Below are 569,818 nucleotides of genomic sequence, written 5' to 3' on the forward strand. Positions count from 1 at the left end.
CTAAATGATCAGCCCCTTATCCTGACACTGTGCCCCTGTGTTCTTGATTCCCCAGACAGATGAAACCAACTTCTCAGTATCAAACCTGTCAAGTCTCTTCAGAATCTTGAATGTTTCAATGAGATCACCTCTTATTCTTCCAGAAGATATGGGCCCAATTTACTCAGCCTCTCATCATAGGGACCATCTAATAAAACTTTGCTTCTCGTGAGCCTTCAATGCAAGTATATCCTTCCTTACATGTAAAGATTAAAACTGCCCACTGTATTCCAGGTGTGGTCTCACCAAAGCCCTGTACAATTGCAGCAAGACTTCTTTATTCCTGTACCCCAATCTGCACGCCAACTTTATGTGTTCCTTGTATGAGTACACCCAAGACTCTGTGAACATCAACATTCCCAAGTTTCAAGCCTTATATAAAACATTCTGCTTTTCTATTCTCACGCCCAAAGTGAATAACCTCACACTTCTCCACATTATACTTCATTTGCCATCATGTTGCCCACTGACATAATCTGTCTGTAGATCTTTGCAGCCACTTTGTGTCCTTCTCACACCTTGCATTTCCATCTAGTTTTGTATCATTAACAAATTTAGACACATTACTCTCTGTCTCTTCACCTAAATAATTAATATAGATTCAATGCGGGGTTACAATTTTAAACTCTCATCCTTCAGTTCACAACCTTACATGACCTTGCTCCTCCTTTGCTCTGCAACTTCTTGCAGCCCTACATCCCCATGAGAACCCAGGGTACCCCTCAATTCTGGCCTCTTTGTGCATGATGTTAATCATGCAGCCTTCGGTGGCTTGGTCTTCGGTTGTTCATTTACCAGGGTCTGGAATTCCCTCCCTAAACCTCTCCGCATCTCCTTCCTGCTTCAGGATCTTCCTTGAAACCTTTGAACAAGCCTGTCCTATCATCTCTTTGTATGGTTCAGTATCAAATTGTATCTGATAACACTCCTGTGAAGCACCTTGAGAAATTTTGCTCCATAAATTTTGCTTTATAAATGCAAGTTGGTGTTGTTGAACTGACCTTCCTGTGCCTCTTTCAAAATAACTAAAATTAAGCATGCTTCAGCTGTTCACCGCTGCACTTTATACATTTAGGATTGTCCATAGAATTCTCCTCTTTTGTGAAAGGGATAAGAGTGCTTCATTTGCTTGTTCAGAGGCTAATAGATAATTTGTAAAACCGGAAGGAATATCTCACATATCCTTGATCTAACTGAGGTGTTTAAGGCGATTAAAAGGTTTGATAAGGTAGATAGAGTGAAACTATTTCTTCCACTTCTAGTTATCCTACATGACAGCAGTGATTACGCCTCAAAAAGTATTTCATTGGCTGTAAAGCACTTTGAGATGTCTGGTGGTCGTGAAAAATGCTATATAAATGTAAGGCTTTTTTTCTTTCGAGTTGGTTGTCCAGAACAAGGGGACATAACCTTAGACAAACCCTAGGCTATTTGGGGGTGAAATCTGGAAACACTTCTTTACACAACAAGAGCAGTGGAAACCTGGAACTGAAAATTTCAAAACTGAGATTTGTTAAGTTTTTGTTAGCATTATGGAACCAAGGCTGGTCGGTGGAGAAGAGATACATATCAGCTCTGATCTAGCTGAATGGCTGGAGGGGGACTGACTTCCTCCTGTTCCTATCACCAATTCTGCCTGCTGAGATACAAATTTAAGATAGATGTCCTTTGAAGTCTGTTTCTAACTCTTCAGTTGCTTCCAGGACACAGCAGAAATGTGAATCTGAAAACCCAGCCCCCACGCCCAAGTAGACGGCCACCACTGCAAATGGGCTCTCGAAAGATTGGTGCAATAGTGCATGAAATGAACTGCAAAAGTGGGAAGATAAGAGACCCTTTGATCCACCTTAGCTAGTTGTAACCATTTTGCATCTAACACTCATTAAGCTGTTCACCTAGACAGAGGTGACTCATCAGCTCTTTGAAGTGTCAGTTTGCATTCCAGGCAGTGATGTGGATTCTCTCCAATCTTGGGGAACTGAATCAGCAGAACATTGTCGCCAACATGTCTGATCTCAGAAGCCATTTTAAAGTGGCCACAGAGTTGCCACTGTAAAGATTCCGAACAAAATAATAATAAATTTATAAAATAATGAAATGTCAGCTTTCTCAGCGGCAGCAATTTTACCTCTGTGTTAGTAGATTGTAGAATCAATTCTACTTCAAAGTCACAGGTATTAAATGTAGGCAAGACTGAGGAAGCCAGTACTTTGAAAGCCTTTGGCTCTGTCAACTCTCTCAAGTCTCTCCTGGAAATTTGTCACCATCCTTTGCCTTCTCCACATTGACATGCAAGCTGTGATCCTTACCAACGGAACCACCACAGACCCTATCTCAGTGAACACTGGGGTCAAACAAGGCCATGTCATCGCACCAACTCTTTTCTCTATCTTCCTTGCTCAGTACTGCACCTGACCCTCAGCTAACCACCCACACGCATGGAGACAATATGCAGAAAAGACAGGAAACCATTCAACCTACATTGTCTTCAATCCAAAACCAAAGGTACTCCAGCCTCAGTCACTGAGCTTCAGTGTGCAGATGATGTGTGTGTATGCTCACTCAGAAACTGAGCTCCAGGTCATTGTTGACTCCTTCTCTGAAGCAAATGAGAAAATGGGCCTTTTACTTAACACCCAGGAAGCTGAGGTCCTCTTCCAACCATCTATCACAGCACAGCACCTCCCCTCATCGATTAAGATCAACGGCGACACCCTGGAAAATATGCACCATTTTACATATCTTGCGCGCCTCCTCTCGACAAAGGCAGACATAGCTGATGAAATTCATCATCACCTCCAATGTGCCAGCTCAGACTTTGACCGACTAGGAAAAGAGTGTTTGATGTCCATGATCTCAATCCCAAGACCGAGGTCATGGTTTACCAGGCAGCAGCGATCCCCACACACCCATTTGCTTCAGAGGCATGGATAACCTACAGCAGCACGTCAAAGCATTGGGGAAGTAGAACCAGCGGTGTCGTCACAAGGCCCTCCAAATCTGGTGGCAGGAAAAGTGGTCCAGTAGCAGCGTTCTCTCCCAAGGCAACGTGGCCACCATTGAGACGCTAATTACTCAAAATCAGCTCTGCAGGACAGGCTATGCTGTTTGTATGCCTGACACCAGACTTGCGAAGTAACTGCTCTACCAAGAACTTGGTCACTCCAGGAGACTCCTCGGAGGACTGCGGAAATACCTTAGGGATGTAAAGTGTCCCTGATGATGTCAAGTATCCCCACCAACTCATGGGATGCCCTGGTCTGTGACTAACCAAAATGGAGAAGGTTCATTTGGGAAGGCAGCAAACACACAGAGAAACTTTGTTGTGAACGCTCAGAGGCAAAGTCAAGGTGTCAGAGAGAGCGCACAAGCCCCCAAGCAGGCCATCTACCCGAGCCTCCAATCAATACTTGCTCCACATGTGGAAGAGTCTATAGATTGCACATTGGACTTATCAACCATCTCAGAGCCCATCTAATTGGAAAGGAAGAAAGGCATCCTCAATCCGAAGGGATTGCCTAAGATGAAGACTGAGGGAGTGCAGCACTCTCTGGGGTGCCATTTTTTGGATGAGATTGTAAACCTGCCCTCTGAGGTGAACGTAACAGATCCCACAGTACTACTTTGAACAGCAAGGGAGTTCTCCCTGGTGCCCTGGCCAATGTTTATCTGGCAACCAATATGGCTAAAGGGAACAGATTATCTGTTCATTGTCACATTGTTGATCTGGTCTGGGGAGAAGTTGGGACAGGGGCTAAAATAAATGTCTCCCTCCAGAAGAAACTTGTAAGAAAGAAAGATTTGCTTTCCTATTGTGCCTTTCATAACCATAAGGCATCCAAAAGTACATCAGAGCTCATGGAGTATGTGGTGAAGTCACGGTTGGAACACTCCAGTTGACCTCCGCACCATTGAGTCAAAGTTTTCCTTTCTTAAAGCGCTGTCTGGTGATCACTGTTGAGTAAGTGTACACACGTGGGCTTTGGGTGAGTTGGATGTGAGGGGAGTGGGCTGGTGGGAATGGGGTATGTGGTTTCATGCCCTCCATGACTGAATAGCTTGCTCAGCTACTCGCACATGAACAGCAAGAACTTGGGTGAAGCATGTGTAGGAAAGCTCAGGAAACTGAATCCCAACAGGAGTCAGAGTCATGGAAGCAGTGGTGGTGGGGGGGTGGGGGTGGTGGTGGTTGGGGGATGGCAGGGGGTGGAGAGGGGCTGGGGAAGTGGGGTGTGTGGGCTGGGGAGGGGGGACAATTCATTCCCTAGCCTGTTGAAGGAATGAGTGATCATGTTTTGAAGGGCAGTACAGTTAATGTCTCTCACTAAAGAGAAACACCATTAAATAGGACGGAAACAAAATAGCCTCACTCCAAGTTTCCCTTACCACCACCCCCTGTGAAGCCTTTGATATAATTGTCTAACGCAGTTACCTCACACAAGCCGCGCCACCTCCCTGATTTGCCTTGAGGCTAGAAAGCGGCTGCAGTGCTGGAGGTAGGTGACATGAAACAGAGCCAGTCCTGTGCCACACACTCACAGCTGGGATCTCCCACAGCTCTTTTACAAACAAGAACAGAACATAAATCACTTACAAATGTGTCTCTCACAGCCGGGGAATCAGGGATGCAAGGAACAAGCAAAGGGGCACCTCCGTCTGAGGTTTGGTTTTTGTAAAATTACAACGCACAATTTCCTATTAAGCAAATGGGACTCTTCCTCCACAAACTGGAAAGGTCGTAAGATGTTGGTAACCGCATATTTAGAACAATTGCCACAACTGGGGAGAGATGAGAGGTTTATAAAATATGTTTTTGAGCTGGAATGTGCTGTCTGAACAGGTGGTGGAAGCAAATTCAATTGCGGCTTTCAAAAGGGAATTGGATATATGTTGAAAAAAATTGCAGGGCTATGGGGAAAGAGCGGGGTAGTGAGACTAATTGGATAGCTGCTTCAAAGAGCCAACACAGGCATGATGGGCTGACTGGCCTCTTTCTGCACTGAAAGAGTCTGTGTTGGCTGTTTTATTTCAGTGAACTGCTCCCCACTGAAGAGTTTGCTTTGGGAAATGTGATCTTCGTGATGAGGAAACAGCCTGTTTAAGGGCCCTCGCTTGGATTTAAGATAAACCATCTGCAGGCCTTCTGGAGCATCCCAGTTGTAATGCGCTTTGGGTTGATTACCCCAACGTTCATTCCTGGCCAGGCCTCCATAAATCAGGAATGCAGTTTAGGAATTAGGGTTGCCAACCCTTCAAGATTGTCCTGGAGTCCCCAGGAATCGAAGGTTAATCTCCAGGCCACTGCTGTGAGTACAAACCTGCGAGGGCAATCATAGGCTTATTTAAAAAAAAACTGTTTTTATTCTCTGCATGTTTTTGTTAATATTGGAAGTGACAGATAAAGGTGCTTTGACTGACAGTCAAGAATCATTCAATTGGCAAGTGAAGAGGCCATTTTGGCTTTTGCTTGACCTGGAAAGGCGAAGCATCACGAGGATGAACGTACTGGATGCAGCAGGTCATGTGATAAAGCCTCCAGAAATACATCCAGCCAATGTGTGCGGCACAGAGCCCTATCCGCCAGGCATGCAGGTCCAATGGTTGTGCACACACTGTATCCGCCTTCACTAATCCCTTTGTGGCACTGGATGATACAATGGGACTGCAGATGTGGCTCAGTTAGATAAAAATCTTACCTCTGAGAAGTGGTGGACAGAAGTCCCACTCTAAGTACTTGGGCACAAAATCCAGGTTGACACCCCAGTGCAGCACTGAGGGGGTGCTACACTGACAGAGGTGCTGCCTTTCAAATGAGATATAGTAAAACCTTTGTTATCTGGCATGCTTAGGGAATGGGTGGTGGCGGTAAATCAAAAATGCTGGTTAACAGGGAGTTACATTACACCAGACACAAAACAAGGTGCAGCTCTGTCTTTGAAGGAAGAGGGGAAGAACCCGGGCAGACAGGGCATCGCAGCAAAACCACCATTACTGATGGTCAAGCTGACACCACAACCGTCAGACTGGCTTTTAAAAGGAAGTGAGCTGTCAGTTTCACTGACAATTGCTCCAAGTGGAATATATCTTTGTTCGGGTACATTCAGCAAAAGCTAACCCAAAAATTGAATAAATTCAATATAAAATAGGGCAGAATTTTCACCTCGGTGGGCGGGCTCGTGCCTGACCCGCTCAAGTGTCAAAAGACATGCGATGACATCGGGTGAGCGTCCCGACGTCAATGCACAGCTGCGCGTTAGCTCCATTGGCGGGCGCGCATTGGAATCGGCAGCGTGCCCGCCAACAATTAAAAGGCCTAATAAGGCCATTAAAGTGTCAATTAGCTTAAAATTTTCGCTGCCTGTCCAACCTTACAGTTGACAGGCAGGCGAAAAGGCCAACAGGCCTTTGCATTGTTTTTGGAAATCTCATCCACGGGCGGGATGAAGTTTCCAACGTCAAATAAAAATAAAATGGAAATGATAAATTTCATTTATAACATGTCCCGGCTCATGTTTTATAACATTTTTAAAATCTTTATCTCTAATTTTTAGAACTCGTCATCTCCCTGAGGCAGCTCTGTGCCTCGGGGAGGTTTTCAAGCGCTCACTTGTGTGCATGGGCGAAGTTCCCCGCTTGTCCCGCTCGCCCTCCTCCCCCGCCCGCACAGGCAGTGCTGAGCGCTGCCGCTCCCGTTTCACGCTGGGTGGGCTTTAATTGGCCCGTCGGCGTGAAATCAACGTCCGGCCCCCGCCCATCCCACCCGACAGGGGCAAAATGTTGCCCATAAAGTCTAAGAACAACTTCTGCTGGTTTGCGGTCCATTGTTTATATTGTTAGCTTTTTTTAATAAAACTGAAAGTGACCAGATTTAAAAGAAAAATTAAGCTGTCAGAAATTCTGGTTACTAGAGGATTGGTTGGTAGATTGCCAGGAAACACAAAGTTTATTGTGTTCAGCTTTGGTCCTGTCTGCCCTCTCAGCTGAACATAAAGGACCCCGGGGCACAATTTCGAAAAAGAACAGTGAGATGTCCTGGCCAATATTTACCCCTCCGTCAACATCTACAGTAGATTATCTGGCCATTACCACATTGCTGTTTGTGGAAGCTTGCTGTGCATAAATTGGCTGCTGCGTTTTCTACAATGCAACAGTGACCACACTACCGCACATCAAAAGAGCGCTTCATTGGTTGTAAAGTGCTTTGGGATGTCCTGAGGTTGTGAAAGGTGTTACATCAATGCAAGTCTTTCTTTAGTTGAACAGATTGCAGTTAGGACCAACCAGGCCTAGAAACACTGGCTCCCTGGAGGGCAGCATTTAAATGTAGATGTGATGCAAGGAAGGAGATGCTGGGATTTGGTCTGGAACCTGGATCCACTGGGTTACTGGTTCCGCTGTCAGTTATTCCAGAAATTCCAGCCTGCTTTGGGATGGGCTCACCTTCCGTCTGTGCCCTGCAAAGGCACTTTGGCAGCATTCAATGGATGCTGTGGAAATTCCACGGGCTGTGTTCAAGTCCCATTCACCCATCACTTCTATGCTCACTGGCCTACATTGCATCCCAGTCTACCAGCAGCTTAATTTTCAAGTTTTCATTCTCGTGTTTAAATCTCTCCATCGTCTTGTCCCCCACTATCTCTATAATCTCCTCTAGTCTTACAACTCCCTGAGATCTGTGTTTCCTAAAGCTTTGGCCTTTAATGCATCACACGTTTTCCATCATTCCCCTCATTTGTGGTTAGGTCTTAACTTGCCTAGGCCACAAACTCTGAAATTCCTTCCCTAAGCCTCTTTGCCTCTCCTCCTCTCTTACCTTCCTTCAGTTGTGCCTTAAAATCTATCTCTTCAGCTGAGCTTCTAGACACCTGCCCTAACATCCCCTTTTGTGACTCAGTGTCAACTTTACCCTGATAACTCTCCTGTGAAGTGCCTTGGGACATTTTACTGCATTAAAGGCGCTATATAAATGCAAGTTGTGCCTCGATCTTCTCTCTAGATGTTCCACGGAGCTTCCATCACCTGAACTTGTGATTCCAATTGCCCTACCTGTCCAGAAGTCTTTATAACCATCTCTGATTCTTTATGTCCAAAGAATATATAAAAAAACCTACCCGATTCCATCTCCACATGTGTGAATCATCGCCTATGTAATTCCTGGAGACTCCAGGACAATCCTGGAGGATCAGCAACCCCATGGTGAAGCCTATATGATGCCTCACTGACCTTTGCACTCCTTCCCTGCTTCTTAAGGAATTTCAAAATTTCTAAGGCCTTGATATTTATACATGTACCTCATCTAAACCTCAGGGAGAGCCAAAGTACTCACATATGTCGGATTGCTTTAGAAGTACAGTTGCTGTTCTTATAGAGGTGAGAGCAGCAGCCGATTGGCAGACAACCAGCAAATAGGATAAAATGTGACGGTACTTTGTTTTTGGCTGAGAGATACTTGCTGGTCAGGCCACCGACTGAGCTCCCCTGTCCTGAGAATCTTTTACACCCACCTGAGCAGGCAGACGAGGCCCAATTTAATGTTTGATCCTTAAAGATAGCTCCTCCGACAGTGCAGCACTCCCTTGATACTGTACTGGAAGTGTCAGCCTAGGTCATATGGACAGGTCTCTGGAGTCAGACTTGATCCCACAACATACGAACATATGAAATAGGAGTAGAAATAGGCCATTCGGCCCCTCGAGCCTGCTCCGCCATTCAATAAGATCAAGGCTGATCTGTTTGTGCTGCGAATTCCACATTCCCATCTACTCCCGATAACCTTTGAATCCCTTGCCTAACAAAAATTTACCTCCACCTTAAATATATTCAGTGACCCCACATCCACCACCTTCTGAGGCAGAGAGTTCCAAAGTTGCACAAACCTCGGAGAAAAAAAAATTCTCCTCATCTCTGTCCTAAAAGGGCGACCCCTAATTTTAAAACAGTGCCTCCTAGTTCTGGATTCACCCACAAGAGGGAACATCCTTTCTACGTCCGCCTTGTCAAGGCCGTTCAGGATCTTGCATACGTCAATCAAATCACCCCTCGGTCTTCTAAATTGCAGTGGAAACAAGCTCAATGTGTCTAACCTTTCCTCATATGACAACCCATTCATTCCAGGTATCCATTTAGTAAACCTCCTCTGAACCGCCTCCAAAGCATTTACATCCTTCCTTAAAGAAGGAGACCAAAACTGCACACAGATTTCGAGGTGCAGTCTCACCAATGCCCTGTATAACTGAAGCATAACATCCTTACTTTTATGTTCAATTCCTGTCATAATAAAGGACAGCATTCCATTCACCTTCTTAATTACTTCTTGTACCTGCATACTAACTCTTTGCGACTCAAGCATAAAAACATTTAGATCCCTCTGCACCTCGGAATTCTGCAGTCGTTCTCCATTTATGTGACACTCTGCTTTTTTATTCTTCCTGCCAAAGTGAACAACTTCACATTTTCCCACATTATACTCCATTATACTCCCATATTTTTGCCCATTCACTCAACCTATCTATATCCATCTGCAAACTCCTTATGTCCTCTTCACAACATTCTGACCGAGAATGCTACCAATGGAGCCAAGTTGCGGTTCAGCTGGGAGGAGCTGGGGTACAGCTCCACATGTCCTGTAGAAATGCTAATACTCTTCTTAAGTATCAACAATTTCATTCAATCATGAAGGTATCACAGGTGAAATTGACACCAGCCTCGCCTGACATCAACATGTGTGTATTTCCAGCAAGGCTCACTAGGGAGTGATCAGGACTGGGAACCCATGGTTCACTTATACCCCGGTTCACTTATACCCCGGTTTGCTTATATCCCAGTTCACTTATACCCCGGTTCACTTATACCCCGGTTCACTTGTACCCTCAGTAGCTCAAGAAAGCCAAAGTCATTTGTAACAACTAACTGCTGCTATAGCTACAATCAACTTAAGGTAGCAGCCTTGGCTCACTGGTAGCCCCCACCCCTCTGAGATAGAAAGTTTTGGATTTAAGCCCCAATCCAGAGACTTGAGCATGTAATTCAGCTTGACCATTCTCAGTGCAGTATTGAGAGGTGCTGCACTGTCGGAGGTGCCATATTTAGGTTTGACATTAAACCGAGGTCTCATTGGGTCTCCTAGGTGGATGCAAATGATCCCAGAGAACCATTTTGAAGAATAGCAGGGGCATTCTCCTTGGTGACTTTAGTATAAAAGTGTTCGGCAGAGCAAGGGTTAATGTGGGACTTTTGAACAGTACCATCCACTGATGATGTAGAGAGTCACATGTTGGTAGACTGTGTGTAGTAGAGCCTGGAAGGAGCCACATGAAAACAGCACCCATGCTTGGATATGTACTTAGTTATGGGTTACCAATAAATGGTTTATGTTTAACCACACAAGCTTCCAGGCCTCTTAGTGAGACACAAAATAATCTTACAACATGGTGGCAGTGAAGGGTGGACCCTGAAATCCCGGGAAAGTTGGAGAAGGAACCCGGATTCTCAAAGCATGAAACACTAAAGAAGCTGAAGCCTGACCTGAGAGAAGTGCGCCTATATTGAAGACACAGTTGGAGATCGCCTAAAAAGAAATTCAAGACATATTTGGAGACCACCTTAAACAAAGCTCCATTGCACACATGGAGGCTGAAGGGCTTCTCTTGGGCATGTGACGGTCTATTGCCAGACCTGATCGAACGCAGAGTAAAGGGACCTAGTTAGATCAAAAAAGGCCAAGCAAAATTCAAAAAATGAAAATAAGGCTGAAAGGCAGAAGAAGGATCCACTGTTTAGGTGGAAAGGAGAACTTGGATGAACACAGAGCCAAGAAACCTGGCCAAATCACAAGAAGGGTAAGCAAAATACAGTGAAAAAGCTGAAATTAACTTTTAAAAATAGGCAGCAATCAGGTTCAGCAGATCCAGACTGCAGCTGCAAGCAAGCTGCAGCAATGGGTCCACAGCTGGCACCACATCGCATGGTGGCCAAGTTCCATGGAGGGAAAAACAAATTTTAAAACACGGCAGGCAGGGTTGGGGCAGGTGCCTGGCCCAAACAACAGGTTTAGATGTTTCCTGGAGAATTGATTAGTTTGAAATAAATGGCCAATCGGCATGGCGGGAGCCTGCTGAAACCTGACAAACCTTGGGAAGATCAGAGAAAGAAAAGAATGGCAGCTGCGGAGACATAGTGAAGAGAAAAAAAAAGAAAGAGATGCTCACCTGTTATGAAAAATGGGCATGGGTAGTAAATTAAAACTACCAGACCAATTTTGGCTAAAGCAAGGATTAAACCGGATGCAAAATTGGGTGCCTTGGGGAAGGAAATTTTTAGATTGAGGAGCATATAAGTATTAAGTAAGAAATCAGAAAAAGCCCAAGTTAGTACATTTTTATACTTGTTTGGTGTATTTGCCAATGAAATAATCCTAAAACAAGGTCTGGATGAACCCTCAACCATATTTGGTGAGATATTAAAAGTCTTTGACAAATATTTTAAACTCCATGTTGTGGAGAGTGCAGACCTTAAAAGAAGGTTTAAAATACCCCCAATAAAGCACTGAAGAACAAGGAGACACCAGGGCAAGGGAGACAGGAGACCCCAGGCCGAGCGAGACATAAAGCCCCAGACTGAGGGAGACAGGAGGCTCCAGGCCAAGGGAGACAATGCCTAAGCAAACCACTAAATGGTCACAGACCATGTCAACACAATGAATTGCATAAGACAAAGAGTTTAGAGCAGCTAAAAGGCTAAAAAATAGAACATTTTGAAAATGCTGATGTATTACCCAAAATGCAACAGCAGGTGGCAGTAAGGAGCAAGCAGCTGATTGTGAATGAAGGAAAGCTATCTGAGGTAACCCAAAAAAAAAACTTGGAAAAAGAAAATGAAACTATTCCACAGGAAAATGTTCCTTTGAAAAAGTATAGCCAAGCAAAACAGTCGGAAGAATAGGCACTCAAAGAACTTGCTGCCCGAAAGAATTTTTGAAGAATCGACATGTGCACATGGGAAAACATGAGGAGTTAAAAAAATGCTGAATACTACTTCAGAAAAAGCTGCATTGGAACTATCAGTAGCGACAAAGCAATTCATAGAAGTGTAGTGTGAGTTGGCGAGAGGTCAACAAGAAAGTAAACTGTTGAAAGAGCAGTTGATTGCCCTTCAAGACTGAATGCAAAAGGAGTACATAGCCCTTCAGCAACATGAAGAAATGAAGACTGCCTTGAAAAACAGGGTGGGAGAACAGCTGAAGAAACTTAAGGAGACTCTGCTGAATTACAAGAAAAGTCATGATGAGCAATTGAGCTTCGCAAAGAAAAGGAAAGCTCTAAAAAACAGATTGAGGATCCACCAAGTGAATTGAAAGAAACTAAGGACCAGTGACCATGGAATAAAGATTCCGAAGGAACCAAATGCCCAGGTGAAGTTGTTATGCATGTAAGAGGATTTCACAGATAACTCTGAAACAAAGACAACTGAATTCGCCATAGTAGTTGCTGAGCTGAATGAAAAGATTCACAAGCTTCAAAAAGGATTGGAAAATAAGAGAGTAAACAAATATTTGGCTGAAATTGTGGAACAAGTGGAGCTTAGGGTTACATTTTTGAATTGTCAACATCTAGGAAAATCATGGTGGACCCCATGGAAGAATAAAATCCAAGTCCACTCTACGAACGAATGGAGTGAACATTCCCTTTGGAAGGAATGGGACAAACCCCCAATGTCCGAACAAAGCAGGTGGGTTGTCGACATAGAGAAACGTGACCCCAAGGAGTGAAAAAGGTGGATTAAATGGAGACAACCAAGTACCGGAAACACCGAGTGCTACAATTTCAATGCCAAACCAACAAAATCAACCCAAAACAACAGAGACTAACATTCCTCCAAACTTGACAGATCAAGACCTGGAAGAATTGTCAAGCCTCCAGACCGTCTGAATTTATAAAGTCAGAGAATTGAGTGGGGGGAGAAGTGGTAGCAAGTGAGGTAAAGATTGTATTGTAAATATATTTGGGTAAGGACTTGGGGGAGGTGTAGTATAAGGGTGCTCAACAGAGCAAGGTTTAATGTGAGACTGGAGAACAGTGTGGCCCATATGGTGATGTAGAGAATCACAGGATGGTAGACTGGAAGGAGCCAGTAATGGAGACAGCACCCCATGCATGGCAGTACCTTGGATATGTATATAGTTATGGGTTACCAATTAACTGTTTATGTTTAACCCTATAAGCCTCAAGGTCTCTTGATGAGGCAGCAAACAACTTTCCAACAGTGCTAATATTAGCGCTCAACTAACATCATTTAAATAAAATCAATGATCTTTTCTTTTTCCCATTGCTGTTTATGGGATCATGTGTTAGATTAACTGAATAGGGTGATCCAAATTATGTAGGTTTGCACACCAGTGGCAAATCAATTTGTTGGTTTTATTGATAAGACAGAAAATATAGCAAGTTATATTCCTTTTGTCTCTGGCTTTAACTTAAGCTACAATCCAGGCGATTGCTGATGCGCTGAAAGTGAACTGATCTATACCCCTCAATGGACAATGGCAGATGCCTTGCTGTAAAACTATTAATTCTGAGATGATTGTCATGTGATCTTCATTTGTCACTGCACCAGCAGATGGCAATGTCACACCACACGCATGCCATCTTCATTGATAGTTGGGCTCTGTTTATGGAGTTAATGACAATTTTGCACCGTTATAAATATCACTTTAAGCACAATAAGAGCTAAAATGTAGACATGTTGGCCCCACACTGGGAGTAATTCCTACCCAAACCTTTTAGCGCTTCTTAAGTGGCATTTGACCTACTTACTTCACAGATTCCTAATGAGCCAATATAAGCAATTTCTATTGCACGGAATACAAGTTCCTAATATAAAAAAAAAATGCTAATTGTTAAGTTATTTTTTCTATAATGCCTTGTGCAATTGGTTGGCATATTTCCCTGTATTACAACAGTGATTAAACTACAGGAAGTACTTTCTTGGCAGTAAAGCACTTTGCAATGTCCTGAAGTTATGAAAGGTGAAATACAAATGCAAGTCTTTCTTTAACACAGGAACAACACCTGGGAGCATCTTGGTGTGTACGAGCTAATGCCACACCAGGCAGGGCCTTCACACAATTAAAGAGATTCTGTCTTTGACATTTTTGTACAATTTATGGATCTCCCATTGGCATTGCTCAAAAAATAAAGGGGTGAACAGAGCACGTTAAGTGACATTTAGCTGTTAACCTGGTCTATCCTTTTAAGGCTGCTTTTTAAATGAACTTTATGGGATTTTAGGCCATTATAACTGATTGTAATCTCTTCATCTGAATTACAGAAAAGGAAATTATTTGTAAGTATTAGGCTGTGGCTCAGAGATATGTGGTCTTCTTTTTAATTTGCCTGAATGTTGTTTACATCTGTGGGATTTTTGTGGAAGAAGCAGGAAAGTCGAGTCAGGAAACTTCCATGGAGGTGGGGACGGGAGGAAGTAGTTTGGAGACAACCACGGAGATGGGTGAATGCCAAGGTGGCCCTTGGTTGTCAGGGACTTCGGCCCACTTGTGTTAAAGGCTGTGAGGCCCTCTAAACCTCAACCCCTCATAACCCCTCATCCCCCACCTACCCCCATGGCCCCTCCATGCACGCACATATTCCCCATGCCCCCTAATATCTCACAAGTATATAAAAGGAAAGAGAGTTGCTAAAGTGAATGTTGGTCCTTTAGAGGATGAGACTGGGGAGTTTATAGTGGGGAACGCAGAAATGGCAGAGATGCTTAATCAGTATTTTGCCTCAGTTTTCATGTTGGAGGACACTAGTACTACCCCAATAGTAACAGGTAGTGCAGAGGTATAGAGGAGGAACTTAGAACAATCACCATCACTAGAGAAAAAGTACTGAGCAAACTATTGGGATTAAAGGGTGACAAGTCCCCAGGACCTGATGGCCTACATCCCAGGGTCTTAAAGGAAGTGGCAGCAGAGATAGTGGACGCATTGGCTATAATATTCCAAAAGTCCCTGGATCCTGGAAATGTTCCAGTGGATTGTAAAAATGCTAACATAACACCCTTATTCAAAAAGGGGGAGAGGCAGGAAGTAGGAAACTATAGATCAGTTAGTTTAACATCTGTCTTTGGGAAATTGTTGGAATCCATTATTAAGGAAGTGGTAATGGGGCATTTGGAAGGACAAAATGCAATCCATCAGAGTCAGCATGGCTTTATGAAGAGTAAATCGTGTTTGACTAATTTGCTAGAGTTCTTTGAAGATGTGACAAGCAGTGGTTAATGGGGATCCTGTAGGCATAGTATATCTGGACTTCCAGAAGGGCCTTGATAAGGTGCCGCACAAAAGATTCATGCATAAGATAAGATCACACCGAGTTAGAGGTAATTGATTAGCTTGGATAGAGGATTGGCTAACCAACAGAAAGCAGAGATCCAGGATAAATGGGTCTTTTTCTGGAAGGCAAGCTGTAACTAGTGGGGTGCCATAGGATTCAGTCCTTGGGCCCCAACTATTTACAATCTATACTAATGACTTGGATTCAGGGCTAGAAGGGACTATAGTTAAATTTGCAGATGACACCAGAATAGGTGGGAAAGTAAGTTGCCATGAAGAAATAAGAAATTTACAAACGGATCTGGACAGGTTAGGTGAATGGGCCAAAATTTGGCAGATGGAGTTTAACGTGGATAAGTGTGAGGTTATCCATTTTGGTCAGAAGAATAAAAAGGCGACTTATTATTTAAATGGAGAGAAACGTCAGAATGCTTCAGTGCAGAGGGATCTGGGTGTCCTCGTGCATGAATCGCTGAAAGCTAGTATGCAGGTACAGCAGGTAATAAGGAAGGCAAATGGAATTTTGGCATTTATTGCTAAAGGAATAGAGTATAAAAATAGGGAAATGTTGTTCAACTGTACAAGGCATTGGTGAGACCGCACCTTGAGTACTGTGCACAGTTTTGGACCCCTTACTTGAGAAAGTTTGTAGCTGCATTGGAGGCAGTTAGAGGAGATTCACTAGATTGATTCCAGAGATGCTGGGCTTGTCTTATGAGGAGAGATTGAGTAGTTTAGGCCTATACTTGCTAGAGTTTAGAAGGATGAGAGGAGATCTAATTGAGGTATATAAGATGCTAAAGGGGATAGACTAAGTAGATATGGAGTGGATGTTTCCCCTTTGTGGGTCATTCTAGAATGAGAGGCCATAGTTTTAGGCTAAGTGGTGGTAGATTTAAATCAGAGATGAGGAGGAATTACTTCTCTCAAAGGGTTGTGAATCTATGGAATTCACTACCTCAGAGTGCAATGGATGCTGGGACGCTGAGTAAATTTAAGGAGGAGATAGACAGATTTTTAATTAGTAACAGGTTGAAACGTTATGGGGAGAGGGCGGGAAATTGGAGTTGAGGCCAAATTGAGATCAACCATGATCTTATTGAATGGCGGGGCAGGCTCGAGGGGCTGAATTGCCTACTCTTGCTCTTAGTTCTTATGTTCTCATGCTCTCTCCATTCTCCCTTATAGTGCATATAACCTCCATGCCCACTCATTTTCCCATGCCCCCTCCATGCCTCCTCATGCCCCCACTCCCCCTCATGCCACTATGCCACACCCATGTATCCTCCATAGGGACTCACCCAGTATCCACTAAGGCAAAAATCAGGAATTTGGAGATTAAAAAGATAAACCTCTAACAATTTAATAGATCTCTCGCTAAAACAAACTTGATACTGAAAAAAGCTAATTTATGAAATGTATTCAAAATTGTAAAGCCTCTCAAGTGGTCAATTTGTTATAAAAACAAATGAACATCTATTTCACTGACTATGTCAAAAACAGCAAATCCTTTAATAATATCTTAAAACTGACAATCAAAATGTCTGTACAGGCCCTTACTTAGATACGTAGTTCTGGAACTTTTGAAACTCAGCCAAACATTTATAATGGGCTCAGCTATAATAAGAATCCTTGGAAAATCTAAACAATGATGCCTACTGAAATTGCAAAACAGATGGCTCAGGTTTCTTCTAGGCAGCAGTTGTCCTTTTTTGACTTAAGTGAAACATGCCTTCCTGTCTCCTCCTGTTCAAGGTCCGGGGTGGGGATAAGAGTGCAGGATGGCCTTCCCGTCCAGAGAGCAACTGAGGCCCTTAAGTAGATACAAAGAGCTTCATTCCACCGCCACTGGTATTTAGGCAGCAGCAGCTAGGGGACTCACTATCCCTGGAGGTTGCCCAACAAACACTGTCAGGTTTGCCAGCGGCCTACCGGGGGAAGGGAGGGTATTCCTCAGGCAGGAGAGGGCCCATTGAAAGCCACACCCCCTGTCCTTGCTACCAACCCTACATCCCCCCACCTCACACTCCGCCGGTGACCCTCACCCCATAAACCCACCCACCCTCACCTCCATGACTGACCCCGCCTACAGGTTCGAGTGCCCAAGTGTAGTACCGGCAGTGGCCACTGCTCCTGGTGCTGCCGTTGGCATGGGAGAGCTGCTGGTCCTTAATTGGCCGGCAGCTCTCAGCGGCAGGATTTCCGACCTATTGGGGGTTGGATTGCATGGGAGGCCCAATGCTATCCAGGTAAGTGCCTGATTACCTAGTCGGGCTTCCTGGAGAGAAGCAACATAGGGTTCTCCTGGTTCTCCAACCGATGGGCAAGACCCCCATTGCACTCATTAAATTCCACCCAAGGGATCAATTTATTCAGACAGTAATTGCTGGTTGTTGAGGTGGAATATTCTTGACAAGTTTCAGGCAGGAGGTTGGAAGTACAAACCAGTGGCATCAGAATTTGAAATCTTTTGTATCCATGACAATGTATTATATTGGAAACATAATGTCAGGAGCGTGGAGCGCAATATTAGGAACTTGATACCTGAAACATGATATCAGGAGCACAATGCCTGAAATGGATTAGCCCCACGGATATTTCCCCGTTTGCTGGAATAGGGTTAATGATATGCAGGTAAATTTGACTGGGAGAATAGAAAGCAAATTAAAGCCCATCTCATTGGGAAAAACTTTCAGGTGTTTCTTTGACAGCTATTAACCCTTATAAGGTAATATTTCAATTACAGATCTTAGATAAAAGGATATCATTGAACTGATCTACAGATTAATTGTGGCAGTTTTTAATCTCGCCCCTTATACTGATAACAAGCAGAACAAAGGACAAGACACAGGGGTGGAATATTGAATAGAAGCCACGAGCAATACTCTTTGAACTGGCTCATATTTGAGCTCAAAATGTAAAACTATTCATAAAAATTCAATAAGGGTGAATTTAAGTTAGAGCAAGGTTACGTGAAGAATAAACAAGAGGGACAGATTCAAAGCTTGGCTTAAAGCTTTGAAGAAATCTACTGTCCTTCATTTCCATTTATTGATGTCTTTTCTTGCCAAAATGTGCATTGGGTATCCCACAGAAATGGCCAACTTTCTGAAAAGAAGCATGTGCTCAAGTTGTTTATAATAGACCCATCTCCAGCGAAGTCAAATTTTATTGCTCAGCCTTGCCTTTGGAGGGATTAAGATAATCTCACTGCTATTCTTGACCTGGCCTCCATGCACACAGTGTGTAAATAAATATAGAAAATTCAAAGCCCTCCTAATCTACTGTGTTGCTCAAGCTGTTTTTGATTCATTGCCTTGAAGTTTGGCAAAACCCAGATTCATAGCATTAACAGAATCAGACCATTCAGTTCAACTGGCCTGTACTGATGTTTATGCTCCACAGCAGCCTCCTCCCACCCTACTTCATCCAACCCTACTGACATTTCCTTTTATCCCTTTCTCCCTCATAATTAGCTTTCCCTTAAACATATCTGTGGTAATTTCCCCGACTATTCCCTCTGGTAACGAGTTCCACATTCTAATCATTCACAGGATAAAGAAGTTTCTCCTGGATTCCCTATTGGATTCATCAGTGACAATCTTATATTTATGGTCCCTAATTTTGGACTCATTCCATACATGGAATCTTCACTACTCTCAATTTTAAAGACAGCTCTCAGGCCATGCCTCAGGCTGCTCTTTTCTAGAGAAAAGGACTACAGCCTGTCCAGTTTGTCTTGACTGGGATGACCTCTCAGTTCTGGTATCATCCTTGGGTAAAAATGTTTACTCCTGACCAGGACCCACGTTCAAATTAGTGAAGGGCAGGTTTGTGCTCGATGGCAGGAAATTCTCTTTTGCAAAGAAAGATAGGCTTATGGTGGTGGTGGATTTAGCTGCTGTGGATTTGGTCTTTAATGAGTTCTTGTGTTTTCTGATTCCTCCACATGGGTTTAGAGCACTTGGTTGTAACTAGAATATACATTTTGGCGAATATGGCAATGTTAAATAGTGATCATCGTTGGGTGAACGTAGCCTGTCTGTCTGGAGTCTTTGGCACAGTACAGCAAGTGAATGGTTTGGTTTTCCAAGACATTGTAAGTTCAAATCCTAGGATGACCCTAAACTGAATCACTTGTGGCATGAGAAAAGTTCAGCCAAATGGATGGTAGACAGAAGCAAACTACTGCAGATGATGGAAATCTGAAATAAAAACAGAAAATGCTGTAAAAAAATCAGCAGGTCTGGCAGCATCTGTGGAGAGAGAAACAGAGTTAATGTTTCGAGTCCATATGACTCTTCTTCAGAGCTCTTCTTCCATAGTAAATAGTTCCATCCTCATTACTGCTCATAACTCTGGCCACTGAGGCAAGGGACTGGAGGGTGTACATGCATTTCATAAAGTCAGCAGGAGTGAAGTATCTTCAGGGAGGAAGCTGCTAAAAGAAAAGGAAGTTGTCTTACATGTAATGTTCATTTGCTCATGCATTTTGCCAGCTGTGACTCAAGGGTAGCACTCTTTCTGCTAAGTCAGAAGCTCATGGGAGCATATAGGCCAAGACTGATGCTCCTGTACTGAGGGGGTGCCACATTATTCGAGGCGCCATCTTCCAGATGAGACATTAAACCGAGGCTCTGACTGCCTTCTCAGATGGTTGTAAAAGATGCCAGGGCATTATTCACAGGAGAACAGTGGGTGCTCCTGGCCAACAATTATCCCTCAATTAACATCACTAAGCAGCTTCAAAGGGCCAGGTGGTCCGTTTAAAACCCATTCATGGAATGTGGTTGTTGCTGGCTAGGCCAGCATTTAGTACCCATTCCTAATTGCCCTTGAGAAGGTGGTGATGATTTGCCAACTTGAGTCGCTGCAGTCCCTGTGGTGTATGTACAGCCTTGGGTATTAGGAAGGGAGTTCCAGGATTTTCACCTAGCGACAATGAAGGAACAGTGATATATTTCCAAGTCAGGATGGTGAGTGGCTTGGAGGGGAACTTCCAGGTGGTGGTGTTCCCATGTATCTGCTGCCCTTGTCCTTCTAGATGGTGGTGGTTGTGGGTTTGGAAGGTGCTGTCTGAGGAGCCCTGGTGAATTCCTGCAGTGCATCTTGTAGACGGTACACACTGTTGCCACTGTGCGTCAGTGGTGGAGGGAGTGAATGTTTGCAATGGGGTGTCAAGCTTCTTGATTATTGTTGGAGCTGCACTCATCCAGGCAAGTGGGGAGTATTCCATCACACTCCTGACTTGTGTCTTGCAGATGGTGGACAGGCTTTGGGGAGTCAGGAGGTCAGTTACTCGCAGCTGGATTCCTAGCCCCTGACCTGCTGTTGTAGCCACAGTATTTATATGGCTAGTCCAGTTCAGTTTCTGGTCAATGATAACCCCCAGGATGTTGATAGTGGGAATGGTAATGCCATTGAATGTCAAAGGGCGATGGTTAGCTTCTCTTGCTGGAGGTGGTCATTGCCTGGCATGTTGCCTGGCCTACTCCGGCTCCTAAATCCTATGTTCCTACAAAAAACTGAATATCTGGTTAGTAGCAAGGCTTAATTGTGGGAAATTTAGTAGCAAGGGTTAGTTATGGGACATTTCTATGCACAAGTTGGCTGTCATGTTTCGTGCATTACAATTAGATGATTGCATTACAATAATACTTAATTGACTGTAAAATGCTTCAAGACATCTTGAGGTGATGAAAGGCGCTATGAAAATGCAAGTTTTTCTTTTTTTCCCCTTTGTTTTTAATCATGCCATATTTTAAGTAGACAGCAATCTACTTGAATTTTCATTCGATCAACTTGGCATTTCATTTCTTACCTCTGTGCTGGTTGTTTCAATCTCTCCCTTCCAGTCAAGACTAATTTTCCCAGTTTATGCCTGGGAATTCTCCACAGGCATCTTCCGGCAGCTGGGAATCTGGGCCATGATTGTACATTTCCAAAACAGACTCTGCCCCTCTTTGCCCTCCCAAACAATGAAAGACTCAAACATATATAATAGTGGCCAGCAACTCTCAGAAACAGATCACGTATGGGGCACCATAGCTCTTTGAGGATTTTCCTGTGCTCTGTTTGAAGCCCATTGGCTTTCCATAAAGGAAGAATCCCAGACCCCCTTCCCTTGACAAGCCCATGCTCAAGCCCCTGACCTTTTGACCCAGGATGGTATTTTCTGATTGGTTTGATTTAATCTGTAGTTTCTTCCCAGGCCATTTTTCTTCACAGCTGGGGTGAGGGGCCATCTTAAGAGGGTGTGCAAGTTGTTTATTTTCTTTTCCTCATTCATCCACATCTCTTCAATGGTTGACCCCCCATGTCATGGAAGCAAGTTTTGCCTGGCTTCCCAGAAGATGTTTCTGCTTCCTCAGCCACCTTGGAAAGTGGCCAGAGACCCATGCTGAGTGTTTGCACTTATAGATAAAGCTCCTGGGCCACATGCACGCACGGCCTATACAACCAGTTGCTTTTTTTACACATGACTGATGACTGGCTGTTTCTGGTTTGCTTCAGTGTAACTTGCGATGTTATTCTGAAGAAAGAAAGATTTAAATAGATATAGTGTCTTTCATTAAACCAGAATATCCCAAAACACTTTTCTTTTGAAGTGCAGCTGCTGCTGTAATGTAACGTGCATAACAAGAGGCCATATAAGAGCATGAGAGGAGCAGGAGTAGGCCATTCGACCCCACGAGCCTGCTCTGCCATTCAATAAGACCATGGCTGATCTGAATGTGGCCTTAACTCCACTTTCCTGCCTGTCCCCCATAATCCTTGACTCTCTTATTAATCTGTTTAACTCAGCCTTGAAAATATTCAATGACCCAATCTCCACTGCTCACTGGGGTACAGAATTCCAAACACTAATAACCCTCTGAGAAAAGAAATTCCTCCTCATCTCCACTTTAAATGGGAAACCGCTTATTTTGAAACTTTGCCTTCTAGTTCTAGGTACCCCCACGAGAGGAAACATCCTTTCAGTACCTACACTGTCAAGCCTCCTCAGATGTTTCAATATGATTACTTCACATTCTTCTAAACTCCAATGAGCTTAGGCCCAACCTGCACAACCTATCCTTATAAGGCAACCCATTCATCCCAGAAATCAACTTAGTGAATCTTCTCCGAATTGTGTCCAATGTACAAATCATTAGTAATGTGATAATAACCAGATTATTTGTTTTAATGGCGTTGGCTGAGGGATAAATATTGGCCCAAATACCAAGGTGAACTTGCCTGCTTTTTTCCAAAATAGCATTAGGGGACTTTTATGCACACCTACAAGGGCAGATGGGACCTTGATTTAATGATTTATCCGAAAGACAGCACCACTGGCAGTATAGCCCTCATTCAGTATTGCATTGGAGTGTCAGCCTGGGTTATGAAGAGATAAGTTTTAAGTAGCATTGTACAGGAGGAAAGAGAGAGATAGAGAAGTGAGGAGGTTTAGGGAGGGAATTCCAGAGCTTAGGGCCTAGGCAGAAGGCATGATCACCAATGGTGGAGCAATTAAAATCAGGGATACTCATGATACCAGAATTGGAGGATCGCAGAATTCTTGGTGGGTTGTAGTGCTGGAGGAGGTTACAGAGGTTAGGGAATGGGGAAACCATGAAGGTATGTGAACACAAGAATGAGGATTTTGAATTTGAGGCCTTGCTTAATTAACTGGAAGCCAATGTAGGCCGGCAAGCGCAGGGATAATGGATGATTGGGACTTGGTGCACACTATTGTACATGTACATATAACCTCTAATGAGCATGGCTGTTAATGGTGCTACATTCCTGTTTATCTCAGTCTCATCTGGAGGTATATTGGTTACTCCACAGCAGTAATCCAGGAATGGATGAATTAGACCCCAACCCTCTATTATCCGTAACAGGTTGCAAGTGGTTTTTGTAGTACAAAGGGTTAATGTTAAACATGTAAATATGTATAGTCTACATCATCAGTGTTGTAAAATCATAAGATAATAGGGCATGGGGAGAGATCATTCAATGTACTCATGCTGAGTCTGTATTGGACATAGTTAGTGTAATGTTCAATAAAAGGTAATGTTTACCAACAGTCTAGCCTCCAGCCTTATCTGTCAATCCAGATCCACAACTGCCACACCTAAGACTTTTAAAAAATTCATTCACAGTATGTTGGCATCACTGGCTAGGCCAGCATTTATTGCCCATCCCTAATTGCCCTTTTTCAGAGAGCATTTAGGAGTCAACCACATTGATGTGGGTCTGGAGTCACATGTAGGCCAGACCAGGTGTGGGCAGAAGATTTCCTTCCCTAAAGGACATTAGTGAACCAGATGGGTTTTTATGACAATGGTTTCAGGGTTATCATTATGACTTTAAATTTGAACCTCACCCACCTGCCATGGTGGGATTTGAACCTGGGTCCCTAGAGCACTATCCTGGGTTTCTGGAATGCTAGTTGAGTGACAATACCATTATGGCACCACCTCCCCAGTAAAATAAGGCATGGAAAATAGCCTACCTTTACCAGAGTGCTTCAACCACGTGGAAGGCCCAGATAAAACTGAGAAGTGGAAGAGTTGGCATTGCAGGTTTACCAGGTACAGAAACAGCAGAGAAGACTAGCAAGGAGCAGGTCAGCATCTTACTTTACAGCATAGGTACCAGTGCAGACAGCATAGTGGTCAGGCAGTGAATAAAAAAAGACAAGGTGAATTACAAAAAATTTATTGAATCATTTGATACTTATTTTAGCCTTCGGAAAAACACTAGAATAAAGAGAGCAAAATTCAATAGGCGCACCCAAAGATAGGGAGAGAGCTTGGATTCCTTTATTAATGAACTATATTGATTTGCCAAGAATTGTAAGTATGTAGCCCTGAAAGGCGAATTAATTCAGGATTGCATTATTGTGGACGTATTAGAAAGGACATTTTGGATTTTTTGCAGTCAAGGAAACATTTGACCCTTGTGAAATCTTGTGGAGACAAATGGCTGATACAGTCCAGTTTGCAGAACGTAGAAGTTACAGCGTGTCTAACCCCAAACAGAGAAAAAGCAAAGAGGAGTGGTAGCCGCCATTATTCATTGCCCTCACTGTGATGGGTGTGAAGTATGCCCCTCCAAAAATGCAGAGTGCCTTTCCTGCAAGAAGAGAGGCCATTTTAAATCAGTTTGCCACAGAAAACCACCATTAACAAAACAATTAAAGTAGAAGCAGGTAAGATCATGCACTATTCAAGAAGTTATTCAAGAAAAACTACCAGAAGTACCATTCTTGGGAGAAATTACAGGATCAAATGGGAACTATTGGAGAGCAGACATTATGGTTAACGAACGCAAAACAAATTTCAAATTAGACACTGGGCAGGACCTCATTTCTATCAGACACAGAACTGTGGTTAACAGTGGTTAAAATCAGACATAGTCCAGCCATTGACCATAAGGTTCCATGCTTCAGGAGGCATTCAGCTGAAACTCAGTTGACTGCTAAATTCCAGTACAAAAGAAGAGAAATCACAGAATCTTTGTATGTGATCCCCAATCAAGAATGTTCACTACTAAGCCGAAAAGCTTGCACAGATCTACAATTCATCTACAAAAGCCGAGGATTTGGAAAACCAGGCAGATTTCCCTAGAACAGCAGGAGAAGGAATTGGAGAGATATGTACAAGGCAAACAAAAAACAACAGCAGATGCATTATCATACATTCCTGTTGGACAGCCTGAACAGAAGGACATCAATCTTGTTCAGGATGTACAGTCATACAGCTCATTGACCACAGAATTCCTACCAGCAACTACACAGAGGCTGAACAAAATGTGACAAGCAGAGAAAGCAGATGAAGAATGTGCAACAAAGTTGTTCACTTTGGCAGGAAGAATAAAGGAGCAGAGTATTACTTAAACCGAGAATGGCTACAGAATTCCAAGGTGTAGAGGGATCTAGGTGTTCTAGTACATGAGTCACAAAAAGTTAGTATGCAGGTACAGCAAGTAATTAAGAAGGCTAATGGAATACTATCCTTTATGATGAACATAAAAGTAAGGATGTTATGCTTCAGTTATACAGGGCATTTGTGAGACCACATCTTGAATACTGTGTGCAATTTTGGTCTCCTTATTTTAAGAAGGATGTAACTGCATTGGAGGTGGTTCAGAAGACGTTTACTAGATTGATACCTGGAATGAGTGGGTTGTCTTATGAGGAAAGGTTAGACCGACCTGGCCGGTCCACTGGAGTTTAGAAGAGTGAGGGGTCACTTCATTGAAGTATAGAAGATCCTGAATGGTGTTGACAAGGTGGACGTGGAAAGGATGTTTCCTCTTGTGGATGAGTCCAGGACTAGGGGGCACTGTTTTAAAATTAGGGGTCGTCCTTTTAGGACAGAGACAAGGAGAAATTTTTTCTCTCAAAGGGTTCTGAGACTTTGGAATTTTCTGCCTCAGAAGATGGTGGAGGCGGCGACACTGAATATTTTTAAGGTGGAGGTAGATTCTTGTTAGGCGAGGGAATCAAAGGTTATCGGGGGGAAGATGATAATGTGGAATTCAAAACACAAACAGATCAGCCACGATCTTAAAGACTTGCAGAGCAGGTTCCAGGGGCCCAGTGGCCTACTTCTGCTCCTATTTCATACGTTCGTATGTGCTAAACCTAGAGAATACTGCAGAAGTGAATGGCCAGAATGAGGTTCAAACAATTTCATCCTGAAACAGTGCTTCAAGCAACACAGGCATCTCAGCATTGTGGACGGCTTATTAATCTACAGTACGAGGTTGGTCACACCAAGAGTTTTCAGACTTGAGATCCTTCAATGAATACATCAGAGACACTTAGGCAATACGAAAATGTTGTGCTAAGATATGAAATTCTGTTCGGCCAGAAAATTCAAATCACTAGAGTACATAATTTCGAGCTTCATCACTTGTGCCATCCATTGCCAAGAGCAGAAAGAACCTCTAATAGCATCATCATCAGACCACGGGAACATCTCAGAAAGGACCATTTCAAGCTCAATGGGAAGACATTCCTCTTAGTTATTGAATATTACTCCAGATGGATTGAGGTTAAACTTCTTTATGGAACAATCTCAGAAGCAGTCATTAATTCACTGAAAGAAGTTTTTCCTATACATTACATCTCAGATCTTGTCATTTTAGACAATGGTCTGCAGTTTGTGAATGAAGGGTTCAAGAAATTCAGATAAGACTATGGATTTGTTCGCACAACTAGTTTGCCCAGGTATCCACAAGTGAATGGAGAGGCAGTGAGAGATTTGAGAATGGCTAAAGCTTTGTTGAAAAAGAGTGAAGATATAAATTTAGCACAGTTGAACTACTGTTCTACGCCACTTCAGAATGGGTTAGCTCATTCAGAAGTTCTGATGGGAAGAAGACTATGGACTCAACTTCTTGTTCTTTTACAAATGCTCAAGCCATGTTTAAAAACAACTGATATTGGGATAGTAAAGAGAAGGAGAATGAGTATTATACAAGTCAAACTAGAAACTGTGATAGAGTGCAGGATTTACCAGAACTCCAGCCAGGTGAACCAGTCTGATTAGAAACCAGCATAGAGAAGACCAAGCACTGGAAAACACGCAAAGTCTGAAATCTTATCTTGTTGAGACTGAGAATGGAATAGTGCGAAGAAAGAGAAGCGCACTCATATATACGAGAATGTGACCATCAGTGGAATGGACTAATTACCAATACGATCAGGACAGCTTGAAGAGAGAACCAATAATTGCTAAAGATTCACATGCTAGTCCACAGAGTTCCAGAGAAAACATAAAGAACTTGAATCCTAAACATCCTCCAAGAGAAGTGAGAACACAGTTGGGGAGATTAGTGAAACTGCTACAACGCTTATCTCTGTGAAACAAAGATAAAGGCAGAGGTTTTGGGGGGAGGTGTAGGATAATGTAAATATTATTGATTAGAGTCAGAGACTTGGGGGAGATGTAGTATAATGGGATAATGTTAAACATGTAAAAGTCTAGTCCGCATCATCAGTGATGTACGATCACATGACAACAGAGCATGGAGAGAGATAGTTCTATATAGAGCCTCATGCTGAGTCTGTATTGGACGTAGTTAGTATAATGTTCAGTAAAAGGTACAGTTTACCAATAGTCTGGCCTTCACCTTTATTTGTAAATTCAGATCCCCAACTGCCACATCTAAGAATCACAATGATGATAACAGAGTTTTGAAAAGCTTCAGGTCATTGTATTACAGGAGTAAACATTTACAGGGTCCAATTTTCAGAAGCTTTTTGGCAGGGATCTGGGCTTAGCTTTGAGGAAATCCAGTGTAATGAGGCTAAGACCTCACACTCTATATTTTTATAAAATATATAGGTATCCTCCTAGTTAATTTCTAAACCTTAAAAAAAACTGGACAAAGACTTTAAAATGACTGAAGCCATGTCTGGCTGTGACTTTCAAACAAAAGGAACTTTCTGGCAGTATCAGAGAAGCTGACACCTCATTAGCTCTGAAGAGATGCTAATGCCCTATGGGCTGCAAAGACCAAATGCAAAGGGAACAATACAGAGGCCATCTACATTTCAAAAGCCAGGTCTGGACACTGGAGGCTACTAGTCTGTTAGCACAAAGGAACCTGCAACCTCCTTTCAGATTCTTAATAGTTAGGACATTAACCACCTCAGGAACCCTGACATAGGAATATACCCCCTTTGTCAAAGCCAAAGTGGAGGAGTGGAAGTCATATGACATGACCTCCTAGCTGGGAGAACCAGTTATACTGTCATGCTGGGCTGCAAGGTAGTCTGCCATCTTCCATCTACCAAGCAGCAGTGCAGAAAAAGGACTAATTCATCTCTACATACCCATTTCATTGTGGAAGTCATCTCTACTGAGTAAATTACCCAGCAAAAGTGAATTATCCAGCATCAGTTTTCAACCTGCTGACCTCTATGAAAGAATGCACCATGTTGTGCTTTCACAGAGCGATCATCCTTGTTCTACTATTAACACATTCTGCCACTATCAGCATCTTCTTTAGTCATTACTATTATTAACACTCCCTTTATCTCCTGTCCATTACAGCTTTGTCAATCTCTCCTTAGCTCCCGCCTATCCCTGACCTCTTATCTTGCTTCACCTGCTCCACCCCCTCTTAAACAGTATAAAATCCCATCATATTTCTACTTCTCTTTAGCTCTGAAGAACAGTCATATAGACTTGAAACATTACATTTGTTTCTCCACAGATGCTGCCAGACCTGCTGAGTTTTTCCAAGATCTTATGTTTTTATTTCAGATTTCCAGCATCCACGGTACTTTGCTTTCATCTTAATGTTTAATTCACTGCCACTTCTCTTCCAGGAAAGCCTACCTTGAAGAAGTATGGCTCTTCTCTCCGGCAGGATTTCCGTTTGTCTCTTTCATCCTGTGCACCTTCATTGTTTTCCATTTCCTTCCAGGTGTTTGACAAGGTGTTTACAAAATTTGCTTCCACAGACATATTCCCTTCCTCAGTGACTGTCTCCATTTCTGACTTACCTCACGTGGATCCCAACTGAAGTTTTAACCCCATGTTTCAAATCCACCCAGGATTATGGGTACCTCCGGGACATACAATGCTCCTCGGACTGCTGTTCCTGTAGCATCCTGAGATCCACAGTCAGTGCCATGTGCTGCCATATCTGCACACTCGACCTTTCCCTCCAGGAGCACCAACCCACCCTATCTCAAAGCTGTCCTCGTCCCCAGTTTCATTTCATTCTTCGTCTCATCCGAAGCCTTAACAAGAAACTTTATCTCTTCCTTTCAGGTGTTAAGCAACACAAGATTCAATAACTTATTGAGACCAATGCCCATCCAGACCCTCCACCCCTTCCTGTCCCTCTGACCCTATTCTATCTTCTAGTCCCAGCTCTTGCGGTGTATACACCATATCCTCTGACCTTCCCCTCTCTAATGCTGAATGTTCAGCACTCAGCAAAGGACTCAGTTTCATACCCTTAAGCCCTCACCTCAATGAATTCCGGGCTTGGCGCGATGTTGAACTCTTCCTCTGCTGCCTTCATCTCTGTGCTCACTTCTTTGGGCAGGAGTCCTCCCCCCATTCCACAGGTTCTTTCACTTACTTCCAGTGTTCTTCCTCTGCCTGGATCCTTCCCTCTGGCCTCTTACCTGTTCTCGATCTTTTCATCAAGAACTGTCGGCGTGACATCGGCCGACTCAATTTCTCTGCTCCTCTCAGCCATTCCAACCTATCTCCTGCACTCGGTTCCCTTAGTCCAACCCTGAATTTGTTACCAAACCTGCCAACAAAGGTGGTGCTGTTGTTGTCTGGTGTACTGACCTCTATTTGCAGAGGCTGAGCGCCAACTCACAGACGCTTCTTCCTACCTCACCCTGAGCCATAACCCTGCCATCGAACATCAAGCCATTGTTTCTAGGATTGTCACTGGCCTCATCTCCTCTGGAGATCTTCCCTCCACAGCTTTTAACCTCATAGTCTCCCAACGTCAGACAGCCCATTTCTACCTCCTTCCCAAAATCCACAAACAGGACTGTCCCAGTAGACCGACCATGTCAGCCTGTTCCTACCCCACGGAACTCATTGCTTGCTATCTTGCCTCCATTCCCTCTCCCCTTGTCCAATCTCTTCCCACCTACATTCGCGTTTCCTCTGATGCCCTACGTCGCATCAACAAATTCCAGTTTCCTGACCCTAGTCACCTTCTCTTCAGCATGGATATCCAAACCCTCTACACCTCCATCCCCCAACAGGATTGTCTGAGGGCTCTCTGCTTCTTCCTTGAATGGAGGCCAGTCAGTAAAAGGCGCATGGTCACAGAGAGGAGACTTCGTCCTGAGTCATACAGAGACCGAGTGAATATATTTGGGAATTTGGTTCAAAGTGGGAATTCGATGCATAGGGATAAAGAAGTGTTTCAGGTAAGGTTTACTGCAGGAAGTTAAGTGTGCTGAGTGGGGAGTTCAGTGAAGGGTGTGGAGGAGGTGCTTTTTTTCCGTCTATTCTTTTTCAGCCTCCAGTATTTGATTTCTACTTTGGTGCAGCAGAAGGAGCAGGTTAACCAGTAACTGGTATTATTAGCTTTATCAGTATTATGAGTACTATATTGTTTTATCGGTATTGTAAACTTTACTGGCAGTTCCAAAATCTAGTGGGAAGCATAATCTTTATTAATTATAATTAATTACTTAGCAATTAATTAATTAACACATATTGGATATGGCAGGGCAGGTGATATGCTGTGATTGCAGGATGCGAGAGCTTCTGGATACTGGTGTGACGCAGTACAAACACACTGCAGTTAGTGGTTGCGGCTGCAGGAACTTTGGCTCCGAGTTATTGAGCTGGAGGCCGAGCTGCAGACACTGCGGCATATCAGGGAGGGGCAAAAGTTACCTGGACACTTTATTCCAGGAGGTGATCACACCCCTTAGGATGGAGTCTTCTGATTGGTCAATGGTCAGGGACAAGAGGGGTTGACTGCAAGTGAGGCAGGTAAGGGGATCCAGAGGGCAGGAGGGCAGGAGCCTCGGCCTTTGCAATTGTCCAACAGGTTTGAGGTTTTTTTCAGCTTGTTTGGATGAGAGTGAGGGCTGCAGGGTGGATGAGCTAATTGGCCATAGCACCGTGGTACAGGAAGCCATTCATGTGAGGTGAGTAGCAGGGAATGTAGTGGTAGTAGGGGATAGTAGAGTTGGAGGGATTGACACCGTTCTCTGCAGCAAAGAGCAGGAATCCAGACGGCTGTGATATGTGCCTGGTGCCAGGATTTGGGACATCTGCTCAGGGCTGGAGAGGAACTTGTAGTGGGAGGGGGATGACCTAGTTGTCATGGTCCATGTTGGTACCAATGACATAGGCAGGACAAAGAAGAAAGTTCTGCATAGTCAGTATGAGGAGCTTGACACCAAATTAAGAAGCAGGACCTCAAAGGTCATAACCTCTGGATTATTACCTGAGCCATGTACAAATTGGCATAGGACAAATCAGATTGGAGAAATGAATGAATGGCTTAAAGCCTAGTGCGGCAGAAGTTTGTGGGGAAATGGCACTATTACTGGGGAAAGTAGGATCTGTACTGATGGGGCAGTCTACACCTGAGCTCTGCTGGGGCCAGTGTTCTTGCAAACCGCATAACTCGGAAGTAGAGAGAGTTTTAAACTAAGTAGTGGGAGCAAGTGTACAAATTTGGGGAAAAGTAGCAGATCAAAGAGTAGAGACAAGGCAAAAGAGAAAGATATTATTGCAGAAAATGAAAAACAGACCTTGACAGGAAAGGATAGAGAGTACAAATCTAATAGTAAATCAACAGATGAGACTAAAGTATATAAAAGGAATAAAAGGATAAAACTAAAAGGTCTGAATCTGAATGCATGAAGCATTCCAAACAAAACAAATGAACTGAGAGCGCACATAAAAATAAATAAGTATGATTTGATAGCTGTTACAGAGACAGGGCTGCAGGAGGACATGAATTGGAACCTGAATATTGGACATTTAGGAAGGACAGGCAGCGAGGAAAAGGTGGAGGGATGGCCCTATTAGCTAATGATGGTATTAGCAATATAGAGAGGGATGATCCAAGTTCAGGAAACCAGGATGTGGAAATGGTTCGGGTAGAGATGAGAAATGGTGAAGACAAGAAGTCACTAGTGGGAATCATGTACAGGTCCCCTAATAGTAACCACACGGTAGGATGGAGCATAAAGGACGAGATAAAGGGAGCTTGTCAGAAAGGCATGGCGATAATCATGGGAGATTTTAAACTACATATAGACTAGAAAAGTCAGATGGGCTAGGGAAGCCTAGATGAAGAGTTCATAGAATGTTTGTGGGATAGCTTCTTAGAACAGCCTGTTCTGGAGCCAACCAGAGAGCAGGCTATACTAGACCTGGTATTGTGCAATGAGATCAGAGTAATTAATGATCTCATAGTGAAGGCGCCCCTAGGTAGCAGCGACCATAATATGCTTGAATTTTATGTTCAGTTTGAGGGAGAGAGGAGTGTGTCTGAGACTGTGTTTTTAAACTTAAATATGTGCAATTATGAGGGCATGAAAGCGAAGCTGTTTAAAGTGAATTGGCAAATTAGGTTAAGGGATAGGTCAATAGAGATGCAGTGGCAAACATTTAAGGGATATTTCAGAATATATAGAATTGATACGTACCAACGAGTATGAAAAAATCCAAGGGACAGACACACCATCCATAGTTAATTAGAAAGGTTAAAGATAGCATCAAACTTAAAGAAAAAGTATATAATTGTGCAAAGGTAGGTGGAAGGCCAGAAGATTGGGCAGAAGACAGGAACAGCAAAGGATGACTAAAAGATTAATAAGGAAGGAAAAATTAGAGTACGAGAGAAAGCTAGCCAGAAATATAAACACAGATAGGAAGAGTTTCTATAAATATTAAAAAGAAATGAGTTAACAAAGTGAGCATTGGTCTACAGAAAGTGAGTTTGGAGAATTGATAATAGAAGACAAGGAAATGGCAGATGAATTGAACAGGTATTTTGCATCAGTCTGCAACGTAGAGGATACAAGTAACATCCCAGAAGCAGCTATAAATCAGGAATTGGAAGGGAGGGAGGAAATCAAGAAAATTAAAATCACCAGAGAAGTAGTACTGAGTAAATTGTTGGAGCTGCGGGCTGGCAAGTGCTTGGGTCCTGATGGACTTCATCCTAGCATCTTAAAAGAAGTGGCTAGTGCGATAGTTGATACATTGGTTTTAATTTTCCAAAACTCCCAAGATTCAAGAAAGATAGCAAATGTAACTCCAATATTCAAAAAGGGAGGGAGATAGAAAGTGGGAACCTAGAGGTTAGTTAGCTTAACACCTGTCATAGGGAAAATGTTAGAAGCTATTATTAAAGAAGCTATAGCAGGGCATTTGCATAAGTGCAAGGTAATCAGACAGAGCCAACATGGTGTTGTGAAAGGGAAATCATGTTTAACAAACTTATTGGAGTTCTTTGAGGAAGTAACATGTGCTGTGGATAGAGGGGAGTCAGTAGATGTACTGTACTTGGATTTCTGGAAGGCATTTGATAAAGTACCACATCAAAAGTTATTGCAGAAAATAGAAGCTCATGGTATAGGGGGTAACATATTGGCATGGATAGAAGATTGGCTGGCCAACAGGAAGCAGAGAATAGGCATGGATGGGCCTTTTTCAGGTTGGCAAGATGTAACGAGTGGTGTGCCATGAGGATCAGTGCTGGGGTCTCCACTGTTTATAATTTATATAAATGACTTGGATGAAGGGATGGATGGGGCGGTTGCCAAAATTGCTGATGACACAAAGATAGGTAGGAAAGTAATTTGTGGAGCGGACATAAGGAGTCTACGAAAATATATTGTGAATGGGCAAAGATCTGGCAAATGAAGTACAATGTGGGAAAATGTGAACTTGTCCATTTTGGCAGGAAGAATAAAAGAGAGGTTTATTATCTAAATGGTGAAATATTGCAGAGCTCTGAGATGCAGAGGGATCTGGGTGTCCTAGTGCATGAATCGCAAAAGGCTAGAATGCAAGTTCAGCAAGTAATTAGGAAAGCTAATAGAATGTTATCATTTATTGTGAAGGGAATTGAATATAAAAGTAAGGAGGCTATGCTTCAGTTATACAGAGCACTAAGGAAATCACATCTGAAGTATTGTGTACAGTATTGGTCACCTTATTTAAGGAAGGATGTAAATGTGTTGGAAGCAGTTCAAAGAAGGTTTACCAGACTAATACCTGGAATAGCCAAGTTGTCTTATGAGGAAAGGTTGGGCAGATTAGGCTTGTATCCACTGGACATTAGAAGAGTAAGAGGCAACTTGATTGAAGCATATATGATCTTGAGGGGTCTTGACAGGGTGGATGTGGAGAGAACCTCCACATCTTGTGGGAGAACCTAGAACCAGGAGGTCACTGTTTAAAAATAAGGGGTGGCTCATTTAAAACAGAGATGAGGCAAATTTTTTTCTATCATAGAGTCATTGGTCTTTGGAACTCTCTTCCTGAAAAGGCAGTGGAAACAGAGTCTTTGAATACTTTTAAAGCAGAGGGGTGATAGGTTATCGGATGTAGGCGGGATTTCAGGGTTACTGTCAGATCAGCCATGACCTTATTAAATGGCAGAGCAGGCTCGAGAGGCCCAATGGCCTACTCCTGCCCCTTGTTCATATGTTCGTATGGAATAATCCCCATCCACCACCACTCTCCTCTGTCTGGCTGAGCTTGTTCTCTCATTGAACAATTTCACCTTTAACTCATCTCACTTCTTCCAAATAAAAGGTGTGGCTATGGCAGCCCACATGGGCCCCAGTTATGCTTGTCTTTTTGTGAGATATGTGGAACATTCCTTGTTCCAATCCCACTCAGACCCCTTCCCACAACTCTTTCTTCAGTACATTGAAGACTGTATTGGTGCCACTGGACCTGGAAAAATTCATTGATTTTGCTTCCAATTTCCACCCTCTCTCACCTTCGCATGATCCATTTCCAACATTTCCCTTCCCTTCCTTGTCTTCTCTGTCTCCATTTCCAGTGATAGACTGTCTACCAATATTCATTACAAGCTCACCAACTCCCACAGCTACCTCAATTACAGCTCCTCACACCCTGCTTCCTGTAAGGACTCCATCCCATTCTCTCTGTTCCAATGATGCTAACTTGCAAAATGGCATTTCTGATATGTATTCCTTTTTCCTTAATGAAGGGGTCCCCCCCACCATGGTTGACAGGGCCCTCAACCATATCTGACCCATCTCCCACCCTCACCCCTTTGCCTCCTGCGCAGAATCATGATAGCGTATCCCTTGTCCTCACTTTTCACCCCACCATCCTCTGTATTCAAAGGATCATCCTCGACCATTTCTGCCAACTCCAGCATGATGCCACCACCAAGCACATTTTCCCCTCACTCCCCCTGTCAGCATTCCGTAAGGAATGTTTCCTCCATGACATCCTGGTCCACTCCTCCATCACCGCGAACTCCTCATCCTTTTCCCACAGCACCTTCCCATGCAATCGCAGAAGGTGCAGCACCTGCCCCTTTGCCTCCTCCCTCCTCACCATTCAAGGGCCCAAAACACTCCTTTCAGGTGAAGCAGTGCTTCATTTGCACCTCTTTCCATTTGGTCTACTGTATTTGCTGGTCCTAATGAGGTCTCCTCTACATTGGAGAGACCAAATGCAGACTGAGTGACCGCTTTGTGGAATACCTCCAGGTTTGTCCGCAAGCATGATCCAGACCTTCCTGTCACTTGCCATTTCAACACGACATCCTGATCTCATGTCCACATGTCTGTCCTTGGCCTGCTGCAATGTTCCAGTGAAGCCCAGCGCAAACTGGAGGAACATCACCTCATCTTCCGATTAGGCACTTTACAGCTTTCCGGATGTAACATTGAGTTCAACAGCTTCAGGATATGAACTCTTTCCTCCATCTCTACTCCTTTTATAATCCATTTTTAAAAGTTTTAATTTCAAATTTAATTTTAATTTTTATTCACCTTCATTTTCATTTTTTAGTTATTTATTTTTATTTATTCATTCATTTTTTAAATTCTATTTTCCAAAACCCACCCCACTCCACCTCCACAGGGCCATGTGTCATTTGTTTCTATGTTGTGCTTTCACAGAGCGCTCATCCTTACTCTGCTGTTAACACATTCTGCCACTATCAACACCTTCTTTAACCCTTACCACTACCATTAACACTCCCTTTATCTTGTGTCCATGACATCTTTGTCAATCTCTCCTTAGCCTCCACCTATCGCCGACCTTCTATGTTACTCCACCTCCTCTTAAACAGTACAAAATCCATCACACTTCTCTTTAGAACTGAAGAAGAGTCATACAGAGTCAAAACGTTAACTCTGTTTCTCTCTCCACAGATGCTGCCAGACCTGCTGAGTAATTCCAGCATTTTACATTTTTATTTCAGATATCCAGCATCCACAGTATTATGCTTTCATCATCCACCATTTGATTCTGGATTCTGGACTCACGTGGAACAATAATTCTTTACACTGTGGTCTTTGCCCTGTAAATCTTCCTTCCTCTATCCTCTTCTTTATTGTGTGGGTGACAAGGAGGCTAGGCCACGATCCTCGTCTCATGCTTGAGTGTGTGCAAATAAACTAACCCTCTGAGTTTATCTTATCTCGAGTTTGCTGTGGGATTCTTAATAGAAATTGGATCACACCAAAACTGAGGGGTTGGAAAATACGCCACTGCTTATAATGGGGGAAATCAAAATCAAAATACCTTTCTGTTTACAGATAGGTGTTGAGAGGAGAAATCAGGGCAGGTTGAATTAAACCCTCCTCTTGTCCATACCAAAAAGGAACTTCTGCCATCTACAAAGAAATTGGACAAACCAGCTCTGCGAAGAGTGAAGACAATTCAAAACTGAAGTCCAGTTGAGAGTCTCTTTACTGGTGGGCCTCTTGGGAACTTGCAGTTCCGTGTCATTGACAAGAAAGGCTGTCTTGGTGTCTTCTGCTGTTTTAAGGGGGTTAAGGATGGCATTGGCATTTCTGCTCAAGAGAAAAGGATTGGTTTTGGATGACATACATAATTTTGAATATCTGCTTGTCGCCATACTTTAGTGGTTCTAGGATCATGCCTATGACTGGAGGTCAGGTTTCTCCAGGTCCATAGAGTGGTGCGTCTGTCGTTCCTAGCCATATGTCTCCATCTGAGAAGACCACAACACTTACTCCCATGTGTTTGAAGTTGGTGTGATGGCCCTTCACTGAGTTGTCCTCATTCAAAAAGAGAATCCAGAATTCTGGACCTCACCCAAGAAACACAATTGGGTCTCTTCCCAATGTGATGCCTCAATCTCATGGATTGTCTTGGGATCCTCCACCTGTCTGTGTGCCTTAGCTTTGCATAGCTTGCTGAAGCGTCCCAGCTAGTTGCAATTGAAACACTGCACTGAGGTTGCTCTCTCCTGCGAGGTTGTTTGACTCCCCAGCACTGACATGGTCGTCTACCATCTTGTAGTCAGTTTGGATATTGCCTTCATTGCCCTGGAGTCTCTTTGCCCCTTCATTGCTTTATTAGCTGGTCAGTTGCAGTTGCTCTGTACCATGGCTTACTTTCACCATGTAAAATGGATTGGTGCTGTTGGCAGATTTCAGACTATTTGGATGGCCTTTTCTATAGTCAGATCCTCCTTGGTCTGTAATATTCCTGAAAGGGCATCATTAGCCACTCTGACAACAGTTCTATCCCTTATGAGTTCTGGCTTAAATGCACAGCCTTCAAGTGATCTGTATAAACTATTTATAAAAGAGTCAACCAGTTCTCCGGCTGTTGGACACATTTGTTGAATTTCCATCTCTCTAATATGTTGTTGCTTCTTAGATTAAAATATGTATCAAAGGATTTTAGAACTTCAAATTTATCTGAGGATTTGTTTATTCCTTCCCTCACAATAATATCATCAGCTAACAGTCCTAATCAATAAAGTAGTGCTTCAATTGTTCAGCTTCTGCCTTTTTATCTAATCCTGAAGCTTTCACATATCTTAAGAATTTTTTCCGCCAAAGTCCTCAATTTAGTCTGGCCCTTGGACCAGTCCAAATTGGTCTGGTAATGTTGGCTTGTTGCCTATGGTTGCTTTAAAGTTCAGGTGGGTATAGCTTTAAATGCTGTGCGGGTTTTAAAAATGATGCCGCAGTAATCGTTTTCTCAAAGAGTCTTCCTGCGCTTGTCACATTTTGGCAGGCCCCCTTTGGCGATGGCGATCCTGACGTCTTTGTCTTTAGTTTTGTGCAGTGATTTACTCGATCACCTATTCTGGGCCTTCCCTGCAACAATGAAGGATTTTCAAATGTCTTACAGTGGATTCCCGGCTTTCATGGAGGTTTTTAAACCTTCCACTTCTTTATTTTTCTTCTTACAGAATCAGTATTTTTAAGAGAGCATCTCTTCTTACAGTGAAGTTGGCAGCCATGTAGTAAGACACCGATTTTGAACTCAGTCCGGCCGCAGTGATTTCAGAAACAGGCTGCTCTGACTTTTTTTTACAGCATTGAAGCTTTCCAAACTTGTCCTGGCTTAGAGCTGAATATTTTGCTCACCCCTGCTAGGTCTTTTGGCTCTGCACTCTGTGGGCATTCACAACGGATCTCTACCAGAACTTGTGGAGTACTCAGCTGCATAGTGGAGCTCTTTCTTCTACTATTTTGCTTCCAGTTCTGCAATGGAGCTTCTTTAAGATGATCTTGCTCTGTGTCTTCAATTCAGGTGCTTTCATTCAGGTCAGAATACTGCTCCTTTAATTTTCTAGCTTTTGAATTTCTGCTCCAGCTTCTTTGAGGTTCTGAGTTTTCCATTCACTGCAACTATGTTATATGTTGTATGTTCAGTAGGTCTCATAAAGAGGTCTGAGTCTTGTATGGTTGAACATTAAATTTTTATTGATAACACATAGTGATGTACATATATACAGGACCTAGCCCAAGCTATGAGCTAACTCCAGGCTTGTTTCTACACAGGTCTCTGTCCAGTCTGCATCTGTCTCCAGTCTCAGGTCATGTGAAAGGTACTGTTTCCCAGTCCCACATTAACCCTTGCTATGCCAGATACCCTTACATTACAATCCTATGACGAAAGACTCATCAAGTTGGGCCTATAGGAACTTCAAAGAATGAGGAGTGTGTTTATTCAAACATAGAAGATTCTGAAGGGGCTTGACAGGGCAGACACTGAGAGGTTGTTTCTCCTGGCTGGGGAATATGGAACACGGGGGCTCAGTCTCAGGATAAGGGGTCTCATTTAGGACTGAGATGAGGAGAAATTTCTTCACTCAAACGGTTGTGAATCTTTGGAATTCTCTGTTCCAGAGGATTGTGGATGCTCCATCATTGAATATATTTAAGGCTGTGATAGACAGAATTTTGGTCCCTTGGGAAATCAAGGGATATGAGGAGTGGGTGGGAAATTCAAGGCAGAAGATCAGCCATGATCGTATCAAATAGCAGAGCAGGTGCAAGGGGTTGCATGGCCTACTCCAGCTCCGATTTCTTTCAATTTTATTTTCTTATGTTTAGCATTGCTTCCTCGCTTTGTACTCTATGCCTCAGTTTATAAGCCCTGCTGTCCTGTATGCTTTTTAAACAGCCTTATCGACTGTCCTGTCACCTTCATAGATTTGTTTATGTACACCCCAGGTCTTTGTATGCTGTAAGATTCTGTGGTTCGATGAAACAGATGAGGAAAAGGAGCCCTATTTTGGATGAATGTATCCACCCACAACTTAACAGTGGGTTGGTAAAAATCATAATAAGAATACAGTAAACATCTGAGAATAGGACTGGACTAATGGATTATTGTTAAATACCATGGGTTGCGGTTGTGAGATTTGGAAGGGGCCCAGTCACGTTGAACGAAACCTCCAACAAAAAATCCTGATTCGCTCCTGGAAGCTGCCAAGATTGAGTCTAATAATGTTTATTAAGGGATTTGGTGGGACCCAATGATATCATCAGCATATTTAGCAGGTCATATTTAAATAATGCTGAAAAGCTGGATCACTCAAGGGAAAAAGTACCACTTCCAACAAACAGATATTAAAATTCTAAAGTGTATGATGATATACACTGTAAAGCATTCCAGCCTGTTCCCAACACAACAGCACATAGCATCAGTTTCTAAAAGGGCTCAAAATTATTAAGCTTAAACTGCTCAGTACTCTCATGATAGCTCAATATTCCCACTACTGATGGATAAATACTTGAAGAAGATAAAGTTAAAGGATGATGGATAAAGTGCAGCAAATCAGGACTAAGTGGATAACTCTTTCAGAGAGCCAGCACAGGCAAATGCTTAAAGTAGGTATACTGGCACGCACTGGTCTGTCAAACATGAGCTCTTCCAGTGCCGGAATAGTGTCACTTAAAGGTGTTGCTTTCAGATGTAACATTGCAATGTGTAGATCTTGCTTGGTCTATCTACATTTGAGAATTAGGGATGTCACCATGTGAATCATTCAGTCAGCTAGGCTATTACATCTAGGGTAATGAGGAGAAGAAGTAGTGTGATCGATATTCCAATTCTTATAGATATCCTGAAATGGCATACTAATAAATTGTGGACCGTTATCCAAAATGATCTCTTTAAGCACACCAAATAAACTGAAAATAGCACTTAGAGTGCGTGTGACTGTTGTGCTTGATGCATTGTGCAGTTGTCGAATAATGGGGTACTTGGTACAGCAGTCAATGATGATGATAAAGTCAGTGCTATGGACATGAAAAAGGTCGGATATGACTTTAGACCACGGATGGGTAGGAATTCATATGGAGTCAATGATACTTTGTGCTGACTTGGCACATGTTCTTGACATCCCTCGCACTTCTTGATGATGACTTCAAAGTCATTGCTCATACCCGGCCAACAGACCTTTTGTCTTGCATGTCTTCTTATCCAGTCTTTTCCCATGAGTGAGTGTTGTTGATGAATATCAGATTGCAAACATTCCGGTATGATGACCTGCCTGCCTTTAAAAATTGCTCCCAAGAGATGCCTACCTCATCCGGATAAGACCAAAATGCATTCATGCGTTTGTGGACATGCTGAATTGCATTGGGCCATCCTTCAGTTATGGTTTTATGCAGTTTCTGTAATGTAGAATCTTTCACCATTTCTTCTTGTAGCTGCTGGCATTTGCATTGCACAAAATGTACCAGATCAATTGATGCACTTGCATTCATTCTCAAGTGTAATGTTGCAGCTCCCTTGAAACTGCCAATTTCATCGAAACATTCTGGATATTTCGATGTTAGGTCATGAACTGAGGTGATAGGAGTATCTTCTGAGGTTGATCTGCCTTGTAAAGCCTGATTAGTTAGAGGTATTGTAATAGTCTGAGGCCACGTCACACCAGACAGGACCTTTAGTCTCCATGAAGTAGAACATTTGTTATACCCATGAGAATTGATTGTACTTGCTCTCCAGTACTGTTGCTCCTGTACATGGAATTAGTGAACCATTGTATGTTGAGAGTTGTGCAGTAGTAGGTTTCATCATGACCCTCCATGTCTGTGGATAGACGTCTTTTGGAATTTGCAGGGGTAGTATGTTGACACTTGCCTCCGTGTCAATCTTGGCCAATAACAAGGAGTTAACAACTTTCTTAGGACAGATCATTCAAACATTGGCCAACACTTTGGATAGTGGAGTGGCATCTATGTTTTCCACGAAATTGACAGTGTGAAACATACGTTCACTGCTCTCATCATCTTGTCTTACACATCATCGTCATGTTTTGGTTGACAGTTACCTCATGTATCTATTTCTGATGGGATCCCGGATGGTCATTCTGATTACTTGAAGGTACCCGCTGTGTATGGTCTGTTTGGATCAGTGCACGTCTCTTTGTAGCTGCATCAGCCTTTGCTCTAATGCATTGCCGTTGCCAATGGCCCTTTCTCTCACATGCCTTATAGAATTGATAGAAAGCTGGGCATTTCCCTGGTTCATGCAGAAGGCCACACCTTCCACATGTCTTTCTCGATTTGGGGTTGTACTTAGGACCTGTAAACTTCGTCAACCTGTGAGGATCACTTTGTATTTAAGTCCATCCTTGAGTAGCTCCTCAATTCTATGGGCTTGTCTAGAAGATCTTTCTAGAATGCTTCCATAGGAGTGAATGTGATCACCAACTCAACATTTCTGTCTGTTAGCTCTGCGTTTGAAAAATCACAGTACATACCCTTTTTTCTGCATCTGCTGATGAAATGGTCTAAGGGCTCTGTAAGCTGTTGTCGAAATGACATGAACTCTAGTCAATGAATGCGGAAGTTTGACCTGATTCCGAACCGGTCTTCCAATGTAGTCCATATCTTCTGGGGATCCCTTAGCACGTCTTCTGTTAATCCTGACATATTCAGCCTGTGAAGACCATCATTCCCAATTGCTAGGTGAATTTCTATGGCTTGCTTGTCTGGTTCAAACACATATGAATCAAGAAACCATTGCTCTGTACGCTATTGAAACATTTTGAATTTGGACAGTAGCGCAGCTGCGCCCCAATACAAACTAGGGAATTTTGTGGACATTCTGACATGGATAGAAAGCTTGAAGCCATCAGCAGCAGGTGTGTGTGCTCTGCTCAAGCAAGAGCAAAACTAAAACTGGATTGCATGACACACTTCCTTTCTAGTGATGTCATGCTCCTATCCCTTAAAGACATATTAATGTGGTATAAATACTCCTACAATGCTGCTAGGCAGGGAGTTCTAGGATTTTGTCTCAGAGACAGTGAAGGCACAGCAATATATTTCAAAGTCAGGATGGTGTGTAGTTTGAAGGGGAATCTGCAGGTCATGATGTTTCCATTTATCTATTGCCCATGTCCTTCTAGGTGGGAAGGGTCATGGGTGTGAAAGATGCTGTCAAAGGAGCCTTGGCCTGTTGTTGTAGTGCATCTTATAGATGGTACATACTGCTGCCCCTGTGCATTGGTGGTGGAGGGAGTGAATGTTTAAGGTGGTGGATGGGATGCCAATCAAGCGGGCTGCTTTGTCCTGGATGGTGTTGAACTTCTTGAGTGTTGTGGAAGCTGCACCCACCCAGGCGAGTGGAGAGTATTCCATCATACTCCTGACTTGTGCTTTGTAGATGGTGAACAGGCTTTGGGGAGTCAGAAAGTGAGTTGCTCAATGCAGGATTCCTAGCTTCTGACCTGCTCTTGTAGCCACAGTATTTATGTTTCTGGTTAATGGTAACTATTAACACAGAGTTGACCACCATGGCACAAACCATCATCTTACAAGACAGAAGGTTGTCACCCACTAATGGTGATTCCCAAGATGTTGATGGTGGTGGATTTGATGATGGTAATGGTGAAGAATGTCATGAGGAGGTGGTTAGATTCTCTCCTGTGGGTCATTGCCAGGCAAATGTTATTTGCCACTTAACAGCCTAAGCCTGAATGTTATCCGCTGCTGAACACGCTGAGCAGCTTTTTAGGGATTGAAGAGCTAAGGAGCAGTTTATACTCAGGTACCTGGATCAGGACCCAGTAATGGAGGGAACAAAGAAGTTTGCAAAGAAGGGAGTTTCTGTTGTACACTGGTGGTGGCATGTGGCAGTGTTAGCAGTGATAGTTGTAATCAAGAAATACAACACTAGTAGTGTCGGTGGTAATGTTTATAACTTTAGAAATATTGGTAATGATGATAGTTTTGGTAGTTACAGTAGTATTGGTGATTATGGAAATGCTGTGATTATGCCTCAGGTCCATATGCAATTCTCCCATTCTAGACTTGTCCAAGGCTGGTGGCCAGGATGATCTGTACATTGTACACATCCGTGCTGGGGAAGCTGGCTGCACTGAGTGCAATACAAACACTGCCTGAGAAATCATACAAGGTACTCCGAGAATGTGCTGGGTGGGAATCAGATGGCCAAGTGGAGCAGGAAGCTGCAGAGGAAACAGTGGTTTGAGTCAAAGTCCAGAACAGGTTCGTTGGCAATAACACAGCTCCCTGCCTTCAAAAGCAACAGAGCCAAAAAAGACCTCGAAATGCTTTGCGTCCTTTGGTTTGAAAACAGTCTGATATTTGCACTTGCTTTAAAATGGAACATGGTGAATCTAGCAAAGTCTCTGATTATTCATAGGGCACACATGCACACACACTAACTGTCTCTGAAATAGCTTGTAAACAACTCTCGCCCAGACTAGACTTAACCAGAATCGTGCTCTGAATTGCACCACACAGTCAGGTATCAAAAAAAGTAAAAGTTATTTCAGTGTGTTAGTATTGATCAGCAGTAGTCAGAGTCCATACTTCAGCTTAGCAATAATCCCAGGCCCAAACACCAGCCTTACAAAATATAATAATTTTCAGGCCAAGTGGTCACTCATTAATCATGTGACTACCTGCACTATATTGCTGTGCCTTTTTTCGGTTTAATCCTTGTCCGTAGCTGTAGGACTATTGGAACCGAGGAGGCCATTCAGCCCATTAAGCCTGTTCCCGTCATTTAATTAGATCATGACTGATCTGTACTTTAATCCCATTTACCCACCGTGCCTCCACATCCTGTAATACTCTTACCTAGCAACAATCTATCGATCTAAGCCTTGGAAGAGCCAACTGCCTTAGATTTTCGAAGCATTTCAGGTCTTTATTAATCTTTGTGTGAAAAGAATTGCCATGGAGGCAACTCAACACATAGCCCACACTCCTAGGGGTTAAAATTCAACTTCAGTGAGCGTCCTAGATAGGTTTTGTTGTGGGGTGGTTGAGTTAAACTATTAGTAATAGAGTTAATCTGCAGACACTTCTTGGGTGGAAACATTAAGTTTATTTACAATATACTCAGCAGCAACTATCTTGCACTTTCAACTCCAACTCTATTTCTACACTGACTCTGAGGTAGCCCCTACTACTCTCCTATTGGTTACTACAGATCATGTGATCTTCCTTATCATGTATCATTCTTAAAGGTACATAGCACACTAAATAAAACCATAACTACTACAGGTTTCAATAGGAAGGAAGATCAGGTGAGCTATGTAATAGTTGCCACTCTGCTTCCAACCATTAGATAGGCCAATAAGTTAATAATGCAGGGCAAGTTGTCCAATTGTGTAATCTTAGTGTGGAGGAAAGCTGGCTGGTGAGTAGGATTCCACACCATGATCGCACATTGGGAATATAGGTCCTGAGATCAATTATTAAAAGCTTCAGTGCAAGCATAAGGTGTGAATAGAGGAACAGGAGGAGGCCATTCAGCCCCTCAAACCTGTCCTGTCATTCAGTTAGGACATGGCTGGCCTGTATCTTAACTTCATCTACCCCCTTGGTTCCCTTTCCCTTAATACCCTTGCCCAATAAAAATCTATCAACCTCCATTTTAAAATTTTCAGTTGACTCCCAACTTCAACAGCTTTTCGGGGGACAGAGTTCCAGATTTCCACTACATTTTTTGTGTGAGGAAATGCTTCTTGTCATCACTCCTGATCAGTCCACTCTAATTTTAAGGTGGTTCTGGGCTCCCCCAGCAGAGGATATAGTTTCTCTTTATCTATCCTATCAAGTTCTTTAAATATCTTGAACACCACAATTAGATCACTGTTGTCTCTTCTATATACAAGCCTAGACTATGCAGCCGACCCTTATAATACAGACACACTCTCTCAAAATCGACCCTTGGGACCGAGCTCATGCAGGAATTTGGCTTTTGCCAGATTTTGGGTCGGGCACTTTGGGCAATGGGCGGTTTGGACCAATCTGGATCGGGTTGAGTCAGGGTCATTTGGAGTATTGGAATAGACAAGGCGCTATAGCTCTATAGCCGAATTGCCCAGGTTAGTTAATTTTAATTGAGTAAAATAATTTTTAAAAATGATGAATGGCACATTTTAAAAATGTCAGATTTTTGGACAACTCTGGATTTTATACAGCTAGTTTCGAGACAGTATACCTGTATAACAATCAAAGCTCTGCTACTAGCCTGGTGAGTCTGTGTTACTTCCCATCCAAGTTCAATAAATCCTTCCTGAGGTGCGGTGCCCAGAACTTAATGCAATGTTCCAGTTGGGGCCTAACTCTGTCCAGCTGTAGCATGATGTCCACCTCTTTGTATTTCAACCTCTTTGAGATAAAGGCAAACGTTTCACTAGCCTTTTGAATTCTGTTTTGACTTGTCCACTAGCTTTTCCTAGTGCTGAACCACGTAGGGTTCTTGTTTCAATCTCTGGTCCTTATTGTTTCACATCTCCCCCTTAAATCCTGGGACTAAATAATTGGATCTTTGTTCCTCTACCCATAATAATGAATAATGTTGATGCGTTGTTCGTTTCAGCTCCTCCTTGTCAAAGCAAAATGCTGACTCATAATGGAAGACAGTTCCCCAAGCATCAACAGCCATGTCTCATTAAATGGTTCATTTTCCAAGTGTAAGCTCAACACGCACTCCACTCACACTCCCTGAGTAGTGAGCAGGAGCAGGGATTCGGACTGGTTAATTCAGTTCAAAGCCGGGAGTATGAACCCAGAGCCTATGTGATCTCAATCCACTACACACAGGTCACTAAGCCGTAAGGGAAACCCAGCTTGTGGTGTGTTGTGAGTACAGGTACAGATGATATATTATCCTTCCCTTGGAACAGGAGCCGAAGGCTATTCAGCCCCTCAATTCTGTTCCACCATTCAGTTAGATCATGGCTGATCTGGTTAACTCCATCTACCTGTCTTAGTTCCATATCTCTTAATACCCTTGCCTAACAAAAATCGAACAATCTCAGTTCTGAAATATTAAATTGATCCCTGGCCTGAATAGCTATTTTGGGGTCTATCCCATTGATTATTACATATTGCATTTAATAGAGTTTTCTTGTGCTTACTCTATTGCAGGAGTTTTCTGAAGCCATTAGCTATATTGATGGTTCATAGCCAATGTGGAGAAACTGTGGCTAAAGATAACAAGGTATTAGGTTGCATTAATAGAACTACTTGTATTCAGTGTAAATTAAAGGACACCATTTGGACACAGTTCAGGTCACTGGCCAGATTCTATCTAGGTACCGAGCTCAGTTTTGGTCTTGATGCATGGTGCATGATTATAGTGGCCTTGGAAATGGTCAAGCTACAAGATTGATTCTTAGCTTAAAGAACCTCAGCTGCTCAAGGAGCTTGGTCTATTTAATTGAAAGCAGCATAGATTTAGAGGCCAACTGATAAAGTTCTATAAAATAATACAAGGGTTGGGTAACATCTGTAATTATAGATTATTCCAGTTTAACAGACTCGGGAGGCCAGTGTAGTACTGAGCCATACAAACCCGAGCTAAGTTAGTGCAGTGATTGCTGGGCTAGATGAGAGGTGGATGAGGGGAGAGGTGAGTGGGTACAGTTGGCCTAAGTACCTCCAGATATGGAGGGACAGGTGAGAAGTGAGCCAAGTTTCCCCATTCCTGACTGCTATCCAGTAATTCAGACGAGGGTGAGCCTGAGGCTTTATTGTGATAAAAAGTCACAGCTACGTAGCTTCCCAGGGCTCATTGTCTGGCCTCCCCGTAACAGCGATAGGTCAGGTATTATATGCTCTAGTGGAAGCATAACCCAGCATAACCCAGCATAACCCATGGACCAACAAATCTCCCTGAGACCAAATATCTTCTTCAGGATGGACTCTATGAATGAGGTCTCCCAAAACAGAATGTGATACAATGGGAGCTGCAAAATCCAACACAAAAAGATCTGCATTTGTATAGCACCCTTCTTCATAAGCAAAGGACATTACAAAGTGCATTACAGCCAATGAAGTAATTTTGAAGCATAGTGACTGATGTAGTGTGGGAAATGCATAGCCAATTTGTGCACAGCAAGCTCCCATACAGCAAGGTAATAGTGATAAAATCATCATCAATGATGTTGGTAGCACAAGAAATATTGGCCATGATATCAGGGAGAACTTCCGATCTCTTCAAAATATTGCCATGGGATCTTTCACATCCACCTAAGAGGGTAGACAGGGCCTTGGTTTAATGTCTCTTTTGAAATGGATGGAAAGCGGTGTGGCTTTATATTAGACGTGTTCACGTTCCCATTATACACTCCAGCCATGATCAGCAGCATCGTTGGGATTGATAATGAGAGGACCCACACACAAGTAATGCTAATTATATAGTGACTCAGCACAGTGTATGTACACAGAGCATGGTTTGTAAAATTGACTTTCCCCACTCATGCCTTTGGTTTTAACATATTCCCCACTATCTCCCAATGGGTATCACTCTTGCCCCTGAGTCACTAGGTCCTGGATTCTCCTGCACTCTTCATTGAACCAGTGATGATCCTTTGCCTTGGTGGTAATGGTAGGGTGGGCAATATGCCGGGCCATGAGGTTACAGATTGTGGTTGAGTATATTTCTACTGCTGCTGATGGCCCACAGCTCCTTATTTAAAGAAGAATGTAAATGTGTTAGAAGCAGTTCAGAGAAGGTTGACTAGAACAACACCTGGACTGGGTGATAAAAACAAAAAACTGCGGATGCTGGAAATCCAGAACAAAACAAACCTGGAATGGGTGGGTTGTCTTCTGAGGAAAGGTTGGATAGGCTAGGCTTGTATACTCTGGAGTTTAGAAAAGTAAGAGGTGACTTGATTGAAACCTTTAAGATCCTGAGGGGTCTTGACAGGGTGGATGTGGGAGGATGTTTCCTCTTGTGAGAGAAACTAGAACTAGAGTCACTGTTTAAAAATAAGGGGTGGCTCATTTAAGACAGAGAAGGTGAATTTTTTTCTCTCAGTGGGTAGTAAGCCTTTGGAACTCTCTTCCTCAAAAAGTGGTGGAAGCAGGGTCTTTGAATATTTTTAAGGCAGATAAACAAGGGGGTGAAAGGTTATGGTGAGGTAGGTGGGAGGATACAATCAGATCTGCCATGATCCTATTGAATGGCAGAGTAGGCTTGAGGGGCTGAGTGGCCTACGTCTGCTCCTAATTGTATGTCCATATGTAAGAAGCCACCAGAAAGCGTTAAACACCGAATGGGAGATGTCCATCTCACAGGAGTATGGTTCATAGTAGACATCAGCCCAGCAGGACGTCCATTTACTTTTGTCACTGAGTACTTCACCATTTGCCAACTTCAGAAGGGCAATTTTGGTGCTGGTAGGACCAAACATCCTTTCGATTCTTCATGTATAGCCTGTAGATTTCCATTGTCACAGACAGTTTGGGTTTCTTGACATAAGTTTATTTATGTTTATTTGTGCAGTATCTCCCTATCTATTGCATGGCTGCCTTGGCTACTTAGAGGTCATGCAGTGTTTTAGCTGTTGGGTCTATTTCGTTACATCGAAGCTTTAGCAGGTTTATCATGTAGGCTTTGTTTTTTTGCATCAATGACAGATGTTGAGTGGCTCTCAAACCAGCCCTTGTTGCAGGTGCTGCCTTTAACAAATGACGCTTTTTGCTACTCCATATATGGTTGAGTTTAGTGACTTCCAATTTTCATCAATCCCAGCTTCGGCACTTCCTGGCAAACCTTGGTGGGTAGCAGTCATTCTAGCGACAGTGTGAAGTGCTGGTATTTGGCATCATTACATGTGTGAGGGAGGTTGATGTGTGGCACGCTGTCATGTTTGGAGCTGTGAAACCTTTGGGGTAGCACCTTCACTCCACTGCTGACAGAGACTGGCCAGTGTCGCAATCTTTGCTGTGCCAGGTGTGGGTGTCGAGAACACAGGATAAATTACACCTTCTCATGATGACCGGGTCTAGTTGATGTCAAGGTCCAAACCTTGGGTGATGACATGATACCTTGTGGTAATGTCTATCCTGAAAGAAGGAATTGGTGATCCAGAATTCATTCACGGCGCAAAGCTCAAGAAGGTGTTGTCCGTTATCGTTGATCGAACCCACCCCATGGTGGCCGAAGCACATAGACCAAGAATCACAGTCTACCGAGTTGAATGGCCTTCTGTCATTTGGAATGTTCTTCAGGATGTCACCTAGGGAGTGGTGGAAATGCTCTTTGTCTGAGATGTTGGCATATAGAGCTGCTGCATATGCGAGTATGATGTTGATTGAACCTTCATCAGGTGATAGCTCCAGGGAGATGATGCATTCCGAGGTTTCTACTGCTGACTCAGTTGACTGTGCCAACTGGTTGCTCACTGTGAATCCTGTACCATGCTCACAGCAGTCTTCAACACTCTTTCCAGGCCAGTAGAGGTGTAATTAGCCTCACAAATAAGGCCTGTGTTGGCTAATCTGATTTCTTGTAGAGCGGCAAAGTCAACACCAAGCTTGTGTAGCTCACAGTTAATCAGCGCCATCTTGCACTCACTTGCTGTGGAATGTGGGTCGTTGCTCAGGCCTAGGCACAAAGTCCTCACATTCCAGCTTCCAAACTGAAAGGTTACCTTTCTTTCTTTTAATTCCTTCATGGGATGTGGGAGTAACTGGCAAGGCCAACATTTGTTGCCCACCCCTTATCACCCTGGAATTGCGTGGCTTACTAGGTCATTCAGAGGAAAATTAAGAGTCAACCACATTGCCTGGGGACTTGTCAGCACGCAGCTCCAACAATTTTCTCAGTACCACTTCCCTAGTGATAGTAATTTTCCTGAGTTCCTCCCTCCCTTTCATTTCCTGACTTACAGCTATTTCTGGGATGTTACTTGCATACCCTATAGTGAGGGCCAATGCAAAATAGCTGTGCAATCCATCTGCCATCTCCTTAGTTTCCATTATTAATTGCCCAGATTCTACTTTTTATAGGACCAATGCTCACTTTGTTAACTCTTTTCTTATTTAAATATCTACAGAAACTCTTACTGTCCGTCTTTATATTTCTAGCTAGCTTTCTCTCGTACTCTAATTATTCCATCCTTATTAGTCTTTTTATCATTCTTTGCTGTTCTTTATATTCTTTCCAATCTTCTGGCAAGATTGGAACACACATCTTTGCACAGTTATATGCTTTTTCTTTAATTTTGATACTGTCTTTAACTTTTTTAATTAACTACAGATGGTGGGTCCACCTCTTGGAATTTTCCTTTCCCATTGGAATGTATCTATTCTGTACATTCTGAAATGTCCCCTTAAATGTCTGCCACTGAACCTCTATTGACTTATACCTTAACCTCATTTGTCAGTCACTTTAGCTAGCCCTGCTTTCATGCCCTTATAATTGCCCTTTTTTAAGTTTAAAATATTAGTCTTGGGCCCACCCTTCTCCCCTTAAAACTGAATGTAAAATTCAATCATATTATGATCGCTGCTATCTAGGGGTGCCTTCACTATGAGATCATTAATTAAGCCTGCCTCATTGCACAATACCAGGTCTGGTATAGCCTGCTCTTTGGTTGGCTTCTAAGTGTGCTGTTCTATGAAACTATCTGGAAAACATTCGATGAACTCTTCACCTAGGCTACCTTTGCCCATCCGATTTTTCCAGTCTATATGCAGATTAGAATCTCCCATGATTATCGCTGTGCCTTTCTGGCAAGCTCCCATTATTTCTTCCTTTATACTCTGCCCTACCATGTAGTTACTGTTAGGGGGCCTGTACACCACTCCCACATGTGACTTCTTACCTTTATTATTTCTCATCTCTACCCAAACTGCTTCTACATCCTGATTTCCTGAACTTAGGTCATCCCTCTATAATGCGCTAATGCCATCAAAAATTAACAGAGCCACTCCTCCACATTTTCCTAGCTCCCTGTCCTTCCTAAACATCTTGTACCCCTCAATATTCAGGTCCCAATTTATGTCATCCTGCAACCGTCTCTCTCTAATGGCTAACAGATTATACCTATTTCTTTCTGTTTGCGCTCAGATTATTGGTTTTGTTTCGAATGTTACGTGCATTCAGGTACAGAGCCTTTATTATTTTTATAACCTCTAGCCTTACCTACTGATGTACTTTGAGCTTTGCACCCTCTATCCCTTCCTGTCATGGACTATTTATCATTTCCTTTCCCTCTCGCCTTGTCTCTTTGATTTACCACATCTTCCCAAATTTGATACCTTGCCCCTATTATTTAATTTGATGCTCAGCTTCTTAATTTGGTGCTTAGCTCTTCATACTGACTATGCAGAACCTCTCTCCTCATCCTGCCTATTTCATTGGTAGCTACATGGATCACGACTACTGGATCCTCTCCACCCTACTGCAACTTTGTCTCCAGCTCTGAGCAGATGTCCCAAACCCTGGCACCGGGCAGGCAACACACCTGTCTGGACTCTTGCTCTCAGCTTCAGAGAACAGTGTCAATCCCCCTCATTATACTGTCCCCTGGTATTCCTTTTTGCTCTGCTCGCTTGAATGACTTCCAGTACCACAGTGTAACGGTTGATCAGCTCATCCACCCTATAGCCCCTACTCTCATCCAAACAAGCTGAAAGAATCTCATAACCATTGGACAACTGCAAAGGCTGAGGCTCATCCGATCTTGCCCTCTGGGTCCCCTTACCTGCCTCACTTGCAGTCACGCCCTCCAGTCCCTGAACACTGACCAAATCAGAAGACCCTATCCTAAGGATGTGACTGCCTCCTTGTACAAAGCATCCAGGTAACTTACCCCCATCCTGACCTGTCGCAGTGTCTGCAGCTCAGCCTCCACCTCAATGACTCTGAGTCAAAGCTCCTCAAGCCGCAAACACTTAATGCAGATGTGTTTGCCCTGGAGCATACAGATATCCAGGAATGCCCACATGCTGCAGCTGTGACACATCACCTGACTTGCAATCCTTAAATGTGCCTTTATTAACTACTTAAATCATGGATGAGTTAGATGAAGAACCCTCATCACTTCAGCTCGAGAAGCTCATGGTCCACTGAGCAAACAGCTGCACCTTTATGACCTTCTCCTTCTCTGTTGGAAAGTCGGCTCCTTTCCACAGGAGATGTGTGATTGAACAATCATCACACCATACAAAAATAAAGGGGACAGAGGAGGCTGCAACAACTACAAGAGAATGAAGGTGTAGAAAATTTGGATTTATTTTAAAGTGCTAGCCAGGACCAGCAGCTAGTGCACCAAAGCATACACAGACAATCACATCCTTACTTGAAAGCTAAAAAATTGTACAAAGGGCTCAGCTGTAAGTTTGCAATTAAGGAATGGGAGACACACACAGGATAACTCAATCAAGAAATGGGGAAGGCCATTTTGCACCGTCTGATAGCTGTCTCCAAAGGACAATGCTTAGACTCTGCACTGCAATTACTGTACAAGAACACAATTATCAGCCCACTGGGGGGTCATTGTGCTGTGGCCTTTGTCTAACTAATACCATTAAGTTGTAACTGATAATAAAAGGTATATAAACGCTGCTCATTTAAATCTCAGTGGAGAAGTGTCTGGATTGCCCAGCATTTGTTCCCCGCATGCGTAATAAAGGAACCACTTGAATATTGCATCTGGATTCCGAGTGTTGAAACTTTGCACCGGAGTATTTCTTGGACCTTTCAGGCATCTCACTCCTTAGCCTCACAGGGGCGATTGTTGCCAGCATAATATTTAAAAGACCATCTACTTGCAGACCAACTGCGCCCAGAAACACAGTGTGGTTTCCGTGCCGACAGATCTACAATGGACATCATCTTCTCCATATGGCAGCTACATAAGAAGCATAGGGAACAGGGTATACCTCTTTACCTTACTTTCATAGATTTCACTAAAGCATTCGACACTATCAGCAGAGCATTACTCTACAAGATTTTGGGGACAATTGGCTGTTCACCGAAGCTCCTCAGTCCCATCCGTTCCTTCTATGACAACATGTACTGCAATGTACAGTTTGATGGCTCCAGTTCAACAGTGAAACAGGGCTGTGTCCTAGCACTCACTCTGTTTGGTATCTTCTGCTCCATGCTCCTGACCTTTGCCTTCCCTACAGATATGGAATGAGTTTAGTTGTACACTAGGTCAGACGGCAAGTTCTACAATCTATCATGACTGAAAGCGAAGACAAAAACGCATCATGTCCTGATCAGAGCACCTCTCTACACAAATGATGCTATGCTAGTCACTCCGGAAACCCAGCTACAAAGACTCATGGACTCTCTCCCATGCCAGTAACTTGTTCTCTCTGACTATAAGCATCAAGAAAATTGTGGTCATGGGACAAGGTGTTACATCTCAGCCCCCCATCACATTAAACAACACCCCGCTAGACATAATTAGTAAATTCTGCTGCCTCAGATCCACAATCTGTCCCCTGTTGCAGAACTTGATACACATGTAGGCAAAGCAGCTACCACCTTTGGCAACACACAAAACGCACAAGGAATAACATCAAGCTGACCCTGAGGACCAAGCTGATTGTTTATGAGGCCTGTGTTCTTAGCATCTTATTACGTGGCTGTGAAACATGGATGACTTGAAGCAATCAAGAAAAGCTCAACAATTTCCACCTTCGCTATCTGTGATGCATTAAGGGTATATCCTGGCAGGAGAAAATCACGAATGTAGCAGTCCTTTCAAAGGCAGAGCTCCCATGTTTGTTAGCGCTCTTCAAACAGAGGTGGCTTTGCCAGCTTGGACATGTCCACTGGATAGTCTGGCAGTCACGTACCCAAGGACTTGCTACATGTTGAGGTATCTGGAGCCAGACAACCAGTGGGATGCCCAAAACTCTGCATCAAGGATGCTGGCCAGCATGACGCAAAGGTCCTAAACATTGATTATCACAGCTGGGAGTCACTAGACAGAGGAAAATGGCAACACCTCCTGTGGCTGGTGTGCACCACCATGATGACCAGTGGCTACAATGGCTTGGCAACAGGTGCCAAGGCTGAAAACAACAACCCACAATGAGACCTGGTAGCTTCACATGCGGCACTAATGGCAGAACCTGCCTCTCAAGGATTGGCTTCTTCAGCCATCAGAAAAGGTGCACCTTATGAAGACCCCCGCCTCTGGAATGGGTTGTTTACTGTGTGTCTATCATCTTTCATAGATGGAAGGATGTCGACGATTGTTGTTTATAGATTTCTGACATTACAGCACCACTTCAAATGCACTTCATTGACTGTCAAGTGCTTTGGGACATTCTGAAACCTTGAAAGATGCTATAGAAATGCAAGTTCTTTTACTCTTTACTATTAATTTAAGACAAACCACTCCCATCCCTCATAAAAATGTCTCACTGAAAGAAGATTTTGGTTTGCAAAAATGTTGCAGTCATGATTTTTCCCAAAAAATATTCAACCTGCTCTGCTTAATAAATCTTTACGAGTGTTTTTCCTTTCATGAATGGGTCTTGTTACTTTTATCATACCAGTACAGGCTTGAAGATATTAGAAGTGTTTCAAAACTATTCCTTTTAAAATTGACCCTGATGTGAACTTTTAAAATGGTTGCCAAAGGGTCAGGCGATTTGCAATTATCAGCAGGCTAACAAGCCTTCTGGAAAGTTCCAAATTGGATTATAATGGTCGAGTGTGGTGGGGGAGGGGTGGTGGGGGTTGAGGGCAGAGTCAAGGGGTTTTCATTGTGAGTAATTGGGGTGTCAGTTTTATAGTTACCCAGGAGTTAGACCTGGTTTTCTGTCTAACATTTCCTGAGTAATTATCCAGGTACGTAAGTTGGAACTGTCCAAATTAGGAGACTTTTGGGAGGGTCCCAGGGTGCAGGGAATTACAAATTGGAAGTTCAAACTCAGGATTCTTGTGTTGGGACTTCCAAGGGGTCCCATAGTGCATCTTATGGGTAAGACTGGTCTCCAACCATCCAGAGACTGGAAGATTTGGGCCATTGTCTCCAGGTTTGTCATGTAACAAAGGAAGGTTATCGAGACCTGTTATCCACAAGTGAAGTGCTAAAAACGACCATTTACCTGCCAATGAATATCAGTGGCCTTTGCCCATGTGACTGAAAATGCTTATTTCCTACTGAAATACTCCCATTTGCGTTCTATTACGTATCAATGGCCATTAATCATGTGACTGAAACTGTTCTATTTATTCAAAGACCCTGACTGCTCTGGGCAGTCCACAGACCAACATCAACAATACCACAGCTACAGAGAACGGCTGTGCCATCTTGCTTTTCAAGAACTGTGAGGCTTAAGAGTCTGTCAAAAGCCTTTTCCAGCCTTTTACTGAAAAGCTCCGAGTTCACCTGAAAATAAATTAGACCTCCAGCTACAACAGATGCCAGGGCCTGTCTACATGACCTGCTGAACAGTCTTAACTTTGAAGGAAGCCAGTGATTAATCCAGGGCTGACCCCAGCCATTTGAATTTACCTGACCTTCAACTCCAGAGTGGGAAAGCTCCCTTCTTCACTGGGCTCTCAAAGGCATGTGAACTGCTAACTATTCTGTTTGGTTTGAATACTTGTAGAAACACATTGGCTTCCTGAATTGTATTTTTCTTGGGTGTGTGATGTGCGATTGATGTAGCATTAGGCTTTACGGTGGCTTTATGACTAGGCACTTTACAATATTCCGGACTTAATATTGAGTTCAACAATTTCAGATCATGAACTCTCTCCTCCATCCCACCCCCTTTCCGATCCCCCTTTTTGCAATAAATTATAATTTTTTACAACTATATTTTTTTCTTTTTCCTCCTATTTTTAAATTTATTTCGATCTATTGTTTCATCTCCACCTTTTAGCCCATTTCGATCCCTTCCCCCCACCCCACACCCACTAGGGCTATCTGCCACTAGCTTGTCCTGCTTGCTACCCTTAATGTCCTCATTAGCACATCCTTTAGATAATATCACCACCAACAACACCCCTTTGGCCTTTTGTCTGTGACATCTTTGGTAGTCTCTTCTTGGCCCCCACCTATCACTGGACCCATATCGAGCTCTCCTGTCCCACCCCCTTCTACCAGCTCATATTTCATCTCATTTCTATATGTCTTAGTTCTGATGAAGGGTCATATGGACTCGAAACGTCAGCTGTATCCCTCGCCGCAGATGCTGTCAGACCTGCTGAGTTTTACCAGGTATTTTTGTTTTTGTTCTAGATTTCCAGCATCTGCAGTATTTTGCTTTTATCTTTACAGTGTGATTGTATGCATAAACAATTGTCCTTATTTAAATCCATGAATGCCTGCTGCTGAGGACTTTCAGATTGACCATATACTAAATGGGGATTTGGGAATACACGCCTGTTTGCTTTTTCAAACTAAACTGCATTGACTGCAGACAGAAGGGGAGAAGAATAGGGGGTTTAAGTTTATCTGTCTCCCCTATCAGTAACGCTTTAATAAGTTGTTTTTGACAGCTCTGTCTGCAACTGGAAGATTAAGAAAACTTCATTGGTCGTGCAGCCTTGATACCGGTTTTATCTTTACGTCATAGGCCTTATAGCTGCTGAGGCCTGCATGGGAGTAGAGAGGACTTACGCCTTGGAATTAATCTGAGCCAGTCAGAACAGCCGCTAGTTTTGTTCAGCTGCCTTCAGCCTTACCAGAATCATGTATTCAGACCGTCTCAACAGGCCCTAGTCAGTGCTGCTATGGAATGATGGCTGCAGTTTTTGAACTGTACAACACAGAAGGCCTCTTGTCTCATGGAGGCTCCCTGAAAGAGCTATCCAGTTAGCCCCATTCCCCTGCCCTTTCCTCATACAACAACAACTTCACAGGATATTTTAAATCAAAATTTGGCACCGAACCACATAAGGAGATATTAGGACAGGTGATAAAAGCTTAGTCAAAGGAGTAGGTATGAAGGAATGTCTCAAAGGAGAGAAAGTCAGAGAGCGTTAGGGAGGAAGTTCCAGATCACAGGGCTGAGTAACTGGTTGCACGGCTGTCCATGATGGTTCATTTCTTCTGGCTGTTGCTGCAATTCTATGAGGTTGTAGGTAGTTTCCCCTGGCAGCTGAGTTTAGAACCAGGGGACACAGCCTCAGGATAAGGGGTAGGTTATTTAAGACTGAAATTAGGAGGAATTTCTTCGCTCAGAGGGTGGGGAATCTTTAGAATTGAGCATGTTCAAGAGAGAAATCGATAGATTTCTGGAGACGAATGACATCAAAGGTTATGGAGATAGTGTGGGAAAGTGGTATTGAGGTAGATGATCAGCCATGATCTAATTGAATGGTGGAACAGACATGATAGGCCAAATGGCCTATCCTGTTCCTATGTTCTTATGCTCCTATGTTTAGATACTTTTGGTTTTTTGGCTAAAGTTTCAATAGTTTACAGGACAGGTACTGTAGTAATTATGGTTTTGTTTAGTGTCTAATGTATGTTTCATAATAATACTTGTTAAGGAAGATCACATGATCTATAGTAACCAACAGGAGAGTAGTGCGGGCTACCTCAGTAGTCAGTGTAGAGATAGAGTTGGAGTTGAAAGCACAGGTGTAGTTGCTGCTGAGTATATTGTAAATAAACTTAATGCTTCCACCCAAGAAGTGGCTGCAAATCAACTCTATCATTAATAGCACAACTCAGCCACCCCACAACAGATGCTGAAGTACTTTTTTGCTAACCTATAAGTTTCTGCACAGACTAGTTGTTTTCTGACATGGCAAGCCTTCCCCTAGCCATTGAACATGATTGGGAGAATGAAGCTAGTCCACATAGAGCAGAACAAGCTGCTAGGAGAGAGAGAGCGAGAAGAAGGGCAAGTGCAGAAGGACTGTCAGCAAGAGGCTGTATCCCCAGAGAATGTTAAGGGAGCAATTATCCAGCTGAACTTCAGCCACGACCAATATTCGAGACGCTTTCCCTTCTCAAAAGGAGTGATCGCTGAACTCTCCCACCCTGGTGCAGCCAGGATTCTGACCTCAGAGCAGAGCGGGGACCTATGATTCTGGATCCTTCCAAACTGCTGCTGGAGAAAAAAAGCAACAACTGGAAGCTTGCAGAGCACTGCTGCATAAGGGAGGGCATTGAGGCTCTCTATAACAAGAGAGATAACTTCATTTCACCCCCTCTTGCCAGGGACTAGCAGTAGGAGTGAGCACAAGGCCTGCACCCATTGGTATGCATGCACCTCCTATCGAGGATGCCATGTACCTGAAGAGAAAGAGATTGCACTCCCTCAACCTGGCATGTGACCCTCAGCAATGAATCGTGCGGGTCCAATGCCACAACAAAATACAGGGCGGCTACTAGGCGACAACTGAAGATATAACTTAAGACTTTGGTTTGCATCTCATGCAGACGTGGGCAGCAGTTAGAGCCATGCTGCCATAAGAAATGTGATAGAGCAGATTATTAGCACCTTGGACTAATGCTTCCACTGCCTCGACCACCACCCCCCCCACCCCCCACCGCGCACCGCCCCCCCCCCCCCCCCCCACCCCCCCCGCCCGCCGCCGCCCCCCCCCCCCCCCCCCCCCCCCCCGCGCCGAAGGAATCCTACTGTACTCAGCTGAGATTTGTGATGCCAGCAACTATTGGGCAAGAAGATTTTTAAAAATTGTTTCATGGGATGTGGGCATCAGGCAGGCTAGCATTTATTGCTTATCCCTAATTTCCTTTCACAAGAGCCTTATAAATCAAAATTTGGCACTGAGCCACATAGATTGAGGAGTAGGAGCATGGGGAGGTGCAGGCAGACAAGGAGAAAGCAGAGGAGGTGGATGAGGAGCAAGGAAAAGAGAGGCTAGAATCTAAATAGCTCTTTAATGCCTGGGCTCCAAGTGAACAAGTTATGGGCGATACTAGTAACCTCAACCCCAATTCCCCATTCACCAACAATTCCACACTCCTTAGCTTTCATTTGTCATTATCACGTCATCCTACAAAAGCATCACAAACTACACATTCCATCCTAAATTTTTAAATGAAATCATGCCATTGTGCACATAAAAATAATCATTCTAATTCATCCCTCCAGTGCCTCTTCTGGGTGACTTCACCTGACCAAGTGCTCCTATACAGTGCTATCCTAGTGGCTGCAGCTTGACAGGTGTGGGGGCTGCTGACATTCACTGGGCAAACTGCACATGGCCTTGGACGGTGACCTCGAGCAGCTCTGAGCCTAGAAGCCCCTGCTGCCAACTGCACCATCTCGGCCTGGGCTAGCTGGCGCTAGCCTGGGCTGCCTGGCTGACAGGCAGCAGCAAGGGCAGGTTGCAGTTTTGGGTGTCTGAAAGGAAAAAGGCATTATAGAAATAGAATGGTTATCCTGCAAAAGGAAGTGGTTCAGCCCATCGTGTCTGTGCTGGCTCTCTCTGCAAGAGCAATTCAGCTAGTCCCACTCCCCCACCTTTCCCCTGCAGCTCTGCAAATATTTTCTCTTCAAGTAATGATCCAATTCTCTTTTGAAAGCCATGATTGAATCTGTCTCCACCACACTCTCAGGCAGTACATTCCGGATCCTAAGCAACTCGCTGTGTAAAAAAAAAATCCTCATGTCGTTTTTGGTTCTTTTGCCAATCAACTTAAGTTAGTGTCCTCTCTACCTTAATCCTTCCATCAATGGAGATAATTTCTCCCTATCTACTCTGTGCAGACCCCTCATGATTTTGAACACCTCTATCTAATCTTCTCTCAATCTTTTCTTCTCTAATGAGAACAAACCCAGTTTCATCAATCTATCAATTTAACTGAAGTTCCTCATCCCTCACTCTCCTAAATCATTTCTACACTCTCTCAAAAGCCTTTAAATCCTTCCTAAAGTGTAATGTCACAAATTGGGCATAATACTCTAGTTGTGACCAAACCAGTGCTTTATAAAGCTTCAACATAACTTCCTATTTTGTACTCTATGGCTGTGTTTATAAAGTCCAGGATCCTGTTTGCCATATTAACCACTTTCCCAACCTGTCCAGCCACTTTCAATGATTTGTGCACTATTGCCCAGATCCCTCTGATCCCACACCCCGTTTAGAGCGTACCCTTTATTTTATTTGGTGTCTACACAGTCTTCCTACCAAAATGCAGTACTTCAAACTTCTCTGCATTAAATTTCATCTGCCATGTGTCCACCCATTCCTCCAGCCTTTTGGAAGTCCCTGTCCTCTTGCAGTTTATCACTATCTCCTCACAGTTCTCAATTGCAAGTTTTGTGTCATTTATAAATTTTGCAATTGTACCTGTAAACCCAAGTCTAGACCATTAATTTCAATCAACGTGTTCCTGGTACCGACCCCCAGGAACCCTGCTAACTATCTTCCTCCGGCCCCCCAACAAACAACTGTTCACCACTACTCTCTATTTCCTGTCATTCAGCAACATAGGTGGCACATTATCAAATGCCTTTTGGACGTCTATGTACACCACATCACCCACATTACCCTCGTTAATCCTCTCTGTTACCTTACCAAAAAGCTCAATAAGTTAGCTAAACCCGAACTGCCTTCCATGCAGTCTTTCCTTAATTAATCCACATTTGTCAAAGTGGCTGTTAATTTGCCCCAGTTACTGTTTCTTAAAGCTTTCCCACCACCGAGGTTAATCTAAGTGGCCTGTAGTTGCTGGGTTGGTCCTTACACCCGTTGTGTGTTGTGGTGAGGGGAGTGGGGGGAAAATAAGAAGTGCATGCTTACATCATCAATAGCTCCTCAGTCAGAAGAGGTTGTGGGAGCTGGAGAGCAGAATGAGGGAGAAGTGGGATGAGGGAGAATCAGGATAAGGATAAATGGGATGAGGGAGCAGGGATGAGAGAGAAGGGGATGAGGAAGAAGAGGATGAGGGAGAAGGAGATGAGGGAGAAGGAGGTGAGGGAGAAGGGGATGAGGGAGAAGGGGATGAGGGAGAAAGTGGCGACGGAGAAATGGAATGAGAGAAAGACTATTATGGATGTGGATACCTTCATCTTCAATGGCCTCAGCTCCAGTGGAGACAATATCCTCAACAATGTGGCTTTTCTCATGATGGCCAGCACCTTGGAGAGAGGAAAGTGTGTGCAGTGAGTGTTGTGCAACCTGTTTGGCAGATGTGGCTGTCATGGTTGAATAGCTGGCACTGTGTCCAAGCTGTGAGATTTGGGTGTAACCGTGCCAAGTGTGTGAAGATGAGCTGAAGCACATGAATGATAGGTTTGAGCCTTGACTGATAGCGAATGTTGGTGGGTGAGTGATGGGGATGTGGTGAATTAAGCAGAGGTTGAGGCTAATAGTGCAATTGATACATTATGGCCTTATAGATGCATTCATTGACCTTAAAAACTCGTGTGAAATAATTACATTTCTTCCACTGCATCCATGTCCTTGGTTCTATACTCCTGATTTTGATCTTTGCAGCTATCTGTTCCTACTGCTTTCTGAGCAAGTGCCTGGAGATTCTCCTTCCCCTCAAAAGTTACAGAATATCACTAATCCTTTCCACCTCTTCAACCAGACCTCAGTGCAGCACCTGAAAAGCTTGCTGTCTGCTCCCATAGTCAGCCATTCTTCAATCCTTCTCAGGCAACAGCCCCTAGCGCCTATTACAGCCACAGAACCCCTCCAGCCTCCTTAAGAGGCGCAGGTTAACTTTATGTAGTGCCGGGCACTACAGTCCCTTCCACCCACACTTTGTAATGTGCAGTCTTTGCAAAGCATACAAAACAGACAGGATTGAAAAGTGGACTGGTAGATGCAGTAAAGCCAGCACACTTTGATTGGAGCCCTCACTGGCATCATCTGCAGCCCACTTTTGCACTCTAGTTGTTTGGTGCCAGCAGTGGCTCAGCTGACAGCACTGCCACCTAAAAAACAGTGCATGGCACTGAATAGCCACAGCTCGGTCGTTCATTGCCATCCCTGAGCCTGTTTTCAGTGGCTAGCCACTTTAACCCCCTGCATATTTTATCGATCCTCCAAGTCAAAACAATTCTGCTAGCCTCTCCCTCTGTCCTTGTGGGAAAAGATCTTAAATTTATACCGTGCTTTTTGAAATATTCTTTAATTTTACCTTTCCAAAAATCCTTACAAGTTTTGAACATTTCTATCAGACTCCCCTTGAACCAGGACAATAGCCTGAAATTCATGCTTTAGGGTATTGGCACACAAAAGTAGCGGTCAGAAAAAAACACAACTGGTGGACCAAAATGACCCGCACTGTGGTGACTGGAAGGTCACATTTGAAGATATCTTACTGTCTTCTTTCCACTGAGCTTTGGGTCCAGGGCATTCACCTTGATTTGACTATGTTAAAAAAAAAGTTGATCCAATGGGTTAATCATCAGGGCTTTGAACAGTCACAAAAAGGGAAAAGGGCCTCAGGATGTGTCTAGGCCAAGCTGTGAATTGCAGGTTTGAAATATACATCATGTACTGTGCACCAACCACAGCACAGCTGCTGAGAAAGTCATTTTGTCTTTGTTGTTTCCCTTCCCTTTACAGTGGTGCTCTGTGCTTGGCCAAACATCAGGTACTCCGTGTCTGTCCACAGCTCATCTGTGTACTGGTCCCTCCTTTGTTTATTGTCTGTGAGCCAATTGCACAGCAGACTGCAGTCTGACTGGGAACTGCCTTACCCTGTGGAACTTTGAGAATCATTTCCCTGACTCAATGTCTATAACTGATAGTCTAATTGTCTCTTCCGACCACACTTTGCAACTTGCAGCCTTTGCAAAGCAGACATAACAGACAGGATTGCAAAATGGCCTGGTGGATACAGTAAAGCCGGCTGACATTGATCGGAACTCTCACGGCATCATCCGAAGCCTACTTTTCCATTCTGGCTGTTTGGTATCCACCATGGCTCAGTTAGCAGAACTTTCACTTCTGAGTTAAAGGTTATGCGTTTAAGTCCCTCACCAGAGACCTGAGCATAAAATCTAAACTGACCTCCCAGTGCAGTACTGAGGGAGTGCTGCACAGTCAGAAGTGCTGTCTTTCAGATAAGACATTAAACTGTTTGCCCTCTCAGGTGGATGTAAAAGAGCCCATGTTATGATTCACAAAAGAGCTGGGAAGTTCTCCCTGGTGTCCTGTTTTACTTGCCCCTCAACAAACATCAACAAAACAGGTTATCTGGACGTTGTCACCTTGCTGTTTGTGGGGCCAGGCCATGATTGACTTTTTTTCTCTACATTATAACAGTGACTACTTGGGTGTAAAGTACTTTTGGCCGATCCTGAGGTTGTGAAAGGCGCTATATAAATGCAAGTTCTTTCTTCCTTCTCTTGAAGAGACTGTACATTGAAAAATCACTGCTCGATGGGCATATTAGGTTTGATAACAACGGCTTGTTACCAGAGGCAACCACAACAAAAAAACAAAGACTTGCATCTTAGACTACCTGTCTAAAGCGAGCACAGAAGGAAATAGAGAAATCTTTACTAAGATTGTCACTTCAATAAACCTCACTCAGCTGCTGTTGGTTAAACCTGAATTAGAACTGATGGGTACAAAGGATAGACTGTGCCAGTTGAGGAGACTGTTTGGGGAATGTTTTACAGACAGGAGGAATGGCCTGGCCACAAGCAGACAGGTTTTGGAAGGGTACTGAACATTGAGGTGAAGTTCCAGGAGCTTCATGTTCCTTGTATGGACACCAAGTTCTGGTCTAGACTATAACATTTTCTGTTGTGATGGCCCCATCAGTCATTGACAGTCCAAGCCTCACCTCTTCAGTGTTTTCTTTCATTTGAGGACTGATGCTGGTGGGGAACAGGCCTTTCACTTTGGCCCTGCTCCAAACAGGATATTGAGGAGCAAAGAAATTAAGAAACCAGGCAGAATAGCAACTTGTAGTTATTGTAATGCCATTAAAGGAGGTTCACAGGAGCTTTATTAAACCAGACCTGACATCGAGTCACCAAATGCTATACAAGTAGGTTTCAGGAAGCATCTTAAAGGAAGAGAGATAGGGAGGCAGGAAGATTTAGGGAGGAAATTCCAGGCTTGGGGCCTAGATGAAGGCACAGCCACAATGAACGCAGGAATCTTAGAGGGTTGTAGGTCTGAAGTAGGTTACAGAGATAAGGAGAGATGAGGCCATGGAGGGATTAACCAGGAGCATATATAGGTTAGTGAGCATAGGAATAATGGGTGAAAAAGCCTTGGCCTTGAGGTCTTTGGGTGAGTTGAAGTTTACAGAGAATGGAAATAGGGAGGCTGTCTAGCAGAATATTAGAATTTCTGGAGGTACAAAATCTGTTACCATCACTGTGGGTCTTGGAAGAGGTTGTTCATAGTCTGCATTTACAGATACTGCTGGAGGCAAGGCTGTTGGTAAACTTTACCTTTTATTGAACACAATACTAACTATGTCCAATCCTGACTCAACACAAAGCTCTACAAAAAATTATCTCTCTCCATGCTATGTTGTCATGTGATCTTACATCATCGATGATGTGAACAGATATTTACATATTTAACGTTAGCCCTTTACACTACAACAAAAGTATGGATGAGGGTTTCAGCAGTAGTCGAGACTGTGGGTGTAGATGGGTGATATTATGAAGGTGGAAGTTAGCGACTTGGCAACAGAGAGGATAGCTCAGCTCAGAGCCAAATGGCATGCTGAGGTTGCATTTACTGAGCAGAACAGGGGTTAATATCCAACGGTATCCACCCATAAAAACATTAAAGCCAGGGAGCTGAGGCGTTACACTGACTCACTTTGGAGCCTCACGAATCTTAACAAATTGAGCTCCTAACCCTTAGATAGGTACTCGAAGCCATTTTAATGGACTACCAAATAGAACATTTAGCAGAAGATTGTGGAGCTCCCTGTCACCAGGAGAAGCTGAATGAATAGCATGGAGCATTAAAGAACAGTTATGTAAACATGCCAGCACCATCATGAGACAGCACAAGTCCCGCAGCCAGGGCCAAAAATGGGAAGTGACCCCTTTTCGATGGGTGGCGGGACCCAGAGTCACATTTTGATGGCAGCAGCCACTTAATTGTCTGCCGCCAGGGCTGGCATCCTATTAAGAATAAGACTGGCATCATCCAAAGCCTACTTTTCCATTCTGGCTGTTTGGTATCCACCATGGCTCAGTTAGCAGAACTTTCATTTCTGAGTTAAAGGTTATGCGTTTAAGTCCCTCACCAGAGACCTGAGCATAAAATCTAAACTGACCTCCCAGTGCAGTACTGAGGGAGTGCTGCACAGTCAGAAGTGCTGTCTTTCAGATAAGACATTAAACTGTTTGCCCTCTCAGGTGGATGTAAGAGAGCCCATGTTATGATTCACAAAAGAGCTGGGAAGTTCTCCCTGGTGTCCTACCCCCTAACCAACATCACCAAAACAGGTTATCTGGACATTGTCATCTTGCTGGTTGTGGGGCCAGTCTATGGTTGATTTTTTTTTCTCTACATTATAACAGTGACTACTTGGGTGTAAAGTACTTCTGGCCGATCCTGAGGTTGTGAAAGGCGCCATATAAATACAAATTCTTTCTTTCCTCTCTCAAAGAAAGCATACATTGAAAAATCACTGCTCGATGGGCATATTAGGTTTGATAACAACGGCTTGTTACCAGAGGCAACCATAACAAAAAAACAAAGACTTGCATCTTAGACTACCCGTCTAAAGTGAGCACAGAAAGAAATAGAGAAATCTTTACCAAGATTGTCACTTCAATAAACCTCACTCAGCTGCTGTTGGTTAAACCTGAATTTAGAACTGATGGGTACAAAGGATAGACTGTGCCAGTTGAGGAGACTGTTTGGGGAATATTTTACGGACAGGAGGAATGGCCTGGCCTCAAGTAGACAGGTTTTGGAAGGGTACTGAACATTGAGGTGAAGTTCCAGGAGCTTCATGTTCCTTGTATGGACACCAAGTTCTGGTCTAGACTATAACATTTTCTGTTGTGATGGCCCCATCAGTCATTGACAGTCCAAGCCTCACCTCTTCAGTGTTTTCTTTCATTTGAGGACTGATGCTGGTGGGGAACAGGCCTTTCATTTTGGCCCTGCTCCAAGCAGGATATTGAGGAGCAAAGAAATTAAGAAACTAGGCGAAATTGCAACTTATAGTTATTGTAAAGCCTTTAAAGGAGCTTTATCAAACCAGACCTGATGCCGAGCCACTAAATGCTATACAAGTAGGTTTCAGGAAGCATCTTAAAGGAAGAGAGATAGGGAGACAGGAAGATTTAGGGAAGAAATTCCAGGCTTGGGGCCCAGATGAAGGCACAGTCACAATGAACACAGGAATCTTGGAGGGTTGTAGGTTTGAGGTAGGTTACAGAGATAAGGAGGGATTAACCAGGAGCATAGGAATAATGGGTGAAAAAGCCTTGGCCTTGAGGCCTTTGGGTGAGTTGAAGTTTACAGAGAATGGAAATAGGGAGGCCGTCTAGCAGAATATTAGAATTTCTGGAGGCAATAAATCTGTTACCATCGCTGTGGGTCTTGGAAGAGGTTGACATAGTCTGCATTTACAGATACTGCTGGAGGCAAGGCCGTTGGTAAACTTTATCTTTTATTGAACACAATACTAACTATGTCCAATCCAGACTCAACACAAAGCTCTACAAACAACTATCCCTCTCCATGCTATGTTGTCATGTGATCTTACATCATCGATGATGTGAACAGATATTTACATATTTAACGTTAGCCCTTTACACTACAACAAAAGTATGGATGAGGGTTTCAGCAGTAGTCGAGACTGTGGGTGTAGATGGGTGATATTATGAAGGTGGAAGTTAGCGACTTGGCAACAGAGAGGATAGCTCAGCTCAGAGCCAAATGGCATGCTGAGGTTGCATTTACTGAGCAGAACAGGGGTTAATATCCAACGGTATCCACCCATAAAAACATTAAAGCCAGGGAGCTGAGGCGTTACACTGACTCACTTTGGAGTCTCACGAATCTTAACAAATTGAGCTCCTAACCCTTAGATAGGTACTCGAAGCCATTTTAATGGACTACCAAATAGAACATTTAGCAGAAGATTGTGGAGCTCCCTGTCACCAGGAGAAGCTGAATGAATAGCATGGAGCATTAAAGAACAGTTATGTAAACATGCCAGCACCATCATGAGACAGCACAAGTCCCGCAGCCAGGGCCAAAAATGGGAAGTGACCCCTTTTCGATGGGTGGCGGGACCCAGAGTCACATTTTGATGGCAGCAGCCACTTAATTGTCTGCCGCCAGGGCTGGCATCCTATTAAGAATAAGACCCACCCCCCCCCACCCCCTCCCAAGAGCTGCCTGCCCAGATAGAGGGCCAGCACAGCCCAGGCAGTGCTTATCTGGACCCTGCAAGAAACATTTCAGTCCCTGCGACTCTTGGCTTCCTCGCACCTGATACCCTCCTGAACTCTCCCACGTCATCCCCCCATCCCCAACTGCCAACTGGGAAGCCACCTGGGTGTCTGGTGTCGAGGCAGCAGGAATGTGTCAGATACCTGCTGGGCATCAACTTCAGGTTCACTCCCTTAATACTGCACTAGAGTGTCAGCCTAGATTTCCTGCTCAAGGTGTCGGAAGCAGGGCGTGAACCCCTGACCTTCTGACTCAAGAGTGCCATGACTGATAGCTTCATCGAAGGGTTCCTTTCTTTCATGTTTTCCATTCAAAGGTCACGTTGAAACCTGGTGGCAGTGTGATCACAAGAAAAGAGCCTTTTCTACTGTACAAAGTGTTCATTCCCACTTGCCCATCTACTTTTGCTACAATGGGCTGCACTCTCCCATTGAACTCTTCCAGCCTCTTCAATATTTTTTTTCAAAAAATGAGTTCTGACACTAAAGCAGTGTTTTAACTACAGATAAACTGTGACTGGGCCATCCAGAGGGGGGCCCCAGTTTCAGTTGCTGACTTGACCAAAGATAGCTGACCCCAAAAGGTGACAGCTGGAGGGGAACAACAATTCGCCTCCTGCACAGTTGGATTTACAGGTCAAAAATACAGATATTCAGAATGCTTGATTCTGTCCAGTGACTCTCCTGACTACCTCTGCCCAGTAAATGTAACCTCAGCATCCCATGTGGCTCTGAGCTGAGCTATCCTCTCGATCACCAAGTCTGCTAATTTCTTGACTGTTGTCCAGCGACCCTCCCAAGTACCCCTCCCCCACTTAGAAACACGTATATATATGTCAAAAGAGGACAGGATTCAGCTGGGCAGTGATGCCCCACACACTTGGATAGTCCATTGTTGTTTACATGCAAAGAGTGGTCCCCTTAAAGCACTCGCTGCCCGTGGAAATGGTTCCTAACACTTCCAGGAGCATACGTCCTCTTGAAAGCTGTGGAATGTAATTCCAGCAGTCTTCCCTATGCAACTGGGATACAAAGCGGACATCAGGTTTCAGTTAGTGAAAAAGTGACCCGCACGCAATTTAAAGACATGATAAAGTGCAATGGAAATATAAATTCCTTCTTTCTACCCTGTCTAGCCTTGAAACCAGACCTCATTGAATTAACCTGGAGATCCGCAGCAAGCCTCTCCCTGATAGTCTATCTTGGTGCTCCAGCCATTCTCTAGACTGTTACGTGACAGTCAGTGCCTACACATAACACATACACACAAACACACACACACGCGCGCACAAAAGAATCTGATGCCCTCGGTATATTTCCAGTTACTGACACCCCATTCATCCCAGTGTGACAGGGCTGGATATTTACCTGTCATTTTCCATTACTCTATTCCACAAAGATTGGTCTCTTTCGCATGGGAAATGTGTAATACTGAATGCCGGTAACAGAAGCATTGAACAATAATTACAGTGCAGTTTTGCACAAAGTCTTTCTGTTCGCTGCATGCTCTCCCCCTGCCAAGGAAAACTATTTAAATAGATACAATCTGAATCACATTCCCAGTCAGAAGAGGAATTTACAGCTTGAGCTTGAACAGCTGTCTGCAGTCGATGGTATCATTAACCGAGAATACTAAAAGGAATATAGGAACTGGAGAAGGCCATTCAGCCCCTCAAGCCTGTTTCGCCATTCAGTGAGATCATACCTGATCTGTATCTTAACTCCATCTACCTGTCTTGGTTCCATATCTCTTAATGCCTCACTGAACAAAGAATTATCAATCGCAGTTTTGACATTTTCAATTGACCCTTCAGCCTCAACAGCTTTTTGTGGGATAGAGTTCCCAGATTTCCAATGCCCTTTGTGTACAGAAGTGCTTCCTGACATCACTCCTGAACCGCCTGGCTCTATAAGCTTGTTCCTCTTGTTCTGAGCTCCCCCACCAGAGGAAATAGTTACCTCTATCTTACGCATCAAACCCTTTAATCATCTTAAGCACCTCAATTAGATCACCCTTTAAACTTCTAAACTCAAGGGAATACAAGCTTAATCTATGCAATTTGCAGCCTTCATTTAACTCTTTCAGCCCCAGTATCATTCTGGTCAATCTGTGCTGCAGTCCCTCCAAGGCCAATGCGTCCTTCCTGAGGTGTGGAACCCAGAACTGAACGCAGTACTCCAAGTGGAGTCTAACCAGAGCTTCACTAACTATAACCTGATGTCCGCTTTGTATCCCAGTTGCATAGGGAAGGCTGTTGGAATTACATTCCACAGGTGGCATGCTCCTGGAAGTGTTAGGAACTGTTTCCATGGTCAATCATTGCTTCTCTGCGATGCAAGCTATTTAAGGCCCGGATGTGGAAGTGCCTCTAGAGGAACAAGGTGACATGAGCTTGAGCAATTCCTGCCTGGTGCAGAACTCCCCCAGATGTGGCACTGATTGATGTTGCAAGCCCACTGAAAAAGGCCACACAAGATGGCGGACGTGGGAAAGGAGAGCCGTGAGACTGACACAGATGGGAGGACCCTTTCAACAAAGGGGCTAGGAAAGGTTGTTGCAACGGAGCTTTAATCATTAACTGGCAGTGCGATAGGAATGTAGGAACAGGAGAAGGCCATTCAGCCCCCTGTGTTTGTCCCCGCTTTCAATTCAGTAGCACTGTGTGTGTTGCCACCACTGCTGAGATGGCCACTGACATTAAAGATGGCCACTGAGACCACTCTGCGCATGCTCAGGACAATTGCTGATGTCATTCCAAAGCGTTCAGGGTGGAAAACTGCCAGTGTCGATTTGCGCATGCACAGACGACATCATTATGCCCTCTCTGAAGAAGGGTTATAAAGATCCGAACCATTAACTTTGTGTTTTCCTCTCTCCACAGATGCTGTCAGGCCTGCTGATTTTTTTCAGCATTTTCTGTTTTCAGCATCCGCAGTATTTTGCTTGAAATCATTATGCATCATTGGCAAAGCACGAAGTCAGATTCCTTACTCATTGGGCAGCTCAAAAGTGGCTGTGTGCTTTAGTAGCTAAGTTATTTGATTTTGGTGTTATTGGATGATCGCAGGTTTGAGTCCTGCTGCAGTAATTTTACACAGATATCTGGTTCACCTTCATAAAGCCGAACAGAATTCCCACTCATGTGCTGAAGTGCTGATTTTCCTGTCAAACATTGCAGGGCTCTTTAGGATACTGTATTTTTCTTACTGTTTTGCGCATTTATTTCACACTCCTCTTTGCATTTTATTTAGTTTCTAACAAATGAACAAAATCTAATTCATTCTGATAAATTATTAATGATTAGGATGTCAGCCGTGTCACAGTTGGTAGCACTCTCGCCTTCATCACAAAGCTATAGAGTCTTGTGTTAACACAATGCTATTTGTGTTTCTTGAGTGAGCAGCCCCATCTTTCTTACTGGTAGCTGCCTGAATTGTCACCGACAGTGAAATTTCACTTGAACACACAGCATTCTGCATGTGCGAGCAGTGTGCCACCGTTAGTGTCAGACACAGCCGTTACATAATGCCTGATTTGTATCTTAACTCCATTTACCGTCTTGGTTGCATATTCTGTAATATCTTAACCATCAAACATTTATCCATCTTAGTTTTGAAGTTTTCAATTGACTCCCAACCTTCTTTGAGGGAGAGATATCCAGATTTTGTGAAGAAATGCTTCCTGACATCACCCTTGAATGACCCAGTTCTAACTTTAAAGTAAAGCCCCCTTGAAGATGCCTGACTCCAAAGGCCTGGTGTCAACATCAAGTGTTCCATACCCTAGCGCTTTCTCACTTTGAAAAGCACATAATTTCCTTCTGTTTTGACACTCATTCTGTTCTGATTTCCCATTATCGGGTAATGGATTGGGCAAACAGCATCTTCTAAACCCCTCTACCTCTCTCTTTTCCTTTAAGAAGTTCTGGAAATGCTATGTCTTTGGCCGACTTCTGGTCACCTTCCCATATATGTCTTTATAAGACTTGGTGTCAGTTTTTTGTTTGATTATGCACTTGTGAAATGCCGTGGGACGTTTTGCTATTTTAAAGTCACTATATAAATGCAAGTTGTTGCTGTTGCAGTGACTGATCTGTTGACCAAATCTCTCCTACTATCTGTTGCGTTCCATTGATCAGTCTTTGATTACATGATTCTGTTTACCATTGATGTTCATTGTGCTTGATTGGTTAAGCCTGGGTGTGTACTCAGAGAAAGGTAAAATAAAAACTGTAGAAAGAGCTGCAAGCCAGAACTGAAGCATGGAGCAGACATTTTAAAACACTGAAAAAAACCTGTGACACACATAGAAACTAGTGTCAACTCTGCATAAATCCGAGATATAAAATAGACAACACTGCCTACTACTCAGTTGCCATTTTGCTGACAGGAACAGTTCAAATATAGATGGTGGCAATGAACCAGCAGGAGTGACCTCTGCTGACCTTATAGTGACCATTTATATGTTCAGACCACTGACTCCAAGTTATCCCCTTCTTTCACAGCACTTGCTGAATCTTGCTCTCTGTGCTCTTTGGAACTTGCTGAATGGTCAATCTCTACTTGTGAACCCATTTAGTCAGTAAACTATTCAATTGTGAAGCCATTAAAATTGATACTAATCTTGCTGTGCCCACCATCTTCCCCCACCACCACCCCTACCCCCCCAACCCCGCTTCCCTCCACCGCCAAACAAATTTATGCATTATCCAGTGGAAATCATAGGATAGCGCACTGGAGTCAGAAGGCTGGCTAGTTTTCCTACTCCTTCACCCAAGGATGAGTGCAGTGTATTGAAAATTGCATTTTGTGCATTTGAGGCTACCAAGCACACTTGTATCAGCAGAAGGAGGCTGCTATGAAGAGATAATAAAGGATCCATGTTTAATAGCTCATGCTGTTCTAATTCTAAATGTCCCTGGCTGATTATATAATTGTCACTGTCCCAAGAATTTCACATTGATGAACTCCTTTATGATGGCCTAAACACCATCTGACTGAGGTCAGATGACTCTGTGCACATCATAAGTCAAATCTGAGACCAGTTACTTTGTATGGGCTCTGCGCTATACCAGCTGCTTAAACCCAAGAAGAGAAAAAGACTAAAAACAAAAAAACTGCGGATGCTGGAAGTCCAAAACAAAAACAGAATTATCTGGAAAAACTCAGCAGGTCTGGCAGCATCGGCGGACAAGAAAAGAGTTGACGTTTCGAGTCCTCATGACCCTTCGACAGAACTTGAGTTTGAGTCCAAGAAAGAGTTGAAATATAAGCTGGTTTAAGGTGTGTGTGTTGGGGGCGGAGAGATAGAGAGACAGAGAGGTGGAGGTGGGGGGGGGTGTGGTTGTAGGGACAAACAAGCAGTGATAGAAGCAGATCATCAAAAGATGTCAACGACAATAGAACAATAGAACACATAGGTGTTAAAGTTAAAGTTGGTGATATTATCTAAACGAATGTGCTAATTAAGAATGGATGGTAGGGCACTCAAGGTATAGCTCTAGTGGGTTTTTTTTTATAATGGAAATAGGTGGGAAAAGGAAAATCTTTATAATTTATTGGAAAAAAAAAGGAAGGGGGAAACAGAAAGGGGGTGGGGATGGGGGAGGGAGCTGATGACCTAAAGTTGTTGAATTCAATATTCAGTCCGGAAGGCTGTAAAGTCCCTTCCTGTAAGGACTCCATCCCATTCTCTCAGTTCCTTCGCCACCGTCGCATCTGTTCCGATGATGCTACATTCAAAAACAGTTCCTCTGACATGTCCTCCTTCTTCCTTAACCGAGGTTTTCCACCCACGGTCGTTGACAGGGCCCTCAACTGTGGTCCGGCCCATCTCCCGCGCATCCGCCCTCACGCCGTCCCCTCCCTCCCAGAAACATGATAGGGTCCCCCTTGTCCTCACTTATCACCCCACCAGCCTCCGCATTCAAAGGATCATCCTCCACCATTTCCGCCAACTCCAGCATGATGCCACCACCAAACACATCTTCCATTCACCCCCCTTATCGGCATTCCATAGGGATCGCTCCCTCCGGGACACCCTGGTCCACTCCTCCATCACCCCCTACTCCTCAACCCCCTCCTATGGCACCACCCCATGCCCACGCAAAAGATGCAACACCTGCCCCTTCACTTCCTCTCTCCTCACCGTCCAAGGACCCAAACACTCCTTTCAAGTGAAGCAGCATTTCACTTGCATTTCCCCCAACTTAGTCTACTGCATTCGTTGCTCCCAATGTGGTCTCCTCTACATTGGAGAGACCAAACGTAAACTGGGCGACCGCTTTGCAGAACACCTGCGGTCTGTCCGCAAGAATGACCCAAACCTCCCTGTCGCTTGCCATTTTAACACTCCACCCTGCTCTCTTGCCCACATGTCTGTCCTTGGCTTGCTGCATTGTTCCAGTGAAACCCAACGCAAACTGGAGGAACAACACCTCATCTTCCGACTAGGGACTTTACAGCCTTCCGGACTGAATATTGAATTCAACAACTTTAGGTCGTCAGCTCCCTCCCCCATCCCCACCCCCTTTCTGTTTCCCCCTTCCTTTTTTTTTCCAATAAATTATAAAGATTTTCCTTTTCCCACCTATTTCCATTATATAAAAAAAAAACCCACTAGAGCTATACCTTGAGTGCCCTACCATCCATTCTTAATTAGCACATTCGTTTAGATAATATCACCAACTTTAACTTTAACACCTATGTGTTCTATTGTTCTATTGTCGTTGACATCTTTTGATGATCTGCTTCTATCACTGCTTGTTTGTCCCTACAACCACACCGCCCCCCCTCCACCTCTCTGTCTCTCTATCTCTCCGCCCCCCACACACACACCTTAAACCAGCTTATATTTCAACTCTTTCTTGGACTCAAACTCAAGTTCTGTCGAAGGGTCATGAGGACTCGAAACGTCAACTCTTTTCTTCTCCGCCGATGCTGCCAGACCTGCTGAGTTTTTCCAGGTAATTCTGTTTTTGTTTAAGAGAAAAAGACTTACATTTATCCAGCACCTTTTACATAGCACTTTAAAGCCAATGAAGTACTTTTGAAGTATGGTCATTCTGGCCAGGACACCTAGGACAGCTCTCCTGCTCTTTGATGCATCCAGAGATTTGAGTGCATAATCCAAACTGACACTCCCTGTACAGTACTGATTGAGCGCTGCACTCTCAGAGCTGCTGTCTTTTGGGTAAGATATTAAACTGAGGTGCTTTATTCTGTTAATGTAAAAGATCCCATGGCCAATATTTATCCTGCAACCAACATCACCAGAGCAGATGATCTAGTAATTATTACATAGCTGTTTGTGGGATCTTGCCGTGCACAAATTGGCTGCCATCTTACAACAGTGACTACAATTTAAAGAAAAAAAGTACTTAATTGACAGTGAAGTGCCTGGGGATGTCCTGGGGTTGTGTAAAACATGATCTAAATGCAAATCTTTCTTTCATTTCTTACAGGCCAGGCAGTGGCAGCACCACAAAAGGAGAAGAGGAGAAATTGGAAGGGGGTGGGGAGGGAATGTGAGGTATTTGGCTCAAAGCCTCAGACACTTCTGAATGTTGTGTGCTGCTGATCATTGCGAAAGTAAGTATTAGAGTGTGTAGGTACATCATACGCCTAGCCAAATGATTAATGGCTGTGGTCAGACTCACAGATCCATGCAAATTCTTTTGCGAACACATTTATATTTTTTATTTTCAAACAGAAGGATTCAGCAGACAAAAAAAAAATCTCAAAGGGTTTCATCTGAACAGATATCTGGCAGAAACAGCAACAGGCCTCATGTCTCCGCTGGATTAATGTTGGCTTTTCCATTTGCCAATAGTTCCATGTTTTATGGAGCTATTTGCAGCTAACTATACATCCTGCCCTCCCCCGACATTAATTCAGTGTCTTACAAACTGAATCTTTCATTTAACTTGACTTTTAATTTCCACTTTATTTCAATTCACTTCTCAGTCCATTAGGATCCTTCCAGTGTTTCTAATTGGGAGAGTTGTGAGAGATGTCCATGGCGCTGCTGTCCCTGGATGTCTTTCCGTGCGTGGAATTTAATGAGGGTCACTGCTGACCCTAACCCTGGGAGCCTGGAGGGAATTAAGCACCCTGATTGATAATGGGAACCTTGTTGCTGGGGCTCTCGGCGCTCTGGGACACACTTAATTGCAGAACTTCCCCCAGTAGGATGGAAATCTCACCCCTGAGAGCTGCCAGCCAATCAGAAACCTTCAGCTCTCCATTACTGGCAGCGCCATCGGGAAGATTGGCTGCTGCCGATAATACACCTGGGCCTTCACTAGAGTTCATCGTGGGATCCCTGAAGAAAGGTAGGTGACAGCGGGATGGGAGTCATGGGGAGGAGATCGCTGGTGGTGTTGCAGAGGGAGGGTGAGGGGAGGGGTTAAAGGAAAGGGCTGTGGGATGGCTCTCAATAGGCCCCCTCCCTTGCCAACGCGTAGTCCCAGGATTAGGCGCTGAGTTCCTTTAAGTGAGGGACACCTCCAACTGGGACGCAAGCAAGCCCACTTGTTAGACTCCCCGCATGGCGGGTCCCCCATCCACTGGTGGTTGAATACCAGCGGTGGTGGGATGAGGCTCTTAAGTGGGCATCAATTGGACAAGTCTTCCCGCTCTGAACTTAATCAGGAGGAGGTGATGAGGCGGCAGGGTCCCTACCCCACATCCTGCTAACTGATCAAATGGCCCCTCCTGCGCCTTGGAAATCACCACTGGAGGTGGGATGAGGGGGGACAGCATTACATTCTGCTCCATGTGAGGGATGATGGAGGCTGAGAGCTTGGTCAACTGCAGAAAAGGGTTCCGATCGACAAATTTGCACAAATATGACCTCTCTCCTGTGTGAACACCTAGATTTTCAAATTCTTATCCTTGTTTTCAAATTCCTCTATGGCCTCGTCCCTCCCTATCTCTGTAATCTGCTCCAATTTCACAACCCTCTAAGATATCTGCATTTCTCGAATTCTGGCCTCTTGCACATTCCCATCCATAATCGCTCCACCATTGGTGTTGTGCCTACAGTTGCCTCGGCTCCAAGCTCTGGGATTCCCTCCGTACACACGTCCACCTCACTTATTTGCTTTTCTCCTTTAAGCCACTTTTTGAAAACTACCTATTTGACCAAGATTTTGAAGTAATATCTCCTTATCTGGCTCAGTGTCATACCTTGTTTTATAATGCTCTTGTAAAGTGCCTTGGGATGTTTCATCCTGTTAAAATGCTAGATAAATATGAGTTGCTGTTGCTTTTGTGAAACCACATTGCCAGACTTGCGACACTCTTTATTATGTATATCAAAAATACCAAACTGACTGCAACCAAGCCAACACTTGATGCTGCACTTCCTCTCCCCAGCACAGGCGGTGGTGTCTAAAGTGTCTGCCCCTGTCTCAGTCTAGTTCATAGTGTGAACAGCAGGCACTATCTGGCTTGCCAGACTCAGTTACACACTGCCCAATGCTGAATGAAAACCCCTTGCGGCCAAGGTTTCCTTTGCAAGGTTGCCATCCCCTTCACACCCCTTAAGTAACTCCCCACCCCTCTTCATGGGCAAGTAGGCAGTGGTGTAGTGCTGTTGTCACTGGACTAGTACTCCACAGACCCAGGGTAATGTACTGGGGACTGGGGTTCAAATCCTTTCATGGCATTTGGTGAAATTCCCATTCAATAACAATCTTGAATTTAAAGTCTGATGATCATGAAACCATTGTCAGAAATGCACATTAAGTTCATCAATGCCTTTAGGGAAGAAAATCTGCCCTAAATTACCTTGTCCTGCCTGTTATGATGTCTGTTGCTGCTGGAGGGACTGGAAAATCCCAGCCCAGTCACTGTTGCAATTCAGGAAATGTAGTATCTAATTTGTACAAACATTGGCCAGGACACCCAGAACTCCCTGTTCTCCTTCAACATAGCACAATGAGATCTGTTACATTGTTCTGAGAGGTCGGGGGGAGCCTCAAGTTAATGGTGCAGTCCCTCAGTACTGCACTGGTGACGTCCAAAATCCAAGATTTTTTTGGCTCAGAGGCAAGAGTGTGATTGCTGAGCCTTGGCTTGCCCATGTTGTCAGAAATATGAGAGCGAGCAGACAAGTGAAAGCTGTCATATTTTAGGAGAAAGATTTATGGTTTAGAAGAAGGCTATTCTACTCATCATGTTCAAAGAAACCCAACTCTGTATGTCCAAATGGGTACTGAAGAATTCTTGGAACTTTTGAAGTAAAGCAGGGAGTTTGCCTGGTGTCCTGGCCAACATTCATCCCTCAGTCAACGGCACCGATCAGGTCTTTCTTACTTTCTGGGACTTTGATCATGGGAATGGTTGCCACATAACAAATTGCCATCGCACTTCAAAAATTGAATGATGAACTTTGGGACTTGTGACTTCAGAAGCTTTATACATGCATTTATATAGTGCCTCTAATGTAGTGCAAGATTCAAACACTTCACTGGAGTATAAGCGGACAAAAATTGGCACAATTCAAAGAAGGAGACATTAGGACTGGTGACCAAATGTTTGGCCAAAGAGGCTGGTTTTAAGCAATGTCTTAAAGGATAAGGGTGAGGAAGAGATACAGAGAGATTTATGCAGGGAATTCCAGGGCTGTTCCCATTAGCTGATGGTACAAGGGCCTGGGGGCCACAAATTTAAGGTTTTGGGTAAGAGATGCAGTGGGGGGAGGTGTGAGGAAGAACTTATTTTACACAGCATGTCGTAGTGACCTGGAACTCGCTACCTATGAGGGTGGTTGAAGTGGGACAGTTAGGATTGGTTTTAAAATATATACACAGATGAGGAGATGACCAAATGATTTCAAGAGGAAATTGCTTGAGCACTTGAGGGAAGTAACCTTGCAGGGCTATGGGGCTAGAGTGGAGGAATGAGACTGACTGGATTGCTCTTCAGAGAGCTGACATGAGCTTGATGGGCCAAATGGCCTTCTTTTATGTTGCAATGACTCCAAGGGCCTAGACAGTTGAAGGAATGTCCACCGATGATGGAGTGATGGAAATTGGGGATGGACACAAGAGACCATGGAGGTTTGGGGGTGGGGGGTTTACAGAGATCGGAAGGGGTGAGGTGCGGAGATACTGGAACATAACAATGATAACTATAAAATGGAGGCACTGTTAGGCTGATTGTCACTGCACTAGTATCACTATATTAACACTCTGTAGAGCAGTGCTATGATTCAGAAGAGGATGGTGACTGGCAGTGATAGACAGGAGAGCATGGGCGTCTCACAGTACAAGACATGATATCACTGGTGTCCAGTCAGTAACCCACGATTCCTTGCTTGTTCAGACATAATAGTTACACAGATGCAGGAAATGCCTGTCAGAATTCCTACACCGTAAAATCATTATTAAAACCATTTTATGTTTCAACCACTCTTCACATGCTTCCTCAGTGACAACACTACTGCATATTGCTTTTCTGCAGATAGGAACTGCAGGAGGCCATTTAGCCCCCTCGAGCATGTTCCAACATTGAACAGGATCATGATTGACTTATGACGTATCTCTGCACACCTGTACCACCCCGCACCCCCCACCCCCACCACCCCCCCCACCCCCCCCATATTCCTTAAAAACTTTGCTTAACAGGAACCAATCAATTAGAGTTAAAATTAACAATTGGCCTTGCCAATCAACTGCTGTTTGCGGAAAGGAGTTCCAAACTTCTCACCCTTTGTGTGTAGAAGTGTTTCCTAACTTCACTCTTGAATGGTCGAACTCTCATTTTTAGACTATGCCCCCTTGTCTTAGACTCCCCAATCAGTGGAAATAGATCCTCTATTTCTAGCCTATCAGTTCCCCTTAACATTTTGGAAACTTCAATCAAATCACCCCCTAACCTTTGCAATTTCAGGGAATACAAGCCTAGCATGTGTAACCTCTCCTCGTAACTTAATCCTTGTATCCCAGGTATCATTCTCGGAAATCTATGCTGCATTCTTCTCCATGGCCAATAGACACTTCCTAAGATGTGGTGTGCAGAATTGAACATAGAACTCCAGCTGTGGTCTAAGTTGACGCATAAGTGAAACAAATGACTTTATTCGGTGAGGAACCACTGAAATAATTGCCAAGGAAATGTCACTCTAACCTGTATGTCGAGCCATAAAATCAGGATGTTTGGCACTCTGCCTGCATCTGGTGTTAGAAAGGAAGACTTGCATCTTTATAGCACCTTTCACAACCTCAGGACATCCCAAAGTGCTTTACAGCTGATGATGAAACACTTTCAGAAGTGTAGGCACTGTAGAAATGCAGAAGCTAATTAGCACACAGCAAAGCCCCACACTCAGCAATGGGAAAGTGACCAGACAATCTGCTCCTGTGATGTTGGATGAGGGGTAAAGTATTGGCCAGCAGACCAGAGGAGAACTCCCTCATTCTTCTTCAGAACAGTGGTATGAGATCTTTTACATCAGTCTGTGAACACACAGTGCAGTACCTCTAGTGTTGCACTGGAGCGTTAGCCTGGATTATGTGCTTTGGTCTCTGGAGTGGGGCTTGACCCCATAACCTTCTGACTGAGGTGGGAGTGCTGCCAACCGAGCCACAGCTTGATTAGCCAGCAATTTTGATTTTCCGTTGAGGAAGTCTATTATAATGGCACCAAAGCTGTCCCTCTGTCAGTATGACATCAGCTTCCTGTGGACAACGTCCCATGAGTGTTAAGTACACAGAGAGTCCTGTCTTCTTCCCCCTCCCTCTTTAACAAAGTGGCCTGTATTCGACTTAGGAGTCGTAACTTATTGGGAGGAATTTTGCCCTAGGTTGGTGAGTGGGCCCCACCGGCTCGGCGGTGGGTGGACAACCGACCCCCGCTGCTGAAACGGGGCTCGCCGCCATTTTAAGTGGGCGAGCTGCCTGACGGGAAGAGCTATGTGCTTCCTGTGCGGGGATGTGGGGGGGGGGGGCGGTGGTGGAGGGATTCCCCAACTGTCAAAGTGCGTCTTTTCATGCTTGCGCGCAAAAGATCGCACTTCTCCCTGAGGCTAAGTGCTGTCTCAGGGAGATTACTGACAGTTTAAAAAACTTTAAAAATAGAAAAATTAAAAAGTTATTAACATGTCCCCCTCATGTGACAATGTTACACGAGATGGGACATGTTAATAAGAAGCACAGAAACTTTATTAAAGTTTTTAAAAACTGACATGAAACCTCATCCTGCCGGTGGATGAGGTTTCATGTATTATCAGAAGCCTGCTGGGGCTCCTGGTCTGCCCGCCAGCCTTAAGGTTGGACAGGCCCATCTTTAATTATCTTAATTATCCTGTCAATGGCCTCAAATGTCCATTGACAGGTCGGCAGGCGGACAGTTGATTTCGCAGTCCGCCCGCCTTCCTAAAGATTTAAATGGACCGGGATGATGTCAGGGGATCCCCCTAATGTCATCCCGCATCATTTTCGGGTCGGCGAGCGGGCCCCGCCCCCAAATCACCAATGGGAAAATTCAGGCCATTATGTGAAAAACTTGTATTTGTTTGTGGGATTTGCTTCCAGCTTAGCGTGTGGCACTGCAAACATTATGCAGGAACGTCCTACTTCAGGCAAGGCCTCCATGGCTGGCTCAGGTTGCTGGAATGCACTGATAACTGTTTCACAAGCAAAACACCAGGCTTCATTTCAAGATAAATAGAATTGAAAAACAAGGAAGTTATGTGAAGCCTATATAGAACCTTGGATAGACCACACTGTGCATTGTCCTGGCCTCCATTTTATAAAACAAGGATATGGAAGCTCTGGAGAAGGTGCAACAAAGATTTACAAGAATGACACCAGAACTGAGAGATTGGGTTACAGATGAGATATACTAATGTATGACGTAGATGACGATGACTGACTGAGGTCAGTCAGTCATGAGTTAGACACTCTTGAGAGAGAGACAGAGAGGTTGGAACACTGTGCCAAGGAGCAACATGCCTACTCTGTAACCTGCTTAGATGGAGCAAATAAACAAGTGTTAAGCAGATACCAGAGTATGACTGCAGTCTCTCTGCTAACCAAGTACCTTGCCTAGAGTCCATAGACAGAAGGAACATGTCAGAACAATATCTATCAGGAAAGATTGAACAGGCTGAGGCTCTTTTCTCTAGAAAAGGAAAGATCGAGGGTGATCTGATGGAAGTTTTTAAGAATATGAAAGATGAAAGATAGGGTAAATGTGGAGAAGATATTTCCACTTTTAATGGAGTCCAAAACGCGAATATAGTCACTAATAAAATCTACTAGGGAATTCAGGAGAAACTTCTTTGTCCAGAGAGTGAGCTCAGACCATATGAAGCATTCATTCATGAGATGTGAGCATTGGTGGCAAGGCCAACAGTTATTTCCCATCTGCAATTGCCCTTGAGAAGTTTGTGGTGAACTGCCTTCCTGAACCGCTACAGTCCATGTGGTGTGGGTGTTGTTACAGAGGGAGTTGAGGTGAATAATGTAGATCCATACAAGGAGAAGCTAGATAAACACATGAGGGAGAAAGGAACAAGAGATTATGCAGATAAGGTTAGATGGAGTAGAGTAGAAGGAGGCTTGTGCAAAGCATAATCACAATATAGACCTGTGGGCCAAGTGGTCTGTTTCTGAGCTATGATGCAATACTCTGGTTATCTGCTTGTACTAGCCTTTATTTGGTACCCAAGATGATTCTTTTTGCCATGGCTATTCCTGTTTACATGTCTTTCTGACTTTGTTAAATTATTTCCATTGCAGTGTTAAAAAGATTTTGCCATTCCTGCCAGTATTTCATATCAGCTGCAATCTGCAATTTTGAGATGTTCCCTCAGCAACTGACTGTGCATCAATTAAACAACCAGTTTGACCCAGACTGCTCCAATAGAGGCTGGAAGATGAGATTGTACTGCAGATCATGCTGCAATTTTAAACCTTAAGTCAATTATTGCTTTTTACTTCAATCAGGAGTTCAAAGAACCCTTAAAGAGGTTAAGAACAGTCGTAAAACCAACAAAGTATGACAATGTTAGCAGTGGAAATGTTATACCAACACCAACTTGCATTTGTATAGCTCCTTTAACAGGGTGCAATATCTCAGCATCCTTCACAGGGGTGTAATCAAACAAAATTCGACATTGAGCCACATGGAGCCATTAGGATGCATGAATAAAGGATTGATCATGGAGGTAGGTTGTAAGGAGTGTCTTAAAGGAAAAAAAGTGGTGCAGAGGTTTGGGGGGGGAATTCAGGTAGCTGATGGCACAGTTGACAATGTTGGGCAATGAAAATTGGCGATGTCAGAATTGGAAAAACACAGAACTCTACCCCTCCCCACCCCTAGACTCCTCCAAACCAAAGGAATGTCCCTTTAATATCAAAATTTGTCTTCAAAGCTTTATTCTAAAATCCTTACATTTAGGATTACAAGACATTTGTCTGCATGCCCTGAACACAACAGCTGAATTCCCACTGTCACTAGTTGTCAGTGTTGTAACTGTCCTTGTGCCTGTTGTTTTACTTCAGTCAGGTGTCTAAAATATGTATTCTGTCTGAGTGTCAGCCTTGACTCATTAACTGTAGCCCTCTCACCTGCCAGGCAGAAGGATGTCAATTTGAGTTGCTACTTCAAAGTCATGAACATGTAAAATAAAAGCACAATACTGCGGATGCTGGAGATCTGAAATAGAAACAGAAAGTGCTGGAAAAAGTCAGCAGGTTTGGCAGCATCTGTGGAGGGAAAAACAGAATTAACATTTTGAGTCGGTATGTCCCTTCTTCCCTCCTCAAAACATTAACTCTGCTTCCCACTCCACAGATGCTGCCAGACCTGCTTAGTCTTTCCATCATTATCTGTTCTAACCTCGTGAATACATCATCTAAACTGCTGCTTCAGTGCTGCCATGTGTTCAAATTCCTCCATGGTGTAGTAATTATGGTTTTATTTAGCTTGTAATATCCTTTAAGAATAATACATGTTAGGCAGGATCACATGATCTGTAGTAACCAATAGGAGAGTAGCGCAGGCTACCTAAGCAGGCAGTGTTGAGATAGAGTTGGAGTTGAAAGCATACATATAATTGCTGTTGAGTGCCTTGTAAGTAAATTTAATGTTTCCACCCAAGAAGTGTTTGCAGATCAACTCAATCATTAAAAGCATAACTCAGCCACCCTACAGCAAAGTGATGACAAGGATAAAACAGGATTGAACAGAAGAAATCAAGTTAAAAAGAAATCGGCACCGTACCTCACCTAGTGATTGTAAGTAGCAAGCTCCGTTAGAATTGAAGAAGTTATCCCCTCTCAAATTGGCACAATTTGGGAGAATTGATCTCAATACATAGAATACCTCATGTTCTTTTTTCAAGCGAATGAGATTACGGAGGAAGAGAAAAGGCGAGCGATCCTCTTGAGCACTTGTGGGAGTAAAACCTACGGGTTGATTCAAAGTTTGATGGCACCCAGTGCCCCAGATTCAAAGGATTTCGATAAATTGGTGGACCTTGTGAAGGATCACTTTCAACCAAAGCCCCTAGCCATGATGCAGAAGTTCAGCTTTAATTTGCAAAATAGAACCCCGGGTGAGACAATTGCATGCTATGTGGCAAATTTGAAGCAGCTAACGGAACATTGTAAGTTCAGTATGACTCTGAATTATATGCTCAGAGATCATTTAGTGTATGGTATGAAAGAGGACACTGTTCAAAAAAGATTATTGTCCGAAGTGAATCTGGATTTCAAGGAGGCTAGAGATAGCACTGGCCATGGAAAGTGCAGTAAGAGGTTCATAAGCAATACAGGGTGTGCAAAATGGTGCCATCCTCCACATCAGGTGGGAAACCCCAGTCGAACGTGGCGTGAAAAAGCAAGACTGCTGAGAAATGGGAAACAGCCTCTGCTACCCGAAAAATAAAGAAAAATAACTTAGCAGTGAAATCAAAGAATAATTTTAACAGAGGTAGAAACAAGCAGCCTTTTAGAGTTTGGCTAACCTAATGCTACTATTGTCACAGAAATGGACATATACTGAGGCAGTGCAAGGAAAGATTCAAGTTGGCTTGTAAACAACAGAAGAAGCCCAATGAAATGTGCAATGTAGAAGAGCCAGAAACAACAAATTCAGACATTTACTCGTTGTTTAATCTGAAAGTTGGAAAGACAGAACCAATATTTGTCATAGTGAAAGTAAATGGCAAACCTGTTAAAATGGAAGTGGACACAGGAGCTTCCACTAGAGTAAGTTGGGAATATACCTTCAGATACATAAATAATGGTGAACATCAAATAAGCTTAAAATAAACAGTTGCCAAGCTAAAAACATATACAGGTGAAGACATTCAAGTAAAAGGCATAAGCAGAGCAACTGTCCATTATGGAAGCCAATTGGCAAAGCTACCCTTGATGGTGATAGCAGGTGAAGGGGCAAGCCTCCTGGGGTGAAATTGTTAAAGGAGATTAAGTTAGAATCGGCTGAAATTTTCCAGTTGAGAGCAAGTGAGCTACCAGAGCTGCTTAGAAAGTATACCATTGTCTGTAAGCACGAACTGGGGAAAATCCAGGGTCTGTAGGCCAAGGGTTGTGTGGATCCGGAAGCAACCCCTCGCTTCATGAAGGCGAGACCGGTGCCGTATGCCCTGTGAGAGAAAGTCGACACTGAACTGAACAGACTTGAGAAACTGGGCATTATACAACCTGTTCAGTTCTCAGAATGGGCAGCACCCATCGTCCTCGTCCTTAAGCCCGACCAAAGCGTCCGAATTTGTGGAGGCTACAAACTGACGGTTAATAAAGTAGCTAAGCTAGACAGGCACCCCATTCCAAAAAATCGAAGATCTGTATGCCAGGAGGAACAAAGCTTGACATGAGTCGTGCTTATCAACAACTGGAGTTGGATAATGCCCCCTGGGAATTGTCACTATTAATACCCACAAAGGGTTGTAGGAATATGCATGTTTGCCTTTCAGTGTTTCCTCAGCTTGTGCCATCTTTCAGAAAACAATGGAAAGCTTACTGCAGGGACTGCCCCAGGTTATAGTCTATTTAGACGATGTATTGGTGACAGGATTCACTGAAAAAGAGCATTTGGCAAACTCCAGAAGAAGTCTTAAAACGTTTCTTGCAAGCTGGAGTGCGTCCAAAACAAGTGCATGTTCCAAATGAGGGAGGTAATCTATTTGGGTAACCAGGTATATTCACAGGCCCTCCACCCAGTTGAGGAGAAAGTGAAAGCCAGAAGAACGCCTCAGAGTTCAAATCATTCCGAGGAATGATCAGATATTATGGGTGATTCTTACCTAATTTGTCTGCAGTGCTGGCCCCCCTGCATTCACTATTCAAAAAGAACCAGCTTTGGTCTTGGGAGATGCCCCAGAATGAAGCTTTCATAAAGGTGAAACAATTGTTGTGCTCGTCCAATCTATTACTGCATTATAACCAAACGAAATAATTAGTGCTGACATGTGATGCATGTCCCTACGGAGTGGGAGCAGCGCACTCTCATTGGATGGGCGATGGCATGGAACAGCCAATAGGCTACGTATCAAGAACGCTCATCACATTAGAAAAGGGACACTCGCAGATAGAAAAAGAAGGCCTGTCCATCATCTCTGGTGTCAAGAAATTTCACCAGTATGTACACGGTCGCCATTTTACAATCATTTCAGACCACAAACCATTGCTAGGATTGTTTAGTGAGGACAAGGCTATACCACCCATAGCCTCAGCAAGAATACAACGATGGGCTTTAATTCTGGCAGCACATGAATACACTTTCGTTCATAGACCTGGCAATCAAATTGCAAATGCTGAGCCCTTAGTTTACTTTTACAAGAAAATGATAAGCACATCCCAGTTACACAGGAACTTGTTTTACTGTTAAATTTCTTAGATTCCTCACCAGTTTGTGCTCGACAGGTCAGAGACTGGACAAGTCGGGACCCAGTCCTATCTCAAGTACGAGATCAAGTGCTACATGATTGGTCACAGGAGACTGTACCTAATGAAATGAAACTGTACTTCAACCGAAGATATGAAATAACCAGCCAGGATGGCATCTTATTATGGGGAGCATGAGTGATTGTTCCTCCAAAGGGAAGGGAGCCACTTTTAATAGAACTACACAGTGCCCATCCAGGAATTTCCTGAAAGAAGACCACGGCACGCAGCCATCTTTGGTGGCCTGGGATGGGTGGTGAAATAGAGAGCTTAGTAAAGCACTGTGTGCAATGTCAGCAATTGCAAAAGTTGCCAGTGACAGCTCTATTACACCCATTGGTGTGGACATATATGAGGTGAAGTCACCAACATTGGGCGCTATAATTGAGAAACTATGTTATAGTTTTGCCATTCACAGAATACCAGATGTAGTTGTTTCTGATAACGGCACGACATTTAAGAGCACTGAGTTTCAACGGTTTATCAACCTCAATGGTATCATTCATGTGAAAACTGCACCGTACCACCCTTCCTCAAACGGACTGGCCGAAAGGACAGTTCAAATGTTCAAGGCAGGCATGAAAAAGCTAATTGGCAACTCCTTGGCAACCAACTAGCACGCTTTCTTTTTCATTACAGGACCACCCCTCATACAACAATAGGTGTCACACCTGCAGAGTTATGCTGAAACGTTGTCTCAGGATGAGATTGCGCTTAATAATGCTGTATTTAGAGGGAGAGGTGGAAAAGAGTCAGAGAAGCCAGAAAACCAGACACGACTGGCATAGTCATGAGAGGAAATTTACCATGGGAGAGCTGGTATACATGAAAAACTTTGGGGAAGGACCAAAATGGTTACAGGGTCAAATAAGTGCGAAGACTGGACCTCTATCTTACCATGTGGAGATGGAAGGCCAGATCAACACTGGAAAAAGAGTTTCCTGACAAAGAATCTGAAGTTGTGGAGCTGCAACGTTCCACACGTACCAGGAAACCACCTGAAAGACTGAACTTGTAAATTCCTTACCCAGTCGTCTTGAAAAATATATATGTGTAAATATAATATGTATAGCTGGTTAAAGGGGGAGGACTGTAGTTATTATGGTTTCATTTAGTGTAATGTACCTTTAAGAATAATACTTGTTAGTACAGTTCACATGATCTGTAGTAACCAATAGGAGAGTAGCAGTCAGTGTTGTGCTAGAGTTGAAGTTGAAAGCACACTTGTAGTTGCTGCTGAGCATGTTGTAAATAAACTTAATGTTTCCACCCAAGAAGTGTCTGCAGGTCAACTCTATCATTAAAGTACAACTCGGCCATCTTACAACACATGGCATTGGCACTTTCTACCTCTGTAACCTCCTCAAGTCCTGTAACCCTCCAAGACCTCTGCATTCTTCCAGTTGCTCATTCCCAACTTTCTTTTCCCTTAAAGTGATGTCTTCAGCTGCTTAGGCTCTAAGCTCTGGAATTCTGTCCCTAAACCTTTCAAACTCTCAACCATTTTCCCCTCTTTTAAGATGCTCCTTAAAATCTGCTCATCTGTCCTGATAGAGGTGGTGTTGTAATGGTAATGTCACTGGGCTAGTTATCCAGCAGCCTGGGCCAATGCTCTGGGGATACAGATTCCAATCCCACTATGGCAGCTGGTGGCATTTAAATTCAATTAATAAATCTGTGATACAAAGTTAGTCTCAGTAATGGTGACCATGACATTAATTGTCATAAAAACCCATCTGGTTCACTAATGTCCTTTAGGGAAGGAAATCTGCTGTTCTTACCTGGTCTGGTCTACATGTGACCCTCAGCAATAACTCTTAACTGCCCTCTGAGATACCCTAGCAAGCTGCTCAGTTCAAGGGCAATTAGAGATGGGCAACAAATGCTGGCCTAGCCAGTGACACCTACATCCCATGCAAGAATAAAAAAAAAACTCATATGATCTGGTGTTAATTTTTGTCTGATAGCTCGCCTGTGAAGTGCCTTGGAAAAGGTCTTTCTGATTAGTCCCATATTCCTCTGTCTGTTCCCTTTTGCCCTACGAGATTTTCCTTTAGAAGTTTTTATCCAATTCCCTTTTGAAAGTTACTAATGAATCTGTTTCCATCGCCCTTACAGGCAGTAGTATCCCAGATGAAAACAGAATGGTGCATGAAAATAAAAGCTCCCTATCCACTCCCTGAATTATTTTGCCAATTATCATAAATTGGTGCCCTGTCACCGCATTCTGCCCATCCCCTGCCCCCGTAAGTGGAAACAGTGTCTTCCTAACAACTCCATCAAGACCCTTCAAATTCTCTCCTTGTCCTCCCCTGTTCCAAGGAGAACAACCCCATATTCTCCAATCTGTTCTCTCCCTCATTCCTGGTATAATTCCACCAAATCACCTCTGCACACTCTCCATAGACTTGACGTCATTTCTAAAATGTATTTTTAGTGTGTGTGCAACATTACATGAAAGCTAGAAAAATGTCTATATTTAATATGTCGTGAGCCAATTGGAGGCTATTTGCGTTGGCTGCTAAATTTGTAAAGCACACAAAATTGCTCAGTATGACATTTATTTTTTTTAAAACCCCAAAACTAAACAGGAAAAGTGAAAGTTAGATACTTAAAAAACAACGTAACTTAAATTGTATTGCTGTGGCTCTTGCGGCTACCCTTATTTGTAAGATGATCTTTGCTGCAATGCCCCTATGGTCTTTGTGGGAGTTGGCAGGGGAAAGAGACCTGTAAGGGGAAAATACTCTGGTTACCTCTCAGAAACCAGAGTTATACTTCCAGCTGAGTTAGGTATTGCATAGTGAGAAATGGAAGGCAGCCCTGGTTCTTGGTGTCTCATTTCTGGAGCTTCTGGCTGGTTCCCTAAGGGATTTGAATGAGATTGTTTTCACAGAATCACAGAATCTCACAGTGCAGAAGAGGCCCTTCGGCCCATCGAGTCTGCACCAACACGTGAGAAACATCTGACCTACCTACCTAATCCCATTTGCCAGCACTTGGCCCATAGCCTTGAATGTTATGGCATGCCAAGTGCTCATCCAGGTACTTTTTAAGGGATATGAGGCAACCTGCCTCCACCACCCTCCCAGGCAGTACATTCCAGACCGTCACCACCCTCTGGGAAAAAAGTTTTTTCCTCACATTCCCCCTAAACTTCCTGCCCTTCACCTTGAACTTATGCCCCTTGTGACTGACCCTTCAACTAAGGGGAACAGCTGCTCCCTATCCACCCTGTCCATGCCCCTCATAATCTTGTACATTTCAATCAAGTCACCCCTCAGTCTTCTCTGCTCCAATGAAAACAACCCAAGTCTATCCAACCTTTCTTCATAACTTAAATGTTTCATCCCAGGCAACATCCTGGTGAATCTCCTCTGCACACTCTCCAGTGCAATCATATCCTTCCTATAATGTGGGGACCAGAACTGCACACAGTACTCCAGCTGTGGCTTCACCAAGATTCTATACAACTCCAACATGACCTCTCTACTTTTGTAATCTATGCCGCGATTGATAAAGGCAAGTGTCCCATATGCCTTTTTCACCATCCCACTAACATGCCCCTCTGCCTTCAAAGATCTATGGACACACACGCTAATGTCCCTTTGTTCCTCAGAACTTCCTAGTGTCATGCCGTTTATTGAATACTTCCTTGTCAAGTTACTCCTTCCAAAATGTATCACCTCACACTTTTCAGGGTTAAATTCCATCTGCCACTTATCTGCCCATCTGTTTTCCCAGAGATACCCATGCGTTAAGGAAAATCAACTGTGTATTCAACCTTAGAAGGTTTTGCCTGAATTTGGGGGCAGGTCTTGTTCAGCTGGCATCATCTGGGCTTTTCGCAGAGCATTTAGAGGCTCCTTCTTCAGGGGGAGGGGGTGAATAGCCTCCTGGGATAACCCCAGGTAGGAGATGGACCTTAACTGAGTCAACCAATGGGGCAGAAAATGCACAACTGACGGTGAAGACCAACAATGTGTAGACGCTGGAGATAAAGCAAACAACTCAAGCTGGGTGAAAAAGAAAGACTTGCTTTTATGTAGCAACTTCCATGACCAATGAGTGATTCAAAGCACTTTACACTCAATGGGCACTTTTGAAATGTATTCAGTGTTGTAATGTAAGCAATGCGGCAACCAGTCTACACACAGCAAGCTTCCACAATCACCAGTGATCATATCTGCATAATCTGTTTTTTTGTGATGTTTATTGAGGGATAAATATGAATTCCAGGTCACCAGTTCCCCTGCTGTTCTTTGAATAGTGCCATGGGATCTTTTATGTTCACCAGATAGGGCAGACAGGTCCTCGGTTTAACATCTCATCCAAAATACAGCAGCTGCTGGAGGGTCAGCCTTGATTTTTGTGCTCAAGTCCTGGAGTGGGATTTGAACTCCGAGACCCCAGAGGTGAGAGTGCCACAGCTGACTATCATGAACAAGGGTCATATCTGATGAGTCAGCACATTAACCGGCAATCATTTCCACAACAATAACTGTGGGAAGGGCAAAGGCGAAGGGGGAGAAAGGGGTTGTGGAAGGAGAGGAGGAATGCAATGGAGCAATGAAGGATGCAGAGGGAAGGGTTGGAGGAAGAGGAGAGTGGAAAGAGGGAGGGGGAAAGGGAAGGTAACCTCAGACGTGGGTTGGTGTCAGGTTGGGTGATAGAAGGTAAAGTAGGGAAGGTAGCCTGATTGGCTGGAATGGTTTTTCCAAAGGATCTTAACTGGGACTTTTCACCAGGTATATTCATGACTTGGATGAAAGAATAGGTGTTGTATATCCAAGCTTGCAGGTGATATTAAAATAGGAGGCACAGTAAGTTGTGTAGGTGGGAGCAGTAAGCTACTAAAGGGGCAGGAATAAACTACATCAGTAGGCAAAGCTAACATTTGGAATTGTATATGGGGAAGTGTGAGGACATCCACCTTGGATACAGTAAAGTCAGAGTGGAATATGTTCTTTATTCCAAGAGACTAATAATTGAAGAGGAGCAAAGAAATTTGGGTGTCCAAGTACGTAAGTCACTAAAAGTGAGCTATATATAAGTAATCAAAATGGGGTTGAAATTCAAAATTGAGGAAATTATGCTTCAGTTCCAGAGCACAGTTAGAAGGAAAGTACTGGCCTTTGAGTGGGTACGGTGCTAATTCACCCAACCTAGGCACCGACTCCACCCTCTCCCCGGCAACCATCTGAGGCTGAACCAGACTGTTTACAACCTTAGGGTCATATCTGATGTCGACATAAGTTTTTGACCACATACTAAGATCACCTATTTCACTTCCATAACATCGCCTGACTACATCTCTGTCTCAGCTCATCGCTGCTGAAATCCTTATCGATCCCTTTATTATCTCTAGACTTGACTCTTCCAATGAGCTCCTGATTGACCACCTATGTCCTACCCTCCTTGAGGTCATCCAAAACTCTGCTGCCCGTGTCCTTACTTGCACAAAGTCCCACTTACCCATTACCCCTGCCCTCACTGACCTACAATGTCTCCCAGTTAGGCAATGCCTTGCTTTTAAAATTCTCATCCTTGGTTTCAGATCCCTACATGGCCTCACTCCACTCTATATCTGTAATCTCCTCCGGCCCCAGAATCCTCCGAGATATCTGTGCTCCTCTAATTCTGGTCTCATGAGCATTACTAATTTTAATTGCTCCAACATTGGTGTCTGTGCCTTCAGTTACCCAGACCCCAAACTCTGCAATTCCATCCTTAAATTTTGCCGCCTCTCTCATTTGGCTTCATAGCACTTTGGGATGTGAAAGGTGCTGTATAAATGTATAAATGTAAATAAACTACCTTGTGTTCCAATGGCCTCAGAACACCTGCTATCAGCTTGCTAGTGTTGACAAATTAGTTGGCCGTGGCTTAGGGTTGCCAACTGTGATTAAATGTATTCCTGGAAGTTTCATCACATGACTTACCCCCTACTCCAGCTATTATCAACAACAACAACAACTTGTATTTATATAGCACCATTACCATAATAAAACATCCCAAAGCAGGAGCATTACAGAGCCAAATTTAACACTGAGCCACTTAAGGAGATACTAGGATGAATGCGGGATCGGGATGCTTTAGACGATTAAGGGTAAATAGTGAGAAATTATCTCCTCTCTTGAGGGAATCCAGAACAAAGGCCCAATCTAAAAGTTAGAGTTGGGCCATTTAGGAGTGAAACCAGGGTCTACTTTTTCTGTTGAAGGGTCATGAGGACTTGAAACGTCAACTCTATTCTTCTCCGCTGATGCTGCCAGACCTGCTGAGTTTTTCCAGGTAATCCTGTTTTTGTTTTGGATTTCCAGTGTCCGCATTTTTTTGATTTTTATCACTAAAAATCAGATGACCTGGTCATTATCATAGTGCTGATTGTGGGAGCTTGCTGTGTTTTTAAAATTTTTTCTTCCATGGGATGTGGGCATTGCTGGCAAGGCCAGCATTTGTTGCCCATTGCCCTTGAACTGAATGGCTTGCTAGGCCATTTCAGAGGGCAGTTAAGAGTCAACCACATTGATGTGGTCCAGAGCCACATGTAGACCAGACTGGGTAAGGATGGCAGATTTCCATCTCTAAAGGACATTAATGAAGCTGATGGGTTTTTATGACAATTGATGATATGGTCACTATTACTAGCTTTATATTCCATATTTATTATTCAATTTAAATCCCATCAGCCATGATGGGATTTGAACCTGTGTCCCCACGTGTCTGGGTCTCTGGATTACTGGTCCAGTGACATTACTACAAATTAGCTGCTGTGTTTCCTACATCCCAGCAGTTACTACACTTCAAAAACATTTCATTTGGCTTCATAGCACTTTGGGATGTGAAAGGTGCTGTATAAATGTAAATAAACTACCTTGTGTTCCAATGGCCTCAGAACACCTGCTATCAGCTTGCTAGTGTTGACAAATTAGTTGGCCGTGGCTTAGGGTTGCCAACTGTGATTAAATGTATTCCTGGAAGTTTCATCACGTGACTTACCCCCTACTCCAGCTATTAGTCAGCCAACACATCCATCCTGGTGACACACTGCCTTCCTATGCCAGTTGGAAAGCAAAAAGACTCATTAGCCAATTGGATGACGCTTGACTGTCAGCCAAACAACTTTTTTACTCCCATTTTCAATATTTTTTATATCTGGTTCAAGAAAATTTGGAAAAAAAATCAATCGGTCCCATTGATTTTCCTCCAGGATTGCACCCAGCAGTGAGGCCAGTGATCTTCAATTCCTGGAGACTCCAGGCCAATCCTGGAGGGTTGGCAACTGTACCATGGCAATTGCTGTCTAGACGTACATGTATAGCAGGCACGTGGAGGGTGCTTGGTAATGGGTAACTCTACTTCATTAATGGGGCAAATATCTCCAGCAAAGAGCAAAATGAAAGAGGATATTGGAGGAGTAGTAAAGCTATTGGAATGTCTTAATAAATAATGCCATGTGATAACCTGTTATCTTGTTCTCTGCAGTACAAGGCCGAATTCCTAGTCTACTGTCTTAATATGCTGTCACCAAAGTTTGGCTCATTGCATTTGCCAGCAACACTTTGCTTGCATTACTGCATCATTGTCCATTTTGGAAGTAACTGGTCTTGTCTAGACGTGATTAACTGAAAGCGGCCCCTGAAGTGTGTCTGAGGTAGAGACAGCCAAGTCAAGCATTCTGTAGTGAAGTTAAGCTTTTCTTCAGCCAAGGCCTGGCTTGGATCACTGCGTAGCTACCTCAACACAGCCAAGTTAAAGTTTTTGCAAGTCACTGCGGCCTTTTCAATTTTTCAAAAATCTACACTCACCTAAACATTAGCACAATGACGATAGCTAAAAATAAGACCAGATCAGCATGAGTGCAATTCGCCTTCGACGTGCGTTAGGGCTCAAGGCTTTTCAACTTTGAGATATTGTCCCTCCACCTGGAGGCCCAGTTCCATGGATACAGCTGTCAATATCTTACTCGAGTGGCCATTTTAACGAGACATTCAGTGTGACTATAATGAGTGAAGCTACTCGACTGGGGTGCATCGCCATTGAAAATAATCCCATTCTCATTTGATATCCACAGTGCCATGTTTTCCAGTGTTCAGGGTATGCCTATCAGGAGGGGGGAGCCCTGGTTGATGTTTCCATCTCTAGCCAGAGAATCTCGAAGCCAATTGTAGTATCTCCTATGTCACGTCATCTGAGATGAGTTAATTCAGCACTGTGTAGAAATCTAGGTTGAGACTGAGTGTCAGGTTGCACTAAACTTCACAACAAACACCGACCAGCAGAAACCCAAATGAACCCACTTAGAATGTCACTACGGATAGTAATCAGAGCAATTCTATTCCGAACCCCTTAGAGAACTATAGGAGCAGACCAATGTCTCATCACTGCGTGTTGGGAATGAGTCAGAAGATCATGGGTTCAAGACCCACTCCCAACACTTGAACACATAATCAAGGCTGACATTACAGTGCTGTACTGAGTGAGTGAAGCATTGTCAGTAATGCTGCCTTTCAAATAAATCATTGAACCAAGGCTCTGCCTTCCCTCTCCAGTGGATGTAAAATAATCCTGTGCTATTACTGTGATGAGCAAGGGAATTTTCCTCAGTGTCCTGGCCAATATTTATCCCTCAACCAACATCACAGAGACAGATCATTAGCACACTGCTCTTTTTGGGATCTGGCTGTATGCAAATTGGCTATGTTTCCTGCATTACAACAGTGACTACACTTTCAAAGTATTTCATTTGCTGTAAAGTGCTTCAGGATGTCCTGGATCAGGAAAGGTGCTATATAAATGCTAGTTCTTTTTTTTTTGCTGAGAAAGAAAAATATTATATATGGGATTGTGGAATGACTTCATGGAATGGGCCATGAGACCCACTGTCAATCGGAGGCTTGTTGATCTTGAGAAAGCCAGAACTAAATCAGACAACCTTTGCTCTTGTGGTTGCTTTTTCCCCTGACTGGGGAAATAAGGGTTTCAGTGATTTTACAGACTCTGTCTCTGCCTATGCCAGTTGTTTCTGTGAGGGAAATGTCTCCCCTTGGATCTCCAAACCAGCAGACCATGTCCAGCATGCTAACAAGACGTTTCCTTTCAGAGTCAAGAGCTCGGGCTTATTTTCCATTGAACGGAGACTCCAGGGAGCACATTACACGTCTGATGTTCAATTTGCTGAGGCAGGCAGTTCAAATGTTGATGCTACCAGACTCTTGAACATAGAGCTCCTCCTTGTGGTATTTCTGTCTAAAGGACAAGACAGCTTTTAGTCAACATTAAGTTTTGCCGAAGATTAAGGTGTCATCTAATTGAGATGTTTTAGATGATTGAAGGATTTAATTGTGTCAGTGGAGAGAATCTATTTCCTCTTGCGGCAGAACCCAGAACGAGGGTCATTATCTTAAAATTAGGGTCATTCAGGGGTGATATCAGGAAGAACTTCCTCACACAATGGAGAGCTGGAACTCTCTCCCCAGAAAAGCATTGAGGCTGGGGCTCAACTGAAAATTTCAAAACTGACATTGATAGATTTTTGTTAGACAAGCATATTAAGGGACGTGGAACCAAACCAAGTGAATGGGGTTAAGATACAGATTAGCCATGTGGGGCTGAATGGTCTACTCATGTTCTTGGATTCCAAAAGACAAATTTCTTCAGGTTGAATTATTGTTATTTTCCTGCAACCTTTGTCCCCATGGCTCCCTGTTAAAGGTAAAACACAAAGCTATTATCTTTCTAAAATAGCCTTCTAGCTCCTAGGTCTTAAACTTCTGCTCCTATGTCTTATGGTCTTATCAAGGCAGAGATAGACAGATTTTTAATCGGTAAGGGAATCAAGGTTATGGGGAAAAGGCAGGAATGTGGAATTGAGGATTATCAGAGTGGCATGATCTCATTGAATGGTGGAGAAGACTTAATGGGCCGAATGGCCTACTTCTGCTCCTACGCCTTATGGCCTTATAGTCAGGTTGGCTGAGAGTTCTCATTGTGCAGTTCTACAACCCATCGTGTTTGAAATTTAACCCATTGATGATCATTCATTGCATATTTAAAGAAGTAACTTGCAAAACTCTCCTTTCTTGAAATGTACTCATGATTACAGTGTAGGTAACAGTGGCCAGCATTTTGTAACTCATTAACAGTGAAGTGCTTTGGGATATTTTCACCTGACATACCCTCCTAGATCTTTGCACACCATCTCCGACTGTCACCCTCATCATGTTGGGACCTTAATGCACAGGTTCCTAAAGTAAATCCTACCTCAAATCTGTGGTTGTTCTTCCCTCCCTTAGTCTTTCCTTCCTGCCACAGCCTCCAGGCTTTTAAAACATGATCTAATCGGCACTTCCTGACTTTACTTATCTTCTCTCTTTTTTTTTGACCTTGGTGTTACCCTGCACTCACAGGGGGTCTTGGGGTACAGTGTTAACAATCTTACCTCTGGGCCAGAAACTCTGAGTTCAAGTCCCACTTCAGGACTTGATGGCCATGGAAAGAGTGCTCATAACGTAGCCAGACAGGTTAATAATCAGCCTGTAAATCTTTCCAACATGGCATGTGGCAAAAGCGGGAAAGTTTCCTGGTCAGCTGTATTGCAGAAGGCAACGGCAAACCACTGCAGTACTTTGCCAAGAATAATCATGGGCAAATCCAATGGAAGCCCATGATTGCTATCACTCTCTTAGGGCATGATACCTGGAGGAGAAGGTTGTCCTGCACTATGACCTTGAGTGTCTGGTCTAGAAATTCAATGGTTGCTGTACCTGTATTTGCAGTGTAAGATTGGCACTTTAGCATCCAATATAGTGGGCAAGATGCAGTGCTCATTTTGTGCTGGAAGCACAGTATAAAACTGGATCTGCTCTGGTCCTGTCTAGCACAAGGGCCGGGAATAGATCAGGGAAAGATGTCCTTTGATCTATACCAATTTCCTGTTGCCTCCTGTTGGGATACAGTTGCACAGGATAAACAACAATCCTCCAGTGTCATGGCCAAGGAGACGTTCTTCAAGCGAGAGTTGATGGTCTATTTAACACTCAAATCAGGACCGAGTTTAATTCTCTCATCACTCAAATAACTACATGGGAGCACATTCTAGCTATGGATCACGAGGTAGAATTCAGGAGCAGTGACCCTAGCAGATTTTAACACTGCCTAACCCTCGATCAATTACTGCAGCCCAGAGTGAGGATGGAACCTGGGTTTGTTAGATTTGGGCTTACATATGGTGGTGCACTCAGCTGTAGCTCAGTGGGTAGCACTCTCACCCCGAGGGAAAAGATTGTAGGTTCCAATCTCACTGCAGAGATGTGAGCTCAAAATATAGGATGACATTCCAGTGCAGTACTGAGGGAGTGCTGCAATGTCGGAACTGCTGTCATATAGGCAGGCCCTGTCTGCCCTTTCAAATGCATATGAAAGCTCTCTTAGCACAATTCTTAAAGAAAAGCAAAGCATTCTTCCTGGTGTCTTGTCTAACATTTTCCCATCAACCAATACTAAAAAAATAGGTAAAACAAAAACAGAATTACCTGGAAAAACTCAGCAGGTCTGGCAGCATCGGCGGAGAAGAAAAGAGTTGACGTTTCGAGTCCTCATGACCCTTCGACAGAACTAGAACTTATATTTTTCTAAAAAATAGGTGATCTGCCCATTATCACATGACTGTGTGAGCTTGCTGTGTGTCAATTGGCTGCCATGTTTCATGCATTACAACTGCACCAACACTTCAAAGAAGTATTTTATTGGCTATAACATGCTTTGGAATGTCCTGGGAGTTTGGGAGGTACTGTATAAATGCATATCTTTCTTTTTTTGGGAAGCAGTGCAAATACCGATCCCTGAGCAGATTTGAGTGATAACAAGACACTTGTGTGATTATGTGCAATGGCACCCTCATTGTGAACAGAAAAGCATAGATTGAGGACTGGTTTCATTGCTTGAGATCTGAAACTGGATCCCAATTCTTTGCAGCTGGGAGAATTAAAATTCAGCTGCATGTGCACAATTCCTGGGATTCCCAATCCTCCAGGATTATCCTAGAGCCTCGCGGAAAATAGACAACAAAAAATTTCCTGCTGTGATCAAAAACTTGGGAGAAAAATCAATGGGGGCATCACAAAAAATTGTGGTTCGAAAGTGAAATCTGAAATAAAAACAGAAAATGCTCAGCAGCTGAGGCAGCATCTGTGGAGAGAGAAACAAAGTTAACGCTTTAGGGAGGTCTTTCATCAGAAAGGAGAAAAGTTAGAGATGTAATAGATTTTAAGCAAATGAAAGCAGGGAGGGTGGGAAGAAGAACAAAAGGGAAGGACTGCAATAGAGTGGATGGCACGAGAGATTAAATGACAAAATAGTTCATGGCGCATGGTCAAAGGGAGCAGTACTGGGATAGGTAAAGAAACAAAAGTTATGTCCAGAGAAGGTGTGAATGGCAGGAGCCTGATGATCTGCCATCTGAGTGCAAAGTGAAGGAAATAAGAAAGAAATCAGAGAGAAAAATCAGAGAGCAAAATAGACACAAAACAAATTGGGGCAGAGGTTTCAACCAAAAGTTGTTGAACTCAATGTTGAGTCCAGAAGGCTGTAAAGGGCTGAGATGAAAAATGAGGTGCAATTCCTCTGTAGGAGCAGGAATACTGTAGCAGGCCAAGGACAGAAAGGTCAGAGTGGGAGCATGGTGGAGAATTAAAATGACAGACGATTGGAAGCTCAGGGCCATGCTTGCAGACCGATTGGAGGTGTTCCATAAAGCGGTCAGCCAGTCTGCATATGATGTCCTCAGTGTAGAGGGGACCACATTGTGAGCAATGAACGCAGTGTACAGTATTTTCTAGTTTTATTTATTATGTAAAACACTTTGGTGTTATTTTAAGTTTGGGGAATAGGGCAATTGGAGGTGAGAGGTCATGTGATGAAACCTCCAAGAGCATCCCAATCAGGGGTTGGAAACCCAGTGTACGACTACTCTCGGACTTGTGGTCAAATCAAAACCAATGTTACACCATTTATATTCCGCCTTCCCGTGAGTAACCTGTGTGTGTGTGTATTTACACTGTGAGTCAGTGAATACTTTAAAGATATCCTATGTCTAACAGGTGATTTGAGCGTGCATTTAACTTGGCTATACACGACTCTGAAATGATATGTCAGGGGTTGCCAGTGTGAGTCAGAGATGGGGCTACCGTCCAATTATGTTACTGTCCGAATAAACACTTGAATTGCTGTGGTAATTGGTGTGCTTTTATTTCCAGACCCTCTAGATTATTCCGCCTAAGCATAACAAAAGGAATCAACTGAGGCCTTGGAGCACAATTGCTAAAATGTGCTTACACACACTAGAGGGCAGTTCAGTATACAATATGCAAGTACCTTATCTGCCAACCATGCTCCAAACACATGGCACTAACAGTGAAAAGTCCTCAATCTCTGCCCGTGTATTCCATGTGGCGTCCAGCCCAAATGATCTCTGGGATGATCTCGTAACCTGTTTCACTTCTGACGTGGGTTGGTACACATCTGCGGAGTTATACTGTCGCTTCTGTACCTCAGTGAACCTGAAGTCAATTGGCTGTCATCCAAAATTGACAGTATAACTGCGATAAATCTCTCAGTTTGAGGTTCCACCAAGTGTGTTGAAGCAGTTAAATGATTCCCTTAATATAACAGTTTTGAACATATTTTAAGCATGATACCTTGAGGTAATGACTGAAAATATCGTACAGCATCATGCTTGAAATTATTGTTTGACCTCAGGAATTCACGAGGGAAAATAAATGCATAAGATTACTGCAGCTTGAGCTGACAGACACTAAATTTCACTCTGGATTTTCCCTAAAGATTTAACTAGATAAAGACAATTTGCAATTGTTAACCCACGCAGATGAGAAAGTTCCGGAATTGATCCCTAGTCTGTGCTGATGTCATCCTGCAACTGGCCTCATTGTCGCATGGAAAAAATGGACCGGGTAAAGTTTCTACTCGAGTGAGGGTGGATGTTTTAGCTTGAGCATGCAGCCACCTTCAGTAAAATATCCAGGCACCAGATGGTGCCTAGGCTCACACGGTGACCATGAAATTGATTATAATCCTAATCCCTTTTTTGGGACTATTCTGGCTGAGGCATACTCTTCGGATGATCACTCTCACTTAAGGCTGAGAAAGGCAGGCCTCACAGGCACTTAAATGGGTCCGAAGAACTGATCTAACTCTCCTCGAAGGAAAGGAACAGCCAGAGAATGTTACCGTCCTCCAGTTAGACTTTTAAACAAGCTTTAGCTAGATTATAACAACCCAGAAGTTATAAGGGTCAGGGCATCTCTCCTCAACAATGTACCTCTCCACTAAAGAGTGTACAAAGACGGGTTTTTGGGTTTGGATGCAGAAGACTATATGAAACAATATAGTTGCTAAATTATGTAAGAGTTTATTAAAAAACTGAACATGCAATCACTTTTGATGGTAATTCAATCACAACATTAACAGTTCTAGGAAAGGTAAGTACCAATCTTGTTTCTAATAGAGAATCCAGATCTCAATAATGTTACAGAGAGATATTTAAGATACCCATCAATATTTAAAGTAGTATTTACTTTAAATCCCTGAGTTGAAAGCTACCAAATCTAGCAAGATACCTTTATCCCAATTAAGGAGAGAACTATCATCACTACACTACAGCAGCTACGTTTACCTTGAGAGAGGCTGAAGTGAATCTAACAAATCTAAAAATCCTACTGTGTATTTCCAATATTTGTCCCTAAAAGCTAAGCCAGCAGGAAGCCTGCTGAGCACTAATACTGGTCAACATCCTTTCTTCTCATCAATATTCTTCAAACAAACAGGATACTGAGGGGAGCAGACAATGATCACTTCCTTGTTTCCGAGTTTCAAGTCACCAATTTTTCAAAATCCAGTTAACAAGTTTTTGAGGGTCACCCTTAAGGTTATCTATTGTTAAATTGTGGTATCTTACAATCAGTCAATGCCTTGCTGGCTTGATATAAAGGCCCAGGTTCCTGTTTTTCAAAGCTGCCTTGTGTTGAAAGATATGGCACAGGATATTGTTGTACAATTATGCCCACGCATGTTTAGAAACTTTTTAAACCTTTTCCTTTGGTCCAGCAGGTGAAGCCTGCTTTTAATTTTTAATCGCTACTTCATAGGAGAATCACTCTTTTCAATCTTACAGCTCAGTATTTATAGCTGGATTCTATTAAACTTCGTATTTATGGCTGCATTCCTTCACAACCACTCAGGCCAGACACTTGAAAGTGAGAGTCCAGAGCGGAGAGAAAAGGAAGTTGGGAAAATAAAAAAAAACAAACCTTGGGGAAAATACTTGGCTGAAACAAATTAAATTTCCAGTCACAATTGTGACAAACTAACACGGGAAAGCTAACTGTTTCCACACACGAATCATCTTTGGGCGTTCTTTGATTTCCACTGTGCATTCCTAACGGTGATGACTGCTCGGTAACGCTTGCCATTGCACTTAAACACAAAACCACACAACCCATCTGTAGCAACTGTTGGCTAGACAAAGTGCATGATGAGAAGAGGAATGGCCCAGCTACTGGGGAGTTATTTTTGCAATAAACGGCAGCGTCATTTCATTTCCCGTGAAACATCCTCTTCAAAAATAGCACAAAGTAACTGCTGCGCCAGCAGCAAGTCATGGGCTAGGGATTGGGAGTAGGAACACAGGCCATTTTCTTCTCCCCTCTCCTTGGCCCTCCTGTGAAACTCACTACCACAAGCAGCAGTTAAGTCGAATAACACAGTTGCAATTAAGGGGAAGCTGGATAAACGCTTGAAAGGGAGAGGAATAGAAGGGTATGATAAGAGGGCAAGATGAAGAGAGTGAGAGGAGGCTCGTGTGGGGCATAAACACTAATGCAGAGCAGTGGAACCGAATGGACAATTTCTGTGCCATACCTTTTATGTAATTCGATGCAACCTTAGGGATAAAGATATAATTAAATTGGGGATGAAGTGATGGTTGATTCAGCTCTCAATTTGGTAGATGACTAAATGTCTATCATAACATGGCTAAATAGTCTCACTTGAGCTACATAATAATCGAAATGACTTTAGATTCAAGCTAACTAGAAAAAAACAGACTTCCGTCTCTGTGCAAACTTGAAGCAGTGACATGGTGTGAACAAGATAACAGGCTGGAGCTTTCCTCATCTGTCAGGGCGTCAGTGAGAGATCGACATAAACCCTGCAGAAACGGCTTGAATCAGCTGTCTACACTGTTTCACCCTCTGAAGTTACGACGGGAGATCAGGAGGGGATCCAAAGGAAAATGCGGATGCAGCAGAAAAATGTGGATGGGGAGCGAGGGATTTCCATTCAGGTTAGCTCATTCATCCAGAAAATCCCCCAATTCCGATCTCCTGTCCAACTTTTGATTTCCATCACTCTGCTGTTGAGGGCCATGCGTCATCTAGCTGGGCCCTAAGGTCTGGAATTCCTCCTCTAAACCTCTCCGCCTCTCTCTCTCCTTTTCAAAGATGATCCTTAAAACCTAACTCTTTAGCCAAGCTTTTGTCCTGATATCTCTTGATGTGGCTTAGTGTCAAATTCTCTCTGATAACCCTGCTGTGAAACTCCTTGGGATGCCCTGTGATCATTAAAGACGCTATAAAAATCATAAAATCATAGAATAATACAGCATGGAAGGAGGCCATTCAGCCCGTCGTGTCTGTGCTGGCTCTTTGAAAGAGCTATCCAATTAGCCCCACACCCCTGCTCTTTCCTCATAGCAAAGAAAAATTGTTCTTTTTCGAGTAACTGTTCAATTCCCTTCTGAAAATTACATTGAAATCTGCTTCCACTCTTGCAGGCATTGCATTCCAGAGCATTTCGCTGTGTAAAAAACGTTTGTCTTCATGTCGTCTTTGGTGCCAATTATCTTAAATCTGTTTTCCCTGGTTAACGACCCTTCTGCCACTGGAAACGGTTTCTCCTGATCCACTCTATCAAAACCATTCGTGATTTTGAGAAGAACAGGGTCAGTCTTTCTATTTTCTTTCCTGTAAGGTGTGAATGATGTGGATAGCAGGTGAGGACAGAAAGGAAAGTAATGTTAATATTAATCCCCATCCCTACCCAGGCCAACTAACCCACTGACACTTTACTGTCTGTGCTCACACAAAGTTGGCTGGGATAGTGAAGAGCAGCAGAGATCTGTGTTCCTTATTCTTTCTCAGGATGTCGGCATGCCTGGCAAGGCCAGCGTTTATTGTTCATCCCTAATTACCTTGAGAAATTGCTGGCAGGCTTTTGGGAACCAGTGGTAACAGTTTGATACAACTGAGTTGCTTGTTAGGCCACTTAGGACTGGAGTCACATATATGCCAGAAGATTTCCTTCCCTAAAGGACACGAATGAATCAGTTGGACAATCCAGTACCTACATTCAAAGAGTTGCCTTTTATTACTATGTCTAATTGAACTCAAATTCTCAAATTGCCACTCCACAGTGGCATCATGAACCAACCTTCATCTGGATTATTAGTCCAAGCCCTTGTCCAATAACATAACCACTACACCACTGTACCATTAGGTAGGAGATAATTAGAAATAAAGCTGGTTGAGCTGGTGATGGAATGGCCATTGCTGACTATTGTAAACTTTGCTGGTAACGGGGCTCATGGATAATGATTCAGGGCACTGGCATGACACCAATAAAATGGTGGCAACCTTCCTGTTGAGGTTCTTATAAGTGTGCTGACTGACCAGAGTGCAATGGACCTCAAGACCAGTGATTCACTGAGGATTAGTGGGGCTGTCAACTACATTGCTGATGAGCCAGCTCAAGCTGCTGCCTAATATGGTCATACATTCTGTCAGAAGGGCGGTTAGCCTCTCAACATTCAGGGATCTTTGTGTTTTCCTCTCCACCCAATGCAGCCTGGGAGCTGACCATCTCTGCCTATATACACTGAGCTCACCTCACAATTCATTCTTTAAAGGACTTTTCGGCTGAACATAGACACGAAAGTGGGCCTGACTACCATGCTGTGCAAACTCAGCATGAACTATATAAAATGACTTTGAATATATAACACAGAAACATATCTTGGCCTAATCAGACCATGCCAGTATTTAAACTGCACTCACAAGATTAGCATATCCTTCTCATCCTTCCTCCCTCATGTTTATCCAGCTTTGCCTTTAGTGCACCTACACTATTCACCTCAGCCCCGGCCTCTGGCAGCAAGTTCCACATTCTCAACACCCTTTGGATAAAGAGGTTTCTTCTGAATTCCCTATTTCATTTCTTAATGTCTATCTTACGTTGATAGCCTCTAGTTCTGCTCTTCCCCACAAGTGGAAACACTCTGCATCAACTCTACCTAAACCTTTAATAGCTTCTTTATCAGCTCACCCCTTGGCTTCTTTTTTCAAATGAAAAGTGGGTTGGGGGGGGTGGGTTTGGGGGTGGGGGGGCGGACAGGGACGGGGATGCGGAGACGGACGAGAAATCTCAGGGTATCTTCCAGCCCTAACATAATTAATTATCAGATCAAACCAGATGCCTCTTTGAGCCTTCTCTTTACATGTAGAAGGGCTCAGCACTCTGGAGGGAGCTGGCCCACAACCCTTCTGCACAACTTGCAAAGCAGTAATGCCATGGCACACAACAGTGGGCTATCTTAAGTGTGGAAGTACAAAAATTGAATGTCAAATTGCATTGTATGAATGGATGCAATGTTCAGCTCCTCTCAAACCCATCTTTTCACTTGTCTTTGAGCAGAAGATGAGACACAACCTTTGAGAATGAGAGAAGTTGGGAGGGGAATGCCCACATCTGAGGCCTCTTATGGAGTTCGAAGAGAAGGTAGCTCAGTTGGCAGGCGTGGAGCGGGTCCAGGCAATGGGGAGCTTGGACTTCAGCCTCCACCCATTAGGGTCCATCCATGGTATAGAAACCTGAGGGTCAAATGCGCCTCCATATTGGAGGCAACTAATGCTGTCACTTCCTCTCTCCTCTCTCACATACAGGTGCCACCAGGAAAAGGCCAAGGCCCGAGGCTGAGGACTCCCTGTCAGGCCTCAGCAGAAGCCGTAGCTTGGAGAGGAGCCAGGAGAGAGGACAAGAAGAGAGGTGTGCACCTGTAGAGATGTCACAGCAGACACTTACACCCTCCACTGGTCACCGCATGGACACATGTCCTCAGCAGGAGGAGGCAGGGTCAGCTGAGCTCACCGGCACTTGGAGGACTGCTGGGGAAGAGGCATCTGCGAGGTCTAAGTCCGATGACAGGCCTCTGGAATCGGCCTTCCAACTCAAGGTGGAGAGTCAGCGAGAATCGGGGAAATATCAGGGAGGGGTGCTGGAGGCCCTCAACAGAGTGGCACGTGTGTTGAAGGACTCCATCCGCCTGCTCTCTGATGAATGGTGCTGACCTATGCATGCATCAAGGTCTCCATGGAGAGGTTGGCGGACTCCACGGAGATCCTAGTCCAGTAGATCCTGCTGGAGATGCATGCAGACCTGCACTCCACCGCAGTAGCCATGGGTGGGGGGGGGGCTGTTGCAGTTGGCATGTGAGAGGGGTTCAGGGCACCTTGACATCCCTCCAGGTGCCCCTTACCCTCAAGGAGTTAGTCCGGGACATTCAGGCGCACTAAGTGAGGAGGAGCGGCACTACCATGCCATCTCCCCTTGATCACTTTCAATTTAGACAGCCTGGTCTTGATTCAGATTTTCATGGGCTGCCCCATCTTTTCACCTCCCCAATCACCCATTTCCTTTCCCCCATCACTGTTGACCCCACTAGCTGTTTCCATGGTGGGTGGGCTCTCATTCACCCGCCACACCATTACCTAGCCACTTCATCACGTCGGGTGCCATATTTTAAGTGCAGCTGCATGGACACCTCTCAGTGTTCCAGCCCAGGAAAGCTGCACACAAAACAGGATGGCCCTGAAATGTGAAAAGACTGCAACCCCCTGCTTCAGTGAGGTGTCCTATGAGTGCCTTTTGAACTCTGTGAGGCCCGCTGTGATGTCCTCTACCCCTGCTCTGGCCGCAGCATGGGCAGCTGCTTCACTAATCCAGCATGGGAGGTGGTGGTCAGCGCCAACACCCTGCAAAAGAGCACAGCCACCCAGTGCCGCTACAGGATGAATGGTCTCATCCATTCCACCTGCCCTCCGTGACCTATCAACCACAACCCTTTTCCCTCGGGGATGTCCAGGTGAACGTGCACGTTCCCTTCCTCCTGAAAATCCCACCGCCATCCACATTCACCTCCCCAATCTTCTCCTTCCCACCCCCAAGGTCTTTTCTGCCTCAGAGACCCCACCGACCACCCTCGCCGTCCCTTCTACCACTAACATCAAACACTCACCCACCCACCTTACCGCCTCACTTTGCCCTCAGTCATTCCCACCATTCCCTCATACCACGCCCACCCTCAGTTTACTCTCCAGGAGTGGACTCATCAGAGCCCTCCCTTGAACTTGAACGCCCCTTCAGGACCCCTTCACCCATCTGGAACCCTTCTCCCCTCTGGAACCCCTTCCCTTCTCCAGATCCCTTCCTCCTTGGTCCTACCCCCGACCCTGGACTACACCCTTGCTTAGTCCTACTCCCTTCTTGATTCCGTCCTACACCCTTACATCTTCCTCCAGCATTACTGCCTCCCCTCTCTGCCCTCCTTCCCCCCCCGAACTCCTTCCCTTACACCTTCCACCCCCTTACACCAACCTCCGAAGATAGTGTCTACATCGCTGTTACTCCCTCTTCCCCCCTGTACTCCTTTCCCCCCTCCCAACATCCACCTCAACACCTCCATTCCCCCCTCCCCAACCTCCCCCCATCCTGTCACCTTCATTCAACCCCAACCTCTCCCCATCCTGTCACCTTCATTCCCCCCCAAATTCCACCCCATCCTGACACCTTAATTCCCCCCACCTCACCCCATCCTGACACCTTCATTCCCCTCCAACCACACCCCATCCTGACACCTTCATTCCTCCCAACCTCCCCCCATCCTGACACCTTCATTCCCCCCCAACCTCCCCCCATCCTGACATATTCATTCCCCCCAACCTCCCCCCATCCTGACATATTCATTCCCCCCCAACCTCCCCCCATCCTGACATATTCATACCCCCTCAACCTCCCCCCATCCTGACATCTTCATTCCCCACCACCTCACCACATCTTGATACCTTCATTCCCCCCTCCCAACCTCCCCCCATCCTGACACCTTCATTCCCCCCCACCTCACCACATCCTGACATCTTCATTCCCCCCAACCTCACCCCATCCTGAACCTTCATTCCCCCCCAGCTCACCACATCCTGATACCTTCATTTCCCTCTCCCAACTTCACCCCATCCTGACACCTTCATTCCCTCCCAACCTCCCCCCATCCTGACATCTTCATTCCCCCCCACCTCACCCCATCCTGACATCTTCATTCCCCCCAACCTCACCCCATCCTGATACCTTCATTTCCCTCTCCCAACCTCACCCCATCCTGACACCTTCATTCCCCCCCAACCTCCCCCCATCCTGACACCTTCATTCCCCCCCACCTCACCACATCCTGACACCTTCATTCCCCCTTCTCAACCTCCCCCCATCCTGACACCTTCATTCCCCCCAACCTCACCCCATCCTGACACCTTCATTCCCCCCCAGCTCACCACATCCTGATATCTTCATTCCCCCCTCCCAACCTCCCCCCATCCTGACATCTTCATTCCCCCCCACCTCACCACATCCTGACACCTTCATTCCCCCCAACCTCCCCCCATCCTGACACCTTCATTCCCCCCAACCTCACCCCATCCTGACACCTTCATTCCCCCCCAGCTCACCACATCCTGATACCTTCATTCCCCCCTCCCAACCTCACCCCATCCTGACACCTTCATTCCTCCCCACCTCACCACATCCTGATACCTTCATTCCCCCCTCCCAACCTCACCCCATCCTGACACCTTCATTCCTCCCCACCTCACCACATCCTGACACCTTCATTCCCCCCCAGCTCACCACATCCTGATACCTTCATTCCCCCCTCCCAACCTCCCCCCATCCTGACACCTTCATTCCTCCCCACCTCACCACATCCTGATATCTTCATTCCCCCCTCCCAACCTCACCCCACCCTGACACCTTCATTCCCCCCCACCTCACCACATCCTGATACCTTCATTCCCCCCCCACATTACCACATCCTGACACCTTCATTCCCCTCTCCCAACCTCCCCCAATCCTGACACCTTCGTTCCCCCCTGTCACCACATCCTAATACCTTCATTCCCCTCTCCCAACTTCACCCCATCCTGATACCTCTTCCTATCCCAGTCGATCCTAGACCTCCCACTCCCACCCCTCAGGTACATCTTCCTCCCCCAGACACAGCTGGACCTTCCCCTCCACCCCTTCGACCATCGTCTGTTGTGAGCAGATCCTCAACGGTGACTTTCCAACTTCCGTGAGCTGCTTCGCGGCAGTGCCATGTCTATGAGAATCCACCTAGCGTGTTATGAACATTCATCCAGTGTGCTGTTGTTGTAGGGCTCCAGCATCTTCTGTTCCGGCTCCAGCACCTTCTGTCCCTTGGATGTCGGCTTTGTGAGCAAGGCCCTGGCAGTAAGTCCCAGCTTCTACACATCACACTTGTCAGGATATGTTCTGCACCAGTGTGCAATCATGCCGACGTGGGCGGACAATCCAGTGGGGGGTGAGTCCAGCGGGCTGGCCTTATGATGTTAAGCAGATGTATTACAATGAAGTTCCCAATGTCCGATGTGAGAAACGTGGCCTGCTGTTGACGGGCTGAGTGGATGATCCCAAACTGGTTTCACAATGTCATGAAACCAATTTTTGGCCTCCTGCCCATCTTGTCCACTCACACCGCCGAGTATGCTGGATGCCAGCCGGCATGCAAAATTCCGCCCCAGAGGTAAACAATTGTTTTTTTCAGGCTGGAGGGCAGTATACAGTGGTCCCGGGCTGGTACTAGGGCCGCTGCTCCTTCTGATAGCTATTAATGATCTGGATTTGGACATACAGGGCAGAATTTCAAAAATTGCAGGTGGTATGAAATCCAAAAATGTGGTAAGCAATGACAGGATAGTGCCAGACTTCAGGAAGATACAGACAGACTGGTGAAAAGGGCAGACACACGGCACATGGAATTTCATACATTTTGGTTGGAATTTCAAAGGAGATGCAGGAACAGGGAAAGCTGGGCCAGGATTACACAGTCGGCGTGCGGGGCTGGGCCCGACACGTCCATGCGTAAAATGATACGCAATGACCTCGAGTGTGCTGTCTCGCAATGTTTCGTTTGGTGGGTACGCGTTGGAGTCAGCTACGTGCCCACCGATAATTGATAAGCCTACTAAGGCCATTAACAAATTAATTAATGTCAAGTTAATGCTGCCCATCCAGGCAGACAAAAAGGCCAAGCGGCCTTCACTTATTTTAGGAAACCTCATCCACGAGTGGGATGAAGTTTCCTAAAGCTTTTACGAATTAACTAAAAAGTTTTCCTGAAAGATAAAAACATGTCCCATCTCACGTGACACAGTCACATGAGAGGGGACATGTTTCATTACATTTTTTATTGTTTATTATTTTCAAAAGCGCCTCAGGGAGATTGAAGCGCTCTTTTGAGCGCTTGTGCGATAGGGCGCTGGCCCTGACTCTCCCTCCTCCACCACCCACCCCCCTGGCCCACACAGGTGGCCCTGAGCACTACCCGCTCGCGTATTACGCTGGGCGGGCCTTAATTGGGCCGCCCGCATAAAATGGCGGCGCGGAGCCGATTGAGGGCAGCAGTTGGCTCTGCGACCACCCCCACCCCCGCTCCCACCGAGCCTGCCCAACGCAGGAAAAAATTCAGGCCCTGGAGTTGTATCTGTACAAATCTTTGACAAGTTGGGAAAGCCATTAAAAAGGAATATGGGATCCTCAGCTTCATTTATTCATTCACAGGGGTTTGGATTTCACTGGCAAGGACAACAGTTAATGTTTATTTGTAATTACCATTGAGAAGATGGCGGTGAGTCACCTTCTCTAACATCTGCAGTCTATCTGTTGTAGATACACCCACATTGATGTAAGGAAGGGAGTTCCAGGATTTTGACTCAATAGCAATGAAGGAAAGATGATGTATTTTCAAATCAGGATTCTTGTGGTCTGGAGGGAAACATGGATGTGGTGGCATTCTCAAGGACCTGCAGCCCTTGCTCTTCCAGTGGTAGAGGTCAGAGGTTTGAAAGGTGCTGTTGAAGGAGCCTTGGTGAGTTGCTGCAGTGCATCTTGCAGATGGTACACACTGCTGCGACTGTGCATCTGTGGTGGAAGGAGTGAATGTTTAAGATGGTGGATGGGATCTGAATCAAGCGGGTTGCTTTGTCCTGAATGGTGCCAAGTTTCTTGAGTGTTGTTGGAGCTGCACCCATCCAGACAAGTGGAGATTATTCCGTTACACTCCTGACTTGTGCGTTGTAGTTGGTGGACAGACTTTGGGGAGTCAGGAGATGAGTTACTCACTGCAGAATCCCCGGTCTCTGACTGCTCTTGTACCCATCGTATTTATATGGCTGGTGAAGTTCAGTTTCTGGTCAGCGATAACCCCAGGATGTTGATTCTGGGGTTCAACAATGGTAATGCTGATGGATCACTGACTGTGCTGTTTCACCACGAGGCTCTCTCCGAAGTTATGGTGGGAGTTCAGGAGAAGCTCTGAGGGAAAGTCAAAATGGAACAGATAAATGTGGACAAGGAAGGAATGATCTGCATTCCAGTTCGGCTCATTCAGCCAGTAAAACCTTCAATGCTGACTCCTTGTGTATCCCCAATTTCCTTCCCTCCACAATTAGTGGCCGTGCCTTCAGCTGTCTTGGCCCTAAGCTCTGGAATTTTCTGCCTAAATCTCTCTACATCTCTCTCCTTTACAATGCTCTTTAAAACCTTCCTCTTTGGCCAAGCTTTTGGGCACCTGCTCTACTATCTCCTCAAGTGTCTTCATTGGCATTAGATTTTGACTGATAATGTTTCTGTGAAGTACCTTGGGGTGTTTTACTCCTTTAAGGGTGCTGTATAAATGCATGTTATTATTATCACCAACCTGATCATGTGTCCTGTTATCCTATGGTTCAATTTGAACCTTTATTGTAATTTGTCAGCTGTGCTTCAGTGGGTAGTGCTCTTACCTCTGAGTCAGAAAATTGTGAGTTCAAGCCCCACTCCAGAAACTTGAACATGTAACCCAGGCTGACATTGCAGTGCACTGTTGAGGGGGGGCTGCACTGCAGGAATATGCCGCCTGCCTGCTCAGGTGGATGCACAAGTTCTCCATGGCACTTTTTGATGAAGAGCAGGACTATTGTACCTGGTTTGTGTGAGCTTGCTGTGCACAGATTAGCTGCAATGTTTCCTACATTACCATAGCGACTACACTTGATTGGCTGCTTTTGGATACCCTAAGGTACTGACTGACACTATAGGAATGCAAGTCAGTCTTTATTTCTAGACCATGTCCTATCTTGCATACCTCTCTGCAGTTCACCACCACCGCACCCCACCCCCGGCCCCACCTCAGTCACTTTGTATCATCCTGAAGAGGTCATGTGTTTTCACCTTTTCCTGGCTCCATGGATCAGTCTCCAAGAAAAACATCCCACCACTTTCTGAACAGAATTTAAGCTGACGGTGGCTGTAGTCAATGTGTAGAATTAAAACATTATACTGTAAATCAACACACAATCGGTTCCAAAATGATTTAATGGGAATAAAGTGGATATGGATAATTGGCCATTCGCCTTTTTTTGTATGGAATGTTTTCCTTTTTGTCCGGAATAGGTTTTTCAACCGGGAATGAATGTCCCCACATGGTACATACTTTAATAGTACAGTCATCGCACATTTGCTTTCATCTATTTACAGTATAGGCAAATCTTATTCTATAGACCCAGCTACATTTATTGAGTTTGCCCATCTGTATAGCAATAAGACTTTATTGAATTTTGTGTTTTCTGAAATCAAACCTTAAGTTTCACACAGAACAGAAAGAATTTAAATTTATCTAGTGCCTTTCATGTATATCTAATGACCTTCCAAAGTACTTTACACTACTTTTGATTTGTAGTAACCGTTGTAATGTAGGAAACGCAGCAGCCAATTTCTGCACAGCAAGCTCCCACAAAGAGCAATGCGGTAAAGATGAGATAACCCATTTTAGTGATGTTGTTTGAGGGATAAATACTCACCAGGACACCTGAGAGTTCAACTCTTCTCCAAAATAGTGCATCCACCTGCGAGGGCGGACTGGACCCTGGCTTAAAGTCTCATCCATAAAAACAGCACCGCTGATAGAGCTGCACTTCCTCAGTATTGCATTGGGAGTGTTATCCTAGATATTATACCCGAGAATCTGAAGGTTAGCATGCTACTATTGAGTTATGGCTGCTACTGAGTAGAAATAATTTGGAAAAAATGAGAGACTGTTCACTGTAAATCCAATGATGTAAGACAATAAAAGTGAACAAGAGTTGGAGTGGAAGTATAGGGAGCCATTGTTCAATTGGATGGAACATTCTGGTTTGTTGACAGGTTCCTTACCCATTTGGGAGCATCTTTTGCCAGACCTTCAACACAACATTCAGCTAATAAAGTGGAAGGGGATCCACAATCATGTGTCATTGATGTATAGATTGCCAACCAACACTCCCTCCAACCGCCCCCGCCAATCCATTCACATCTACAAACAAGGCTCAAGAGAGCATTAGATCAGAAAAGCATTTCAACAGCCAACGGCTGCAGTGTGTCAAACCATCAAGAAAAACCATCATCTAGAACTCATAGCTCTGAGTTCTGCTGTTTCGAATGGTTGGAATATCCATGGCTATTTTATTAAAGTGGGTGCAGGACAGTATCCTCATGAGGTTAAATTGGGGTCATCTGAAATTGCAGAATTTACCTAGTCCTTTAACTGTCAGTTGTTGATGTTGCCCCTGTTGAGGTTTTAGGTGGAGCCTAGGTAAGTTACTTTCGGCTTAAATGCCCACATAAGCAGGGATGCCTTGACAACAGTTGGTAGCACACTTAGACTTTGAAGTCAAAAGGTTGTAAGTTCAAATCCCACTAGAGATATGCAAGCACATAACCTAGGTGGACTCTCCAGTGCAGCACTAAGGGAGGTGATGTGTTTCAGGTGAGATATTAAACTCTCAGATGGATATAGGTAATTCCACAGCCTTATTCTGAAGAAGAGCAGGGAAGTTCTCCACAGTGTCCTGTCCAATATTAATCCCTCAACTAACATCAGCAAAACAGAATGGATTGGGCTATGCAGAGCCTGTATTTTAGGAGATTCCTGGCTACTAATGCTTGAAAATAGTGTTTGAGTTGCGCACATAATTCTGAAGGGACGTGTGGCAGACACACGCACCTAATAATCAATGGCAGCATGCAGAACAGGCAGCCCGTGGCACAAGTCAGGGTGCAATGCTGATTTTTACAGCACTGCCATTATCCAGCTGTGCACTGTACTGCTGTAACCTCACATATCTGATCAGGACATTCAATGGGATGAGAGACCACCCACCAGCACTATTTACAGGGATCATCAATTACTCACGGATTAATTGTTGGATTATTTTTTCTGGCTGCTGGTTGAATTATTCATGGTTTGGAAGCTTAGCTACACTTGGCTAAAGATTGAACAGTCCACAGGGAGTGGCTGGCTGATGCTAAAATGCTTTTTATTGGTTTAAAAACTTCCGGTGGAGCAGGTTGCTTCCAGGCGTGGGTGGCCTGGTAGGGTTTCCACTGGGAGTGGAACATGACTGGACCGAGCAGAACAAGCCGTTAGAGGATGGAGGAGGGGAAGAAGCTCTCCCTGCAGGAGGCTGTTTTCACCAAACATCTTTAGGAAGCAACTTTTTTTAACTCAACTTCCGTGGGGACCAGTTCATGAAATGTTTTTGCTTCACGAAAGGGATCATGCCAGGAATATGCCAATTGCTGCAACCATAACCACAGCCTCAGAACAGGATCACAGAATCACAGAATCGTAACAGCACAGAAGGAGGCCATTCGGCCCATCATGTCTGCAGCGGCTCTCCAAAAGAGCATTATGACCTCGTGTCATTGCCCTGCCTTTTCCCCATACCCTTACACGTTGTTTCTATTGAAATACTTATCTAATGTCCCTTGACGGTCTCGATTGAACCTGCCTCCACCACACTTCCAGGCAATGCATTCCAAACCTAAATCGCTTGTTGTGTGAAAAAGTTTTTTCTCACATCACAGTTGTTTCTTTTGCAAATCACTTTAAATCTGTGCCTCTCATTCTTGATCCTTTTACAAGTGGGAAAAGCTTCTCCCTTTCTACTCTGCTCAGCCCCCTCATGATTTTGAACATCTCTATCAAATCTCCTCTTAGCCTTCTCTCCAAGGAGAACAGTCCAAACCTCTCCAATCTATACTCATAGCTGAAGTTTCTCATCCCTGGAACACTGGAGGTTCTTGTAAACCTCTTCTGCACTCTCTCCAATGTGTTCACATTCTTCCTATAATATGGCGCCCAGAACTGTACACAATACTCCAGCTGAGGTCTAATGAGTGCCTTATATAAATTCAGCATAATCTCCTTGTTCATGCACTCTATGCCCCTATTAATAAAGCCCAGGATACTATATGCTTTATTAACTGCTCTCTCCACCTGTCCTGCCACTTTCAATGATCTATGCACATATACACCCAAGTCTTTCTACTCCTGCACCCTGTTCAATATTTCACCCCTTATTTTGTATTGTCTATCCATGTTCTCTCCACCAAAATGCATTACCTCACACTTCTCCACATTGAACTTCATCTGCCACCTATCTGCCCACTCCACCAACTTGTCTATGTCCTCTTGAATTTCCATATCATCCTCCTCACAGTTTACAATACTCCCAAGCTTCGTATCATCCGTAAATTTTGAAATTGTCCCCTGCACACCAAGGTCTAGATCATTAATACATATCAAGAAAAGCAAGGGTCTCAATACCGACCCCTGGGGAACTCCATGACAAACCTTCCTACAGCCCAAAAAATATCCATTGACCATTACTCTCTGCTTCCTATTTTTCAGCCAATTTTGTATCCACGTTGCTACTGTCCCTTTTATTTCATCAGCAATAACTTTTCTCACAAGTCTGTTGTGTGGCACTGTGTCAAATGCCTTTTGAAAGTCCATGTACATCACATCAACAGCATTACCCTCATCGACCTTTTCTGTTACCTCTTCAAAAAACTCCAGCAAGTTTGTTAAACACGATTTCCCCTTTAGAAATCCATGCTGGCTGTTGCTTTATCAGCCCATATTTTTCCATGTGACTACTAATTCTATCCCGAATAATTGTTTCTAGAATCCTGCCCACCACTGGAGTTAAACTGACTGGTCTGTAATTGCTGGGCTTATTCTTACAACCTTTTTTGAACAAGGGCATAATGTTTGCAATTCTCCGGTCCTCTGGCACCTTCCCTGAGTCTAGAGAAGACTGAAAAATTATGGCCAGTGCCCCTGCAATTTCTACTCTCAGAACACAGTGGGACAGAATTGCCTGTGGCTGTCAAGCAACCATGGCTCTTAACCTTTAGGTGTCTGGTCCCTTACAGACTGCTGCTAACGGAGATATAAGCATTAAAGAAAGTTTCACATTTATATTGCACTGATAACTGCTATGACCACCAGATGTCTCAAAGCACTTTACAGCCAAAGGAGTACTTTTTGAATTGTAGTCACTGTTGTAAAGTAGGAAACACAGCAGCCAAATTGGACACAGCATAGTCCCACAAACAGCAAAGTGATAAGAGCCAGAGGATCTGTTTTTGTGATGTTGAATGAGGGATAAACTTCAGCAAGATATTTGAGGTCATTCCCCTGCTCTTCATTGAAACAGTGCCATGGGATCTTTCACATTCACTCAGGTAGCCAGATGGGGCCTCAGTTTAATGTCTGCACTGAAAGATAGCAACCCCAACAGTGTAGCACTCGATGGGGACTTGAACCTTGTGACTCAGGGGTAAGAGTGCTACCAACTGAGCCACATTATCTTGCAGTTTATAGTACACTGTTCCATAAGGAATGTAACTGAGGCTGTCTATGCACAGGAAAGCAGTATAATCTCATTCCCCCTTTCCGGAGAGATGCAGGTGGTGTGAGCTCGAGGGTGTGAATGGATTGCAGACTTCCTCATGGTGCAGGGTGCCATTGGACTGCACACTCATTGCTTTGCATAAGTCTCATAAATTAAAAGGGATTCCTCTCCCTCAACATGCAGACAGTGTGTGTCCATCATATAGGTGAATGCCCAGTATCCTGTCCGCTGTCCAAATTCCTTCACTCTACGGCAGTGTCTCTGTACCAACTGTGTTTAACCAACCTTGGCAATCAAAAGGCTCGTTACTGGCAACAGCAAGGGCTATCGACTCATGACATGGCTCACGGCTCTGGTCTGGAACACACACACATGTGCGCAGTAGATTCACAATGAGAGCCAGGCTGCCAGGAGGAACAATATGGAGTACACCATTGGTGTCCTCAAACAACACTTCCACTGCCTGGACCACTCAGGAGGAGCCCTGCAGTACTCAGGCATGTGGGTGTCAGGGTTTATGGTAGTATGCCACACACTGCACAAGCTGGTTATTGTGAGGGAACAGCCCTTGCTGCCAACTATCCAGCAAGAAGCTGAGGTAGGGCAACTTGATGAAGAGGAGTAATCAGCGGAGGAGGAAGATGCTACAATGTGCGCCGCCCCTTTCTACCTGGAATCTATGTGGTTAACTAATTAATGAGTGATACCACTAACATCTACCTCACCTACCTATCCAACACTCCTCACCTTTCTTTTATCACTGACTATCCTGTCTCCAATAATACAAAAATATGCGGCCCAAAAATGTACATTTCAGCCCAATTTAATAAATTTAATCTTGACATAATGCATACCAAGACAAACTAATCACCCCTGTGCATTCACTTGGTGCCTGTGTTCCATGTGCCTCTGACTGCCCTAGTGCTCCAATAAGCTGTGTCCCCACTGGTGCTGGAAAGCTGCTGACTTTCAATGTGGCAGACTGCAGGTGGCAACCTTGAGCAACTCTGGGCCTTGGAAAGGCCCGGCTTTGCACAGCACCACCTTGGCATGGGCATCAGCAGTCAGGGCTGGCAAACTGACTGGCAACAGCAAGGGCACTGGCAGAATGGTAGTCGTGGGTGTGTTGGGGTGGTGAATGCTGTCATCCTGAGGGAGGACAGCAGGTTCATACTGCATGGAATCACTGCCGCTCCCCCAGGGCGATGCCTCTGAAATTTTATGGTAATCTGTTGGAGAGCAGATCTGTGAGAGCCTGAAAGGCTCCTTTGAACAGTGGTCACCAAATCCACAATAGCAGCGGTACGAGCTTCCACATGCAGGACTCAGATCTTTGATGCAAGCTGCATCAAGATGTGATGAAGGAGACGCCTTGTTGGAAAGCATGCGCTCTAAGCCCTGCACAAAGCCCTGTGCCAAGTTGGTGCTGGACTGTTCCATTCTCTTTGACATTAATTTCTGACAGGTTTCCCTAGTGCACCAAGCATTTTGTATTGTAGGCCCATCAGTGTTCTGTAGCCGGTAGCCTCGATCATCAAAGTGCCCACTGGGTTCGCTGTGACAGAAATAGTGTGCGGCCTCTTCCACTGGTGAACTGGCACCTTCGTTGTCCTTTCCTCCTGCCCAGGCTACTGTGCACTTGTAGTCACTGCCTCACCACACGCAGATCCCTCCTTTATCCGAGTCTCTAAGATACATTCAGTGCCAGTCTCTGACATTTGTGATGTTCAGCTCACCTACCTCGATGGAGCTGGAGCAGAGGTCATCTGTTTTTAGAAGCGGAATTTACACCCCACGGGCAAGTCCGCACCCAACCCGGCCGGGCATGAAGTAGCGCGCGACGATGTCAGGCGAGCGCACCGAGCATCAGGGGAGATGCCTGGGTACCTTGCACAGACTTGCAGTATCTGCATCCTGTGGTCACGCACTATCTCCATGCTCAAGGAGCAGAATCCCTTCCTATTGACAAAGGGGCACAGGCACGGCTCCGGAATCCCTTCCTATTGACAAAGGGGCACTGGCACGGCTCCGGAATCCCTTCCTATTGACAAAGGGGCACAGGCACGGCTCCGGAATCCCTTCCCATTGACAAAGGGGCACAGGCACCGCTCCGGAATCCCTTCCTATTGACAAAGGGGCACAGGCACAGCTCCGGAATCCCTTCCTATTGACAAAGGGGCACAGGCACGGCTCCGGAATCCCTTCCGATTGACAAAGGGGCACAGGCACGGCTCCGGAATCCCTTCCTATTGACAAAGGGGCACAGGCACGGCTCCGGAATCCCTTCCTATTGACAAAGGGGCACAGGCACGGCTCCGGAATCCCTTCCCATTGACAAAGGGGCACAGGCACGGCTCCGGAATCCCTTCCCATTCACAAAGGGGCACGGGCACGGCTCCGGAATCCCTTCCTATTGACAAAGGGGCACAGGCACAGCTCCGGAATCCCTTCCTATTGACAAAGGGGCACAGGCACGGCTCCGGAATCCCTTCCCATTGACAAAGGGGCACAGGCACGGCTCCGGAATCCCTTCCTATTGACAAAGGAGCACAGGCACGGCTCCAGCACCCGCTTGCGCAATATTTTGCTCGCTGGGCGTGAGAAGGTGCTGGAGCCGCGCCCGCCATTAATTAACAGGCCACTTACGGTCATTAACAGTCCAACTGACGGTGATTTTTCGTTGCCTGTGCAATTTCATGCTTGTCGCATGGGCAAAACAGACAGGCGGGCAGCCAACATTTTCAAAAACCTCATCCACGGGTGGGGTAAAAAGAGTCAGCAGCATTGCGGGTATGAGTAGTGAGGAGTTTTGGTGATAATTTGCTGCTGGTTGCTTATTGGTACTTGGCAGCCTCATCTCTGTTCGGGGCTTCATTCTTAGCATTTTCAGGCTTCATGTCAGGACTCATTGCTATCTGCAAGGCCCTGGGAGGATTCAGACTATGTGGACCCTTCCAGGTATCAGACATCCTTCCCTTACCCTGGTAGTGGAGACTGTGGTCTCTGCTGGTGGCACCTCCTGTGAGGAGGAAGAGAGGGGCAGAAGGGAGAGGAGGCCAGGTGTCCTAATGCAGCTTCCAGGGGAGGGACCTGTGGGAGGAGAGGTGCAGGCAAAAGGGGCACAGGGCCAGCAGGAGATCCAAGGCAGAAGGGGCTGCAGAAGACGCCACTGTCCTGCTGCCAGGGTTTTCAGGCGGCGATGCAGCTATCTCAATATGTCTGAGGTGCAATGCAGAAGGAGGCTCTGCAGGTCACAGTGGGTGGACACTCCAGGCCAGTGGCTCTGCAGGTCACAGTGGCCCTCAACTTCTATGTCTCTGGCTCTTTCCAGGGGTCAGTGGGGGATCTTTGTGGAGTCTCCCAATCAGCTGTCCACAGTTTTGTCAAGCTGGTGACAGAAGCTCTGTCAGGCGGTTACTGACCTTTATTCTTTACCGTATGGATGAGACCAGCCAGGCTGAGTGAGCCAGAGGCTTTGCAGCGATTGTTGGGTTCCCCTGTGTCCAGGATGCCATCGGCTGCACACACGTGGCCATCAAGGCGCCAGCGGATCAGTCGGGTGCCTTCGTCAACAGGAAGGGATTCCACTCCATGAATGTGCAGATAGTGTGTGACCACAGGATGCAGATCCTGCAAGTCTGTGCAAGGTACCCTGGCAACTCCCATGATGCTTACATCCTGAGACACTCCCAGGTGCCGAGGCTATTCAGTGCTCCAGCCCGACTGGATGGATGGTTTCTGGGTGACAAGGGCTATCTATTGAAGAGGTGGCTTATGACACCTCTCTGCCACCCAAGAACAGAGGCAGAGAAGCGTTACAATATGAGTCTTGTCTCCACAACAGCGGTGGTAGAAAGGACCATAGGCTTTCTCAAGGTGCGCTTCCAAGCCTGGTCCGTTCAGGGGGTGCACTACAATACTCCCCAGAGTGGGTGTCACTGATAGTGGTTGCATGCTGCACTCTCCACAATCTGGCACTGGCAAGGGGGGACCCGCTGGAGGAAGAGGATCTTGACGCACATAAATGTCTCTGGTCTTCATTCCCAGTCCAGTATAGGTAAAGTAAACATAAATGAACATAAAATCACCAGTGACCTGACCCTCTTAAGCTCACAGTGCCTTTAGCTTACGTTTGCGAGTGCTATGTCTTGGTGTCCCCCACGTTGCTGGCACCAGCATTGGAGGCAGCCTGCTGACTGTGCTGTCCTGTTGGCCTTGATGACCTTGGTGGTCGTCCTCTGGCCAATGGAGCCTGGGTGGGAGCGACCAGTGCCATGGCTGGCATCTCCCCAGTCGCCGCAGCCTCATCAGGTACGACGGTCACTGGCAGAGGGGTGGAGAAGCGCCCTGAGAAGTGCCCGCAGAGATGACAAGCAGCTCGTGCGCCAATGTGAGATCGTTCTGGACCTCCCTGCTCACCATGGATGGACGGGCACCTAGAGCTGGGGTACTGGGTGCCTTGTCCAACTCCCACACTGGCACTGACCTTCTGAGGGCTTGCAGGTCAGAGCACAACCTCAGGAATCCCTCATTCTGTCCCCGGAGCTGATCGCTATGAAAGTCGCCACTCTCAATGGAGGAGGCAGTGGGCTCGGCCATAAGGGTCAACGCAGTGCTGATGCTCTACATGGATGCCTCCACAGCAGAGACCAGGACAAGAGACCCTCATGGATCTCTGCCAGGTCTTCCTGCCCTTCTCGCTGGACATCCAGCTTCTGCCGCCTAATGGATAACTCCAGAGGCTCATCATCAGCCTTCAACTGAGCATCATCCTGGTCCCCAGCAGTCCCCTGACTGCCGGCACCCTGGGCAGTGTACCTCTGCTTGCACCTCAAATGAGTGTGAAGTGCCTTCACTAATGTGCACCGAGATACTAGCTGTCAAACTAATGCCCAAGGTGCTGGTATCTACGCTGGTGCCTGCTTCAGAGACCAGGTGTGACACATGTGCAACAGAAGCTCCGTGGTCCTCTGGTGTCAGGGTGAACCTTGGGGTCCAGAGAGCAAGCACCTGCTGGCGAACCTAAAAAGGAGAACAAGGACATGTCATTAGTTAAAGTCATCACACTGTCACTGTGCATTTCAGGCACCCTGGTGAGATCTGCATCATGGTGCCAAAATCTTCCAATGATCAATGGGGACTCCAGGTTCGAGGCTCACATCAGTGAAGAGACTGCACTAGAATGGTTGCACAATTTGAAACTCTCACCTCTGTGCACTGCACTCTTACCTTCATCTGACACCCCCACCTCTCCACGCCCGGTTGCATGGGGAGTGTGTAGGCTCTTGAGTTTGAGGATGTCCTGCTCAAACCTGGTGAGCAGCAGGAGGTTGTTGGGGCCTCTGCCTGTCTGTGACCTCTCTGCTTGGTTATGGCTTGTTTTCTCCTGAAAGGAAAGAGGAGCATTGATTAGTCCACTCTCTACCTGCAGCTCCATTGTATCCTGGCCAACCCCAGCTGAGGAGCACCTCCTGGGGCTCATCCGAGCTGTGGCCCTCAAGCCGCAAGTCATTCAGCCCAAGCATCCAGGGCTCACCCCCGTGGCCAGCTCCAGCATCATTGGCAGTTGGTGCTCAGATTCTAATACCCCTGAGGTCCACGGGGTGTCGGCCACACCTTAACACTTCTGCACACTGATCCAGGCCAACACAGTGCTCACCCTTCTTGAGTGCAGCAGGTCATTGAAGCGCTTCTGGCACTGGACCTAGGAGCATCGCACCACGTTATGGCTGCTCACCATTGCTGCCACCTCCTCCCATACCCTCTTGGTGAGGTGCGATGGCCTCCTCCTCCCATCCCTGGGGTCAAGGGTGTCCCTCCTGGCAGCCACCTCCTCAAGGAGGAAGGGGGAGGCACTCATCAGAAATACAGGGGGGGGAGGAGAGTGTCCACCTGACCTGCTTCCCCCACCTGCCGTGTCCAGCCGCAACCGACTCCATTGGGAACACTGAACACACCTCCTTCTGTGGCACTCTTCCAGGGGCTGCCTGGCTGTTTTGAAACTGGCCGCTGAGTCACCATTGGACCCGGAGGCTGGCAGGCCCCCGTCCCTACCTGCCCCTTCCTGGCCAGTGCGGAGCCACGTTTCACCCTAGGCGGGCCTTACCGGTGTGAAATCGGGGGCAGTCGGGGGCAGATCGGGGGTTGGGGACAGTTTCCTAGCCTCTCCCAGGCCCGCCCACCACGTCCGCCTGATGACCTCAAAATCCTGCCCTAGGTCTTCAGCAATTTTGCTGAGGCTTTGCTTGATGTAGGCGGCTAGGCCGTTTGTCTCATTATCACCACTTGCAATGCGTTGGTGCCCAGTAATGTGGGCTCGATGGCTGGAGTGGTCGGCGAGGTGACCATATTCCTGTCAGAGAATTCTTCTGTGAGGAGCTAATGTTTGGCCCATTAACGCTGAGCTGGTATATCCTTGTTACTGGCCCTGTTTCTCGGTTTTGTTGTCTCTGAGAGAGTCCATTTTCTGGTGGGTTTTTACCAGGTTTCGGTCGCCTCCTCGACAGCATTAGTTCACAGCTTTACAGGTTACTTTAACAGGAGGGCCATGTGAAGGCTGCTGTCTCTCTCCCGGCGAGGTGATGGGTTGCCCTGGAAACAAGGGGCCCTGCGTTGAGTTGCTCCCCTGCACTCTCAACACAACATCAAGAACCCTGTGATTGCAAAAAAAGAAAATGCTCAAAGGGGACCCCGCAGTCCTCCTGGACTTGCACAGGATTTCCAACCCTCGAGGGTTGTCCTGGAGTCCCTAGGAATTAAGATTAATCTCCGGGATGCTGTTGCAAAGAAATGTGATAGGGGCATGTGTTAAAACATTTTTTTTTTCATTATCTTTGAGCTCTTCCGTTGGCTCATTGTAAAAATATTGGGGATGGAGTCTAAGGCTGTTTGACCAGGTGAGATAGTTGGAGGGTGGAGGTCATAAGACAAAATCTCCAGGAATACATCCCACAGAGTTGGCGACCCAAGATATACATGTTGGCGGAGCCAGGGCCTGCCCAGTTCCAGCTGACAATGGTTTTCCTCTGCCACTTGCACACGAAATAGTTTGGAAACTTGTAATCCTCGACCGTTGCAGATTGTGCAATGGATGTGGGTAAATCATTCTGTGGAAACATTCGCTCACTGGCATTTATGTAGCAACAGAGCTGTTGGACAATAAGAGCAGTCAGGGAATGTGACTCAAGCCTCCGCTCATATCAGATTGAAGCCTCTGTTGCACACATTACATGCCTCCTTTGTTCTTTCAGCCCTCCAACGCCAGCCAAATTTATCCCCGTACCCCGCACACAGTCCCCTCCATCTCTTAAATTCATCGTGTGCTAGGCCATTGGGTCCTTTATAAAGAGGCAGGAGGTCATAACAAGCTAATAAATATAAAAATAAAAACAAAAAACTGCGGATGCTGGAAATCCAAAACAAAAACAGAATTACCTGGAAAAACTCAGCAGGTCTGGCAGCATCGGCGGAGAAGAAAAGAGTTGACGTTTCGATTCCTCATGACCCTTCCACAGAACTGAGCGAATAGAAGGAGAGGGGTGAAATATAAGCTGGTTTAAGGTGGTGGGGGTGGGGGAGAAGAGAAGTTGGGGGGGGCGGTTGGTGTGGTTGTAGGGACAAACAAGCAGTGATAGGAGCAGATAATCAAAAGATATCACAGACAAAAGAACAAAAGAACACAGAGGTGTTGAAGGTAGTGATATTATCTTAACAAGCTGTTCCTCAGCTCCTCTTCTCATCATTTTTATACCGGCTGTGCTTAGAGGGCTGGTCACTCGAACACCCTGCGAGCTCAAGCCTGATAAGGGTGTTATTGGGACACTTACCTCTCTGCAGGTTCCTTTTAGCAAAGAGAAGTCGGGGGCTCAGGGCCTAATTTTAACAATGAAATTAATGTGTTTTGAGTGAGTTAAGTTGCAACCTCGATGTCCAAGCTAGGATAGTTTAGTCACCAGCTCACTGCTTCACCTCTCCCCAACTCTCACAATAGATATATAAACCCTATAACTCTATCTTTCTATCCTTTTCTCCTCCGGGTGTTTATCTAGCCTTCCTTTAAATGCATCTGTGCTACTCACATCAATTGCTCCAAGTGGTAGCGAGTTAGGAGCAGTGATTGATGCCAAAGGGAGGGTTTCTCACGTGATAGGTTTTAATGTTGAGATACTAACTGCTTCCTTCACAAAACTTCCAAATCGTACTTTGAAATGTTAAATGCTTTCAGATGTTTCAGCAGCACGAGGAGCCATATAGCAAAATAAAAGTATTTATTTCTGATGTTATTTGGCAATCTAATATCTTCCTCAGCTAACTCTGCCTGCTGGTCATGCCTCCTCAATCCCTCTGCTCTTCTCCTTCTCAAAAGGCAGTTTGGCTTTTCAAACCAATTTGCCAAGAGTTGTCGTTCCTCCGTCACTGACCTGTGAAACTCGGCACCTGCTCACAATACACTCCTCTAAACCATCAGGCTCCCAGTCACATCCTCGTCTGCTGCAAGTTTCAAGGACTGTCTTCTTTTCTATTAGAAAGCAGAGTTCTTCTGGTGGGAGTTGTGACCCTCAGCCCAGGTCACTCTAAGCGGCATTCACCCACAGTGCTTGAAAGGAGTGGGAGAGAAGATGATTTGATCAATCAGGAAATGTAGCACCAAGGTTAGTCTGTGTTTGATGATCAGGTGTCTGGCATGGTTCAGTAAGTAACGTTTTTGCCTCTGAATCAGAAGGTTGTGAGTTCAAGTCCCGCGCCTGAGGGTATAAAATCTAGGCTGACTATTGTACATATTATATCTTAGATCTATGTGGAGATGACACTAGTTTTTATGGGTGAAATTTTCCATTCTCGCCAGCGGTGGGCATCATGGCGGGCAGAATTTCAAAATTTTGAGCGTGACCAAAGGTCTGTTTCCTGCCGGCGTAAAAGTGGCGCGTAATTTTCATGGTGGGTTGGGTAGCCTACCATGTCATGTCAGGAACCATATGTGCATGCATTTGAATTTCATGAATGCCAGTGGTGCAGTGCTGCCAGAGTGCTTCTCCGGCACCTTCTATTTAAAACAGGCTTTCAGTTGGGCATTCAGCTGATTTATATTTGAAAAATGCTGTAAAGCTGTTCTCCCAATCACGGGCTGGGTTTTCTCTGCATCTGCTGCTGTGACCCTATCAGCAGCAAATGCAGATAAGAACCAGCCTGTGACTGGACAGGCAGCAAAGAGTGGGAAGGTGAGTTTTAAAGGTAAGTTCCAGGGTGCGCAGTGCAAGGCAAGCTGGAGCGGAGCCCAGGTGATCCCGAGCGGGATGCGAGGCAGCCATAGCAGGGCCCAGGCAGGCCAGAGCGGGATGCAAGGCGGCCAGAGCAGGGCCAGGGCCAGGCCAGAGCGGGAAACGAGGCAGACAGAGCAGGGCCCAGGCAGGCTGGAGCAGGACATGAGGCAGCCAGAGCAGGTCTCAGGCAGGCCAGAGCGGGACATGAAGCAACTGTAGCAGGGCCCAGGCAGGCCGGATTGGGACATGAGGCAGCCGTGGTGGGGCCCAGGCAGGCCGGAGCAGGATACGAGGCAGCCAGACGAGAGACAGAGAGAGAATGAGGAGGAGTTGCCCTGTAAAACCTTCTCCAGATAATTATCCAGTTCCTTTTTGAAAACTGCAATATATCTGCTTGAAGCCTATCACTATCTTCCTCACAGTTCACAATACTTCCAAGTCTTACATCATCTGCAAAGTCTGGAGTTGTGCCCTGTACACCCAGGACTAGGTTATTAATATAAATCTAGAAAAGCAGTGATCCCTCTATATATCATTCCCCAGTCAGAAATAAGTATTGTTTTCTGTAATTCATATTTGAATGGGCTTGAATTAAATAATTAAACACTTGCATAATGAAACTCTGGCCATGCTAAAGACTAATAAAACTAAATATCATATCATCTGAAATAAATTGCCTACTGGCACTAATATTTTTCATTTAATATTCAAATGATTAATACATAGGAAGACAACATCAGAGTAGTTTCAGAAATGATATGGCCTACACATTTTCTCAGAGCTCCTGCACCTCAAAATTTGTCACTTACACACTGATGAATACTCATTAAAAACCCAGATCACCCAAATTATGACCCCCCCCCCCACCACCCCTCCCAATCAACTGGCATGTCAGCGGCTAATTATTCCGTTGTGAATCACGACCAGATATAACAGATGTGTACCCAGCGTACTGCACTCACGCGTGACCTTGAGATGCGTGTGCGTGTGTTTGCGTGTGCACTGCTTGCCTACCTTTCATTGCAGTGTGTTTGTAGCTACTCCGTGCCAAGGCTGCTCAGGCAAGACCAGCAGGAGGGGGGGTGAGGGGGCTGGAAGGCAATGCCTTTACTCTGGGGAGGTCAGGCAAGACAGGGGAAAGGGAAGGGGCTGGAAGACAAAGTCTTGACAGGGGCAGGAGGCGTGGGGACTGATGCTGGGTCTTGAATGGAGGCCAGGGGGTGGGTAAGGGAAGAACAGATGCACATGACTTGGGGGGAATGATTGGGAAAGGGTGGACAGTGACACATGACTGGGGGAAGAGGGGCAATCATTCAGGGTCAGAAAGGGGATGCAGTCCTGGGCCATTGCGCACCGTGTTGCAAGGCTGTGCTTGGCACGCATGTCCGGGTCCCAGACCATGGAGGGTGAAAGCCTGCCCCTCCCTAGTCTGTTGTGCACAGCACGGTGAACAGGACATCGTCAGCCCCTCAGTCCTGGGGCTGTTAGCTTGGTACTGGGCCGCAGGTGGCACGGACACAGTCAGGGGATGCACCTCCAGCCTGTAGATGGGGATCAGGTAATAAAGTGGGGGGGCACTCAATGGTCCCATGGGGGGTGGGTGGAGGCAGTGGTGTTCTCGGTACGTGACTGTGCATTGGGCTTCAAGGTGGGGAGGAGTCAGGTCGACATGGGGCACCGGGACATCCACAGAACAAGGATATCTACAATAATCAGGATGGGCTCCAGGATTAGAGGGGGTGGAAGGAGAGTAATCTGAAGGAGGGAAGCCTGAGCATGATTCTCCTCCAGCATGACAGGGTGGACTTGGATGGTCACAGGTCCCGGGGTTGGAAGCTGGTCTCATAACAGAAGCAGAGAACCACCATTTTGTTAGTCGATGGAATGACACGGTTGAAAAATAACCTGGGGGAACAAATTTGCCTTGCGAGGGGTCTGAGGGCTTTTGAAGGCCCACCCTAATAACTTCCACTTCAGGACATGGAGAGCAAGGCTCAGCTGAGACATGTTAGGTAGATTCAAATGTCATTTGAACGATTTGGGCATCTTAACTCATGGTGTGCATTCTTGCTAGAATCCATTCCGACTTGGGGTCAAATGTTGACTGGGTTTGAGAGACCATTTGTCCCTCTCAGAGGAATGCACAAAGGTCAGAGAGATCCAAATGTAAAAGGGCAATGGCTAAAGTGCATATGCAAAATCCTCCATAGGCCCCTACACATTGCAGCTGAGAGGTTCAGGCTTTACACACCCAAACCATTATGGTTGTTACATTAGTGCAAGGCTGGACTCTGGTCTACTCCAAAGGAGTCAGCCTGACAGTGCCCCAGACTAAGGCTAAGCAGCTTCTGGAGCATGTGACCATTCTGTAATGGGATAAGAACTCCACCAGCACACATGATGCAGTCTTTTCAAGCATTGCTCTGACATTTCACTGCCAATGGCAGCCTTCAAGAGGCAGGAGCAGCACTCATGGCAGTCTACCCGGAGTTTCGCAAGGTGCCTCAAGGAGGACAATCACCAATCACTGGTTATCCTGTGAATGTCTGAGGACTGATCTGAATCTGGACTGTGGCATGTATCCACAGGCCATCCCTCACTCAAGAATAATGTTCTGGCCACATCCTCATACTGAGTGATCTGTCACCCACAGTCATTCGAACCTGCGAGTTAGGTCACCTCTGTGTGCACAGAGAGAGCTTCAGCAGCACCGTCGTCTGATCATTGACAAGCACTCATGACCAGCACTCCATAAGGAGCTTCTTATGTTCATGTCCAGCTTTTCCTTGGATCCATGGCCCAGAAAATGTCGACACTGCATTTGGGCATTGCTTAGTAACTTTGCTGATAATAAAGAGCACACACTAGTTGCCGTGCAGCTTCACTCTGATCCTCTTTAAAGCCTCCACGTTTAATTTCAGCATTTCAAATAAACACAAGGAAACCTGGCACACTGGTGGTATTGTGACGATCAGATTACCATATCCATCTGAAAGCTGGCTCAGGGATTCTGCCAAGCCATCCGAGCCAGACCTTCAGGTCCACAGCTGCAGCCTCCCATTTAATAGCCCGGCATCTGGGGCCTCGACATACACCTCTGATCTCACAGAGTCATTGCCAGCGAGCAGGCATCCCGGAGCCACCGAGTCCTACCTAGGTCCATAGTTCAGCATCATGCAGGTGGAGATTGGGAACTATAATAGGGGTGATGTCTGGCTGTACACACGGTCACAGCATCACGCTACAGGCGGCCATGAGTGCCAAAGATCCCCGACTATTACTTGAAATGTAACCCACTCTGAAGCCTGACACACATTACATGGAAGCCATTGAAAGATGCACCGAGTTAGATTGACTCCAATGCAGGTCACCATTGAAACCTATAAGTTCCACACAGACCAGTCTTCAGTGCAGCAGCATCAGGAGAATAAATCAGACTGCAAAACCTGCACTCATGAGGCAACATGACATGATCCTCTGACACAAGTCTAAGAAATGCATTGCCCAAACATCATGTCGACAGAGCTACAGGCTTTGCACATGTTGCTGCTGCGGAGAGAAAGGTGACTCACTGTATTGAGATTGTGCGCGGCACCATAGGCCTGAGGCACATGATGGGAGATAAATGAGGAGGGAGAGGGTATCTGTTACACTTTTATGGCCTTGAACATTGCATCAGATAGAAGAGTCATTCACGAGATGAGAATTTCAGATAAGCAAAATATATTAACAGAATTGCAAAGTACAAACAGTGAGTAAAACCTCTGCCACCTTTGTGCTTTCAATATTTCTTAAATTTTCTTACTCTACCGTTACGTCTAAGTGCTTCCCTGACATGCGCAGCAGAGGTGGAGGCAGCCTGCTAACTGCTATGCCCTGTCTGTGATGACCTGGGTGGGTGTCCTCTAGAGGACCGAGGCTGGAGGGCCCCAGCCTGCTTTGGGTGTCCTGCTGTGGAGCAGGTGTGCCTTCCCCGGCTTGAGGAACTGGAGTTGCTGGGGTTACAGGCAGTGGGGGGGAGTTGGTGTGGCTGTATAGCCCTGGAGAATCCTGGGTGGATTATCTGAGGCTGTCCAGCTGATGCTGCTCCTCCCTGTGGGTGACCGAGGGCTCCTCGCTGACTCCTTGAGGAGAAGGGGCTCCTGGAGGGTGAACAAGGTGTCCTGTTCCCCACCTTGCCTGGTCACTGTTGGAAAATTTTCATGGCTATAGTGATGGTGCGCAGGTCCAAACACATAGATGGATCAAACTGCTGGGCCAAGGTCTCCATGGATGTTGTCACCTTTCCAATGGTACCCTCGGTGCGTTGGCATGTTGGTGCCATGACACCAGGCAGAGCACAGACTGACTCCTCCATTCTCTGTTCTAATCTGCTGATGGCTTCTGACAACTCTGCTTTGTGTGTCCCTGCCTGTCTATGGAGCTCCCACATCTCTCTGAGGGCCGATTCCAGAGGCTTATCACCAGATTTGGACTCAGCAGGAGCCTGGCATCCAGCAGTCCTCCGAGTGTCAGTGACCTTGGATGTCACTGCCTCCGCCTGCTGTGGACCCGAATCTGTGCTGCGCTCACCGGATGGTGACACCGAGCCTGCTCTAGAACTAGGTCCCACTGAAGTGCGTGTCTCTGGATGAGCTCAGTGATGGATCGACATCTAGTGGGTCCTCAGGATACTCAGGATATCTGAGGTGGTCTGGGGGCTGGGGCTGGCTGGCACTAATGCCTCCTTCTTTTCTTGCTGGTGCCTGTCTGGGATCTCTCCCTATTGCTGCAGGCGATCTTTCCCCGCGTAAAGACAAGTGAACTGGCTGTGAGCAGAGCAGATACCAGTGCAGATGATAAACATGCTTGCCTTCTGTGTGTGCTGACTGGACCTCTGTAAGGGCTGAGGGCGCAACTTGTGCAGATGTGACAAGAGATGAGGATGTGAAAGCGTGTGTGAGAGAATTAGTGGTGATGTCCCTTGTGTTGGCAGTGTGTGAGATCCCTGTGGACTGTAACCTAGCGAATGTCTGATGGCCTTATGAGATTGTGAATAGAGAGTGAGGAGACTGGCTTGCCCTGGAGGAGCAGTTGAAATCATTCAGCCTTTTTCTGCACTGGATAGCAGTTCTCTTGTGGGGAGCTTTGGCACTGACTGCCTTGGCATCCTCCCAAGCCTTCGTGGACCTCCAGCCCCCATCACGGGGGAATAGTATCAACCACTTGGAGGAATGCTGCCAGTTCATTGTAGCTGAGCTTTGGCGCACAGTACTTGTCTCTTCTCAGGGCCATCCTGGTGTTTGCCACAAGTCCTGAACTGCAGACAGTGAGTGTGTGTGTGAGTGCCGTTTAAATATGGTGATGGGAATAGGAGCCAATGAGGTAAGGGTGGGTGGATGAACCCCAGCCTGCCCGCCACGAGATATATGCATACATAATGAGCTTAAAAAGTGAACGGTCCGGCATGGCAACTCACCACACCGGTCGATGGAAGCCACACTGCCTTTCCCACCTGCCACCACCCTATGTCTGTAACAGGTTTTATTTACAGTGCTTTAAAATATCTGCTCCACGCTTCAGGTTAGACCTCTGTTCTTTCTACAGTTTTGTTTACTTTTCAGAGTCCACACCCAGGTTTAACCAATCAAGCATTGTGAGCATGGATCAATTACCAGAGTCACACAGTCAAACAAAGAACAATTGAACACTACACTGACAGTCCAGTGAAGTACTGCAGGAGAGTTCTCCCTTGTGTCCTGACCAATATTTATCCCTTAATCAATACCACTGAAACAGATTATGTGGTCACTATCACATTGCTCTTTGTAGGAGTTTGCAGAGCACAAGTCAGCTGTCACTTTACTTATGTTACATCAGTGACTACATTTCGTAAGCATTTAATTGACTAAAAACGCCCTGAGGCCATGAAAGGTTCCAAAGAAATGCAAGTCTTTGTTTCTTTTTACTGGACACTTCAGAGTTCTATCGTTCAGGATGAGGTGTTAATCTCAGCCCTGTCTGCCCTCTCAGGTGCATGTGAAATATCCCAGCACATTATTTTGGAGAGGAACACAGGAGACTTCCCCAGCGTCCCAGCCAATATTTATCCCTCAGCTGACACCCCTGAACACGGATTGTCACATTGTTGCAGCTGTACGCAAACAGAGGGGACTGGGGTGGCCACTTGGTCCACAGCAAAATCCCACCAACTCCACCAAAAGTGGATTCAGCGATAATTCGCCCCACTGCTACTTGTGGGTTATCTCGTGCGCAAAATGGCTGCAAAACAACAGAGCAAGCACGCGCAGTTCTAAATAACTAATTGTCTGTGAAGTACTTTGAACAGTTCCTGAGGGCATAGGAGAGGTGCAGAAATGTCAGCTTTTCTTTCCTTTACCACACTTGACTCGACTGTAACAGCAGGGGTATTTGTTAAAAATATAGTGGGTTAACTAACTGGCTCATATCCTCAGGAGGCTTAAAAACAGATGTGTTAATCCCAAGTAGCAACACGTTTGGAATGAAGATGACCACAGCCTTTTGGAAGCTGGAACAGACAAAACATAACGTCCCCATTTGAATCAAGTGGTGTCCAATACTAACAAAAGCCTTTGGCAATTGTTACCCAATTTCTCCTTTTTTTTCAATGAGTTGCCAAATGAACCCACGCAACAAATGGATAGTGTCAGCCCTGGCTCGGTGGGTATCTTGTCACTCTGAGTTGTAGGCTTATGTCCAAGCCTACAGATTTGAGCACAGAATCTAGGCTAACACTGCAGTGCAGCACTGAGGGAGCACTGCACTGTTGGAGATGCCGTTTTTTGGATCAGACTGTTAAACGGAAGGCCTGTCTGGCCTCTCAGGTGGATGTAAAAAAATCCCAGGCACCATTTCAAACAAGAGTAGGGGAGTTCTCCCCAGGATTCTGGCCAATATTTATCCCTCAACCAACAGAATATCTAATTGCTGTTTGTGGGACATTGCTGTGCACAAATTGACTGAAGCATTCCACTACATTACAACAGTAACGAGATTTCAGAAGTACTTGCTTTGCTATGAAGCACTTTGGGACATCCTGAGGTCATTTATGGTTCATATAAACACAAGTTCTTTCTTTTCCTTAATTTGCAGTTGTCTGAAAACGTCACTCAATGTCTAGAAATCCAGATGTAGCTCTCTTGTAAAACAGCATGCCACCACAGCCCAGCTGTCACATAGGGTGTTTGTCAGGATGGATGCCTTGTTAATGCTGTGTCATTAAACTCTGTATTATACCTCATTTGCTTTGCTTCGGATTGAAAAGCTGGCCCCGTGCCAACTGAAAAAGGATTAGAGGGAGGCCATTGATTCCCTTGAGCCTGTTCTGCCATTCAATTAGGTCATGGCTGACCTGTATCTTAACTCTATCTACCTGCCTTGGTTCAGTAACCCTTAAATAGTCTTAACTAATAAAAAAACCTATCCAACTTGGGTTTGAAACGCTCATTGATGCCCCAGCCTCAACAGCTTTTTGGGGAAGAAAGTTCCAGTTTTCCACCATCCTTTGTGTGAGGGAATACTTCCTGACATCATGAGAGGAGGTTGTGAGATGAGGACCCCGAGCAAGGCAGTCAGCAGCACCTAGAGGAGAGTGTGAGAGGAGGACCCCGAGCAAGGCAGCCAGCAGCACCTAGAGGAGAGTTTGAGAGGAGGACCCTGGGACAGGCAGTCAGCAGCACCTAGAGGAGAGTTTGAGAGGAGGACCCTGGGACAGGCAGTCAGCGGCACCCAGAGGAGAGTGTGAGAGGAGGACCCTGCAACAGGCAGTCAGCAGCACCTGAAGGACAGTTCGAGAGGAGGACCCCAAGCTAGGCAGTCCATAGCACCTACAGGAGAGTGTGAGAGGAGGAACCTGGGTCAGGCAGTCAGCAGCACCTAGAGGAGAGCAGAGGAGCTATAACAACAGCGTGAGAAGCGGCGAGAGTTGGAGAGCAGAAGTGACTGAGGGAGTTCGGTGAGGAGAGAAGAGGTACTCCTTTCTTTTTCTACCTTTCCTTAGAAAGAAGAGCGGCGTCCTTGGTAAATATGACCTGGTGAGTAAATTAGAAAAGTGTAGTATTTTTAAACAATTAGCTGTACTTCGGTTTAACTGAGAAGCACCAGGAATAAGCGAAATTTAGGGCCAATATAATGAAGTAATATAAATAATCCATAGCAGAATAAAGTTAACAAAAGGGAAGTAGAGTTAAGACATGGCAGGGCAGCTCAGTTGAGTGGAATGTGTGTTCTGTAATATGTGCAAAGTCATGGATGCTACTGGTGTCCTAGATGACCACATGTGCAGATCCTCCTCTCACACGCTCCTCTAGGTGCCGCTGATTTGCTGTCAGCTGCAAAAACTTGAGCTCCAGGTTTCAGAGCTCGAGTGGCGGCTGGAGTCACTGTGGCACATCCATGAGGCTGAGACCTACATGGAAGAGGTGGTCACACCGCAGATTAAGGGCCTGGAGACAGAGATGGAATGCGTGACCACCAGGCAGTCCAAGAGAAGTAGGCGGGTAGTGCAGGAGACCCCTGGGGTCCCACTCACAAAGCAGTTTCCCGTTTTGGAAGCTAGTGAGGGCGTTGGTTCCTCAGAGCCAAGTTTGTGGCACCACGAGCAGCTCAGCTGTACAGTTGGGGAGGAAGAAGAAAGAAAGAGCAATTGTGATAGGGGATTCATTGTTTAGGGGAGCAGACAGACGCTTTTGTGGCTGTACACGTAACTCCAGGATGGTATGTTGCCTCCCTGGTGCCAGGGTCAAGGATGTCACAGAGTAGCTGCAGGACATTCTTCTGGGGGAGGGCAGACTGGTTGTTAAATATTCCCGGGCACAAGGTGTTCAGAAAAGATAGGAAAGGAGGAGGGGTGGCAGTATTGGTTAAGGAGAGCATTGAAGTGCTGGAGAAAGAGGATGTCCCAGAGAGTTCAAGGACAGAATCAATTTGGCTAGAGCTAAGGAACAGAAAGGGTGCAATTACATTGCTTGGTGTAGTCTATAGATGGCTAACTAGTGAGAAGGATATAGAGGAACAAATCTGCAGGGAAATTACAGAGAGATGCAGATATTATAGAGTAGTTATAATGGTGGACTTTAATTAACTGAATGTAGACTTGGACAGTGGTAGTGTAAAGGGTGGAGAGAGGCAAAAGTTCCAAGATTGTGTTCAGGAAAATTTTCTACAGCAGTATCTGTCCAGTCCAACAAGAAAGAACACACTGGGGGATCTGGCTCTTAGAAATGAGGTGGGCCAAGTAGATCAAGTGTCAGTGGGGGAACATTTAGGAGACAGTAATCATTGTATTGTACGTTTTCGGATGATGATAGAAAAAGGACTCTAGGTAATCCAGAGTAAGAATAATTAACTGGACGAGAGCCGACTTCGATGGGGCAAGAATGGAGCTGGGCCAGATAGACTGGAACAAAAGATTGGCGGGAAAAACTGTAGCTGAACCATGGGCTACTTTCAAAAAAGAATTAGTTTGGGCACAGGCAAGGTATATTCCATTGAAAGGGAAAGATAGGGCAAACAAATCCAGAGCTGCCTGGATGAAATGGGGGGGTTGAAATTAAGGTAAAAAAGTAAAAGTGTGCTTATGACAGGTGTCAGGTAGAAGATACAATTTCAAAATGAATACAGAGGTTCAGAGGGGAGGTGAAAAAGCATATTAGAGAAGCAAAGAGGGATTATGGGCAGCTTTTTCCTATCAGTGAGTGGAGGGCAGGGCCCACTCGCCAATGCATAAAATGACATACAGTGACATCGGACAGGCGTCCTGATGTCACCACATGTCATGGTTGTGCGCCCGCTGAACTGTCAAAGGCCTATTAAGGCCTATTAAAAAGTAATTAAAGTAATTAACTGAGCTGCCCGTCCAACCTTAAGGTTGGGGGCCAGGCGAAGAGCCCAGGCGGCCTTCGCATTTTTCATGAAACCTCATCCATGGGCGGGTTGAGGTTTCATGAAGTGTTTATTATTTAAATAAAATAATGAGGGGACATGTCCTTAAATTTTTTTCCCACCTTTATTCAAATTTCCATAACTTAAACAAACCTCCCTGAGGCACAGAGGTTTCGGGTGCTTGTCTTGATGGGCAGGCCTTTATTGGCCCACCCACGTAAAATGGCGATGTGGACCCGCTTGGGGGTGCCAATCGGGTTCATGCCTGCCTCTACCCACCCCTGCACAACTCCGCCGCCTCGCCCCCCACCCCCTCCCCACCAACCCTGACGGCGGGAAATTTCTGGCCCATTAGAAAAGACTGACAGCCAACATAATGGGGGATCCCAAAGTCTTCTAAATGCATAATAATAGTAAAAGGCTGGTAAAAGGAGGAGTAGGGCCGATTAGAGGCCTAGAAGGGAATTTACACATAGATGAAGGGGTCATGACTGAGGTATTCAATGAATACTTTGCATCTGTCTTTACAAAGGAAGTAGATGCTACCCAGGCCATGGTGACAGACAAAGAAACTAGGACGGTTCAAAATTGATAAGGAGGAAGTGTTGAATAGACTGTTGGTACTTAAAGTTGACAAGGTACCGGGAACAGACAAGATGCATCCAAGAATATTGAAGGAAGTGAGAATAGAAATTGCAGGGGCACTGGCTAAATTTCTTTCCGTCTTCCTAGACTCAGGGAAGGTGCCAGAGGATTGGAGAATTGCACACATTACGCCCTTGTTCAAAAAAGGTTGTAAGGATAAGCCCAGCAAATACAGACCAGTCAGTTTAACTTCAGTGGTGGACAAGGTTCTAGAAACAATTATTTGGGATAGAATTAGTCGTCACATGGAAAAATATGGGTTGATTAGGAAGAAACAGCATGGATTTCTAAAGGGGAAATCGTGTTTAACTAACTTGCTGGAGTCTTTTGAAGAGGTAATAGAAAAGGTTGATGAGGGTAATGCTGTTGACGTGGTGTAAAAGGCATTTGATACAGTGCCACATAACCGACGTGTGAGAAAAGTTATTGCTGATGGAATAAAAGGGACAGATGCATGGATGCAAAATTAGCTGAGTAATAGGAAGCAGAGGGTAATGTTCAATGGATATTTTTTGGGCTGGAGGAAGGTTTGTAGTGGTGTTCCCCAGGGGTCAGAACTAGGACCCTTGCTTTTCCTGATATATATTAATGATCTAGACCTTGATGTGCAGGGCACAATTTCAAAGTTTGCAGATGATATGAAGCTTGGGAGTTTTGTAAACACTCTGAACAGTACAATTCTAATTTTGGGATTATGCCCCCTTGTTCAAGACTCCCCTACCAGAGGAAATAGTTTCTCTCTATCTACCCTATCAAATCCTTTAATCATTTTAAATAATTAGATCACCCCCTTAACTCATAATATTCAAGCTTAGCCTGCGCAACCTGTACTCAAAAACCAACCCTTTTAGCCCCAGTATAATTCTGGTGAATCTGAGCATGAGCCCCACCAGGGCCAATATATTCTTCCCGAGGTGCTGTGCCTTGAACTGAAAGCTCCAGATGAGGCAACTATATCTCCGTCCCTCCCTTATTTCTAGCGAATTGCCTCTGGAGTTTGCTGAAACAGTTCTCAGGGGGTGGCCTTAGGCTGTATATCTCTGTTAGCTGGGCACTGGCTGGATGTGCTAAGCCTGTCTACACAGGCCCATGTCATAGTTTCCCACTGAAGATCTGCTACCGGCAAATGCAGTTGTTTTTTTTTCTAGAAACACCATCCACACCGGAATACAAAAACCTCACAGGCTCAAGATGGCTTATCTCCCCATGATGCCTGGAGCAGCCTTGGAATACGGTCCTTGTCCAAGCACTGCCAGGATTCTACCTAACTTGGACTGGGAGGTCAATCAGTGAATCTTCCAACCACACTCCCCAGCCTTGGAAGGGAGCTTTCTGGGCAGGGTCCGTGAGCTTGCCTGGAAAATTCATCATTTTAGGCCATCAAAAGGGCTGTGTTGAATTCACGCTGGCATAAAATCCCTTCAGACCTTCCATAAGCTGCAGCCCTACACAAGGTGAAGGCAAGGTTGACAACTCAAGTTGGACATAAATCTGGAGGTTATATCACATGACCACCAGCTAAGGCCCAGGAGAGGGGGGTGCACAAGGGGCTCACTGCCAGGTCAACAGCAATCATTGGCCCAGTAGCCTGTCAATTGGGTTGGTGTATGCACCAGGTTGGCTGCTTTGGACACAGCCAGAATAACATCAATCATTGGCCGAGTCGGACGTGCCAGATTTCCCCAGTCCCCCCTTTCTTGATTGTCTCGTGTGAGGAAGAGAGTTCTGTTTTGGGTGTTAGTCGTGAGTTTTTTTGTATTAGAGGTGGAGGGCACTTTCTTCAGGCCTGACGTGCAAGGTAAACGAGGTAAAGAGTTCAGTGAACTGCAACCACAGCCTTTAGGAAACTGCAAGGGATGGTGGTTGTGCTGAAACATCATGTAGCCTTATTTTTAAACATTGTTGGTGAGCTGGTTAACCAAGTGATTGCACAATTGAGTGGCTCAGGCATAGCACACTGAGGATGTAGCTCCTGCAGGGTCCAATTGTGCAACTCTAAGCCTTTCTGAACCACTGATAGCCATATTACATACAAAAAGCTACAAGTGGATCTCGCTGAAGAAAAAACTCAGACACAACTCAAAGGTTACACTGAGCATTTAATCAGCAAGGCATTGTACCGCAAAACCCAGAATGTATTACTAGGGCTAGGGGAAAGCGATTAATGTGGTACAATATCCTGCAATGTTCACCTCAGAATGCAGGTGCTCTGCTATTCAATGTTTTAATATTAATCCATGCTGTTTTAAAATGCTTGTGTTCTTTCTATCTCACTCTTCTTAATCTGCTCGAAACTTCCTTCAATGTTAGGCAAGCCGAGAGGGGCGGAACACAGGCATCTTACAACATGCTGCAAATCAAAGACAAACAGCAAATTAAATGTGTAATTGTATATAGAAGGATAATAACTAATGTTCTTCCCATTGGCAAACCAATTCTTGGTAAAGATACAAGACTCTAATTATAAGAAAGTGGTACAGATAATCTGAACAATTGTGAGTAAAAGTTCAGATATACAGGCATTCCTTTTCAAGCCATGTTCTAAGTATAGATAGTGTTCAAGTTATTTTTCCCAGAATAAATACAGTTGCTCAGTTGAATCCCTTATTGATGTCACTCGGTTTGAAATTGGTACTGTATTTAAATAACCTGTTAGATACTTAGCTTACTTTTGTATCCAAGTGTGTTCTGTAGAAGTTTTAAATAGAAATGACCTTGCATTTATAGAGTGCATGTCACAACTTCACCAAAATACTTTGCAGCTATTGAAGTACTTTTGTAGTCAATGTTGGAATTCTGACGCCCAATATGCACTCAAGATTCACAAAGGGTGGAGGAAGGGGACGGAAATAGGAGAAGCACCAGGGCCCATGATCTCTCTCCCTGGCCCTGCCAACCAGTCTCCAACTGCTCCATACCCACGCTGACAGTTCCATCCTTGCCCAGAACCAAGAGGCTCTTCGTTACCCAATTGGAGATTCTTGACTCTTAGTCAAACAATCTTTCCTCCCCCTTTCCAATATTTTATAACTAACAAATCAAAGTGTTCAAAAAATGGGATGAAATTGACCATCTTTTTTAATAGCCCTATGATTTTTCTCTCTAATTGTTCTGTCCTAGAGATAAGTCCAGGTCAATCCTGATGAGTTGGCAAAGGTATCTGATCTTGGAGAGCATTGATTTCCTTCTACGGTTGGAATGACTGCAGTGGAAGGCCCAAGTCCTCCAAAAGGCTTCAGGAACTATCCACTCCACCTTACAAAGGCCAAACTTAGGGTGATAAAGAGAAGTCCTGGACATTTCCAGAGCTGTGTTGTAAACATGACCCTGTAGATCAGTAACTGGGGGGATCTGATTATACACAAATTTAAGTATTTAAAAATATGTGGGGTCAGAACCGATATGCAGAAGCACCTTCAAGGAAAGAAATATTAGGAAGGATACCTTGATAGACCAGAGAGTGGAAAATGCGAACATACAAACATTTGAATTATGAGCAGAAGTCGGCCATTCAGTCCCTTGAGCCCACTCTACAATTCAATAAGATTATGGCTGACCTGTTTGAATTCCACATTCCCTTCAACTCCCGATAACCTTTGATTCTCTTGCCTAACAAGATCTATCTCCCTCTTGCCTTAAATATATTCAGTAACCTGGCCTCCACCGCTTCTGAGGCAGAGAACTCCAAAGTCGCACAACCTTGAGAGAAAACAATTCTCCTCATCTCTGCCCTAAAAGGGAAACCCCTACTTTAAAACAGTGCCCCCTTGTTCTGGACTCACCCACAAGAGGAAACATCCTTTCCACATTCACCTTGTCAATATCATTCAGGGTATTATATACTTCAATCAAATCGCCTCTCACTCTTCTAAACTCTAAAGTGGAAACAAGCTGAGTGTGTCTAACCTTTCCTCATAAGACAACCCACTCATACCAGATATCTATCTAGTAAACCTTTGAGCTGCCTCCAATGTACTCACATCCTTCCTTAAATAAAGAGAACAAAACTGCACATAATATTTGAGCTGTGGTCTCACCAATGCCCTGTATAACTGAAGGATAACACCCTTACTTTTATGTTCAATTCCTCTTGTAATAAAGGATAGCATTTCATTAGCCTTCTTAATTACTTGCTGTACCTGCATACTAACTTTTTGTGATTCATGTACTAGAACACCTAGATCCCTCTCCACCGTGGAATTCTGCAGCCATTCTCTGTTTAAGTAATACTCTGCTTTTTTTATTCTTCCTGCCAAAGGGAACAATTTCATATTTTCCCACATTATACCCCATCTGCCAGATTTTTGCCCACTCACTCAACCCATCTGTATCCATCTGCAACCTCCTTGTGTCCTCTTCACAACATACCTTCCTACCTATCTTTGTGTTGTCTGCAAATTTAGCTACTATGCCTTCACTCTACTCATCTAAGTCATTGATATAAATTGTATAAGGTTTAATCCCCAGTGCAGACCCCTGCGGGACTCCACATTCAGACAATCGGACAAAGACCCCATTTAGGCATAATCTGTTTTCTGCCAGCCATGCTAATTAATTACTTCTTATACCATGAGCTTTTATTTTCCGCAATAACTTTTGATGTGGCACCTTATCAAATGCTTTCTGGAAATCCAAGTACAGCATGTCTACAGGCTCCCCTTTATCCACAGTGCATGTTACTCCCTCAAAGAACTCCAATAAATTGGTTAAACAGGATTTCCCTTTCACAAAACCATGCTGACTTTTCCCGATTACCTTGTGTTTTTCTAAGTGCCTCCTTAATTATTGATCCTGACACTTACCCCATGACAGACATCAAGCTAACTGGCCTAAAGTTTCCTGTTTTCTGCCTCCATCCTTTCTTGAATAGGCGGGTGATATTTGCTCCTTTCCAGTCTGATTGAACCTTTCCAGAACCTAGAGAATTTTGGAAAATTAACACCAATGCATCCACTACCTCATTAGTCACCTCTTTTAAGACCCTAAGATGAAGTTCACCTGGACCCAGAGACTTTTCAGCCTGTAGCTCCATCAGTTTGCTCAGTACTGCTTCCCTAGTGATTGTAATTTCACCAAGTTCCTCTCTCCCTTCCACCTCCTGATTTGCAGCTATTACTGGAATGTTTTTTGTATCCTCTATAGTGAACACAGAAGCAAAATATTTGTTCATTTCATTCACCATTTCCTTATTATTTACCATTAACTCCCCACTGTCACTCTCTAGAGGAGCAACACTCACTTTACTTACTCTTTTCCTTTTTAAATACCTGTAGAATCTCTTGCTATTTATTTTTACATTTCTAGGTAGCTTTCTCTCATAGTTTAATTTCTTTCTCCTGATAAACCTTTTAGTCGTTCTCTGCTGTTCTTTATATTCTGACCAATTATCTGACCTGCCATTCATCCTTGCGCAGTTATATGCTTTTTCCTTAAGTGTGATGCTTTACTTAACTTCTTTAGTTAGCTACGGATGGTTGGTCTTCCCCTTAGAATTTATCTTTATAATAGGAATATATTTATTCTGAATATTCTGAAATATCCCCTCAAATGCCTGCCACTGTTTCTCTTCTGATCTATCCCCTAGCCTAGTATCCCAGTTCACTTCAGCTATCTCAGCTTATTTGTCCTTAATTAAGTTTAAAATACAAGTCTTAGACCCATTCTTCTTCCTTTCAAACTGGATGTAAAATTCAATCATATTGTAGTCACTGCCACCTAGGCGTGACTTTACTCTGAGGCAATTAATTAATCCTGCCACATTACACAATACCAAGTCTAATATATGCTGCTCTAAGAAACTATCTCAAAAGATTCTATGAACTGCTCATCCAGGCTACTACTGCCAATCTGATTTTTCTAGTTTATATGTAGATTAGAGTCACCCATGATTATTGCTGTCCCTTTATCACAAGCACCCTATATTTCTTCTTGTATACTTTGCCCTGGGAAGACCAGGTCCTGTCTGTCATGGACGTTCTCAATCTTTATAAGGCAAACGCAATAGAAATAAGAAAGATGCATTTATGTACAAGTTACATAACTTCAGGGCACCCTAAAGTACTTTTTTGAACAACTAAGTACTTCTTTAAGTTAACTAATTCTTTATAAGCTGAAAGTGTACATAGTGGGATTCCTGCTGTATTGGCAAAGCCCATCCTCGCTAATATCACAAAAAATCCCTGTCATGGGCAGACCTGGAGTGGTAGGATAGGGGAGTCATTTTTTACCCTTTCTCATGTGGTTGTAACAAAAGTAACGCTGAAAGTGGTACACAATCCTGGGGAATTTTCCCCAAACCTCTGCCCTCCATCCATCATCCAGCCAGGCAATAAAGAAATCAAAATCCTTCACTTCATTTCATTGGGTTTGATACAAAAGATAACCAGGACATTGAGAAGTGAGGTAAGTGAATGTTCATTAAGTGGGACAGAGAGGCTGTGAGTGGGGTGATATTTGTTTCTGTCACAGCAACGAAGGTGTTGCCCTTGAATGGTGGCCCAGTTGAAAGGTCTGGTTGCTTGGGCCTTGACCAGGATTTATGGAGCTTTTCAAATTCACCAGATAAGTCAGCAGACTTCTTTACATCCTTGGAGTCAACTTTCCTGTGGATTCTTCCCATAGCTCATGGTGGACAGACATTACCCACTTGTTGTAAAATATGACAAGACCTATAATTACACAAAATAAGAATAAGCAGCTTGTCCGGAGCCTCACAGTCGGAGAAACATGTTGTAATACAAAATTATGACTCTGGCAAATGCTACTTGGAAATAATAATACTTATTTTCCCTCTTTATCAAAAAATGGTAACAGATGTTGTACATGGATCCCAATTTTGCATTAACTCTGGTGTAAACACTATTTTTTGATATGAAAGGTTACTCGATTAACTGGTGTAGGGTTAACTAGGAAAATCCAGTGCAGTGCAATAGTTGGTGAGTGGATAAGCCTATATAAGTGTTTCGCTCTTTCCATAAATGAGGCTGAATTTGATCCCCTACCTCCTAGCTGGGTGGTGAGGAAGTGAGTGAAATTTTCAATGTAGTGATGCATCCTGTATTTAAACGTAGGAAGGTAGGACGTGGGAGCAGGGGTAGGCCATTCAGCCCGCACTCTGCTTTCCATTCAATAAGATCATGGCTGATCTGACTGTGGTCTCAACTCCATTTTCCTGTCTACCTGCCATAACTCTTGACTATCAAAAATCTGTCTAACTCTGCACTGAATAAATTCAATGACCCAGCCTCCACTAGGGGAAGAGAATTCCACATACTAATGACACTCTGAGAGGAAAATATTCTCCTCATCTCCATCTCCAAAGGGAGACCTCTCATTCTTAAACTGCTACCCCTAGTTCTAGTAATATCATCCCGGTATCTACACTATCAAGCTACCTCAGGATCTTGTGGGCGGAATTTTACATTGACAGGATTTTAAGGTCCCGCCAAAGTCATTGAACATTTGAATGGCTCACTGCAATTTACTGCCCCGCTCCCACCATGACAGGGCCATAAAACCCCATCCCTGCCTGCTAACTTTTTGTGTACCAGGACACCCAGATCCGTCTGTATAGGTTTTGTTCCCTCAGCATAACCCTACCGAGGATCAATCTCCAACAACTCTACATCCATTCCGTATTCCCATCCTCTGTGTTGCTCATAGGGGAGTCCAAAACTATGGGCCATAAATATAAGAGTCATCATGTAGGATAAGGCTCCATCAAAAGCAGTCTATTGTCTTCAGGAGCCGAGGTGACAAACCTCCAGGATCATGTGGATGATTTAATGAAGTGTGGGTACTAAGATTGTTGTGAATGAGATAATGGATAGAAATCCATTTGTTTTACAGGATTCATTCTAGGAACCCATAGCTGAGTTTCAAAGTAAGGGTAATAGTCTCCATGGTTAATACTAGTCATGTCCAGAGCACAGGAGAGGAGCATCCAAATTACAGGTTCAACATCTGTCTTCAGAAACTTTGTAAAATGAAGAAATTGCACTTTGTTGACAATTGGGAAGTATTCACTGGATGAAGTGGGTTGTTGAGAAAGGTTAAGGAGACAGGATAATCAACTGGAGTATCATGTCTAATTGCGGGCATTGCACTTTAGGAAGAATGTGAAGGCTTTAGAGTGGACGCAGAAAAGATTTACTAGAATGGTTCCAGGGATGAGGAATTTCAGTTAAGTGGTTATTTTGGAGATTGGAGAAGCTGGGATTGTTCTCATTAGAGAAGAGAAGCTTGAGAGGAGAGTTGATAGAGGTGTTCAAAATCATGAGTGATCTAGGCAGAATAGATAGGAAGAATCTGTTCCGAATGGAGGAAAGATCGAGAACCAGAGGACACAATGTAAGATGCTTGGCAAAAGAACCAAAAGCAACATGAGGAAACACTTTTTTACACAGCGATTGGACTAATCTGGAATGCACTGGCTGAGATTGTGGGTGAGGCAAATTAAAGTAGCTTTCAAATAAACAAGGGAAAAAGGAATAACAGACTATGAGGAAGGAGCCAAGGAGTGGGGCTAGGTAATAAAAACAATAAATGCTGGGAAAACTCAGCAGGTCTGGCCACATTTGTAGAGATAAACAGAGTTAACATTTTGAGCCTGTAGGACTCTATTTCAGAACTAAAGAGCATTAGAATTGTGATGGATTTTATATTGTTTAAGAGGGTGTGGAGCAAGACAGAAGGTCAGGGACAGGTGGGAGCTAAGGAGAGATTGAAAAAGATGTCATGGAGTCAAGACAAAGGGAATGTTAATGGTAGCATTAAAGATGAAAGAAGGTGCTGATCATGATGTAAAGGTTAGATAGCAGAATGTGTTAATAGCAGAACAAGCGTCAGTGCTGTGTGAAAGCACAACATAAGAACAAGTGGCAGGTGGCCTGGTGGCCTGGTTGGCAGGGGGGCGTTTGGGGAAAAAGAATTAAAAAAATAAATAAATAAATAAAAATAAATAAATCAGTGAATAGTTACACTGGAATTGAAAAAAATACAATTGGATTAAAAAAGGGGTGAGGATGGAGGAGAGAATTCATGGTCTGAAGTTGTTGAACTCAATGTTAAGTCCAGAAGGCTGTAAAGTGCCTAGTCGGAAGATGAGGTGCTGTTCCTCCAGTTTGTGTTGAGCTTCACTGGAACATTGCACCAAGCCAAGGACGGACATGTGGGCATGAGAGCAGGGTGGAGTATTGAAATAGCAAGCGACAGGAAGGTCTGGGTCTTGCTTGCAGACTGAGTAAAGGTGTTCTGCAAAGCGGTCACCCAGTCTGTGTTTAGTCTCCCCAGTGTAGAGGAGACCACATTGGGAGCAGTGAATACAGTAGACTAAATTAAAGGAGGGGGCAAGTGAAATGCTGCTTCACCTGAAAGGAGCGTTTTGGGCCTTGGACGGTGAGGAAGGAGGAGGTAAAAGGGCTGGCATTGCACCTTCTGCGATTGCATGGGAAGGTGCCGTGGGAAGGGGATGAGGTGTTAGGGGTGATGGAGGATAGGACCAGAGTGTCCCGGAGGGAACAGTTCCTATAGAATGCTGACAGTGAGGGATGGGTGAGGAGAATTTGTGTTTGGTGGTGGCATTATGCTGGAGTTGGGGAAAATAGCGGAGGATGATCCTTTGAATATGGAGGCTGGTGGGGTGAAGAGTGAGGACAAGGGGGACCCTATCATGGTTCTGGGAGGGAGGGGAATGGGTGAGGGCAGAGGTGTGAGAAATGGGTCAGATATGGTTGAGGGCCCTGTCAACCACCGTGGAAGGACATCTCGGTTAAGGAAAAAAGAAGACATTTCAGACACACTGTTTTGGAAGGTAGCATCATGTGAACAGATGCGGCGGAGGCGAAGGAACTGAGAGAATGGGATGACATCCTTATAGGAAGCAGGGTGTGAGGAGTTGTAGTCGAGGTAGCTGTGGGAGTCTGTGGAGTTGTAATGAATATTGGTGGACAGTCTATCACTAGAAATTGAGACAGAGAGGTCAAGGAAGGGAAGGGAAGTATCAGAGATGGACCATGTGAAGGTAAGAAAGGGGTAGAAATTGGAAGCAAAATCGATACATTTTTCTAGGTAGAAACAAGAGCATGAAGCATCACCAATACAGTCATCGATGTACTGAAATAAGAGTTGTGGCAGGGGGACTGAGTAGGACTGAAACAAGGAATATTCCACATATCCCACAAAAAGACAGCCATAACTGGGACCCTTGCAGGTACCCATAGCCACACCTTTTATTTGGAGGAAGTGAGAGGAGTTTAAGGAGAAATTGTTCAGTGAGAGAACAAGCTCAGCCAGACGGAGGAGAGCGGTGGTGGATGGGGCTAGTTCAGGCCTCTGTTCAAGGAAGAAGCAGAGAACCCTCAGACCATCCCGGTGGGGGATGGAGGTGTAGAGGGCTTGGACGTCCATGGTGAAGAGGAGGCAGTTGGGGCCAAGGAACTGGAAATTGTTGATATGATGTAGGGCATCAGAGGAATCGCGGATGTAGGTGGGAAGAGACTGGACAAGGGGAGAGAGAATGGAGCAAAGATAGCCAGAAATGAGTTCCGTGGGGCAGGAACAAACTGACATGATCGGTCTACCAGGGAAGTCCTGTTTGTGGATTTTGGGGAGGAGGTAGAAGTCGGTTTGGGGTTGGTAGACCATGTGATTGGAAGCTGTGGCAGGAAGATCTCCAGAAGAGATGAGGTCAGTGACAGTCCTGGAAACAATGGCTTGATGTTCGGTGGTGGGGTCATGGTGCAGGGGGAGGTAGGAGTAAGTGTCTGAGAGTTGGCGCTCAGCCTCTGTGAGGTAGAGGTCAGTACACCAGACAACATCAGCACCACCCTTGTTGGCAGGTTTGATAATAAAGTCTGTGTTGGACCTGAGAGAATGGAGTGCAGCAAGGTCAGAAGGAGACAGATTAGAGTGGGTGAGAGGAGCAGAGAAATTGAGTCGGCCGATGTCACGCCGACAGTTCTCAATGAAAAGATCAAGAGCAGGTACCAGGCCAAAGGGAGGGGTCCAGGTAGAGGGAGAATACTGGAGGCGGATGAAAAGATCCATTGAACATGGGGAGGACTTCTGGCCAAAGCAGTGAGCACAGAGATGAAGGTGGCGGAAGAAGAGTTCAGCATTGTGCCGAGCCCAGAATTCATTGAGGTGAGGGCATAAGGGGAATGAAAGTGAGTCCTTTGCTGTGAATAGAACATTCAGCATCAGAGAGAGGAAGGTCAGAGGATATGGTGAATACACAGCAAGGACTGGCAGTAGAAGATGGGATGGGGTCAGAGAGACAGGAAGGAGTGGAGGGTCCTGGATGAGTGTTGGTATCAATGAGTTGTTGGAGGTTGCGTTCCTTAACACCTGATAGGAAGAGAAAATGTTTCTTGTTAAGGCATCAGACGAGATGAAGAATGAAATGAAACTGGGGACAAGGACAGCTTTAAGCTAGGGTGAGCCAGTGCTGCTGGAGGGAGAGGTCGAGTGTGTACATATGGTGGCGCTTGGCACTGAGTGTGGATCTCAAGATGCGGTAAGAACAGCAATCCAAGGATTGTTGTATGTCCCGGAGATACCTGTAATCCTGGGTGGATTCGAAACATGAGGGATGGAACTTCAGTTGGAATCCATGTGGGGTAAGTCAGAGATGGAGACACTGACATTAAAACAACTAGCAGCAAGAATGAAACCAGGAGATTGTACACCTGTGCCACCAGTATTAATTCAAAACTTCTTAATTTTCCTAACTCTACCACTTCGACTGGGTGCATTCCCGACATCCACAGCAGGGGTGGAGGCAGCCTGCTGGCTACCATGCCATCTTGTCTCTGAATTTTGCAGGCGTCCTCTGGCGTCCCCATCAGCTCCAGCTTCTGAGGCCTCGGAGGGAGGACCTTCCACTAAGCAGTGCAGCCAAAGAAGGCTGGGGCCTTCCAGGCCTTGTACCTCCTGAGGAAGGAAATGTGGCTGTGAAAGTGAGTTTTGGTAAACACCTTGTCAAACACCAGGAGAGCAGTTGAAAGCATTGACCCTTGTTCTGCTATTAACACATTCTGCTCTTACCTTTATGCCACTATCAGCACCTTCTTTAGTTTTTACCACTACCATTAACACTCCCTTTGTCTTGAGTAAAAGCAAAATACTGTGGATGCTGGAAATCTAGAACAAAAACAAAAATAGCTGGAAAAGCTCAGCAGGTCTGACAGCATCTGCGGAGAGGGATACAGTTGACGTTTCAAGTCTGTATGTTCTGATGAAGGATCATACGGACTTGAAACGTCAACTGCATCCCTCTCTGCAGATGCTGTCAGACCTGCTGAGTTTTTCCAGCTATTTTTGTCTTTGTCTTGAGTCCTTGACATCTTTGTCAATCTCTCTTGAGCTCCCACCTATCTCTGGCCTTCCAACTTGCTCCACCTCTTCTTAAACAGAATAAAATCCATCACATTCCTACTTCTCTTTAACTCTGAAGAAGAGTCATACGGACTCAAAACATTAACTCTGTTTCTCTCTCCACAGATGATAGACCTGCTGAGTTTTTCCAGCATTTTTTGTTTTATTTCAGATTCCCAGCATCCGCAGTATTTTGCTTTCATCCTGGTGGGGCAAGGTAGAGAACTGGCACTGACTCGAAGGGTCGAATGGCCTCCTCTGGAGCTGTAACCAGTCTATGATTCAATGAAAATTGATCAAAGGAGGTGGGGCTGTTATCTTTATCAGTGAAAAAATACCTGGAAGAGGGAGACTTGATTTTGCCTCATTCAGTACAGCTGAGGTTAACTGGACCGAATTTATAGCAGCAACTAATTATTGGTAATTGTTTATAAAAGCCCATTCAGATGCCCGAACATGATCAGTTACTATTGAAACGGATTTCTGCCTCTTTTATTTTTTTAAAAATTCTGCCTCTTTTATTTTTTTCCCAGAGATACTGCAATACCAGGTCGATGCGTGGAGTGGACCGAGCAAGCCCCTAGTTCATCTCCCTGCTCCAAAAATCAATTTAATATATGGTCCCCAAATAAGGGACGTATCAGATATTAAACTGATAAGAACAGATACTACACATGATCTTAGCCAACCAATTGAATGTTTCTACTAATAAAAAGATAATTAGCACCACCTTCTTAAAGGGGCACCACTAATAAATTGCAACAAAAAGCACCATAACTTTAAAAAGCAAACTAAACAAACAAAAGCAAACAAATTAAAATGGCATTCCCAGGCATGACATTGCACCCCATTACCCATAGTCACAGGTGGACTCTGCATGCTGGCAGACACCATGTGCTCCTTCAACAAGGACATTCAGGTGCTGATGTAGCCCAGTCCTAAAATGAGTGGGCTGTCTTATGAGGAAAGATTAGTCAGACTGGGCTTGTTTCCATTGGAGTTTAGAAGAGTGTAGGGTGACTTGTTTGAAGTATAGAAGATCTGAATGGTGTTGATAAGGCAGTTGTGGAAAGGATGTATCCCACTGTGGGATACCCACAGACCCTAGTCTGGGACTAGTGTTCACTTTTTAAAATTAGCGGTAGCCCTTTTAGGACAGAGATGAGGAGAAATTATTTCTCAGGATTGTGCCTCAGAAGTCGGTGGAGGTGGGGTTATTGAATATTTTTAAGGCGGAGGGAGATAGATTCTTGTCAGGCAAGGGAAACAAAGGTTATCAGAGGTCAATGGGAATGTGGAAATCGAAACACAAGCAGATCACCCATGATCTTATTGAATGGTGGAGCAGACAAGGGGGCCAAAAAGCCCACTTCTGCTCCTATTTTGTATGTATGTTTACATATTCATTTCATCCCCTCCATCACTCACTGTCTGACCTATGGATGGGCACCTCGGTCTGACCCAAGACCATAAGAACATAAGAAATAGGAACAGGAGTAGACCATTCGGCCCCTCGAGCCTGCTCTACCATTCAATAAGATCATGGCTGATCTTCTTGTGTTTCGACTTCCATGTTTCCATCCAACCCCGATAACCTTTGATTCCCTTGCCTAAGAATCTATCTACCTCTACCTTAAAAATATTCAATGACCCCGCTTCCACCACCTTCTGAGGCAGAGAATTCCAAAGTTCCACAACTCTCTGAGAGAAAAAAAATCTCCTCATCTCTGTCCTAAAAGGGTGACCCCTAATTTTAAAACAGTGGCCCCTAGTTCTGGACTCACCCACAAGAAGAAACATTCTTTCAACGTCCGCCTCATAAGACTGTTCAGGATCTGTATATTTCAGTCAAATCACCCCTCACTCTTCTAAACTCCAGTGGAAACAAGCCCAATCTGTTCAACCTTTCCTCATAAGACAACCCACTCATTCCAGGTATCAATCTAGTAAACCTCCTTTGAACTGCCTCCAATGTATTTACATCCTTCCTTAAATAAGAAGACCAAAACTGCACACAGTATTTGAGGTGCAGTCTCACCAATGCTTTGTATAACTGAAGCATGACATCCTTATTTTTATGTTCAACCCTCTCATTATGAAGGATAGCATTCCATTAGCCTTCTTAATTACTTGCTGTACCTGCATGCTAACTTTTTGTGACTCATGTACTAGAACACCGAGATCCCTCTGCATCTCAGAATTATGCAGCCATTCTCCGTTTAAGTAACACTCTGCTTTTTTATTTTTCCTACCAAAGTGAACAACTTCACATTTTATCACATTAAACTCCATTTGCCAGATCTTTGCCCACTCACTCAACCTATCTAGACCATCTGCAACCTCCTCATGTCCTCTTCACAACATATTTTCCTACTCAATCTTTGTTATCTGCAAATTTAGCTACCATGTCTTCACTCCACTCATCTAAATCATTGATGTAAATCATAAAAAGTTGAGGCCCCAGCACAGACCCCTGTGGGACTCCACTCATCACATTCTGCCAATCAGAAAAAAGACCCATTTATGCATACTCTCTGCTTTCTGCCAGCCAACCAATCTTCTATCCACGCTAATATATTACCCCCTAAACCATACTTTTATTTTCCCTAATAACCTTTGATGTGGCACCTTATCAAATGCTTTCTGGAAATCCAAGTACAATATGTCTACAGTTTCCCTTTATCCACTGCGCATGCTACTCCTCCAAAAGACTCCAATAAATTGATTAAAAATGATTTTCCTTTCTCAAAACTATGCTGATTCTTTCCGATTATCTCGAGCTCTTCTAAGTTCCCAGCTATAAGCTCCTTAATGATCGATTCTAACAACTTCCCCATGACAGGTGTCAAGCTAACTGGCCTGTAGCTTCCTGCTTTCTGCTTCCCTTCTTGAATAGAGAGGTTACATTTGCTATTTTCCAGTCTGATGGAACCTTTCCAGAATCTAGCGAATTTAAGAAAATTAACATCAGCGAATCGACTACCTCATTAGCCACCACTTTTAAGACCCTAGGATGTAGTCATTCGGGACCCAGAGACTTGCCAGCCTGCAACTCCATCAATTTGCTCAGTATTGTTTCCCTAGTGATTTCAATTTCACCAAGTTCCTTTCTCCTTTTCACCTCCTGACTTGCAGCTGTTACTAGAATAGACTCATAGAGTCATAGAGGTCTACAGCACAGAAAAAGGCCCATCGAGTCTGTGCCGGTCAAACAAGTACCTAACTATTCTAATCCCATTTTCCAGCACTAGGCCCATAGCCTTGTATGCCGTGGCATCGCAAGTGCACATCCAAATACTTCTTAAATGTTATGAGGGTTTCTGCCTCTACCACTCTTTCAGGCAGTGAGTTCCAGATTCCCACCACCCTCTGGGTGAAAAAAATTCTTCTTCACATCCCCTCTAAGCCTCCTGCCCCCTACCTTAAACCTATGCCCTGTGGTTATTGATTTCTCCACCAAGGGGAAAAGTTCCTTCCTGTCTAACATATCTATGCCCCTCATAATTATATACACCTCAATCAGGTCCCCCCTCAATCTCCTCTGCTCCAGGGAAAATAACCCCAGTCTATCCAATCGCTCCACATAACTAAAACTCTCCAGCCCAGACAACATCCTGGTAAATCTCCTCTGCACTCTCTCTAGTGCAATCACATCCTTCCTATAATGCGGATTCCAGAACTGCATGTAATACTTTAGCTGCGGCCTAACCAGCGTTTTATACGGTTCCAGCATAACCTCCTTGCTCTTATATTCTATGCCTCGGCTAATAAAGGCGAGTATCCCATATGCCTCCTTAATCACCTTATCTACCTGTCCTGCTACCTTAAGGGACCGGTGGACATGCACACCAAGGTCCCTCTGATCCTCGGTATTTCCCAGGGTCTGACCATTCATTGTGTATTCCCATGCCTTTTTTGTCCTGCCTAAGTGCATCACCTCACACTTATCCAGATTAAACCCTATTTGCCACTGATCAGCCCATCTGATCAGCCTGTCTATATCCTCCTGTAGTCTAAGGCTATCCTCCTTACTATTTATCACCCCAGCAATTTTCGTGTCATCCGCAAACTTACTGATCAACCCTCCTACATTTAAGTCTAAAACGTTTCTATATACCACAAATAGCAAGGGACCCAACACTGATCCCTGTGGAACCCTACTGGACACAGTCATCCAGTCACAAAAACATCCCTCGACCATCACCCTCTGCTTCCTGCCACTCAGCCAATTCTGGATCCAATTTGCCAAATTGCCATGGATCCCTTGGATCCCCTTGGAATATTTTTTGTATCCTCCATAGTGAACACAGAAGCAAAATATTTGTTCATATCTTCCATCATTTCCTTATGATCTACTATTAACTCCCCACTGTCACTCTCTAGAGGACCAACACTCACTTTACTTACTCTTTTCCTTTTTAAATATCTGTGGACACTCTTGCTATCTGTCTTTACATTTCTAGCTAACTTACTCACATACTCTAATTTCTTTCTCCTGGTTAACCCTTCAGTCATTCTCTGCTGTTCTTTATATTCTGTTCAATCATCTGCCCTGCCATTCATCCTGGCAGAGTTGTATGCTTTTTCCTTAAGTTTGATTTCCTTAACATCTTTAATTTACCACAGATGGTGGGTCCTTCCCTTAGATTTTTCTTTATAATAGGAATGTACTTATTCTAAATATTTTTAAATATCCCCTTAAATGTTTGCATTGCAACTCTATTGATCTATCCTCTAGTCTAGTTTCCCAGTTCACTTCAGCTAGCTCAGCTTTCATCCCCACATAGTTGCCCTTATTTAGGTTTAAGATACTAGTCTTAGACCTACTCTTCTCCCTTCAAACTGGATGTAAACCAGTTTGAAAGGGAGAAGTCTAACAAGGAGTTTCTCCAGCTTGGTTGCTAGCCCCCACCACCACACCTCCCCCCACCACCCCGCTGCCCCACCCCTCTCCTCTGCTGTGTGGCCAAAGACCAGGAGCATGCCAGAAATGGAAGAGCAGCTCCATCAAATCATGGAAGAGGGGCTGCAACCCCTTGGATTCTGTGGAGATGTGGAACAAAAACTCAGCCAGGCTGCACAAGTTACAGGAAGTCTGGGAGTCCATAGAAAACAGACTTCTAACACTTCAAACCACCTTTGTTTGCTGGGTGACTTTAATTTTCCAGACATTTGAGTGGCATGATGATTTACTCACTGTCGTGATGCAGCTGGTAAGTTTGTTGAGAATAGACTGTTTCTTGACTCAACACGTCTGTAAAGTCACCAGGAAGAATTATATGTTCAATCTAGTATTTTAGCTGTGAGCCTTACTTCATAGCTGCAGACCTTCATGTGGGGGAGCACCTGGGCAACAGTGACCACAACATTATATGCTTTCAATTAGCTGGCAGAGCTAATGGTACTGAAAGTCTACAACTCATACCAAATTTCAGAAGGGCAAATTTCACTAAAATGGCAGCTGAGCCAACTAAAATGGAACAGGTTAATTAGATAACCTAACTGGATGGTGAATGTGACTGATTTCAAACACAAATGGAAAGTTTTCAAGAACAGGAGAGCAAAAATATATAGAAATCAAATATGTACCCAAGAAGGGAGTGGGCTGAGGGAAAACCAAGGTGGCTGACCAGTTATGTACAAGGTCAAGATATAAACAAAAATGTTTCCATAAATTAAAGGCACCTAATATTCCATTAAATAGAGTTAAGTGCAAGGAATAGCTAAAGAAAATGAAGGCTGCTGTTCGTCTCGCTAAAAGTGTTAGTCGTGGCTCATTTAGTAGCACTATCACCTCTGATTCACAAGGTTCTGGGTTCAAGTCCCGCTTCAGTGCTTGAGCACAAAAATCTATGCTGACATTGCAGTACTGAGGGGTGTTGCATTGTCAGAGGTGCTGTCTTTCAGATGAAACGTTAAATTGAGGCCTCCATCTGCCTTCTTGGGTGGATGTAAAAGGTTCCCTGGCACTATCTGGGAGGAAAATAGTAGAGTTGTCCTCTGTGCCCTGGTTATCAATCAACAAACCAATTGGGCATGATCACATTTCTGTTTGTGGAAGCTTGCTGTGCATAAATTAGCACATAATGCTCTCTACATTACATCACTTCATTGGCTGTAAAATGCTTTGAGAGTTCAGATGGTTGTGAAAAGCACTACATTAGAAAACTGTCTTTAAAAGGATATTCTTCATGAGGGTTTTGGAAGTAATGGGAAAAGCTTTTTCAGTTGTATGAAGAATCGGAAAAATGTCAAAGATTGCATTGGGCCATAGAAGTTCAAAGACAGGTTACAAATACATAAGGAGTATGGTGGGAATGCTAAATGTGTTGTTTGCATCAGTCTTCACTCTTGAAGATAATGCTCGACTGTTAAAATTCAATGATAATTTTAATAATAAAGCTAGTAATATTAATATATTGTTTTTGATAGAACCCTGAACCTGAACATGGATAGAACAGCTGGGCTGGGTGATAGGCGCCTGAGCATCCTCAGGGAGATGGACTACATGCTGTGTGAGCACTTCATCCACATTTTTAATGACTGGCTGCGCTCAGGAACTGTTCCCAAAGACTGCAAGGAGGTTAATGTAGACCCACCTTTAAAAAGGTAACAAGAGGGATCTGGCTGCCTAGAAAGCCATTAGTTTAACATCAGTAATAGGAAATATACATGAAGGAATCATTAGGGATGCTCAACAAGGCTTTGTTAAAAAAAAAGGTCATGTCTTACAAATCTGATTGAGGGAAGCCCAGTAGAGGTTGTCTGCTTAGACTTTCAAGTGATGTTATGTATGTGAGTGGGGCTCACATGCATACACCCTTCAGGGAAAAGCATTAAAGAAGATGGCAAAAGTAAGAGATCTGGAGGCTTTGGTGGACACATCGCTAAAGTGCATGAGCAATGTTGTGAAGATATAACTGGAGTGAGTAGGGTGTTGGGGTGTATTCATAGAACAATTGAGTATAAAACAAGATTTTGTCCCTGTGCAACACTTTGGTCAGGCCTCGTTTGATAGAGTGAAGAGGAGGACTACTGGACTAATTCCATCTTTAAAACATCTTAGTCACCAAGATAGGTTAAAAGAGTTGGGATCCTACACATTACAGAAGCATAGGCTCGGGAGCGATCTGATCAAGGTTTATATGATAATGAAGGGAATTGGTGCTGATCCATTTGATATTTGTTCCAATTAAATAGATTAAGGAGGATCAGGGCCACAATTAAGGTGTATAAGATCAGGTCTAGATTAGATATCAGGAGGTGTTTGACTCATGGAACAGGTTGCCATCTTTTTCAGTGAAGATTCTTGTTCTCTGAATTTCTTCAAGTGAGAGCTGGGCCTCTTTCTATCTGAGTTGGAGTTCACCTATTACAAAAGACCGGCACTGTAAAGGAATTATCAGGGCTGGGATAACCACCTTCTCTAGTTTCTTGATTTTTTCCCTAACTGGATACATATATATATATAATATATATATATATTATATATCTATAGTGAGAGGAAAGGTATCACTGGTGTGTGGGACATGCTGCGTGGACAAAGAATCTTTTCCTGACTCTCATTGTTTGTATGTTTGTAAATTCAAAGGGAGTTCAGGAGCAATTTCTTTATCCAGAGAATGGCGAGAATTTGGAACTCACTGCCAAGTGAATTAGGTGTGAATAACATAGATGCATTTAAGGGAAAGCCCAATGAGAGGAAATTTGATAGCAATGTTCAAATGGATGGTGGAGGTGCGGGGGGGAAAGGATGGTGGGTAGCGGGGGATGGGTTGGGGTTGGTGGGGTCTGGACAGAATAGATAGGGAGGAACTATTCCCGTTGGTGGAAGGATCAAGAACCAGAAGGCACCAATTTAAGGTGATTGGCAAAAGAAGCAATGGCAGCATGAGAAAAAAACTTTGTTATGCAACGAGTGGTTAGGATCTGGAATGAGCTGCCTGAGAGTGTGGAGGAGGCAGATTCAATTGTGGCCTTCAAAAGGGAATAATAATTATCTGAAGAGAAAAGATTTGCAGAGTTACCCAGGAAAAGGTGGGGGCGTGGGACTGACTGAGTTGCTCTTGCAAAGAGCTAGCACAGACATGGCCTCCTCCCATACTATAACAACTCTCTGATTCTAAACATGTGAGAGACAAAGAAATAGAAGGATATGCAGAGGAGGTGAGATGAAGATGGGTGGGTGGAGGCTTGAAGGGAGCATAGATTGTTGGGCTGAATGGCATGTTTTTTGTGCTGTATATTCTGGGTAATCCTAAGTGACGTTTGTTTTGACCAATCCATGGATTAACATTAGAAGCAGTACTGTAGCTTGCTTACACAGGTGCTTAACACACCCAAACTTGGCCACCAACTATACATGTCAGGCAGTTAGACCACAGGTACAAGTGACTCATGTCAGCCCTAAGATTTAGTAACTGCATGGTCTAATAAATAATGCAATCTGTTTGAGACAGGATATTATGTCATTACACTTGGCACTTGGATTACACATGAACAAAGACTTCACTAGTCATCAAGCCAAAAAGTGGTATCAGGCTGTCTCCGAAAGGTTAAGCATAGGGTGGAGGACTGATGAAAGCACTGTTGCTGTTCCAATCAATGTTGCAGAATCTTGGAGGAGGTCCATCATGCCTATTTGAAAGCGTTCTCCAATTTCTCTCACTCGTATTTCCTCAAAGCTCTGCAGCAGTCTCCTTTTTAAGTATATATGCAACTCCCTTTCAGGAGCTACTATTGATGGTGTTGAGGAACTGGACTAAGATCTTTAAGCAAGGCACAAAAAAACCCTTCACAGATTCCTTGGCTAATTATGATTGCATATCCTAAAGCCACAAATGTTACTAGGCCAAATACTTCAGTTGTCCAAGGAAGCTTAGTCATTCAAGTTGAAAGGGTTGCACAAACATTGGGATGAAAACATGTTTCCATTGGCTTTGGGCAAAGTTGGGAGTTAATGTACACTCACAGCTCTGACAGCAGCTCCCTTTCCACACAAACAAGAATTCAGCTGAGGATTTTTTGCTTTGTTCCTTTTTCAATTTTCTCCCCTCCTTGCTGGGGTAGTGTATCAGGTGGCAGCAGCCCTTTAATACAGCAGACATACTTACTGCATCACCCTAGTTAATGGTCAGAATTTTCCGGCCCAGTTGATGTCGGATGTCATGGTGGACAGGGGGGACGACAATTTGGCGAGAAGGCCAAAAATCGGTGTTACACCATTGTGAAACCAGATTGCAATCATCTGCTCCATGCATCAATGCCAGGCCACATTTACCACCATTGAGAACATAATTTTAATTCATTTGCATCTAATTATAAGCCCTGCTCGCCGGAATCATCCCCCCCATATTGGGGCACCTGGGCACATTGGCGTGATTGCACACCGACATGTTCCACAACTGAACACAAGTGACGTGCACTTGGTGAGCTGCACTTTGCTCGGGACTTCAAGGTTTGTTTGCCTACCTTGCTTTACTTTAGCACTCACAGTCATCAGCGCCAGGCTTCACAGACAGCACCACATCACTTTTAGGAGGGGCTCACGGACAGGTCTCTACCTAGCAGACCAGGCGTGAGGTGGGGGTGGCTTTTCAATAGCTGCGGGGCTGGGGCTTGTTTGGGGAAGGGAGAGAAGTGGCCTCAGACAAAGGAAGAGGCTGCAGGGCGAGGGCTGTACTGGAGAAGGAGGGTATCCCAGGGTGTGTGGCAGCACATGTTGAACTGTGTAAGTGGCCTCTACATGGTAAGGGCTGAGGAGGCAGTCTCCAGAGGAGATGAGGCCAGATGGAGAGATGAGAGTGTGTGAGAGAGTGAGTGGTAATGTCCCTTGAGCTGGCAGTGAGTGAGATGCCAATGAATATGTGATGGGCTTGTGAGTGTGTGTTTAGAGTGATAAGATCATTCACCTGTTTTCTGCACTAGATGGCCAATCTCTTGTGTGCAGTGTTGGCATTGACCACCTCTGCCACCGTCTCCCATGCCGGAGTGGTGAGACTGCTGAGCCTCACCTCACCTAACAGCCAACTGGGCCCATCCCCAAAGTTCTTCGCGAGGACTGCATCTCCCACCATGAAAGTTCTTTCGCAACCATGACCATCATACCTGGTCTTCTGAGCTTCTCGTCTTTTTTCCACCCTCCCCCTAAATTCGGCTGGGTAAGGGTCAGGCAGATGGGGAGACATCTCTTCATTAGTAGTTCTGCAGGGGCAATGCCAGTTGTTGTGTGTGGCGTAGAACAAGAACCGGGACAATCTTGTGCTGATGGGGCCCCCTTCCATCTTTTTCATCCCAGATTTAAAGGTTTGGGCTGCTCGCTCAGCCATGCTGTTCGATGCTGGGTGTAGGGCGAGGTTTTGATATGGGTAATGCTGTTAAGGATCGTGAACCTGTGGAACTCCTCACTAGTAAAAATGGTCCCATCGGCAGCCCTTGCACTGCAAAACTCTGCCGCAAACAGTCTATGGTGGCAGCCGACATGGGTGACCGGACTTCATAGACGCCCATCCATTTAGAGTGGGAGTCAATTAGTGAAAGGAACATTGTGCCCAAGAAGGGTCCCATGTGATTGACATGGAGGTGCACCCATGGCCGACCCGGCCATTCCCATGGGTGCAACGGAGCTAAGGTGGGGAGGTTTTGCACCTGCTGGCATTGAGGACAGCTTTTGACCAGGGTTTCTGTATCCAAGTCCATGCCTGGCCACCACAAATAGCTGCATGCAAGCATCTTCATTCTGCTAATGCCTGGGTGAGCGCTATGTAGCTCAGCTAATAACGGTCTTTGCCCCCACAGGGGTACGATAACCCTCGCTCCCCAGTGTAACATGCCATCCTGGCAGGAGAGTTCATAATTGTGATCAAAACAGGACTTCAGCTGCTCAGATTTGCATCCATCTGACCAACCATCCAAGTCCTGCTCCCAGATGTTAGACAATTCTGGGTCCCGGCTTGGCCACTCATGGATTTGTCTGCTCTGAACAAGGGAGGAATCCAGAAAACTTAGCACTAAGACCAGTTCCTGGGGAATCGGAGCCACCCTGTTATTAGTTGGCAGAGAAGGCGGCTTAATGCATCGGCATATGTGATTTGACTACCCGAACAGTGAACAATAGTGTATTCGTAGGCAGGTAATATTAGTGCCCATCTCTGGATGCGAGCTGATGCGATGGGGGGGGGTATCGCTTTATCTTCTCCAAATAATCCCAGTAGGGGTTCTTGACTGGTTATAACATGGAAATGGTGACCGTGGAGATATTGATGGAACTTCTGGACATGGAGCACAATAGATAAGCCCTCTTTTTCAATCTGGGAATATCGTCGCACTGTGTGTGTGAGATGTATAACCAATGGGTCCTTCGGAGCCATCCACCATCCGATGTGAAAGGACAGCCCCTATTCCACAAGGGGGCACAGCACATGTTAAAATTAATTCCTTCTTGGGGTCAAAGTGGACCAACAAGGCCGACGATCTTAACAATTGCTTCACTTTAGGAAGGCATCCTGTTGCAGGGCTTGCCAACTCCATTTCTGGTTCTTAAGCAGGCTGTACAATAGGGCCAGTACAGTTGAGAAACTTTGGAAGAATCGGCCATGGTTGTTTACCATGCCTAAGAAGGCCTTAAGCTCTGTGGTAGTTCTCGGGGCAGGTGCCTCATGAATGGCCTGGTCTTTTTCTTCCTGCAGGCCCTACACATCACCCTTGTGACCCAAATAAACTACCTCCTTAGCTTGGAACAGCCACGTCTCTCATTTTAAACGTATTCCCACTTGTGCGAAGTGTTTGAGCACCTCTTCTAGATTTGCTAAGTGTTCATTGCCTGTCAGTCCCACGATCAATACATCATCCAAGCAAACAATAATATGAGACAATCCTTAGAGCAAGTTTTCCAATGTTCTTTGGAAAATAGCACATGCTGAGGAGACCCCAAAGTGTAGACGTGTGTATTGATACAGTCCTTGGTGTGTATTAATGACGATAAATTCCCTAGAGTCCTTTTCCAACTCTACCTGCTGATAGGCATGGCTCATATCTAATTTCCAATATGTGGTGCCCCCTGCCAACTTCCAATACAATTCGTCAATCTTGGGTATTGGGTGTCTATCAAGTTTGGCCACCTTATTGGCAGTTAGCTTATAGTCACTGCATAAACGCATACTTTGGTCCACCTTCAGTACAGGTACGATGGGTGCTGCCCACTCAGAAAATTGCACTGGTTGTTGGATGCCCAATTTTTCCAGTCTGTCCAGTTCGGTTTCAACTTTGTCCCATAGAGCATAAGGGACTGGTCTGGTTCTTATAAATCTGGGGATTGCATTTGGGTCTACATGGATCCTGGCCTGTAGCCCTGGAATCCTTCCTAACTCATCTTTGAAAACGGAGGCATACTTTTGCAACAATTCCTGTAAGTCTTTCGTGGTAATTTGAAAAATTTTGGCCCGTTTCAATTTAATCTTTTCGAACCAGTTGCAGCCGATTAAGCTGGGGCCCTCTCCAGCTACCACCAACAAGGGCAACCTTTCAGATTAATCTCCATACGTCACCGAGACTTGACATAACCATTTCAGTCTTATTTCTTCACCCGTGAATGTTCTCAGTTTAGTGTCCAAAACTTCCAATCTTAAAGGATGGGTTCCTCTATTCAAATATCTGAACGTATGCTCTCCAATGACAGTCATCAATGCTCCAGTATCAACTTCCAGCTTAATGGGTTGTCCATTGACTATAATGGCTACTTGGATTGGCTCAGTTATTCCCATTTTGAGGTTATATAATGAATGGATGTCTGATTCTATTTCTTTTGGTTCTTCCATGAGACATATGTCACGATTTTTCCCTTTCCCTTTAAAATGCCCCCTCAGCTTATCTCTGCAGTGCCACCTTATGTGACCATAGCGATGGCAGAAAAAGCATTAGACTTGTTTGAATTGTCAATCGCCCATTGGATGCCTGGATGCATTTCTCTCATTCATTTGTGGGTTTTCACTGTAGTACTGCTGTTTTTTTTTTACTGATCTGTACATAGGGGGGCATTTCCTGCCTTTCTGTGGGATCTGATGTTTTTGTGCCTTTGTTGCTGGTCTGTCCCACCCCACCAGATGGACGGCACCATTTTGTGCATCTCTTATAGCTTTTGAACTTCTAACAGCATATTCATGACTGTGGCTAATTCTAATGCCTTATTGAGGTCTAGATTAGCTTTGGTTAGCAAATGCCTTTAAAACAGCCACATAATCAGCTATTGTCTCCCCTGGAAGCCTGTTCCTTGAATTAAACTTGAAGCATTGCATAGTAACTGAGGACTTTGGTCTCAGGTGGCTCTGTACACTTTTTACTAACTCGTCATAAGTCTTCGAGTCGGGGTGTTAGGTGACATGAGGCTGCGGATCAGCTCGTACATTTTGCTCCCACTTGTGGACAAAAGGATCGCCCTCCTCTTCTCTTCCCCCATGATGCCATTCCCGGTAAAAAAGAATGCTAGGCATTCAACATACTGAGACCAGTCATCTGAAATGGGGTCGAATGGATCGACACACCCGAACTGCGGCATCATGAATGACTGCAAGGGGACTGTGCTTCCAATAGGCTTCCCAGTTAATGAATAATTCAGGTCTTTGGCTTACTCTGGCTTTCTTGACTGCTATCAGTCGATTCATGTTTTGCCTCCCGCAGTGTTGCCTTCTCTCTGGGGTCTCTTAAAATTTTCTGTCCATAGTCGTTTTTCTTTCATGTAGCCCTTTAAATGTATGGTCACTTTCAGAGCAGTCACTGTGTCTTTTCAAGTCTGTCTCTCCAGCTGTCAGCTTTATGGTGCTGAGTTTTGTGCTCTTTTTGAGTTTTGGCAGGATCCCCACAATCGCGATTCTGCAGGTTTTTTTCTTTTCTCTTTTTTAAAACTTTAAAACTGCAGCACTGCCTCCTGCTCTGACCACTGTCTATTTTACAACATAAGTACAGATTTTCTTCTGAATGTTTTGCTCACCCATTTTGTGGATCCTCACCTAAGGTGCTATTTTCTGCTTTTTTTTCCTCATCACTGGTTTTATGTCTTGAGTCTATGAGTTCGCTAGATAAGAAAACTCGAATTGCACACCATCATATGCACTTGTTAGTTGATGCTTGCTATCGATAATGGAGAGACACTGACATAAGAATAAACTGTGATTGTTTATTGCAACAGAAGGCAGTGCACTAAACCCTTGCATGCTGCCACAACCACTTCAAGCTCTAGATAACAGTTAACTAGTAGCCCATGCTGTACATTGATAGGTCAGTACTGGTTAGTCCACTTGCATTCTCTTAAAGGTACATAGTACTCCACTTTATCACACACATGATCGAAGTTGACACTCCAGTGCAGTACTGAGGGTGAACTGCAATACCAGATGTGCCACAATTCATGTGAGATGGTAAACAACAGAGGTCCTCCTGTTCTCTCGGTTGATGTGAATGATTCAAATGCACTATTTGGAAGAAGGACAAGAGAATTCTTCTCAGTGTTCTGGCCAATATTTATCATTCAACCAACATCACTAAAAGAGATGATCAGGTCATTTAGCATACTGAATCCAGTGAACTCGAATCATCAGGAGCACATTAGAGAAGAACTGAAAGTTTGTTTTTAAGTGGTGACTTTGTGCCAGATCATGTGCATTATCTTTATTTTGTCCAGATGGCCACTTCCATTAGCATTAACGCTGCTGGCCCTCCGAGGTGCTACCTCCTCTCTTCAGCAAGGCAGTGGCGGGCTTCATCATGGCTGCTGTTTGTTTTTGCTGCTGTCATTCTGCAGGCAGCTCCTTCCCTTGGAGACTCCAATTGGGCGCTGAGCTTATCTCCTGCACAATTAGGGCATTACCTTTTCAAAAGATAGGAAGTGGTGGCATAATGTTGGGACCCAAAAATTATCTAGGCTTTTGATTCCGATCCTGCTTTAAAAATCTGGTCCTGGGCTTCAACCCAAATTGTCATTAGGTTTGGTATTTAACTGTAAATAATATAAAATCAAAAATTATATAAAAATTAGGAAATAATTATGGCTTTAAAATGAGCACTGAACTATGTCCTTACACTCATATCGGATTAATCCTTGGTCTATAACCCAACTTCACCTGAAAACTACACTCGTTTTGACTCACCATGTTTATTGGCAAACCAACTCCATTAGTGGTTCTGTTTCTTTCTTGATTTTGTTTTATTCATTCTCCTTGAGAAATTAAAGGTGAGTTGCCTTCTTGATATCCATATAGTGTAGGCACACCCACTAAGCTGTTAGGTAGGGAGTTTAAGGATTTTGACCCAGTGACATTAAAGGGACGATGAAGGAACAGAGCGCAGCTCAGGAAAATGAATGCAGATTTGGAGTTCGGTGAATGGGGGAGTTTTAAGTGTTAATTTTGTTCTTAGGTTTTGCTCTTAAAATCTAATCTAGTTTGTAATTCGCAGTAATTGGAAAGTACTATGTAAGCAGGCTAAGTTCTTTCTTTCTTGCAGTTTATACAGGATAAACTCACTTTTAGCTGTGGGAGCTGAGTAGCTAATTAGCTAACTGGTTGAACCTGGTTACTGTTGACTGTAAATTCAGGGTTCTTTAGTGCAGCCAAGGCAAACGGAGTGCAGCTGAGGAAACTGAGTGCGGATTTGGAGTTTGGTGAGTGGGGGAGTTCAGTGAAGGGGGAGGGAGGTGTCCATTTCTTTTTTCCATCTTTCTCACCCTGTAGGAATTGGTTCATGCTCTATTACAGGGAAAGGAGGTGGCTGTTTGGTGAGCATCTAGTAAATGGGTAATTTCTATTCTCCGCCTAAGGTATAAAGTAATACCCAAATTGGTGGTAAAATTAATAAAATATATAAAAAAACAACATAAATAAGTAATTAATATAACTAAGTAATTATTTAAAGCAAGTTCAGGATGGCAGGACGGGTGGTGTGTCAAGGCCGCAGGATGTGGGAGCTCCTGGATAACATTGTGATCCAGGGCAAACATGTCTGCAGTAAGTGTTTGTGGCTTGAGGAACTTTGGCTCATTGAGCTGGAGGCTGCGCTGCAGATTCTGCGACAGATCAGGGAGGGGGAAAGTTACCCGTATGCTTTATACCAAGAGGCAGTCACACCACCTTGGATAGGGTTTTCTGATTTGATCAGTGGTCAGGGACAGGAGGATTTGACTGCCAGTAAGACAGGGCCCAGAGGGCTGGAGTATGAGCCTCTGCAATTGTCCAATTGGTTTGAGGTTCTCTCCACTCACTTGGATGAGAGTGGGTGCTGCAGGGTGGATGAACAAACTGACCATGGCACTGTGGCACAAGAAACCATTCAAGTCAGGGAGCAGAAAGGAACATAATGGTAGTAGGGGGCAGTATAGTGAGGGGAAACAAAAACAAAGATACCTGGAAAAACTCAGCAGGTCTGACAGCATTTGCGGAGAGGAACACAGTTAACGTTTCGAGTCCGTATGACTCTTCATCAGAACTAAGGAAATAGAGAAATGAGGTGAAATATAAGCTGGATAGGGGGCCAGTGATAGGTGGAAGCAAAGAGATTGCCAAAGATGTCGTAGACAAAAGGACAAAGGGGTGTCTTTGGCAATCTCCTCTTTGCGTCCATCTATCAGTGGCCCCCTATCCAAATCTACCTGTCCCACCCCCTCTACCAATTTATAACAGATGCTGTCAGACCTGCTGAATTTTTCCAGGTATCTTTGTTTTTGTTTCAGACTTCCAGCATCTGCAGAATTTTGCTTTTAATATAGTGAGGGGGATCGACACTGTTCTCTGCAACAAAGAGCATGAGCCCAGATGGCTGTGTTGCCTGCCTAGTGCCAGGGTTCAAGACATCTGCTCAGGGCTGGATAGGAACTTGTGCTGGGAAGGGAAGGATCCAGTTGTCATGGTCCATATAAGTACCAAAGACATAGGTAGAACCAGGAAAGAGGTTCTGTGTAGAGAATATGAGGAGCTAGGCACTAAATTGAAAAGCAGAACCTCAAAGGTTATAATCTCTGGATTATTACCTGAACCATGTGCAAATTGGCATAGGACAAATCAGATTAGAGAGATGAATACGTGGCTCAAATATTGGTGTGGGAGAAGTGGGTTCTGGTTTAGGGGCACTGGCACCAGTACTGGGAAAAGTGGGAGCTGCACTGTTGACAGCCTGCACCTGAACCGTGCTGGGACCAGTGTGCTTATGAACCACATAACTAAGGAAGTAGAGAGGAGTTCAAACTAAATAGTCACTAGAGGGAGTGGTGTGCAGGTCTCCTAACAGTAACCATGATGTAGAACAAAGTATACAAGAAGAAATATCGGGTGCTTGTGATAAAGGGATGGTAATAATCATGGGTGACTTTAATCAATATATAAACTGGAAAAATCAGATTGGCAGTATTAGCCTGGATGAGCAGTTCAAAGAATGCTTTTGAGATAGCTTCTTAGAGCAGCATGTTCTAGAACCAACCAGAGAGCAGGTTATATTAGACATGATATTGTGCAGTGTGACAGGATTAATTAATGCCCTCAGAGTAAAGGCCTAGATAGCAGCAACCACAATATGATTGAATTTTACGTCCAGTTTGAAAGGGAGAAGAGCGGGACTAAGACTTGTATTTTAAACTTAAGTAAAGGCAACTATGTGGGCATGAAAGCTGAGCTCACTGAAATTAACTGGGATACCAGGTGAGGGGATTGATCAATAGAGAAGCAGTGGCAGACATTTAAGGGGTATTTCAGAATACTCAGAATAAGTATATTCCTACTATACAGAAAAATTCTAAAGATAAGACCCACCATCCATGGTTAACTAAAGAAGTTAGGGGACACATCAAACTTAAGGAAAAAGCATATGACTGCACAAAGATGAGTGGCAGGTCAGATGGTTGCTCAGAATATAAAGAACAGCAAAGAATGATGAAAAGGTTCATCAGGAGAAATAAATTAAAGTGCGAGAGGAAGCTAGCAAGAAATGTAAAAATGGATAGCAAGAGATTCTACAGGTATTTAAACAGGAAAAGAGTAAGTAAAGTGAGTGTTGGTCCTCTAGAGAGTGAGAATAGGGAGTTAATAGTAAATAATAAAGAAATTGCAGATGAAATGAACAAATGTTTTGCTTCTGTCTTCACTATATAGGATAGCAATAGTTGTAAATCAGGAGGTGGAGGGGAGAGAGGAACTTGCTGAAATTACAATAACTAGGGAAACTGAGCAAACTGATGGAGCTGTGGGCTGACAAGTCTCTGGGTCCTGATGGACTTCATCCCAGGGTCTTAAAAGAGGTGGCTAATAAGGTAATAGATGTGTTGGAGTTAATTTTGCAAAATTCGTTAGATTGTGGAAAGGGTCCGTCAGACTGGATAGTAGCAAATACAATTCCTCTATTCAAGAAGGGAGGGAGGCACAAAATAGGAAACTATAAACCATTTAGCTTGACATCTGCCATGGGGAAGGTGTTAAAATTGATCATTAAAGAGGTTAGAGCTGGCACTTAGGAAAACTCAAAGTAATCAGGAAGAGTCAGCATGGTTTTATGAAAGGGAAATCATGTTTAACCAATTTATTAGAGTTCTCTGAAGGAGTAACATGTGCTGTGGATAAAGGGGAGCCTGTAGATGTACCGTACTTGGATTTCCAGAAGGCATTTAATAAGGTACCAAATCAAAAGTTATTACAGAAAATAAAAACTCATGGTGCAGGGGTTAATATATTAGCATAAATAGAAAATTGGCTGGCTGGCAGAAAACAGAGAGTATGCATAAATGGGTCTTTGTCTGATTGGCAGAATGTGATGAGTGGAGTCCCATGGGGGTCTGTGCTGGGACCTCAGCTTTTTACAATTTACATCAAGGAAGCAGCAACACTGGCTGCCACATCCAGGAACTCACTACAACACCTTCAAACACACTCCACAAAACTTCCAGACTCTGTGGAATTGCTGTACTTCTTCAAAATTGCCATACCTGCTTTTTAAATAACATTATTGCTGGGTCCCTCTTGTGGCTGAACCTTTTTATTTTTGACGAGTAATGTGCAATTTCATTGAAGGAAACTACATTGTCCAAATCAGGCAGTTGGAGTGCAATGTCAGGATAGGACCAGGTCAGTTCTTCCCTGTGTTTGTAAGGGATGTGTAGTAATTGAAGGTATAGCCTTTCCTAATGCCTATCAGGGGTCCAGCCATGCCACTCTTCAGCAGAACTGCTCCTTACGATGTGACTATGGAAGACTGGAGCCAGTACGTAGAGCTTCTAGGTTTTTATTTTGTGGTGAATGAAATTACCACAAAGGAGAAGCAAAAAGCAATCCTTTTGAGTACATGTGGGAGCAGGACATACAATCTCACCTGCAGCCTGACAGCCCTGAACGCACCCAATTCTAATTCTTTTAATGAATTATAGACCTCATGAAGACACATTTTCAGCCGAAGTCATCTGTAATAATGCAGAGGTTTAAATTTAACTCTAAAGTAAGGGCTCCAGGAGAGTCCATCTCAGCCTATATAGCGAAGTTGAAGCAGTTGACAAACTTGCAGAAGTCAACATCAGCTTGAAGCCAGCCCTGGAGATAGCACTAACCACGGAAGAGAGACTCACAGGCTTTATAGAACGTACAACATGGCTCTGTTCTTCATGTGGGGAGGGAACCTACTGCTGGGCGTGGTGCAAAAACCAGAGACACAACAGCGATGCGAGAGGCAATGTCCGCTGTTAGAAACACAAAAAGGCCGAGTAGAAACACTTCAGCAGCAACTCCAAGTTTAATCTATTATAGATATGGGGGTGACCATGTACTGGACACCTGCAGATTCAACCAGGCAGAATGCCATTACTGCCATAAGAAAGGTCCTGTAGTAAAGCACTGCAGGACAAAATCGAAACAGCCCATAAAGCTGCAGACCAAAATGATTGAAGTGAATAATATAAGAGAACCTGAAGCTGCCAATGCCGACACCTATTCCCTGTGCAATGTCACAGCTATAAAAGCTGAACCTATCACTGTCACAATCCAAGTTAATGGGAAGCCACTAATAATAGAGGTAGATACATAAGCCTCAACCACAGGGTGGGAGAACACACATCTAAATACCTAAATGAAGGTACCCAGCCATCTGGAGCGAACAATGGCTCAATTGAAGACATAGACTGGAGAATCCATACAGGTAAAGGGCATCACCACAGTTTGTGTCCTATAGGCAACAGATAGCCCAGCTTCCATTGATCATAGTGAAAGGTGAAGCACCTAATCTTCTGGGCTGAGACTGGTTACAAAACATCAACCTTGATTGGTCTGAAATATTTCACTTGAGAATAGGAGTAGTTCTTGAACTGCTAAGAAAACATGACAGTGTATTTCGTGATGAATTAGGAAAGTTAAAAGGCTTGCAAGTAAAAATATATGTGGATCCTCAGGTGATACCACACTTCCTTAAGGCCAGAACTGTGCCTTATGCGTTGAAGAAGAAGCTGGGTGCAGAACTGTGCCAGTTAGAAAAACTGGACATCATCCAACCTGTCCAATTCTCGGAATTGGCAGCACCCATAGTTCCAGTGATGAAACCTGACCAAACTATACACATTTGTGAGGACTATAAATTGACTGTGAACAAGGTAGCCAAGCTAGATAAGTACCCCATCCTGAGGATAGATGACTTTTATGCACAGCTAGCTGGAGGCAAACCCTATACCAAATTGGACATGAGCCATGCTTACCAACAACTAGAGCTGGCCTTATCAATATACTCGCCTACCCTTTGGAGTATTGTCTGCATGTGCCATCTTCCAAAGGACAATAGAGAGTCTTTTGCAAGGACTTCCCTGAGTGGTAGTATACTTAGATGATGTTCTGATCACAGGGTCAACTGAAGCTGAACATTTGGCCAACACGGAAGAGGCGCTAAGAAGATTCTTGGAAACCGGTGTATGATTAAAGAAAGAGAAATGTACATTCCAAGCGCCAGAAGTTACTTACCTGGGTCAGTGGGTCGATGCCATGGGTTTGCATCCAGTAGAAGAGAAAGTTAGGGCAATCAAAGAGGCCAGTATAACTGAGCTCAAGTCCTTTCTGGGCATGATCAATTATTACAGCCACGTCTTGCCAAACTTGTCAACTGAGTTGGCACCATTACACTTGTTAAAAAAGGATCATAGTTGGTCATGAAATTCGCAACAAGAAGAAGCCTTTGTGAAAGTTAAGAAGCTATTACATCCATCATGTTTACTGGTACATTATGACCCTTCGAAAGAATTGGTACTAACATGTGACACGCCTCCTTATGGTGTGGGAGCTGTGTCATCACACAGAAGGGAAGATGAAACAGAAGGCCAATTGGCTATGTCTCCAGAACCCACTCTGCAGCCGAGAAGGGAAGTTATTCTCAACTTAAAAAGGAGTTTTATCAGTAATATTTGGAGTGAAGAAATTTCACCAGCATCTGCATGGAAAATATTTCACCATTGTGTTGGACCATAAACCATTAATGGGTTTATCCAGTGAGGATAATACCATTCCTCCAATAGCATCAGCAGGAATACAACATTGGGCCTTGATATTATCAGCATATTAGTATACCTTTATGCACCATCCTGGCTTACATAATGCAAATGTGGACGTCCTCAGTCATCTCCTATTACCCGATAGCATTGTACATACTCCAGTGCTACAAGAAGTTGTGCTTGTGTTGAATTTCTTGGATTCTTCGGCTGTGTGTCCATAGCAAATTAGGAATTGGACGAACAGAGATCCAATTTTTTTGGAAGTCTGAGACCTTGCATTGCAGGGGTGGTTAAATTCACCAGTGCCTGAAGAGTTGAGACCATTCTATGCCCAAAAATCAGAGTTAAGTTGTCAAGATGGAATCTTGTTGTGGGGATCAAAAGTTCACAATGCGCATCCAGGCATATCAAAGATGAAGATACTTACATGAAGCTATGTCTGGTGGCCAGGCATTGATAGTGACATTGAAAGCATGGTCAAGCAATGTCTCCAGTCTCAGCAATAGCAGAAGTTGCCTGTTTCAGCTCCACTGCACCCTTGGGAGTGGCCTGGTTGACCCTGGATTAGGCTACAAATTTATTACATAAGACCATTTTAGGTACCATGTTTTTATTGATCGTAGATGCGCATTCTAAATGGGTGAAGTCAGATCACCGACATCGAGTGCAACTATTGAGAAGCTGCGTCAATGTTTTAGTATGCATGGCCTACTGGAAGCTATCATTTTGGATAACGGTACAGTCTTTACTAGTACAGAGTTTCAGAGATTAATGAGCTTAAGTGGAATCAAATATACTAGAACAGCACTATATCATCCCTTATCAAATGGCTTATTTGAAAGAGCTGTGCAAACTTTCAAATCTGGAATGAAGAGGTTATGTGAAGGTTATCTAGAAACTCAACTTTCCCACTTTCTTCCCAGTTATTGTACAACTCCTCACTCAACTACAGGTTCAACACCATCTGAATTATTGATGAAACGCTGCCTATGTACAAGGTTAAGTCTGGTGTTTCCAAACTTAGAGGGGAAGGTAGAGAAGAATCAGAGTAATCAAAAATTGTATCGCGATATTCATAGCCAAGCTTGAGGATTTACTGTAGGAGATATAGTTTTCATGTGGAATTGTTGGGTTTCTGGTACAATTGACTCAGAAACTGGTCCCTTGTCCTTGCAGGTGGAAGTGGAAGAGTGAATTGTTCAAAAACATGAGGATCATTTTAGGAATAGAGAGACATTCCAGTAACCAGCTATTCCACCTGTGATTAATGCTGAACCATTAATTCCTGAAATGACAGGTTGACGTAGAATAGACATGCCCAATGTCCCTGTGGAGTTGCTTAACCCTAAACTGCCACTTTCTAATGATGTATCTGATGCTGCAGTTTCTGATCATGTCGATCCAGTGGAAAAACCTCAAGTGGTAGAGCCGAATAAGGGAACCATCTCAGACTTAATTTTAATCATCTGACTTGTATATATGTATATGTTGTGGGTTATTCAAATGTTCTCTGTAAATAGAAACTGTAAAAAATACTAAAGTAAGAGGAAATGTAGTAATTGAAGGTATAGCCTTTCCTATTGCCTATTGGGGTCATGTGATTGTTCTTGGAGACTCTGACCTATGAGCCCTAAGTGTGGATAATTTGGGGGTCATGGCTTTCTAGACATGGACCTGGTTCAAGTATGTAGCTTCTGAAAAGCTCTCTGTAATAAACTTATCTGTTTCATGTAGAAACTTGTCCAGAATGTCAAGTCATCACAGGATGCTTGTGCGATTGCTCTTCTCAAGATGTCACAATGTGCAGGCTATGCTGAAAGTGGGTGTTGACGCAGCACACATTCCCCAGATGGAGATAGGATTCAGTCGGTCTCCAGAGGGGCTATTGACCCAAAATTCAGATCCATGGCCTCTGGAGAAGGCCAATCTCTTTATTGTAATCTAGGTAGAGTACCTCAGATCCAGCAACTTGAGGACAGAGTTCCCTGCCGGATTTCAGAACTTGCCAGTTTTCGGCAATAAAATTGGAACGCCTTCAAATCTAATACTTTTTTGCCTGCATTGTGTATCATTATTGAGACTTCTATTTTCACGGAGCTATCCATTTCATTATCCATTGGGATAGGGTCGGGAGGATCAACCCGAGCTGGGTCAAGGTTCACTGGAGCGCGGGAAAATAATTCCCTGTTTTCGGACACTGCTGCTTTTTGGGTAGCCGGATTTGAGGTACTCTACCTATAATTTATCAAGAGACATGCTATCTAGTCTTTTAATTATTTTATAGCCTTCTATCAGGCCACCTCTATGTCTATGCTGCTCCCACATAAACAGACCAATGTTCTCATTGCTTGATAATCTACTGGAATTTTTCAAGGATGTAACTAGTAGAGTTGATTAGGGGGAGCCAGTGGATGTGATTTATTTGGACTTTCAAAAGGCTTTCGACAAAGTCCCACATAAGAGATTAGCATGTAAAATTAAAGCGCACGGGATTGGGGGTAATGTATTGAGATGGATAGAAAACTGGTTGGCAGACAGGAAACAAAGAGTAGGAATAAATGGGTCATTTTCCGAATGGCAGGCAGTGACTAGCGGGGTCCACAGGGATCGGTGCTGGGACCCCAGTTATTTACAATATATATTAATGATTTAGATGAGGGAATTAAATATATCTCCAAATTTGCAGATGACACAAAGCTGGGTTGCCGGGGGGGTGGGGGGTGTGTCGGTGGTGAGCTGTGAGGGGGATGCAGAGATGCTTCAGTGTGATTTGGACAAGCTGAGTGAGCGGGCAAATGCATGGCAGATCCAGTATAATGTGGATAATTGTGAGGTTATCCACTTTGGTAGCAAAAACAAGAAGGCAGCTTATTATCCGAATGACTATAGATTGAAAGAGGAGAATGTGCAATGAGACCTGGGTGTCCTCGTACACCAGTTGCTCAAGGTAAGCATGCAGGTGCAGCAGGCGGTAAAGAAGGCAAATGGTATGTTGGCCTTCATAGCCAGAGGATTCGAGCACAGGAACGGGGATGTCTTGCTGCAATTGTACAGGGCCGTGGTGGGACCACGCCTGGAATGTTGTGTGCAGTTTTGGTCTCCTTTTCTGAGGAAGGATGTACTTGCTATAGAGGGAGTGCAGCAAAGGTTTACCCGACTGATTCCTGGGATGGCGGGACTGACATATGAGGAGAGATTGAGTCAATTAGGATTATATTTGCTGGAGTTCAAAAGAATGAGGGGGGATCTCATAGAAACCTATAAAATTCTAACAGGACCAGACTGGGTAGATGCAGGAAGGATGTTCCCGATGCTGGGGGAGTCCAGAACCAGGGGTCACAGTCTGAGGATATGGGGTAGACCATTTAGTACTGAGATGAGGAGAAATTTCTTCACCCAGAGAGTGGTGAACCTGTGGAATTCGTTACCACAGAAAGTAGTTGAGACCAAAACATTGTATGTTTTCAAGAAGGAGATAGATATAGCTCATGGGCTGAAAGGCATCAAAGGGTATGGGGAGAAAGAGGGAGCAGGCTATTGAGTTGGATGATCAGCCATGATCATAATGAATGGCAGAGCAGACTCAAAGGGCCGAATGGCCTACTCTTGCTCCTAGTTTCTATGTCTATGTTTCTCAAGACTATCTGAATAGCTGAGGTTCTTTGAGCTATGAATCATTTTTAAGAACTTCAGCAAACGTAGGGGACCAAAACTGGGCCTAGTCCTTTAGGTGCAGTCAACCAGCTGAGCTGTGCTAAAATGGAGTCCCTTGATTTATGCTGAATGGTAATGCAAACCAATACTTTGTTAGCTTTAGCTACTGTTTCTCTATGTTGAATCTTGAGTGATCCGTACACAATAACACTTCAATCTTTTTCTCTCTCAGCCATTTTCAATATTGTTCCCTGAAAATGATATGTGCATTCAGTGCTATCCCGACCAACAAGCCTGTCATCACATTCATCCGAATTACCTACTGTTTACCAGTGTGTGGCCGGATCTCCTTACATATCTAGATCTTTTTGCATTCATGGGAGGTGGTGGCGGCATAGTGATATTGTCATTGGACTGGTAATGCAGAGATCAAGGTTTGAACCCCGCAGCAGTGGAATTTGAATTCAATATATTAAAAAATCTGGAGTTAAAAGTTGAATGATGACCATGAAACCATCGTTGATTGTTTAAAAACCCATCTGGTTCACTTATGGCCTTTAGGAGAGGAAACCTGCTGTCCTTACCTGGTCTGGCCTACCTGTGACTCCAGACCCAGAGCCATTGGTTGACTTTTAAAATGCCCTCTGAACAATGGCAACTAGGGATGGGCAATAAATACTGGCCTAGCCAGCAAAGCCCTCATCCCATGATCAAATTAAAAGAAAATTATTGCATTTGCATTATCACCTGCCCAAACTTACTGACTATACTCCCAACACTGCTGACCTGGTCATTAATAAAGACCACGCAGAACCAATCCTTGGGGACACCGTTGGTAACAGGCTTCTGAGCTGAACCACATCTATTCACTACAGATTGCTGACAGCACATTTGAGCTAATTCCTAACCTACTGTTTCAAATTTCTACTGACACCACCAGATTCCATCTTGAGGTACCTTATCAAAGGCTTTCTGAAAGTCCAGGTAGACAATCTCTACCAGATTATCCTCATCTTTGTGATATCCTCTAAAAGGTTAGGTTAGCTCAGTTGGCTGGGTGGTTACAGTGTGGTGCAGAATGTTGCTAACGAAGTAGGTTCATGGAGACTTGCTTCATGTTTGGTGTGGTATGGTGCCTCTCAACTTGTAGAACCACTTGTCTCCCTCTAACAGCGAGAGATGTCAAAAGTTCCTTGTTACCATTACCATCTATCCTCAAAAAACTTTTGCAAATTTGTCAGGCATGACTTATTCTTTCAGAAGTGCATTACAAAGTTGTATTTGCCCCTTCCTTTCTCCAGTGATGATGGAGGGAATCCCTTATCATGCTTTCTAGCATCTTACTGATGCTATAGGCCGATGTAGTTACTTTGGCTCTGATTTGTCCTTTTTTTTGAAAATAGGAACCAGGTGTGTTAGTTTTTAGTCTAAGGAAACCATCCCTGACTCTATTGAATTATTGAAGATATGGGCAAGGGACTCACAGAGCCCTTGTCCCATCTCACTAACCATCCCTAGATGGTGGCGGGCAGGGGAGGGGGAATGAGGAAATTGGCAGTTGCTTTGTTCAGTTGGTGGCAATTTCACTTCTTAAAAGCTCCTTATGCTCCTCAGTCATCCCCCTTCAATCTGCAGCTCCATGGTTTCAGTTTAACTGGCATCCTGCATGACTGACCCAGACCTCACTTTCTCAAGCAAGACGTACCTTAATCGGATAAGGAACCTTACCATACTTATTATTATGACAGAATTATTCATTAACTTCAAAGGGCAGGGAAGTGAAAAGGGGGACTCTGCCAGTGAAAACATAACTGGTCACTAGAGGCCATTTTGTTTTCATTTAAATAGTGTTGCCTTGGCAACGTTACCTGTACCTCAGGACTGCAAATCATGCTGGAAAGTCATTAATAGTTTGAGGCCCTCTAGAGGCTTGCCTCCACCTGTAAAGAATTTCAGACATAGGGTAAGGAATATGTTGTTGATCTCTGTGCTTTTTTTTTCTTTCTTTCGTTCTCCCTCAGGTCATGGGAGAGCTGCTAGAAGGAGGTGCAGGGAGGGAGAGGGACTGAGCGAGCATAGGCTAGAAGCATAAGCATAAACATAAACAGTTTAGTGGTTGCTAAATTCTAGACAAGACCCAGGCAATGGGTGCAACTTAAAATTTGTTGGTGTAGCAATTAATCAAGGCTTTAATAGTTATTCAAAGGTCAGCTTGGGAGAGTTGATGTTGGGAGTAAAATGATTAAATAAGTTTAATTTTGAAAAAAATCCCACCCCACCCCATAGCTTTCTAACGTCTCTGAGTTTCTTTTGCCCTCTCCGCCCTTCATATTTTTCCTTGTTTTTTTTTCTCAGAGATGCTGAAATGCAAGTTCCATTTTTGGTTATCCTCACAGTTGACATTAAGGCCACAATGTTATGTGGATCAAGTCTACTTTGTGAAATTTGTGATATGCTATAAGCCAAAGTTTAATTAGTTGTTACATTATAAAGTTCGTCATATCCTGGGTACAGAAAGCTGTAACTGTAGTGCCAAGAAAACATACACTGGTGATGAAATCAGCAGTCATGAATCATTGAACTTGAGAGATTTAGAGAGCCCCCTCATTACTAATGGGAAAGTAATCTGTTCTGTTATTTTAAGCAACTGTTGAGATTCAGTACTCAGGAACATAGAATGCTAGACAACAGCTGGCATTGATATAATGGCCTGGAGTTTCCATTGGTTTGCACTGCTTTTATTAGCACAGTCAGTCTGTAATTGTCTGAACCAGTGCAAAATATTGTGGTAACTCAAGTATAAATTGAGTTTTAGTGATCTTTAACGCTGCTTTAAAAACATCGGGCAAAATCTTCCAGTCTCTGCATCATCAGAGATCAGACGTACGACCGAAGATGTACATCAGGGCCTTGTGGAAGCTCTGATACACTGACCTCCATGGGAATTGCCCAGGAAGTTTCAACTTCCGATGGGCAGTTCCCCTGCTCTCCGTGACCTTCCGCGAATGTCTCCGACTCTGGGCTAGAGTCGGAGACTTGGGACAGTTCCAATAATCTTACCTGGATAGTTACCCAGGAAATGTTGGACATATGAAAACCTAGTCTAACATCTGGGTAACGACACAACTGACCCCAATCACCTGCCCCTGACCCCCCAACAACACCCCCGACCCATCTACCCCCACAACCAGTTCCAATCACCCCTCTGACCTGAATACTCCCCCCAACCTGATCACCACACCGATCTGACCCGACTACCCTCCTGACCACCCAACTTCACCCTTGACTAAACCCAACCATCCCCCAATCCAGACCTGACCACCCCCTCAACCCGAATACACCCCTGACCTGACTACCCTTCCTGACTGGACCAGGACTACCCCCTGGCCCTGACCTGATCACTCTCCTGTCCTGAACATCCCCCAACCTGGCCACCCTCCCAACCCGACTAGATCCCCAACCCCGACCAGACCTGACTACCACCCAACTTACCTACTACCTAGCCACCTACCAGCTCACCCCCAAACCCACCTAACTCCTCACCCACCTTCCCCCTCACCCACCTACCACCTCACCCACCTACCCCCTCTCCCACCTACTACCTCACCCACCTACCCCCTCACCCACCTACCCCCTCACCCACCTACTACCTCACCCACCTTCCCCCTCACCCACCTACCCCCTCACCCACCTACCACCTCACCCACCTACCCCCTCTCCCACCTACTACCTCACCCACCTACCCCCTCACCCACCTACCCCCTCACCCACCTACTACCTCACCCACATACCACCTCACCTGCTTGTAATCTTACCTACCTGCCATCTCACTCACCTTACCCACCTACCCATTTCACACACCTACCCCCTCAACCACTTACCACCTCACCCACCTCATCCACCTACCCATTTCACTTACTGACCCACCTCACCCACTTATACACCTACCCAACTACCACACTCCCCTCTCACCCACCTACCCGCCCTACCCACCCTACCCACCTACCTATTCATTCATTCACCCACTGGGTACCATTCATGTCGGACATTTAAACTTAGCAAACGGCAGCTAGTGCCATTCAAACGGAGATTGTCCTGTCTTCCCAACCACCGACCCCACCCCCCCCCAACCCCACCGACTCTATTCGGCTCTGACAGATCTCCCCGAGGAATGTTGCGCTGCGCATTTCTGTGCAAGCCAGGTTTGGAGGAGCCAGTAGAAATGCGCAGCAGGGTGACATCGGCGGACATTTTGACTAAAGTGGCAATCGGACCATCATTGCCGCTGCTTGGAAGACCTGAGAGTGTGGGAAGAGTGCGGGAAGTCGGCCCTGCCCGCAATGCTGGCCCTCTGCCAAGATCAACATTGTTTTCCCAGTACATGGGTACTTGGCGTGTGTTTCAAAAAGATTTTATGTATTAAAAAATATCTAATTTACCAAGGTGCACCAAATAAAACGTGTAAGATGTTCAGTCGTGTTTTCTTTTTGGAGTGATTTTCAGTAAGTTAAAATCAGGTCACACAGGTAATGGACTAGACACTATTATTAAATTTGTGATAAACTTACTTTCAGCTGGATAAATAAAACTGCACCAAGTTACCACCCTTAAATACGTCGAGGAATGTTCTTCAATGGAATTCCAAAAAGCAAGCTCAAGAGTCTGATGAGGTTCCTGTGGCAGAAAGAGAAATGTAAGGCAGTGGGTGGGTGTGGGGAGCAAAGATATTTCACAGATAAGACAGTGTATGGTGAGGCTGGCAGTCAGAATGCTTTAGTTGCTTGTAATCACAGCAATAATATTTTGTCCATTTGAACTAGTCTGTTCGCAACCTAATAAAAACAAAAAAACTGCGAATGCTGGAAATCCAAAACAAAAACAGAATTACCTGGAAAAACTCAGCAGGTCTGGCAGCATCGGCGGAGAAGAAAAGAGTTGACGTTTCGAGTCCTCATGACCCTTCGACAGAACTTGAGTTTGAGTCCAAGAAAGAGCTGAAATATAAGCTGGTTTAAGGTGTGTGTGTGGGGGGCGGAGAGATAGAGAGACAGAGAGGTGGGGGGGGGAGTGTGGTTGTAGGGACAAACAAGCAGTGATAGAAGCAGATCATCAAAAGATGTCAACGACAATAGTACAATAGAACACATAGGTGTTAAAGTTAAAGTTGGTGATATTATCTAAACGAATGTGCTAATTAAGAATGGATGGTAGGGCACTCAAGGTATAGCTCTAGTGGGTTTTTTTTATAATGGAAATAGGTGGGAAAAGGAAAATCTTTATAATTTATTGGAAAAAAAAAGGAAGGGGGAAACAGAAAGGGGGTGGGGATGGGGGAGGGAGATCACGACCTAAAGTTGTTGAATTCAATATTCAGTCCGGAAGGCTGTAAAGTCCCTAGTCGGAAGATGAGGTGTTGTTCCTCCAGTTTGCGTTGGGCTTCACTGGAACAATGCAGCAAGCCAAGGACAGACATGTGGGCAAGAGAGCAGGGTGGAGTGTTAAAATGGCAAGCGACAGGGAGGTTTGGGTCATTCTTGCGGACAGACCGCAGGTGTTCTGCAAAGCGGTCGCCCAGTTTACGTTTGGTCTCTCCAATGTAGAGGAGACCACATTGGGAGCAACGAATGCAGTAGACTAAGTTGGGGGAAATGCAAGTGAAATGCTGCTTCACTTGAAAGGAGTGTTTGGGTCCTTGGACGGTGAGGAGAGAGGAAGTGAAGGGGCAGGTGTTGCATCTTTTGCGTGGGCATGAGGTTGTGCCATAGGAGGGGGTTGAGGAGTAGGGGGTGATGGAGGAGTGGACCAGGGTGTCCCGGAGGGAGCGAGCCCTACGGAATGCCGATAAGGGGGGTGAAGGGAAGATGTGGTTGGTGGTGGCATCATGCTGGAGTTGGCGGAAATGGCGGAGGATGATCCTTTGAATGCGGAGGCTGGTGGGGTGATAAGTGAGGACAAGGGGGACCCTATCATGTTTCTGGGAGGGAGGAGAAGGCGTGAGGGCGGATGCGCGGGAGATGGGCCGGACATGGTTGAGGGCCCTGTCAACGACCGTGGGTGGAAAACCTCGGTTAAGGAAGAAGGAGGACATGTCAGAGGAACTGTTTTTGAATGTAGCATCATCGGAACAGATGCGACGGAGGCGAAGGAACTGAGAGAATGGGATGGAGTCCTTACAGGGAGCGGGGTGTGAGGAGCTGTAGTCGAGATAGCTGTGGGAGTCGGTGGGTTTGTAATGGATATTGGTGGACAGTCTATCACCAGAGATTGAGACAGAGAGGTCAAGGAAGGGAAGGGAAGTGTCAGAGATGGACCATGTGAAAATGATGGAGGGGTGGAGATTGGAAGCAAAATTAATAAATTTTTCCAAGTCCTGACGAGAGCATGAAGCGGCACCGAAGTAATCATCGATGTACCGGAGAAAGAGTTGTGGAAGGGGGCCGGAGTAGGACTGCAACAAGGAATGTTCCACATACCCCATAAAGAGACAGGCATAGCTGGGGCCCATTCGGGTACCCATAGCCACACCTTTTATTTGGAGGAAGTGAGAGGAGTTGAAGGAGAAATTGTTCAGCGTGAGAACAAGTTCAGCCAGACGGAGGAGAGTAGTGGTGGATGGGGATTGTTCGGGCCTTTGTTCGAGGAAGAAGCTAAGGGCCCTCAGACCATCCTGGTGGGGGATGGAGGTGTAGAGGGATTGGACGTCCATGGTGAAGAGGAAGCGGTAGGGGCCAGGGAACTGAAAATTGTTGATGTGACGTAAGGTGTCAGAGGAATCACGGATGTAGGTGGGAAGGGACTGGACAAGGGGAGAGAGAAGGGAGTCAAGATAACGAGAAATGAGTTCTGTGGGGCAGGAGCAAGCTGAGACGATCGGTCTACTGGGGCAGTTCTGTTTGTGGATTTTGGGTAGGAGATAGACATCTGTTCGCAACCTCGTTGTCACATTCGACCTCAAGATGAGCTTCTGACCTCATATTCATGCCATCATTAAGGCTATCAATTCCCACCTCAGTAACATCACCCAACTTCACCCATGTCTCAACTCATTGGCTCCTGAACCCTCATCCATGCTTTCTTTACCTCCAGGCTCCACTATTCTGACACACACCTGGCTGGTCTTCCACACTCTGCCCTAAGTAAACTTGAGGTCATCCAAAATTCTACTCCCTGTGTCTTAACTCACAGTAAAGCCCCATTCCCCTATCCTTGCTGTGCTCACTGTGCTCCTGGTCAAGCAATGTCTTGATCTTAAAATTCTCATCCTTATTTTCAAATCCATCCATGGCCTCCCCCCTCCCCATCTCTGTAATCTCCTTCAGCCCCACAACCCTTCGAGAGATCGGTGCACCTCTAATTCTGATCTCTTCTGCAACTCCAATTTTAATCACTCCACAATTGGCGGCTGCATCTTCAGTTAGGCCCCAAACTCTAGAATTCCCTTCCTACACCTGTCCGCCTCTCTAACTCCTTAAAACCCAACTCTTTGACCAAGCTTTGATTATCTGACTTGCTGGGCAGTATCATCCAAAAATTTGCACTAAGTGCAGTAGCGGGCGGGAAAAGTGATGTTTTACCCACCGGCAGCAATGGCGGCTTCCCACGCTGTATCGTCCTAATCCTGCCACATTAATGATGCATTCCTGGGAAACATGTCATTTCCATGGCAAGCGGGCTCTCACTTGCCTACCACGCCGTTACCTCGCCACTTCATCATGCTGGGTGCCTTATTTAAAGTGCAGCCGTGTGCACACAGCTCTCAGTGCTTCCAGCCCATGACTGCTGCACAGAAGACATGGTCCTGAAAGGCAAGAAGACTGCAGCCCTCCAGTTTAATGGCGCGTCCCTCAAGCGCCCTTTGGACACAGAGGGGGCTCGCAGTTTTGTCCTATACCCCTGTTCTGACTGTAAGATGGGAGGCAGTGGCAGCAGTGGTCAGTGCCAATGCTCTGCAAAAGAGGACAGTCACCCAGTGCCGCTACAGGATGAATGGTCTCATCTGTTCCATCAAGGTAACTCACTCTTCTCATTGCTCTCAGCTCTCACACTCACAAACCCATCACACATCCACAGGGATCTCACATCTCAAGGGACAGCAACACTAACTCACACACACACACTCACATCTCCATCAGGCTCATAGCCTCTCGAGTTCGCGTCCTCAGCCCGTCCATGGCTTCGCTCACCACACATACATTCCATGCAGTGTCATGTGTCCTGCTCACACTCTCTCCATCTGTTTTCATTCAGGAGATGCCTGCTCACATGAGTAGGTCCCGGATTGGAGAGTGGATTGGCCCACATTGCACCCCTCGCTCACTTTGAGGAGCGTGCCATCACGCTGACTGGTGAGGGTGTGGACTGTGCCTGCGGTGATGGTGAGATTGGCAGTGAACACCCACGTGAGGATCCTGCACCACATCATCCTTCTCTCAACGCAACTGTGAGTGCGCTCTCTCCTGCTTTTGACTCTGCTGCGCTGCACTAATTATCTCTAATTTGGTTCACAGTGAGCTCTGCCAAGGGACCAACACCCTCAGTCAACCAGTCCCTCAGCTCCATCCAGGTCCTCACCTCCAGCCAAGAGGAGTCCTCCGTCATTGAAGAGCTGGAAATAAGCAGCCTGGAAGACCCGTCACAGCGCTTACCCATACCCTCCACAGCGCAGAGACACACACCTCGGTGGGACCTAGATCTAGAGCAGGCTCAGGTTTACAATCTGGTGGTCGTCACATGGACACATGTTCACAACAGGAGGATGCAGGATCAGCCGAGCTCCCCGGTACTCGGGGGACTGCTGGGCAAGAGACATCTGTGAGGTCCGAGTCAGACGATGAGACTCTGGATTTGGCCTTCAACTCATCCTAGAATCAGCAGAAGGTGGGGGAACATCATGCAGAGCTGTTGGAAGCCCTCAACAGAGTGGCACATAAGTTGGAGGGGGTGTCTGCCTGCTCTCTGATAGAGTGGCTCATGTATGCGAGTATGGAAGTCTCCATGGGGAGGATGGCGGACGCCATGGAGATCCTCGTCCAGCAAAACGCGGAGATGTGTGCAGACCTGCACTCCATCGCGGGAGCCATGGGTGCTAGAGGGAACCAGGGCACCTCGATGTTCCCTGAGGTGCTCCTCCCCCTCAAGGAGTCAGGCAGGGCCCCCTCTGCCCTCGGCCATTCTCACCATTCCTTCATACCACGCCCACACTAGGAGGCAGTCATGGACCAACCCTTTTACATCTACCTCCCCAGTTGCCATCTTCTCTCCTACTAACCCCTCCTCCCACCATAGTCCCTCCCTCCAACCCGAACCCAACAAGTTTGTGCCCCCGCCAACCTCAATGCCCTGACACCTTTTTTCCCTTCCCCCAAACTCAACCCATTGACACCCTCATTTACCCCTGCGCCCAATCATACCCCATCCTGACACCTCTTCCTCTCCCAGTTGATCCTAGGCCTTCCACTCCCACCCCCCTGGTACATATTCATCTCCCAAACACAGTTGGACCTTCCTCTCCGCCCCTTCGACAATTGTCCATTGTGAACAGATCCTCAACGGTAACTTTCTAACTTCTGTGAGCTGCTTCGCAGCAGAGCCATGTCCATGAGAATCCACCCAGCATGCCATAGCCGTTCCTCCAGTGTGCCATTACTGTCGGTCTCCAGCATCTTCTGCTCCTCGGATGTCTGCGATGTGAGCAAGGCCCTGGCAGGTAAGTCCCGACTTCTACACGTCACACTTGTCAAGACGTGGTCTGCACCGGCGTGTTTTCCCGCTGATGTGGGCGGATTATCCAGCAGGAGGTGTTGAATCCTGCCGGCTGGCCTTATAATGATATGCAGGTGTATTGCATTGAGGCTCCTGATGGTCTGAAGGTGGGAAATGCGGCCGTCATCGATAGGCAGAGCAGATGATCGCAAACTGCTTTCCCAATGTCCTGAAACTGATTTTTGGCCTTCTCGCCATATTGTCCACTCGCGCCACAGAACACGCCCAACACCAGCGGGCACAGAAAATTCCACCCGATACCTCCTTCTGTGGCTTGTTTTCATATTTCAATTTATAATGCTCCTGTGAAGTGTCTTAATGTTTCATTATTGTGAAAGACATATGTAAATATAAGGTGTTGCTATAAAGGTGGTTCCTGAAGATTATAGATAAATCAATAAGTTACAATTTTAGTCAGTGTCTTTTTCTCAATTTTACTGCATTTCAAAATGTTCTTTTTGGCTTTTTATAGTGAGTCTGAATTGGGCGAATAATGTTTTGGGTGACCTGCCAGATCTCAGATCATGAATAACGTGTGAACTTGAGTTTCCTATCCTCATTTTTTTGAACAAAAGCATCCCTCTTCACATCAGTCACTCTCAAAGCTGTTTGAGACCATCCACATCTTAGTTACCATTCCATCGCTACCAGGCTATCACCTGTCTCTGGTCCTTGTCTCAGCTCATTCGCCGCTGAACTACTCACAACCATCTTTGTTAACTTCAGGCTTGACTATTCCAGTCCTCCCTGGCCGACCTCCCATCTCCCCTCATTAGGAAACTTGAGCTCATCCAAAACTCGGCCCAAATCCTGTTTTTCCTATCATCCATGTACATGCTTGTCGGGAAAGAGCCTTGATTTGATTTTTACATTCTGGTCTTTATATTCAAATCCCTCCATGTCCTCACTATTTGAGATCTGTACAATTTTGATCCCTTGGACAACTTTGATTTTAATCACCCCACCACTGGCGGATTTGTCTTCAGCTGCCTAGGCCGTAAACTCTGAAGTACCCTCCCTGCGCCTCTCCAGTTCCCTATCCCTCTTTAAGATGCAGCTTAACACCAACAACAGTGACCACATTTTTGATCACTTGCTCTAATATCTCTTAATATCACTACTGTTCTTTAGGGGAGGAAATCTGCTGTCCTTACCTAGTCTGGCCTACCTATGACTCCAGACCCACAGCAATGTGGTTGACTCTAAAATGCCCTCTGAATAAGGTCAATTGGGGATGGACAATAAATACTGGCCCAGCCAGCGATGCCCACATCCCATGAACAAATAAACCAAAACTTGGCTTGCTGTCAATTTTTGCCTTTTAGGCTCCGGTGAAACACCTGAGGACATTTTTGGTATATTAAAGGCACAGTACAAAATGGCTCTTGTTGTGGCTCTTGGAGCCCTAAGCACTGTTTTGTCTTTCCCCAATCGTCCCCTCATCTCCATAGTAGAATTGGTTTTGAGTTTGAAAGAATTACCAAATAGACCAGATGACTGGTGTTACTCAGTGACTAGTTCCTAGCTGGGCGTGGTTTCCAAGCTACCAGTGTAAGATTAGACATCAACACCTAACAGAATTCTCCAACATTGCAGTCTGCTCAGGAATGAGTGCCAGGATTCTGTCAATGGTAAATCCAATATCTGCTCTTCCTAAGTGTATTTCAAGGCCCTTATAAAACACTTGAGCCTTATTAAAGTGCAAGTCATTAGAGGGTAACTTCTTTAACAATCACTCCTTCTATAACCATGGTGCTTGCAGTGGCTGATTGGACAGCACTCACACTCTGAAGGATGTTGGTGCAAGTCTCAATCCAGAGATTTGGAAATGAAGTCTAGGCCTCATAATCCATGGTATGGAGAGCTGCCATCCTTTCGATGAGATGTCTGCCCCCTCAGGTGGTATTATTTTGAAGAAGAACAGAGGAGGTTTTCCTGGTGTTCTGGCCAATATTTGTCCCTCAGTCAACATTGCTAAAATGTCAATGGTTTGGGCATTACCACACTGCCTTTCATTTGCAAAGTGGCTGCCGAGTTTCCTACACTACATAGGTGACTGCATGTTAAACCTTTGCTGTGAAGCACATCAGTGTGTCTGGCAATTGTGTGTAGAAATGCAAGTCTCTCCCATCAAGTTCTTTCTTTTCACCTTGTCCCACTTTGCAAGAGGTGGATTAGGCTGACTGCCACTCATTGCAGTACAAATTACACCTCCTGATCACTCTTTGAGTCTTTCCCTGTCTCAGCACATTTCTACTTTATCAGTCCCAGCCTTGTTGACTCCTTCATGTCACCACCTAACTGCATGCCCTGCTCTGTCTGCATTCTTTCACCTAATCATTTAGCCACAATATCCTCACACAACTTTTCCTGACAAATATTTTCTTCTACTCTTTGTTTAATGTTATCATTTCCTTTGTTAATGGCATGTTGAAGTCACGATCAGCTCCCTACAGGAGAGGAGTGAAGCAGTTTGCCCAGCATACGTTCCTCTTTCACTTCATTACTGCATATTCCCTTCTCTTTCCTCCCCTCCTCTGTGGCTGGAACCCATCTCCAGGCCTGCTGCAGCACATTGCCTGAGTAAGCTAATCTCCATGTGGGAGCAGCAGCAGAAAGCCATTCACCAGTGGAAGGCATCGCAGTTGAGTGTACTCCTCCTCTCACTCTGCAGAGATAATTCCATGATTCTGTCCCCCAGGTAACTGCAGATTGGAGGTAAGGCGTACAACACTATGGCTCGCATTCTCAAACCCAGGTTGCCTCCCTCTTGCTCTGTAGAATCGCAGGTTTATTCCTATAATGCCACACACACACATACATACACACGTATATGCACACACTAACAAACACCTACAAACACTCACACACACACACAAAACAAGCATACTTGTGCACGTGCACACGCACACACCCCCCTCATTTGGGTGTTATTCAATTGCAGTCAGGAACTGGAACACACCAATTAAATGACAAGGATTGATAAAACAATAATGTGGGTTCTTTATTATGGGATAAGACTATATACAGATAATGTTAACCATTAGAGGCCATGAGGCACATCTGACCTTGAGTACCACTGCTGCATCCTCTGTTCAGGGTCATTGGGCTATTACATCACATCCTGGGTGGAATCGTCCGTGCCCGCTGGTGTCGGGCATGCTTGGCGATGTGAGTGGACAGTATGGCAAGAAGGCCAAAAATCAGTTTTACGATGTTGTGAAACCAGTTTGCAATTGCCCACTCAGCCTGTTGATGCTGGGCCGTGTTCCCCACCATCGGATGTCGGGAACCTCACTGTAATATATCAGCATATCATTATAAGGCCAGCCCGCTGGAATCATCCCCCTTAGCTGGATTGTCTGCCCAGTCACGCTGACGTGTTTCACAACAGCAGATAAGTGAAGTGCACCTGGTGAGCTGCACTTCGCTCAGGACTTCAAGGTTTGTTTGCCTTCCTTGCTTCGGTCAGCACTCGCAGTCATCAGCGCCAGGCTTCACAGACAGCACCACATCACTTTTAGGGGGACTCACAGGTAGGTTTCTACCTACCAGCTTTGTACGGCTATAGGGCTAGGGCTTGCTTGGGGAAGGCAGGGAAGTGGCCCCAGGTAATGGGAGAGGCTGCAGGATGAAAATTTACTGGGGAAGGAGGGTATCCCAGGGTGTGTGTGGGGGCACATGTTGATCTGTGCAAGTAGCGTCAAGATGGTGGTGGCTGAGGAGGCAGCCTCCAGTGGAGATGAGGCCAGATGGATATGTGAGGGTGTGTGTGTGAGAATGGGTGGTGATATCCCTTGAACTGGCAGTAAGTGAGATGCCAGTGAATGTGTGATGGGCTTGAGTGTGTGAGTTTAGAGTGATAAGATGGTTGCCATACCCTAGCTGCATGGATGAGATCATTCATCCTCTATTTGCATTGAATGGCCAACCTCTTCTGTGCAGCATTGGCACTGACCACCACTGCCACCGCCTACCAAGCCAAAGTCTTAATGTTGCTGCCCCTCCTGTGTCCAGAGCAGGGGTAGAGGGGTAGATGCTTCCACAGCATCCAAAAGGCACTCAAGGGACACGTCACTAAACCAGAGGGCTGCAGTCTTCTTGCCTTTCGGGGCCATGTCTTATTTGCAGCAGTCCTGAGCTGGAAGGATTGAGAGCTGTGCACACGGCTGCACTTTAAATGTGGGGGCTGGCGTGATGAAGCAGCGTGGTGTTGGCGTGGCAGGCAAATCGGAGTCCACTCACCATGGAAACGGCATGTTTCCTGGGAATGCATAACTAATGTGACGGCTTTGGGACGATACAGTGTGAGAAGCCCCATTGAGGCTGATGGGTAAAACATTGTTTCACCCGCATACTACCACTAGAGCAAATCTGGGATGATTCCACCCCCTGTCTCAGTGGTAGCGATTGACACCAGTTTAAGCAACACCTTAAAGGTACATGTACATCATATCACAACAGAACCCCGGCTGACATTCCAATTGTTAGCCCCAGCTAACCCACTTGTTTATTTGTCCTGTAAGATTGTCCTCTGGTTCAATGTAATGTTACCAAGACCAGGTTATGACCAGATATTCCATGAAAACTCTCATTCAATGTTTCCTACTATTTTTGGACAAAGTGCATTCTCTCTCCTCGCCAAACCAGTGACTAAAAATCACAGCTGTCTGTGGATTAGTACGTGTGTAGACAGGGTACAAAAGTGGTCATGCCAAGTTCCTCCCAGAGCTAAAGTAAAAGTTGCCTTCCCTGTCACTCAAACCCCGGTCCTTGGATTTTCTCAACCTTTTCTCTCATCCTGTCCCCAGATGAGAATAAAATTTGGCTAGGCTTGAAATACCCTGTCCCCACAGTCAATGACCCTGCCCATACTCACTAGATAAAAACAAAAAACTGGAAATCCAAAACAATAACAGAATTACCTGGAAAAACTCAGCAGGTCTGGCAGCATCGGCGGAGAAGAAAAGAGTTGACGTTTCAAGTCCTCATGACCCTTCGACAGAACTGATTGAATGTTAGAAGAGGGGTGAAATATAAGCTGGTTTAAGGTGGGAGGGGGGTGGGTGGGTGGTGTGGTTGTAGGGACAAGCAAGCAGTGATAGGAGCAGATAATCAAAAGATGTCACAGACAAAAGAACAAAGAGGTGTTGAAGGTGGCGATATTATCTAAACGAATGTGCTAATTAAGAATGGATGGCAGGGCACTCAAGGTACAGCTCTAGTGGGGGTGGGGTGGAAAGACTAGTCCAGCATACAAGATTTAAAAGTAATGGAAGTAGGTGGGAAAAGAAGAATCTATATAAATTATTGGAAAAAACAAAAAGGAGGGGGAAAATCGGAAAGGGGGTGGGGATGGAGGAGAGAGTTCATGATCTAAAATTGTTGAACTCAGTCCAGAAGGCTGTAAAGTTCCTAGTCGGAAGATGAGGTGCTGTTCTTCCAGTTTGCGTTGGGCTTCACTGGAACAATGCAGCAGGCCAAGGACAGATATGTGGGCAAGTGATCAGGGTGGAGTGTTAAAATGGCAGGCGATGGGGAGGTTTGGGTCTTTCTTGCGGACAGACCGCAGGTGTTCTGCAAAGCGGTCGCCCAGTTTATGTATGGTCTCTCCAATGTAGAGGAGACAGCATTGAGAGCAACAAATGCAGTAGACTAAGTTTGGGGGAAATGCAAGTGAAATGCTGCTTCACTTGAAAGGAGTGTTTGGGCCCTTGGATGGTGCGGAGAGAGGAAGTGAAGGGGCAGGTGTTGCATGTTTTGCATGGGTATTGGGAGGTGCCATAGGTAGGGATTGAGGAGTAGGGGGTGATGGAGGAGTGGACCAGGGTGTCCCAGAGGGAATGATCCCTACGGAATGCCGCCGGTGGGGGGGGGGGGGGGGGGGGGGTTGAGGGGAAGATGTGGTTGGTGGTGGCATCATACTGGAGTTGGCGGAAATGGCGGAGGATGATCCTTTGAATGCGGAGGCAGGTGGGGTGATAAGTGAGGACAAGGGGGACCCTATCATGTTTCTGGGAAGGAGGAGAAGGTGTGAGGGTGGATGCACGGGAGATGGGCCGGACATGGTTGAGGGCCCTGTCAACTACCGTGGGTGGAAAACCTCGGTTAAGGAAGAAGGAGGACATGTCAGAGGAACTGTTTTTGAAGGTAGCATCATCAGAACAGATGCAACGGAGGCGAAGGAACTGAGAGAATGGGATGGAGTCCTTACAGGAAGCAGGATGTGAGGAGCTGTAGTCAAGGTAGCTGTGGGAGTCGGTAGGCTTGTAATGGATATTGGTGGACAGTCTACCACCAGAAATTGAGACAGAGAGGTCAAGGAAGGGAAGGGAAGTGTCAGAGATGGACCATGTGAAAATGATGGAGGGGTGGAGATTGGAAGCAAACCTAATAAATTTTTCCAAGTCCCGACAAGAGCATGAAGCGGCACCGAAGTAATCATCGATGTACCGGAGAAAGAGTTCTGGGAGGGGGCCAAAGTAGGACTGGAACAAGGAATGTTCCACATACCCCATAAAGAGACAGGCATAGCTGGGGCCCATGCAGGTACCCATCGCCACACCTTTTATTTGGAGCAAGTGAGAGGAGTTGAAGGAGAAATTGTTCAGTGTGAGAACAAGTTCAGCCAGACGGAGGAGAGTAGTGGTGGATGGGGATTGTTCGGGCCTCTGTTTGAGGAAGAAGCTAAGGGCCCTCAGACCATCCTGGTGGGGGATGGAGGTGTAGAGGGATTGGATGTCCATGGTGAAGAGGAAGCGGTTGGGGCCAGGGAACTGGAAATTGTTGATGTGACGTAAGGTGTCAGAGGAATCACGGATGTAGGTGGGAAGGGACTGGACAAAGGGAGAGAGAAGGGAGTCAAGATAATGAGAAATGAGTTCCGTGGGGCAGGAACAGGCCCATACTCGCTGTCTGGCCTCACACATGAATGGTGATCATCTGAGAGGGTACATCCCAGCATGAGAGCCTCAGAAAGGAAGGGACTCGTCGGGGTCAAGGACTGATTCTGACATGAGCAGAAGCTGTCAAACTCCAGGTAGTAAACAATCGAGTAGAAACTGCTTATCTATGGGTCAGTTTCCTCTACTTTGGAGAGACCAAACGCAGACTGGATGACCGTTTTGCAGAACACCTTCGGTCTGTCCGCAAGCATTACCCAGACCTCCCTGTCGCTTGCCATTTCAACACTCCACCCTGCTCTCATGCCCACATGTCTGTCCTTGGCCTGCTGCATTGTTCCAGTGAAACTCAACGCAAACTGGAGGAACAGCACCTCATCTTCTGACTAGGCATTTTACAGCCTGCCGGACTGAGTTCAACAATTTTAGATCATGAACTCTCTCCTCCATCCCCACCACCTTTCCGATTTTCCCCCTCCTTTTTGTTTTTTCCAATAATTTATATAGATTCTTCTTTTCCCACCTACTTCCATTACTTTTAAGTGTATTTCCATCCATTGTTTTATCTCTACCTTTTAGCCTATTTTGATCCCTTCCTACCCTACCCCCATTAGGGCTATCTATACCTTGCTTGTCCTACTTTCTACCCTTAATTAGCACATTCCTTTAGATAATATCACCACCTTCAACAACTCTTTGTCCTTTTGTCTGTGACATCTTTTGGTTATCTCCACCTATCACTGGCCCTCTATCCAGCTCTTCTTGTCCCACCACTGCCACCAACGCCCCCCCCACCCAACTTAAACCAGATTATATTTCACCTCTCTTCTATTTTTCCTTAGTTCTGTTGAAGGGTCATTCGGACTCGAAACATTAACTGTGTTCCTCTCTGCAGATGCTGCCAGACCTGCTGAGTTTTTCCAGGTATTTTTGTTTTTATTATCTATGGGTCAGTTCTGAATTCGGACCTGTTTCCTGTTGTTACTAGTTCCTTTGTATTAACCAGTTTCTGTTACCAACTTGATCTTAAATTTAATGGGTTTGACTTTTGCATCCTCTGCCTGATGTTAATGAGCTCAAAATGGGATCTGAAACCATACCTTCACCTCCCTTCATCTCGCCCTCTCACCACACACACACTGTTAACACTGGCAGCATGGCCATCACCATTTTCCAAGAGGCCTATCATCTGCTATCCAAAGCTTCTGCTCATTGCCGGAAGGTTCCGTCCTGTTGAGGTATGGCGTGCTTAACCCTGTCTCAATTATTCGTAACATGCTCAAAAGATGCGGAGGGACAGTGTCATGGAAAGGGAATTCTACTTTAACGAAGCGCAGAACAAATGGAGATGTCGGAACAAAGATATACCTTTTAACTGTTACCTTTTAACCTGTGCAGCCCATGAGGTTGCCGATTGCAAACTCAGGGTCAAACAATTGGCCTGGCTCAGAGATCTGGGGTACTCAGCTTGCGAATCCCACCTTTCCGTTCATTTTTAACCGAGAGAAAAAATAACTAAGGAGCTTAATTCATCACCCCCTTTTCTCCATCAAGCCCATTCTAAATTCAGTGGAGGTCAACTGGATTGACTGCACCATGAGATACCCTGTCCCCACAGTCAATGACCCCGCCCATACTCATTGTCTGGCCTCACACGTGAATGATGATCATCTGAGAGGGTACACCCCAGCATGAAAGCCTCAGAAAGGAAGGGACTCGTCAGGGTCAAGGACTGATTCCGACATGAGCAGAAGCTGTCAAACTCGAGGTAGTAAACAATCGAGCAGAAACTGCTTATCTATGGGTCAGTTTCCTGAGGTAGGCCCTCTCTTGCTGAGGAGTTCTGGATATTTTGTAGTCTTGACTGTTTCGCATAACAAGCTATTTGCTCTGCTCCACGTCCTGGCTGACCCTTCAACTTTGCCCTTGATGATCTACATTGGCTCTCAGTCACTGAAGGCCCCAAATTTAAGGCTTTTACCCTTGTGTTCTTGTGTTTAAATCCCTTCATAACCTTGACCTCCCCTGCCCCCTCCACCACCCTTATCCCTGTAGCCTCCTTCAGCCCTGCTATCTCACAGGCTAAAGCAAGTCCTAACCTGACTAATCAAACCTGGGGTTGTCTCCTCATGCAAATCAAGCAGGAACAAGGCTCTATGTTTGGGGAGCTTTAGGAGCAGTGTGTCAATGAGTCAATATTGATGCTTATGTTGCATTATCCATGTCACTCAGCCATGTGGAATGCTCCTCCTATGTGATGTGGGAAGTCAGGGACACTTCCAATGTCCAAGGCGACCGTGTGTAAAGGAAGTGTCTCCAGCTGCAGCTACTCGAAATCCACATTTCAAAGCTGGAGTCACTGTGGAGCTATTTGCAAGGCTGAAGTCTTCGTGGATAGCACGTACAGTGAGGTATTCACTCTGCAGGTAAAGAGTCAACATGCAGAAAGGAAATGGGTGACCATCAGAAAGAGTAAAAGCACCAGGCAGGTAGTGCAGGAGTCCCCTGGGTCCGTCTCCCTCTCCAATAGATTTTCCGTTTTGGATACTGCTGGGGGAGATGGTTTTTCGGGGGAATGCAGCAAGAGCCAAGTCCATGGCACCATGAAGTGGGGGGGGGGGGTGGTCCGGAAATAGTGGGAGAGCAATAGTGATAGGGGGCTCTATCGTAAGGAGAACAGGTAGGCGTTTCTGTGGCTGCAGATGTGATACAGGATGATATGTTGCCTCAAGGGTCAAGGATGTCACTGGGCAGTGCAGGACATGCAGGGGGAGGGTGAACAACCAGAGATAGTGGCCATATTGGTACCAACGACATAGGTAAAAAGAGGGATGAGGTCCTGAAAGCAGACTATAGGGAGCCAGGAAATAAATTAAAAAGCAGGACATCAAAGGTAGTAATCTCAGGATTACTCCCAGTGCCACGTCCTAGCAAGATCAGGAATAGGAGAATAGACCGGGCAAATTTGTGGATGGGGAGACGGTGTAGGGGGAAGGGATATACATTCCTGAGGCATTGAGACCAATTCTGGGGAAGATGGGGCCTGCACAAGCTGGACAGGTTGCACCCCAGCAGGATTGGGACCAATATCCTCACAGGGGTATTTGCTAGTTCTGTGGGAGAGCGTTTAAACCAGAGTGGCAGGGGGATGGGGAGCTGAGCGGGGAGACAAGCAATAAAGGAAAAGGAGATGGCGTGGCATTGTTACGTTAAGGATGAAATCAGTGAGAGGGGATTTTGGCTCAGAAAATCTAGACGTAGAATCTTTCTGGGTGGAGCTAAGAAGCAACAAGGGGTGGAAAACATTAGTGGGAGTTGTCTCTGGGCCTAAGTGCTAAGGTAGGGGGTGGTATTAAACGGGAAATTGGAGGCGCATGTAACAAGGGTGCGACAGTAATAAAAACAAAAATTGCTGGAAAAACTCAGCAGGTCTGACAGCACCTGTGGAGAGAAAGACAGAGCTAACGTTTCGAGTTCGTATGACTCTTCATCAGAGCAGTGCTACAGTAATCATGGGTAACTTTAATCCACATCTAGACTGGGCAAACCAAATTAGCGATAATACTGTGGCAGATTAATTCCCTGGAGAGTGTACGAGATGGGTTTTTTAAGCCAATACATCAAGGAACCAACTAGGCTATCCTAGATTTGGTTTTGTGCAATGAGAAGGTGTTAATTAATAATCTTGTTATGCGGGGTCATTTAGGGAACAATGACCATAACATGATAGAATTCTTCATTTGTGTGGAAAGTGGAGCAGTCCGATCTAAAACTTGGGTCCTAAATCTAAACATAGGAAACTACGAAGGTATGAGGTGTGAGTTGGCTAAGACAGATTGGGGGAGTTCATTAAAAGGCATGATAGTGCACAGGCAATGACTAATATATAAGGAACGAATGCATGCATCGAAACAATTATACATTCCTTTCTGGCACAAAACACAACGGGAAAAGTGGCCCAACCATGGCTAACAAAAGATTAGTGAAGACAAATGTAGGTCCGTTACAGTCCAAAATGGGAGAATTTATAATGGAGAACAAGCAAATGGCCGAGTAATTAAACAACTACTTTATTTCTGTCTTCATGTAGGAAGACACAAGTAACTTCCCAGAAATACTAGAGAACCAAGGGTTTAGTGAGAAGGAGGAATTGAAAGAAATTAGTATTACTAAAAAAAATAGTCCTGGAGAAATTAATGGGACTGAAAGCCAATGAATCGCTAGGGCCTGATAATCTATATCCCAGGCTATTAAAGGAAGTGGTTATGGAAATAGTGGATGTGTTGGTTGTCATCTTCCAAAATCCTGTAGATTCAGGAACAGTCCAGGCAGATTGGAGGCTGGCAAATGTAACCCCACTATTTAAAGAAGGAGGGGAGAAAATGGGGAATTACAGACTGGTTATCCTAACATCAGTGATAGGGAAGATGCTAGAGTCTACTATAAAAGATGTGATAACAGGACACTTCGAAAATATCAATAGGATTAGACAAAGTCAACTTGGATATATGAAAGGGAAATCATGTTTGATAAACCTGGTGGAGTTTTTTTGAGGACGTAACTAGCAGAATAGATAAGTGAGAACCAGTGGATGTGATGTATTTGGATTTTCAGAAAGTTTTTGATAAAGTCCCACATGAGAAGTTAGTGTACAAAATTAAAGCACATGGGACTGGGGACATGGTTTGAGAATTGGTTAGCAGACAGGAAACAGAAAGTAATAATAAATGGGTTTTTTTCAGAGTGGCAGGCGGTGACTAGTTGGGTACCGCAAGGATCAATGCTTGGGCCCCAGCTATTCACGATATATATCAAAGATTTGGATGAGGGAACCAAATGTAATATTTCCAAGTTTGTTGATGATACGAAACTTGGTGGGAATGTGAGTGGGGAGGAGAATGTTAAGAGGCTTCAAGGCAATTTAGGCAAGTTGAGTGAATGGGCAAATACATGGCAGATGCAGTATAACATGGATAAGTGTGAAGTTAGCCACTTTGGTGGGAAACACAGAATGGCGGAGTATTAGTTAAATGGTTATAGATTGGAAAATGTTGATGTACAAGGGGACCTGGGTGTCCTTGTACACCAATCACTGAAAGCAAGCATGCTGGTGCAGCAAGCAGTTAAGAAGGCAAATGGTCTTTTGGCCTTCATAGCAAGAGGACTTGAGTACAGGAGCAAGAATGTCTTACTGTAGCTGCACTGAACCTTGGTGAGACCACACCTGGAGTACTCTGTGTAGTTTTGGTCTCCTTACCTAAGAAAGGATATACTTGCCATAGAGAGTGCAGCGGAGGTTCATCAGACTGATTCCAGGGATGGGAGGATTGTCATATGTGAGGAAAGACTGGGCCAACTAGACCTGTATTCACTGGAGTTTCGAAGAATGAGAAGGGATCTAATTGAAACGTATAAAATTCTGACAGGGCTGGACAGACTGGATGCAGGGATGATGTTCCCTCTGGCTGGGGGGGTGGGGGGGGGGCTCTTGAACAAGGGGTCACAGTCTCCGGATATGGGGTGGGCCATTTAGGACTGAGATGAGGAGAAACTTCTTCACTCGGAAGGTGGTGAACCTGTGGAATTCTCTACCATGGAAGACTGTGGAGGCTAAGTCACTGAATACACTTAAGAAGGAAATAGATAGATTTCTAGACTCTAAAAGTGTCAAGGGATATGTGGAGAGAGTGGGAGAATGACATTGATAGAGGCTCAGCCATGATCATATTGAATGGTGGAGCAGGCTCGAAGAGCTGAATTACCTACTCATGCTCCTATTTTCTATATTCCTATTGATACTAAAATAGGTAGGAAAGTATGTTGTGAAGAGGGTATAAGGAGGTTGCAGATGGATACAGACGGGTTGAGTGAGTGGGCAAAAATCTGGCAGATTGAGTATAATGTAGAAAAATGCGAAGCTGTTCACTTTGGTAGGAAGAATATGAAAGCAGAGCATTACTTAAACAGAGAATGGTTTAGGATTCCGAGGTGCAGAGGGATCTGTGTGTTCCAGTACATGAGTCACAAAAGGTTAGAATGCAGGTGCAGCAAGTAATTAAGAAGGCTAATGGAATGGTAGTCTTTATTATAAGAGAAATTGAACATAAAAGTAAGCATGTTATGCTTCAGTTATATAGGGCATTGGTGAGACCATACCTCGAATACTGTGTGCAGCTTTGGTCTCCTTATTTGAGGAAGGATTGTAAATGCATTGGAGGCAATTCAAGGAGGTTTACTAGATTGATACCTGGAATGAATGGGTTGTCTTATGAGCTTAGGTAGACAGACTGGGCTTGTTTCCACTGGAGTTGAGAAGAGTGAGACATGACTTGATTGATATATACAAGATCCTGAATGGTCTTGACAAAGATGAACATGGAAAGGATGTTTCCTCTTGTCAGTGAGTCCAGAACTAGGGGGCACTCTTTTAAAAGTAGGGGTTTCCCTTTGAGGATAGAGATGAGGAGAATTGTTTCTTTCAGAGATTTGCGCGACTTTGGAATTCTCTACCTCCGAAGGTTGTGGAGGCAGAACCATTGAAAATTTTTAAGGCAGAGGTAGATAAAATCTTGTTAGGCAAGGGAATCAAAGGTTATCGGGGTTAGATGAGAATGTGGAATTTGAAACACAAACAGATCAGCCATGATTTTATTGAATAGCGGGGAACAGGCTCGAGGGGCTGAATGGCCCACTCCCCCTATTTTGTATGTTCATATGTTCATTGTTTGTCATTCCAAGGCTGGTGACTACACCACCTGTTCCCAGGCATGGGGATTATACTTATACTTCCCCTTGAGCTGCAGCGTCAGAGGGCAGTAGAGCAGAGGGAGGAGAAGGATGGGCCTCTCCCACCTAGGGTCCTCAAGGGAACATTCTTAACCCACACCTAGACCCAGAGGAAATGGTCCCAGGACTCTGCCACGTCTAGGAGCCAGAGTTGCAGCCTCAGAGCAGGGTGAGGACAGCACCAGCAGCGCCATGGTAACTGTGGACCTGAGCTTTCTTCACCTGCAATGGCAACATGAAGAAAAACCTCTTTACACAAGTGGTTGGGATCTGGAATGCACTACCTGCGAGTGTGGTGGAGATTTGGATCATTATCTGAAGAGGAAAAATTTCAGGACGATGGAGAAAAGGCCGGAGAGTGGCACGAGGTGAAACTGCCTTGCAGAGAGCCGGCACAGACACGACACTGCACTCTCAGGCAGTCCAGCCCATATCCTCACCACTTGCTGTGTCAAAACATTTTTCCTCATGTCACTATTCCTCCTTTTGCCAATGGCCTTAATTCACTGCCCTCTTGTTCTCAATCTTTCCACCAATGGGAACAGATTCTCCCTATCTACTCTGTCCAGACCCCTCAAGATTTTGAATCCTTCTATCAAATCCCCTCTCAACTTGCTCTTTTCCAAGGAAAACACTCCCAAATTCTCCAATCTATCCACATAACTGAAGTTCCTCAGCCCTGAAACCATTCTCATGAATCTTTTCTGCACCCTCTCTGATGCCTTCACTTCCTTCATAAAGTGTGGTGTACAGAACTAGACACAATACTCCAGCTCAGGCCAGACCAGTGATTTATACAGGCTGGTTTTGTACTCCATGCCACTACTGATAAAGCCCAGGATGGCATGTGCTTTATTAACCATGCTCTCAACTTGTGCTGCCACCTTCAATGATTTACGCACATGTACATCCAGGTCCCTCTGCTCCTGCACCACCAATAGAATTGTACCCTTTATTTTATTGTCTCTCTGCGCTCTTCCAACCAAAATGAATCACTTCACATTTCTGTGCATTAAATTTCATCTGCCACTTGTCCATCCATTCCACCAATCCATGTCCTTTTGAAGTTCTATGTTATAGACCTCTTGTTCTCAATACTTCCAAGTTTCATATTGTCTGTAAATTTTGAAATTGTGTGTAATACACCAAGGTCTAGGTCTTTAATATATATCAAGGAGAGCAGAGGTCCTAGTACTGACCCCTGGGGAACTCCACTAAACCTTCCTCCAACTTGAAAAAGAACTGTTCACTATTGCTCTTTGTTTCCATATCCATATTGCTACTGTCCTTTTTATTCCATGAGCCATAACTTTGCTCACAAGTCTGTTGTGTGGCACTGTGTCAAACGCCTTTTGCAAGTCCATGCACACCACATCAACAACATTGCCCACATTGACCCTCTGTTACTTCTTCAAAAAACTCCAGCAAGTCAGTTAAACACAATTTTCCCTTAACAAATCCATGCTAGTTTTCCTTAATTAGCCTGCAATTGTCCATGTGACTATTTATTAATTTTGTCCTGGACTATCATTTCCAAAAACATCCACATCACTGAGGTTAAACTTATAGTGTTGGGCTGATCTTTACACTTTTCTTGAACAAGGGTGCAACATTTTCAGTTCTCCAGTCCTCTGGTACCATCCCTGAGTCTAAGCAAGATTGGAAAGTTATGGCCAGAGCCTCTGCAATTTTCACTCTCAATTCCCTGAGTATCCTTGGATGCATCTGATCCGGTCCTGGTGCCTTATCTACTTAAAGTACAAACAGTTTATCCAATACTTCCTCCTTATCAATTTTAAACACCTCCAAGTGTCTGAACTATCTCATTTTTCACCACGATCTGCACAGCATCTTCTTTCATGGTAAGGACAGATTCAAAATATTTATTTAATACCTCAGCCATGCCCCCTGCCTCCATTCATAAATCCCCTTTTGGGTTCCAAATCGGCCCCACTTGTCCTCTTACCATCCTTTTACTATTTATGTGCCTATTGTCAGAAATTCATAGTTGAGAGGAACATGTTCTTGGCAATCCAGAGTGTTAAGGCATTAAGCAGTGTGGCAGCAGGCCAAACCTTCTAGTCCGACTGTGCTGAATTAGCTGTTCTCAGTTATGGAAGCTGCCAAGGAGGAAATCAGCCAGTTTTGTCTGCCTATCAATCTCAGCAATTCTTCCTTATTACATAGTGTAGTGATCTCTGAAACAGCAATGCTGGGAGCTGACAGCAAGGCTGGAGGGCTAGTGCACAATGGGGCACCCAAAGAGGGAGGAGGAGACGTACCTTTGTACAGGGTGAAAGTGTGCGTAGGTGGGTGTCTGTGGATTCTGGATGAGAATGGGATCTCTTTCAGCTCTGCCACACTCCACAGGGATAACAAACCAACCCTTCACTCACATGTGAAGATGGACCATTCGGGTGAGGGTGATCCTGAGGGGCTTGACAGGGTGGATGCTGAGAAGATCTTTCCCCTTGTGGGGGAGTCTAGAGCCAGGAGTCATCAGGGCCAGGGAGAGAAATCATGGGCCCCAGTTCTCATCCTGTTTCTAGGTCCCTTATCCCCTCCCCCCCTTTAACTGCCCTCCCCGTCAGTCGCACATTTTCCCCATTCAAGATTCACCAGTCAATTCACCAACCACAGAAAGTTCCGAGTTAAATGATAACTCACGTTGTTGGCACCTGGTTACAAATATCGTCCAATATATATACATATGGGTCATTAGGATTAAGAGCAGTGTCGATATAATGCAGTGTTAGTTTGTGTACACCCTATAGGTGATCACACCGTGGCTATTAAACAGAGCATATAAATCTTAGTTTAACAGCATTGTCCAATATTGTTATTTTGACAGGAAAACGCCCCATTAGTTATTTATAACACTGCAGACAGTAACACTAATTTCATTGACTGCCTCATTAACATGTTATGTACACTGCACTAAGACAATAACAATGACTGTAAATTCAAACTCAGTGGAAAGATTCAATTCTTGCAACCCAAGTTGCAAGAAAACCTCTGAGGTTTTGTTTGACATATTTTGACAACCTGTTCTGTATAGAAAAGAAAGATTGTCTCTATTCCGCAGGTCGCATTATTTCATTGTTTGAGTGTTGTGGAAGGAAAACAGGGAGGGAGTGAATGGGGGGAGAAGGTAAGGGATGGTCCCATTCACTTGCTGCAGTATAAACTCCCTCCTCCCTCCCCAGACAAACTGACACAGCATTCACTCAAGATAACTCAATATCCCTTGAAGCAAAGTTCCAATTCCCTGGGAGTGGCTCGTGCTATGGACGTGGTTGACAGCTGGGTCCAACTTGGCACGAGCCTGAGATTCCCCCGGGCCTGCTCTGGCCTCATTATCAAGACTCCCTGCTGTTCTTAGATTTTTTTTTTCTCTGCTTCTTCTCCTTGGCCTCCTGGAGGATGTCATCACTAATTGTTCAGTGCAGCTGAAAAGCTTCTGCATCGTGGCCTTAACCTTTTAGGCCCATGAATTAGATGCTGCGGAAAATCTTGATGATTTATAATAGTGTACAAACAAATACTTACACCAACAGAAACACCATTCTGCAGATCTCCCCTGGCACTGGTCCCTCAATTTATGTTACTGTATTTTTAAGTTCAAAAATGCAAATATGTATCTGATTCCATTGAAACCATAAACAGACAGGTTTCCATTGAAACTTCAGACTAGTTCTGATGAAGAGTCATACGGACTCAAAACGCAGATGCTGTCAGACCTGCTGAGTTTTTCCAGCTATTTTTGTTTTTGTTTCAGATTTCCAACAACCGCTGTATTTTGCTTTTATCTTCATTTTGATTCCAGCTGTTTTAACACCTTCCTCCCCAAAGGATACTTGCAAAATCTGAGAGCACAAGAAATCTTTGCTGCTTTGCCTCCCATCCCTGCACGCATTTCCATATTAATTTTTATCCACCTCTAGCTTCTCATGTTGATGTGATGATAGACCGAAGCTTTATTCCAATCCTTCCTCTTGCTCTTTCGCTATCCATTCCATCGCGCTCTCCCCTGGCCTTACCATTTTGAAATGCACATCCTTTTATGATCACCCTTGTTTCCTTTTCTCCCATGGGTTAAATTTATAAATCCTGGAGCAATTGATTTAAAAAAAATAAATAATCTATATTCACTGAAGGTTATTGGAAGAATTTTGGAGGCCGGTGCAGGAGTGAGAGAAGTAGGATCTGTCATTGGCTCACTGCTCATCCAATCACTGCTCTGCTGTCAGTTGGACCGTTGGGCAGCTTTGTGGTTGACTGGCTTAAAAAAATATCAGAACCACGAAGCTACCCAAAGCTCAAACTGTCACCAGAGCAGCAACTCATTGAGACAGAGCTGAAAGAGCAGCTTAAAAAAAATCAGAACTGTCAGGATGATGGCTCCGATTTTCTTTTAAAGCCAGTCTTTCAGATCTGCAGCTCTGCCTCTGGCTGCTCAGGGTGGACAAGCTCCTTTTACAACAGCAAGCCTGAGCCCACTTAGCCCCAGGCCCCAGTGTTCTGTACCAGCTGCAGCCCCCTCTCCCGGGCCCTGGGAGACACAGTTTTAAAATAAAAGGCCTCCCTTTTAAGGCAGAGACGAGGAGAAATTATTTCCCTCAAGGGTGTCAGGTGTCTGTAGAATTCTCTCCCCTAGAAAGCAGTGGAGGAGGATGGGTCATTGAATATGTTCAGGGCTGAGTCAGATAGATTTTTGATCAACAAGGGAGTCAAGAGTTACGGGGGCATTGGGAGTGGTAGACAGGGGCGTGGAGGCTATGGTTAGATCAGACATGACCTTATTGAATGTCGGAGCAGGCTCTGGGGACTGAGTGGCCTACTCCTGTTCCTAATTACCGTGTTCTTGTGAAGGACTGGATAGTGATCAGCATAAGCCACAGCAAGAATGAGTAGATAAAAGCCCCACCCCTCCCACCACCACCCACCTCCCCCCCCCCAAAAAAAACAATAGCGTGCTTTAATTGAATGAAACTCAGCCAAATGGTCAGAATAATGTGCTTCTGTGCTTATCCCCAATAGGCCATTGATACGCAGCTTGCTGCCTGCAGGCCTCATTAGTTTTGCTCAGGTCTAGTTCTCCAACGAGAGGAGTCCCAGGTGGAAGGTATTATTTTTTCCCACAATAGCATAATGAGACTCAAGGAAGAAAGGAATTCCTATTCCATCACTACACAACTCAAACCAGTTGGCAGAAAGATTTAAGAGTAAATCAAAAGTTCAAACCGGTCTCATTTCAAAATAATGTCGCGATCCCCTTAACGATTTCCACATTGGTGCTGTAATGCTATCAACTTCAGGCCTTGGCTTTCACATTCTCCTCGGACTGCTGCTCATTCCCACGAGCGTTCTGATAGCCTTCCATTCAGGAATGTGCCCATCCTCTCCAATATCTAATCCTCATATAGAGTAACATGGGGTATACAACCCCACCCCACCGTTCTGTAACCTCAAATTAATATTTTGCCTCTTTGAAGATGAATTTAGGAAAAGTCATATTGGGATGAGGCCAGACATGAATAGTTATGCTGTTTTATTTTATAGACAAGAGGTTTAAAGGCCTGGAGCTTTTCCTCCCTACAGAAATATAGAATCTGGGCATTAACCAATTCCATCGCTCGAAAGATCACAACATTTTGGACGTGAGTTAAATGTCTAATTATAATCCCACCCAAGTCTTCTTCAACATTTATATTCATCCATCAAAACTCTTATTCCCATGCACCTTGAGATGCTTTACTGTGTGAAAGGTGCTTTATAAATGCAAGTTGCTGACATCCTAGGTTATCATGCCAAACCCTAGCCAAAGAGTAATGGATGGGCACTTGGCAAGTCCCAGGCCTCTGGAGCAGGCCAGAAAAGATGGTCGCATTGTTCGGAGCACGTTTCCAGAGCTAGGTTATGTCTTACGGCCTTTAATGCGGAGGTGCATGGAACAAGAACTGAGGAACACCGAGATAGGAATTATCAAGAGACCTTTCCCAGAAAAGAAAACAGATGGCAGCCTGTGTTAGTTCAGAGCCAACAACAATGGTGAGGTTGGGGGGGGTGGGGCAGGGAATGGGAATTCATTCGGCCTCATCATCACTGTGGAGCTGACCGCCAGGAGTTTGCTACAACTAATGCAATGGGCTTCCAAATGCCTTCAATAAGGTCTCATGACTAAGATCAGAACATGTAGAGGTCAGGGGACAGGTAACAGAATAGACAGCAAGCTGGTTACAGGACAGAAAGTGGAGAGTAGAATTTTAAGGTGGTTACTCAGGAAGGCAGAAGGCGGAAAGTAATTTACCGCAAAGGTGGGCATCACAGCTACACAAATCAGCAATCAGAATTCCGTTAACAAAATTTTCAGATGACACCAAATGTAGCTAAGATAGAAGAGGGCTGCATCAAAACACAAGAAGACTATTACGGACAGGAGGGGGGCTTAATTTAAACAGCCCTGGTTTCTCCTCTCACTGCCCATCAGTAAACAAAAAGATGTTTTTGATTTTTAATTTCCCACTTTATGGGCTGAGTTTTGCCGTCAGTGAGCAGGGGGCGGGGCCTGCTCGCCGACGTGTAAAACGACATGGGATGATGTCAGGCAGAACCCCCGACGTTATCCCGCCCCATTTAAATCTTCAGGAAGGCGGTAGCACAGCAAAATCAGCCGTGGGCCCGCCGACCTGTCAATGGCCAATTGAGGCCATTGACAGGATCCTTAAACTAATTAAAGACCCTGCCCGTCTAATCTTAAGGTTGGTGGGCAGGCCAGGAGCCCCGGAAGGGATCAGAAAAAACATGAAACCTCATCCACTGGCAGGGTTTAAAAAAGTATAATAAAGTTTTAGTGAAGTTTATGAACATGTCCCATCTCATGTGTGACATTGTCACATGACGGGGACAAGTTAAGGATTTTTTAATTTTTCTCCCTGAGGCAGCACTTAGCCTCAGGGAGATGTATGCTCTTTCGTGCACCTGCGTGAAAGAGCGCACTCTCGCATTTGGAGATTCCCCTCCCCCCACCGCCTGCACAGGAAGCCCATAGCGCTTTCTGCCGGACGTCACGCTGGGTGGGCCTTAATTGGCCCGCCCACTTAAAATGGCGGCGGGGCCCGCTTCACCGGTGAGGATTGGCTCCCCGCCCGCCGGACATTGGGTTGAGCCCGCCCACCCGGTAGGCAGAAAATTCTGCCCTATATGTCGTGGCACATTTTCCCAACACCTCAGTTTTGGTGTGATCCAATTCTCTACTAATAACCCCCACAGCAAACTCGAGATAGGGTGAACAAAAGGGTTAGTTTGTTTTTACACGCACACTCAAAACACAGGATGGGTGGGGGGGATGTTGCTACGTAGCTTTCATTATATTCATACAATAAAAGAGGGATAAGGGAAAGAAAGATATACAGGTCAAAGACCACAGAGAGAATCATTATTGCACATGAGTGCAGAGTCCAGGATCAAAATCCAACGGTGGGTTCATCCATAGAATCGGTAGGTTGAAGACTGATGCTGGATAATCCACTTTTCCAGTAGAGGTGAATTCCACGATGGGCGAGGCACATAGGGAGATGAATTAGTCTTGTAGCACAGGTACAGAAGTTCAGGAGTTCCAGTAGAAAACAATGTAGGTGGAGAACCAGGTATTCAAAAACCTGACAGAGCCCTTTTCCACTGCTGCCTGCTAGATGGAAAATGGCAGCCTGCCTCTTTCAGCTCCACAAGGCGATATTACAGGTTCTAGCAGCTTTGGAATGGGGGGGGGGGGGCGCGCGGTAGCAGTGTGGTGGAAGGGGGGGTGTCATGTGGCATGACTCCCACTTTTTTACCTTAGTTTGGACAAATGATATATATTCCTTGTTTAGGTTCATGAGGTGGATAAAGTTACAACCATTAATACGTTCAACAGAGGTTTCCAGGTTCTTTTGTCCTTATAGACGGATTATCTCCTTTGGTCAGGGCCTGGCCTTAGTAAGGGGCTTTGTACAATTCCTTGGGATTTAATCACGGGCCGTTAGTGCCTCTTTAGAGATAGCGAGGTTGCTGCTGTCCTGAAGTCCAGAAATTGCTTTGGTGTGAGTCATAGCCAGTCATGGCTTCAGTCAGTTTAAAACCTTTGTCCAGTTTTTAAAAAATGCTTTTATAGATTAACCAGGATGATATATATATATATATATTTTATAAAAATATAGAGTGAGGTCTTAGCCCTCTGACAAGACATTAACAATCTTGCAGAAGGGGCGCATAAATGGCAAATGAATTTCAGTATAGATGAATGAAGCATGTATTTTTTGGCAGCAGGAATATGAAGTACATACTCCGTGACAATTAAGACTGTAAATGGGGTAGAGGGCAAAGGGACTTAGGGGTATAGATTCTGAAATCATGAAATTTAGCAATGCAATTACACAAGGTCATAAAAAGTACAAAGAAAGCACTAGGGGGATAGAATTGAAAAACAGAGAAGTTATGTGAAACTTGTGTTGAAGCTTGGTGAGAACACACTTGGAGCACCAACCAGGGTTTTGGTCTCCATGGGTAGAATATTCAGCTCGGCGAGTGGGCGCCCGGCCCAGGGTAAAGTGACGCACGATGATGTTGGGTAAGCGTCCCAACGTCATTGCAACAGGCCTGTGATATTTTGTCATCGTGTGCCCGCCGACAATTAAAAGGCCTACTAAGGCCTTTAGAAAGGTAATTAAATTCAAATTTATGCTGCCTGTCCAACCTCACGGTCCACAGGCCGGCAGAAAGGCCAAGCGGCCTTAGCACTTTTTAGGAAACCTCACCCACGGACGGGAAGGAGGTTTCCTAAAGCAAATAAAAACCAGATAAACATTTTACACTTGAATTGAAAACATGCTCCCGCTCACACGACAAAGTCACATGAGGGGACATGTTTTTTTTTTACATTTTTCTGTTCTTTATTCATTTTTTTCGATATCTTCTTCGTCTCCGTGGGCCAGCTCCATGCCTCGGGGAGATTATTCAGCGCTCTTTTGCATGCATGCATGAAGTTCAGGTTAGGCCTGCTCGCACTCCAGTACAGGCAGTGCTCAGCGCTCAGCACTGCTGCTCATGTACCATGCTGGCTGGGCCTTCGGGGAATCAAGGTACACTGTGGATCGCGGGCGGGGGTCAGCTTCCCGAGCACCCCCCTGCCCACCCCCACACCCCAAGGGCAAAAATTCTGCCCTATGTGACAAAAAGGATGTAGAAGAACCGGAGGAAGCGTGATAAAGATTTACTAGGATGATACCAGAACTAAAAAAAGTTCAATATGCTAAATGTGGAGAAGACGTTTCCACATTGTGTGGGAATTCCAAAACAAGCGGTCATAAATATAAAATAGTTACCAATAAAACCAAGGAGGAATTGAAGAGAAACTTCTTTACCCGGAGAGCGGTGAGGTGAATTGCAGAGATGCACTTAACGGGAGGCTAGTTAAGTACTCAAATACCTGTTTGAGGCCCTCTCAACCAAGTTGGGTTGTTCTGATGCTGGGTTTATAGCAGTTCTTAAAGGGACAGTTGCAGAGCGCAGTCACAAATTTTTTTAAACAACATTTACTTGAACGTGGAGCAGGGATGTGCTCTATATAGATGTAAGGTCATTATTTCAATTCTCCTCTTGTTCCTTTGGCTGCAGTATCCTGGGCTTCCTTAATACAGGCATAGAGTACAAGAACAAGGAGGTTGTGTTGAACTTGTATAGGACATTAGTTTGGCCTCAGCTGGAGTATTGTGTCCAGCTTGGGGCCCCGCTCTTTAGGAGGGATGTGAAGGCACCAGAGAGAGTGAAGAAAAATTTCACAAGAATGGTTCCAGGGATGAGGAACTTCAGTTATGTAGGCAGATTGGAGAAGTTGGGGCTGTTTTCCTTGGAGAAGAGAAGGCTGAGGGAAGGTCTGATAGAGGTATTCAGAATCATGAGGGTTCTGCTCAGGGTAGATAGGGAGAAACTGTTCCCACTCATGAATGGATTGAGAGCCAGAGGGTACAGGTTTAAAGTAATTAGTCAAAGAAGTGAAGTCGGCAAGAGGAGAAACTTTTCCACACAGCGAGTGGTTAGGGTCTGGATGCACTGCCTGAGAGTGCGGTGGAGACAGGTTCAACTGAAGCATTCAAAAAGGAAATAGGCTGTGACCTGGAAAGGAAGAATGTGCAGGGTTACAGGGAGAAGGCAGGGGAACGATATTGGGTGAGTTACTCATTCGGAAAGCCAGTGCAGACATGATGGGCCAAATGGCCTCCTTCTGCTCCATAACAACGCTGTGATTTTATGATACTATGATACTTTGTGTTGTTGTGTATTGTATTCAGTGTGCAATTGAGAAGTATGCTCATTGTAAATAATTTCCTCTTGTAAGTACTATCTGCCTTCCTTTCAGATGAAGCATCATTGTTCCCTGCTCAAAAACCCATCCTCCAACCCTCTGTTCTCACTAACTACCATCCCATCTCCAACCTTCATTTCTTCCCCAAACTCCTTAAATGTGCAGTGTCATCCTCAGCTCCATGCTTGAATCACTCCAATTAGGTTTCTTCCCCTCCCACGGAAGTAGCCCAATCCAACGTCACTGTGGTGGACTGTCCTCATCGTTCTCCACCTCCTTCTCTCCGACACAGTTAACCACACCATCCTCTTCTTATCCCACTCCTCCACTGGCCAACTTACTGTACCAATGCTTGTTTGCTCTACTTATCCATTCAGTCAGAGCCAGAAAATCTCAAGCACCGGCCTCTTTTCCTGCTCCCACACCGTCACCTCAGGAGTCCCCCAAGGATCTGTCCTTGCCTTACCCCTACCCCAATTCTTAATATTGGCTGCTGACATGGTTGTTAGCTTCTACACATGTAATGAACCCCTCCCAGCTCTACCGCTCTCAACTCTTCAGTTACCTCTGCGGTGTCGTGTTGCTTTTTCAACATTCAGTCTTGGATGAGCCACATTGTCCTCCAGGTAAATCTTCTTCCCTTGCTATTGATCCCATCCCTCTCCCTGGTCTCTGGCTGGCCTCCCACCTCCATAAACATGAGCTCACCCATAACTCTGCTGCCCATACCCAATTTCACCTCAAGACCCATTCAGCCATCGCCCTGGTGCTCACTGACCTACCTTGGGTGCCAGTCCCGCAACCACTTCAATTTTAAAATTCTCAGCCTCGCTTTCAAGTGCCTTCATGACCTACCCCTTCCCTATCTCCGTAATCTCCTCCAATCCTCTGAGATAGCTGCGTTCCTCCAGTCCTGGCCCCTTTAGCATCCCCGATTTTCACTGCTCCCCCATTGATGGCCATGTCTTCAGCTAACTAGGACACAAGCTCTGGAATCCCTTCTCTAAATCCCCCCAACACCAACCCCACTCTCTCCTCCTCTAAGACACTTCTTAAAAACTTAGCTCTTTGACCAAGCTTCTGCTCATCTGTCCTAATTTCTCCTTCCTTGGTTCAGTGTCAGTTTTTTGTCTGACTAGACTCTTGTGAATCACTTTGGGGGATGTTTTACTGAGTTAAATACAGATGCAAGTCGTGGCTGTTCGCTGTTGTACTGTTCAGCAATCGTCAATGGAATGGTCACCTACCGCCACCCTGTGGCTATATGCTGTTATTGCACTTTGAAATAAATGGTTTCTCCAGGGAATCTAATGAAGCTAACTTGTACATTACGAAAATGATGACTTGCATTTATCGGGCATCATTCACAATGTCACAAGTGCTTTGCTGTCAATGAAGGACTTTGGAAGTATAATCACTGATATAATGTGGGGAACACGGCAGGCAATGTTACACAGTAAGATCCCACAAATAGCAATGGGTTAATGACCAGATAACGTGGATCAATGGGGATCATCCCAAAAAATGGCACCTCCAGCCACGTGGTTTCCATTAGTGTCAGCATGGATTACGTGCTCAAGTCTCTGGATTAGGACTTGAACTCGCAACCTTCTGGCTGCAAGGAGAGTGGTCTCCACTGAGCCACAGCTGACGCCGAAGGATCAGGTCAGGATGTCAGTTCTTAAATTGGTGGCAGACTGGGTGGAAGTCCCAGGATATCTGGCCTCATCCCCCCCACTCCTCCCACTCACCCCTCCAAATCAATACTTGGATGTAAGTGGGAGCTGGGGGAGGGGTGGCAACTCAGGCACTAGACTCACTCCTTCTTTTCTATTTGTTCAAAGGATGTGGGCATCTCTGGCTGGGCCAGCATTTATTGCCCATCCCTAATTGCCCTTGAGAAGTTGGTGGTGAGCTGCCTTCTTGAACCGCTGCAGTCCATGTGGTGTAGGTATAGGGAGGGAGTTCCAGGATTTTGACCCAGCGACAGCGAAGGAACGGTGATATATTTCCAAGTCAGGATGGTGAGTGACTTGGGGATGAACTTCCAGGCGGTGGTGTTCCCATCTATCTGCTGCAATTGTCCTTCCCTGTGGAAACGCAGGATGGGTGTGAGTCCAAATTCAAAGGCAAATTCCTCCCAATTTGTACCTGTGACCAAACCTTTAGGTTCAGTAGGGAGGTGGCAGCGGTGAGATCCAGGTCACAGAGAGAGACAAACATTCAAAAGACAGTGGTAAGGATGAGTAAACCAGCGTCATGGTCTGTCACTTTAGAATGGTTTACAAGTTCAAAGCAATGGTCCAGCAGCTGCTGAAAGGTCACTGACTTAAAACGTTAACTCTGTTTCCCTCTTCACAGGGTGCTGCCATACCTGTTGAGTATTCCTAGCATTTTCTGTCTCTGATTCAGATTTCTAGCATTCTGAAGTATTTTAATTTGTATCCAGCCAGTTGATGTTTGTTATGACCTTCCTGTAGAGCACTTGGCCAGGCGGGACCAGGTGTGCCTTAACTCAAGCAGAGAGGTAGCTTCCCTCGAACGAACTTTGGAAAGTCAGACAGTTGTGTGGCCCACAATTCCTGGCGTATCCGCAGGGAGGGTCTATCCATCGTTCTTGGGGTATCTCTGTCTAGCCTTCCTACAGAAATCCTCAGCAGCATCGAGGGCCAGCAGCCGGTCCTGTGAATAGTAACACACTTCATTATTTCCTTGGGTTACATTCACAGTGCAGCAGTCCCGCGGACACTGTGCGACCTCCACTGAGCACCTGCACTTCTGACCTAACCTAACAGAATATAACTTGCCTTTTTAAAAAAATTATTATTTTATATGATGTGGGCATCGCTGGCAAGGCAAACATTTGTTGCTCATCCCTAATTCCCTTGACCTGAGAGGCTCGCTCGGCCATTTCAGAGGGCAGTTAAGAGTCAACCACATTGCTGTGGGTCTGGAGTCACATGTAGGCCAGACCGGGTAAGGAGGGCGGATTTCCTTCCCTAAAGGGGATTAGTGAACCAGATGGGTTTTTATGACAGTCAAGGATAGTTGTCGTGGTCACCATTTCTGAGACTCACTTCCAATTCCAGATTTTTCTTTTATTAATTGAATTTAAAATCCACCAGCTGCCATGGTGGGATTTGAACCCATGTCCCCAGAGGAGTAGTCTGGGCTTCTGGATCACTTGTCCAGTGACACTACCGTCTCCTCCTATAATATATTTATAAAAATATCAATCCCAAAGCACTTTACAGGCAATTAGGTCTGTTTGAAGTGTAGTTGCAACGGTAATGAAGAAACCATGACAGCCAATGTACACACAGAAAGATCCCACACACAGCAATGAAGTAATGATACAGAGAAAATATAATTTTAGTAAGGGCACTGAGCACCTTGCTCTTCTTCAGAATAGCACCGTTAGGTCATTTCTGTTTGTCTGGACCAAGACCAGGTATAACATAATCCCAGAAGGATAAAGACACAAGAGGGCGATTTGCTTGTGGCGCTGTCAAACCTACTTAAGAATCAAAAACAGCTCAATGCTCATAACTTGGCCAAGGCCAACAAGTCCCACCAGAATCAGGGGGCAGATGAGGAGAATTAATTTACTCAGCGAGTTGTCCTGATCTGGTACATGCCGCCTGAAAGAGTGATGGAAGCAGATTCAATAGTAACTTTCAAAAGAGAAAGTTTGAGATATACATATTTGAAAAAAAAGGCCATTTTGCAGGAGTGTAGTATAAAGGGTTAATAACTTATATGCTAATACTAAATAAACATAATCAGATTATACGTCTCTAGAGCTCACAGAGAGAGAGAGAGAGATGGTTCTGGAAGGAGCCACGTGCTTATACCTGTACATAGATGTAAATAGTTAATAAACATTTTGAAAGTTACTGGGTGCCTGGTTTACAGCAGCGTCTGTTAAACACCATTCTCCCCCACCAACCTGGTCCCTTTCTGATGTTACTTCACAGGGAGAAAGAGAAAATAAAATGCTTGCATTTACATACCGCCTTTCATGGCCACAGAGCATCCCAAAGCATTTTTCAGCCCAAAAAATACTTTTGATGAGCAGTCACTGTGGAAATGGAGGGAATATGATAGCCAATTTATGCACAGCAAGTTCCCATTAACAGCAATGTGATAATGACAAGAAAATCAGATTTTACTGATTTAACTTAAGGGATAATCAGTTTTTCCTGATGTAAATTGAGGGACAATCAGTTCTTACTGATCAGATTCAGGGATAATCAGTTTTTACTGAAGTAAATTGAGGGATAATCAGTTATTACTGATGCAGATTGAGGGAAAATCAGTTTTTATTGATAAAAATAGGGGAATAAACAGTTTTCACTGATGTAAATTGAGGGGTAATGAGTTTTTACTGATGTAGATTGAGGTATAATCAGTTTTTACTGATGTAAATTGAGCGATAATCAATTTTTTATTGATGCAAATTGAGGATAATCAGTTTTTATTGATGTAACTTGACAGATATTGAGTTTTTACTGATGTAAATTGAGGGATATTCAGGTTTACTGATGTAAATTGAGGGATAATCAGTTTCTACTGATGTAGATTGAGGGATAATCAGTTTTTACTGATTTACGTTGAGGGATAATCAGTTTCTACTGATGTAAGTTGATAGATATTCAATTTGTAATGATGTAGATTGAGGGATAATCAGTTTATACTGATGTAAATTGAGGGATAATCAGTTTCTATTGATGTAGATTGAGGGATAATCAGATTTTACTGATGTAGATTGAGGGTTAATCAGTTTTTACTGATGTAGATTGAGGGATAATCAGTTTTTACTGATGTAGATTAAGGGATAATCAGTTTCTACTGATGTAGTTTGTGGGATAATCAGTTTTTACGGAGGTAAATTGAGGGATAATCAGTCTTTACTGATGTAGATTGAGGGATAATCAGGTTTTACTGATGTACATTGAGGGATAATCAGTCTTTACTGATGAAGATTGATGTATAATCAGTTTTTACTGATGTAAATTAAGGGATAATCAGTCTTTACTGATGTCGATTGAGGGATAATAAGTTTTTACTGCTGTAGAGTGAGGTATAATCACTTTTTAGTGATGTAAATTGAGGGATAGTCAGATTTTATTGATGAAAATTGAGGATAATCAGTTTATATTGATGTAAATTGACAGATGTTGAGTTTTTACTGATATAAACTGAGGGATATTCAGGTTTACTGATGTAAATTGAGGGATCAACAGTTCTTACTGATGTAGATTGAGGGATAATCAGGTTTTATTGATGTAGATTGAGGGATAATCATTTTTACTGATGTAGATTGAAGTATAATCAGTTTTTACTGATGTAGATTGAGGGATAATCAGATTTTACTGATGTAGATTGAGGGTTAATCAGTTTTTACTGATGTAGATTGAGGGATAATCAGTTTTTACTGATGTAGATTAAGGGATAATCAGTTTCTACTGATGTAGATTGAGGGATAATCAGTTTTTACTGATGTAGTTTGTGGGATAATCAGTTTTTATGGATGTAAATTGAGGGATAATCAGTCTTTACTGATGTACATTGAGGGATAATCAGTCTTTACTGATGAAGATTGATGTATAATCAGTTTTTACTGATGTAAATTAAGGGATAATCAGTCTTTACTGATGTCGATTGAGGGATAATAAGTTTTTACTGCTATAGAGTGAGGTATAATCAGTTTTAGTGATGTAAATTGAGGGATAATCAGATTTTATTGATGAAAATTGAGGATAATCAGTTTATTTTGATGTAAATTGACAGATGTTGAGTTTTTACTGATATAAATTGAGGGATATTCAGGTTTACTGATGTAAATTGAGGGATCAACAGTTCTTACTGATGTAGATTGAGGGATAATCAGTTTTTATTGATGAAAATAGAGGGAAAATCAGTTTTTACTAATGTAAACTGAGGGATAATCAGTTTCTACTGATGCAAACTGAGGGATAATCAGTTTTTACTGATTTAGGTTGAGGGATAATTAGTTCTTACAGATGTAAATTTATATGTAATCAGTGTTTACTGATGTAGATTGAGGGGTAATTAGATTTTACTGGTCTAAATTGAGGGATAATCAATCAGTTTTTACTGATGTAGTTTGAGGCTTAATCAGTTTTTACAGATATAAATTTATGTGTAATCAGTTTTTACTGATGTAGATGGAGAGGTAATCAGATTTTACTGATGTCAATTGAGTATAATCAGATTTTTATGATGTATGTTAAGGGATAATCAATTTTTGCTGTTGTAGATTGAGGGATAATCAGTTTTTCCTGATGTAAATTGAGGTATAATCAGTTTTTACTGATGTAGATTCAGGGATAATAGTTTTTACTGATGTAGATTGAGCAATAATCAGCTTTTACTGATGTAAATCGAGGGATAATTAGTCTTTACTGAAGTAAATGGAGGGATAATCAGTCTTTACTGATGTAGATTGAGGATAATTAGTTTTTACTGATGTCAAATGAGGGATAATCACTTTTTACTGATGTAGAGTGAGGTATAATCAGTTTTTACTGATGTAAATTGAGCGATAATCAATTTTTTATTGATGCAAATTGAGGATCATCAGTTTTTATTGATGTAACTTGACAGATATTGAGTTTGTACTGATATATATTGAGGGATATTCACGTTTACTGATGTAAGTTGAGGGATAATCAGTTGCTACTGATGTAGATTGAGGGATAATCAGTTTTTACTGATTTACGTTGAGGGATAATAAGTTTCTACTGATGTAAGTTGATGGATATTCAATTTGTAATGATGTAGATTGAGGGATAATCAGTTTATACTGATGTAAATTGAGGGATAATCAGTTTCTACTAATGGAGATTGAGGGATAATCAGATTTTACTGATGTAGATTGAGGGATAATCAGATTTTACTGATGTAGATTGAGGGTTAATCAGTTTTTACTGATGTAGATTAAGGGATAATCAGTTTCTACTGATGTAGTTTGTGGGATAATCAGGTTTTACTGATGTAGATTGAGGGATAATCAGTTTCTACTGATGTAGTTTGTTGGATAATCAGTTTTTACGGATGTAAATTGAGGGATAATCAGTCTTTACTGATGTAGATTGAGGGATAATCAGGTTTTACTGATGTACATTGAGGGATAATCAGTCTTTACTGATGAAGATTGATGTATAATCAGTCTTTACTGATGTTGATTGAGGGATAATAAGTTTTTACTGCTGTAGAGTGAGGTATAATCAGTTTTTAGTGATGTAAATTGAGGGATAATCAGATTTTATTGATGAAAATTGAGGATAATCAGTTTATATTGATGTAAATTGACAGATGTTGAGTTTTTACTGATATAATTTGAGGGATATTCAGGTTTACTGATGTAAATTGAGGGATCATCAGTTCTTACGGATGTAGATTGAGGGATAATATGATTTTACTGATGTAGATTGAGGGATAATAAGTTTTTACTGATGTAAACTGAGGGATAATCAGTTTGTACTGATGTAATTTATGATAATAAGTTTTTATAGATGTAAATTGATGGATAATGAGTTTTTACTAATGTAAATGGAGGGATAATTAGTTTTTACTGATGTAGATTGAGGGATATTCTGATTTACTGATGTAAGTTGAGGGATAATAAGTTTTTACTGATGTAGATTAAGGTATAATCAGTTTTTACTGATGTAGATTGAGGTATAATCAATGTTTGCTGATGTAGATTGTAAATTGAGGGATAATTAGTTTTTACTGATGTAGATTGAGGGATATTCTGATTTACTGATGTAAATTGAGGGATAAACCGTTTGAACAGATGTAAATTAAGGGATAATCAGTTTTTACTGATGTAGATTGAGGTATAATCAGCTTTTACTGAGGTAGATTGAGGTATAATCAGTTTTTGCTGATGTAGATTGAGGGATAATCAAATTTTGTGATTTAGATAGGGGGATTATCGGGTTATACTGATGTAGATTGAGGGCTAATCAGTTTTTACTGTGTAGATTGAGGGTTAATCAGTTTTAACTGATGTAATTTATGATAATAAGTTTTTATAGATGTACATTGATGGATAATGAGTTTTTAGTGATGTAAATTGAGGGATCTTTAGATTTACTGATGTAAATGGAGGGATAATTAGTTTTTACTGATGTAGATTAAGGGATATTCTGATTTACTGATGTAAATTGAGGGACAAACCGTTTGAACAGATGTAAATTAAGTGATAATCAGTTTTTACTGATGTAGATTGAGGTATAATCAGTTTCTACTGATGTAAACTGAGGGATAATCAGTTTTTAATGATGTAGATTGAGGGAAAATCATTGTTTACTGATATAGGTTGACGGATAATCAAATTTTCGGACTTAGATTGGGGGATGATCAGGTTATACTGATGTAGATTGAGGGTTAATCAGTTTTTACTGTGTAGATTGAGGGTTAATCAGTTTTTAGTGATGTAAATTATGATAATCAGTTTTTATAAATGTAAATTGATGGATAATCAGTTTTCACTGATGTAAATGGAGGGATATTCAGGTTTACAGAGGCAAATTGAGGGATAATGATATTCTATTCATGTAAATTGAGGGATAATCAGTTTATACTAATGTAGATTGAGGGAGAATCAGTTTTTACTGATGTAGCTTTAGGGATAATCCGTTTATACTGATGTAGATTGAATGATAATCGTTGTTTACTGATGTAGATTGAGGGATAATAAGTTTTTACTGATGTAAACCGAGGGATAATCAGTTTTTACTGATTTAAACTGAGGGATAATCAGTTTCTACTGATGTAAACTGAGGGATAATCAGTTTTTACTGATGTAAACTGAGGGATAATCAGTTTTTACTAATGTAAACTGAGGGATAATCAGTTTTTATTGATGTAAACTGAGGGATAATCAGTTTCTACTGTTGTAAACTGAGGGATAATCAGTTTTTACTGATTTAGGTTGAGGGATAATTAGTTCTTACAGATGTAAATTTATATGTAATCAGTGTTTACTGATGTAGATTGAGGGGTAATTAGATTTTACTGGTCTAAATTGAGGGATAATCAATCAGTTATTACTGATGTAGTTTGAGGCTTAATCAGTTTTTACAGATGTAAATTTATGTGTAATCAGTTTTTACTGATGTAGATTGAGGGGTAATCAGATCTTACTGATGTCAATTGAGTATAATCAGATTTTTTGATGTATATTAAGGGATAATCAGTTTTTACCATTGTAGATTGAGGGATACTCAATTTTTACTGATGTGGATTGAGGGATAATCTGTTTTTCCTGATATAAATTGAGGGATAATCAGTTTTTATTGATGTAAATAGCGGGATAATAGTTTTTACTGATGTAGATTGAGCAATAATCAGTTTTTACTGATGTAAATTGAGGGATAATCAGTCTTTACTGATGTAGATTGAGGATAATCAGTTTTTACTGGTGTCAAATGAGGGATAATCACTTTTTACTGATGTAGAGTGAGGTATAATCAGTTTATACTGATGTAAATTGAGGGATAATCAGTTTTTACTGATGTAGATTGAGGTATAATCAGTTTATACTGATGTAGATTGAGGTATAATCAGTTTTTACTGATGTAGATTGAGGGTTAGTCAGCGTTTACTGATGTAGCTTGAGGGATAATCAGTTTTTGCTGATGTAGATTGAGGGTTAATCAGTGTTTACTGTGTAGATTGATGTATAATCAGTTTTTACTGATGTAAATTGAGGGATATTCAGTTTGTACTGATGTACGTTGAGGGGTAATCACATTTTACTGATGATGATTGAGGGAAGATCAATTTTTACTGATGTAAATTGAGGGATAATCAGTTTTTACTGATGCAGATTGAGGGATAATCAGTTTATGCTGATGTAGATTGAGGGATAATCATTTTTAATGATGTAGCTTGAGTTATAATCAGTTTTTACTCATGTAAATTGAGGGATATTTATTTTTTACTGATGTAAATTGAGGTAGATTGAAGGATAATCAGTGTTTACTGATGTAGATTGATGTATAATCAGTTTTTTCTGATGTAAATTGAGGGATATTCAGTTTTTACTGACGTAGCTTGAGGGATAATCAGTTTTTGCTAATGTAGATTGTGGGATAATCAGTCTTTATTGATGTAGATTGAGGGATAATCAACTTTTCTTGACTTAGATTGGGGGAAAGATCAGGTTATAGTGATGTAGATTGAGGGCTAATCAGTTTTTACTGTGTAGATTGAGGGTTAATCAGTTTTTACTGATGTAAATTATGATAATCAGTCTTTATTGATGTAAATTGAGGGATAATGAGTTTTTACTGATGTAATTTGAGTGATATTCGGATTTACTGATGTAAAGTGAGGGATAATCCGTTTTAAGTGATGTATATTGAGGGATAATTAGTTCTTACTGATGTAGGTTGAGGTATAATCAGTTTTTAATGATGTAAATTGAGGGATAATCAGTTTTTGCTGATGTAGGTTGAGAGGTAATGAATTTTTTCTGATGTAGATTGAGGATCATTAGTTTTTACTGATGTATATTGAGGGATAATCTACTTTTATATCGTAGATTGGGGGATGATCAGGTTATACTGATGCAGATTGAGGGATAATCAGGCTTTACTGATGTAGTTTGAGGGATAATCAGTTTCTACTGATGTAGATTGAGGTATAATCAGTTTTTACTGATGTGAATTGAGGGATAATCAGTTTTAATTATGTACGGTGTGGGATAATGATATTCTATTCATGTAAATTGAGGGCTAATTAGTTTATACTAATGTAGATTGAGGGATAATCAGTTTTTGCTGATGTAAATTGAGGTATAATCAGTCTTTACTGATGTAAATTGAAGGATAATCAAATTTGCTCATGTAAATTGAGGGATAATTAGTTTTTACTGATGTAGAATGAGGGATATTCTGATTTACTGATGTACATTGAGGGATAAACCGTTTGAACAGATGTAAATTGAGGGATAATCAGTTTTTACTGATGTAGATTGAGGTATAATCAGTTTTTACTGAGGTAGATTGAGGGATAATCAAATTTTGTGACTTAGATAGGTGGATTATCAGGTTATACTGATGTAGATTGAGGGCTAATCAGTTTTTACTGTGTAGATTGAGGGTTAATCAGTTTGTACTGATGTAATTTATGATAATAAGTTTTTATAGATGTAAATTGATGGATAATGAGTTTTTACTGATGTAAATTGAGGGATAATCAGATTTGCTCATGTAAATTGAGGGATAATTAGTTTTTACTGATGTAGATTAAGGGATATTCTGATTTACTGATGTAAATTGAGGGACAAACCGTTTGAACAGATGTAAATTAAGTGATAATCAGTTTTTACTGATGTAGTTTGAGGTATAATCAGTTTCTACTGATGTAAACTGAGGGATAATCAGTTTTTAATGATGTAGATTGAGGGAAAATCATTGTTTACTGATATAGGTTGACGGATAATCAAATTTTCGGACTTAGATTGGGGGATGATCAGGTTATACTGATGTAGATTGAGGGTTAATCAGTTTTTACTGTGTAGATTGAGGGTTAATCAGTTTTTAGTGATGTAAATTATGATAATCAGTTTTTATAAATGTAAATTGATGGATAATCAGTTTTCACTGATGTAAATGGTGGGATATTCAGGTTTACAGAGGCAAATTGAGGGATAATGATATTCTATTCATGTAAATTGAGGGATAATCAGTTTATACTAATGTAGATTGAGGGAGAATCAGTTTTTACTGATGTAGCTTTAGGGATAATCCGTTTATACTGATGTAGATTGAATGATAATCGTTGTTTACTGATGTAGATTGAGGGATAATCAGTTTTTACTGATGTAAACTGAGGGATAATCAGTTTTTACTGATGTAAACTGAGGGATAATCAGTTTCTACTGATGTAAACTGAGGGATAATCAGTTTTTACTGATGTAAACTGAGGAATAATCAGTTTTTACTAATGTAAACTGAGGGATAATCAGTTTTTATTGATGTAAACTGAGGGATAATCAGTTTCTACTGTTGTAAACTGAGGGATAATCAGTTTTTACTGATTTAGGTTGAGGGATAATTAGTTCTTACAGATGTAAATTTATATGTAATCAGTGTTTACTGATGTAGATTGAGGGGTAATTAGATTTTACTGGTCTAAATTGAGGGATAATCAATCAGTTTTTACTGATGTAGTTTGAGGCTTAATCAGTTTTTACAGATGTAAATTTATGTGTAATCAGTTTTTACTGATGTAGATTGAGGGGTAATCAGATCTTACTGATGTCAATTGAGTATACTCAGATTTTTTGATGTATATTAAGGGATAATCAGTTTTTACCATTGTAGATTGAGGGATACTCAATTTTTACTGATGTGGATTGAGGGATAATCCGTTTTTCCTGATATAAATTGAGGGATAATCAGTTTTTATTGATGTAAATAGCGGGATAATAGTTTTTACTGATGTAGATTGAGCAATAATCAGTTTTTACTGATGTAAATTGAGGGATAATCAGTCTTTACTGATGTAGATTGAGGATAATCAGTTTTTACTGATGTCAAATGAGGGATAATCGCTTTTTACTGATGTAGAGTGAGGTATAATCAGTTTATACTGATGTAAATTGAGGGATAATCAGTTTTTACTGATGTAGATTGAGGTATAATCAGTTTTTACTGATGTAGATTGAGGTATAATCAGTTTTTACTGATGTAGATTGAGGGTTAGTCAGCGTTTACTGATGTAGCTTGAGGGATAATCAGTTTTTGCTGATGTAGATTGAGGGGAAATTATTGTTTACTGATATAGGTTGACGGATAATCAAATTTTGTGACTTAGATTGGGGGATGATCAGGTTATACTGATGTAGATTGAGGGCTAATCAGTTTTTACTGTGTAGATTGAGGGTTAATCAGTTTTTACTGATGTAAATTATGATAATCAGTTTTTATAAATGTAAATTAATGGATAATCAGTTTTCACTGATGTAAATTGAGGGATAATCAGTTTTTACTGATGTAGATTGAGGGATAATCTGTTTTTACTGATGTAGATTGTGGTATAATCAATTTTTACTGATGTAATTTGAGGGATAATCAGCTTTTATTGATGCAGATTGAGGGATAAACAGTTTTAATGATGTAGAGTGAGGGATAATAAGTTTGTATTCATGTAAATTGAGGGATAATCACTTTATGCTGATGTAAATTGAGGGATAATTAGTTTTTACTGAGGTAGATTGAGGGATATTCAGATTTGCTCATGTAAATTGAGGGCTAATCAGTTTTTACTGTGTAGATTGAGGGTTAATGAGTTTTAACTGATGTAGATTAAGGTATAATCAGTTTTTACTGATGTAGATTGAGGTATAATCAGTTTTAGCTGATGTAGATTGAGGGAAAATCATTGTTTACCGATATAGGTTGACGGATAATCAAATTTTGGCACTTAGATTGGGGGATGATCAGGTTATACTGATGTAGATTGAGGGTTAATCAGTTTTTACTGTGTAGATTGAGGGTTAATCAGTTTTTAGTGATGTAAATTATGATAATCAGTTTTTATAAATGTAAATTGATGGATAATCAGTTTTCACTGATGTAAATGGAGGGATATTCAGGTTTACAGAGGCAAATTGAGGGATAATGATATTCTATTCATTTAAATTGAGGGATAATCAGTTTATACTAATGTAGATTGAGGGAGAATCAGTTTTTACTGATGTAGCTTTAGGGATAATCCGTTTATACTGATGTAGATTGAATGATAATCGTTGTTTACTGATGTAGCTTGAGGGATAATCAGTTTTTACTGATGTAGCTTGAGGAATAATCAGTTTTTGCTGATGTCGATTGAGGGATAATCAGTTTCTACTGATGTAGATTGAGGGATAATCAATTTCTACTGATTTAAATTGAGGGATAATTAATTTTTACTGATGTAATTTATGATAATAAGTTTTTATAGATGTTAATTGATGGATAATGAGTTTTACTGATGTAAATTGAGGGATTTTCAGATTTACTGATGTAAATGGAGGGATAATTAGTTTTTACTGATGTAGATTGAGGTATAATCAGTTTTAGCTGATGTAGATTGAGGGATAATCAGTTTCTACTGATGTAGATTGAGGGATAATCAGATTTTACTGATGTAGATTGAGGGACAATCAGATTTTACTGATGTAGATTGAGGGATAATCAGTTTTTACTGATGTAGATTGAGGGACAATCAGTTTTTACTAATGTAAATTGAGGGATAAACAGTTTTTACTGATGTAGATTGAGGGAACATCATTGTTTACTGATATAGGTTGACGGATAATCAAATTTTGTGACTTAGATTGGGGGATGATCAGGTTATACTGATGTAGATTGAAGGCTAATCAGTTTTACTGTGTAGATTGAGGGTTAATCAGTTTTTACTGATGTAAATTAAGATAATCAGTTTTTATAAATGTAAATTGATGGATAATCAGTTTTCACTGATGTAAATGGAGGGATATTCAGATTTACAGAGGCAAATTGAGGGATAATGCTATTCTATTCATGTAAATTGAGGGATAATCAGTTTATACTAATGTAGTTGAGGGAGAATCAGCTTTTACTGATGTAGCTTTGGGGATAATCCGTTTATACTGATGTAGATTGAATGATAATCGTTTTTTACTGATGTAACTTGAGGGATAATCAGTTTTTACTGATGTAAATTGAGGGATAATCAATTTTTACTAATGTAGATTGAGGGATAATCAGTCTTTACTGATGTAAATTGACGTATAATCAGTCTTTACTGATGTAGATTGAGGGATAATCAGTTTTTGCTGATGTAGATTGAGGGATAATCAGTTTTTACTGATGTAAATTGATGTATAATCAGTCTTTACTGATGTAGATTGAGGGATAATCAGTTTTTGCTGATCTAGATTGAGGGATAATCAGTTTCTACTGCTGTAAATTGTGGGAAAAACAGTTTGTACCAATGTAGATTGACGGATAATCAAATTTTGTGACGTAGATTGGGGGAAGATCAGCTTATAGTGATGGACATTGAGGGCTAATCAGTTTTTACTGTGTACATTGAGGGTTAATCAGTTTTTACTGATGTAGCTTGAGGGGTAATCAGTTTTTACTGATGTAGATTGAGGGATAATCCATTTTTACTGATGTAAATTGAGAGATATTCAGTTTTTGCTGATGTAGATTGAGGGATAATCAGTTTCTACTGATGCAGATTGAGGGATAATCAGTTTTTACTGATGTAAATTGAGGGATAATCAATATTTACTAATGTAGATTGAGGGATAATCAGTTTTTACTGATGTAAATTGAGGTATAATCAGTCTTTACTGATGTAAATTGAAGGATAATCAAATTTGCTCATGTAAATTGAGGGATAATTAGTTTTTACTGATGTAGATTGAGGGATATTCTGATTTACTGATGTACATTGAGGGATAAACCGTTTGAACAGATGTAAATTGAGGGATAATCAGTTTTTACTGATGTAGATTGAGGTATAATCAGTTTTTACTGAGGTAGATTGAGGGATAATCAAATTTTGTGACTTAGTTAGGTGGATTATCAGGTTATACTGATGTAGATTGAGGGCTAATCAGTTTTTACTGTGTTGATTGAGGGTTAATCAGTTTGTACTGATGTAATTTATGATAATAAGTTTTTATAGATGTAAGTTGATGGATAATGAGTTTTTACTAATGTAAATGGAGGGATAATTAGTTTTTACTGATGTAGATTGAGGGATATTCTGATTTACTGATGTAAATTGAGGGATAATAAGTTTTTACTGATGTAGATTAAGGTATAATCAGTTTTTACTGATGTAGATTGAGGTATAATCAGTTTTTACTGATTTACGTCGAGTGATAATCAATTTTTACTGATGTAGGTTGAGGAATAATCAATGTTTGCTGATGTAGATTGTAAATTGAGGGATAATTAGTTTTTACTGATGTAGATTGAGGGATATTCTGATTTACTTATGTGAATTGAGGGATAAACCGTTTGAACAGATGTAAATTAAGGGATAATCAGTTTTTACTGATGTAGATTGAGGTATAATCAGTTTTTACTGAGGTAGATTGAGGTATAATCAGTTTTTGCTGATGTAGATTGAGGGATAATCAAATTTTGTGATTTAGATAGGGGGATTATCAGGTTATACTGATGTAGATTGAGGGCTAATCAGTTTTTACTGTGTAGATTGAGGGTTAATCAGTTTTAACTGATGTAATTTATGATAATAAGTTTTTATAGATGTACATTGATGGATAATGAGTTTTTAGTGATGTAAATTGAGGGATTTTTAGATTTACTGATGTAAATGGAGGGATAATTAGTTCTTACTGATGTAGATTAAGGGATATTCTGATTTACTGATGTAAATTGAGGGACAAACCGTTTGAACAGATGTAAATTAAGTGATAATCAGTTTTTACTGATGTAGATTGAGGTATAATCAGTTTCTACTGATGTAAACTGAGGGATAATCAGTTTGTAATGATGTAGATTGAGAGAAATTTATTGTTTACTGAAATAGGTTGATGGATAATCAAATTTTGGGATTAGATTGGGGATGATCAGGTTATACTGATGTAGATTGAGGGTTAATCAGTTTTTACTGTGTAGATTGAGGGTTAATCAGTTTTTAGTGATGTAAATTATGATAATCAGTTTTTATAAATGTAAATTGATGGATAATCAGTTTTCACTGATGTAAATGGAGGGATATTCAGATTTACAGAGGCAAATTGAGGGATAATGATATTCTATTCATGTAAATTGAGGGATAATCAGTTTATACTAATGTAGATTGAGGGAGAATCAGTTTTTACTGATGTAGCTTTAGGGATAATCCGTTTATACTGATGTAGATTGAATGATAATCGTTGTTTACTGATGTAGCTTGAGGGATAATCAGTTTTTACTGATGTAGCTTGAGGAATAATCAGTTTTTGCTGATGTCGATTGAGGGATAATCAGTTTCTACTGATGTAGATTGAGGGATAATCAATTTCTACTGATTTAAATTGAGGGATAATTAATTTTTACTGATGTAATTTATGATAATAAGTTTTTATAGATGTTAATTGATGGATAATGAGTTTTACTGATGTAAATTGAGGGATTTTCAGATTTACTGATGTAAATGGAGGGATAATTAGTTTTTACTGATGTAGATTGAGGTATAATCAGTTTTAGCTGATGTAGATTGAGGGATAATCAGTTTCTACTGATGTAGATTGAGGGATAATCAGATTTTACTGATGTAGATTGAGGGACAATCAGATTTTACTGATGTAGATTGAGGGATAATCAGTTTTTACTGATGTAGATTGAGGGACAATCAGTTTTTACTAATGTAAATTGAGGGATAAACAGTTTTTACTGATGTAGATTGAGGGAACATCATTGTTTACTGATATAGGTTGATGGATAATCAAATTTTGTGACTTAGATTGGGGGATGATCAGGTTATACTGATGTAGATTGAAGGCTAATCAGTTTTACTGTGTAGATTGAGGGTTAATCAGTTTTTACTGATGTAATTTATGATAATAAGTTTTTATAGATGTACATTGATGGATAATGAGTTTTTAGTGATGTAAATTGAGGGATTTTTAGATTTACTGATGTAAATGGAGGGATAATTAGTTCTTACTAATGTAGATTAAGGGATATTCTGATTTACTGATGTAAATTGAGGGACAAACCGTTTGAACAGATGTAAATTAAGTGATAATCAGTTTTTACTGATGTAGATTGAGGTATAATCAGTTTCTACTGATGTAAACTGAGGGATAATCAGTTTGTAATGATGTAGATTGAGGGAAATTTATTGTTTACTGAAATAGGTTGATGGATAATCAAATTTTGGGATTAGATTGGGGATGATCAGGTTATACTGATGTAGATTGAGGCTTAATCAGTTTTTACTGTGTAGATTGAGGGTTAATCAGTTTTTAGTGATGTAAATTATGATAATCAGTTTTTATAAATGTAAATTGATGGATAATCAGTTTTTACTGATGTAAATTGAGGGATAATCAATTTTTACTAATGTAGATTGAGGGATAATCAGTCTTTACTGATGTAAATTGAGGGATAATCAGTTTTTGCTGATGTAGATTGAGGGATAATCAGTTTTTACTGATGTAAATTGACGTATAATCAGTCTTTACTGATGTAGATTGAGGGATAATCAGTTTTTGCTGATGTAGATTGAGGGATAATCAGTTTTTACTGATGTAAATTGATGTATAATCAGTCTTTACTGATGTAGATTGAGGGATAATCAGTTTTTGCTGATCTAGATTGAGGGATAATCAGTTTCTACTGCTGTAAATTGTGGGAAAAACAGTTTGTACCAATGTAGATTGACGGATAATCAAATTTTGTGACGTAGATTGGGGGAAGATCAGCTTATAGTGATGGACATTGAGGGCTAATCAGTTTTTACTGTGTACATTGAGGGTTAATCAGTTTTTACTGATGCATATTGAGGGGTAATCAGGTTTTACTGATGTAGATTGAGGGATAATCCATTTTTACTGATGTAAATTGAGAGATATTCAGTTTTTGCTGATGTAGATTGAGGGATAATCAGTTTCTACTGATGCAGATTGAGGGATAATCAGTTTTTACTGATGTAAATTGAGGGATAATCAATATTTACTAATGTAGATTGAAGGAAAATCAGTTTTTACTGATGTAAATTGAGGTATAATCAGTCTTTACTGATGTAAATTGAGTGATAATCAGTTTTTACTGATGTAGATTGAGGGATAATCAGTCTTTACTGATGTAAATTGAAGGATAATCAAATTTGCTCATGTAAATTGAGGGATAATTAGTTTTTACTGATGTAGATTGAGGGATATTCTGATTTACTGATGTACATTGAGGGATAAACTGTTTGAACAGATGTAAATTGAGGGATAATCAGTTTTTACTGATGTAGATTGAGGTATAATCAGTTTTTACTGAGGTAGATTGAGGGATAATCAAATTTTGTGACTTAGTTAGGTGGATTATCAGGTTATACTGATGTAGATTGAGGGCTAATCAGTTTTTACTGTGTAGATTGAGGGTTAATCAGTTTGTACTGATGTAATTTATGATAATAAGTTTTTATAGATGTAAGTTGATGGATAATGAGTTTTTACTAATGTAAATGGAGGGATAATTAGTTTTTACTGATGTAGATTGAGGGATATTCTGATTTACTGATGTAAATTGAGGGATAATAAGTTTTTACTGATGTAGATTAAGGTATAATCAGTTTTTACTGATGTAGATTGAGGTATAATCAGTTTTTACTGATTTACGTCGAGTGATAATCAATTTTTACTGATGTAGGTTGAGGAGTAATCAATGTTTGCTGATGTAGATTGTAAATTGAGGGATAATCAGTTTTTGCTGATGTAGATTGAGGGATAATCAGTTTTTACTGATGTAAATTGACGTATAATCAGTCTTTACTGATGTAGATTGAGGGATAATCAGTTTTTACTGATATAGATTGAGGGATAATCAGTTTTTACTGATGTAAATTGAAGGATAATCAAATTTGCTCATGTAAATTGAGGGATAATTAGTTTTTACTGATGTAGATTGAGGGATATTCTGATTTACTGATGTACATTGAGGGATAAACCATTTGAAGAGATGTAAATTGTGGGATAATCAGTTTTTACTGATGTAGATTGAGGTATAATCAGTTTTTACTGAGGTAGATTGAGGGATAATCAAATTTTGTGACTTAGTTAGGTGGCTTATCAGGTTATACTGATGTAGATTGAGGGCTAATCAGTTTTTACTGTGTAGATTGAGGGTTAATCAGTTTGTACTGATGTAATTTATGATAATAAGTTTTTATAGATGTAAGTTGATGGATAATGAGTTTTTACTAATGTAAATGGAGGGATAATTAGTTTTTACTGATGTAGATTGAGGGATATTCTGATTTACTGATGTAAATTGAGGGATAATAAGTTTTTACTGATGTAGATTAAGGTATAATCAGTTTTTACTGATGTAGATTGAGGTATAATCAGTTTTTACTGATTTACGTCGAGTGATAATCAATTTTTACTGATGTAGGTTGAGGAATAATCAATGTTTGCTGATGTAGATTGTAAATTGAGGGATAATTAGTTTTTACTGATGTAGATTGAGGGATATTCTGATTTACTTATGTGAATTGAGGGATAAATCGTTTGAACAGATGTAAATTAAGGGATAATCAGTTTTTACTGATGTAGATTGAGGTATAATCAGTTTTTACTGAGGTAGATTGAGGTATAATCAGTTTTTGCTGATGTAGATTGAGGGATAATCAAATTTTGTGATTTAGATAGGGGGATTATCAGGTTATACTGATGTAGATTGAGGGCTAATCAGTTTTTACTGTGTAGATTGAGGGTTAATCAGTTTTAACTGATGTAATTTATGATAATAAGTTTTTATAGATGTACATTGATGGATAATGAGTTTTTAGTGATGTAAATTGAGGGATTTTTAGATTTACTGATGTAAATGGAGGGATAATTAGTTCTTACTGATGTAGATTGAGGTATAATCAGTTTCTACTGATGTAAACTGAGGGATAATCAGTTTGTAATGATGTAGATTGAGGGAAATTTATTGTTTACTGAAATAGGTTGATGGATAATCAAATTTTGGGATTAGATTGGGGATGATCAGGTTATACTGATGTAGATTGAATGATAATCGTTGTTTACTGATGTAGCTTGAGGGATAATCAGTTTTTACTGATGTAGCTTGAGGAATAATCAGTTTTTGCTGATGTCGATTGAGGGATAATCAGTTTCTACTGATGTAGATTGAGGGATAATCAATTTCTACTGATTTAAATTGAGGGATAATTAATTTTTACTGATGTAATTTATGATAATAAGTTTTTATAGATGTTAATTGATGGATAATGAGTTTTACTGATGTAAATTGAGGGATTTTCAGATTTACTGATGTAAATGGAGGGATAATTAGTTTTTACTGATGTAGATTGAGGTATAATCAGTTTTAGCTGATGTAGATTGAGGGATAATCAGTTTCTACTGATGTAGATTGAGGGATAATCAGATTTTACTGATGTAGATTGAGGGACAATCAGATTTTACTGATGTAGATTGAGGGATAATCAGTTTTTACTGATGTAGATTGAGGGACAATCAGTTTTTACTAATGTAAATTGAGGGATAAACAGTTTTTACTGATGTAGATTGAGGGAACATCATTGTTTACTGATATAGGTTGACGGATAATCAAATTTTGTGACTTAGATTGGGGGATGATCAGGTTATACTGATGTAGATTGAAGGCTAATCAGTTTTACTGTGTAGATTGAGGGTTAATCAGTTTTTACTGATGTAAATTAAGATAATCAGTTTTTATAAATGTAAATTGATGGATAATCAGTTTTCACTGATGTAAATGGAGGGATATTCAGATTTACAGAGGCAAATTGAGGGATAATGCTATTCTATTCATGTAAATTGAGGGATAATCAGTTTATACTAATGTAGTTGAGGGAGAATCAGCTTTTACTGATGTAGCTTTAGGGATAATCCGTTTATACTGATGTAGATTGAATGATAATCGTTTTTTACTGATGTAACTTGAGGGATAATCAGTTTTTACTGATGTAAATTGAGGGATAATCAATTTTTACTAATGTAGATTGAGGGATAATCAGTTTTTACTGATGTAAATTGAAGGATAATCAGTTTTTGCTGATGTAGATTGAGGGATAATCAGTTTTTACTGATGTAAATTGACGTATAATCAGTCTTTACTGATGTAGATTGAGGGATAATCAGTTTTTGCTGATGTAAATTGAGGGATAATCAATATTTACTAATGTAGATTGAGGGATAATCAGTTTTTACTGATGTAAATTGAGGTATAATCAGTCTTTACTGATGTAAATTGAGTGATAATCAGTTTTTACTGATGTAGATTGAGGGATAATCAGTCTTTACTGATGTAAATTGAAGGATAATCAAATTTGCTCATGTAAATTGAGGGATAATTAGTTTTTACTGATGTAGATTGAGGGATATTCTGATTTACTGATGTACATTGAGGGATAAACCGTTTGAACAGATGTAAATTGAGGGATAATCAGTTTTTACTGATGTAAATTGAGGGATAATCAGTTTTTACTGATGTAGATTGAGGGATAATCCGTTTTTACTGATGTAGATTGAGGGACAATCAGTTTTTACTAATGTAAATTGAGGGATAAACAGTTTTTACTGATGTAGATTGAGGGAACATCATTGTTTACTGATATAGGTTGATGGATAATCAAATTTTGTGACTTAGATTGGGGGATGATCAGGTTATACTGATGTAGATTGAAGGCTAATCAGTTTTACTGTGTAGATTGAGGGTTAATCAGTTTGTACTGATGTAATTTATGATAATAAGTTTTTATAGATGTAAGTTGATGGATAATGAGTTTTTACTAATGTAAATGGAGGGATAATTAGTTTTTACTGATGTAGATTGAGGGATATTCTGATTTACTGATGTAAATTGAGGGATAACAAGTTTTTACTGATGTAGATTAAGGTATAATCAGTTTTTACTGATGTAGATTGAGGTATAATCAGTTTTTACTGATGTAGATTGTAAATTGAGGGATAATCAGTTTTTGCTGATGTAGATTGAGGGATAATCAGTTTTTACTGATGTAAATTGACGTATAATCAGTCTTTACTGATGTAGATTGAGGGATAATCAGTTTTTACTGATATAGATTGAGGGATAATCAGTTTTTACTGATGTAAATTGAGGTATAATCAATCTTTACTGATGTAAATTGAAGGATAATCAAATTTGCTCATGTAAATTGAGGGATAATTAGTTTTTACTGATGTAGATTGAGGGATATTCTGATTTACTGATGTACATTGAGGGATAAACCATTTGAAGAGATGTAAATTGTGGGATAATCAGTTTTTACTGATGTAGATTGAGGTATAATCAGTTTTTACTGAGGTAGATTGAGGGATAATCAAATTTTGTGACTTAGTTAGGTGGCTTATCAGGTTATACTGATGTAGATTGAGGGCTAATCAGTTTTTACTGTGTAGATTGAGGGTTAATCAGTTTGTACTGATGTAATTTATGATAATAAGTTTTTATAGATGTAAGTTGATGGATAATGAGTTTTTACTAATGTAAATGGAGGGATAATTAGTTTTTATTGATGTAGATTGAGGGATATTCTGATTTACTGATGTAAATTGAGGGATAATAAGTTTTTACTGATGTAGATTAAGGTATAATCAGTTTTTACTGATGTAGATTGAGGTATAATCAGTTTTTACTGATTTACGTCGAGTGATAATCAATTTTTACTGATGTAGGTTGAGGAATAATCAATGTTTGCTGATGTAGATTGTAAATTGAGGGATAATTAGTTTTTACTGATGTAGATTGAGGGATATTCTGATTTACTTATGTGAATTGAGGGATAAACCGTTTGAACAGATGTAAATTAAGGGATAATCAGTTTTTACTGATGTAGATTGAGGTATAATCAGTTTTTACTGAGGTAGATTGAGGTATAATCAGTTTTTGCTGATGTAGATTGAGGGATAATCAAATTTTGTGATTTAGATAGGGGGATTATCGGGTTATACTGATGTAGATTGAGGGCTAATCAGTTTTTACTGTGTAGATTGAGGGTTAATCAGTTTTAACTGATGTAATTTATGATAATAAGTTTTTATAGATGTACATTGATGGATAATGAGTTTTTAGTGATGTAAATTGAGGGATTTTTAGATTTACTGATGTAAATGGAGGGATAATTAGTTCTTACTGATGTAGATTAAGGGATATTCTGATTTACTGATGTAAATTGAGGGACAAACCGTTTGAACAGATGTAAATTAAGTGATAATCAGTTTTTACTGATGTAGATTGAGGTATAATCAGTTTCTACTGATGTAAACTGAGGGATAATCAGTTTGTAATGATGTAGATTGAGGGAAATTTATTGTTTACTGAAATAGGTTGATGGATAATCAAATTTTGGGATTAGATTGGGGATGATCAGGTTATACTGATGTAGATTGAGGGTTAATCAGTTTTTACTGTGTAGATTGAGGGTTAATCAGTTTTTAGTGATGTAAATTATGATAATCAGTTTTTATAAATGTAAATTGATGGATAATCAGTTTTCACTGATGTAAATGGAGGGATATTCAGATTTACAGAGGCAAATTGAGGGATAATGATATTCTATTCATGTAAATTGAGGGATAATCAGTTTATACTAATGTAGATTGAGGGAGAATCAGTTTTTACTGATGTAGCTTTAGGGATAATCCGTTTATACTGATGTAGATTGAATGATAATCATTGTTTACTGATGTAGTTTGAGGGATAATCAGTCTCTACTGATATAAATTGAGGGATAATCAGTTTTTACTGATGTAGATTGAGGGATAATCCGTTTTTACTGATGTAAATTGAGGTATAATCGGTTTTTACTTCTGTTAATTGAGGGATATTCAGTTTTTACTGATGTAGTTTGAGGGATAATCAGTTTTTGCTCATGTAGAATGAGGGATATTCAGCTAAATGCTGATGTAGATTGAGGGATAATCAGTTTCTACTGATGCAGATTGAGGGATAATCAGTTTTTACTGATGTAAATTGAGGGATAATCAATTTTTACTAATGCAGATTGAGGGATAATCAGTTTTTACTGATGTAGGTTGAGGTATAATCAGTCTTTACTGATGTAAATTGAGGGCTAATCAATTTCTACTGATTTAAATTGAGGGATAATTAATTTTTATTAATGTAGATTGAAGGATAATCAGTTTCTACCGATGTAAATTGAGGGACAATCAGTTTTTACTAATGTAAATTGAGGGATAAACATTTTTTACTGATGTAGATTGAGGGAAAATCATTGTTTAGGTTGACGGATAATCAAATTTTGTGACTTAGATTGGGGGATGATCAGGTTATTCTGATGTAGATTGAGGGCTAATCAGTTTTTACTGTGTAGATTGAGGGTTAATCAGTTTTTACTGATTTAAATTATGATAATCAGTTTTTGTAAATGTAAATTGATGGATGATCAGTTTTCACTGATGTAAATTGAGGGATTTTCAGATTGACTGATGTAAACTGGGGGATAATCCGTTTTAAGTGATGTAAATTGAGGGATAATCAGTTTTTACTGATGTAGATTGAGGGAGAATCAGTTTTTACTGATGTAGCTTTTGGGATAATCCGTTTATACTGATGTAAATTGAATGATAATCATGTTTTACTGCTGCAGCTTGAGGGATAATCAGTTTTTGCTGAACTAGATTGAGGGATAATCAGTTTCTACTGATGTAAATTGAGGGAAAATCAATGTTTACTGATATACATTGACGGATAATCACATTTTGTGACTTAGATAGGGGGATGATCAGGTTATACTGATGTGGATGAGGGCTAATCAATTTTTACTGTGCAGATTGAGGGTTAATCAGTTTTTACTGTGCAGATTGAGGGTTAACCAGTTTATACTGATGTAAATTCTGATAATCAGTTTTTATAAATGTAAATTGATGGACAATCAGTTTTCACTGAGGTAAATTGAGGGATTTTCAGATTTACTGATGTAAACTGGGGGATAATCCGTTTTAAGTGATGTAAATTGAGGGATAATCAGTTTTTACTGATGTAGATTGAGGGATAATCAGTTTTTACTGATGTAGGTTGAGGTATAATCAGTCTTTACTGATGTAAATTGAGGGATAATCAGTTTTGACTGATGTAGATTGAGGGATAATCCGTTTTTACTGATGTAAATTGAGGTATAATCAGTCTTTACTGATGTAAATTGAGGGATAATCAGATTTGCTCATGTAAATTGAGGGATAATTAGTTTTTACTGATGTAGATTGAGGGATATTCTGATTTACTGATCTAAATTGAGGGATAAACCGTTTGAACATGTGTAAATTAAGGGATAATCAGTTTTTAATGATGTAGATTGAGGTATAATCAGTTTGTACTGAGGTAGATTGAGGTATAATCAGTTTTTGCTTATGTAGATTGAGGGATAATCAAATTTTGTGACTTAGGGGGATTATCAGGTTATACTGATGTAGATTGAGGGCTAATCAGTTTTTATTGTGTAGATTGAGGGTTAATCAGTTTTGACTGATGTAATTTATGATAATAAGTTTTTATAGAGGTAAGTTGATGGATAATCAGTTTTTAGTGATGTAAATTGAGGGATTTTTAGATTTACTGATGTAAATGGAGGGATAATTATTGTTTACTGATATAGGTTGACGGATAATCAAATTTTGTGACTTAGATTGGGGGATGATCAGTTTACATCATAATGTAAATGATGATAATCAGTTTTTATAAATGTAAATTGATGGATAATCAGTTTTCACTGACGTAAATTGAGGGATTTTCAGATTTACTGATGTAAACTGGGGGATAATCCGTGTTAAGTGATGTAAATTGAGAGATAATCAGTTTTTACTGATGTAGATTGAGGGATATTCAGATTTGCTCATGTAAATTGAGGGCTAATCAGTTTTTACTGTGTAGATTGAGGGTTAATCAAATTTTGTGACATAGATTGGGGGAAGATCAGGTAATAGTGATGTAGATTGAGGGCTAATCAGTTTTTACTGTGTACATTGAGGGTTAGTCTGTTTTTACTGAGCCAGATTGAGGGGTAATTCGTTTTTACTGATGTAAAATGAGGGATAATCGGTTTTTACTTATGTAAATTGAGGGATATTCAGTTTTTACTGATGTAGCTTGAGGGATAATCAGTTTTTACTGATGCAGATTGAGGGATAAACAGTTTTAATGATGTAGAGTGAGGGATAATAACTTTGTATTCATGTAAATTGCGGGCTAATCACTTTATGCTGATGTAAATTGAGGGATAAACAGTTTTCACTGATGTAAATGGAGGGATATTCAGATTTACTGATGTAAAATGCCGGATAATTAGTTTTTGCTGATCTAGATTGAGGTATATTCAGTCTTTACTGATGTATATTGAGAGATAATCAGTTTTTACTGATGTAAGTTGAGGTATAATCAGTCTTTACTGATGTAAATTGAGGGATAATCAGATTTGCTCATGTAAATTGAGGGATAATTAGTTTTTAATGATGTAGATTGAGGGATATTCTGATTTACTGATGTAAATTGAGGGATAAACCATTTGAACAGATGTAAATTAAGGGATAATCAGTTTTTACTGATATAGATTGAGGTATAATCACTTTTTACTGAGGTAGATTGAGGTATAATCAGTTTTTGCTGATGTAGATTGAGGGATAATCAAATTTTGTGACTTGGATAGGGGGATTATCAGTTTATATTGATGTAGGTTGAGGGCTAATCAGTTTTTATGGTGTAGATTGAGGGTTAATCATCATAAATTACATCAGTAAAAACTGATTAATGTTTTTATACATGTAAATTGATGGAAAATGAGTTATTACTGATGTAAATTGAGGGATTTTCTGATTTACTGATGTAAATTGAGGGATAATAAGTTTTTACTGATGTAGATTAAGGTATAATCAGTTTTTACTGATGTAGATTGAGGTATAATCAGTTTTTACTGATGTAGTTTGAGGGATAATCAGTTTTTACTGATGTAGCTTGAGGAATAATCAGTTTTTGCTGATGTAGATGGAGGGATATTCTGATTTACTAATGCAAATTGAGGGATGATAAGTTTTTACTGATGTAGATTAAGGTATAATCAGTTTTTACTGATGTTGATTGAGGTATAATCAGTTTTACTGATGTAGTTTGAGGGATAATCAGTTTTTACTGATGTAGCTTGAGGAATAATCAGTTTTTGCTGATGTAGATTGAGGGATAATCAATTTCTACTGATGTAGATTGAGGGATAATCAATTTCTACTGATTTAAATTGAGGGATAATTAATTTTTATTAATGTAGATTGAAGGATAATCAGTTTCTACTGATGTAATTTGAGGTATAATCAGTCTTTACTGATGTAAATTGAGGGATAATCAGTTTTTACTAATGTAGATTGAAGGACAATCAGTTTTTACTAATGTAAATTGAGGGATAAACAGTTTTTACTAATGTAGATTGAGGGAAAACCATTGTTTACTGATATAGGTTGACGGATAATCAAATTTTGTGACTTAGATTGGGGGATGATCAGGTTATACTGATGTAGATTGAGGGCTAATCAGTTTTTACTGTGTAGATTGACGGTTAATCAGTTTTTACTGATGTAAATTGATGGATAATCAGTTTTCACTGATGTAAATTGAGGGATTTTCAGATTTACTGATGTAAACTGGGGGATAATCCGTTTTAAGTGATGTAAATTGAGGGATAATCAGTTTTTACTGATGTAGATTGAGGGATAATCAGTTTTTACTGATGTAGCTTGAGGTATAATCAGTTACTACTGATGCAGATTGAGGGATAATCAATTTTTACTGATGTAATTTATGATAATAAGTTTTTATAGATGTAAATTGATGGATAATGAGTTTTTACTGATGTAGTTTGAGGGATTTTCAGATTTACCGATGTAAATGGAGGGATAATTAGTTTTTACTGATGTAGCTTGACGGATATTCTGATTTAATGATGTAAATTGAGGGATAATAAGTTTTTACTGAAGTAGATTAAGGTATAATCAGTTTTTGCTGATGTAGATTGAGGGATAATCAGTTTCTACTGATGTAGATTGAGGGATAATCAATTTCTACTGATTTAAATTGAGGGATAATTAATTTTTACTAACGTAGATTGAAGGATAATCAGTTTCTACTGATGTAAATTGAGGTATAATCAGTCCTTACTTATGTAAATTGAGGGATAATCAGTTTTTACTGATGTAGATTGAGGGACAATCAGTTTTAACTAATGTACATTGAGGGATAAACAGTTTTTACTGATGTAGATTGAGGGCAAATCATTGTTTACTGATATAGGTTGATGGATAATCACATTTTGTGACTTAGATTGGGGGATGATCAGGTTATACTGATGTAGATTGACGGCTAATCAGTTTTTACTGTGTAGATTGAGGGTTAATCAGTTTTTATTGATGTAAATTATGATCATCAGTTTTTATAAATGTAAATTGATGGATAATCTGCTTTCACTGATGTAAATTGAGGGATAATTAGTTTTTACTGATGTAAGTTGAGGGATATTCTGATTTACTGATATAAATTGAGGGATAATCAGTTTTTACTGATGTAGATTGAGGTATAATCAATTTTTACTGATGTAGATTTAGGGATAATCAGTTTTTACTGATTTAGATTGAGAGATAATCAGTTTTTGCTGATGTAGATTGAGGGCTAATCTGTTTATACTAATGTAGATTGAGGGATAATAAGTTCTTACTGATGTAAATTGAGGGATAATAATATTCTATTCATGTAAATTGAGGGCTAATCAGTTTATACTAATGTAGATTGAGGGAGAATCAGTTTTTACTGATGTAGCTTTTGGGATAATCCGTTTATACTGATGTAGATTGAATGATAATCATTTTTTACTGATCAGTTTTTGCTGAACTAGATTGAGGGATAATCAGTTTCAACTGATGTAAATTGAGGGATAAACAGTTTTTACTGATTTAGATTGAGGAGAAATCAATGTTTACTGATATACATTGATAGATAATCAAATTTTGTGACTTAGATAGGGGGATGATCAGGTTATACTGATGTAGATGAGGGCTAATCAGTTTTTACTGTGTAGATTGAGGGTTAATCAGTTTTTACTGATGTAAATTATGATAATCAGTTTTTATAGATGTAAATTGAGGGATAATCAGTTTTCACTGATGTAAATGGAGGGATATTCAGATTTACTGATGTAAATTGAGGGATAATTAGTTTTTGCTGAACTAGATTGAGGTATAATCAGTCCTTACTGATGTAAATTGAGGGATAATCAGTTTTTAACTGATGTAGATTGAGGGAAAATCAATGTTTACTGATATACATTGACGGATAATCAAATTTTGTGATTTAGATGGGAGGATGATCAGGTTATACTGATGTAGATGAGGTCTAATCAGTTTTTACTGTGTAGATTGAGTGTTAATCAGTTTTTACTGATGTAAATTATGATAATCAGTTTTTAGAGATGTAAATTGAGGGATAATCAGTTTTCACTGATGTAAATGGAGGGATATTCAGATTTACTGATGTAAATTGAGGGAAAATTAGTTTTTGCTGAACTAGATTGAGGTATAATCAGTCCTTACTGATGTAAATTGAGGGATAATCAGTTTTTACTGATGTAAATTGAGGTATAATCAGTCTTTACTGATGTAAATTGAGGGATAATCAGATTTGCTCATGTAAATTGAGGGATAATTAGTTTTTACTGATGTAGATTGAGGGAAAATCAATGTTTACTGATATACATTGACGGATAATCAAATTTTGTGACTTAGATAGGGGGATGACCAGGTTATACTGATGTAGATGAGGGCTAATCAGTTTTTACTGTGTACATTGAGGGTTAATCAGTTTTTACTGATGTAAATTATGATAATCAGTTTTTATAGATGTAAATTGCGGGATAATCAGTTTTCACTGATGTAAATGGAGGGATATTCAGATTTACTGATGTAAATTGAGGGATAATTAGTTTTTGCTGAACTAGATTGAGGGATGATCAGTTTTTACTGATGTAAATTGAGGTATAATCAGTCCTTACTGATGTACATTGAGGGATAATCAGTTTTTACTGATGTAAATTGAGGGATAATCAGATTTGCTCATGTAAATTGAGGGATAATTCGTTTTTACTGATGTAGATTGAGGGATATTCTGATTAACTGATGTAAATTGAGGGATAAACCGTTTGAACAGATGTAAATTAAGGGATATTCAGTTTTTACTGATGTAGATTAAGGTATAATCAATTTTACTGAGGTAGATTGAGGTATAATCAGTTTTTGCTGATGTAGATTGAGGGATAATCAAATTTTGTGACTTAGATAGAGGGATTATCAGGTTATACTGATGTAGATTGAGGGCTAATCAGTTTTTACTGGGTAGATTGAGGGTAAATCAGTTTTTGCTGATGTTATTTATGATAATAAGTTTTTACAGTTGTAAATTGATGGAGAATAAGTTTTTACTGAGGTAAATTGAGGGATTTTCAGATTTACAGATGTAAATGGAGGGATAATCAGTTTTTACTGATGTAGCTTGAGGAATAATCAGTTTCTACTGATGTAGATTGAAGGATAATCAGTTTCTACTGATGTAAATTGAGGTATAATCAGTCTTTACTGATGTAAATTGAGGGATAATCAGTTTTTACTGATGTATATTGAGGGACAATCAGTTTTAACTAATGTAAATTGAGGGATAAACAGTTTTTACTGATGTAGATTGAGGGGAAATTATTGTTTACTGATATAGGTTGACGGATAATCAAATTTTGTGACTTAGATTGGGGGATGATCAGGTTATACTGATGTAGATTGAGGGCTAATCAGTTTTTACTGTGTAGATTGAGGGTTAATCAGTTTTTACTGATGTAAATTATGATAATCAGTTTTTATAAATGTAAATTAATGGATAATCAGTTTTCACTGATGTAAATTGAGGGATAATCAGTTTTTACTGATGTAGATTGAGGGATAATCTGTTTTTACTGATGTAGATTGTGGTATAATCAATTTTTACTGATGTAATTTGAGGGATAATCAGTTTTTATTGATGCAGATTGAGGGATAAACAGTTTTAATGATGTAGAGTGAGGGATAATAAGTTTGTATTCATGTAAATTGAGGGATAATCACTTTATGCTGATGTAAATTGAGGGAAAATTAGTTTTTACTGATGTAGGTTGAGGGATATTCAGATTTGCTCATGTAAATTGAGGGCTAATCAGTTTTTACTGTGTAGATTGAGGGTTAATCAGTTTTTACTGATGTAGATTAAGGTATTATCAGTTTTTACTGATGTAGATTGAGGTATAATCACTTTTTACTGATGTAGATTGATGGATAATCAGTCTCTACTGATGTAGATTGAGGGATAATCAGTTTTTACTGATGTAGATTGAGGGAAAATCATTGTTTACTGATATAGGTTGACGGATAATCAAATTTTCGGACTTAGATTGGGGGATGATCAGGTTATACTGATGTAGATTGAGGGTTAATCAGTTTTTACTGTGTAGATTGAGGGTTAATCAGTTTTTAGTGATGTAAATTATGATAATCAGTTTTTATAAATGTAAATTGATGGATAATCAGTTTTCACTGATGTAAATGGAGGGATATTCAGGTTTACAGAGGCAAATTGAGGGATAATGATATTCTATTCATGTAAATTGAGGGATAATCAGTTTTTACTAATGTAGATTGAGGGATAATCAGTTTTTACTGATGTAGATTGAGGTATAATCAGTCTTTACTGATGTAAATTGAGGGATAATCAGTTTTTACTGATGTAGATTGAGGGATAATCAGTTTTTACTGATGTAAATTGAGGTATAATCAGTCTTTACAGATATAAATTGAGGGATAATCAGATTTGCTCATGTAAATTGAGGGATAATTAGCTTTTACTGATGAAAATTGAGGGATAAACCGTTTGAACAGATGTAAATTGAGGGATAATCAATATTTACTAATGTAGATTGAGGGATAATCAATTTTATGTAAATTGAGGTATAATCAGTCTTTACTGATGTAAATTGAAGGATAATAAAATTTGCTCATGTAAATTGAGGGATAATTAGTTTTTACTGATGTAGATTGAGGGATATTCTGATTTACTGATGTTCATTGAGGGATAAACCGTTTGAACAGATGTAAATTGAGGGATAATCAGTTTTTACTGATGTAGATTGAGGTATAATCAGTTTTTACTGAGGTAGATTGAGGGATAATCAATTTTTGTGACTTAGATAGGTGGATTATCAGGTTATACTGATGTAGATTGAGGGCTAATCAGTTTTTACTGTGTAGATTGAGGGTTAATCAGTTTGTACTGATGTAATTTATGATAATAAGTTTTTATAGATGTAAATTGATGGATAATGAGTTTTTACTAATGTAAATGGAGGGATAATCAGTTTTTACTGATGTAGATTGAGGTATAATCAGTTTTTACTGATTTACGTCGAGTGATAATCAATTTTTACTGATGTAGGTTGAGGAATAATCAATGTTTGCTGATGTAGATTGTAAATTCAGGGATAATTAGTTTTTACTGATGTAGATTGAGGGACATTCTGATTTACTGATGTAAATTGAGGATAAAACCGTTTGAAAAGATGTAAATTAAGGGATAATCAGTTGTTACTGATATAGATTGAGGTATAATCAGTTTTTACTGAGGTAGATTGAGGTATAATCAGTTTTTGCTGATGTACATTGAGGGATAATCAAATTTTGTGATTTAGATAGGGGAATTATCAGGTTATACTGATGTAGATTGAGGGCTAATCAGTTTTTACTGTGTAGATTGAGGGTTAATCAATTTTAATGATGTAATTTATGATAATAAGTTTTTATAGATGTACATTGATGGATAATGAGTTTTTAGTGATGTAAATTGAGGGATTTATAGATTTACTGATGTAAATGGAGGGATAATTAGTTCTTACTGATGTAGATTAAGGGATATTCTGATTTACTGATGTAAATTGAGGGACAAACCGTTTGAACAGATGTAAGTTAAGTGATAATCAGTTTTTACTGATGTAGATTGAGGTATAATCAGTTTCTACTGATGTAAACTGAGGGATAATCAGTTTTTAATGATGTAGATTGAGGGAAAATCATTGTTTACTCATATAGGTTGACGGATAATCAAATTTTCGGACTTAGATTGGGGGATGATCAGGTTATACTGATGTAGATTGAGGGTTAATCAGTTTTTACTGTGTAGATTGAGGGTTAATCAGTTTTTAGTGATGTAAATTATGATAATCAGTTTTTATAAATGTAAATTGATGGATAATCAGTTTTCACTGATGTAAATGGAGGGATATTCAGGTTTACAGAGGCAAATTGAGGGATAATGATATTCTATTCATGTAAATTGAGGGATAATCAGTTTTTACTAATGTAGATTGAGGGAGAATCAGTTTTTACTGATGTAGCTTTAGGGATAATCCGTTTATACTGATGTAGGTTGAATGATAATCGTTGTTTACTGATGTAGCTTGAGGGATAATCAGTTTTTGCTGATGTAGATTGAGGGATAATCAGTTTCTACTGATGCAGATTGAGGGATAATCAGTTTTTGATGATGTAAATTGAGGGATAATCAATTTTTACGAATGTAGATTGAAGGATAATCAGTTTCTAATGATGTAAATTGAGGGATAATCATCTTTATTGATGTAAATTGAGGGATAATCAGTTTTTACTGATGTAGTTTGAGGGATAATCTCTTTTTACTGATGTAGCTTGAGGAATAATCAGTTTTTGCTGATGTAGATTGAGGGATAATCAGTTTCTACTGATGTAGATTGAGGGATAATCAATTTCTACTGATTTAAATTGAGGGATAATTAATTTTTACTAATGTAGATTGAAGGATAATCAGTTTCTACTGATGTAAATTGAGGTATAATCCGTCTTTACTGATATAAATTGAGGGATAATCAGTTTTTACGATGTAGATTGAGGGACAATCAGTTTTTACTAATGTAAATTGAGGGATAAACAGTTTTTACTGATATAGGTTGACGGATAATCAAATTTTGTGACTTAGATTGGGGGATGATCAGGTTATACTGATGTAGCTTGAGGGCTAATCAGTTTTTACTGTGTAGATTGAGGGTTAATCAGTTTTTACTGATGTAAATTTGGATAATCAGTTTTTATAAATGTAAATTGATAGATATTCAGTTTTCACTGATGTAAATTGAGGGATTTTCAGATTTACTGATGGAAACTGGGGGATAATCCGTTTTCAGTGATGTAAATTGAGGGATAATTAGTTTTTACTGATGTAGATTGAGGGATAATCAGTTTTTACTGATGTAGATTGAGGTATAATCAGTTTTTACTGATGTAATTTGAGGGATAATCAGTTTTTACTGATGCAGATTGAGGGATAAACAGTTTTAATGATGTAGAGTGAGGGATAATAAGTTTGTATTCATGTAAATTCAGGGCTAATCACTTTATGCTGATGTAAATTGAGGGATAATCAGTTTTCACTGATGTAAATGGAGGGATAATTAGTTTTTACTGATGTAGATTGAGGGATATTCAGATTTGCTCATGTAAATTGAGGGCTAATCAATTTTTACTGTGTAGATTGAGGGTTAATCAAATTTAGTGACATAGATTGGGGGAAGATCAGGTAATAGTGATGTAGATTGAGGGCTAATCAGTTTTTACTGTGTACATTGAGGGTTAATCTGTTTTTACTGAGGCAGATTGAGGGGTAATCCGTTTTTACTGATGTAAATTGAGGGATAATTGGTTTTTACTTATGTAAATTGAAGGATATTCAGTTTTTACTGATGTAGCTTGAGGGATAATCAGTTTCTATGGATGCAGTTTGAGGGATAATCAGTTTTTACTGATACAAATTGAGGGATAAACAGTTTTTACTGATGTAGATTGAGGGAAAATCATTGTTTACTGATATACATTGACGGATAATCAAATTTTGTGACTTAGATAAGGGGATGATCAGGTTATACTGATGTAGATGAGGGCTAATCAGTTTTTACTGTGCAGATTGAGGGTTAATCAGTTTTTACTGATGTAAATTATGATAATCAGTTTTTATAGATGTAATTTGAGGGATAATCAGTTTTCACTGATGTTAATGGAGGGATATTCAGATTTACTGATGTAAATTGAGGGATAATTAGTTTTTGCTGATCCAGTTTGAGGTATAATCAGTTTCTACTGATATAAATTGAGGGATAATCAGTTTTCACTAATGTAGATTGAGGGATAATCAAATTTTGTGACATAGATTGGGGGAAGATCAGGTTATAGTGATGTAGATTGAGGGCTAATCAGTTTTTACTGTGTACATTGAGGGTTAATCAGTTTTTACCGATGCAGATTGAGCGGTAATCAGCTTTTACTGATGTAGATTGAGGGATAATCCGTTTTTACTGATGGCAATTGAGGGATAATCGGTTTTTACTTCTGTTAATTGAGGGATATTCAGTTTTTACTGATGTAGCTTGAGGGATAATCAGTTTTTGCTCATGTAGATTGAGGGATATTCAGCTAAATGCTGATGTAGATTGAGGGATAATCAGTTTCTACTGATGCAGATTGAGGGATAATCAGTTTTTACTGATGTAAATTGAGGGATAATCAATTTTTACTAATGTAGATTGAGGGATAATCAGTTTTTACTAATGTAGATTGAGGTATAATCAGTCTTTACTGATGTAAATTGAGGGATAATCAGTTTTTACTGATGTAGATTGAGGGATAATCAGTTTCAACTGATGTAAATTGAGGTATAATCCGTCTTTACTGATGTAAATTGAGGGATAATCAGTTTTTGCTGATGTAGATTGAGGGATAATCAGTTTCTACTGATGTAGATTGAGGGATAATCAATTTCTACTGATTTAAATTGAGGGATAATTAATTTTTACTAATGTAGATTGAAGGATAATCAGTTTCTACTGATGTAAATTGAGGTATAATCCGTCTTTACTGATATAAATTGAGGGATAATCAGTTTTTACGATGTAGATTGAGGGACAATCAGTTTTTACTAATGTAAATTGAGGGATAAACAGTTTTTACTGATATAGGTTGACGGATAATCAAATTTTGTGACTTAGATTGGGGGATGATCAGGTTATACTGATGTAGCTTGAGGGCTAATCAGTTTTTACTGTGTAGATTGAGGGTTAATCAGTTTTTACTGATGTAAATTTGGATAATCAGTTTTTATAAATGTAAATTGATAGATATTCAGTTTTCACTGATGTAAATTGAGGGATTTTCAGATTTACTGATGGAAACTGGGGGATAATCCGTTTTCAGTGATGTAAATTGAGGGATAATTAGTTTTTACTGATGTAGATTGAGGGATAATCAGTTTTTACTGATGTAGATTGAGGTATAATCAGTTTTTACTGATGTAATTTGAGGGATAATCAGTTTTTACTGATGCAGATTGAGGGATAATCAGTTTTAATGATGTAGAGTGAGGGATAATAAGTTTGTATTCATGTAAATTCAGGGCTAATCACTTTATGCTGATGTAAATTGAGGGATAATCAGTTTTCACTGATGTAAATGGAGGGATAATTAGTTTTTACTGATGTAGATTGAGGGATATTCAGATTTGCTCATGTAAATTGAGGGCTAATCAATTTTTACTGTGTAGATTGAGGGTTAATCAAATTTAGTGACATAGATTGGGGGAAGATCAGGTAATAGTGATGTAGATTGAGGGCTAATCAGTTTTTACTGTGTACATTGAGGGTTAATCTGTTTTTACTGAGGCAGATTGATGGGTAATCCGTTTTTACTGATGTAAATTGAGGGATAATTGGTTTTTACTTATGTAAATTGAAGGATATTCAGTTTTTACTGATGTAGCTTGAGGGATAATCAGTTTTTGCTGATGTAGATTGAGGGATAATCAGTTTCTATGGATGCAGTTTGAGGGATAATCAGTTTTTACTGATACAAATTGAGGGATAAACAGTTTTTACTGATGTAGATTGAGGGAAAATCATTGTTTACTGATATACATTGACGGATAATCAAATTTTGTGACTTAGATAAGGGGATGATCAGGTTATACTGATGTAGATGAGGGCTAATCAGTTTTTACTGTGCAGATTGAGGGTTAATCAGTTTTTACTGATGTAAATTATGATAATCAGTTTTTATAGATGTAATTTGAGGGATAATCAGTTTTCACTGATGTTAATGGAGGGATATTCAGATTTACTGATGTAAATTGAGGGATAATTAGTTTTTGCTGATCCAGTTTGAGGTATAATCAGTTTCTACTGATATAAATTGAGGGATAATCAGTTTTCACTAATGTAGATTGAGGGATAATCAAATTTTTACTGTGTACATTGAGGGTTAATCAGTTTTTACCGATGCAGATTGAGCGGTAATCAGCTTTTACTGATGTAGATTGAGGGATAATCCGTTTTTACTGATGGCAATTGAGGGATAATCGGTTTTTACTTCTGTTAATTGAGGGATATTCAGTTTTTACTGATGTAGCTTGAGGGATAATCAGTTTTTGCTCATGTAGATTGAGGGATATTCAGCTAAATGCTGATGTAGATTGAGGGATAATCAGTTTCTACTGATGCAGATTGAGGGATAATCAGTTTTTACTGATGTAAATTGAGGGATAATCAATTTTTACTAATGTAGATTGAGGGATAATCAGTTTTTACTAATGTAGATTGAGGTATAATCAGTCTTTACTGATGTAAATTGAGGGATAATCAGTTTTTACTGATGTAGATTGAGGGATAATCAGTTTCAACTGATGTAAATTGAGGTATAATCCGTCTTTACTGATGTAAATTGAGGGATAATCAGTTTTTACTGATGTTGATTGAGGGACAATCAGTTTTTACTAATGTAAATTGAGGGATAAACAGTTTTTACTGATATAGGTTGACGGATAATCAAATTTTGTGACTTAGGTTGGGGGATGATCAGGTTATACTGATGTAGATTGAGGGCTAATCAGTTTTTACTGATGTAAATTATGATAATCAGTTTTTATAAATGTAAATTGATGGATAATCAGTTTTCACTGATGTAAATTGAGGGATTTTCAGATTGACTGATGTAAACTGGGGGATAATCCGTTTTAAGTGATGTAAATTGAGGGATAATCAGTTTTTACTGATGTAGATTGAGGGATAATCAGTTTTTACTGATGTAGATTGAGGTATAATCAGTTTTTACTGATGTAATTTGAGGTATAATCAGTCTTTACTGATGTAAATTGAGGGATAATCAGTTTTTACTGATGTAGATTGAGGGATAATCAGTTTTTACTGATGTAAATTGTGGTATAATCAGTCTTTACTGATGTAAATTGGGGGATAATCAGATTTGCTCATGTAAATTGAGGGATAATTAGTTTTTACTGATGTAGATTGAGGGATATTCTGATTTACTGATGTAAATTGAGGGATAAACCGTTTGAACAGATGTAAGCTAAGGGATAATCAGTTTTTACTGATATAGATTGAGGTATAATCAGTTTTTACTGAGTTAGATTGAGGTATAATCAGTTTTTGCTTATGTAGATTGAGGGATAATCAAATTTTGTGATTTAGGGGGATTATCATGTTATACTGATGTAGATTGAGGGCTAATCAGTTTTTATTGTGTAGATTGAGGGTTAATCAGTTTTGACTGATGTAATTTATGATAATAAGTTTTTATAGATGTAAGTTGATGGATAATGAGTTTTTAGTGATGTAAATTGAGGGATTTTTAGATTTACTGATGTAAATGGAGGGATAATTATTGTTTACTGATATAGGTTGACGGATAATCAAATTTTGTGACTTAGATTGGGGGATGATCAGTTTACATCATAATGTAAATTATGATAATCAGTTTTTATAAATGTAAATTGATGGATAATCAGTTTTCACAGATGTAAATTGCGGGATTTTCAGATTTACTGATGTAAACTGGGGGATAATCCGTTTTAAGTGATGTAAATTGAGGGATAATCAGTTTTTACTGATGTAGATTGAGGGATAATCAGTTTTTACTGATGTAAATGGAGGCATAGTTTTTACTGATGTAGATTGAGGGATATTCAGATTTGCTCATGTAAATTGAGGGCTAATCAGTTTTTACTGTGTAGATTGAGGGTTAATCAAATTTTGTGACATAGATTGGGGGAAGATCAGGTAATAGTAATGTAGATTGAGGGCTAATCAGTTTTTACTGTGTACATTGAGGGTTATTCTGTTTTTACTGAGACAGATTGAGGGGTAATTCGTTTTTACTGATGTAAATTGAGGGATAATCGGTTTTTACTTATGTAAATTGAAGGATATTCAGTTTTTACTGATGTAGCTTGAGGGATAATCTGTTTTTGCTGATGTAGATTGAGGGATAATCCGTTTTTGCTGATGTAGATTGAGGGATAATCAAATGTTATGACTTAGATAGGGGGATTATCAGGTTATACTGATGTAGATTGAGGGCTAATCAGTTTTTACTGTGTAGATTGAGGTTTAATCAGTTTTTAGTGAAGTAATTTATGATAATAAGTTTTTATAGATGTAAATTGATGGATAATGAGTTTTTAGTGATGTAAATTGAGGGATTTTTAGATTTACTGATGTAAATGGAGGGATAATTAGTTTTTACTGATGTAGATTGAGGGATATTCTGATTTAGCGTAGATTGAGGGATATTCTGATTTACTGATTTAAATTGAGGGATAATAAGTTTTACTGATGTAGATTAAGGTATAATCAGTTTTTACCGATGTAGCTTGAGGTATAATCAGTTTTTACTCATGTAGTTTGAGGGATAATCAGTTTTTACTGATGTAGCTTGAGGAATAATCAGTTTTTGCTGATGTAGATTGAGGGATAATCAGTTTCTACTGATGTAGATTGAGGGATAATCAGTTTCTACTGATGTAGATTGAGGGATAATCAATTTCTACTGATTTAAATTGAGGGATAATTAATTTTTACTAATGTAGATTGAAGGATAATCAGTTTCTAATGATGTAAATTGAGGCATAATCAGTCTTTATTGATGTAAATTGAGGGATAATCAGTTTTTACTGATGTAGTTTGAGGGATAATCTCTTTTTACTGATGTAGCTTGAGGAATAATCAGTTTTTGCTGATGTAGATTGAGGGATAATCAGTTTCTACTGATGTAGATTGAGGGATAATCAATTTCTACTGATTTAAATTGAGGGATAATTAATTTTTACTAATGTAGATTGAAGGAAAATCAGTTTCAACTGATGTAAATTGAGGTATAATCCGTCTTTACTGATGTAAATTGAGGGATAATCAGTTTTTACTGATGTAGATTGAGGGACAATCAGTTTTTACTAATGTAAATTGAGGGATAAACAGTTTTTACTGATATAGGTTGACGGATAATCAAATTTTGTGACTTAGGTTGGGGGATGATCAGGTTATACTGATGTAGATTGAGGGCTAATCAGTTTTTACTGATGTAAATTATGATAATCAGTTTTTATAAATGTAAATTGATGGATAATCAGTTTTCACTGATGTAAATTGAGGGATTTTCAGATTGACTGATGTAAACTGGGGGATAATCCGTTTTAAGTGATGTAAATTGAGGGATAATCAGTTTTTACTGATGTAATTTGAGGGATAATCAGTTTTTACTGATGCAGATTGAAGGATAAACAGTTTTAATGATGTAGAGTGAGGGATAATAAGTTTGTATTCATGTAAATTCAGGGCTAATCACTTTATGCTGATGTAAATTGAGGGATAATCTGTTTTCACTGAAGTAAATTGAGGGATAATTAGTTTTTGCTGATCTAGATTGAGGTATAATCAGTTTCTACTGATGTAAATTGAGGGATAATCAGTTTTCACTAAGGTAGATTGAGGGATAATCAAATTTTGTGACATAGATTGGGGGAAGATCAGGTTATAGTGATGTAGATTGAGGGCTAATCAGTTTTTACTGTGTACATTGAGGGTTAATCTGTTCTTACTGAGGCAGATTGAGGGGTAATCCGTTTTTACTGATGTAAATTGCGGGATAATTGGTTTTTACTTATGTAAATTGAAGGATATTCAGTTTTTACTGATGTAGCTTGAGGGATAATCAGTTTTTGCTGATGTAGATTGAGGGATAATCAGTTTCTATGGATGCAGTTTGAGGGATAATCAGTTTTTACTGATACAAATTGAGGGATAAACAGTTTTTACTGATGTAGATTGAGGGAAAATCATTGTTTACTGATATACATTGACGGATAATCAAATTTTGTGACTTAGATTGGGGGATGATCAGGTTATACTGATGCAGATTGAGTGCTAATCAGTTTTTACTGTGTAGATTGAGGGTTAATCAGTTTTTACTGATGTAAATTATGATAATCAGTTTTTATAAATGTAAATTGATAGATATTCAGTTTTCACTGATGTAAATTGAGGAATTTTCAGATTTACTGATGTAAACTGGGGGATAATCCGTTTTCAGTGATGTAAATTGAGGGATAATTAGTTTTTACTGATGTAATTTGAGGGATAATCAGTTTTTACTGATGCAGATTGAGGGATAAACAGTTTTAATGATGTAGAGTGAGGGATAATAAGTTTGTATTCATGTAAATTCAGGGCTAATCACTTTATGCTGATGTAAATTGAGGGATAATCAGTTTTCACTGATGTAAATTGAGGGATAATCGGTTTTTCCTTATGTAAATTGAGGGACATTCAGTTTTTACTGATGTAGCTTGAGGAAAAATCAGTTTTTGCTGATGTAGATTGAGGGATAATCAGTTTCTACTGATGCAGATTGAGGGATAATCAGTTTTTGATGATGTAAATTGAGGGATAATCAATTTTTACGAATGTAGATTGAGGGATAATCAGTTTCTACTGATGTAAAGTGAGGTATAATCAGTCTTTACTGATGCAAATTGAGGGATAATCAGTTTTTACTGATGTAGATTGAGGGATAATCAGTTTGTACTAATGCAAATTGAGGGGTAATCAATTTTTACTGATGTAGATTGAGGGAAGATCAATTTTTACTTATGTAAATTGAGGGATAATCAGTTTTTGCTGATGTAAATTGAGGTATAATCAGTCTTTACTGATGTAAATTGAGGGATAATCAGTTTCTACTGATGCAGATTGAGGGATAATCAGTCGTTACTGATGTAGATTGAGGGATAATCAGTTTTTGCTGATCTAGATTGGGGGATAATCAGTTTCTACTGATGTAAATTGTGGGATAATTAGTTTTTACTGATGTAGATTGAGGTATAATCAATTTTTACTGATGTAGATTGAGAGATAATCAGTTTTTGTTGATGTAGATTGAGGGCTAATCAGTTCATACTAATGTAGATTGAGGGATAATAAATTCTTACTGATGTAAATTGAGGGATAATAATATTCTATTCATGTAAATTGAGGGCTAATCAGTTTATACTAATGTAGATTGAGGGATAATCAGTTTTTACTGATGTAGCTTTTGGGATAATCCGTTTATACTGATGTAGTTTGAATGATAATCATTTTTTACTGATGTAGCTTGAGGGATAATCAGTTTTTGCTGATCTAGATCGAGGGATAATCAGTTTCTACTGATGTAAATTGAGGTATAATCAGTCTTTACAGATATAAATTGAGGGATAATCAGATTTGCTCATGTAAATTGAGGGATAATTAGTTTTTACTGATGTAAATTGAGGGATAAACCGTTTGAACAGATGTAAATTAAGGGATAAACAGTTTTTACTGATGTAGTTTGAGGGATAATCAGTTTTTACTGATGTAGCTTGAGGAATAAGCAGTTTTTGCTGATGTAGATTGAGGGATAATCAATTTCTACTGATGTAGATTGAGGGATAATCAATTTCTACTGATTTAAATTGAGGGATAATTAATTTTTACTAATGTAGATTGAGGGATAATCAGTTTTTACTGATGTAGATTGAGGTATAATCAGTCTTTACTGATGTAAATTGAGGGATAATCAGTTTTTACTGATGTAGATTGAGGGATAATCAGTTTTTACTGATGTAAATTGAGGTATAATCAGTCTTTACAGATATAAATTGAGGGATAATCAGATTTGCTCATGTAAATTGAGGGATAATTAGTTTTTACTGATGAAAATTGAGGGATAAACCGTTTGAACAGATGTAAATTGAGGGATAATCAATATTTACTAATGTAGATTGAGGGATAATCAATTTTATGTAAATTGAGGTATAATCAGTCTTTACTGATGTAAATTGAAGGATAATAAAATTTGCTCATGTAAATTGAGGGATAATTAGTTTTTACTGATGTAGATTGAGGGATATTCTGATTTACTGATGTTCATTGAGGGATAAACCGTTTGAACAGATGTAAATTGAGGGATAATCAGTTTTTACTGATGTAGATTGAGGTATAATCAGTTTTTACTGAGGTAGATTGAGGGATAATCAATTTTTGTGACTTAGATAGGTGGATTATCAGGTTATACTGATGTAGATTGAGGGCTAATCAGTTTTTACTGTGTAGATTGAGGGTTAATCAGTTTGTACTGATGTAATTTATGATAATAAGTTTTTATAGATGTAAATTGATGGATAATGAGTTTTTACTAATGTAAATGGAGGGATAATTAGTTTTTACTGATGTAGATTGAGGTATATTCTGATTTACTGATGTAAATTGAGGGATAATAAGTTTTTACTGATGTAGATTAAGGTATAATCAGTTTTTACTGATGTAGATTGAGGTATAATCAGTTTTTACTGATTTACGTCGAGTGATAATCAATTTTTACTGATGTAGGTTGAGGAATAATCAATGTTTGCTGATGTAGATTGTAAATTCAGGGATAATTAGTTTTTACTGATGTAGATTGAGGGACATTCTGATTTACTGATGTAAATTGAGGATAAAACCGTTTGAAAAGATGTAAATTAAGGGATAATCAGTTGTTACTGATATAGATTGAGGTATAATCAGTTTTTACTGAGGTAGATTGAGGTATAATCAGTTTTTGCTGATGTAGATTGAGGGATAATCAAATTTTGTGATTTAGATAGGGGAATTATCAGGTTATACTGATGTAGATTGAGGGCTAATCAGCTTTTACTGTGTAGATTGAGGGTTAATCAATTTTAATGATGTAATTTATGATAATAAGTTTTTATAGATGTACATTGATGGATAATGAGTTTTTAGTGATGTAAATTGAGGGATTTTTAGATTTACTGATGTAAATGGAGGGATAATTAGTTCTTACTGATGTAGATTAAGGGATATTCTGATTTACTGATGTAAATTGAGGGACAAACCGTTTGAACAGATGTAAATTAAGTGATAATCAGTTTTTACTGATGTAGATTGAGGTATAATCAGTTTCTACTGATGTAAACTGAGGGATAATCAGTTTTTAATGATGTAGATTGAGGGAAAATCATTGTTTACTGATATAGGTTGACGGATAATCAAATTTTCGGACTTAGATTGGGGGATGATCAGGTTATACTGATGTAGATTGAGGGTTAATCAGTTTTTACTGTGTAGATTGAGGGTTAATCAGTTTTTAGTGATGTAAATTATGATAATCAGTTTTTATAAATGTAAATTGATGGATAATCAGTTTTCACTGATGTAAATGGAGGGATATTCAGGTTTACAGAGGCAAATTGAGGGATAATGATATTCTATTCATGTAAATTGAGGGATAATCAGTTTTTACTAATGTAGATTGAGGGAGAATCAGTTTTTACTGATGTAGCTTTAGGGATAATCCGTTTATACTGATGTAGATTGAATGATAATCGTTGTTTACTGATGTAGCTTGAGGGATAATCAGTTTTTACTGATGTAGCTTGAGGAATAATCAGTTTTTGCTGATGTAGATTGAGGGATAATCAGTTTCTACTGATGCAGATTGAGGGATAATCAGTTTTTGATGATGTAAATTGAGGGATAATCAATTTTTACGAATGTAGATTGAAGGATAATCAGTTTCTAATGATGTAAATTGAGGGATAATCATCTTTATTGATGTAAATTGAGGGATAATCAGTTTTTACTGATGTAGTTTGAGGGATAATCTCTTTTTACTGATGTAGCTTGAGGAATAATCAGTTTTTGCTGATGTAGATTGAGGGATAATCAGTTTCTACTGATGTAGATTGAGGGATAATCAATTTCTACTGATTTAAATTGAGGGATAATTAATTTTTACTAATGTAGATTGAAGGATAATCAGTTTCTACTGATGTAAATTGAGGTATAATCCGTCTTTACTGATATAAATTGAGGGATAATCAGTTTTTACGATGTAGATTGAGGGACAATCAGTTTTTACTAATGTAAATTGAGGGATAAACAGTTTTTACTGATATAGGTTGACGGATAGTCAAATTTTGTGACTTAGATTGGGGGATGATCAGGTTATACTGATGTAGCTTGAGGGCTAATCAGTTTTTACTGTGTAGATTGAGGGTTAATCAGTTTTTACTGATGTAAATTTGGATAATCAGTTTTTATAAATGTAAATTGATAGATATTCAGTTTTCACTGATGTAAATTGAGGGATTTTCAGATTTACTGATGTAAACTGGGGGATAATCCGTTTTCAGTGATGTAAATTGAGGGATAATAGTTTTTACTGATGTAGATTGAGGGATAATCAGTTTTTACTGATGTAGATTGAGGTATAATCAGTTTTTACTGATGTAATTTGAGGGATAATCAGTTTTTACTGATGCAGATTGAGGGATAAACAGTTTTAATGATGTAGAGTGAGGGATAATAAGTTTGTATTCATGTAAATTCAGGGCTAATCACTTTATGCTGATGTAAATTGAGGGATAATCAGTTTTCACTGATGTAAATGGAGGGATAATTAGTTTTTACTGATGTAGATTGAGGGATATTCAGATTTGCTCATGTAAATTGAGGGCTAATCAATTTTTACTGTGTAGATTGAGGGTTAATCAAATTTAGTGACATAGATTGGGGGAAGATCAGGTAATAGTGATGTAGATTGAGGGCTAATCAGTTTTTACTGTGTACATTGAGGGTTAATCTGTTTTTACTGAGGCAGATTGAGGGGTAATCCGTTTTTACTGATGTAAATTGAGGGATAATTGGTTTTTACTTATGTAAATTGAAGGATATTCAGTTTTTACTGATGTAGCTTGAGGGATAATCAGTTTTTGCTGATGTAGATTGAGGGATAATCAGTTTCTATGGTTGCAGTTTGAGGGATAATCAGTTTTTACTGATACAAATTGAGGGATAAACAGTTTTTACTGATGTAGATTGAGGGAAAATCATTGTTTACTGATATACATTGACGGATAATCAAATTTTGTGACTTAGATAAGGGGATGATCAGGTTATACTGATGTAGATGAGGGCTAATCAGTTTTTACTGTGCAGATTGAGGGTTAATCAGTTTTTACTGATGTAAATTATGATAATCAGTTTTTATAGATGTAAATTGATGGATAATCAGTTTTCACTTATGTAAATGGAGGGATATTCAGATTTACTGATGTAAATTGAGGGATAATTAGTTTTTACTGATGTAAATTGAGGGATAATCCGTTTTTACTGATGTAGATTGAGGTATAATCAGTTTTTACTGATGTAGTTTGAGGGATAATCAGTTTTTACTGATGCAGATTGAGGGATAAACAGTTTTAATGATGTAGAGTGAGGGATAATAAGTTTGTATTCATGTAAATTCAGGGCTAATCACTTTATGCTGATGTAAATTGAGGGATAATCAGTTTTCACTGATGTAAATGGAGGGATAATTAGTTTTTACTGATGTAGATTGAGGGATATTCAGATTTGCTCATGTAAATTGAGGGCTAATCAATTTTTACTGTGTAGATTGAGGGTTAATCAAATTTAGTGACATAGATTGGGGGAAGATCAGGTAATAGTGATGTAGATGAGGGCTAATCAGTTTTTACTGTGTACATTGAGGGTTAATCTGTTTTTACTGAGGCAGATTGAGGGGTAATCCGTTTTTACTGATGTAAATTGAGGGATAATCGGTTTTTACTTATGTAAATTGAGGGATATTCAGTTTTTACTGATGTAGCTTGAGGGATAATCAGTTTTTGCTGATGTAGATTGAGGGATAATCAGTTTCTACTGATGCAGATTGAGGGATAATCAGTTTTTACTGATACAAATTGAGGGATAAACAGTTTTTACTGATGTAGATTGAGGGAAAATCATTGTTTACTGATATACATTGACGGATAATCAAATTTTGTGACTTAGATAAGGGGATGATCAGGTTATACTGATGTAGATGAGGGCTAATCAGTTTTTACTGTGCAGATTGAGGGTTAATCAGTTTTTACTGATGTAAATTATGATAATCAGTTTTTAGAGATGTAAATTGAGGGATAATCAGTTTTCACTGATGTTAATGGAGGGATATTCAGATTTACTGATGTAAATTGAGGGATAATTAGTTTTTGCTGATCTAGATTGAGGTATAATCAGTTTCTACTGATATAAATTGAGGGATAATCAGTTTTCACTAATGTAGATTGAGGGATAATCAAATTTTGTGACATAGATTGGGGGAAGATCAGGTTATAGTGATGTAGATTGGGGCTAATCAGTTTTTTACTGTGTACATTGAGGGTTAATCAGTTTTTACCGATGCAGATTGAGCGGTAATCAGCTTTTACTGATGTAGATTGAGGGATAATCCGTTTTTACTGATGGGCAATTGAGGGATAATCGGTTTTTACTTCTGTTAATTGAGGGATATTCAGTTTTTACTGATGTAGCTTGAGGGATAATCAGTTTTTGCTCATGTAGATTGAGGGATATTCAGCTAAATGCTGATGTAGATTGAGGGATAATCAGTTTCTACTGATGCAGATTGAGGGATAATCAGTTTTTACTGATGTAAATTGAGGGATAATCAATTTTTACTAATGTAGATTGAGGGATAATCAGTTTTTACTAAGGTAGATTGAGGTATAATCAGTCTTTACTGATGTAAATTGAGGGATAATCAGTTTTTACTGATGTAGATTGAGGGATAATCAGTTTCAACTGATGTAAATTGAGGTATAATCCGTCTTTACTGATGTAAATTGAGGGATAATCAGTTTTTACTGATGTTGATTGAGGGACAATCAGTTTTTACTGATGTAAATGGAGGCATAATTAGTTTTTACTGATGTAGATTGAGGGATATTCAGATTTGCTCATGTAAATTGAGGGCTAATCAGTTTTTACTGTGTAGATTGAGGGTTAATCAAATTTTGTGACATAGATTGGGGGAAGATCAGGTAATAGTAATGTAGATTGAGGGCTAATCAGTTTTTACTGTGTACATTGAGGGTTATTCTGTTTTTACTGAGACAGATTGAGGGGTAATTCGTTTTTACTGATGTAAATTGAGGGATAATCGGTTTTTACTTATGTAAATTGAAGGATATTCAGTTTTTACTGATGTAGCTTGAGGGATAATCTGTTTTTGCTGATGTAGATTGAGGGATAATCCGTTTTTGCTGATGTAGATTGAGGGATAATCAAATGTTATGACTTAGATAGGGGGATTATCAGGTTATACTGATGTAGATTGAGGGCTAATCAGTTTTTACTGTGTAGATTGAGGTTTAATCAGTTTTTAGTGAAGTAATTTATGATAATAAGTTTTTATAGATGTAAATTGATGGATAATGAGTTTTTTAGTGATGTAAATTGAGGGATTTTTAGATTTACTGATGTAAATGGAGGGATAATTAGTTTTTACTGATGTAGATTGAGGGATATTCTGATTTACCGATGTAGATTGAGGGATATTCTGATTTACTGATGTAAATTGAGGGATAATAAGTTTTACTGATGTAGATTAAGGTATAATCAGTTTTTACCGATGTAGCTTGAGGTATAATCAGTTTTTACTCATGTAGTTTGAGGGATAATCAGTTTTTACTGATGTAGCTTGAGGAATAATCAGTTTTTGCTGATGTAGATTGAGGGATAATCAGTTTCTACTGATGTAGATTGAGGGATAATCAGTTTCTACTGATGTAGATTGAGGGATAATCAATTTCTACTGATTTAAATTGAGGGATAATTAATTTTTACTAATGTAGATTGAAGGATAATCAGTTTCTAATGATGTAAATTGAGGCATAATCAGTCTTTATTGATGTAAATTGAGGGATAATCAGTTTTTACTGATGTAGTTTGAGGGATAATCTCTTTTTACTGATGTAGCTTGAGGAATAATCAGTTTTTGCTGATGTAGATTGAGGGATAATCAGTTTCTACTGATGTAGATTGAGGGATAATCAATTTCTACTGATTTAAATTGAGGGATAATTAATTTTTACTAATGTAGATTGAAGGAAAATCAGTTTCAACTGATGTAAATTGAGGTATAATCCGTCTTTACTGATGTAAATTGAGGGATAATCAGTTTTTACTGATGTAGATTGAGGGACAATCAGTTTTTACTAATGTAAATTGAGGGATAAACAGTTTTTACTGATATAGGTTGACGGATAATCAAATTTTGTGACTTAGGTTGGGGGATGATCAGGTTATACTGATGTAGATTGAGGGCTAATCAGTTTTTACTGATGTAAATTATGATAATCAGTTTTTATAAATGTAAATTGATGGATAATCAGTTTTCACTGATGTAAATTGAGGGATTTTCAGATTGACTGATGTAAACTGGGGGATAATCCGTTTTAAGTGATGTAAATTGAGGGATAATCAGTTTTTACTGATGTAATTTGAGGGATAATCAGTTTTTACTGATGCAGATTGAAGGATAAACAGTTTTAATGATGTAGAGTGAGGGATAATAAGTTTGTATTCATGTAAATTCAGGGCTAATCACTTTATGCTGATGTAAATTGAGGGATAATCTGTTTTCACTGAAGTAAATTGAGGGATAATTAGTTTCTGCTGATCTAGATTGAGGTATAATCAGTTTCTACTGATGTAAATTGAGGGATAATCAGTTTTCACTAATGTAGATTGAGGGATAATCAAATTTTGTGACATAGATTGGGGGAAGATCAGGTTATAGTGATGTAGATTGAGGGCTAATCAGTTTTTACTGTGTACATTGAGGGTTAATCAGTTTTTACCGATGCAGATTGAGCGGCAATCAGCTTTTACTGATGTAGATTGAGGGATAATCCGTTTTTACTGATTGAAATTGAGGGATAATCGGTTTTTACTTCTGTTAATTGAGGGATATTCAGTTTATACTGATGTAACTTGAGGGATAATCAGTTTATGCTGATGTAGATTGAGGGATAATCAGTTTCTACTGATGCAGATTGAGGGATAATCAGTTTTTACTGATGTAAATTGAGGGATAATCAATTTTTACTAATGTAGATTGAGGGATAATCAGTTGTTACTGATGTAGATTGAGGTATAATCAGTCTTTACTGACGTAAATTGAGGGATAATCAGATTTGCTCATGTAAATTGAGGGATAATTAGTTTTTACTGATGTAGATTGAGGGATATTCTGATTTACTGATGTAAATTGAGGGATAAACCGTTTGAGCAGATGTAAATTAAGGGATAATCAGTTTTTACTGATGTAGATTGATGTATAATCAGTTTTTACTGAGTTAGATTGAGGTATAATCAGTTTTTGCTTATGTAGATTGAGGGATAATCAAATTTTGTGACTTAGATAGGGGGATTATCAGGTTATACTGATGTAGGTTGAGGGCTAATCAGTTTTTAATGTGTAGATTGAGGGCTAATCAGTTTTGACTGATGTAATTTATGATAATAAGTTTTATTGATGTAAGTTGATGGATAATGAGTTTTCACTGATGTAAATTGAGGGATTTTCAGATTTACTGATGTAAACTGGGGGATAATCCATTTTAAGTGATGTAAATTCAGGGATAATCAGTTTTTACTGATGTAGATTGAGGGACAATCAGTTTTTACTGATGTAGTTTAAGGGATAATCAGTTTTATTGATGTAGCTTGAGGAATAATCAGTTTTTGCTGATGTAGATTGAGGGATAATCAGTTTCTACTGATGTAGATTGAGGGATAATCAATTTCTACTGATTTAAATTGAGGGATAATAAATTTTTTACTAATGTAGATTCAAGGATAATCAGTTTCTACTGATGTAAATTGAGGTATAATCAGTCTTTACTGATGTAAATTGAGGGATAATCAGTTTTTACTGATGTAGATTGAGGGATAATCAGTCTTTAATAATGTAAATTGAAGGATAAACTGATGTAGATTGAGGGAAAATCATGTTTACTGATATAGATTGACGGATAATCAAATTTTGTGACTTAGATTGGGGGATGATCAGGTTATACTGATGCAGATTGAGTGCTAATCAGTTTTTACTGTGTAGATTGAGGGTTAATCAGTTTTTACTGATGTAATTTATGATAATCAGTTTTTATAGATGTAAATTGATAGATATTCAGTTTTCACTGATGTAAATTGAGGAATTTTCAGATTTACTGATGTAAACTGGGGGATAATCCGTTTTCAGTGATGTAAATTGAGGGATAATTAGTTTTTACTGATGTAATTTGAGGGATAATCAGTTTTTACTGATGCAGATTGAGGGATAAACAGTTTTAATGATGTAGAGTGAGGGATAATAAGTTTGTATTCATGTAAATTCAGGGCTAATCACTTTATGCTGATGTAAATTGAGGGATAATCAGTTTTCACTGATGTAAATTGAGGGATAATCGGTTTTTCCTTATGTAAATTGAGGGACATTCAGTTTTTACTGATGTAGCTTGAGGTATAATCAGTCTTTACTGATGTAAATTGAGGGATAATCAATTTCTACTGATGCAGATTGATGGATAATCAGTTTTTAATGATGTAGATTGAGGAATAATCAGTTTTTACGAATGTAGATTGAGGTATAATCAGTTTCTACTGATGTAAAGTGAGGTATAATCAGTCTTTACTGATGCAAATTGAGGGGTAATCAATTTTTACTGATGTAGATTGAGGGAAGATCAATTTTTACTTATGTAAATTGAGGGATAATCAGTTTTTGCTGATGTAAATTGAGGTATAATCAGTCTTTACTGATGTAAATTGAGGGATAATCAGTTTCTACTGATGCAGATTGAGGGATAATCAGTCGTTACTGATGTAGATTGAGGGATAATCAGTTTTTGCTGATCTAGATTGGGGGATAATCAGTTTCTACTGATGTAAATTGTGGGATAATTAGTTTTTACTGATGTAGATTGAGGTATAATCAATTTTTACTGATGTAGATTTAGGGATAATCAGTTTTTACTGATGTAGATTGAGAGATAATCAGTTTTTGTTGATGTAGATTGAGGGCTAATCAGTTCATACTAATGTAGATTGAGGGATAATAAATTCTTACTGATGTAAATTGAGGGATAATGATATTCTATTCATGTAAATTGAGGGCTAATCAGTTTATACTAATGTAGATTGAGGGATAATCAGTTTTTACTGATGTAGCTTTTGGGATAATCCGTTTATACTGATGTAGTTTGAATGATAATCATTTTTACTGATGTAGCTTGAGGGATAATCAGTTTTTGCTGATCTAGATTGAGGGATAATCAGTTTCTACTGATGTAAATTGAGGTATAATCAGTCTTTACAGATATAAATTGAGGGATAATCAGATTTGCTCATGTAAATTGAGGGATAATTAGTTTTTACTGATGTAAATTGAGGGATAAACCGTTTGAACAGATGTAAATTAAGGGATAACCAGTTTTTACTGATGTAGTTTGAGGGATAATCAGTTTTTACTGATGTAGCTTGAGGAATAATCAGTTTTTGCTGATGTAGATTGAGGGATAATCAATTTCTACTGATGTAGATTGAGGGATAATCAATTTCTACTGATTTAAATTGAGGGATAATTAATTTTTACTAATGTAGATTGAAGGAAAATCAGTTTCAACTGATGTAAATTGAGGTATAATCCGTCTTTACTGATGTAAATTGAGGGATAATCAGTTTTTACTGATGTAGATTGAGGGACAATCAGTTTTTACTAATGTAAATTGAGGGATAAACAGTTTTTACTGATATAGGTTGACGGATAATCAAATTTTGTGACTTAGGTTGGGGGATGATCAGGTTATACTGATGTAGATTGAGGGCTAATCAGTTTTTACTGATGTAAATTATGATAATCAGTTTTTATAAATGTAAATTGATGGATAATCAGTTTTCACTGATGTAAATTGAGGGATTTTCAGATTGACTGATGTAAACTGGGGGATAATCCGTTTTAAGTGATGTAAATTGAGGGATAATCAGTTTTTACTGATGTAATTTGAGGGATAATCAGTTTTTTACTGATGCAGATTGAAGGATAAACAGTTTTAATGATGTAGAGTGAGGGATAATAAGTTTGTATTCATGTAAATTCAGGGCTAATCACTTATGCTGATGTAAATTGAGGGATAATCTGTTTTCACTGAAGTAAATTGAGGGATAATTAGTTTTTGCTGATCTAGATTGAGGTATAATCAGTTTCTACTGATGTAAATTGAGGGATAATCAGTTTTCACTAATGTAGATTGAGGGATAATCAAATTTTGTGACATAGATTGGGGGAAGATCAGGTTATAGTGATGTACATTGAGGGCTAATCAGCTTTTACTGTGTACATTGAGGGTTAATCAGTTTTTACTGATGCAGATTGAGGGGTAATCAGCTTTTACTGATCTAGATTGAAGGATAAACTGTTTTTACTGATGTAAATTGAGGGATAATCGGTTTTTCCTTATGTAAATTGAGGGACATTCAGTTTTTACTGATGTAACTTGAGGGATAATCAGTTTATGCTGATGTAGATTGAGGGATAATCAGTTTCTACTGATGCAGATTGAGGGATAATCAGTTTTTACTGATGTAAATTGAGGGATAATCAATTTTTACTAATGTAGATTGAGGGATAATCAGTTGTTACTGATGTAGATTGAGGTATAATCAGTCTTTACTGACGTAAATTGAGGGATAATCAGATTTGCTCATGTAAATTGAGGGATAATTAGTTTTTACTGATGTAGATTGAGGGATATTCTGATTTACTGATGTAAATTGAGGGATAAACCGTTTGAGCAGATGTAAATTAAGGGATAATCAGTTTTTACTGATGTAGATTGAGGTATAATCAGTTTTTACTGAGTTAGATTGAGGTATAATCAGTTTTTGCTTATGTAGATTGAGGCATAATCAAATTTTGTGACTTAGATAGGGGGATTATCAGGTTATACTGATGTAGGTTGAGGGCTAATCAGTTTTTAATGTGTAGATTGAGGGCTAATCAGTTTTGACTGATGTAATTTATGATAATAAGTTTTATTGATGTAAGTTGATGGATAATGAGTTTTCACTGATGTAAATTGAGGGATTTTCAGATTTACTGATGTAAACTGGGGGATAATCCATTTTAAGTGATGTAAATTCAGGGATAATCAGTTTTTACTGATGTAGATTGAGGGACAATCAGTTTTTACTGATGTAGTTTAAGGGATAATCAGTTTTATTGATGTAGCTTGAGGAATAATCAGTTTTTGCTGATGTAGATTGAGGGATAATCAGTTTCTACTGATGTAGATTGAGGGACAATCAATTTCTACTGATTTAAATTGAGGGATAATTAATTTTTACTAATGTAGATTCAAGGATAATCAGTTTCTACTGATGTAAATTGAGGCATAATCAGTCTTTACTGATTAAAATTGAGGGATAATCAGTTTTTACTGATGTAGATTGAGGGACAATCAGTTTTTACTAATGTAAATTGAGGGATAAACAGTTTTTACTAATGTAGATTGAGGGAAAATCATTGTTTACTGATATACATTGACGGATAATCAAATCTTGTGACTTAGATTGGGGGATGATCAGGTTATACTGATGCAGATTGAGTGCTAATCAGTTTTTACTGTGTAGATTGAGGGTTAATCAGTTTTTACTGATGTAAATTATGATAATCAGTTTTTATAAATGTAAATTGATAGATATTCAGTTTTCACTGATGTAAATTGAGGAATTTTCAGATTTACTGATGTAAACTGGGGGATAATCCGTTTTCAGTGATGTAAATTGAGGGATAATTAGTTTTTACTGATGTAATTTGAGGGATAATCAGTTTTTACTGATGCAGATTGAGGGATAAACAGTTTTAATGATGTAGAGTGAGGGATAATAAGTTTGTATTCATGTAAATTCAGGGCTAATCACTTTATGCTGATGTAAATTGAGGGATAATCAGTTTTCACTGATGTAAATTGAGGGATAATCGGTTTTTCCTTATGTAAATTGAGGGACATTCAGTTTTTACTGATGTAGCTTGAGGAAAAATCAGTTTTTGCTGATGTAGATTGAGGGATAATCAGTTTCTACTGATGCAGATTGAGGGATAATCAGTTTTTGATGATGTAAATTGAGGGATAATCAATTTTTTACGAATGTAGATTGAGGGATAATCAGTTTCTACTGATGTAAAGTGAGGTATAATCAGTCTTTACTGATGCAAATTGAGGGGTAATCAATTTTTACTGATGTAGATTGAGGGAAGATCAATTTTTACTTATGTAAATTGAGGGATAATCAGTTTTTGCTGATGTAAATTGAGGTATAATCAGTCTTTACTGATGTAAATTGAGGGATAATCAGTTTCTACTGATGCAGATTGAGGGATAATCAGTCGTTACTGATGTAGATTGAGGGATAATCAGTTTTTGCTGATCTAGATTGGGGGATAATCAGTTTCTACTGATGTAAATTGTGGGATAATTAGTTTTTACTGATGTAGATTGAGGTATAATCAATTTTTACTGATGTAGATTTAGGGATAATCAGTTTTTACTGATGTAGATTGAGAGATAATCAGTTTTTGTTGATGTAGATTGAGGGCTAATCAGTTCATACTAATGTAGATTGAGGGATAATAAATTCTTACTGATGTAAATTGAGGGATAATGATATTCTATTCATGTAAATTGAAGGCTAATCAGTTTATACTAATGTAGATTGAGGGATAATCAGTTTTTACTGATGAAGCTTTTGGGATAATCCGTTTATACTGATGTAGTTTGAATGATAATCATTTTTTACTGATGTAGCTTGAGGGATAATCAGTTTTTGCTGATCTAGATTGAGGGATAATCAGTTTCTACTGATGTAAATTGAGGTATAATCAGTCTTTACAGATATAAATTGAGGGATAATCAGATTTGCTCATGTAAATTGAGGGATAATTAGTTTTTACTGATGTAAATTGAGGGATAAACCGTTTGAACAGATGTAAATTAAGGGATAACCAGTTTTTACTGATGTAGCTTGAGGAATAATCAGTTTTTGCTGATGTAGATTGAGGGATAATCAATTTCTACTGATGTAGATTGAGGGATAATCAATTTCTACTGATTTAAATTGAGGGATAATTAATTTTTACTAATGTAGATTGAGGGATAATCAGTTTTTACTGATGTAGATTGAGGTATAATCAGTCTTTACTGATGTAAATTGAGGGATAATCAGTTTTTACTGATGTAGATTGAGGGATAATCAGTTTTTACTGATGTAAATTGAGGTATAATCAGTCTTTACAGATATAAATTGAGGGATAATCAGATTTGCTCATGTAAATTGAGGGATAATTAGTTTTTACTGATGAAAATTGAGGGATAAACCGTTTGAACAGATGTAAATTGAGGGATAATCAATATTTACTAATGTAGATTGAGGGATAATCAATTTTATGTAAATTGAGGTATAATCAGTCTTTACTGATGTAAATTGAAGGATAATAAAATTTGCTCATGTAAATTGAGGGATAATTAGTTTTTACTGATGTAGATTGAGGGATATTCTGATTTACTGATGTTCATTGAGGGATAAACCGTTTGAACAGATGTAAATTGAGGGATAATCAGTTTTTACTGATGTAGATTGAGGTATAATCAGTTTTTACTGAGGTAGATTGAGGGATAATCAATTTTTGTGACTTAGATAGGTGGATTATCAGGTTATACTGATGTAGATTGAGGGCTAATCAGTTTTTACTGTGTAGATTGAGGGTTAATCAGTTAGTACTGATGTAATTTATGATAATAAGTTTTTATAGATGTAAATTGATGGATAATGAGTTTTTACTAATGTAAATGGAGGGATAATTAGTTTTTACTGATGTAGATTGAGGGATATTCTGATTTACTGATGTAAATTGAGGGATAATAAGTTTTTACTGATGTAGATTAAGGTATAATCAGTTTTTACTGATGTAGATTGAGGTATAATCAGTTTTTACTGATTTACGTCGAGTGATAATCAATTTTTACTGATGTAGGTTGAGGAATAATCAATGTTTGCTGATGTAGATTGTAAATTCAGGGATAATTAGTTTTTACTGATGTAGATTGAGGGACATTCTGATTTACTGATGTAAATTGAGGGAAAAACCGTTTGAAAAGATGTAAATTAAGGGATAATCAGTTGTTACTGATATAGATTGAGGTATAATCAGTTTTTACTGAGGTAGATTGAGGTATAATCAGTTTTTGCTGATGTAGATTGAGGGATAATCAAATTTTGTGATTTAGATAGGGGAATTATCAGGTTATACTGATGTAGATTGAGGGCTAATCAGTTTTTACTGTGTAGATTGAGGGTTAATCAATTTTAATGATGTAATTTATGATAATAAGTTTTTATAGATGTACATTGATGGATAATGAGTTTTTAGTGATGTAAATTGAGGGATTTTTAGATTTACTGATGTAAATGGAGGGATAATTAGTTTTTACTGATGTAGATTAAGGGATATTCTGATTTACTGATGTAAATTGAGGGACAAACCGTTTGAACAGATGTAAATTAAGTGATAATCAGTTTTTACTGATGTAAACTGAGGGATAATCAGTTTTTAATGATGTAGATTGAGGGAAAATCATTGTTTACTGATATAGGTTGACGGATAATCAAATTTTCGGACTTAGATTGGGGGATGATCAGGTTATACTGATGTAGATTGAGGGTTAATCAGTTTTTACTGTGTAGATTGAGGGTTAATCAGTTTTTAGTGATGTAAATTATGATAATCAGTTTTTATAAATGTAAATTGATGGATAATCAGTTTTCACTGATGTAAATGGAGGGATATTCAGGTTTACAGAGGCAAATTGAGGGATAATGATATTCTATTCATGTAAATTGAGGGATAATCAGTTTTTACTAATGTAGATTGAGGGAGAATCAGTTTTTACTGATGTAGCTTTAGGGATAATCCGTTTATACTGATGTAGATTGAATGATAATTGTTGTTTACTGATGTAGCTTGAGGGATAATCAGTTTTTACTGATGTAGCTTGAGGAATAATCAGTTTTTGCTGATGTAGATTGAGGGATAATCAGTTTGTACTGATGCAGATTGAGGGATAATCAGTTTTTGATGATGTAAATTGAGGGATAATCAATTTTTACGAATGTAGATTGAAGGATAATCAGTTTCTAATGATGTAAATTGAGGGATAATCATCTTTATTGATGTAAATTGAGGGATAATCAGTTTTTACTGATGTAGTTTGAGGGATAATCTCTTTTTACTGATGTAGCTTGAGGAATAATCAGTTTTTGCTGATGTAGATTGAGGGATAATCAGTTTCTACTGATGTAGATTGAGGGATAATCAATTTCTACTGATTTAAATTGAGGGATAATTAATTTTTACTAATGTAGATTGAAGGATAATCAGTTTCTACTGATGTAAATTGAGGTATAATCCGTCTTTACTGATATAAATTGAGGGATAATCAGTTTTTACGATGTAGATTGAGGGACAATCAGTTTTTACTAATGTAAATTGAGGGATAAACAGTTTTTACTGATATAGGTTGACGGATAGTCAAATTTTGTGACTTAGATTGGGGGATGATCAGGTTATACTGATGTAGCTTGAGGGCTAATCAGTTTTTTACTGTGTAGATTGAGGGTTAATCAGTTTTTACTGATGTAAATTTGGATAATCAGTTTTTATAAATGTAAATTGATAGATATTCAGTTTTCACTGATGTAAATTGAGGGATTTTCAGATTTACTGATGTAAACTGGGGGATAATCCGTTTTCAGTGATGTAAATTGAGGGATAATTAGTTTTTACTGATGTAGATTGAGGGATAATCAGTTTTTACTGATGTAGATTGAGGTATAATCAGTTTTTACTGATGTAATTTGAGGGATAATCAGTTTTTACTGATGCAGATTGAGGGATAAACAGTTTTAATGATGTAGAGTGAGGGATAATAAGTTTGTATTCATGTAAATTCAGGGCTAATCACTTTATGCTGATGTAAATTGAGGGATAATCAGTTTTCACTGATGTAAATTGAGGGATAATCGGTTTTTCCTTATGTAAATTGAGGGACATTCAGTTTTTACTGATGTAGCTTGAGGAAAAATCAGTTTTTGCTGATGTAGATTGAGGGATAATCAGTTTCTACTGATGCAGATTGAGGGATAATCAGTTTTTGATGATGTAAATTGAGGGATAATCAATTTTTACGAATGTAGATTGAGGGATAATCAGTTTCTACTGATGTAAAGTGAGGTATAATCAGTCTTTACTGATGCAAATTGAGGGGTAATCAATTTTTACTGATGTAGATTGAGGGAAGATCAATTTTTACTTATGTAAATTGAGGGATAATCAGTTTTTGCTGATGTAAATTGAGGTATAATCAGTCTTTACTGATGTAAATTGAGGGATAATCAGTTTCTACTGATGCAGATTGAGGGATAATCAGTCGTTACTGATGTAGATTGAGGGATAATCAGTTTTTGCTGATCTAGATTGGGGGATAATCAGTTTCTACTGATGTAAATTGTGGGATAATTAGTTTTTACTGATGTAGATTGAGGTATAATCAATTTTTACTGATGTAGATTTAGGGATAATCAGTTTTTACTGATGTAGATTGAGAGATAATCAGTTTTTGTTGATGTAGATTGAGGGCTAATCAGTTCATACTAATGTAGATTGAGGGATAATAAATTCTTACTGATGTAAATTGAGGGATAATGATATTCTATTCATGTAAATTGAGGGCTAATCAGTTTATACTAATGTAGATTGAGGGATAATCAGTTTTTACTGATGTAGCTTTTGGGATAATCCGTTTATACTGATGTAGTTTGAATGATAATCATTTTTTACTGATGTAGCTTGAGGGATAATCAGTTTTTGCTGATCTAGATTGAGGGATAATCAGTTTCTACTGATGTAAATTGAGGTATAATCAGTCTTTACAGATATAAATTGAGGGATAATCAGATTTGCTCATGTAAATTGAGGGATAATTAGTTTTTACTGATGTAAATTGAGGGATAAACCGTTTGAACAGATGTAAATTAAGGGATAACCAGTTTTTACTGATGTAGCTTGAGGAATAATCAGTTTTTGCTGATGTAGATTGAGGGATAATCAATTTCTACTGATGTAGATTGAGGGATAATCAATTTCTACTGATTTAAATTGAGGGATAATTAATTTTTACTAATGTAGATTGAGGGATAATCAGTTTTTACTGATGTAGATTGAGGTATAATCAGTCTTTACTGATGTAAATTGAGGGATAAACCGTTTGAACAGATGTAAATTAAGGGATAACCAGTTTTTACTGATGTAGCTTGAGGAATAATCAGTTTTTGCTGATGTAGATTGAGGGATAATCAATTTCTACTGATGTAGATTGAGGGATAATCAATTTCTACTGATTTAAATTGAGGGATAATTAATTTTTACTAATGTAGATTGAGGGAGAATCAGTTTTTACTGATGTAGCTTTAGGGATAATCCGTTTATACTGATGTAGATTGAATGATAATTGTTGTTTACTGATGTAGCTTGAGGGATAATCAGTTTTTACTGATGTAGCTTGAGGAATAATCAGTTTTTGCTGATGTAGATTGAGGGATAATCAGTTTGTACTGATGCAGATTGAGGGATAATCAGTTTTTGATGATGTAAATTGAGGGATAATCAATTTTTACGAATGTAGATTGAAGGATAATCAGTTTCTAATGATGTAAATTGAGGGATAATCATCTTTATTGATGTAAATTGAGGGATAATCAGTTTTTACTGATGTAGTTTGAGGGATAATCTCTTTTTACTGATGTAGCTTGAGGAATAATCAGTTTTTGCTGATGTAGATTGAGGGATAATCAGTTTCTACTGATGTAGATTGAGGGATAATCAATTTCTACTGATTTAAATTGAGGGATAATTAATTTTTACTAATGTAGATTGAAGGATAATCAGTTTCTACTGATGTAAATTGAGGTATAATCCGTCTTTACTGATTTAAATTGAGGGATAATCAGTTTTTACGATGTAGATTGAGGGACAATCAGTTTTTACTAATGTAAATTGAGGGATAAACAGTTTTTACTGATATAGGTTGACGGATAGTCAAATTTTGTGACTTAGATTGGGGGATGATCAGGTTATACTGATGTAGCTTGAGGGCTAATCAGTTTTTACTGTGTAGATTGAGGGTTAATCAGTTTTTACTGATGTAAATTTGGATAATCAGTTTTTATAAATGTAAATTGATAGATATTCAGTTTTCACTGATGTAAATTGAGGGATTTTCAGATTTACTGATGTAAACTGGGGGATAATCCGTTTTCAGTGATGTAAATTGAGGGATAATTAGTTTTTACTGATGTAGATTGAGGGATAATCAGTTTTTTACTGATGTAGATTGAGGTATAATCAGTTTTTACTGATGTAATTTGAGGGATAATCAGTTTTTACTGATGCAGATTGAGGGATAAACAGTTTTAATGATGTAGAGTGAGGGATAATAAGTTTGTATTCATGTAAATTCAGGGCTAATCACTTTATGCTGATGTAAATTGAGGGATAATCAGTTTTCACTGATGTAAATTGAGGGATAATCGGTTTTTCCTTATGTAAATTGAGGGACATTCAGTTTTTACTGATGTAGCTTGAGGAAAAATCAGTTTTTGCTGATGTAGATTGAGGGATAATCAGTTTCTACTGATGCAGATTGAGGGATAATCAGTTTTTGATGATGTAAATTGAGGGATAATCAATTTTTACGAATGTAGATTGAGGGATAATCAGTTTCTACTGATGTAAAGTGAGGTATAATCAGTCTTTACTGATGCAAATTGAGGGGTAATCAATTTTTACTGATGTAGATTGAGGGAAGATCAATTTTTACTTATGTAAATTGAGGGATAATCAGTTTTTGCTGATGTAAATTGAGGTATAATCAGTCTTTACTGATGTAAATTGAGGGATAATCAGTTTCTACTGATGCAGATTGAGGGATAATCAGTCGTTACTGATGTAGATTGAGGGATAATCAGTTTTTGCTGATCTAGATTGGGGGATAATCAGTTTCTACTGATGTAAATTGTGGGATAATTAGTTTTTACTGATGTAGATTGAGGTATAATCAATATTTACTGATGTAGATTTAGGGATAATCAGTTTTTACTGATGTAGATTGAGAGATAATCAGTTTTTGCTGATGTAGATTGAGGGCTAATCAGTTTATACTAATGTAGATTGAGGGATAATAAGTTCTTACTGATGTAAATTGAGGGATAATGATATTCTATTCATGTAAATTGAGGGCTAATCAGTTTATACTAATGTAGATTGAGGGATAATCAGTTTTTACTGATGTAGCTTTTGGGATAATCCGTTTATACTGATGTAGTTTGAATGATAATCATTTTTTACTGATGTAGCTTGAGGGATAATCAGTTTTTGCTGATCTAGATTGAGGGATAATCAGTTTCTACTGATGTAAATTGAGGGATAATCAGATTTACTGATGTAAATTGAGGGATAATCAGATTTGCTCATGTAAATTGAGGGATAATTAGTTTTTACTGATGTAAATTGAGGGATAAACCGTTTGAACAGATGTAAATTAAGGGATAACCAGTTTTTACTGATGTAGCTTGAGGAATAATCAGTTTTTGCTGATGTAGATTGAGGGATAATCATTTTCTACTGATGTAGATTGAGGGATAATCAATTTCTACTGATTTAAATTGAGGGATAATCAATTTTTACTAATGTAGATTGAGGGATAATCAGTTTTTACTGATGTAAAGTGAGGTATAATCAGTCTTTACTGATGTAAATTGAGGGATAATCAGTTTTTACTGATGTAGATTGAGGGATAATCAGTTTTTACTGATGTAAATTGAGGTATAATCAGTCTTTACTGATGTAAATTGAGGGATAATCAGATTTGCTCATGTAAATTGAGGGATAATTAGTTTTTACTGATGAAAATTGAGGGATAAACCGTTTGAACAGATGTAAATTGAGGGATAATCAATATTTACTAATGTAGATTGAGGGATAATCAATTTTATGTAAATTGAGGTATAATCAGTCTTTACTGATGTAAATTGAGGGATAATCAAATTTGCTCATGTAAATTGAGAGATAATTAGTTTTTACTGATGTACATTGTGGGATATTCTGATTTACTGATGTACATTGAGGGATAAACCGTTTGAACAGATGTAAATTGAGGGATAATCAGTTTTTACTGATGTAGATTGAGGTATAATCAGTTTTTACTGAGGTAGATTGAGGGATAATCAATTTTTGTGACTTAGATAGGTGGATTATCAGGTTATACTGATGTAGATTGAGGGCTAATCAGTTTTTACTGTGTAGATTGAGGGTTAATCAGTTAGTACTGATGTAATTTATGATAATAAGTTTTTATAGATGTAAATTGATGGATAATGAGTTTTTACTAATGTAAATGGAGGGATAATTAGTTTTTACTGATGTAGATTGAGGGATATTCTGATTTACTGATGTAAATTGAGGGATAATAAGTTTTTACTGATGTAGATTAAGGTATAATCAGTTTTTACTGATGTAGATTGAGGTATAATCAGTTTTTACTGATTTACGTCGAGTGATAATCAATTTTTACTGATGTAGGTTGAGGAATAATCAATGTTTGCTGATGTAGATTGTAAATTCAGGGATAATTAGTTTTTACTGATGTAGATTGAGGGACATTCTGATTTACTGATGTAAATTGAGGGAAAAAACCGTTTGAAAAGATGTAAATTAAGGGATAATCAGTTGTTACTGATATAGATTGAGGTATAATCAGTTTTTACTGAGGTAGATTGAGGTATAATCAGTTTTTGCTGATGTAGATTGAGGGATAATCAAATTTTGTGATTTAGATAGGGGAATTATCAGGTTATACTGATGTAGATTGAGGGCTAATCAGTTTTTACTGTGTAGATTGAGGGTTAATCAATTTTAATGATGTAATTTATGATAATAAGTTTTTATAGATGTACATTGATGGATAATGAGTTTTTAGTGATGTAAATTGAGGGATTTTTAGATTTACTGATGTAAATGGAGGGATAATTAGTTTTTACTGATGTAGATTAAGGGATATTCTGATTTACTGATGTAAATTGAGGGACAAACCGTTTGAACAGATGTAAATTAAGTGATAATCAGTTTTTACTGATGTAAACTGAGGGATAATCAGTTTTTAATGATGTAGATTGAGGGAAAATCATTGTTTACTGATATAGGTTGACGGATAATCAAATTTTCGGACTTAGATTGGGGGATGATCAGGTTATACTGATGTAGATTGAGGGTTAATCAGTTTTTACTGTGTAGATTGAGGGTTAATCAGTTTTTAGTGATGTAAATTATGATAATCAGTTTTTATAAATGTAAATTGATGGATAATCAGTTTTCACTGATGTAAATGGAGGGATATTCAGGTTTACAGAGGCAAATTGAGGGATAATGATATTCTATTCATGTAAATTGAGGGATAATCAGTTTTTACTAATGTAGATTGAGGGAGAATCAGTTTTTACTGATGTAGCTTTAGGGATAATCCGTTTATACTGATGTAGATTGAATGATAATTGTTGTTTACTGATGTAGCTTGAGGGATAATCAGTTTTTACTGATGTAGCTTGAGGAATAATCAGTTTTTGCTGATGTAGATTGAGGGATAATCAGTTTGTACTGATGCAGATTGAGGGATAATCAGTTTTTGATGATGTAAATTGAGGGATAATCAATTTTTACGAATGTAGATTGAAGGATAATCAGTTTCTAATGATGTAAATTGAGGGATAATCATCTTTATTGATGTAAATTGAGGGATAATCAGTTTTTACTGATGTAGTTTGAGGGATAATCTCTTTTTACTGATGTAGCTTGAGGAATAATCAGTTTTTGCTGATGTAGATTGAGGGATAATCAGTTTCTACTGATGTAGATTGAGGGATAATCAATTTCTACTGATTTAAATTGAGGGATAATTAATTTTTACTAATGTAGATTGAAGGATAATCAGTTTCTACTGATGTAAATTGAGGTATAATCCGTCTTTACTGATATAAATTGAGGGATAATCAGTTTTTACGATGTAGATTGAGGGACAATCAGTTTTTACTAATGTAAATTGAGGGATAAACAGTTTTTACTGATATAGGTTGACGGATAGTCAAATTTTGTGACTTAGATTGGGGGATGATCAGGTTATACTGATGTAGCTTGAGGGCTAATCAGTTTTTACTGTGTAGATTGAGGGTTAATCAGTTTTTACTGATGTAAATTTGGATAATCAGTTTTTATAAATGTAAATTGATAGATATTCAGTTTTCACTGATGTAAATTGAGGGATTTTCAGATTTACTGATGTAAACTGGGGGATAATCCGTTTTCAGTGATGTAAATTGAGGGATAATTAGTTTTTACTGATGTAGATTGAGGGATAATCAGTTTTTTACTGATGTAGATTGAGGTATAATCAGTTTTTACTGATGTAATTTGAGGGATAATCAGTTTTTACTGATGCAGATTGAGGGATAAACAGTTTTAATGATGTAGAGTGAGGGATAATAAGTTTGTATTCATGTAAATTCAGGGCTAATCACTTTATGCTGATGTAAATTGAGGGATAATCAGTTTTCACTGATGTAAATGGAGGGATAATTAGTTTTTACTGATGTAGATTGAGGGATATTCAGATTTGCTCATGTAAATTGAGGGCTAATCAATTTTTACTGTGTAGATTGAGGGTTAATCAAATTTAGTGACATAGATTGGGGGAAGATCAGGTAATAGTGATGTAGATTGAGGGCTAATCAGTTTTTACTGTGTACATTGAGGGTTAATCTGTTTTTACTGAGGCAGATTGAGGGGTAATCCGTTTTTACTGATGTAAATTGAGGGATAATTGGTTTTTACTTATGTAAATTGAAGGATATTCAGTTTTTACTGATGTAGCTTGAGGGATAATCAGTTTTTGCTGATGTAGATTGAGGGATAATCAGTTTCTATGGATGCAGTTTGAGGGATAATCAGTTTTTACTGATACAAATTGAGGGATAAACAGTTTTTACTGATGTAGATTGAGGGAAAATCATTGTTTACTGATATACATTGACGGATAATCAAATTTTGTGACTTAGATAAGGGGATGATCAGGTTATACTGATGTAGATGAGGGCTAATCAGTTTTTACTGTGCAGATTGAGGGTTAATCAGTTTTTACTGATGTAAATTATGATAATCAGTTTTTAGAGATGTAAATTGAGGGATAATCAGTTTTCACTGATGTTAATGGAGGGATATTCAGATTTACTGATGTAAATTGAGGGATAATTAGTTTTTGCTGATCTAGATTGAGGTATAATCAGTTTCTACTGATATAAATTGAGGGATAATCAGTTTTCACTAATGTAGATTGAGGGATAATCAAATTTTGTGACATAGATTGGGGGAAGATCAGGTTATAGTGATGTAGATTGAGGGCTAATCAGTTTTTACTGTGTACATTGAGGGTTAATCAGTTTTTACCGATGCAGATTGAGCGGTAATCAGCTTTTACTGATGTAGATTGAGGGATAATCCGTTTTTACTGATGGCAATTGAGGGATAATCGGTTTTTACTTCTGTTAATTGAGGGATATTCAGTTTTTACTGATGTAGCTTGAGGGATAATCAGTTTTTGCTCATGTAGATTGAGGGATATTCAGCTAAATGCTGATGTAGATTGAGGGATAATCAGTTTCTACTGATGCAGATTGAGGGATAATCAGTTTTTACTGATGTAAATTGAGGGATAATTAATTTTTACTAATGTAGATTGAGGGATAATCAGTTTTTACTAATGTAGATTGAGGTATAATCAGTCTTTACTGATGTAAATTGAGGGATAATCAGTTTTTACTGATGTAGATTGAGGGATAATCAGTTTCAACTGATGTAAATTGAGGTATAATCCGTCTTTACTGATGTAAATTGAGGGATAATCAGTTTTTACTGATGTTGATTGAGGGACAATCAGTTTTTACTAATGTAAATTGAGGGATAAACAGTTTTTACTGATATAGGTTGACGGATAATCAAATTTTGTGACTAAGGTTGGGGGATGATCAGGTTATACTGATGTAGATTGAGGGCTAATCAGTTTTTACTGATGTAAATTATGATAATCAGTTTTTATAAATGTAAATTGATGGATAATCAGTTTTCACTGATGTAAATTGAGGGATTTTCAGATTGACTGATGTAAACTGGGGGATAATCCGTTTTAAGTGATGTAAATTGAGGGATAATCAGTTTTTACTGATGTAGATTGAGGGATAATCAGTTTTTACTGATGTAGATTGAGGTATAATCAGTTTTTACTGATGTAATTTGAGGTATAATCAGTCTTTACTGATGTAAATTGAGGGATAATCAGTTTTTACTGATGTAGATTGAGGGATAATCAGTTTTTACTGATGTAAATTGTGGTATAATCAGTCTTTACTGATGTAAATTGGGGGATAATCAGATTTGCTCATGTAAATTGAGGGATAATTAGTTTTTACTGATGTAGATTGAGGGATATTCTGATTTACTGATGTAAATTGAGGGATAAACCGTTTGAACAGATGTAAGCTAAGGGATAATCAGTTTTTACTGATATAGATTGAGGTATAATCAGTTTTTACTGAGTTAGATTGAGGTATAATCAGTTTTTGCTTATGTAGATTGAGGGATAATCAAATTTTGTGATTTAGGGGGATTATCATGTTATACTGATGTAGATTGAGGGCTAATCAGTTTTTATTGTGTAGATTGAGGGTTAATCAGTTTTGACTGATGTAATTTATGATAATAAGTTTTTATAGATGTAAGTTGATGGATAATGAGTTTTTAGTGACGTAAATTGAGGGATTTTTAGATTTACTGATGTAAATGGAGGGATAATTATTGTTTACTGATATAGGTTGACGGATAATCAAATTTTGTGACTTAGATTGGGGGATGATCAGTTTACATCATAATGTAAATTATGATAATCAGTTTTTATAAATGTAAATTGATGGATAATCAGTTTTCACAGATGTAAATTGCGGGATTTTCAGATTTACTGATGTAAACTGGGGGATAATCCGTTTTAAGTGATGTAAATTGAGGGATAATCAGTTTTTACTGATGTAGATTGAGGGATAATCAGTTTTTACTGATGTAAATGGAGGCATAATTAGTTTTTACTGATGTAGATTGAGGGATATTCAGATTTGCTCATGTAAATTGAGGGCTAATCAGTTTTTACTGTGTAGATTGAGGGTTAATCAAATTTTGTGACATAGATTGGGGGAAGATCAGGTAATAGTAATGTAGATTGAGGGCTAATCAGTTTTTACTGTGTACATTGAGGGTTATTCTGTTTTTACTGAGACAGATTGAGGGGTAATTCGTTTTTACTGATGTAAATTGAGGGATAATCGGTTTTTACTTATGTAAATTGAAGGATATTCAGTTTTTACTGATGTAGCTTGAGGGATAATCTGTTTTTGCTGATGTAGATTGAGGGATAATCCGTTTTTGCTGATGTAGATTGAGGGATAATCAAATGTTATGACTTAGATAGGGGGATTATCAGGTTATACTGATGTAGATTGAGGGCTAATCAGTTTTTACTGTGTAGATTGAGGTTTAATCAGTTTTTAGTGAAGTAATTTATGATAATAAGTTTTTATAGATGTAAATTGATGGATAATGAGTTTTTAGTGATGTAAATTGAGGGATTTTTAGATTTACTGATGTAAATGGAGGGATAATTAGTTTTTACTGATGTAGATTGAGGGATATTCTGATTTACCGATGTAGATTGAGGGATATTCTGATTTACTGATGTAAATTGAGGGATAATAAGTTTTACTGATGTAGATTAAGGTATAATCAGTTTTTACCGATGTAGCTTGAGGTATAATCAGTTTTTACTCATGTAGTTTGAGGGATAATCAGTTTTTACTGATGTAGCTTGAGGAATAATCAGTTTTTGCTGATGTAGATTGAGGGATAATCAGTTTCTACTGATGTAGATTGAGGGATAATCAATTTCTACTGATTTAAATTGAGGGATAATTAATTTTTACTAATGTAGATTGAAGGATAATCAGTTTCTAATGATGTAAATTGAGGCATAATCAGTCTTTATTGATGTAAATTGAGGGATAATCAGTTTTTACTGATGTAGTTTGAGGGATAATCTCTTTTTACTGATGTAGCTTGAGGAATAATCAGTTTTTGCTGATGTAGATTGAGGGATAATCAGTTTCTACTGATGTAGATTGAGGGATAATCAATTTCTACTGATTTAAATTGAGGGATAATTAATTTTTACTAATGTAGATTGAAGGAAAATCAGTTTCAACTGATGTAAATTGAGGTATAATCAGTCTTTACTGATGTAAATTGAGGGATAATCAGTTTTTACTGATGTAGATTGAGGAATAATCAGTTTTTGCTGATGTAGATTGAGGGATAATCAGTTTCTACTGATGTAGATTGAGGGATAATCAATTTCTACTGATTTAAATTGAGGGATAATTAATTTTTACTAATGTAGATTGAAGGAAAGTCAGTTTCAACTGATGTAAATTGAGGTATAATCCGTCTTTACTGATGTAAATTGAGGGATAATCAGTTTTTACTGATGTAGATTGAGGGACAATCAGTTTTTACTAATGTAAATTGAGGGATAAACAGTTTTTACTGATATAGGTTGACGGATAATCAAATTTTGTGACTTAGGTTGGGGGATGATCAGGTTATACTGATGTAGATTGAGGGCTAATCAGTTTTTACTGATGTAAATTATGATAATCAGTTTTTATAAATGTAAATTGATGGATAATCAGTTTTCACTGATGTAAATTGAGGGATTTTCAGATTGACTGATGTAAACTGGGGGATAATCCGTTTTAAGTGATGTAAATTGAGGGATAATCAGTTTTTACAGATGTAATTTGAGGGATAATCAGTTTTTACTGATGCAGATTGAAGGATAAACAGTTTTAATGATGTACAGTGAGGGATAATAAGTTTGTATTCATGTAAATTCAGGGCTAATCACTTTATGCTGATGTAAATTGAGGGATAATCTGTTTTCACTGAAGTAAATTGAGGGATAATTAGTTTTTGCTGATCTAGATTGAGGTATAATCAGTTTCTACTGATGCAAATTGAGGGATAATCAGTTTTCACTAATGTAGATTGAGGGATAATCAAATTTTGTGACATAGATTGGGGGAAGATCAGGTTATAGTGATGTAGATTGAGGGCTAATCAGTTTTTACTGTGTACATTGAGGGTTAATCAGTTTTTACCGATGCAGATTGAGCGGCAATCAGCTTTTACTGATGTAGATTGAGGGATAATCCGTTTTTACTGATTGAAATTGAGGGATAATCGGTTTTTACTTCTGTTAATTGAGGGATTGTCAGTTTATACTGATGTAACTTGAGGGATAATCAGTTTATGCTGATGTAGATTGAGGGTTAATCAGATTTTACTGATGTAGATTGAGGGACATTCAGATTTTACTGATGTAGATTGAGGGATAATCAGTTTCAATTGATGTGGATTGAGGGGTAATCGTTATCAAATTGATGGATAATCAGTTTTTACTGATATAGATTGAGGTTTAATTAGTTTTTACTCATGTAGATTGAGGGGTAATTAGATTTTACTGGCCTAAATTCAAGACTGTCAGTTTTTCTGATGTAAATTGAGGGATAATCAGTTTTTACTGATGCAGATTGAAGGATAATCAGTTTTTCCTGATATCAATTGAGGTATAATCAGTTTCTACTGATGTAAATTGAGGGATAATCAGTTTTACTAATGCAGATTGACGGATAATCAGTTTTACAGATGTAGATTTAGAGATAATCAGTTTTTACTGATGCAGATTGAGGGGTAATCAGTTTTTACTGATGCAGATTGAGGAATAATCAGTTTTTCCTGATGTAAATTGAGGGATAATCATTTTTACTGGTGTAGCTTGAGGGATAATCAGTTTCTATTGATGTAAATTGAGGGATAATCAGTTTTTACTGATGCAGATTGAAGGATAATCAGTTTTTCCTGATATCAATTGAGGGATAATCAGTTTCTACTGATGTAAATTGAGGGATAATCAGTTTTACTAATGCAGATTGACGGATAATCAGTTTTACAGATGTAGATTTAGAGATAATCAGTTTTTACTGATGCAGATTGAGGGGTAATCAGTTTTTACTGATGCAGATTGAGGAATAATCAGTTTTTCCTGATGTAAATTGAGGGATAATCATTTTTACTGGTGTAGCTTGAGGGATAATCAGTTTCTATTGATGTAAATTGAGGGATAATCAGTTTTTACTGATGCAGATTGAGGGATAATCGGTTTTTATTGATGTAAATTGATGGATAATCAGATTTTACTGATGCAGATTGAGGGACAATCAGTTTTTACTGATGTAATTGAGGGATAAACAGTTTTTACTGGTGCAGATTGAACGATGATCAATTTTTATTGATGTAGATTGAGGGTTAATCAGTTTTCTGATTTCAATTGAGGGATAATCAGTTTCTACTGATGTAAATGGAGGGATTATCAGTTTCTGTTGATGTCATTTGAGGGATAATCAATTTATCCTGATGCAGATTGAGGGATTATCAGTTTTCATTGATGTATATTGAGTGATAATCAATTTTTACTGATGTAGCTTGAGGGTTAATTAGATATTGCTGGTCAAAATTGAGGATTATCAGTTTTTCCTGATGTAATTTGAGGGATAATCAGTTTCTACTGATGTAGATTGAGGGATAATCACTTTTTACTGATGCAGATTGAGCGGTAATCGGTTTTTACTGATGTAGATTGAGGGATAATCGTCTTTCCTGATGTAAATTGGTGGATAAGCAGTTTTTACTGATGTAGATTGAGGGATAATCAGTTTTTATTGATTTAAGTTGAGGGATAGTCAGTTTCTCCTGATGCTGATTGAGGGATAATCACTTTTTATTGATGTAAATTGAGGGATAATCTGTTTCTCCTGATGCAGATTGAGGGATAATCAGTTTCTACTGATGTGGATTGAGGGGTAATCGTTATCAATGATGTAAATTGATGGATAATGAGTTTTTACTGACGTAAATTGAGGGATAATCAATTTTTACTGATGTAGATTGAGGGATAATCAGTTATTACTGATGTAGATTATGATAATCAGTTTTTACTGATGTAAATTGATGTTTAATCAGTGGTTACTGATGTAGATTGAGGGATAATCAGTTTCTTGTGATGTAAATTGAGGGATAATCAGTTTCTTGTGATGTAAATTGAGGGATAATCAGTTTTTACTGATGCAGATTGAGAAAAAATCCATTTTGAATGATGTAGATTGGGGGATAATCAGCTTTTACTAATTTAGATTGAGGGATAATCAGTTTTTCCTGATGTAAATTGAGGGATCATCAGTTTTTTCTGCTGGAGATTGAGGGATAATCAGTTTTTATTGATGTAAATTGAGGGATAATCAGTTTTAACTGATGCAGATTGAGGGATAATCAGTTTTTATTGATGTAAATTGAGGGATAATCAATTTTTCCTGATGTAAATTGAGGGATAATCAGTTTTTACTGCTGGAGATTGAGGGATAATCAGTTTTTATTGATGTAAATTGAGGGATAATCAGTTTTTACTGATGCAGATTGAGTTATAATCTGATTTTCCGGTTCTGGCGTGAGGGATAATCGGTTTTTATTGATGTAAATTGAAGGATTATCAGTTTCTACTGATGCGATTGAGGAACAATTAGATTTACTGATGCAGTTTTAGGGATAATCAGTTTTTATTGATGTAAATTGAGTGATAATCATTTTTTACTGATGTAGATTGAGGGTTAATTAGATTTTACTGGTCTAAATTTAAGATTATCAGTTTTTCCTGATGTGAATTGAGGGATAATCAGTTTCTACTGATGTAAATTGAGGGATAATCAGTTTTACTGATGCAGATTGACGGATAATCAGTTTTTATTGATGTGAATTGAGGGATAATCTGTATCTCCTGATGCAGATTGAGGGATGATCAGCTTCTACTGATGTGGATCGAGGGGTAATCGATATCAATGATGCAAATTGATGGATAATGAGTTTTTACTGATGTAAATTGAGGAATAATCAATTATTACTGATTTAGATTGAGGGATAATCAGTTTCTACTGATGTAGATTCAGGGATAATCAGTTTTTACTGATTTAGATTGAGGGATTATCAGTTTTTCCTGTTGTTAATTGAGGGATAATCAGTTTTTACTGGTGTAGATTGAGGGATAATCAGTTTTTCCTGATGCAAATTGGTGGGTAAGCAGTTTTTACTGATGTAGATTGAGGGATAATCAGTTTTTATTGATGTAAATTGAGGGACAATCAGTTTTTACTGATGTCAATTGAGGTATAATCAGTTTTTACTGATGTAGATTGAGGGATAATCAGATTTTACTGATGTAGATTGAGGGACAATCAGATTTTACTGATGTAGATTGAGTGATAATCAATTTTTACTGATGTAGATTTAGGGGTAATTAGATTTTACTTTTCTAAATTGAGGGATAATCAGTTTTTACAGCTGTAGATTGAGGGAAAATCAGATTTTACTGATGTAGATTGAGGGATAATCAGTTTTACTAATGCAGATTGATAAATAATCAGTTTTACAGATGTAGATTTAGGGATAATCAGTTTTTACTGATGTAGATTGAGGGATAATTAGATTTTACTGATGTAGATTGAGGGACATTCAGATTTTACTGATGTAGATTGAGGGATAATCAATTTCAATTGATGTGGATTGAGGGGTAATCAGATTTTACTGATGCAGATTGAGGGATAATCAGATATTACTGATGCAGATTGAGGGAAAATCAGTTTCTACTGATGTAAATTGAGGGATGATCAGTTTCTACTGATGTAAATTGGGGGATAATCAGTTTTTTTTTAGTTTAGATTGAGGGATTGTCAGTTTCTACAGATGTAGATTGAGGGGCAATCAGTTTTTACTGATGTAAATTGAGGGACAAACAGCTTTTACTGATGTAGATTGAGGGATAATCAGTTTTTACTGATGTAAATTGAGGGATAATCAGATTTTACTGATGTAGATTGAGGGACATTCAGATTTTACTGATGTAGATTGAGGGATAATCAGTTTCAATTGATGTGGATTGAGGGGTAATCGTTATCAAATTGATGGATAATCAGTTTTTACTGATATAGATTGAGGTTTAATTAGTTTTTACTCATGTAGATTGAGGGGTAATTAGATTTTACTGATGTCAATTGAGGGATAATCAGTTTTTCTGAAGTAGATTGAGGGTTAATCAGTTTTTACTGATGTAGATAAAAGGTTAATTAGATTTTACTGGCCTAAATTCAAGACTATGTTTTTCTGATGTAAATTGAGGGATAATCAGTGTTTACTGATGCAGATTGAGGGATAATCAGTTTTTCCTGATATCAATTGAGGGATAATCAGTGTTTACTGATGTAAATTGAGGGATAATCAGTTTTACTAATGCAGATTGATGGATAATCAGTTTTACAGATGTAGATTTAGGGATAATCAGTTTCAATTGATGTGGATTGAGGGGTAATCGTTATCAAATTGATGGATAATCAGTTTTTACTGATATAGATTGAGGTTTAATTAGTTTTTACTCATGTAGATTGAGGGGTAATTAGATTTTACTGGCCTAAATTCAAGACTATCAGTTTTTCTGATGTAAATTGAGGGATAATCAGTTTTTACTGATGCAGATTGAAGGATAATCAGTTTTTCCTGATATCAATTGAGGTATAATCAGTTTCTACTGATGTAAATTGAGGGATAATCAGTTTTACTAATGCAGATTGACGGATAATCAGTTTAACAGATGTAGATTTAGAGATAATCAGTTTTTACTGATGCAGATTGAGGGGTAATCAGTTTTTACTGATGCAGATTGAGGAATAATCAGTTTTTCCTGATGTAAATTGAGGGATAATCATTTTTACTGGTGTAGCTTGAGGGATAATCAGTTTCTATTGATGTAAATTGAGGGATAATCAGTTTCTACTAATGTAAATTGAGGGATAATCAGTTTTTACTGATGCAGATTGAGGGATAATCGGTTTTTATTGATGTAAATTGAGGGATAATCAGTTTTTACTGATGCAGATTGATGGATAATCAGATTTTACTGATGCAGATTGAGGGACAATCAGTTTTTACTGATGTAATTGAGGGATAAACAGTTTTTACTGGTGCAGATTGAGCGATGATCAATTTTTATTGATGTAGATTGAGGGTTAATCAGTTTTCTGATTTCAATTGAGGGATAATCAGTTTCTACTGATGTAAATGGAGGGATTATCAGTTTCTGTTGATGTCAGTTGAGGGATAATCAATTTATCCTGATGCAGATTGAGGGATTATCAGTTTTCATTGATGTATATTGAGTGGTAATCAATTTTTACTGATGTAGCTTGAGGGTTAATTAGATTTTGCTGGTCTAAATTGAAGATTATGAGTTTTTCCTGATGTAAGTTGAGGGATAATCAGTTTCTACTGATGTAGATTGAGGGATAATCACTTTTTACTGATGCAGATTGAGCGGTAATCGGTTTTTATTGATGTAGATTGAGGGATAATCAGTCTTTCCTGATGTAAATTGGTGGATAAGCAGTTTTTACTGATGTAGATTGAGGGATAATCGGTTTTTATTGATTTAAATTGAGGGATAATCTGTTTCTCCTGATGCAGATTGAGGGATAATCAGTTTCTACTGATGTGGATTGAGGGGTAATCGTTATCAATGATGTATATTGATGGATAATGAGTTTTTACTGATGTAAATTGAGGGATAATCAATTTTTACTGATGTAGATTGAGGGATAATCAGTTATTGCTGATGTAGATTATGATAATCAGCTTTTACTGATGTAAATTGATGTTTAATCAGTGTTTAATGATGTAAATTGAGGGATAATCAGTTTTTACTGATGTAGATTGAAGGTTAATTAGATTTTACTGGCCTAAATTCAAGACTATGTTTTTCTGATGTAAATTGAGGGATAATCAGTGTTTACTGATGCAGATTGAGGGATAATCAGTTTTTCCTGATATCAATTGAGGGATAATCAGTGTTTACTGATGTAAATTGAGGGATAATCAGTTTTACTAATACAGATTGATGGATAATCAGTTTTACAGATGTAGATTTAGGGATAATCAGTTTTTACTGATGTAGATTGAGGGATAATTAGATTTTACTGATGTAGATTGAGGGACATTCAGATTTTACTGATGTAGATTGAGGGATAATCAGTTTCAATTGATGTGGATTGAGGGGTAATCAGATTTTACTGATGCAGATTGAGGGATAATCAGATATTACTGATGCAGATTGAGGGAAAATCAGTTTCTACTGATGTAAATTGAGGGATGATCAGTTTCTACTGATGTAAATTGGGGGATAATCAGTTTTTTTTTTAGTTTAGATTGAGGGATTGTCAGTTTCTACAGATGTAGATTGAGGGACAATCAGTTTTTACTGATGTAAATTGAGGGACAAACAGCTTTTACTGATGTACATTGAGGGATAATCAGTTTTTACTGATGTAGATTGAGGGTTAATCAGATTTTACTGATGTAGATTGAGGGACATTCAGATTTTACTGATGTAGATTGAGGGATAATCAGTTTCAATTGATGTGGATTGAGGGGTAATCGTTATCAAATTGATGGATAATCAGTTTTTACTGATATAGATTGAGGTTTAATTAGTTTTTACTCATGTAGATTGAGGGGTAATTAGATTTTACTGGCCTAAATTCAAGACTATCAGTTTTTCTGATGTAAATTCAGGGATAATCAGTTTTTACTGATGCAGATTGAGGGATAATCAGTTTTTCCTGATATCAATTGAGGGATAATCAGTTTCTACTGATGTAAATTGAGGGATAATCAGTTTTACTAATGCAGATTGACGGATAATCAGTTTTACAGATGTAGATTTAGAGATAATCAGTTTTTACTGATGCAGATTGAGGGGTAATCAGTTTTTACTGATGCAGATTGAGGAATAATCAGTTTTTCCTGATGTAAATTGAGGGATAATCATTTTTACTGGTGTAGCTTGAGGGATAATCAGTTTCTATTGATGTAAATTGAGGGATAATCAGTTTCTACTAATGTAAATTGAGGGATAATCAGTTTTTACTGATGCAGATTGAGGGATAATCGGTTTTTATTGATGTAAATTGAGGGATAATCAGTTTTTACTGATGCAGATTGATGGATAATCAGATTTTACTGATGCAGATTGAGGGACAATCAGTTTTTACTGATGTAATTGAGGGATAAACAGTTTTTACTGGTGCAGATTGAGCGATGATCAATTTTTATTGATGTAGATTGAGGGTTAATCAGTTTTCTGATTTCAATTGAGGGATAATCAGTTTCTACTGATGTAAATGGAGGGATTATCAGTTTCTGTTGATGTCAGTTGAGGGATAATCAATTTATCCGGATGCAGATTGAGGGATTATCAGTTTTCATTGATGTATATTGAGTGGTAATCAATTTTTACTGATGTAGCTTGAGGGTTAATTAGATTTTGCTGGTCTAAATTGAAGATTATGAGTTTTTCCTGATGTAAGTTGAGGGATAATCAGTTTCTACTGATGTAGATTGAGGGATAATCACTTTTTACTGATGCAGATTGAGCGGTAATCGGTTTTTATTGATGTAGATTGAGGGATAATCAGTCTTTCCTGATGTAAATTGGTGGATAAGCAGTTTTTACTGATGTAGATTGAGGGATAATCGGTTTTTATTGATTTAAATTGAGGGATAATCTGTTTCTCCTGATGCAGATTGAGGGATAATCAGTTTCTACTGATGTGGATTGAGGGGTAATCGTTATCAATGATGTAAATTGATGGATAATGAGTTTTTACTGATGTAAATTGAGGGATAATCAATTTTTACTGATGTAGATTGAGGGATAATCAGTTATTGCTGATGTAGATTATGATAATCAGCTTTTACTGATGTAAATTGATGTTTAATCAGTGTTTACTGATGTAAATTGAGGGATAATCAGTTTTTACTGATGTAGATTGAAGGTTAATTAGATTTTACTGGCCTAAATTCAAGACTATGTTTTTCTGATGTAAATTGAGGGATAATCAGTGTTTACTGATGCAGATTGAGGGATAATCAGTTTTTCCTGATATCAGTTGAGGGATAATCAGTGTTTACTGATGTAAATTGAGGGATAATCAGTTTTACTAATACAGATTGATGGATAATCAGTTTTACAGATGTAGATTTAGGGATAATCAGTTTTTACTGATGTAGATTGAGGGATAATTAGATTTTACTGATGTAGATTGAGGGACATTCAGATTTTACTGATGTAGATTGAGGGATAATCAGTTTCAATTGATGTGGATTGAGGGGTAATCAGATTTTACTGATGCAGATTGAGGGATAATCAGATATTACTGATGCAGATTGAGGGAAAATCAGTTTCTACTGATGTAAATTGAGGGATGATCAGTTTCTACTGATGTAAATTGGGGGATAATCAGTTTTTTTTTAGTTTAGATTGAGGGATTGTCAGTTTCTACAGATGTAGATTGAGGGACAATCAGTTTTTACTGATGTAAATTGAGGGACAAACAGCTTTTACTGATGTACATTGAGGGATAATCAGTTTTTACTGATGTAGATTGAGGGTTAATCAGATTTTACTGATGTAGATTGAGGGACATTCAGATTTTACTGATGTAGATTGAGGGATAATCAGTTTCAATTGATGTGGATTGAGGGGTAATCGTTATCAAATTGATGGATAATTAGTTTTTACTGATATAGATTGAGGTTTAATTAGTTTTTACTCATGTAGATTGAGGGGTAATTAGATTTTACTGGCCTAAATTCAAGACTATCAGTTTTTCTGATGTAAATTCAGGGATAATCAGTTTTTACTGATGCAGATTGAGGGATAATCAGTTTTTCCTGATATCAATTGAGGGATAATCAGTTTCTACTGATGTAAATTGAGGGATAATCAGTTTTACTAATGCAGATTGACGGATAATCAGTTTTACAGATGTAGATTTAGAGATAATCAGTTTTTACTGATGCAGATTGAGGGGTAATCAGTTTTTACTGATGCAGATTGAGGAATAATCAGTTTTTCCTGATGTAAATTGAGGGATAATCATTTTTACTGGTGTAGCTTGAGGGATAATCAGTTTCTATTGATGTAAATTGAGGGATAATCAGTTTCTACTAATGTAAATTGAGGGATAATCAGTTTTTACTGATGCAGATTGAGGGATAATCGGTTTTTATTGATGTAAATTGAGGGATAATCAGTTTTTACTGATGCAGATTGATGGATAATCAGATTTTACTGATGCAGATTGAGGGACAATCAGTTTTTACTGATGTAATTGAGGGATAAACAGTTTTTACTGGTGCAGATTGAGCGATGATCAATTTTTATTGATGTAGATTGAGGGTTAATCAGTTTTCTGATTTCAGTTGAGGGATAATCAGTTTCTACTGATGTAAATGGAGGGATTATCAGTTTCTGTTGATGTCAGTTGAGGGATAATCAATTTATCCTGATGCAGATTGAGGGATTATCAGTTTTCATTGATGTATATTGAGTGGTAATCAATTTTACTGATGTAGCTTGAGGGTTAATTAGATTTTGCTGGTCTAAATTGAAGATTATGAGTTTTTCCTGATGTAAGTTGAGGGATAATCAGTTTCTACTGATGTAGATTGAGGGATAATCACTTTTTACTGATGCAGATTGAGCGGTAATCGGTTTTTATTGATGTAGATTGAGGGATAATCAGTCTTTCCTGATGTAAATTGGTGGATAAGCAGTTTTTACTCATGTAGATTGAGGGATAATCGGTTTTTATTGATTTAAATTGAGGGATAATCTGTTTCTCCTGATGCAGATTGAGGGATAATCAGTTTCTACTGATGTGGATTGAGGGGTAATCGTTATCAATGATGTAAATTGATGGATAATGAGTTTTTACTGATGTAAATTGAGGGATAATCAATTTTTACTGATGTAGATTGAGGGATAATCAGTTATTGCTGATGTAGATTATGATAATCAGCTTTTACTGATGTAAATTGATGTTTAATCAGTGTTTACTGATGTAAATTGAGGGATAATCAGTTTTACTAATGCAGATTGATGGATAATCAGTTTTACAGATGTAGATTTAGGGATAATCAGTTTTTACTGATGTAGATTGAGGGATAATCAGATTTTACTGATGTAGATTGAGGGACATTCAGATTTTACTGATGTAGATTGAGGGATAATCAGTTTCAATTGATGTGGATTGAGGGGTAATCAGATTTTGCTGATGCAGATTGAGGGATAATCAGATATTACTGGTGCAGATTGAGGGAAAATCAGTTTCTACTGATGTAAATTGAGGGATGATCAGTTTCTACTGATGTAAATTGGGGATAATCAGTGTTTTTTAGTTTAGATTGAGGGATTGTCAGTTTCTACAGATGTAGATTGAGGGACAATCAGTTTTTACTGATGTAAATTGAGGGACAAACAGCTTTTACTGATGTACATTGAGGGATAATCAGATTTTACTGATGTAGATTGAGGGACATTCAGATTTTACTGACGTACATTGAGGGATAATCAGTTTCAATTGATGTGGATTGAGGGGTAATCAGATTTTACTGATGCAGATTGAGGGATAATCAGATATTACTGGTGCAGATTGAGGGAAAATCAGTTTCTACTGATGTAAATTGAGGGATGATCAGTTTCTACTGATGTAAATTGGGGGATAATCAGTGTTTTTTAGTTTAGATTGAGGGATTGTCAGTTTCTACAGATGTAGATTGAGGGACAATCAGTTTTTACTGATGTAAATTGAGGGACAAACAGCTTTTACTGATGTACATTGAGGGATAATCAGATTTTACTGATGTAGATTGAGGGACATTCAGATTTTACTGATGTAGATTGAGGGATAATCAGTTTCAATTGATGTGGATTGAGGGGTAATCAGATTTTACTGATGCAGATTGAGGGATAATCAGATATTACTGGTGCAGATTGAGGGAAAATCAGTTTCTACTGATGTAAATTGAGGGATGATCAGTTTCTACTGATGTAAATTGGGGGATAATCAGTGTTTTTTAGTTTAGATTGAGGGATTGTCAGTTTCTACAGATGTAGATTGAGGGACAATCAGTTTTTACTGATGTAAATTGAGGGACAAACAGCTTTTACTGATGTACATTGAGGGATAATCAGATTTTACTGATGTAGATTGAGGGACATTCAGATTTTACTGACGTATATTGAGGGATAATCAATTTCAATTGATGTGGATTGAGGGGTAATCGTTATCAAATTGATGGATAATCAGTTTTTACTGATATAGATTGAGGTTTAATTAGTTTTTACTCATGTAGATTGAGGGGTAATTAGATTTTACTGATGTCAATTGAGGGATAATCAGTTTTTACTGAAGTAGATTGAGGGTTAATCAGTTTTTAGTGATGTAGATTGAGGGTTAATTAGATTTTACTGGCCTAAATTCAAGACTATCAGTTTTTCTGATGGAAATTGAGGGATAATCAGTTTTTACTGATGCAGATTGAGGGATAATCAGTTTTTCCTGATGTCAATTGAGGGATAATCAGTTTCTACTGATGTAAATTGAGGGATAATCAGTTTTTCCTGATGTAAATTGAGGGATAATCATTTTTACTGATGTAGCTTGAAGGATAATCAGTTTCTATTGATGTAAATTGAGGGATAATCAGTTTCTACTAATGTAAATTGAGGAATAATCAGTTTTTACTGATGCAGATTGAGGGATAATCGGTTTTTATTGATGTAAATTGAGGGATAATCAGTTTTTACTGATGCAGATTGATGGATAATCAGATTTTACTGATGCAGATTGAGGGACAATCAGTTTTTACTGATGTAATTGAGGGATAAACAGTTTTTACTGGTGCAGATTGAGCGATAATCAATTTTTAAGAATGTAGATTGAAGGTTAATCAGTTTTTTCTGATTTCAATTGAGGGATAATCAGTTTCTACTGATGTAAATAGAGGGATTATCAGTTTCTGTTGATGTCAATTGAGGGATAATCAATTTATCCTGATGCAGATTGAGGGATTATCAGGTTTCATTGATGTATATTGAGTGATAATCAATTTTTACTGATGTAGCTTGAGGGTTAATTAGATATTGCTGGTCTAAATTGAGGATTATCAGTTTTTCCTGATGTAAGTTGAGGGATAATCAGTTTCTACTGATGTAGATTGAGGGATAATCACTTTTTACTGATGCAGATTGAGCGGTAATCGGTTTTTACTGATGTAGATTGAGGGATAATCGTCTTTCCTGATGTAAATTGGTGGATAAGCAGTTTTTACTGATGTAGATTGAGGGATAATCAGTTTTTATTGATTTAAGTTGAGGGATAGTCAGTTTCTCCTGATGCTGATTGAGGGATAATCACTTTTTATTGATGTAAATTGAGGGATAATCTGTTTCTCCTGATGCAGATTGAGGGATAATCAGTTTCTACTGATGTGAATTGAGGGGTAATCGTTATCAATGATGTAAATTGATGGATAATGAGTTTTTACTGACGTAAATTGAGGGATAATCAATTTTTACTGATGTAGATTGAGGGATAATCAGTTATTACTGATGTAGATTATGATAATCAGTTTTTACTGATGTAAATTGATGTTTAATCAGTGTTTACTGATGTAAATTGAGGGATAATCAGTTTCTTGTGATGTAAATTGAGGGATAATCAGTTTTTACTGATGCAGATTGAGAAAAAATCCGTTTTAAATGATGTAGATTGGGGGATAATCAGCTTTTACTAATTTAGATTGAGGGATAATCAGTTTTTCCTGATGTAAATTGAGGGATAATCAGTTTTTTCTGCTGGAGATTGAGGGATAATCAGTTTTTATTCATGTAAATTGAGGGATAATCAGTTTTAACTGAAGCAGATTGAGGGATAATCAGTTTTTAATGATGTAAATTGAGGGATAATCAATTTTTCCTGATGTAAATTGAGGGATAATCAGTTTGTACTGCTGGAGATTGAGGGATAATCAGTTTTTATTGATGTAAATTGAGGGATAATCAGTTTTTACTGATGCAGATTGAGTTATAATCTGATTTTCCGGTTCTGGCGTGAGGTATAATCGGTTTTTATTGATGTAAATTGAAGGATTATCAGTTTCTACTGATGTCGATTGAGGAACAATTAGATTTACTGATGCAGTTTTAGGGATAATCAGTTTTTATTGATGTAAATTGAGTGATAATCATTTTTTACTGATGTAGATTGAGGGTTAATTAGATTTTACTGGTCTAAATTTAAGATTATCAGTTTTTCCTGATGTGAATTGAGGGATAATCAGTTTCTACTGATGTAAATTGAGGGATAATCAGTTTTACTGATGCAGATTGACGGATAATCAATTTTTATTGATGTGAATTGAGGGATAATCTGTATCTCCTGATGCAGATTGAGGGATGATCAGCTTCTACTGATGTGGATCGAGGGGTAATCGTTATCAATGATGCAAATTGATGGATAATGAGTTTTTACTGATGTAAATTGAGGAATAATCAATTATTACTGATTTAGATTGAGGGATAATCAGTTTCTACTGATGTAGATTCAGGGATAATCAGTTTTTACTGATTTAGATTGAGGGATTATCAGTTTTTCCTGTTGTAAATTGAGGGATAATCAGTTTTTACTGATGTAAATGGAGGGATTATCAGTTTCTGTTGATGTCAATTGAGGGATAATCAATTTATCCTGATGCAGATTGAGGGATTATCAGTTTTCATTGATGTATATTGAGTGATAATCAATTTTTACTGATGTAGCTTGAGGGTTAATTAGATATTGCTGGTCTAAATTGAGGATTATCAGTTTTTCCTGATGTAAGTTGAGGGATAATCAGTTTCTACTGATGTAGATTGAGGGATAATCACTTTTTACTGATGCAGATTGAGCGGTAACCGGTTTTTACTGATGTAGATTGAGGGATAATCGTCTTTCCTGATGTAAATTGGTGGATAAGCAGTTTTTACTGATGTAGATTGAGGGATAATCAGTTTTTATTGATTTAAGTTGAGGGATAGTCAGTTTCTCCTGATGCTGATTGAGGGATAATCACTTTTTATTGATGTAAATTGAGGGATAATCTGTTTCTCCTGATGCAGATTGAGGGATAATCAGTTTCTACTGATGTGGATTGAGGGGTAATCGTTATCAATGATGTAAATTGATGGATAATGAGTTTTTACTGACGTAAATTGAGGGATAATCAAATTTTACTGATGTAGATTGGGGGATAATCAGTTATTACTGATGTAGATTATGATAATCAGTTTTTACTGATGTAAATTGATGTTTAATCAGTGTTTACTGATGTAAATTGAGGGATAATCAGTTTCTTGTGATGTAAATTGAGGGATAATCAGTTTCTTGTGATGTAAATTGAGGGATAATCAGTTTTTACTGATGCAGATTGAGAAAAAATCCGTTTTAAATGATGTAGTTTGGGGGATAATCAGCTTTTACTAATTTCGATTGAGGGATAATCAGTTTTTCCTGATGTAAATTGAGGGATAATCAGTTTTTTCTGCTGGAGATTGAGGGATAATCAGTTTTTATTGATGTAAATTGCGGGATAATCAGTTTTAACTGATGCAGATTGAGGGGTAATCAGTTTTTATTGATGTAAATTGAGGGATAATCAGTTTTTCCTGATGTAAATTGAGGGATAATCAGTTTTTACTGCTGGAGATTGAGGGATAATCAGTTTTTATTGATGTAAATTGAGGGATAATCAGTTTTTACTGATGCAGATTGAGTTATAATCTGATTTTCTGGTTCTGGCGTGAGGGATAATCAGTTTTTATTGATGTAAATTGAAGGATTATCAGTTTCTACTGATGTCGATTGAGGAACAATTAGATTTACTGATGCAGTTTTAGGGATAATCAGTTTTTATTGATGTAAATTGAGTGATAATCATTTTTTACTGATGTAGATTGAGGGTTAATTAGATTTTACTGGTCTAAATTTAAGATTATCAGTTTTTCCTGATGTGAATTGAGGGATAATCAGTTTCTACTGATGTAAATTGAGGGATAATCAGTTTTACTGATGCAGATTGACGGATAATCAGTTTTTATTGATGTGAATTGAGGGATAATCTGTATCTCCTGATGCAGATGGAGGGATGATCAGCTTCTACTGATGTGGATCGAGGGGTAATCGTTATCAATGATGCAAATTGATGGATAATGAGTTTTTACTGATGTAAATTGAGGAATAATCAATTATTACTGATTTAGATTGAGGGATAATCAGTTTCTACTGATGTAGATTCAGGGATAATCAGTTTTTACTGATTTAGATTGAGGGATTATCAGTTTTTCCTGTTGTAAATTGAGGGATAATCAGTTTTTACTGGTGTAGATTGAGGGATAATCAGTTTTTCCTGATGCAAATTGGTGGGTAAGCAATTTTTACTGATGTAGATTGAGGGATAATCAGTTTTTATTGATGTAAATTGAGGGACAATCAGTTTTTACTGATGTCAATTGAGGTATAATCAGTTTTTACTGATGTAGATTGAGGGATAATCAGATTTTACTGATGTAGATTGAGGGACAATCAGATTTTACTGATGTAGATTGAGTGATAATCAATTTTTACTGATGTAGATTTAGGGGTAATTAGATTTTACTTTTCTAAATTGAGGGATAATCAGTTTTTACAGCTGTAGATTGAGGGAAAATCAGATTTTACTGATGTAGATTGAGGGATAATCAGTTTTACTAATGCAGATTGATGGATAATCAGTTTTACAGATGTAGATTTAGGGATAATCAGTTTTTACTGATGTAGATTGAGGGATAATTAGATTTTACTGATGTAGATTGAGGGACATTCAGATTTTACTGATGTAGATTGAGGGATAATCAGTTTCAATTGATGTGGATTGAAGGGTAATCAGATTTTACTGATGCAGATTGAGGGATAATCAGATATTACTGATGCAGATTGAGGGAAAATCAGTTTCTACTGATGTAAATTGAGGGATGATCAGTTTCTACTGATGTAAATTGGGGGATAATCAGTTTTTTTTTGTTTAGATTGAGGGATTGTCAGTTTCTACAGATGTAGATTGAGGGACAATCAGTTTTTACTGATGTAAATTGAGGGACAAACAGCTTTTACTGATGTAGATTGAGGGATAATCAGTTTTTACTGATGTAGATTGAGGGATAAACAGATTTTACTGATGTAGATTGAGGGACATTCAGATTTTACTGATGTAGATTGAGGGATATTCAGTTTCAATTGATGTGGATTGAGGGGTAATCGTTATCAAATTGATGGATAATCAGTTTTTACTGATATAGATTGAGGTTTAATTAGTTTTTACTCATGTAGATTGAGGGGTAATTAGATTTTACTGATGTCAATTGAGGGATAATCAGTTTTTACTGAAGTAGATTGAGGGTTAATCAGTTTTTGCTGATGTAGATAGAAGGTTAATTAGATTTTACTGGCCTAAATTCAAGACTATGTTTTTCTGATGTAAACTTAGGGATAATCAGTGTTTACTGATGCAGATTGAGGGATAATCAGTTTTTCCTGATATCAATTGAGGGATAATCAGTGTTTACTGATGTAAATTGAGGGATAATCAGTTTTACTAATGCAGATTGATGGATAATCAGTTTTACAGATGTAGATTTAGGGATAATCAGTTTCAATTGATGTGGATTGAGGGGTAATCGTTATCAAATTGATGGATAATCAGTTTTTACTGATATAGATTGAGGTTTAATTAGTTTTTACTCATGTAGATTGAGGGGTAATTAGATTTTACTGGCCTAAATTCAAGACTATCAGTTTTTCTGATGTAAATTGAGGGATAATCAGTTTTTACTGATGCAGATTGAAGGATAATCAGTTTTTCCTGATATCAATTGAGGGATAATCAGTTTCTACTGATGTAAATTGAGGGATAATCAGTTTTACTAATGCAGATTGACGGATAATCAGTTTTACAGATGTAGATTTAGAGATAATCAGTTTTTACTGATGCAGATTGAGGGGTAATCAGTTTTTACTGATGCAGATTGAGGAATAATCAGTTTTTCCTGATGTAAATTGAGGGATAATCATTTTTACTGGTGTAGCTTGAGGGATAATCAGTTTCTATTGATGTAAATTGAGGGATAATCAGTTTTTACTGATGCAGATTGAGGGATAATCGGTTTTTATTGATGTAAATTGATGGATAATCAGGTTTTACTGATGCAGATTGAGGGACAATCAGTTTTTACTGATGTAATTGAGGGATAAACAGTTTTTACTGGTGCAGATTGAACGATGATCAATTTTTATTGATGTAGATTGAGGGTTAATCAGTTTTCTGATTTCAATTGAGGGATAATCAGTTTCTACTGATGTAAATGGAGGGATTATCAGTTTCTGTTGATGTCAGTTGAGGGATAATCAATTTATCCTGATGCAGATTGAGGGATTATCAGTTTTCATTGATGTATATTGAGTGGTAATCAATTTTTACTGATGTAGCTTGAGGGTTAATTAGATTTTGCTGGTCTAAATTGAAGATTATCAGTTTTTCCTGATGTAAGTTGAGGGATAATCAGTTTCTACTGATGTAGATTGAGGGATAATCACTTTTTACTGATGCAGATTGAGCGGTAATCGGTTTTTATTGATGTAGATTGAGGGATAATCAGTCTTTCCTGATGTAAATTGGTGGATAAGCAGTTTTTACTGATGTAGATTGAGGGATCATCGGTTTTTATTGATTTAAATTGAGGGATAATCTGTTTCTCCTGATGCAGATTGAGGGATAATCAGTTTCTACTGATGTGGATTGAGGGGTAATCGTTATCAATGATGTAAATTGATGGATAATGAGTTTTTACTGATGTAAATTGAGGGATAATCAATTTTTACTGATGTAGATTGAGGGATAATCAGTTATTGCTGATGTAGATTATGATAATCAGCTTTTACTGATGTAAATTGATGTTTAATCAGTGTTTACTGATGTAAATTGAGGGATAATCAGTTTTACTAATGCAGATTGATGGATAATCAGTTTTACAGATGTAGATTTAGGGATAATCAGTTTTTACTGATGTAGATTGAGGGATAATCAGATTTTACTGATGTAGATTGAGGGACATTCAGATTTTACTGATGTAGATTGAAGGATAATCAGTTTCAATTGATGTGGATTGAGGGGTAATCAGATTTTACTGATGCAGATTGAGGGATAATCAGATATTACTGGTGCAGATTGAGGGAAAATCAGTTTCTACTGATGTAAATTGAGGGATGATCAGTTTCTACTGATGTAAATTGGGGGATAATCAGTGTTTTTTAGTTTAGATTGAGGGATTGTCAGTTTCTACAGACGTAGATTGAGGGACAATCAGTTTTTACTGATGTAAATTGAGGGACAAACAGCTTTTACTGATGTAGATTGAGGGATAATCAGATTTTACTGATGTAGATTGAGGGACATTCAGATTTTACTGATGTAGATTGAGGGACATTCAGATTTTACTGATGTAGATTGAGGGATAATCAGTTTCAATTGATGTGGATTGAGGGGTAATCAGATTTTACTGATGCAGATTGAGGGATAATCAGATATTACTGGTGCAGATTGAGGGAAAATCAGTTTCTACTGATGTAAATTGAGGGATGATCAGTTTCTACTGATGTAAATTGGGGGATAATCAGTGTTTTTTTAGTTTAGATTGAGGGATTGTCAGTTTCTACAGATGTAGATTGAGGGACAATCAGTTTTTACTGATGTAAATTGAGGGACAAACAGCTTTTACTGATGTACATTGAGGGATAATCAGATTTTACTGATGTAGATTGAGGGATAATCAGTTTCAATTGATGTGGATTGAGCGGTAATCGTTATCAAATTGATGGATAATCAGTTTTTACTGATATAGATTGAGGTTTAATTAGTTTTTACTCATGTAGATTGAGGGGTAATTAGATTTTACTGATGTCAATTGAGGGATAATCAGTTTTTACTGAAGTAGATTGAGGGTTAATCAGTTTTTAGTGATGTAGATTGAGGGTTAATTAGATTTTACTGGCCTAAATTCAAGACTATCAGTTTTTCTGATGGAAATTGAGGGATAATCAGTTTTTACTGATGCAGATTGAGGGATAATCAGTTTTTCCTGATGTCAATTGAGGGATAATCAGTTTCTACTGATGTAAATTGAGGGATAATCAGTTTTTCCTGATGTAAATTGAGGGATAATCATTTTTACTGATGTAGCTTGAAGGATAATCAGTTTCTATTGATGTAAATTGAGGGATAATCAGTTTCTACTAATGTAAATTGAGGAATAATCAGTTTTTACTGATGCAGATTGAGGGATAATCGGTTTTTATTGATGTAAATTGAGGGATAATCAGTTTTTACTGATGCAGATTGATGGATAATCAGATTTTACTGATGCAGATTGAGGGACAATCAGTTTTTACTGATGTAATTGAGGGATAAACAGTTTTTACTGGTGCAGATTGAGCGATAATCAATTTTTAAGAATGTAGATTGAAGGTTAATCAGTTTTTTCTGATTTCAATTGAGGGATAATCAGTTTCTACTGATGTAAATGGAGGGATTATCAGTTTCTGTTGATGTCAATTGAGGGATAATCAATTTATCCTGATGCAGATTGAGGGATTATCAGTTTTCATTGATGTATATTGAGTGATAATCAATTTTTACTGATGTAGCTTGAGGGTTAATTAGATATTGCTGGTCTAAATTGAGGATTATCAGTTTTTCCTGATGTAAGTTGAGGGATAATCAGTTTCTACTGATGTAGATTGAGGGATGATCAGTTTCTACTGATGTAAATTGGGGGATAATCAGTGTTTTTTAGTTTAGATTGAGGGATTGTCAGTTTCTACAGATGTAGATTGAGGGACAATCAGTTTTTACTGATGTAAATTGAGGGACAAACAGCTTTTACTGATGTACATTGAGGGATAATCAGATTTTACTGATGTAGATTGAGGGACATTCAGATTTTACTGATGTAGATTGAGGGATAATCAGTTTCAATTGATGTGGATTGAGGGGTAATCAGATTTTACTGATGCAGATTGAGGGATAATCAGATATTACTGGTGCAGATTGAGGGAAAATCAGTTTCTACTGATGTAAATTGAGGGATGATCAGTTTCTACTGATGTAAATTGGGGGATAATCAGTGTTTTTTAGTTTAGATTGAGGGATTGTCAGTTTCTACAGATGTAGATTGAGGGACAATCAGTTTTTACTGATGTAAATTGAGGGACAAACAGCTTTTACTGATGTACATTGAGGGATAATCAGATTTTACTGATGTAGATTGAGGGACATTCAGATTTTACTGATGTAGATTGAGGGATAATCAGTTTCAATTGATGTGGATTGAGGGGTAATCGTTATCAAATTGATGGATAATCAGTTTTTACTGATATAGATTGAGGTTTAATTAGTATTTACTCATGTAGATTGAGGGGTAATTAGATTTTACTGATGTCAATTGAGGGATAATCAGTTTTTACTGGAGTAGATTGAGGGTTAATCAGTTTTTAGTGATGTAGATTGAGGGTTAATTAGATTTTACTGGCCTAAATTCAAGACTATCAGTTTTTCTGATGGAAATTGAGGGATAATCAGTTTTTCCTGATGTCAATTGAGGGATAATCAGTTTCTACTGATGTAAATTGAGGGATAATCAGTTTTTCCTGATGTAAATTGAGGGATAATCATTTTTACTGATGTAGCTTGAAGGATAATCAGTTTCTATTGATGTAAATTGAGGGATAATCAGTTTCTACTAATGTAAATTGAGGAATAATCAGTTTTTACTGATGCAGATTGAGGGATAATCGGTTTTTATTGATGTAAATTGAGGGATAATCAGTTTTTACTGATGCAGATTGATGGATAATCAGATTTTACTGATGCAGATTGAGGGACAATCAGTTTTTACTGATGTAATTGAGGGATAAACAGTTTTTACTGGTGCAGATTGAGCGATAATCAATTTTTATGATGTAGATTGAAGGTTAATCAGTTTTTTCTGATTTCAATTGAGGGATAATCAGTTTCTACTGATGTAAATAGGAGGGATTATCAGTTTCTGTTGATGTCAATTGAGGGATAATCAATTTATCCTGATGCAGATTGAGGGATTATCAGTTTTCATTGATGTATATTGAGTGATAATCAATTTTTACTGATGTAGCTTGAGGGTTAATTAGATATTGCTGGTCTAAATTGAGGATTATCAGTTTTTCCTGATGTAAGTTGAGGGATAATCAGTTTCTACTGATGTAGATTGAGGGATAATCACTTTTTACTGATGCAGATTGAGCGGTAATCGGTTTTTACTGATGTAGATTGAGGGATAATCATCTTTCCTGATGTAAATTGGTGGATAAGCAGTTTTTACTGATGTAGATTGAGGGATAATCAGTTTTTATTGATTTAAGTTGAGGGATAGTCAGTTTCTCCTGATGCTGATTGAGGGATAATCACTTTTTATTGATGTAAATTGAGGGATAATCTGTTTCTCCTGATGCAGATTGAGGGATAATCAGTTTCTACTGATGTGGATTGAGGGGTAATCGTTATCAATGATGTAAATTGATGGATAATGAGTTTTTACTGACGTAAATTGAGGGATAATCAATTTTTACTGATGTAGATTGAGGGATAATCAGTTATTACTGATGTAGATTATGATAATCAGTTTTTACTGATGTAAATTGATGTTTAATCAGTGTTTACTGATGTAAATTGAGGGATAATCAGTTTCTTGTGATGTAAATTGAGGGATAATCAGTTTCTTGTGATGTAAATTGAGGGATAATCAGTTTTTACTGATGCAGATTGAGAAAAAATCCGTTTTAAATGATGTAGATTGGGGGATAATCAGCTTTTACTAATTTAGATTGAGGGATAATCAGTTTTTCCTGATGTAAATTGAGGGATAATCAGTTTTTTCTGCTGGAGATTGAGGGATAATCAGTTTTTATTGATGTAAATTGAGGGATAATCAGTTTTAACTGATGCAGATTGAGGGATAATCAGTTTTTATTGATGTAAATTGAGGGATAATCAATTTTTCCTGATGTAAATTGAGGGATAATCAGTTTGTACTGCTGGAGATTGAGGGATAATCAGTTTTTATTGATGTAAATTGAGGGATAATCAGTTTTTACTGATGCAGATTGAGTTATAATCTGATTTTCCGGTTCTGGCGTGAGGGATAATCGGTTTTTATTGATGTAAATTGAAGGATTATCAGTTTCTACTGATGTCGATTGAGGAACAATTAGATTTACTGATGCAGTTTTAGGGATAATCAGTTTTTATTGATGTAAATTGAGTGATAATCATTTTTTACTGATGTAGATTGAGGGTTAATTAGATTTTACTGGTCTAAATTTAAGATTATCAGTTTTTCCTGATGTGAATTGAGGGATAATCAGTTTCTACTGATGTAAATTGAGGGATAATCAGTTTTACTGATGCAGATTGACGGATAATCAATTTTTATTGATGTGAATTGAGGGATAATCTGTATCTCCTGATGCAGATTGAGGGATGATCAGCTTCTACTGATGTGGATCGAGGGGTAATCGTTATCAATGATGCAAATTGATGGATAATGAGTTTTTACTGATGTAAATTGAGGAATAATCAATTATTACTGATTTAGATTGAGGGATAATCAGTTTCTACTGATGTAGATTCAGGGATAATCAGTTTTTACTGATTTAGATTGAGGGATTATCAGTTTTTCCTGTTGTAAATTGAGGGATAATCAGTTTTTACTGATGTAAATGGAGGGATTATCAGTTTCTGTTGATGTCAATTGAGGGATAATCAATTTATCCTGATGCAGATTGAGGGATTATCAGTTTTCATTGATGTATATTGAGTGATAATCAATTTTTACTGATGTAGCTTGAGGGTTAATTAGATATTGCTGGTCTAAATTGAGGATTATCAGTTTTTCCTGATGTAAGTTGAGGGATAATCAGTTTCTACTGATGTAGATTGAGGGATAATCACTTTTTACTGATGCAGATTGAGCGGTAATCGGTTTTTACTGATGTAGATTGAGGGATAATCGTCTTTCCTGATGTAAATTGGTGGATAAGCAGTTTTTACTGATGTAGATTGAGGGATAATCAGTTTTTATTTATTTAAGTTGAGAGATAGTCAGTTTCTCCTGATGCTGATTGAGGGATAATCACTTTTTATTGATGTAAATTGAGGGATAATCTGTTTCTCCTGATGCAGATTGAGGGATAATCAGTTTCTACTGATGTGGATTGAGGGGTAATCGTTATCAATGATGTAAATTGATGGATAATGAGTTTTTACTGACGTAAATTGAGGGATAATCATATTTTACTGATGTAGATTGGGGGATAATCAGTTATTACTGATGTAGATTATGATAATCAGTTTTTACTGATGTAAATTGATGTTTAATCAGTGTTTACTGATGTAAATTGAGGGATAATCAGTTTCTTGTGATGTAAATTGAGGGATAATCAGTTTCTTGTGATGTAAATTGAGGGATAATCAGTTTTTACTGATGCAGATTGAGAAAAAATCCGTTTTAAATGATGTAGTTTGGGGGATAATCAGCTTTTACTAATTTCGATTGAGGGATAATCAGTTTTTCCTGATGTAAATTGAGGGATAATCAGTTTTTTTCTGCTGGAGATTGAGGGATAATCAGTTTTTATTGATGTAAATTGCGGGATAATCAGTTTTAACTGATGCAGATTGAGGGGTAATCAGTTTTTATTGATGTAAATTGAGGGATAATCAGTTTTTCCTGATGTAAATTGAGGGATAATCAGTTTTTACTGCTGGAGATTGAGGGATAATCAGTTTTTATTGATGTAAATTGAGGGATAATCAGTTTTTACTGATGCAGATTGAGTTATAATCTGATTTTCCGGTTCTGGCGTGAGGGATAATCGGTTTTTATTGATGTAAATTGAAGGATTATCAGTTTCTACTGATGTCGATTGAGGAACAATTAGATTTACTGATGCAGTTTTAGGGATAATCAGTTTTTATTGATGTAAATTGAGTGATAATCATTTTTTACTGATGTAGATTGAGGGTTAATTAGATTTTACTGGTCTAAATTTAAGATTATCAGTTTTTCCTGATGTGAATTGAGGGATAATCAGTTTCTACTGATGTAAATTGAGGGATAATCAGTTTTACTGATGCAGATTGACGGATAATCAGTTTTTATTGATGTGAATTGAGGGATAATCTGTATCTCCTGATGCAGATTGAGGGATGATCAGCTTCTACTGATGTGGATCGAGGGGTAATCATTATCAATGATGCAAATTGATGGATAATGAGTTTTTACTGATGTAAATTGAGGAATAATCAATTATTACTGATTTAGATTGAGGGATAATCAGTTTCTACTGATGTAGATTCAGGGATAATCAGTTTTTACTGATTTAGATTGAGGGATTATCAGTTTTTCCTGTTGTAAATTGAGGGATAATCAGTTTTTACTGGTGTAGATTGAGGGATAATCAGTTTTTCCTGATGCAAATTGGTGGGTAAGCAATTTTTACTGATGTAGATTGAGGTATAATCAGTTTTTACTGATGTAGATTGAGGGATAATCAGATTTTAGTGATGTAGATTGAGGGACAATCAGATTTTACTGATGTAGATTGAGTGATAATCAATTTTTACTGATGTAGATTTAGGGGTAATTAGATTTTACTTTTCTAAATTGAGGGATAATCAGTTTTTACAGCTGTAGATTGAGGGAAAATCAAATTTTACTGATGTAGATTGAGGGATAATCAGTTTTACTAATGCAGATTGATGGATAATCAGTTTTACAGATGTAGATTTAGGGATAACCAGTTTTTACTGATGTAGATTGAGGGATAATTAGATTTTACTGATGTAGATTGAGGGACATTCAGATTTTACTGATGTAGATTGAGGGATAATCAATTTCAATTGATGTGGATTGAAGGGTAATCAGATTTTACTGATGCAGATTGAGGGATAATCAGATATTACTGATGCAGATTGAGGGAAAATCAGTTTCTACTGATGTAAATTGAGGGATGATCAGTTTCTACTGATGTAAATTGGGGGATAATCAGTTTTTTTTTGTTTAGATTGAGGGATTGTCAGTTTCTACAGATGTAGATTGAGGGACAATCAGTTTTTACTGATGTAAATTGAGGGACAAACAGCTTTTACTGATGTAGATTGAGGGATAATCAGTTTTTACTGATGTAGATTGAGGGATAATCAGATTTTACTGATGTAGATTGAGGGACATTCAGATTTTACTGATGTAGATTGAGGGATATTCAGTTTCAATTGATGTGGATTGAGGGGTAATCGTTATCAAATTGATGGATAATCAGTTTTTACTGATATGGATTGAGGTTTAATTAGTTTTTACTCATGTAGATTGAGGGGTAATTAGATTTTACTGATGTCATTTGAGGGATAATCAGTTTTTACTGAAGTAGATTGAGGGTTAATCAGTTTTTGCTGATGTAGATAGAAGGTTAATTAGATTTTACTGGCCTAAATTCAAGACTATGTTTTTCTGATGTAAATTGAGGGATAATCAGTGTTTACTGATGCAGATTGAGGGATAATCAGTTTTTCCTGATATCAATTGAGGGATAATCAGTGTTTACTGATGTAAATTGAGGGATAATCAGTTTTACTAATGCAGATTGATGGATAATCAGTTTTACAGATGTAGATTTAGGGATAATCAGTTTCAATTGATGTGGATTGAGGGGTAATCGTTATCAAATTGATGGATAATCAGTTTTTACTGATATAGATTGAGGTTTAATTAGTTTTTACTCATGTAGATTGAGGGGTAATTAGATTTTACTGGCCTAAATTCAAGACTATCAGTTTTTCTGATGTAAATTGAGGGATAATCAGTTTTTACTGATGCAGATTGAAGGATAATCAGTTTTTCCTGATATCAATTGAGGGATAATCAGTTTCTACTGATGTAAATTGAGGGATAATCAGTTTTACTAATGCAGATTGACGGATAATCAGTTTTACAGATGTAGATTTAGAGATAATCAGTTTTTACTGATGCAGATTGAGGGGTAATCAGTTTTTACTGATGCAGATTGAGGAATAATCAGTTTTTCCTGATGTAAATTGAGGGATAATCATTTTTACTGGTGTAGCTTGAGGGATAATCAGTTTCTATTGATGTAAATTGAGGGATAATCAGTTTTTACTGATGCAGATTGAGGGATAATCGGTTTTTATGGATGTAAATTGATGGATAATCAGGTTTTACTGATGCAGATTGAGGGACAATCAGTTTTTACTGATGTAATTGAGGGATAAACAGTTTTTACTGGTGCAGATTGAACGATGATCAATTTTTATTGATGTAGATTGAGGGTTAATCAGTTTTCTGATTTCAATTGAGGGATAATCAGTTTCTACTGATGTAAATGGAGGGATTATCAGTTTCTGTTGATGTCAGTTGAGGGATAATCAATTTATCCTGATGCAGATTGAGGGATTATCAGTTTTCATTGATGTATATTGAGTGGTAATCAATTTTTACTGATGTAGCTTGAGGGTTAATTAGATTTTGCTGGTCTAAATTGAAGATTATCAGTTTTTCCTGATGTAAGTTGAGGGATAATCAGTTTCTACTGATGTAGATTGAGGGATAATCACTTTTTACTGATGCAGATTGAGCGGTAATCGGTTTTTATTGATGTAGATTGAGGGATAATCAGTCTTTCCTGATGTAAATTGGTGGATAAGCAGTTTTTACTGATGTAGATTGAGGGATCATCGGTTTTTTATTGATTTAAATTGAGGGATAATCTGTTTCTCCTGATGCAGATTGAGGGATAATCAGTTTCTACTGATGTGGATTGAGGGGTAATCGTTATCAATGATGTAAATTGATGGATAATGAGTTTTTACTGATGTAAATTGAGGGATAATCAATTTTTACTGATGTAGATTGAGGGATAATCAGTTATTGCTGATGTAGATTATGATAATCAGCTTTTACTGATGTAAATTGATGTTTAATCAGTGTTTACTGATGTAAATTGAGGGATAATCAGTTTTACTAATGCAGATTGATGGATAATCAGTTTTACAGATGTAGATTTAGGGATAATCAGTTTTTACTGATGTAGATTGAGGGATAATCAGATTTTACTGATGTAGATTGAGGGACATTCAGATTTTACTGATGTAGATTGAGGGATAATCAGTTTCAATTGATGTGGATTGAGGGGTAATCAGATTTTACTGATGCAGATTGAGGGATAATCAGATATTACTGGTGCAGATTGAGGGAAAATCAGTTTCTACTGATGTAAATTGAGGGATGATCAGTTTCTACTGATGTAAATTGGGGGATAATCAGTGTTTTTTAGTTTAGATTGAGGGATTGTCAGTTTCTACAGACGTAGATTGAGGGACAATCAGTTTTTACTGATGTAAATTGAGGGACAAACAGCTTTTACTGATGTAGATTGAGGGATAATCAGATTTTACTGATGTAGATTGAGGGACATTCAGATTTTACTGATGTAGATTGAGGGACATTCAGATTTTACTGATGTAGATTGAGGGATAATCAGTTTCAATTGATGTGGATTGAGGGGTAATCAGATTTTACTGATGCAGATTGAGGGATAATCAGATATTACTGGTGCAGATTGAGGGAAAATCAGTTTCTACTGATGTAAATTGAGGGATGATCAGTTTCTACTGATGTAAATTGGGGGATAATCAGTGTTTTTTAGTTTAGATTGAGGGATTGTCAGTTTCTACAGATGTAGATTGAGGGACAATCAGTTTTTACTGATGTAAATTGAGGGACAAACAGCTTTTACTGATGTACATTGAGGGATAATCAGATTTTACTGATGTAGATTGAGGGACATTCAGATTTTACTGATGTAGATTGAGGGATAATCAGTTTCAATTGATGTGGATTGAGGGGTAATCGTTATCAAATTGATGGATAATCAGTTTTTACTGATATAGATTGAGGTTTAATTAGTTTTTACTCATGTAGATTGAGGGGTAATTAGATTTTACTGATGTCAATTGAGGGATAATCAGTTTTTACTGAAGTAGATTGAGGGTTAATCAGTTTTTAGTGATGTAGATTGAGGGTTAATTAGATTTTACTGGCCTAAATTCAAGACTATCAGTTTTTCTGATGGAAATTGAGGGATAATCAGTTTTTACTGATGCAGATTGAGGGATAATCAGTTTTTCCTGATGTCAATTGAGGGATAATCAGTTTCTACTGATGTAAATTGAGGGATAATCAGTTTTTCCTGATGTAAATTGAGGGATAATCATTTTTACTGATGTAGCTTGAAGGATAATCAGTTTCTATTGATGTAAATTGAGGGATAATCAGTTTCTACTAATGTAAATTGAGGAATAATCAGTTTTTACTGATGCAGATTGAGGGATAATCGGTTTTTATTGATGTAAATTGAGGGATAATCAGTTTTTACTGATGCAGATTGATGGATAATCAGATTTTACTGATGCAGATTGAGGGACAATCAGTTTTTACTGATGTAATTGAGGGATAAACAGTTTTTACTGGTGCAGATTGAGCGATAATCAATTTTTAAGAATGTAGATTGAAGGTTAATCAGTTTTTTCTGATTTCAATTGAGGGATAATCAGTTTCTACTGATGTAAATGGAGGGATTATCAGTTTCTGTTGATGTCAATTGAGGGATAATCAATTTATCCTGATGCAGATTGAGGGATTATCAGTTTTCATTGATGTATATTGAGTGATAATCAATTTTTACTGATGTAGCTTGAGGGTTAATTAGATATTGCTGGTCTAAATTGAGGATTATCAGTTTTTCCTGATGTAAGTTGAGGGATAATCAGTTTCTACTGATGTAGATTGAGGGATAATCACTTTTTACTGATGCAGATTGAGCGGTAATCGGTTTTTACTGATGTAGATTGAGGGATAATCATCTTTCCTGATGTAAATTGGTGGATAAGCAGTTTTTACTGATGTAGATTGAGGGATAATCAGTTTTTATTGATTTAAGTTGAGGGATAGTCAGTTTCTCCTGATGCTGATTGAGGGATAATCACTTTTTATTGATGTAAATTGAGGGATAATCTGTTTCTCCTGATGCAGATTGAGGGATAATCAGTTTCTACTGATGTGGATTGAGGGGTAATCGTTATCAATGATGTAAATTGATGGATAATGAGTTTTTACTGACGTAAATTGAGGGATAATCAATTTTTACTGATGTAGATTGAGGGATAATCAGTTATTACTGATGTAGATTATGATAATCAGTTTTTACTGATGTAAATTGATGTTTAATCAGTGTTTACTGATGTAAATTGAGGGATAATCAGTTTCTTGTGATGTAAATTGAGGGATAATCAGTTTCTTGTGATGTAAATTGAGGGATAATCAGTTTTTACTGATGCAGATTGAGAAAAAATCCATTTTAAATGATGTAGATTGGGGGATAATCAGCTTTTACTAATTTAGATTGAGGGATAATCAGTTTTTCCTGATGTAAATTGAGGGATAATCAGTTTTTTCTGCTGGAGATTGAGGGATAATCAGTTTTTATTGATGTAAATTGAGGGATAATCAGTTTTTACTGATGCAGATTGAGTTATAATCTGATTTTCCGGTTCTGGCGTGAGGGATAATCGGTTTTTATTGATGTAAATTGAAGGATTATCAGTTTCTACTGATGTCGATTGAGGAACAATTAGATTTACTGATGCAGTTTTAGGGATAATCAGTTTTTATTGATGTAAATTGAGTGATAATCATTTTTTACTGATGTAGATTGAGGGTTAATTAGATTTTACTGGTCTAAATTTAAGATTATCAGTTTTTCCTGATGTGAATTGAGGGATAATCAGTTTCTACTGATGTAAATTGAGGGATAATCAGTTTTACTGATGCAGATTGACGGATAATCAGTTTTTATTGATGTGAATTGAGGGATAATCTGTATCTCCTGATGCAGATTGAGGGATGATCAGCTTCTACTGATGTGGATCGAGGGGTAATCGTTATCAATGATGCATATTGATGGATAATGAGTTTTTACTGACGTAAATTGAGGAATAATCAATTATTACTGATTTAGATTGAGGGATAATCAGTTTCTACTGATGTAGATTCAGGGATAATCAGTTTTTACTGATTTAGATTGAGGGATTATCAGTTTTTCCTGTTGTAAATTGAGGGATAATCAGTTTTTACTGATGTAAATGGAGGGATTATCAGTTTCTGTTGATGTCAATTGAGGGATAATCAATTTATCCTGATGCAGATTGAGGGATTATCAGTTTTCATTGATGTATATTGAGTGATAATCAATTTTTACTGATGTAGCTTGAAGGTTAATTAGATATTGCTGGTCTAAATTGAGGATTATCAGTTTTTCCTGATGTAAGTTGAGGGATAATCAGTTTCTACTGATGTAGCTTGAGGGATAATCACTTTTTACTGATGCAGATTGAGCGGTAATCGGTTTTTACTGATGTAGATTGAGGGATAATCGTCTTTCCTGATGTAAATTGGTGGATAAGCAGTTTTTACTGATGTAGATTGAGGGATAATCAGTTTTTATTGATTTAAGTTGAGGGATAGTCAGTTTCTCCTGATGCTGATTGAGGGATAATCACTTTTTATTGATGTAAATTGAGGGATAATCTGTTTCTCCTGATGCAGATTGAGGGATAATCAGTTTCTACTGATGTGGATTGAGGGGTAATCGTTATCAATGATGTAAATTGATGGATAATGAGTTTTTACTGACGTAAATTGAGAGATATTCAGTTTTTGCTGATGTAGATTGAGGGATAATCAGTTTCTACTGATGCAGATTGAGGGGTAATCAGTTTTTACTCATGTAAATTGAGGGATAGTCGGTTTTTACTGATTTAGATTGAGGGATAATCAGTTTCTACTGATGTAGATTCAGGGATACTCAGTTTCTACTGATTTAGATTGTGGGATAATCAATTTCTACTGATGTAAGTTCTGGGATAATCAGATTTTACTGATGTACATTGAGGGGTAATTAGATTTTACTGATGTCAATTGAGTGATAATCAGTTTTTACTGATGTAGATTGAGGGTTAATTAGACTTTACTGATGTAAATGGAGGGATAATCAGTTTTACTAATGCAGATTGACGGATAATCAGTTTTACAGATGTAGATTTAGGCATAATCAGTTTTTATTGATGCAGATTGAGGCGTAATCAGTTTTTCCTGATGTAGATTGAGGGATAATCATTTTTACTGATGTAGCTTGAGCGATAATCGGTTTCTATTGATGTAAATTGAGAGATAATCAGTTTCTACTAATGTAAATTGAGGGATAATCAGTTTTTACTGATGCAGATTGAGGGATAATCGGTTTTTATTGATGTAAATTGAGGGATAATCAGTTTCTACTGATGCAGATTGATGGATAATCAGTTTTTGCTGATGTAGATTGAGGGATTATCACTTTTTACTGATGTTGATTGAGGAACAATTGGATTTTACTGATGCAGATTGAGGGATAATCAGTTTTTACTGATGTATCTTGAGGGATAATCGGTTTTTATTGATGTAAATTGAGGGATAATCAGTTTCTACTGATGTAATTAAGGGATAATCAGTTTTTACTGATGCAGATTGAGCAATAGTCGGTTTTTATTGATGTAGATTGAGGGATAATCACTTTTTCCTGATGTAAATTGGTGGATAAGCAGTTTTTACTGATGTAGATTGAGGGATAATCAGTTTTTATTGATTTAAGTTGAGGGATAGTCAGTTTCTCCTGATGCCGATTGAGGGATAATCACTTTTTATTGATGTAAATTGAGGGATAATCTGTTTCTCCTGATGCAGATTGAGGGATAATCAGTTTCTACTGATGTGGATTGAGGGGTAATCGTTATCAATGATGTAAATTGATGGATAATGAGTTTTTACTGACGTAAATTGAGGGATAATCAATTTTTACTGATGTAGATTGAGGGATAATCAGTTATTACTGATGTAGATTAAGATAATCATGTTTTACTGATGTAAATTGATGTTTAATCAGTGTTTACTGATGTAAATTGAGGGATAATCAGTTTCTTGTGATGTAAATTGAGGGATAATCAGTTTTTACTGATGCAGATTGAGAAAAAAATCCGTTTTAAATGATGTAGATTGGGGGATAATCAGCTTTTAGTAATTTAGATTGAGGGATAATCAGTTTTTCCTGATGTAAATTGAGGGATAATCAGTTTTTTCTGCTGGAGATTGAGGGATAATCAGTTTTTATTGATGTAAATTGAGGGATAATCAGTTTTAACTGATGCAGATTGAGGGATAATCAGTTTTTAATGATGTAAATTGAGGGATAATCAATTTTTCCTGATGTAAATTGAGGGATAATCAGTTTGTACTGCTGGAGATTGAGGGATAATCAGTTTTTATTGATGTAAATTGAGGGATAATCAGTTTTTACTGATGCAGATTGAGTTATAATCTGATTTTCTGGTTCTGGCGTGAGGGATAATCGGTTTTTATTGATGTAAATTGAAGGATTATCAGTTTCTACTGATGTCGATTGAGGAACAATTAGATTTACTGATGCAGTTTTAGGGATAATCAGTTTTTATTGATGTAAATTGAGTGATAATCATTTTTTACTGATGTAGATTGAGGGTTAATTAGATTTTACTGGTCTAAATTTAAGATTATCAGTTTTTCCTGATGTGAATTGAGGGATAATCAGTTTCTACTGATGTAAATTGAGGGATAATCAGTTTTACTGATGCAGATTGACGGATAATCAGTTTTTATTGATGTGAATTGAGGGATAATCTGTATCTCCTGATGCAGATTGAGGGATGATCAGCTTCTACTGATGTGGATCGAGGGGTAATCGTTATCAATGATGCAAATTGATGGATAATGAGTTTTTACTGATGTAAATTGAGGAATAATCAATTATTACTGATTTAGATTGAGGGATAATCAGTTTCTACTGATGTAGATTCAGGGATAATCAGTTTTTACTGATTTAGATTGAGGGATTATCAGTTTTTCCTGTTGTAAATTGAGGGATAATCAGTTTTTACTGGTGTAGATTGAGGGATAATCAGTTTTTCCTGATGCAAATTGGTGGGTAAGCAGTTTTTACTGATGTAGATTGAGGGATAATCAGTTTTTATTGATGTAAATTGAGGGACAATCAGTTTTTACTGATGTCAATTGAGGTATAATCAGTTTTTACTGATGTAGATTGAGGGATAATCAGATTTTACTGATGTAGATTGAGGGACAATCAGATTTTACTGATGTAGATTGAGTGATAATCAATTTTTACTGATGTAGATTTAGGGGTAATTAGATTTTACTTTTCTAAATTGAGGGATAATCAGTTTTTACAGCTGTAGATTGAGGGAAAATCAGATTTTACTGATGTAGATTGAGGGATAATCAGTTTTACTAATGCAGATTGATGGATAATCAGTTTTACAGATGTAGATTTAGGGATAATCAGTTTTTACTGATGTAGATTGAGGGATAATTAGATTTTACTGATGTAGATTGAGGGACATTCAGATTTTACTGATGTAGATTGAGGGATAATCAGTTTCAATTGATGTGGATTGAGGGGTAATCAGATTTTACTGATGCAGATTGAGGGATAATCAGATATTACTGATGCAGATTGAGGGAAAATCGGATTTACTGATGCAGTTTTAGGGATAATCAGTTTTTATTGATGTAAATTGAGTGATAATCATTTTTTACTGATGTAGATTGAGGGTTAATTAGATTTTACTGGTCTAAATTTAAGATTATCAGTTTTTCCTGATGTGAATTGAGGGATAATCAGTTTCTACTGATGTAAATTGAGTGATAATCAGTTTTACTGATGCAGATTGACGGATAATCAGTTTTTATTGATGTGAATTGAGGGATAATCTGTATCTCCTGATGCAGATTGAGGGATGATCAGCTTCTACTGATGTGGATCGAGGGGTAATTGTTATCAATGATGCAAATTGATGGATAATGAGTTTTTACTGATGTAAATTGAGGAATAATCAATTATTACTGATTTAGATTGAGGGATAATCAGTTTCTACTGATGTAGATTCAGGGATAATCAGTTTTTACTGATTTAGATTGAGGGATTATCAGTTTTTCCTGTTGTAAATTGGTGGGTAAGCAGTTTTTACTGATGTAGATTGAGGGATAATCAGTTTTTATTGATGTAAATTGAGGGACAATCAGTTTTTACTGATGTCAATTGAGGTATAATCAGTTTTTACTGATGTAGATTGAGGGATAATCAGATTTTACTGATGTAGATTGAGGGACAATCAGATTTTACTGATGTAGATTGAGTGATAATCAATTTTTACTGATGTAGATTTAGGGGTAATTAGATTTTACTTTTCTAAATTGAGGGATAATCAGTTTTTACAGCTGTAGATTGAGGGAAAATCAGATTTTACTGATGTAGATTGAGGGATAATCAGTTTTACTAATGCAGATTGATAGATAATCAGTTTTACTGATGTAGATTGAGGGATAATTAGATTTTACTGATGTAGATTGAGGGACATTCAGATTTTACTGATGTAGATTGAGGGATAATCAATTTCAATTGATGTGGATTGAGGGGTAATCAGATTTTACTGATGCAGATTGAGGGATAATCAGATATTACTGATGCAGATTGAGGGAAAATCAGTTTCTACTGATGTAAATTGAGGGATGATCAGTTTCTACTGATGTAAATTGGGGGATAATCAGTTTTTTTTTTAGTTTAGATTGAGGGATTGTCAGTTTCTACAGATGTAGATTGAGGGACAATCAGTTTTTACTGATGTAAATTGAGGGACAAACAGCTTTTACTGATGTAGATTGAGGGATAATCAGTTTTTACTGATGTAGATTGAGGGATAATCAGATTTTACTGATGTAGATTGAGGGACATTCAGATTTTACTGATGTAGATTGAGGGATAATCAGTTTCAACTGATGTGGATTGAGGGGTAATCAGATTTTACTGATGCAGATTGAGGGATAATCAGATATTACTGGTGCAGATTGAGGGAAAATCAGTTTCTACTGATGTAAATTGAGGGATGATCAGTTTCTACTGATGTAAATTGGGGGATAATCAGTGTTTTTTAGTTTAGATTGAGGGATTGTCAGTTTCTACAGATGTAGATTGAGGGACAATCAGTTTTTACTGATGTAAATTGAGGGACAAACAGCTTTTACTGATGTACATTGAGGGATAATCAGATTTTACTGATGTAGATTGAGGGACATTCAGATTTTACTGATGTAATGAGGGACATTCAGATTACTGTAGATGAGGATAATCAGTTTCAATTGATGTGGATTGAGGGGTAATCAGATTTTACTGATGCAGATTGAGGGATAATCAGATATTACTGGTGCAGATTGAGGGAAAATCAGTTTCTACTGATGTAAATTGAGGGATGATCAGTTTCTACTGATGTAAATTGGGGGATAATCAGTGTTTTTTAGTTTAGATTGAGGGATTGTCAGTTTCTACAGATGTAGATTGAGGGACAATCAGTTTTTACTGATGTAAATTGAGGGACAAACAGCTTTTACTGATGTACATTGAGGGATAATCAGATTTTACTGATGTAGATTGAGGGACATTCAGATTTTACTGATGTAGATTGAGGGATAATCAGTTTCAATTGATGTGGATTGAGGGGTAATCGTTATCAAATTGATGGATAATCAGTTTTTACTGATATAGATTGAGGTTTAATTAGTTTTTACTCATGTAGATTGAGGGGTAATTAGATTTTACTGATGTCAATTGAGGGATAATCAGTTTTTACTGAAGTAGATTGAGGGTTAATCAGTTTTTAGTGATGTAGATTGAGGGTTAATTAGATTTTACTGGCCTAAATTCAAGACTATCAGTTTTTCTGATGGAAATTGAGGGATAATCAGTTTTTACTGATGCAGATTGAGGGATAATCAGTTTTTCCTGATGTCAATTGAGGGATAATCAGTTTCTACTGATGTAAATTGAGGGATAATCAGTTTTTCCTGATGTAAATTGAGGGATAATCATTTTTACTGATGTAGCTTGAAGGATAATCAGTTTCTATTGATGTAAATTGAGGGATAATCAGTTTCTACTAATGTAAATTGAGGAATAATCAGTTTTTACTGATGCAGATTGAGGGATAATCGGTTTTTATTGATGTAAATTGAGGGATAATCAGTTTTTACTGATGCAGATTGATGGATAATCAGATTTTACTGATGCAGATTGAGGGACAATCAGTTTTTACTGATGTAATTGAGGGATAAACAGTTTTTACTGGTGCAGATTGAGCGATAATCAATTTTTATTGATGTAGATTGAAGGTTAATCAGTTTTTTCTGATTTCAATTGAGGGATAATCAGTTTCTACTGATGTAAATGGAGGGATTATCAGTTTCTGTTGATGTCAATTGAGGGATAATCAATTTATCCTGATGCAGATTGAGGGATTATCAGTTTTCATTGATGTATATTGAGTGATAATCAATTTTTACTGATGTAGCTTGAGGGTTAATTAGATATTGCTGGTCTAAATTGAGGATTATCAGTTTTTCCTGATGTAAGTTGAGGGATAATCAGTTTCTACTGATGTAGATTGAGGGATAATCACTTTTTACTGATGCAGATTGAGCGGTAATCGGTTTTTACTGATGTAGATTGAGGGATAATCGTCTTTCCTGATGTAAATTGGTGGATAAGCAGTTTTTACTGATGTAGATTGAGGGATAATCAGTTTTTATTGATTTAAGTTGAGGGATAGTCAGTTTCTCCTGATGCTGATTGAGGGATAATCACTTTTTATTGATGTAAATTGAGGGATAATCTGTTTCTCCTGATGCAGATTGAGGGATAATCAGTTTCTACTGATGTGGATTGAGGGGTAATCGTTATCAATGATGTAAATTGATGGATAATGAGTTTTTACTGACGTAAATTGAGGGATAATCAATTTTTACTGATGTAGATTGAGGGATAATCAGTTATTACTGATGTAGATTATGCTAATCAGTTTTTACTGATGTAAATTGATGTTTAATCAGTGTTTACTGATGTAAATTGAGGGATAATCAGTTTCTTGTGATGTAAATTGAGGGATAATCAGTTTCTTGTGATGTAAATTGAGGGATAATCAGTTTTTACTGATGCAGATTGAGAAAAAATCCATTTTAAATGATGTAGATTGGGGGATAATCAGCTTTTACTAATTTAGATTGAGGGATAATCAGTTTTTCCTGATGTAAATTGAGGGATAATCAGTTTTTTCTGCTGGAGATTGAGGGATAATCAGTTTTTATTGATGTAAATTGAGGGATAATCAGTTTTTCCTGATGTAAATTGAGGGATAATCAGTTTTTACTGCTGGAGATTGAGGGATTATCAGTTTTTATTGATGTAAATTGAGGGATAATCAGTTTTTACTGATGCAGATTGAGTTATAATCTGATTTTCCGGTTCTGGCGTGAGGGATAATCAGTTTTTATTGATGTAAATTGAAGGATTATCAGTTTCTACTGATGTCGATTGAGGAACAATTAGATTTACTGATGCAGTTTTAGGGATAATCAGTTTTTATTGATGTAAATTGAGTGATAATCATTTTTTACTGATGTAGATTGAGGGTTAATTAGATTTTACTGGTCTAAATTTAAGATTATCAGTTTTTCCTGATGTGAATTGAGGGATAATCAGTTTCTACTGATGTAAATTGAGGGATAATCAGTTTTACTGATGCAGATTGACGGATAATCAGTTTTTATTGATGTGAATTGAGGGATAATCTGTATCTCCTGATGCAGATTGAGTGATGATCAGCTTCTACTGATGTGGATCGAGGGGTAATCGTTATCAATGATGCAAATTGATGGATAATGAGTTTTTACTGATGTAAATTGAGGAATAATCAATTATTACTGATTTAGATTGAGGGATAATCAGTTTCTACTGATGTAGATTCAGGGATAATCAGTTTTTACTGATTTAGATTGAGGGATTATCAGTTTTTCCTGTTGTAAATTGAGGGATAATCAGTTTTTACTGATGTAAATGGAGGGATTATCAGTTTCTGTTGATGTCAATTGAGGGATAATCAATTTATCCTGATGCAGATTGAGGGATTATCAGTTTTCATTGATGTATATTGAGTGATAATCAATTTTTACTGATGTAGCTTGAGGGTTAATTAGATATTGCTGGTCTAAATTGAGGATTATCAGTTTTTCCTGATGTAAGTTGAGGGATAATCAGTTTCTACTGATGTAGCTTGAGGGATAATCACTTTTTACTGATGCAGATTGAGCGGTAATCGGTTTTTACTGATGTAGATTGAGGGATAATCGTCTTTCCTGATGTAAATTGGTGGATAAGCAGTTTTTACTGATGTAGATTGAGGGATAATCAGTTTTTATTGATTTAAGTTGAGGGATAGTCAGTTTCTCCTGATGCTGATTGAGGGATAATCACTTTTTATTGATGTAAATTGAGGGATAATCTGTTTCTCCTGATGCAGATTGAGGGATAATCAGTTTCTACTGATGTGGATTGAGGGGTAATCGTTATCAATGATGTAAATTGATGGATAATGAGTTTTTACTGACGTAAATTGAGAGATATTCAGTTTTTGCTGATGTAGATTGAGGGATAATCAGTTTTTACTGATGCAGATTGAGGGGTAATCAGTTTTTACTCATGTAAATTGAGGGATAGTCGGTTTTTACTGATTTAGATTGAGGGATAATCAGTTTCTACTGATGTAGATTCAGGGATACTCAGTTTCTACTGATTTAGATTGTGGGGTAATTAGATTTTACTGATGTCAATTGAGTGATAATCAGTTTTTACTGATGTAGATTGAGGGTTAATTAGACTTTACTGATGTAAATGGAGGGATAATCAGTTTTACTAATGCAGATTGACGGATAATCAGTTTTACAGATGTAGATTTAGGCATAATCAGTTTTTATTGATGCAGATTGAGGCGTAATCAGTTTTTCCTGATGTAGATTGAGGGATAATCATTTTTACTGATGTAGCTTGAGCGATAATCGGTTTCTATTGATGTAAATTGAGAGATAATCAGTTTCTACTAATGTAAATTGAGGGATAATCAGTTTTTACTGATGCAGATTGAGGGATAATCGGTTTTTATTGATGTAAATTGAGGGATAATCAGTTTCTACTGATGCAGATTGATGGATAATCAGTTTTTGCTGATGTAGATTGAGGGATTATCACTTTTTACTGATGTTGATTGAGGAACAATTGGATTTTACTGATGCAGATTGAGGGATAATCAGTTTTTACTGATGTATCTTGAGGGATAATCAGTTTTTATTGATGTAAATTGAGGGATAATCAGTTTCTACTGATGTAATTAAGGGATGATCAGTTTTTACTGATGCAGATTGAGCAATAGTCGGTTTTTATTGATGTAGATTGAGGGATAATCACTTTTTCCTGATGTAAATTGAGGGATAATCAGTTTTTACTCATGTAGATTGAGGGATAATCAGTTTTTATTGATGTAAGTTGAGGGACAATCAGTTTTTCCTGATGCAGATTGAGGGATAATCAGTTTTTATTGATGTAAATTGAGGGATTATCAATTTTTACTGATGTAGATTGAGTGATAATCCATTTTTACTGATGTAGATTTAGGGGTAATTAGATTTTACTTTTCTAAATTGAGAGATAATCAGTTTTTACAGCTATAGTTTGTAGCTTAATCAGATTTTACAGATGTAAATTGATGTTTAATCAGTTTTTACTGATGTAGATTGCGGGATAATCAGTATTTACAGATGCAGATTGAGTGAAAATCAGTTTTTACTGATGTAGATTGAGGGCTAATCAGATTTTACTGATGTAGATTGAGGGATAATCAGATTTTACTGATGTAGATTGAGGGATAATCAGTTTTTACTGAAGTAGATTGAGGGATAATCAGATTTTACTGATGTAGATTGAGGGACACTCAGATTTTACTGATGTAGATTGAGGGATAATCAGTTTCAATTGATGTGGATTGAAGGGTAATCGTTATCAAATTGATGGATAATCAGTTTTTACTGATGTAGGTTGAGGGTTAATTAGTTTTTACTCATGTAGATTGAGGGGTAATTAGATTTTACTGATGTCAATTGAGGGATAATCAGTTTTTACTGAAGTAGATTGAGGGATAATCAGTTTTTACTGATGCAGATTGAGGGGTAATCAGTTTTTACTCATGTAAATTGAGGGATAGTCGGTTTTTACTGATTTAGATTGAGGGATAATCAGTTTCTACTGATGTAGATTCAGGGATACTCAGTTTCTACTGATTTAGATTGTGGGATAATCAGTTTCTACTGATGTAAGTTCTGGGATAATCAAATTTTACTGATGTACATTGAGGGGTAATTATATTTTACTGATGTCAATTGAGTGATAATCAGTTTTTACTGAAGTAGATTGAGGGTTAATCAGTTTTTACTGATGTAGATTGAGGGTTAATTAGACTTTACTGATGTAAATTGAGGGATAATCAGTTTTACTAATGCAGATTGACGGATAATCAGTTTTACAGATGTAGATTTAGGCATAATCAGTTTTTATTGATGCAGATTGAGGCGTAATCAGTTTTTCCTGATGTAGATTGAGGGATAATCATTTTTACTGATGTAGCTTGAGCGATAATCGGTTTCTATTGATGTAAATTGAGAGATAATCAGTTTCTACTAATGTAAATTGAGGGATAATCAGTTTTTACTGATGCAGATTGAGGGATAATCGGTTTTTATTGATGTAAATTGAGGGATAATCAGTTTCTACTGATGTAAATTGAGGGATAATCAGGTTTTACTGATGCAGATTGATGGATAATCAGTTTTTGCTGATGTAGATTGAGGGATTATCACTTTTTACTGATGTCGATTGAGGAACAATTGGATTTTACTGATGCAGATTGAGGGATAATCAGTTTTTACTGATGTATCTTGAGGGATAATCGGTTTTTATTGATGTAAATTGAGGGATAATCAGTTTCTACTGATGTAATTAAGGGATAATCAGTTTTTACTGATGCAGATTGAGCAATAGTCGGTTTTTATTGATGTAGATTGAGGGATAATCACTTTTTCCTGATGTAAATTGAGGGATAATCAGTTTTTACTCATGTAGCTTGAGGGATAATCAGTTTTTATTGATGTAAGTTGAGGGACAATCAGTTTTTCCTGATGCAGATTGAGGGTAATCAGTTTTTATTGATGTAAGTTGAGGGATTATCAATTTTTACTGATGTAGATTGAGTGATAATCCATTTTTACTGATGTAGATTTAGGGGTAATTAGATTTTACTTTTCTAAATTGAGAGATAATCAGTTTTTACAGCTGTAGTTTGTAGCTTAATCAGATTTTACAGATGTAAATTGATGTTTAATCAGTTTTTACTGATGTAGATTGCGGGATAATCAGTATTTACAGATGCAGATTGAGGGAAAATCAGTTTTTACTGATGTAGATTGAGGGCTAATCAGATTTTACTGATGTAGATTGAGGGATAATCAGATTTTACTGATGTAGATTGAGGGATAATCAGATTTTACTGATGTCAATTGAGGGATAATCAGTTTTTACTGAAGTAGATTGAGGGATAATCAGATTTTACTGATGTAGATTGAGGGATAATCAGTTTCAATTGATGTGGATTGAGGGGTAATCGTTATCAAATTGATGGATAATCAGTTTTTACTGATGTAGATTGAGGGTTAATTAGTTTTTACTCATGTAGATTGAGGGGTAATTAGATTTTACTAATGTCAATTGAGGGATAATCAGTTTTACTGAAGTAGATTGGGGGTTAATCAGTTTTTCCTGATGTAGATTGAGGGTTAATTAGACTTTACTGATGTAAATTGAGGGATAATCAGTTTTACTAATGCAGATTGACGGATAATCAGTTTCTTTTGATGTAAATTGAGGGATAATCAATTTCTACTTATGTAAATTGAGGGATAATCAGTTTTACTAATGCAGATTGACGGATAATCAGTTTTTATTGATGTAAATCGAGGGACAATCAGTTTCTACTGATGTAAATTGAGGGATAATCATTTTTTCCTGATGTAGATTGATGGGTAATCAGTTTTTGCTGATGTAGATTGAGGGATTATCACTTTTTACTGATGTCGATTGAGGAACAATTGGATTTTACTGATGCAGATTGAGGGATAATCAGATTTTACTGATGTAGTTTGAGGGATAATCGGTTTTTATTGATGTAAATTGAGGGATAATCAGTTTCCACTGATGTAATTAAGGGATAATTAGTTTTTACTGATGCAGATTGAGCAATAATCGGTTTTTATTGATGTAGATTGAGGGATAATCAGTTTCTACTGATGTAATTGAGGAATAAACAGTTTTTACTGATGCAGATTGAGCGATAAGCAATTTTTATTGATGCAGATTGAGGGTTAATAAGTTTTTTCTGATGTCAATTGAGGGATAATCAGTTTCTACTGATGTAAATGGAGGGATTATTAGTTTCTATTGATGTCAATTGAGGGATAATCAATGTATCCTGATGCAGATTGAGGGATTATCAGTTTTAATTGATGTATATTGATTGATAATTAGATTTTGCTGGTCTAAATTGAAGGTTATCAGTTTTTCCTGATGTAAATTGAGGGATAATCAGTTTCTACTGATGTAAATTGAGGGATAATCAGTTTTACTGCTGCAGATTGACGGATAATCTGTTTTTCTGATGTAGATTGAGGGATAATCAGTTATTACTGAAGCAGATTGAGGGGTAATCAATTTTTCCTGATGTAAATTGATGGATAATCAGTTTTTACTGCTGGAGAATGATGGATAATCAGTTTTTACTGGTGTAGATTGAGGGATAATCAGTTTTTGCTGATGTCAATTGGTGGATAAGCAGTTTTTACTGATGTAGATTGAGGGATAATCAGTTTCTCCTGATGTAAATTGAGGGATAATCAGTTTTTACTGGTGTAGATTGAGGGATAACCAGTTTTTCCTGATGCAAATTGGTGGATAAGCAGTTTTTACTGATGTAGGTTGAGGGATAATCAACTTTTATTGATGTAATTTGAGGGACAATCAGTTTTTCCTGATGCAGATTGAGGGATAATCAGTTTTTATTGATGTAAATTGAGGGATAATCAATTTTTCCTGATGTAAATTGATGGATAATCAGTTTTTACTGCTGGAGAATGATGGATAATCAGTTTTTACTGGTGTAGATTGAGGGACAATCAGTTTTTGCTGATGTCAATTGGTGGATAAGCAGTTTTTACTGATGTAGATTGAGGGATAATCAGTTTCTCCTGATGTAACTTGAGGGATAATCAGTTTTTACTGGTGTAGATTGAGGGATAATCAGTTTTTCCTGATGCAAATTGGTGGATAAGCAGTTTTTACTGATGTAGGTTGAGGGATAATCAGCTTTTATTGATGTAATTTGAGGGACAATCAGTTTTTCCTGATGCAGATTGAGGGATAATCAGATTTTATTGATGTAAATTGAGGGATAATCAATTTTTACTGATGTAGATTGAGCGATAATCAGTTTTTACTGATGTAGATTGAGGGGTAATTAGATTTTACTTTTCTAAATTGAGGGATAATCAGTTTTTTTCAGGTAGAGTTTGTAGCTTAATCAGATTTTACAGATGTAAATTGATGTTTAATCAGTTTTTACTGATGTAGATTGCGGGATAATCAGTATTTACAGATGCAGATTGAGGGAAAATCAGATTTTACTGATGTAGATTGAGGGCTAATCAGATTTTACTGATGCAGATTAAGGGATAATCAGATTTTACTGATGCAGATTGAGGGAAAATCATTTTCTACTGATGTAAATTGAGGGATGATCAGTTTCTACTGATGTAAATTGGGGGATAATCAGTTTTTTCTAGTTTAGATTGAGGGATTGTCAGTTTCTACAGATGTAGATTGAGGGTTAATCAGTTTTTACTGATGTAGATGGAGGTTTAATTAGATTTTACTGGCCTAAATTCAAGACTATCAGTTTTTCCTGATGTAAATTGAGGGATAATCAGTTTTACAGATGTAGATTTAGGGATAATCAGTTTTTACTGATGCAGATTGAGGGGTAATCAGTTTTTATGATGCAGATTGAGGGATAATCAGTTTTTCCTGATGTAAATTGAGGGATAATCATTTTTACTGATGTAGGTTGAGGGAGAATCGGTTTCTATTGATGTAAATTGAGGGATAATGAGTTTCTACTAATGTAAATTGAGGGATAATCAGTTTTTACTGATGCAGATTTAGGGATAATCGGTTTTTATTGATGTAAATTGAGGGATAATCAGTTTCTACTGATGTAAATTGAGGGATAATCAGTTTTTACTGATGCAGATTGATGGATAATCAGTTTTTGCTGATTTAGATTGAGGGATTATCACTTTTTAACTGATGTCGATTGAGGAATAATTGGATTTTAATGATGCAGATTGAGGGATAATCAGTTTTTACTGATGCAGATTGAGTTATAATCAGTTTTTACTGATGCAGCTTGAGGGATAATCGGTTTTTCCTGATGTAAATTGAGGGATAATCAGTTTCTACTGATGTAAATTGAGGGATAATCAGTTTTAGTTATGCAGATTGACGGATAATCAGTTTTACTGATGTAGATTGAGGGATAGTCGGTTTTTACTGATTTAGATTGAGGGATAATCAGTTCCTACTGATGTAGATTCAGGGATAATCAGTTTTTACTGATTTAGATTGAGGGATAATCAGTTTCTACTGATGTAAATTGAGGGATACTCAGTTTCTACTGATTTAGATTGTGGGATAATCAGTTTCTACTGATGTAAGTTCAGGGATAATCAGATCTTACTGATATAGATTGAGTTATATTCAGTTTTTCCTGATTTAGATTGAGGGATAATCATTTTTTACTGATGAATATAGAGCGATAATCAGTTTTTACTGCTGTTTTTTTGAGGGATAATCTGTTTTTACTGATGTAAATTGAGGTATAATCAGTTTTTACTGATGTAGTTTTAGGGATAATCAGTTTTTACTGATGTAGATTTTGGGATAATCAGTTTTTACTGATGTAGTTTGAGGGATAATCAGTTTTTACTGATGTAAATTGAGGGATAATCAGTTTTTTCTAGTTTAGATTGAGGGATTGTCAGTTTCTACAGATGTAGATTGAGGGACAATCAGTTTTTACTGATGTAAATTGAGGGATAAACAGCTTTTACTGATGTACATTGAGGGATAATCAGATTTTACTGATGTAGATTGAGGGACATTCAGATTTTACTGATATGGATTGAGGGGTAATCGTTATCAAATTGATGGATATTCAGTTTTTACTGATGTAGATTGAGGATTAATTAGTTTTTACACATTTAGATTGAGGGGTAATTAGATTTTACTGATGTCAATTGAGGGATAATCAGTTTTTACTGAAGTAGATTGAGGGTTAATCAGTTTTTACTGATGTAGATTGAGGGTTAATTAGATTTTACTGTCCTAAATTCAAGACTATCAGTTTTTCCTGATGTAAATTGAGGGATAATCAGTTTTACTAATGCAGATTGACGGATTATCAGTTTTACAGATGTAGATTTAGGGATAATCAGTTTTTACTGATGCAGATTGAGGGGTAATCAGTTTTTACTGATGCAGATTGAGGGATAATCAGTTTTTCCTGATGTAAATTGAGGGATAATCATTTTTACTGATGTAGCTTGAGGGATAATCGGTTTCTATTGATGTAAATTGAGGGATAATGAGTTTCTACTAATGTAAGTTGAGGGATAATCAGTTTTTACTGATGCAGATTGAGGGATAATCGGATTTTATTGATGTAAATTAAGGGATAATCAGTTTCTACTGATGTAAATTGAGGGATAATCAGTTTTTACTGATGCAGATTGATGGATAATCAGTTTTTGCTGATGTAGATTGAGGGATTATCACTTTTTACTGATGTCGATTGAGGAACAATTGGATTTTACTGATGCAGATTGAGGGATAATCAGTTTTTACTGATGTAGTTTGAGGGATAATCGGTTTTTATTGATGTAAATTGAGGGATAATCAGTTCCTACTGAAGTAAATTGAGGGATAATCAGTTTTTACTGATGCAGATTGAGCAATAATCGGTTTTTATTGATGTAGATTGAGGGATAATCAGTTTCTACTGATGTAATTGAGGGATAAACAGTTTTTACTGATGCAGATTGAGCGATAATCGATTTTTATTGATGTAGATTGAGGGATAATCAGTTTTTTCTGATGTAAATTGATGGATAATCAGTTTTACTAATGCAGATTGACGAATAATCAGTTTTACAGATGTAAATTGAGGGTTGATTAGACTTTACTGATGTAAATTGAGGGATAATCAGTTTTACTAATGCAGATTGGCGGATAATCAGTTTTACAGATGTAGATTTAGGCATAATCAGTTTTTATTGATGCAGATTGAGGCGTAATCAGTTTTTCCTGATGTAGATTGAGGGATAATCATTTTTACTGATGTAGCTTGAGCGATAATCGGTTTCTATTGATGTAAATTGAGGGATAATCAGTTTCTACTAATGTAAATTGAGGGATAATCAGTTTTTACTGATGCAGATTGAGGGATAATCGGTTTTTATTGATGTAAATTGAGGGATAATCAGTTTCTACTGATGTAAATTGAGGGATAACCAGTTTTTACTGATGCAGATTGATGGATAATCAGTTTTTACTGATGCAGATTGAGCAATAATCGGTTTTTATTGAAGTAGATTGACGGATAATCAGTTTTTCATGATGTCAATTGAGGGATAATCAGTTTTTACTGGTGTAGATTGAGGGATAATCACTTTTTCCTGATGCAAATTGGTGGATAAGCAGCTTTTACTGATGTAGATTGAGGGATAATCAGTTTTTATTGATGTAAGTTGAGGGACAATCAGTTTTTCCTGATGCAGATTGAGGGATAATCAGTTTTTATTGATGTAAGTTGAGGGATTATCAATTTTTACTGATGTAGATTTAGGGGTAATTAGATTTTACTTTTCTAATTTGAGAGATAATCAGTTTTTACAGCTGTAGTTTGTAGCTTAATCAGATTTTACAGATGTAAATTGTTGTTTAATCAGTTTTTACTGATGTAGATTGCAGGATAATCAGTATTTACAGATGCAGATTGAGGGAAAATCAGTTTTTACTGATGTAGATTGAGGGCTAATCAGATTTTACTGATGTAGATTGAGGGATAATCAGATTTTACTGATGTCAATTGAGGGATAATCAGTTTTTACTGAAGTAGATTGAGGGATAATCAGATTTTACTGATGTAGATTGAGGGACACTCAGATTTTACTGATGTAGATTGAGGGATAATCAGTTTCAATTGATGTGGATTGAGGGGTAATCGTTATCAAATTGATGGATAATCAGTTTTTACTGATGTAGATTGAGGGTTAATTAGTTTTTACTCATGTAGATTGAGGGGTAATTAGATTTTACTGATGTCAGTTGAGGGATAATCTATTTTTACTGAAGTAGATTGAGAGTTAATCAGTTTTTACTGATGTAGATTGAGGGTTAATTAGACTTTACTGATGTAAATTGAGGGATAATCAGTTTTACTAATGCAGATTGACGAATAATCAGTTTTACAGATGTAGATTGAGGGTTGATTAGACTTTACTGATGTAAATTGTGGGATAATCAGTTTTACTAATGCAGATTGACGGATAATCAGTTTTACAGATGTAGATTTAGGCATAATCAGTTTTTATTGATGCAGATTGAGGCGTAATCAGTTTTTCCTGATGTAGATTGAGGGATAATCATTTTTACTGATGTAGCTTGAGCGATAATCGGTTTCTATTGATGTAAATTGAGGGATAATCAGTTTTTACTGATGCAGATTGGTGGATAATCAGTTTTTGCTGATGTAGATTGAGGGATTATCTCTTCTTACTGATGTCGATTGAGGAACAATTGGATTTTACTGATGTAGCTTGAGCGATAATCGGTTTCTATTGATGTAAATTGAGGGATAATCAGTTTCTACTGATGTAATTAAGGGATAATCAGTTTTTACTGATGCAGATTGAGCAATAATCGGTTTTTATTGATGTAGATTGACGGATAATCAGTTTTTCCTGATGTAAATTGAGGGATAATCAGTTTTTACTGGTGTAGATTGAGGGATAATCAGTTTTTCCTGATGCAAGTTGGTGGATAAGCAGTTTTTACTGATGTAGATTGAGGGATAATCAGTTTTTATTGATGTAAGTTGAGGGACAATCAGTTTTTCCTGATGCAGATTGAGGGATAATCAGTTTTTATTGATGTAAATTGAGGGATTATCAATTTTTACTGATGTAGATTGAGTGATAATCCATTTTTACTGATGTAGATTTAGGGGTAATTAGATTTTACTTTTCTAAATTGAGAGATAATCAGTTTTTACAGCTGTAGTTTGTAGCTTAATCAGATTTTACAGATGTAAATTGATGTTTAATCAGTTTTTACTGATGTAGATTGAGGGCTAATCAGATTTTACTGATGTAGATTGAGGGATAATCAGATTTTACTGATGTCAATTGAGGGATAATTAGTTTTTACTGAAGTAGATTGAGGGATAATCAGATTTTACTGATGTAGATTGAGGGACACTCAGATTTTACTGATGTAGATTGAGGGATAATCAGTTTCAATTGATGTGGATTGAGGGGTAATCGTTATCAAATTGATGGATAATCAGTTTTTACTGATGTTGATTTAGGGTTAATTAGTTTTTATTCATGTAGATTGAGGGGTAATTAGATTTTACTGATGTCAATTGAGGGATAATCAATTTTTACTGAAGTAGATTGAGGGTTAATCAATTTTTCCTGATGTAGATTGAGGGTTATTTAGACTTTACTGATGTACATTGAGGGATAATCAGTTTTACTAATGCAGATCGACGGATTAACAGTTTCTATTGATGTAAATTGAGGGATAATCAGTTTCTACTGATGTAAATTGAGTGTTAATCAGTTTCTACTGATGTAGATTCAGGGATAATCAGTTTTTACTGATTTAGATTGAGGGATAATCAGTTTCTACTGATGTAAATTGAGGGATACTCAGTTTCTACTGGTTTAGATTGTGGGATAATCAGTTTCTACTGATGTAAGTTCAGGAATAATCAGATTTTACTGATATAGATTGAGTTATAATCAGTTTTTCCTGATTTAGATTGAGGGATAATCATTTTTTACTGATGAATATTGAGCAATAATCAGTTTTTACTGCTGTTTTTTGAGGGATAATCTGTTTTTACTGATGTAAATTGAGGTATAATCAGTTTTTACTGATGTAGTTTTAGGGATAATCAGTTTTTACTGATGTAGATTTTGGGATAATCAGTTTTTACTGATGTAGATTGAGGGATGATCTGTTGTTACTGATGTAGATTGAGGTGTAATCAGTTATTACCGATGTAGCTTGAGGAATCATGGACGCCCAGTCAAAGAAAGCAGACTTGGGCGTTTGGTGACCAAAAATGTGGCAGAGAGTTAGATTCGAAGAAGGGGTCCTTAGGGGATAATTCTACTGCTCTTCCTTGACATGTTGTTGTGAGTTGTTCACATGCATTTGAGAGGCTTCCTTGACTGCCGCATGCTCTTACGTGTAAACATATTGGTCAGTAAACTCGAAGGTTCACTCAGGGTTTCATGCCTCATTCAAAATTCAGCTCCTCTGACAGTGCAGCACCCCATGAGTACTGCACTGAATGGTCAGCCTATACTTTGTTCTCAACCCCTTGAGTGGGACTTAAACCCACAAACTTCAGGCTCAGCAGCAACTGTGTTAACTAACTGAGCCAAAGGTGGAAGGTGGGCTGAGTTGAATAGCTCTATCAAAAAGCCAGAGGCACAATGAATTGAATGGCCACCTTCTGTACAAAACAATTCTATGGCGTACATAAACTAACCAGCTTCAGATATTGGAATCAGCACAAACTAGACAGGTCGATATTACTGCATTGAAAAGCCAGAAGTGTCCCACATGATTCTCCATAGCAATTGGATTTGGTGTGTTATTAAGGAACTTGTCCCCTCCATTCGCTACCTCAACATCTTGTTTATCCCCAACCTGAGTTTCTGATGCCATTGCCCCCTCCATCACAAAGAGTAACCACTTTTACCTCTGTAGCTCCCCTCTTCCCCTCTCACACCTTCAACTCTCTCCTCTTCTTTGAACATCTTACTACAAATCTAACTCTTTGCCACATTTTTGGTCACCACACCTCCAAGTTCTCTTTCTTCAACTGGTGGTCTTCCACCTCTCGGAAGTACTTTGGACATTTGAATGTCAGCTGTTTGCTGTTCTGTTATACCAAATAACCAGAGAAGGAATCTTCACTACTAAATGCTTTCACATATAACCATATTTGTCAATAAACCAGAAGGTTTACCCAACTCATTCCTGGGATGAGGGGCTTATCCTATGAGGAAAGGTTGGACAGGATGGTCCCATAGCCATTGGAGTTTAGAAGAATGAGAGGTGATCTTATTGAAACATATAAGATCCTGAGGGGATTTAATAGGGTAGATACCAGGAGGATGTTTCAGCTTATGGGAGAGACTAGAACCAGGAGATACAGTTTAAGAACAAGAGGTCTCCCATTTATGATAGAGAAGAAGAGAAATTCTTTCTCTCAGAGGTTCATTAGTCTGCGGGATTCTCTTTCCCAGAGACCGGTGGAGGCTGGGTCATTGAATATATTCAAGGCTGAGTTAGACAGATTATTGATAGACAAGGGAGTCAATGGTTATGGGGGCAGACAGGAAAGTGGGATTGAGGCCACAATCAGATCAGCCATGATCTTACTGAATGGTGGAGCAGGCTGGATGGACCAAATGGTCTCCTCCTGCTCTTAAGTCCTATGCTCCTATATTTCTATAAACTAAGGGTTAATTGACAACTCTTTGCAAGCAAGAAACATTACCCTGAATCATCATCACATTGTTGTCAGATCAACGATTTCCAAATCAATCTTTCATTTCCCCTTCAGCGAGTGACTTCCAATTATTTAGAGAAAGAGGAATAGAAAGAACAAACTTGCGTTTATATAGCACCCTTAGAGTCACAAGACATCCTAATGCACTTTGCAGCCGATGAAGTACTCAAAGTGCAGTCACTGTCGTAATGTTGGAAACCTGGTGGACAATTTGTACACAGCAAGATCCCACAAACAGCAATGTGATAATGACCAGACCCTGGAGTAGGACTTGAACTCACAAGCTTCTGAGGTGGAGGAAAGGGGTTGACCCATCAAGACATGGCTGATGGCATAGAAACTATAGGTTTGAGTAGCTCTCGGTCTACCTTTTTCAAACAAGTTAACCATAACAAGCACTTACCAGTACAAAGAGATATCTCTCTGGCACTTGACATTCATTGGGGAAAATGCTGGTCTCTTCTGTCAGTCTTTGTAACATCCCTTGGGCTGTGTACAGGTTCTGAGAGTGGATTGTACTCGATTCGGTCACAGAAAGCAAAATATCCACTTCATTCTGAAAACCTGAAGAAACAATTGACTCAAACAGAGAGACAGGAGGACTCCATTTAGGCCCCTGAGTCTGTTAATTCTGCCATTCACTTTGATCATGACTGATCTTTAACATAACTCCATCTACTTGCCTTGGTTCCGAATCCCTTAATAGCCTTACCGAACAAAAATCTATCAGTATAAAAGCAAACTACTGCAGATGCTGAAAATCTGAAATAAAAACAAAAATAGCTGGAAAAACTCAGCAGGTCTGACAACATCTGTAGAGAGAAAGACAGAGTTAACATTTCAAGCCCATATGACTCTTCTTCAGAACTAAAGAGAAGTTAAAATGTGGTGAAATATAAACTGTTTAAGGGGGGGTAGGACGGGTGAAGCTGGATAGAAGGCCAGAGATAGGTGGAGGCAAAGGAGAGATTGTGAAAGATGTCATAAACAAAAGGTCAAAGGGGTGTTGATGGTGGTGACACTGGCTAAAGGAGATGCTGATGGTGACATTAAGGGTAGAAATCAAGATGAGCAAGTGACAGACGGCCCTAGTGGGGGTGGGGTGAGGGAAGGGGATGGTGTGCGAGAAAAGATCGAAATAGGCTAAAAGGTGGGAATGAAACAATGAATGGAAATAAGTTTAAAAAATAATAATAGAAATAGGTGGGGAAAATATATATATATATATATAATATATAAAAATTAAAAAATAAATATTTGGAAAAAGGGGATCATAAAGGGGTGAGGATGGAGGAGAGAGTTCATGGTCTGAACTTGTTGAATTCAATGTTAAGTCTGGAAGGCTGTAAAGTGCCTGGTTGGAAGATGAGGTGCTGTTCCTCCAGTTTGCGTTGAGCTTCACTGGAACATTGCAGCAGGCCAGGGACGGACATGTGGGCATGAGAGGGTTGAAATGGTAAGCGACAGGGAGGTCTGGGTGACCACCACTCTCCTCTGTCTGGCTGAACTTGTTCTCTCACTGAACAATTTCTCCTTAAACTCGTCTCACTTCCTCCAAATAAAAGGTGTGGCTATGGGTACTCGTATGGGCTCCAGTTATGCCCGTCTCTTTATGGGGTATGTGGAACATTCCTTGTTCCTGTCCTACTTAGGCCCCCTCCCACAATTCTTCCTCCGGTACATCGATGACTGTTTTGTCCCCTCCCCTCACCCCACCCCCACTAGGGCCATCTGTCACTTGCTCATCCTGATTTCTACCCTTAATGTCACCATCAGCATCTCCTTTAATCAGTATCACCACCATCAACACCCCTTTGACCTTTTGTTTATGACATCTTTCACAATCTTTCCTTTGCCTCCACCTATCTCTGACCTTCTATCCAGCTTCACCCGTCCTACCCCCCTTAAACAGTTTATATTTCACCACATTTTAACTTTTCTTTAGTTCTGAAGAAGAGTCATGCAGACTCAAAATGTTAACTCTGTCTTTCTCTCCACAGATGCTGTCAGACCTGCTGAGATTTTCCAGCAATTTTTGTTTTTATTTCAGATTTCCAGCATCTGCAGTAATTTTGTCTGGACCTGGAAAAATTTCTTAATTTTGTTTCCAATTTCCACCCCTCCATCAATTTCACATGGTCCATCACTGACACTTCCCTTCCCTTCCTTGACCTCTCTGCCTCAATTTCTGCTGGTCACTGTCCACCAATATTTATTACAACCTCACCGACTCCCACAGCTATCTCGACTACATCTCCTCACATCCTGCTTCCTGTAAGGACTCCATCCCATTCTCTCAGTTCCTTCGCCTCCGTCGCATCTGTTCTGATGATGCCACTTTCCAAAACAGTTCCTCTGACATGTCTTCCTTCTTCCTTAACCAAGGTTTCCCCCACACAGTGGTTGACAGGTCTTTCAACCGCGTCCGCCCATCTCCCACTCCTCTGCCCTCACACCTTCCTCTTCCTCCCAGAATCATGATAGGGTCCCCCTTGTCCTCACTTTCACCTCACCAGCCTCCGCATTCAAAGAATCATCCTCCGACATTTTCGCCAACTCCAGCATGATGCTAGCACAAAACACATCTTCCTTTCACCCCCCTGTTGACATTCCGTTGGGATCGTTCCCTCCGGGACACCCTAGTCCACTCCTCCATCACCCCCAACACCTCAACCCCCTCCCAAGGCACCTTCCCAGCAATCGCAGAAGGTGCAAATCCTGCCCCTTTACTTTCCCCCTCCTCACCGTCCAAGGGCCCAAACACTCCTTTCAAGTGAAACAGTGCTTCACTTGCACTTCCCTCAATTTAGTCTACTGCATTTGCTGCTCCCAATGCGGTCTCCTCTACATTGGAGAGACCAAACGCAGACTGGGTGAACGCTTTGCAGAACACCTTCGGTCTGTCCGCAAGCATGACCCAGACCTTCCTGTCGCTTGCCATTTGAAGACTCCGCCCTGCTCTCATGGCCACATGTCCAAACTTGGCCAGCTGCAATGTTCCAGTGAAGCTCAACGCAAACTGGAGGAACAGCACCTCATCTTCCGACTAGGCACTTTACAGCCTTCTGGACTGAATATTGGGTTCAGCAACTTCAGATCATGAACCCTCTCCTCAATCCTCACTCCCTTTTGATCCCCTTTTATCAAATATTTATTTTTAAATTTTTATATAAATATATATTTTTCCCACCTATTTTTATTATTATTTTTATTTTTAAAATTTATTTCCATTCATTGTTTTATCCCTACATGTTAGCATATTTCGATCTTTTCTCCCACACCATCCCCTCCTCCCCCCACTCCACCCCCACTAGGGCCGTCTGTCACTTGCTCATCCTGCTTTCTACTCTTAATGTCACCATTAGCACCTCCTTTAGCCAGTATCACCACCATCAACACCACTTCAACCTTTTGTTTATGACCATCTTTTGCAATCTCTCCTTTGCCTCCACCTATCTCTGGCCTTATATCCAGCTTCACCTGCCCCACCCCCTTTAAACAGTATATATTTCATCTCATTTTTACTTCTCTTTAGTTCTGAAGAAGAGTCATACGGACTCAAAACATTTGCTCTGTCTTTCTCTGCAGAAATGCTGTGGAGAGCATCCCACTGCTGAGTTTTTCCAGCAATTTTTGTTTTTGTTTCAAAAATCTATCAATCTCAGTTTTGAAAAGTTTAATTGATCTGGCCTAAAAAACATTTTGAGGGAGAGAGATCCAGAGAGTTCTAGATCTCTAAAAGGTTTAGCTCTAATTTTCAGGTAATGCCACATGTTCGTGACTCCCCAGCCAGAAGAATTAGCTTCTCTCGATTTTACATTGAATTGTGAATTTCGGCACCCAGTTTTTCAGTGCTAAGGGTGTCATTTTGTCTTCAAAATGGCCTCAGTGGTGCGGGTGCACACTTCTGGTGTTAGCTGTGCCAGTCACCATTTTGGTGAGAGTATTAGATCACAATACAGGGACTGCCTGTTGGAAAGATGCAGAGTAGAGAGATCGTGACACCTATCAGTGCGTAATGCTGATTTGATGCCAGTGCTTCCATTTTGGAGCTTAACTTAAAGGGTAAGAGAGAGGCAAAAGTGGGCATTGGGGTAAGAGAGAGGCAAAAGTGGGCATTGGGGTAAGAGAGAGGCAAAAGTGGGCATTGGGGTAAGAGAGAGGCAAAAGTGGGCATTGGGGTAAGAGAGAGGCAAAAGTGGGCATTGGGGTAAGAGAGAGGCAAAAGTGGGCATTGGGGTAAGAGAGAGGCAAAAGTGGGCATTGGGGTAAGAGAGAGGCAAAAGTGGGCATTGGGGTAAGAGAGAGGCAAAAGTGGGCATTGGGGTAAGAGAGAGGCAAAAGTGGGCATTGGGGTAAGAGAGAGGCAAAAGTGGGCATTGGGGTAAGAGAGAGGCAAAAGTGGGCATTGGGGTAAGAGAGAGGCAAAAGTGGGCATTGGGGTAAGAGAGAGGCAAAAGTGGGCATTGGGGTAAGAGAGAGGCAAAAGTGGGCATTGGGGTAAGAGAGAGGCAAAAGTGGGCATTGGGGTAAGAGAGAGGCAAAAGTGGGCATTGGGGTAAGAGAGAGGCAAAAGTGGGCATTGGGGTAAGAGAGAGGCAAAAGTGGGCATTGGGGTAAGAGAGAGGCAAAAGTGGGCATTGGGGTAAGAGAGAGGCAAAAGTGGGCATTGGGGTAAGAGAGAGGCAAAAGTGGGCATTGGGGTAAGAGAGAGGCAAAAGTGGGCATTGGGGTAAGAGAGAGGCAAAAGTGGGCATTGGGGTAAGAGAGAGGCAAAAGTGGGCATTGGGCCGCTGGAAAATGACGCTGGAGAAGTAGTAATGGGGAACAAAGAAATGGCGGAGGAACTGAATAGGTACTTTGTGTCAGTCTTCACAGTGGAAGATACAAGTAACATCCCCAAAGTTCAAGAGAGTCAGGGGGCAGAGGTGAGTATGGTGGCCATTACCAAGGAGGAGGTGCTAGGAAAACTGAAACGTCTGAAGGTGGATAAATCACCTGGACCAGATGGATTACACCCCAGAGTTCTGAAGGTGATAGCTGAAGAAATAGTGGAGGCATTAGTGGTGATCTTTCAGGAAACACTGGAGTCAGGGAGGGTCCCAGAGGACTGGAAAATCACTAATGTAACCCCCCTGTTTAAGGAGGGAGTGAGGCAAAAGACGGGAAATTACAGGCCAATTAGCCTGACCTCGGTCATTGGTAAGATTTTAGAGTCCATTATTAAGGATGAGATTTCAGAATACTTGGAAGTGCACGGTATAATCAGGCAAAGTCAGCATGGTTTCATCAAGGGGAGATCATGCCTGACAACTCTGTTAGAATTCTTTGAGGAGGTAATGAGTAGGTTAGACAAAGTAGAGCCAATGGATGTTATCTACTTGGACTTCCAGAAGGCCTTTGACAAAGTGCCGCAGAGGAGGCTGCTCAATAAGATAAGAGCCCATGGTGTTAGAGGCAAGGTACTAGCATGGATAGAAGATTGGCTGTCTGGCAGGAGGCAGAGAGTGGGGATAAGGGGGTCTTTCTCAGGATGGCGGCTGGTGACTAGTGGAGTTCCGCAGGGGTCAATGTTGGGAGCACAACTTTTCACTTTATACATTAATGATCTCGATGAAGGAACTGAGGGCATAAGTTTGCAGATGATACAAAGATAGGTGGAGGGACAGGGAGTATTGAGGAGGTGGGGAGGCTGCAGAAGGATTTGGACAGGTTAGGAGAATGGGCAAAGAAGTGGCTGATGGAATACAACATGGGGAAGTGTGAGGTCATGCACTTTGGTAGGAAGAATAGAGGCATAAGCTATTTTCTAAATGGGGAGAGAATTCAGAAATCTGGAGTGCAAAGGGACTTGGGAGTCCTAGTCCAGGATTCTCTTAAGGTTAACTTGCAGGTTGATGCGGTAGTTAGGAAGGCAAATGCAATGTTGGCTTTTATTTCGAGAGGACTAGAATATAAAAGCAGGGATGTGCTGCTGAGGCTTTATAAGGCTCTGGTCAGACCACATTTAGAATATTGTGAGCAATTTTGGGCCCCATATCTCAGGAAGGATGTGCTGGTCCTGGAGAGGGTCCAGAGGAGGTTCACAAGAACGATCCCAGGAATGAAAGGCTTAACATATGAGGAACGTTTGAGGATTCTGGGTCTATACTCGATGGAGTTTAGAAGGATGAGGGGGGATCTGATTGAAACTTACAGAATACTGAAAGGCCTGGATAGAGTGGACGTAGGGAAGATGTTTCCATTAGTAGGAGAGACTAGGACTTGAGGGCACAGCCTCAGAGTAAAGGGAAGACCTTTTAGAACAGAGATGAGGAGAAACTTCTTTAGCCAAGGAGTGGTGAATCTATGGAATTCATTGCCACAGAAGGCTGTGGAGGCCAGGTCATTAAGTGTATTTAAGACCAAGATAGATAGGTTCTTGACTGGTAAGGGGATCAAAGGTTATGGGGAGAAGGCGGGAGAATGGGGTTGAGAAACTTATCAGCCATGATTGAATGACGGAGCAGACTCGTTGGGCCAAATGGCCTAATTTCTGCTCCTATGTCTTATGGTCTTATGGTCTAACATTTAGGTGACTCCCTTTCCTTACCTCACACAGCTAAACACACCTTCAGCAGCAGGAAGGACCCTCCACCAATCCTTTTTAAAGGGATCATCGACTACTTACAGGCTAGTTGCTGATTGATTTCTACTGCTGGTGCTGAGTTTCTAGAAGTGTTTGATGGTCTTTAGAGTTGTTTCAAGTTGCTAAAATCTCCTGACTACAAGGATTCTGCACAAACCATTTATTCCCATACATGGGTACAGCAGTAAGCATTCCCTTTGGACTACAGCATGACAGGGTGAGTGAGCAGAGGTAACACAGAGCAGGACAAGCTGCTGGAAGAAGGAGGAGGAGGAAGGGGAGAAGGGCTCTTAGCAGGAGGCCACATCCATCTAGACAGTTCAGGGAATAATTCACCTACCTGAACCTCAGTAAGGAACAACGTATGAGATACTTGCACTTCACTAAGGGCATACTTACTGATATCTGCTACCAGTTGCACCCTCAGAGCAGGGCAAGGATGACATCGCCAGTGTCTATGAAAGTGACTGTGGCCATGAACGTTTATGTGTCTGGTCCCACCAGACTGGAGCTGACAATATTTACAACATCTTGCAGTTTGTCATCCATTTACATAAGGGCGGTAGGTCATTGGCACTCTGTGAATACATTTCACCCTCTCTTTCCAAAGAGAAGCAGGTGGCGTGAGCATGTGACTTCATAAGGATAGCAAGAGTTACCATGTTCAGGGTGCTATTGAATGCATACATAATCGCTCTGCATGTCAACTCTAAGAAGTAACCCAACCAAAAGCGAATACACTCCCTCAATGGCCGACTGGTGGGCAGCCATACACAGTGTATCATGCAGGTCAATGACCAACAGCCTGGCAGCAGTCATGATGCCTTCAGTCTGCAGCAGTCCACTGTCCTCAATGTTGGGGGGGGAGGGGGGCTGCTTTTACATTGTGCATATCCACCAGCCTTCTTCTATAGGCTGCCCCATTGAGGGGCTCATCTGAGTCCTCTGCAGCAGAACCCATGTGTGAACTCGCCCTCAGGGGAGCTGGCAGCTGTATCACCCTTATACCCTGTCCTGGCCATCAGTCATTCACGCCTGGTGTGACACCACACCCAGATCCCTTCTCTAAGCTATCCTCTAAAGTATACATAACTAAGCTAGTGGCTGCAAGTATAAGAGAGAGTGACAGTCTTTCTTCATCTTAGTCTCTCCTCCCTCTTGTATCTCTGTCTGGCCAGGTGGTGGTTCTTGGGTATCTGAAAGGAGAAAGGCGCAAGGGACAGGGTTGTGGAGAGGCCAGGGAAGAAAATAAGAAGTGTCTGCTTACACCGTCTGCAGCTTGTAAATCAGAAGAGATTGTGGGATGAGGGGGAAAGTGGGGACTGGAATATGAGAGGAAGGTTGGGTGTGAGGATACCGTCAGCTTTGATGGTTTCACCGTGGCCTCGGGCTACTGCCTCAGCAATGGCCACTCCGAAAACTTCATCAGGATGAGGACATGCAGCCGAGCCTTTCCCCCCGCTGGTTAGCACCCGCTACTTTTGGTGTTGCATCACCTTGTGCTGCAAGAGAGGGAAGTGTATCAGTGAGTACAATGTGTCTGGACGATGTATCTGTCATGGTTGAATAGCTGGCAGTGTACGCTAGTTGTGAGGTATGACTGTGAGTCTTACGGCAGAGGGTGAGATGAAGCTACGAATGTTAGGCACGAGTCCTGATTGATAGTGTGTTGTTAGGTATGTGATGGGTGTGTGGTGCATTGAGGACTGTCTGAGGATCGTGGTGCAGTTAGTGGGATATGGCATTTGAAGATGTATTCACTGACCTTGAGCACTCCTGTGAGGTCATTGAATTTCTTGCGGCACTACAATGGGGGGTTGACTCTTGGCAACGCCTGTCACAACAATCAGTCCCACTCCTTTCACAGTTTGGCTGGAGTGTCTCCTGGCCCCTTGTGGATACTGTATGTCACTCGTCCTCTGCACTTCCATAACCAAGGCTACTAGTGCAGCATCAGAAAATCTTGGAACCCATTTTCTCTTTTGGTTCTGCCTTTCCCAGGCCAGAATCAGTTGCAGAATAACTTCCAGCTCCTGCTCCGGCCACAATGCACCTCCACTTCAAGAGGGACACTGGTTTTAAGCAGCGCAGTCTAGTTTTAACTTGTGCTGGTCTCTCATGATTTTGCATGCCCCTTCTTAGGTGTGCAAGTCAAGAGCACTCTTAGCTCTGGCTAGAATCATCTGAATTAGCAGGCAACATGAAGTTTACCTGCTGCCAACTGTAGTGGTTAATCGCACACCATGAGCCTGCTATCGAATGATGCAGCGAAGAGTTCACTGCACAGAAATCAGCCGTTCAGCCAAGCTGGTCAGTGCCAGTGTCTATGCTCCATATAAGCCCCCTCCCATCCCTCTTGACCTAACCCTATCATACCACCATCTATTCATTTCTCTCCCGTGTTTATCTAGCTTCCTCTTAAATGCATCTATGCAATTGCTCCATCTGGTAGCAACACACACATTCTCATCACTCTGAATAAAGAAGTTTCTCCTGAATTCCCTATTGCATTTATTACTGGCCATCTTCTATTTATGGCCTTTCATTTTTGACTCTCCCCTGACAAGTGGCAATATTTTTTGTAGGTCTACCCTATCTTTCTTTATCTTAAATCGATCAGGTCACCCATCAGTCATCTACTTTTCAGAGAAAAGGATCCCAGCCTGTTCAACCTTTCCAACTAGTTATAACGTCTCTATTCTGGTCTCATCTTTGTGATTGTTTTTTTTTGCATTTTTGCTTGCACCTCTACAGCTTTATCATAATCTAAACACCAGAATTGTTCACATTCCACTTCAAGTGTGGCCTAACCAAGGTTCTATGCAAGTTCAATATAACATCCCTGCTTTACAATTCCATTCCCGTGTTTGGTTTGCTATTTTAAAAATGCACTTGTTAATCTGCCTTGTTATTTTTAGTGACTTGATTGTCTGTACCCCTCCTTTGTCCGAACAATACCTATCAATTTGATGTTGCCTGCAAAGTTTGAAACAGTGCTTCAGATTCCAGAGTCCCACTCATTTAGAAAAATGGTGAACAGCAGTGGTCCCAGCACAGATCCTTGATGAATACCATTTCCTACCTTCAGCCAATCTGAAGGTGGAATCATCCCAGATTTGCACTGAGTGCGGTAGTGGGCAGGAGAAAGAATGTTTTACCCACCGGATGCAATGGCGGCTTTTCACGCTGTATCGTCCCAATCCCACCTCATTAATCATGCATTCCCGGGAAACACACTGTTTCACTGGCAGGTGGACTCTCATTCGCTTGCCACCCCATCACCTCGCCACTACATCATGCCGGGAGCCATGTTTAAAGTGCAGCCATACGCACACTTCTCAGTGCTTCCAGCCCAGGACTGCTGCACAGAAGACATGACCCCGAAAGACGAGAAGACTGCAGCCCCCTGATTCAGTGACACGTCCCTGGAATGCCTTTTGGATGCGGTGGAGGCCCACCATGATGTCCTCTACCCCTGCTCTGGGCGAAGGCCAGCATGCAAGGTGACAAATCCAGCATGGGAGGCGGTGGCAGTGGTGGTCGGCACCACCCAGTACCAAAAGGGGATGAGTGATCTCCATTCTGCCAGGGTAAGTCACTCTTCTCATCACTCTCAACTCATACACTCACAAACCCATCACACTTCCACAGGGGCCACACATCTCAAGGGACAATAGCACTAAATCTCACACACACTCTCACATTTCCATCAGGCTCATATCCTCTGGAGCTCATGTCCTCATCCCGTCCATGGCTCCACACAAACATTCCATGCAGGGTCATGTGTCCTGCTCACACTCTCTCCATCTGTTTTTATGCAGGAGAAGCCTGCTCACATCAGCAGGGAGAGGTCCTAGACCAGGGGTGGAGTGGCCCACATTAGGCCCCTCATTCACTTTGAGAAGTGTGCAATCGTGCTGACTGGTAAGGATGTGGACCGTGCCTGCTGTGACGGTAAGGGTGGTGATGATTACCCACCTAAGGATCCTGCACCACATCATCCCCCTCTCAACACAACTGTGTGCGCTCTCCCTCCTGCTTTTGACTCTGCTGCCCTGCACCAATTATCTCTACTTTGGTTCACAAGGAGCTTTGCAAAGCGACTGACACCCTCAGCCAGCCAGTCCCTCAGCTCCACCCAGGTCCTCACCTCCAGCCAAGAGGCCACCTCCTCCATTGAAGGGCTGGAAATAAGCAGCGTGCAAGACCCATCACAGTGCTTACCCTCACCCTCCACCAGTGCAGAGACACACACCTCGGTGGGACCTAGATCTAGAGCAGGCTCAGGTTCACAATCTGGTGGTCACCACATGGACATATGTCTGCAGTAGGAGGAAGCAGGATCAGCTAAGCTCCCTTCCACTCGGGGGACTGCTGGGCAAAAGGCATCTGTGAGGTCCGAATCAGATGACGAGCTTCTGAATTCGGCCTTCAACTCATCCTGGAGAGTCAGCAGAAGGCAGGAGAACATCACACAGAGCTGTTGGAAGCCCTCAACAGAGTGGCAGGCGAGTCGGAGGAGTGTGTCTGCCTGCTCTCTGATGAAGTGGAACCCACATTTGTACGCATGGAGGTCTCCATCGGATGGGTGGTAGACACAATGGAGACCCTGGTCCAGCAGAACGCCAGGTTGCACACAGAACTGCGCTCCTTCACGGTAACCATGGCTGACTTGTTGCAGTGACAACACAAGGGAAATGGGGCACCTTGACGTTCCTCCCGGTGCCCCTTCCCCTCAAGGAGTCAGGTCAGGGCCCTTGGGCACCAGAAGTGAGGAGGAGCAGCAGCTGGACACTCCTGGAATCTCAGAGCCTCTGCTCCCCCTCTGAGTCCCCTTTGCCCATGACCCTCTCAACCTCATTCTCTGTCACCGTGGAGGGGGCAGCTGGCCCACAGGAGGACAGCCAAAGCAAGTGGGACCCGCAAGGCCTCAGCTCTCCAGAGGACCCACGCCGAAGTCATCAGAGGCAACAGGGCCAACCATGGCATAGACTGTCTCCACCCCTGCTACAGATGTCAGGGCAGCGCCTAAAAGTGTTAGGTCTAGAAAAGTTAAGAAATTTTGATCATCTTTGGTTGCCCAGGTGATCACATTTTGTCACTTTATAATCTGAAAATATTTTCTCTTTCACCGAATAATGTGTAATGGTGTCTTTCAGTTTCATTGACAATCCACCCATTGTATCCGCACCCCCTTCCCCCCTCCACTAGCAGTTCAGCTGCACGCAGCTGGACCATGAATGATTCAGGAAGAGGAAGTTTGTGTGTGGCAGGGTCTTTCCAAGCCTTGTGCAAGCATCTCCCACGGACATGGAGCCTTCCTGTATCACACTTATCTCAATGTCCTGAGCATTTTCAATGCTGCCTGTTGGAGTTCAGTTGTCTATCTGAGCTGACCTGCATCTCCCCCCAACCCACTGATCACATTCCCATGCAGCACCTGTTCCCACCCAACACGAGGCTACTCTCACTTTCAGATTTAGAAGCGTGGTGTGTGCAATTTGTCTTTTGCTCCTCCGTCCTTTCCCCCATCACTGTCAACCCCACTGGTATCACCTTCCACCTCCCCACCGTCACCGACCAGCTACAACCCCTTTCTTTCATGGATGTCCAGGTGGACGTGTACATTCCCTACCTTCCCAAAATGCCCACCCCCATCCACATTCACCTCCCCAACCTCCTCATTCCCAACCCCAGGATCCGTGTCTGCCTCTGGGTTCCCACCAACCACTCCCGCCATTCCTTCTACCAATACCATTGCACCCTCACCCTCCCACCCTACTGCCTTTCTCTGCCCTCTGTCATTCTCACTATTCCCTCCTACCATGCCCACCCTCATCTTGCTCTCCAGGAGACAGTCATCGACTCCACAGGCACCTTCCTTGTACAGTCGCCTGGACATCATGCCCCCGCTTACTCCTTCTGTCCCCAGATTCCTTTCTCCCCCTGGACTCCTTCTTCATTCTCTTACTCCTTCCTCCCCTGCTCCAAACTCCTCCCCCTCTCCGAGCTCCTTCCCTTACACCTTCCTCCCCAGTTGCCGCATTCTCCCATTATACCATCCTCCTCCCGTATTCTCTCCCCCCTCTCAACCTTAACCCCCGACGCCTTCATTCCCCCACAACCTCACCCCCAACACCTTTGTTGCCCCTCTCCCAACCTTATCCCTAACACCTTCATTCCCCCCACTCCTAACTTCACACCCCGACATCTTTGTCCCCCGCCTCCCGGCCTCGACCCCCCGCCCCCCCCCCCCCACCTCCCCACCGCCCCCCACCCCCAACACACCTTTTTCTCCCCATCAGACCTACACCTTCCCCTCCACTCCCTCAGCGATCATCCATAGCAGGCCACAGCCAAGTCCTGAAGCAGACCTTCAGCAGTGACCATCCACCTTCTGTGAGCTGCTTCATGGTGGAGCCACGTCCATATAAACCCACCCAGCATGCCATGTATGTGTTCCTCCAGGGCTCAGTAACTGTAGGGCTCCAGCACCTTCTGCTCCCCAGATGTCCACGATATAAGCATGGCCCTAACGGTAAGTCCTGACTTCTGCACGTCACACTTGTCAAGACGTGTTCTGCAGCGCTGTGCTTTCCTGCCAATGTGGGTGGTAAATTTGACGTGGTGAGGGGGGGGGATGATCCCAGCGAGCTGGGCTTATAATGATATGCAGATGTATTAAAATGAAGCTCATGCGGCAGCAGGGAAGACGGCCCACCACTGAAAGGCGGAGCAGCCGATTGCAAACTGGTTTCACGACAGCGTGAAACCAATTTTTGGCCTTCCTGCCATATTGTCCACTCACACCCACCGTGACGCCCAACGCCAGCGGGCACGGAAAATTCTGCCCTGAGTAACTGGCCTTAAACTCTCCTCTCTGATTGCTGTTGTGTGAGCCCGCTTGCTATCTAATCTGTGACTTTTCCCCTGACTTCATAAGTTCCGACCTTAGTCATGAGTCTATCATGTGGCCTTTCCAAAATACAAATATATGTGCCCTATTGAATCCCATAATCACTGTAAACATCTTAATTAGATCAGCCCTTAATCTTCAGTGCGTGAAGGAATGCAAGTCTCGTCTTTCAACATGACTTCATAATTTAACCTTTTAAGCCCCAGTGTAACGCTGGTGAATATGCACTGCCCCCACTTCCTGAGGTGTAATGCAGAGAGCTCAGTGCGATCCTCCAGATGGGATCTAACCAGCCTTAATATAACTGTAGTGTAACCTTCACCTCCTTTCTGCTTCACCCCTCCAAGCTAAAGTCTAACACTCCCCGAGCAAGGAAATCTAAAAGAGGCTCATAAGACCATCAGCTTTTCCCATCGAAGAGCAAACTCAGTATCACCATGGCAACATGAGGTCACATAAGAACATAAGAAATAGGAACAGGAGTAGACCATTCAGCCCCTCGAGCCTGCTCTGCCATTCACTAAGACCATGGCTGATCATGCGTTTCAATTTCCACATTTCCATCTAACCCCGATAACCCTTGCCGAACAAGAATCTATCTATCTCTGTCTTTAAAATATTCAATGACCCCGTCTCCACCACCTTCTGAGGCAGAGTTCCAAAGTCGCACAACTCTCTGAGAGAGAAAAAATTCTCCTCATCTCTCTGCACCTTAGAATTATTCAGCCAGTCTCCATTGTACCAAAGTGAACAACTTCATATTTCCCACATTAAACTCCATCTGCCAGATCTTTGCCCTCATGTTCTCTTCACAACATACTTTCCTACCTATCATTGTGTCATCTGCAAATTTAGCTACCATGTCTTCACTCCCCTCATCTAAGTAAATTGTAAAAAGTTGAGGCCCTAGTACGGACCTCTGTGGGACTTTACTCATCACATCCTGCCAATCAGAAAAAGACCCATTTATGAATACAATCTGGTTTCTGCCAGCCAGCCAATCTTCTATCCATGCTAATATGTTACCCCCTGTACCATGCGCTTTTATTTTCTGTAATAATCTTTGATGTGGCACCTTAACAAATGCCTTCTGGAAATCCAAGTATAGAACGTCTACAGGCTCCCCTTTATCTACTGCACATGTTACTCCTTCAAAAAACTTCAATAAATTGGTTAAACATGATTTTCCTTTCACAAAACCAAGCTGACTCTTCCCTATTGCCTTGAGCTCTTCTAAGTGCCCAGCTGTAACCTCCTTAATGATCGATCCTGATAACTTCCCCATGACAGATGTCAAGCTAACTGGCCTATAGTTTCCTGTTTACTGCCTCCCTCCTTTCTTGAATAGAGGGGTTATATTTGCTACTTTCCAATCTGACAGAATCTTTCCAGAATCTAGCAAATTTTGGAAAATTAACATCAGCGAATCAACTACCTCATTAGCCACCTCTTTTAAGACCCTAGGATGTAATCCATCTGGACCCAGAGACTTGCCAGCCTGCAACTCCATAAATTTGCTCAGTACCATTTCCCTGGTGATTTCAATTTCACCAAATTCCTTTCTCCCATTCACCTCCTGATTTGCAGCTATTACTGGAATGTTTTTGTATCCTCTGTAGTGAACACAGAAGCAAAATATTTGTTCATTTCTTCCGCCATTTCCTTATTATTTACTATTAACTCCCCACTGTCACTCTCTAGAGGACCAACACTTTTTTTACTTACTCTTTTCCTTTTTAAACACCTGTAGAAATTCTTGCTATCTGTTTTTACATTTCTAGCTAGCTTATTCACATACTCTAATTTCTTTCTCCTGATTAACCTTTCAGTCATTCTCTGCCATTCTTTATATTCTATACATTTATCTGTCCTGCCACTCACCTTTGCAGAGTTGTATGTTTTTTCCTTAAGTTTGATGCTTTCCTTAACATATTTAGTTAACCACAGATGGTGGTCCTCCCCTTAGAATTTTTCTTTGTAGTAGGAATATACCTACTCTGAATACTCTGAAATATCCCCTTAAATGTCTGCCACTGCATCTCTATTGATCTATCCTCTAGCCTAGTTTCCCAGTTACTTCAGCTAGTTCAGCTTCCATTCCCACATAGTTGCCCTTATTTAAGTTTAAGATACTAGTCTTAGTCCCGCTTATCTCCCTTTCAAACTGGATGTAAAATTCAATCATATTGTGGCTGCTGCTGCCTAGGGGTGCCTTCACTCTGAGGTCGTTAATTAATCCTGTCGCGTTACGTAGTACCAAGTCTAATATAACCTGCTGTCTGGTTGGTTCCAGAACATGCTGCTCTAAAAAACTATCTTGAAAATATTCTAAGAACTTTTCATCCAGGCCACTGCTGCCAATCTGATTTTTCCAGTTTGTGTAGATTTAAATCACCCATGATTATTGCCGTCCCTTTATCACAAGCACCCAATATTTTCTCTTGAATACTTTGTCCTGCACTGTGGCTACTGTTAGGGGGCCTGTAGACCTCTCACACTAATGGCTACTATTCCTCATCTCCACCCAAACCGATTCTACATCCTGATCTTCTAATCCAAGGTCATTTCTCTATTCCACCAATGCCCTCTTTGATTAACAGTGCTACCCCTCCACTTTTACCAATCTCCCTATTCTTCTAGAATGTCATGTACCCTTCAATACTAAGGACCCAGCCTTTGTCACCCTGCAGCCAGGTCTCCGTAACTGCTATCAGATCATGCTTATTTACTTCAATGAGGGCCATCAATTCATTTATTTTGTTATGAATGCTATGTGCATTCAGACAGAGAGCCTTTAGTTTTGTCTTTTTGTTACCTTTGTAACAGTTAGTCTTGACTGTTGATGAGTTATAAGGTTTTTTCTCTCTGCCCACTCCTGTCATTCTCTGGCCTTCATTTCTCATATTACTATTTTGCTCTACTGTCTTGACCCTACAACTTGAATTGCTACATCTACCCAAAATTGATCCCTCTTGTTTAGTTTACAGTCCTCTCTACTTTCCTAGTTATGCTACTTTTGAAGACAATCGTCCCAGGATGGTTCAGGTGTAAATCCTCTCAATGGTACAGCCCCCACTTACCCAATACTTATGCCAGTGCCCTACAAACCGAAACCCACTTCTCCAGCCTTTGAGCCATGCATTTGTCTCTCTAATCTTATTTGACCTATGCCAATTTGCACATGGCTCAGGTAATAATCCAGAGATTATTACCTTTGAGGTTCTGCTTCATAGTTTGGTACCTAGCTCCTCATACTGATTTTGCAGAACATCTTTAATAGTTCTACCTATGTCATTGGTACCTATATGGATCATGACAACTGGATCCTCCCCCTCACACTGCAAGCTCATCTCCACTGACAGATAAGGTTATATGCTTCTTAACGATAAAATATATTGTCATGCTCTTTAATCCTGTGTCTCTGCTCTCCTCACACTCTTTAATCCTGTGTCTCCACTCTCCTCATGCTCTTTAATCCTGTGTCTCTGTTCTCCTCATACTCTTTAATCTTGTGTCTCCACTCTCTTCACACTCTTTAATCCTGTGTCTTTGCTCTCCTCACACTCTTTAATCCTGTGTCTTTGCTCTCCTCACACTCTTTAATCCTGTGTCTTTGCTCTCCTCACACTCTTTAATCCTGTGTCTCCACTCTCCTCATGCTCTTCAATCCTGTGTCTCCGATCTCCTCACACCCTTTAATCCTGTGTCTTTGCTCTCCTCACACCCTTTAATCCTGAGTCTCCGCTCTCCTCACACTCTTTAATCCTGTGTCTTTGCTCTCCTCACACCCTTTAATCCTGTGTCTCCACTCTCCTCACACTCTTTTATCCTGTACCATGATGTGAAGCGGCAGATGTGTTTTAAAACGATGAGGCATTCGGCCGGTTGAGTTTCCACTGATTTGTAACCACTGGTCTGAGCGGGTTGGTAACTAAACGGTGTCAATTTAAAATCGCGGAAGGAAGCTGATCCAACAATTCTTTTAAAAGCGGATATGGGGAGATAATTTGAAATCAAAAGTTTAAAAAGCATGATGGGGAAATATCAGGTGAATGGGACCGGGACCCAGTGGAGAGCTCTTTCAGGAAGATGATGGGCTGAATGGTCTCCTGCACTGCCAAATACCAATCCCTGTTTTTATTTGCAGCAGCCAGGAGATATCTGAAGATGATCTTTCTGAAGATGTAGGGTAAGGGCTACTGGAACATCTTGGTCTCCTCATTTCCTCACCACACACTGGACGATCATTCTTTGCCAGTTCTGAAGGATACCAGGAATGGAATGCTGGTGCCACCAGTGCTCACTACTCACGGTGGCACACCTAAAATCATCTTCACGCCAATGAAACTGCTGTTATCACAAGGATGCATGGATTGGTTTTGTAGCGTAATGATACAGGCCATGCTTCCTCTGGGAATGACGTGAATGCAGAAGGCTGAGCTGCAATACCGATCAGGCACTGTATGGGGGAGCAGGATCCGCCAGTGTGGGTCTTTTTGTTTTCTATCTGTGGAAAGTGGAGCTTGGGGGCGGGGGAGGGGGTGTCTGGATGATGAATGCTAATAAGTCGTTCAACCAATGGAGGGATGGGATTATAACAGCTGATCCCAATCTGCGTGCTGGACTCCGGACTGATCCACACTAAATACTACGTTAATTGGATGCAATGTGCTGTACAGGCCAGGAGGGCCTCAGCTTTGATTCTACCAAGAGGTGGCAGTGCCTCTGTTAAATTCACCACCCCAAACCCCCTGGTCATGCCCCAGTTACTCAGTGTTTCCACTCGGCAAGATGAGAATAGGTTTGGGTTGGGTTGGGCTGTGGTGCCCCCCACAACCACCAACACTCACCCCCCCTTCCCCTCCCCCACAATGGTGGACCTACCCACTGAAACCCGCTGTTCAGGCTCCCACATGAAAGGTGGGCTTTGGGGCTCAGGTAAGGTCCAGGGATGGTTTATGGAGGTCACAGAATGAGCTTCAGCGAGGGTCGGCAGAGGAAGAGAGGGAAGGAACGGAAAGCAGAGTGAAGACTAAAGAGAAAGCAGTGGGGTTGGGGTTGGGGACGTGTGGGAACATTGTAATTGAGGAAGAGCCCAGAGGCAGGCCTGAGGTGGGCTTCATTTAGGTCAATGTCTCCATAGCAGGAGTGCAGCACAGTACAAGGTGAATGGGGCTTCAGCAGCCACTTATGGAATAACCCAACCACAGAGACTTATACACAGCACCAAGGGCCTTACCTAAATCTTCCAAGATCTGTTTCCAGTGGTTTCTCAGCTGTCACCGAGACTGCCGTAAAGTGTGTATGTCATAGTTAAGTTTCTGCCACTCCTGGTTAAGAGAAAATGGGAATGGTTAGCAACGACATAGCCATCCGTCCAGTGAATGAACTATCCTCCATTCGCCAGTAAGGAGAGGAATATCACCCCCTATGCTGAACAGACTGTTCTCGTTAGGTCATTGCCCCAGCTCAGAGTCAAATCAACTAAGAAATCACCTCAGAATAGTGCCATCAACCATGGAGAGCAGCATAGTCTCATCCAATCCCCGCACAATACCTAGGCCTGCACCTCCTCACTTCTCCAGTTTTCATGTCTCCCTTCACCTCTTCTGACAGCCACCTCATACCTCATCTGAGTCCAAGTGGCCATTGTCCATTTGTGAGTCTGGATGATGAGCATGGATGAGGCCAATCAACCATGGGTGCCATCACAGCCCAGCAGAATCCTCTCTTTATCCCACATCAAACACTTCCAAGAAGGAGGTGGGAAACGTCACTGGTAACCAGGAGTGGGAACCCTAAACCTCTCTCCACTCGGGGAAGGAGGTTAATCATAACACCCTAAACACTGAGACTGGGGAATGAGCTAAGGCCCACCTGGTCCAGTTAGTGCTCAGTGATACAGCAAGTAGTCAGTAGATGAACCAAGCCACCATTAGATTGAATTTAATATGGATTAGTGCACTATAATATAATTCACAATTGTTTACCAGAGGCATCTAATGGTGGAATTACATTGATGCCTTAGCTTAGATTACCCATGATCTAATTGAATGGCAGAAGAGGTTGGGGTTAAGTGGCCTCCTCCATTGTGACTAACAAAAATGGTGGATGGGGAAGGGGAACAAGATTGTTGGGGTGGAGGAGGGGGGGGGGCAGTGGTGCTTGGTAATCTGAACATCAATTCTAACCTAACGGTTTATTATCATAGATGGGAGAAAATGAGAAAGTGATTAGGGATAAAAGCAGGCAGTTATTTGCGGGTAACTCTTACATGTTATGATATTCCCCACTTTTAGGTGCCACTGAAGTTTAGGTCTAGACTTTGGTGTCAGGTGTGATGCAGTGGGTTGCACTCTTGTTTCTGCCCAGAAGGTTGTGTGTGTTCCAGTTACATGATGGATACTTGAGCATTAAATCTGGGCTGACGTTCCAGTGCAGTACTGAGACGGGAGCTGTATTGTTGTTGGTGCTGCCTTCCTGATGAATTGAAGCCCTACCCTCTCAGATGGATGCGGCACTGTTTGGAGAAGAGCACGAGACATCTCTCTGGTGCCCCTCAATCAATATCCACCTTTGAACCAACATCATTAAAACAGATCATCTGATCATTGTCACATTGCTGCTTGTGGGATCTTGTTATGCACAAATTATCAGCTGTGTTTCCTACAATATAACAGTAGCTATGTGTCAAAAAAATGCTCCATTTGGCTGGATCTGGGGATGTCCAGAAAAGAGCTACATAAATGCAATTTGTTTTTTTCTCTGCTTTTTTAGAGGTGTTTAAGAGGCAGCTTGATAAATACATGAACAGGATGGGAATAGAGGGATACGGACTCCGGAAGTGCAAAATGTTTTAGTTGACAGGCAACATGATCGGCGCAGGCTTGGAGGCCCGAAGGGCCTGTTTCTGTGCTGTACTTTTCTTTGTTCTTTGTTCTTTTAACTTGCCGCTTAGCAGATGGTGAAGGCTGTACACACTCAGCACTTGCCAAATTTATGAAACAGAACTGCACACAGATGCATTTTCTTAGGGACAGTTACATACCCTCGAGAAGCTGCATGTGACCCGTTGCAATGGAAACCAAATTCCTTAGCTCATGATTTCCCACCCGGTAATGGGGAAAAGTACTACACACTGAAACCAGCCTTTAAAAGGGAGTTATCCCTTCCTGTGATGGAAGTAGGAGGTTTGGAGAGAAGATTCCTGCTTTTTCCAGAACTTCTGTGCTTTTATTGCAGATTCCTACCCCCTAAGTGTCCTCCATACTTGTCCTTCTGATGGTTTTACAAATAGCAAACTGAAGACTTCATCTCCCATCTGATGCAGGTGGCTCAGCAGCACTCCTGCCCCAAGGTCAGAGGTTGTGGGTTCAAATCCCACTCCAGCAGCTTGTGCATGTATTCCAGGCTGAGTGCAGTAGTGAGTGAGTGCTGCACTGTCAGTGGTGCCATCTTTTGGATGAAACATTAAACTGAGGTTCTGTCCGCTCTCACAGGTGGATATATAAGATTGAATGGTGCTATTCCAAAGAAGAGCAGGCAAGTTCTCCACAGTATCCTGGGCAACATGTATCCCTCAATCAACATCACTAAAACAAATTACCTAGTCATTAGCACATTGCTGTTAGTGGGATCAGGCTGTGTGCAAACTGGCTGCCGAGTTGCATTAGTGACTATCCTTCAAAAGTACTTCATCCGATGTAAAGCACTTTAGGACGTCCTGGCTATGAACGGTGCTATATAAATGCAAGTGTTACTTTCTTTTTCACCAAGACCACCCATTCCCGTCCATGAAAATTTGCGAGCCCAGGGTCCAACATTCAAATCCTTATCCATAAGGGCGACCAGATTTTCAAAAGTCAAAAATGGGACACATTGAAAAGCCTTCAGAAGGCAGGGCTCTGAGATGATTGACATGTTGGGTGGCCAATGGTAGGAGTCTGTGGGAGGGGAAGTTGAAGGTAGGAAGTCATGTGAGGACATTTCCCGGAGTATGTCCAGCCAGAGTTGGGAATCTGACGAATATATCTGACCTAATTATTGAAGACAACAGTTACAACCTACACACTTTTGTTAGTGACCTTTCTGCCCCATTTTCTTAAAAAATCTGAACCAAGGCTGCATTTGTCACAAGATCTCAGAATCCTCTATTCCACTCAAATTTTTTACTGTGTAACACACAAATAACATGACCAATCTCAGTTAAAACTCTTGTTTATTTTCATTTGCAGATTGGGTTCTAAGAATAGGTATTTCCAGTAAGAAGCTGGATTTTAAAATAGCAAACGTACTTCAAGGGTGGGAGTTTTTGTTTGCACTGAGAGCCGCAAGAAGGAAAACAATCAATCTTTCAATGAGAAGTTCGACTGAATGTGCCACAGTTCAACCAAACTTGCCTGCCACCTTCCTCAGCACTGATTGGTGGTTTACCAATGGGTGCCATCCGACTACCTCATCAAGTAGGGTTTGCGGTTGGTGGACACTGCTGTCAATCTTCTGTCATCACCTTGAGCCTGACTCCCTCCCAGATCCCAGGTGGTCATGGGGTTCATTTATAGGTCATTGGAGCAAATTAACCCCGGTGTCTCCTTTAAATAAGTGCCTCTCCTACTGGCCTCCACCTCTCCCATGTTCTCCCAATCTGGTCTCCACCTCTCCCACGCTCTTCCCCGCTGGTCTCCGCCTCTCCCATGTTCTCTCAATCTGGTCTCCGCCTCTCCCAGACTCGCCCCCGCTGGTCTCCACCTCTCCCACACTCGCCCCCGCTGGTCTCCGCCTCTCCCACACTCGCCCCCGCTGGTCTCCGCCTCTCCCACTTTCGCCCCGGTCTCCGTCTCTCCCAGACTCGCCCCCGCTGGTCTCCGCCTCTCCCACGCTCTCCCCCGCTGGTCTCCGCCTCTCCCACGCTCGCCCCCGCTGGTCTCCGCCTCTCCCAGACTCGCCCCCGCTGGTCTCCGCCTCTCCCAGGCTCTCCCCCGCTGGTCTCCGCCTCTCCCACACTCGCCCCCGCTGGTCTCCGCCTCTCCCACTTTCGCCCCGGTCTCCGTCTCTCCCAGACTCGCCCCCGCTGGTCTCCGCCTCTCCCACGCTCTCCCCCGCTGGTCTCCGCCTCTCCCACGCTCGCCCCCGCTGGTCTCCGCCTCTCCCAGACTCGCCCCCGCTGGTCTCCGCCTCTCCCAGGCTCTCCCCCGCTGGTCTCCGCCTCTCCCACGCTCTCCCCCGCTGGTCTCCGCCTCTCCCAGACTCGCCTCTGCTGGTCTCCGCCTCTCCCACGCTCTCCCCCGCTGGTCTCCGCCTCTCCCACGCTCGCCCCCGCTGGTCTCCGCCTCTCCCACACTCGCCCCCGCTGGTCTCCGCCTCTCCCACACTCGCCCCCGCTGGTCTCCGCCTCTCCCACACTCGCCCCCGCTGGTCTCCGCCTCTCCCAGACTCGCCTCTGCTGGTCTCCGCCTCTCCCAGACTCACCCCTGTTGGTCTCCTCCATGGAATCCCTGTTTGGTCAATTGGAGCATTCTGACAGAGTGACCAATCAGGGCACTGAAAGGTGAAGCAACCAGGGCGGCAAAAAGTTGTTCTATTGAAAACCAGTCCGGTTCTGGCTTTGGATGCCGGTGCGAAGGATTTCCGTGCATTTGGGAGTGTCCCACAGCAGCTGCCTAATGGTCAGCACCCCAATTTGCAGGATGCAACTGGAAGGGTTCTTTCTGGGTTTGTTGACAGTAAATGGAATGTGAGATGAAGAGGGAGTGAAGAGAAGAGACGCTGATGCTGTGTGAAAAGGTGAAGTACTGACGGAGATCTCTGATATGGGTTATGAAAAGAGGGAAAAGCTGCAAACTGGAACATTGAGCAATTTGGAACAAATTGTTGGGACATTGAGACATTTAATGAAAAACTGGTAGTGTCCCGACAAAACTGAGGTGTTTGATCACCATTTCATCCATACCTCTGCCACCTCCCAGATGCCAGTATTCTAATGCCCTCTTTTCTAACCTCCCACTCTGCATTCAGCGCAAACGGCAGCTTTTGCCATATGCAGCCACCTCTATTCTTTCCTGCTCATCCATCACCCCAGCCTGACAGGCCCACAATGGCTCTCATGTCCCCTTCGCACACCGGAAGCCATTTTAGCTTTTGTCCAGCATGTAAAATGGGTTTATACGATATGACTACACATGAAACATCTCTCAATGGGAAGGAGTTACTACAGATCAAGCACACAAAACAGTTCATACTGCACATGAGCCTCCTCCCACTCTGATCAATTAAAATCACGGAAGCTGGTTACCTGGTCATTGTAGTTTGTGGGACCTTGTTGTTTGCAAACTGCTTACCATGTTTCCCAAAAATGACAACAGTGACTGCACTTCAAATGTGCCTGATTGGCTGTAAGGTGCTTCGCGACATCCTGAGGTTGTCAGCGGCGCTATGTAAACATAAGTCTTTCTTTCAGAAATACAACGTCCGTGTCTCTCGTTATTTGTTTCTATGTGTGATGGAGGGGGCATTGCATTTGATGCTGACATCTTTCACATCTTAGCTCCCCTTTCTACTTTCCTTTACACCATCATTCCTTTTGCCATTCAGTCTCCCCTGCCTTCCACACTATCACAGACCTGCCCTTGTGTCCTTTCCACTCCTCCTGTCTTCCCACCGGCCTCTGTAGTTCTTTAAAACCTGTTACGCCTTTAACATTTCCCAGTTCTGATGAAAGATCATCAGCCTGAACTGTTAATTCTGTTTCTCTCTGCACAAATGCATTTCCAATATTTTACGGCCATTTGTCCAATTGCTGGTTGTGGGATCTTGCTGTGCATAAATTGGCGGCTGTATTTCCTACATTACGACAGTGCCTACATTGTAAAAACACCTCATTGGCTGTAAAGCGCTTCAGGATGTTGGGTGTGACAATAACATTCACATACTGAGGTCTGCTAATAATTTATGACTGGCTGTCATTTCCTTTTTTACTCCAGGGTTAGTGTAGCACACGTACCTCTGAATCTTTGTCTGCTAGCTTTCTTTTTGTAAGCAGATTAAACAGTTCCCAATCATCATCTGATTTTGTGTGAGATGAGTCACGTGGAGAACTCCATAAGTTCCTTTCATGGTCGCTGGTACTTGCCAGTGTGTTGTACACTATCTTCTTTCTGTCATACCTGTGTGTAAAAAAAATATGCACCTTGTGAGAGGACTCCGGAAGAACAGCTCTCATCATGTTCTAGTGTACCTTCTGCACATAAGTAACATTAGTGGTGGTGTGTGGAAGGTGTCCTGATGGAGTAACTGCAACATTCTCCAAACCAGATAATAAGGGCTAATATTCCCGAACCCTCCTCCTGTGGGCAGGCACCTCATTTGCCACCAGCTCTATCAGATTATGGGATCACTGCTTGGGATTTTCCCTCCATATAATTCATGACCTGCCTCTTCTTTCTTGTCCGTTACTTGGTCTCTCTCATTGTGCCACATTGAGAGATAGGTTTGCCTTACAACTGGCCCACAGCCCCTTCCATACCCATGACCTCTACCATCTAGGAGGACAAGGGCAGCAGACACATGGGAACACCACCGCCTGCAAGTTCCCCTCCAAGCCACTCATACATCACTGTTCCTTCACTATGACTGGGTCAAAAAACCTGGAATTCATTCCCTAACAGCACTGTGGGTGTACCTACACCACATGGACTGCAATAGTTCAAGAAGGCAGCTCACCACCACCTTCTCAAGAGCAACTAGGGATGGGAAATAAATGCTGGCCTATCCAGCGATGCCCACATCCCGTGAAATAATTTTTTAAAAGCCCATTTGATCTAATTCTCACAAAATACCATCACCTGATGTCTTCCCATTTGGCCAGCTATTTGTTTCTTAAATGAGACACTTGCCCTAGCCTCAACCACCTTCCCAACACCAACTGACCTCCCTTCAGCATGGAGAAACACATCAAAACATCCATTCTAAATCAGACCATTGCTATCCCAAACCTGTCCCCTCTTGTCTTTCTGCCCTGGGACATTTGAATGTATTGCTTCATGCTTATTTGTTCAATCCTGTAAAATATGTACCTTAATAGCCGTTATGAGATATCTCTTTTTTGGGGTTTGAATTATTAACTCTGTGCTTACAGTTTTCCTCTGGTAATTGAAGATCGGCATCATTGTCCTCCTATGTACTAACTCTATGGCCTGGATGGCCCCCTTAATGCACCACAAGTTGAATTGTACCCAGCAACCAAGTTAGAGCCTAAAAACTGTAGTCTCTATATGTCCTCTGGGCGATTGAAACTCAACTGATTTGATAATCTAGCTTCCATTCTGCTTTGTTTAGTGCACCATTATATTGCTCAGACTTGTGGCTCAACTGGCAGACTTTTGCCTCTAAGCCAAAAGGTTTTTGATTCAAGTCCCACTCTAGAAACTTGAATGTATAATCCAAGCTGACACTAGAGTATGGCACTGAGGGAGCATCATAGTGTAGTCTTTTGGAACCTGAGGCCCTGCCTGATCTCTTCGGTAGATGCAAAAGAATCCCTTGGCACTATTTGAAGAAAAGCAGGCGAGTTCTCCTGCTTGTCTTAGTCAATATTCATTCCTCAACCAGCATTGCTGTCCTTGGGATCTGGTGGTAGTTAAATTAGCTGCTGAGATTCCTACATTACAACAATGAATGCACTTCAAAAAGGATTATAAAGCACTTTAGTGCATCCAAAGGTGCTAAAGAAATACAAATTCCTTTCTTTATGTGAATGGATTAGTGAACAAACAGCCATGGGCCTATTTCAACTTTGGTCTTAAGAACCCCCAGTCCCCATCACTTATACCACCCAATGTAATGGGGATGGGGGTAGGTGTAACACTGGCCAACTAGCAGTAGCCATTTGCCATTCCCATAGATGTCATTATAAAGGAACTGCTTAAAATGAGGTAAAAAAACTCCAGTTATTTCAGGAAAACACAGGTCTTCAAGCTGATGTTCAATCAGCTGGTCACACTTCATTAAGGTGCATACTTACATCTGTTAATCAGCCTCAAGAGCAAGATTGCCCTTTACAATAACCGAGACTGAGTACAATATAAAATACTCTGAATGCAATTAGTACACTAAATGGCAGCATCATGCAACCTATTAGTGTTTAAGTGCCCACCTCATATAGCATACAAAACATATTGGCACAAAAGCCCCCAGTATAACTGATAGGGGCTGTTAATAAAGCTACTTATAAGCTTGCAGAATGGGCATGGAATGGGAAAATGAATTTCAATATAGTCAGGAGCAAGATATTACATTTTGGTAGGATCAAGGAGAGAGGAGACTTGTGGAGCATAAACACTGGCACAGACCAATTGGGTCAAATGGCCTGTTTCTGTGCCATGTATTCTATGCAAACCCACTCTTCTACTTTTAATATCACATTTGTACATTTTGAACTATGTTTGCACTGGTCAGCCCAGGTATAAACTCTGTTGAGCTTTCTTTGTGAGATCTTGGCCATCTTTTCCAAGGTTATTGTTACTAACTTGTTAGGTTAGGTTAAGTTAGGTTACTAACTTGGTCCAGCTGCAACTTTAGTAGTAAAATAGGGAGGGATCACAGTTTAGGCCCCAGATGACCCCAATTAATTAACAATTAACAATGCAATAATGCAGTTTAAGCCAAAATCATATAATGAATTGGCTCAGCGCCCAAACTCTAAACCCTATTCCCAATGGATGGCAATAGGAGTAATTAATTTGCAAAGAATCAATCTAGTGCATTGACTTCAATGGAACTTTAGCTGATGCTACAGAAAATTACAAGGCTAAATGAATACAAATTGTTAATCCCACTTGAATTCCTTATTAAGTTTTAAAGTGACGTATTCCAATCCAAACAAAGCCAGTTATATAGGGTGCCACACAAAAGGTTAATATGCAAATAAGGGCTCAGGAATTGGGGGTAATAAATTAGCATGGATGGAGGATTGGTTAGTGAACAGGAAGCAAAGAGTAGGAATACCTTGGGCATTTTCAAGTTGACAGGCTGTGACATGTGGAGTGCCACAAGGATCAGTGCTGTGACCTCAGCTATTGAGAATTTATATTAGTAACTTAGGCAAAGTGACAGACAGTAATGTACCTAAGTTTGCTGATGATACAAAGCTAGATGAGAATGTAAGCCATGAAGAGGATGCAAAGAGGCTGTAAGGTGACATGGACAGGTTAAGTGAGTGGACAGCAAGGTGACAGATGGGGTGTAATGCGCAGAAGTGTGGAGTTATTCACCTTGTTTGTAAGAATAGAAATGCAGAATATTTTACAAAAGGTTTGAAACTTGCAACTGTTGATATTCAGATGGAGTTAGATGCACTTCCACAAGGAACCCAGGAAGTTAGCATACAGATACAGAAAGCAATTAGGAATGCAAATGACATGTTGGCTTTATTGTAAGGCATTGGAGTACAAGAATCAGGAAGCCTTGCTTCAATTGTACAGGACTTTGGGGCGAACATACCTAGGGCAGAATTTTCCACTTGGCATGCGGGCATGCACCTGACCCACTCGAGCGTAAAATAACACGTGATGACAGCACAAGCGTCCCAATGTCATCACACACTCGCACCGATATTTCAGTCGGTGGTCACACGCATGAGTTGGTAGTGCACCCGCTGACAATTAAGAGGCCTATTAAGGCCATTAACGTAGTAACCAACGGTGATTTTTTGTTGCCTGTTCAACATTACAGTTGGCGGGTGGACAAATCGGCCAGACGACCCTTGACTTTTTGAGGAAACCTCATCCAAAGGTGGGATGAGGTTTCCGATATTAATTTAAAAAAAGTTAAAAACATTTGGACAGATTTGCATCATCCATATGTTCAGGTGACTGATCCTGGTGCATGGACATTTTTTTCGGCTTTTGAGAATCTTTATTTGTGGCTTTTGAATTCTTCAGTTCCCTGAGGCAGCTCTCTGCTTTCAGGGAGCTTTCTGTGAGCACTCCCCCACGCCCGCCCTCCTCCCACCCCCACCTCGGCAGCGCTGAGCATTTCAATGCGCCTTTCAAGCCGGCTGGCCTTTAATTGGCCAACCAGTGTAAAATCACGGTCGGGGGCTGATCGCGGGCGGCGGTCTGTTTCCCAGGCACTCCCAGGCCCGCTGACCGCACCCACACGCCGAACTCAAAATCCTGCCCCTGGAGTACAGTGTGCAGGTTTGGACTCTGTATCTAAGGAAGGATACACTTGCCTTGGAGTTTCACTAGATTGGTTCCTTGTTTAACAGGGTTGTCCTAAGATAAGAGGTTGAGTAAATTACTTTCAAGAGGTTAGAAAAAAGAAGGGTGATTTCGTTGAAACACATAAGATGGTGGAGGGGCTTGACAGGGTAGACACAGACATTGTTTGCCTGGCTGGGGAATCCAGATCACAGGGGCACAGTATCAGGATAGGGGGCCTATCATTTAGGACCGGAATGAAGAGAAATTCCTGCTTCATTGTTGAATATATTTAAGGCTGGAATAGACAGATTTATGCTCTCAGGGAATCAAGGGAAAGGGAGAAAGTGGTAAAATGACCTGGGGCCAAAAATCAGTCATGATTGTATTGACTAGCAGAGCAGGCTTAAGGGGCTGTAAGATCTACTCCTGTTCTTATTTCTCACGTTCTGATGCTAACTTAGTACCTCTTACTCCTATTGCAACCATGCTCCTTTTTCACCAATTGCAGCTTAGCCCTTCATTCCCCCCATTGTGACCAATTTACTCTTTCCCCCATTCCCACCTAGTTACCCTTTATCTCACTGTGACCTAGTTACCTAGACCACATAGGCAGCAGTTTGGTTAACATCCCGTCCACCACCTTAAACGTTCACTCCCTCATCAGCAACACACAGTGGTAGCAGTGTGTACTACATATACGATGCGCTCAAACAACTTACTAAGGTTCCCTCGACAGTACCTACCAAACCCTCAACCTCCACCACCTAGCAGGACAAGGGCATCAGACAGATGGGAACACCACCAACTGGAAGTTCCCCTCCAAGTCACTCACCATCCTGACTTGGAAATATATCGCCGTTCCTTCACTGTCGCTGGGTCAAAGTCCTGGAACTCCCTGCCTAACAGCACGATGAGTGTACCTACACCACAAGGACTGCAGCGGTTCACCGGGCAGCACACCACCACCTTCTCAAGAACAATTAGGGATGGGAAATCAATGCTGGCTTAGCCAGCAATGCCCACATCCCAATCAAATTAAAAAAAAACCTAGTTTATCTGTCCCTCATTGTGATGCCATTTCTCTTTCTCTTATTGTGACCAAGTAACTCTTTCCCTCATTTTAACTTTGCTGCTCTTTCCCATATTTCACTCCCCAATGCTTCCTTCCCTTTAGCCAGTCCTCACATCACAGTCTGTAAATCTTCCGAGGACTATATCTTTCAGCAGTGCAACTGGCTTACATCCATGTTCCTCCAGATTCCAACGCCCACAACTGTTCTCCATACATGCCAAATCCAATTGCTAAATTTTCCAAAAATTTCCTCCCCACTGGCATCCATTCACCTGGCATCTCCTGAGGTAACCTGATAATGCTATTCATGGCCTGGAGTGTGTTGAATAGAATTCTGCTCTCAATGACATGGACCTTTTCCAACTGTGGCTAGAGGGCTTGCCACAAACCACAAAAACAGTTAGGCCGAAGGAAAAGCTTTGTAAAAATCATTGATCCTCGCTGACATCGTTGCGAGAACAATGCAATTGAACGCCTAAAGTCAAAATCATATCGTAGGTGGAATTGTTCCAGATTTGCACCAAGTGCGGTAATGGGTGGGAAAAAAGGTCATTTTACCCACCAGCCTCAATAGTGGGTTTTCATGCTGTACTGTCCCCTTCTCGCCTCATATATTATGCAGTCACAGGGAACACGACGGATAGCTTGTGGCAGGCCTCTGATCGGCTGGCCACACCATTACCTCGCCGCTTCGTCACGCCAGGCACCAGGTTTAAAATGCAACCGGGCACATACACTTCTCAACGCTTGCAGCCCAGGACCCACTGAAAACATGGCCCCAAAAACCAGGAAGATTGCAGCCCCCAATTTAGTGACCTCTCTCTGGGATGACTTCTGGTCACTGTGGAGGTCCTCTACCCCCGCTCTGGCCGCAGGAGGCCCATCAGCCTCACCACTCCAGCTTGGGAGGCGATGGCAGAGGTGGTCAGTGCTAACGCTGCACTCAGGAGGTCAGCCATCCAATGCAGAAAACGGATGAATGATCTTATCCATGATGCCACGGTAAGGCGGCCATATCATCACTCTAAACTCACACACTCACAAGGCCATCATACACTCACTGGCATCTCACTCACTGCCAGCTCAAGGGACATCACCACTCACTCTCTCACACAAACCCTCACATCTCCATCTGGCCTCATCTCCTCTGCAGACTGCCTCCTCATCCCATCCATGGCTCCACTCAGTTCACATGCACACACCTGGCATCCTTCCCATTTGGCCTGGCATGTGCCTTGCTCACACTTTCCCCATCTGTCTTTATACAGGACAAGATCGCGCACAATTACCAGGAGAGGTCCCAGATCGGGGGGTGGAGTGCCAGACATCAAGGTCCACGCTCCATTCGAGACAACGTGGACCATTCCTGGGCCGATGGTGTGGTCAGTGACGAACACCATGTGAGGATCCTGCACTATCCTTCTCTCAACACTACTCTGAATCCACTGTTCTGTGTTCAACGCGGCTGCCCAGCACTAATAATCGCCACTTTTTGTCTTATGCACATCTGACACATCACCCTCAGAGAACCTTGACCCCAATCCCAGCGCCAAAAGCACCTCCGATGATAACCCTGAGGGCAGCAGCATTGAAGACCCATCACGTTGCTCACCCACACCCTCCACCAGCACAGCGACACACACAGCTCTGTGGGACCTAGATATACAGCAGCCTCGGGCCCACAATCTGGTGAGCACAGCACACAGTCTGTTCCACAACAGGCAGAGACAGAGACAACAGAGGTCGGCAGCACTCGCAGGACTGCTGAAGACAAGAAATCTGCTGACTCTGAGCCAAATGATGTGCTTCTGGACTCGATCCTCAATCAATTGTTGAAGCTGCAAAGACAATCACAGGAACACCAGGAAGGAAAGTCCGCTGCACTCCTCAGATTGCAAGGCACAATGGAGGAGTCCATTTGACTTCAGTCTGAGGTGATAGCGCCGGCAAGTCAACACACCGAGGTCAACACTGGTCGGATGGCGGCCGCCATGCAGACCTCGGTCTAGGACATCACTCCTGCACTGCTGCACAGGCTCAACTCCATTGCTGATGCCATAGTTGGCCTCCAACAGTGTCAACATGAGAGGGGTGCAGGGTAGCTCGATCTCAATCCAGCATCTCCTTCTCCTCAAGGAGTCAGCCAGAGACCCTCAGGCACCCATAGGGAGGAGGATCAGCAGCTGCACACCCTGGGGCCATCCACCCAGGTGACTGCGGGAGAGTCTGGCCTATTAAACTCCCCTCTTCCTCTGACCACAGCAGCTGCAGCTCCACAGGTGAAGAAGGGTGACACTGCCACACAGCAGACCCCGAAAGCAGGGAGGGACCCTCCAAGTTTCAGCCCTCCAGAGGATGCCTGTCAAGTCATCACAGACAGGGCGTCACAGTAAGCAGACTGCCTCCACCTCCACTGTAGATGTCTGGAGAGCACCAAGATGTAACACCAGGGTTAGGAAAGTTAAGAAGATGCAGTTGCACAGCCTGGGCACGGGTGTTGATCACTTGTACATAATGTTCACTATTGTAAATAAACTCCCAACAATGTCTCCCTGCCTATGGCTCCTTGTTCTGAAGAGCAGTGTTTGTGTCACTCAGATTTGAAATCTTGGTTCCTGCACAAGATAAAGGCAGGTGTCTCAGTCCCGGGCCTCTTCCCTGTTCTCTGTGTAGCCTTCAGACCAAAGTGATGGTCCCAACTTCACACTCACTGGAAACATTACTGATGCCTGAACCTTGGCGGTGCTTGTCATTGCTGCCAGAATGTCATGGGCAGGCATCACAGAGTTCTCTCATTCTCTCTGTGTGCCCTCAGCACCTTTGAGGTGGGGCTGGCCCCATCTCTTCAGCATCTGTGACCAGTGACGCTGTGCTCCTGAAGGGTTCAGGTGCTGAAGGCTGACAAAGGATAAGGTGCATTTAAGGTTTCATGGCTGTGTCTCTATGATATGACCCTGATCACAGAGTATAAGTGAGCTGCCCTTAGCCAGACAGGAGTCAGACATTCACAGGGGCAATGTGAAGATCTAATAGTGTCCTTGCTGCATGTCATCATCACCCCCCTGGAATCGAGCGACTATTAGGGTCTCCGCTGTGTCTCCATGACATGAGCCTGAGCACTGAGGGTATAGGTGCTGCCATCAGCCAGTAGGAGTCAAACATTCACAGATACAAGGTGAGGATGTCAGGACTGTCCTCACTGCATCTCGTCATCATTCTCCATGAATCAGCTATGAGGGGGTCTCGAGTGTGCCTGCCTCGTCTGGCCAGTGCAATGGCTTCATTGCTGCCATCCTCGCCTTCGAGGACCTCATCACAGTCATCGCCTACAATGTCCTCCTCTTCCATCACCTTCTCAGCTAAGTTCTCCCCCTGTTGCTGGGTCAAGTTGTGGAGTGCACAGCAAGTGATGAAGATGGGCGATACCCTCGGCGAACTGTATTGCAGGGCTCCACCTGACCTGTCAACGCAACAGAACCTCACTTTCAAGATGCCTATTATTTGCTCCACCAAAATCTGTGTCGTGGCTGAAACCTCGTTATACTATTGTTCTGCAGTAGTCTGAGGCCATCGCATGGCTCTCATCAGATACGTCCGCTATGGGTAGCCCTTGTCCCCAAGGAGCCAACCCTGCAGCCTCTGTGGACCCTGGAATATGTCAGGGATCTGAGACCTGCTAAGGATGTAGGAGTCATGGACACTCCCTAGGAATCATGCGCAGACCTGTAGAATGTGTTTGTGGTGGTCGCACATCAGCTGAACATTCAGCGAGTAGAAGCCCTTGCGGTTGATGTAGTTGACTGCTTGTTGCCATGGAGATCTAAGCACCATGTGAGTGCAGTCAATAGCACCCTGCACCTGTAGGAAACCTGAGATCTGGGCAAATCCCAGCGCTCTGGCTGTTCTGATTAAGGGCAAAATGCACAAAGTCCTGTGCTTTTTCGAAGATGGTGTCCGTGACCTCCTGGATACACTTGTGCATGGAGGCTTGTGAGATCTCGCAAAGGTTACCTATGGAGCCCCGGAAGGAACACTGGTGTAAAATTTGAGCTTCGTGGTCACTTTGCTTGGCCACTGGCAGTGGATGCCCTCCATGTCCTGTTGGTGCCAAATCCTGCAGTAGCTGGCAGATGTGACCGACCATTCCCTAGATATGCACAGTCTTCGGTGACACTGGTTCTCAGTCACCTGCAGGAATGATGAGCGCTGTCTTTAGACCCGGGATCCAGCAAAGCGCCTATGAGCAACGTCTGTCTGTAGATGTTCAGCTGCATGCACAGCAGGCCCTGCCACCCCTTCATCTTGAGGGAGGTTCTCCTCCCTTTGCCGAGCCAGACGCCTCCAACATACTCTTCTTCTTCTCTGCTCTCTGTAAGCCATGAGACACACTGCTAAATCACCAGACTCCATGATCCTAATGCTGTCCTCCTGCAGGATCAGAGAGGTGTGTAGGTTAGCATATGTATCCTAAGAACCTCTCTTGGTTATGTCTAAAAGCCCCATGCAGGAAAGTGCTGCCCACCACTTGGATGGCCAATATGTAGTACGCTTCATGGCTGTCAGAAACCCCACCCACCTCCGCCCCGCTCCACCTGACCGATTGGTGACAGCTTTGCCCACTGGACTGCATGCTGTGCTCTCAGCTCAGGCACAGACATTCTCCTAACCCGCACTGCAAGGCTGCACTGTTAGCCTGAACCATGATTGATAGTGGTCCATGCTTTAATAAAGACATTGCAAGGGGCTCTGAGCACCTCCACCAGTGACTGTGCCATGGCCACCTTTCGCAAGGGGATTCTACATTGGCCTAGTCGGCCAATTGTTCTGCTGCCCCCAAAAGCACACATTAAGTTGCAGCCTGCGCCAAGAGGTGAAAAGTTTTGGGGCATTTGGTGGCACTTTCAGCTTATGCGTTGCTTGAGTGGACAGAAAAGCTTCAGAAGCCCGACTACAAGCATGTCAGCTGTGGAAGAATGCTCATTTTTGACAAGCGTTTCCAAGTGTGTGGTCACTTCCCTCACCCCTACCCAACCTGGCATGTGCTTGTGTACTTCCTTCAGTCTGTGCTGCCTTGTCCCCCATTCCCCTGGCCTGACCTGCACTGGATCCCTTGCCCCGGCACCACACTGAAAGCCAGTGACTTGCCTGTGTCCCCTGCAAATGTGCATCGCCTCTTCCTTGATGTCACACATGCTTGTGAGCGCTGTGCAACATTGTGTCATGAAGCGTGCTGTTCTGAAGTCACGCCGTTCTGAAGTCACACCATTCTGAAGTCACGCCGTTCTGAAGTCACGCCGTTCTGAAGTCACGCCGTTCTGAAGTCACGCCGTTCTGAAGTCACGCCGTTCTGAAGTCACGCCGTTCTGAAGTCATACCGTTCTGAAGCACACCGTTCTGAAGTCACGCCGTTCTGAAGTCACGCCGTTCTGAAGTCACGCCGTTCTGAAGTCACACCGTTCTGAAGCACACCGTTCTGAAGCACACCGTTCTGAAGTCACGCCGTTCTGAAGTCACGCCGTTCTGAAGTCACACCGTTCTGAAGCACACCGTTCTGAAGCACACCGTTCTGAAGTCACACCGTTCTGACGTCACACCGTTCTGAAGTCACACCGTTCTGAAATCACACCGTTCTGAAATCACACCGTTCTGAAATCACACTGTTCTGAAGTCACACCGTTCTGAAGCACACGGTTCTGATGTCACACCGTTCTGAAGTCACACCGTTCTGAAATCACACCATTCTGAAATCACACTGTTCTGAAGTCACGCCATTCTGAAGCACACGGTTCTGATGTCACACCGTTCTGAAGTCACACCGTTCTGAAATCACACCGTTCTGAAATCACACTGTTCTGAAGTCACGCCATTCTGAAGCACACGGTTCTGATGTCACACCGTTCTGAAGTCACACCGTTCTGAAATCACACCATTCTGAAATCACACTGTTCTGAAGTCACGCCATTCTGAAGCACACGGTTCTGATGTCACACCGTTCTGAAGTCACACCGTTCTGAAATCACACCATTCTGAAATCACACTGTTCTGAAGTCACACCGTTCTGAAGCACACGGTTCTGATGTCACACCGTTCTGAAGTCACACCGTTCTGAAATCACACCGTTCTGAAGTCACGTCATACTGAAGTCACGCCAAACTGAAGTCACACCGTTCCGAAATCACGCCGTTCCGAAATCACGCCGTTCCGAAATCACGCCATTCTGAAATCACGCCATTCTGAAGCACGCCGTTCTGAAGCATGCTGTTCTGAAATCACGCCGTTCTGAAAACATGCCGTTCTGAAATCACGCCATTCTGAAATCATGCCATTCTGAAGCACGCCATTCTGAATCATGCCGATGTGGGCAGTAAATTTGACGTGCCGGGATGATTCCAGTGAGCAGGGCTTATAATGAGATGCTAAAGCATTGAAATTAGGTTCTCGATGTGCAGCAGTGGGAAACAGGGCCTTTGATGGGTGAAGTGGACAATCACAATTTGGTTTCACGATGGCACGAAACCAATTTTTGGCCTTCTTGCCATATTGTTCCCACCACCCCCTCAGCCCACTGTGGCATCCACCAATGGGGCGAGGGATTTCCACCCAATGAGATGGGTCAGTGCCCAAACTCTAAACCCTGTTCCTAATGGATGGCAAGAGGAGTGATTAATTTACAAAGAATCAATCTAGCATAATGACTTCAATGGAATTTTGGCTGATGCTCCAGAAAGTTACAGGGTTACATTAATGCAAAATGCTAATGGCAGACATCAGGCAACCATATAAAGTGTTGTTCCTTGTTTTAAGCAACTGCCCTTGACTTTTATATTAACTAATTTTGAACAGTTCGTCATAGGTTTACCCGTCAAATATTCTTTTTCTGCCCATTTTCTTTCCGCTCCACTCCTCTTCTCCCCTCTCCTGAATGCAGTGCCTCACTGCTGGGTGATGATTCCACTGGTGCTGGGGCGATTTCTGGAATCTCGCTCCAGTGACCATTATTGAACAGTGTGTGAGCATAGACAGTAACTGCAGCTTATCCCATCAGCGAGCTTTTACCCTGATCTGACCCTTATTTCTGTTCATGAGCACTTTCAACATTGGTGCGGCGGTGGAAGGTGTGGTGGGGGAGGGGCACAGGAATCGGAAAACCTCAACCATTGCTGCATTCCCCCCTTTCAAATTTGATGATAATGAGGCCAATTGCAGCGGCTCTTTAACTGCTGCTCTGCCTGATATCAGTTAACTCAACACTGACCAGTGATAGAATGTTAATATGAAGAAGATCAGTGTTGAGGACTGGATAAGATCGTCATTAAGATAGGTGGATTGGGTGAATTATAGAATTAAAATTTAACCTGTTGTTTAATAATCTGTTTGCTGATAGATCTCTGCCACTCAAACCATGACAATAATTGGTATTGGAGATCCGCTTGATTTCAACACTGATAGAAAACCTTACTAAGATCTCAGTTCTAGAGGGAGATGATGGCATAGGGCGGGATTTTAACACCCTGTCACAGCAGGGGTGGGGCCAGAAAATGCAGCGAGACGTTCAAAAGCCCATTGACTGCGAAAGGATTGAAAATTCCTCCGATGGGATGGGTTGTAAAATTCCTCCCATGGCGATAATGTCGCTGGGCTAGTACTCCAGAGGACCAGGTTAATACTCTGGAGACCTGTGTTCAAACCCCACCATGGCAGCTGGTGGAATTTAAATTCAATTAACAAAATATGGAGTTGAAAGCTAGTCTCAGTAACAGTGCCCGCGAAATTACCATGGATTATCGTAAAAACCCATCTGGTTCACTAAAGTCCCTTTAGGGAAGGAAATCTGCCATCCTTACCTGGTCTGGCCCACGTGTGACTCCAGATCCATAGCAATGTGGTTGACTCTTTTAACTGCCTGCTGAAATGGCCTAACATGCTAGTCAGTTCAAGGGCAATTAGGGATGGGCAATAAATACTGACCTTGCCAGTGACGCCCACATCCCATGACAGAATAAATATAACACTCTGCACTATAATGCGGATATCGAAACCTTAGAGGGGCTGCACACAGATTCACTTGGATGTTGCCTGGTTCATGCACGATTTGCCTGCTATACTGAATAGTTGGTATAACGGGGCTAGTGCTGTAATATGGGCAACATGCACCGAGAAACAACTTGAAGTCTCTCTCACATGCTCTCTCCAAGTATCAAGGAGTAGACTGTCTGCCACCAGCAATTCAAGGGCTGGAAATATGGAATGGCCCCCGACTGGGTCTGCCAGCAAAATGCCTTTACAGATGTTTGGAAGCTCTCGTTGCTCAATATTGTCCCTGTTCCTAATCCGTGCGCACTTAATTGTTTGAGGCCTGGTTCCAGGTGACATCTCACTCACTAAAGTAGTAACCTCCTCTCTTTTGACATTGCCCCTTAAAATTTAGTTGGAAGAATGCTAATTGAGAAAATTACCGTTGTGCACTAGCTTTGAGTGGCAGAAATTTCTCAACAAAGGAACAACTGAACAAACTGGTTAACTTTAAAATCTAATTCACTGAATCATTTTAATATATTATGAGTTTAATTGCAATAAAATTATACAGTGATCAGTGTAAAAAAGGAAGACTGCAATTCATTAAAGTGTCAGTGACCCTTAATGCAGCTGTTTCTGCCTGAAATTAATAGAGCACTTAAGACGTGACAACAGGCAACTTTGAAACTGACATTTCTTGGTCGATATAAACAATTGCCCATTTTAAAAGTGGATGTTTTAAGTGCTGGGAACTGGATGTGGAAATATAAATCTAAGAGAGAGACTGGGCAAAGTGGAATTATTTTGTTAGAGCAAATCAGATTCAGGGGAGGTACCATACAAGTGTTTAACATGAAGCAGACTGCTTCCAGTAGTGCAGGTGCCTAGAAAGGGGTTACAATGATACAAAGTTGAGTGTATGAGATTCAGAACAGAGAACATAAGAACATAGGACATAAGAACTAGGAGCAGGAGCAGGCAATTCAGCCCCTCGAGCCTGCCCCACCATTCATTACGATCATGGCTGATCTCATTTTGGCCTCAACTCCAATTTCCCGCCCTCTCCCCATACCCTTTCAACCTATTACTAATTAAAAATCTGTATCTCCTCCTTAAATTTATTCAGCATCCCAGCATACACTGCACTCTGAGGTAGTGAATTCCACAGATTCACGACCCTTTGAGAGAAGTAATTACTCCTCATCTCTGATTTAAATCTACCACCTCTTAGCCTAAAGCTATGGCCTCTCATTCTAAAATGCCCCACAAGGGGAAACATCTGCTCCACATCTACTTAGTCTATCCACTTTAGCATCTTATATACCTCAATTAGATCTCCTCTCATCCTTCTAAACTCTAGCAAGTATAGGCCTAAACTGCTCAATCTCTCCTCATAAGACAAGCCCAGCATCTCTGGAATCAATCTAGTGAACCTCCTCTAACCGTCTCCAATGCAAAGGGACCAAAATTGTGCACAGTACTCTAGGTGCGGTCTCACCAATGCCTTGTATAGTTGCAACAACAATTCCCTATTTTTATACTTTATTCTTTTAGCAATAAATGCCAAAATTCCATTTGCCTTCCTTATTACCTGCAGTACCTGCTTTCAGCGATTCATGCATGAGGACACCCAGATCCCTCTGCACTGAAGCATTCTGAAGTTTCTCTCCATTTAAATAATAAGTTGCCTTTTTATTCTTCTGACCAAAATGGATAACCTCACACTTATCCACGTTAAACTCCATCTGCCAAATTTTGGCCCATTCACCTAACCTGTCCATATCCATTTGTAAATTTCTTATTGCTTCATTGCAACTTATTTTCCCACCTATTTTGGTGTCACCTGCAAATTTAGCTATAGTACCTTCCAGCCCTGAATCCAAGTCATTAATATAGATTGTAAATAGTTGGGGCCCAAGGACTGAACCCTGTGGCACCCCATTAATTATAGCTTGCCTTCCAGAAAAAGACCCATTTATCCTGGATCTCTGCTTTCTGTTGGTTAGCCAATCTTCTATCCAAGCTAATCAATTACCTCTAACTCCGTGTGATATTATCTTGTGCATGAATCTTTTGTGTGGCATCTTATCAAGGGCCTTCTGGAAGTCCAGATATACTATGCCTACAGGATCTCCATTATCCACTTTGCTTGTCACATCTTCAAAGAACTCTAGCAAATTAGTCAAACACCATTTACTCTTCATAAAACCATGCTGACTCTGATGGATTGCATTTTGTCCTTCCAAATGCCCCATTACCACTTCCTTAATAATGGATTCTAACAATTCCCCAGACAGATGTTAAACTAACTGATCTATAGTTTCCTACTTTCTGCTTTCCCCATTTTTAGAATAAGGGCGTTATATTAGCATTTTTCCAATCCATTGGAACCTTTCCCGAATCCAGGGAATTTTGGAATTTTATAGCCAATGCGTCCACTATCTCTGCTGCCACTTCCTTTAAGACCCTGGGATGTAGGCCATCAGGTCCTGGGGAGTTGTCACCCTTTAATCCCAATAGATTGCTCAGTACTTTTTCTCTAGTGATGGTGACTGTTCTAAGCTCCTCCTTCTCTATACCCTATAAGAGGTCAGGAGAAAGCTGAGAGGCTCTAGAATTTAGGATTAGATTCGATATGTGGATGAAGGAAAGAGAGACGAAAGGGATCAAGTAGGGTCAATCTGATTGGGGCTATATGCTGATGAGGAGAGTAAATTCCAATGTGGACTGGTTGGGCAGAATGCCTGTTTTATTGTTATACCGTCTATGTATTTTTATGACACATAAATTATCCATTGATCTCCATGTATGTTCATTTGCTATGAGATGGCAGTCAAATGTGATTGAGAAAAACTTGGCTGAAGATGGGAGAAGCTAATTACTCTGCTCTTGGCACTCAACTAGGCATTTCTGAGATCTTGTACTCCACATTTCAACTCATACCCTCTCTGGCACCTCTGCTGTTTTACGTTACTTCTAATTAATATGGCAACGGACGTTTACAGAAATATTCATTTAACAACTCATGGATGACATGAAACGAAGTGATCAGGTTACTCTGGTTGAGTTACAATAAGTTATTTCACCTATTCCTGCAACAGGCTTGTTCGAAACATTCTTTCATTCCTCTTGCTGCTATCTGCAATATGCATTTCCACTACCCTGTGCCCCTCATAACCCTCCTTGATGACCTCTAAGGAGGAATATAGTACCATTGTAACAATTAAAATTAGATTAGAACATGGAAACCAAACAATAATCCTTCTCAGTTGCCAACTGGGTTGCTACAGCTTAGTTTATCAGAACTAATGTCCTATCATATAGCTTCCCAGGATAATAGGATTAACTGTAAAGCTTTCAATTATGAGATACCCATGCCATTTTATACTGAAGTTTCAATAAAACACAAAACAAACCAAATCAACCTTTCATATTATAAACAGGGGTAGTTGGAAGACAGTTGGATCTTGGCCATATTCCTCCAATCAGTTCAGCTTCTTTTAGTCAGCTCCACAAGAAGCTTAAACTCTAATTCAAATAATAGTGCAACATTCTCATTTATTAATACTCGCAAGTTAAGGTGACATATACAATTCCAATGATCTGCAATGGGCTTACACCCATTAGAGTTTTGAAGCATGGGAGGTGACCTTATTGAAACATGTAAGATCTTGAGACGGCTTTATAGAGTGGATACCCGGAGGATGTTTCCCCTTGTGGGGAGATTAGAACTCATGGACATAGTTTAAGAACAAGAGATTTTTTAAGACAGAGATGAGGATTTTTTTTTTCTCTCAGAGGTTGTTAGTCTGTGAAATTCTCTTCCACAGAAAGTAGTAGAGACTGGGTCTTTAACTTTATTCAAGGCTGAGTCAGGCCAATTGTTGACAGACAAGGGAGTCAGGAAGGATAGATAAGGCAGACAGGAAAGTGGAGCTGAGACCACAATCAGATCTGCCATGATCTTATCAAATGACAGAGCAGGCTCAAAGGGCTGAATGGCCTCCTGCTGCTCCTAAGTCCTATGTTCCTATGTTCCTGCGATACTGCTTCATAGAAAAGGTGTTGGTATTTACAATCTGAATAACTCTTCCAACACTGAGAATCATAGAATCATAAGAGCGCAGAGGAGGCCATTTGGCCCATTATTCTTGTGGTGGCTCTTTGAAAGAACAACCCAATTAGTTCCACTCCCTGCTCTTTCCACATAACTCCACATATGTTTCTTGTCAAGTAAGTATCCAATTTCCCTTTGAAGGTTCCTATTGAATCTACTCCTATTACCCTTTCGGGTAGTGTGTTCCAGATCAGAACAACTCTGCATAAAAAAATTCTCCTCATCCAATGAAAGATCATCAACCTTGAAACATTAACTTTTTCTCCCGTCACAGATGCTGTCCAACTCACTGAGAAATTCCAGCACTTTCTGTTTTTATTTCCATCCCCCTTGTTCTTCCGCCAATTATTGTAAATCTATTGACCATCCTGCCAGTGGAAACAGTTTCTCCCTATCAACTCTATCAAAACCCCTTATAATTTTGAACATCTCAATTAAATCTCCCCTAACCTTCACTGCTCTAAGGAGAATGACCCCTGCTTCTCTAGCCTGCCCACATAACTGAAGTCCCTCATGGATGGTACCCATTCTGGTAAACTCCTCTGCACCCTCTGCAAGGCCTCGAATTCTAAAATGTGGTGCTTGGAACTAAATAAGCTAGCTGAGAACTAACTAATGATTTCTAAGGATTTCAAACAACTTGCTTTTATGAAACTATATCAACACTTACAATAACTGAGGATTTTCATGTCTGACAAGATTATTGGAAAAATCCTGCACATTCCAAATGATGAATGATAAGAAGCAGCACTGGAGATCTCTACCAATATAACAGTCCTTTCAAGTGATGGATGTACTGAATGGCTGAGCATTATGTGCTGGGAAGGTGCCAGCTTCCAATGCCAGTCTGAGCTGGTTAGCTGACCCTGGGCTAGTTTAGGGACCAACATATTTGGTCACTGTGCACCTCAGCTGGGGGAAGAGAAAAGCTAATAAGGTTTGCTACCCTGCCATTTACAACATACGAATTAGGAGCAAGAGTAGGCCATTTGACCCCTTGAGCCTGCTCTGCCATTCAATAAGATCATGGCTGATCTGATTGTGGTCCCAACTCCACATTCCTGCCTATCCCCGATAACATTCGCTGGAATCTTTGCTGGAAGTGGCAGCATGGACTTGGGGTGAGGACAGGACTATGCTTGGGTGTATTCAACAAATGGTTCAATGTCCAAACTCACAAGTATGTAATGACCACTTGATTGTGAGACTGGAGAATAACAATTTCTTGTGGGATCACAGCCCAATGGTTAGGGCCTTGGAGGAAATATGTGCAAAATCAAATAGTTTGTAATAAGCCAGAAACTAAAATATCATCACAGGCTAGAAGTTCAGTTTCAAGATAATGAGCTTTTCCGTTCGGTTCATTCCCCCGAGACATTTTCCTGCTGATTGCTCAGTTACTTTGCTACTCATTTCATATACAAACAAATAAAATTTAAGACAGGGAAAGATCAGGTAGTTTACTGAGCCTGCCCCTCACCGTGATGCCTAGACCATTCTCACTGAACACTTCTTAATTCCTGCTCCACTTCCCCTCACAGCCATGTAATCTCCAGAGAGAGGCAAAAAACAGAGAAACCCAGGACCAATCCCATGACATCTACTGCCTAGAAGGACAAGGGCAGCAGGCACATGGGAACCCCACCACCTGGAAGTTCCCCTCTAAATCACTCACCATCCTGACTTGGAAATATATTGCTGTTCCTTCAATGTTGCTGGATCAAAATCCTGGAACTCCGTCCCTAATAGTACTGTGGATGTACCTACACCACATGGACTGTAGCAGTTCAAGAAGGCAGCTCACCACAACCTTCTCAAGGGATGGATAATAAATTCTAGGCCTTGCCAGTGATGCTCTTTTTTTTCATTAATTCATGGGATGTGGGCATCGCTGGCTAGCCCAGTATTTGTTGCCCATCCCTAACTGCCCTTGAGGAGGTGGTGGCGAGATAGGGTGTGGGATATGATATGAGATAGAGTGTGAGATCAGATGTGAAATTGAGATAACATGAAGTGTGAGAGAGGGTTGAAGCCAGGGGTTAGTTTTCCCCTTCCTCAAGCAACATGAACAACTAGATTTCTCTATAGAGTTGGAATTGGCCTGGCTTTCTGGCCACTGGCAATGCTGAGTAACCTCAGCTGACCGACACAGGCCATGAAGCAATTCTGTACTGCCCTGACATTCCTCCAGCCACAAGGGGAGGTAGAGTGGCCTCAGACAGAGTTACAAACCAGGACTCAAGGTGAACAAATGCATGGTGAAGTTCACACATGCACAGTTATTTTGGCATTGTTCTAGCCGCTGTCCAGTTCACCCTGCAGGGTAAGGAAGGCAGTTTTTACAGGATTCTGGATTTGAGACGGCATGCACCCACTTGCTAAAGGCAGCTTGGCAATGTGAAACTTGCCATTAATGACTACTGTTCACAATACCAAAAAGAAAAGAGAGCCTGTCATTTCTAAAGAGCCTTTCACAACCTCAGGGTGTTCCAAAACTCTATTGTCAATGAAGTACTTTGTAGAAAAGGTGGCAGTCAGCTTGTGCACAGTGAGATCCCACAAACAACAACGTGTCAATGACCAAGGTATAAATATTAGCCATGACATTGGGGAGAACTCCCCTGGTCTGCTTTGAAATAGTGCCATGGAATCTTTATAAAGCCACCTGAGAGGGTAGACAGGGGCTTCAGCTTAATGGCTTATCTAACAGACAGCAGCCCCAACTGTACAGCAGTCCTGGCACTGGGGATGTCAGCCTAGAATACGTACTCAGATTCCCAGAGCAGCAGCTTAAACCCACAGCCTTCTGACTGTGGAGGTAAGAGAGCTACACAAGTAGGCCATGTTGGACAGTTATGTGACACAGTGATATAATTTAGGATGGAGTGATTACAATGACAGTGACCTGGGCTTGCTTTCTGATGTTCCTTGATAGTGACAATATCAATCCCTGTCATCCTGACTGTCCATTGTCAAGGTCCCTCTTTTATCAGAAGCAGAATGTAAATTTAGAACTAAACGTAAAACACACTCAGCAGACAGTGCAATTTAACTGAACCCAATTGAAAAGTCAGCTTTGTATCCAGTAGCACAGCTGATTAATGCAATTAGGAATCTAATGCCGAAATAGCCAGGATTTCAGTGTGCGCTGTTGTCCTGATCTGGAATGCATGGCCTGAATGTTTGGCGGAAGCAGATTCAACAGTAACACTCAGAAGGGAATCTAGAGTCAGCTGTGGCACAGGAGGAGGCCATTTGGCACTTCGAATGCATTCCAGCTCCCTGCAGAGCAATCCAGTCAGCCCCATTCCCCCACTCTATCCCTGTGACCCTCCAAGTTTTTTCCCCCAAGTGCCCATCCCATTTCCTTTTGAAATCATTGTTTATTTCTGCTTCCATCACCCTCATCAGCAGCAAGTTCCACGTCACTAGCACTTGCTGTGTAAAAAAAGTCCTTCCTCACACTGCCCCCCCTTTATAGAGTCTCTTACCCAAAACCTTAAGTCTCTGTCCCTTAATCCTCGTATGAACAGCTAATGGAAGCAGCTTTTCTTTATTTACCTTATCGAAACCTGTCATCACCTTGTACAACTCGATCTAACCTCCCCTCAATCTCCTTCACTCCAAGGAGAACAGCCCCAGCTTCTCCTACCTAACGTTGTAGCTGATGAACCCCGTCCCCAGAGCCATTCTGGTAAATCTCCTCTGCACCCTCACAAGGATCCTCACATCCTTCCTAAAGCTGGGTGTCAGAACTGGACACTTGCTCTCGGATTTGATAAATACTTAAAGCAACATATACAGGGCTAGGAAGAAAAGGCCAGTGGGACTAATGAGGTAGCTCTGTCACAGGGGCTGGCACAGGCACGATGGGCCGAATGGCCACCTTTGGTGCTTTGATTGTATGATATGCATGAAATAAGTTCCTGTTGTCACTTCCATTGTCATTTTGTGAGAAATAGAACTTTAATTTAGACCTTTAAAAGAAAACCACACTCAGCAAATACCCCAGGCAATCTAGCGGAACTCGATTTGAAAATCATCTTCGCACAATCCAACTGCACCACAAGGAGTTTCCAAACAAACACAACTGGGCAAATGAAAGTTATGAATTAAATCAATTTTCCCTGACGGTAAGAGTTATTTTTAATCAGGTGGCGGCACGCAGCGAAACGTTACTGGTCTTAGTGCCAGAGAGGTATGCTGGCCCCCATTAATATCACAGGCTGCTTTCAGACATTGGCTATCCCATGACTTGTACCTGACCAGCGGTTGCTTTGCTTGTGTCTTCACGGCCCCGGAGCACCGGCAGCAGCAAACGGAGCACAGAAACTCTTTGAGTCCCATCGTCGCTACTGAATCCGAAATGCCAATTGTCACCCCACCCCCCCGCCTTTCGAGCTCTGCGCTCGTCAAGCCGGTGCCTCCCAGTAATTTGCCAATGGCTTGTTCAGCTCAGGTCCAGGTTCTCGAGAGGACGGTCCGCCCCTGCCGCGGGAAGTCCAGGACTCTCCCGAAAAATGATTTCCCAGTGTCTTCGGCGTGAAAGTTCCCCCCGCGGTGTCCCCAGCACTGGCGTGTTTACAGTGTGCAATGGTGACCCAGGCTGCTGCTGCTGGCAGAAATGACAAGGGGAAATCAACATGGAAAGTCCAGTTCGTGAAATTAATCTGCTAGTTGCGATTTTATCTGAGAGCGGCCCAAACTTATGGGAGTGGAAATCTGTTGTGGTATCATTTGGAATAGTCCACCTTTATAAATCGCTTCGACCAGTCAGTTTAACCTCGGTGGTGGGAAAGGGATAATCCAGGACAACATTAACAATCAGTCGGACAAATGTGGATTCATTAAGGAAAACCAACACGGATTTGTTAAGTGCAAAGCAAATATGAGGAGAGATTGAGGCGGTTAGGATTATATTCGCTGCAGCCCAAGAGAATGAGGGGGGATCTCATAGAAACCTATAAAATTCTAACAGGACTAGACAGGGTAGATGCAGGAAGGATGTTCCAGATCATGGGGGAGTCCAGAACCAGGGGTCACAGTCTGAGGATACAGGGTAGACCATTTAGGACTGAGATGAGGAGAAATTTCTTCACCCAGAGAGTGGTGAGCCTGTGAAATTTGCTACCACAGAAAGTAGTTGAGGCCAAAACATTGTATGTTTTCAAGAAAGAGTTAGATATAGCTCTTGGGACGAAAGGGATCAAAGGATATGGGGAGAAAGCGGGAGCAGGCTATTGAGTTGGATGATCAGCCATGATCATAATGAATGGCAGAGCAGGCTCGAAGGGCGGAATGGCCTACTCCTGCTCCTAGTTTCAATGTTTAAGCATGCCTAACTAATTTACTTGAACTTTTTGATGAGGTAACAGAGGGGGCTAATGAGGGTAATGCGATTGAAGTGGTGTACATGAAGTCCTCAGTTAAAGTTGTTTCACTTAAAGTCACAATTTTCAGGAACAGGACTACATTTTTAAATGAATCGTAGGTTCCCACAGGAATCAATGTTAATGCCAGTTAGGTTCAAACTTAGGGCACTCCTGGACCTCTCTCTGCCTCTCTCCTGAAGATAAGCGGTCAATGTTGTTGATCTGGTGTACTTGGACTTCCAAAAGGCATTCAAGACAGTGCCGCACATCGGACTTGTGAGCTAGCAAAGTTATAGCTCATGGAATAAAAGGGACAGTAGCAACATGGATATGGAATTGGCTGAGCGACAGGAAGCAGAGAGTTAAGGATAATGGATGTTTTTTGTGCTGGAGGAAGGTTTGTAGTGGAGTTCCACAGGGGTTTTCCTGATATATATTAATGACCTAGACCTTGGTGTATGGGGCACAATTTCAAAGTTTGCAAATGATACAAAACTTGGATGTATTGTGAACTGTGAGGAGGAGAGTGAGGAACTTCAAAAGGACATAGACAAGTTAGTGGAATGGGGGACAGATGGCAGATGAAATTCAATGCAGAGAAATGTGAAGTGATTCACTTTGGTAGGAAGAACATGGAGAGGCAATATAAGATAAAGGGTACAACTCTAAAGGGGGTGCAGGAGGAGAGGACTCTGGGTGTATATGTGCAGAAAGCATTGAAGGTGGCAGGACAGGTTGAGAGAACAGTTAATAAATCATACGGTATCCTGGGCTTTATTAACAAAGGCATAGAGTACAAGAGCAAGGAAGTTATGTTGAATTTGTACAAGTCATTAGTTTGGCCTCAGCTAGAGTATTGCATCCAGTTCTGGGCCCAGCACTTTAGGAAGGATGTGAAGGCATTAGAGAGGGTGCAGAAAAGGTTCATAAGAATGGTTCCAGGGATGAGAAGCTTCAGCTATGAAGATAGATTGGAGAAGTTAGGACTGTTTATCTTGGAGAGAAGAAAGTTGAGAGGAGATTTGATCATGGTATTCAGAATCTTAAGGGTTCTGGACAGAGTAGATAAGGAGAAACTGTTCCCATTGGTGAAATGGTTGAGAATGAGAGGACACATTTAAAATAATTAGTAAAAGAAGAAAAAATGATGCGAGGAGAAACTTTTTCACATAGGGAATGGTTAAGATCTGGATGCACTGCCTGAGAGTGTGGTGGAGGCAGGTTCAACTGAAGCATTTGAAAGGGAATTAGACTGTTACCTGAAAAGGGAGAATGTCAGGAAGATATAATAATTTTCATAATGTTATTGGAATTGATTAGAAAGTAGAGTAATAGTGGGGTCTGTGTCTATGGGTCTAAGTGTGTGTGTCGGGGGAACTTAATTGAATCAAAAGCAACTGGTCTGAAGGCTTTGATATATCAGAAGATAAGCTAGGTTTGAAATGTTAAGTAGATAAAGATGGGGGAAGTTTTAGAATGTGAGGTGTAAAGGGAACATTTACATTTTTAAATAAACCAGATTGGCTTGAATTCAAAAGAAGGGGTGTAATGTTTCACCTGGGCAGGTGAGGTTAAGAAACAGTGTGTTTATTTTTCCCAAAGATTACTGGTAAAATTGGTATTATGACAGATTTTTATTATTAGAGAGGTAAAGTCCAATGATAGTGAAACAATGGGAATTTGTATTCAAAGGGGAAAATACGTATAAAGCAGAGAAAGCAGTCTGCAAGGGAAGGCATTCTAAAATCTAACCAGTGCGAAAAGCATCCAGCACCTAAGCCTCAAGCTGCCGTCTATAGAACTGGAAGTTAAAAAAAATTCACTTTGAATTTGACTGTTCGGTGTATTGTGTTATTTTGCCTGGGTCTTTTAAAATCTATGTGTTTTTACTGTTGCTTTAACGGAGGTGTAACTGGGAGTTAGATTAACTGGGGGAACTAGGAGTTATCATAGTAGTAATTTGTAAACCTATGTATGTGCTTAAAATCATTTTTTATAATTTAATAAAGTTTTAATTTAGATTTTTAAGAGACCTATAAGACTTGGTGGCCTTCTCTTACTGAATTCAAAGCCCCCGTCTCAAAATAAATACAAATTGCAAATAGTTGTAGCAGCTGCTTCAAGTTTCCCTCTGGGATTTGGGTAATTTGGCATTTACCATCCACCTGCCATAACAAAATTGGACACTTATCCAGGATATATTTGAAATTCCTTGATTGGCCTGGAGTTGGTGAATCTTAAGTTTACGAGTACAAGAAGCGCTTTGAATTCAGGATTTGGGGTGAGGTTTTTGTTTGAAGTGGTGAGACTGCAATATGGCTTTGGCAGTTGCTAAGACTTGCTTGGGAGTCGAAGTTATAACTTTGGCTGGCTTACAAAAGGTAATTAAAGTTAAGTTAATGGAATTGGCAGATAAGTTACGATTGGGATTACCTGCAGGGGAGAGAAAATCAGGCATAATTGAAAGTATAGCACAGCATTTGAAATTGGAAGGAATGCCTGAGAGACCGAGTTCTCCAAGGGGTGGTTCATTGGAATGGGTTCAAAGTCAGTTGCAAGCAAAAAAAAAGGAACTAGAGGCAGCAGAAAAAGAAAGGTCAGAAAAAGAAAAAGATAGGGCATTTCAAAGGGAGCAAGCGGAAAGGCAGGAGAGAGAAGGAAAACAGGAAAGGGAATTAAAAATGGCGAGGTTAGAAGAGGAGGAGAGAGAAAAAGAGAGAGACAGAGAATTGCAGCTTAAAATGCAGGCAGCTAAAAAAAGAGACACCAGAGGTGAGGAAGGACTTATTTCCAGATCAGACCCTAGGGGGAGATTTTTAAAATTTGTACAAACTCTTCCAAAGTTTGAGGAAAGAGATGTTGGAGCATTCTTTATTTCATTTGAGAAGATAGCCAAACAGATGAAATGGCCACAGGAAAACTGGACATTGTTGTTACAATCCAGGCTGGTGCGTAGAGAGCGTGAGGTTTATGCTTCAATGTCAGAAGAAATGTCGGTGAACGTGGTAAAAAAGGTTATTTTGAGTGCATTTGAGTTGGTTCCTGAAGCATAAAGGCAGAAATTTAGGAATATGAGAAAACAGCCTGGGCAAGCTTTTATTGAGTTTGAGAGAGTAATATAAAGTAATTTTGACCAGTGGATACGGGTATTATAGATAAAGTCATTACATGCAGCTCTTAGAGAAGTAATTCTTTTGGAAGAATTTAAAGATTCAATTCCTTCGGTAGTGAGAACTCATGTGGAGGAACAGAGGGTTAAAATGGTAAGACAAGCAGCAAAGATAGCTGATGATTATGAGTTAGTTCATAGAGCTAAACCTTTGTTTTCATCACCCTTTTATATCAGAAAAGGATAGAAAGTGGGAAGGTGAAAGGAAGGTGGGTAGTCAGGGAAGAGACAGAGTAGGTGGAAATTCCCAGGAGGTATTTTCTCAGAATAAAAAGGAAGGTGCTGAGGGTAGAGGTGACTTTCGGAAATTGAGGTGTTTTCATTGTAATAAAGTTGGAAACAAAAGTAAATTGCAGGGAAAATCTTTTAGAATTATAGGGGTGCAGAAAAGCACGAGAAGTAAAAGTACTGTGGGTTCTGAGGTTTGGGCACAGGAAAAACCAATGGTTTATGTACAGGTAAAACAGGAAGAATCAGTGATAGGTAATGAAATGGGAATGTGTTCACAATTTAGCCAAGACAGTTCTGAGGAGCAGGTTGCAAAAAGGTTTAAAGATTTTGGCCTGAAATTTTCAGTCAGCATGCAGGAGCGGGCCCAAAACGCCAGCGCGTAAAATGACGCACGATGTTTCGTTCGGCTCCACGACTGCCCCGCCCACTCCCGCCAAGCTCGCCGGCCGACTGAAAAATTCAGCCCTTTGTGTGTGAAGAGAAAGTATTTCCATGTGTATAGGGTGGAGTAGGAAAAGATGTTAAAATTTTAAGAGGCATAGGGGCTAGTCAATCCTTTATGTTGAGTGGATGGTGACAGTTGTTGTTCAGAGGGAGTATTGCAAGAACAGGTGATAATAAGTGGGGTTCATGGAAATGCTATGGAAGGTAAATTTAAAGAGTAAGTGGAAAACAGATGACGTGATTGCTGGAGCAGTGGAAAAATTGCCCATTTTAGGGGTTCCATTTATTTAAGGTAACGATATAGCTGGGTCCCAGATGTGGGTGTTGCCTATGGTAGTTGATCAGCCTGTAGAGATGCTTTCAACAGATGTATTGCAGAGACAGAATCCTGGATTATTTCCAGATTGTGTGATAACAAGATCACAGGCTGACAGGTTGAAAGAAGAAGAACAGGAAGTTTAAAGGCAGAGAGATGGTGTGGAAGTCCAATTAGCTGACACTATGTTTGATAACATTGTTCAGGAAGAAAGACTGGAAGACAATGCAGCTGAAGTATTTAACTCAAGGCAGTTAGTGGAGCTACAGAAAAAGGATTCACATATAAGAGATTATATCAGATAGCTTACTTAGAAACAGAAGCAAAATATATTCCAGAATGTTATTACCTTAATGGTAATGTTTGCTGGAGGGAGGTGCATCAGATTGTAATACCATTTGGATATAGAAATAAGATTCTGAGAATTGCTCATGAAATTCCAATGGGGGGACATTTAGGAATTAAAAAGACACAGGCAAAAGTAGAAAAACATTTTTATTGGCCTGGATTGCATAGGGATGTAGTCAAATTCTGTAGAACATGTCATATATGTCAGGTGATAGGGAAACCACAAGCAGTGATTAAGCTGCCACCTTTAATTCCAATTCCAGCATTTGAAGAACCTTTTTCTAGGGTCATGATGGATTATGTAGGACCCTTCCCTAAAACGAAAAGTGGGAATCAGTGCTAACTGATAATAATGGGTGTGTCTACCAGGTTTCCTGAAGTAATACCTTTGAGAAATATTACAACAAAGAAAATTGTGGAAGAGTTAACTAATTCTTTTACAAGATATGGTTTACATAAATAAATCTAATCAGATCAGGGTTCAATTTTCATGTCACAGCATAAGGAAATAATGAACAGTTTGGGGATAAAACAGTTTAAGCTAACAGCCTACCATCTTGAGTCACAAGGGGCTTTGGAAAGACACCATCAAATTCTGAAAACTACGATGAAGGTGAAAAGTCAGGCTTATCCACAGGATTAGCATAGGGGAATTGCATTCTTGTTATTTGCTATTAGCAGTGCTCCTAATACATCAACTGGATTTAGTGTTTTTGAACTAGTTTATGGTCATGAGGTAAGGGGACCACTGAAATTGATTCATGAGAAATTGGGTCAAAATTCAGAAACTACTCATCTGGATTATGTATCAATTTTCAGAAAGAGATTGGACAGAACATGTGAGTTGGCTAGGGAACATTTAAAGATATCACAGCAAGTAATGAAAGAGAAGGCAGGTAGGAAAGCTACAGCTTGTAGTTTTGCAAAGGAGAAAGTGCTAAGATGAGTTCAAAAAATGAGGTCGTCTTTCTAAATTATGATGGTTCATTTTTTTTAATAAAAAGGGGGATGTCAGGGAGATGTAATAATTTTCGTAATGTTATTGGAATTTATTGTAAAGTAGAATAATAGTGGGGTCTGTGTCTATGTGTGGCTTAATTGAATTAAAGACAGCTGGTCTGAAAGCTTTGCTGTATCAGAAGATAAGCTAAGTTTGAAGTGTTAAGTAGATAAAATGGGGGAAGTTTTAGAATGTGAGGTGTAAAGGGAACATTTACATTTTTAAATAAATCAGCCTAGCTTGAATTCAAAAGGAGGGTTGAAATGTTCCAGGAGAATGTGGCCAGGAGAAGTTAAGAAACAGTTGTTTATTTTCCCCAAAGATTACTGGCAAAATTGGTACTATGATAGATTTTTATTATTAGAGAGGCAAAGTCCAAAGACATAGTGAAACAATGGGAATTTGCATTCAAAGGGGAAAATATGTACCAAGGGGAGAAGGCTGTATGCAAGGAAAGGCATTCTAAGATGCAACAAGCATGAAAAGCTTCCAGTATCTAAGCCTCAAGCTGCTGTCTAAAGAAATTGAAATAAAAAAAACTCACTTTGAATTTGACTGTTCGGTGCATTGTGTTACTTTGCCGGGTCTTTTAAAATCTATGTGTTTTTACTGTTGCCTTAACAGAGATGTAACTGGGAGTTAGATTAACTGGAGGAGCTAGGAGTTATCATAGTAGTATTTGTCAACCTATGTTTGTACTTAAAATCATTTTTTATAATTTAATAAAGTTTTAATTTAGTTTTTAAGAGACCCTTTAAGACTTGGTGGCTTTCCACTTACTGAATTCAAAGCCCCCGTCTCAAAATAAATACAAATTGCAAATATTTGTGGCAGCTGCTTCAAGTTTCCCTCTGGGATCTGGGCAGTTTGGCATTTATCGTAGAATCATAGAATCTTAATGGCAGAAAAGGAGGCCATTCAGCCCATCATGTCTGCACTGGCTCTCCAAATGAGCATTATGACCTATTGCCATTGCCCTGTCTTTTCCCTGTACTCTTGCACATTGAATCATCGGACTGCCATAACAGAGAATGTGCAGGTTTATGGGGGAAGGCAGGGGAATGGTACTACATGAGTTGTTCATGCAGAGAGCCAGTGCAGGCAATAGGCCAAATGGCTTCTTTCTCCACTGTAACAATTCTGTGATTCTGAGGTTCCTTCAGACATTTCTTGCCTGAAGTAAATTAAAGTACTCTCTCTCCCTCCTTTCACACTCGGTCTCTCACTCTCTCTCTCCTTTTCCTAATATTTCCTTATGGGGCTCGGTGTCAGTTTTTGTCTGATTACCCTCCTGTGAAACACCTTCAGCTATTTTGCAATGGTAAAGTCACTCTCAAGTTGTTGTCAGTCTTGTGCTACTTGTGATACCTATCACTAATGACAGTGATAAAGGGCAGCTGTAGTCCTTAAAGGGAACCACTCTACCTGGAGGTGAAATGGCATCTTTGCAATGGAAGCCCATAATGGAATCTTGTTTTGTTCATCAGGTGTGAGTATCACCAGCAAAGCCAGTATTTGTCACCCATCCCTAATTGTCTATAGGATGGTAATGGTGAGCTGCCTTCTTGAACCGCTGCAGTCCATGTGGTGTAGGTACACCTACAGTGCTGTTAGGGAGGGAGTTCCAGGATTTTGACCTAGCGACAGTGAAGGAACGGTGATATATTTCCAAGTCAGGATGGTGTGTGACTTGGAGGGGAACTTCCTAGTGGTGGTGTTCCCATGTATCTCCTGCCCTTGTCCTTGGTGGTAGAGGTTACAGGTTTGGAAGGTGCTGTCGAAGGAGTGCTACACACTGCTGCCACTGTGCATCGGTGGTGGAGCGAATGAATGTTTAATGTGGTGGAAGGGTTGGTAATCATATGGGCTGCTTTGTCCTGGATGCTTTCAGGCTTCTCGAGCATTATTGGAGCTGCACTCATCCGGGCAAATGGGCAGTATTCCATCGCAATCCTGTCTGGCGCCTTGTCGATTGTGAAAAGGCTTTGGGGAGGCGAGTTACTTGCCACTGAATTCCCAGACTCTGGCCCACTGTTGTAACTACAGTATTTATGTGGCTGATCCAGTTATGTTTCTGGTTGATAGAATGTTATTTGCATTGAAAATAATCAAACCCCATTCAATGTCCTTGCGATCCATAGCTGCTACAGCTGCTTTGTGCATCATCTTGCCATTGGTTGGAGTGGCCTTGCTAATATTGCGATCATACTGCTGCCCCTCTTCTAAGTACTGCTTCCAACAAAGACAACAAAGCACTAGTGGCTCTCCCTGTGGCATTGCTTGCAGCAGGTTGGAAGATAAGGTCGAAACAAAAACAAAAACAAAAAAACTGCGGATGCTGGAAATCCAAATCAAAAACAGAATTACCTGGAAAAACTCAGCAGGTCTGGCAGCATCGGTGGAGAAGAAAAGAGTTGATGTTTCGAGTCCTCATGACCCTTCCACAGAAGAGTTCTGTGGAAGGGTCATGAGGACTCGAAACATCAACTCTTTTCTTCTCCACCGATGCTGCCAGAACTGCTGAGCTTTTCCAGGTAATTCTGTTTTTGTTTTGGAAGATAAGGTCTCTCATTTCTACTTGTCTCTGTTGTCTGCATGTGCCATGGTGCCACGCAGCAATCAGAAATGTGCCGCGGAGAGAGGGGCCAACAGATCGTGCACAAATAGCATGGCAGTATTGGTAATCTTAAAGGGACCACGCAGTGCACACACCTGGACCACACACAGCCATGGGAAATTAGAGGGAACATTGCTTAATGGTACATTATGCTCAAAATTTCTCTTCTGAAAAGCAACAATGTGAACCCAAAGAGTTAACTTTGATGTAATGGTATACTGCAGTACTGCTGTGATCTTATAGTGTGGACCCAAAGTGGTGTCAAATAGACTCCTGGCAAGGGTCTCACAGCCCATGGCTTTAGTACGTATGGCAGCCACCCATCCCCCCCCCCCCAATCCCCCAACTACTGCTCTTCACGTATGGATGTGCACCCAAAGCACGTTGGCAAGAGCACTCTTCAAGATGACTGCTTGCTTAAACAGTTTAAACAGTGTTCTCATTTTCTATATGGAATGTACAAAATAGCTTAAGAACAAACAACTTAAAAAGCCCCTTTTGGTCACAGATGTTTCACATTGAGACTTGCATTTCTATAGCACCTTTCATGACCTCTGGACTCCCCAAAATATCTTCTGGCCAATGAAAATACTATTAAAGTGTAGTCGCTGTTGTAATGTAGGAAATGCAGCAGCCAAATTGCTCACAGCAAGATCCCACACACAGTAAGGTGGTAATGACCGAATGATTTGTTTTTTGTGATGTTGGTTGAAATATTGGCTCAGGGAGTGGGGAAAAACTGCCTGAGAGGGGTGGCAGGTTTAACATCACAGCCAATAAATGGCACCCCTGACAATGTAGCACTCCCTCAGGACTGCACTGGAGCTTCCCTTTAAGCTTCAGCCCACATTTACATTTCACCACTTCTGCCAGCATGTTCCTTCCACATGATGCTCACATCAGCAGCTATGAATGAATATTGGATTAATGTTGTATGCAGCCTTTGTTCCTCATTCATTCTTTTAATAGTACTTGCTGTGGTTTTCTATGAACCACCATGGCTATTTTCTTTAGATTTCAACGCCCTATGTAGTTTCATTTCTACGTAGCAAGGATTGCTGTTTTTTTCTATATCAAATACAATGTACATTTGGAACAAAGCTGTTGGAGGGATGAACTGATATAGTTGGTAGGACACCAGCCTTTCAAGCCATGTAACTTTGGTTTCAATCTAAGGCACACTGATAGATTAAAGCTTTCTCCATCTGTTGACTTCAAGCTTTGTGGAATAAGTTTTGCAGACACCAGGGCCAATTTTAAACCACCCCTCTCCTGTCGGCCTGATGCAAGTGGAAGGGTGGTTGCCCAAAAATGACATTGCTCTCTGGCAACCTAGGCTGGTGCCCTGTGATAAAATATAAAATGCAAATAGTGGTCCAATGGCGTAGTTTATCATTCTGAGACAGACGCTTTCAACAATTATCAAAGGCATTCTTAATATACCAAAAGACATTCTTCTGAAAGATAATTGACCCATTATAGACTTTTCTCATTATGAACATATGAATTAGGAGCAGGAGGAAATCATTCAGCCCCTCGAGCCTGCTCCGCCATTTAATAAGACCAAGGCTGATGGGAGCATCTCGGAATGGATCTTTTCAAGCTCAAGAGAAAGATATTCCTCTTTGTTGTTGACTATTACTCCAGATGGATTGAGGTTAAACGTCTTTATGGAACAACTTCAGAAGAAGCAGTCAACAATTCATTAAGAGAAATCTTTGCCACACTTTGTTATAACCAATCCCCGGGCTAGGTTCCCCCAACTTGTTATGATCCCAGATGAGATACCCCAAATTGTTATGCTCCCAGGTAGGGAGGAATAAACTGGCTCCCTTTCCTTATTCAGCCCCCTTGGTTGGTCGTAACAAGGTTCATTTAAAACTGATCCTTTCCCTCATGGATACCTTTTCGCAGTCCAAATGTATTTATGTTTTAAAAAGAGCCAATTTAATCAGGCTGTCTTGTGTCAGAATGAGTTTATAAGCTGCTAAAATGCAAGAGAAAAATAATAAAAATACAACACGCATACACACAGATTGGAAATGAGAAGTGAGTCCAGAAACAAAAGTTATAAATATATATGAATCGGTCTTTGGGCTTGTCCGTGAGGAGTAGATAGTGAAACGTTGTGGCTGTTAAGTTGGGGTGATTCCGGTAGAGCTGACTTTGGTTTGGAGATTCTTGGTTCTGCAGGTTATCTGAAAGGAGTTGTCCTGTTTTCTTTTAGACTGTGGCTTTGCTGACTTATGATTTGCTTCCAACAATCAGACAGAGGGCTCATTTTTTTCCTGAAAGCGCAGGGATACCTAGCTGATGTTCTTCAGCTGTGATCTTCACAGCACACACTGACACAGCAAACACTAGAACAACAGGCTACCACACACAGACCAGTTGGCTTTTAACCCCTTTCCTTGTGTATTCCTGGAGGGGAAAAAACAAACTTGTCTTTTGCACAGAAACTACTTTCTTTTCAACTTAGATCATGTCCACAGTCTGGGATATAACTCAATGGCAGATGGTTTCTACTGAGATGGTAATCAGCCTCCATTATCTCAACACAATCACTGGAGATTACAGTTCAGTTTGCATTGCATCTCTTCCTTTGAAGCGTCTCTGTCTGATGTGGGTTTTGACACCTTTTCGGTGTGCCATTCAAGAGAGAACATGGAGAACTTGAATCCTATACATCCTCTGAGAGAGATGAGAACGAGGTCAGCGAGACTGGTGAAACCACCACAGCCCTTATCTCTGTGAACCAGGAATGAAGGCAGGGACTTCAGGGGAGATGTAAGAGAATGTAAATGGTAGTTATTAAGTCAGAGTCTTGGGGAGTGGTGGGGGGGGGAGGTGGTGTGGTGTGGGGGGGGGGGGGGGGGTGGGTGTGGTGGGGGGGGGGCGGGGTTGGGGCAGATGTAGTATAAAGGGTTGATGTTAAATATGTAAATATATAGACTACATCAACAGTGAAGTAAGATCACATGACAACAGAGCATGGAGAGAGAGAATTCTATGTAGAGCCTCGCTTGGCATCTACCTTGTAAATAGTTGCTTTCTTTTATTAAATAGTATACTGTTTGCTAACAGTATTTCCTCCAGCATTGTTTATAAGTATAGATCCACATCTTCCACTTATCAGACCAAAAACAACAATAACAGAGTCTCATGGACAGGATGAACTCCGAGATGACATAAAAGGATGTAGGAGAGAAACCAGAGAAAGAAGTAAGTTCAGAGTTAGGGTGGTAGGGACCCTTGCGGGTAGCCTGGTCCAGTGGCTAGTGGAATGGGGGCAAGTGGCAGAGGCAGCTGAATCATACTCTTAACCTTCGTAAGAAAGTCTGTGAGCTCCTCTCATTTGTCGTTGGAGGAGACAGGGGAGAGGGGCTTTTAAGAGAAACAGTTTGCAGTGAAAAGAAGCCAGGGGTCATCTTTCTATTCCAGGGTGATCCTGGAGATAATAGTTTTAGCAGTGGGATGCTTAAGTGCTTTATGTGATGCAGCCAGGTCTGCTGATGAATGGCTAAACATGTTGATGTCTGTCTTTCAAATCTAAGTCCCTTGGACTTAAAGTAGAGATGGGGTCTATTGTGAGGAAACAACCAGGGTGAAAGAAAGTACTCATATTAATAGGTACTAGGGTATTAAGACAGGAGGTCTTGTGGTGCAGTTGTAATATCCCTACTTCTGGGAGAGAAGCTCCAGGTTCAAGTCCCACTTCAGGACTTGATGACCACAGAGAGTGCATCCATAACTTGGCCAAACAGGTTAATTATTGAGGGCAGCAGATACCTGGGAACACCACTGCCTGGAAATTCCCTTCCTAGCCACTCACCATCCTGACTTGGAAATATGTCACTGTTCCTTCACTGCCACTGGGTCAAAATCCTGGAACTCCCTTCCTAACAGCACTACAGGTGTACGTACACCACATGGATTGCAGTGATTTAAGAAGGTAGCTCCTTCTCAAGGGAAATTAGGGATGGGCAATAAATGCTGGTCTATCTAGCAATGCCCACATCATGAGTGAACTAAAAAAAAGTCAATGGCAAATCACTACAGTACTTTGCCAAGCATAATCATAGAGCAATCCAATGGAAGGCCATAGTTGTCTATGTTCTCTTAGGACAGGGTGCCAGGATGAGGGTATTAAGGTGGAGTTGAGGATGTGGTTGAGAAGATTGGTAGCTGCAGAAATGGTGAAAGGTGGGGCCTAAGGCTAGGCAGTTGGGAATTCTAAAGTGTAGATGTAAGTGACTTGGGGCTGTCACAGGATGAAGTGGGACAAAAATAGAAAATGCTGGAAAAACTCAGCAGGTCTAGCAGCATCTGGGGAGAGGGAGTCAGAGTTAATGTTTCGAGTCCGTATGACCCTTCTTCAGAATGAAGTGGGCTTTGGGGGGTGGGGGGAGAAGAGCAGTGTGGATGGAGAGTGATGCAACAAGTTGATCAGAGATGGCAACAGCGATATTCTTGACGCACCAATGGGAGTGGAGAGAGACCATGTGAGATGGCAACACTGGTCAAGTGGCCATGATTGTGGGTAGAGGAGTTAATATGGAGGGGAGAGATGAAGGGAGGATAGGCGGCCAATGAACACAGTGGAGAGAAAGCACAATGAGTTGAGATGGAGCGTGAAGTCGCCAGACATGAGAAGTTGCTTAATGCAGAAGTTGGGCACAGAAAACATTGAAGACACCTCAGTGAGAAATGTGGTGTGGTACTTGGGTGGGAGGTGGAGAAGGAAAGAAATAGAAAGAACTTGCATTTGTTTAGGGGTTATGTCTTTGGGGTATACCAAAGCAGACAAATTAATTCTTTGACAAAGCATAAGAAGGGGTAGACAGAGGTAATGTAGTTGATGTAGTATATTTGGATATCAAAAGACCATTGATAGGTACTGCATTGTAGACTCATACCCAAGGTCAGAGTATGTGGAGTCATGGGACAATCAGCAGAATGGATAGCAAGCTAGCTAAAAAACAGAGAGAGTAAGGGTGGTGACTCAGACTGGTCAAAGGTGGGAAATGGTGTTTCACAGGGATCGATGAGGGTCCACAGCTATTAACCACATACATTAACAATTTCAGTGCAGGAAATGGAATTGCAATTTGAAAGCTTGTGGACAACACCAGATTTGGGCCAGTGGGGGTGGGGGGTGGGGGGGGAGGTGGGGGGAGGGTGGTGGTGAATGTACTTAACACAGGAGGGATGTGACAAAATCCAGGAAGACAAATACAGAAACTTGCAGGATGGGCATATCATTGACAAATGAATTTCAGTCTCAAGTGTGAGCTGGCGCATTTTGACTGGGAGGATAAGGATGCCTCACACAGTATAAACAGTGATGGTGGAGCTTTAACCTGGATGTGCGGTGAGCTTGGGTATGGGTGGAGTTGATGAAATCCAGCAAAATGTGAGTGTGCCAGAAAGCTGGGACCAACCCGCTGACTGCCATGTGTAACTTGAGCGAGTGAGAGAGGTTCCATGCAAACCCCCCCCACCATGGGGAGAGGCAGATTGCCCATCAGCTTACTGAAATCAAACAACTGGAGTGAAATCTCAGCACACTTGTGGATTTAAACATCACTGAGGGAGCTGAATCACTCTCAGGGGAATACTCTCATAAACATTTAGTACCCATTTTCCAGTCATGAGAAAGCGTTTGTTCACACTATTTTAGCTGAGATGTTTACTTGCTACATTTAGAAGATTTTGTGGATCAAATCAGGATGGATTTGCCAGCTTGTCAGCCCAGAGGATTCTCGCTTAGAGATTTGCATTGTGCGAGCATGCAAAAGGTCATGGGTTCAAATCCCAGACAAGCCCTTCCGTCTTCTGGAGTTGAGAAGAATGAGGTGCAATCTGATTGAAACCCACAAGGTTCTGAGGGGGTTTCATAGGGTGGACGCTGAGAGATTGTTTCTACTGGTCGGGGAATCTAAAACATGGGGACAGAGTTTCAGGATAAGGGGCCGATCATTTACGACTGAGATGAGAAATTACTTCACTCAAAGGATTGTGAATCTCTGGAATTCTCTACCCCAGAGGGTTATGGATTCTACATTGTTGAATACATTTAAAGCTGGGATAGACAGATTTTTGGTCTCAGGCAATTAAAGGGTATGGGGAGCAGATGGGAAAATGGAGTTGAAGCCCAAGATCAGCCATGATTGTATTGACTGGTGGAGCAGTCTCGATGGGCCGTGTGGTCTACTCCTGCTCCTATTTCTTATGCTCTTGTGATTGTGCTTTGGGGTCTTAGATGGGGCTCAGATGATGAGCAATATGAGCACGAGCAGAGCCTGCTGTTGAAAGCCCTGTAACCGAACATCAGAGAGCAAAGGCAGAGTAGCTCATGGGAACGTTAATACCAAGGCATTGGTGGACCAGTAACAAACGTAGATCAGTGGGTACAGGAGTGATGGATGACCGGGATGGATGGAGGGTTTCAGGTGGAAGATCACCCAAGAGAACATTGGAATAGCCAAGTCTGGAGGTAACAAAAACATGGGTGAGGGTTTCAGCAGAAGAATTGTAGCAGGGGTGGTGATGGGCGATGTTATGGATGTAGGAGTGGCAGTTTTCGGTGATGGGAGAGGGTATGGCGTCAAAAGCCGAGTTCAGGTTGCAGTTTGTCTGAACCTGGACAGTGGCCAGGGAGGGCTGGAGTTGGTGGTGGTGGGGGGGGCGAGGCAGGGCGGAGGAAGCCTGATGTTTAACTGGAGAATGCTGCTCGTGCCTGAGCTCCCTGCACTCGCTGTTTGGAAGGTGAGGGTGGAGGGGACAGGGCTCATGCAGGAACCAAGCTCAGGTCAGTGGGTGATCCTTGGGGAGGGAGGTGAGAAAGGGTTTCAGCAAGGACTAGTTATCAGAGGTGGAGGCAAGAGAGCGGTTGGACAGATGGAAGGCCGCAGAAGGTAGTTGGGGAGCTGTTAAGTGCAATTGTTCGGTGAGTGGGGCACAGCGTGGTGCCACTCACTGGCACAGTCTGGCAGCTGACTGAATAACTAAACAAATAGACCTCATCACAATGAAGAGCTCGAGACAAGGCTGCCTGGCACACTGGGCAGGAATACTCGAAACAATCACCATCCAGCAGGCATTCAGGATGCAGTTCCGTTAATTATGCAAAGTAGATCTGCAGGAATTTTTGGAAAATCCATTTATTGGTTTTTAAATTCAGTACAGACGATTCAAATTTGGATGCAGCAAACCGTATGAAAAAAAACATTTTTTAAGAACAATTGACATGGACTACTTCATTGTATGAACGTTCACTAGAAATATATATTACAAAGCTTTGTGGTTTTCAATACAAGATAGGCACAAATTCACAGGAGCTTGGTGACAAAGTGTGACTGTTTCACCCAAGGAAGGCTGAGGGTCTCAGTGGGATGGCAGGACCTCGCTGAGACCAGTGCCAGGGCAGAGAGCTGGCACTGGTACAGTCACTTCATGTTACAGGGTGGGCGGGCAGGATTGGGAGGGTGGTGAGAAAGCATGAACCAGCGGGTGACAGTTTGATTCAAGAGAACGGTCGTAAGCATTGGCTACAGAGCTCTGGCACTCCGCGCTGGTGATGTAGTTACGGCAGGTCCGCAGCACCAGTGCAGACTCAGTGCCCGATTGAGCACCCAAGCAAGGCTCACTCCGGGCCTGCTACGGGCTCAGTTTTCATTCGGTGAGTACAGGGGCCAATACAAAGTCGCCGTGCACTAAAAGAAAAATGAAACAACTAAGATGCCAGCAGGCCCGTGGAAGATCTGCCAGTGTCTGAAATGGATACTTACTTAGGGGCAATTTTTCAGTGGAACAGCGGCCCTGAGGGGGGAGGTCACAGCTGGAACTTTAACCCCAGAGTTCTCTTTCAGCTGCCGGCTTACTGGATGTGCACTTTCCCTTTCTCACCCTGAGATTTCAAACTTTCACAAGCCGTTTTTCTGAAAAGAAGGAACATTTGTTTGAATCTCTTTTAACTGAGCTTAAAAGTGCAGGTAAGGCAAGCCTCTTGTAACACACTGTGCAACACCACCACCTGCTGGCAAGAGGGGAGCATGTCATGGCAATCTCCCCACAGCCACCCCTCCCCCCCCCAAAAATAACCTATGGCAAAAGAAAATGGCCTCCTTCAAAAGTGTAAACTTGGGGATCTTGGGGGATTCAGATCAATCGCTAAGTTTAGGGATGGGCTTCCATTCTCTCCCCTTTTACTTGTCCAGTCCCACCCCAGTAAACGATTATGTGCACAATTTGCCCACTATACCTGACGGCTGGTGTAATGTGGAAGTGCTGTTACAGTACTCTACTGTACAACATGGATATTGTAGATCATAAATAAACTATACAAGATTGCAAGCTACGTAAATAGCTTTATTAAAACTGCAGTCAATGCTCAGGACAAACCCACACGGGGGTTGGGGAGGGGGGGGGGTTGTTGGGTTAAGAGGGTTTATGTACACAAAGTGTAAGTGCACCTTAATGAGGTGTGATTTGGGTTGTCACATTCAGTGTGAACTGATCAGTAAACCCGGTTGAAACCGATGTTAATGCAAAGTTTAATGGTCATTGCTTTTTGGTTAATCTTAAGTGACTGCCTGTTTTAAACACAAAACGTTTTCAGTCGTGGGGACTCTACCCTCTTTCTCAGGCCAGGCCACATTGCTTTTGAGGCGCACGTGGGCAGCGTTAACGATTAAGAGCCAAATCCCTTTCTTGGTCAGGGATTTGGGGGCGGTGGGGGGGGGTTGCGGTGGTGAGATAAGACACTGGGTTTTGGGGTTGTGTGTTCCACGTGTGTTTTGTAAGGAAGGGGTTAATCAGGAAAAGGAGGAAGGACAACAGTAAGATGCTGAAGCAGGTTAGATAGCACGTGAAGAGCAAAACAGATTTAATGTTTAAGGTCAATGACCTTTTTGTTGGTTATCGGCCTGACACATCAACTCTGTTTCTCCCTCCACGGGCGCTGACCGACCTGTTGAGTATATCCAGCACTTTCTGCCTCGATTTTAGATTTCCAGCATCTGCAGTACTTGGCTTTTGTGGTAAGGTGCCGGGGCCTACCTGGAGCATTAGCCCTTTATCGCAGCCCCCGTTGTTGGCAGGGGAGGGGGAGGGGCAGGAAGTTTTAATCCGAGGTGCTGGCCTCGGTGTCAAGTGATGCTTTTTGGATCTTCTAGAAAACTTCCAGCTCCATGGCTTGCGAAAAAATAAAATGATAAGTGCACACTTCGAAACGATGCCGCTTATAAAATGTTACAAGAAACAAAATGGCTGAGGCAGTGCTAGCCTTAGCACAAGAGAAAGGAAGTGTTTGATCGTCTGGCAAGCTGTCGGGTTGCCAACACTGCGGGATTATCATGAAACTTCCAAGAACTCGAGATTTACATTCCAGTGACCCGGGGAAAAAAATATTCTAGTGGCATTAAAAATAGCTGTTTTTTTTAAAAAAAAATTAAAATGATCTTTGAGCACCTTCCATTTGACTGACAACCGAGTATCAGCCAATCACGTCATGAGTTATCCGCTCATTTTTCCAATTGGCAGGGAGGGCGGTGGCCTACGAGGATGGACATGTTGCCTGCCAATCGGGTTGAGAGTTTGGAAGGAGCGGGTGGGTCCATCTGATGAAGCGGCCAGGGACCCGTCCAAGCAGAGTGTGGGCAACCCGAGCAGGTTTTCTCCTGGGGCCTAGCAAGCTTGAAATGCATAAATGGAAAATAAAAAGACAATGGTAAAAAATAATCGATATATATATTTAAAAAAAGAAGCACCTTGTTTTACCCTTTTCCTGAATAACATAAACTAAGAACAGAAAGATATTCGGGGATCGACTTTATGTGAATCTCTCGGGGGACAGCAGAATGCCGGATTTGAAGTCCTTAACAGATCCACTTGTACAATCTGTTGAAGAAGCTGGTCTGCAGGATGTGGGAGTAGTCTGCAGCTCGATAGATGGCCGCCCTCTCCCCTAACCCTATCTGCAGCAGGATGTCCATGTCTACTTCTGGCCCCACGGCAATCACTGTGGGCACAACGTTGTGCTTGCGCATGGAGTCTACCGCCTCACCGAGGCTCTTGTTGCCACTGGTGCCGTCAGTGATGAAGACAAAGGAGAGCTCGGCCCCTCGCCGGGCAGCCTGGACCAGGTTGCGGATGCCATAGATGATGGCGGAGCCCACGCTGGAGGACGAGTCCAGGTAGCTCATGGCGGCCAGGGGGTCGAGGATGGCGGTCAGGTTGTGGCTGAGTCCAAAGACCAGCTGCTGCTCATCCTCGCTGCCGTACTGCAGGACGGCGATGCGAGCCCGCATGGCATCACTGTTGCTCTGGGCCAGGGGCATTGTGGTCGCCACCTTCTCGACGAATTCCCGCACGTGCCGGAAGTTGGTGGTGCCCATTCTCTCCGAGCCATCGATCATGAAGACCAGTTCCACTGGGCGCTGCATGCACGGGGCCACTGCGAGTTCTGGAAAAGACACCAAGAGTACATTTTATCCGGCTCCGTCTATCTGAGCTCCTCCTCACCCCCCCCTACCCCTGCCTCCCCCCCAACCGGGGGAAAACCATAGAAATCCAACTGAGCTCCCCTAGGCCCTAGTGAGAAGAAAGAAATAACTCACATTTATACATCGCCTTTCACCATATCAGGATATCCCAAAGTGGTTTGCAACCAATGCAGTGCTTTCTTGAATCGTAAAACATGGCAGCCAATTTGTACACAGCAAGCTCCCACAAAGGACAACGACCAGATGATCTGCCTTGGTGTCCTAAGCTCCAACCTTAAGATGATGTTTCCTTGTTTTTAAGCCCCCTCACCAGAGGAAATGGTTTCTCCATATCTAAACGGTCAAGTCCAGCACCGATATAATGTGTGACCCACCGATCCCAAAGCTTCTGCACATTGCCAAAAATAAATTCTGCTCCTCCTGTCAGCTCGCCATGGTCTGGTCTCATTTCCCGGCCTAGCACAAATCTATCACTCTGTTCTTAAATTTTCAATTGACCTTCAACCTCATTGGGTTTTCATGAGGGAGAGCGTTTCAAATTTCTATTACCCTTTGTGTGGAGACGTGCTTCCTGACATCACCCCTGAACGGGTTCATTCTGATTTTCATGTAATGCCTCCTTGTTCTGGACTCCCCAACCAGAGCAAACCCTATTAATTCCTCCCAAAATCCCGATAGGCCTCAAACAAATCACCCCTAAACCTTCTATATTCCAGGGGCTACAAGCCTAGTTTATTGTGATCTCGCCTCATAAACCAATTCTTTGGAGACCTGGTAACATTCTGGTGAATCTGCACTGTACTCCTTCCAAGGTCAATATATCCGAAAATGCAGTGTCCAGAACTGTAGACAATACTCCAGATCTGGTCTAATCAGGGCTTTGTATAGATGGAACAAAACTTCCTCTCCTTTATACTCTACTGCTGCAGTTATAATTACCCTAACATTTCACTTGCCTTTTTAATTTTTGTTGTCTCTGACCACTACTATTTTAGTGATCAGTGTACATGGACCCCTGAATTCCTTTGGACCTCCAATGCTCCTAGCCTTTTACCAATTAAATAATACTTGGATCATTTCATTTTTCATCCAAAACAGATGAACACACACTTACCTGCATCGTTATCCATCTGTCACAGCTTTTGTCCACTCACTTAATCTATCAATGTCTTGTTGTGATGTTATGCTCTGGCCTACACTATTTCCCATGCCACCTCTCTCTGTTTATCAGCAAGCTCAGATATACTGTATGATTCCTTATCATGAATCTAAGTCATTAATAAATATAGTGAATAGCTGAGGCCCCAACTCAGATCCTTGTGAACACTACTAGTCACTTCCTTCTCAATTAGTTCGGAGAGGTGGCATGGTGGGAGCGTCATTGAACTAGTAATCCAGAGGCCCAGGCTAATGTTCAAATCCCACCATGGCAGCTGGTGGAATTTAAATTCAATTAATGAATCTGGAATTAAAAGCTAGTCCCAGGACCACAAAACCATTATCGATTGTCGTAAAAACCCATCTGGTTCACTAATGTCTTTTGCAGGAGGAAATCAGCCATCCTTACCTGGTCTGGCCTCCATGTGACTCCAGACCCACAGCAATGTGGTTGACTCTTAACTAGCAAGGCACTCAGTTGATGGGCAACAAATATTGGCCTTGCCAGTGACACCCACATCTCATGAAAGAATAAAGAAGAAAAAGAATCAAGCTCTTATCCCTCACCTCTGCCTTCTACTGACTCCTAACCAGGGTAATAAGTTGCCATCAATTCCATGAGTTTTAATTATAGCCAACTGTCTCTTTTGTGGAACCTTATCTAATGCCTTCTGGACATCCATATAAACTGCATTCATATTCATTCCCCTGTCTGCTACTTTCACTACTTCCTCAAAAATTTCAATTAGGTTTATTTAAGTGACCTGCCCACTTCAAATCCACCTTGGCTCTCTTGGATCAGCTTAAAATTTTCTGTCAGTTGATCCTTCATTATAGATTCTGAGAACTTCCTCGCATCAGATGTTAAACTAACAGGTCTACAATTTCCTGATTTCTCTTCTTCCCCTTTCTTAAATAACAGAGTCACATTTGCAACTTCCCAATCTAAAGCGAGGCAATTCTTGAATCGAGAGAACCTTAGGAAGATTTTGGCTAACCGAACTGCCATTTGCTCACCTACTTCCTTTAAAATGCTGGTGCTGACCAATAAGGAGAAGCTGCCAGGTTGTAATCTATTCTCCTTTATAACAATGGAGTAATGGGAAGGAAGGTATGAATGTCCACACAGGCCAAACATGAGGTCTAAGGAACATCTGGAAAATAGGCATTGGCTCAATTGGATTGCATTATGAGCAGTCCAGATATTTCTACTTCGCAAACTGAGACACGTCACCTAGGATTCGGAAGAAACAGATGTGCTCTCTCAAGGCATCTATACCATAGTTAACGTAATCCACTCACAATCCAGTCAGTGGCAACAGATTTAATCCTGAACAACACAGGCCATGGAATCGCCCTGTTTAACATTAAATTCGGGAATTTCACTTCCATTGGGAGAGTAGACAAGCCATTCAGTGACTTCCCGACAATGACCACTTTGCTCCACCTCTTCCCCTCATGAGTGAAGGGCACGGAGCAGTGAGAATGTGTTGGAATGCCTCCTCCCCTCAGGTTCACACAGGATGTCCGTGGTTAGGCTCCAGTTGATTGCAGGGTGGTTTAAGAAATAAGGAGGGAGCTTTCTTTGCTCCTGGTTTTTGATCACCTGTTGCTCTCATTATAAAACAGAATGGATGAAAGCAAGAAAGGTTCCAGTTGAATCCATAAACAGGTCCGTGGCCGTAGAAATAATCCCAAACAGGATCATCTCGCCACTCAGCATCTCTAGAATCGTGCCCAGTCTCGAATGGCTCAGAATGTGTCTATTCAATACAACCTAACCCATTTCAGGTCCAAGCTTCTGAGCATCAGGTTTTCTGTTCTTGATTGGGAGCTCGTTCACAGCATTATTGAAATGGAAACCTTTCTCCTCCACTATCCTCCTCCTTTCCGCTCATAGTATGCCAGCTGGAGAACCAAGAAGACCCAAACATGGGTGGCAGGAATGCCATTGGTGGGAAATTCGCCAACTGAACCAACTAATCTGCGATGCTGGAGAGCCGAGGACATCCATGTCACACCAAGCCACCCGCCTCCTCCAGTGACATAGTATTCAGGCTCTTGAAGCCTGAGCAACTTATTGAACGCTGGTTTGTCCTGTCTGAATTTTGTGGCAAGATTTGGGAAGAGGGCTCCTCCTGAGCACCACAGTCTCGCTGCTAGGTCAATCCTAAATCAGAACGCCAACGTCGGTTAATACCAGCAACTTCAGATATATGTACATCAGCAGGAATTTGGATTTAAACCATCTTTGGATCTGAGCCTCTCCCCCAGGTTCCATGTACACTATAGGCCCCAAAAGCCTAGACCACCCCACCCCCACACTCCCCCAAACTCCACTCCTCGATGTACAACAAATGGAGTTGGGGCTGAGTTCAGAACAATATGAATCAAGAAACAAACTCAAAGCCTCTCGGAATACATGGCAGGTTTAACAGCATCACAAAAGGTACAAGAGCGAAGGCAGGTTGACCTGCCTGTGTCAGAAAGGTGCCGATTCATCCTGACAAAACTCTGCATCAATGCCCAGCTGCTCATTCCCAGGGGCTGACTGAACTGCCATGCATTTCCACCACAGTCTGTTTTATGTTTAGACTGTTTCACAGTGCAGATTAACAAACCAATGGTTTCTGTAAACTTCACAATTCCCCTTCCAACACAGAACTGGGATTGCGATATCATCGAGCACCAGTTCTTTGGGGGGGGGGGGGGGGGGGACGTTTGGAGACCCTTGAATGAAAGCGTTTCCAAGCTGTGCAGGTGTGGATGGATTCACTTATGTCCGTGCAGGGCTATAGTCTAAAACCTGTTGCCTGGGTAAATGGGAAGTCTACCAAATGGCCTGCCCCAAAACCATCCTGACTCTTAACCTGTGGCTCAGCGGTAACACCTTTGTCTCCGAGTCACAAGTTGTGAGTTCAAGTCCCTCTTAAGCACATAATTTAGGCTGACACTCAGAGGACCAACCTTCAGAATGAGATTTTAAACGAAAGCGCTATCTGCCCTCTCAGGTGGACATAAAATATCTCATATCATTATTGAGGGGAACAGAGGGGAGTTCCTCCTGATGTTTTGTTCCAATATTTATCCCTCCACTAACCTCACTCGGAACAGATTATCTGGTTGTTACCACATTGCTGTTTGTGGGGTCTTGCTGTGTGCAAAATTGGCTGCTAGGTTTGCTACATTACAACAGTGACCACACTTGAAAAGTACTTCATTGGCTGGGCAGTGCTTTTTGATGTCCTGAGGTTAGGAAAGGTGCTTTATGAATGCAAGTTTGTTCCTTCTTCTTTTCTATTAAAACATCAGCCAGCATCCGAGAATGAAATGAAACTTTTATTAAGTGATACATGTACATGTTTAAAAACGCATTAGAATGGCAGAAGTGCGCGTCACCCAGACAACATAGCAGCAGATGCAGGCTCCTCCTCTTAACAACAGCTGGAGTTGGCGGAGAGATGGGAGGGGCATGGAGAAAGCTGGAAATCTGAAAACAATCAGGAAATGCTGGGAACACAACACGGACCATTGGCATCCAGAGAAGAGGAATGCCAGGGGAACATTCCTGGGAATTTCCCTCGTCCAAACTCAGCATCAACTAGGGTTGCCAAGCCTCCTGCTAAGACTAAAGATTAAACTCCAGGACACTGATGTAAGCCACCAGGGGAAGAGAGTCATATAGAGTCATTACAAAAATTGTGGGGGTTTGTTCTTGTAAACTCTCTTTGAATAGTTATAAAAATATTAGAGGTGAGATGAAAAGGGCTCTTTGCCCGAATGTCAAGCATCATCCAATGGGATACTCAAGAGCCTGCTTCCCAATTGGCTGGGAAGGCAGAGTGCAGGTTGGGAGGATGGACGTCTGGCAACCAATGGCAGGAGCCTGGAGGTGGGGCAGTTGGATGCAGGAGGCCAGATGGACAAAATCTCCAGGAATCCATCCAGAATTGGCAACCCCAATGTCAATTTGGAGGATCGCCAGTCGGCCTCTTCAAATACCGTGAGGTCCACTCAGTACTTCCAGCAATTTCTGCTTTTAGGAACAGGCTTTGCGTCACAGCCAGGCCAAGGCAAGTTTAGATTTCTGTTTCGCTCCTCCACCCCATCTCTCTGATTTAATTGAAATGGACCATTGCTTGCCCTAGATTCCAAGAGATCCATCAGACAGCTCCTGTGGCCTTTAGGCTGCTAAATCTCATTCCCCTATCCCAAGCAGCAGATTCATGGATCCAGGTTTTATCTTTTGTGTGTGGTTTGGATCACACAATTCTATTGCAGGGGCTAAGTGAGCTGGATTAAGGAGTGCAAAAGGCCCGGGGAATATCTCCTGGGACCCAAGATAAGCAAGCGGCAGTCTAAACGCAGCTGCACAAACCTCTGCATCCGAAGGGCCTTTCCCGACCCTTTGACACCCTCTAGCCTGCCCTGTTGACCAGCTGCAAATGGCCCCTGGTGACAGGATTCAAGGCTCAGGACAAGAAGCTGCGAGGCAAGCTGGCTTTTCATCGCCCATCGATAGCATGGGGTTGGTAGGAATCGGTGTGTTCCGTGGAGCATTAACCACCACGGAGGCAGCACTCAGCCTATTCTCCTAACACAACCCCATGGCCTTCTCAACATCCCCCGTTATATCGCTGTAGACCATTTTAAAAGAATCTATGAATAAGTCTGTCCAATTTTTTCGCTCCTCTCCGGTGGAGAATTTGGCCATCCCTGCGGTGTAAGCCATGGTCGCTACCAGTTTGCTGTAGGTGTCTGGGTTCTGAGCAGTTTGCATGGCTGATCTAAATTCCTGGATTGAGTGAAACCAGTTACCAGGGTAGGTCCCAAGCATAGGGAAGGGTGGGATAACTGGGTGTGCATCGTTACTGTTTAAGATATCTGAAAACGATTAAAAAGAAGAGTTTTAGGCTCGCCGACACTGACTGGCAGAGTATACCATTCACTCAGTAACTAGCTAACCGGCCTAGTCTCCCTCAAAATGCTTTGCAGGCAGAACTGCACTTCTACAGCCAAATGAGGCCTTGGACAGCATTGGAGCTTTTATAAATAGGAGCACAGAATACCAGAGAGGATCCCACTGTAGAAAGGACAAGAAAACAAGCAAGCAAACCTTGCACTTATACAACATTTTCCCTCGCCTGAGAATTGCAGTGGCTTAGTGGTAATGTCACTGAATTAGAGATCCAGAGGCCCAGGCTGTTGCTGGTCACTGAGCCACAGCTGACACTGTACTTGTACTGAAGCAGAGAAGGCTAAAAGGAGATTTAATTGAGTATTTGTTTTTTAATTACAAAAGGTTTTAAATAGAGTGAATGGGGAAAACCCATTTCCACTGTCTGGGGAGTCACTGATAGGCCATCAGTTTAAGATTGCCACTAAGGAGATTCAGCAGAGAGGTGAGGGCTAGAGTCAGAATAGAAAAAAAAATGTGATTATGACTTTGCAGTAGCTGTGCATGCACAAGATTCTTTTGAAAACCACACAAGCTGCTTCTGAATAACTTTCCACACTCGGATCTTGTGTATTTGCAGTTACTCCAATGTTGCTACATCCACCCCAGGGTTAATAAATTTGGCCTCACTACAGAGTCATTTCCATTAGAAATGGTTCTATAATATAAATTGGGTGCTCGGCAGGAAAGATCCTTCTGCATAGTTGACTGCATACCTCCCCTCCTACTTCATGTAATGCACACTTTGGCCCAGACATCACCTTCCTTTTACATTGTGCTTGCTCATGTCCACGCAGCATGCTTCTATTGCTGAATGTGTAGTCAGCTCCATGCACTTCCTTTTCACATAAAGCTGAACACATCTTTCCATTCCTACAGTGCTCTCAGCTTGTTAAGTGTTTCTGTTTGCTGAGGGATTTGGCACTGGACTGATTCATCAATGCCACCCCAACTCTGCGCTGGTTAGTCAGGCTAACACATTGTCATGACAACCATTCCCTCTGTGGTCCACGTGTCTAACATCATGGGTTCATCTGTCCATTCCAATAATGCTCCAAAAGCTATGTCTATCCATGGTGTCCAATTCACTGACAGTATGAAAGCCCATATCTATCCTTGATGTCCACTCCACTGAAGGTTCAAGCGGTCATATCAATTCCACTAAAGGGTGTTGAACATCTGCCACCACCACCCCCTCCCTTTTGTGTTTAAAGCAAAACAGCAGTGAGGCCTTTGTGACCCCCATCATCATCTAGCAATTTCCTACAGCCTGTGGCCAATCAACATTCAGAATTTGGACCAAATGAAATATTGGGAAGACCAAAGCCATCATTTCCAGTCCCTGCTACAACGCTCATTCCATAGCCACTGATTCCAGCTCTCTCCCTGGTAAACTGTGTGAACTGAACCAGACTGTTCACAACTTAGTGCCATATTTGACCCCAAGTTGAGCTTCTGACCACATATCCATGCCATCTCTGGGACCGCCTGTTTCCACCTCAGTCACATCGCCTGACCTTCAACTCAGCTGCCACTAAAACCTGCATCCATGCCCTTGTTACAGCCAGATTTGACTGTTCCACCACACATCTGGCCAACCTCCCACTTTCTACCCTCTGTGACCCTGAGGCCATCCAAAATTCCACTGCCTGTCTCCAAACTCGCACCAAGTCCTATTCACTCCAGTGCTCGCTGACATACATTGGCTTCCTGTTAAGCAATGCCTCAATTTTAAAATGTTCATCCTTGTTTTCAAATGCTTCCATGGTTTCACCCATGTAACCTCCTCCAGTCCTACAACCCTCCGAAATATCTATACTCCTCTAATTCTGGTCTCTCGAGCATCCCCGATTTTAATCCACTAGTGGTGGTTGTGCCTTCAGCTGCATACGCCCCAAGCTGCGGAACTTGCTCCATAAACCTCTCTGTCTTTACCTCCCACTCCTTCCTTAACACACTTTTTATAAGCTACTTCTTTGACCAAGTTTTTGGTTACCTATCCTCATATTTCCTTACATAGCTCAGTGTTGTGCTTTGGGATATGTTATTACATTAGAGGTACTGTATGAATGCAAGCAGTTGTTGTTGATCACACTATCCAGTGATAGCTCCCAATTCTACTATGGAAGGGCAAATATCATGTAACAAGGGTTTGGTCTGGACCAGCCAGTATTTCGACAAGTGATGGCTCCTTAACTTTGATCACAGTTGTCTAGCGTTTACAGGCCAATGGCTTCAGAAAAAGTGGTTGGTCTTCGTTCTGCCCGGTTAACACCGGTGATATGGCTGCACCATTTTGAAAGGGGCCTTCCACCATGTGGCAAAAACCCCTACCTCTTTTAATATGGGGTCCAAGAATCTATGATGCAAATCAGACTCGGATTGCTGTATCAGGTTGAAGCTGTTTGAAGCCTGTGCCATTTACACTCTGCTGACCAGTTCCACGGGCAATGGAGGAGAAGAGGCCCAGCAGAGGTAAGAGACTAATTATTTTTCTAGGCCCTTCAGGAGCAGCAGCATTCCCCCAGGGGCCCCAAAAATAACCTGGGCTGCAAACTGATAATTGCGGCCTACTTGAAGGCTTTCCACCTGCCCACAAAGGTGCCTTTAGGAGCTTCTATTCTGCGGGGTTCAGGGGCAGATTGCAGCACCAACCTGGTTTTTTACCGACTCCCACAGCTACCTCGACTACAGCTCCTCACACCCCACTTCCTGTAAGGACTCCATCCCATTCTCTCAGTTCCTTCACCTCCGTCACATCTGTTCTGATGATGCTACCTTCAAAAACAGTTCCTCTGACATGTCCTCCTTCTTCCTTATCCGAGGTTTTCCACCCACGGTCGTTGACAGGGCCCTCAACCGTGTCCGGCCCATCTCCCGCGCATCCGCCCTCACGCCTTCTCCTCCCTCCCAGAAACATGATAGGGTCCCCCTTGTCCTCACTTATCACCCCACCAGCTTCCGCATTCAAACGATCATCCTCCGCCATTTCCACTAACTCCAGCATGATGCCACTACCAAACACATCTTCCCTTCACCCCCCCCGGTGGCATTCCGTAGGGATCGTTCACTCCAGGACACCCTGATCCACTCCTCCATCACCCCCTACTCCTTAACCCCCACCTATGGCACCACCCCATGCAAACGCAGAAGATGTAACACCTGCCCCTTCACTTCCTCTCTCCGCACCATCCAAGGGCCCAAACACTCCTTTCAAGTGAAGCAGCATTTCACTTGCATTTCCCCCAACTTAGTCTACTGCATTCGTTGCTCTCAACGTGGTCTCCTCTACATTGGAGAGACCAAATGTAAACTGGGCAACCGCTTTGCAGAACACCTGCGGTCTGTCCGCAAGAATGACCCAAACCTCCCTGTCGCTTGCCATTTTAACACTCCACCCTGCTCTCTTGCCCACATGTCTGTCCTTGGCTTGCTGCATTGTTCCAGTGAAGCCCAACGCAAACTGGAGGAACAGCACCTCATCTTCCGACTAGGCACTTTACAGCCTTCCGGACTGAATATTGAATTCAACAACTTTAGATCTTGAACTCCCTCCTCCATCCCCACCCCCTTTCTGTTTCTTCCCACTTCCTTTTGTTTTTTCCAATAATTTATAGATTTTTCTTTTCCCACCTATTTCCATTATTTTTAAATCTTTTATGCCCTGCTAGTCTTTCCACCCCACCCCCACTAGAGCTATAACTTGAGTGCCCTACCATCCATTCTTAATTAGCACATTTGTTTAGATAATATCATGACCTTCAACACCTCTTTGTTCTTTTGTCTGTGACATCTTTTGATTATCTGCTCCTATCACTGCTTGCTTGTTCCTACAACCACACCACCCCCCTCCACTTCTCCTCTCCCCCACCCCCACCTTAAACCAGTTTATATTTCACCCCTCTCCTTATATTCACTCAGTTCTGCGGAAGGGTCATGAGGACTCGAAACGTCAACTCTTTTCTTCTCCGCCGATGCTGCTAGACCTGCTGAGTTTTTCGAGATAATTCTGTTTTTGTTTTGGATTTCCAGCATCCATAGTTTTTTTGTTTTTATCTCTGTTTTTTTAATTTCTGGCTGAATCTTGTGATTAGATACCCAGAAACATGGAAGTGGGATCAGAGAAGGCCCCACCCCTACCTCAATCACACGGCTCTGGCGTGTGCCACCCCGAGATCTCGGAAATATCCCCTGCTGGCTGATTGGGATAAATGTTGCTTTACATGAAGGAAGTTGGTGTTTCGGCACAATTGATGGCCCTCCCCCACTGGAATTGGCGTGTTCAACTACTCAGGGCTCCTGTACTTCTGTTCGTGACTCCTTTGTTATGCAGAAAGACACAACTCAGAACGAAAAAAGTGAAAACTGGGAAATAAAAGTACTAATCCAAACTCTTATCTTATTGGGAAACATGACCTCATTTTTATTTTGCTTAAAAAAAAGAATTTCAGTCTAAGCTTCTCTACAATTCCCTATCGGAAAGGGACCTTGATGTTTCTATTCCTAGAGTATTCTATTTTTCCCACCAAAGTGATTTAGAGTAAGTTCGTCAGGACAAGGCACAGCTGTAAAGAGAGAGGCGTGGGGGACAGAAAGGCATTCTGTTATATTTACTTCCAGCAACAGTCTTAAACTTTATGTACAATCTACATCTGGTCTGCAACATATGGTCTAAATACATTCTCTATATGGTCTTAGGTACAGTGTATGCGGTATAAATCTGGTCTGTATAATGTCCATGTATAATGAATCAGCTCTCTGTGTGACTCACCTGTGCAATGCATTTTAGTGTATTTGTAACTTACCTGTTTTACAGGGGAGATCAGGACAGATAATCTCAGGGTCTGAAAAGGAAAAAAGAAGATATAAAAACGTTTCCGATTGTAGTAAGAATCTATAAATAAATTGGAAGAGACAATAACTTATATCCTTAGTTAAGGTCATTTGATCCCTGCTTCTGACTCTCCTCTGAAAACCTGGAATGCACCATTCCCTAACCAGGAAGACACAAAATGATGGCCTGTTCCCACACTCCACACTTTATGAAGGTGTCTAGACAGGAAATTTGAACTGGGACCAAGATAGTTGTCATTTGACAATATGCCCGCCATAGACTTGCACCATGTCCTGCAGTGCAGCTTTAAGATCATTGGGAATGATCCGCCATTTCCCGTTAGTTGTACTTACCGGGGCACAGCAGTTCCTCCATCTGGTCAATGAACTCTTCGGCCACCAGGTCTGCAAAGAGGTTCATCTTTTGCACCCGCCCGTCCTGCTCGCAGGCGATCGACTTCAGCGTTTCGTCGTCCTGTGCCCTGGCAAACATGTCCCCGATGCCAATGGCATTGACTATGACATCGCCCTTGCACAGGGACTTGAGCAATGCGTCATCATCCCGTGGGTCGTGCCGGCCGTCCGTGATCACCACAGCAAAGACCTTCGCCCTATCGCGCTTGTTGGCTTTAATCAGCGTGTCGTACGCAAATTTGAGGGCAGAGGGGGTCCACGTGCCGCCTGCTATCCACTCCAGCTTCTTCACTGCCTCCTTGAAGGACGAGAGCGAGTTTATTTTTGGATCGTTCAGCTGCACAGCTTCAAATGTTCCTTCGTGACTGTACTGGACTACACCAACACGGGCTCCTGCAATTCACAAGTTAAATGCAAACCACAGTCACAACTGGTCATTCCACTGGGAGCTTTACAGAGCAACACATACCACACTTGTAAGACTGGAGATGTACGGAGTACAAGGTAAGAGAGGTATTTATATTCTCCCTGCAGGGGCTGATCAAATCCCTTTTATAGCGTTCACATTTGAGAGGGCGTCACTGAAAGGAAGGTTAGGAGACTAATGAAGGAGACTCAAAAGAAGGGCTGTCATCGGCTGACCAATCACAGAGGGTGGGAGTGTAAGTTGGCCGTGGGGGCATGTGTGAGCATTAACGTGATTGATTAACATGGGGTGGAACTGGGGTGCAAAGATCCACAATGGTTTCAGAGTGAGCTCATAGGAGTGTGCGTGGACGTGTTACTGGCTGTCGAGTGTTGAGCCCCATTGTAGAATCTGAGTGCACATACAACCAAGAGTGAGTTGTTAGGTGCAACTATTGTTTCAGCATGTTTAAGGTGAGGGTCGGTTTATGATAGGCTGTGGTGTGACTGTTAATAGATTCGAGGCTGTACCATGGCCGACATCCCTGCTTGGTGTGGAGAAGGGACAGTCATTCCAAAATCACAAAATAAATTGTTAACATGAGTCACGTCAAAAAAATAAACCCAACTGTGCATAGTGAGCTTCTGTATCTGGTCACCATCTTGAATCTGAGGGTAGTAATGGCTGCTAGTGTCAGACTTAGGGTTGCCAGGCAACTGTTACCTTAGTTACACCTCCTTCAGCTCCAGGCCTCACCAGTTCAAAAGTACATTATTTAAATTTTTGAAAGAAAATGCACCAGCGGCATGCATTCAAGAGTAAACATAAAAAAAGGTGATTAGAAAAGTCCATTTACATCCAAATTTTGGAAAAGACTTTCCTTTTCAAGACATTTTATTAGTGAAGAAAGTTTCCCATAACGCGGAATGTGAAGGAGGGTCATATAAGAGGGGCGACCTTTCCCTTAATTGCTGACCTGTTTTGGATTTGGGATCCTTGGCTAACATGCCCAATCGGCTAACAGTATTGATGACAAAATTCTTTTCCAGGGTAAAGTTGGTCAGCCCAATACTCTCTGAGCTGTCAATCACAAATACAATATCCAGCGGCCCACACTGCTTTTCACAGTCTGAAACAAAGGAGAAAATGAGGAAAAAGGGAAGGGAATGGAAAATAAAGGATGTTAAATTGTACTCATCAACACGGTTCAGTTTTATACATCGCATGAGGAATCCTGTGGAGCAATTTGATGGGCTTCAAGGATGCCAGCTAATACAAAGCCCAGACTGATTCAACATTAATTAGGCCACTTAGTAGAACAACAAAGGAACATAGGTACGTAAAAATTTCTGGATGAAAAAAAATAGGGTTCATCTCATTGGCCTTCTACCATCCTGCTAGTCGTAGGATAAAATAATATTGGAATTGACCAATCATGGCAATCAATCTCTATCAATTAGTTAACAACAGACCCAGATATGAGGAAAATCATCAGTGGTGGAAAGCTTGGTGAATCACAAGTCCAAAGTTACCCGTCCCTCCCAAGCTACACGTACCATATATTGTGACTACCCTTTGGGAGGCAGAGAAGGCTGAAAGGGTAGTCATAATATATGGTACGTGTAGCTTGGGAGGGATGGGTAACTTTGGAGTTGGTAACCTCGGTGTTGTTTCAACTCTAAGCTGACAAACCCAAAGGTTTGAAAAGGTGGGCTGGGGGGGTTGGTGGTGGTGATAATCTGTCACCAGCTCAGTAATCCAATACCAGTTTCCACAGTTCTTGAGGGTGCCATTGATAATTGGCCACCAGATTTCTTCTTTCATGGGATCTGGGAGGCTGTGTCAGCCATTGGCAGCTGGGATTCATCTCAAATGGCTCCAGGAAAAGAAACAAGCCAATGGTCTGAGTTTCAGACAGGAAGCCAACCAGTAATCTATGCTAATGAGGTACGTTCCGTGATGCCTCTAACTAGGAGGTTCCTAACCTATGATGCCAGAATTTAGATGAGTGGGTGTGCTTTTCCTGGAAAAGGATGTGCAAACAGACTGCTGCACAATCCTCGTGATTTACTGATATATGCTCCTATTGGGCATGGTTCCCTGCTGATATTTTTACTTTGTACTCAACAAGACCCCTGAGTGAAGGCCTCTACTTTGACATAAACAAATGAACTTACCACAACATCCACACGTCTCCCTGACATAAGTCATCACATCACAGTCCTATAGAAAATGAAAATCAGGAGAAATTAGAGAGGAGGGAGACATCGCCCTTACCCTGAGGCCTTACCCAGCAATTCAACAAAGAATCAGTGGGAGAGAGCACACCATGAGGACATACTAAGAATTTGGGCATTCAGGATCTAGTTGATGGAGACAGTGAAGATGGCTCATTGACACTTTTTATTGCATCTGCCATCTGCAGCTGAAGGTGCTGACTCCAGGGCTGTCAACTCCAGTTGGCCATATCTCTGGAAGTTCCATCACATGAAACACCACCACCCCTCCCCCCACCACCACCAACCAAACCTTCACCCTTCTTTCAGGCAGACCGTCTTCCCACAGCCAATCAGAAAGGAAAGAGACTCTTTGCTACCCAATTGGATTGGTCTTGATTGTTAGTGAAACAGCACTTCCTCCATCTCTAATATTTTTAATACCCAATAGTTGAAAGGGTTCAAAGAAAATGAAAAAAACACAAGCTTTTTCAATGACTATATGATTTTATGTCCCTGTTGCTCACAGCAATGTCCAGCAGATTTTTTTTTTTTAATTCCTATCCTAGATGGTTGGGAACGTCTTAGATCCTGACCCAGGATAATCCTGATGACTTTTAAGTTAGACATGGCTCTGTATTAACACACTGGCACTACTGAGTTGACCAATTAGTGTCCCGGGATCTTAAGTATGCACTTAAACAGAATGTGGCAACCAATTTCCCCCCTTCCCCACAATTGCCCCATCTTCCCAGCTTGGCTAGTCACTCCTGAACCTGCTTCCAGAGTCTTAGAGGCCTGATCCTCCACCCTGCTCCCCTGGCAAGCTGCCTGCTACCGTCTGCAGTTCCCCCAAGGTAATGGTGTGGTAATAAGGCTGAGCCTCAATATCGGGGGCACCTTGACCCTCATTGTTCAGGTAAGGAGTAGAGTTGCCAACCCTCCTAGAATGTTCCAAAATCTTCAGCAATTAAAGATTGATCTCATGGACACTGCAGCGAGCAAAAAAAAGAACTCCGGGAGAAATATCAGATGGGCATTTAAAAATTAGTATTTTTCTTTCATTTCCTTTGGACAATTTTGTTTTTCACAATGCAGAAATATTGGAGTTGGGGAAAAATGGCAGCTCGACTTGACAGTCAAGAATCATCTAATCAGAGAAGAGGCTGATCGTTATCCAGTATGGGAAGGCGGGATGCTCCAAAGATGGATGTGTTGGATGACCAATGAAGAGAGGATGAGGGGTCACTGGTAGCAGGGGATCAAGGGCTGAATGCTCCTGGAATATGGACACCCAGAGTTGGTGATCCTCGTACGACCTCACCCGCCCTGGGCCAAGAAACAAGCTTGACAGACGATACTTACTGTTAGACCAGCGTCTCCTGGAGGTCCATGAGTACCCTGAAACCAAATAAAAAGAAACATAACGAGTTCAAAATAAAGATAAAAATGATCTGATCCTCATTCGCCATTACTAGATACTCTCCTAAAGATACCATTTGACTGGTCTAACTAGCCTTGAAAAATGCACCCCCAGCCAGCTCACCCCCCAGGTGACTGGAGCAATGACTTGGAGCTATGGGGCTCTTGTGGGAAAGTGATGTTTGGTAGCAAACTCGATTAGACCCTTGCTAAATTTGGTGGTTGAGTACATCTATTTTCGCTCATGCTCAGCAGGGGAGGGGCCTGACCCTCCATATCCTACCTGGTAAATATGGAGAGAAAGCCTGAAGGCCAGAGCCTCCTGGCCAATGGCTGGTTTACTGAATAAGGGCCCCACTGAGCTTAGCCAGTTAGATGTTGAGAACTTTCCTATGTAGCTTCCGTCCATTATGACCCTAATCCTTAGGGATCCAGGCCTGAAGGATCCTGTGAGAACCACCTGGAGGTCTATGTGAGATCTGGATGACTGTTTTCCCTCTATTCCCGGAACTTCTGGATCTACTACACTGAGACTTTGGCCGACTTGCACAAAAGGCCTCTTGTATATTCGGAGTCCAACAATATCCCAACAAATTTGTTACAATTTTCGTTCTCCTACCACACATCTTTGGAGAACTCTTAGCCCCCATTATCCACAGATGGTTAGGAATGTAGCCCAGGTTTTCTCATCTGCAGTTACCCTGCTCAGAGTGAGGACCATGGAACTGACCCTCAGACATCTGCAAATTGTTTTAACTGGTGGAGAGAGCATGATCATATTTCTCGTCACTATGGTTACGATTTCCATTTGCACTGCAGATCTCAGCAGCCGTTTCCTGCAAATATTCAGGATACAATGGTGACATTTTTCTAGGCTGTGGGCCAACCATTTGAGCTACTAAAAGGACCGCGAGAGCAGATGTTACATCTTCAACTCAACAACCCAGAACCCAGCTCTCTTGATGGATGCAGAAGCCTCTTCAGTGAGTGCTAGAGCCTTACACAGTCAGAAAAGTCCCAGGTTTGATCCCTGGCCTGTGCTGAGGCAGCTGACCTCAGCTCATACAGTGATGTGCGGATCATATGTGGCCTTAGTTCTTTTGGGGTAGTGTGAGCCTTTGTTTTAGTGGTAGGATTCCCACCACCTCCGAGTCAGGAGGTGTAAGGTTCACATTTACCCTTGATAGCCCAGATGAGTGGTCTTTGCGAATGCTGAACTGCAACATGACTGATCTATGATGTTCACTCTTAGCTTGCTTTGCAGCCAGTTTGCTGCTTTGAACATCAGTGACACAACAAGCAACGCTCTACAGAATACAGGCTGGAGAACTTTCAGCCCTTAGTTAGGCGTCAGTCAAGCACTTACCTCCCTGCCTGGGTCTCCGGGGGGCCCTCTCTCTCCTGGCTCACCAATTGGTCCAGGATCACCCTAGAGGGAAGGAAAGGAGCAAGGAAAGGTGTAAGGATGGTTGGGTAAGTCAAAACATTGCCTGGAAGGGAATTGTTACAACACTGGTCATCACTTGATTGGATTCTGAGAAATGAGATTAAGTAATGAGAATAAGGAGAATACTTACTGGTTCACCAGGGATGCCCTTAAGACCCTGCTCTCCTTTATATCCCATTTCCCCTTTGACGCCCTGTTGAGAAAAGGACAATGTTAATATTGGACTAATTGAACTTTGCTCTTCATTAAATGGCTATTCTTCATCCCAGCTTCCAACACAAAGGACTCCGGACACTTTCATCAAGCAAAAACGTTCCAACGATTTGGTCGTTAGCACACTGCTGCTCATGGGAGCTCCCTGTGTGCAAATTGGCTGCTGCATTTCCTGCATCACAACAGTGACTACGCTTTAGTTTCATAGACCTGTGCTTGTTTGAATTTCAAAGATGAAGGGGTAATAGTTTTGAGGCATTTAGGATGATTGAAGAATTGATAGTTTTCTCTATCTGCCACAGTTCTTCTGGTGAGGGGGTCTAAAACAAGGGGACATGCCTTACAATGAGAGCTAGGCTATTCAGAGGTGATGTCACAAAGCAAGTGGGAAATCGGGAACTCTCTCCCCATTTAAAACTGTCAAGGCTGTGAATCGATTGCAAATAACAAAGCTGAGACTGATAGATATTTATTGGGGAAAGTATTAAGGGATATGGAGCCAAGGCAGATGGATGGAGTTAAGATGCCGGTCAGCCATAATCTAACTGAATGTCGGAATAGGCTTGATGGGTGAATGGCCTCCTCTGTTCTGAAGTTCCTAACAAGCATGCAAAGTGCTGAGTGGATCGTAGCTCATATCACTGTCCACCCATAGATATCTTTAAGGACAGGGCTGAATGTTGTACTTTCATTAAGTTGCATGGTTCCATTTTAACCTTGAGAGATGACCCATTTTGACATGGACTACTATCTAAATATTCTGCTGCTAACAATCAGTTCTTGCCTTGTTAACCTGAAGGTAATGATGTATTTAGCTTTGCCATCACTGGTACTGGTAATACATAACTCCTCAACAGCTAAAGAAAGAATTTGCATTGTCCTGTACTTTTTATGGGATGGAGACATCCCAAAAAATGTTTGGCTGTCAATTAATTACTTTTGACATGTAGCAATTGGTATATAGGCAAATTCAGGAGCTAACCTGCGCACAGCAAGGCCCCAGCTCCAAAAAGCAATGAAATAAATAGCCAGTTAATCTGTTTTCATGATGTTAGTTGAAAGATAAAGTTTGGCCAGGATTCTGGTCAAACTCTTTTGCTCTCCTTCAGAATAGTGCCATGGGGCCTTTTGCATTCACCCGAGAAGGCAGACATGGCCCTGGTTTAATATGGCTCATCTGAAAGACTCCACCTCCGACAGTGCAGCATTCCCTCAGCACTGCACCAAAGTGTCAGTCTAGATAATGTGCTCAAGAACAACAGCCCCTAGAATTGTACATTAATCAAAACTCTGATGAGAGGTCATTGGTATAAATTGTTAAGTCTGTTTCACGCTCCACAGTTGCTGTCTGACTTCCTGAATACTTATAGCACTTTCCCTTCTCACTCCAGATTTTCACATCTGCAGTATTTTGCCTCTCATATAAGAGCAGTTGTGGGTACAGTAGCATATTGGTTATGTTACTGGACTTGTAACCCAGCGGCCTGGACTAATGATCTGAAGGCTTGGGTTCAATCCCACCACAGTATCTAGGGAAGTTAAATTCAGTTAATGAAATAAATTGTTAGCAGCAAAGCTGACTATGAAACTGCCAGATTGTTGTGAAAATACATCTGGTTCACTGGTGAAAATCTGCTATCTTTCCTCAGTCTGGCTTATGTACAACTCCAGATCCACACCAATATGGTCAACTCCGAAATGGCCTAGCAAGGTGTATAGTGATGGGCAACAAACGCTGGCATTTCCTGCAAAAGCTCACATTCTGTGAGTGAATAAAAAAGGGAGCAAATAAACATCTGTAAGTCCAAATAACTTGCTCCTTTGTCATCGATCAAACCAGCTACTCATCTTCTCAGTATACCCCTTAATCTCCTGCCTCTCACCTGAAAATGTTCTGCTCCTATTCACTCCAAGTCTGGGTGAGGTAGAGGACCAAAGGGAATTCGGAGTAAAACTACATCAATCACTAAAAGTTGCAACTAAGGCTAGCAAGCCCATTTAAAGAAAGTAAACAAAGCACTAGGCTTTGTAGCTAGAGGGATAGAATTGAAAAGTAGGGAAGTTATGCTAAATCTGTACTGAACCTTGGTTAGACCACATTTAAAAAGAGTACTGTGTACAGATCTGATGGCCATATTATAAAAAGGATTTTTTAAAAATGCGTTCATGGGATGTGGGCATCGTTGGTTAGGCCAGCATTTATTGCCCATCTCTCATTGCCCTTGAACTGAGTGACTTGCTATGTCATTTCAGTGGCCACTTAATAGTCAACCACATTATAGAGGCACTGGAGAGGGTTCGGAGAAGACTTACAAGGATGATACAAGAAATATGTGGGTATAAATATCAGCAGATAAATAAGCTCAATCTCTCCCCTCTTCAAAAATGAAGGCTAAGGGTTAACCTAATAGAGGTCTTTAAAATGATGACAGGTTTTGTTAGAGTGGATACAGAGAGAATGTTTCCTCTTGTGGGGAATGAGCATAACTAGAGGCCATCAATATAAGATAATAAGCAGAAAGCTCTTAACCGAGCGGTAAGAACGTGGAACTCGCTACTATAGGGAGTGGTTGAAGTGAATAGATTAGATGCATCTCAGGGGAAACTATACAAATATGTGAAGGAAGGAAACAGATGGTTACAATGATAGATTTAGATGAAAAAAGATGGGAGAAGGCTTGAGTAAAATGTAAACACTGGTATTGACTGGTTGGGTTGATTGGTCTGTTTGATGTAATAATACTATTATTTTAGCTTCTTCCTGAAAAAATTTAATTATGTTCGTTAGGCATGACCTACCCTTTACAAAACCATCTTGAGTCTCTCTGATCAGCTTAAACTGCTCGAAGTATTCCCCACTGCAGTTTTTAAACTAACAGGCTTATAATGCTATTTCTCTCACTTTTCTTAAATAGTAGAGTTGCACTCGAAACTTTCCAATTTAAAAAGTCAATTCCTGAATCAAGAGTGCTTTGGAAGATGAAAAACATTTGTGCCAGACAAGTGCCGGGCAATTACCATCTCCAACAAGAGAGAATCCAACTATCTCCCCTTGGCATTCAATGGCATTATCATCGCTGAATCCTCCACAATCAACCGATGGGTGGAGAGTGGGTGCCACCATTGAGCAGAATCTTAACTGGACCAACCACGTAAATGCTATAATGACAAGACCAGGTCAGAGGCTTGGAATTCTACAGCGAGTAATTCACCTCCTGACTCCCCAAAGCCTGCCCACCATCTACACGGCACAAGTCAGGAGAGTGATGGAATACTCCCCACTTGCCTGGATGAGTGCAGCTCCCACAACACTCAAGAAGCTTGACACTGTCCAGTTCAAAGCAACCCACTTGATCAAGCGCCCCATCCAGCACCTTAAATATTCACTCCCTCCACCACCACCGCTGCACAGTAGCAGCAGTGTGTACCATTGACAAGATGCACTGTAGGAATTCACCAAGGCTCCTTTGACAGTACCTTCCAAACCCAAAGTCTCTACCACCTAGACGGACAAGGGCAGCAGACACATGGGAACACCACCACCTGCAAATTCCCCTCCAAGTCACACACCATCCAGCCTTGGAAATATATCGCCATTCATTCACTGTCACTGGGTCAAAATCCTGGAACTCCCTCCCTAACAGCACTGTGGGTGTACCTACACCATATAGACTGCGATTCGAGAAGGCAGCTCACCACCACCTTCTCAATGGAATCAGGGATGAGAAATAATGCTGGCCCAGCCAGTGATGGAAGCCCATGAATGAACGAACGACAAAACAAAATTCTGGAAACACTCAGCAAGTCTGGCAACATGTTCTTTTATTCATTCATGGGATGGGGGTGTTGCTGGCCAGGCCAGTATTTATTGCTCATCCCTAAAAGCTTTGAGAAAGTGCTGGTGCGCTGTCTTCTTGTTTCAGGTGAATGACCTTTTGTAAGACCTGAAACGTTAACTCTGTTCCTCTTGCCACAGATGCTTCCTGACCTGCGGAGTATTTCCAGCACTTTCTGTTTTTCTTTCAGATTTCCAGCATCCGCAGTATTTTGTTTTTGAGCTTTGGAATATTATGGCTAAAGCAACGGCGACTTCCCTACCTACTTCCTCCAAAACCCTAATATTTCTTGCAGTGCTGAGAGGAGAATGGGGCCGAGAATCGCTGGTGGGGCTGGGTGATGAGTTCAGGGGTTGGGACTATAAAGAACACACCTCCTCCTCGTATCTCAACATTGAGGTAAATTACTTGCTTTCTATCTTGTAGGCTGGCACAGGCAAATCAGTCTTATAAGAAGGGGCCTCAAGCTGGTGTTTAGGGCCAAACATCTGCTTTAGGTGTGGGTAAAAGATGTTTTCCACTTGGCCTTACCCCACATGGTGGGCAGCGCACTTCTGGGTGGAAATATGCACAGGCTTTCTGCCTACCTTACAGAGGCCTCTGTGGAATGAGTTCCACAGCCAAAATTCTAAGTAAAAGTGCTTTAATGGGTGCTAGAATCTTGCAATGTCAATCTGAGTGTGGCAGGTCACAAACTTCTGTCTGATCAAGCTCTTAAGAAAGAATTGAAATCTTCCCTGTCAATGGCTCCAATGAACTTATACTGTAGTTTCAATTTTACCAGATTATAACACCTCTTCCAAAACAAGATCAGCCAGAATGTTCATCATAACAATGGTAACTTCCTGAACTTTTCTCTTACTGTGCTTCACACTGGACTGCACAGCACTAATATATATTAACTCATGCACTGCTTTGAATTAACAGAGGCCTCACTCACCATATATCCATTTGGTCCTTCCACTCCCTCATCCCCCTGAAAAGCAAAGAGACACAGAGGTCACAGAGGTATTCACTGAGTGAAGAAACACATTGGAAGCCAAGGCTAATAGATTCAAATCAACCAAGAACAGAAATGGATTTGATTACTAAGCAGTCACGATGCTCAATCACTAAGAAAATTGATGCAGTGGTCGTTTAGAAGTAAGAAAGCAATGGATTTCATTGGTCAGGAGCAATGGATTCATGACCATTGTAAGAAAAAATTGTAGCATTCTAAAAAGGACAGAAAGTGTAAGGGGAAGGCTGGGATCCAAATCAAATCCTCAGGAAAATTGACGTTAAATGTGTTGAAGTCTTGGGGAAGAATTTTCACCTCGGCAGGCGGGTGGGTGCCCAAGCCGCTCGAGCATGAAATGACACACAACGACATCGGGCAAGCATCCCAGCATCAGTGCGCAGTTGCATGATAGGTCGGTCGGTGGGCATGTGCGGGAATTGGCAGCGCACCCAATGACAATTAGAAGGCCTATTAAGTTCATTAATTAAGTATTAATGAACTCAAGTTTTGCTGCCCATCCAACCTTACAGTTGCATTTTGCCTTTGCATTTTTTAAGAAGACTCATCCACGGGCAGGATGAGGTTTCCAACATCAAATAAAAATGAAATCAAATTTTTAAAATTTCATTTATGACACGCCCCTATTCGTGTGACAGAGTCACATGAGGGGACATGCTTTATATCGTTTTTAAAATCTTTATTTCTGATTTTTAAAACTCTTCATCTCTCCGAGACAGCTCTGTGTCTCAGGGAGATTGTCAAGCGCTCACCTGCGTGCATGTGTGAAATTTGTGTTCGCCCTCCTCCCCCCCACACCACACAGACAGCGCTGAGCATTGCCGCTCATGTTTCACACTGGGCGGGCCTTAATTGTGAAATCACACTCCAGCCCCGAGTGCCCCTGCCCCTGCCAAACCCACCTGACAAGGGCAAAATTCTGCCCTTGGTGTGTGATATTAATATCAAGCAATCAACATAGTTGTATGAAGTTCTGATTTCAATGGAAGTGATCAATGCCTTTGTTAAATTAACAATTTCAACCAGATCAGTCAACATGGTTGTTATTAATATCATAAACCAGATCTGCATCGCATTACTGATGGGCCTAGGTTCACTTGTTGCCTTGTAGGCCATTCTGAAACTGGGTTATTTAACCGTGAATGACTGTCAAAGAGCCTCCATATGGTATGGAAGCAGCTGATGGGTCCAGTTGGTAAACAGCATCTCCTAGTTTTGCACCAACTTTAAATGTGCAAATCAAGTACAAATCCCAGTCCTTGCTGAATTAGTTGATCTCAATCAGTATTCCCTGCCTCCGAAAAACGTAAGGTCAGAGGAGCAGGAGTAATTGGATAGCTCTTTCAAGGAGATATGACATAGGCATGATGGGTTGGATGGCATCCTTCTGTGCTACCTCATTCTATGAAGAAGGAGGGATTGTCAAGAGATAGCCCCATTGGTTTACTGTCGGTTTCGTCATAGCAGAGACATTAATCCATTTGCAATGAAAAGATTAAAAGTTTTCACACTTAGGATGAATGCGACTCGTGTTCACACAGCATAATTAGACAGCGGAATTTCCAACCTTTAAATGTGCATTGCACATGTTGTTAAAAAGCCCTTGGAGCTCCACTGCTTGGTTTGTACTTGGTCCTATTTCAAAGTCAAGGGGCTTTCTGTTAGAAATGATTTTGTTCCATGTGCTTTGAGTGCTCCAGCCCCAGGCTGAATAAGCAGCTTTCAAACATTTTCAAAGTCTTATTTGTGAAAACGGGCAGAATAATATAAATGAGATAGGATGAAAATAAAACAAATGAGGAGTAAGATTGTGTACCTGCTCTCCTCTGGGTCCAGGGAAGCTGAATCCTTGTCTTCCTTTGTCACCCTTAAAATAAATTCAAGAAGGAAGTTACATCGACACCACAAAGCTATACATATAAAATCCAGAAAAACTGGTGTTTATAAAGCACCTTTTTAACCTCAGGACAATGAAATGGTTAAGGAAACATGGAGTACATGAGGTCTAACTATAAAGGGACCGCTGGGAACCACCACCAAAAAGCTATGTTTTAAAACGTTTACTTTTCTGAATGTTGAGCTGGAAGGATCAGGCGTGTATCTTCCAGCTTCCCTGTAGTACTAAACACCAAAAATCAGTCCCACTCGGCCCCCTCCCATCACTCCCCCTGCCTCCTGATCACTTTCTTTGTCTCCTAATTGATCGTCTCTTTCCTAATGACTCCTCTCTCCCAGTATCATCCCCTCCCTTCAGATGCTTCCCCTCCTCTCCTGATCGTACCTCCCCTCCCTCATTACCTCCTCTCTCCTTATCATCTTTACTTTCCTGAATATTTGACCCATCTCCTGAGCTTCCACCCTCAACTGAAGAACCCGCCTACCTCCCCATCTCGACTTGTCCTTCCCAATCACATTCTCTCCTCTCCTGGGACACACCTGAGGGCTACGGTCAAAAATTGAACTCCTCTCCATCAATGAGCAGCCTGCAGAGATCCAGTGCACATTAAAGCTCACCAGTCTCATGCAAATGAGGCCTGCAGCCCAAAACTGGGTGGGCCTTGTTTCTACCTGATCGAGTGCAGGGCCCATTCCTTATCCCCGATGTACATTGGCCTCTTGGTGTGAACCAGTTTCCAGGCAGATGTTATAACAACACGGTGGGGATAGGGCCAATTGGGCTATCATGCTGGCTAACTGATAGATCAGTCTAAACATCCGTCGCCCTTTGAGAAAGGAAATATTTCTGCAATTTGTGATCACCAATTTAATTTGCCTCTTATAGTCTCGCTGGTCTGATATTTTCTTTAATCGTTCCTTTAGCTCATCTTCTTGATTATTGAAGTCATACCTTGCAGAGAGGAAGGTGGTTGTGGTTGTTGGGGCAAATCATCTGCCTCAGAACATCACTGCAGGAGTTCCTCAGGGTAGTGTCCTAGGCTCAACCATCTTTAGCTGCTTCATCAATGGCCTTCCCTCCAACATAAGGTAGGAAGTGGGGATATGCAGTGCCCAGTTTCACTTGCAACTCCTCAGATACTGAAGAAGTCCAAACCCACATGCACAAAGGCCTGAGCTGATAAGTGGCAGGTAACATTCACGCCACACAAATGCCAGGCAACAATCATCTCCAACAAGAGAGAATCGAACCAACTACCCATGACATTCAATGTTTTGCCATTGCTGAATTCCTTGCCATCAACAGGCGGGTTGGGGGTTACCATGGACCAGCCACGTAATTACTGTGGCTACAAGAGTAGGTCAGAGGCTCGATGTTCTTTGACAAACAACTCACCTCCTGACTCCCCCACGTCTTTCCACCATCTACAAGGCACAAGTCAGGAGTGTGGTGGAATACTCTCCACTTTCCTGGATGAGTGCAACCCCGGCACTCAAGAAGCTTGATGCCATCCAGGACAAGGCAGCCCGCTTGATTGGCACACCTTAAACATTTATTCCCTCTACTGCTGGCATAGTGGCATAGTATCATCTACAAGATGCCTGGGGCAACTCGCCAAGACTCCTTCAACAGCATCTTCCAAACCTGCAAAATCTACCACCTGGAAGGTCAAGGGCAGCAGATAGATGGGAACACCACCACCTGCAAGTTCCCCTCCAAGTCACTCATCATCCTGACTTGGAAATATATTGCTGTTCCTTCCCTGTCACTGTCAAAATCCTGGAACTCCCTCCCTAACAGCACCGTGGGTGTATCTACACTGCATGGACTGCAGCGGTACAAGGCGGCAGTTTAGGGATGGGCAATAAATGCTGGCTTAGCCAGTGATACCCACATCCCATGAACAAATATATAAGAAAAGAAATTGGGATCAGTCTGAAGAAGAGTCTTACAGACTCCAAACTCCGTCTCTCTCTCCACAGATGCTGTCAGACCTGCTGAGTTTTTCCAGAATTTTCTATTTTTGTTTCAGATTTCCAGCATCCGCAGTACTTTGCTTTTATCTTGGGATTAGTCTTGCTCTTCTCCTCTCTAATACACACCCAGATGGGAAATGAAACTAATAGATTGATGGGGAGAAATATAACCCCAAAAAAAAATTCCCTGAAAAAGGCTTCTTTGCCTCATGTAATATAAACATTGAGGGCTCCTCTCTTCCTCTTTGTGCTTTTGGCCAAATAAAGCATTGCAAGAGTTGGCCACATGCATAGTCTCTTTTTAGCCATCTTACTTTTCAATCAGTCATGGCTTTGATCATGGTGCCCTGCACCATGTTACAATTCACTCTGCCTTTCTTTAATTAGAGTCCATATCTGTAAATTAACGATAGCAGCTTGCCTACCTTAGGACCTGGCGGCCCAGTATCACCCCTTGGTCCAACCTCACCCGCATCTCCTCGTGATCCCTGAGGAAAAGGAAAAGCAGATTTTAAACAAGTTGGAACTACAGGATGCCCACCTGACACTCATTTGCTGGATGAGTTATCTCACTGGCAGAGGGCAGACGGCAGCCTGGATGAGGTGAGATAATATGTAAAAGGCCGGCTCGGAAAGTTTCCCTTTGTTGTCACTGGCAAGCAGTGTTAGTTAAAGCAGGGCACCAAGGCAGAGTGGATACCTCCTCTGCCTCACTGTGTGCCTCACCCTCAGAAAGAATAACTCGCCACCTTGTCAGTGTAACATTCCCATTTCTCAGTCCATGTGTCGGGTGATTCTTTTAAGTAACAGTTCCACACATGTTATTGTTACTATAGGGTTCATCTGTTCTGTACTTTGTGAATACTGGGTTAATGGGCATGGAAGGCCATGAGTTGGCATGGGGGCTATAAGGGGCCACAGAGGTCGGTGGGGGACATAAGTTGGCATGGCAAGCAGGTGGGTTGGGGGAGGGGTGGGGGGGGCGAGGACTCGAGGTCCTAAAAATGTCACAACTGAGATGAAGTCTCCGAGCTCCAAAGTGGACCTTTTAATCAGCCCGGCTTGGCATTGGCTGCACTGTAGCCGCCAACGCTCAGCTTCGCCTTTATAAGAGGTGGGTGCAGCAAGCCAGGAAATTTCCCAACTCCAGCTACCCGCCTCGATAGCAAAGATATCCGGGCCATGGAGTCAAGACATCCTGACACAGGAACACTTGATCATAGTTCTGTTTAAAACTGAAGTACACCACCAAATGAGCAACCTCCAAATACCATGGCCTCACTGAACTTCAGTTCTGGTGCCATACCACTAAAAGGATTAGGCAATTTGTAAAACAAGTGCTCCCAAACCTTACTTGTAATGGCCAGACTTTGTTTAAACATGACAAAAAGGACACCTGAATTTCCGGCTCTCTGCTAGCCTTGTGCATTAACAAGGTTAGGGTAGCCAACCTTCCAGCATTGTCCTGGAATCTTCAGGAATTCATTTCATGGACTATGGGCTGGATTTTTCGACTCCGCCAGTGTAGGCATTGCCATGGGCGGGGTGAAAAAATTTGGAGAGCCGTTGGCTTTTAACAGCTCTCCATGTGTTTCCGTTCTGCCCGTGATGATGCTGGCTGCTGGTGGGGCCAGAAAATCCCAGCCAATGTTGCGACAACTGAGGGGAAAAATCATAGAAATATTGAAAAATGTAGGAGCCTGTTCCCTGATTTCCTTTGAAATCTTCTGTTTATTAGTTGTAGGAATATTGGAGGTGAGGTAAAGAGCAGAGTGGGGGGGGGGGGGGGGGGGGGTGGAGTTGGGGGGGGCAGGCGGAAGTCATGTGATGAAACCACCGTGAAATGTCCAATCAGAGTTGGCGACCCTAAGTTGGTGCTCACTGCTTGTAGGGTCATAAATGGCAACTTACGTTCAAGCCTGCTCCTCCTGGCAAGCCTGGGCCTCCTCTTGGTCCTGGGAGGCCGATATCTCCCTGTGAACAAAGTGAAGATTTCAATGAGTGAGCAAGAAATGGAAGGGTTTCCTGCACTGACCAACATAAAACTCAGGACTGCCAGTGGAGTGACCACCGGTTCCAGTGTTAGCCAAAAAGAGAGGAAGGAGGCTTCCTTCCTCTTTAGGCCAAGGTCTCTATGATTGATCTTCAGTTTGGCATGGCAACACCATTAATAAAAAAAAACATTAAATTCCAAGATAAACCCCAATTATTATAGTAAAATCAGGAGTAGCTTCCATTCATAGTAACAAGAGGTGGCCATTCAGCCCCTTGAGTCAGTTGCGCCATTCAATTACATCATGGTTGATCTGTAGCTCAACTCTATTTACTCATCTAGGTTCCATATCACTGAATACACTGGACTATAAAAAAAGTAAATCACCCACCCACCCATCCCCCTTGACCCATCCACCTCCTCGCCAACTTCGACAGTTTTTTAGGGCGAGAATTCCAGATTTCCACTGACCTTTGTCAGGAAGAAGTGCTTCCTGACATCAACCCTGAACAGCCTGGCTCTAATGAGATCCCTTGATCTTCTATACTCAAGGGAATACAAGCCCAGTCTACATAACCTGGCCTTATAATTTAACCCTTTTAGCCCTGCTATCATTTTGGTGAATCTGCGCTGCACCCCATCCCCACCCTTAGACCTGAGGTGTGGTGCCCAGAGCTGAATGCAGGACTCCAGATGGGTTCGAACCAAAGCTCTTTATAGCTGTTACTAAACTTATATTCCTGCTGCCTGAGATAAAGGCGAACATTCTATTCACCTTTCAAATTATTTTTTGTACATGTCCCATTTGGTGATTCTGCAATTTGATCCCCTAAATCTCCCTGCTCACCCAGAGCTCCCAACCATTTAGAAAATATTTATGAGATTAGTTATTAAATTATCATTACACTCATTCTCTGACATCATAAGATAGTCCATTACCTTTTCACCTTTTAATCCAGCTTCACCTGGCAATCCTCGCACACCTTCATTTCCAACATCTCCCTTTAAACGGGACAAGAACATGGTTAATAAGTCAAAAGGCATCAGGTTTTGGCAGTGCTTGCCACGATTGTAGTTATACCATCACACATGGGCTACTTCTGAGTCAGACATCTGCAACAGCAAAACCACCCTGTCCAATTCCCTTCCCAAATTCTGTGTTTATGCCCATTCATGTGCCAGGACTGGCAAAACAGATTGGCTTCAACCCCGCTAAGTCTTGCCTTACAACCTTGGGTTGCGAACTCTGGGTGGATATATTCCTGGACGTCTTATCACATGACTGTCTGCCTTCAAATCCAACCCCCAATCCCCCTTCCATCAGCCCCTTCCACCAATCCCCCTTCCACCAGCCCCTTCCACCAATCCATCTTCCACCAGCTCCTTTCCCCTTTATTTCTAGAAGTGACAGAAGCGATCAAAGAAAATGGAAAAGATAATCGGCTTTCATGCCCCTATGACCTTTTCCTCCCTGGTGGCTTGCAGCAATATCAAGGAGAGTCCAAGGCAATATTGGAACATTGGGAGCTCTACAATAACCTTGCCTGGCGCGATGCCCATCAGCTACATTACATCGTAGCACTGGTTCTGAGTTTGTGAGGGTAGCTGCAACATTAGTGGGGAAGAACTGCCTGTGTCTGAGAAATACCACATTAACGGGGGGAACACCATGAGCTGCTAAATATAAAGATTGCTGCCAATGGCAACAATGCCAATTATTCTGGTACAGCCTAGTTAAATCAATCGGTGATTCTGCCAATGGAAGTTTCCATGCTGGAGTTAATAGGGAACGTGGCTGCTGAACTTTCCTCATGCAGGAAAACACCTTGAGATTTTACCTCCTTTAGTTTAAGCTCCTCTGCACGTTTCACTTACGTGTTGACAAGAAAGCTTTAGAAAAAAGTAACTCATGCTCACCTTTTCTCCCAGATTTCCTTTGGGTCCAGGACCGCCTTTGGCTCCAAGGTCACCTCTGCGACCCTAATGTTCAGAACGAAGAAAAAAGTAAAGCAAGCTTAGAGCTTCCCATTGCATGGGACATGATGATACATGTGTCAGCCAAACAAGAAGCCTGACAGTAGTGTGTATATGGGCTAATCCATCTTCCTTTTAATCCCAGTATCTGTGTGTGTGTGTATGTCAATATGGGGCATGATTTTAGCTCGAAGTGAATGGGTTTTGAGTGAGTTAAAATTGGGCCCATGGTATATATCTGCATGAGCCCAGAATCTCTTATTGACACATATAAGACTCATGCACACGTATGTGAGATATTTTATGCATTAGCATCACTGCGGTGCCTCTGTATGAGTAAACAATGTCAAGTGATGCTCTGTAAGCAATTTAGCTTTTAGCTGCATTTCTGGTGGTTTACTGAAAATAAACTACATAAATTTTACAAAGAGAATAAAAATTACCACGTCTCCTTTGGGCCCAGGAGGTCCTTTGCCACCCTGTTGCATAGAGAATAAAGAAGATAACATTAGTGTGTAAGAAGCCAATGAATGACGGATGATCATTATTTATTTTATCCAATCCATTGTATTTTAGCCTCTATTCAGGATACATTTCCTTCTATATTGGGAGAACAAACTGCAGATAGGTTGAGTTAAAAACAAAAAACTGTGGATGCTGGAAATCCAAAACAAAAACAGAATTACCTGGAAAAACTCAGCAGGTCTGGCAGCATCGGCGGAGAAGAAAAGAGTTGATGTTTTGAGTCCTCATGACCCTTCAACAGAACTAGATTCTGTTGAAGGGTCATGAGGACTCGAAATGTCAACTATTTTCTTCTCCGCCGATGCTGCCAGACCTGCTGAATTTTTCCAGGTAATTCTGTTTTTGTTGCAGATAGGTTGAGCCATTTGTCCCATCCTTTCCCATCTGTTGTCTTACTTTTCCATCTTCAACCAAGTTTGACACAAGCTTAAGGAACAGTACCTCACCTTCCTAAGCACTGCGCAGGCCTCTGGTCTAAACACTGGGATTCAAAGTTCAAGGGTCACTGCCAGAACAAGCAGCAGAGTGCCACTCCTGGCCTCCCACAACCATGGATGCCAATCCCAACCCAAATACCGTGGACGGGGTCATTAACCTGTCTGGAGCAGATGCATTTCACACCTTTGGAAGACACATCACCATCAGCCCCCAATTAGCAGGTTAAAGGAGGAATAGCACACAACTTCCACCCTTCTTGAAGCATCTCGACCAGAGAAAAAAATTACTGCAGAGTTCACTGGCTCTGATGGCGCAGTAACCCTGCTACACAGTGAGATGAGAAGCCTTCCACAATTAGTTGCCTTATTTTGACAGGTCTGGGCCTTTTCTGGAGCTTCTGTGAGTCACATTAGCTCTTAGCTAGCCTAAGTTCCACTGAGGGCCTTCTGAAGGCAACAAAGAGAGGAATTCCTGGACTACTTCAGGAAATGTTGGACATCCCTGTGTTGATGTGGTGGGTTCCGGCAGAACACAAGGCAAAATGGCTAGAACACAAAAGAAAATAAAATGGAATGGATTTCCTGGTCCCTCCCAGCTGGACCACTGGCTGGAGGTCTGCCCCAGTTGTGACCTTGCCTGAACTGAAATGCTGGGTCCACTGGGGTAAAATATTCCCCCTGCTTAGATTCAACCCATGAAGAAAGGCAAGCATTTATTGCCCATCCCTAGTTGTCTTTGAGAAGGCGGTGGTGAACTGCCTTCTTGAACTGCTGCAGTGCATGTGGTGTGGGTACACCCACAGTGCTATTAGGGAGGGAGTTCCAGGATTTTGACCCAGCAACAGGGAAGGAACAGGGATATATTTCTAAGTCAGGATGGTGAGTGACTTGGAGGGGAACTTCCAGGTGGTGGTGTTCCCATCTATCTGCTGCCTTTGTCCTTCCAGGTGGTAGTGGGTTTGGAAAGTGCTGTTGAAGGAGCCTTGGTGAATTCCTGCAGTGCATCTTGTAGATGGTACGCACTGCTGCGACAGTGTATCAGTGGTGGAGGGAGTGAATGTTTGTGAATGTGGTGCCACTCAAGCTTTGTCCTGGAAGATGTCAAGCTTCTTCAGTGTTGTAGGAGCTGTACTTATCCAGGCAAGTGGGGATTTTCCATCATACTCCTGACTTGTGCCTTATAGATGGTGGACAGGCTTTTGGGAATCAGGAGGCGAGTTACTTGTCACACGATTCCTAGTCTCTGGCCTGCTCTTGTAGCTACAGTACTTCTATGGCTAGTTCAGTTCAGTTTCTGGTCAATGGTAACCCCCAGGATGTTGATAGTGGGGGATTCAGTGATGGTAATGCCATTGAATGTCAAGGGGCGATGGTTAGATTCTCTCTTGTTGGAGATGGTCATTGCCTGGCACTTGTGTGGCGTGAATATTACTTGCCACTTGTCAGTCCAAGCCTGGATATTGTCCAGTTCTTGCTGCATTTGGACATGGACTGCTTCAGTATCTGAGGAGTCATGAATGGTGCTGAACATTGTGCAATCATCAGTGAACATCCACACTTCTGACCTGAAGTTGGAAGGAAGGTCATTGATGAAGCAGCTGAAGATGGTTGGGCCTAGGACACTACCCTGAACAACTCCTGCAGTGATGTCCTGGAGCTGAGATGACTGACCTCCAATAACCACAGCTAGGTATGACTCCAACCAGCAGAGCGTTTTCCCCCTGATTCCCATTTTCTCCAGTTTTGTTAGGGCTCCTTGATGCCACACTCAGTCAAATGCTGCCTCGATGTCAAGGGCAGTCACACATCTCACCTCGGGAGGTCAGCTCTTTTGTCAATGTTTGAACCAAGGCTGTAATGAGGTCAGGAGCTGAGTGGTCCTGGCGGAACCCAAACTGGGCATTAGTGAGAAGATTATTAGTACTGTTGACGACCCCTTCCATTACTTTACTGATGATGGAGAGTAGACTGATGGGGCTGTAATTGGCTGGGTTGGATTTGTCCTGCTTTTTGTGTACAGGATATACCTGGGCAATTTTCCACATAGCCGGGTAGATGCCAGTGTTGTAGCTGTACTGGGACAGCTTGGCTAGTGGCACAGCAAGTTCTGGAGCACAAGTCTTCAGTACTATTGCCAGAATATTGTCAGGGCCCATAGCCTTTGCAGTACCCAGTGCCTTCAGCCATTTCTTGATATCACATGGAATTAATCGAATTGGCTGAAGACTGGCATCTGCGATGCTGGGGACCTCCAGAGGAGGCTGAGATGGATCAGCCACTCGGCACTTCTGGATGAAGATTGTAGCAAATGCTTCAGCCTTATCTTTTGCACATGTGCTGGGCTCCTCTATCATTGAGGATGGGGATATTTGTGGAGCCTCCTCCTCCAGTGAATTGTTTAATTGTCCTCCGCCTTTTGCGACTGGATATGGCAGGACTGCAGAGTTTAGATCTGATCCATTGGTTGTGGGATCGCTTAGCTCCGCCTGTCACTTGCTGCTTATGCTGTTTGGCATGCAAGTGTTATAGCTTCACCAGGTTTTCACCTCATTTTTAGGTATGCTTGGTAATGCTCCTGGCAATCCCTCCTGTAATCTTCATTGAACCAGGGTTGACCCCCTGGCTTGGCGGTATTGGTGGAGTGGGGGATATGCCGGGCCGTGAGGTTACAGATTGTGGTCGAGTATAATTCAGCTGCTGCTGTTGGCCCACAGCGCCTCATTGATGCCCAGTCTCGAGCTGCTAGATCTGTTCGAACATCTATCCCATTTAGCGCGGTGGTAGTGTCACACAACACGATGGGGGGTATCCTCAATGTGAAGGTGGGACACCGTCTCCAGAATGACTGTGCGGTGGTCACTACTACCGATATTTCATGGACAGATGCATCAGTGACCGGCAGGTTGGTGAGGACGAGGTCAAGTATGTTTTTCCCTCTTGTTGGTTCCGTAAGCGAGTTCTGATGGCCCATCCAGCTTTACAGTTGGCGGACGGATTAATCGGTCAGGCGGGCTTTACATTTTTGATTAAACCTCATCCAGGGGTGGCATGAAATCTCCGTTAGGATTTAAAATAAAAAGAAATATCTGGGGACAGCGTTTTTATGAGGTGTGCTTTCAGATGCTTGATTGTGCTGCATGGACATTTTCTGCAGCATTTTTGTGCTTTCTTTTATTATTTGGAGGTCTGCAGCTCCCTGGGGCAGCCGTCTGCCTTCAGAGAGCACAGTGGAAAGGTTCACCCGCGCCCACCCGATGTCGTCGCCCACCCTCTACCCACCCCCACTGTTAATTGGCCAGCCTGCGTGAAGTTGTGGTCGGAGCCCGAACGCAGTCGAGAGAGGGTTTTCCGTCCACTCCCGGGCCCGACGATCGCACGCGCCCAACTAGCACAAAGTTCAGGCTCTAGTGTTCATCCCATGCCAAAGTTACAGGCCAGGCTCGGAGACTGTAACAGTTAAAGGTAACACATTGTGATGAAACTACTGGTGCCTCCTTTAAGCCATGTTATTGTTAAATGTGCTCATTCCAACGTCTTCGGAGTTGTCATGGAAACAACAAGTTAGAAACAAGGTGCAAAAATAGGTGTTTGTTTTTATTCAGAACTATTTCCTTAAATCAATAGATTCTGAAACTTAACTTGAGGTAACAATTTAAAAATAAATATTTAATGGCAGGAAAAATAAAAGACAAGACATTTTGAAAAGAGAAAGAAAACATAATGACAAATATGGAGGAAGATAGAATGATGTACAAAAAAAGAGTGGAGATAGGGAAAGATGGTAGTGAAGAAATAGAATTGAGGTAGAGAGATAAGAGCAGGAGAGAAGGAGGGAGAGAGAGAGAGAGAAAAAGGGGGGGGGAGAGAGAAAGAGTGTGAGATGGAGGGAGGAAGGGAGGAACGAGATAGAAAGGAAAAGGAAGAAACAATGAAAACAGGAAGACTACAAACTCTCGTCTGGATCTGGAAAAATTTATTAATTTTGCTTCCAATTTCCACCCCTCCATCATTTTCACGTGGTCCATCAATGACACTTCCCTTCCTTGACCCCTCTGTCTCAATTTCTGGTGATAGACTGTCCACCAATATCCATTACAAGCCTACCGACTACCACAGCTACCTCGACTACAGCTCCTCACGCCCTGCTTCCTGTAAGGACTCCATCCCATTCTCTCAGTTCCTTCGCCTCCGTCGCATCTGTTCTGATGATGCTACCTTCAAAAACAGTTCCTCTGACATGTCCTCCTTCTTCCTTAACCGAGGTTTTCCACCCACAGTGGTTGACAGGGCCCTCAATCGTATCCGGCCCATCTCCCGCATATCCGCCCTCACGCCTTCCCCTCCCTCCCAGAAACATGATAGGGTCCCCCTTGTCCTCACTTATCACCCCACCAGCCTCCGCGTTCAAAGGATCATCCTCCGCCATTTCCGCCAACTCCAGCATGATGCCACCACCAAACACATCTTCCCTTCACCACCCTGGTGGCTTTCCATTGGGATCATTCCCTCCGGAACATCCTGGTCCATTCCTCCATCACCCCCTACTCCTCAACCCCCATCTATGGCACCTCCCCATGCCCACACAAAAGATGCAACACCTGCCCCTTCACTTCCACTCTCCTCACCGTCCAAGGGCCCAAACACTCCTTTCAAGTGAAGCAGCATTTCACTTGCACTTCCCCCAACTTAGTCTACTGCATTCGTTGCTCCCAATGCGGTCTCCTCTACATTGGAGAGACCAAACGCAGACTGGGTGACCGCTTTGCGGAACACCTTCGGTCTGTCCGCAAGCATGACCCAGACCTCCCTGTCGCTTGCCATTTCAACACACCACCCTGCTCTCATACCCACATGTCCATCCTCGGCCTGCTGCAATGTTCCAGTGAAGCTCAACGCAAACTGGACAAACAGCACCTCATCTTCCAACTAGGCACTTTACAGCCTTCCGGACTGAATATTGAGTTCAACAATTTCAGATCATGAGCTCTCTCCTCCATCCCCACCCCCTTTCCGATCCCCCTTTTTCCAATAATTTATAATTTTTTTGCAAATATATTTTTCTTTTCCCTCCTATTTTTAAATTTATTTTGATCTATTGTTTCATCTCCACCTTTTAGCCCACTTCGATCCCTTCCCCTGACCCCACACCCACTAGGGCCATCTGCCACTTGCTCGTCCTGCTTTCTACCCTTAATGTTCCCATTAGCACATCCTTTAGATAATATCACCACCGTCAACACCCCTTTGTCCTTTTGTCTATGACATCTTTGGCAGTCTCTTCTTGGCCTCCACCTATCACCGGCCCCCTATCGAGCTCTACTTGTCCCACCCAGCCCCCCTCTACCAGCTTATATTTCATCTCATTTCTATATGTCTTAGTTCTGGTAAAGGGTCATACGGACTCGAAATGTCAACTGTATCCCTCTCCGTAGATGCTGTCAGACCTGCTGAGTTTTTCCAGGTATTTTTGTTTTTGTTCTAGATTTACAGCATCCGCAGTATTTTGCTTTTATATAAGACTACAGACTGAAAGGATCAGAAAGTAAATAAGATAGAAGACAACAGCTATATTCAGTTTTTGAGTGAAGTTCAAAGAGACAGAAACAAGACAATAAAGAGTAGTAAGAGAGAGTCAGGATCAGTTTGTGAGAATAGAAGAGAATCAAGTAATTAATAAATTAGAGTGGAGAGTAAAAAGATCATAAATGTTGTACTACAGAATATCTCCACAAACACTCTAACAGCCTTTATTGTGACAAGGGACAGCTTCCTCCTACCTATCTGGACTGCCCGAACCCAGAGTCTAAGGTTCGACCACCAGTGTTGGAAGATGGTGCATAACCCAGATCCCACTGAACTAGTTTTGGTTTGGAATGTATAAAATTACCTTTGTACCCTTCTGACCCATTAGCCCTGGACGTCCAGCAGGTCCCACTGGCCCCTAAGAAAGAAGAAAAAAATTAATAAAAGCACATGACAGTTCTTCAATGTAATATCTACTGTAGCAATATAAATTATATTTATACATAATTACATGTAACTCCAGTACACAATCTACTCTATCAGGTATCAATCTATCACCCAGGCTGCAAAGCTTAAAATGACCCTCTCTTTAGGGTGATCCTATTGTTTCCTGATTGATTGACACTTAGCTAAACACATTTTGCAACAAAAGAATGACCAATCGTGTTACACCCAGATACTTTACACACAGTAGTCATTAATGCTTTGGCCCTCTGTGATATCCCACCCTGACCTACCAGCAGAGGAGATCAGATAACGCTGTTTCAGGGTGCTCAAATTCAGCAGCTCAGAATGGAAGCTGAAGGGTTGTGGATGTATCACGCAAAACACAATGGATGGACAATGTAAAAGGAACATAGCAATAGGAGGAGGCCATTCAGTTCCACGATCCCATTGCACCATTCAACTGTACCACAGCCGATTTGTACTCCAACTCTATTTAGCTGCCTTTGATCCATCTCCCTTGATACTCGTACCGGACAAAATGTGTGATGAACTAGGTTAATATCAAGTGGTGCAGAAACAACATGAAATAATCAGATTATTTGAAGTCCAATCAGATTATAATGGAGTCCAAACTTGGGTAACAGGGCTTCTTCACGCAGCATTAGACTTCCGACTCTGCTGGATTATAAGAGCTGCATATTACACCCTAAATTATCAGCAGATACCTGCTGTATGCAGCCATTGCCACATTCCCCCTGCCCAGCAGTGGATATATGGAACACTCCACTCTAAGTCAGCCAATTCTATTCCAAACCATTGAAGTGCAACTGGGTGGTCCATCACTTATGAAAGAGACTGAAGGTTTACATAGGGAAAGGGAAGGTCCGCCAAACGCTTTGTGGAATATTATGCATGCCGTTTGTGCAGGACTCCAGGAATATCTTCTTAGCTATGCGATTAACCCTAGACATCAGGAAGAACTTTGAGAGCTGTTCACTTCTGTTTCATGTGATCACTAAATTTATACAGGAGAGTAAAAAGTTTTACAGTTTGAGCCACCAGCGGTGGGAATTTCCTTGCACTGCCTCTGTGTCTCTCTCTCTCTCCCCTAAACCGAACATTGACTGAAGACCCGTTTACAAACAGAAATTAGATTTCTGCCTGAAGTTCTACCAGTCATTCCCAGGTCAGGTCAGGTCAGATCTAGAAATGTTAGATGAAGAGGTGCTGAGTGCCTTTACCTAACCCAAACCCCCTGACTGCAAGGGTGGCAATTTTTACACTTCTCACACAGTAGCTGTGCACCATAGCTTGAGCAAAACTAGCAACTTTAATGTCAATTTGCTCTTTGTACGCCATTAATTCAGAGCCATTAAGAGAGAGGATGAGACTCCTCAAACTCAATTGAGCACAAGATCTAGAGGGAGGAAACCGGCACTCCAAAGTTTTGGGTTGCAGCTGAACCCAGATCCCAAAGGCTGAAAGTCAGCGTTTTATCCCAGACCAACTCATTCCAGGGACTGCTCTTCTTGCAGATTCCTGTGATGGTGTTGATTCTTTCAAGAGATTTGTAACTTACTAGGGAAAATCCACAACCTTGCAAGTGACATCTAATGGGCCAAGTGACCTTTCCTTGCTCCATTTCTTTGTTAGCTAATCCCTGCAGTTCCCCAAAAACAAAGCCTGAATGGGTTAAAGTCAGAACATGAAGCCTCTCCTCTTGTAGTGAGCACTTTAATTCATCAGCCTTTCTTCTGAAAGGGACCAAAAAGCTACCCCAGCACCTCATCCCCTGCATCTTGAGCCAATACTTGTACAATGCTGCCTTCAGCATCTATAATAATCATCTGACATATTATGTTAGGGGAGATATTGCCATAATGGTAACATCACTGGACAGGTAATCCAGAGACACAGGCTAATGTTCTGGAGACAAGGGTTCAAATCCCACCAAAGGCAGATGGTGGAATTTAAATTCACTTAATAATGTGGAATTGAGAAGCTAGTCTCAGTAATGGTGAACATGAAAGCATTGTCGATTGTTGTAAAAAACCAACCCATCTGGTTCACTAATGCCCCTTTAGGGAAGGAAATCTGCTGTCCTTACCTGGTCTGGCCTACACGTGACTCCAGACCCATAGCAATGTGGTTAAGTCTTAACTGCCCTCTGAAATGGCTGGGCAAGCCACTCAGTTCAAGATCAGTTAGGGACGGGCAGCAAATGTTGGCCTTGCTAGTGATGCCCACAGAAAGAATAAAACAAACAACTCTGTCACACTCACTTTAGGACCTTTGTCTCCTTGACTGCCGGGAGGTCCACTTCTTCCTGATCGCCCAACATCTCCCTGAAAGAAAACACAGCATAATTTCAAAATTCTTCCACTGGGAAGATCCAGCTAGGCCTGATGGATCAGCTAGTGTTACATGGCTAGAAGATTGAATTGGCTCAATAGATTCTATTTAAATAGTTCTTCCAGAGTAAAAGGGGCACCAGATTACATTTGTCAGAAACTGAACTGGACTAGCCACTTAAAAACTGTAGCTACAAGAGTAGGTCATAGGCTGGGAATTCTGTCACAGGTAACTCACCCCCTGACTCCCCAAAGCCTGCCCACCATCCACAAGGCAAGTCAGGAGTGTGGTGGAATACTCTCCACTTGCCTGGATGAGTGCAACTTGACATCATGAAAGAGAAAGCAGCCCACTTGATTGGCACCCCATCCATAAACATTCATTTCCTCCACCACCGGCGCACAATAGCAGCAGTGTGTACCATCTACAAGATGCATTGCAGAAACTCACCAAGGCTCCTTCAACAGCACCTTCCAAACCCATGACCATTAGCACCATGAAGGACAAGGGCAGCAGGTAGATGGGAACACGACCACCAGGAAGTTCTCCTCCAAGCCATTCACCATCCTGACTTGGAAATATATCATCGTTCCTTCACTGTCACTGGGTTAAGACCCTGGAACTCCCTTCCTAACAGCACTGTGGGTGTACCTACACCACATGGACTGCAGTGGTCCCAAAAGGCAACTCATTACCACCATCTCAAGGACAATTAGGGATGAGCTACAAATGTTGGTCTTACCAGCAATGCTAATGAGCGAATAAAAAAACATAGAATTACATAGAATTCACAATATAGAAACAGACCATTTGACCAAACTGGTCTATGTATAGTGTTTCTGCTCCACACAAGCCTCCCCCCACTCTGCTTCATTTAACCCTGTCTGTATATCCTTCTAGGGTCTCCCGGTGCAACATGGTGTCTGTGGCTGTAAACACGGTCAGACAAAAGGAACCATAGCTAAACAGTATTGGGCAGGATGCCCAAAGATACCATCAGTAAGCTCAATTTCATTCTTGAGTCTTTGTGGTGCTCAACAAGGTAAAGGGATTGCTTTGCTGAGAAACAATGGGAATCACTTTTATGGGTGAAAAACAGGGTGCAATGAGACCCAATTTTGGGGCATTAAAAAAATCCTCTTACCCAAGAACGGCTGATAAATGTCTGACCTGAAATTGGGTTAAGTTACTTTTCAGGCATATCTGGAGGCTACCTAAAACATACATTTTGGCACCTTCCATACATAAATGCCTAATGCCCATTTCCCTCGCAGAAAGTGGGCATTGACAAGCAGGCTAGACAATGATGCCTTAATCCGCTTGGAATTTTTCAGTGACCATCACAGCTCGAGAAGCAAAAGCATTTCCCAGTCTCCACAATGTTGCGATTGATTCCCCCATCCCTAACCCCCTCACAAATGTATGACCTGTACCAACCCCCTCTTCAGGAATTAACTTCAGTCTGACGCCAGTAAGGTGAACGGTCTGACCTTTGACATTTTCAAGGCGCAGGTTGCCATTGTGAAGACCCAACAAGTAAGTGTTAGAGGCCCAAGGCCCAATTTCATGCTAGCCTCCAACCTCCTATTTGGGGCAAATGATACTTGTGAAGTTTGGGGTCTTAGGCCCAAAACCAGGCCCAGACAACAACGTGGTTTTGCTTTCTAACATCAGCATCAATTTTCTCCTGGTCTAAGAGCAGCTGTGACGTGAGGTCACTGTAGGTTTCGACTGGAGAGTGAACTAAGCAGTTTTCGCCATCTGAGCTTATCTTTGTGAGGTACTTGGAGCATGATTGGACATAGAGTGGAGCTCCAACATTTCCGTATCTTAACTCTAGCCTCAGGAGAGCAATATCTACTGCTAAAATGGGAATTTTTCTATCAGCCATAGCAGCAGGCTTTCAACTTTGATGTTAGAGGGCCAACTAAAACATGAGCCACATGTTCAGCACCTGATGGTGGTGAATCAGGCTCCTCCTCCTGTGTGAATGCTCATTGGATAATTTAAGAATAAAACAGTTTGATTTTAAGCATGCACACACACCAACCTTAGGCCCAGGGTCACCAGAAAATCCTCGCTCACCAGCTTCTCCAGGATAACCAGGGGCTCCCTATGAGCAACAGAATCACAGCCTCATTAAGACACAACATACAGTGTAATGAATTACAAGCAGCAACACTCTCAGTGCTAACTTTTTCGAGCAGCTGGTCAGAAATTCACAGCTGTTTGCTAGATTCTTGGCTACCAGTCAGCTGGGTGACATTTTGAAATGATTGGTGGTCTTCCAGCCATATCTTTTATTAAATATGATTGTTAACCTATTAGACCATGAGGTTCTGAGCCCAGAGCCATTTGTTAGTCATGTGCTGAAAGGCTTCTATTTCAATATCGTCTTTCATGCCCTCAGCATGTCTTAAATCTTCACAGCCGATTACTTTTGAAGCATAGTCACTGTTGTAATATAGGAAATGCAGCAATCAATTTATGCACAGCAAGCTCCCACAAACAGCGTTGAGATACTGACTAGATAATCTGCTTTTTATTGGTGTTAACTGAGGAATAAATATTGGTCAGGATACCAAGAAACCCCTTGCTCTTCTTCAAAATAGTGCTATGGGATCTTGAGAGTGCAGCTGATGTGGTCTTTACTTAACATCCCATCCAAAAGATGGTGCCTTTGACAGTGCAGCACTCCATCACTTGAGGAGTGTCAGCCCAGACATTTGTGCTCCAGTCTCTAGAGGGCAACTTGGAAACACAACCTTCTGACTCAGAGACAAGTGTGCTACCTAGTGAGCCACAAGTGAAAAGGTGTCGCTTGCATCAGAGAGCTCGAGATTTGAGCGACAATAGCTACCGTGTTAAAGATTCTGATCTCCGAGGTGGGTGGGGGGGGGCTGGGGGGGTGGCAGAGCTATGTATGGGAGTCTGCGACCTGCTGTGTAAGAAGCCAGTTGAATGCTGGTGACCAGACCGATGTTAGTGGGCGGGGATTTTGAGCAGGATTTAGAAACTAGAGCACCTGCTCCTGCTGAATGATTGATGGCACCCAGGGGACTTTGGCTGCTGACAGCTAGAGGACTCATGAAGGCCTCCACCAGGTCTCAAATAATAGTTGTACACAATAAACTCCCACAAACAGCATTGAAATAATGACCAGATAATCTGTGTTAGTTGTGTTGGATGAGGGATAAATCATTTGGTTTACTCAAATTTACTCACCTTTCAGAAACATGTTCACAACACACATATTCACACGAGGAACAACAACAACTTGCATTTATATAGTGTCTAACATTTTAAAACACCCAAAATGCTTCACAGGCGGGCAATCAGACAAAATATTGATTCCAAACCAAATGAAACGTTAGAACGGTTGGCTAAAACTTAGTCAAAGAGGTAAATTTTCAAAGTTGGACTAAAAGGAGGATAGAGAAATAGGAGGTGTAGAGAGGTTTGGGAAGGAAATGAGAGAGATTAGGACATGAATGGCTGAAGGAATAGCCACCAATGATGGCAGGAAGAGAGTAGGGGGGTTGTACCAGAAGCCAGAACTGGAGAGGGATACAGGATTTTTACAGGGTCGGAATGCTGGAGGAGGTTACAGAGGTAAGAAGGCATGAGGCAATGGAAGCATTTGGACACAAGGATGAGTATTTTTAACTTGAACAAATTGATAGACTGGGAATCATTGTAGATCAGTGTGCGTGGGGGTGATGGGTGGACAGGGCACAGTGCGTGTTAGGATACAAATGAGTCGAAGGTGAGAGATGGCAGTAGATCCAGGACAGGCCAGGAGAGAAACGGGGTCGATGAATCCGTAGATAAAAAAGCATGGATGAGGATTTCAGCAACAGATGGACTAACACAGGGGTAGAGTTGGAAGATACTACAGAGTTGAAATTCTTGGTGATGGAGAGGACAAGGGGTCAAAAGCTCAGCTCAGGGTCAAATAAGACAATAAGGTTGCAAACAGTTCAGCTGAGACAACAGCCAGGGGAGGGGGGATAGAATCGGTGGTGAGAGAATGGAGACTGTGGCAGGGGCTGAAGACAACGGCTTTGGTTTGGCCAATGTTTAACTGGAGGAAATTGTGTCAGTGGCGTAGATGTGGAACTTGCCATCAGGTCTTCAGATCACATCCTCGAGAGGCAACATACAAATGAGTATGTCAAATGCATTCCAAATCCTTTTGCTTTAGTACCCTACAATTTTACCACGTTAAAGACACTATATAATTGCAAAGTTCAATCAACAATGTTGAAAACAGTAAAAGAGAAGTGGTAAATCAGGAAATAATGATTATAAAGTCAGATAACTGCTTCAAAGGAGAATGCCATGGAAAAGTAAGCTGGAGTGGGAGCTTACTGTGATGAACTGTGATTTCGCCTCAGCAAGGACACATTGGGGAACAAGTTAAACTGCCATTTAGAAGGCAGGAGAGGATAATTTGCAAAGTAGTGGTGCCCAAAGAGGATTTGGCAAGCTTCATTTTCGTCCTACCCTGGAATGTGAGAAAAATGTCAGATATTGAAAAGTGACCTGATGTTGGATAGAGTTGGGCTTTCTAGAAACTGAAGAATTGGTGAGAAGCATTTGGCATGGACAGGGAAACCAAGCAAAAACAAAAATTGCTGGAAAAACTCAGCAAGTCTGACAGTCTGTGGAGAGAGAAACAGAGTTAACGTTTTGAGTCCGTATGACTCTTCTTTAGGACTAAAGAGAAGTAAAAATGTGGTGAAATATATACTGTTCAAAGGAGGTGGGGCAGGTGAAGCTGGATAGAAGGCCAGTGATAGGTGGAGGCAAAGGAGAGATTGCGAAAGATGTCATAAACAAAAGGTCAAAGGGGTGTTGATGGTGGTGATACTGGCTAAAGGAGATGCTGATGGTGACATTAAGAGTAGAAATCAGGATGAGCAAATGACAGACGGCCCTAGTGGGGGTGGGATGGGGGGAGGGGACGGTGTGGGAGAAAAGATCGAAATAGGCTAAAGTGTGGGGATAAAATAATGAATGGAAATAAATTTTAAAAATAATAATAGAAATAGGTGGGAAATAAATATATATATATATAAATTTTAAAAAAATATTTGAAAAACAGGGATCAAAAAGGGGTGAGGATGGAGGAGGGAAGTGTCAGTGATGGACCATATGAAAGTGATGGAGGGGTGGGAATTGGAAGCAAAATTAATAAATTTTTCCAGGTCCAGACAAGAGCATGAAGCGGCACTGAAACAGTCATTGATGCACTGAAGAAAGAGTTGTGGGAGGGGGCCTGAGTAGGACTGGAACAAGGAATGTTCCACATACCCCATAAAGAGACAAACATAACTGGGGCCCATGCGGGTACCCATAACCACACCTTTTATTTGGAGGAAGTGAGACGAGTTTAAGGAGAAATTGTTCAGTGAGAGAACAAGTTCAGCTAGACGGAGGAGAGTAGTGGTGGATGGTGATTGTTCGGGCCTCTGTTCGAGGAAGAAGCTAAGGGCCCTCAGACCATCCTGGTGGGGGATGGAGGCGTAGAGGGATTGGACGTCCATGGTGAAGAGGAGGCAATTGGGGCTAGGGAACTGGAAATTGTTGAAATGATGTAGCGCACCGGAGGAATTGCAGATGTAGGTGGGATGAGACTGGACAAGGGGAGAGAGAACGGAGTCAAGATAGGAAGATATGAGTTCCATGGGGCAGGAACAGGCTGATATGATCGGTCTACTGGGACAGTCCTATTTGTGGATTATGGGGAGGAGGTAGAAGCGGGCTGTCCGAGTTTGGGATGCTATGAGGTTGGAAGCTGTGGACGGAAGATCTCCAGAGGAGATGAGGTCAATGACAGTCCTGGAAACAATGGCTTGATGTTCAGTGGTGGGGTCATGGTCCAGGGTGAGGTAGGAGGAAGTGTCTGAGATTTGGCGGTCAGCCTCTGCAAGGTAGAGGTCAGTGCACCAGACAACATCAGCACCACCCTTGTTGGCATTTGATAATAAAGTCAGTGTTGGATCTGAGAGAACGGAGTGCGGCAAGTTCAGAAAGAGATAGGTTAGAGTGGGTGAGAGGAGCAGAGAAATTGAGACTGCCGATGTCATGCCAACAGTTCTCAATGAAAAGATCAAGATCAGGTATGGGGCCAAAGGACGGGTCTAGGTAGAGGGAGAATAGAGGAGGCAGGTGAAAGGATCCATTGAACAGGGGGAGGTCTCCTGGCCAAAGAAGTGAGTACAGAGACAAAGGTGGCGGAAGAAGAGTTCAGCATCGCGCCGAGCCCGGAATTCATTGAGGTGAGGGTGTAAGGGTATGAAAGTGAGTCCTTTGCTGAGTGCTGAACATTCAGAATTAGAGAGGGGAAGGTCAGGGTGAGTACACAGCTGGGATTAGAAGTCAGGATAGGGCAGGAAGAGGTGGAGGGTCCTGGATAGGCATTGGTATCAATGAGTTGTTGGAGCTTATGTTCCTTAACACCTGAAAGAAAGAGACAAAAAGACGAAACCAAGCATCTGGGCGACAGATTTAGTGATCAAAGACACCTGGGAGTCCCACTTGACATCAGAGCACGTATTTATGCCAAGAACATCAATAGATGAAGAAGGATTAAGGGGAGCGCTCAGAAGGGAAGAGATGATAAAGTTGGTTACATTGGCGAGATATGAAGGGAATGTAATTTGAAGAACTGAAAGATACAAGATCTTCATTATTCCATCAAATTCCATATGCGAATCAAGACGTCATGTCACTGGAATCAGAAGGAAGAAACCTTGGTGTACACTGAAGGTGTATGATCACTGTGAAGTGACTGCATTACAGAAATAAAGACATCACATTCTGAGGAATGGGCCGTTTAAGGAATATGGTCTCAGAGAATTTGATGAATGTAAAGTTGAATCAACAGCAGGGATGGGAAGAACTGGGCAATGAATGAGGTCAGAGACCTGGAACAAAAGAAGTGAAAGGAAGGGTGAACTTGAGAGGCTGTAGATGGTCACCTGCTCAATGATGCTGGGAATAGCCGTAGAGGTAGTGCATAATTTTAGAATCTATTTTTAAAATGGAGGGCCACATTGCATGGTGCTTTTCAATTTCCAAAGCTAATTCCAAACAGGCTGAAAAGAGATCTTCTTGAATGAAGGGCATAAGGTAAAACCTCGATTTTAACACACTGCATTACTGAAGGTGATGAGAATCAGAATGGTTATCCAACCGTACAACTCTCCAAAAAAACAATTAATGATTAAGTTACCATGTCACCAGGGTCTCCTTTGCATCCTGGAGGTCCAATACGTCCAAGTTTTCCCTGAATTCATCAACACAAAAAGATAAATGTTTATTCCGATTCCTCTGAATGATCTAATCTTGCCAGCAGCATTAATGTTCACTGTGCTACTTGATTTAAATTTATACTCGATAAACATTTTGTACTGCATTTTAAAGGTGTAACAACTGAGTATGTTGTATACACCATGCCATATGCTGTGTAGCACAGTTATAATGTATCATATGCACTGGAGATTTTGCATACTGTATAAGAGTTATAATAAGAACAGGAGAACATAAGAATTAGGAGCAGGAGTAGGCCATTTGGCCCTTTAGGCCTGCTCCGCCATTCAATATGATTATGGCTGATCTTCTACAGCTCCACTTCCTGCACTATTCCTTTATCCTTCAATTCCCTTAATACCCAAAAATTTCTTCATCTCAGTCTTGAATATACTCAATGACTGAGCACCCACAGCCTTCTTGAACAGAGAATTCCAAAGATTCACAACTCTTTGAATGGAGAAATTTCTCCTCAGCTCAGTCCTAAATGGCCGACTCCTTGATCTGAAGCCGTGACCCTGTGTACTAGATTCCCCAGCTAGGGAAAACATCTTCTCAGCATCGACCCAGTCAAGGCCCTTAAGAACTGTGCGTGTTTCAATTAGATCACCTTATATTTTTTTTAAATTCTAGGGAATTTGGTCCCAGTTTACTCAATGTCTTCCCAGAGGACAATCCCCTCTTCTAAAGAACCAGTCTAGTGCATCTTCATTGCACTCCCTCTAGGGCAAGTAATTCCTTCCTTAGGTGAGGAAACCAAAACTGCACACAACACAAGTGTGGCCTCACCAGTGCTCTGTATAATTTAGTAAGATTCCCTCACTCTAATGCTCCAATCCCTTTGTAACAAAAGCTAACATACCATTTGCCTTCCTAATTGCTTCCTGTGATTGCATGTTAACTTTGTGATTCATGTAAACAGACACCCAGGTCCCTTGTAAATGGCTGAGGCTCAAGAGCTGATCTTTGCAGTACCCTGCTTGTTACAGCTTGCCAGCCTGAAAATGTCCTGTTTATTCTTTCACTGTTTCCTCTCCAGCAGCTAATCCGCAATCCATGCCACCTATCCCATGAGTCTTAGTTTTGTGCTATAACCTCTTGTCTGGCATCCTTTTTGAAAATCCAAATACACCACCTCACTGATTCCCCTTTATCCATCTTGGTGTTTTTTCAGGATGTAATAACAAAAGATTTGTGAAACACTATTTCCCTTTCATAAATCCATGTCGATTCTGCTTAATCATGTTATAAGAGAATGGTAGCATGATGGTAATATTACTGGACTAGTAATCCAGAGTCCAGGCTAATGCCCTCGGGACATGGGTTCAAATCCCACCTTGGCAGCTGGTGGAATTTAAATTTAATTAATCAATAAATCTGGAAAAAAAAGATAGTCCCAGTAATGGTGATTAGGAATTTACCAGATTATTGTAAAAATCCATCTGGTACAATAATGTCCTTCAGGGAAGGAAATCTGCCATCATTACCCAGTCTGACCTACATGTGACTCCAGACCCAAAGCAATGTGGTTGACTCTTAACTGCCTGTTAACTCTGCAATGGCCAAGCAAACCACTACAGAAATAACAGAACTGGGTGTACCTACAGCAGATGGACTGCAGTGGTTCAAGAAGGCAGCTCACCACCACCTTCTCAAGGGCAAGTAGGGATGGGCAACAGATTCTGGCCTTGTTAGTGCCGTTCACATCCCATGAATGAATAATAAAAAAGTTGTTTTTGCACCCTGTTGCAACAATCCTAAGAATAGATTCTAGCATTTTGTCCACTACTGATGTTAGGCTAACTGGCCCTGTTTTCCCTGTTTTCTCTCTGCTCCTTTTCTTAAATAGAAGGGTTGTATTTGGTACCTTTCAACCCTTAGAAACTCTTCTTGTAATATTCCTTAGATTCTAGGTTAAAATCAATGCATCCACTATCACTGCAGCTACCTCTTTTAAAACAATAGGATTCAGCTAGTCAGGCCCAGGGATTTGCTTAGCTCCATTAAATTCCCTAGTACTTTTTTTATCTACTCATACCGATTTCTTTAAGTTTCTCATTGTCACCAGGCCTTTGGTCCCTCATTCTTTCTGGAATGTGTTTTGTGTCTTCCACCATGAAAACAGTTACAAAGAATAGTTTAATATCTCTGCCATTTCCTTATCCCCCAGTGGGATTTCCTCTGTCTCTAATGAGCCCATGTTTACTTTCACTAATCTCTTCCTATTGATATACCTATGGAAATGTTTACAATCTATTTTTATATCTATTGCTAGCCTACACTCAAATTCTCTTTCCTTATTAATTTCTGGTCTTCATTTGCTTAATTCTAAAATTCTCCCAACCTTCAGGCTTACTACTCTTTTTGGCAACATTATAAGTCTCTTCCTTTTATCTAATATTAGTTTTAACTCCCTTTGTTAGTCACAGGTGAACCACTTTTTCTATAGTGTTTTTGTGCTTAAGGAATGTATCTTTGTTGCAAATTATGCATTAATTCTCTAAATGCTAGTCATTGTTTGTCTACCATCATATCTTTAATGTAGTTTCCCGATTTACCTTAGCTAACTCATCCCTCATACCTATGTAGATTGCTCTGTTTAGATTTAAGCCTCTAGTTATGGGACTTAACTAAATCACTTTCAAACTCAATATAAAATTTGATCATATTATGATCACTCTTCCATAGAGTCCCCTTTACTGCAAGTCTGTGAATTAACCCTTTCTCATTGCACAATACAGATCCAAAAAAGTCTGTTCCCTAGTTGGTTCCTCAACATACTGATCTAGAAAACTATCCTGTATGCATTCCGAGAATCAATCCCATCAATGTTTTTCACCTCTTGCTGCTTCTTAGCTCGATTCTATATCTTGTTTTTCTGAGCTAAAATCCTTTCCCTCTTTTCTCTTTACCTCATCCTGTATAATCAGGGCTGCCATTTCCCTCTTTTAAATTTGCCTATCTCTTCTAAAAGCTAAGTATCTGGGAATATTTAATTTCCAGCCCTGGTCACTTTGTAACCATGTCTCTGTAATGGCGATTAGATTAAATTTATAATTTCTAGATGTGCTATTGATTCATCTGATTTATTGCAAATATTTCACACGGATATAGTGCCTTTAGCTTTAATTTTTCCCTAACATCATCTTAGTCACTAATGCCCTATTACCTTTGTAAGCCTTTCTGTCTCTTCCTGGCCCACTCTGCCTGTTTTTACCCAAAGTACTGCTCTGCTCCGAAGCCTTGACATTTCTTGTGTTGCTTTTTGAATTTACCCTTTCCTGAATCCACCTACTCTTCCTTTATTAATTCAAAGCCCTGCCTTAGTGCCCTAGTTTATTGGTTCACCAGACACTGGCCTCAGCCTTATTTAAGTGGAACCCATCCCACCAGAACAGCTTCTTCTTTTGCCCAGTACTAGCACCAGAAGCATATGGAGTGAACCCTGCTTCCCTGACCACTCTTTCAGCCATCCATTTAAACTAATCTGTTTCTCCCTCTGCCAATTGCCAATAATACATGGGTGTATTGTATCTATTGTTTGTAACATTCCTTTCCACTTTTTCAAATTGTTAAATATGGTGGGGAGGGTTCAAGTGATTGGTTGAAAAAGATGGTTTTAGGTGGTCTTACCTAGATATACAATTTTCAGTCTATCAGAGCTCTGGCTTCACAAACACCATTTCTCTATACAAAAAAGGGTTTTCTCTGTGGGTGATTGGCAACAAATCTTTTTGAGTTCACTGAGGCAAGAGCTGGTAGTGCTTAGAGGTGGGCCATGTCCCTTTTCGAATCTTTACAAGCTCTCCCTAAGGTGTAGCTCGGTCAGATACATATTAAAGTGCCAAACACTATACCCCTGACCTCTGCACAGAACATCTCATGAACTAATGCAGCAAATAAACATGCCATTTATCCATTTCCTACACCCCATCGACCATCTTGGGTGGTCTCTGAATAAGGTGGCCAATTAAATGGTGAATTGGAGTCCCATTAGAACAGAGGTGAAGCTGCCAAGATTCATTTCATTCATCTCCTCTACAACTGTCAAGAACACAGGAACAGGAGGAAGCCATTCAGGCCTATGAGCCTGTTTTGCCGTTCAATGAGCTCATGGTTCATCTGTATCCCAACTCCAATCAACCTACCTTGTCTCCACATTCCCTGATACTGTTAGCTTGGAAAAATGCATCAATCTCAGCTTTAGAATTATTAATTGAGATAGCATCCATTGCTTTTTGTATCAGAGTGTTCCACACTTCCACTGCCCTTTTGTATGACAAAGTTTTCCCCAACCTCTTTCCTGAATGGCCTAGATCTCATTTTAAGGTTATGTCCCCTTGTCCTAGATTCCCTCCCCAGCAGAGAAAAATGTTTCTCTATCCACTCTATCAAGAGAGTTTTGCAACCCATTCTGCTCCTATTAGATTTGAATCTAACTTCCTGATGTGAGAGGTGAGTGCCTACCCCCACTCCCACCCCTTCCTCAGGAGTATTGTATCACTCTATACTGCAAACTACATATTGCAAACAAATGGCTGTTCAGATCCCCCTGACCATTTGGGATCGAGGAGCCTACCTTCTGTCCATTAATCCCATCTTGACCTGGCAATCCAGCAGTACCCTAAAGGATACAAGAGAAATAAAGGGATAGTGTCAGCGATATGTAGACAGCGCCACAATTTAAAATAGGAAAAATATTAAACTGAACTAATGAGAGAAAGAGAAAGTGTAATACAGAAAGAGAGATCTCACCTTCTTTCCTTCAATTCCAATCTCACCCTGTAATCATAAAAGAATCATGTTAATCACAATATTTGTAACATATTTATATCTAAGCCTGAGAAAGTTTCAGGAAGGAGGACAGGAAGATCTGACATAACATTGCCCCTCCATTCTGCAGTGTTATTAAGGCACCTTTCGTTCAATGAAAGTCTGAGGCCAACACATGCATGTGGGAACAACGCGACTACAGACAAGAAACTCCCAATGCTGAACTTTTCCCCAAATTCATTCATTCCAGCAAGTTCGGAACCACTCAGTTTGACTGGCCAAAGTTCAGCTTTGTGATGGGGGTTCTTTTACTTTCTCCTGGAGTTCAGAATTCCTCTGGGTTTTGAGATCCTGCACAACCTCCTGTGTCTTCTGACTGCGTGATGCTTGCTCCCAACGTAGTGAAGAGAAGGTGCCAGCACCAAGGTTTGATGGGACAGGAATCAGTACTAAGACGGTCGGTTGCTAAGGGCCTCAACTGGAGTCGGTTGACCTGATGCTCCGTTATTGGTGATCATTCTGTTATTTTGTAATGGTCTGGGCAAGGGCTGAACCAGATGGTAGGCGTCTTACCTGCACCAACTGGGGTGCGAATGACATTAAGACCCAAATTCTAATATTACCGGACACATGGGAGGATCCTGTATGTATGACCCTTGAGCAGCCCGAACAGCCGCTGCCGTAATGGCCACAATTTTTTTTGACACTACATTTACATACGAATGAGGAGCTGGAATAGGCCATTTGACCCCTCAAGCCTGCTCTGCTGTTTGATGCAATGATGGCTGATCTGATTGTAGCCTCAACTCCACTTCCCTGCCTTCCCGCTATAAACTTTGACTCCCTTGTCAGTCAAGAATCTATCTAACCGCAACCATACAAATTGGGAGCAGGAGTAGGCCGTCTGAAACCTCGAGCCTGCTCCGTCATTTGATATTTGTGGAGCTGCAGACGTGTTCCTCCTACTGCGTGCGGACTGTTGCCAGGTTGGGCTCACCTCGCTTCCCTGCTCATCCTGCCCCAGGTCTCACCTGCACACATCGCTGGCACCAAGGCCGCCTGTACCCAGGGACTCAAAACCATTGAGCTGTCGTGTGAGATGAACATTCGCGTCCCCCCCTCCCCCCACCCCCAACCCCCAACAGCTGACCATTTAGACCCAAACAAGACCATGGCCTCAAAATGGCAGCTGCCTTTTCCAACACCAGGACAGGCAGCTTGTCATTGTGCACCGGCACTTGGCCACTGGAAATCTAGCCAAAGGTTCCTGATGTGCAGGCATGATAGTCACTCGCTGCCAAAACTTTAAACCAACTGCTGCCCATTTGATCCATGGAGCAGGAGGTTGGGCGGCAACATGCCTGTTGATCAGGCTTGAAATAGGTGACATGGAACAGGAAAATTAAGACTGTAATCTCCCAAACCAAGACAGCCAGGAAGTGTGTCTCACCCAAAACTGAACCAGGCAACTCTGAGTCACATGGGGACCTACCTGACACAGGCCGATTTGGTTGCTCAACTCGGGGCCCTATACCAGGTGTTGGTGTGAAACTGGACAGTTCCCCTAATTCTGGTGGCAGGCGAAAATAGGCCCAAACCCGTTGTGAAAATTTGGAATCTGTGGAGTTAGAAAGAGAAGGAGTGCTCCTCTGGCTGTCCCCACAAAACAATTGCAGGCCACAATCGATGGTCCTGACCTCTCCCCCTCTTTGTATTGTCTTGCCTCATCCACCCCGCCACCATCCCCCCCTCCCCCCACCCACAACTGTCTCCCCCATTCAAAATCTGCAGGAGATTCAAGTCCCTGCTCCACTTTGCTTTGCCATTGTTTGGTTGCTTTGGGGTTGGGGGCGGGCGGGGGGTTCCGTGATGGACCTGCTGGTGATCGGCACCCTTAACATGCCCAACTTGCTCTCCGGATGCCCTACTGGCTTCGCAGCTTACCCGTGAAATCCAAATCAGGTGCAGTGTCACATCTGGTACAGGCCACGTGCTGCCAAGGCCTGGGGGGAGCGTCTCTGACTTGCCGCCCATTTTGAAATGGGGTCCAATGTCCCAGCACAGGTTTCGTTCATCAAATCTTCGAAAACATGTCAACAACACCATCCAGCTTCCAACCTCCCAACCCTTGTATCTGAACCTAGAGGTGGAGGTTTAAAAAGATTTCTTACCTTTTCACCAGTCATGCCTGGATAACCCTGGGAGAGGGGGGGAAAAAAAGGAAATGACATTAGACTAACCAATCAGAGCAGAGGTTACTGGTATGTCTCAATCGAGTGAGCGTCAAGTGTCTGAACTACATATAGAGTTGTCAGAGTGATTTAAAGAACAATATGCTCATCAAATTAAGGGATGTCATGCTGGGGAATGGAGCACTTTTATTGTTTAGATACCCAGGGACCTGGGCACCAATCGGGCAGAGTGAATCACCCATCTATTGTGGATTCTGCCCAATTTACACTTCATTAAAAAGACTGGAATGAAAATTGGGCAAGTTCTTGAACGGGTGTGAAGCCTATTCTGTCAGATTACCATCCTGGCAGTGACAGTGCCAACCTTACCCTCATGCCCAGTGCCAACTTTCACTCCCACCTAGGTCAGATGCAACATGCTGAAATGCTGAGTGTCGGGATCATCTTCCTTCTCTGCATCTCTGACTGGCACAGCAGACTAAAGCGGTGCGGCTCCTGTGAAGAGCTGCTCTCCCAATAGTCATTGGGCCCGAGTTATCTGCATGCTGCAGACACACTCTGGGGAGGGCCTGGTGCTCTATGGAGACTTGTATCTAGCATAAATGCCAGCAAAGGGCTGGTGGGCTGAATGGCCTATTGCTGTGCTATCCAGCTTGCTCACATGCCAGGACTGGATGGTCCTGTGAGCAGCCTGGCGATCACAGAAGACTAAGGTATTGGATGCTTTGGACAGTATTAACTATTGCCTGCTGCCCCTGCAAAACCCCACATCACCCAGGCTTTGGGGTTCTGCTGTGCAGAGGCAGCGTTGTAGGGGTGCAGATCCTGTGTGTTTGTTTTCTGTCCAGATGACCTTCTCTACTGTACTCGAGGAATTGAGCAATCGCCAGAATGCAACAAACAGGACAGCTTCCCTTGCCTCAGAGTAGCATTCCCTGCAGTATCCACGTTAATTTTCTCTAACTCTCAAACCAGCCTGTGTCCTCCCTGAGTCAGGTGGTCAGGTTAAGGTGGAACCAGGGCTGTGCGTCATCATCCAGTAGGTTGGTGTTAACTCATACTTACGTATTCCGCACTTGGGTCACTGCACTGGAAATTCAAAGGCCTGGACTGAAAATCCTGGGCTCAAAATCCCAACCATGGCAGTTTGAGTATTTAAATTAAGGTAGAGAGCTATAAAAGTGACCACGAGCAATCAGATTGTTATAAAAACCCGGTTCATTTATGTCCTTTAGGGAAGGAAATTTGTCCTCCTCACCTGGTCTGGCCTATGTCCAATCCCACATCAATGTGGTTGAACTTTTAATGCTTCCTGTATCAAACTGGCTCACCATAAACAGGCAACTAGGGATGGGCAATGAATACTGGTCTTTGAGAGCTACCCGGATCCCGAGAATTGTAAAGAAAACAAAAAGGGGCTGAAATTATGGTGCATGATATTAGTGAAACATTAGTAACTGTGTTCCTTGTGTTCTATTTAAACCCATTGAATAAAAAAGCTGGTCAACTCCTCTGTGAAATTTCATGTATGTTCGCATGGCGATTACTAACATCTGACAGTGGGATTTCAACTTCAGCGTTAGTCATATCTTTAATTGATATGATGCCTGATGCGTATGGCCTTCAACCACTTGGGACTGTCCTATTGCCGCTTCTGTCCAACTGCTCGCACTCCACCCTCACCCCCTCCTCCTCCACATGTTGAAAAGCAGCCAGAAAGCCGGATAAGGGGCTGAGGCACAGGACGTAAGTGTTTGCAGCCAAGAAAAACTCACAGACAGGACAGTTTAATAACTAATGTCCCTGGGATGCGGAGGGATATGAAGTTTGGGCTCCCCTCGGGCCTGCCTGCATTTTGTAGGCTGGAGATTTGAGTTGCTGGAATCCTGGAAGGCCCGACAAACCTAGTGAAGCAGTCAACGAGCAAATGCATCTCTTACCTTAGGACCAGGGAATCCAATGGGGCCTTCGATACCAGGATCACCCTGCACAAGAAGAAAAAAGAATTTCATTCACAAATGTGAGAAAAAGCCGGTGTTTTAAAAAAAGAATCTCTCAATAAAATGACACTTACCTGCCGTCCTTCTGGACCTGGATCACCAGTGTCACCAGTTCTTCCCTTTTCTCCCTGTAAAGACAAAGATTATATGATGTTTCTTCACATATCCATTTTATAAATGCAAGTCTTTCTTTCTCATGACAACTTATTCACTTCCTTAGATATGTTCCAGAGTGCTTCATTTACAGGAAATTACTTGGAAGTCAGCTAGGCAAAGAAATGGCCATTTTGCATTAGCTCTGTTCACACTCTTCACTGATTAACAGCTAGGTAACCTGTTGTCAGTGAAGAGGTGAGTGTTGGCTGGGAGACCAATGCAAGCTAGCCTCTCCTTCTTCGAGGAGTGCCTCGAGCTCTATTATCTCCATCCAAGGGGGCAATCGGGGCCTAGTTTATTGCTCCATCCGAGGAACGACTCCTCTGACAGTGCAGCACTCCTTCAGTGCTGAATTATCATACATGTACTCAGTGAGTATTGTCGTAGGGCTTGAGCCCAGGACTTAACATTTTAGGAGGATGGGTGCGCCACCCACAAAACTAAGCTGACAACTACTTTTTTTTTTGAAGATTGCTTGTGACAGTTAAGCCCTAGCTAATTATCTGTTTTGTTCTGAGCTCTTTTGGGACATTGTCCAGCTGGCCGTTTAATATGTGTGAGCTTTGGACAGAGAGTGTCTACAGGCTGTTAATTCATAAGGGCATCACAGCTGAACACAACCTCGCCCACCAGCTACACTCAAAACAAATTGCAGGGTCCTCTTGCTGGCCTGAGTGACTTCAGTTAGCCCAGGAGGAGGGAATGGAGCTCCTCTTGGCCCCAGTGGCTTGGCAACTGAGGCTGGGGTAGACTCAGCAGTGAAGGTGGGGGGGGGAGGGGTGGTTTGGGCAGAAGGATTGCAGCACTAGAGAGCTAACTGATGCTTTCTTAAAATGCTTAAGCAGTCAATTCTCAGGAGTTCTGATGAAGACTTTCCACCCAGAGGAACAACTTAATATTTCACTCGCAGAGGCTGCAGGGTCTAACAGTTGTTTTCAACATTTGCAGTTTTTCATTGTCTCGGGGGCAAGTGAGGTCAATCGCCAGACACAAGACAGCAGGGGCAGGTGAGAGGGCCACAGGCTTCCTCCTTCCCTCAGCCTCTCTGGTCCTGCTGACTACACCCCCGCATGGTTCACTCGACTGGGGGTCAGACAGAGAGGAAGTGTATTCCCTGCAGTGCACTGTGCCACCTCACGACTGTTCTTCTAGAGCAGGAGAATCTTGGCAAGGGGTCTGGTCAGGAATCTCCAGAGATACCACCAAAATCGGGGGTGGGGAGTCGATTCATAAGACATCGGGGTCCCCCCTGCCCTGATGGCCAAGGGAGTCAGCGTGCAAATATCCAGCGAGTCGACGACATAAGCTTAAGCTTCTTCGTCTGGAGTCTCAAGGTGCTCTCAAGTGAAAAATAACAATGTTTGATTCTACTCACCTTTCGCCCTTTGAATCCCTTCAAGCCAGTGCCACCTGGATATTCCAGACACTTCATTTTATAGCACTGAAAGTCACAAGAGTGTCATGGTTAATGAAGGAAATGCTCCATCACCTGTCAATATTCAAACAAGGCCTAGATTCTTATTGAACAATCATCGCTCAATCACAAAGTGAGACTGAAAGCTCAGGCAAAAAATATTTTAGTCTAACCCGCCTTTGAATAGAAACAGTTACATTCTACTGAAAAAAAAACACTAAATGGTGCCTCGTAGCAACATTCAGATCCCCAGGCGCCAGGTCCAGGAAGCAGGGGACAGGTCTCCATTACTTCTGCGTTGCCCTGGGATTGCCTTGGAGGTGGTGGGGTGGTGTGGGGGGGGGGCGGGGGCTGGTGTGGAGTTTGGCTGGCACCTGTAGGTCAGCGAGAGATGGTGGCATAATGGTAATGTCACTGGACTAGTAATCCAGGTGCTCAGGTTACCACAGCAGGTGGAATTTGAATTCAATGAATAAATCTGGAATATGAAAGCTGGGTTCAGTAATGGTGACCATGACAACTTTCATCAATTGTTGTAAAAACCCATCTGGTTCCTTTAGGGGAGGAAATCTGCCATCCTTACCTAGTCTGGCCTACATGTAACTCCAGGCCCACAGCAATGTGGTTGATTCTTAACTGCCCTCTGAAATGGCCTAACATGCTACTCAGTTCAAGGGCAATTAGGTATGGGCAACAAGCTTTGGTCTTGTCATTAATGTGCGCATCTCACGAAAGAATAAAAACAAGTACAGGTCTTCAGGGACCTGCTCATAAGCATTGAGGGGGCCTCCAGCTCTCTCCCTTCATTCTCCATTTTGACAGCCAACCCTCCAGGATTGCCCTAGAGTCTCCAGGAATTGATAATCAATTTTCAGGAAATTCATAGGGGCATTAAACAACAAAAAAAGTGCTTCTCTTTCTATTTTCTCTAATCACTTGCATTTATAAGTTGTAAAAGTAGTGGAGATGGGCAAAGGGCTGTTGGGGGGGTTGATAGTCAGGATTAATCCAATCAGGTAAGAAAATATCTGTTGTTTTTACCAATTGGTTGCAAGGAGGCAGTGCTCCTGGAGGATCACCCAATGGCGGAAGTGTGGGGGTGGGGCTGTTTGCGGCAGGAGGTCATGTGATGAAACCTCCAGGAAACACACCCAAGCAGATTTGGCAAGATTAAAGCTGGGTGTCCACAAAACATGGAACTGCTGTTTACACCCAAGGCCCTGAGGAATCCGTAGCAGGAGACTGGAGGTAGCAAGTTCTACCTGCCCTCTTCCACCTCCCCTCCTAGGATGTTGAAGCCTTCCTGACCTCTCCTTGAGATCTCCAGAAGCTCCCAATCACTGCAGCCCAACAAAAACAAATGTCCTCATTTTCCTGCCTCTTCTGCTGGTGCCAGGCACTGCCTTACAGTGGGGGTAGTCTCGGGCAATGCTCGTGGCCAGGGACAGGAAGGCTCTGTTGGTCTGGGCCTGGGCTGGAGTCACGCATTCAGTGAGGGAGTGGAAAGCAGGGACAATTTCCTTTAAGTATTTCCTTCATTGGGTCTTTGTCAGTGAGATTGCCAAGCTAGTGGTTATCAGCAGGACATTAGGAACAGTTTTATGACAGGATCGGAAAGCCATCAAGAGTTTCAGTGTGATCGGGGGGTGGGGTATGAATTTAACTCAAACCATCTGGCATGAAACAGGTGGGATTGGATGAACCACCCAGTTTATTTTCCATAATAGGAGGAGGGGCGTAAAAAACGGACAGCCAATCCAATCCCGCCAGAGTCCTGTTGGGCTGGTTAGTTTAAAATGACTCACCTTTGATCTCATGTCAAAGCCCAACAACAATGGAGGAGCACTGGGTCAGATCTCGCTGCCGTGGTTACATCACGACACTGTGCACCACCCCCCCGCCCCCGCACACGAGTCTCGATTTAAGAAAATGTAAAAAAAACCTCCCACTTTCTCGATGAGTTTTGGGAGTTAAACCAAAACTCCCAAAGTAAATCAATAAAGTAATCACTAAACACCTCAGCATGGGTGAGCAGTGTCCTATATCACACAGAATAACGTTTAATAGCAGCGCCAAACATGAAGCGTCACATGATCCCAACTTGATAACATTGAGTAGTTCCTTCTAGCTTTCTTTCCCTCTCTTTCTCTTTTTCTCCCTCTCCTGATTACTTTATCCCTGTCTGCTCCAGGTTCCTTTCGACAGCACGTATCTGAACCGTTCCGTTCTTTGGCTCAATTTGATACGCCAGGAATCCAGTCGGCTCACTGCACTTGTTTTAGTACCAGCTCCACATCAGAACCACCCATGCTAATCCCATTTCCTCTTCACTTTACTATTTCTTCTGTTAATAATTGTCCAATCCCCATTGCGATTGACGCGTGTTCCTTGCGAGGAATAAATCATATTGCAAAACTACAGTGGTATATTTCGAACTCTTACAGGGCCAACTTCCCTGACTCCGATGGTTGTGGAGGTATCGTTTTCTTAGTTGGTGGGGGCCGAGGGGAAAGGGGAAGAGTCTGGTGAGCTTCCAGCGCATCCACCAGATGGCAGCGCAAGCCGAGAAAATTGGTGCCAGAATGGCTGGTACAGTGGGACTTCCCCAGATCCCCAGTGCCCAAAGAGGTGGACAACATCCGCCTGGGGGACCCTGCCTCAGGTGCTGGATGGAACCAAGAACTGAGGTTGTCAAAACCAATTCCATCCAAGTACGACGTTTTGCCCAGTAAGCTACGAGGTAAATGTGGCTTCAAGGGTCACTTCCCTCACTGAATGTGCAAGAATTTACCAGCAATGATGGACTGGATAGAAATATAGTTTAACTTGAGTAAAACAGCGTTGAACAGAAATGTAGTCACACTCACCTTATTGAAGGACTCTGTTTTCTGTAAAACATAAATTAGAGGAAAACTCAGTCAGCAGAGCTCACAGTAAAACAGCACCACAGACAAACAGGTCAGAGTTAAACATTACATCACCAAAGCATGTGGTCAGCACAATTGGTACTATACATTATAGTGCTAGAGCTGAGATTAGGTACAGTCCCAGCACCTCCCTTCCCCACCACAAACCTAAAAGGGGATGAGTGTTACAAATGATGCATCAAAATTTGAGTAATATTTTTAGGGCCCGTTGTTTCTATGGAAACGAGCTCCTCTCTGTAAGTGGGGTATTATTTGCTTTTGTTTCAAGCACTGGAAACGTAGGCCGAGATTTTTCTGATCGGCATTGATGCTGGTCAACAGGAAAGGATTTAATCCACTGCCTTATTCAATCTGGAGAGTCACATGGACTCCTGTGCTCCTCATTCATGTTAAGCTGCGCCTGGGAATGCAGAAGGATCCCAAGTTATTGAGGATTTTCTGCCCCTTCTCTTTCATTCAGTTGTGATCTAAAGTCACATTGTGCTTTCTTGGACTGAAGAGTGGCTTTAAAATGGGTTAATATTATACCTTTCAGATACCAAGACATGAATGATGTGTTCCTCACTGAACCTCAGTGTTGAGGGGTTGATGCTTCTAAAGTTATGCCAAGTGCCATCAGTCAGACCACCTCTTGGGAGCCCCACACCCAGTCTCAGATTGCCACATCACAAAATAAACAAAGAGGACATGCAAAGGCTGGCAGGGGGCAGGTGAAGAACAGGTCCATCAACCCAACAGGATTGTCCTGGACTCTCCAGGAAGAAACAACCCCAGAGAGAAAAAGAAATGGCAGTGTTATGTTCTTCTCTTCATCGTAAACGTACCAATCACGTGACAAGGATTGGCGAAACAATAACGTGGGTCCTTTATTTGAAGAGGAGACTATGGACATCTGACTCCTACTGTTGCTGGTTAAAGACTGACAACACGGCATGGAACTAATTCATCACATCCTCTAGAGGTGATAATGAGTGACAGCAGTTTAAGATATGCCTCCTTAAAGGTAATTGTATCTCATATCACAACAGGCAGTATTTAAAAAAAAACAAACAACAGCATAGGAAGGAAATAATTTATCAGTTAGAAAAGGATTAGGAGGATTAGGAAAGAAGAGGCTCTTTGGCTGATAATTAAGAATCACCTAATTGAATAACAAAGATTCTGTTTGCTTTCCACTTGTTGTGAGTGGCATAATAGCGTGAGAACAGGCAGGTTGGACAACTAATGGAGGAAGATGTTCATGTGGTGAAACCTCCAGAAATGCATCTGTCTGGAGTTGGCAACTGTAGTGGATAGAAGAGAAGCCAGGAGTGACTCCATGTGTTAGGGAGGGAGGGGAGAGAGGAGATGAGGGAAGACCAATGGTCCAAAGTCACCACATCGTGTCTCAAATTTCTCACATGTTTTATCCCCAAAATGCAATTTTCCAGAAGAGATCCATCGAATTTGTATAAGTCTGAACTAGCTGCTTCTATGGAGCTTGTTCCATCAAACACTTAAGAAGTATAGCCTCAAGTTATCTGAGGCAGTGTATGTTAGATTGAACATTGAAAAGTACACAGAACCAAAAGAGAAAATAGGAAGGGCAAAGAGAGAGTATGCGAATGGATTATTGGCCAACTTAAAACAGAATCTGAAAGCCTTTTATAAGTGTATAAAAAGCAAAATGGTAGTCAAATGAAGGGTGGAGCTAATTAGGGACACAAAGGAAATTGTCTTGTGGAGGCAGAGGGCATATGGCTGAGGTACTTTATATCTGTTTTCATTCAAATAAGAATGCTTGCAATGTCACAGTAGAGGAGGAGAAGGTATTAGAGAAACAGAATAGGGAAAAGATAGTTACAGAGGAGGTTGTTAAGAAGCTTAGCAGCATTCAAAAATCTCCCAGTCCAGGTGGGAAGTATCTTGGATTGCTAACGGAAGTAAAGCTGGGATAGTAGAGGTCATGACCACAATCTTCCAACCCTCTTTAGGTGCTGGAGGACCAGAGTACAAATGTTGCACCCCTGTTCAAATAAAAAAGGAGGTAAAGAATAAACCTGATAACTACAGGCCAGTGAGTCAGCGGGGAAACTTTGAGAGACAATAGTCCGGGCGAAGTTAATTGACACTGGGGATAAAATAGGTCAATAAATGAAAGCCAGGATGGATTTGTTAAAGGTAAATCATGTTTGACTACCTGACTGAGGTCGTTATGAGAGGGTTGATAAGGACAATGAGGTTGATGTTGTGTATTTAGCGTTTTGCAAAGTATCATATGACGGACTTGTTAGCAAAATTAAAGCCCATGGGATTAAGAGGAATGGCTTTATGGATATGAAACTAGCTAGAGAGCACAGAAAAGAACTGAATGAATGTTTTCTTAGACTAGAGGGAAATGTGTAGTTCCCCAGGATTTGGTATTGGGACCACTGCTTTTTCTGATAAATAGTAGTGACCTGGACTTGAATAAATAGAACACAATTTCAAAATGTGCAGATGACATGAAATGTGGAACTGTAACAAACAGCATACAGAACCTTAGCATTATATATAGAGGCTTTACAACAAGGAAATTACAATAAACTTTTATAAAACAATGGTTAGGGCACTGCTGGACAATTGTGGCCAATTCTGGAACGTTTTCCAGGGGTGTGACGCTTCAGTTATATGGAGAGACTAGAACAACTGGGGTTATTCTCCTTAGCTGAGAGAAGGTTAAGGGAAGAATTGATAGAAGTGTTCAAAATCAGGGAAGGTTTTAGATCAAGCAAATAGGAACTGGTCGCAGTGGCAGAAGGGTCAGTAGCAAGACACTGGATAAAAGTAGGTCGGAGGGGGTGGTCAGTGTCGGAGGGAGGTCAGAGGTCAGTTTGACGGGGGCTTGGTGTCAGAGGTCAGCATGGTCGGGAAGGTGTCGGAGGTCAGTGCAAGGGAGGTCAGTGCGAGGGAAGCCAGTGCGAGGTGTCTGGTGCTACATTTCAGTATAAGCCCCTGTGGTTGGTTAAAGTCAGGAATTTCACTTGCATTTGGTCTCAAGTTTGACAGGACCCCAGAAATAAATTCAGCCTCAAAGCTGGTAAGGTTCAATTTAAAACAACATTAAAAGAGATGATAAAGTCACAGGAACAAGTTTGTGAAACCCTTCTTACTGGCCAAAGGGAATGCATTGAAGAAATCTTCAACAGGATTCCATCACTAACCCTGTGCAATTATCAGTCAGGATGGAAAAGTCTTTGATCTGAAACATTGACATTCTCTCACAGATGCTGTCTGACCTGCAGAGTATGTCCAGTATTTTCTGTTTTTATCTCAGATTTCAAGCATTCATAGCATTTTACTTTTGTACTCATCTGTGACTTCCCCATCAAACTGCCCATCCATGACCCCCCCCCACCCCCGACCCCCACCCCCCCCACCCCCCCAGGTCAAACTACCCGTCCATGACCCCTCACCCCCCGTCCCCCCGGGTCAAACTGCCCATCCGTGACCCCTCACCCCCTCCCCCCAGGTCAAACTGTCCGTCCGAAACCCCTCACCCCCAAACCCCCCCGGGTCAAACTACCAGTCCGTGACTCCTCAACCCCCCCACTCCCCCCGGGTCAAACTGCCCGTTCGTGACCCCTCACCCCCCTCCCTTCGGGTCAATCTACCCTTCCGTGACCCCTCAACCCCCCCCCCCCGGTCAAACTACCCATCTGTGACCACTCACCCACCCTCCCCCGGGCCAATCTGCCTGTCCGTGACCCCTCACCCCCGCCTCCCCCCGGGTCAAACGACCCGTCCGTAACCACCCCCGTCAAGCTACCCGTCCGTGACTCCCCTCCCCCAATCCCCCCGGGTCAAACTACCCGTCTGTGACCCCCCCCAAACCCTGTCAAGCTGCCCGTCCGTGACTCCCCCATCAAACTACAGTCCGTGACCCCCCCCATCCCCCATCAAGCTGCCCATCCGTGACCCCTCACCCCCTCCCCCCAGGTCAAACTGTCCGTCCGAAACCCCTCACCCCCAAACCCCCCCGGGTCAAACTACCAGTCCGTGACTCCTCAACCCCCCCACTCCCCCCGGGTCAAACTGCCCGTTCGTGACCCCTCACCCCCCTCCCTTCGGGTCAATCTACCCTTCCGTGACCCCTCAACCCCCCCCCCCGGTCAAACTACCCATCTGTGACCACTCACCCACCCTCCCCCGGGCCAATCTGCCTGTCCGTGACCCCTCACCCCCGCCTCCCCCCGGGTCAAACGACCCGTCCGTAACCACCCCCGTCAAGCTACCCGTCCGTGACTCCCCTCCCCCAATCCCCCCGGGTCAAACTACCCGTCTGTGACCCCCCCCAAACCCTGTCAAGCTGCCCGTCCGTGACTCCCCCATCAAACTACAGTCCGTGACCCCCCCCATCCCCCATCAAGCTGCCCATCCGTGACCCCCCTCCCCCAATCCCCCTGGGTCAAACTACCTCTCCGTGACCCCCCCCCCAAACCCCGTCAAGCTGCCCGTCCATGACACCCCATCAAGCTGACCATCCGTGACCCCCCGTCAAGCTGCCCATCCATGACACCCCATCAAGCTGCCCGTCTATGACCCCCCCCCGTCAAGCTGCCCATCCGTGACCCCCCGTCAAGCTGCCCGTCCATGAACCTCCCCCGTCAAGCTGCCCATCCGTGACCCCCCGTCAAGCTGCCCATCCGTGACCCCCCGTCAAGCTGCCCATCCGTGACCCCCCATCAAGCTGCCCATCCATGACCCCCCATCAAGCTGCCCATCCATGACCCCCCATCAAGCTGCCCATCCATGACCCCCCGTCAAGCTGCCCATCTATGACCCTCCCCCCGTCAAGCTGCCCATCCGTGACCCCGTCAAGCTGCCCGTCCATGACCCTCCCCCTGTCAATCTGCCCATCCGTGACCCCCCCGTCAAGCTGCCCATCCATGACCCTCCCCCTGTCAAGCTGCCCGTCCATGACCCCCCGTCAAGCTGCCTGTCCATGACCCTCCCCCTGTCAAGCTGCCTGTCCATGACCCCCCGTCAAGCTGCCTGTCCATGACCCTCCCCCGTCAAGCTGCCCGTCCATGACCCTCCCCCTGACAAGCTGCCCATCCATGACCCCCCGTCAAGCTGCCCGTCCATGACCCCCCCCCCGTCAAGCTGCCCGTCCGTGACCCCGTCAAGCTGCCCGTCCATGAACCCCCCCCGCCGACGTCAAGCTGCCCGTCTGTGATTGCATTTGTTCTCACTTTAACAGCAACTGCATTTACACAGTGCACCTTTTAACGTAGTAACACTCCTGGAAAGTGCTCAAGGATGTTTTATCGAATAAAATTTGATCCACCAGCAGGTGACCAAAAGCCTGGTCGACGAGGTAGGTTTGAAGCAGCGCCCATCAATGGGGGGCAATTAAAATTAGCAATGTGCAGGAGGGCAGAATTGGAGGAGCGCTGAGGTCTCTGTGGGTTGGAGGGCTGCTGGAAGTTCTAGGGACAACAAGGAGTGAGACTGCGGAAGGATGTGAAAACAGGGATGAGAGGTTTTAAACTCAAAGCATTGCTCAACTGGGGGCCAATGTCATGTCAGCGAGCGCAGGGGCGATAGAGGAATGGGAATGGGGTTGAGGAAGTAGGAGGTGGGTCCCATGGGCAAGATGAGCTCGGAGAGGGCGTGAGCAACTGGAGAAAGATGCAAGTTTAAGGGGTAAAAGGGGTTTAAGAAAAACAATTTGTAGCAGAGAAAAGAAGTTGGCTGGGTCAATCTTTACATTCCAGGTAGATCCTGGAAGCGTTGGGCAGAAAGCAATGGTGCTCGGTCTGGCAGTGGGCAGCTGAACCATTTGTCAGCCAGATCTGTTTCAGTTTGCAGCCCTTGGGTGTGAGGGATGAGGGCCAGACAAGGTGCAACAAGAGTGAAAGATTATTGGCTATAATGGGACTTGGGATCCAAGGAGGAGATCAGGATGTAGTCGACTGAATCGATAGCTGCAGATGTTCATGATGAATGGAGGATTAAAAGCTGGATAGCTCAGACTTTAAACTGGGAGAGAGTTTGTTTTTTTGCCAGGACAGACACGGAATGAAGTAGGGTTTGAGGAAGGGGAACCTGTGTACAGAGAGAGCTACAGAAGTGATCAGATAGGACCTTATCTGTGAGCAGCATTAGTCAATACTATTTGACCAGGTGAAGTTGTTAACACTTAACTCTGTAGGACTTTCAGTCCTTAACCTGATAGGACTCTCCATGCTTAACATAGCAGAATTGTAAATCATTAATTGTGTTGAACTATCAATTATTGACTCTGTAAAAACTGTCTATGTATAAAATTGCAGAACTGCCAAACCTTAACGTTGAACAGCTGCTCATCCTTAACTTAGTAAAATTATCAATTCTAAACATCATAACATTGTTAGTATTTATACCTGGAGAAGGATCCATCTTTAAACACGCAGAATTATCAATATATAACCGGATTCATGTCAATCCAATCAATCCCATAGACCAATCAATCAATCCGTAACCCCACAGACCAATCAATCAATCCGTGAACGCACAGACCAATCAATCCGTAACCCCACAGACCAATCAATCCATAACCCCACAGACCAATCAATCTGTAACCCCACAGACCAATCAATCAATCCGTAACCCCACAGACCAGTCAATCAACCCGTAATCCCACAGACCAATCAATCAATCCGTAACCCCACAGACCAATCAATCAATCCGTAACCCCACAGACCAATCAACCAATCCGTAACCGCACAGACCAATCAATCAATCCGTAACCCCACAGACCAGTCAATCAATCCGTAATCCCACAGACCAATCAATCAATCCGTAACCCCACAGACCAATCAATCAATCCGTAACCCCACAGACCAATCAATCCATAACCCCACAGACCAATCAATCATTCTGTAACCCCACAGACCAATCAATCAATCCGTAACCCCACAGACCAATCAATCAATCCTTAACCCCACAGACCAATCAATCAATCCGTAACCCCACAGACCAATCAATCCGTAACCCTTTGGAACAATCAATCCTTAATCTGGATGCCTTCTCATTCTTTAACCCTGTAAATCTGGCAATCCTTGACCCAGTACAACTGTTAAGCTGTAATGGTGCAGATTTTAGAATCCATAAACCATATGACATGAGCTATCCTTAACTCTAGCATTGTCAATGCTTCTTCCACTGGAATGAATTCAGAACTCTGTCCACCTGTCGCTCCTCAACCCTATACAGCCACCGCGCCACAAACCCTATAGAACAGCAGCACCTCAAACCCTATGGAACTGCCATGCCTCAAACCCTAAAGAACTGCTGCACCTCAAACCCTATAGAACCACCATGCCTCAAACCCTATAGAGCTGCCGCGCCACAAACCCTATAGAACCGCTGTACCTCAAACCCTATAGAACCACCATGCCTCAAACCCTATAGAATTGCCACGCCTCAAACCCTTTAGAACCGCTGCTCCTCAAACCCTATAGAACCACCTTGCCTCAAACCCTATAGAACTGCCGTGCCTCAAACCCTATAGAACTGCCACGCCTCAAACCCTATAGAACCGCTCTGCCTCAAACCCTATAGAACCACTCTGCCTCAAACCCTATAGAACCACCATGGCTCAAACCCTATAGAACCACCACGCCTCAAACCCTATAAAACTGCTGTGCCTCAAACCCTATGGAACCACCATGGCTCAAACCCTATAGAACCACCATGCCTCAAACCCTTTAGAACCACTGCGCCTCAAACCCTATGGAACCACCATGCCTCAAATCCTATAGAACCACCATGCCTCAAATCCTATAGAATCACCATGCCTCAAACCCTGTAGAACCGCCGCGCCTCAAATCCTATAGAACCACCATGCCTCAAACCCTATGGAACCACCATGCCTCAAACCCTTTAGAACCGCTGCGCCTCAAACCCTATAGAACCGCCGCGCCTCAAATCCTATAGAACCACCATGCCTCAAATCCTATAGAACCACCATGCCTCAAACCCTGTAGAACCGCTGCGCCTCAAACCCTATGGAACCGCCATGCCTCAAATCCTATAGACCTGCATCACCTCAAACCCTATTGAACCGCCTTGCCTCAAACCCTACAGAAGCACCGCTCTTTATCCCAATAGAACCGTCGCTCCTTAACCCAACAGAACCATCGCTCCTTAACCCAATAGAACCATCGCTCCTTAACCCAATAGATTCATCGCTCCTTAACCCAATAGAACCATCGCTTCTTAACCCCATAGAACCATCACTCCTTAACCCAATAGAACCATCGCTCCTTAACCCAATAGAACCATCGCTCCTTAACCCAATAGAACCATCGCTCCTTAACCCAATAGAACCATTGCTCATTAACCCAATAGAACCATCGCTCCTTAACCCAATAGAACCATTGCTCCTTAACCCAATAGATTCATCGCTCCTTAACCCAATAGAACCATCGCTCCTTAACCCAATAGAACCATCGCTCCTTAACCATGGAGAATTGCCTATCCATAACCTTCTGGAGTAATGCAGGGAGGCGATGGCTTAGTGGTATTGTTGCTGGACTAGTAATCCAAAGACCCAGGGTAATTCTCTGGGGACCTGGGTTTGAATCCATCACAGCAAATGGTGGAATTTGAATTCAATAAAAGTTTGGGGTTAAAAGTCTGATGATGATCATGCCAATTGTTGCAAAAACCATCGAGTTCACGAAGGTCCTTCCCTCCCTTTAGGGAAGGAAATCTGCTGTCCTTACCTGGTCCGGCCAACATGTGACTCCAGACCCACAGCAATGTGGTTGATGCTTAAACGCCTGCTGAACAAGGGTAATTAGGGGGTGGGCAATAAATGCTGGCCCAGCCAGTGATGCCCACATCCCATGAATAGAAGAAAATCTTAATAATATTCAATTTTTAAACCAGTAGAACTATCAATCCTTAATGCAACAGTTTTGCTAATTGTTAACTCTGTCAATCCTTAAATCTGTTGAACCTCCCTCTTGAGCCCAGTAGAATGTCGACGTTTAATCTCATAGAGCAGTCAATCCTTAAACCTGCTTCCTCAGTGCTGCACTGGAGCGTCAGCCTAGATTTTGTACTCAAGTCTCTAGAGGGGGATTTGAACCCACAACCTTCTGACTCAGGAGCAAGAGTGCTGCCCACTGAGCCTATCTGACACAGCTCAGGCTGGCCATTGCAGCTGCTTATCTGATCGGGTTGCATCTCCTGGGCACTTAACAAAACGTGAACAACAGAGCTTCTTTTCTACAGGAAGGTTTTGAGAGTGAAGACCACCTACAGTCCCAAAATCTGTGACACTTATTGGCTGGGAACAAAGCTCTGCCCATGTGCAGGTATGCAGACTCTCAGCACACAGTATAACTCTGATGTTACCAGCTATCCAAAACTACAATGGCAAACTAATCGAACAGTACACAACAAGAAGCACTTGCTTTATACAATGCTTTAACATAGCAAAACACACCAGAAATACTTACAGTTTAAGACAGGAATATAACCAGAACATAAGGTTCCTTTTAATCATAAGGTCCAGTTGACACATAGAAACCTGAGACCCAATAGATCATCAAGATAAATCCACAGCTTAATATAAGACCATAAGACATATGAGCAGAAATTAGGCCATTCGGCCCATCGAGTCTGCTCTGCCATTCAATCATGGCTGATAAGTTTCTCAACCCCATTCTCCCGCCTTTGCCCCGTAACCTTTGATCCCCTTACCAATCATGAAACTATCTATCTCGGTCTTAAATGCACTCAATGACCTGGCCTCCACAGCCTTCTGTGGCAATGAATTCCATAGATTCACCACTCTCTGGCTAAAGAAGTTTCTTTATATGCTTACAACAAAAAAATATAGATGCTTTGAACCAAACTGAACTCACCATAACTTGAATGATCCGATCAATTGTCCTGTCTGGCCGTGCACTACCAAATGCAGAGGTGGCTGTGTAATTATTTCGATAGAGCTCATGTGGCAAGTTGGCAATGGCCTTGAGGACCTGCTTGTAACTCAGCACATCTCTGAAATCATCAGTCGACACAGCAAACACCTTGATGCCAGCGTCCCTGGCTCTCTCTGCCATGGCCTGTACGCCGCCGCAAGGGCTCCCTGTCACGTGACCATCAGTGACGACGATGGCAAAATGGATCCGGGAATCGGGCCGGGATTGCTGCTTTACATTGTCTGTCATATCTTTCAAGGCACAGTCCGTGAAAGTGCCACGGCCAATGTAATCAATGCGGTCCAGAGCAGCGAGGAAGTCAGCTTTGCTGGCGGTTATCGGGCTGAATTCTTCCACCCGGTCGGAGAAGTGCAGGCCCCCAAACTCCCAGGTGATTTTCACCTTGTTCTTGAATGCTCCATTCACCGCCTTGTTCACAAAGTTCTTGGTGAAGGATTTGATGTTGCTGACCAGGTCGCCTTGGATACGAGTCTGCAGGGCCACGCTCTCCGAAGTGTCAAGGACAAAGTACACACTCACCGGACATTCCTGCTTCCCTGAAAGGCAGCCAAAAAAAAAAAACCACAAAACAAAAAGTTCAGAAAAATCTTTCTTTTCAGAAAAGGGTCTGGAACGTGCTGCCTGAGGGCTGCTGGAGGCAGATTGAATCATGGCCTTCAAAAGGGAATCGGATAATTATCTGAAGAGAAAGAGATTTCAGGGCTGTGGTGAAAAGGCAGGGGAATGGGACTAGGGGAGTTGCTCTTGCAGAGAGCCAGCACAGATATGATGGGCTGAATGGCCCCCTTCTGTGCTGCAGCCACTCTATGATTCTATAAAAAGGTCTTGACGACTGAAGAAATATCAAAGGGCAGAATGTTCCCCCCCTACCACTTTTATTGAGCGCGCTGGCATTAAGGTGAGCTGCCCGCTGTTAGGTGGAGGTTGTTAAAAGGTAACCATCTACACTGTGATCCCTTGGTGGGCTCTTTTGCTCACTGAGACATGGAGCGGGCATGGGGGTGCAATTCCCGCTCAGTTCCTGGGGAGCAGAAACACAAAATGCCAGTCTATCGACCAAGAGAGGATCGCTGGGGAGACGCAGACGTTAAAAAAAGAGCAACACAACATCGGAAAATACTGGACAACATTAATGAGATGCAAAGCGCTGGCCGCCAATAATGGTGCATTTATTACCTTTTAGCCTTCTGCCTTTGTAATTGACTCAAATAATACTGGCAAATGCCCAGTGTTATTGGTCAAATTTACATACCATCTAAACTTGCAGTGGGGTTTATAAACCCTTTGGGCTGCATGCTAACTGTGACTAAAAGGAGGGCTGAGGGTGGAGGTAGGGTTTGCTAATCTATCTGCCAGCTTCCCTCTAAGGGACAGTGGAGGTTAGGTGGGAGATTACGAGTAGAAGCAAAAACACAATACAAATCACAAACTGATTTCATATGCGAGTAGTTTTCTTATTCTCAGGAAACGAGCACCACTGGCGAGACTGACATTTATTGCCCATCCCTAATTGCCTTCAAGAAGGTGGTGGTGAGCTGCCATCTTGAGCCGCCGCAGTCCTTGTGGTGTAGGTACACCCACAGCGCTGTTAGGGAGGGAGTTCCAGGATTTTAACCCAGGTGCAGGAATGATGACATATTCCCAAGTCTGGACTGTGTGTTGCTTGCAGGTGGGGTTGGGGGGGGGTGGTGGGGGGGAGCGGAGGGATTTCTTTCATTTCTCTTTGAACCCATTTGTTTATTAGTTTAAAAATATTGGAGATGGGTTTAAAGCCAGAGTTGGCAACCCTGAGAAGGAAAGGCAGCAAATTTATCATCCGACAACTAACTATAGCCGAGGTCAGTCAACTGTGGGCTGCAGGTAAAAGCAGCTTGAGAAATTGCCCCAGAGAAAGCCGGTGGGGAAGGACTTTGGTTGCGAGGAGGATGTACTTTGATTGCAAGGAATTGGCCATCAAGTGCTCCACCTTGTGGTCTGGAGAAGAACTGGAACAGCTCATCCACCAAAAGGTCAATAATAACTGATGGGCCTGGGCTTTATACTGAAACCAAGGCTCTTTTGGCTGGAAGCTCAGCCTTCTGGTTGTCAGAAAGACTAGAATTTGCAGCTACCCCTGGATGACTGTGTATGAGCCAACCTGCAGTAGCTCCCTGACCATTGAAAGTTACTGCCCAATTAATTCATCCTTTTATGGGATGTGTTTGCATTTGTTGCCCATCCCTAATTGCCCTTGAACTGGGTGGCTTGCTAGACCACTTCAGAGGGCAGTCAAGAGTCAACCAAATTACTCTGGAGTCACACGTTGGCTAGACCAGATAAGGATGACAGATTTCCTTCCTTAAAAGGCATTAGTGAACCAGATGGGTTTTTGCAACAATCAATGGTCACTATATAATGAGATTAGCTTATTAATTAAACAAATTTAAATTCCACCAGCTGCCATGGTGAGATTTGAACCCACGTCCAGAGCATTAGCCTGGGTCGCTGAATTACTAGTCCAGTGACATTACCACTACGCCACCACCTCCCCTTAACCATTCTTAGCCATTTTATTTCAAATGTCTTCCCTCACTGCTCCACTTTTCTAAAGACACGAGAGTGGATTTTCAACTTGTTGCGCAAAATTATGACTGTTGCTCACCCCACCGTAAGAGTAACTTGATAGAAATGAAACTTGGGCATTTCTGATGAGGGCGGGAGTGGGGATGGGGTTGGGGGTGTGGGGGTGGCGATCCACACAGCCAGTTCCAAACGCAGGCAGCAACAACACAAAGAACTGCTCTGGCCTGTACCAGTTGTCCTGGGAATCAAACTAGCATCTCCTGGCCAGTTGGCCTTGGCACCACACAGGGCACTGACATTGCCTTCACCCCGCATGGTTTAACGCTCAGGGCTGAGGGTTGTCAGGGGGGGAGGGTGGTGGGCGCGTGGTGGAAGAACACCTAAGTGAGCAAATTCAAAGCAATCCGCCGAGACCAGCAAAGCTCAGGGGTTCCTCTTGTCCTACCTGTACACCCATCTGGACTAGGAGTAGGCTGGATCGGCCTGTTATCAGTCAACTGACTTCTCACCGGGTCAACAAGTCCCCAGGCAAACAGCAGCAACGTGAGAAATGTAGGGAGCATTTTCTGTCTGCAGATCAGCAACCACACCTGGTGAACACAGCAAAATAAGCGTGTCAGAGTCTGGAACAAGGAATACACGTTACAATGCAACAATCACCACTTAAATTTGTTCAACACCTTAAAGATTGTTCAGGGCAATAATGCTTCATAGATTGAGGAACGAACGGAAATAAATGCACTTCAAGCCAAAGGAGGAGATTTTAGAAGGGTGACCAAAATGCATGGTTCAAAAGTGGTTTTTTAAAAGCGTCTGAAGGTAAGAGAGAGAGAGGTGGAGAGGTGTGGGGAAGGAATTTCACAGCTTAGAGTCTCAACATCTGAAGGGAGGGCTTCACTCAGTGCTAAAGCACGAGGTCAAAGGGGGACTGGAGACTGCAAACTTTGGAGAGGGAGAGAGCAGGGTTGGAAGAGGTTATAGAGACTGGGAGGAGCAAGGCCATGAGATAATTTAAACTCAAGGATGAGAATTTTAAATTGGGGGCGTTGGGAAACCGGGCGCCAATTTAGGCCGACACGCACAGTGGCTATGGATGGATAGGGCTTGGTAAGCAATAAGATACAGGCAGAAGAGGTTTGGATGAACTGAAGTTCACAAGTGATGGAGGATGGGAGGTCATCCAGGAAAACATAAGGATGTGACAAAGACCTGGGTAAGGGGTTTCGACAGCAGTTGGGGCTGTGGGAGGGAGAGAAGGGTGAAGTTGGAAACTGAAATTAGGTGGTCATTCTGACGGAGAGGGCGTAGGGTTGGAAGCCTGGAAGGCTGGAACCAGTTACGGGAGAGAATTTCTTCACAAATTACTATTCCAAACAAATCTACCTCTTTTAATGGCACTAGACACCTTTAATAGGAAGCAACGCTCTTCCTCTGGGCAAGTTGATGCTATTCCTTAACACAATCTTTCTATTGACATTTTTAATTGAAGAATGAAGAATTGCTTTTACTTAGTATAGTGCTCAATAACTATTGAGACATTACGACATTCTTTGTGAAGCAGGCAATGTGAACATTGTGGTATCTTTCCCTTCTCACTGTGGCACAAGCATCTAGCCAAAGTCAGCAACTTCACTCCATTGTCTAATGGGATGTTGTGACAGGACCCACCAATTCTCCTGTGCACACTACCGCTCTGGTGGGTAAGTACTCCCCTCATAGCCACTCGATGAATTACTACAGAACTGCAATGAAAAGATTGATAGGCAGGAAAATGCAGCAGCCAACATGCAGCAACACCATGCCATAGACTGCACCCACTTCTAGGTCAGGTACAGCAATAGATTACATGGAATGGAAATTGGGAGAGATTTCTCTCGAAGCTCAGGGAGAGAAGATCTACTGGAGGCATGGCTTACCCAGTATGCAGAGCGGTTGCAAAAGCCCTCTATCCAATCACCCTCAGGCCATCGCCTTAGCCTTCCTTGTTTTCCGTCGCTCAAGAAATGGCAGCAGTTACCCCCACAACCCATGAGCCTGGCAGACCACCATTTTCTGCTGAGACAGCGAACCCAAGGGGGAGTCTCGCTTTCTGTTGTAAGCGTGGCCAAGTTGTGCTATTAGTAATAGAGTTGTTCTGCAGACACTTCTAGGGTGGAAACGTTAAGTTTATTTACAACATACTCAGCAGCAACTACACGTATGCTTTCAACTCCATCTCTACACTGACTGCTGAGGTAGCCCGCGCTACTCTCCTATTGGTTACTACAGATCATTTGATCTTTCCTAACATATTATTCTTGAAGGTGCATTACATGTGAAATAAAACCATAATTACTACATTCCTCCCCCTTTAACTATACATATTATATTTACAAGTACATATTTTTCAAGACAACACAATATTTACACTGGGTGAGGAATTTGCAAGTTCAGTCTTTCAGGTGGTTTCCTGGTTCATGTGGAACATCATAGCTCCACAACTTCAGATCTTTGTCAGGAAACTCCTTTTCTGGTGTTGCCTGAACATCAGATGCTTCGGTGGGCACTTGCAGTTCTGTACCTCAACTCTTATAGGAACATCAGACATGTCAGTCCTGGGTTGAGTATCCTCAACAGGAAACGCAGACCCAGTCATGTTCGCTAGCAGAACCAAATCTTGGAGATCTGTCTCTCTCTTCCTTAAACGGTCCACATGTTTACGGATGATCCGAACTTCCACCTCCACGTGGTAAGATAGAAGTCCAGTCACTGCACTTATTTCACCCGGTAACCACTTTGGTCCTTCCCTGAAATTTTTCACATATAACGGCTCCCCCACAGTAAATTTCCTCTCAAGACTATGCCAATCGTGTCTGGTTTTCTAGCTTCCCTGACTCCTTTTCACCTTCCCTGTCTAAATTTGGCTTTATGAAGCTCAATCCCATCCTGAGATGTTTCAACAATAATTCCGCAGGCGTGACACCTGTTATTGCATGAGGAGTAGTCCTGTAATGAAAAAGAAAGCGTACTACCTTGGTTGCCAAAGAATCGACAGTTAGCTTTGTCATGCCTGCCTTGAACATTTGAACCACCCTTTTGGCCAGTCCGTTTGCGGAAGGGTGGTATAGTGCAGTTTTCACAAGTGATACCGTTTAGGCTGATAAACCGCTGAAACTCAGCACTCGTGAATGCCGTGCTCTTATCTGAAACTACTTCTGGTAATCCGTGAATGGCAAAACTCTGACGTAGTTTCTCAATTGTAGCGCCTGACGTTGGTGACTTCACCTCATATATGTCCAACCTCTTTGAATGGGCATCAACCATGAACAGAAACTTTGTTCCCAGGAAAGGTTCAACATTGTCAATGTGTTACCACACCCAGGGTCTACCTGGCCACGCCCATGGATGTAACAGAGCTGTCACTGGCAACTTTTGCAGTTGCTGACATCGCAAACAGTGCTTTACTAAGCTCTCTATTTCGCCATCCATCCCAGGCCACCATAGATAGCTGCGTGCCATGGTCTTCATTCAGGAAATTCCTGGATGGGCACTGTGTAGTTCAATTAAAAGTGGCTCCCTTCCCTTTGGAGGAACTGTTACTCACGCTCCCCACAATAAGATGCCATCCTGGTTGGTTATTTCATATCTTCTGTTGAAATATGGTTTCATTTCATCAGTTACAGGCTCCTGTGACCAATCATGTAGCACTTGTTCTTGTACTTGAGATAGGACTGGGTCCCGACTTGTCCAGTCTCTGATCTGTCAAGCACATACCAGCGAGGAATCTAAGAAATTTAACAGTAAAACAAGTTCCTGTGGAACTGGGCAAACGACTAAGGGCATCGGTATTTGCGATTTGATTGTCAGGCCTATATGCATTCGTATTCTGTCAGAAGTAAGGCTCACTGTTGTATTCTTGCTGAGGCTATGGGTGGTATAGACTTGTCCTCACTAAACAATCCTAGCAATGTTTTGTGGTCTGAAATGATTGTAAAATGGCGGCCATGTACATACTGGGGAAATTTCTTGACACCAGAGATGATGGACAGGCCTTCTTTTTCTATCTGTGAGTGTCCCTTTTCTGCTGTGGTGAGCGTTCTTGATACGTAGCCGTTATTGACCGTTCCGTGCCATCGCCCATCCAATGAGAGAGCACTGCTCCCACTCCATAGGGAGATGCGTTACATGTCAGCACCAATTCTTTTTCTGGTTTATAATACACTAATAGATTGGACAAGTGCAACAGTTATTTCACCTTTATGAAAGCTTCTTCCTGGGGCGCAGCCCAAGACCAACATTGGTTCTTTTTGAGTAGAGAATGCAGGGGGGTCATCACTGTAGACAAATTGGGTAAGAATCGCCCATAATACCTGATCATTCCTGGGAATAATCTGAGCTCTGAGGCGTTCTTTGGCGCAGGTGCCTCTCACTTTCTCCTCAACTGGGTGGGGGCCCTGTGAATTTACCTGGTGACCCAAATAAGTTACCTCCCTCACTTGGAACTTGTGCACTTATCTTTTTTGAAACACACTCCAGCTTGCAAGAAACGTTTTAAGACATCTTCTAAGTTTGCCAAATGCTCTTTTTCAGTTAATCCTGTCACCAATATATTGTCTAAATAGACTACAATCTGAGCAGTCCCTGCAGTAAGCTTTCCATTGTTCTCTGAAAGATGGCACAAGCAGAGGAGTCACCGAAAGGCAATGGCGTACATTGGTACAACCCTTTGTGGGTATTAATTGTCACAAATTCCCGGGAGGCATTATCCAACTCTAATTGTTGTTAAGCACAACTCATGTCAAGCTTTGTTTGCATTGTTCCTCCTGCCAGCTTGGCATACAGATCTTCGATTTTTTGGAATGGGATGCCTGTCTAGCTTAGCTACTTTATTAACCGTCAGTTTGTAGTCTCCACAAATTCGGACGCTTTGGTCGTGTTTAAGGATGGGGACCATGGGTGCTGCCCATTCTGAGAACTGAACAGGTTGTATAATGCCCAGTTTCTCAAGTCTGTTCAGTTCAGTGTCGACCTTTTCTCACAGAGCATTTGGCACTGGTCTCGCCTTCATGAAGCGAGGGGTTGCTTCCAGATCCACATGAATCCTGGCCTGCAAGCCCCGGATTTTCCTCAATTCATCCTTAAAGACAATGGTGTACTTTCTAAGTAGCTCTGGTAGCTCACTTGCTCTCAACTGGAAAATTTCAGCCCATTCAAACTTAATCTCCTTTAACCAATCCTGCTCAAGGAGGCTTGGCCCTTCACCTGCTACCACCATCAAGGGTAGCTTTGCCGATTGGCTTCCATAATGGACAGTTACTCTGCTTATCCCTTTTACTTGAATGTCTTCACCTGTATTTGTTTTTAGCTTAGAAGCTGTTTGTTCTAAGCTTAACTGATGTTCACCATTATTCAAATATCTGAAAGTATGTTCCCCATTTACTATAGTGGAAGCTCCTGTGTCCACTTCCATTCTAACAGGTTTGCCATTTACATTCACTGCGACAAATATTAGTTCTGTCTTTCCAACTTTCAGATTAGACAACGAGTAAGTGTCTGAATTTGTTGTTTCAGGCTTTTCTACACTGTAGATTTCATTGGGCTTCTTCTTTTGTTTACAAGCCAGCTTGAATCTTTCCTTACGCTGCCTCATTATATGTCCATTTCTATGACAATAGTAGCATTTGTTTTTTTTTTAAAATGCCAATCGCTAAAAGACTGATCATTTCCACCACTATTAAAATTATTCTTCAATCTCACTGCTAAGTTATTTTTCTTTATTCTTCGGCTAGCGGGGCTGTTTCCTGCTCCCTGTCAGAGTCTCGCTTTTTCATGTGACTCTCACTTGAGGTTTCCTGCCTGATGTGGAGGACGGTGCCATTTTGCACACCCTGTATTGCTTTTGAATCTCTTATTGTGCTTTTCATGGCCAGCGCTATCTCTAGCACCTTCTTGAAACCCAGATTCACTTCGGACAATAATCTTATCTGAATACAGTCACCTTTCACACCACACACTAAACAATCTCTGAGCATGTCGTTCAGAGTCATACTGAATTCACAATGTTCCGTTAGCTGCTTCAAAGTTGCCACATAGCATGCAAGTGTCTCACCCGGGGCTCTATTTCATGAATTAAACCTGAACCTCTGCACCGTGACTGAGAGCTTGGGTTGAAAGTGACCCTTCACGAAGTCCACCAATTCATCAAAATTCTTCAAATCCAGGGCACTGGGTGCCATCAAACTTCAAATCAAACCATAGGTTTTACTCCCAAAAGTGCTCAAGAGGATCGCTAGCCTCTTCTCTTCCCCCATAATCTCGTTCGGTTGGAAAAAAACAGTGAGGCGTTCTTTGTATTGAGAACAATAGTCTGTGGCTGGTTCAAAAGGATCAATCCTCCCAAGGTGTGGCATTTTGAGAGGGGATAACTTCTTCAATTCTAACAGAGCTTGCTACTTCCAATCACTGGGCGAAGTACAGTGCTGATTTCTTTCTAACTTGATTTCTTCTGTTCAATCCTGTTTTAACCTCGTTGCCAGTTTGCTGTAGGGTGGCCAAGTTGTGCTATTAGTAATAGAGTTGATCTGCAGACATTTCTAGGGTGAAAACGTTAAGTTTATTTACAACATACTCAGCAGCAACTACATGTATGCTTTCAACTCCATCTCTACACTGACTGCTGAGGTAACACACGCTACTCTCCTACTGTTTACTACAGATCATTTGATCTTTCCTAACAATCATTATTCTTAAAGATACATTACACATTAAATAAAACCATAATTACTACAGTGGGAGAATTGGTAGTCCCTGACACATCACGATGGGTACGTCCCATCAGGAGAAGGGGACTAGTTGTTGTCACTAGCTAGATTCTTGTTGTACTACAGAGAAAGAAAAGATACTATGGTCTTAACCTTAAACACATGTCAAACAACTAAAAGCATAATTTCAACATCAGTATTGGCGGTATGTAATAATGAATATAGATTATATCTGTGCATTGGAACCAGCACAATGTCAGTGTGTACAAATCATTGAGATTTCCCCTCTTAGTTTACCTCTAGTTCCACAGTGGAAGCAGGCTCCTTCAGCTCTCCTGTCCTGTACACAAGACAATCTGGTCAAAGTGCATTTATATAGCGCTGTTAACATTGTAAAACGTCCCAAGGCACTTCACAGGATTCTCAAATGGAAACTGACACCAGAGCACCTAAGGAGAGATTAGGCAGGTGCCCAAAAGTTTGGTCAAAGAGGTCCAATTTAAGGAGTGTCATAAAGGAGGAGAGAGAGATAGACAGGTTTAGAGAGAGAATTCTAGAGCATCAGGCCCAGGCAGCTGAAGGCACAGCCACCAATGATGGGGCGAAGGTAAGCTGGGGTTGCCCAAAAGGCCAGAATTGGAGGAGTGTGGAGACGTTGAAAGGGTGAAGGACTGGAGAAGGTTTTACAGAAATAGGGAAGGGGCTAGGCCACGGAAACATTTGAAAATAAGAACGGGAATTTTAAAGTTAAGCCGACACAGGACAGCAAGAACAGACACAATGGGTGAAGGGGAATTGGTGCAAGCTCGGATAAGGGCAGCAGTGTATTGGATAAGCTGAAGTTTATTAGGAGGTGGGAGAGGCCAGCACTGGAATAGTCAAGTCTAGAGGTAACAAAGCTGCGGGTGAGGATTTCAGCAGCAGATGAGCTGAGACCGGGGAATGTTACAGTAGTGGAAGCAAAGCTTTGTATGTTGCTGGGTTGGTAGAGCAAGCCTGGTCTGCTGGTTGACGTAACCAGCTAGGCCCTGATGCCAAGTGTATCCTATGTGTGTGTGTCAGTTCACTCCCTCATCTCCATATTTCCTAGAAATTTACAGCCAGAATCCCATGCTGCCCAGTAGAGATTGACAAGTCAGCATAGAAGCTCCAGGAATGAGATCTTCCTAACCCTTTGATATCATTCGTGGATTTCAGAGGCATTCAGAGAGAGGCAAAGGCAGACAGAGAGTGAAAGGCAGACAGACAGACAAAGAGAGAGAGAGAAAGAAAGAGAGACAGACAGCGAGAAAGAGAGAGAGAGAAAGGCAGAGAGAGAGACAGAGAGTCTTCCCTCATATGCAAATCCCTTCATGGCCTCACCTCCCCTCCCGATCTCTGTAACTTCCTCCCACCCCATGAACCCTCCAAGCTCTCTCTGCACCTCTATAGTGGTCTGTTGTACATCCCAGATTTCCTCTGTCCCATCATTGCCAGTGCGAGATCATAAAATCTGGAATTCCTTTCCTAAACCTCTCCAGCTTGTGTTCTGTCTCCCATTTTTTGTTGCTTTTGTTGTACTCTATAGACCAAGGTGGGCTACTCCTCCTGAGTGTCTGGGGAGTAGATTCAAGTAAAGGAGAGCAGACAAGCAGTCACATATTGTGATAATATTACAAGACAATGTGGATGGGAGGCTGGTGGCTAACAGACAATCTGTGGCAGTGTTAATGAAGGTCCAAAACTGCACAATCGTTGACTGTTGTGCATTGGTTGCTTGCTGGAGGTGCCAGCCTATCCTTATTGGCAGGATTAGGAGCCTGCAGGAGTTGTTGAGTAGCAGGTATAGCAAAAGGCTGCCACCCTCAACAGGAAAGCTAGGTTGAAAGGGGAGGCGAATGGTGTATGCTCGACCATTTGGGTCCACCAAGATCCATGACCAAATGTCCAACCCCATCTTGTTCACCCCCTCCCCTCCAAGGACCGAATCATCTGCTGCAAATCAGAGGAATGAACTTTTAAAGAGTGCCTGAGAGTTACAAAGCAAGTTACAACCATCCAAAAACCAGCAGAGGGACCATTGGTTGTGGCACATCCTGAAGATCAAGCAAATCGAAAGAAAGAATGAAAGAACGAATGACTGACTTGCTTTAGCACTTCAGAACATCCCAAAGCACCTTAAAGCCAGTGAAATATCTTCAGCGTGTAGTCACTGCTGTAATGTAGGAAACGCATTAGCCCATTTGCACAAAGCAAACTCCCACAAAACAGCAGTGAGGTCATGACCCAATCATCTATTTCTTTTTCGTTGTGCTGGTTAAGGGATAAATATTTGTCAGGACTTCAAGGAGCCCCCTCCCTTCTTCAAAATAGCTCCAGGGAATCTTTCACCTCTACCTGAGAGGGCAGATGGGGCTTTGGTTTAACGTCTCATCCGAAAGATGGATGTCTGACAGTGCAGCACTCCCTCAGTACTGCACTGGTGGGAGCGTTAGCCTAGATTTTGTGTTCAAGTATCTGAAGTGAGATTTGAACCCACAACATTCCGTCTCAGAAGCAAGAGCGTTGCCACTGAGGGATGGCTGACACCTCCCCAAGAGGAAAGGGACAAGTGCTGCTTCCCTTTGAAGATTTACAATGGGACAAGGTTTGAACAGCAGTGTTTCTCAGTTACAAGGCCCTCAGGAGTATGCAGCATGCCCCACTCTTTCGGGACTGCAGGGCTATTGCATCGCCTAAATGCCAAGGTTTGACCCAGAGTCAGCACAAACTGACATGCTACTAAGTACTCCTCCCTGGTCTACACAAGAAGGCAGCTTGTCATTACCTGAAGCTGAGCCAAATGACTGGAAATAAACATTCCCCCTCCACACACACACACACACACACACACACACACACACACAACAGGCCATAAAAGTAGAATCAGTGATTCTTCCGCTGGTTCCAAAAACTATAAGACCACCATTCCCCAGAATTGGCCTAAGAGATGGAGCGAGAACATTAATTGCAGCAGATGCTGAAATAGGCCCAAAAAGAGCCCACCCCAACCCCCCAACAACAGACGTGAATTGCCACCCAGGTACAAAACACTCTAGAAGTGGGCTGGAGCACAACAGAGAAATGGATTTATTAGAGTCTGTTCAAGGGATGTACGATCTATCCTTTGAGAGCCAGGCCCCTGTCAGAAACCTTTTGAGCTTCAGTCTGACAGAGGGGCTGAGGATCTCCCCAGTTGCTAGTGAGAAATGGACACCAGCTGCTTCAAGGTTATCCTTGGGAGAGAGGCAACCGAGAAAGGTTCTCCGTTTACAAGAGAAACAAGAAGGCCAATATGGTAAAAGCCTCACAGGAGATACAGTGCAGGAGGAGCAGGAGCAGGCTCTCAGTACTGTTTATTGACCGACTTGATCAGGCCAAGGGTCATGTCAGCTTCCAGAAGGCCAACAACAGGGGACTTGCGACAACCTCTGTGAGGTCAGGGATCACATAGGACCACGTGGGCAGGAGGAGGCCACTCAGCCCCTCGAGCCCCAGTCAACTACATCATGGAAGACCTGTGTTCTTAACTCTATGTAGCAGCCTTGGATCCATATCCATTGTTACAAGGATGTGCTTTTTCAAAGAAACAATTCCCAATTTTTCCTTTTTTGGCTCGATTTCTTTTTGAATAACTGGGACCCTCTAAGAAACAGTGACGAAGTTGCCCAGACCGGCTACAGTATATACAATCTCACATTCCACCAGGTGGGATGGTAAAAAAAGACACTCAACCCCCTGGGGGGGGGGGGGGCGGTGGCATGAAAAACCCCATTGCCTGTTGGCTTCACACCATCCTGAGCTTTTTCAAATGTTTCTGAAATTAGGCATCAAAATACAATGACCTGTTCTGAAACAATAACTGCAGCTGACATGAACTAGTGGCATTTCTCTGGAATTTACAGCCAGCAGGGCACTTTAAGGACAGCTTGCCAAGCAGGAGAAAGAGGACAAAAGACAATGCTGAACTGAAACAGGCTGCTGGAGCTGCATTACCCTCTCTGTCCCTCTCTCTCTCTCGTAAGTGCAGTGCCCGGTTTTGCAAAGTGACCATCCTGAGCAGGGCAATTTACTGTGCACTGGGACCTTCAGGGAATAAAACGTGGAAATCTGCTCCATACAATTGCATCCAGGAAGCCAACTGAACAAAATAACTGCAACATGGAATCACCACATCAAGACTAGCCAAGGAACAGCTAACTGTATCTTCCTCTGTTTTATTTTTCATGAATCCTATAAACCTTACTCTGCTTTCTGTTCTGGGGCGTGGGTGTGTGTATGTGTGTGTGTATGTGTGCACGCCCAGGCAAATGTGTGTCATGCATGAATGGTGTTTGTGGTTTACCTAGCTTTTTTAATTCGGGAAAGAGTTTCAATAAACTTATCTTGCTCTTCGCTTAACCTAAGAAAACCTGTCGGAACAATTCTTTACAATCCGTAGTGTAAATAGTGAGACTCTCACTGAATCGGCAAAGCTCATCCTTTTGAAATTCTGAAAGAAATCCTGTTATGGTCGGACCTGGGCGTGGGAGAATAGAGGAATCATTTCACCCTTCCTCACGCAGTCCTAACACCATTAATACTCTTACCTCCCAAAAAAATCTATCAATCTCACTTTTGAAATTTTCAACTGAACCCAACTTTTCTTGGGGGCGTGGATGGGCAAGTTTGAGATTTCCAGTACCCTTTATGTCAAGATGTTGCTTCCAAACATGACCCCTGAATAGCCCAGCTCCAGTGTTAAGGTTAAGCCCTCTTGTTCTGGACTCTGCCACCAGAGGAAACAATTTATCTCTATCTAGTCTGTCAAATCCTTTAATCATTTTAATTCCTTCATTTAGGGAACGACAGTCTAATCTATGCAATCTGTCCTCATAATTTAACCCTTTCAGCCCCAATTCAGAAGAGTCAGACTATCTGGGCTTAAGTCAATGACAAGGCTCATCGAGGAGTCTAATGAATGTGCACCAGGGTTGTGTATCTGGCTTACATACATTGCAGCAATATCCAGAAAGACTCTTAGCTAACTGAACTATACTTGGCTGAAACTGACCCTGAAGACAAAGGGCTGGATATTGCTGTGTTTGGGTAGGGGAATGGGGACAGGGGTTAAAAGAAAAAATAAATCCACACCGTGAGAGTAACAGGTGCAAGCCAGAAACTGGAATGGTACCTGATGCCCAGGTACCCCTCATGGGCAAGTCAGCCATATCTCTCACCTCACTCTCACCTTTCAGTCAGAAGGTTGCAGATTCAAGTCCCACTCCAGAGACTTGAGCACAAGATCTAGACCGACACTCTCAGTGCAGTACCGAGGGAGTGCTGCACTGTCAGAGCTGCCGCCTGTTGGATGTGACGCCTTGTCTTGCCTCGCAGCTGAGCATAAAATATTCCCTGCCGCTATTTGGAGGGAGAGCAGAGGAGTTCTTCCAGTGTCAATGGTTATCTTTCAAACAAAATCACTCAAAACAGATTTACCTCTTTGCCACTTGTGGGACTTGCTGTGCCCAAATCAGCTGCTGTGTTTCCTACATTATAACAGTGACTGGACTTCAAAAAGTGGGACGTCCTGAAACCATGAGAGGGGCTATATAAAAGGAAGTTCTTCCTTTCATGTCAGCAGGGCCAACCAGGTGGGGCCAGAAGTGTCAAGCTGACTCCAGTCATTTGGCAGAATGCCTCATCACCAGAACTTTCCAACAAGAACCAAGACATAGTTTGGCGGGTGGTGAGAAAGGCCTTCCCCGTCAGATCCTTCCAACACGCCAGGAGTCTTACCCCCTCGGCACGTTGCCCTCGAGGTGGGTGTGGTGGGGACGAGACCATTGTTCACCTCCTTGTAGATTGTGCCTTTGCAAAGAAGGTCTGGAGAGAGATACAGTGGTTTTTGTTGAGGTTCATTCCGAGCAGTTCTGTGACACAGGACTCTGTGCTCTACGGGCTGTTCCCAGGGACACACACCGAGACAAACATCAACTGCAGCTGGAGGATCATCAGCTCGATGAAAGACACTCTCTGGTCTTCCAGTGCAAAGAGTTGTCCCTGACTGAGTGTTGCAGACTGGCACATTCCAAGGTCCAGGACTACTTGCTGAGGGACGCACTAAAGCTTGGGGCAGCCACTGTAAAGGTGCAATGGGGAAAGGTCACTGTCCAAGACCTTTCTGCCACAGTGCACCGAGGGGCTAGGAACTGTCGAGAGCCCCTTGGGCTGTACAGCTCAAAATGAATGTCTGCAAATGATTGTAATATTCATTGATTGTATTGATGCACCTCGTGATACATGTGTAAAAGTTGAACCTGATTGTACCTTTGTGATGGTGATTTTGAAATGGTTTGGTATGTTCTTCCAGATATTTTATGAATAAAGTATATTTTTCCAAAAAAAAAGACTCCAGGTTCCTGAGCATGCCTGTGTGGCCCCAACAGAACCAGGCCCCACTCGCTCACTCTGTCGTGGATACACATTTGGCCGAGCACCCACTCACAGCCATGTTGCCTGCTGGCATTATTTGAATTAGCTGCCACCCCGCGCACATCACCCACTGTCCTTAACCCACAAGGAAGACTGTTCTCAGTCTACTGAACTCACAGACTCCTGCCAGGGCGTTACTGACCCACCTCGTCTTCTGAACCGTGCCCCGGTCTGCTCTTGTAGATGGACATCGGGACAGCAGCAGCCGATTACAGGCACAAAACCTAATTGAGGCGGGGGGTGGGGGGGGGGGGGGGGGCATGTCAGAGGCAAGGGACCCTCAGTCACACTGGCAGTGTCCCCTCACAACCACTATCAGACCTGGGGAAGGAGTCCGGATATCTCAAACTCACCCCTCTGCCAAGGACCCCACTGATCGTGTTCACATTTGAAACTTCCTGATCAGTTTGCAATGACATTCCTAATAACACGGTACTGTAAGCAAAATTACAGCGGTAGAATTAATAACTAATAGAAACACTTAAACAATCAATAGAATATTAAATGAACAGCCCTCGCACTCTGTTCCCGCAGGCTATAACGAGTTAATAAAGTATCGCACCATAATAAATGACATTACTTGGAGCTGCAGTGCACAGTGAAGACACTAGAGGACGCAGAGCTGCAGGGAATGTTCCTCCTGCAGCCCAGAACAATTGTTTTAATATAAGCCTAAAACATTTTTTTAAAATAATAATTGTTCTAAAATGCTAAGCTGGAGATCCACCGACGGAGTGGCTTGTTGGAGTCGAACATCAGGAATCTGCCCCTTCAAACTGGTATAAATTCAGATTTAAAAAAAAATAAATAAAGCTTTAACAAGGAAAATGTGCATGGTCTCGACTTCCATGCAGTAACAGCTCATCACAGTCATTGCCAAGAGGCTTCACATTCTGAACAATTGTTTCATTGCTTTTCTAGATGTTGTATTTTGGAATTGAAAGAGCAATTTCAAAGGCAAAACGGGGATATATAAAAAAAAACTGGCCTGGCAATTGGGTGAGAGTTACTGCAGCAGGACGCTTGCAGCTTCGCCTCTACCCAAAGGCATGGCAGCATTTTGCACAATTAACCAGTCAGTCTTTTCAGGTTGGGGACACGGTCCCGCTTTAAGAGAGCGGCACCGTAACTGTCATCGTCCAGCGGTCCTTAAAGGGTTAACGAAACTGATAAAGGGCACATCTGTAATTGGTAAAAAAACAAGTAATGCAAAGCCTTAAAACATTACAGCGTTCAACAAGACAGAAATCCAAACAAGCAGTCAACATTCATTTTTTTAAATATTAAAAAAAGTAAAACGGTATTGGCGCCAGTAAGATGTGGGTTCAAAATTGTGATTAAACTGATCAATTTGATGGAAGAATTCTTAGCTCCGATCTCATCCCACCAATTTATAAATCTCCCCTTCCACTTTTTTTTGGGGAGGGGGGTAGTAATTGCTTGTAAATCGCTTGAGGCTAAAATCTTATTTTTTTTTAAACTAACTTTTCTCTAAGTTTCGGAGCCACACAGACAGAACAAAGTTTACTACCTGCCTTAATGGTCTGAACTTTCCCGTGAAAAGACACCGAGATCTTCAAAAAAAAATTAATGTTCCTTCAGCAGTCCGTCCTGGCCCTTTCTTTTCCACATGATCCACCAACAGCTAAGACGAGAAATGGGGAACAGTACGATTTTGGGGGAATTTTTTTTTTCAGTGCAAGTAAAGAGGAATGCACCCAGCTTAGAGTTGGGCGTCTCTAGACTGGGAGGAACTCAGAAAGTAAAACTCTGTCCAACTCTCTCTCGCAACGCTCCCAAACTGCTTTCCAAGTTCCATTCCAGGTCCTCCTCTCAAACCCCCCATCTAGGGTCCCAATCTTTCCCTGGCAATTCCAGCCTTCGCTCATTAAGCGGCGCTGTCTCTCCAGTCATTCGCCCACAGTCAGCACCCATTGACAGCTGAGAACGCACTGGTCTCCATCATTGGCTTCAACAACCCTCCCAACACGGTCTTCCTGGGTATTTTTTTAATGTCCCGAACGGATACGGCGAGATCTGTTGCTGGAAAATGTCTTCTGCATAAAAGTCATGTGGTGTCAGTATTCAGCTGATTACAGGAATATGCAAGCAGCAAAGCAAAATTTGCTTGGCCAGTGTTCCGATTAGACCTTATGATTATTATTATTATTTCTAAATTTAAGAACTGACTGAAGCGTCGTCATCTCTCAGTTCCAGTATCATAGAGTCTTACGGCACCGTAAGTTCCTATTCAGGCCATCGCTCTTTTAAAACCATTTCAGTCCCATTCCCCCGCACTTTCCCCCCGCACCTGGTCAATTTTTCCCTTTCAAGTATTTGTCCAATTCCCTTTTGGAAGTTGCTACTCTTGAATGCACCCCTGCCACGCTTTCAGGACGTGCATTCCAGATCAGAACAATTCACGGTGTGAAAGATACTTCTCACCATCTTAAGATAAAAGCAAAATACTGCTGGAAACCTGAAATAAAAACAGAAAATGCTCCAAAAACTCAGCAGGTCTGGCAGCATCTGTGGAGAGAGAAACAGAGTTGCTTTCTTGAGTCTGTATGACCCTTCTTCAGAGCTCTGAATGGCTTGCTGAGCCATTTCAGAGGGCAGTTGCTGTGGGCCTGGGAGTCACATTCAGGCCAGACCAGGTAAGAGACAGATTTCCTTCCCTAAAGAGGAAGGTGGGTTTTTACACCATCACTGACACTAACTTTATGTTCCATGTATTTATTGAATTTAAATTCCACTAGCTGTTATGGTGAGACTCACCCTGGGGCTCTGGATTGTTATTCCAGTGATATAAACCACAATGCCACCCTCATTACCAACCTGGATACCTCTTTCTGCCCAGCTACTTTATGAGAACCCACTACATAATTTTAAACACCTTGATTAGCAGGTTAGCATTTTTTAAAACTGCAGCTGATTTCCTCAGATATCCCCAAGTTAAATTCCATTTTATTGCATTGGATTCTGAAATATTTCCTGGTGTCTGGCTAATTCTCTGATACTTCCTGCCTTGGGTGGAAATGATGGATCAGTACAACTGGCAGGATATGTGCCAAAAACATAAGGTCCTGGTTTCAGGGACTTGCTATGAAGATGGAGGTGTTGGCCAACCAGTGTACATGTGTGTGTGTTTGCGTGTGTGTGTGTGCTTGTGAGAGAGAGTGTGTGTGAGAGAGAGTACGCGTGTGTGAGAGAGTGTGGGCATGTGTGAGAGAGAGTGTGCGTGTGTGAGAGAGAGAGTGTATGTGTGAGAGAGAGAGAGTATACATGCGTGTGTGAGAGAGTGTGTGATGTGTGTGAGAAAGTGTGTGTGTGTGTGGGAGAGAGAGTGTGTGTGTGTGTGTGTGTGTGTGAGAGAGAGCATGTGTGTATGAGAGAAAGTGTGTGTGTGCGAGAGAGCATGTGCGTATGGGAGAGTGTGTGTGTGTGTGTGTGTGTGGGAGGTGGGTGGGGAGAATGGTGGGGATGGGTGAGGCAGTTGGTGATCATGTGATGACACCTCCTGGAATATAACCAACCAGAGTTGGAAGTCCGACCTTATCCATTGTTCCCAAGGTTGTTTTGAATGAGGCAGGCCATTCAGCCCATCTATTTGAAAACCACCACAATGGTGCCCAAATCTCCCTTAAGTGAATCCAGGGGTTATGAGTTGTCGATACTGACCAAATCTCCATTCCCTATGCTGATTGCTCCCCATGTCTGAAGAACATACTGATACCAATTCTAAATTTCCCTCAGGTTTCCTAGTAATCTGTGCATTTGAGCTGTAGAATGAGCCTGATCATTATATTTCATTGATATCCATAGGCTGACAGCAAGTTTAATTCACGTTTTTCAGTAATAGATGCAGAATCCGATTGATGTTATGACCAGAAGTAGGAAGGATGCCTGGTGCATCCTGACTCTAGTTCAACTAGACTCCATGCCCTTATTCCAATTCCTGCTGGATCTACCAAAGTTTCTAAGACTATGGTTTTGTCAGCTTTGTCTCAGTTAGTAACACTCTCATCTGAGTCAGACTGACCATGGTTTCAAGCTCCAGGATTGAGCACCTCACCCCAGCTGACAATTCAGTGCTGTAATGAGGGAGTGCCACACTGTAGATGGTGCTGTCTTTCTGCTGGGGCCCCATCCGCCGTCTCCTGTAAATGGAAAAGATCCCACGGCACGATGTTCCTGAAGAAAAGGGCAATTCTCCCTGGTGTTCTGACCAGCATTTATCCCTCCATTAACCCCAAGAAAGAACAGGTCATCTGTTCATTGTGTGCAAATTGGATGCTGTGTTTCCTACATTACAACTGTCACAATGCTACAAAACAGCTGCTTTGGCTGGGACACCCTTTAGAGTATCTTGAAGTCATAAAAGACTCTATAGATGTACAAGTTTCCTTTTCTTACTTGGTGAGAATTCACCCCACAATGCAAACTTAACCAAAGATTAAACGAACATGCCCTTAAGTGGAGGAGCTGGCACATAGAGTACTCACTTAAGTTAACCAGTCACAATTACCATGTGGTGGAAATTGTCATTGTATATTGGTATGAATGAACATTCCCAAAGGGACACAACTATTCTTCCTTTCTCCCAGTCTGTCTTTTTTCCTAATCTCCGAAAGGGCTCGCACCTCAATATTCTTCAGGAACTGGGCAAGCAGTTAAGCAGTGTTTTAAAAATTCTTTCATGGGATGTGGGCTAGGCCAGCATTTTTATTACCCATCCCTAATTGCCCTTGAGAAGGCGAGGGCGAGCTGCTTTCTTCAACTGCTGCACCTCCATGAGGCATAGGTACACCCACGGTGCTGTTTTGGGGGGAATTCCCAGCATGCGTCTGCTGCCCTTGTCCTTCCAGGTGGCAGAGGTCAGGGGTTTGGAAGGTGGTCAAGAGGTGCCAGTGGACTAGCCAATGCCCTGCGCTTGTAGAGTGGCAGCAAAAGCCTCAGGCCAAAGGTGACTGTACAAAGGAACTCTCCATCAGGGTTTCCTCTTCACAGTGACATATTCCTTTGGTCATTTGGACCAAGATCCATTGAATGGAGGAATAGCATTGAATCTGATCAGTCATCTCCAATCGCCTAGCCATAAAGGACACCAAATACATGAATCATAAGCACATTGTGGAAACTTTATCCTTGTTCAATGTAACTATATCTGCTGTGTCACTCAGAAGGGTGTCCTGTGTTATATGTCTGAAGCTGGGGCCAGCTGTGATAGCCGTAACTCAGTGGATAAAGCTGAGTGGATTCACTTCCCACTCCAGAAATTCAAGTTGAAAGCTTTAGGCAGGCTGATGCTCCAGTGCTGCACTGAGGGAGCCTTTGGATGAGATACTAAACTGGGGCCCCTTGTCCCTGTTCAGGTGCTTTTAAGGAAACAAGGGAGTTCTGGTCAATATTTATCCCTCACTGCTACATTATTATTTGAGGGAGCTTGCTGTGCGTGAATTGCCTGCTGCATTTCCTCTATTACAACAGTAACTACATTTCAGAAGTAGTTTATTGGCTGTGAAGTGTATTGGTTCAGCCTGAGGTCATAAAAGGTGCTATAGAAATGCAAGTTATTTCTTTAAAGATCCTTATTGTGTGCAAAAGTTTCCATTTTCACTTCTGCAACCTCAATCAGTGAGAGGATCCATCGATCTATTGAGATAAGTTTTGTCACCATAAGCTGTGGCCACGGGGGTTTGCCATGTGAATATTGTACAGTTCATTAAGTACAATGTGCGAGCTCAGCCGTCGGCTGACTGAGGAAAACAGTATTCAAGGGCCAGGATCTCACACCTGAGACTGAGGCCATGGTTTACCAGGCAGCAGAGTGATCCCTGCACTCCTATATGCTTCGGAGACTTGGACAACCTACAGGAGTGCCTCAAAGCCATGGAGAAGTACCACCCTGCATGTGGCAGTATCTGCAGATCGTGCATTAGAGTTATCAGCCATCTCAGATCCCATCGAACCAGAGTGGAAGCAAGTCATCCTCAACTCCCAAGGAGGAAAACCAAGTAACTGGGCAGCTGGGAATCCTCAGCTTTCCCTTCCATCTGTTGTGGAGGCAGGCGGTAATTTAGTAAATTATAAATGTGAGTAAGCAGAGAACACTCCCCACAGAATCTTGGATGGCTGGTCAATGCGCTGCAGTTGAGTAACCAGTAAAAACAAAAGTTCCCAAAGTGAAGCCAGATCATTTTCTAAAATTAATCTTTAAGTGTTACACAAGCAACCAAAGAAAGGAACTTCACAAAAGGGCAATGAGTGAATCAGTATGTACACTATCACTGTAAAACATTCCACACCATCGATCATCTATAGATAGCAATACTTGTCAAAGTATGTTTTGCTTTTAAAATAAATATCTTCAATAGATGTTAAAACTGATTGATCAATGGACTTCATTGACCAAGACAAATGATTTAAGCAAGTTAGTAAAATATCTATTTACAGACTATTGAATTTGGGAGTGATGGATGATACTTTAAAGCCTTTGAGATGTCTTAGATTTCCTATATCCTTGGGTCAACATGACTGTACAGGAAATGGCAGATCCATGTAACCTTAGGGTAATGTGATTATACAGGTAACTGTAGATTCCCATACCCTTGGAGTATGTGACTGTACAGGTAATGGTAGATCTCCATATCCTTGGGATAATGTGACTGTACATGTAATGGTGGATCCCTGTATCCTGGGCTAATGTGACTGTACAGGTAATGGTAGATCCCCGTATCTATGGGGTATTGTGACTGTACAGGTGATGATAGATCCCTGTATCCATGGAGTAATGTGATTGTACAGATAATAGTAGGTCCCCATATGCATGGGTTAATGTGACTCTACAGGTAATGGTAGATCCCTGTATCCTGGGTGATGTGACTGTACCAGTAATGGTAGATCCCCGTATTCATGGTATACTGTGACTGTACAGGTAATTGTAGATCCCTGTATCCATGGGGTAATGTGACTGTACAGGAAATGGTAGATCCCTGTATCCATGGGGTAATGTGACTGTACAGGAAATGGAAGATCCACGTATCCATGGGATAATGTGACTGTAAGATAATGGTAAATCCCCATATCCTTGGTGTAATGTGTTTGTACAGGTAATGGTTGATCCCCGTTTCCTTGCTGTCCTGTGACTGTATAAGTCATGGTAAAACAAAAGCCTGCATCTTAGGCTGACGCTGCAAACTAGCAGAAAAATTGTGTTCATGAGAGAGGAATGTTACCAAACCCCCAGGAGGAGACTTCAAAGATATCAGTGACATCCTAAAAGAGGGGGGTGGGGAACATAATGGGAATAGGCATCTTATTGAGGTTGACAGAGCAGTGAGCAACTTGGAAGTATGTTGCTAACAGGTGGCATTATCTTTCTCAAATTGTTCAACCCATCATAGAATGGGAAGCTGGGAGGTAAGGTTATTGATTGATTTGGAGGGAGGTTTGGTCTGGTGTTATAATTCCTTTGTTACCTCCAGACTTGGCTATTCCAACATACTCATGGCTGGACTCCCATATTCTATCCTCCATAAACTTGAGACAATCCAAAACTCAGCTGCCCATGTCCTGTTCCCCTATCGCCTCTGTGTTCACTGACCTACATGGATCCCTGTCAAGCAAGATCTTGCTTTTAAAATCCTTGTCCTTGTTGTCAAATCCCTCTATGGCCTCACTGCCCTCCCTATCTCTGTAATATCCTCCAGCCCTATAATCCTCTGAAATATCTGCTCTCCTCTTACTCTTGATTCATTTGACACTTGTGTGGCTCAGTGTCATATTTTGTTTCATAATGTCCCTATGAAGCTGCTTGTGACATTTTATTATTAGTAATAAAATATAAGCTGTTGTTGTTAAATCTTTCAGCAGCTAGGTATCAGAAGAGAGTAGTGAGTCAGTGGAATGTGTTACTGGTTGGTCTGGTGAAAGCTGACTCAGTGTCTGCCTTCAAGTGAGTGCTGTACTGGTTCCAGACTAGGACACAAGTAGCATCACGCAGAGGTTAAGTCTCTTTGCAAATAAAGCTTGGTCCATGTGATCTCCTGGTCTAGTTGTGATCACCTGAGAGGGTCTGAGAGGAATTTTCCACAACATTTTCCCCCTAATTGGCCCTGGTCTTTCGTTGTTTTTTTTGCCCCTCCCTGGAGATTACAATGCTGGCAGTGGGGTGGTGTGGCGAAGTATTTAGTCATGATGCCGCGGCCATTGTGTGCATAGGAACACCGTTCATCGGAGCAGGATTAAGCCAATTCAGCCATTCAACAAGATCAAGGCTGCTCTGATTGTGGTCTCAACTCCACTTTCCTGTCTGACCCCATACCCCTCGACCCCCTTGTCTATCAAAAATCTGTCTAATTCAGCCTTGAATAATCTCAATGCCCCAGCCTCCACTTCTTTCTGCACAAATGACCCCCTGACAGAAAAAAATTCTCCACATCTTTATTTTAAAAGGGGGACTCCTTATTCTTAAACTGTGCCGTCTGCCTACACAAGAGGAAACATCCTCCCGGTATCCACCCGATCAAGGCCCCTAAGGACCTTTTATGTTTCAATAAGATCACCTCTCATTCTTCTAAACTCCAATGGATATAGGCCCAGACTGTTTAAACTTCCTTCATAAGATAAGCCCTTCAACTCAGGAATGAGTCAATTGAACCTTCTCTCAACTGCTTCGAATGCAGTTATATCTTTTTTCAGATGAGGAGACCAAAACTGTATACAGTATTCCAGATGTGGCCTCATAAAGGCCCTGTACAGCTGCAGTAAAACTTCCCTACTTTTATATTCTATTCCCCTTGTAATAAACACCAGCATTTCATTTGTCTAATCACTTGCTGTACCTGCATACTAACTTTTAGTGATTCATGTACCAAGACATCCAGACCCCTCTGTAACACTGAGTTTTGCAATCTCTCTCCAGTTAAATAGTATACTGCTTTTCTATTCTCCCTGTGTGGGGAGTGTGATGACATGCTTTCCACTTGTCTGGATGAGTGCAACTCCAATAACATTCAAGGAGCGTGAGACAATTCAAACAAAGCAGCCCACTTGATTGACCCCCTCCCCCAACCCCCATCCACCACTTTAAACATCCATTCCCTCACTACCTATGCAACCTGGCTGAAATCTCTAACATCTACAAGATGCATTGTGGCAACTTACCGAATTTCCTTTGATAGCACCTTCCAAACCCACGACCTCTACCACTGCAAAGAATAAGAGCAGCAGATGTGTTGGGAACACCACCACCTGCAAGTTCCCATCCAAGCCACGCACCCTGATCCTGACTTGGAGCTATATCACCGTTCCCTCACTGACGCTGGGTCAGAATCTTGGAACTCCCTTCCTAACAGCACTGTGGGTGTACATACACTAGATGGACAGCAGCTATTCAAGATGGCAGCTCACCATTACCTTCTCAAGGGCAATTAAGGATGAGCAATAATTGTTGGCCTAGGCCATGACGCTCACATCAATGAACGGATGAAGCAAAAACATACATTATTTTAGTGTCTCCAATGTGGTAAAACACCCCCAAGACATTTCACAGGTGCATAATCAGACAGAATTTGACAATGTATGAATGTTTTAGGGCATTTGGTCAAAAGCTGAACGAGCTGGGTTTTAAGGCACATCTTAAAGGAGAAGAGAGATGTCAAAAGGCAAGGAGGCCTAAAGGTAGAAATTCCAAAACTTAGGGCCTTGCCAGCTGAAGATTTGGCCACCAATGGTGGAGCAATGAAAATCAGGGATACACAAGAGGCCAGAGTTGGAGGTGTGCAGTGATCTCAGACGGATGTAGGACTGGAGGAGGTTGCAGACGGTAGGGAGGCATGAGATCATGAAGGATTTGAACACAAGGATGTGATTTTGAAAAGCAAGGCGTTATTGCACCAGAAGCCAATGCTGGAGAAGACAGCCAAGGAGAAATTCATGAGAAAAAGCATTAGGGAGGAGGAGGCTTAAGCTATCCGATCCAAATGAAACCTCTTTCCTATTTGGGATGTCTTTGATAAACGTCATTTCATGGGAAAATTTGTTTCATATTAAAAAGTTAAATCTATTCTGTACATAAACTACTTTCATGAAGATGATAAACATAAATAGAAAACATCTGGCTACAGCGAAATATTTCATTCAGTGAGTAGTTGCCACCAATAGTTTCTGTCTTCAGTTAAGAGTTGGCTTATGAGGAATTTTTTCCGTTTAAATGAGGTTAAGTTGAAAAAATTTCTGAATCTAGTGCCAACTAGGAAATTTTGGCAGAACAATCCTGTGGTTTGTGATTTTATCTGGAAATTACAGATTGTCATGAATTGAGTTCTGCTGTATATTCTTTCTCCGGTTCAAGGGAATCAGTTATTCTCGTAACTCGATGAGAGCTGTCTCATACAGCTCTTTCTGCATGGTAGTGGGAATGAGAGCTGTAAGGTTGGAGCCCCTTTCTGACTCAGAAAACCCCAGTTTTTCACAAATGTACCTCTTCAATCTGTCTGTCTCATGTTGGACACCAGCTGAGGCAAAGCTCAGATCAAACCATTAAACTATTTTATTCCACAGTAATGTGAATGGCCAGGACAATGATTCGACTTGGTTCAATTACTGCTGCTTATTCTTTCAATGGGTGCGAGGGACACTGACAAGACTAGCATTTGTTGCTCAAACCTAATGTCCTCAAACTGAGTGGCTTGCTGGTCCATTACAAAGGGCAGTTAAGAGTCAACCATATTGCTGTAGGTCTGGAGTCACATGTAGACCAGGTAAGGATGGCAGATTTTCTTCCCTAAAGGGCATTAGCGATCTAGATGGGTTTTTACGACATTCAATGATAGTTTCAAGGACTAGCTTCAATTCCAGATTTTTTATCCTCAATTGAATTTAAACTCCACTAGCTGCAGTGGTGGGATTTGAATCTATGTGCCCAGAGTATTAACCTGGATCTCTGGGTCATTAGTCCAGTGACATTATGCCATCATCTCCCTGTAATTTATTGCTGATAAAACAGTGAACATGCTATGGTACCCCAGTGCTTGGCTTAACCTTCATCCTGATCTCTTTAAGCCTGCCTCCTTTGGGGACTTTCTGACTTAGCTGCTGCTCTGTTGCAAAAGCTCGGCCCTTTCAAATGCCCGTACCTCTCTTATTCTTCATTGCTTCACAGACAGGTGTAGTTCGGAATCTTTCTGACACAATGGATGAGAGATGTTATCTCATTACACAGACAACTCTTTAACCAGTTTTGTTGAAACTCAGGGCAAAAGAAAACATTTTTTGCTTCATTAGCATATCATCCACCTTTCATCCTGATGTGCCTTTTTATTAACCCACGAAGTCACACGCTGCTGTCATAAATCTAGAATTAAAAATGAAATCCTTTCTGCAGACCAAAGACAGACAGATTGTGAAAGATAAGAACGTAAGAACATAGGAAATAGGAGCAGGAGTGGACCACACAGCTCCTTCAGCCTGCTCCATCATTCAATATGATCATGGCTGATCTGCTGCCTGAACTCCATTTTCCCTCCCGCTCCCCATACCCCTTAATTCCGTGAGAGACCAAAATTCTGTCTAGCCCAGCCTTAAATGTATTCAATGATGAAGCATCCACAACTCTCTGGGGTGAAGAATCCCAAAGATTCACAACCCTTTGAGTGAAAAGCCTTCTCCTCATCTCAATCCTAAATGATCAGCCCCTTATCCTGAGACTGTGTCCCTGTGTTCTAGATCCTCCAGCAAAGGGAAACAGCCTCTCAGCATCTGTCCTGTCAAGCCCCTTCAGAATCTTAACCCTAATACTGTTAAAGGGGTAAGGAGAGGGACACCCATCAAATACAGTGACTTAATGGTGATAGTTAAGCTTGTTGCTGTAGATTATGAAGCATGGCTGGTAATATCAGAGTTATACCCGAGGCTGCAACTTGCAGTCTGTCTGCCAAGAATGAACTTTGTGTGTGCTGAATCCTGCTCAATGGCGACTATTTGCAATATTAGAGAACAGTCAGCATATGCCCTTTCCTATAATGTTCAAAAGCCCCTGTGCTAAGTTTACAAATCAAGTGAATTATTTGAGCACTTTCAATCTTGACTTTACGCCAAAGCGCAGTTACTCTCCGGCTAGCACTGGACACAAGTAAGATGGTCTTCTGGAAGGGAAGTTGCTGCACTCTGAGGCAAAAGTGACAATCTAACTGCAAACAGGCACATCGAGCTGGGATTTTCACCCCAGTGGTGGGAGTGGGGGTTGGTAGGTGGGGGGGGGCATTGTTGTGGTATGATGTGCATACACCTTTAAGGGGCGTATCTTAAACTACTGCCAATCCTTACTGTCTCAACAGGATGCGATGTATTAGTCCCATGACTTGTAGAATGTCTGAGAGCAGCAGATAGAGATTAGACGTACTATACTTAGCCTCCTTGTGAATATTAGATGTACATAATCTTATCTTCAAATGAAGAACTCACATTATTGTTTCACCAATCCTTGTGCGTAATTAGGATAATAGCAACATAGGACTTAGAAGCAAGAGGAGGCTATTCAGCCCTTTGAGCCTGCTCAGCCATTCAATAAGATCGTGGCTGACCTGGTTGAGGTCTGAACTCCACTTTCCTGTTTGAAACATTATTTTATCAAATGGATTGAGAGATAAACATTGGCTAGGGAACCAGGGAGAATTCTGCTGCTCTTCTGCAAAATAGTGCCACGGGATCTTTTACATCCACCCAATACACAAAGGTTTAAAATCCCATATGATGGACAGCACCTCCGACTGTGCAGCACACCCTCAATACTGCATTGGAGTGTCAGCCTAGATTTTTATGCTGAAGCCTTGGAGAAGGATTCGAACCCAAGGACTCAGGGACATGTGTGTTACCAACTGAGCCACAGCTGATGACCACCCCTGCCACAACTCCATGTTCCGTTGAGACCCTCACCCATTTATCACCTCTAGGCTAGACTATTCCACACTCTTCTGACTAGCCTTCCATTTTCAACCACTTTCCTGTACTCTATCCTCACTGTATTCTATCCCACATTGTGCCCTATCCTGCACAGTACCCTACATATAGACTGAGCAAACCAAATTAACAATAATACCATGGCAGATTAATTCCTGGAGTGTTTAAGCGATAGTTTTTTTGGACCAGTATGTTGAGGAACAAACTAGGGAACAGGTTATCTTTGATTTGGTATTCTGCAATGAGAAAGGATTAATTACTAATTGTGTTGTGCGCAGTCCTTTAGGGAACAGTGACCATAACATGGTAGAATTCTTCATTAGGATAGAAAGTGAAATAGACCGACCTGAAACTAGGGTTCTAAATCTAAACATAGGAAACTATGAAGGTATGAGGTGTGAGTTGTCTAAGGCAGATTGGGGGACTTCATTAAAAGGCGGTGGGGTAGGCAATGGCTAATATTTAAGGAACAAATGTATGCATTGCAACCGTTATACATTCCTTTCAACACAACAGGAAAAGCGGCCCAGCCATGGCTAACAAAAGAAATTAAGGGCTGTATTAGATCCAAGAGGAGTCATATAAGGTCACCAGAAAAAGTAGCAAGCCTGAGGATTGGGGCTGTTTAAAATTCAGCAAAGTAGGACGAAGGGGTTTATTAAGAGGGGGAAAATAGAATATGAGAGTAAACTTGCAAGGAACGTAAATGTGGACTGTAAAATATTTATTCCTACTCTGTTCCCTGTCTGCAAACCAATTCTCAATTCATGCCAATTTATTACCCCCCAATCCCATGTGCTTTAATTTTACTCACTAACCTCTTATGTAGGACTTTATCAAAAGCTTTCTGAAAATCTAAATACACCACACCCACTGGTTCTGCTAGTTATGTTCCCAAAAAACTCCAGTAGGTTGGTCAAACATGATCTCCCTTTTATATATCCATGTTGACTTTTTCTAATCCTGTTGATATTTTGTAAGAAAAGGATTAGTGAAGTCAAATGTAGGCCCCTTACAGTCCTAAACAGGAGAAAATATAATAGAGAACAAAGAAAAGGCAGAGCAATTAAACAATTACTTTAGCTCTGTCTTCACGGAGAAAGACACAAATAACTTCCCAGAAATGCTAGGGTCTAGTGAGAAGGAGGAATTGAAGGAAATTAGTGTTACAAAAACAATAGTGCTGAAGAAATTAATGGGACTGAAAGCCAATAAATCCCCAGGGCTCGATAATCTACATCCCAGGCGACTAAAGGAGGTGGCCATGGAAATAATGGATGTGTTGGTTGGCAACTTCCAAAATTCTGTAGATTATGGAACAACCCAGTAGATTGGAGGGTGGCATATGTAACCTCAGTATTCAAAAAAGGAGGGAGGAAGAAAACAGTGAATTACAGGCTGGTTAGCCTAACATCAGTAGTAGGGAAAATGCTAGAGCCTATTATAAAAATTGTGATAACAGGACACTTACAAAATATCAACAGGATTAGAAAAAGTCAACATGGATATATAAAAGGGGGATCATGTTTGACCAACCTACTGGAGTTTTTTGGGAACATAACTAGCAGAATAGATAAGGGAGACCCAGTAGGTGTGGTGTATTTAGATTTTCAGAAAGCTTTTGATAAAGTCCTACATAAGAGGTTAGTGTGTAAAATTAAAGCACATGGGATTGGGGGGTAATAAATTGGCATGAATTGAGAATTGGTTTGCAGACAGGGAACAGAGTAGGAATAAATGGGTCTTTTTCGGAGTGGCAGGGGATGAATAGTTGGATGCCGCAGGGATCAGTGCTTAGACCCCAGATATTCACAATATATATCAAAGATTTGGATGAGGGAACTAAATGCAATATTTTCAAGTCTGCTGATGACACAAAACTTGATGGGAATGTGAGTGGTGAGGAGGATATTAAGAGGCTTCAAGATGATTTAGACAAGTTGAGTGAGTGGGCAAATACATGGCAGATGCAGTATAACATAGTTAAATGTGAAGTTATTCATTTTGGCAGGAAAAACAGAATGGCAGAGTATTATATAAATGATGATAGATTGGAAAATGTTGATGTACAAAGGGACCTGGGTGTCCTTGAACACCAATCCCTGAAAGCAAACATGCAGTTGCAGCAAGCAGTTAAGAAGGCAGATGTTATGGTGGCCTTCATTGTGAGACGACTTGAGTACAGGAGCAAGGATGTTTTACTGCAGCTGTACAGGGGCTTGGTGAGACCACACCTGGAGTATTGTGTGCAGTTTTGGTCTCCTTACCTAAGAAAGGATATACTTGCCATAGACAGAGTGCAGCGAATGTTCACCAGACTGATTCCTGAGATGGCAGGATTGTCGTATGAGGAGAGATTAGGCCAACTAGGCCTGTATTCATTGGAGTTTAGAAGAATGAGATGGTATCTCATTGAAATGTATAAAATTCCGACAGAGATGGACAGACTGGATGCAGGGATGGTATTTCCCATGGCTGAGGGGTCTTGAACAAGGAGTCACAGTCTCAGGATACAGGGTAGGCCATTTAGGACTGAGATGAGGAGAAACTTCTTCATTCAGAGGGTGGTGAACCTGTGGAACTCTCTACCACAGAAGGCTGTGGAGGCCAAGTTACTGAATATATTTAAGAAGGAAATAGATAGATTTCAAGACTCTTAAGGCATAAAGGGAGAGAGCAGGAGTGGGTCGTTGATGTACAGAATCAGCCATGATCATATTGAATGGCGGAGCAGGCTCATAGGGCTGAAAGACCTAGTCTTCCTCCTATTTTCTATCTTTCTACGTCTCTATCCCGCACTGTACCCTGTACTACACTGTATCCTATTCAGCACTGTGCCCTATCCCACACTGTATCATATCCCACAATGGACCCTATCCTGCACTGTACCCTATGCCACGCTGTAACCTATCCTGAACTGTATCCTATCCCACACTGCTCCTATCCCACACTATACCCTAACCCGCACTGCACCCTAGCCCTCACTGTATCCTATCCCACGGTGTACCTATCCTGCACTATATCCTATCAAGTACTCTAACCTATCCCACACTGTAATCTATCCAGCACTGTACCCTATCCCGTACTGTATCCCATCAAGTACTCTAACCTATCCCACACTGTAGCCTATCCTGCACAGTACCCTATCCCGTACTGTATCCCATCAAGCACTCTAACCTATCCCACACTATAACCTATCCTGCACTGTACCCTATCCCGTACTATATCCTATCATGCACTCTAACCCATCCCACACTGTAGCCTATCCAGCACTGTACCCTATCCCGCACTGTATCCTATTGAGCACTCTAACCTATCCCACACTGTAACCTATCCAGCACTGTACCCTATCCCGTACTATATCCTATCAAGCACTCTAACCTATCCCACCCTGTAGCCTATCCAGCACTGTACCCTATCCTGCACTGTAGCCTATCCTGCACTGTACCCTATTCCACACTGTATCCTATCAAGCACTCTAACCTATCCCACACAGTAACCTATCCTGCACTGTACCCTATCCCGCACTGTATCCTATCAAGCACTCTAACCTATCCCATACAGTACCCTATCCCGCACTGTATCCTATCAAGCACCCTAACCTATCCCATACAGTAACCTATCCAGCACTGTACCCTATCCCGCACTGTATCCTATCAAGCACTCTAACCTATCCCACACTGTAGCCTATCCAGCACTGTATCCTATCCTGCACTGTATCCTATCAAGCACTCTAACCTATCCCATACAGTAACCTATCCAGCACTGTACCCTATCCCGCACTGTATCCTATCAAGCACTCTAACCTATCCCACACTGTAGCCTATCCAGCACTGTACCCTATCCCGCACTATATTCTATCAAGCACTCTATCCTATCTCACAGTCTATCCTATCCCATTAACCTGCATGGGCTCCCGATTTCCCAAAGTCTTTGATTTAATATTCTCATCCTTGTTTTCAAATTCCGCCATGACCTTACCCCTCTTTATCCCTAAAATCATCCCCTGCCCCATAGCCCCGGCACCCCCACAAGCACACTGAGCTTCCTTGAGCACTGGACCTTCTGTGTTCTCTCTTCTTTTGCCTCACCATTGGTGGCTGTGCCTCCAACAGCCGAGGGGCCTAAGCTCTGTGACCCCATGCTTAAACCTCTCCACCCCCTCTCCTCCTTTAAGAAAACCCATCACTTCAACCAAGCTCTTAACCATATTCCTGCTTTGGCTCAACCATTTTTAAAAAATTCCAAGTATATCTCTGCAATATGCCTTGGGATGTTTTTTCTGCATTGAAGCGACAATATACATGTGGTTTGTTGTTGGAAATATAATTCCTTTGAAGCTCAATTCCGAATTCCCTTGTTCCACAATGCACAGCCCTGAGGAACACAAAGACCCAGCCTGCAGCTTGTGGTGAACAATACGCTGGCAATGTGACAAAAGCAGCAACCATTCCCGACTGCCTACTGAATGGGTAATCGGCAGTGTTTCAATATAAACTTTAACTGTTCCCCTTAATAGAGTGCAAGGTAACTCTAGCACTGTTTGATTTACAGAACAAACATGTCAGAAGCCTGCTTAATAGTCCATGAAAGCTAATGAGCTACAGTCCCATTTTTCATTAACTTTGGATCATTTTAGAGCCTTGAGAGGGAAAGAAAATCACCGCTAAAGTTGCATTGTAATTCCAGCTCAGGTTAACATGAGAACGTTTACAGTTAGATCTCTGAAGGCGGAGGGGCATGTTAGTGGGGTGGTGAAAAAGGCATATGGGATACTTGCCTTTATCAATCAAGGCATAGATTACAAAAGGAGGGAGGTCATGTTGGAGTTGTATAGAACCTTAGTGAGGCCACAGCTGGAGTACTGTGTGCAGTTCTGGTTGCCACATTATAGGAAGGATGTGATTGCACTGGAGGGGGTGCAGGGGAGGTTCACCAGGATGTTGCCTAGGAGGAAACATTTAAATTATGAAGAGATATTGGATAGACTTGGGTTGTTTTCGTTGGAGCAGAGAAGACTGAGGGGCGGCCTGATCGAGGTGTACAAGATTATGAGGGGCATGGACAGGGTGGATATGGAACAGTTGTTCCCTGTTGTTGAAGGGTCAGTCACAAGGGGAAATAAGTTCAACGTGAGGGGCAGGAGGTTTAGTGGGGATGTGAGGAAAACCTTTTTTACCCAGAGGGTGGTGACGGTCTGGAATGCACTGCCTGGGAGGGTGGTGGAGGCGGGTTGCCTCACATCCTTAAAAAGTACCTGGATCAGCACTTGGCACGTCATAACATTCAAGGCTATGGGCCAAGTGCTGGGTAAATGGGATTAGGTAGGTAGGTCAGGCGTTTCTCACGTATCGGTGCAGACTCGATGGGCCTCTTCTGCACTGTAATTCTGGTCATAGCTTCAGATGTTGGGACTGTTCCTCACCCATGGGTGGGAGGTTGAGAACTTACCACAGAACATAGGCTGGTGCCAGAGGCACAGAACAAGCCTATCTGTGTGCTCCTGATAGCTGGTGCAATTACATCAGCCATGGGGAGGAGGTTGTCGGGATTGGTTCTGCGCAGGCCGGGCATCAGGGTGGTCCTTTCGGCTTACGCCGATGACGTGCTCCTAATGTTTAGTGACCCGGCTGACCTGCGGAGGATGCGTGAGTGCCAGGAGGTCTATTCTGCCGCTTCTTCTGCCAGGATCAACTGGGATAAATGTTCTGGACTCCTGGTTGGTCAGTGGCAAATGGATCCCTTACCCGAGGAGCTCAGGCCTTTCACCTGGAGTAGGACCAGCCTCCTCTACCTGGGGGTCCATCTCTGCCCTGCTGAGGAATCCTGGCCGGCGAACTGGCAGGAATTGGAGACGAAAGTCACCGCTCGCCTGCGGTGCTGGACAGGACTGCTCCAAGTGCTATCTTACTGGGGTCGAATTCTGGTCATAAACCAGCTGATCGCCGCCATGTTGTGGTATCGGCTGGTCACTTTGACCCCTCCCCCGGACTTTGTCACAAGAATCCAGAAATTGTTGGTTGACTTCTTCTGGGACAAAAGATTGCACTGGGTCTCTGCCGAGGTTCTGAGTCTCCCACTTAGGGAGGGCGGTCAGGCGCTAGTGTGCCTACGCACACAGGTGGCAACTCTCCGCCTTCAGACCCTGCAGTGATACCTTTACATTGAGCCTACTCCGAGATGGTGTGCCCTGATGACGTATTTCTTCCGTCAGGTGCATGGCCTGAATTATGATGTGCAGCTCCTGTTTATAGAGCAGAGGGGCCTCGGTGGCTCCTTGCAGGCGTTGCCCGTCTTTTACCAGGACCTGATCAAAGTCTGGAACATGGTCGCCTCGCGACACAGCTCTCCCCGTCAGGAATAGCAGCTATCGTCAGAGAGCCGCTGCTCAGGAATCCGCCCCTCCGTCCTTTTCAGTGGTTGGCAGAGAGGAGGGCTGTGGCCGCAGGGGTGACCAGGATCGGGGACGTGCTGGGTGGCGGAGGACTGGGCTGGATGCTCCCGCAGGAGTTGGCGCATCGCGCGTCTGTGAGTGTCCAGGTCGCAGCGATGCCATCCAAGACCTGAGAACGGTCGTGCTCGGACCTGATGTTATTTTAGGTCTTGAGGTGGCCAGGTGTGCGGTGGTCTTCTGTCTGAACGTTCCCCTGTTCGGATGGAATTCCACATTGGCCCCAAGCCCCGAACCCTCCCTCGGGTGCTGGTGCTCCGCAATATGAGCTGCCTTGGGGACATGCCCTCTGAGCTTTTTGTATGGACTGCTGCTGCACACCTTCCATTTTCTCGCCCTTGTCCGCTGCCTGGACACACCCTGGCGTGCCTTGTTGTCGTCCGGCGGCGGAGGCCCCCACGGAGGTGTCTTCCCCTTTTCTATCGGGGACCTGGGTTGGAGGGTGTTACATGCAGCTGTCCCCTATAATAGGAGAATGCATAGGTTCACGGACTCCCAGGACACCTGCCCTTTTTGTGGTCTTGTGGAGTCCGTGGACCACACTTATATAGGGTGTGGTAGGCTGCACTCCCTTTTTAGTTATTTGAAAAACCTTTTATTGATGTCTTGTTTACAGTTCAGCCCCACGCTCCTGATCTATGGGCACCCGGTGCGGAAGGGGGTCGGGAAGGAGGAGGACCTCCTCGTGAACCTGCTCCTGGGCCTGGCCAAGTTGGCCATTAACAGGTCCAGGCAGCGGGCAATCGACGGGGGAGTCCCGCCCGATTGTTTGTCCCTCTTCCGCGGCTACATTCGCGGCCAGGTGTCTTTGGAGAGGGAGCACACGGTGTCTCTGGCACTTTCGAGGCCATCCATGCTCGGTGGGCACCGCAGGGACTGGGGTACTTTATTGACCCGTTTAATCACATTTTGGTCTCAAGTTTGTAAGTTTCCTTTAAACTTTGTTCTTGGTTTTACAGCTGACCTGAATTAGGGGCTGTGCCTGATTTATCCCAGTTTTGTCAATTTGGTTTTATTGGTTTTAACTTGAAAGAGTTACATCAGCCATGGGCAGGAGTTTGGGAACTGTTCTTTATTATTTCTGGGGATGTGGGTGCCATTGGCCTTTTGATTGACCTTGGACTGAGTGGCATGCAGCTTGCTCAGCCATTTCAAAGTGCAAGAGCCAGCCAACCACATTGCTAGCATTCTTGTGGGTCTGGAGTCACATGTAAGCCAGACCAGGTAAAGATAACAGATTTCCTTCAGAAATTCAATGAGCCAGCTGGGCTTTTAACAACAAACAATGATAGCTTCATTGTCACTATGATTAGTTCTAGATTTATTAGTTGAATTTAAAGACTACCAACTGCTATGATGGGATTTGACCCCTTGTCTCCAGAGCATTAGCCTGGGCTTTGAGATTACTAACCCAATGACATTACCACTACACCATCAAGCTATACCGCCACTGTGTCTGTACTGGCTCTTCAAAAGAACTGCCCAATCAGTCCTACTTTCCTGTTTTTTTCCCGATGGCCCTCCAAAATGTTTGCCTTTAGAAGATCCTTGCTGTCACTCAGGTAAATTGCACCCTCTCTAAGACCTAGGTGTCCTTCTTGAAGTGCGGTGCCCAGAAGTGAACACAAGTGAAGGCCTGGCCAGTGACTTATCAAGTTGGTGTATCGTGGGGCTAAAGAGGCACAGGCAGGCCTACCTACACCTCTACCGCTCCCCTGCTGAAATAAACCATCATGATTCGTGAGACAGGCATACCAGAAATCAGCACCAACTTAGAATAATGCAGCAGGGTAACTAGCGGCATTTTAGATATACCAGAGTTATGCCCGGGTGAGGGAATTCTGTTTTGTGCAGAGCTAGAAAAGCTGGGTGTGTTCCCCTTGGGACAGAGTAGTTTAAAGGGAGATTTAATAGGTGTTATCATGGGTTTTGATAGAGTAGATGGTGAAAGAAGAGGTCTTATGGCAAAGTGGTAGTGTCCAAAGCTCTGGGTTCAAATCCCACTTCAGGACTTGATGGGCATAGAAGGTGTATCATAATGTGGCCAGACAGGTTGATTATCAGCCTATACATTCTTCCAGTGTCCCTGATAGCAGGCAGTAAGAGCAGGGGAGTTTCCTAGACAGCCATACAGTGGAAGGTAATGGTAAACCACTACAGTACTTTGCCAAACATAACTATGGATCAATTCAATGGAGGTCCATGGTCTCCAATGCCTTCTTGGGGTATGGTACCTGAAGGAGGGGGAGACAGTGAGCAACAGTTTAAATTGCAAGGGGACACAGAACCAGAGAAGAGATGAGGAGAATGTTTTCTATGCAGCGAGTTGTGATCTAGAATGTAGTGCTTGAAAGACTGATGGAAGCAGATTCAATGGTAACCTTCAAAAGGGAATTGGACATACATTCAAAAAGGAAATATTTACACAACAAAAGGGGAAAGGGGGGTTGGCAGTGGGAGTAACTGGATAGCTTGTTCAAATAGGTAGCATAGGCACAAGAGCCGAATGGCTCCCTTCTAAACTGTAGCATGATTCTAGTGAGCTAGTTTCAGCTTTCAGAGGAAAAGGTTTTGTTGGAAGGTGAGGCGAGGGTGTGCAATGCAGGTGCCTTTTATCTGTGGGTCCTGGGTTCAAGTCTAGCTCAATGAAAGGAGACAAAAGGCCTGTTTCTGTGCTGAGTGGTTCTGCCTGTCAGAATATTTCTTTCATCTGCTGGGCTTTGTCTGAAATCCAACCCATTGAGAATATCTCTCTTCATAAGAGAGACTGGGTGGCAGGCTGGCATTGGGAATGTTGCCCTCGTAATTTTGCATCTAGGAATCTAGACCAGGCAGGAGAGGAGGAAATTTCCATCCCTCGAATGGTCGTTAAAATCAAACGCCACTGAACACTACAATGCCTAAAGAAAACAGAATCTAAAATTCCAGCTTCCCACAAAATTTCCCACTGGAGGTGGGGACTGGGCAGTTGTGTGGCAAGGGGAGGTGGATCAGGGGTAAGCAAAACTAGATGCTGCATTCTAAATTTAACATAACTTGGGAATTAAAGCACGGGGCATAAAGGGTTAATATAATGAGAATTTTATTGTCAGCATAAACCAAACCACAGGCCTATATGAACAGGCCTTCCCTTTAATCTGGAGGAAGTGCCACTTTGATTAGAAACATGTGGAGTCTGACAGCCCATACGGTTCCCTTTAACTGTTGGATGAGAACAGTTTTGGTTAGTACAATATTCAGATCAGCACGGCACAACTCAATTTGAGGCCTCGGCTGATTTGATTTAATATAATTTAGCTTTATAGTGAATTGAGTGAATTGTCCCCAAGTCAAAGCCCATCTGTTGTGCTGTGTCTAGTAATGTAATGTTAGCCTGTTTAATTATGTTAATTCTTAAACCAGTCATGTTGCTTCACATGAAGTAGTAGAAGATTTGCTTCTAACACAAGGAGGCAGGAGTTTGAATACCCAGGTAGAAATTCTGTTTGCCTGACCTGGAGAACAAGTCTCAGCCATGTCTCCATGAGCACTCTCACCTCTGAGTTTGAAGTTTGTGGGGTTCATTTGGTCTCACTGCAGAGACTTGAGCGCAAAATATATATTGATACTGCCGTGCCACACTGAGGAGGGTGCTGCACTGTCAGAGATGCTGCCTTTCAGGGTGAGGTGTTAAACTAAGACCATGTTTGTCTTCTTGGATGGATGTACATGATCCCTTGGCACTATTTTGAAGAGCAGGGGTGTTCTCCCCCAGTGTGATATTTATCTAAAACAGATTATCTCACTTTGTTATTTATGGGATCTTGCTGTGCATAAATCGGCCACTGTGTTTCCTACATTACAACAGTGGCTATACTTCACAAAGTACTCCGTTGGCCATAAAGTTCTTTGGGACATCTTGAGGTCATGAAAGGCGCTGTAATATATCTTCTTTTTTTAACTGGGAGGTAACGTTGGTTGGAGCATCTCTGTGTGGCGGATATTGCTATCCAAAAAATGAGGCTCGGTTACAATTTGGAAGCAATATCGAGACAGAAGACCAAATCTTCCATGGAGTGGCGATCACCGTCGGATTGCTACCGTGCTTCTATTGTCTTACCTGAGTGCGGAACTGCACATTTCTCACCCAGACTTCCAACCCAGGCCTCCTGAAGGCCTTTGGTGTAGTGTGGAAGCGTCAGAGGGACTGAAGACACACCCCCTTTTAAATGGCACTAGCTGCTGTAATTCGGTAAGTTTAAATGTCCCAGCCACTTTGACAAGCTGGGAGAGAAGGTAAGTGTGTAAGGCAAGTGAGTGAGGGGTTAGGGTGAGTTGGGTGGGTGGGAGGTGGTGTCTGGTGATTGGGGGTTGGGTGGGTGAGGGGGTAGGGTGCTCTGGGCTAGTCGGGCGGGGCTGCATTGGGGAGTTGAGGGGGGGGGCCTCTCTAATATGGTTACCCCAGGAGATAGAACTGGTTTGAATCCATATAACTTTTCCTGGGTAACTATCTTGGTAAGAGAGTCAGAACCATCTGCAGTCTCCAACTTTATATCAGAGTTTCAGAGGCTTCCTGAGGCAGGATTATTGCACAAAGGCAGTTGAAACTTCCTGGGCAATTTCCATGCATTCCTTGCATGGGGACCTCTGAAGGGCCCCCAGTGCATCTTCTGGGGTACCTCTAGGGTACGACCCTTAGAGAAACAGGAGATCTGGGCCAGAGTCTCACATTTCCCTTCATTGGTGAAGGGAAGAATTGCAGGCATTCGCATCTAACAGAACACAGCAACAAGATTAACAGGCCCCTCAACAAGCTAGAGTGTGGTGAAGAATGGGTAGTCTTAGCACATGCTATCAGCTTAAATTGGATCCGGCATCTGGTAGGGTTTTCCCTGGATTTCTTTTCTCTTGGAGTTTCTTCTTTTATTTATTATTTATTTTGGAAAACTGTGGCAATTATAGTTTGGATAAACATAGGACTGTAGATGTAACAATAATCCTGTGTTGTAAGATCACATGATCTTTGTAAACCAATGAGTCAAGAGTGCAGGGAACCTCTAGAAGAGAGCTCTTTAGTTATACAGTTGGATGCACATATGAAGCTGCCGCTACTGTTTTGTTAATTAAGTTCAGTGTTTCCACCAAGAAAAGTTGTCTGGAAAATCAACTGTAAAACAAAAACCATCTCTAAGTCACACAGATGGGACCCATTAGTCTGATGAAGCGCAGTGGAAGAATTGACTTCAAATTGGTGGATTGGTTTAAGCAGTTCTGAAAGGGATTAAGGCAGAATTACAGCAAGCCCCAATAGCCTTAATTATCATGTTCCAAGTCCATCACAGAATTCCATCATCAAATTGACATTTTTTCCAGGATTCTTCCATTGTCAAAGATAAACTATTAGCATCTGAAACGTACTCAATGTTATTAATACATGAATCAGCCAGCAATTTATAGTGAGGAAGATTTGAAAATAACCACAAGTTCCTGACCAATTTGATCCGGCATCAGCTTTGTGAAATCTTCAACTACCCATGATTTTAATTAAGTTTCTGAATTTGCACATTAGTTGTCTCACCACAGAAAGTTAAGTCTAGTAACTAATAGCATAAATGTCCTTTTAACTATGTGATAATTGTTAATGACTACCAATCAGCCTCCCTTGCCAAGGAAGTAAACAACCCTAAGTGTGAAGTCTCATTCCTTCAGTCATGGATTGTTTTAGGAGATTTTAAAAATTAAAAAATTTAATTTTGCACTTTTTTCATCTTACTTTCCTGCACTGACTCTTTTTTCCCCCTTTTTCTTAATCCAATCTATCTTTCCCTCTCTTGATTTCTCTTTCTGTACCTGATTTGACATTGAATTCGCCCACTTTGCTCTGTTGGTTACGTCTCATTGATTATGGGGATACCCTGTTGATCGCCTTGTTGACCAAGCTCCCAGATGGCCTGTTGCCCTCGCTGCCCAGTCACCAGCTTGCACTTCCAGAAACTTTATGGGCATATTTTTACAAACCTAACCATGCACAAATGAGTCAGAATAATGAGGCACATCATGAGATGTCTCACTTTAGCAAAATCTGAGCGATTGTCATTCAGGGTATATTGGTTAGGTTTTGTCCCAATCAATTCTGAAGTCGCTTCAGTCTGGGACGGAATTTTCTGTGCCCACTGGTGTTGGGTGTCATGGCGGGCATGAGCTTAAGCTATGGCGGGAAGGCCAAAAATCAGTTACACTACATCATGAAAGCAGTTTGCAATCGCCTGCTCCACGCATCAATGGCGGGCTGTGTTTCCTGCCGGTGCACATAGGGAACTTCATCATGGCCTCAGGCAAGGGGAGAGGCTGCAGGATGAGGCCTGTACTGGGGAAGGAGGGTACCCCAGAGTATGTGTGGGGGCACATGTTGATCTGTGCAAATGGCCTCAAGACGGTGAGGGCTGAGGAGGCAGTCTCCAGAGGACATGAGGCCAGATGGTAATGTGAGGCTGTGTGTGAGAGAGTGAATGGTGATGTCCCTTGAGCTGGCAGTGAGTGAGATACCATTGAGTTTGTGATGGGCTGGTGATTGTATGAGTTTAGAGTGATACGATGGTTGCCTTACCCTGGTGGCATGGATGAGATGATTCATCCTCTTTCTGCACCGGATGGCCAACCTTTTCTGTGCAGCATTGGCACTGACCACTGCTACTGCCTCCCAAGCCGGAGTGATGAGATGGCTGAACCTCCTGTGGCCAGAACAAGGGTGGGCCTCCAAAATTCATTCCGGTGATGGGTCACTGAACTCTCCTTGGCTTTCAGGGCCATGTGTTAACTGGAGCAGTCCTGGACTGCGAGCAACTGTGTGCACGGCTGCAGTTTAGATAAAGCACCATGAGTTAGGAAATGGTATGGTAACAGTGTGGTGGACAATTCAGAGGCCACCCACCAGCGAGACAGCGTGTTTCATGTGACTGTACAGTTAATGAGGTGGGATTGCGATGATACGGTGTGAAAAGCCACCATTGCGGCCTGCGAGTGAAAAAGACTATTTTGAGTGCATATGAGTTGATTCTTGAGGCATACATGGAGAAACTTAGGAATGTAAGGACACAGCTTGGTCAAATTATGTTGAGTTTGAGAGAATAAAACAAAGTAATTTTGACCGGTCGCTAGGGGCATTAAAGGTAGAGATAACACATGCAGCTTTTAGGCCTGAATCTTCTGGTCAGTGAGTGGGAACGGGCCCTGCTCACTGATGCGTAAAATGATGGGTGGTGACATCAGGTTTGCGTACTGATGTCACCGCGCGTCATTCAGATCTTGAGTACGGCAAGTGCGCACCGGAATCGGCTGCGCGTCCGCTGAACTGTCAAAGGCCTATTAAGGCCATTTAAAAAGCAATTAAAATAAATAACGGAGCTGCCCGTCCAACTTTAAGATTGGCGAGGGGGCAGGCAGAGAGCCCAAGCGGCCTTCGCATTTTTCATGGAACGTCATCGACAGGCGGGATAAGGTTTCATGAAGGGTTTTTCAGTGTAATAACATTTTTTATTAAAATTCATTGACATGTCCCAGCTCATGTGACACTGAGGGGACATGCCTGAATAAGTTTTTTTAATTTCAATTTTTCTTTCCCAACTTAATCTCCCTGAGGCAGCTTTGTGCCTGAGGGAGATTTCTGTGCTCTTCCGCACGCATGCATGAAAGAGCGCGTGCCCTGACTCTCTCTCTTCCCCCTGCCCACGCAGGGAGTGCCCAGCACTTCTGGGTGCACGCCTGCTCCCACTCAGCCCCCCTGATGGGGAGAAAATTCTCCCCTTAGAGAAGTAATTCTTTTGGAAGAGTTTAAAGATTCAATTCCTTCGGCAGTGATAACTCATGTGGAGGAACAGAGTGTTAAAATGGCAAGTCAAGCAGCAGACTTAGCTGATGATTAAGAGCTAGTTCATAAATCTGAGCCTTTCTTCATCACCCTTTTAAATCTGAGGGTAGAAGGTGGGAAGGTGAAAGGAAGGTAGGTAGTCAGGGAAGAGAAGGAGTAGTTGGAAATTCTCAGCAAGTTTTTTTTCTCAGGCTAAAAAGGAAGGTGTTGAGGGTGGAAGTGACCTTTAAAAATGGAGGTGTTTTGATTGTAATAATATTGGGAGCACAAAGTCAATGTGTTGGAGGTTACAGGGAAAATCTGTTGCAGTATTTGTAATGCGGAAAAGTTCTGGAAGTAAGAGTACTATGGGCCCTGAGGTCCAGGTACAGGAAAAAAAAAACAGTAGTTTGTGTACAGGTAAAGCAGGAAGAATCAGTGAAAGGTAAAGAGGTAGGAATGTGTTCACAAGCTACTCAAGGGAGTGCTGAAGGGCAGATGGCAGAAATGTTTAAAGCTTTTGTATGTGAAGGGGAAGTCTCTCCATGTGTATATGGTGGTGCAGGTAAAGATATTAAAATTTTAAGAGACACAGGGGCTAGTCATTCCTTAATGTTATGGAATAGTGATATTTGTTGTTCAGAGGATGCATTTCTGGAAAAGGTGATAATAAGTGGGGTTCATGAGATGCTAAACCTATTCCATAGTGGAAGGTAAATTCAAAGAGTAAGTGGAAAATGGATGAGGTGATTTTTTGAGCTGTGGAAAAATTGCCCATTGCAGGGGTTCGATTTATTTTAGGTAATGATATAAGCTGGGTCCCAGATGTGGGTGATGCCTACAGTAGTTCAGCAGCCTGTGGAGGTACATTCAACAGAGGTGTTGTAGAAAGAGCATCATGGATTGTTTCCAGATTGTGAAAAAATGAGATCAGAAACTCACAGGCTGAAACGGGAAGAGGAAGAAGTTAAAAGTCAGGGAAAGGTGGTGAAATTCAATTAGCTGGTACAATCTTTGATACGATTGTTCAGGGAGAGAGAATGGAGGAAAATGAAGCTGAAGTGTTTATCTCAGGGAAGTTGGTCGAGCTAAAAGAAAAGGATTCATGAATAAAGCAGTTATTATCAGACAGCTTACTCAGAAACAGAGGCAGAATGTTTTCCAGAATGTTATTACCTTAAAGGTAATGTGTTAATGAGGAAGTGGAGGCCATATCGTGTTTTAGCAGATGAAATATTGATGGAAGTGCAGCAGATAGTTATACCATTTGGATACAGAAATGAGATACTAAGAGTAGCTCCATGAAATTCCAGTAGGGGGACATTTAGAAATTAGGAATACCCATGTGAAACTACAGAAACATTGGCCCGGACTGCATAAAGATGTAGTCAAATACTGTAGAACGTGTCACATATGTCAGGTGACAGGGAAACCACAGCAGGGATTAAACTGGCATCTTTAATTCCAATTCAAGCATTTAAGGAACCTTTTACCGGGGTCCTGATTGATTGTGTAGGCCCTTCCCTAAGAATAAAAGTGGAAATCAGTGCTTGCTGACAATGGATCTGTCTACAAGGTTTCCAGAAGAGATACCTTTGCAAAATATTACAGCAAAGAGAATTGTGGAAGAGTTGACTACATTTTTTACAAGATATGGTTTGCCAAAAGAAATACAATCAGATCAAGGTTCAAATTTCATGTCACAGCTGTTTAAGAAAGCAATGAACAGCTTGGGGATAAAGCATTTTAAGTCAACAGCTTATCACCCTGAATCATAAGGTGCTTTGGAAAGATGTCATCAAACTTTAAAAACCATGAAGAGGGCTTATAGTCAAGACTATCCACAGGATTTGGATAGAGGAATTCCATTTGTGTTATTTGCTACTAAGAATGCTCCTAATGCATCGACCAGATTTAGTCCTTTTGAATTAGTCCATGGCCACGAGGTAAGGGGACCATTGAAATTGATTCAAGAGAAATTGGTTGGTCAAAATTCAGAAACTACTCTCCTGAATTATGTAACAAATGTCAGAGAGAGATTGAACAGAGCATGTGTATTAGCAGGTGATGAAAGCAAAGGTAGATAGAAGAGCCACAGCTTGTAGTTTTGTTGCTTGGGGGGGGGAAAGTGTTAGTTTTCTTACCAGTACTGGGTGAATCATTAAAGGCAAGGTTTAGTGGACTTTACAGGATTGAAAAGAAACTGAGTAAAGTAAATTATTTAATACATACTCCAGATAGGAGAAAGCAGCAGAGGATGTGTCATATAAATATGCTTTAAAAGTACTTTTACAGGGAACAGGACCAAAAAGTGGTGTTAGTGGTGGTAGATAAAGAAAAAGAAGTAGAAATGAAAGATTCTGAAATTGATTTTCCTCTAATCAAATTGGACAATGAGGTGGTGCTTAAAAATTTGAATGTAATATTCCAGATAAGTGTCAAAGTAATTTGGAGGAGCTATTGCAGTCACACAAAGCTATTTGTGGGAATAAGCTGGAGAGGACAAATTTATCTATACATGATGCAAGTGTACAGGATTTTAATAAGGCAACGTCCTCATAGATTTAGCTCAGGAAAATTATCACAAGTACAGAAAGAAATTGAATTCATGCTTCAAAATGACATCATTGAGTCATGTTGCAGTTGGAATTTGCCTATTGTGATGGAACACAAAGACTGTGTGTCACCTTCTTGCAACAGTACAGCACCAATGCCTACATCACTTGCATCAACTGCCAACTTAAATTAAAAACAAAAACAGAATTACCTGGAAAAACTCAGCAGGTCTGACAGCATCGGCGGAGAAGAAAAGAGTTGACATTTCGTGTCCTCATGACCCTTCGACAGAACTTGAGTTCGAGTCCAAGAAAGAGTTGAAATATAAGCTGGTTTAAGGTGTGTGGGGGGGGGGGGGGGGGCGGAGAGAGAGAGAGAGAGAGAGAGAAGTGGAGGGGTGGGTGTGGTTGTAGGGACAAACAAGCAGTGATAGAAGCAGATCATCAAAAGATGTCAACAACAATAGAACAAAAGAACACATAGGTGTTAAAGTTGGTGATATTATCTAAACGAATGTGCTAATTAAGAATGGATGGTAGGGCACTCAAGGTATAGCTCTAGTGGGGGTGGGGAGAGCATAAAAGATTTTAAAATATTTAAAAATAATGGAAATAGGTGGGAAAAGAAAAATCTATATAATTTATTGGAAAAAAAAAGGAAGGGGGAAACAGAAAGGGGGTGGGGATGGGGGAGGGAGCTCACGACCTAAAGTTGTTGAATTCAATATTCAGTCCGGAAGGCTGTAAAGTGCCTAGTCGGAAGATGAGGTGTTGTTCCTCCAGTTTGCGTTGGGCTTCACTGGAACAATGCAGCAAGCCAAGGACAGACATGTGGGCAATAGAGCAGGGTGAAGTGTTAAAATGGCAAGCGACAGGGAGGTTTGGGTCATTCTTGCGGACAGACCGCAGGTGTTTTGCAAAGCGGTCGCCCAGTTTACGTTTGGTCTCTCCAATGTAGAGGAGACCACATTGGGAGCAACGAATGCAGTAGACTAAGTTGGGGGAAATGCAAGTGAAATGCTGCTTCACTTGGAAGGAGTGTTTGGTCCCTTGGACGGTGAGGAGGGAGGAAGTGAAGGGGCAGGTGTTGCATCTTTTGCATGGGCATGGGGTGGTGCCATAGGAGGGGGTTGAGGAGTAGGGGGGTGATGGAGGAGTGGACCAGGTTGTCCCGGAGGGAGCGATCCCTATGGAATGCCGACAGTGGGTGTGAAGGGAAGATGTGTTTGGTGGTGGCATCATGCTGGAGTTGGCGGAAATGGCAGAGGATGATCCTTTGAATGCGGAGGCTGGTGGGGTGATAAGTGAGGACAAGGGGGACCCTATCATGTTTCTGGGAGGGAGGAGAAGGCGTGAGGGCGGATGCGCGGGAGATGGGCCGGACACGGTTGAGGGCCCTGTCAACGACCGTGGGTGGAAAACCTCGGTTAAGGAAGAAGGAGGACATGTCAGAGGAACTGTTTTTGAAGGTAGCATCATCGGAACAGATGCGACGGAGGCAAAGGAACTGAGAGAATGGGATGGAGTCCTTACAGGAAGCGGGGTGTGAGGAGCTGTAGTCGAGGTAGCTGTGAGAGTCGGTGGGTTTGTAATGGATATTGGTGGACAGTCTATCACCAGAGATTGAGACAGAGAGGTCAAGGAAGGGAAGAGAAGTGTCAGAGATGGACCACGTGAAAATGATGGAGGGGTGGAGATGGGAAGCAAAATTAATAAATTTTTCCAAGTCCCGACGAGAGCATGAAGCGGCACCGAAGTAATCATCGATGTACCGGAGAAAGAGTTGTGGAAGGGGGCCAAAGTAGGACTGGAACAAGGAATGTTCCACATACCCCATAAAGAGACAGGCATAGCTGGGGCCCATGCGGGTACCCATAGCCACACCTTTTATTTGGAGGAAGTGAGAGGAGTTGAAGGAGAAATTGTTCAGCGTGAGAACAGGTTCAGCCAGACGGAGGAGAGTAGTGGTGGATGGGGGTTGTTCAGGCCTCTGTTCGAGGAAGAAGCTAAGGGCCCTCAGACCATCCTGGTGGGGGATGGAGGTGTAGAGGGATTGGACGTCCATGGTGAAGAGGAGGCGGTTGGGGCCAGGGAACTGGAAATTGTTGATGTGATGTAATGTGTCAGAGGAATCACGGATGTAGGTGGGAAGGGACTGGACAAGGGGAGAGAGAAGGGAGTCAAGATAATGAGAAATGAGTTCTGTGGGGCAGGAGCAAGCTGAGACGATCGGTCTACCGGGGCAGTTCTGTTTGTGGATTTTGGGTAGGAGATAGAAGCGGGCTGTCCGAGGTTGGGCAACTATCAGGTTGGATACTGTGGGAGGAAGATCCCCAGAGGAGATGAGGTCAGTGACAGTCCTGGAAACAATGGCTTGATGTTCAATTGTGGGGTCATGGTCCAGGGAGAGGTAGGAGGAAGTGTCTGCGAGTTGACGCTCAGCCTCCGCAAGGTAGAGGTCAGTGCGCTAGACAACAACAGCACCACCCTTGTCAGCGGGTTTGATGACAATGTCAGGGTTGGACCTGAGAGAATGGAGTGCAGTAAGTTCAGAGAGAGACAGGTTAGAATGGCTGAGAGGAGCAGAGAAATTGAGACGACTAATGCGCGCCGACAGTTCTCAATGAAAAGATCAAGAGAAGGTAAGAATCCAGAGGGAGGGGTCCAGGTGGAGGGAGAATATTGGAGATGGGTAAAAGGATCCGTTGAACTGGGAGAGGACTCCTGCCCAAAGAAGTGAGCCCGGAGATGAAGACGGCGGAAGAAGAGTTCAGTATCATGCCGAGCCCGAAATTCATTGAGGTGAGGGCGTAAGGGTATGAAACTAAGTCCTTTGCTGAGCACTGAACGTTCAGCATCGGAGAGGGGAAGGTCAGGGGGTATAGTGAATACACGGCTGGGGTTGGGATTGGAAGATGGGGTGGGGACGGAGGGACGGGCAGGTGTGGAGGGACCTGGATGGGTGTTGGTGTCGATGAGTTGTTGGAGCTTGCATTCCTTAGCACTTGAGAGAAAGAGAAAAAGTTTCTTGTTGAGGCGTCGAGAAATGAGTTCTGTGGGCCAGGAGCAAGCTGAGACGATTGGTCTACCGGGGCAGTTCTGCTTGTGGATTTTGGGTAGGAGATAGAAGCGGGCCGTCCAAGGTTGGGCGACTATCAGGTTGGATGCTGTGGGAGGAAGATCCCCAGAGGAGATGAGGTCAGTGACAGTCCTGGAAACAATGGCTTGATGTTCAGTGGTGGGGTCATGGTCCAGGGAGAGGTAGGAGGAAGTGTCTGCGAGTTGACGCTCAGCATCCGCACGCCCCTACTCCTCAAACCCCTCCTATGGCACCACCCCATGCCCATGCAAAAGATGCAACACCTGCCCCTTCACTTCCTCCCTCCTCACCGTCCAAGGGCCCAAACACTCCTTCCAAGTGAAGCAGCATTTCACTTGCATTTCCCCCAACTTAGTCTACTGCATTCGTTGCTCCCAATGTGGTCTCCTCTACATTGGAGAGACCAAACGTACACTGGGCGACCGCTTTGCAGAACACCTGCAGTCTGTCTGCAAGAATGACCCAAACCTCCCTGTCGCTTGCCATTTTAACACTTCACCCTGCTCTATTGCCCACATGTCTGTCCTTGGCTTGCTGCATTGTTCCAGTGAAGCCCAACGCAAACTGGAGGAACAACACCTCATCTTCCGACTAGGCACTTTACAGCCTTCCGGACTGAATATTGAATTCAACAACTTTAGGTCGTGAGCTCCCTCCCCCATCCCCACCCCCTTTCTGTTTCCCCCTTCCCTTTTTTTTCCAATAAATTATATAGATTTTACTTTTCCCACCTATTTCCATTATTTTTAAATATTTTAAAATCTTTTATGCTCTCCCCACCCCCACTAGAGCTATACCTTGAGTGCCCTACCATCCATTCTTAATTAGCACATTCGTTTAGATAATATCACCAACTTTAACACCTATGTGTTCTTTTGTTCTATTGTTGTTGACATCTTTGATGATCTGCTTCTATCACTGCTTGTTTGTCCCTACAACCACACCCCCCCTCCACTTCTCTCTCTCTCTCTCTCCGCCCCTCTTCCCCACCCCCCCCGCCCCCCACACACACACACACCTTAAACCAGCTTATATTTCAACTCTTTCTTGGACTCGAACTCAAGTTCTGTCGAAGGGTCATGAGGACTCGAAATGTCAACTCTTTTCTTCTCCGCCGATGCTGCCAGACCTGCTGAGTTTTTCCAGGTAATTGTGTTTTTGTTTTGGATTTCCAGCATCCACAGTTTTTTTGTTTTTATCTCTGCCAACTTAAATTGCTTGACATAATTAGGTGCTGCCAAAATTAGTGTTGTAGTCAATACAGTTTATAAATTGTCAAATGCCTTCTGACACTCTTGTGTCCATTGAAACTTCTTGGTTTTTTTAATAGTTCAGTCAACGGAACAACCACACAGCTAAAATTCAGTAAAAACTTCCAGTAAAACCACCCAGGCCCAGAAATCTTAAAACTTCTTGTTTTGTTGCAGGCACGGTCAAATTTATGATGGCTTTGACTTTCACGTCTCTTGAAGCCACCTGACCACGTCCAATGGTATGGCCTAGATATGTAACCTGCACTTTTGCAAACTCACTCTTAGACTCTTAGCTTCTTGCTAACGGAAATAAACGGTTCTTCCAGATTTTGTAAATGCTCCTTCCACATTTGACTGAAAACTATCAAGTCATCAATATAAACAGCACAATTTCTCAGTCCTGCAATTATTTTGTTTGCCAGTCTTTGAAATGTTGCTGGTGCATTTTTCATACCAAATGGAATAACTTTAAACTGATATAGTCCATCTGGGTTCACGAAAGCTGATATCTCCTTTGCTTTCTCTGAAAATGGTACTTGCCAATATCCTCTCAGCAAGCCAACCTTTGTGATAAACTTTGCCACATCAAAACGCTGAGCCACAAGAGCTCCTCCATTTTGTATTGGAGATCCATTAGGGCTCTATTCATCTCCAACAAGCCAACTAATGGCGTACTGACCTTTTGACTGCTGCCTGCCATTACGGTGCGTTAAATGGCCGATTTAGCATAAATGGTTATGGAGCTGCTTAGCTCAGTTGGCTGGACATCTAGCTTATGGTTCCGAATAATCCCAACAGTGTGGGGCTCTGGCTGAGATAGACTTTGGCCTGTGATCTTGCCTGCTCCATGGTAAAATCACAGCACAAGCTGTGGATCAGTAGCCCTCGAATAATCTAGGATGTTACCTGGAGAAGAAGAAGAAGAATAGCAGTTGTGTTCCTTGACGGACCAAAGCAGAGGCTTGGACTAATAATCAAAGAAATATGAGTTCAAATTCCCACCTGGAAGTTTGAGAATTTGAATTGAGTTTAAAAGAGCCACTATCAGCTAAACCCCCCATAAGAGAGTTAGTAAAACCCCACTGGTTCACTAGTGTCTAACAGGGATGGGAAATCTTCCATTCTTCTCTGGTCTGGCCAATTTGTGATTAGCCCAGTATCCAAATTGTTGACTCTAAACCACCATGTGAAGTGGCCTAGCAAGTGACTCAGTTCCTTCATTGCCTTCTCAGGGCAATACATACCCTCTCATCCAGAGAATGAATTAAATTTTATATAATAGTAAATAACATGGAATAGGTAGAGCTAGAGGAACTTTAAACTAAACCCTGGCAATAGAACAAGGGAGGACAGATTTGGAAAAATTGAGAATGGATGACAAGAAATTCTTCATTAAGGAGGGGTCAATACACTGAATGGACTTCCCAAAGCTCAGTACACTGTGTCACTTAACACTCCTAACATGTTTCTAAAAAACAACATACTAAACAAAAATGTACTAAAGAGAAATCACTTTACCATAAGAAGACATATAATAAGAGTTGTTTACATTCCTGACCTATAATTATTACTTTAAAAATCCATTGGCTGCCTAAACCTAACAGGCCCAGAGATCCTCCTATCATTTCTCACTAACTCTTAATAAACTACTTACTCTTAATTATTTACGATATTAACGCTTTCAACATACTCGTCACTTCCCGCATCCAGGTCACCATCTCTCCCAATGCACTTGCTTGACCCTCCACCAACTCACTGAACCTCCTGTTCACTGACCCTCCTGCTCACAAACCCTCCAGCACACAGACCCTCATGCTCACCACTTCCCTATCTTTAACCCTCGCTGTGAAAGAGGGATCAGGAGAGGGTTGGTGAGGACAATGGCATGTGGGGGGTGGGGGAGGGAGACGGTGAGTGGGGTTGGGGGAGGGAGACGGTGAGTGGGGGTGGGGGAGGGAGACGGTGAGTGGGGTTGGGGGAGGGAGACGGTGAGTGGGGGTGGGGGTGGGGGAGGGAGACAGCGAGAGGGGGTCGGGGAGGGAGACGGCGAGAGGGGGTCGGGAAGGGGGACAGTGAGTGGAGGGGTTGGGGAGGGAGATGGTGAGTGGGGGTGGGAGAGGGAGACGGTGAGTGGGGGTGGGAGAGGGAGACGGTGAGTGGGGTTGGGGGAGGGAGAGGGTGAGTGGAGTTGGGGGAGGGAGACGGTGAGTGGGGGTGGGGTAGGGAGAGGGCGAATGGGGTGGGGGAGGGAGACGGCAAGTGGGGGAGGGGGGAGGGAGATGGTGCGTGGGATTGGGGGAGGGAGACGGTGAGTTGGGGTGGGGGAGGGAGACGGCGAGTGGGGTTGGAGGAGGGAGACGGCGAGTGGGGTTTGGGGGAGGGAGATGGCGAGTGGGGGTGGGAGAGGGAGATGGTGAGTGGGGGTGGGGGAGGGAGATGGTGAGTGGGGGGGCAGAGTTGGCGAGTGGGTGTGGGGGGGAGATGGTGAGTGTGGGTGGGGGAGGGAGACGGCGAGTGTGGGTGGGGGAGGGAGAAGGCGAATGGGGTTGGAGGAGGGAGACGGCGAGTGGGGTTGGGGGAGGGAGACAGTGAGTGTGGGTGGGGTAGGGAGAGGGTGAGTGGGGGTGAGGGGGGAGACGGCGAGTGGGGGTGGGGGAGGGAGACGGCGAGTGGGGGTGAGGGGGGAGACGGCGAGTGGGGGTGGGGTAGGGAGAGGGCGAGTGGGGGTGGGGGAGGGAGATGGCACATGGGGGATGGGGAGGGAGATGGGGAGGGGGGTTGGAGGAGGGAGACGGCGAGTGGGGGTGGGGGAGGGAGATGGTGAGTGGGGGTGGGGGAGGGAGACGGCGAGTGGGGGTGCGGATGGGAGACAGTGAGTGGGGGTGGGGGAAGGAGACAGTGAGTGGGGGTGGGAGAGGGAGACGGTGAGTGTGGGTGGGGGAGGGAAACGGCGAGCGGGGGAGGGGAGTGAGACGGTGAGTGGGGTGGAGGAGGGTGATGGGGAGTGTGGGTGGTGGAGGGAGACAGAGAGTGGGGGTCGGGGTGGAAGAGTTAAGTGGGGGTGAGGGATGGAGACGGAGTGTGGGGGAGGAGGAGGGAGACGGTGAGCGGGGGTGGGGAAGGCAGATGGTGAGTGGGTGTGGGGGAGGGAGACGGTGAGTGGGGGTGGGGGAGGGAGTCGGCGAGTGGGGGTGGGGGAGGGAGATGGCGAGTGGGGGTGGGGGAGGGAGTCGGCGAGTGGGGGTGGGGGAGGGAGTCGGCGAGTGTGTGTGTGGGAGGGGGACGGCGAGTGGGGGTGGGGGAGGGAGAGACGGTGAGAGGGGTGGGGGAGGGAGACACGGTGAGAGGGGTGGGGGAGGGAGAGACGGTGAGAGGGGTGGAGGAGGGAGAGACGGTGAGAGGGGTGGGGGAGGGAGACGGCGAGTTTGGGTCGGGGAGGGAGACGGCGAATGGGGGTGAGGGAGGGAGACAGTGAGTGGGGGTGAGGGAGGGAGATGGTGAGTGGGGGTGAGGGAGGGAGACAGTGAGTGGGGTGGGTGAGGGAGACGGCGAGAGGGGGTTGGGGAGGGAGATGGTGAGTGGGGGAGGAAGCTGGTGAATTGGGGTGGGGGAGGGAGGCGGCGAGTGGTGGTCGGTGTGGTAGACTGGGAGTGGGTGTCGGGTTAGGGAGACGGCGAGTGGGGGTCGGGGAGGGAGACGGTGAGTTGGGTTGGGGGAGGGAGGTGGTGAGTGGGGAGGGGGAGGGAGACAGTGAATGGGGAGGGGGAGGGGGAGGGAGACGTGGAGTGGGGGTGGGGGAGGGAGATGGCAAATGGGGGTGGGGGAGGGAGACGGAGAGTGGGGGTGTGGGAGGGGGACGATGAGTGGGGGTGGGGGAGGGAGACAGTGAGTGGGGATGGGAGAGGGAGGCGGTGAGTGGGGAGGGGGAGGGAGACGGTGAGTGGGGTGGGGGACGGAGACGACTAGTGTGGGTGGGGGAGGGAGACGGCGAGTGGGGATGGGGGAGGGAGACGGCGAGTGGGGGTGGGGGAGTTAGACGGTGAGTGTGGGTGGGGGAGGTGGATGGCGAGTGGGGGTGGGGGAGGGAGACGGCGAGAAGGGTGGGGGTGAGAGACGGCGAGTGGGGGAGGGGGAGGGAGACGGCGAGTGGTTTTCGAGGGGGGAGAATACGAGTGGGGGTTGGGGAGGGAGATGGCGAGTAGGGGTGTGGTTAGGGAGACGGCGAGTGGGGGTGGGGGTTTAGGTGGCGAGTTGGGGTGGGGGAGGGAAGTGGTGATTGGGGAGGGGGAGGGAGGCAGTGAATGGGGTGGGGCAGGGAGACGTGGAGTGGGGGTGGGGGAGGGAGATGGGGAGTGGGGGTGGACATGTGAGACGGCGAGTGGGAGTGGGGGAGGGAGACAGTGAGTGGGGGTGGGGGAGGGAGACGGCGAGTGTGGTTGGGGGAGGGAGATGGCGAGTGGGGGTGGGCATGGGGGAGTGAATCGGCGATTGAGGGTTTGGGGAGGGAGACTGGGAGTGGGGGTCGGGGAGGGATTCGGCGAGTGTGGGTGGGGGAGGGAGGCTGTGAGTGGGGAGGGGGAGGGAGACGGTGAATAGGTGTGGGGGAGGGAGATGGCAAGTGGGGGTGGGGGAGGGAGACAGAGAGTGGGGGTGGTGGAGGGAGACGGTGAGTGAGGTTGGGGGAGGGAGGCGGTGAGCGGGGAGGGGGAGGGAGATGGTGAATAGGGGTGGGGGAGGGAGATGGAGAGTGGGGGTGGGGGAGGGAGACGGCGAGTGGGGATGGGGAAGGGAGACGGCGAGTGTGGGTGGGGGAGGGAGATGGCGAATGGGGGTGGGGGAGGGAGATGGCGAGTGGGGGTGGGGAAGGGAGACGGTGAGTGTGGGTGGGGGCGGGTGACGGCGAGTGGTTTTCGAGGGGGGAGAATACGAGTGGGGGTCGGGGAGGGAGACGGGGAGTGGGGGTGGGGAAGGGAGACAGCGAGTGGGTGTGGGGGTTTAGGTGGTGAGTTGGGTTGGGGGAGGGAGGTGGTGAGCTGGGAGGAGGAGGGAGACGGTGAGTGGGGGTGGGGGATGGAGACAGTGAGTGTGGGTGGGGGAGGGAGACGGCGAGTGTGGGTGGGGGAGGGAGACGGCGAGTGTGGGTGGGGGAGGGCGACGGTGAGTGTGGGTGGGGGAGGGAGACGGTGAGTGTGGGTGGGGGAGGGAGACAGCGAGTGTGGGTGGGGGAGGGAGACGGTGAGTGTGGGTGGGGGAGGGAGACAGCGAGTGTGGGTGGGGAAGGGAGACGGCGAGAGGGGTGGGGGAGTGAGAGACGGCGAGAGGGGTGGGGGAGGGAGACAGCGAGTGGGGTGGGGGAGGGAGAGACGGCGAGAGGGGTGGGGGAGGGAGACGGCGAGTGGGGTGGGGGAGGGAGATGGTGAGTGGTGGTGGCGGAGGGAGATGGCGAATGGGGGTGGGGGAGTGAGTCGGCGATTGAGGGTTCGGGGAGGGAGTCGGCGAGTGGGGGTGGTGGAGGGAGACGGTGAGTGGGGGTTGGGGAGGAAGGCGGTGAGTGGGGGTGGGGGAGGAAGGCGGTGTGGGGGTTGGGGAGGGAGACGGTGAGTGGTTTTCGAGGGGGGAGAATACGAGTGGGGGTTGGGGAGGGAGACGTCGAGTGGGGCTGGGGGAGGGAGACGGAGAGTGGGGGCGGGGGTGGGGGAGGGAGACGGAGAGTGGGTGTGGGGGAGGGAGATGGCGAGTGGGTGTGGGGGAGGGAGACGGTGAATGGGGTGAGGGAGGGAGATGGCGAGTGGGAGTGGGGAAGGGAAACCGCGAGTGGGGATGGGGGAGGGAGACGGTGAGTGGGGTGGGGGAGGGAGACGGAGAGTGGGGGTGGGGGAGGGAGGCGGTGAATAGGGGTGGGGGTGTGAGATGGCAAGTGGGGGTGGGGGAGGGAGACGGAGAGAGGGTGTGGGGGAGGGAGACAGCGAGTGGGGGTGTGGGAGGGGGACCATGAGTGGGGGTGGGGGAGCGAGATGGCGAGTGTGGGTGGGGGAGGGAGATGGTGAGTGGGAGATGGAGGCGGAGTGGGGTGGGGGAGGGAGAAGGCGAGAGTGTGTGGGGGAGGGAGATGGTGAGTGGTTTTCGAGGGGGGAGAATACGAGTGGGGGTCGGGGATGGAGACGGCGAGTGGGGTTTGGGGGAGGGAGACGGCGAGTGGGGTTTGGGGGAGGGAGACGGCGAGTGGGGGTGGGGGAGGGAGACGGCGAGTGGGGGTGGGGCAGGGAGACGACGAGTGGGGGGAGGGAGACGGCGAGTGGGGGTGGGAGACGGCGATTAGGGTGGGGGAGGGAGGTGGCGAGTGGGGGTGGGGGAGGGAGACGGCGAGTGGGGGTGGGGGAGGGAGCCGGTGAGTGTGGGTCAGGGAGGGAGACGGCGAGTGTGGGTGGGGGAGGGATTGGTGAGTGGGGGAGGGAGACGGCGAGTGTGGGTGGGGGAGGGCGATGGTGAGTGGGGGAGGGAGATGGTGAGTGGGGGAGGGTGATGGTGAGTGGGGGTGGCGGAGGGAGACGGCAAATGGGGGTGGGGGTGGGGGTGTGAGTCGGCGATTGAGGGTTTGGGGAGGGAGACTGGGAGTGGGGGGCGGGGAGGGAGTCGGCGAGTGGGGGTGATGGAGGGAGACGGTGAGTGGGGAGGGTGTGGGAGACAGTGAATAGGGTTGGGGGAGGGAGATGGCAAGTGGGGGAGGGGGAGGGAGATGGCGAGTCGGGGAGGTGGAGTGAGACGGTGATTGGGGTGGGGGAGGGAGACGGCGAATGGGGGTGGGGGAGGGAGTCGGCGATTGGGGCAGTGGGGGAGGGAGATGGCAAGTGGGGGAGGTGGAGTGAGACACGGAGTGGGGGTGGGGGCGGGAGATGGGGAGTGGGGGTGGGGGAGGGAGACGGCGAGTGGGTGTGTGGGAGGGAGAGAGTGAGTGGGGGTGGGGAAGGGAGACTGCGATTGGGGGTGGAGTAGGGAGACAGTGAATGGGGGTGGGGTAGGGAGACCGGGAGTGGGGTTGGGGGAGGGAGATGGTGAGTAGGGTTTGTGGGAGGGAGACGGCAAGTGTGTGTCGGGGAGGGAGACGGCAATTGTGGGTGGGGGAGGGAGATGGTGAGTGGGGGAGGGAGATGGTGAGTGGGCGTGGGGGTGGGGGAGTGAGTCGGCGATTGAGGGTTCGGGGAGGGAGACTCGGAGTGGGGATCGGGGAGGGAGTCGGCGAGTGGGGAGGGGGAGGGAGACGGTGAATAGGGGTGGGGGATGGAGATGGCCAGTGGGGGTGGGGGAGGGAGATGGTGAGTGGGGGTGGGAGAGGAAGAGACGGTGAGTGTGGGTGGGGGAGGGAGATGGTGAGTGGGGGTGGGAGAGGGAGACGGCGATTGAGGGTTCGGGGAGGGAGATGGTGAGTGGGGTTGGTTGAGGGAGACGGCGAGTGAGGGTGGGGGTTTAGGTGGCGAGTTGGGGTGGGGGAGGGAGGCGGTGAGTGGGGAGGTGGAGGGAGACGGTGAATAGGGGTGGGGGAGGGAGACGGCAAGTGGGGTTGGGGGAGGGAGACGGGGAGTGGGTGTGGGGGAGGGAGCTGGCGAGTGGGGGTGGAGTAGGGAGACCGGGAGTGGGGATGGGGGAGGGAGACGGCGAGTGTGGGTGGGGGAGGGAGACAGGCCGTGGGGGTGGGCTAGGGAGACCGTGAGTGAGGGCGTCGGGGAGGGAGATGGGAATTGGAGGTGGGGGTTTAGGTGGCTAGTTGGGGAGGGTGAGGGAGACAGTGAATGGGGGTGGGGGAGGGAGACGGCCAGTGGGTGTGGGGGAGGGAGACATTGAGTGGGGGTGGGGGAGGGAGTAGGCGATTGGGACGTTGGGGAGGGAGATGGCGAGTGGGGGAGGTGGAGTGAGACGCGGGGTGGGGGTGGGGGAGGGAGATGGGGAGTGGGGGTGGGGGAGGGAGACGGCGAGTGGGTGTGGGGGAGGGAGAGAGTGAGTTGGGGTGGTGAAGGGAGACGGCAATTGGGGGTGGGGTAGGGAGACAGTGAGTGGGGGTGGGGTAGAGAGACCTGGATTGGGGGTGGGGGAGGGAGACGGTGAGTAGGGTTTGGGGGAGGGAGACGGCAAGTGTGAGTCAGGGAGGGAGACGGCAAGTGTGGGTGGGGGAGGGAGACGGCGAGTGTGGGTGGGGGAGGGAGATGGTGAGTGGGGGAGGGAGAAGGTGAGTGGGCGTGGGGGTGGGGGAGTGAGTCGGTGATTGAGGGTTCAGGGAGGGAGAATCGGAGTGGGGATCGGGGAGGGAGTCGGCGAGTGGGGAAGGGGAGGGAGACGGTAAATAGGGGTGGGGGAGGGAGATGGCCAGTGGGGGTGGGGGTGGGAGATGGTGAGTGGGGGTGGGAGAGGAAGAGACGGCGAGTGTGGGTCGGGGAGGGAGACGGTGAGTGTGGGTGGGGGAGGGAGATGGGGAGTGGGGGTCGGGGAGGGAGATGGTGAGTGGGGGTGGGGGAGGGAGACTGGGAGTGGGGGTCGGGGAGGGAGATGGTGAGTGGGGGAGGGAGACCGTAAGTTGGGTGGGTGAGGGAGACGGCGATTGAGGGTTCGTGGAGGGAGATGGCGAGTGGGGATGGGGGAGGGAGATGGTGAGTGGGAGAGGGAGGCGGTGAGTGGGGTGGGGGAGGGAGAAGGCGAGTGTGGGTGGGGGCGGGTGACGGCGAGTGTGGGTGGGGGAGGGAGATGGTGAGTGGTTTTCGAGGGGGGAGAATACGAGTGAGGGTTGGGGAGGGAGACGGCGAGTGGGGGTGGGGGTTTAGGTGGCGAGTTGGGTTGGGGGAGGGAGGTGGTGAGTGGGGAGGAGGAGGGAAACGGTGAGTGGGGGTGGGTGAGGGAGACTGGGAGTGGGGGTGGGGGAGGGAGACGACGAGTGGGGGGGGGAGGGAGTCGGCGATTGAGGGTTTCGGGGAGGGAGACTGGGAGTGGGGGTGGGGGAGGGAGATGGTGAGTGGGGGTGGGGGAGGGAGACAGGGAGTGGGGGTGGGGGAGTGAGACGCGGAGTGGGGGTGGGGGAGGGAGATGGAGAGTGCGGGTGGGGGAGTGAGATGGTGCGTGGGGGTGGAGGAGGGAGACGGCGATTGAGGTTTCAGGGAGGGAGACGGGGAGTGGGGGTCGGGAAGGGAGTCGTCGATTGAGGGTTTCGGGGAGGGAGACGGGGAGTGGGAGTGGGGGAGGGAAACGGCGAGTGGGGGTGGGGGAGGGAGACGGCGAGTGTGGATGGGGGAGGGAGATGGTGAGTGGGGGAGGGAGACGGTGAGTGTGGTGGGTGAGGGAGACGGTGAGTGTGGGTGGGGGAGGGAGATGGTGAGTGGGGGTGGGGGAGGGAAACGACGCTTGGGGGTTGGGGAGGGAGACGGTGAGTGGTTTTCGAGGGGGAGAATACGAGTGGTGGTTGGGGAGGGAGACGGAGAGTGGGGGTGGGGGAGGGATATGGAGAGTGGGTGTGGGGGAGGGAGACGGCGAGTGGGGGTGGGGGAGGGAGGCGGTGAATAGGGGTGGGGCTGGGAGATGGCCAGTGGGGGTGGGGGAGGGAGATGGTGAGTGGGGGTGGGAGAGGGAGACGGCGACTGAGGGTTCGGGGAGGGAGATGTGGAGTGGGGGTCGGGGAGGGAGATGGTGAGCGGGGGTGGGGTAGGGAGACAGGGAGTGGGGGTGGGAGAGGGAGACGGTGAGTAGGGTTTGGGGGAGGGAGATGGGGAGTGGGGGTCGGGGAGGGAGATGGTGAGTGGGGGAGGGAGACTGTAAGTTGGGTGGGTGAGGGAGACGGCGGTTGAGGGTTCGGGGAGGGAGACGGAGAGTGGGGATGGGTGAGGGAGATGGTGAGTGGGAGAGGGAGGCGGTGAGTGGGGTGGGGGAGGGAGAAGGCGAGTGTGGGTGGGGGCGGGTGACGGCGAGTGGGGGTGGGGGAGGGAGATGGCGAGTGTGGGTGGGGGTGGGTGACGGCGAGTGTGGGTGGGGGAGGGAGATGGTGAGTGGGAGATGGAGGCGGTGAGTGGGGTGGGGGAGGGAGAAGGTGAGTGTGTGCGGGGGAGGGAGATGGTGAATGGTTTTCGAGGGTGGAGAATACGAGTGGGAGTCGGGGAGGGAGACGGCGAGTGGGGTTTGGGGGAGGGAGACGGCGAGTGGAGTTTGGGGGAGGGAGACGGCGAGTGGGGGTGGGGGTTTAGGTGGCGAGTTGGGTTGGGGAGGGAGGTGGTGAGTGGGGAGGAGGAGGGAGACGGTGAGTTGGGGTGGGGGAGGGAGACGCGGAGTAGGGGTGGGCGAGGGAGACTGGGAGTGGGGCTGGGCGAGGGAGATGGCGAGTGGGGGTGGGGGAGGGAGACCGCGAGTGGAGGTGGGGGAGGGAGACGGTGAGTGGGGAGGGGGTGGGATATGTGAATATGGGTGGGGGAGGGAGATGGCAAGTGGTGGTGGGGGTGGGGGAGGGAGATGGCGAGTGGGGGAGGTGGAGTGAGATGGCGAATGGGGGTGAGGGAGGGAGTCGGCGATTGCGGCGGTGGGGGATTGAGATGGCGAGTGGGGGAGGTGGAGTGAGACGCGGAGTGGGGGTGGGGGAGGGAGATGGGGAGTGGGGGTGGGGGAGGGAGACGGCGAGTGGGTGTGGGGGAGGGAGAGAGTGAGTGAGGGTGGGTTAGGGAGAGCGGGAGTGGGGGTGCGGGAGGGAGACGGTGAGTAGGGTTTGGGGGAGGGAGACGGCAAGTGTGGGTCGGGGAGGGAGACGGCGAGTGTGGGTGGGGGAGGGAGATGGTGAGTTGTGGAGGGAGACGGTGAGTGGGCGTGGGGTTGGGGGAGTGAGTCGGCGATTGAGGGTTTGGGGAGGGAGACTCGGAATGGGGGTCAGGGAGGGAGTCGGCGAGTGGGGAGGGGGAGGGAGACGGTGAATAGGGGTGGGGGAGGGAGATGGCCAGTGGCGGTGGGGGAGGGAGATGGTGAGTGGGGGTGGGAGAGGAAGAGACGACGAGTGTGGGTCGGGGAGGGAGACGGCGAGTGTGGGTGGGGGAGGGAGATGGTGAGTGGGGGTGGGAGAGGGAGACGGCGACTGAGGGTTCGGGGAGGGAGATGGGGAGTGGGGGTCGGGGAGGGAGATGGTGAGTTGGGGAGGGAGACCGTAAGTTGGGTGGTTGAGGGAGACGGCGATTGAGGGTTCGGGGAGGGAGACAGGGAGTGGGGGTGGGGGAGGGAGACAGTGAGTGGGGGTGGGGGAGGGAAATGGCGAATGGGAGTGGGGGAGGAAGGCGGCGAGTGGGGGTGGGGGAGGGAGACGGCGAGTGTGGGTGGGGGAGGGAGACGGCGAGTGTGGGTCGGGGTGGGAGATGGTGAGTGGGGGAGGGAGATGGTGAGTGGGGGTGGCGGAGGGAGACGGCGAATGGGGGTGGTGGTGGGGGAGTGTGTCGGCGATTGAGCGTTCGGGGAGGGAGACTGGGAGTGGGGGTCGGGGAGGGAGTCGGCGAGTGGGGGTGATGGAGGGAGACGGTGAGTGGGGAGGGGGTGGGATATGGTGAATAAGGGTGGGGGAGGGAGATGGCGAGTGGGGGAGGTGGACTGAGACGGTGCGTGGGGGAGGGGGGGGAGACAGCGAATGGGGTTGGGGGAGGGAGTCGACGATTGCGGTGGTGGGGGAGGGAGATGGCGATTGGATGTGAGGTAGGGAGACAGTGATTGGGGGTGGGGTAGGGGGACCGGGAGTGGGGGTGGGGGAGGGAGACGGCAAGTGTGGGTGGGGGAGGGAGACGGCGAGTGTGGGTGGGGGAGGGAGATGGTGAGTGGGGGAGGGAGACGGTGAGTTGGCGTGGGGGTGGGGGAGTGAGTCGGCGATTGAGGGTTCGGGGAGGGAGACTCGGAGTGGGGGTCGGGGAGTGAGTCGGCGAGTGGGGAGGGGGAGGGAGACGGTGAATAGCGGTGGGGAAGGGAGATGGCCAAAGGGTGTGGGGGAGGGAGATGGCGAGTGGGGGTGGGAGAAGGAGACGGTGACTGAGGGTTCGGGGAGAGAGATGTGGACTGGGGGTCGGGGAGGGAGATGGTGAGTGGGGGAGGGAGACCGTAAGTTGGGTGGGTAAGGGAGACGGCGATTGAGGGTTCGGGGAGGGAGACGAGGAGTGGGGTGGGTTGAGGGAGATGGCGAGTGGGGGTGGGGGTTTAGGTGGCGAGTTGGGGTGGGGGACGGAGGCGGTGAGTGGGGAGGTGGAGGGAGACGGTGAATAGGGGTGGGGGAGGGAGACGGCAAGAGGGGGTGGGGGTGGGGGAGGGAGATGGGGAGTGGGTGTGGGGGAGAGAGACAGCGAGTGGGGGTGGGGGTGGCAGACTATCAGTGGGGGTGGGGGAGATAGACCGTGAGTTGGGGGGTTGGGGAGGGAGAAGGCGATTGGGGGCGGGGGTTTAGGTGTCTAATTGGGGAGGGCGAGGGAGACAGTGAATGGGGGTGGGGGAGGGAGATGGCCAGTGGGTGTGGGGGAGGAAGACATTGAGTGGGGGTGGGGGAGGGAGACGGCGAGTGTGGGTGGGGGAGGGAGACGGAGAGTGGGGGTGGTGGAGGGAGACGGCGAGTGGGGGTGGGGTAGGGAGACCAGGAGTGTGGGTGGGGATGGAGACGGGGAGTGGGGGTGGGGGAAGGAGACGCTGAGTGGGGGTGGGGGAGGGAGACAGTGAATGGGGGTGGGGGAGGGAGACGGCGAGTGGGAGTGGGGGATGGAGACAGCGAGTGGGGGTGGGGGAGTGAGACGGAGAGTGGGGGTGGGGGAGGGAGACAGTGAATGGGGGTGGGGGAGGGAGACGGCGAGTGGGAGTGGGGGATGGAGACAGCGAGTGGGGGTGGGGGAGTGAGACGGAGAGTGGGGGTGGGGGAGGGAGACGGAGAGTGGGGGTGGGGGAGGGAGACGGCGAGTGGGGGTGGGGGAGTGAGACGGCGAGTGGGGGTGGGGGAGGGAGACGGCGAGTGGGGGTCAGGAAGGGAGATGGTGAGTGGGGCAGGGAGACGGTGAGGGTGGTGGGTGAGGGAGACGGCGAGTGTGGGTGGGTGAGGGAGATGGTGAGTGGGGGAGGGAGATGGTGAGTGGGGGTGGGGGAGGGAGACGGCGAATGGGGGTGGGGGTGGGGGAGTGAGTCGGCGATTGAGGGTTTGGGGAGGGAGACTGGGAGTGGGGGTCGGGGAGGGAATCAGCGAGTGGGGGTGCTGGAGGGAGACGGTGAGTGGGGAGGGGGTGGGAGACGGTGAATAGGGGTGGGGGAGTGAGATGGCAAGTGGGGGTGGGGGAGGGAGATGGCGAGTGGGGAATTTGGAGTGAGACGGTGAGTGGGGGTGGGGGAGGGAGACGGCGACTGGGGGTGGGGGAGGGAGTCGGCGATTGGGGCAGTGGGGGAGGGAGATGACGAGTGGGGGAGGTGGAGTGAGACGCGGAGTGGGGGTGGGGGAGGGAGACGGCGAGTGGGTGTGGGGGAGGGAGAGAGTGAGTAGGGTTTGGGGGAGGGAGATGGCAAGTGTGGGTCGGGGAGGGAGACGGCGAGTGTGGGTGGGGGAGGGAGATGGTGAGTGGGGGAGGGAGACGGTGAGTGGGCGTGGGGGTGGGGGAGTGAGTCGGCGATTGAGGGTTCGGGGAGGGAGACTCGGAGTGGGGGACGGGGAGGCTGTCAGCGAGTGGGGAGGGGGAGGGAGACGGTGAATAGGGGTGGGGGAGGGAGACGGCGAGTGTGGGTGGGAGAGGGAGATGGTGAGTGTGGGTGGGAGAGGAAGAGACGGCGAGTGTGGGTGGGGGAGGGAGATGGTGAGTCGGGGTGGGGGAGGGAGACGGCGAGTGTGGGTGGGGGAGGGAGATGGTGAGTGGGGGTGGGGGAGGGAGACGGCGAGTGTGGGTGGGGGAGGGAGACGGCGAGTGTGGGTGGGGGAGGGAGATGGTGAGTGGGGGTGGGGGAGGGAGACGGCGAGTGTGGGTGGGGGCGGGAGACGGCGAGTGTGGGTGGGGGAGGGAGACGGCGAGTGTGGGTGGGGGAGGGAGACGGCGAGTGTGGGTGGGGGAGGGAGATGGTGAGTGTGGGTGGGGGAGGGAGATGGCGAGTGTGGGTGGGGGATGGAGATGGTGAATGGGGGTGGGAGAGGGAGACGGCGACTGAGGGTTCGGGGAGGGAGATGGGGAGTGGGGGAGGGATACCGTGAGTTGGGTGGGAGAGGGAGACGGCGACTGAGGGTTCGGGGAGGGAAATGGGGAGTGGGGGTCGGGGAACGAGATGGGGAGTGGGGGAGGGATACCGTGAGTTGGGTGGGTGAGGGAGACGGCGATTGAGGGTGGGGGTTTAGGTGGCGAGTTGGGGTCGGGGAGGGAGGCGGTGAGTGGGGAGGGTGAGGTAGACGGCGAATAGGGGTGAGGGAGGGAGACGGCAAGTGGGGGTGGGGGAGGGAGAGAGTGAGTAGGGTTTGGGGGAGGGAGATGGCAAGTGTGGGTCGGGGAGGGAGACGGCGAGTGTGGGTGGGGGAGGGAGATGGTGAGTGGGGGAGGGAGACGGTGAGTGGGCGTGGGGGTGGGGGTGGGGGAGTGAGTCGGCGATTGAGGGTTCGGGGAGGGAGACTCGGAGTGGGGGGCGGGGAGGCTGTCAGCGAGTGGGGAGGGTGAGGGAGACGGTGAATAGGGGTGGGGGAGGGAGATGACGAGTGGGGGTGGGGGAGAGAGATGGTGAGTGTGGGTGGGGGAGGGAGATGGCGAGTGTGGGTGGGGGAGGGAGACGGCGAGTGTGGGTGGGGGAGGGAGACGGCGAGTGTGGCTGGGGGAGGGAGATGGCGAGTGTGGGTGGGGGAGGGAGATGGCGAGTGTGGGTGGGGGAGGGAGATGGCGAGTGTGGGTGGGGGAGGGAGATGGTGAGTGTGGGTGGGGGAGGGAGATGGTGAGTGTGGGTGGGGGAGGGAGATGGCGAGTGTGGGTGGGGGATGGAGATGGTGAATGGGGGTGGGAGAGGGAGACGGCGACTGAGGGTTCGGGGAGGGAACTGGGGAGTGGGGGTCGGGGAACGAGATGGGGAGTGGGGGAGGGATACCGTGAGTTGGGTGGGTGAGGGAGACGGCGATTGAGGGTGTGGGTTTAGGTGGCGAGTTGGGGTCGGGGAGGGAGGCGGTGAGTGGGGAGGGTGAGGGAGACGGCGAATAGGGGTGAGGGAGGGAGACGGCAAGTAGGGGTGGGGGAGGGAGACGGGGAGTGGGTGTGGGGGAGGGGGACAGCGAGTGGGGTTCAGGGTGGCAGACGATCAGTGGGGGTGGGGGAGGGAGACCCTGAGTGGGGGGGGTCGGGGAGGGAGATGGCGATTGGGGATGGGGCTTTAGGTGGCTAGTTGGGGAGGGCGAGGGAGACAGTGAATGGGGGTGGGGGAGGGGGACGGCCAGTGGGTGTGGGGGAGGGAGACATTGAGTGGAGGTGGGGGAGGGGGACGACAAGTGGGGGTGGTGGAGGGAGATGGTGAGTGGGGGTGGGGGATGGAGACTGTGAGTGTGGGTGGTGGAGGGAGACGGCGAGTGGGGGTGGGGGAGGGAGATGGTGAGTGGGGGTTGGAGAGGGAGACGGCGATTGAGGTTTCGGGGAGGGAGTCGGCGAGTGGGAGTGGGGTTTTATTTGGCGAGTTGGGGTGGGCGAGGGAGGCGGTGAATAGGGATGGGGGAGGGAGACGGCAAGTGGGGGTGAGGGAGGGAGATGGCGAGTGGGGGTGGGGTAAGGAGACGGTGAGTGGGGGAGGGAGTCGGCGAGTGTGGGTGGGGCAGGGATACGGCGAGTGGAGTGGGGAAGGGAGATGGCGAGTGGGGTGGGGGAGGGAGACGGAGAGTGGAGTGGGGGAGAGAGTTGGTGAGTGGGGGAGGGGGACGGCAAGTGTGGCTGGGGGAGGGAGACAGTGAGTGGGGGTGGGGTAGGGAGACAGTGAGTGGTGGTGGGGTAGGGAGACCGGGAGTGGGGGTGGGGGAGGGAGACCGGGAGTGGGGGTGGGGGAGGGAGACGGTGAGTAGGGTTTGGGGGAGGGAGACGGCAAGTGTGGGTCGGGGAGGGAGATGGTGAGTGGGGGAGGGAGACGGTGAGTGGGCGTGGGGGTGGGGGAGTGAGTCGGCGATTGAGGGTTCGGGGAGGGAGACTCGGAGTGGGGGACGGGGAGGCTGTCAGCGACTGGGGAGGGGGAGGGAGACGGTGAATAGGGGTGGGGGAGGGAGATGGCCAGTGGGGGTCGGGGAGAGAGATGGTGAGTGTGGGTGGGGGAGGGAGATGGAGAGTCGGGGTGGGGGAGGGAGATGGTGAGTCGGGGTGGGGGAGGGAGACGGCGAGTGTGGGTGGGGGAGGGAGATGGAGAGTGTGGGTGGGGGAGGGAGATGGCGAGTGTGGGTGGGGGAGGGAGACGGCGAGTGTGGGTGGGGGAGGGAGATGGCGAGTGTGGGTGGGGGAGGGAGATGGTGAGTGTGGGTGGGGGAGGGAGATGGTGAGTGTGGGTGGGGGAGGGAGATGGCGAGTGTGGGTGGGGGATGGAGATGGTGAATGGGGGTGGGAGAGGGAGACGGCGACTGAGGGTTCGGGGAGGGAAATGGGGAGTGGGTGTCGGGGAACGAGATGGTGAGTGAGGGAGGGATACCGTGAGTTGGGTGGGAGAGGGAGACGGCGATTGAGGGTGGGGGTTTAGGTGGCGAGTTGGGGTCGGGGAGGGAGGCGGTGAGTGGGGAGGGTGAGGGAGACGGTGAATAGGGGTGAGGGAGGGAGACGGCAAGTGGGGGTGGGGGAGGGAGACGGGGAGTGGGTGTGGGGGAGGGGGACAGCGAGTGGGGTTCGGGGTGGCAGACGATCAGTGGGGGTGGGGGAGGGAGACCCTGAGTGAGGGGGTCGGGGAGGGAGATGGCGATTGGGGATGGGGCTTTAGGTGGCTATTTGGGGAGAGCGAGGGAGACAGTGAATGGGGCTGGGGGAGGGGGACGGCCAGTGGGTGTGGGGGAGGGAGACATTGAGTGGAGGTGGGGGAGGGGGACGACAAGTGGGGGTGGTGGAGGGAGATGGTGAGTGGGGGTGGGGGATGGAGACTGTGAGTGTGGGTGGTGGAGGGAGACGGCGAGTGGGGGTGGGGGAGGGAGATGGTGAGTGGGGGTTGGAGAGGGAGACGGCGATTGAGGTTTCGGGGAGGGAGTCGGCGAGTGGGAGTGGGGGTTTATTTGGCGGGTTGGGGTGGGCGAGGGAGGCGGTGAATAGGGATGGGGGAGGGAGACGGCAAGTGGGGGTGAGGGAGGGAGATGGCGAGTGGGGGTGGGGTAAGGAGACGGTGAGTGGGGGAGGGAGTCGGCGAGTGGGGTGGGGGAGGGAGATGGCGAGTGGGGTGGGGGAGGGAGACGGAGAGTGGAGTGGGGGAGAGAGTTGGTGAGTGGGGGAGGGAGACGGTGAGTGGGGTGGGGGAGGGAGACAGCGAGTGGGGTTGGGGAGGGAGACGGTGAGTGGGGTGGGGGAGGGAGACGGTGAGTGGGGTGTGAGAGGGAGACGGTGAGTTGGGGTGGGGGAGGGAGACAGTGAGTGGGGTTGGGGAGGGAGACGGTGAGTGGGGTGGGGGAGGGAGACGGTGAGTGGGGTGTGAGAGGGAGACGGTGAGTTGGGGTGGGGGAGGGAGACGGTGAGTTGGGGTGGGGGTGGGAGATGGTGAGTGGGGTGTGAGAGGGAGACGGTGAGTTGGGGTGGGGGAGGGAGACGGTGAGTTGGGGTGGGGGAGGGAGACGGTGAGTGGGGTGGGGGAGGGAGACGGTGAGTGGGGGTGGGGGAGGGAGACGGCGAGTGGGGGTCAGGAAGGGAGATGGTGAGTGGGGCAGGGAGACGGTGAGGGTGGTGGGTGAGGGAGACAGCGAGTGTGGGTGGGTGAGGGAGATGGTGAGTGGGGAATTTGGAGTGAGACGGTGAGTGGGGGTGGGGGAGGGAGACGGCAACTGGGGGTGGGGGAGGGAGTCGGCGATTGGGGCAGTGGGGGAGGGAGATGACGAGTGGGGGAGGTGGAGTGAGACGCGGAGTGGGGGTGGGGGAGGGAGACGGCGAGTGGGTGTGGGGGAGGGAGAGAGTGAGTAGGGTTTGGGGGAGGGAGATGGCAAGTGTGGGTCGGGGAGGGAGACGGCGAGTGTGGGTGGGGGAGGGAGATGGTGAGTGGGGGAGGGAGACGGTGAGTGGGCGTGGGGGTGGGGGTGGGGGAGTGAGTCGGCGATTGAGGGTTCGGGGAGGGAGACTCGGAGTGGGGGACGGGGAGGCTGTCAGCGAGTGGGGAGGGGGAGGGAGACGGTGAATAGGGGTGGGGGAGGGAGACGGCGAGTGTGGGTGGGAGAGGGAGATGGTGAGTGTGGGTGGGAGAGGAAGAGACGGCGAGTGTGGGTGGGGGTGGGAGATGGTGAGTGGGGTGTGAGAGGGAGACGGTGAGTTGGGGTGGGGGAGGGAGACGGTGAGTTGGGGTGGGGGAGGGAGACGGTGAGTGGGGTGGGGGAGGGAGACGGTGAGTGGGGTGGGGGATGGAGAAGGCGAGTGGGGTGGGGGAGGGAAGCGGCGAGTGTGTGTGAGGGAGGGAGATGGCGAGTGGGGTTTGGGAGTCGGTGAGTGGAGTGGGGGAGGGAGTCGGCGAGTGGGGTGGGGGAGGGAGATGGCGAGTGTGGGTGGGGGAGGGAGACGGCGAGTGGGATGGGGGAGGGAGATGGCGAGTGGGGTGGGGGAGGGAGACGGAGAGTTGAGTGGGGGAGGGAGTTGGTGAGTGGGGGAAGGGGACGGCAAGTGTGGCTAGGGGAGGGAGACGGTGAGTGGGGTGGGGGAGGGAGACAGCGAGTGGGGTTGGGGAGGGAGACGGTGAGTGGGGTGGGGGAGGGAGATGGCGAGTGGGGTTTGGGGAGGAAGACGGTGAGTGGTTTTCGAGGGGGGAGTATATGAGTCGGGGTCGGGGAGGGAGATGGCGAGTGGTGGTCGGGGAGGTAGACGGGGAGTGGAGGTGGGGAAGGGAGACGGCGAGTGGGGTGGGGGTTTAGGTGGCGAGTTGGAGTGGGGGAGAGAGGTGGTGAGTGGGGTGGGGAGGGAGACGCGGAGTGGGGGTGGGGGAGGGAGATGTGGAGTGGGGGAGGGGGTGGGGGTGTGAGACGGCGAGTGGCGGTGTGGGAGGGAGACAGTGAGTGGGGGTGGGGGAGGGAGACGGCGAGTGGGGGTGGGGGAGGGGGACGATGAGTGGGGGTCGGGAAGGGAGACAGCGAGTGGGGGTGCGGGTTTAGGTGGCGAGTTGGGGTGGGGGAGGGAGGTAGTGAGTGGGGTGGGTGAGGGAGATGCCGAGTGGGGTGGGGGAGGGAAGCGGCGAGTGTGTGTCGGGGAGGGAGACAGTGAGTGGTTTTCGAGGGGGGAGAATACTAGTGGAGGTCGGGGTGGGAGACCGTGAGTGTGGGTGGGGGAGGGAGACGGCGAGTGGGGGTGGGGGAGGGAGATGGTGAGTGGGGTGGGTGAGGGAGACGGCAAGTGTGGGTGGGGAAGGGGGACAGCGAATGGGGGGGGGGGAGGGAGTCGGCGATTGAGGGTTCGGGGAGGGAGACGGGGAGTGGGGGTCGGGGAGGGAGACGGTGAGTGTGGGTGGGGGAGGGAGACGGTGAGCGGGGGTGGGGAAGTGAGACGGTGTGTGGGGGTGGGGGAGGGGGTCGATGAGTGGGGGTGGGGAAGGGAGACAGCGAGTGGGGGTGGGGATTTAGGTGGCGAGTTGGGGTGGGGGAGGGAGGTGGTGAGTGTGGTGGGGGAGGGAGATGTGGAGTGGGGGTGGGGGTGGGGGTGTGAGACGGCGAGTGGCGGTGTGGGAGGGAGACAGTGAGTGGGGGTGGGGGAGGGAGACGGCGAGTGGGGGTGGGGGAGGGGGACGATGAGTGGGGGTCGGGAAGGGAGACAGCGAGTGGGGGTGCGGGTTTAGGTGGCGAGTTGGGGTGGGGGAGGGAGGTAGTGAGTGGGGTGGGTGAGGGAGATGCGAGTGGGGTGGGGGAGGGAAGCGGCGAGTGTGTGTCGGGGAGGGAGACAGTGAGTGGTTTTCGAGGGGGGAGAATACTAGTGGGGGTCGGGGTGGGAGACCGTGAGTGTGGGTGGGGGAGGGAGACGGCGAGTGGGGGTGGGGGAGGGAGATGGTGAGTGGGGTGGGTGAGGGAGACGGCAAGTGTGGGTGGGGAAGGGGGACAGCGAATGGGGGTGGGGGAGGGAGTCGGCGATTGAGGGTTCGGGGAGGGAGACGGGGAGTGGGGGTCGGGGAGGGAGACGGTGAGTGTGGGTGGGGGAGGGAGACGGTGAGCGGGGGTGGGGAAGTGAGACGGTGTGTGGGGGTGGGGGAGGGGGTCGATGAGTGGGGGTGGGGAAGGGAGACAGCGAGTGGGGGTGGGGATTTAGGTGGCGAGTTGGGGTGGGGGAGGGAGGTGGTGAGTGTGGTGGGGGAGGGAGATGGCGAGTGGGGGAACTGGAGGAAGACGGCGAGTGGGGGTGGGGGAGGGAGACGGGGAGTGGGGGTGGGGAAGGGAGACAGCGAGTGGGGGTGGGGAAGGGAGACAGCGAGTGGGGGTGGGGGTTTAGGTGGCGAGTTGGGGTGGGAGAGGGAAGTGGTGAGTTGGTAGGAGGAGGGAGACAGGGAGTGGGGGTGGGGAAGGGAGAAGGTGAGTGGGGGTGGGGAAGGGAGACGGCGTGTGGGGGTTGGGGAGGGAGGCGGTGAGTGGGAGGGAGACAGCGAGTGGGGGTGGGGGATGGGGAGCATGAGTGGGGGTCGGGAAGGGAGACAGCGAGTGGGGGGTGGGTGTTTAGGTGGCGAGTTGGGGTGGGAGAGGGAGGTAGTGAGTGGGGTGGGTGAGGGAGACGCCGAGTGGGGTGGGGGAGGGAAGCGGCGAGTGTGTGTGGGGGAGGGAGACAGTGAGTGGTTTTCGAGGGGGGAGAATACAAGTGGGGGTCGGGGAGGGAGACCGTGAGTGTGGGTGGGGGAGGGAGACGGTGAGTGGGGGTGGGGGAAGGAGACGGTGAGTGTGGGTGGTGGAGGGAGACGGCGAATGGGGGTGGGAGTGGGAGATGGTGAGTGGGGGTTGGAGAGGGAGACGGCGATTGAGGTTTCAGGGAGGGAGTCGGCGAGTGGGAGTGCGGGTTTATTTGGCGAGTTGGGGTGGGCGAGGGAGGCGGTGAATAGGTGTGGGGGAGGGAGATGGCAAGTGGGGGTGAGGGAGGGAGACGGCGAGTGGGGGTGGGGTAAGGAGACGGTGAGTGGGGGAGGGAGTCGGCGAGTGGGGTGGGGGAGGGAGATGGCGAGTGTGGGTGGGGCAGGGAGACGGCGAGTGGGGTGGGGGAGAGAGACGGAGAGTGGAGTGGGGGAGGGAGACGGCGAGTGGGGTGTGAGAGGGAGACGGTGAGTTGGGGTGGGGGTGGGAGATGGTGAGTGGGGTGGGGGAGGGAGAAGGCGAGTGTGGGTGGGGGAGGGAGACGGCGAATGTGGGTGGGGGAGGGAGATGGTGAGTGGGAGTGGGAGGCGGTGAGTGGGGTGGGGGAGGGAGTCGGCGAGTGGGTGTGGGGGAGCGAGTCAGTGAGTGGGGGTAGGGGACGGGGACGACGAGTGGTGGTGGGGTAGGGAGACAGTGAGTGTGGGTGGGGTTGGGAGACGGGGATTAGGGGTGGGGGAGGGAGACAGTGAGTGTGGGAAGGGTTGGGAGACCGGGAGAGGGGTTGGGGGAGGGAGACGTAGAGTGGGAGTGGGGGAGGGAGACGGCGAGTGGGGGTGGGGGCGGGAGACAGTGAGTGGGGGTGGGGGTGGGGGACGATGAGTGGGGTTGCGGGAGGGAGACTGTGAGTGGTGATGGGGTAGGGAGACAGGGAGTGAGGGTTGGGGAGGGAGACGATGAATGGGGGTGGGATAGGGAGATGGCATAGGGGGTCGGCGAGGGATATGGCGAGTGGGGGTGGGGGAGGGAGATGGCGAGTGGGGATGGGGGAGGGAGACGGCGAGTGGGGGTGGGGGAGGGAGACGGTGAGTGGGGGTGGGGGAGGAAGACGGCGAATGGGGGTGGGGGAGGGAGTCGGCGACTGGGGGGGTCGGGGAGGGAGACGGGGAGTGGGGGTGGGGAAGGGAGACAGTGAGTGGGGGTGGGGGTTTAGGTGGCGAGTTGGGGAGGGAGGTGGTGAGTTGGGAGGAGGAGGGAGACGGGGAGTGGGGGTGGGGGAGAGAGACGTGGAGTGGGTGTGGGGGAGGGAGACGGCGAGTGTGGGTGGGGGAGGGAGGCGGGGAGTGGGTGTGGTAGGGAGACAGCGAGTGGGGTGGGGGAGGGAGATGGGGAGTGGGGGTGGGGGAGGGAGGCGGCGAGTGGGTGTGGGGGAGGGAGACAGTGAGTGTGGGTGGGGGAGGGAGACGGCGAGTGTGGGTGTGGGACAGAGATGGTGAGTGGGGGTGGGAGAGGGAGACAGCGATTGAGGGTTCAGGGAGGGAGATGGGGAGTGTGAGTTGGGGAGGGAGTCGGCGAGTGGGAGTGGGGGTTTAGGTGGCGAGTTGGGGTGGCGGAGCGAGGCGGTGATTGGGGGTGGGGGAGGGAGATGGTGAGTGGTGGTCGGCGAGGGAGACGGTGAGTGGGGTGCCGGGGATGGAGATGGCGAGTCGGGGTGGGGGAGCTAGACGTTAAGTGGGGGTGGGAGCGGGTGATGGCGAGTGGGGGTGGGGGTGGGGGAGGGAGACGGCGAGTGGGTGTGGGGGAGGGAGACGGCGAGTGGGGGTGGGGAAGAGAGATGGTGAGTGGGGGTGGGAGGGAGACGGTGAGTGGGGGTGGGGGAGGGAGACGGTGAGTTGGTGTGGGTGATGGAGACGACGAGTTGGGGTGGGGGAGGGAAATGGTGAGTGGGGGTGGGTGAGAGAGACGGTGAGTGGGGGTCGGAGAGGGACACGGCGATTGGGGGTGGGGGTGGGAGATGGTGAGTGGGGGTGGGGTAAGGAGTCGGTGAGTGGGGGTCGGGGAGGGAGACGGTGAGTGGGGGTGGGGTAAGGAGATGGCAAGTGTGGGTCGGGGAGGGAGACGGCGAGTGGGGGTTGGGGAGGGAGACTGCGATTTGGGGTGGGGGAAGGAGACGGTGAGTGTGGGAGGGGGAGGGAGACGCGGAGTGGGGGTGGGGGAGGGAGATGGGGAGTGGGGGTGAGGGAAGCAGACGGCGAGTGGGTGTGGGGGAGGGAGTCCGGGAGTGAGGGTGGGGGAGGGAGACAGTGAAAGGGGTTGGGATAGGGAGATGGCGTAGGGGGTCGGCGAGGGATATGACGAGTGGGAAGGCGGGTGGGGTAGGGAGTCGGCGATTGAGGGTTCGGGGACGGAGACGGTGAGTGGGGAAGCTGGAGGGAGACGGCGAGTGAGGGTGGAGGAGTGTGGGTTGGGGAGGGAGTTGGCGAGTGGGAGTGGGGGTTTAGCTGGCGAATTGGGGTGGGGGTGCGAGGCGGTGGGTGGGGGAGGGAGACGGCAAGTGGGGGTGGGAGAGGCGGACGATGAGTGGGGGTGGGGGAGGGAGACGGCGAGTGGGTGTGCGGGAGCGAGTCAGTGAGTGGGGGTTGGGGAGGGGGACGACGAGTTTTGGTGGGGTATGGAGGCAGTGAGTGTGGGTGGTGTTGGGAGACGGTGAATGGGGGTGGGATAGGGAGATGGCGTAGGAGGTCGGTGAGGGAGACGGTGAGTGGGGGTGGGGGAGGGAGATAGCGAGTGGGGGTGGGAGAGGGAGACGGTGAGTGAGGGTGGGGGAGGAAGACGGCGAATGGGCGTCGGGGAGGGAGTTGGCGATTGGAGGGGTCGGGGAGGGAGACGGGGAGTGGGGGTGGGGAAGGGAGACAGCGAGTGGGGGTGGGGGTTTAGGTGGCGAGTTGGGGTGGGGGAGGGAGGTGGTGAGTTGGGAGGAGGAGGGAGACGTGGGGTGGGGGTGGGGGAGAGAGACGCGGAGTGGGGGTGGGGGAGGGAGACGGCGAGTGGGTGTGGGGAAGGGAGACGGTGAGTGGGTGTGGGGGAGGGAGACAGCGAGTGGGGGTGGAGGAGGGGGACGATGAGTGGGGGTCGGGAAGGTAGACAGTGAATGTGGTGGGGGAGGGAGATGGTGAATGGGAGAGGGAGGCGTTGAGTGGGGTGGGGAAAGGAGACGGTGAGTGGGGTGGGGGGAGGGAAGCGGCGAGTGTGTGTGGGGGAGGGTGACAATGAGTGTGGTGGGGGAGGGAGATGGCGAAGGCGGGTGGGGTAGGGAGTCGGCGATTGAGGGTTCGGTGAGGGAGACTTAGAGTGGGGGTCGTGGAGGGAGTCTGCGAGTGGGGGTGGGGAAGGGAGACGGTGAATAGGAGTGGGGGAAGGAGATGGCAAGTGGGGGTGGGGGAGGGAGATGGGGAGTGGGGGTGGGGGAGGGAGGCAGCGAATGGGTGTGGGGGAGGGAGACAGTGAGTGGGGGTGGGGGAGGGGGTCAGTAAGTGGGGGTGGGGTAGGGAGACCGGGAGTAGGGTTTGGGGGAGGGAGATGGCGAGTTTGGGTGGGGAGGGAGATGGCAAATGTGGGTGGGGGAGGGAGGCGGCGAGTGGGGTTGGGTGAGGGAGATGGGGAGTGGGGGTGGGGGAGGGAGATGGGGCGTGTGGGTGGGGGAGGGAGGCGGCGAGTGGGGGTGGGGGAGGGAGATGGGGAGTGGGGGTGGGGTAGGGAGAAGGTGACTGGGAGTCGGGGCGGGAGAAGGCTAGTGGGGGTGGGGGAGGGAGTCGGCGAGTGTGGGTGAGGTAGGGAGAAGGTGACTGGGGGTCAGGGTGGGAGACGGCGAGTGGGGGTGGGGGAGGGGACGGTGAGTTGGGGTGGGGGAGTGAGACGGTGAGTGGGGGTGGGGGAGGGAGACGGTGAGTTGGGGTGGAGGAGTGAGACGGCGAGTGGGGGTTGGGGTGAGAGACGGCGATTGGGGGTGCGGGAGGGAGACGGTGAGAGGGGGCTTGGGGAGCGAGACCGTGAGGTGGGGTGGAGGAGGGAGACGGTGAGTGGGGGTCGGCGAGGGAAACGGTGAGTGGGGGTGTCGGGGATGGAGATGGCGAGTCGGGGTGGGGGAGCTAGACGGCAAGTGGGGGTGGGGGAGGGTGATGGCGAGTGGTGGTGGGGGAGGGAGACGGTGAGTGGGTGTGGGTGATGGAGACGACGAGTTGGGGTGAGGGAGGGAAACGGCGAGTGGGGGTGGGTGAGAGAGACGGTGAGTGGAGATGGGGTAGTGTGACGGCGAGTGGGGGTTGGGGAGGGAGACGGCGATTGGGGGTGGGTGTGGGAGATGGTGAGTGGGGGTGGGGTAAGGAGACGGCGAGTGGGGGTCGGGGAGGGAGACGGCGAGTGGGGGTGGGGTAAGGAGACGGCAAGTGTGGGTCGGGGAGGGAGATGGCGAGTGGGGGTTGGGGAGGGAGACTGCGATTTGGGGTGGGGGAAGGAGACGGTGAGTGTGGGAGGGGGAGGGAGACGCGGAGTGGGGGTGGGGTAAGGAGACGGCGAGTGTGGGTCGGGGAGGGAGACAGCGAGTGGGGGTCGGGGAGGGAGTCAGTGAGTGGGGGTGGGGGAGGGAGACGACGAGTGGGGGTGGGGTAGGGAGACAGTGAGTGTGGGTGGGGTTGGGAAATGGGGAGTGGGGGTGGGGGAGGGAGGCAGTGAGTGTGGGTGGGGTTGGGAGACCGGGAGAGGGGGTGGGGGAGGGAGACGTAGAGTGGGAGTGGGGGAGGGAGACGGTGAGTGTGGGTGGGGTAGGGAGACAGTGAGTGTGGGTGGGGTAGGGAGACAGTGAGTGTGGGTGGGGTAGGGAGACCGGGAGTGGGGGTGGGGGAGGGGGACAGTGAGTGTGGGTGGGGTAGGGAAACCGGGAGTAGGGGTGGGGGTGGGAGACTGCGAGTGGGGGTGGGGGCGGGAGACGGTGAGTGGGGGTGGGGGAGGGGGACGACGAGTGGGGTTGCGGGAGGGAGACTGCAAGTGGTGATGGGGTAGGGAGACCGGGTGTGAGAGTGGGGCAGGGAGACGCTGAATGGGGGTGGGATAGGGAGATGGCGTAGGGGGTCGGCGAGGGATATGACGAGTGGGGGTGGGCGAGGGAGACGGTGAGTGGGGGACCTGGAGGGAGACGGTGAGTGGGGGTGGGGGAGTGTGGGTTGGGGAGGGAGTTGGCGAGAGGGAGTGGGGGTTTAGGTGGCGAGTTGGGGTGGGGCTGCGAGGCGGTGAGTGGGGTGGGGGAGGGAGACAGCAAGTGGGGGTGGGAGAGGCGGACGATGAGTGGGGGTGGGGGAGGGAGACGGCGAGTGGGGGAGGGGAAGGGAACCGGCGAGTGTGTGTTGGGGTGGGAGGCGGTGAGTGGGGTGGGGGAGGGAGACGGTGAGAGGGGGCTTGGGGAGCGAGACCGTGAGGTGGGGTGGAGGAGGGAGACGGTGAGTGGGGGTCGGCGAGGGAAACGGTGAGTGGGGGGGTCGGGGATGGAGATGGCGAGTCGGGGTGGGGGAGCTAGACGGCAAGTGGGGGTGGGGGAGGGTGATGGCGAGTGGGGGTGGGGAAGGGAGACGGTGAGTGGGGGTGGGGGAGGGAGATGGTGAGTGGTGGTGGGGGAGGGAGACGGTGAGTGGGTGTGGGTGATGGAGACGACGAGTTGGGGTGGGGGAGGGAAACGGCGAGTGGGGGTGGGTGAGAGAGACGGTGAGTGGAGATGCGGCAGGGAGACGGCGAGTGGGGGTCGGTGAGGGAGACGGCGATTGGGGGTGGGGGTGGGAGATGGTGAGTGGGGGTGGGGTAAGGAGACGGCGAGTGGGGGTCGGGGAGGGAGACGGCGAGTGGGGGTGGGGTAAGGAGATGGCAAGTGTGGGTCGGGGAGGGAGATGGCGAGTGGGGGTTGGGGAGGGAGACTGCGATTTGGGGTGGGGGAAGGAGACGGTGAGTGTGGGAGGGGGAGGGAGACGCGGAGTGGGGGTGGGGTAAGGAGACAACGAGTGTGGGTCGGGGAGGGAGACAGCGAGTGGGGGTCGGGGAGGGAGACTGCGATTTGGGGTGGGGGAAGGAGACGGTGAGTGTGGGAAGGGGAGGGAGACATGGAGTGGGGGTGGGGGAGGGAGATGGGGAGTGGCGGTGGGGGAAGCAGACGGCGAGAGGGTGTGGGGGAGGGAATCAGTGAGTGGGGGTGGGGGAGGGAGACGACGAGTGGTAGTGGGGTAGGGAGACAGTGAGTGTGGGTGGGGTTGGGAAATGGGGAGTGGGTGTGGGGGAGGGAGGCAGTGAGTGTGGGTGGGGTTGGGAGACCGGGAGAGGGGGTGGGGGAGGGAGACGTAGAGTGGGAGTGGGGGAGGGAGACGGTGAGTGTGGGTGGGGTAGGGAGACAGTGAGTGTGGGTGGGGTAGGGAGACAGTGAGTGTGGGTGGGGTAGGGAGACCGGGAGTGGGGGTGGGGGAGGGGGACAGTGAGTGTGGGTGGGGTAGGGAGACCGGGAGTGGGGGTGGGGGTGGGAGACTGTGAGTGGGGGTGGGGGCGGGAGACGGTGAGTGGGGGTGGGGGAGGGGGACGACGAGTGGGGTTGCGGGAGGGAGACTGCAAGTGGTGATGGGGTAGGGAGACCGGGAGTGAGGGTGGTGGAGGGAGACGGTGAATGGGGCTGGGATAGGGAGATGGCGTAGGGGGTCGGCGAGGGATATGACGAGTGGGGGTGGGCGAGGGAGACGGTGAGTGGGGGACCTGGAGGGAGACGGCGAGTGGGGGTGGGGGAGTGTGGGTTGGGGAGGGAGTTGGCGAGAGGGAGTGGGGGTTTATGTGGCAAGTTGGGGTGGGGGTGCGAGGCGGTGAGTGGGGTGGGGGAGGGAGACGGCAAGTGGGGGTGGGAGAGGCGGACGATGAATGGGGGTGGGGGAGGGAGACGGCGAGTGGGGGAGGGGAAGGGAACCGGCGAGTGTGTGTTGGGGTGGGAGGCGGTGAGTGGGGTGGGGGAGGGAGACGGTGAGTGGGTGTATGGGAGCGAGTCAGTGAGTGGGGGTGGGGGATGGTGACGACGAGTGGTGGTGGGGTATGGAGACAGTGAGTGTGGGTGGGGTAGGGAGACCGGGAGTGGGGGTGGGGGAGGGAGACTGCGAGTGGGGGTGGCGGCGGGAGACGGTGAGTGGGGGTGGGGGAGGGGGACGACGAGTGGGCTTGCGGGAGGGAGACTGCAAGTGGTGATGGGGTAGGGAGACCGGGAGTGAGGGTGGGGGAGGGAGACGGTGAATGGGGGTGGGATAGGGAGATCGCATAGGAGGTCGGTGAGGGATATGACGAGTGGGGTTTGGGGAGGGAGACGGTGAGTGGGCGAGCTGGAGGGAGATGGCGAGTGGGGGTGGGGGAGGGAGACAGCGAGTGGGGGTGGGGGAGGAAGACGACGATTGAGGAGGTCGGGGAGGGAGACGGGTAGTGGGGGTGGGGAAGGGAGACAGCGAGTGGGGGTGGGGGTTTAGGTGGCGAGTTGGGGTGGGGGAGGGAGGTGGTGAGTTGGGAGGAGGAGGGAGACGGGGAGTGGCGGTGGGGGAGAGAGACGCGGAGTGGGGGTGGGGGAGAGAGACAGCGAGTGGGGGTGGAGGAGGGAGACGGTGAGTGGGTGTGGGGGAGAGAGACAGCGAGTGGGGGTGGAGGAGGGAGACGATGAGTGGGGGTCAGGAAGGGATACAGCGAGTGGGGTGGGGGAGGGAGATGGTGAGTGGGGGAGGGAGACGGCAAGTGTGGCTGAGGGAGGGAGATGGTGAGTGGGAGAGGGAGGTGGTGACTGGGGTGGGGAAGGGAGACGGTGAGTGGGGTGAGGGAGGGAAACGGCGAGTGTGTTTGGGGGAGGGTGACGATTAGTGGGGGTGGGGAAGGGAGACGGTGAGTGTGGAGGGGGAGGGAGACGGTGAATAGGGTTGGGGGAGGGAGACGGCAAGTGGGGGTGGGGGATGGAGACGGGGAGTGGGTGTGGGGGAGGGAGATGGTGAATGGGGGTGGAGGAGGGAGATGGCGATTGAGGGTTCGGGGAGGGAATGGGGAGTGGGGGTCGGGAGGGAGTCAGCGATTGAGGGTTCAGAGAGGGAGACGGGGAGTGGGGGTTGATGAGGGAGTCGGCGAGTGGGAGTGGGGGTTTAGGTGGTGAGTTGGGGTTGGGGTGCGAGGCGGTGAGTGGGGTGGGGAAGGGAGACGGCAAGTGGGGGTGGGAGAGGCGGACCTCGAGTGGGGGAGGGGAAGGGAAACGGCGAGTGTGTGTTGGGGTGGGAGGCGGTGAGTGGGATGGGGGATGGAGACGGTGAGTGGGGGTGGGGTAAGGAGACGGCGAGTGGGGGTCGGGTAAGGGAGACGGCGAGTGGGGGTCGGGGAGGGAGACTGCGATTGGGGGTGGGGGAAGGAGACGGTGAGTGTGGGAGGGGGAGGGAGAAGGGGGAGTGGGGGTGGGGGAGGGAGATGAGGAGTGGGGGTCGGGGAGGGAGACAGCGAGTGGGTGTGGGGGAGCGAGTCAGTGAGTGGGGGTAGGGGAGGGGGACGACGAGTGGTGATGTGGTAGGGAGACAGTGAGTGTGGGTGTGGTGGGAGACCGGGAGAGGTGGTGGGGTGGGGAGACGTAGAGTGTGAGCGGGGGAGGGAGGCGACGACTGTGGGTGGGGGCGGGAGACGGTGAGTGGGGGTGGGGGAGGGGGACGACGAGTGGGGTTGCGGGAGGGAGACTGCGAGTGGTGGTAGCGCAGGGATACCGGGAGTGAGGGTGGGGGAGGGAGACGGTGAATGGGGGTGGGGTAGGGAGATGGCATAGGGGGTCGGCGAGGGATATGGCGAATGGGGGTGGGAGAGCGAGACGGTGAGTGGGGGTCGGGGAGGAAGAGGGCGAATGGGGGGTGGGGGAGGGAGACGGTGAGTTGGGGTGGGGGAGGGAGACGGTGAGTGGTGGTGGGGGAGCGAGACGGTGAGTGGGGCTGGGGGAGTGTGACAGTGACTGGGGTTCGGGGAAGGAGACGGTGATTTGGGGTGGAGGAGTGAGACGGCGAGTGGGGGTGGGGGAGGGAGACGGTGAGAGGGGGCTTGGGGAGCGAGACCGTGAGGTGGGTTGGGGGAGGGAGACGGTGAGTGGGGGTCGGCAAGGGAGACGGTGAGTGCGGGGGTCGGGGATGGAGATGGCGAGTCGGGGTGGGGGAGCTAGACAGAAAGTGGGGGTGGGGGAGGGTGATGGCGAGTGGGGGTGGGGGAGGGAGACGGCGAGTGGGGGTGGGGAATAGAGACGGTGAGTGGTGGTGGGGGAGGGAGACGGTGAGTGGGTGTGGGTGATGGAGACGACGAGTTGAGGTGGGGGAGGGAAACGGCGAGTGGGGGTGGGTGAGAGAGACGGTGAGTGGGGATGGGGGAGGGAGACGGCGAGTGGGGGTCGGGGAGGGAGACAGCGATTGGGGGTGGGGGTGGGAGATGGTGAGTGGGGGTGGGGTAAGGAGACGGCGAGTGGGGGTCGGGGAGGGAGACGGCGAGTGGGAGTGGGGTAAGGAGACGGCGAGTGTGGGTCGGGGAGGGAGACGGCGAGTGGGGGTCGGGGAGGGAGACTACGATTTGGGGTGGGGGAAGGAGACAGTGAGTGTGGGAGGGGGAGGGAGACGCGGAGTGGGGGTGGGGGAGGGAGATGAGGAGTGGGGTTGGGGGAAGCAGACGGCGAGTGGGTGTGGGTGAGGGAGTCAGTGAGTGGGGGTGGGGGAGGTAGACGACGAGTGGTGGTGCGGTTGGGAGACAGTGAGTGTGGGTGGGGTTGGGAGACGGGGAGTGGGGGTGGGGGAGGGAGACAGTGAGTGGGAGTGGGGGAGGGAGACGGTGAGTGGGGATGGGGTAGGGGGACAGTGAATGTGGGTGGGGTAGGGAGACCGGGATTGGGGGTGGGGGAGGGAGACTGCGAGTGGGGGTGGGGGAGGGGGACAACGAGTGGGGTTGCGGGTGGGAGACTGCAAGTGGTGATGGGGTAGGGAGACCGGGATTGAGGGTGGGGGCCGGAGACGGTGAATGGGGGTGGGATAGGGAGATGGCGTAGGGGGTCGGCGAGGGATATGACGAGTGGGGGTGGGCGAGGGAGACAGTGAGTGGGGGAGCTGGCGGGAGACGGCGAGTGGGGGTGGGGGAGTGTGGGTTGGGGAGGGAGTCGGCGAGAGGAAGTGGGCGTTTAGGTGGCAAGTTGGGGTGGGGGTGCGAGGCGGTGAGTGGGGTGGTGGAGGGAGACGGCAAGTGGGGGTGGGAGAGGCGGACGATGAGTGGGGAGGGGAAGGGAGACGGTGAGTGGGGGTGGGGGAGGGGGATGACGAGTGGTGGTGGGTTATGGAGACAGTGAGTGTGGGTGGGGTTGGGAGATGGGGAGTGGGTGTGGGGGAGCGAGTCAGTGAGTGGGGGTCGGAGAGTGGGACGACGAGTGGTGGTGGGGTAGGGAGACAGTGAGTGTGGGTGGGGTTGGGAGACGGGGAATGGGGGTGGGGGAGGGAGACAGTGAGTGTGGGTGGTGTTGGGAGACCGGGAGAGGGGGTGGGGGAGGGAGACGTAGAGTGGGAGTGTGGGAGGGAGACGGCGAGTGGGGGTGGGGGCGGGAGACGGTGAGTGGGGGTGGGGGTGGGTGACGACGAGTGGTGTTATGGGAGGGAGACTGCGAGTGGTGGTGGCGCATGGATACCGGGAGTGAGGGTGGGGGAGGGAGACGGTGAATGGGGGTGTGATAGGGAGATGGCATAGGGGGTCGGCAAGGGACAAGGCGAGTGGGGGTGGGGGAGGGAGACGGTGAGTGGGTGAGCTGGAGGGAGACGCCGAATGGGGGTGGGGGAGGGAGTCGGCGATTGTGGGGGTCGGGGAGGGAGACGGAGAGTGGGGGTGGGGAAGGGAGACAACGAGTGGGCGTGGGGGTTTAGGTGACGAGTTGGGGTGGGGGAGGGAGGTGGTGAGTTGGGAGGAGGAGGGAGACGTGGAGTGGGGGTGGGGGAGGGAGACGCGGAGTGGGGATGGGGAAGGGAGACAGCGAGTGGGCGTGGGGGTTTAGGTGACGAGTTGGGGTGGGGGAGGGAGGTGGTGAGTTGGGAGGAGGAGGGAGATGTGGCGTGGGGGTGGGGGAGAGAGACGCGGAGTGGGGGTGGGGGAGGGAGACGGCGAGTGGGTGTGGGGAAGGGAGACGGTGAGTGGGTGTGGGGGAGGCGGACAGCGAGTGGGGGTGGAGGAGGGGGACGATGAGTGGGGGTCGGGAAGGTAGACAGTGAATGGGGTGTGGGAGGGAGATGGTGAGTTGGGTGGGGGAGGGAGACGGTGAAGGGGGGTGGGGTAGGGAGTTGGCGATTGAGGGTTCGGTGAGTGAGACGGGGAGTGGGTGTCGTGGAGGGAGTCGGCGAGTGGGGGTGGGGAAGTGAGACGGTGAGTGTGGGTGGGGAAGGGAGGCGGTGAGTGGGGAGGGGGAGGGAGACGGTGAATAGGAGTGGGCGAAGGAGATGGCAAGTGGGGGTGGGGGAGGGAGACGGGGAGTGGGTGTGGGGGAAGGAGACAGTGAGTGGGTTTGGGGGAGGGAGACGATGATTGGGGATGGTGTAAGGAGACGGCGAGTGGGGGTCGGGGAGGGAGACTGCGATTGGGGGTGGGGGAAGGAGACGGTGAGTGTGGGAGGGGGAGGGAGAAGGGGGAGTGGGGGTGGGGGAGGGAGATGAGGAGTGGGGGTCGGGGAGGGAGACGGCGAGTGGGTGTGGGGGAGCGAGTCAGTGAGTGGAGGTAGGGGAGGGGGACGACGAGTGGTGATGGGGTAGGGAGACAGTGAGTGTGGGTGTGGTGGGAGACCGGGAGAGGTGGTGGGGTGGGGAGACGTAGAGTGTGAGCGGGGGAGGGAGGCGACGACTGTGGGTGGGGGCGGGAGACGGTGAGTGGGGGTGGGGGAGGGGGACGACGAGTGAGGTTGCGGGAGGGAGACGGCGAGTGGTGGTAGCGCAGGGATACCGGGAGTGAGGGTGGGGGAGGGAGACGGTGAATGGGGGTGGGGTAGGGAGATGGCATAGGGGGTCGGCGAGGGATATGGCGAATGGGGGTGGGAGAGCGAGACGGTGAGTGGGGGTCGGGGAGGAAGAGGGCGAATGGGGGGTGGGGGAGGGAGACGGTGAGTTGGGGTGGGGGAGGGAGACGGTGAGTGGTGGTGGGGGAGCGAGACGGTGAGTGGGGGTGGGGGAGTGTGACAGTGACTGGGGTTCGGGGAAGGAGACGGTGATTTGGGGTGGAGGAGTGAGACGGCGAGTGGGGGTTGGGGAGAGAGACGGCGATTGGGGGTGGGGGAGGGAGACGGTGAGAGGGGGCTTGGGGAGCGAGACCGTGAGGTGGGGTGGGGGAGGGAGACGGTGAGTGGGGGTCGGCGAGGGAGACGGTGAGTGCGGGGGTCGGGGATGGAGATGGCGAGTCGGGGTGTGGGAGCTAGACAGCAAGTGGGGGTGGGGGAGGGTGATGGCGAGTGGGGGTGGGGGAGGGAGACGGCGAGTGGGGGTGGGGAATGGAGACGGTGAGTGGTGGTGGGGGAGGGAGACGGTGAGTGGGTGTGGGTGATGGAGACGACGAGTTGAGGTGGGGGAGGGAAACGGCGAGTGGGGGTGGGTGAGAGAGACGGTGAGTGGGGATGGGGGAGGGAGACGGCGAGTGGGGGTCGGGGAGGGAGACGGCGATTGGGGGTGGGGGTGGGAGATGGTGAGTGTGGGTCGGGGAGGGAGACGGCGAGTGGGGGTCGGGGAGGGAGACTACGATTTGGGGTGGGGGAAGGAGACAGTGAGTGTGGGAGGGGGAGGGAGACGCGGAGTGGGGGTGGGGGAGGGAGATGGGGAGTGGGGTTGGGGGAAGCAGACGGCGAGTGGGTGTGGGTGAGGGAGTCAGTGAGTGGGGGTGGGGGAGGGAGACGACGAGTGGTGGTGCGGTTGGGAGACAGTGAGTGTGGGTGGGGTTGGGAGACGGGGAGTGGGGGTGGGGGAGGGAGACAGTGAGTGTGGGTGGGGTTGGGAGACTGGGAGAGGGGGTGGGAGAGGGAGACGTAGAGTGGGAGTGGGGGAGGGAGACGGTGAGTGGGGATGGGGTAGGGGGACAGTGAATGTGGGTGGCGTAGGGAGACCGGGAGTGGGGGTGGGGGAGGGAGACTGCGAGTGGGGGTGGGGGAGGGGGACAACGAGTGGGGTTGCGGGTGGGAGACTGCAAGTGGTGATGGGGTAGGGAGACCGGGATTGAGGGTGGGTCGGGAGACGGTGAATGGGGGTGGGATAGGGAGATGGCGTAGGGGGTCGGCGAGGGATATGACGAGTGGGGGTGGGCGAGGGAGACAGTGAGTGGGGGAGCTGGAGGGAGACGGCGAGTGGGGGTGGGGGAGTGTGGGTTGGGGAGGGAGTCGGCGAGAGGAAGTGGGCGTTTAGGTGGCAAGTTGGGGTGGGGGTGCGAGGCGGTGAGTGGGGTGGTGGAGGGAGACGGCAAGTGGGGGTGGGAGAGGCGGACGATGAGTGGGGAGGGGAAGGGAGACGGCGAGTGGGTGTGGGGGAGGGAAACGGTGAGTGGGGGTGGGGGAGGGGGATGACGAGTGGTGGTGGGTTATGGAGACAGTGAGTGTGGGTGGGGTTGGGAGATGGGGAGTGGGTGTGGGGGAGCGAGTCAGTGAGTGGGGGTCGGAGAGTGGGACGACGAGTGGTGGTGGGGTAGGGAGACAGTGAGTGTGGGTGGGGTTCGGAGACGGGGAGTGGGGGTGGGGGAGGGAGACAGTGAGTGTGGGTGGTGTTGGGAGACCGGGAGAGGGGGTGGGGGAGGGAGACGTAGAGTGGGAGTGGGGGAGGGAGACGGCGAGTGGGGGTGGGGGCGGGAGACGGTGAGTGGGGGTGGGGGTGGGTGACGACGAGTGGGGTTGCGGGAGGGAGACTGCGAGTGGTGGTGGCGCATGGATACCGGGAGTGAGGGTGGGGGAGGGAGACGGTGAATGGGGGTGTGATAGGGAGATGGCATAGGGGGTCGGCAAGGGACAAGGCGAGTGGGGGTGGGGGAGGGAGACGGTGAGTGGGTGAGCTGGAGGGAGACGCCGAATGGGGGTGGGGGAGGGAGTCGGCGATTGTGGGGATCGGGGAGGGAGACGGAGAGTGGGGGTGGGGAAGGGAGACAGCGAGTGGGCGTGGGGGTTTAGGTGACGAGTTGGGGTGGGGGAGGGAGGTGGTGAGTTGGGAGGAGGAGGGAGACGTGGAGTGGGGGTGGGGGAGGGAGACGCGGAGTGGGGATGGGGAAGGGAGACGGCGAGTGGGTGTGGAGGAGGGGGACGATGAGTGGGGGTCGGGAAGGTAGACAGTGAATGGGGTGTGGGAGGGAGATGGTGAGTGGGGTGGGGGAGGGAAACGGTGAAGGGGGGTGGGGTAGGGAGATAGCGATTGAGGGTTCGGTGAGTGAGACGGGGAGTGGGGGTTGTGGAGGGAGTCGGCGAGTGGGGGTGGGGAAGTGAGACGGTGAGTGTGGGTGGGGAAGGGAGGCGGTGAGTGGGGAGGGGGAGGGAGACGGTGAATAGGAGTGGGCGAAGGAGATGGCAAGTGGGGGTGGGGGAGGGAGACGGGGAGTGGGTGTGGGGGAAGGAGACAGTGAGTGGGTTTGGGGGAGGGAGACGATGATTGGGGATGGTGTAAGGAGACGGCGAGTGGGGGTCGGGGAGGGAGACTGCGATTGGGGGTGGGGGAAGGAGACGGTGAGTGTGGGAGGGGGAGGGCGACGCGGAGTGGGGGGTTGGGGGAGGGAGATGGGGAGTGGATGTGGGGGAGGGAGACGGCGAGTGGGTGTGGGGGAGCGAGTCAGTGAGTGGGGGTTGTGGAGGGGGACGACGAGTGGTGGCGGGGTATTGAGACAGTGAGTGTGGGTGGGGTTGGGAGACAGGGAGTGGGGGTGGGGGAGGGACACTGCGAGCAGTGGTGGGGTAGGGAGACGGTGAGTGGGGGTGGGGGAGAGGGACGACGAGTGGGGTTGCGGGAGGGAGACTGCGAGTGGGGGTGGGGGTTCAGGTGGCGAGTTGGGGTGGGGGAGATAAGTGATGAGTTGGGAGGAGGAGGGAGACGCGGAGGGGTGGGGGAGGGAGACGGCGAGTGGGTGTTGGGAAGGGAGACGGCGAGTGGGTGTGGGGAAGGGAGACAGTGAGTGGGGGTGGGGGAGAGAGATAGCGAGTGGGGGTGGAGGAGGGTGACGGTGAGTGGGGGTCGGGAAGGGAGACAGCGAGTGGGGTGGGGGAGTGATATGGTGAGTGGGGGAGGGAGACGGCAAGTGTGGCTGGGGGAGGGAGATGGTGAGTGGGAGAAGGAGGTGGTGACTGGGGTGGGGAAGGGAGACGGTGAGTGGGGTGGGGGAGGGAAGCGGCGAGTGTGTTTGGGGGAGGGTGACGATTAGTGGGGGTGGGGAAGGGAGACGGTGAGTGTGGGTGGGGAAGAGAGGTGGTGAGTGGGGAGGAGGAGGGAGACGGTGAATAGGGGTGGGGGAGGGAGATGGCAAGTGGGGGTGGGGGATGGAGACGGGGAGTGGGTGTGGGGGAGGGAGATGGGGAGTGGGGTTGGGGTAGGGAGACGGCGAGTGTGGGTGGGGGACAGAGATGGTGTGTGGGGGTGGGGCAGGGAGATGGCGATTGAGGGTTCTGGGAGGGAACGGGGAGTGGAGGTCAGGAGGGAGTCAGCAATTGAGGGTTCGGAGAGGGAGACGGGGAGTGGGGGTTGGTGAGGGAGTCGGCGAGTGGGAGTGGGTGTTTAGGTGGTGAGTTGGGGTGGGGTTGCGAGGCAGTGGGTGTGGGAGGGAGACGGCAAGTGGCGGTGGGAGAGGCGGACGATGAGTGGGGGTGGGGGAGGGAGACGGCGAGTGGGGGAGGGGAAGGGAAACGGCGAGTGTGTGTTGGGGTGGGAGGCGGTGAGTGGGGTGGGGGATGGAGACGGCGAGTGGGGGTGGGGGAGGGAGACGGCGAGTGGGGGTGGGGTAAGGAGACGACGTGTGGGGGTCGGGGAGGGAGACGGCGAGTGGGGGTCGGGGAAGGAGACTGCGAGTGTGGGAGGGGGAGGGAGACGGGGGAGTGGTGGTGGGGGAGGGAGATGAGGAGTGGGGGTCGGGGAGGGAGACGGCGAGTGGTTGTGGTGGAGCGAGTCAGTGAGTGGGCGTAGGGGAGGGGGACGACGAGTGGTGGTGGGGTAGGGAGACAGTGAGTGTGGGTGGGGTTGGGAGATGGGGAGTGGGGGTGTGGGAGGGAGACAGTGAGTGTGGGTGGGGTGGGAGACCGCGAAAGGGGGTGGGGGAGGGAGACATAGAGTGTGAGTGGGGGAGGGTGACGGCGAGTGGGGGTGGGGGCGGGAGACGGTGAGTGGGGGTGGGGGAGGGGGACGACGAGTGGGGTTGCGGGAGGGAGACTGCGAGTGGTGGTGGCGCAGGGATACCGGGAGTGAGGGTGGGGGAGGGAGACGGTGAATGGGGGTGGGATAGGGAGATGGCATAGGGGGTCGGCGAGGGATATGGCGAGTGGGGGTGGGGGAGGGAGACGGTGAGTGGGGTTGGGGGAGGAAGACGGTGAATGGGGGTGGTGGAGGGAGTCAGTGAGTGGGGGTGGGGGAGGAAGCCGGCGAATGAGGGTGGGGGAGGGAGTCGGCGATTGGGGGTGTCGAGGAGGGAGACGGGGAGTGGGGGTGGGGAAGGGAGATGAGGAGTGGGGGTCAGGGAGGGAGACGGCGATTGGGTGTGGGGGAGCGAGTCAATGAGTGGGGATAGGGGAGGGGGATGACGAGTGGTGGTGGGGTAGGGAGACAGTGAGTGTGGGTGGGGTTGGGAGATGGGGAGTGGGGGTGGGGGAGGGAGACAGTGAGTGTGGGTGGGGTGGGAGACCGCGAAAGGGGATGGGGGAGGGAGACGTAGAGTGTGAGTGAGGGAGGTAGATGGCGAGTGGGGGTGGGGGAGGGAGACGGTGAGTGGGGGAGCTGGAGGGAGATGGCGAGTGGGGCTGGGAGAGGAAGACGGCGAATGGGGGTGGGGGAGGGAGTCGGCGATTGTGGGGTTCAGGGAGGGAGACGGGAAGTGGGGGTGGGAAAGGGAGACAGCGAGTGGGGGTGGTAGTTTAGCTGGCGAGTTGGGAGGAGGAGGGAGACAGCGAGTGGGGGTGGTGGTTTAGCTGGCGAGTTGGGAGGAGGAGGGAGACAGCGAGTGGGGGTGGTGGTTTAGCTGGCGAGTTGGGAGGAGGAGGGAGACAGCGAGTGGGGGTGGGGGTTTAGCTGGCGAGTTGGGAGGAGGAGGGAGACAGCGAGTGGGGGTGGGGGTTTAGGTGGCGAGTTGGGTTGGGCCAGGGAGGTGGTGAGTTGGGAGGAGGAGGGAGACGGGGAGTGGGGGTCGGGGAGCTGAGACGCCGAGTGGGTGTGGGGAAGGGAGACGGTGAGTGGGTGTGGGGGAGGGAGACAGCGAGTGGGGATGGAGGAGGGGGACGATGAGTGGGGGTCGGGAAGGTAGACAGTGAATGGGGTGGGGGAGGGAGATGGTGAGTGGGGAAGGGAGACGGCAAGTGTGGTTGGTGGAGGGAGATGGTGAGTGGGAGAGGGAGGCGATGAGTGGGGTTGTGGAGGGAGACCGTGAGTGGGGTGGGGGAGGGAGGTGGGGAGTGGGTGTGGGGGAGGGAGGCGGCGAGTGGGTGTGGGGGAGGGAGACAGTGTGTGGGGGTGGGGTAGGGCGACAGTGAGTGGGGGTGGGGTAGGGAGACCGGGAGTAGAGTTTGGGGGAGGGAGACGGCGAGTGTTGGTGGGGGAGGGAGATGGCGAATATGGGTGGGGTAGGGAGATGGTGAGTGGGAGAGGGAGGTGGTGATTGGGGTGGGGGAGGGTGACCGTGAGTGGGGTGGGGGAGGGAAGCGGCGAGTGTGTTTGGGTGAGGGTGATGATGAGTGGGGGTGGGGGAGGGAGACGGCGAGTGTGGGTGGGGGAGGGAGGTTGGGAGTGGGTGTGGGGGAGGGAGACAGCGAGTGTGGGTGGGGGAGGGAGGTTGGGAATGGGGGTGGGGGAGGGAGACAGTGAGTGGGGGTGGGGAAGGTAGACAGCGAGTGGGGGTGGTGGTTTAGGTGGCGAGTTGGGGTGGGGGAGGGAGGTTGTGAGTTGGAAGGAGGAGGGAGACAGGGAGTGGGGGTGGGGGAGAGAGACGCGGAGTGGGAGTGGGGGAGGGAGACAGCGAGTGGGGATGGAAGAGGGGGACGATGAGTGGGGGTCGGGAAGGTAGACAGTGAATGGGGTGGGGGAGGGAGATGGTGAGTGGGGAAGGGAGACGGCAAGTGTGGCTGGGGGAGGGAAATGGTGAGTGGGAGAGGGAGTCGATGAGCGGGGTGGGGGAGGGAGACCGTGAGTGGGGTGGGGGAGGGAGATGCGGAGTGGGGGTGGGGGAGGGAGGCAGCGAGTGGGTGTGGGGGAGGGAGACAGTGAGTGGGGGTGGGGTAAGGAGACCGGGAGTAGGGTTTGGGGGAGGGAGACGGCGAGTGTGGGTGGGGGAGGGAGATGGTGAGTGGGAGAGTTAGGCGGTGATTGGGGTGGGGGAGGGTGACCGTGATTGTGGGTGGGGGAGGGAAGCGGCGAGTGTGTTTGGGGGAGGGTGACGATGAGTGGGGGTGGGGGAGGGAGACGGCGAGTGTGGATGGGGAGGGAGATGGGGAGTGTGGGTGGGGGAGGGAGGTTGGGAGTGGGTGTGGGGGAGGGAGACAGTGAGTGGGGGTGGGGGAGGGAGATGGGGAGTGGGGGTGGGTGAGGGAGACGGCGACTGTGGGTGGGGAATGGAGATGGTGAGTGGGGGTGGGAGAGGGAGACAGCGATTGAGGTTTTGCGGAGGGAGATTGGGAGTGTGGGTTGGGGAGGGAGTCGGCGAGTGGGAGTGGGGGTTTAGGTGGCGAGTTGTGGTGGGGGAGCGAGGCGGTGATTGGGGGTGGGGAGGGAGATGGTGAGTGTGGTGGGCGAGGGATCGGCGAGTGTGGGTGAGGTAGGGAGAAGGTGACTGGGAGTCGGGGCGGGAGAAGGCGAGTGGGGGTGGGGGAGGGAGACGGTGAGTGGGGGTGGGGGAGGGAGTCGGCGAGTGTGGGTGAGGTAGGGAGAAGGTGACAGCGGGTCAGGGAGGGAGACGGCGAGTGGGGGTGGGGGAGGGAGACGGTGAGTTTGGGTGGGGGAGCGAGACGTTGAGTGGGGGTGGGTGAGTGTGACAGTGACTGAGGGTCGGGAATGGAGACAGCGAGTAGGGTTGGGGAGGGAGATGGTGAGTGGGGGAGGGAGACGGCAAGTGTGGCTGGGGGAGGGAGATGGTGAGTGGGAGAGGGAGGCGGTGAGTTGGGTGGGGAAGGGAGACGGTGAGTGGGGTGGGGGAGGGAAGCGGCGAGTGTGTGCGGGGGAGGGTGACGATGAGTGGGGGTGGGGAAGGGAGACGGTGAGTGTGGGTGGGGAAGGGAGGTGGTGAGTGGGTGTGGGGGAGGGAGACGGTGAATAGGGGTGGAGGGGGGAGACGGGGAGTGGGTGTGGGGGAGGGAGACGGCGAGTGGGTGTGGGGGATGGAGACGGCGATTGAGGGCTCGGGGAGGGAACGGGGAGTGGGGGTCGGGAGGGAGTCAGCGATTGAGGGTTCGGGGAGGGAGACGCGAGTGGGGGAGGGGAGGGAGACGGCGAGTGGGGATCGGGGAGGGAGACTGCGATTGGGGGTGGGGGAGGGAGACGCGAATGGGGGTCGGGGAGGGAGACAGCGATTGGTGGTGGGGGTGGGAGGTGAGGAGTGTGGGTGGGGGAGGGAGATGAGTGTTGGGGGGGGAGGGAGACGGCGAGTGGGTGTGGTGGAGCGAATCAGTGAGTGGGGGTGGGGGAGGGAGACGCGGAGTGGGGGTGGGGGAGGGAGATGGTGAGTGGGAGTGGGAGGCGGTGAGTGGGGTGGGGGAGGGTGACGGCGAGTGGGTGTGGGGGTGGGAGGCGGTGAGTGGGGTGGGGGAGGGAGACGGTGAGTGGGGGTGGGGGAGGGAGACGACGAGTGGTGGTGGGGTATGGAGACAGTGAGTGTGGGTGGGGTTGGGAGACGGGGAGTGGGGGTGGGGGAGGGAGACAGTGAGTGGAGGTGGGGGAGGGGGACGACGAGTGGTGGTGGGGGAGGGAGACAGTGAGTGTGGGTGAGGTAGGGCGAAGGTGACTGGGGGTCAGGGAGGGAGACGGCGAGTGGGGGTCAGGGAGGGAGACAGTGTCTGGGGGTTGGGGAGGGAGACGGTGAGTGGGGGTGGGGGAGCGAGAAGGTGAGTGGGGGTGGGGGAGTGTGACAGTGACTGGGGGTCGGGGAGGGAGACGGTGAGTGGGGGGGTCGGGGATGGAGATGGCGAGTCGGGTTGGGGGAGCTAGACGGCAAGTGGGGGTGGGGGAGGGTGATGGCGAGTGAGGGTGGGGAAGGGAAATGGTGAGTGGGGGTGGGGGTGGGCGACGGTGAGTGGGGGTTGGGGAGGGAGACGGTGAGTGGGGGTGGGGGAGGGAGACGGCGAGTGGGGGTGAGGTAGGGAGAAGGTGACTGGGGGTCAGGGCGGGAGACGGCGAGTTGGGGTCGGGGAGGGTGACTGCGATTGGGTGTGTGGGAAGGAGACGGTGAGAGTGGGATGGGGAGGGAGACGCGAAGTGGGGGTGGGGGAGGGAAATGGGGAGTGAGGTGGGGTTGGGAGACGGGGAGTGGGTGTGGGGGAGGGAGACTGCGAGTGGTGGTGGGGTAAGGAGACCGGGAGTGGGGCTGGGGGAGGAAGACGGTGAATTGGAGTGGGATAGGGAGATGGCTAAGGAGGTCGGTGAGGGATATGACGAGTGGGGGTGGGGGAGGGAGACAGCGAGTGGGGGTGGGAGAGGGAGACGGTGAGTGGGGGTGGGGGAGGAAGACGGCGAATGGGGTTGGGGGAGGGATTCGACGAATGGGGGTGTCAGGGAGGGAGACGGGGAGTGTGGGTGGGGAAGGGAGACAGTGAGTGGGGGTGGGGGTTTAGGTGGCGAGCTTGGGTGGGGGAGGGAGGTGGTGAGTTGGGAGGAGGACGGAGACGGTGAGTGGGGTGGGGGAGAGAGATGGTGAGTGGGGGAGGGAGACGGCAAGTGTGGCTGGGGGAGGGAGATGGTGAGTGGGAGAGGGAGGCGGTGAGTTGGGTGGGGAAGGGAGACGGTGAGTGGGGTGGGGGAGGGAAGCGGCGAGTGTGTGCAGGGGAGGGTGACGATGAGTTGGGGTGGGGAAGGGAGATGGTGAGTGTGGGTGGGGAAGGGAGGCGGTGAGTGGGGAGGGGGCGGGAGACGGTGAATAGGGGTGGGGGAGGGAGATGGGGAGTGGGTGTGGGGGAGGGAGACAGTGAGTGGGGGTGGGGGATGGAGACGGCGATTGAGGGTTCGGGGAGGGAACGGGGAGTGGGGGTTGGGGAGGGAGTCGGCGAGTGGGAGTGGGGGTTTATGTGGTGAGTTGGGGTGGAGGTGCGAGGCGGTGAGTTGGGTGGGGAAGGGAGTCAGTGAGTGGGCTGGGGGAGGGGGACGACGAGTGGTGGTGGGGTAGGGAGACAGTGAGTGTGGTTGGGGTTGGGAGATGGGGAGTGGGGGTGGGGGAGGGAGACAGTGAGTGTGGGTGGGGGAGGGAGATGGTGAGTGGGGGTCAGGGAGGGAGACGGTGAGTGGGAGTGGGGGAGGGAGACGGCGAGTGGGGGTGGGGGAGTGAGACGGTGAGTGGGGTGGGGGAGCGAGACGTTGATTGGGGGTGGGGGAGTGTGACAGTGACTGGGGGTCGGGGAGGGAGACGGTGAGTTGGGGTGGAGGAGTGAGACGGCGAGTGGGGGTTGGGGAGAGAGACGGCGATTGGGGGTGGGGGAGGGAGACGGTGAGAGGGGGCTTGGGGAGCGAGACCGTGAGGTGGGGTGGGGGAGGGAGACGGTGAGTGGGGGTCAGCGAGGGAGACGGTGAGTGCGGGGGTCGGGGATGGAGATGGCGAGTCGGGGTGGGGGAGCTAGATGGCAAGTGGGGGTGGGGGAGGGTGATGGCGAGTGGGGGTGGGGAATGGAGACGGTGAGTGGGGCTGGGGGAGGGCGACGGTGAGTGGGTGTGGGTGATGGAGATGACGAGTTGGGGTGGGGAAGGGAAACGGCCAGTGGGGGTTTGTGAGAGAGACGGTGAGTGGGGATCGGGGAGGGTGACGGCGAGTGGGGGTGGGGGTGGGAGATGGTGAGTGGGGGTGGGGTAAGGAGACGGCGAGTGGGGGTCGGGGAGGGAATCTGCGATTTGGTGTGGGGGAAGGAGATGGTGAGTGTGGGAGGGGGAGGGAGACGCTGAGTGGGGGTGGTGGAGGGAGATGGGGAGTGGGGGTGGGGGAGGGAGACGGCGAATGGGTGTGGGGAAGGGATTCAGTGAGTGGGGGTGGGGTTGGGAGACGGGGAGTGGGGGTGGGGGAGGGAGACAGTGAGTGTGGGTGGGGTTGGGAGACCGGGAGAGGGGTTGGGGGAGGGAGACGTAGAGTGGTGATGGGGTAGGGAGACCGGGAGTGAGGGTGGGGGAGGGAGACGGTGAATGGGGGTGGGATAGGGAGAAGTCATAGGGGGTCGGCGAGGGATATGACGAGTGTGGGTGGGGGAGGGAGACGGTGAGTGGGGGAGCTGGAGGTAGACGGCTAGTGGGGGTTGGGGATGGAGATGGCGATTGAGGGTTCGGGGAGGGAACGGGGAGTGGGGGTCGGGAGGGAGTCAGCGATTGAGGGTTCGGGGAGGGAGATGGGGAGTGGGGGTTGGGAAGGGAGTCGGCGAGTGGGAGTGGGTGTTTAGGTGGTGAGTTGTGGTGGGGGTGCGAGGCGGTGAGTGGGGTGGGGGAGGGAGACGGCAAATGGGCGTGGGAGAGGCGGACGATGAGTGGTGATGGGGGAGGGAGACGGCGAGTGGGGGAGCGGAAGGGAAACGGCAAGTGTGTGTTGGGGTGGGAGGCAGTGAGTGGGGTGGGGTATGGAGACGGTGAGTGGGGGTGGGGGAGGGAGACGGCGAGTGGGGGTGGGGTAAGGACACGGCGAGTGGGGGTCAGGGAGGGAGACGGCGAGTGGGGGTTGGGGAGGGAGACTGCGATTGGGGGTGGTGGAAGGAGACGGTGAGTGTGGGAGGGGGAGGGAGACGCGGAGTGGTGGTGGGGGAGGGAGATGGTACGTGGGGGTGGGGGAGGGAGACGGCGAGTGTGTGTGGGGGAGCGAGTCAGTGAGTGGGGGTGGGGGAGGGGGACGACGAGTGGTGGTGGGGGAGGGAGACAGTGAGTGTGGGTGGGGTTGGGAGACCGGGAGAGGGGGTGGGGGAGGGGGACATAGGATGGGAGTGGGGGAGGGAGACGGCGTGTGGGCGTGGGGGCGGCAGACGGTGACTGGGGGTGTGGGTGGGGGACGACGAGTGGGGTTGCGGGAGGGAGACTGCGAGTGGTGGTGCAGCAGGGATACCAGGAGTGAGGGTGGGGGAGGGAGACGATGAATGGGGGTGGGATAGGGAGATGGCATAGGGGGTCGGCGAGGGATATTGTGAGTGGGGGTGGGGGAGGGAAACGGTGAGTGGGGGAGCTGGAGGGAGATGGCGAGTATGGGTGGGAGAGGGAGACGGTGAGTGGGGGTGGGTGAGGGAGACCGTGAGTGGGGGTGGGGGAGGAAGACGGCGAATGAGGGTGGGGGAGGGAGTCGGCGATTGGGGGTGTCGGGGAGGGAGACGGGGAGTGGGGGTGGGGAAGGGAGACAGCGAGTGGGGCTGGGTGTTTAGGTGGCGAGTTGGGGTGGGGGAGGAAGGTGGTGAGTTGGGAGGAGGAGGGAGACGGGGAGTGGGGGTGGGGGAGAGAGACGCGGAGTGGGGGTGGGGGAGGGAGACGGCGAGTGGGTGTGGGGAAGGGAGACAGTGAGTGGGTGTGGGGGAGGGAGACAGCGAGTGGGGGTGGAGGAGGGGGACGGTGAGTGGGGGTCGGGAAGGTAGACAGTGAATGTGGTGGGGGAGGGAGATGGTGAGTGGGGGAGGGAGACGGCAAGTGTGGCTGGGGGAGGGAGATGGTGAGTTGGAGAGGGAGGCGGTGAGTGGGGTGGGGAAGGGAGATGGTGAGTGGGGTGGGGGAGGGAAGCGGCGAGTGTGTGTGGGGGAGGGTAATGATGAGTGGGGTGGGGGAGGGAGACGGCAAATGGGGGTGGGGTAGGGAGTCGGCAATTGAGGGTTCGGTGAGGGAGACGGGGAGTGGGGGTCGTGGAGGGATTCGGCGAGTGGGGGTGGGGAAGGGAGACGGTGAGTGTGGGTGCGGAAGGGAGACGGCGAGTGGGGGTGGGGAAGGGAGACGGTGAGTGTGGGTGGGGAAGGGATACGGTGAGTGGGGAGGGGGAGGGAGATGTTGAATAGGGGTGGGGGAGGGAGATGGCAAGTGGGGGTGGGGGTGGGGGAGGGAGACAGTGAGTGGGGGTGGGGTAGGGGGACAGTGAGTGGGGGTGGGGTAGGGAGACCGGGAGTAGGGTTTGGGGGAGGGAGACGGCGAGTGTGGTTGTGGGAGGGAGATGGATAATGTGGGTGGGGTAGGGAGATGGTGAGTGGGAGAGGGAGGCGGTGATTGGGGTGGGGGAGGGTGACCGTGAGTGGGGTGGGGGAGGGAAGTGGCGAGTGTGTTTGCGGGAGGGTGACAATGAGTGGGGGTGGGGGAGGGAGACGGCGAGTGTGGGTGGGGAGGGAGATGGGGAGTGTGGGTGGGGGAGGGAGGCGGGGAGTTGGTGTGGGGGAGGGAGACAGCGAGTGGGGGTGGGGGAGGGAGATGGGGAGTGGGGGTGGGGGAGGGAGGAGGCGAGTGGTTGTGGGGGAGGGAGACAGTGAGTGGGGGTGGGGGAGGGAGAGTGAGTGGGGGTGGGGGAGGGAGATGGTGAGTGGGTGTGGGAGAGGGAGACAGCGATTGAGTGTTCCGGGAGGGGGATGGGGAGTGTGGGTTGGGGAGGGAGTCGGCGAGTGGTTGTGGGTGTTTAGGTGGCGAGTTGTGGTGGGGGAGAGAGGCGGTGATTGGGGGTGGGGCAGTGAGACGGCGAGTGTGGGTGGGGAGGGAGATGGTGAGTGAGGTGGGGGAGGGGGTTGGCGAGTGTGGGTGAGGTAGGGTGAAGGTGACTGGGGGTCAGGGCGGGAGACGGCGAGTTGGGGTTGGGGAGGGAGACGGTGAGTGGGGGTGGGGGAGGGAGACAGTGACTGGGGATCGGGGAGGGAGACGGTGAGTTGGGGTGGAGGAGTGAGACGGCGAGTGGGGGTCGGGGAGAGAGACGGCGATTGGGGGTGGGTGTGGGAGACGGTGAGAGGGGGCTTGGGGAGCGAGTCTGTGAGGTGGGGTGGGAGAGGGAGACTGAGTGGGGGTTGGTGATGGAGATGGTGAGAGGGGCGGTCGGGGATGGAGATGGCGAGTCGGGGTGGGGGAGCTAGATGGCAAGTGGGGGTGGGGGAGGGTGATGGCGAGTGGGGGTGGGGGTGGGAGATGGTGAGTGGGGGTGGGGGAGGGAGACGGCGAGTGGGGGTCGGTGAGGGAGACGGCGATTGGGGGTGGGGGTGGGAGATGGTGAGTGGGGGTGGGGTAAGGAGACGGCGAGTGGGGGTCGGGGAGAGAGATGGCGAGTGGGGGTGGGGTAAGGAGACGGCGAGTGTGGGTCGGGGAGGGAGACTGCGATTGGGGGTGAGGGAAAGAGACGGTGAGTGTGGGAGGGGGAGGGAGACGCAGAGTGGGGGTGGGGGAGGGAGATGGGGTGGGGGAGGCAGACAGCGAGTGGGTGTGGGGGAGGGAGTCAGTGAGTGGGGGTGGGGGAGGGCGACGACGAGTGGTGGGGTAGGGAGACAGTGAGTGTGAGTGGGGTTGGGAGACAGGGAGTGGGGGTGGAGAAGGGAGACTGCGAGTGGGGGTGGGGGCGGGAGACAGTGAGTAGGGTTGGGGGAGGGGGACGACGAGTGGGGTTGCGGGAGGGAGACTGCGAGTGGTGATGGGGTAGGGAGACCGGGAGTGAGGGTGGTGGAGGGAGACGGTGCATGGGGGTGGGATAGGGAGATGGCGTAGGGGGTCAGCGAGGGATATGACGAGTGGGGGTGGGGGAGGGAGACGGTGAGTGGGGGTGGGGGAGGGAGATGGCGAGTGGGGGTGGGGTAAGGAGACGGCGAGTGTGGGTCGGGGAGGGAGACGGCGAGTGGGGGTCAGGGAGGGAGACTGCGATTGGGGGTGGGGGAAGGAGACGGTGAGTGTGGAACTGGGAGGGAGACGCGGAGTGGGGGTTGGGGAGGGAAATGGGGAGTGAGGTGGGGTTGGGAGACGGGGAGTGGGCGTGGGGGAGGGAGACTGCGAGTGGTGGTGGGGTAAGGAGACCGGGGGTGGGGCTGGGGGAGGGAGAGGGTGAATGGGAGTGGGATAGGGAGATGGCTAAGGAGGTCAGTGAGGGATATGACGAGTGGGGGTGGGGGAGGGAGACGGTGAGTGCGGTAGCTGGACGGTGACGGCGAGTGGGGGTGGGGGAGGGAGACAGTGAGTGGGGGTGGGAGAGGGAGACGGTGAGTGGGGGTGGGAGAGGGAGACGGTGAGTGGGGGTGGGAGAGGGAGACGGTGAGTGGGGGTGGGGGAGGAAGACGGCGAATGGGGTTGGGGGAGGGATTCGATGATTGGGGGGGTCGGGGAAGGAGACGGGGAATGTGGGTGGGGAAGGGAGACAGCGAGTGGGGGTGGGGGTTTAGGTGGCGAGTTGGGGTGGGGGAGGGAGGTGGTGAGTTGGGAGGAGGAGGGAGACGGGGAGTGCGGGTGGGTGAGAGAGACGCGGAGTGCGGGTGGGGGAGGGAGACGGCGAGTGGGTGTGGGGAAGGGAGACAGCGAGTCGGGATGGAGGAGGGGGACGATGAGTGGGTGTCGGGAATGGAGACAGCGAGTAGGGTTGGGGAGGGAGATGGTGAGTGGGGGAGGGAGACGGCAAGTGTGGCTGGGGGAGGGAGATGGTGAGTGGGAGAGGGAGGCGGTGAGTTGGGTGGGGAAGGGAGACGGTGAGTGCGGTGGGGGAGGGAAGCGGCGAGTGTGTGCGGGGGAGGGTGACGACGAGTGGGGGTGGGGAAGGGAGACGGTGAGTGTGGGTGGGGAAGGGAGGTGGTGAGTGGGTGTGGGGGAGGGAGACGGTGAATAGGGGTGGAGGGGGGAGACGGGGAGTGGGTGTGGGGGAGGGAGACGGCGAGTGGGTGTGGGGGATGGAGACGGCGATTGAGGGCTCGGGGAGGGAACGGGGAGTGGGGGTCGGGAGGGAGTCAGCGATTGAGGGTTCGGGGAGGGAGACGCGAGTGGGGGAGGGGAGGGAGACGGCGAGTGGGGGTCGGGGAGGGAGACTGCGATTGGGGGTGGGGGAGGGAGACGCGAATGGGGGTCGGGGAGGGAGACAGCGATTGGTGGTGGGGGTGGGAGGTGAGGAGTGTGGGTGGGGGAGGGAGATGAGTGTTGGGGGGGGGAGGGAGACGGCGAGTGGGTGTGGTGGAGCGAATCAGTGAGTGGGGGTGGGGGAGGGAGACGCGGAGTGGGGGTGGGGGAGGGAGATGGTGAGTGGGAGTGGGAGGCGGTGAGTGGGGTGGGGGAGGGTGACGGCGAGCGGGTGTGGGGGTGGGAGGCGGTGAGTGGGGTGGGGGAGGGAGACGGTGAGTGGGGGTGGGGGAGGGAGACGACGAGTGGTGGTGGGGTATGGAGACAGTGAGTGTGGGTGGGGTTGGGAGACGGGGAGTGGGGGTGGGGGAGGGAGACAGTGAGTGGAGGTGGGGGAGGGGGACGACGAGTGGTGGTGGGGGAGGGAGACAGTGAGTGTGGGTGGGGTAGGGAGTCGGTGAGTGTGGGTGAGGTAGGGCGAAGGTGACTGGGGGTCAGGGAGGGAGACGGCGAGTGGGGGTCAGGGAGGGAGACAGTGTCTGGGGGTTGGGGAGGGAGACGGTGAGTGGGGGTGGGGGAGCGAGAAGGTGAGTGGGGGTGGGGGAGTGTGACAGTGATTGGGGGTTGGGGAGGGAGACGGTGAGTGGGGGGGTCGGGGATGGAGATGGCGAGTCGGGTTGGGGGAGCTAGACGGCAAGTGGGGGTGGGGGAGGGTGATGGCGAGTGGGGGTGGGGAAGGGAAATGGTGAGGTGGGGTGGGGGAGGGAGACGGTGAGTGGGGGTCGGCGATGGAGGTGGTGAGTGCGGGGGGTGGGGGAGGGAGACGGCGAGTGGGGGTGGGGAATGGAGACGGTGAGTGGGGGTGGGGGAGGGAGACGGTGAGTGGGTGTTGGTGATGGAGACGACAAGTTGGGGTGGGTGAGGGAAACGGCGAGTGGGGGTGGGTGAGAGAGACGGTGAGTGGGGATCGGGGAGGGTGACGGCGAGTGGGGGTCGGGGAGGGAGACGGCGAGTGGGGGTGGGTGAGAGAGACGGCGAGTGGGGGTCGGGGAGGGAGACGGCGATTGGGGGTGGGGGTGGGAGATGGTGAGTGGGGGTGGGGTAAGGAGACGGCGAGTGTGGGAGGGGGAGGGAGACGCGGAGTGGGGGTGGGGGAGGGAGATGGGGAGTGGGGGTGGGGGAGGGAGACGGCGAATGGGTTTGGGGGATGGAGTCAGTGAGTGGGGGTGGGGGAGGGAGACAGTGAGTGTGGGTGGGGTTGGGAGACCGGGAGAGGGGGTGGCGGAGGGAGACGTAGAGTGGGAATGGGGTAGGGAGATGGTGAATGGGGGTGGGGTAGGGGGACAGTGAGTGGGGGTGGGGTATGGAGACCGGGAGTGGGGGTGGGGGAGGGAGACTGCGAGTGGGGGTGGGGGCGGGAGACAGTGAGTGGGGGTGGGGGAGCGGGATGACGAGTTGGATTGCGGGAGGGAGACTCCGAGTGGTGATGGGGTAGGGAGACCGGGAGTGAGTGTGGGGGAGGGAGACGGTGAATGGGGGTGGGATAGGGAGATGGCATAGGGGGTCGGCGAGGGATATGACGAGTGTGGGTGGGGGAGGGAGACGATGAGTGGGGGAGCTGGAAGGAGACGGCTAGTGGAGGTTGGGGAGTGTTGGTTGGGGATGGAGTCGGCGAGTGGGAGTGGGGGTTTAGGTGGGGGTGAGAGGCAGTGAGTGGGGTGGGGGAGGGAGACGGCAAGTGTGGGTGGGAGAGGCGGACGATGAGTGGGGGTGGGGGAGGGGAAGGGAAACGTCGAGTGTGTGTTGGGGTGGGAGGCGGTGAGTGGGATGTGGGAGGGAGACGGTGAGTGTGGGTGGGGGAGGGAGACGGCGAGTGGGGGAGGGGAAGCGAAACGGCGAGTGTGTGTTGGGGTGGGAGGCGGTGAGTGGGGTCGGGGAGGGAGATGGCAAGTGGGTGTGGGGGAGTGAGACGGTGAGTGTGGGAGGGGGAAATAGACGCGGAGTGGGGGTCGGGGAGGGAGTTGGAGAGTGGGAGTGGGGGAGCGAGTCAGTGAGTGGAGGTGGGGGAGGGGGACGATGAGTGGTGGTGGGGTAGGGAGACAGTGAGTGTGGGTGGGGTTGGGAGACGGGGAGTGTGGGTGGGGTTGGGAGACCGGGAGAGGGGGTGGGGGAGGGAGACGTAGAGTGGGAGTGGGGGAGGGAGACGGCGAGTGGGGGTGGGGGCGGGGGACGGTGAGTGAGGGTGGTGGAGGGGGACGACGAGTGGGGTTGCGGGAGGGAGACTGCGAGTGGTGGTGGGGCAGGGATACTGGGAGTGAGGGTGGGGGAGGGAGATGGTGAATGGGGTTGGGATAAGGTGATGGCATAGGGTGTCGGCGAGGGATATGGTGAGTGGAGGTGGGGGAGGGAGACGGTGAGTGGGGGAGCTGGAGGGAGACGGCGAGTGGGGGTGGGGGAGGGAGACGGCGAGTGGGGGTGGGAGAGGGAGACGGTGAGTGGGGGTGGGGGAGGAAGACGGCGAATGGGGGTGGGGTAGGGAGTCGGCGATTGGGGGGGTCGGGGAGGGAGACGGAGAGTGGGGGTGGGGAAGGGAGACAGCGAGTGGGGGTGGGGGTTTAGGTGGCGAGTTGGGTTGGGCCAGGGAGGTGGTGAGTTGGGAGGAGGAGGGAGACGGCGAGTGGGTGTGGGGAAGGGAGACGGTGAGTGGGTGTGGGGGAGGGAGACAGCGAGTGGGGGTGGAGGAGGGGGACGATGAGTGGGGGTCGGGAAGGCAGACAGTGAATGGGGTGGGGGAGGGAGATGGTGAGTGGGAGAGGCAGGCGGTGAGTGGGGTGGGGGAGGGAGACGGCGAGTGTGGGTGGGTGAGGGAGACCGCGAGTGTGGGTGGGGGAGGGAGACGGTGAGTGGGTGTGGGGGAGGGAGACAGTGAGTGGGGGTGGGGGAGGGAGACGGCGAGTGTGGGTGGGGGACGGAGATGGTGAGTGGGGGTGGGAGAGGGAGATGGTGAGTGGGGGTGGGAGAGGGAGACAGCGATTGAGGGTTCAGGGAGGCAGATGGGGAGTGTGTTTGGGGAGGGAGTCAGCGAGTGGGAGTGGGGGATTAGGTGGCGAGTTGTTTTGGTGGAGCGAGGCGGTGATTGAGGGTAGGGGAGGGAGACAGCGAGTGTGGGTGGGGAGGGAGATGGTGAGTGAGGTGGGGGAGGGAGTCGGCGAGTGTTGGTGAGGTAGGGAGAAGGTGACTGGGGGTCAGGGTGGGAGACGGCGAGTGGGGGTGGGGGAGGGAGACAGTGAGTTTGGCTGGGGGAGCGAGACGTTGAGTGGGGGTGGGGGAGGGAGACGGCGAGTGGTGGTGGGGTAGGGAGACAGTGAGTGTGGGTGGGGTTGGGAGACAGGGAGTGGGGGTGGGGGAGGGAGACAGTGAGTGGAGGTGGGGGAGGGGGACGACGAGTGGTGGTGGGTTTGGGAGACAGTGAGTGTGGGTGGGGTTGGGAGACCTGAGTGGGGGTGGGGGAGGGAGACAGTGAGTGTGGGTGGGGTTGGGAGACCGGGAGAGGGGGTGGGGGAGGGAGACGTAGAGTGTGAGTGGGGGAGGGAGACGGTGAGTGGGGGTCGGGTAGGGGGACAGTGAGTGTGGGAGGGGTAGGGAGTCGGCGAGTGTGGGTGAGGTAGGGCGAAGGTGACTGGGGGTTGGGGAGGGAGACGGCGAGTGGGGGTCAGGGAGGGAGACAGTGTCTGGGGGTTGGGGAGGGAGACGGTGAGTGGGGGTGGGGGAGCGAGAAGGTGAGTGGGGGTGGCGGAGTGTGACAGTGACTGGGGGTCGGGGAGGGAGACGGTGAGTTGGGGTGGAGGAGTGAGACGGCGAGTGGGGGTTGGGGAGAGAGACGGCGATTGGGGGTGGGGGAGGGAGACGGTGAGAAGGGGCTTGGGGAGCGAGTCCGTGAGGTGGGGTGGGGGAGGGAGACGGTGAGTGGGGGTCGGCGATGGAGGTGGTGAGTGCGGGGGGTCGGGGATGGAGATGGCGAGTCGGGGTGGGGGAGCTAGACGGCAAGTGGGGGTGGGGAGGGTGATGGCGAGTGGGGGTGGGGAAGGGAGACGGTGAGTGGGGGTGGGGGAGGGAGACGGCGAGTGTGGGTGGGGAGGGAGAGGGTGAGTGAGGTGGGGGAGGGAGTCGGCGAGTGTGGGTGAGGTAGGGAGAAGGTGACTGGGGGTCAGGGCGGGAGACGGCGAGTTGGGGTTGGGGAGGGAGACGGTGAGTGGGGGTGGGGGAGGGAGACAGTGACTGGGGGTCGGCGAGGGAGGCGGTGAGTTGGGGTGGAGGAGTGAGACGGCGAGTGGGGGTCGGGGAGAGAGACGGCGATTGGGGGTGGGTGTGGGAGACGGTGATAGGGGGCTTGGGGAGCGAGTCCGTGAGGTGGGGTGGGAGAGGGAGTCTGAGTGGGGCTCGGCGATGGAGATGGTGAGAGGGGGGGTCGGGGATGGAGATGGCGAGTCGGGGTGGGGGAGTTAGACGGCAAGTGGGGGTGGGGGAGGGTGATGGCGAGTGGGGGTGGGGGAGGGAGACGGCGAGTGGGTGTGGGGAATGGAGACGGTGAGTGGGGGTGGGGAAGGGAGACGGTGAGTGGGGGTGGGGGAGGGAGACGGTGAGTGGGTGTGGGTGATGGAGACGACGAGTTGGGGTGGGGGAGGGAAACTGCGATTGGGGGTGGGTGAGAGAGACGGTGAGTGGGGATGCGGCAGGGAGACGGCGAGTGGGGGTCGGTGAGGGAGACGGCGATTGGGGGTGGGGGTGGGAGATGGTGAGTGGGGGTGGGGTAAGGAGACGGCGAGTGGGGGTCGGGGAGGGAGACGGCGAGTGGGGGTGGGGTAAGGAGACTGCGAGTGTGAGTCGGGGAGGGAGACGGCGAGTGGGGTCGGGGAGGGAGACTGCGATTGGGGGTGGGGGAAAGAGACGGTGAGTGTGGGATGGGGAGGGAGATGCAGAGTGGGGGTGGGGGAGGGAGACGACGAGTGGTGGGGTAGGGAGACAGTGAGTGTGGGTGGGGTTGGGAGACAGGGAGTGGGAGTGGGGTAGGGAGACAGTGAGTGTGCGTGGGGTTG

The 569,818-nt window shown here is 44.5% G+C and overlaps 2 protein-coding genes and 1 non-coding gene across 6 annotated transcripts; all 3 read right to left on the reverse strand.

The window, feature by feature from the left end:
• Positions 1-149,669: 149,669 nt before the first annotated feature.
• Positions 149,670-149,867, reverse strand: LOC121285392. Its single transcript, XR_005944669.1, has one exon. It is a non-coding gene; the product is annotated as a U2 spliceosomal RNA (small nuclear RNA).
• A 60,299-nt stretch (positions 149,868-210,166) lies between these two features.
• LOC121285094 (melanoregulin-like) lies at positions 210,167-376,998 on the reverse strand. Its single transcript, XM_041201226.1, is given in 5 exon segments — positions 210,167-210,780; positions 331,101-331,261; positions 349,481-349,571; positions 355,241-355,403; positions 376,908-376,998. Coding segments are annotated over 5 exon segments (579 nt in total). The 5' UTR covers positions 376,994-376,998; the 3' UTR covers positions 210,167-210,702.
• A 16,292-nt stretch (positions 376,999-393,290) lies between these two features.
• col6a2 (collagen, type VI, alpha 2) lies at positions 393,291-484,015 on the reverse strand. 4 transcript variants are annotated; one of them, XM_041200477.1, is made up of 29 exons: positions 483,763-484,015; positions 469,441-469,585; positions 466,353-466,969; positions 456,412-456,432; positions 453,506-453,571; positions 452,049-452,102; positions 451,915-451,959; positions 449,954-449,980; positions 447,765-447,791; positions 447,589-447,633; positions 442,933-442,986; positions 437,743-437,805; positions 435,623-435,685; positions 433,258-433,311; positions 426,852-426,887; positions 426,352-426,414; positions 425,374-425,436; positions 424,353-424,415; positions 422,867-422,929; positions 420,385-420,435; positions 418,491-418,526; positions 413,632-413,694; positions 413,421-413,483; positions 411,998-412,033; positions 410,594-410,639; positions 409,393-409,545; positions 407,951-408,403; positions 407,569-407,607; positions 393,291-396,608 (listed from the first exon to the last, which is right to left on the reverse strand). In XM_041200477.1, exons 2-29 carry the CDS (start codon positions 469,556-469,558, stop codon positions 396,022-396,024), a joined length of 3,069 nt encoding a protein of 1,022 aa, XP_041056411.1. In that variant the 5' UTR covers positions 469,559-469,585; positions 483,763-484,015; the 3' UTR covers positions 393,291-396,021. The 4 variants fall into 4 exon arrangements, with proteins under 4 accessions (XP_041056411.1, XP_041056412.1, XP_041056409.1 ...); XM_041200478.1 differs by having other exon boundaries at positions 483,759-484,013; XM_041200475.1 differs by lacking the exon at positions 483,763-484,015 and adding an exon at positions 470,912-471,097.
• Between the last annotated feature and the right edge of the window lie 85,803 nt (positions 484,016-569,818).

This window comes from Carcharodon carcharias, chromosome 12 (assembly GCF_017639515.1).
Source record: "Carcharodon carcharias isolate sCarCar2 chromosome 12, sCarCar2.pri, whole genome shotgun sequence".
NCBI lineage: Eukaryota > Metazoa > Chordata > Chondrichthyes > Lamniformes > Lamnidae > Carcharodon > Carcharodon carcharias.

Bases quoted from the DNA above. Each gene is read 5' to 3' on its own strand.
- col6a2 (XM_041200475.1), bottom strand. From the start codon at position 471,025: ATGGGTTGTGGGGGTAACTGCTGCCATTTCTTGAGCGACGGAAAACAA. The intron at 466,970-469,440 runs GTAGGACAAGAG...GCTGCCTTTCAG, and splicing joins TAGTCCAGATGGGTGTACAG to GGAAGCAGGAATGTCCGGTG. The intron at 413,484-413,631 runs GTAAGTATTCTC...CCTTCCCTCTAG, and splicing joins AGGGCATCCCTGGTGAACCA to GGTGATCCTGGACCAATTGG.